General features: G+C 41.2%; 20 protein-coding genes and 4 long non-coding RNA genes across 56 annotated transcripts; 11 read left to right on the forward strand and 13 right to left on the reverse strand.

The window, feature by feature from the left end:
- Positions 1 to 3,117: 3,117 nt before the first annotated feature.
- Positions 3,118 to 5,520, reverse strand: LOC105276813 (lysine-rich arabinogalactan protein 19-like). The gene is made up of 2 exons (XM_011334741.2): positions 3,825 to 5,520; positions 3,118 to 3,702 (listed from the first exon to the last, which is right to left on the reverse strand). Coding segments are annotated over exons 1-2 (504 nt in total). The 5' UTR covers positions 3,826 to 5,520; the 3' UTR covers positions 3,118 to 3,199.
- Positions 5,521 to 40,136: 34,616 nt separating this feature from the next.
- On the reverse strand, positions 40,137 to 318,763 carry LOC105276811 (lachesin). Of its 9 annotated transcripts, none has more exons than XM_011334736.3 (11): positions 318,392 to 318,761; positions 316,391 to 316,648; positions 307,197 to 307,306; positions 158,588 to 158,694; positions 141,226 to 141,433; positions 140,666 to 140,827; positions 121,087 to 121,215; positions 115,304 to 115,588; positions 114,761 to 114,823; positions 107,349 to 107,504; positions 75,241 to 75,375 (listed from the first exon to the last, which is right to left on the reverse strand). In XM_011334736.3, exons 3-11 carry the CDS (start codon positions 307,267 to 307,269, stop codon positions 75,266 to 75,268), a joined length of 1,293 nt encoding a protein of 430 aa, XP_011333038.1. In that variant the 5' UTR covers positions 307,270 to 307,306; positions 316,391 to 316,648; positions 318,392 to 318,761; the 3' UTR covers positions 75,241 to 75,265. The 9 variants fall into 9 exon arrangements, with proteins under 9 accessions (XP_019886396.1, XP_011333038.1, XP_011333037.1 ...); XM_011334735.3 differs by having other exon boundaries at positions 316,391 to 316,687; XM_011334734.3 differs by having other exon boundaries at positions 318,219 to 318,761.
- LOC109610817 lies at positions 61,153 to 64,008 on the forward strand. The gene is made up of 2 exons (XR_003406160.1): positions 61,153 to 63,116; positions 63,865 to 64,008. It is a non-coding gene; the product is annotated as an uncharacterized LOC109610817 (long non-coding RNA).
- LOC105276810 (alpha-(1,3)-fucosyltransferase C) lies at positions 167,048 to 174,638 on the forward strand. Of its 5 annotated transcripts, none has more exons than XM_011334730.3 (5): positions 167,065 to 167,148; positions 168,007 to 168,319; positions 170,020 to 171,709; positions 172,051 to 172,348; positions 172,786 to 174,638. In XM_011334730.3, the coding sequence occupies exons 3-5, from the start codon at positions 171,046 to 171,048 to the stop codon at positions 173,144 to 173,146; spliced, it is 1,323 nt and encodes a 440-aa protein (XP_011333032.1). In that variant the 5' UTR covers positions 167,065 to 167,148; positions 168,007 to 168,319; positions 170,020 to 171,045; the 3' UTR covers positions 173,147 to 174,638. The 5 variants fall into 5 exon arrangements, with proteins under 5 accessions (XP_011333033.1, XP_011333032.1, XP_011333028.1 ...); XM_011334726.3 differs by lacking the exon at positions 167,065 to 167,148 and adding an exon at positions 169,168 to 169,335 and having other exon boundaries at positions 167,177 to 168,319; XM_011334727.3 differs by lacking the exon at positions 167,065 to 167,148 and adding an exon at positions 169,168 to 169,335 and having other exon boundaries at positions 167,177 to 168,204.
- A 29,024-nt stretch (positions 318,764 to 347,787) lies between the features above and the next one.
- Positions 347,788 to 358,276, forward strand: LOC105276809 (UDP-glucuronosyltransferase 2B23). The gene is made up of 8 exons (XM_011334722.2): positions 347,788 to 348,187; positions 349,390 to 349,460; positions 349,563 to 349,661; positions 349,932 to 350,071; positions 350,985 to 351,298; positions 353,492 to 353,711; positions 357,255 to 357,474; positions 357,851 to 358,276. Exons 1-8 carry the CDS (start codon positions 347,996 to 347,998, stop codon positions 358,134 to 358,136), a joined length of 1,542 nt encoding a protein of 513 aa, XP_011333024.1. The 5' UTR covers positions 347,788 to 347,995; the 3' UTR covers positions 358,137 to 358,276.
- Positions 358,277 to 360,142: 1,866 nt separating this feature from the next.
- LOC105276808 (MOB kinase activator-like 3) lies at positions 360,143 to 362,245 on the forward strand. Its single transcript, XM_011334721.1, has 5 exons — positions 360,143 to 360,483; positions 360,642 to 360,792; positions 361,003 to 361,230; positions 361,302 to 361,417; positions 361,614 to 362,245. Exons 1-5 carry the CDS (start codon positions 360,439 to 360,441, stop codon positions 361,779 to 361,781), a joined length of 708 nt encoding a protein of 235 aa, XP_011333023.1. The 5' UTR covers positions 360,143 to 360,438; the 3' UTR covers positions 361,782 to 362,245.
- A 1,633-nt stretch (positions 362,246 to 363,878) lies between these two features.
- LOC105276807 (mitochondrial-processing peptidase subunit beta) lies at positions 363,879 to 367,167 on the reverse strand. The gene is made up of 7 exons (XM_011334720.3): positions 367,027 to 367,167; positions 366,296 to 366,514; positions 365,779 to 366,164; positions 365,478 to 365,677; positions 365,231 to 365,400; positions 364,716 to 364,970; positions 363,879 to 364,528 (listed from the first exon to the last, which is right to left on the reverse strand). Exons 1-7 carry the CDS (start codon positions 367,093 to 367,095, stop codon positions 364,388 to 364,390), a joined length of 1,440 nt encoding a protein of 479 aa, XP_011333022.1. The 5' UTR covers positions 367,096 to 367,167; the 3' UTR covers positions 363,879 to 364,387.
- A 1,388-nt stretch (positions 367,168 to 368,555) lies between these two features.
- On the forward strand, positions 368,556 to 370,181 carry LOC105276806 (dnaJ homolog subfamily C member 17). The gene is made up of 6 exons (XM_011334719.3): positions 368,556 to 368,824; positions 368,926 to 369,054; positions 369,313 to 369,468; positions 369,538 to 369,669; positions 369,750 to 369,878; positions 369,958 to 370,181. The coding sequence occupies exons 1-6, from the start codon at positions 368,756 to 368,758 to the stop codon at positions 370,081 to 370,083; spliced, it is 741 nt and encodes a 246-aa protein (XP_011333021.2). The 5' UTR covers positions 368,556 to 368,755; the 3' UTR covers positions 370,084 to 370,181.
- Positions 370,182 to 370,941: 760 nt separating this feature from the next.
- Positions 370,942 to 372,245, reverse strand: LOC105276805. The gene is made up of 3 exons (XR_893462.3): positions 372,000 to 372,245; positions 371,153 to 371,556; positions 370,942 to 371,069 (listed from the first exon to the last, which is right to left on the reverse strand). It is a non-coding gene; the product is annotated as an uncharacterized LOC105276805 (long non-coding RNA).
- A 760-nt stretch (positions 372,246 to 373,005) lies between these two features.
- LOC105276804 (RNA-binding protein 5) lies at positions 373,006 to 380,628 on the forward strand. Its single transcript, XM_011334718.3, has 8 exons — positions 373,006 to 373,244; positions 374,071 to 374,670; positions 374,771 to 374,840; positions 376,205 to 376,278; positions 377,152 to 377,265; positions 377,350 to 378,100; positions 378,191 to 378,354; positions 378,439 to 380,628. The coding sequence occupies exons 2-8, from the start codon at positions 374,095 to 374,097 to the stop codon at positions 379,423 to 379,425; spliced, it is 2,736 nt and encodes a 911-aa protein (XP_011333020.1). The 5' UTR covers positions 373,006 to 373,244; positions 374,071 to 374,094; the 3' UTR covers positions 379,426 to 380,628.
- LOC105276803 (beta-1,4-N-acetylgalactosaminyltransferase bre-4) lies at positions 380,449 to 383,975 on the reverse strand. The gene is made up of 2 exons (XM_011334716.3): positions 382,929 to 383,975; positions 380,449 to 382,847 (listed from the first exon to the last, which is right to left on the reverse strand). The coding sequence occupies exons 1-2, from the start codon at positions 383,724 to 383,726 to the stop codon at positions 382,653 to 382,655; spliced, it is 993 nt and encodes a 330-aa protein (XP_011333018.1). The 5' UTR covers positions 383,727 to 383,975; the 3' UTR covers positions 380,449 to 382,652.
- A 2,221-nt stretch (positions 383,976 to 386,196) lies between these two features.
- On the reverse strand, positions 386,197 to 390,734 carry LOC105276802 (5-aminolevulinate synthase, erythroid-specific, mitochondrial). Of its 2 annotated transcripts, XM_011334715.2 has the most exons (5): positions 390,614 to 390,734; positions 390,447 to 390,530; positions 388,646 to 388,715; positions 386,762 to 388,050; positions 386,197 to 386,640 (listed from the first exon to the last, which is right to left on the reverse strand). In XM_011334715.2, the coding sequence occupies exons 2-5, from the start codon at positions 390,447 to 390,449 to the stop codon at positions 386,392 to 386,394; spliced, it is 1,611 nt and encodes a 536-aa protein (XP_011333017.1). In that variant the 5' UTR covers positions 390,450 to 390,530; positions 390,614 to 390,734; the 3' UTR covers positions 386,197 to 386,391. The 2 variants fall into 2 exon arrangements, with proteins under 2 accessions (XP_011333017.1, XP_026831037.1); XM_026975236.1 differs by lacking the exon at positions 388,646 to 388,715.
- A 2,672-nt stretch (positions 390,735 to 393,406) lies between these two features.
- On the forward strand, positions 393,407 to 412,064 carry LOC105276799 (KICSTOR complex protein SZT2). The gene is made up of 25 exons (XM_026967778.1): positions 393,407 to 394,310; positions 394,584 to 394,901; positions 394,976 to 395,053; positions 395,130 to 395,523; positions 395,675 to 395,895; positions 395,984 to 396,371; positions 396,445 to 396,694; positions 396,797 to 397,540; positions 397,607 to 397,806; positions 397,884 to 398,047; positions 402,057 to 402,366; positions 402,450 to 402,638; positions 402,809 to 403,387; positions 403,483 to 403,859; positions 403,945 to 404,041; positions 404,124 to 404,954; positions 405,099 to 405,375; positions 405,447 to 407,437; positions 407,529 to 407,623; positions 407,725 to 408,160; positions 408,270 to 408,645; positions 408,726 to 408,879; positions 409,446 to 409,662; positions 409,749 to 410,884; positions 411,713 to 412,064. The coding sequence occupies exons 1-25, from the start codon at positions 394,290 to 394,292 to the stop codon at positions 411,842 to 411,844; spliced, it is 9,975 nt and encodes a 3,324-aa protein (XP_026823579.1). The 5' UTR covers positions 393,407 to 394,289; the 3' UTR covers positions 411,845 to 412,064.
- Positions 412,065 to 412,079: 15 nt separating this feature from the next.
- LOC105276800 (E3 ubiquitin-protein ligase HUWE1) lies at positions 412,080 to 433,825 on the reverse strand. 10 transcript variants are annotated; one of them, XM_026967777.1, is made up of 44 exons: positions 431,708 to 433,825; positions 430,534 to 430,614; positions 430,056 to 430,274; positions 429,668 to 429,907; positions 429,523 to 429,585; positions 429,208 to 429,435; positions 428,551 to 428,822; positions 428,183 to 428,459; positions 427,450 to 428,094; positions 427,044 to 427,313; positions 426,321 to 426,830; positions 423,585 to 426,217; positions 423,122 to 423,362; positions 422,887 to 423,040; positions 421,547 to 422,789; positions 420,927 to 421,047; positions 420,727 to 420,832; positions 420,362 to 420,649; positions 420,100 to 420,244; positions 419,896 to 420,037; positions 419,699 to 419,825; positions 419,466 to 419,615; positions 419,198 to 419,353; positions 418,917 to 419,096; positions 418,447 to 418,657; positions 418,158 to 418,379; positions 417,829 to 418,057; positions 417,564 to 417,744; positions 417,026 to 417,398; positions 416,763 to 416,939; positions 416,035 to 416,650; positions 415,784 to 415,956; positions 415,489 to 415,670; positions 415,335 to 415,394; positions 415,013 to 415,099; positions 414,819 to 414,946; positions 414,430 to 414,673; positions 414,066 to 414,341; positions 413,794 to 413,982; positions 413,514 to 413,701; positions 413,318 to 413,451; positions 413,058 to 413,223; positions 412,779 to 412,969; positions 412,080 to 412,678 (listed from the first exon to the last, which is right to left on the reverse strand). In XM_026967777.1, exons 2-44 carry the CDS (start codon positions 430,576 to 430,578, stop codon positions 412,576 to 412,578), a joined length of 12,585 nt encoding a protein of 4,194 aa, XP_026823578.1. In that variant the 5' UTR covers positions 430,579 to 430,614; positions 431,708 to 433,825; the 3' UTR covers positions 412,080 to 412,575. The 10 variants fall into 10 exon arrangements, with proteins under 10 accessions (XP_026823578.1, XP_026823577.1, XP_026823576.1 ...); XM_026967776.1 differs by having other exon boundaries at positions 418,917 to 419,105; XM_026967775.1 differs by having other exon boundaries at positions 417,026 to 417,413; positions 418,917 to 419,105.
- Positions 433,826 to 433,895: 70 nt separating this feature from the next.
- On the reverse strand, positions 433,896 to 438,182 carry LOC105276797 (phenylalanine--tRNA ligase alpha subunit). 3 transcript variants are annotated; one of them, XM_026967781.1, is made up of 9 exons: positions 437,984 to 438,182; positions 437,155 to 437,412; positions 436,596 to 436,936; positions 436,274 to 436,495; positions 436,034 to 436,149; positions 435,776 to 435,960; positions 435,335 to 435,696; positions 435,171 to 435,272; positions 433,896 to 434,968 (listed from the first exon to the last, which is right to left on the reverse strand). In XM_026967781.1, exons 2-9 carry the CDS (start codon positions 437,293 to 437,295, stop codon positions 434,293 to 434,295), a joined length of 2,145 nt encoding a protein of 714 aa, XP_026823582.1. In that variant the 5' UTR covers positions 437,296 to 437,412; positions 437,984 to 438,182; the 3' UTR covers positions 433,896 to 434,292. The 3 variants fall into 3 exon arrangements, with proteins under 3 accessions (XP_026823582.1, XP_026823581.1, XP_026823583.1); XM_026967780.1 differs by lacking the exon at positions 437,984 to 438,182 and adding an exon at positions 437,566 to 437,652 and having other exon boundaries at positions 433,994 to 434,968; XM_026967782.1 differs by lacking the exon at positions 437,984 to 438,182 and adding an exon at positions 437,566 to 437,652 and having other exon boundaries at positions 434,935 to 434,968; positions 435,144 to 435,272.
- LOC105276791 (Fanconi anemia group M protein) lies at positions 437,440 to 444,224 on the forward strand. 3 transcript variants are annotated; one of them, XM_011334697.3, is made up of 14 exons: positions 437,440 to 437,528; positions 438,116 to 438,359; positions 438,532 to 438,699; positions 438,785 to 438,957; positions 439,033 to 439,122; positions 439,274 to 439,498; positions 439,585 to 439,738; positions 439,875 to 439,990; positions 440,067 to 440,186; positions 440,325 to 440,490; positions 440,610 to 440,764; positions 440,828 to 441,062; positions 441,279 to 443,365; positions 443,466 to 443,687. In XM_011334697.3, exons 2-14 carry the CDS (start codon positions 438,182 to 438,184, stop codon positions 443,685 to 443,687), a joined length of 4,089 nt encoding a protein of 1,362 aa, XP_011332999.1. In that variant the 5' UTR covers positions 437,440 to 437,528; positions 438,116 to 438,181. The 3 variants fall into 3 exon arrangements, with proteins under 3 accessions (XP_011332999.1, XP_011332998.1, XP_026823580.1); XM_011334696.2 differs by lacking the exon at positions 437,440 to 437,528 and adding an exon at positions 437,713 to 437,846; XM_026967779.1 differs by lacking the exon at positions 437,440 to 437,528 and having other exon boundaries at positions 438,182 to 438,359; positions 443,466 to 444,224.
- A 150-nt stretch (positions 444,225 to 444,374) lies between these two features.
- LOC105276792 lies at positions 444,375 to 447,555 on the forward strand. 2 transcript variants are annotated; one of them, XM_011334699.2, is made up of 4 exons: positions 444,375 to 444,537; positions 444,700 to 445,191; positions 447,123 to 447,292; positions 447,439 to 447,555. In XM_011334699.2, exons 2-4 carry the CDS (start codon positions 444,748 to 444,750, stop codon positions 447,446 to 447,448), a joined length of 624 nt encoding a protein of 207 aa, XP_011333001.1. In that variant the 5' UTR covers positions 444,375 to 444,537; positions 444,700 to 444,747; the 3' UTR covers positions 447,449 to 447,555. The 2 variants fall into 2 exon arrangements, with proteins under 2 accessions (XP_011333001.1, XP_019886405.1); XM_020030846.2 differs by having other exon boundaries at positions 444,375 to 445,191.
- On the reverse strand, positions 447,270 to 447,952 carry LOC105276793. The gene is made up of 2 exons (XR_893457.2): positions 447,861 to 447,952; positions 447,270 to 447,657 (listed from the first exon to the last, which is right to left on the reverse strand). It is a non-coding gene; the product is annotated as an uncharacterized LOC105276793 (long non-coding RNA).
- Positions 447,953 to 448,218: 266 nt separating this feature from the next.
- On the forward strand, positions 448,219 to 460,286 carry LOC105276796. Its single transcript, XM_011334701.3, has 15 exons — positions 448,219 to 448,356; positions 449,599 to 449,777; positions 450,028 to 450,210; positions 450,686 to 450,899; positions 451,095 to 451,312; positions 451,393 to 451,578; positions 451,826 to 451,976; positions 452,159 to 452,356; positions 456,709 to 456,770; positions 457,107 to 457,289; positions 457,505 to 457,715; positions 457,836 to 458,050; positions 459,304 to 459,498; positions 459,664 to 459,802; positions 459,883 to 460,286. The coding sequence occupies exons 1-15, from the start codon at positions 448,341 to 448,343 to the stop codon at positions 460,032 to 460,034; spliced, it is 2,502 nt and encodes an 833-aa protein (XP_011333003.2). The 5' UTR covers positions 448,219 to 448,340; the 3' UTR covers positions 460,035 to 460,286.
- Positions 460,287 to 460,695: 409 nt separating this feature from the next.
- LOC105276790 (cytochrome b-c1 complex subunit 9) lies at positions 460,696 to 461,445 on the reverse strand. The gene is made up of 2 exons (XM_011334695.2): positions 461,164 to 461,445; positions 460,696 to 460,832 (listed from the first exon to the last, which is right to left on the reverse strand). Exons 1-2 carry the CDS (start codon positions 461,302 to 461,304, stop codon positions 460,797 to 460,799), a joined length of 177 nt encoding a protein of 58 aa, XP_011332997.1. The 5' UTR covers positions 461,305 to 461,445; the 3' UTR covers positions 460,696 to 460,796.
- Positions 461,446 to 463,240: 1,795 nt separating this feature from the next.
- Positions 463,241 to 486,802, reverse strand: LOC105276835 (fatty acyl-CoA reductase wat). Of its 2 annotated transcripts, none has more exons than XM_026975376.1 (9): positions 483,587 to 486,802; positions 470,654 to 470,995; positions 469,538 to 469,786; positions 467,889 to 468,034; positions 467,692 to 467,801; positions 467,184 to 467,379; positions 466,423 to 466,674; positions 465,669 to 465,926; positions 463,241 to 465,266 (listed from the first exon to the last, which is right to left on the reverse strand). In XM_026975376.1, exons 2-9 carry the CDS (start codon positions 470,972 to 470,974, stop codon positions 465,158 to 465,160), a joined length of 1,641 nt encoding a protein of 546 aa, XP_026831177.1. In that variant the 5' UTR covers positions 470,975 to 470,995; positions 483,587 to 486,802; the 3' UTR covers positions 463,241 to 465,157. The 2 variants fall into 2 exon arrangements, with proteins under 2 accessions (XP_026831177.1, XP_026831178.1); XM_026975377.1 differs by having other exon boundaries at positions 483,352 to 486,802.
- A 945-nt stretch (positions 486,803 to 487,747) lies between these two features.
- On the reverse strand, positions 487,748 to 494,854 carry LOC105276788 (phospholipase D3). Of its 2 annotated transcripts, none has more exons than XM_026975373.1 (12): positions 494,738 to 494,854; positions 493,165 to 493,392; positions 492,304 to 492,425; positions 491,497 to 491,842; positions 491,264 to 491,398; positions 490,708 to 490,899; positions 490,418 to 490,546; positions 490,176 to 490,315; positions 489,765 to 489,930; positions 489,539 to 489,680; positions 489,285 to 489,369; positions 487,748 to 488,310 (listed from the first exon to the last, which is right to left on the reverse strand). In XM_026975373.1, the coding sequence occupies exons 1-12, from the start codon at positions 494,852 to 494,854 to the stop codon at positions 488,172 to 488,174; spliced, it is 1,941 nt and encodes a 646-aa protein (XP_026831174.1). In that variant the 3' UTR covers positions 487,748 to 488,171. The 2 variants fall into 2 exon arrangements, with proteins under 2 accessions (XP_026831174.1, XP_026831176.1); XM_026975375.1 differs by having other exon boundaries at positions 489,257 to 489,369.
- A 351-nt stretch (positions 494,855 to 495,205) lies between these two features.
- LOC113563592 lies at positions 495,206 to 498,171 on the reverse strand. Its single transcript, XR_003407530.1, has 2 exons — positions 496,901 to 498,171; positions 495,206 to 496,813 (listed from the first exon to the last, which is right to left on the reverse strand). It is a non-coding gene; the product is annotated as an uncharacterized LOC113563592 (long non-coding RNA).
- Positions 498,172 to 501,939: 3,768 nt separating this feature from the next.
- On the forward strand, positions 501,940 to 520,153 carry LOC105276786. Of its 4 annotated transcripts, none has more exons than XM_011334687.3 (13): positions 501,940 to 502,557; positions 511,212 to 511,318; positions 515,536 to 515,665; positions 515,777 to 515,844; positions 516,027 to 516,284; positions 516,865 to 516,967; positions 517,371 to 517,498; positions 517,591 to 517,840; positions 517,917 to 517,984; positions 518,120 to 518,194; positions 518,342 to 518,599; positions 518,742 to 518,993; positions 519,341 to 520,153. In XM_011334687.3, exons 2-13 carry the CDS (start codon positions 511,213 to 511,215, stop codon positions 519,469 to 519,471), a joined length of 1,827 nt encoding a protein of 608 aa, XP_011332989.1. In that variant the 5' UTR covers positions 501,940 to 502,557; position 511,212; the 3' UTR covers positions 519,472 to 520,153. The 4 variants fall into 4 exon arrangements, with proteins under 4 accessions (XP_011332989.1, XP_011332991.1, XP_011332990.1 ...); XM_011334689.3 differs by lacking the exon at positions 501,940 to 502,557 and adding an exon at positions 507,214 to 508,645; XM_011334688.2 differs by lacking the exon at positions 501,940 to 502,557 and adding an exon at positions 507,214 to 508,465.
- Positions 520,154 to 525,752: the final 5,599 nt, after the last annotated feature.

Genomic DNA, 525,752 nt, shown 5'->3' on the forward strand with positions numbered 1-525,752 from the left:
GGTGCTGCTGCACGATAAGGCTGTAAAGATAACCGCTGCGGGAAATTGATTTCGTCCTCCGTTAATCGCAATAAATGCGCGTTGCGTATCAATCAGTCACGCTCGGCGGAGCCCCGTTTAGAGAGCGACAATACGGAATTATTTGCCCGAATACGATTAGATGCAATTACGGCACGCATTAATTAATAATACGATGAATACGATCGAAGACATAATTACATAATTACCGCGCGATTGCGTAATTCGCAATCGGATTTAGTTACGAATTGTAATATTCAGCGTAACGCGCGAGGAGCGGTTTTCGCTTGGAACTTGAACCAGCGCGCGAGTTACGCGATAAGGAATTGCGTGGAGAATCGCGGTATTTAAAACTGATTTCCTTCCCCGTCGGGCAGGTTTATTATCACGCGAGCGGATCAGGTGCTCGGCATTTTTACTGGCTTCGTATCCGCAAGCGTCAGCCGCGCCGCAGCCACGTTCCGCTCGCGCGCGATCCTCTTTCGTCCTATTAGCTTTGATGCCTGTTTATACGAACACCGGGGCTAAGGCCCATCGCCGTAATTAGGATATACTTTCTGGAAGAGGTTCCACCTTCCCCGGTGGCGCTATGAAAAATACAACTCCGCCGGCATCCCGGCGCCATCGTTGCGAGCCAACTTGCGCGACAAAATTTCCCCTCGGCCGTAAGCGAGTTACGCGTTCCCGTTTTTTTCCTCACTTGCCGGTTTATTTATCCTCCCGCGTATCGTTACGTCTTTATTTATCGTTAATGCATTTGACGGTAATGCCGGGAAATGGATGCACACGCGGTTGAATCCCGCGGAATTTCTCGAGCAACGTGTACGCGCGCGCGCGCGTGTACGTGCATCTGTATCGTGCATAATTTGAAATTCAAATCCGGATCGAGCGACGGCCGATCTCTCTCTCTCTCGTTCCCTCTCCCTCTCTCTATCACAGAGATGTTGTCCTTCTGATTTTTACGACGCTCGTAATTCGTTCGTTCCTTCGTTCGTTGCGGCCGTCGCGTCTCGTTGCATCTTGCTCGAAATCGGATTGAACGCGCGCGGCGAGCGTTTAAGTCGTGCTACGCGAGATACTCACCCTCCGCCTTTAACGTCTGTCTCATTATGCCCTGATTGCACGGTAGACGCGATGAAGCGATGTGATGATCAACCGCGCGACGAGATTACTCACCGGATTATGCGAATGCGACGGCGCGGCAATATGTGCGCGTTAATATGTTTTGCACAATAAATGTTCTACCTCGATAATGACGCTGCGTGCGCGGCGAGCGACGTTTCCCGATGCTCGCGTAATCAGCAATATCGCCAGCGCATCAAATAAAAAATTAAGTGTCAAAAATGGAGTCCTTTATTGTCTTATACATGCTGGACCATCGTCTTTGGATCGCCATCATTCTTGGATAGTATTATTTTTCCTCGCTGCGCGACGCATCCGATATATGATCCTCGCTGAAGATTATCTTCCCGTCTCTCCCTTCGCTAAGATTCCGAATTATCAGTCGCTAATATTATTATCTGTCGAATAAGCCACATCGCGGGGTGCCAAGGTAAATCTACAACGAGGGGACGAGGCTTGGATTTCCGCCGTATTGAAAATCGCATGGGAAATTAAACCCGCTGGAAATTATGACGCGGTGTCAACCGCGGACCGCACAATAACACGCGGTCAGGCGTGTTATCCTGCACTAGCAGAAAGAGAGAGAGGGAGATAGATAGAATCCACTGGATATAATTTCTGCGACACACACACTACGCGGGGATACAGGCCAAAGCGCTTAATTCTCTTTACGTGCAGTGAATTATTTCGGACATATTCTCCGGCGCCGTCGTCCTGCGCCACAATAGCAGGAGAGCGCTCCCTCTTCGAGAGAATTATTATCTCACGCTGCAAGAAGAGAGAAAGGAAATGCGGATAAGCGTGTGCGGCCGGGCCGGCGCGGGCGGGCCGCGATGACAAAGAGCGCGGGCCCCGCTTCTCCGCGCGCACGACGTACGTACCGACGACGCATCGTCTGAGCGCGTAATCTCTCAAGTATTGTTCGCGTCTCCCGTCGATTTATCCAACCGCTAAGGTGGAAAAGGTGTCGCGTACTCGCACGTGCTCGTCCGCGTCCCGGCCGCGCGCGGGGGACGCATGTACCTACGAGGGGACGGCAACGAGGGGGGGGAGGGTGGAAACGGGAAAACACATCTGCCAGTTTTTAGCGGCGACACCATACATCATAAATGCGAGTGAAACGTTAAGGGCGAGAGAGGGTCACCGGCTGGACCATCCATCTTGCGCGACTTAACTCGGGGGACGCGGTCCGATACATGTACAGGGTGTCTCGCAATGCGACGGTGGTGCTTGAGCGCAGATTGGCGAGCGCAAAACGATGAGCGAAGTTTCACGGAGAACATGCGATACGTCCCGGATCGCTTCGCTTCCGAGTTACGTTACGGGGAGCACGTTTTATGTTCCAGAAGTCGGCGAACAGCTGACAGCAAACTTGACGACCTTTTGACTGTTTATGGACATTCTTGGCCGGTGGTATGAACCATCGAGCAGTCGACTGCTCCCTCATGCTTTGCATACTGATCGCCGTCAACTACTTGTACTGAAACGGCAGTGACCGTAACTGTCGCTGGGCATGGTGCGATTGTTGCCTCGGATAGCGTGAATTTTCGGGTGATGCTGACGCGAAATCATAACTGAGCGGTCTAGTAGGTTCAGCGATAGAAGGGTTTGCGATGGAGAACGTACCTTAAATTATCTTGATATTAACAGTGTACGTCCAGAGCTCCGTGAGCTCGAGGGAAGGGCGTAACACACGCCTCTCGAGTTCTGAGACACTCGGTCTCAAAACTTGAGTCGAGCTAACTGAGAGTTCCGGCTGTAGGGTCAACGACCAAGGTCGATTTTACCCTTAATTTGGAACAAGTCTGCTCGTTGGTTCCTTTTAGAGTAAGAGAACTTAATCTCTTTTACCTGACCTGTACGACCTGTTGTGGGAAGGGGATTGATTGAGGTTTATTCAATAAATTAGATTTTCCTTTTTCCTTAAGGAATTAACATTATATTTGTAACGCAATAAAATACATAAGAAAAGAATTAAATACGCAGAATAAATACATCGATATAATTTTTACATTGATGAAAACTATTTATAATTCTGACAATTCTAATTATGGGTAGTCTAAAATGTAATTTTGTATAAGGGACGCAGGCCCGAGGAGAAATGCATTGGGCGGAAGGGGTGACTCCAAGGTGGGAAAAAGATTGAGGATGTGTTCTCGAAAAACCTCGAGACCACGCTCGTAAAATCCCTCAACCCTTCGAGAGAAGGAAAGGATTGGCCTGTGGTTAATGGTTCTGGGGATGATCGTGGAGGGATAGGTTCATCCAGATGTTCTTCAAGATTCGGTGAACCAATTGGTGAGTACCATGGCGAGGAGGGAACGGGAGAAGGGCAAGGGGAAGAACGTGGGGACAATATCTCCAAGGATGAGGAAGAAGAGTGAGAGGGTGGTGGCGATTGTGATGGTGAACTGATTGAGGGAAAATCAGAACTCGGAGACCGCGAACAATTTCTTTTGCGCGGTGGCTCGCCCGAAGAGTTTCCCTCTACTGCGTGGGGTTCCCGTGGGTTATTTTCTGACGGGGAACTCGAGCTCTCGGATCCGCGTTTGGTGGGACCCACTTAAAAGAAAGGGACAAGTCACGTAAATGAATGTCTGTCGGACGGAGGTCTCCGCGAAAGGAATGGAGCGCGGGTGAAGATATTTTTATAGATTGTTAGTAATGTAATCAAATTCGCTTACTTCCTTGATGTTCAGCGTCGTGGGTTGCCAGTTCTCCAGACCAAGGAGGCAGAAAGAAGGCGAGGCGTTGATTTTGGCACACGTCCGTTAGATTATTGAAACTTATTTCGGAACTCCCGCACGAGATAGTGGTTACTGAATGAGTCCGAGAGTGAGTCTCTGGGCAGATCGTTGCCTTTTTATATACGTTCGAAGGACCATGGGGAGTGCTATTTCTTTTCCGGGAATTCACAAAAAATTGTTTGCGCGAACCATTCGTTATCGCTTATAATAATTTACTTGGTATCAGCGGATGGGTCTAATACTTGTAAATCAAAGAAATCTCTTGGCGGTATTCTTTGATAATTGTTTTCGCGCGTCATTTGCGATAGTTAACCTTTTTAACCCCTAGATGAATAGTTTTCGAACGTCGCGGTAACGAGACGATTGCTTCATTAGCCCAGTTTTAACCATGATTTAAAGACTTGTTTTGCCGGACGTGTGCCAAATTGCACGGCTCTGATGAGAGCAATCGCTCAGGAATCAGTTAATTATTTCTTTTCCGGGAACCGCGATATCTCTCATCGTGACCCCCAGACCTCCGCTCACGCGTAATCTTTTTCGCGCGTGGCAACGACGTTCGCTGATTTAATCTTATATAGAATATTATATAAAAATCTTTTTAAGAATATTTTACTTTGGAAGCGAGGAACCGTGGAGTCTACTGGACGTAACAACAGTATATGCCATATAATATTATATTTCTTTATTATAATACTAATTAATCTCCATTTCATAATAAAAATTATAATTAAAAAAACTGCTAATTATGGCATAACGTACTTTTATATTAAAGTACTCTTAAATAGTGATAACGTACCGTAACTAAAAAATGGAACAGATTTTGCAAAATTTATAAATTTTTATAGAACGTGTTCATTGAAGGCTTCTGGTCCATGAAACATCTTGTATAGGACCACAAAGTGATGAACATATATTGTAGATAGAAATTCAGGTTCGAATGAACACACGTGTGTGCGCACTCGTCTGCAGACACGGCGGATGCACAGGACGGATACTGCATGTTCCAATATTAAAGGCACACCGTAACGCAATAATGCCTCGACAACGCCGATCCAAGGTGGGAGCAGTTTTTCTTGGTTACGTCGACGAAGATGTTCCATCTACGGCATGCGAAGCGTCGCTGGGCTTTCTCCCTCGACGACGACAAGGACGACGACAACTACGACGAATCATCTGGAGATAAACGACTCTACGTCGTCGATTTTGGCAGATCGTCCGGAAATTCGTTCACTGAGAAAATGTTAAGCGATTCATCATGAAGCTACGTATGCCGACCACATCCCGGCGGCGGGATTAGCAATGTCGAAATGATAAATCGCGCCTCTGTTATGTGACATTATGAGAAATATAATTCACCTGGTGAAGATGTTAAGCGATTGTTCGTAAAATCGTCCGTGCTGACCATTTCCCGCGGTGGGACCAGCATTTCGATGTGGAAATAATAAATCTTCGGATAGGATAGCACATCGTTTGCGATTTAACGTTCTGATAAATACTAACAAATAAGAACCTTTTGTTTTGCAGTTTGTTCAGAATTATTAACTATTCTGTGATCAATGGTTACATACAAAATGAAGTAAATTATTATTATTATACTTTTTAAAAAACACAATTAAAATTTCTTGTAAAATATGATCGTTTCTATTCTTTATTCATTATAGACTATCTAAAATTATTTTTATCATAGATATATTAATCGCCTTTGAGATATTGAATCCTGAAATTTTCAAATAATTCAATAATCATTAACCTACCGAATGTAATCGTTGCATATCTCGTTATAGACGCAGATGAACGTACTGAATCGAGCAATGCTAAATATATGTAAAGCTACCAAATCCGCGGTTAAACGGAAGAAATACCGATGACTGACACCAAGTCCCTTGACCCTCTTTCTCCACATATAGACGGTAATTTTAATTTCAGAATAACGCACATCCGTGAGAGTGCGGGAACGGACGGATGGCGAATTAATCCAGCCGTGAACGCGCGGCGCGGATAAAAGGACCCCAGCGTATTGGTAAATTGAGAGGTTCTCGTCAGGATCGCGCGGAATCCTCGACATTTACATTTTATGATATTTGTCGAGTCCTTCGAACCTGCCGCGGCTCTTGCACGGAGGAAAGCGAGGCCCGAGGGGAGGAAAAGGGGAAAAAGGTAAGAAGGAGGCGGAGAGTACGAGAGCCTTAAGCCAAACCATCCTTCCGTTCCCACACAAATATTCTTGCCGAGACGTTTCCTCCCTCTCCATCTCCCTGACATACCGCTGTGTATTATCCATGTGATATATGTGCCGAGAAAAAAAGCTACGAGAGGCTCATTACCGGGGTAAAAACCGGCGATGCGCGTTCTCAAAATCCGCCTGGTGACGGTGTGTTTCATTTTATCCTTTGAGACCGCCATCCTCGTCGTCGTTGTCGTCGTGCGATGGAGATCTTCGCGACCCCGCCGGAAAACGAGAACATTTCACTTACGAATTCCGTCTGAGAATTTATTTCGAGTCGCAGTCTATCGCGGGACGCGTATCCACTTGAAAAATGTTTGAAATTTGTTTTCTGTTTCCTCCCTCCCATGCAGCGTGCACTTTCTCGTTGGGTACCTGAGGCACGTCGTGCAACGTCGACTCAGCGTGCCCTAGAAAAATCATCAGTTCCGATATAATCCGATCACGGCTTATTTCGTCTTATTTTATTAGACTTTGTTAACGAAATGTGGATTGAAAATAACTGATGGACACAGGGGGCGAGGGAGGCCGGGGGAAATCCTTTTCCCCACCTCCGCTCGCCCCTTCCTCTTCAGCGATTTTCACACGCAGCTGGGAGACATCCTTTTTTTCATTTATTTCTCATTCGAAAGTTAAATATTATTACAAATCCGACGAAATACCGTTTCTAATATGAAACTTCGCCTTGTCGAATTAGTCTTTTTCCACATTCCGCAGGCGGACGGATACACGCCGTTCGCGCGACACTCGCAAATCAAACATGACCCAATTCCGTCAGTTTCGCGCCGGCAGGGTCGAAAGAGTACCCCTCCAACGTCCACGGGAGGGTTAATATCGAAAATCCCGAATACCAGGACATGCCGTCTGGATGATATCCGATAGCGCGCACCGGCCGGCGAATTCTAATCGAGCGCAGCCGCATTCCGAATCGGGTGACAATTAACCGCCTCCGTCCTGAAATGCATTCTCGCGGTCATTTCCTTTTTCCGATCTATCGCGCCGAGTATTTCGAGCACCAACGAGTACGCCTGCTACCTGGCCATTAATCCCAAAATAATTACGCGCGCGCGCGCGAGCGAGCGAGCGTGTGTGCGATACCGCGGTACCGGTTATTGTTCCTCTGATATCTGGATCGCATAAATACCGCTATCCGTTGCATTCATTCGTACCGTTATCGTTGCAACGGCGGGCATTTATTACGCCGCTGACCGAAAGGGCCGATCGTTCGCGTGGTTAATTCCATAATTGAACGGGGCCGATACGCGCGTCCATCCTCTCTATGTACATGCACCCCGCTGAAAGATTATGATGTTCTCCGTGGCAGGCGCGTTGCGTAGCCCGAAAATCCGCCCTGACCCGTTTCAACCCTTACAGCTTTCCGGTATTAACAGAATCGAACATATCCGTTTTTATGAGAGAGGAAACCGTTGCGTGTGTAATTTCGGATTTGTCGGATGTAATTTGAATCCTTGTCTGTTCACCATAATTCTGCTCTGCGTAACGTAAAGTTTATTAATTTAACATAATTAATTTAACAATTTAAATAAACAATCGTAAAATCCGTTTTACGCCATTTTTAGTCATTTTTTCCTTCGTAGTATCGATCGGATAGTGCAACTGATAGAACGGGACTGCTTGTGAAGCGATAACATAAATTTTCCAAAAAGATCTCACAGTAACTGATGCGATTCTCGATGAGATCCGCGGCACCCGCTGAACCATTTTCATGCAACGAATACCAATCAGATGTTCAATAATTTATCGCGGTGCTTTGACAGAAATTTTTATTTCACCACGATACGTATATAATATGCATGCAAAGAATTCACAAGAGCATTGTTTCCCCCAAAATAATCTATTATAGAACGTAACGGACGGATATTAATCTGGCGACGGTGAAATTTCACGCCTCAAATCAAGTCCGCAAGTTATCCATTCCCGACGTGGTCCCTTGTAAATATCGCGAATTCCGCTTGCCAGAGAAAGATCCCCGGAATCCTCCACTCCATTTTCGACGTAGAGGCAATGCGCGGTTGCTTTCACCAGAAAAATCGCCCGAGACTTCCACCGTCGCGACACGCTGTGTAACATGCACTCCAGAGCGCGAGCTGCTGCGATATGCACGTCGCATCGCCCGTAGGGCTTGCCTCCGCCCTACCTCGGAGATCCTCCCTTACGCGCAAGAAATCGAGGCCGCACCGGAAGCGCCGTTAATCCCGTTGTTAAGTCGTCAAGACCGCTGTTAAGTTACCGTATCTCGTGCATCCGGATACACCAAGGGGTTGCACGCGCGAGGGGTGGAAGGAGGAGCATAAAGCGTGGACGCAGCGCTCCGCTGCATAACGAGGCGCCAGGCACGTTTTAATCATCTTCGTTTTAATAAGCATCGGGAAGCACGCCATCCGAGACACCGCCGAAGGTCGTGCTGCAGCCGGGTCGACTCGATCCCACCCCCTTCGGTACACAGACGGACGATCCTTGCGATCCGGCGATCGCCATCGCGGGGGAAGCTCGTTCCGTCGAGCCCGGCGGGGGCAGCAAACCGCATATCCGACCGAAGCGAATTTCTCATTTACGCCAGGCCGGGATTGACACAGCCCGTCGTGCAATAACCGATTCAGCGGACTCATTTAAGGTAAACTCGCGGGAAGCCCGCGGAACGAGCCGATACGTGATTTCGGGCCGGGTTCGCACCCCCGGCCGGCCCGGGCGATTGTACACACAGACGGATTATTATGAAATTATACGTGGATCAAGCGCGCTCGTGCACGACGAATTTGAAGAGCGGCCCGAACCCGATAGATAATTTCGACGGCGCGGCCATGGCCGCGCGATGTTTCGCCCGTCCGATAATTGAAGCGAACGTGATTCTATGGGCTCGGTGCAGGTGCACGTTCCGATCTCCGTGCATAGAGGAGATACCTACATCCGGCGAGTTTTTATGAAAATTTAAATATGTGATATGAAATAAATATATATTAAGATATTATCGGGAGATTAATATCATTTAATCATAAAATATGGTGCGATATCGTGCATAGATAATTTTTCCGGCTGCTTAATGTTGCTATTGAAAAATTCAAATGTCTTATTTTCCAGCGATCAAGAGAATATTATCTCTGCCAGAAATTTCTCATTCTTTTAAATGTTTAATTAACGTGATTGTGTTATTTAATTGTTCATGTTTAATTACGTTTACTTAATTATTTAATTGTACGTTACAATTGTAACTAGCTAAATATAACTTTAATAATTCACAAACGTTTTCGCTAACATTGTAACACATCTGGCTCTATCAGAACGGTGGTCGAATTATTTTCTTATTTCAGAATATTTGCGGATTGTATCATTTTAATCGCTTTTCAACACGAATGTACGGGAAGGGATTATAACGAGATAATACGTGGATCAACGTCGCGGCGGTATCCGGCATCCCTATGTGTGACGATTGCGCGAAAAGCGTTTCATAATTTCATATCGATTATCCTATCGTCCGTTTGTCGCACTCGGTGTTACGTTCATCCGCGATAATTAACTCGATTATTAACGAGTACTGCCGCGGAAAATGATTCTTGCCACCGGCGCGCGTTTTAATCTGCGGTTTTTAAAAACATTCATCAGTTTTTGCGCGAGCTTTGGGAATTGTAACAGAACGTGGGAAGAGACAGAGACAAAGACAGAGACAGAGAGAGAGAGAGAGGAAGGGAATGTTAAGTCGTGCGCTCTTTTCAATTCTCTCAACTCGAGTCTTTATTGAGACAACGACCTAGTTTATACAGTAACTACTTTTGTACTACAATAAATGTTTTAGAGTGCGAGAAATTAAAAAAAATTGTTTTAAACTTTTAAAAAAGCTATATTGACAAATCACTTTGAGATCAGACCGACTTTTATCGTACGCGACTCGATTCTTAAGCCCGTTTTAGACTATGCAATATATTGCGTAAGATTTGACGCAATTTTTAAAGCAAGAAATATTGCAGAATACCATACACAAATTGCAAACAAATTGCATGTGTTTCATAAATTGCACAAGATATTGAAAACGTGCTCTATTCCTGAGCAATTCTTTGTCTATTGACATGCGCCATGGTTTGTACATTTCGAGATCTGTTCTTTTTAGCTGAATTGTCTGCACTAATACAAGAATAATAAGTTACTTATTCTTGACTTTTGTTAACTTCTTTTTTGAATTATCATATTTATAATTGTAGAGGAGAATCCCCTATTATGAGATATGCTCCTAATATGAGATAATAGGGTTTTTGCTAAACTAGTGAGCACTATCTGTTAATTCCACCATAAACTTATTACTCTTGGTGTAAATGTATTTAGTGAAAAATTCATTGTTCGTTATTGCGTTTAGCTTTTGCAAGAAAAGGTTTGTGAAATTGTGAACATGTCAAAGGAACTTGAGATAAGTCTTTAAACCTTGTTTATTATATAATAAAGAAATGGTTGGCAATAAATTCAGTATGCAATGATAGAGTAGAATCGTAGTAACAGGAAAATACGCGATTTGTTGAATTGCTTAATTGTAGAGGTTAGATTTCGTGATCGCGGAACCGCTAGGCGCGTGGCTCGTATAATGAGATATTCAGCGTACTCTTAATATGAGATAATTATTGTTCGAATATGAGGATTATGTAGTGTAATAAAAAGAAAGAAAATACTACTTAAGGGTAAAGAAAAGTTAATACGAATTTATATTACGAATTTTTGTGTATTTAATTTTTATAAAATCTGACTATGGAGGTTAGAGAAACGAGAAAGCGTTGACGGTGGAATCGTGAAGATTTGGCGAAGGCTGTGGCAGCAGTATTTTTATAAAAATATCTAATAAAGTTTTTTACTTGCAATACTGATGTATTTTGCACTTTTAACACCGATTTCTCAAGGTATCTTATATTAGGAGCACACTTTCGCGATCTTGCGTAAAGCTCTTTTTTCAAATTTTTTTAATTTTCAGAAAAAATAATATTAAAATTAGATTTTTCATTTCACCAACCTAAAGCTTATTAAATTCTCTTCAAGATAACGTATTACATTTATAAATTCTGCCTATAGATTTCCTTACATTCGGCAAAATCGATATGGTATCTCATAATCGGGGATTTTCCTCTATTATTATTTCTTTGGTGTACTTCTGATTGTGTTTCAACGTGTATATATTGTGGTGAGTGTAAATGAGACTGGTTTTGTTATTTATTGTATTGCGCTCTATAAATTTGTTGATCGTTTTACAGACTTGGATCACTTTGTATCGAATTTGAAATTGTCACCATTGGACTATTTGGAATCAACTTGTTACTGAAGATGGCCTGATTTTATGGCTGAAACGTATAAATATTATTACTACGAACATTTCGTTTGTTTTTTGACTTTCCGCATGACATCAGCGGCCGCTCCTATTGCCTAACTTTTGCTAAAGAATAATAAGCACGCTATTCCTATGTAACTGATACGTTCTGCCATGTTTTCAGTTTGTACATATTGCGTATACAAGTGCATATTGCGCAAATCTTACGTCAAATAAAATGTACAGTATAAAACACAATACAATTTAACGGCAAACAATTCTTGCAGCAAAACATTGCTCAAGAAATTGCGTCAAATCTAGCAAATATTGCATAGTCTAAAACGGGCTTTAGTCTTTAATTAATATCAGACAAGCTGCAATATTTTACACATACGACATAGATTGAAACTGATATTGAAAGTATTTATAACGGATGAATAAAATCCGCAATACCAGATTACGAGTGATTAGTCAGTGAGAGCACCGACGATAATTTAACGAGTGAATAATTATCGAAATGATGAGGACAGTGATATCGACGACGATGATAAATGATGGCTACTTTTCATCGACTGTATGTCGCTTTGCCCCTTATTTTGAGACACGATATTATTCCGCTATCTGACATTTACAACTCCTGAGATTGCGAACCTTATCGGTGATACGTGTGTTATATGCGCCTTCGGGCGCAATACCGTAATGTAGCTAGTTCGGCTGTGCAGCGACTTGGCGTTCGCTAGGTGTTAATTACGGTACAGGTACAGATAAGTCCATTTGCACCGGAGTTTCATCGTATCACGATGAAATCGTGGCCGTTAATCAATTACTTTGATTACACACTGTGAATGGATTACGCGTAAAAAAGTGCTTTCGCTTAACAACACAGCTGTGATGGAAATTTAATCTTGTTTATCCTTCTATTCATTCACGTCAAAGTACGATACTTTATTTAAAACTACCGTTGTAAAATTGCTGCAGTGCAGTATGGAATTTACAACAATGAGAAAATATGAGTTAATTCATCATCATATTCCGCATAGAATATTTAAAGTATTTACGTTTAAAGTATTATATTGATATTAATGATATTTTTGCTACCTCGCTGTCAATGAGTTTTGCAAGAATTCGCTTAATAACGCCTTCGTAGAGGAATTAAAGCTCGTTCCACTGATATCTCCTAGTTCCGTGTTTTCTCTGAATTAGCTGCCGTCTTACTGCGTCTTGATGCCGACGTAGAAATGCTGATGAGCATCACGCGCGTTGATCTAGACCGGTGCACTCTAGGAAAATGTTAATTAGTCTCCGTGCCTCTAACATCCCACTTAATACATTTCCACGTGATGAACGTTGTGTGGTACCTAATGTTACGTACGCCAATATTTTACTCCCTTAGCGATATCCGCCGAAACATTTATTGCCATATATTATTCTTCTCTCATTAAAGATTTTATCGAAACATTCAAGATCTCAGTTACGATGCGATGAACATTTTACAACGACTAGTACAACACAGGCGCGCGCTATTTTATTTTTCAATGATAATAATGTTTTTGAATAATAACATTCATCTATTATTTATTATGTGCACAATTATCACACTCTACCAAATTGTTAACCTCCACGCGAAGACATTTAACACGGCTTTTTTAAGAGTGGATTTGGCATATTGCGAAGTTTTCGACGATTGAAAATCCTTTAGATTTATGCCCGGTTTCTTCATACTTCTCAATAGCTATCTTCCAGATAACTAAAAATTTATTTTTTTCATTGAAACCTCTGATTACGTATTTAACGGATAGCTATTCTTTATACTACTCACTTTTGACACAAAGTGTCTAGAATGTTATTATAAATTACTATAATCTGTCATGTTAAAAAGGTGAAGAAAACTGATTCTACGAGATATCTTTTGGATAAAGTTATCGAGAGGTGAAGAAATTGGGCCTTAGAAATGAAAAAGTTCTACCCTTAGAAATTTTTTCTTTTTCCGAGCAGTTCTGAGTTGTTGATATCCTTATTTTTTATATTGCCTAGAGTTCTCTGCTATTGAAAATACCGTAAACTCGGAAATGAAAAAGTTCTAGCCCTAAGAAATTTTTTCTTTTTCCGAGCAGTTCTGAGTTGTTGATATCATTATTGTTTATATTGCCTAGAGTTCTCTGCTATTGAAAATACCGTAAACTCGGAAATGAAAAAGTTCTACCCTTAGAAATTTTTTCTTCTTCCGAGCAGTTCTGAGTTGTTGATATCCTTATTTTTTATATTGCCTAGAGTTCTCTGCTATTGAAAATACCGTAAACTCGGAAATAAAAAAGTTCTACCCTTAGAAATTTTTTCTTTTTCCGAGCAGTTCTGAGTTGTTGATATCCTTATTTTTTATATTGCCTAGAGTTCTCTGCTATTGAAAATACCGTAAACTTAGAAATAAAAAAGTTCTACCCTTAGAAATTTTTTCTTTTTCCGAGAAATTCTGAGTTGTTGATATCATTATTTTTTATATTGCCTAGAGTTCTCTGCTATTGAAAATACCATAAATTCAGAAATGAAAAAGTTCTAGCCATTAAAATGTTTTTCTTTTTCCGAGGATTTCTGGGATATTTATATTGTTACCAGTACAACACAGGCGCGCGCTATTTTATTTTTCAATATTAATAATTTTCGAATAATAATATTTATCTATTATTTATTATATGCACAATTATCACACTCTACCAAATTGTTATCCTCCACGCGAAGACAGCCGCGCGATGGTAATCTAAACTGAACACAACGTGAATCGAGATAACCAATCAGCGTCGCGGAAAAGAGGCAACAATGATTTCGATTTGATTTAACACGGTTTTTTAAGAGTGGATATTTAATCGGCCGTATATACCATGAGAAATATATGAGTAGTGACTCGCTCGTTCACTCTCCTGCGCGATCGACAAACGTGTAAATCCACGCAATTACGAAGCAATCATCAACTAATAAACGCGAATAAGATTAGTGATGTATTAGAGAGAATAGGAATTAATATTTAACTTCTCATTAAGGATTTTTTATTCATTGTTAAGACGGAAGATTTCCTTGTGCAAAAGTGTGTTTAATATTACTTGGAAGGAACACAAACTGTTGCAAAATGGAAAGAGACGAAGAAAGCTACAACACTGATCTCTCAACGACAGCAAATGCTGTTAAACAGATTGCAAGCCGTTCGGTATTAACGCAGATTTGACCGTGTTAAATCTAAATCGCGGTAATTAGTAATACTGGACTTGTAACAACTGCGCAACCGGTGTGTGAAATGATTCTAAAGTTGGATTTTAAATCCCTCGCGCCGGGGGACGCCGTTTCATTTGGATTATATCGTGTTTATTCGGCATTAAGTGGATTTATTATCCATTCGGATATATATTTCCGGTTACGCGGCGAAATTTATTAATACCGCCCTAATAAAGGTGGAGTAGAATATACAAACAGCACATGTACACGTACACTCGTATGTAACGTCTACCTGGCCCGGTGGCGCCGATAATTGATTTATTTCAGCGTTCACAGCGTGATGTAATAGCGCAAAATTTGCGGCACGACTTTGGATGCTGTTGTTGATTGCCGTTGCATATTACAACGGGCGTTGCGTAAGCTGACAAATTGCAGGTAGCTCATTGTGCCCCGTAATAAGTGGTAATCTCCTAATTTCGCTTCGTTATAGACGGTTCGATTATGTTCGCGTCCTGCTAATTTGGCTGTAGGCAGCTCGGCAAACTACATTCACATTAACTGCTTTGGAGTGCAGTGATGCCGCGTGACATCATATCCTGCCTCTAAGCACAATCAAATTATCACTGCACACGTGACAAAACAGCCGATGCTCCCTCGCTGCGGCGAAACGACGACCGCCCCTATTGGCCACCCTCTCTGTGCGCTTTCTCTCTCTCTCTCTCTCTCTCTCTGCGCGCTTCCGCGCCTCTCCGCTAAATTAGCTACTTAATTACGCCGGCAGCCAAGCGCAACGTGCAACACAAACTTGCACGTACCAAGTCGTATATTTTTGCGTGCCTCCACCAAGTCGAGGCAAACCTTGTAAATATATCTGGTAACTTTATCAATACATCAATGAAACATTGGACGGGTGAATGCTGCATCGTCCATTCCGGGGACACAAAACTTTTTCTGATGTTATTATGCTCTTCTGCTATCTGCGAACTTGAGGAGAAGGAAAAATTTTTAATGTTGCATTACGTCGAGATAATTATGCGTTATGTCTAAATTAAAATATATAATATAATATGACAAGAAATGAATAAGCGATGTAAGAGAAATTATTGATAAAAAGAGAAAAGTATTGATGAATTAGGTATGTTATCATTTCGTTCATAGGTCGGAAAAAGAAGTCCGAAATGATAAGAGGATAAGATTATTAGTTAAGTGCACGATTAAATCATCATGTAATTAGAGTATAACTTTCTCTTTCTCTCACTCTTTTTCTTGAAGAATTTAGTGAAATACCTGCTAAAACTTTCGCGCATTCGAGTTCCACTACGTAAAGAAGGATGTATATGTGTGTGTGTGTGTGTTATTTCACATGTTATTCTACCTCGTCACCTGGACATAAAATTAAGGGATAAACATTTCAGCGAATGATCTCGGTAATTGCAGCTCGGAGTGACGTTGAGTCTTACTCAAGATGCAAGTTTCAAATACGAATATTTCGAGATACATTCCAACTTCGTAATTACACTTACGGAATATTAAACGGATATTAATTGTACGCGCGGGATGACCGCGAGTCCCTTTTTTGTTTTATTAGGCTAACGAGCTACAAACTATCGCGGTAACTAAATGCAAATACTGCAGCACGCTGCGGCGGGTATTATTCAACATATGCTGTTAAGATATTCAAGAGAAGCAGTTCGTTACACAATGCATGACCGTGCATCGCGCTTGCTACCAGAATTTTAAAGTGAGCCAAATAATTACTCATTGATGTGTAATCAACCTCAGTATCATCCACGCTTCATCTCTTCGCGGAATAATGATATTACGTGGCTCTGTCGAAATTTACACGAATCAAAATTTATATTGACATTACGACACACGCATGTAATAAGCGCGAGAGATTTACGTATAATTACGTATAATTTTTATCGTCGAAAATGCGCACGCGATCTTTCGACATGTTTATTAACAAAAAATACTCTTGATGCCACGAAGTCGAAGTCTGACTACGAAGTCAAAATGACTTGCCGTTGATGAGCCATTGAGCATGAGAAGATGTCAAGAGTCAAAGGAGAACATCCTCCCTGTTCACTGACTATCTACCACCGAATCCGCTATCGAGCATCCCTTAGAACGCGACATCTCCGCGCGACATCCGTTTTCGTCTCGACATCGCGCGCGACGAGGATAATCAGGCGGGTACGCGCGGAATCGCGAGGGAAACGAGAGGGAAGAAGCGGAAAGTACCGCGTATAGCGTATCTCTCGTATCGCGCGCGTGGGAAGAGGACGGGGCCGTGGCTTTTTCAAAGGATGGTTTTTCTCCTCGATGGTCTCCCGTGGGGATAACGACTATACTACGGCGGAGGCTGCGGGATATTTCAAGGCGGACCGACGTCGTTGAATCGTGCATTTTACGACGGCTCCTTGCGGGCCCTACCGGGCACGCCGATATCCTTGCCGCGTCCGTGTTGGTGCCAGATCCTTGTTCCCGTGTCCCTTTAACATGCAGCCCGCGTCCCATCGAAGGGAAGCCACGCGCGAACAATGCACACCGACACGCGGGGAGACGCGGGCGAGAGAGCACGTACGTCCGCGAACTTTACGCGTGCTCGAAAAAAATGTTCGACCACGTGCTCTCGCAAGCGATGAGCACTCAGGCTGCGACATTCCGCGTTAGAATTCTGACGGCGGCGGGGAACCGAGTTTTAAGTAGTTTTAATAATTAAACGCGAGCCACACACGCGGACAAGCGCGGCTGACCTGGTCGGTCACAGGATATTTTAGACGCGGATGACTCCCATGGCTGACCCCGAATGCGGTATTCCGTGAACTGCTTTTGCTAAATTCAGTTTAACTCGTCTGGACGTGTACGCTCGTTGCAAAATAGACAGCAACGAGTATTGACGCTTATTTCTAACTTGCAATTGGATAAATGGATATTCATGTAGAGTCTTGTTATTACACAGACACTCGTTATTATACAGGGTGTTTCCTAAGTAAGTAGACAAACTTAAGGAGGATATTCCTTGGCTTATTTTAAGAAGAAAAGGTCATATAAACATATGTCCTAAACTGCTTTGTTTTCCAAAAAAAAGTACATCACTGTTTTCGTTCACTTTTCGTTTATTATAGAACAGTTTGTGTTATTGCAAATGAAACAAATGAAAAACAATAGTAACCAAAAAGAAAAATTATAACGAAAAAGAAAATAGTAACTAAAAAGAAAAGTAATAACATCACAGTAACTGCTGAAAATGTCCACCTGCAGCCATGATACAGGCCTCAACTCTCCTTTCCATTGATTAACGTACACGCTCAAAAATACCTGGAGTGTTACGTATTCTTTCACATCCATCTATTATGCGATTTCTGAGAACTGTTAAAATTTTTTGACTCGTACTGCAAAAGCACGCTATCCGAAAAGTGAACGAAAACAGTGATGAACTTTTTTTGGAAAACAAAGCAGTTTAGGACATATGTTTGTATGACCTTTTCTTCTTAAAATAAGCCAAGGAATATCCTCCTTAAGTTTGTCTACTTACTTAGGAAACACCCTGTATAGATTGACCGATAAATCAAAGATGATTTATTGAAGTCCACTGAATATGGTTAAATTTCACAGTAAAACATCTGCTAAAACATGTCATGCATTTCCACTGACGAAAATGGATAGACTCTTCGTCTAAAATTAATAGAAAAATCACGGGGCAGATCATTGATTCGTTGAAAAAATATATACAATGCCAATTACGATATCAACGTGTAACAACTATATGTTACATAATAACGTACATGTAATAACACTACTAATGATCGTATATCAAAATGCTTTCTGCAACGGAGAATAAATCTCTAATGCGACAGCTATTGTGCGAAGGCGCTTAGATTACGAACGCGGCGCTCATAAAGCTGACGTCCTGCGGATTTATGTACCAAGGTACATAAATCGGTGCACGACGCATCTCAAAGCAGGGTGGGACAGTAACGAAGATACGTACATGAAGGGTTGTAGTTCTCTTGTACCAAGGCCTCCCCCGATTGATGCTCGCACGAACACGCACCGCCGAAAATCGACTACGTCCATACCCACGCAAACACGTGCACACTAACACGTGGGCTAGTGCAGGCGATGTTCAGCACGAGCAACACCATCGATATCGACTGGAAGAGCGTCACCGACACAGGAAGCGATCGTTAGAGTAGGGACTATCCGGCGAGTGCATACGCGCCACATGGCGACCACGGTGCCACCGTGTAGCCGGCTATAAGTCGCACGGAGGACGCGCGAGCTTGCCGCTACGTGCGGCGAACGGACGTGTTATTAGATACGGGGTGTAATGAGCTCTCGGGTGTAACGAATGACTCGGTATCGCAAATAACGCATCGCCGACGTTGTCCGCGCGTTCGGCCGCGCGAGCCACGTTAAGGGTACACGCGCGCCCTGCGCTCGCGAGTAACCGCCCCTTGTGCGTTCCGGTCCTCTTCTCTCGTCCGATGCAATGTATTAGGGGTGTGATTTAGTTTTGAGGGTTTTGCAACAGATGGCTGTAGTGTCAGTTTGTTCCAATAGCTGTTTCCGATAACTGTTGTTTCTTACAGTCTTGACATTATACATCACATTTAGTAGCATTATAGCAATAGATGCAATAACAGTCGTGTTTATATCATCGTAAAAATGCAACTTCCGAAACAGCATTTTCCACATGCGTTGCTTTTGCTTTTTAATCAAAACAAAACTGCGGCTGACGGTTATAGAATTCTTGTGGAAACTTGTGGTGATTCTGCCCCATCAATTAAGACGTGCGAATACTGGTTTAGACGCTTTAAAAGTGGTGATACTGATGTGAAGGACAAAGAACGCTCGGGACAACCAAGAAAGCTTGAAAATGCAGATTTGCAAGCATTATTGGACGAAAATCCAACACGATTCACTTCAGAACTTGCCAGAGCATTAAATGTTGATCGTACAACAGTTACGAAACATTTACATGAAATGGGAAAAATTCAGAAAGAAGGGAAATGGGTTCGACATGAATTATCGGAAAGTGCCATTGCGAACCGGTTGAACATTTGCATTTCGTTGATCGCCAGGCAAAAAAAGAAGAGTCTTTTGTCTCGGATTGTTACTGGGCATGAAAAGTGCATCTATTTTGATAATCCGAAACGCAGAAAATCATGGGTGGATCCAGGCGAACCATCAACATCCACTCCGAGACGCAATATTCACGGTTCAAAAGTAATGCTCCGTATTTGGTGGGATAGTGTACTATGAGCTGTTAAATTCGCATGAGACTGTCACGGCTGATCGTTATCGACACCAATTGTACAAGTTGAAGGAAGCATTGGACCAAAAACGACCAGCAATTGCGAGTAAACGACGGAAAGTGATTCTTCTTCGTGACAACGCTCGACCTGACGTTGCGTTATCAGTGAAACAAACACTATTAGAGCTTGAATGGGAAGTCTTACCGCACCCCGCGTATTCTCCATGCGATTATTATTTGTTCCGGTCGATGCAACGCGCTTTAGAGGATACACACTTTGATAATTTGGAAGAAGTGCGAAAATTCGTCGACGAATGGATCAACTGAAAAGAAGAGTGATTTTATCGTGGTGGAATCGATCTCTTGCCAGAAAGATGGGAAAAAGTTATAGAAAACGAAGGAAAATATTTTGATTAAGGTATTCATTCATTATCATATTTAAATACATGCGTTTTTGAGCAAAAAAACCCTCAAAACTAAATCACACCTCTAATATATTCGTATCCTTGCGTATGTTTAGTCTTCCCTCCGCCTCTTTTATTTATGCGTCTATTACAATCGTTTATACGCTTTCCGAGGGATCTTGGATTAATAATAAAATCTTTATATGAGATTAATCTAATAATATAATTACTATTATATAATAATAATATAATAATTAAAATTAATCTAATATAAGATTAATCTATAAGAATTAATCTGTTGTGCGGGAAAATTAAACTATCGTCTCTCTAATACGTTTCTAGATCGCTCGTCAATCAGATTTCATAAAATTCAATCGCGGAGAATTGATATCCAAACGCCCTCTCCCTCTGTCTTCCAATTCTCCGCTTCTCCTCTCTCCTTCAGCGGTAACTGCTGCACATCCGCCAATAGCTGTCGACCCTACATTCGTGAGTAGCATAAGTGACATCCGGGCACACACTCGAGCCTCCTTCTCCGACTGACCGCTCGCGCGCTTGTCTGTGTACTCCAGGTCATCAAATATCGGTACGTGTGTTAACTATGTGTGCGTATATGAGTGTGTGGCACGAGAAGCGGCGCGCGTCTCTGTAACAGAAAGTCGTGCAGGTCGCACATGTCCAGCATACAGCTTACCTCCCTACGTTCATGACCTCTGCCCTCTAGATTCAACCCTTCCTCCTCTTCCTTCTCTTCCAGCGCTCGCCCGCCCCACGCGCCGGCGACGACGAGTCTACTTAATATTGCAGCGAATTGCACGTTACCGCTGTCTCCGGGTTGCAAGGGTGCCTACGAAGTATCGGATATACTGAGCGGGTTTGACAGCGAAAGTTTGTCTATTTGCTCTTGGCTATCGATAGTTGGAGAACGGTAGCTAGCAACGGTAACTCGACGTCTTCTGTAAACAAAGATAACTTACTAAAATATTCTACTAACATATAATTATATAATTTATAAAATATAATTACTTATATAATTTATAAAAATATTTTTTTTTTCTAATATGTATTTTTAAAATTTTTATAAATAAATGGTAATTATATTTATGTTTTTATCGTGACTTGTATGCTTGTTTTATCACGGATATTAATATCGGTTCGACTTTTGCGTTCTGATTCCGTACATTTGATTTCCATACATTTCCCGTCTATGAGTTTTGAAATGCTTTACGACGTCCGTGCGTGCCGATCATTTTTTAGCCGATATAAGTAATTCAATATTTTCAAGAGCACGTGTCTCGACAGCTGTTGTTTACGATATAAGCGTTATTGCATCTATCATTTTTAATGCGTTCCCTGCATAACCGTGACTAATCATATTGTTCAGTAAGCAGTATACGATATATGTATATGTATTGCTAACATATTACATAATTGCACTAAATAGCAAAATTATTGCAAATAGCTAAAAAAGCATATCCTGAGAAAGAGAAATACATGAAGAATTTGTACGGGTGTTTTGGTAATTTTTTCTATGATGATAACATAAAGTTATTATATTTTGATATTTGTCAAGCAGTAGCGGTACCTTTTTTTACCTTTGTGAGGTTTTTTTAATTTTTAGTTTTTTATATTTCATAATTTTCTATGTGCTTAAGTTAACTATTAAGTGAATTATTCGGTATTTCATTATACAGGGTGTCCCGGGTTTTAACCGACAAACTGCGGGAGCATATTCTACTAGTGGAAATAAGAAAAAATTCTTATATCGAGTTTGCTTAGAAATGCTTCATTACAAAGTTATAAACCAATATTGAAAAGAAATATCAGATAAGTAACAACGGAACATAGTGTAGAATTTGGAAGGTCGAAGATGTTTATGTTACGTGTATTCACATGTATTCATGTGCACTATGTTGAAACGATTCAGTATGATTGTTACTTTCACGACAGTAGCTGTTAGATTTCAATCGTCGTGTCAACTAGCAATTACTATCAGAACGCCAAAAGTGTTTTCAAATGAGGAATACACCGATATTCATTTCGTGTACGGATTCTGCGACGGAAATGCACGAGCTGCCGTACGAGAGTATCAACGTAGATTTCCTAACAGGAGAGTACCAGATAGATTTAAAGCAACGAATTACTAATTCAGTTACTGAGATGCAAGAAAATTTTCAGGAATGTCGTACCGTAACAAATTCTGTACTACGTCGATGTCTAGCTTGTATCGATGTGCAAGGACAACATTTTGAAATGCGTCACTAAATCATTGCGTAGATCATTTTTATTTTTGTGAAAAAATCCGTTGTTACTTATCTCATATTTCTTTTCAATATTGGTTCATAACTTTGTGATAAAGCATTTCTAAGCAAACTCGATATAAGAATTTTTTCTTATTTCCACTAGTAGAATATACTCCCGCAGCTTGTCGGTTAAAACCCGGGACACCCTGTATAATATCAAGTATTATATTTATGTAATAAATGTACATTTTCGGAGATTTTATCCCAGAACGAAGTACCTCTATTGGTACATATCAGACTATGTTTCTTTCCCAATCATGTCCTACGAACATTTTGCGACTCGCTGTACATTGCGTGCGTCATACGCGCTCGATGAAAACTTCATTAGCTCCATTAATTGCATGACGTCCATTCACATGATTCACCCTAGATTTTCGTGGATGTTCTACCTTCTGCTCGAAAGTGCAACGATTAAATTCTCCGAGGTACCGCGGTAGAAATGTTGCGAATGAACTGTTTCGCCGAACGGTATTTGCTCGGCCAGAAATGATTACCAACGAAATCGCACTACGCTAGGGTAAACGTTGACGGTACAATATTGCGATATGTCGGCCTGCGCCGCTGAAATATCGCCAAACGTGCAAAACCGCTGTCCTCTCTGACTGGCGTGGCGCACTGAGGTCGATCGATTATCGGCGACCGAATTTCTTCGCGATTCAGCGAATTTGCCATTGTAATTCGGTGTCACGTTGTATCCGTCTTGCTGGTAGCGCCGATCACCTTCGCCGGCACCGTTATTCCGTCTTTCTCGAAGTTCTATTTTCAAATAAACGCCTTTTTTGTTTCGATTTAGTTTTTGAAATAAAAAATTAAGAATTTTATTTTGTTCTCTGGTTAAGCTACAGTTAAGATTATAATAAAACGACAAAATACATCTACACAATTATTTGTGCTTAAACAATCGCAAGAAACTTCCGCAGAAATATCGTACGCGTATGATTGTTGCAAGTAGAAACGCAGATAGGTAGACAGACGTTTCTTGAGAACACAGACATCTTTTTAATATAAATGGATACGTGTATCCGGTGCAATAGCATGCTTTCTATTTTCTCTGCAAGAAAATGGATCTCTCTGAATCCACGTGAGTATACCTGATGTTGATAACATCAATTTATAATACGTCAATTTTTATGGTCGCATGTGTCGTAAGCAACGGTGAAATCTTAGCGCATCAAGAAATGCAAACTGCAAATATTTTTATATGGTGTATATTGAACCTAAAGAAATCTAAAAAGATACGATTAATCTTAATTTGCGATAACTAATATAATCATTATTAAAATTGTTTCAATGTTTAGAAGTTATACAACTTGTCTTAAATTAATTACATTATATCTCAAATCATTATATATCAAAGCATCAAATGTGCAATATAAAATGTTCAAGTACCACTTTAGATTCTTCTGCATCCAAAGCGCAGAATGACACTGGTCAACGCCAGAGTTTTGCAAACATCATGTTTTAATTTACGCATTACAGAATCTTTTGCAGGAGACAACTCGCTTTATGGTGTACGGTTTACCGACTTGCGTCGATGATTGCACCGCGTGGTTGCGATCTCGTAACACCTGCTTACCTCAAGGTGGGCCACGTACGAGACGCGGAATATATTCCAAAAGTCATCTAGCATCGAGCTGAATAAAAAGCAGGTCGCGTCTGCAGCCTGGACGACTTTTTGCGACGACACGCCGGCACACATACGTAATCGGGCGGATAGGTAAGTACCCATCCTTCGCACGAGCACATACGGCGGAATGAATATCCCTGAGCACCGGGAATCTTGGATCCCACCAGTGCAGCGTGCAGATATTGAATATTAAACGAGCGCTCTGGGTGTACGCGTGCACGTGTATTCCCGAGGAAGATGCCTATGTCGCGCCTACGCGACATCCGAAGCGTCAGGGAGACGTCGCAGCGACGACGCGACTTCTCTCTCCGGTGTCGTTCATGTCTTTTTCAAGAACAACAAAATTTAATGAATTCGTAGCGTAAAAGCAAGGGAGGAATAAATCATAAGCGAATTAATTGATGATAAAAAAATGAGCAAATAACATCGACGCGACTTTCTTCTTCAGCGTACATCTCTCCGTGTTTAATAATAAGACAATTTAATGAATTCGTGACGTGAATGCAGGGAATAAATAAACAAGAAATGAATAAATAAGTGACATAAATAACGCGGTCGCTGCGATACATTCGGAGCAACGTGCGAGAGAATCTGCATTTCCGAGCGGTAATGTATTTCGCATGAACGTAAAATCGAGAACGTTACGGTCCATATAACGTGCTGAGCGCGATTGCAGCTAAGTTCTTCTTTACCGCAAAACTCCTGCGATTGAATTTGCAATCAACGGTGATGGGTGATGTCGATTTCAATAAATCAGCGTCGATGCTGTCTGATACACGGTATATTACTGAGTGACCGATAATTCTTGCACTGACGTGAAATATCATGCATAATTATAATTGCATTAATCCCGTTGTTTATTGGCGTAGTTGCACAATAATGCGTACTTTTCATCGTCTCGTGCAACGTAACGTTGTTCGTATTCTATGAAATCCCAGATACGAATGCAATTTTATTCTTTTTGTCCGATTCGATTATATTATATCGAGAAACGTTATTGGATCAATGAAGGAATTATTATTAGTTTATTGCGAAAATTACAGAGTAAATGTCGCGATAATTAATATTGATAAAAGCGCGCCATGCGCGTGCTTTTATCAATGGCAAAGCATATTTTCTGCAAGCCATAAAAGCTCTTCAAGAACTCGAGCTTGAATATTAATAATTGAATTTGCTCGAGTTGTGTTTACACATGATTGCGTAGATATCTCTCGACAGACAACGTAACGTTTATACCTTCGCGAAGGGTGATCGATTCTCTCGTCTCCGTTTCGCCGCAACCGCCACAAAGCACCGCCAAGTATCAGTAAAGAATAGTTACGCAACAATTTCCATGGCTCGGCCATCGTGACCAAAGTCAGCGAAACTGCCTGGTACCGCTATTAGAGTTGGCAAGTGTTTAATGGTGCTGTGTCGGCTTTGTGTGCACAACGGTCGTCGCGCAACCACCCATGGCTCGCCATGGATTGCTTGTGATTGGTGCCTGTTATCAGAAAACCAGGGCGGAAAATTTCCCGAAAAATTTGACGTCAGTTCCCAATAAAGAAAACGCCGGAACGACTCGCGGACGAGAACGCGGACTTGCGGACGCAACGCACGAACCAAACTGTCGGACGACTAAATTTATTTAAAAATATCGCCGACCGAAATTTTACAGTCAATCTCCGCCCATCTCCTCCGGATTGCGGGCAGATGGTGGGTCGCGATCGCGAAGACTGCGGGGAGTGACGGGGGTAGAAGGCGACGGGGATGATTCTGGCTACGCGCGAGCGGCATTGTTGCGATTTAATGGCACCGTCGGCAAACGCGGCCGTTTATTATACCGTGCTACGTGTTGCTTGCTCGCGCGTACGATGCCACCGTAGCCGCCGCCTATCTCGTCGTTCGTGCCTGTAAAAGCAACGGATTATGGAGTAATAACTCGGCAAGCTCAGGGTGCAGCGACGCGTCCCAGCAAGCCAAACGGCGCGGAGGCCGTCGCGACGCACCGCGTCCACGTCCACGCGTCGCCGGTTTTCTCTTGGCCTCTCTTGGCCTCTCTTGGTCTCTCCTCTCGCATAAACGCTGATCTATCTGATCTCCCTCGCGCGCCATTTCGCGCTTAATGGACGGCACGCTGTCCGAAAAGTGTCGTTTGTCATCGCGACGAGCTCCAAAGCGCGGCAGACAGATATCGACACGTAACTACTGAGCGGCGATATAACGATCGGTCACGCGAGGAGAAAAAATTCGACACGATCGCGGTGATTTGATCGGAGGGCCGTATTGCCCGGCGAGGTGTAGAGGAAAGTCCCCGATTATGAGATACCATATCGATTTTGCCGAATGTAAGGAAATCTATAGGCAGAATTTTAAAATGTAATACGTTATCTTGAAGAGAATTTAATAAGCTTTAGGTTGGTGAAATGGAAAATCTAACTTAAATATTATTTTTTCTGAAAATTAAAAAATTTGAAAAAAGAGCTTTACGCAAGATCGCGAAAGTGTGCTCCTAATATAAGATACCTTGAGAAATCGGTGTTAAAAGTGCAAAATACATCAGTATTGCAAGTAAAAAACTTTATTAGATATTTTTATAAAAATACTGCTGCCACAGCCTTCGCCAAATCTTCACGATTCCACCGTCGACGCTTCCTCGTATCTCTAACCTCCATAGTCAGATTCTATAAAAATTAAATACACAAAAATACGTAATATAAATTCGTATTAACTTTTCTTTAACCTTAAGTAGTATTTTCTTTCTTTTTATTACACTACATAATCCTCATATTCGAACAATAATTATCTCATATTAAGAGTACGCTGAATATCTCATTATATGAGCCACACGCCTAGCGGTTCCGCGATCACGAAATCTAACCTCTACAATTAAGCAATTCAACAAATCGCGTATTTTCCTGTTACTACGATTCTACTCTATCATTGCATACTGAATTTATTGCCAACCATTTCTTTATTATATAATAAACAAGGTTTAAAGACTTACCTCAAGTTCCTTTGACACGTTCACAATTTCACAAATCTTTTCTTGCAAAGGCTGAACGCAATAACGAACAATGAATTTTTCACTAAATACATTTTACACCAAGAGTAATAAGTTCATGGTGGAACTAACAGATAGTGCTCACTAGTTTAGCAGAAACCCCATTATCTCATATTAGGAGCATATCTCATAATAGGGGATTCTCCTCTATGTGAAATTGACTTTCATCCGGAAAAATGGTGCGCCTCGAGGGATGATCCTCTGTACGACAATCCAGAGAAGCATTTTGTTATTGAAGGACCGTACGCGTGAGATACGAATCATCGAATTAATTAAAAGCTGAAGGTCCGAACAAACAAACGTTGTTGTACCCGAATTTCCAAGATTTTCAGGTTCAATTACGGCTGGGCGAAGGGATTTCGATCTATTGCTCATCAATTTTTCGCATTTCACAACGTCGGGATCACGTACTTGACGCGTGTCACGTGCTACCGCGATTAGCCGGGATTTCGGAATCCCGGCACGTCTCGGGCCAGGTATAGGTATTCCAGCGAATTGCGTTTCGCCAATGAGCTTAATTAACCGTACGATCTTCCGCGACAGTACAATCGACAAAGCGGAAAGCGTGAATGCGCACGCAGCGCAATACACCGCGCGGACACGACCACCGCCAGTAGACCATCGATGAGGCGAAATGACGGCGGCTATAATACGGGCTACCGCCTATATTTCGACGGTCCTCCTTTCGCTCTCTCCGCACGAGCACCCTCGTTAAGCGCCTACGTGTTCGCGATTCTCAATCGGCTGATCCCGGCATACCGACATTATTTTTAAACGCCTGATCGGCCACGGTTTCGTCGGAGTCCCATCCCCGCGGGTCTTTAATCTCCCTAGTTTTGTATCCTCGTCCCCTTAAGTCTTAAGGGATGCAAGAGAAATGTATGTACGTCGCGACGTTGCGATTCATTATTTGCATCTAGGAGACTCGTGACGAGACCTAAATTTACGACTTTGCAAAGCTGACTTTGAGTGCAACGATGTAATGATGCAGCGACGTGATGACCGTAAACCTCGTAAAGGACGAAGCTCTCAAAGAACGGTTACTGCGTAATAAAAAAAACGATGAGTATCGAAAAATCCGCGACTCGTTTCGTATCTCCCTCCCCCTTCCCCCGACACATACGCACATACACCCATTCGCGTACATACATCCATACCTTCGCTATCGCGCACAGTCTCCGTAGATGTACGTGCTCGCGGCTGCCAAGAGTCGCAAGAAGAGACCAACGGAAAGCGAGCGAGCGGGGCCTAGGCAGCTATGTGCGTCACGTCTGGGTTCTGGATTACATTTATATCCCCATGCCTGCCATAGCTGGCGAGCCCAGGGGGCCGATGCGCCAATACGTGCCTATAATCTCCCCCTCCCCCCCCGTGCTCTTTCACCCGCTCGCTCGCTCGCTTGTTCGCGCGAAGATCCTTCACCAATCGAAGGGGTTGGTGGTCTCTCTTAAGGGGGGAGCCTGCTTTAGAACGTTGAAAATAAGGTATAATGTTACGAATTTTTTTGGAGAAACTATACAGCGGATCATTATAAAACTTTGATGCGTTTATTAGTACATGTTTAAAGATAAAAAAATTATTTTTTGATTTGAATATATTGCCTGTACAGGTCGTCCTGGAGGCATCTTAGTGCAGCCGGCATTGTAAATTGGTGAGCATTCTCCTGCCTCCAAATTTCATCCAAACTGAAAAATTGAAATATTTTCTTGTTATTTATGAATTCCCATCGTCGACGAACCTTTAATATTCATAAAAACATTAAGTTAAACAATTATTTTTGCATGAAAAAGTTCAAAAACTTTGCCCAAAAATCGTACTTTTGTGTTCTAAGCTCCACCATTTTGACACTTTTCAACTTTTTTCTTCTCTCTTTGGTTCATCGACGATGGGAATTCATAAATAACGAGAACACATTTCAATTTTTCAGTTTAGACGAAATTTGGAGGCAGGAGAATGCTCAGCAATTTGCAATGCCGGCGACGCGGCTGCACTAAGATTTCTCCAGGACGACCTCTACAAGCGATATATTCAAATCAAAAAATAATTTTTTTTATCTTTAAACATGTACTAATAAATGCATAAAAGTTTTATAATGATCCGCTGTATAGTTTCTCCAAAAACAATTCGTAAAATATACCTTATTTTCAGCGTTCTAAAGCAGGCTCCCCCCTTAAATCGTCCGCGTGCGGTCCACGCGCGATGAATCCTTCAGCTTTCCGTGTACTCTTCTCGCGCGCGCGCGAGAGATTACGCTCGCGCTTACACACGTGCGAGCAACGCGCGAGCATCCGCCTGCGGATGGCGGTATCTCGGCGTCACGATGGTGACTGCGCTGCCGATAGTAGGTCCCCCGGCTAACGCTATTACTCCTGCGGGACACTTTATTTCTGAACGATGTCTCGGCCATGACTCGAAAGTCCTTATCCGTCGATTTCCGGCGACGCCGGTGGTTACAGGGGGAGGAAACGCGTCGATGACGCCGATATTGACGATCGCGGGAACTCGATGGCGAGAGAGAAGTCGTCGTTAAATTGTTACGACGGTAGTTACGAGTTCGTGCGGACGCGGAAATCTGCCGTTCATTTACGGCCGGGTTTGTTTCGAAGGACCGAATTCCGCAAACTAGCAGGGGAGTCTACGCTGGAGTTGCGTTTGATTGCATTAATGCCCGATAAACTTGGAGAACTCTCACTTTACAACTTCATATTTTGATAGCCCGCGCAGCCTCTTCCCGACAGCGTTTGTTACAATCTCATTGTTTGTCAGTATTAACGACTATTAGAAGTTACTGCCATAGGTCATGTAATCAATTTATGTAAGATATTGATATTGTTGACTTTTTAGACTGTTTTTCTGATTTTCAAAGAGAATAAAGCTTCAGAGCTTCAAGCAGCTAGCTGTTTCTTAAAAAATAAAAAATATACATTTCGTTTTTAAATTTTGTTTTCTTGTAAAATATCTCTTGTGCATAAAATATCGCGCATTATAATGCGCATCGTGCGCACAATATTCAAAATATCTGATATCATAAAACCTTCAAAAAAAGCGTTCTCTCTCACAAAATCCAACTCATATTCGTCGCTTCTCCCGCAGCTCTCTTGCTTTCCCTTTTTCCCCTCGTCATCCCGGTATGTAGGGGTGATTTACGAGGAAGGCTTAACACGAGCTGGTTTGTTTTTATCAATAGTTAATTCGCAATTTACATCCGTTTAAATATTCATACCGCCGTCGCCGCGAAAACCCGGAGCTTTCGGTCCTCCGCATACTTATTCGTGAATCCATGGTTCCCTCCCTCTCCCTCTCTCTCTCTCTCTCTTTCTTTCTCTTTCCCTTTCTGGTCCCTGGTGTTATATCTTCGTTCTTATCTGTCTTTTCTCCTCTCTCTCTCTGTCTGTCTCACTTTTTCTCTCCTTCAACGCTCCCATAGGAAACGACAAAACCCAGTAGGATACGTTCGAATGCCTCTGCAAGCCGAAACCTCCCACGTATTAAATTCTAAAGCCGCTTTCCAGTTTCGCAACCTGCACACCCTCTTTCTCGCACACGATGACTGTGCGAACGGGCTTCTCGTGTCGCCAAACTTTGTCCTGAAAACACTGGATTGTGGTTACATCCGCGCTGCAAACGCGGTCAGCATGTTTGTTCAAGAGGGGAACGAAAAGGTACCGAGGTCATGAGATCGCGTCGATCCCGTACGTGGCCGCGGCCATGGATGATATTATAACGCAGGCATAATTAATTAAACCCAATGGTAACGTGGTAATTCAGGCCTAATTTATTCACCACGGACAGTCGCGTGTAGACTCGGTTAATTATGCGTATTTCGCGGAGCGAATTATATGCCAGAAGGATCGAGTAAACATTAATTTACAATGAACAGTGTATGTAGAATTAATTAGGTAAAGGAGGCACTCGTATCACGCATTCGTACGCGTGCATTTGTATTACACGAAACGGATTGTTACGAGATCTAATTGCCAGAAAAATATTTAAAAAAATCACAGTTGCTAGAACACCGTAAAGTAACGTAAACGACACACAGTGCACAGTTTCTCCGTCGCGTTTAAGAAATATACGTTCTTAGCCTCCGGTTTAGAGTTGATTCGCGGCTGATAGCGTCCCGACGAAACGCATAACGCGATTTCTGCACGGTGCACGTTTTATGGCGTCCATAAAAACGAGAACGTAATCCAACTTTGCAGGTAAACACGCGTGCGTCGCGCGGGATGAATAATTCCCGGGATATGGAATATCACGGTCGCGAATCTCCCGCGCCAGTTGAAAACAATTCTCGTTCAGCGGGTTCGGTAATTCGCTCCGTATTTAATAAAATGTTGATGGGAAAGTACGCGCGACCAGCGCGACTAGCCCGAACAAACTTTTCTCTCAACTCGATATCGTCAGTGCATTTGGAACAATGTGCAGCGTGCAACCAAAGTTACGCCGGGACGCATTACGAGAGGGTTGTCTCTTCCACTTTCTCTCTCTCTCTCTCTCTCTCTTTCTTTGTCTATCTGAAAATCGGCAGACTCGATGTCAAATTTGGGAAAGTACTCGTTCGCGTCTCGGCCGAAACTTTGTTTTTATTCCATGCTTCAAACGGAATACATGCTGCACATAGAGCCATCCTCTTTCCTCTTTCTCTCTCTGTCTCTTTTTTCATATTCACGGGACCATTCCTTTCCCGAAACTTGTCAGTGCCCACGCATATTTGCGTGTTTTATTCATGAAATACCGCAGCTGTCTATCGTATCGGCGATGATAAGATCCGGAAATTGCATGTACGATGTTCGCGTCGCGTAATCTTGTCGCCTTCGAAACGAGAAGCTCCCGGCGACGAAACGACGCAAACGCGACGTCTAGAATTTATCCGACCCTGATATGACTGCCTCTACGCGACAGGGAGTTAGTTATTTTCCGTCAGGTATTGAGACCAAAGTTGAAACACGAAACATCCCCCGAGTCTCTCGCGTGCTAGATATTCCCAAACACATAAAAATCTAAAGACACTGATAACTCATAAATTATAAATTATTATAAATGTAGCAATTTTGAAAAGTACTTAACTTTTTTTAATTGCTAAGTAAGAAAGAAAGTTAACGAAAGTAAAATTAATGCAAATGAAACTGTCATACAGTCACACAGTATTGCATGATATTAATAATTATCGAAGCATCCCATATAAATGTAACAATATATCTCCAATTATCTGGTATAATATTGAGTTGTAACAAAAGTCCGTACAACTGTTTAATTTTTTTAATGAAAAAAAATGACAAGTTCTGGAAAGAGAAGCTACCACAAAGATGGCGAATGTTAATAGAACAAGATGACGCATATGTAGTTGAATACATTTTTTTTGCATATATATATATATATAAAATAATTTTGTGTTGGAATTTCACTAAAATAATGCTATGAACTTTTGTTACAACCCAATACATAATTCGAATTGGTATTTAACGTTAACGTTAGTTTTTCACATCGTAGGCTAACATATACTAACAAGGAAAGGTCTTTAGGTGTTACGCTCGGATTTCAAAAATTTTTTGCATGTAGGTAGGGAGGTCCCCAAATAGAAGAAAAATTATAAAAGTAGCGGCCCAAATGCATATTTGCGCACTATGTGCGCAATTTTCGATGTTAGGTTAATTACTCAAAAATGCTATTTCCAATCGAATTCTTTACATTTTTTATTTCACCTAATGCACAACGCTTTAAAAAGAAATCAAAACCAAAATTAAAACTGAAAGAATTAAAAACCTCCCTTGACCAGATCTTTTATGTCCTCGTTATGGATTCTGATCAAATCTATTTAAGTCGCATACAATAAATCACGCAGAAAGAGCAAACTACGATTTGCGCAATGTACAATTATTCCAAATTGTGTGCATTGGCAGTTGCAGTAAAAAATTAAAAAAGTTACGATGCAAATACCATTTTTGAGCAATGGGCCTTTTATACGCACTGTGCTCGCGCGGCACGAGATTACATTAGACGCTCGTATTTTCTAAACACACACACATACACACAAAATTATTCAAAGCAATATAAATGTGCATTAGGTGAAATAAAAAATGTAAAGAATTCGATTGGAAATAGCATTTTTGAGTAATTAACCTAACATCGAAAATTGCGCACGTAGCGCGCAAATATGCATTTGGGCCGCTACTTTTATTTTTTTTCTTCTATTTGGGGACCTCCCTACCTGCATGCAAAAAATTTTTGAAATCCGAGTGTAACACCTAAAAACCTTCCCTTGTAAGTCCCAACACATTCTTCAGTCCTACTCAGCTTTAATCTCTGTAATCTGTCGGAGAGTTCTTGGGTCATCTTTGCTGGGACACCTGCGTTACGGCAAATCAAGGATGGCGAGCAATCGTAACGGGGAATCACGAACGCCTCAATTATTACGGTTATGACAGGCATCCGTGACTTCGGCTGGACCAAAGACATCACGTACACTATAGACACCGGCTGGCAGCGTTATACGATCGCTGCAGCTGCGAAGTTAAATGCGCCGATACGTTCGGCAGAAGTTTATGAAGTTTGCACTTCAGCGTCGATGATGACCCGGACGCGTTGCACGAAACACTTGCGGCCGAAGCGCAATTAATAATTAAGCGAAATTGAACAAATATACAGAACGAATTACTCAATCACGTGCGCTTGTTGTATTCCTCATTAGAAGATGTCTGCTGTAATGAAATGAATATGAACCAAGTTAATAGCGACTCTTTTTGACAGATTCATAATTGGTACCAATCAACGACGCACACTTGACCGATGCTCAGGTTTATATACGTACACGTCGACCGTATGTCACGTCCTCTCACTCTCACGTCCTCATCGCTAATGACTCATTATCACGAGCAATCGGCCCTTATACACGGCGTCGCAGCTCTCGCCTCCTATCACGTTAAAGCGCCCTTGTCGGGCCTATCTTTCGCCATGCTTGCGCGCATCCGCGTCCGCTGCATACATATTCAATCTGTCATGCGATCAATTGTTAATCAATTAATTAACAGCACGAGCGGTGCTTTAATGACAGCGCGCGATACTGCCACGCCTCACGAGACTCATTTGAGCACTCTGTTCATTATCCGTGCAACGTAAACGCGCGCAATTTGCCTCAGTAACGACGCTATCACGGGAAATATTTTAATGACTCGATATTCAAAAATAACGTAATGTAAATCGAGAATTTTGAAAAATCAAGGAAATGAATGGAATTTAACTTGACATATGCTGGTTTGCAGTTTATGTGAAATCAGAATGGATTCATGTGACGCGGGTAGCTGAATATTTCAAATAACATTTGTACAATAAAATAATAGCTATTAGTACCATCATTTTAAAATAGCATTTTAAAATATGGTAACTTTTATTAAAATCTCAACGATTTTAATTACAGCTTCACGTTTCGTGTAATAATCTAAAATAATCCACATCTCTCTCTCTCTCTCTATGTTCCATATTTGCGAATTCATTGATCATATTATGCATTTTTTGTGCGGCACTTTCACCTTCTTCAAACATCCGCGTGAAACTGAGACTAGAGAACCAACGATGATTGGTCGGCCACTTCCTTCGAGGGTAAATCGAATAAATGAAGGAACGCAAAAAGCGTCCCAGTGCGACGCGCTCCCGCGCGGTACAACGCTTTTTCCTGCCCCGAGCACGGAAGCCGACACCCGTGTACGCCGCACACGTATGCGCGCGTCCCGGATGGTTAAGCCGCGGATGGAAACTCCGCCGCTGGTCGTTTTTCCAGCGACCTCGGGAAAAACGCTCTCGGGGAAAATAAGGCCGCCACCTAGCTCCCGGTAACGGATTAAAACGGTACCCCCGTAAAGCGCGTGCCTGTAAAACACTCCTCGACCCTCCCTTCCTCGCGTCATCGCTCCTGCACTGTTGATATATCTCGAGTTTGTAGTTTGCGCCGTGGCTATGACTAAAAATCCCTTATTTCTGGCTGTCGCGAGCACGCCAGGAGGTAAAAGGGCGAGGGTCGCCGCTGGATGGACGGAGAATGTAAGAGGAGGAGGCGGTGAGCGAGCGGAAAGGGTCATCGCGCGCGCACCATCTGCACCCTTCCCACGGCTTTAGCCCATAGCGCCAGCTAGACCGACAATAAGCTGATAATTGAGCTTTTGAATAATTCCAGCTATTTAATCCGGGGTTTAATAAAGCCTCGCCCTCGGCCATCCCCGCGTAACGCCGTTTCGAAACGTCCGTGAATTTCATTAGGGGCTCATGAGCGAGGGCTCGCGACATTAACGCGCGCAATTTCGTCGCAGCTTCGTCTCTTAATGGTGGGGTGTCGAAAAACGTTGCATAGGTAAATAGCCCGAAAGCCACGTGCACGGGGTGCCTTTTGTTTAATCGAGCAATCGCGGGGCACGCGAGATTCGTCGAGGAAACTTTGCCGTGGCAACGTGTCACAAGAGCGCGTACACGACGGAGTAAACTTCAGTAAACGCCTGAAAGATTGTAACTTCTGAAGGTTCCCAAGACGGATTCTAACATCTCGGGTCTCTTTCTTTTGGGCTCACATGTACGTGTAACAATAAATGGCATTGAGAAGTTGTTTGTTCCCGACTTTGCGATTTTCGCATCTAACGCGTTACAATACAAATGTGCGGTTCGCTATTTGGGGCACCACTTATTTGGGGTGAGCCGATATCGGCTTATGCGAGGACGAGTGTTTAGTATCGCGAGTTCTTTCGTCGGTAGATTAGTTAATTTCGGTGCTGCTCCACCGTGGTCCCCGGATCCCCGATGTAATTAGCTGTACAATAGGAAACAGCAGTTCCCCGCGCTCGCTCTATCGCATCGACGATGTAACGTCTAAACCAATCTCCGGCAGCAGACAATTATTACACCCGCATTTCGTACGTAATCCTCCCCGCTTTCCCTCGGGAAACGGCGTTGCGGACAAAAGTATTCCCCGGGCGTTAATGCCGAGTGCATTAGGTGAGTGCCGACCGCATGCACTTCCGCAAACGATCAGTTTTAATGGTTAAATGCATTCACTTAACGAGCGTTTATCGTTCCGCGCTGCTCTCCGTGTCGGTTCCTTGCGTTTCTGAAACGATTCTAAAGAGTTTCCTTCTTAACCGCGGCGTCGATGGTATTATGAAGTGATCCAATTATAAGATCAGATAAGGCAAGGTAAAGACTGGGGTGAGAAAAAGTTGTGCCACGCGAAATCTTTTCTCTGCGGTGCTAAAGACTTGCTGAAGAGATTTCTCTTTCTTGTAACAACATTTGTAGGTACATAATCAAAAAAAAGTAAAAAGATTATTTCTTATATACATGTTTCCTTTATTAAGTAAATTTCAGAACAATTTTAAACTAGAATGTAATTTTAAACTACAATGTTTGTGTGTGCGTGAGCATTAAGATAAATATGAACATTCGCGTCATGAAGTATTATAGTTCGAGTAGCAATTAGTGACAATATCGTCTTACAGTTTACTCATTAATTGGTATTCGTAACTGTAATCGTATAATATCGTAATGTGATCATGACATCTAAAAAGTATCATTGATCAGTTAATTAAACATTAGCCGAGATATAATAACAGATAACCTAATAACAGATGATTCTAACAATAAGTGATTTAGTAACACCGCGAAACGCACGGTAATTATTTCAACCACATGAAACTCGATCAAAATTGGAAACTATTATTCGTAACTATTATTTGTAACATTAAAAAAGAACCATCATGGTTCATCATTTCGAGAAAATAGTTCCTCAAGTATCCCGCAAAATTGAATGATATTATCAGAGATTAAATTTTCCGAGAATTTTGATCATTTCAATTATATCAGATTCTGATAATTCTAATAATTGAGAAATGCATATTAATTTTGGGCACTCCAAAACTGGATCCATTTGTAATAATATATCATCAGAGAGAGAAGATGATAGTTCAAAAATTCAGTTCATAATCGAAAATTAGAGTAACACTATACAGCAAATACGGCAAGTCGAAAGATGGATATCGCGTAACTATATCAATTTCATCCTCAATTAGGAGTCGTGTATTACTTCGGCACTAGGCTCTCCGAGAACGTCGTTTACCTTCAAATATCAACGCGATATCCTGATATCGATCTTCTGGCTCCCGGATCCGACATCTCGAGCAACAAGCTCGAAAGCGCACGCCGCTAAACACCGTGGATCAGTAATAGAACCCACTTCCTGGAGTAGTCGCGGTCAGTTTGTGTAGACTCATGGTTCCGTGGGCACGGCATACACGCATACATTTTGGCCCCATAGCTCGGCCGCGGTAGGCACGTACACACCAATCTAACCGTGGTCACATGCGTGTACGGGAACAACACAATCGGTTGATACAACGCCGTACCGTCCGATGCCCACATATGGGTGCATCAAAGGGAATTCCCACCTTGTGGTGGCGCACGGAGCCGATGCTTTCCGTAGACTCCTTGACTGTTGGCATAGTTAAAACGTCATCGCGGATGTGGTTGCCGGAGCGTCGCCCCATGAGGGCCGCTTTCGATTGTCGTCTCGCTTATGGTTTGTCGATGCGATGGATACGGCGTTCGAAACGATCCCGCGAATCGTATCCCTTATGGCTCGGACAGCGTGCACTGTACGGCAATTATAGGCCGATACTCAGAATGTGATCGGATCTCTCGACGAGTATGCGTTCACGATTAACCCATTAACGGCCAATGTTCCAGTTTTTGGGGTCGCAATTCTTGCGACGGGTAAAATGAAATGGATAATAAATAATATTTATTTTCAGAGAGTTGCTAGACACCAATTTTTACTCAATTGTGGTTTGCAGTGACAAAAATAATGTTTTATTCCTTATACAATAATAAAGAGCAAAATAAAAATGAAATCTCGTAATTTCTATAATCATAGCTGGATTTTTTTGAGTTTATTTTTGGAACTTGATATTGTTCTAGATTTTTAAAACTTTTAGTTTACTTCAAGCTTTTAAAAATAATCACAGTAATTGCAGCGACCGATTTACAATTCGTGTCAAGTGAGATATTACTGCGATATAAAAATATCCTCGGCACATAAACGGAATATTAATTCCGCAAATATATACTTATATATATCTATTTAATAAAATAAAAGGAGGCGCGCTAAAAAGGAAAATATCCGAATGTGTTTGAACTCTTAAGGATGAAAAAGAGGAAGGAAGGAGGGAACATCTGCTGTCGCCTGCACTCTTGGTGAGATATAAAATTCATGAGACGCCCCGTGCGAGAGTGCAACTTTTATGAACCGAGACTGCGAGCAAGAGCTCGCATTTATACTGACATTTTCTCTTTTTTTCTATTCACGCGCTCGTTAATCACATGCTCGCGAATAATTGATGTTAAAGGAAGGATCAGATGGGGGTAGTCTAGAGCTCGGAAAGTAATGTAAACCTTCAGCTCGGAGCCTATCGGTTACGTGCGGACCGTCTTCTTTTGCTTAGACATTTTTATGTTCGATTGCATCGCGTCTGGCGCGCTTATAAAAATATTAAATGCCGCACAAAAATCGAAGCAACGAAAATAAAATTAAAAGAAATATTAAATAATTAATTTGCAGTTTAATTATTTAATGAGAAAGAGATATTTCTTATCTCGAATATCGCATAATTGACTCAACCAGGTGTTAATCTATTAAGAATGATATCTTCTTTCTAGGTCACAATTTAAATATAAGGTTAAATAAATAAAGATAATGTAAAATTTTCAACACTTAATTTTTAAACTATTTAAAATACAGTGACAAGAGAGACAGAATAAACAACATTACATAATGCAGAGATTTTTCAAATAATTATTTCACAAGAAATAATATAATTGATCGATCGCTGTAATCGGATAATAATAATCTAGCGCATTATTTTCTTTCACAATTAAAAGTTCGACTCGAACATTATTTATGATTTATCGTTTTTTAACCATCTATCTGTCAAAATTAAATAGAATTAGAAAGAACACAAGATGCTCGTAGCGTGCACGTAGTATTTATTTCTCAAAGTTAGTAATACAGGAAAAATTTATATCGTAACACGTTCCCTACCGCATGTTCCATTTTCGATACGCACTGAAACTTATTTTTAGGCCAAGTGATATTTTTATTGGTAGATAAAATACAAGAAAATAATTGTTGGTATTATTATTACATACTCTATGATTGTTAGTTTCACTATTTACTCAACTAAAAAATAAATTTCCAGCTCACAAAAAGCGAAAAACTAGATCATTTTTACATATTTGTCAAACTCGTGTAGGTACCGTGTACCGTTTTTGGTACACATGGCCTGAAAATGACAATTACTCAAAAACGGTTTAGCAGGGAACGTGTTAATATAATAACATATTGAAATATTATATTTTTAATCATGATTTGACGTTATGTTTTACTTGCAAGGTATTTATAACTAGAGCCAAATTTCTGAAAACAATATTAACAATAAATCTATTTAAACTTTCGGATTTATGTCAAATTAAAAAAGGACTGTTAAATTGTTGTTATGTTTAAATATACTCGTAAAAACTGTTCCATATATAAATATATAAAATAAAACAAAGCGTGCGAATTGAATCGGTTGCGATAAATACGACGTGCATATTTTTGCCAGATGACCAATTTATTGTCACTAAAAAAAAGATACATTAATCTCATTCATTCATTACTTTTATTTCGATTTTTACTTCAAATCATAAAATATATTGAAAAATTATCTGTATAATAGATTAATAAATTTAGTTTCGTAACATTCTGTACATCCACTGCGCGATCAATTAGTTAACGAATTTAAATATAAAATTAATGTTATTTAATTAAACTTATATAATACTTATGATGCAGGATTAATTATTACGGTTTACATAATAAATATTTTTCAAAAATCATTAATATGTATGATTGCATTTGGCTGATTCAATTAAGAAAACCATACTCAAAAATTCGAGTATGCATGTACACACATGACCATGCTAATTATTCTCGATTGTTTTAATACTTGGGATATTAGTATCAACAAACTATGATTTTTCCCGATAGCCGGAAAAATAAAGAAGAATATTTACCTACGAGTCAATTTAGTTCAAACTGGAACGTCCGGTAAGTATCGCAATTGCATCCGCTACCCAACCATAAAGACTGCACTGTATGCACTTCTGAAAAATAGTTTTCTTTATTAGATTTCAATATAATTATATCTATAATAAAATCAATACACAACTGCCCATAACGTCATTGATCTATATATAATACATATATGCGACATACATTTGTCGCTCCACGTCATAAACGATTATTTTCCCAGATCGACGCCACTTCAAAGGCTGAAGCGTAACGTCCTCGTACAACCGCGAAACCGTGCAGCAATGAAACAAACAGAGGAGAGGGAGAGAGAGGGTTGCAGAATGGAAACGCACGACGGTTTATCACTTTATTCGATAACGCCGGTGCATCGCGTTCGTCCTTTTAACGCGACGATTGCGCGGTTTATCCGCGGCGACGTAGAAAATTATCAACTTCTTGGTTGCTCTGATCATTCTCGGCGTAGGTCGAGCCGAATTTTCTCGTTTCTACCCGTTCGTCCTCTCAACTCCTTCTGCTTTTATCGCTTTTATCGCTGAACCGGGTGCTCTCGGGGAGAATGGGCTTACCGGAATGCGAATAACTTAACTCTGTAAGTTGGCGGCGACCGCGGAGCATTAAGCCTCCGTGCTTTCCGCAGCGTGCAACGTGTGTGAGTGTGCATTATACATATTATATACATGTGCATATATTAGTTTATTCGGCGTGCATTTCAATGCGTCAGCGAGCCGGTGCGCGCGTACAGGCGCGTTTTGCGCTGGTCGCTGCTGCATTTCAATGTCTCCCTGTCGGCCGAGCGATGCCGATGCGTCCTTTATGACTATCGGGTTATGATTATTTCAGCCGTTTAATTGATACAAACACCGGGCCAATAATTATTAATTTCATGAAATATTAATACTCGATGTACGTCCGCTTCAAACAACCAACCGCCCGTATGGGAGCCTGATAATCGCCCATCGCGAGGCGCTCCGCAATTGCGCTTGCCACTGATTCCGACATTCGCGATTTCGTTACTCGCGTGAGATGGCGAGACACGTTTTCAACGCGTTCTTATTGCTATCTCTGTTTCTATCGACGTAACATATTGTACATAGTTCGATAAGAAAGATAAAAACAGGTTTATTATTTTTTTCGCACCATTAAATATCTTCTGCACGGAAAAAAAGATTTACTATGACAACAGAAAATCCTGTTAGCCTAGCAAATTCATAGCCGTAATATACGGACAGCCAGTTTGCTATGTCGCAGTAACTAAGTTGCAGAGCTACACAAAATTTGTAGTTGTACCCAATAAAGCAAACTTCTGTTGCTGGAACAACTAATAACTTAGCTATATAATGGAATCTCTTAATAAACCAAATTTTCTTTTATATAACACCAAAAAGATTTGTTACATATACCAAGCCATATTTTTCATTGGTGTAGTAAAGAATCATCTTTGCTGCATTAACAAATCTATCGTGCTATAACATCAAATATAGCACGATAGATTTGTTAATGCAGCAAAGATGATTCTTTACTACACCAATGAAAAATATGGCTTGGTATATGTAACAAATCTTTTTGGTGTTATATAAAAGAAAATTTGGTTTATTAAGAGATTCCATTATAGCTAAGTTATTAGTTGTTCCAGCAACAGAAGTTTAGATAAACCATCAATGCTCATTGAAATATCTGGAAGGTAATTATGTACTTTAACGGACCCAGCCCCGATGACCTTGACCTTGACATATGTTGTCAAGGTCACCCTTCTGAGTGACCTTGAAGAAGTTTAAGCCGTCGCTCGTTGTTTGTTAAAAAGTTATAAACAAAGAAAGTTTAATGATTTCGCACGAATTTTTAGCTGTCCACGTGAAGCAAGAACATGATACTGACATATATTACAAACCCAGCAAACACAGTCATATAACAATGATATTGCCATAATATAACAGAATGTAACACGCAATATAACATATTCGTTACATGTAACGTATATGTTAGTTGTAATTTCCCACTCAAACGAAATTGCAGTAATATAACAATAATATAACGTGTTACTAAAATGTTATTTAAATGTTATATAAATGGAATATACATTATTTATTCTTTCTTCCTCTCTCTAGCCTCTACAACTACGGATGTATGTTTAATTTATTTTCCTAAACGTTATGTACACGTTCGTACTTTCCTCTTATTTATTATTCGTTCAAAAATGTACCACTTCATCGTAGAAATGGACTTACGATACAAGTTGTGCCCTGCCGTGATCACCGTTCCTATATATATTTTGTATTATATTTTGCATGCGAGAAACGAAGCCATCTACCGGACAACTCGACATCTGAATGTTAAAAGTGATATATAACATAGACATAATATGCAAATATTACAGTTATATAATATCGCATATTTCAGTTATATTACTGTTATGTTATTATACCCAATGTATAACAGAGCAATATAACAGTTTTATAACGCAGTTATATTGCAGTTACAAAGTAAATTATGCAACCTCAACATTAATAACATATAACAGTTGTTATATTACGTGTTACTTCTGTGTTATATAATAGTTATATTTTTTGTTTTCTGGGAAGGTTACCTTCCCGAATAACCCGCACTAGGTTTTAGTCGTCGATCGTTGTTTATGAAAAAGTTATTAACAAAAGAAATTTCGAAAATATAGTAGTTATTTTGAAAGAATATTGAATATTGAAAGATATAAACGACGAATATGTATATGAACGAAGAAAGGAAAGTCATTTAAAGCAGTGAATTGTTAATATATAGAATAGTTTCTTTTAATATAAGTACAAAGTATTCTTCACTTTAACCAAAAGCACAAACAGTTAAATACAAAGTATTCTCTGCTTTAACTTAACCTAACATAACCTAAGCTAAAATTCCATCAAATATACTCTTTCGTAAACGTATATGGTATCGTAAAATTATGCTTTATTCATTAAACAGTTTTGTTAATAACTTTTTAACAAACAACGAGCGAAGGGTGAAACCTAGTGCGGGTTATTCAGGAAGGTGACCTTTGTAATATATGTCAAACTCAAGTCCTTGCTTCGCGTGGACAGCTGAAAATTCGTGCCAAATTATTAAACTTCTTTTGTTAATAACTTTTTAATAAACAACGAGCGACGGCTAAAACCTCTTCAAGGTCACTCAGGAGGGTGATCTTGACAATATATGTCAAGGTCAAGGTCATCGGGGCTGGGTCCGTTAAAATATATAATTACCCTTTTTTGCTGATTAACAAATTTGCTTATTTAAAATGCCTAATTGTTTTCAGCAAGCTATAGATTAGCTGAATCAACTAAACCATTTTTTTCCGTTCTCCTTGAAAAACAGATATAACAGGAGGGGACATGAATTGTACATGGAAACAAGAGAAAGTGGCAAATACAATGATAACACCTTCGTTCCTGGGCTATTTTCACTTGGCGATTGAATTACATTTCGATTAGATATTTTGACACGTCTCGCAGGGGTATATGCGCACACGGTCGTTTGCTATTCAGTACCATCGAGTCTAAACGTGTCTATCGACAACGCTTGACGACATAATTCACGCGCGGGTCTCCCTCGAGGTCCCGGGGTGCGAGCCCGATTTATTCCGATCGTGCGGTTTATCATGCAACGTATTATATTCGGTCCACCACGCCTGACACCCGCATTACTGCTAACGCGCCATTTCAGGCGGGGACGCGCCATTTCGAGACGCGTGCCATTTGCAGTCACCGCTGCGCGTCCGCATGAAACGCGAGTGAAATAGATATAAATAGCCGCTCGCGTGCACGGGGTGGCAGGGACAGCGCGGGGGGGGGGGGGATGCTGTCTTTCAAAACGTCTCAAAGTGTGCGTGACGGCGCGACGTTGGAACGTCACGGACGGTACGTGGCGGAGCCGCGCGCGCCGTCGCCGACAACGTTTTGCATTCTCTCCCTTATGAATATGTTATCGGAATGTCTCTTGATGGATTTTGCCACGGCGGCGCCGGTCACGCGCCGACAAATTTACTGTCAATATTTGTTCGCCACCCGTGATCCCGCGCGCCGTCGAAATCTCACACTCGACGCGAGCGGGCGTGCCGCGCGACCCGATGCACGCGCGGCGATTTTGTCGCTCGAAATTCCGTGGGGGATGGAAAAGTAGCAACAACCGGGGAACGAAGCGTAACGAGAGCGCGGCATATCGATACGCTGCGATACGCCGTCAGCGTCGTCCCGTGTCTCGAGTGCTCTCGATGAAGGGCGACGCGTATTTGCGCGTGGATGTTGCATCCGCGCATCGCGAGGTCGAAATTGTGGAAAGAGTTCACCCTTCCGGCGAACCTCGAAATTCGTCGTCGCGCAGCAGCGTCGCCGCAAGTCAAATGTATTTATACAGCGCAGTACGCGCATAAAGTAACGCGAGTCGTGGTTAAAGCGACGTGTTTGGCGGTAGAAATACCGGAGACCTGCACTTGACACCTGCGCCCCGAATACGGGATTTTCCTCTTCTCCCCGTCTCCGCCAGGCGACCCGTGCTCTCTCTCTCCCCGCTCCTCCATCTCCACCCTTGTCAACCCCATGCGGCCGGATGGCCGGCCGGCCGGCGCGCCCCTATACAACCCCCCGTCGCTCGTGGCTGCTCGCCACTTTGATTCCTGCAACTGGCCCTCTGCAAAATTACCTACCTACGGCGAACTCGCGTTGAGGTTTTGCGGTGAGGCCGGCCACGCGGTATATCAATGTTACTGCAACGGCGTTGAGCGAGTGTGCAGGGTGAGCGCGCGCGCGCGAGGGTGAACGTGCGGCCGACTCGGCCCAATTTTACATGCAATTTTGTGGTGGCGAGCGATCCGCAGCGAGAGAGCGCCGAGGTTTTTAATTATATCTACCCGGTCGAGCCGGTCGGCAGGATATTAACCGGAAATCATTCTGGTCAGAGTTACAAGCCATTGCTATCGACATTGTGTGTGCCCCCTGGCAACCTACCGGCTGGAATAGGACGCAGGATCAGGCACAGGGAGATAAAACGAAACAATCGAATGGATAGTCGTAGCCGGATAAGCCGAACGATCGGAATATTTCGATGCACGTTATCGTTACCGGAGTTTGAATCCTCTATAGACCGAAAGGCGAGGATTGTGAGCAAAATAATTATTTGGGGGATTTTTATTACAGGGAAATGCAAAAGTGTTGAATTAGGAGCGTAAGGAAAGATTTATACATAGTACAACTAGTATGGGCAAATGACTATGTCATTTGTTTCGCTTTACGTCGATCCCTTCTGCGCATCAACATACAGGGTGTCCCATGGGAAGTTGCTGAAAGTAAACGATTGGTTCTCCCCTCCATGACTTCAGAAAGGATCTTACGGTTAACGGTCGTTCATCTGAGTGTCCGCAGTTTTATTCTGGTTGTGGTAGATGTATGTCCGTGCGCGTCAAAATGAGTGATCTGACGACGGAAGAAAAGATTTATCTTGTCGAGTGCTTCTTTTCCAGAGGAAAAGTTTATAGCAATGCTTACAGGGGGTTTCGTACTAAATACGGAACACATAAAGAGCGAAAACACGCTGAAAAGGTTAGAATTTATTATTTCTTTAAACGTATGCGTTACGTCACTCCATTTTTTGGCAATAAATCTGCATTAAAATAATGTTTTGTGTTATTTTTATCAGAATTATCGATAATGTTATGCAGTATGGAACTATCCAAGACCGTAGACATGATCTGCCAGGTCCTTCTGTGTCTGTAGCTGCAGAAGAAAACATTGAAGATATTAAGAAGTATTTTGAAGAGAATCCAAATTCTTCCATTCGGAAAGCTGCCCAAGCTCTTGAAATATCAAAACAACGTTACACAGGATTTTAAAACATTTCCTGAAAATGCATCCCTATAAAATAACATCGCATCAATTGCTAACCAAACGCGCTATGACGAAACGTGTGGAATTCTGCAAGACGATAAATGGAATGTTTGAAGATGGAGAACTTGATGCAAAATTGATAATTTACACGGACGAAGCACATTTCTGGCTAAATGGTTATGTTAATAAACAAAATTATAGATTTTGGGGGTCGGAAAATCCCAACGTTTCCCTGGCTAAGCCTTTACATCGACAAAAAATAACAGCATGGGCTGCGATCTCGGTAAAAGGAATTTATCTGCAATTCTTCGAATCAACAGTCACTGGCGAAAGTTACAAGCAGCTTCTCGAAACACAATTCTTCCCTCATGCAAAAAAAAGAGGCCTGGTCAGAGGATTTCATTTCATGCAGGATGGAGCGACACCACATCGAACCCAGGTCTTCGAAACAATCCATAAAGTTTATGGCAATCGAGTCATCGGTCTGGGATACCCCAAATTTGCCCAGGGGGGGGGGGGCTAGAATGGCCACCGTACTCGCCGGATTTAAATCCATGTGACTTCTTTCTTTGGGGACACATTAAGAACCATTGTTATGCCGGAAATCCAGAAACAGTGTCAGATTTAGTAGTAGCTATTAAAAAGGTCGTCAGCAACATTAAAGACGACATATTAGAAAAAGTTTTCACAAGTTTTCATAAAAGAATTGAGTTTTGTACAAATTCAGATGGTGCACACTTTGAAAATATTTATCATTAGCTTACTTGATTATTAACATATTTTTCATTAATAAAATAAACTGATATACAAACATTTTGCTAAATTTTATTCATACCCATTAAAAACTGCAGACTTTCCTCTTTCCAACGCAACTTTTGTTTTTTCAATAACTGCATACGTTTAAAAATGACAGCTGATTAGTTTCAGCAACTTCCCATGGGACACCCTGTATCTCCGCGAAAACAATTTCTGCCACATATTAGTGCGGAAATATCTCGATATTGAGCGTGCAGCATGCGGGAAACGCTATTATCCAGTGTGATTAATATCACTGACAAAAAATGCATCTACTTGGACGAAGCGACAGAGCGTGCACTCTGGCACTGCCATTACCCGGCTTTAACGGTGTCATAGATTCCGACAGTGGCACGTATGTGTGGCCCCGCTTGCTGTACGGAGTGCTCCTACTTGAAATCGGTCGCTGCTATCGACAGACGATCGCGAAGTGCGCGAGGAAAAAATATTTCCAACGTTTCTGTAAGCTTCCTTCCCGCCTGGCACACGCGTCCACTTGTCCGGCTTTGAACGGCCTCAATACACTTCGGTTGCGCATCCAACGGCGACGACGCCGACACATCAAACGCAGCTGGGAACGAGTACGCTCACGAATGCGATTTGTCCTCGCGCTCTATCGAACGCATCCCCGCATGGTAGTGGAAAGGAGCGAATCGTTAAAGACGACACCCTTGCGGTATCTCCGGGGCAAACGATCTTCCGTACGCTTACGCAGACTGCGACTCTTGTTCGCGCCAAATGCGCGGCCATTAAGACACCAAGCCGCCTACTTGTCGTTACTAACGTTTCCTTTAGTCCTCTTAATCTGTAGATTCTGTACTGGTACTGGATACGGTAACATGGCAACGGTTCAAATTTTTCCCAAACAATCGAAATCCACGCTAATAAAACAAAATCGTTTTTCGGCAGTATCAATCTGCTGCCCGTTACTCTCTCCACTGCGCTTTCAAATCAACAAGTAAGAGTAATAAAAGCGAGAATATAAAAGTGATAAAAAATAATAAAAGCGCAGTCCGAGTGCGCGTACACCTGTTATCGGATTTCAAACGGCGCGATTCACCGACTCGACGGTCATGACGGTCGCCGGAAAAGGTGGCTACAGCGCGATACGCAGGAACGAATTTCGTTGAAGCAAAGTTCCGTCCTAACTTACAGCACGCTGCACGGAACACGCGGCCACGCGCGCGCGCGCGTATCTGTTAAGAGTGCGATTTGTTTCCATTAAGCGCGCCGGGGGATGATTACCCCGGGGGAATCAACGTCGTCCACCCCGGGATTTCGCGCATACGCGGCGGATTAAGTCGTTAATGCCAAACACACCTCGGTTGCGCGCAAAGCATACCGGTCGCTACGGAATTTTGGAAATTACAAAGTTTGGTTACACAAACCGGAGAGCGCACCGGCGAGAATGGGCCAGAGCTCTCTCCCTGCCGATCCTCGCCCGCCCGGTTGAGTATTCAGCCGGTAATTAGATTTGACACCGAAATTTGTGGACGCGCGCTCGCGCGTCCGCCCGTGCACGCTCGTGCATTACCTCGGATTGTTCCGGTGAATGGGTCACGTGGAATTGTTGCTTCCGGAATTCACAAGAGTTCCGTGAGTAACGCGACACGTCAGCGTTGCTCGCCAAGCTGAGCCAACGAGCGGAACGTGCGGCCGAAACGGCGGATTTTCAATCCTGGATCGTCTCGCGAGTGTTACGCTCGTTTGCCGCTCCTCGGCCGCGGATGATGTAATTAAGGCAATTATGTTACTGTCAATTATCTCCCTCCGCCTTGCCTCTTAAGCAGCCTCTAACTTGAATCTTACCGAGTTCCGAAATCTGCCGCGGCAAATGAAACGCACCATTATTCAGCGGTAGCGGAGCATTGCGTATCAGGTATGAAAACAATTGCTGTGCAATTTCTGACGAAGATTTCCATCGGACAATTTAAGCGAAGGATGTCGCTTAAGAATTTTTATTCAGAAGACGTTGGTTGTTCTCCGCGAATTTGCTTTAATCTGTTTGGAAACGCTAGTTCATCACTAGCCGCGTGCCTATAAGTGATGTTAAATACCACCGCGCGAATTCGGTCCTTTTTAATGCAGCTCCCCTTTAAAACAACGCTAATTAACTAACTTTCAGAAGTGGGACGTCTACAAATGCGAAGCTCTATGATATTTGTGCCTCAATGAATCCTGTTAATGTTCAAGTTATCGTCTCGAGTCTTACATTTCTTTGCCGTGCATTTGTGCTACCTACTTCCATCTCCCGTTCTCTCAGCGGAAAGCACAAAAATATTCGGTCGAGTTTTGGTAACGATATACTGCATGCTAATTGCGAGAAACAGAAATGAGAGAAACACGAGACGCGAACGCGTTGTAGCGATCCCCGTTCTCATGTGTAATCTGTATTTTTAATTGCGCGCCAGTCGCCTGACCATCTGGATCGCGCACTCGTAAAATCGCTCGCACGTAGCTACGTAACATAACGAACGCTACAAAATCATATTATGTTACTAAAATATTTTCATCACTAGTCGCTTCATCGTAAATGTGTCGCGCGGTAATTATCGCTGTCCATAATAACGTACCCTGATTTGCAACGAGCGGTTAAAATAAACGAATGTTTTGCTTCTATCGAGAGAAGGACGATGCCTTTTTTGACTTTGTATATTCGTGCAACGACGGAATTACACGAGGATATTTCATGGTGATGATGACGGTCACTGCAGGATACGCCCTGATTTTTAAATGTATTTTTCATGCGAGCAGTTTTGGTCGAAATTGGTAATCCCTTTGAGTCGCACTCCTGGAGGCGGAAGCGGAAGGAACTACCCGGAACATTATCATTTATATGAAATCCTTTGCGCGTCCTTATGCATAGTCATTATCCCGCCGCTTTTTACCGCTGTCCGTTCGGGAAGAGATGGAGAACGGCGACAGGGATGACAACAAGAGCAACTCGATACATGTATATGTGCCGAGAAAGGTGACAATCTTAATTAAAGCGTGTTGGCTGGCCTCTCCAATTTCATTCGGCATTAATTCAGGCCAAGTTCAATTACGGCGCACCTTAAGAGACGACGTAGCTCTTTGCAGTTTAACGCCTGCGAGCAAATTGATTTTAAAGATGGACGAAGGTTGCAGATATGTACGTACGAATCCGGGTCACGCAAAATCTAATCAAGCCGTAACGAAATTTTACGATGACATTGGATGAATTGAACGTATTTTTACGTTCCATTCTGCATAAGCTGATCTTCGCAGGCAATACTCACGTATAATAATTTAAATACTGCTATATGCAAAATATTGTACAGAAAATATTGAATATTTATCAGTTATCACGGGTGCTTCAGTAATAATGAAACTCGTTCTCATAAACTCTCTCTGAAAAATTTCGGTGGAATCTGATAAGCGTATGATATTAAATATACATACATATGATTAAATACACAAAACTGGGTTATATATACAAGTAAATCGTGCATAGTTTATTCTTCAGCATTTTTACAGATGCATATTTTATCGTATTAACTTTACAATATAGAAATATGGGAATTCGTTACGAAGGCAAGCGGGAAAAAATATTATCGAGAGCACAATGTAACCACCCGAGTCGAAATTTTGCGCATACTTTAATGCTTTTTAGCAGTCGTACGAACCTACTTTTAGGAAAATAGAACCTAGAACTCTTACATTGAAACTCAAACTCCTACAAACAGATGTTAGGATGCTATTTTGACCCTGCAACATTCGGCTGTAATCTTGATCGTAACCTGCTTTGACGCTCTAGCGGCAAAAAAGGAAATTTCGGACATATTTTAGTGTTAAAGTAGTAGCTAAATAGACGCTGAATAACGCCTCGGATGAAGAATTCGAGGTCCAATGTAGAACTAAAATTTCGACTCGGGCAGAGTTACAATATTCCTTTTAACAGGGAGCTTCAATGACAAAGAATCATTATGCTTTTTTCAGGAGCGGTATCATTCCCGTTCTCTCAAATTACATTATCCAGAGAATTATTTTTCGCGTAGGAATAATACGGATAGCTTTGTGACATGTAATATTTTTGGAACGCGCTAAGCACGGTGTTTCCAGCGCGGTTTAACAGCGGTAGGTAGCTGGTGAAACTTTTCGTGAGCTTTTCTTTATTTAAGGCGACAGAGTGTACTTTCCGCAGGAGAGGCTTTAATGCAACACGTAAGTATGACGACGATTTACTTCCCTGCCCGTTATATTTTTCTGCCTCGAAAGACAAAGCGTCGGCGTGAAATCTGAATATCTAAGGGCACGGAGCATAACGTTATACTCGGCGGCGAACGTGGGGCTATGCATATATAGGGAATATGCGGTATGCTTCATCATTCTCGATCTTGTATGTAAAGTGCATGTACGGGGCTATACTTACACGGAACACCCGTGTGTAACACCGAGACTTCTGCGCTGCAGGTGGCATAAAGCTGTCGCGTCTACGACGGATAAGCGTGCCCGCGTGAAATTTTCGGGTCGCGGCTTGACGCACGGAATGTAATTTCGGGAATAAGAATTCGGGGGAACGAAAATCTGATACCGCACGCTGCGAATTCGCGATCGAGAAGGCGGAAACGAGAAAGGATGATTCGTGCTGCGTGTACGTCGATAGTCGGATGAGTTCCCGCTTTACGGTAATGCGAGCACTTGGTCAAGCAATGCCAGGCGTACGTCGCAAGCGAAAATAAGAGAAGCAAGAGACACGGGCGCTTAAAGAATAATAGGTATCCCCTCACCGTCGCGTCGATTTCCCACCGATGCAAGCCCCATTCAAGCTTGGCGTTGTATGACGCTGCGCGGATTAAATCTAATTTCGGTCGAGTTAATCGCGAGCGATTAAAATCGCTCGGGGAAAATGTGAAACTCACGGAGGAATGAATGGCGAAAGGATGTGATATTGTTTATACCGGTGCGCATCGATAACGTACACACTTTCGTGAATCGGTATAAATAGCACTCCGCACGGATGCTTCCGTTTTCCATATTTAATTTCCGCCGGTAATTTGCATTAAAATTAATCACTCGCCGTTCTCTCTCGGCGAGTATCGACGGAATTATAACGCGTACGGCGAACGTAAGCGGATCCGCGCGATGCTCGTTTGAATTAAGAATATCATCAAATATGATCATTAAAGAGTTACAAAATAATACTTTGCAAAATAATTGTAAACAAATAAATATGTAATGCGATATTGAATAAAACAGATCGGTAACATTACTCATAATGCAGGCTGTTCGCGTGAGAATCAGCCACCATCGAATTTATATCAAAAGCTATCGGTTCTAATGATGTTGTATTTTATTTAATGAGGCGCGTCGATGGATGGAAACCATCGTCAATTAAACCACTGGTTGATTCGTGAGCCGTCCGTGATACACGGTGGAGAACTCGATATCGAGCGTCCTTTCATAGTCTCGCGTAGCAAGACTCCGCGATTAATCAAAGTGCCGTAAAGACAGTTGGCAATGGTGTCGAACGCGAGAAGGCAGACGGGGCGAGCAAGTAGCTATAGTTCAAATGCGGACGCGAGAAAAACGCAAAGTGCAAGACAGGAGGAGGAGGAGGAGGAAGGAAAGAAGACGATATTATTCAGATCCTTGGCAAAAGCCGCCGTTGGGAATACCGCAACCGCTTTAAACCAGCCCGGCTCTTTAAGTTTCCCCTGGCTTCTTTCGCGACGATTCCTCAAAAGCAGCATAGTCTCGTGTATGCGACGAAAAAAGAAGCAAATGCCGACGGGCGCTTGCGATGCGGGTGGGCAAGTGAGTGGTGTGGAAGAGAGACTGCGTGCGGGAATATATGTAGGTACATATGAACGGAATCCGTCGCAATTGGGGGTGAGCCTAGAGCGAGGGAGTGCTCGCTAAGGAAAGACAGTGGCTCCCTGTGGTACACGGCAGGATCCTTGAATCCATTACGGCGGAAGCGGAAGACGGTGTATCCGCGACGGATCCGCAGTAGTCGGCGATGCTTCGCGTCAATGGAATCGGACGGCTTGATCTGGTTACCCATGTCGGATGTCGCGCGAACCAAGAGAAGATTATATGCGATAGGATCGATAATACAACCGTATGCCTATGTCCGATAATAGATTTCACACATTTCGTATCTAAGACCTGTTGTGTATTTCAGATCCGTCATGGAAGGTAAAGTGAATTGGATGATATTTACCCCTAGCTTCCCACACTTTTAATTTTCACGGGCTTCCTCTACTATAGGATACAGACTACCCCAAGTCGAACATTTAGTTACAAAATATAAGAAAAAATCAACTAATTTTAAGTCACTTTTTTTCCATTGATAAGCCACACATCAAGGAACTGTTTATGCATAGAAAAATCTGAAAAAGAAAGAAGTTTGTAAAATATTCGCTTGTGAAAAAAGGTTACATTCAAAAATCGTGAATTACTTTATTTTACTTGGGGGGTTTCAGACTCCTGGGAAGCTAGGGTTAAGCAGATATTGTTTTTACATATTAATTAAAATAGTATAATAATATATGCGGCTGAAGGATCATTCATTAAGATTATTAAATTTGCGATGCATTTGGAGCCATTCATTTACAAAGGTAAGGACAAAACTCCAAATTTTATAAGAAAATTAAAGAGCATATCGCGTCTATTATATATAAAAGCTTGAGTTCTATTTTATATTTTTATATTGAAAAGTATCATTAATATGATATTTATTACAAAAATTATTTTACATTACTGCGTCTACTATATTTTGTTGGAAATATTTTCCGCTGACTAAAGCTCTTGCGTAAACGTGCAAAGCATGAAAATTAAATTAACAACGCAAACAATATACGAGAAACGATGTATGAGTAAATTGCGTAAAATAATAGTGATACAAATATTAACGAAAAAACAGTATTTGCAAATATTTGTCACTTGTGCAGAGTCATTTTCGTGTGTTAATACCGTTTGATACTGCTTTGAATAAAAGAAATGCATGCATACAGTATGATAAATGCACAACAATACAGAAATTATAATTATACATTTATATATAATTATATAAAAGGTATTATTTGTGACTCAATAATAAGCAATAAATTTTATGCTGGTAAAAAATACTATTACTACCATGTCATAAAACTTTTTAGTATTTTAGCTAACCACTGTTCTATATTTCAAAACATTTATGGTTTTATACTTGGTACCATGTATCATGTGTATTAGCATGTCATGATAAGAATATATACAGGGTGTCCCGGGTTTTAACCGACAAACTGCGGGAGCATATTCTACTAGTGGAAATAAGAAAAAATTCTTATATCGAGTTTGCTTAGAAATGCTTCATTACAAAGTTATAAACCAATATTGAAAAGAAATATGAGATAAGTAACAACGGAACATAGTGTAGAATTTGGAAGGTCGATTTGGAAGCTCTAAGACACCGACGATTTTTATTTATGGGGAACTTTAAAAAATAAAGTTTACAGTACAGAAGTAATCTCGCTTGAAGATTTAAAGCAACGAATTACTAATTCAGTTACTGAGATGCAAGAAAATTTTCAGGAATGTCGTACCGTAACAAATTCTGTACTACGTCGATGTCTAGCTTGTATCGATGTGCAAGGACAACATTTTGAAATGCGTCACTAAATCATTGCGTAGATAATTTTTATTTTTGTGAAAAAATCCGTTGTTACTTATCTGATATTTCTTTTCAATATTGGTTTATAACTTTGTAATAAAGCATTTCTAAGCAAACTCGATATAAGAATTTTTTCTTATTTCCACTAGTAGAATATGCTCCCGCAGTTTGTCGGTTAAAACCCGGGACACCCTGTATAATAAGTATAAGCATACGTAAAACACGATGAACAGAAAAGAAAATCGGCTTTTATCGCATGTCGCTACCTCGATTTTTCGCTAAGTTACAGCACTTCAATAATCTGGCTCTGTTTATTAATGAATGCAGCGAGCACGTGCACTCGCAAGCACGTGTACGCTATTACGTAACTACGCTCAGCTGATCAGCTGATTAGCGGTGCCAGTACTTTTTCCCAACGAGCACGTGCTCTTGACAAGCATTGGTCGGCGATCGTCACGTAACTACCTCCACTCAGTTATATCGCCAGATTGTCGGATTACGGATCGATATAATCATCAAAATCTTTTCCCAAAAAATTCCCAGCGCGATGAAACAAATTGTAATCGCTTTTTAGGAGCAAACATTAATTTACTTGGAACAATTAGTTTGCAAAATATGATCGATTGATTAAAGAAATAAAATTAATGTTGTCTCGAAAATCGATTGCCACATCTAAAAGTGGAAATCACTCTATATCTAAACTATCATGTCATCTCGACATTCAAAGACAACGTAGTGTCATGAAACAAGATTCATTAAAGTGTATATTAAAAAATATACACTCTGTCGTTTACAATAATACTAAATTCGAGCTTATTATATCTCTTTTTAATTATAAAACAGCAAATACAAGTTCTTCATCTTACAATACTCTTCAAGTTGAATATAAATGTTTTTTAGGGATTAATATAGTATATTAATAATTTATTTAATTAACATTTTTTATTAAATAAGTATCTTGTTACAATATTTTTATATTACAAGGTACACACTATAGAACTCAAAACGTATCGGTTGATTCGACGATTCAGCAAACGGCCAAAGCGGCGTTGGAGTCGAAGCAATGCAAAAAACTGCGACTAGATCTTGTGCAAGATTGAATATCAATTCATCCGAATATAGTCATCGCACGATATTCTTCCTGGCTATAGATATCTGAAACACATGGCGCAGAGATCCTCGCTTTCTCCAGTAATTCCATTGTTACTCTTCTAGCAGGTTTACGAAAGCTTCGCAATAGCGTGCACACATACTCTGTTCACATACATACGGTATATTTGACGCGTTAGTTAAACGCTTCACGTGCGGAACTTCAAGGTGCAAATGAGCGATGAGCGAAAGAGAAACGATCCTTGCTGGAGTCGTGAAGTTATTGTGCGCACTGCACCCAATATACAATCATCGTTCGCGGTGTAAACTGGCGATTTATTAGCGAAATATTAAATCGAGAGCGTATCCAGTACATTTTCACTGTTCCCATTTCGCCGATGTGTCTACCTTTTTTTTCACCGTTCTGGTATCATCCCGGCGATCTGGTATGCTCCTACGACCGTTTTTATTTGTTCCCCGTTCAAAAATTATACGTACACGCCTGCGAGTGAAATATCATAGCCGGGTGCAGTGCACTCTCGGAAAGTGCCTGTGACGGTTTAGCACGGGCAGTTTGTCGGCGTAATTAGACTTTATTGCACTCACGGTAAACTGAATTAATTGGGAACGCCCGCGCGCTTTACAGCGCGATATTCGTGAGATATCGCGGCGATGATTGGCCGAATTAAGAGATTGGAAATTTCGCCACGGCGAGAAATACCTCTCATCGAGGTAAAAAAAAAGAGGAAAGAGAGAAAACAGCATGCAAGCAGCGCGGAAACTCTATGTAAACGAGGCATATTTTAGGGAGATTTAATGAAACGTAATGATTTAATTAAATGTAATTTAATTAAATTTAACAGGGATATTTAATAATGCGTCAGAACCGGCACTATATCGAACAGTTCTTTATTTATACCTGGATTCATATCCGTAAACTAACATATCATAAAATTTAATTAATATCATAAGAGTGTACTTCCATATTTGTGGCTTCTTTGTGTATACAATTTGCATGAAATTTACCTGATTTAATAATATAGATTTAAAGTTAATAATTACTGTTATATGTTAAAATTTAACACATTAATATATAATATACAAATATAAAAAAATATACATGCGTAATGGTCGTGTGCGTTTATGTGAGGATACGAGATAATGCAAACAGATTAATACACCAGGACGTACTTCTCTCCCTTTATTCGTACATCTGAGTCTAGGTAATTTATCACAATAAGGAGAAAATATGTGAAGACCGCGGTGACGTGTGATGCGGGTGGTATTCGTACTTTCCTGAACCGAAGTGTGTGGTATGAAGGAGCGCTCGTTTAGTAGTTTATAACTTGGACTTTATTCTTAATTGACAATATTCTCTCCAAGTGATAAATGAAGGTCTCCTCGCCGTTCCTCTCGTTTTGTTTTTACAAGTTAAAACACAATCTATACTTACATATTAAATGTAGCAACATTTAGATTAATACTACGTAGCGAGTTATGATGCACATTAAAAGCGATTCGCAGCTCTCACGTTGTCATGTGCCTTGCTTTGTTAATCCCCATCGATATACGGGAGATGTAATCCGCCATGGTTGTAACCGCAACCGCGCTCGACTTGCATCCTCCCTCTCGCCCGTCGAATATCGATCGCTAAGATTGTAATAACTTTCTCGAGGTTTCGGTTCATTCAGTAGTATTAAAGCGATTTCGGCATTTTCTCCTTAACTTCGTGATACGAAAAGTGCGCCATTGATGGGAAGTATGTCCCAGTTAGTAAAGTCTATTATCGAGGCATGCATTTTTCCATTTTCCGTTATTAACACGAAACGCGGCTATCTAGCTCAAAGGTTCAATTGATATTGAGGTACAATGTTGAGGTAAGTTATACAATGTCAGTCGAGCGGCCACGCTTAGCGCAACGCGATGCAACGAGTCCGCGCGTTCGCGATTTGCCTTCAAATGTGTCAGCGAAAGTTTTTGCGACGTGACTGTGGGCACAAAGTTGCAGTGAATGCGCTTTGCGCTGGGACATCGCGATATTGCTACTAAAAATGCAAGGCTCTCGACTGCGCTCGGTAAAATAAAAACGTCGACTGCCAATGAGACGATCGCGTCATTTTATCGTCGCGTTTTACCGGCAATGGTGCAACATCGGGGGCATTACGGATTATATTATAGGGGATACCTCGAAATTGAGCAGAAAATGCCGCCGCTTCGGACGAGTGACAGACGCACAAAAGTAGAAACTTCCTGAAAACCCGGAAAGCAATCGTCGCTCTTCGCGTCTTCGCGTCTTAAGTGGAAATATACAATACGTAGAAGAAGAAGAGAGAGAATACGGTCATCGTCGCAGCGCGCGCGTACGCGCGAGCACGCGCGCGCCGATCTTCCTTACTTTCGACGATAACTTGCGTGTACGCAATATCGATCCTAAGCGGGTTACACACCTTCGATTAATGTATGTATATCTATGTACAGGAACATAATGAGGACCGTCGGGGCCACAAAAGAAACCGGCCCGCCGGAATCGGCCGATCGCTCTGATATTCTTTCATTTAGTCTCTCTAAATCGCGTTCAACAGTAACAATGAGTATTTATTAATAATGACAATAATAATATTAGATCCGCGCGACGCGGCCGGCTTTTGTGGCGACGGGCGCGCAACGGGATTTCGCTACGAGATATACGAGACTTACGACAGCGTGATAATTATTGTTTGCCCCCTTCCTTCCTTACAAGCTAGGTCCTTTGTGTGAGTTTGTCGCTCGAGCGCCGTCATTATCAGGGCTATGAGTCGAGTCAGGGCGGCGTTGAGAGGCTTCGCTTCCTCTTCCACTTTCTCTCTCTATCTCTCTCTCTGGATATATATATATATATATATATATATATCTTTTTCCTCCGTCTTTCTGCCTTTCTGTCTTTCTCGAGATGTTCTTTAATACAAGCATTATTCTACGTGTTAAAAAAAAGACAACAAGATTTCGCACGCAATGCAGCTGAAGTTAACATTACGCCGCGATTTTTCCACGATGTACCGTTTTCCGATAACAAAGTAAACGAGATTAATGAAGATGCCGATGTAAGAGCCGGCATACGGCAATTACGAAATTAAATTACGCAACTTGAGTCACGCTTTTACGCGTTCAGTTCTTCTCTGAAATGTATTAAAATTTAAAATAAAAAGAAATAATATTAAAAAGAGCATCCGATTTCGTAAGACGGGATGCTCGATCCTCTCATAGTTAAGTGAGCAAGGTTAATAAAGCAAATTGTATCTGTGCGGCAAATAATATATTTGAAGAACAGCGTTTTATACAAGGTAAGAAAAACAAGTAGTTGGATATTCCGAAAAAATGTCAGAATGTTACATTATTCATTTTTCTTTTGCTTATGCAGATGAGCCTCTTTTCCTCTCGGTCTTTCTTTCTCTCAATCTCTTTCTCTCTCTCGCGAGAACTTGCGAGGGCGTAAATAAAATCCTCTAACTCTCGTGTCGTTGCACGCTCCCGCGTGCTCGAGCGAGCTTTTTGGCACGAAACTCCGAATTTAATCCGCCCTGACTTTTTCTACGACTAGAAAATTCGACGATTACTCGACTACGTCCGGTTGACAATTAAGCGCATCACGCTCGTCCCAAATGAAAAGCACATTGATTCGTCCCCTAATCCCTTACATGTTTAATTAATAGTAGTTTTAACTCTATCAACGGCTCTTCGATGCTACACATCCTACGATCGATCTGGTTCGCGCGTGAACGGAAACACGAAGACACACGGCTGCGGTTGGCGACCGAATGTGTTTCCGTCCACGTCGGAGTCGCGAAATACTTTGCATAATCAAATCAACGGGCGTTTGCGTGGCGGACTCGACGAAGCCTCGGCAATGTCAAGTAAATCGCGTCTGCATTACGCAGCGCACGCGAGATATCGCGATTCGATTGCGTGATTACGGTGAACGGTCGCCGCCGCTGTACGTGAACGCAGACTCGAATTATCCGGATTAAATCTCGGTATCGCGGCACTGGCAATGTGATTTAAATTCTAATTATAAAATTCACAAACGTGCGCGCGCGCGTGCCGGACGCTCTCCGAAATCGGATCCGGACGTACCGCGACAAATGTTGAACGTTGATATTATGATCGGCGAACGCGTTCCGCTTTATATATATATTAATATATATATATATACAAGGTGTCCCGGGTTTTAACCGACAAACTGCGGGAGCATATTTTACTAGTGGAAATAAGAAAAATTCTTATATCGAGTTTGCTTAGAAATGCTTTATTACAAAGTTATAAACCAATATTGAAAAGAAATATGAGATAAGTAACAATGGAACATAGTGTAGAATTTGGAAGGTCGAAGATGTTTATGTTATGTGCCCATTTGCAATTACGTAATTTGGGTTCATTTCGACCTATGAATGAATATGATGATGTTCGTTCAGCTCTAAGACACCGACGACGCTCGGAAAGAAGCTTAAATCTTTTTGATAATACTCCTACACAAAGTGTTCGACGTGCTTCAGCTCAACTGCAGATATCACGAAACACTATTTGGAGAACATTGCGTGCTGATGACAGATTCGCATATCATTACACACCTGTACAAGAATTACTTCCAATCGATTATCAGAAACGAGTCGAATTTTGTAACTGGTATGTGAATGCAGTAGAAAGGGACAATCTTTTCTCATCAATGATATTATGGACAGATGAAGCGACCTTTACAAGACGAGGCATATTCAATTCTCATAATAGCCATGTATGGGCTCATAATAATCCACATACTACCGGCCAAAGAAACTTTCAACACGAATTTCGATGTAATGTTTGGATGGGTATGCTTCATGACCGGCTTATTGGTCCGTTCTTTTTACCTGACCGATTGAACGGAGAATCTTTTCGAAGATTCCTATCAAACGATTTACCAATTTTGATGGAAAATGTGCCACTGCAGTTTCGCCAAAACAGCTGGATACGGTTAGACGGTTGTCCATCGCACTATGCTAGACAAGTTAGAAACTGGTTAGATGAACATTATGCTCATAGGTGGATTGGTCGAGGAGGACCGGTTTTCTGGCCTCCAAGATCGCCCGATTTAACGCCTCTTGATTTTTATTTATGGGGAACTTTAAAAAATAAAGTTTACAGTACAGAAGTAATCTCGCTTGAAGATTTAAAGCAACGAATTACTAATTCAGTTACTGAGATGCAAGAAAATTTTCAGGAATGTCGTACCGTAACAAATTCTGTACTACGTCGATGTCTAGCTTGTATCGATGTGCAAGGACAACATTTTGAAATGCGTCACTAAATCATTGCGTAGATAATTTTTATTTTTGTGAAAAAATCCGTTGTTACTTATCTGATATTTCTTTTCAATATTGGTTTATAACTTTGTAATAAAGCATTTCTAAGCAAACTCGATATAAGAATTTTTTCTTATTTCCACTAGTAGAATATGCTCCCGCAGTTTGTCGGTTAAAACCCGGGACACCCTGTATATATATGAATCGCGCTTGATATTCCGCGATCAATTATTTGCATCTTACGCGTACGGAATAGTCAACGAGCGCAGTACACGCGCGGTGCGCGCTCCGTGCGCGCATATTCCCATGTACACACACGCGCAGCCATGCACACATCCATGTACACGTATTTCCATGAATTTGGCACTTCTTATGCGATAAATTATGTACATAGATTTATACTAATCGGGAATGAAGCATCTCGCACGGAGAAGTGACGAGCCATTCGATCGACAATCGGATCGCGCGCGATAGATGTATCGGGCGTGCATCAAAATGTTTTATACAAATAACCGAAACGAGGATTTATTTATACATTGAGCTATGTACAGTTGTCTTACAGCTCGCGCGCGCCGAATCTCGTCGTCGTCGCAGCTGCTGATCGTCGACGATGAGCGTTAACGAGGAAGAATCGCGCGGATCTTCCGCGATCGCCGCGAGCGGTGAGAATTCGGCGCGCGCAGTGAATTAATATTAAAATTTATAAACTTCTTCACTTCCCCTTGAGCACCGAAAATCTTATTTCTCTCGTGCAATCCTTACGTAAACACTTGATATAATAATACATTAAAGTATAAGCAATAATACTTTCAACGTGTTTCACACGACTTTGCGTCGCGCCCACGGCCGCGCTTCCGTACGCCGGATTTCATCTTATCGTCGAAGGATCGCGCTCCTTGCGGAATCCTTGCGAATGGGACGCTCGTTACGGATCGATTCCTGGCATCGTGCAAAAAAAGGGGACATTCCGATTCATTGTTCCGCATTTTATCGCTCATCGGTTGCAGCTTCATCCTCGTCGTCGTCATCTTCCACGTCCCTAAAGTCTTCGAAGAACTTCGAAGACGTAACTCTCCGTCGACTTCCCGCCGATCACCTCATTTTAGCACAACGGCGAACGCGATGTTAACGTTGTAGACGCGCGTGGAGAGATTCCGATTGATTGAATTTTAGGTGCCGATAGTTACGTGCATCGCGTTTACGCGATCCTTAGCCAGCCAAGTTCCACGACTTGGCGGATACGAGCAACGTGAAGTATTATACGACGTCGGTCCCAGATTTACATACGAAAACACATGATACGCGCAGAGCGCGTGATGCACGCGGCAGATTGCGTTTTACAAGCAAGCTGTCGACGATCACCACGAGCGCCTATAAACAGCGACGTTACTCTCGGTTATCATCTCAAGCGATTCATCCCGCGTGCTACGTACACACCTCGCTCTCACGAAACTTCACCGTAAACTTTAAAGCGGTGCGACTAACAACCGGACCTCGCGCGGGCTTAAAAAGTCCGATCGCGGTGGTACCAGCATTGTATTTTTATCCTACCACTCGTACTTTCTTCCTTTTTTACCCCTTTTTTCTTCTTTTTCGTCGTTCTGATTTTCTTTCAGAAATCTTCTGGAGCACAATTAAATTTGGCAAGCATGTAACATGTTGAATTTTCAAAATACATATAAAAGTTTAATACATACAACGTTATTGAAGATGTGATTGTGATAATTATTATGATCGTTTTATTCTAATTTTTGTGAACATTTGCGATCGGTTGGTGCTCGTCCGCGCTTACGTGCGCGACGAGGCAAGACGTCGCTCGGCCACTGCGCGGTGCGTGACAGCGCAATAATACCGCGCGTACCAGCACGCGATTTAATATCCATGACAAAATACTGAGTGCCGCGAAATTTATAGCGGGCATTTCCCGATAGTTGTCCCGAACGGAATGACCGGGGCCGGCCAATTTTGTCGTACCAATCTGGCGATTATGAGTCGCCGCCGGCGGTAAAAGTGTGGACCGCGGCTCTCGCCGGACAGCCCCGCGGATCCCTGTAATCAGGGCAATGGATGCCCGTCTCTCTCACAAGGAAAGGTTTGTAGGTGCTACACTCGGATTTCAAAAATTTTTTGCATGCAGGTAGGGAGGTCCCCAAATAGAAGAAAAATTATAAAAGTAGCGGCCCAAATGCATATTTGCGCGCTACGTGCGCAATTTTCGATGTTAAGTTAATTACTCAAAAATGCTATTTCCAATCGAACTCTTTACATTTTTTATTTCACCTAATGCACAACGCTTTAAAGAGAAATCAAAACCAAAATTAAAACTGAAAGAATTAAAAACCTCCCTTGACCAGATCTTTTATGTCCTCGTTATGGATTCTGATCAAATCTATTTAAAGTCGCATACAATAAATCACGCAGAAAGAGCAAACTACGATTTGCGCGATGTACAATTATTCCAAATTGTGTGCATTGGCAGTTGCAGTAAAAAATTAAAAAAGTTACGATGCAAATACCATTTTTGAGCAGTGGGCCTTTTATACGCACTGTGCTCGCGCGGCACGAGATTACATTAGACGCTCGTATTTTCTAAACACACACACATACACACAAAATTATTCAAAGCAATATAAATGTGCATTAGGTGAAATAAAAAATGTAAAGAATTCGATTGGAAATAGCATTTTTGAGTAATTAACCTAACATCGAAAATTGCGCACATAGGGCGCAAATATGCATTTGGGCCGCTACTTTTATTTTTTTTCTTCTATTTGGGGACCTCCCTACCTGCATGCAAAAAATTTTTGAAATCCGAGTGTAACACCTAAAAACCTTCCCTTGTCAGTAGGCACGGAGTGGAAACGGCGAGTTGAATCGGGGTCGGACAATGTTTGGCCGGCGGGGTGCACGCGGCACGATAACCGGCAATACTTTCGCGGCCGTCATCCTATTATGAATGGGCCGTGTTAAACGAGGCGGGAAAAGCTCGCAAGTACATCGCAAAGTGATGATACAGACTGCGTATAACAGGAGAGAGAAAGAGAGAGGGGAGAGCGGGAGGGGTAAATATATGTATGTAACGATTTCGCTCTCTCACTCCCATCTTCCATTTGCTTCGCGCTCGATGTAACTGGTCCTCCGTTATCCCTTGCGTTCCTCGTTGCGCGCGCGACGCTTTACGATTTTTACGTGCACCACGACGACGCCGGGACAACGCTCTCGTGTACGTCACGTCACGTTGCAAAAATGAAAACGAGAATGAACGCGCACGCGAGAGAACGGTACGTGGTTGGAGAATCTAGCTTAGAAGCGTGCACGGTTCGCGTGATCGTTTTTCTATCAAGCATTGTACTCGAGGTGTCGGTGATTCCCCGCATTCTCTCACGTTCGCGAATTTTCTTAGCAATGTGGAACTAATCTCTTTTCGTCGAAAATGCCGAAAGTCCGATAGTTTCTTAGTAAGATTATACTTAACGCAAACACGCGTTAACAATCACGCATTGCATACGTTTCGGAATGACGTTACATTAAATTGCATGAGAAAACGATTATTCGAGCTTAATGCGACGCTTATTTACGTAAAGTCCAATTATGCTTCTGGGAGATTTTCGAGGATTAGATTAGAACGACCGAAAAGAGAGGCACGAGACAGAAAGGGGAGTGAAATGCAACAGATTGGAATCGTTAAAGGACAACACTTGGCGACTCTCCATTATGAATGGCTTCTGTTAAATGAGGTAGAGAGGGTCCGAGAGCAGCAGCAAAGGGAAGATGCGCGCCATGTAATAACAGGATTCTCTATTTCTTCCCTCTTTCCCTCTTCCTCTCGTCGTCCTTCCATCTTCCTGTTATTCCGTGTTATTATTGTTCTATGATTTTGCGTGCACCGTGCTCGTTGGAGCAACATCTCGAAAATACATCCACGCATGTGTTGTACATCGTGAATAAAAAAAATCCGACCTGGCAACCAATTTCAGGTGATAGTACCGTATCATACTCCAGTGCACGTCAGCAGATTTAAGGAACGTCTTGAATCGTAAGAAATTCGGCATCGTCGGGAAAACGTCTCGCAGCGATCACGTGAACAGCGCGATATCACGATATCGCATATTTTCATCCTTTTCGGAAAGACGCACGTGTTTGAAACGATCTTTAATCATAATACATTAATTACTCGATGTTTGCAGTTAAAGATAAAGATATGAAAAAATCAGATAGAATAAATTGGTAGAAGCGTTTCTCAAATTTGATTTGTCTGTCAAGAAAATCTTCCATTTTATACTTATTAAATATTTGTAATATTAATTTTTAATTTAACAATAACAAATACAGAGGGTATGTTTCGCGGGCAATCGTCTCATCTACGGTCAAATTTTCCGACGGCAGTTTTGATCCTTTTCGGAAAGACGCACGTGTTTGAAACGATCTTTAATCATAATACATTAATTACTCGATGTTTGCAGTTAAGATAAAGATATGAAAAATCAGATAGAATAAATTGTAGAAGCGTTTCTCAAATTTGATTTGTCTGTCAAGAAAATCTTCCATTTTATACTTATTAAATATTTGTAATATTAATTTTTAATTTAACAATAACAAATACAGAGGGTATGTTTCGCGGGCAATCGTCTCATCTACGGTCAAATTTTCCGACGGCAGTTTTGATCCTTTTCGGAAAGACGCACGTGTTTGAAACGATCTTTAATCATAATACATTAATTACTCGATGTTTGCAGTTAAAGATAAAGATATGAAAAAATCAGATAGAGTAAATTGGCAGAAGCGTTTCTCAAATTTGATTTGTCTGTCAAGAAAATCTTCCATTTTATACTTATTAAATATTTGTAATATTAATTTTTAATTTAAAAATAACAAATACAGAGGGTAGTTTCGCGGGCAATCGTCTCATCTACGGTCAAATTTTCCGACGGCAGTTTTGATCCTTTTCGGAAAGACGCACGTGTTTGAAACGATCTTTAATCATAATACATTAATTACTCGATGTTTGCAGTTAGAGATAAAGATATGAAAAAATCAGATAGAGTAAATTGGTAGAAGCGTTTCTCAAATTTGATTTGTCTGTCAAGAAAATCTTCCATTTTATACTTATTAAATATTTGTAATATTTTATAATATTAATTTTTAATTTAACAATAACAAATACAGAGGGTATGTTTCGCGGGCAATCGTCTCATCTACGGTCAAATTTTCCGACGGCAGTTTTGATAATCCGGAAGAAGCGTCAGCGCGGTTAATCATTCCTGCATCTCTCGCGCGCGATCGCTTTACACCCGGAAAACTGCACGCGACGAATGGTCCCGTTAAAAGCGCGGGCAAAAGAAAATGGGAACAAAACGTGGCAGATTGAATTCATTCGGAGACAATACTTAGGCGGTCGTAACCCGTACGGACGGATCGCGGTAAACTGGGCGTGAAATGCTTCGGGAGTGCGGGGAATTGGAATTACGTTTTGTTGCACTCTCTGTACGCGCCAGTCGACGGGAAAATAAACACGACTGCGCCACCACAGTTCGCTCGGATGTGACGCTTTTGCGAAATCACGTCTAATATAAATTATCCGCGTCAACAGTGCCTCTCGCACACTTTCCATCGCGCGACGCGAATTATGTTTTTGCGCGCCGAAATCCAAATGTCACTCGCACTCGACAAACGGTGCATCGAGGTTCGAGCGTCTCGATGTCGCGGCATAAACGCACCGGCACGGAATGTAACGATAGCAGGGGTAAATGGGGCGAATGGGGTGGTTCCACCGGGCGGAACGAATATCGCAAGACGCGCGCGAGTTACAACGCGACGGGAATTATAATGCGATGATACTTTTGCGTAATGCAGAGTAAACTCTTCCTGTTGGCGCGGAGTAAATCTTTGCAAGCGCATTCCGACAATAACGGGGGACGAGGAGAAGCCCCTCTCATGGAGATATAATACATTTCACCCTGTGTGCCGTACGCTGGATGCGACGACAATCGTTTAAGCTGTATTAACGGTACCGAGGCACGTTATAGCGCGTGGATATAACAGGGATTTTTAAGATAATTCGAAACACAGCAAAACCGGCTGACGTTATTATAAATAATTGCATACATTAATGGCAAGCGTGGTACTCACGTTAATCGCGGCGTTGAAAGTAAGGCTACAGCTAATACAAAAATGTATTTGTGCGTTCGTGTTATTTAAGTCCAGAATTTTGAGTATTGCCACAAGTATTACGCTCCAGGAGCAATCTATCTCTCAAGATTCGAGAATTAAAAATACCTCATGCTAATACCGCGGTATATTAAACTCATTTGCGGACATTACTTTCCTCCCCATTGCGTGATTACGTAATAAGGAGGATACGAGGTACATCGTAAAGCCCAACAGTCGCTATTAGTGCCTTTGCTCTCTTCTCTTTCTTTGTTCTGCGAGAACAGGAAAATGTCATTGTACGCGGAATAAGCTACGCTAAAGGAGATATGTTCTCTAATTACTATAATTAAAGGGAACAAATTAGAACGTTGCCATGAAAAATGCAGATACGTGGAATATGGAATATAAATTCGTGCGCAAGAATAGGATCGTTATCCGGTTTCACGGAGGCAAAAATCGATGGTCAAATTTAAATTTCTCATTGCAGCGCATGAATGCAACGTAATCGGCAGAAACAGAAATAAAACAAAACAGCTTGACGAAAGTTATTTTATTCATACAGAATGCAAAATCGCATGCAAAAACGGTGGTCCTAACGTATTGTCAGGTTTCACAATGCGAAAATCAACATTTAAATTCTTCCCGGAAATGCAAAAATATTGGTGCCGATATTTTTATTCGAACGTATTATCGCGGGATTGCATTTCTCTTTCGGACGCGTCTCTCTCCTCCCGTATATAAAACGTCCTTTTAAACCTCCGCCCTTTCCTTTTACGGGGGGATCTTCGAATCCTCCATAGTTTTGATCGCGAACGCGGTAAGCTTTGCGGTGAAATCCGTGCACGCAGCAGTTTTTTAGAAGATGATCACGCAGGCCCTCGGGATTTTATTGCCACTGCTGGTTCTTAGACAGGCGAGGCCCTTTAAAAGAGCGTCCCTTTACTGTTGCAATAATGAATACGGACATAAATTTCCGTAAAAGCGGGGGGCGTATCAAGCTTTCCGGTTTAATACTTAACAGCCTCGTAAAGTGTAGCTCGTTTTAAATACGAGCAGATCTCCGTCTATAATGCGAATATAAGGTAGCCTTAGATTAAAAAACGTTCCTTTTGTATAAAGCGATACACTGAATTAAATTATTTTCAATATTGAGTATATGAAACATGCAACAATAAATGTATTATAATATTATAATATAAAATATATATAATCTATATATTCACATGAGAAGAATGACATAAATGTCTATGAAAATATCAGCAGTCTATAGTAAGAATTACAAATTAACATAATATATAAATGTTGATCGCAAATATAGAATTATAATTGAAAGTAAATCATATAACAACTTATATCTTAAAGGAAGAGTAAAATAAAAAAATATCCACATTTGCATTTACACATGGCCTCGTCCATAAACCTTCAGTTGGCGGAGTATCTTTCATAAAGGATGGTTTGGTGAATAAGCCATCCATGCCCGCCGATTTGATGTATGTTTTGATGTATTTTTCGGAATATATGATTTAAAGAAAAAAATAAAAAAAGAGTAAAGAATAAAAAGTGAGAGATATTTTATATTTAAATTCGATAAGCCAATTGCATGCACGTGTGTGTGCATATGTGTAGAATTTAGATATAAAAATATTATACGTGCCAACACATGTAGTGGCGTCTAAAAATTCAAGAATAAGTAAAATCGAATTTTCCTCCTCTCAAAAACGTAACGTTGGCATTTAGTTCAATGTTAATTTAGCCCAACGTCTTAATTTCATCAGAAACAAAGAGAGGAAGATGAACTGACCCGATAACGAGAATACGCGATTACAGCTCGCGCAGGATTTAAATGCGCTAAAAGAAAAAGAAAAATCCCGACGTTACGGGATAGCGCAGAGTGAGCGCGTTGATATGTAACACGAGAAATGCACCGTTCGCATTGCGATATATTCACGGGCGGGGAAAAAATGTCGACGTTCCGTGTTTAACGGTATTCAACCTCGGCCGCGCGATGAATCGCGCGCCGGGATTGTCGTCCCGCGAACCGTAATATACCGCTCCAAAAACGCGTCATCCGGTATACACAGCGCGCTATTGTTAACAATCGCGGTGACGGCGCGCATCGGTAAACCGCCGCATTTTCTGCTTATTAATCGTAATATCGCGGCGCATCCTCGCGATTAACCCGACTATGCATCCAGGGACAAGTGAACGCTTCGCGAAATCTCGCGCTAATAATTTCACAGGCGGGATACATCACTCGCTGTCCCATGCGATGTATTGGGTCATTAAGTATGAAACTTTACAAATAGAACATAAACTTTTGCATTTTTTGGCACATGGACATGATTTATTTTCAATCGAAGTATGCGCCCATGTTATCTGCACACTTCTGCCATTTTAGTGGTAGTTGGTCTATGCCTCTACTATAGAAGCCAGGAGTACGGGAATCGATGAAGTCGCGGAAGGCTGTTTCGACTGCCTGTTGAGAATTGAACAATTTTCCCACCAACAAGTTGTCCAAATTCCGGAAGAAGTGATAGTCGGTAGGTGATAGATCTGGTGAATATGGTGGATGACGGAGAGTTTCCAATTCCAACTCCCGTAGCTTTGCCACGGTCAGTCGTGCAGTGTGCGGTCGAGCATTATCATGCAACAGCATTGGCATTGACCGATTGACCAATTTCGGTTGTTTAATAGCAAGTTGTTGCATCATTTCGTCCAGCTGCTTGCAATATACTTCAGCCGTTATCGATGTACCAGGTTTCATAAAGTTGTAGTAGATAACACCTGACCTGGACCACCAAACAGTCACCATAAGCTTCTTCTGTGTAATGTTGGGTTTCGCGTGATGTCTCGGTGGTTCATCAGCGTTCAACCACTGATGTGAGCGTTTACGATTGTCGTAGAGTATCCACTTTTCATCGCAGGTCACAATTCGATTCAAAAACGATTCATTTTTGTGACGGGAAAGCAAAGAAAGTGAAGCCTCTAGACGTTGCGCCTGCTGCGCATCGGTCAATTCGTGCGGGACCCATTTGTCCAACTTCTTTATCTTACCAATTGCAGCTAAATGAACCAATATGGTGGGTATGGAAACATTGAATATCGATGCCAATTCCCGTGTACTTTGAGATGGATCGGACTCTACTACGGCTCTCAAGTGATCATTATCCACCTTCGTCTTTGGTCTTCCACGTGGCTCATTAGCGAGGCTGAAATCTCCATCTCTGAAGTTTTTGAACCAATTGCCCACCGTTGCTTTAGTAGTTGAACCTTCACCAAATACAGCGTTGATATTACGAGCCGTCTCCGACCCTGTGGTTCCACGGCGGAACTCATATTCATAAATCACACGAATTCTGGACTTTTCCATAGTTCTATAAAAAAGAATCCACCAATAAAACTAATGAAGATATTTGAACAAACAAATATGACATTTGAAGAGCGAACATACATCTATCACACTAACCTAACCTGATACTGACGTCTGGCGCCAAATTTGAGATAACAAATGTTAAAGATGGCGCTTTTACATTTGTAAAGTTTCATACTTAATGACCCAATATAAAGCGCGCGCGGATTTCAGCTCCGAGTTCCGAGACAGATTTAGACTCTAGCTAGTTGGGAGTGTCGAGGTGCTAATTTCTTGAGAATATAATTCCTTCGACACAAGTCGTACAAAATGAAAAGCACTTCTCGCGGATCAGATTTCGCGGACGTGAATAAGTGATGGGGAACCATTCGTCGTTGGATTCAGAATCAGCTTTAACTGTGGCATCCGGTTACTAAAAACTATATCCAACGATGAATTCCGCAAGTCATAACGGAGCTCCTTTTTAACACCGTCGAAGAATCGATAACCGAATTATTTTGCGAGACGGTCTGGAGAATATTTTTGGATGAAACTCGCGTCTCGACGTCTAGAATCTGCTTCTGAACGCGTCGTTTCGTAGTCGCGCTCGCGCTCGACAATATATCGCGCGCTCGTATCGTACGCGTATCAAACGTACGTATGCGTGTATATGCACTTATGTGGGCGATACATAATCGCGAGACCGCGCACATAAGCGCGGGAGGATGCGCGCGCGCGTACGATCGCGCGACGACGTCACGCGGCAGTATCTCTGTTACGCCTGGATTGCCGTGGACTGTGGCCGCGCTCACGCATCGCTTAACATAATCCCCCGTCCGACCAGGACTACATAGATTACGGAATGATACCTCGGATGCGCTCTCGTACAATTATATTGGCGCGCGAGATATTGTATATTTCGATGTGTGTTGCGCGCGAGTCGTTGCGTTGGGTGCATCCGCGCGCGGACCTCGCGGCTGCATTTCCGGGAAGGGATCGAGATAAAGCGGCGATCAAGGTGTACCCTTGCCCGATGGTCCAGATCGGTGATCCCTCTGAAACAGATCCGGGCGAGTCGTGTTACCTAAACGAGCAGGTGGTCGGAGCCGGGCACCGTTGTTTGTGCGATTTCCGAGGGAAAAAGGTCGGAATACGCGCCGATGGTCACCGTACGTTCTTTTGAACGGATCAGATCTATGAGTCTATGTGAGACCGGGCTCGTATTGCCCGTAGCCATTCCCCAAAGAACCGGGAAAGCGCGGCCCGCGTTTATTCACGTTTATTAGCGAGAGAGGAAGCCTTCTTATCGCGGGGATTAAATGCGAGGAGCGCGATAACCGTAAAGGCCCGTGTGTGCCGCTTTAAAGCTAGACGCAACGCAGCCTCGCGATTCGCGTTTCACTTCTGCTCGAGGAAGCGAAGCTGGCTGCTGCCGCTCGACACGCTAGTTCCTTCCGACGTATAAAGTAATTCAATTTTACGCCCGCGTATTAATTCAGTTCTGACCTATTGTCCGCGCGATAGGAATTTCGCTGCCGTGCAGCGCGCCCGTAATTGCGGAAAACGATCCTCGGGTGGCAATAATCGCGAGCGAGACCGTTTCGCTACAGGCGCACGCGATTATGCCAGCCAGATGAGAATCATAATTTCCGGTAATCAAAAGGGTTCGTATGAATCCGGAATCGCGAAACCGGTTGGAATCCTTGGGTCTGTGAGCGCCTGCGAGTAGTAGCTATCTTATACCGTAACGTTAATCAGTCCTGCACGTTATTCAATGATGACAATAAATTGGCACGAGTCTGTGCAGTCTCGAGACACGCGCAGAACGCGGGTGAAATTTTATGGAACGTTCAATTAGCGAATAATAATGAGCGTGATAATTAAAAAGCGCCGATAGCGTTTTAGAGCTGCGAAATATGTGCATGCTTAATTAAACGCGGAGAACGTTTAATGAAAATACAATATTCGTAAATTTTCACAGGGCAATAATATGTCGTCACGGCGGCGCCCGGACGCGCTCGAAGTTGATATAAATTTTATCGGACAATAAAATGGGCCCTGATCTGCAATAAATTTCATTTTGGTCCACAGAACTGACAACTTGAGCGCGATAAAATGTGCACAAAAGCAACGCTTTTCATCAGTTGTTCCAGTTTTTATCACTTGTATTGTTGCATGAAAGCATGGTTTTATAAAGCACTTTTGTTTTTTATGAATTTTATACCGCATGTTTATCCACATGTGCAGCGCGAATGTAAAATGTTTTATTTCACAATTCCGCTGTGATTTGAGTCCTCGAACCGTTTCAGAGATGCGCGAATACATCTTCTTATTTTTTTCGTTGCAAAAAGAAATTTTCAATGACTCGTACGTCATTGTCGCCCTCGCTATTTCGAGGAGTCGCGGTTGCGCCCCTGTCGTTTTTTACGTGCCGAGGCATTAATCAAACTCCCCCTTGCTCTCTAGAGAGAACTCTTGGCGCTTCTTTATTGCGTGTAACATGTTGATCTCAAGGTGCGTTAGTTTCTACGCAACCTACGCACGTCGTGAAATTCACGGTTCTTCCGTCCAATTACTTAGTTCTTATAAATATCTTCTATTTACGGAACAACGATTCTTGATCACGGATTTATTCATGGATATCAAACAGATATTTATTTCGATATTTTCGCTCGAATGGATGTCAGAAATATATATTTCATAAGACTTCGTGACAGACATGACACAATGTCAAAGCACACGAATAGTCATCCACGATTTTCCTCGAATTATTGGGTCATTAAGTATGAAACTTTACAAATAGAACATAAACTTTTGCATTTTTTGGCACATGGACATGATTTATTTTCAATCGAAGTATGCGCTCATGTTATCTACACACTTCTGCCATTTTAGTGGTAGTTGGTCTATGCCTCTACTATAGAAGCCAGGAGTACGGGAATCGATGAAGTCGCGGAAGGCTGTTTCGACTGCCTGTTGAGAATTGAACAATTTTCCCACCAACAAGTTGTCCAAATTCCGAAAGAAGTGATAGTCGGTAGGTGATAGATCTGGTGAATATGGTGGATGATGGAGAGTTTCCAATTCCAACTCCCGTAGCTTTGCCACGGTCAGTCGTGCAGTGTGCGGTCGAGCATTATCATGCAACAGCATTGGCATTGACCGATTGACCAATTTCGGTTGTTTAATAGCAAGTTGTTGCATCATTTCGTCCAGCTGCTTGCAATATACTTCAGCCGTTATCGATGTACCAGGTTTCATAAAGTTGTAGTAGATAACACCTGACCTGGACCACCAAACAGTCACCATAAGCTTCTTCTGTGTAATGTTGGGTTTCGCGTGATGTCTCGGTGGTTCATCAGCGTTCAACCACTGATGTGAGCGTTTACGATTGTCGTAGAGTATCCACTTTTCATCGCAGGTCACAATTCGATTCAAAAACGATTCATTTTTGTGACGGGAAAGCAAAGAAAGTGAAGCCTCTAGACGTTGCGCCTGCTGCGCATCGGTCAATTCGTGCGGGACCCATTTGTCCAACTTCTTTATCTTACCAATTGCAGCTAAATGAACCAATATGGTGGGTATGGAAACATTGAATATCGATGCCAATTCACGTGTACTTTGAGATGGATCGGACTCTACTACGGCTCTCAAGTGATCATTATCCACCTTCGTCTTTGGTCTTCCACGTGGCTCATTAGCGAGGCTGAAATCTCCATCTCTGAAGTTTTTGAACCAATTGCCCACCGTTGCTTTAGTAGTTGAACCTTCACCAAATACAGCGTTGATATTACGAGCTGTCTCCGACCCTGTGGTTCCACGGCGGAACTCATATTCATAAATCACACGAATTCTGGACTTTTCCATAGTTCTATAAAAAAGAATCCACCAATAAAACTAATGAAGATATTTGAACAAACAAATATGACATTTGAAGAGTGAACATACATCTATCACACTAACCTAACTTGATACTGACGTCTGGCGCCAAATTTGAGATAACAAATGTTAAAGATGGCGCTTTTACATTTGTAAAGTTTCATACTTAATGACCCAATATTATATCAGCTATTTTTAGAAAATTGTGCAATTGCCACGGGCATCATCGCGGCATGAAAAATGTAACGCTGTATAAATCGGTAACTGGTAAATCTATATTCGAATATCGTTGCTTAAAATTATCGCAAACATTTTCAGACATATCTGGCACCACGGTGACGCTAACGCTTGATTTCATTAACATCACAGCTCGTTCCTTCATTGCTATCAACTGCGAGCCGTGATAGCCGTTCATGCTGATCGAGCGAAGCGCGCAAAATGTCATGCAATATCGTAAGAAATTATACGACGCCCATAACGGATTTTATCGGGCACAACCAGGAATCTCACCGTACCGTTTGCGAGAGCCATTTAATAAGAATAAAATTACGTATGGGCCTCGTGCCCGATCCAATTCTCGCCGATGATCGACCATTCGATCGCGGCGAAGTGAGTATGACATAAAGTAAAATAGCGATCGATCGGGAATAGATCGCCGGCAAACAGATTGGCGTCTGCCGACCGTAAAGCAAGTTACTCGACGTCGCGATACGGTCCCGCAAAAAGCGCGAAAGAGATACCGCGACGATGTATATTGTACGTTCCGAAAACCATGAACAATTCCCGGCCCCCTCAGTGACTCCTTTTCACCGTGAACGGCGCGACGGTGGTTCCTCGCCTCTCTCATTTTTCTCTTCACGCGACGAACATCTTAATTCGCCGTCTGGGGTACGTAGGGGGGCATATAGGGCCCCGTGAGGATGTACTGCACCGCCACGACCATCAACTGCGGAGCACTCCATCTGATGATGTATGCGCTTCCTGAAACAGAAATGCATTTCACGTGTTACTCGACGGCCGCTATGCGCGAGGCTCCTACGTGTACGAGTTTACATATACGGGGTGTCCCAGGTGTGCGTTCTTATAATCCCCCACTGAGAAAAATGATTTGATTGTATCAACAAGACGTATCTGATAGAATGCATTTTGGTTAAACTAACCAAGAATTTCTAGTTATCACGATAGGACTGGATATTTTATAACTAGGACGTTTGATAGACTGTACTATAAGAATTTGGTTAGTATTTTCCAGTTGGATCTAGAAAACTTCTAGTTATATTACACTAGACATAAGAACAAACGAAGATGCAATCAGAATTCTGGTTAATCGCAGGGCACTCCAGCGGCATTCTATTGTTTCGTGTCGTGCGTGTTGATCGGCACGGACGGCACGTTTTCCTCCTGTAGTGAAATGAAATTAGTTAGTGGAATGGCTGGTGAAGCGATGGCGGATGAAAAAACGTGTTCTCTTCTTATATTTTTTTATACAGGGTGTCCCGTAATGATCGCCTAACCTCTCGTATGCCAATAGAGCAGATCGAGATGAAGAGAAAAGTCCCATACCATTTTGCGATATTCGCAATAATAATCCTATACCTCGAGCGGCGCGGCACTCGCCTCCGCGCGCTCTGGATTCGCTTGACTTTAATATGCAATATTTCGATTATTATTGCGAATATCGCAAAATGATATGGGACTTTTCTGTTCATCTCGATCTGCTCTATTGGCATGCGAGAGGTTAGGCGATTATTACGGGACATCCTGGATAAATATCAACATGATATTTCATTTACAGCAATCCAAGAAAACTCACGGTAATGAAACAGAAAAATGTTTCTTTTCACTAAACAGTCATGTTAATTTAACTAAATACAGTTAGTATTATTATCAAGAAAATCTGGTAAATTTAACAGGAAGGAATTAATCATGCTCATCTGGTAATTCCTAAAGGAATTCTGATTCGTCCATTTTCCAACAGACAAACTGGTTGAACCTACCAGATTTCTAATTAATGCAACCAGATTTTTTTCAGTGCCCCGCCATGGCGAGGTATCTACGATCGATATGAAATCCAGTTTATTTTTAAATAAGTTCCCTAGTAGCACAGTACATTGGCACAATATTGGGAAATAATATAAATCTAATATTCAATATTGGGTGTGAATTGAATTTCAACATTGGTCCCATATTGTAAGGTGGACGCCTTCTCTTATTTAGCCAATGTCGAAGCAGCAATATTGGCCCAATAATGTGAAACCATTAGACCACCAATATTGCGTTATAATATTTATGCAATGTTATAATATATTGGATCAATGATTGTATTCCAGCATTGGATTAATATTATAAATTGAATGCTTTCTCATAGCTAATATTGCATAATTGGTCATTGCATCCCAGGCAGCACACTCTCTAAATTTCGTATAGTGGAATCTCACTCTTTTGGAATGAGATATCACCTCAAGCAATAATGATTTCAAAAGAAAAGAAGAAGAAAAAAGTACTGGATCGGTTTTCCGGATGGTTATTTATAAGGTGATAACGCAAATGTTTCTTGCGAGAACTTCACGCCTGACCTGGCCATCTATCGGTCACTTGGTGAATCAGACGCGGGAATCTCACACACACACACACACACACACTTATGTTGATTTTTGTCTCTTGTTCCATAATCGAGTACATTGAAACGTATGATGTAAAAATAATTAATACTCGCAAATTAAGTAGAAATTACTATTTTTTTCTATATTAATTATATAATTTCGAATCAATTTAATAAAACACATTTTTCGTTTCTGTGGAAACGTGAAAAATACGTTTTTAAACTTTAGGTCTAAAAACGGTTTCTATTTAAACCAGGCGTGAAGTTCTCGCAAGAAACATTTGCGTTATCACCTTATAAATAACCATCCGGAAAACCGATCCAGTACTCTTTTCTTCTTCTTTTCTTTTGAAATCATTATTTCTTAAATGGTACTTTATGTTTCTTATAGACATTATATATGATATTGATGTCATCGTGGGTGTAAGATATTGGTATTTCATTTGCATACATTTTATAACCCATATTGATATTATCATGGGTGTATCGATATTGGCAGCACATTTATGTTTATTTCGTAACTAATATTGATGTCATCGCGGATGTGAAATATTGGTATTACAGTTACATTTACTTTATCACCAATGTTGGTATTTGCATGGGTGTATCAATATTGGCAGCACATTTATGTTTATTTTGTCACCAATATTGATGTCATCGTGGATGTGCAATATTGGTATTACAGTTACATTTACTTTATCACCAATATTGGTATTTGCATGGGTGTATCAATATTGGCAGCACATTTATGTTTATTTTGTCACCAATATTGGTGTCATCGTGGATGTGCAATATTGGTATTACAGTTACATTTACTTTATCACCATGTTGGTATTTGCATGGGTGTATCAATATTGGCAGCACATTTATGTTTATTTTGTAACCAATATTGGTGTCATCGTGGATGTGCAATATTGGTATTACAGTTACATTTACTTTATCACCAATATTGGTATTTGCATGGGTGTATCAATATTGGCAGCACATTTATGTTTATTTTGTAACCAATATTGATGTCATCGTGGATGTGAAATATTGGTATTACAGTTACATTTACTTTATCACCAATGTTGGTATTTGCATGGGTGTATCAATATTGGCAGCACATTTATGTTTATTTTGTCACCAATATTGGTGTCATCGTGGATGTGCAATATTGGTATTACAGTTACATTTACTTTATCACCAATGTTGGTATTTGCATGGGTGTATCAATATTGGCAGCACATTTATGTTTATTTTGTAACCAATATTGGTGTCATCGTGGATGTGCAATATTGGTATTACAGTTACATTTACTTTATCACCAATATTGGTATTTGCATGGGTGTATCAATATTGGCAGCACATTTATGTTTATTTTGTAACCGATATTGATGTCATCGTGGATGTGAAATATTGGTATTACAGTTACATTTACTTTATCACCAATGTTGGTATTTGCATGGGTGTATCAATATTGGCAGCACATTTATGTTTATTTTGTCACCAATATTGATGTCATCGTGGATGTGAAATATTGGTATTACAGTTACATTTACTTTATCACCAATATTGGTATTTGCATGGGTGTATCAATATTGGCAGCACATTTATGTTTATTTTGTAACCAATATTGGTGTCATCGTGGATGTGCAATATTGGTATTACAGTTACATTTACTTTATCACCAATATTGGTATATTCATGGGTGTATCAATATTGGCAGCACATTTATGTTTATTTCGTAACCAATATTGGTGTCAGCGTAAGAACAACAATATTGGCAATGTACCTGCATTTGATCAGTAACCAATATTAATCATTGCATTGGCCAATAATGGCCAAGATATAACCAATATTGCCCAATGTAACCAATATATAACCAATGAATTGCCAATGTATTGTGCTACTAGGGTTTGTTCGAGTCACATCAGTGGCGTATTCTACCGAGCGTGAGAAAATTTGTATGTTTGACGAGCTGATCTTTAGCTTATCAAGCTTCAGAGCTGCTTATCGAGGAGCTAAGAAAATGTTTTTGCAGGTGGTTGAATAAAATGTTCGGTGAAAGCTTCGTTCCGTTAAGAAGGAGGAGAAAGAAACGTCCTCAAATAGTCAAGAAATCCATATTACCGCGAGAAAAACACGCGGCGGGGACACTCTGTATATTGTTAGATGATCTATCTGTGAGACGGTCGCTGTTCCTCTTTTTCGTGAAGAACAGAACGCTAGGTAAATCGCTATGGAAATGCCGTTTCGACCGCTTAACACCCTCGCTCCTACAGTTCTTTTCGCCCATCAACTTTAAGTCGAGAACTCTCTTCGGCTTCTTACGTCATTTTTCAAAACAGTGTCTTCTTTATTGCAAATTCTCGTGTGACAGAAATGTTTCTGCTTTCCCCGATTCAATTTGAATTTCTGATCAGCTTCCCTCTCCCTTCTGTCTTTCTTCCCTTCCCGTCGAATTGGGAATCGCCAATATTCTCTATTGATTGTTCCACTTTTACCATTCGGGTTTCAATATAACGACCTTCGGAAATCTATAATTCTATGACTAAAAGATCGCGGCACGAATTTTTCAGCATACCAACGTCACTCGTTTCCATAATGTAGTGACATGGAAGGAGGCCAGGGTCAATACGGAATATTAAATACAGCGGCGATGATGGAGACAATATCTATTTGTTTAAGGCTCCTGAGTACTCACCGCGGCCATGTTGAATTATGACGTCAGAAGCGAGAAATGACACGCTGAGAATTCTTGCGTGCCATTTTCTAGTAAAAAGATATTTTGATAAAAAAAACCCTACAGATCGCTTCAGCACACTTGTAAAATATACCGAACACTAAGTTTTTCTGTTAACAGTCAATCAATAGTCGTAAAATGACTGTGATATGAGACTTGGTTATGCGGAATGACTGCGCATGCGCAAGACTATTTTCATATTACAGGCATTTTACGACTGTGGATTGACTGTTAACAGAAAAACTTAGTTTTCGGTATATTTTACAAGTGTGCTTGAAGCGATCTGTAGTGTTTTTTTTATCAAAATATCTTTTTATTAGAAAATGGCACGCAAGAATTCTCAGCGTGTCATTTCTCGCTTCTGACGTCATAATTCAGCATGGCCGCGGTGAGTACTCAGGAGCCTTAAATGAATAGAATAGAAGTGTGCGCTTAATGCAAAGTATTTTCCGGAAACGAATTTTACAATTAATTCTTCACACGGTGCGTAACGCGATGTCAACTGTCAACTGCGATAACGTGAAAACGTCAAGTTTCCCATGAGAGAGCGGCAACGCGTACTTATAAATTATAATGAATTATAATGAATTATTCGTCTTTATTAGAAGTGTCATTAGCACGCTCTGTCACGGAGTTAACGGAGTTAACATGCGTCATCTATTTTTGTTCTCGTTTTAACGCTGGCTAAACCAAAATGTCACCGCCCGCGCACACGTATCACGGCTGCGTACTTGCAAAATATGCTGGCCGTAGAATACGTCGGTGTCACTCGCCGGGATACAATTTACATATCTGCCGTGTTACATTTACATGTCGGGCCCACGAAAAGACTGTTTCTCGTTCTCACATTATCAAGATATTAACGCTTCGTGTACACCAACGCTACGAGGCGAATCCGGAAGCATGTAAGTATACGTTACCGCAATACGAAACCGTTCAGCAACGCGCTGCAAAATATTGCTTCTGGACGATCCACAACGGGCCGAATCTGCAACATCGGTCTCTCGGCGAGACCCGCGACCAAGCGGAGTAAAACAACGTGCAACCGCGAAAGCGTGTTATTAAAGCGATGAATAATTTACGCCGAGAACACTCGAGAAATCAGTAGAGCGTTACTAATTGCTCGCGGTCCCGTAGGGAACTTAGGATTAATCTGATTAATCAGCCGATATGTATATCGTCAATTAATCACCCTACAGTCTGACAAGGAAAGGTTTTTAGGTGTTACACTCGGATTTCAAAAATTTTTTGCATGCAGGTAGGGAGGTCCCCAAATAGAAGAAAAATTATAAAAGTAGCGGCCCAAATGCATATTTGCGCGCTACGTGCGCAATTTTCGATGTTAAGTTAATTACTCAAAAATGCTATTTCCAATCGAACTCTTTACATTTTTTATTTCACCTAATGCACAACGCTTTAAAGAGAAATCAAAACCAAAATTAAAACTGAAAGAATTAAAAACCTCCCTTGACCAGATCTTTTATGTCCTCGTTATGGATTCTGATCAAATCTATTTAAAGTCGCATACAATAAATCACGCAGAAAGAGCAAACTACGATTTGCGCGATGTACAATTATTCCAAATTGTGTGCATTGGCAGTTGCAGTAAAAAATTAAAAAAGTTACGATGCAAATACCATTTTTGAGCAATGGGCCTTTTATACGCACTGTGCTCGCGCGGCACGAGATTACATTAGACGCTCGTATTTTCTAAACACACACACATACACACAAAATTATTCAAAGCAATATAAATGTGCATTAGGTGAAATAAAAAATGTAAAGAATTCGATTGGAAATAGCATTTTTGAGTAATTAACCTAACATCGAAAATTGCGCACGTAGCGCGCAAATATGCATTTGGGCCGCTACTTTTATTTTTTTCTTCTATTTGGGGACCCCCTACCTGCATGCAAAAAATTTTTGAAATCCGAGTGTAACACCTAAAAACCTTCCCTTGTGAGTCAGATGGTCCTTAACGTGCAGGTCTCCTTATGCCAGTGAACAAAATAAGAGCGGTTTTCGCTGTAAATATTACGAGCGATTTTATTTGAGCGGTTCATCCAACCAGACATCGGGATTTCGTCGAATTATAATATCGCAGATGTCTGTACCTGGAATCGCGCGTCCACGCATTTTGTTTTAAGCCCATTACGCACTCCGCGGATGCGAGCGCGCGACTTATGTGCGTAAACGGCTGCGCGTAATCCTCCCTTTCTGCAAGCGGAATTTTCGGACCGTTTTACACAAAGCTCGTTAAGCCACGGTAATTACGCGAAGGTGGCTAAATGGCGGCCGGAGATCGGCCGCGGTGAAACTTTAAATCTCGTTTAGAAATTTCACGGTCTACATTTTCGCGATAGCTCTCGCGACCGGGTCGCGCGCTCGTGAGGGAAAACTATATGCAGCTTGGCTCCGCGCGAGAGCGCGGCATGGGATGGGGTGAGGGTTTCGGATAAGCGAGAGAGAGCCGAGAGTTTCCAGCGGAACTTTTCGTCCCAAAATCCCTCGGGTGTGTCTCGAGTGCCATCCCTGATCCTGGCCCCAGCCAAGCGAAACTACAGCGGAGAGATCTCTTTGGTTTTTCGATAGACATGCGCCATCGAGATGCACCGATGCGTTCGCCGGAATATTGCGCAACGCCGTCCGGGATTATCCTGAAATGCCTTCAAGTTCCCGAGACGTAATACCCGCGCGATTAATAGTCAAGAATCGCGGCCGAACCCTGTATGCTGCTCCGAATCCTCTCGGCTCTGACACACTCGCGCGTTCTCGTCACGCGGACAAACCGAAGATGTCTCCTCCATTCTCGAGTAGAAAAACGCTCGAATTACATTATTCACGGGATACGGACGGGAAAGATGGTTCCACCGAACATTTCCCGAATGTAAGATTTTATTTACGTTGCCTCTTGATTTATCGTCGATCCGGGCCCTCGCGCGCGTCCACGTCGGTGGTCGGCTCGCGCTCGCGCTCGCCCGGCCGCTATATTTTCCGCGCGAATCGTAACGGAAGTGCATGCCGGGGAAATATATCGGTCATTCCGGTGCACCGTAGATGCACTGCGGGGTGGGACAACGCAGGGAGAGGATTGGCCGGAGGGCGCCGCCTGCAGGCTTCTATCGTGGACACGGGGTGGTATAACAGATTACTCCCTATCACGTCCAATATGTCAAGCCGCGCGCGGACGACGAGGAGTCAAGCATTATATTGCAAAATAAAATGCCTGGGCAAGCGCGGTGGTACGCTGCATACACCGCCGCATACCGCGATACGTTCATCCCCAACCCCCGGTCCGCAGCGTGAAATATCGCGGCGGCACGCCGGTCGGGAGGGAACATGATGTACGCATTATTGGCACTTTCCTCGGAGAATTATGTATTTCTCATATATCGCCGGATACATGCGACACACGTATTCGACGTCGAATGCGGAATAAGGCCCGGCGCACCACGGATCGCGTCGAATCGAAGTCGCTTTTTAGAACGCCGAGGAATCGCGCCGAAAGACCGCACGCTGGTGAATTTTAACGCGAGGAGACGGAACGTCTCTTGAGCGATACGTTTTCGGTTACTCGGGGATGATCGATGCACGAGAGGGGCTGTCCTTCGGGCTGTCGTTTGCTGCATTTGCTTTGATGTAAATGCAAATAGAGTTTCAGTGCTGTGTGCGAAGATTAAGGTCGGACGAATAGACTTTTCGTATAATATCCTGTTTTTTTCACGTTTTCTTACATTTTGTCAAAATTTATGACGGCAGATTATTTAATATTATTTAATATTATTTAATATTGTCACATACTTGGGATTTAATATTACTATTACCTATTATTTGTAACCGATGAAGACTACAAGTGTTAACAATGTCATGGAAAATACTGTGACCTCAAGATCGTTAGCCAACCCTTGTGGCTGTACTTATCCATTTATTACGCTAATGTGTGTAGAGTAGCATAACGTATGATGACGTAACATCAACTATGTAATTAATGCCCAGAACTTTCCGCAGCACCGTATCAAATACCGCAACGCTTTATCTTAATCCTTCTAGAATAGAATAGAACTTTATCTCTCTCTCTCTGCATCTCAAAACTCTAATATAACATTTAAATGTTGACCTTTTGACATAATCATTTTAGAAATGTCATTTTCGTAATTCAAATATTATTCCCAGTGATCGATGTGACAAATGACATTTGAGTTTTATCTTGTTATAAAGTTTAATCCTGAGACAAATGTCTGTCCCCACCTAATTATGTATACTGTTAGAATTATATTTAATATCGAATCCCGGTTATGTCAGAAGAGATTAAAATATCAAAATTATATGTTACACAAATGAAAATCATTCGTTCATAAAATATGATTATATAACCGGTTTCATACCAACAAATTGATTCATCATATGTTAATAATTACAGTGTTATAATACATATTAGATTTACATATACACGGTACACAGAGACGAAATGTCACGATTGTTTTCACGATGACAACTTTCGCAATACCGCGTTATCGTTAATCGTTAGCGTCACGCGCCGCGTCATGTCATACGTCGCTGAGTTATCAATCTATTTTTCTCGACGCCGGCGCGGCGTCGGGCCATCGGCTTTAAGAGGTGTGCCAGGACCGGTATAACGACGGGCGCGGAAATGAGGTCGAAGGGAATAAGGAGGTTATTGAGTTAGCGGTGTATATCGCGCTGCGAACGAGAACTCCCCGTGAACTGCCGTGATAGTCCCGGCACGTGGAATTTTGCGACAGTTAAAGTTGTCGCCGACGTGGCTGTTCCGCCAAACGATCCGCATCCACGCGGCGTATTTTGAGGCTTGACACGGAGAACACGTAACAGAATTTACGTTGGAGAAAATATCGTTGATTTAGATTGATGGCATTATTAAATGGTTATAAATTATTAAGACTTATCAAATTATTAAAACTTATCACTTGTGATGTGCAAATAGCATGTTTCATTATTGTTCTCTTGATCATCATTATCATTACGTTAGTTTAATTGTCACCTCGTGATTTGTGCTGTCAAAATCAGCAATGGCAGCAGCCATCCTATACAAATCAATTGATGAGCAAGCTATAATAATACGGACAAATATAATAAATCAAATAACGTCAATGATGAGCAATATATAAAGCTTCAGCGAGCAAAAATCCAAGAGCACTAGTTTTTGATTTGATTGCGAGTCATTAAAGTCAACGTTATCCAGCGACGATAAAATCGCCCGAGAGACCACATCGCGGAGCGATTGAGTGATCGCCAACTCACCAAACTACGTGGACGTAGCGAATTCGCTCATGTCGCAGTTTAGGTCGAGATACCCCGGGTGTTACCGGATGCAATCGACGATACACGTCGTCTTTGTTTCCCGGCTGCTCCAGATCAAGATATATTCGAGCCACTTCTTCGTCTCTTCCCTTTCCGCATCCCCTAAGGTGTCTTTAGTCTTTTCCCCCGACGTGGCCTGCCGCGTTCCTCCTCACGTATCAACCGCCCATTCATTTATCAAGCTGGTACCTCGTTGCCCCCTTTCCCGCCTGTACGCGAATGTATGCGTGTGTGTACAGGGTCTAAGAATGGGGTCTAGGGACAGCATTTGTATGTGGGCCGGTTAAGGCCGACCCTCCTCTCCCGGTTCTTCTATCCTCCTTCATGCACGGGGGTTAAGACCATTTGCGTCTTGGGAAATCGGGGTGAAGATACTCCATGACGTTCCCTCGACTGACCCTCTTACAATGGGAGCAAATTACGAGAAAGTGGAGCGACTACTGCGTTATTTTTGACGCGTCGCGACATAGTTACGACGGGGTACCAGGGCAGCTAAGTGTAAATGATGATCATCAAGTGACTCGTATGTATCTGGTAACAAATCGCAGACGGTGCGCTTTGTAACATTAATCCACGTTGTAGCATATTAAGAAGAGAAAAAGGAAAAAAGATAAGAATAAAAAGATACAAAGCAAATACAAAATATAATATTACGGGTTTATTACAATAATACAATAGTATAAAATATAATGTAATGTGAAAAATGTGGAGATAAATTATCATCTTCTACATTTTCCATATTTTAGAAATAATCCGCAGTTTGTGAACGTGTTTCATCTTTTTTAGTTAATTATACATTCCTTTAAAAACAATGTTTATATTATTCCGATATTTTTCGGACTATCTATACATTTTGGAATTATTTGCGCTTGAAATTATATCAACGTTATTATTACGCGGAAAAGTCTCGCTATCCCAAAACCGCGCACGTCGCCGAGTCAATCGCGAGTTTGTTATGCGGGATTGTCTTGACCAGTGGAAGATTAGTTTCCCGACACGTCGGGGGGTGCATTAGCGTAAATGATGCGATATATTTCCCGCGACACGACGATCGCCAGTGGGCCACGGTCGGTGCCTTAACAAATTCCATTCGTGATAATTTGCGACGAGGAAGACTAATACCTCGCGCTCACGCGCCAGCCGCACGTCCATTTATCAGGCACAACGCGGCCGTATGAGTGACTAAGCGCATTTGTACCACATAAACGGCCCATTGTGATTAGAAAGAACAAATGTTCCCACCTGTTTAACGGCTGCATTCCATTTGGACGAACCTTCCGCGTCATTCAAGGATGCGCAGCGCATCGGCAATATTTCTGTGTCTTTTTCTTTAGAAATATATTTGGCATGCGCTTCCTCGCGCAATGTGAATTGTTAAAATGTGATATTTACTGTATCGTTATCACAGATACAAAATTCCCATCTTATGGCATACTTTGCAGTACACGACTGCCATGTACCGTGAAGCAGGGTTAAACGTTTTTTGGAATTTAATAACTCCGCCGTTTCTGGATTCTGCAGGTCTTCCTGCGCAGATATCGTGCCGTGTGATATCCTCTCAGGAAGGCGCTTACGGAAAAACAGGATGCGTCACGGTGCGAGCCGTCTAGACGCGCGCCAGGCCGATAAAAATGTTTTTCTTTCCCTCGGCTGCGCTTTTCTCGCTGCGTGCACTCAGTCGCGTATCAAGAATCAGCAGACGACGTCGTCTACTCGCGGGGCGAATCAAGGCAAGCCAGAAGCCGGAAAATTTCATGGCGGCGGCGGCAGTTTTTTCGCGTCCTTGATCGCCACTTTGATGCCAGAAAAAAGAAGATGCCACGGCGGAGAAGCATTTTTCCGCCCTCTTGAGAGCAAACTAGGAGGCGGAATGCGGAGACGGAGATGGAGGGAAGAAAAATGTAGACAGACCCGACAACAAGCGGGAGGGTAAATCATAGCGCTGCGCGCATGCATGTTTCGACGCTCGCTTCACGCTGCGATTATTCGCAAAGTGCACTTAGCTCGGAATGAACGAACGGACACGGAACGAGGAGCGCCGACACTCTTATATCACTCGACTGCCTCTCACGAAGACTAAATCTTCTTTTGGCAACATCATCCCGTGATTTTCCAAGGCTTTCCAAAATTCTCAAGGTCTCAAGATTGTAATTTGGCAAGAAAATTTAACTGAAAAGAGATACCAAAACTCACGAAATGTGAAAAATTATTACTTTTCTAAATGCATCGTATCATCAATCGGCATAGATAAATCAACTAATAAAAAAGTTTCAAATGTGAAATTTGTGATCTACTTCAACAATCAATATTATTCGTCAAATAACTCTTCACCCGTGTTAAATAATTCCCTCGATGCGCGTATAAAGTAATAACGAGACGTTTGCAGCTTCCGAACCGAGACGCGATTCGACGCAAGGAACATAAAGATGCGCTTCATCCTCGCTGCGCATTAGCCTGATGCGTGCTTACAAACTTGCAGCGGCATGTAACAAAATTTGCTTCCCCGTTTCTTCGAGCAGGCGACTCGGCTCGTTTGCTGTTACGCTCTCGTTGCCGTGCGCCGCGTAATTCTTGTTTGATGCGGGAACGCGATCCTTCTCGAGCGAGGGCCGCTTGGAAATCGCTCGGTTGCGTCGTGCATTGCATACACGCTGCGCAAATATGCAAGCACATTATGACCGTTGATACTGGCAACAAGCTATCAATCCTGGCTCATCTCTCTCTCTCTCTCTCTCTAATTTTGCACTTCCCATCAGCTTGCGCATAATTCCCGTGCGCTCCGAATGCCACTCTAATTCGCGATGAAATTCCGCCACCACGGACGAACGATGTAAGATACGCGGCAAGTTCCGTGGTAATCACGAGTACGTCAAGTGATCGCCCTTTTTATGCACTGAGCATTGCGTTCATCAGCAATAGCTTCTGTCTGATAGCATACGCGCCGATTCGCTCCGTAAATTCTCGATGAATCATACGTAGCTTAAGCCGGTTACGAATTTGCTGATCTATCTCGCGTGCGTTATGATTACAGAGTAGATAATGATGCGGTGTGGTCAGAAATTGGAAACTCACAACTGAAATTGCGAAATTCGCAAACTGCGGTTGAAACGTCGACGCATCTTTCAAAATTTATTAAGGATTTGACGTTAATTAATGGCTCTGTTAAATTACACAGTTTAATTGAATATTGTGATATTATTATAAAAATATGATATGACGTTTGCAATTCCAAAATATAACGTAAAATTGCAAGGTTCGGTTATATTGGATGCATGACATTTTTCTCAAAATTATCAGTAATAATTCATTTTGTTGTTTGCTCAAAGACAATAATGATAATGTTAACTTACGACGGTGTAATAATATTATACAATATTTTATTACAGAGAATATCACACAACTCATGATGCAATCGTCCTTTTCACGGGTAAATTTTGTCAGAAATATTCTGTAATACTTGGCGCAAACGTAATTATCCGCCGAAATATATCGATCGGCAGGAGAATGCTCGTACTACCAGCAACAGGGAAAAGTTAATAGAGCAGCGTACGTATTCCAGTCTCGTGTAATTAATCGCAACCGTGAGCGCGAGTGCGATTGATGCGAGCGGACGCGCGAACTCGCGGTAAGAGCTTCATTATTACGGCGAAGTGCAGATTTATTATCGTGGCAGGCGTCGTAATCCTTAACGAGTCACGTATGCAATGCGCTGGTCCAGCCGCGAGATGGACATCGTTGATGCAAGCTGCAGCCGCAATCATTCGGCGTCACCGTACGATGACGCGTGATGCAACGCGATGCAACGCGATGCAACGCACGGCTAAATGTAGCGTGGATGCTTTACTACTTGCGAGAGTTATTGTAATCGGCCTCGTGGATGCACACGTACGTGTACGCGCGATGCGGCGAGCCGGCAAGAGCTCGTCGCGCGCGTACGCACGTCTTTTACGGTCCGCTTGCGTGCATTAACGGTCGTCAAGCCACCGCTCTGTAAACGTCTCGTCAAAATAGCTTCAACGGGGATGTAAAGATTTAAGAGCCGAACGGCAATACCGCTCTGTAGAGGAAACCGCCCGCTAATGTTCAGCGCGCGGCTAATATTCGACCGGAGCGCGCGGGAAGCGCTTAAAAATTCAACGCGATATGCATGATATTCCGCGCGACGCGTGCAATATTCAAGCGCGATCCCCATCTGCGAAATAATTCCGTGGTTCTCCGAGGAGAGATTCGTCCCCTTCAGTAAATCTAAAACAGCTGGGTCAAGCCGCCCATTTTCGGCGTTTATCGCGGCTTTTCGCAACGAGAAAGATGTATCGTCTGTCGTAGTCAGGAAACCGGAAGAGGGTGTATCTTCGTATTCGAAGGAATGGTTCTTCCGTTCTCGACGCTCTCCCGAACGCATGCGTCTCTCCGACGAATTCTTCCTTCGCTCCAAATGAATCGCAGAAAATCTGATGTGCAGGCTCGTTACGCCTCAGGCGGGCTTCTTTGTAGCTTCTCGGTGATATTGCCATCAATTAACATCGCATCCGAGCGAGCTGGAAACTTGCCGGGCGACGCGGCGTATCGTGGAAAAGCCGTCGCTGCAAGAGTCACGTAACGTCCGGGGGGGTGTCTCTCCCTCGTCCTCTTTCTCTCTCCTGTTTGCTCCCTCATAAACAGGGCCGTCTCGAGAACTTTCCGCGCCCGGGGACCGCCTTCGTAAGTAAGGACATTAGCATAGCATTCGCTACATTGCAATTTACTGCATTAAGCGCACGCTGGAGAGACTACAGGAGCGCGCGTGAATGCACGGGCAGCGACGACGATGGCGAGACGGTCGAACCGAGACACATTTATGCTGGCAAACCGGCGGTATAAGCACACACTCGGACAAATAATATCCGGTGCTTCGCACTTTGTTCGACCAAGTCGAGCCCGAAACGGCGGTCATTAATGCGTCGAGCGTAATACCCATAAATGGCGGAAAAGGGCATGAACCTCTCTCCTCGAGGGCGCGTGTGCGACGTTAACACTTCAAGAGTTAACACTTCATTGTATAGCTTGGACTCAATTTTAAACGACACGTATGTGCATATAATCGATAGTAATTAAACCGTATCGTGGATAAAACGTGTGATTCTAGAATTTGTCAGATAGACTACGTCGGATTTTAACGAACTGCGAGTCGACGACTTTCTCATACGCCATTTTAAAATATCTTAAATATATTGTCAATTGAACAAGTTTTGAAAATACTATGCTGCTTCGAACTCTTTGAAGTATAAACGAAACAAAAGAAGCTACAAATCAGCACAAATAATTTTCGTTCACATATAATATATTAATAATAATAATAATAAATATTTATGATATTACAATTGATAAAATACAATAGCATTGGCTAGTTTTTAATTACTTTTGCTATTTAATCCTTTATGATATGAATGAATTAAATGACATTAAAAGCAAAGTACTAACAAATTATGTTCAAAGTTTTTACTTGGTTTAAAGCCAGATATTAAATTCGCGCCAGTTATTTACCAATGGAAAATAACATGTGAATGGAAGAGCTTTACGAAAAGACGCTAGTCTAAAGATTGCTTAAGACATTTTATAAAACAAAATGTCTTACTTATTAATCATGTAAATCTGCATTTGATTTAACGCTTATAAAATTTGCATTACTTTGCATGATTACTAAATAATCGAATAATAACGTAATCAAATATATGAATTTATATTATTAAGTGCGCCAATAATATCGGTATGATTGATCAAAGCGCTATTTATTATACGCAATTAGGATATTATTTATAATGTCATTATCGCAATAAGCTTGATAATAATACGGAATTTGAATTCTCGTCACGCAATTTTAAATCGCAATTAATCGGCCACATTATAACGCTAAAGTACAACTTTTATGTTTCGCATTATGTATCGTTTTTCTATGTTTAATATCACACTATCGATTACTTTCGGATACCAGCAGGAACAAGCGACGGAAGTAATAGCGTCGATAATTACGTCGGATCGGCAATCGGCTATAAACAACCAAGCGCTTGTATTGCGCGAATGTAACTCGGTCAATCGGTGCCCATCGTTTATCGCGCAGACACCATAGTTATCTGTTTGAGCCGTACGATATATTACCGCGAGGGAGAGGAAAAAGCATCGCGTTTCCCGATCAGAAACGATTTTGCATTAACGGGATTGGAACGTTAATATTTCATGAAAGGCAGGCGCGATTCTGTAATTCTGCATAATTGAGAGTCCAACATCGCACCGTAACTCTGTTGTAAATCAGCTCGCACGCGCAGTATATACGTACGTATTGATGGGCGATCGGTAAAAAATCGGGTTCGACGATCGCTTCGATCAATGGAAATGTAACGCGGTCTCTCGCTGCATTTCTCCGCGTATGATTTCTTTCACGTTCCGCGGTGCATTCCGCGTGATTTGCGAATGCAACTCATTTCGCAGCTGCACTCGGAAATCTCACCTCGCGATTCTTGATTTCCGCAAATCGTGCGTGTAATCAATTAGGTAATTAACATATTGGTGATCTCAAATGAAAATGTAGTAAATTAAAGATAAATAATTCAAGAGAGAGAAAGAATGAGATTTTAGTTGGAAAACGTTAATATCGCAACATATAATGTCGTGAGAAAAAGAATGATAAGTTATATTTTATGTGACTAAAAACAGCTTTGGAAAGATATATCAAGATATATCTTTATCATAGACAGGTTGTCTCCTTAAAGAATACATATCGATACCAGTAATTTTTTTCGTACTTTCCTTCAAGAAATTATCAATAATGGCAATATAACGGTTTTTATTTGCGTTTATTCTCGTGTTAATGTTATGCATTTCACAGAAAAAGTAATTGCGGAGAAAAAAGTAATTTTAATCATGCTATGAATCGAGTACGATAAATATGAAATGTCTTTTACGGACAAATAAAAAAATGATATACATTCAGCGCACAATCTATAAAGAATTTTATTCCATATCCGTTATAATTGCAAAAATATCGGAAAACTAGCGCCAGTTGTATATGCATATATATTTTGTGCATATTTATGTGCCGTTTTATAAAATTTTTCGATTGTCCTGCACTTTCAAAAAAATATGCCAGTCAATATCAATATAAAAAAAATGTATATAGTGCAAAAGCGATTATTATTATATGTGGATATTGATCAAGCATATTATTTTTCAACTCGTTCATCGCAAAGAAACGCGAGTCTCCAAAGCTCGGCATATTTGACGAGATTGAATTTTTTACCTCAGATTTACCGTCAAAAATGCGCGATGTACCTCGCCGGAAACATAAAAATTGGATAAAAATGAGGTATCCGATATGCGCAACTGAGTAATGCATCATCGACAAGATACGAGATATGACGAGAATAACATCCTAATATTAATTTTAAGAAAAACTTTTCGGCAGAACATTTTCCGATTTAAGTAGGTCAGAACGACTGGTCAACGACATATGATACTGAAACGAGTACAGTTGCAAACTGTAGAATTTTTGCGAATCACCTCTCTCCGAAAATTTAATTTCGGGCGAATATGCTTTCCGCGACACAGATTTATGTTATTCCTGCCTCTTACGGGCATTTCAATCCGACGATCCTATTACAGACGTAATGCAAAAATTGAGAGGAGGGGAAGGAGGGCCAGCGATATCGACGGTGGACTTTGACGAGATCGAGAGCGGTCGAGCGGAAGGAAAGAAAATGATCGGTCGGGATAGGTAGAGGGCAAAGGGGCTGGCCTCGCGTATGGTTTTCTACTACATTTACCTTTCCTCGATCTCTCGTCCTTCTCCGAGGCCATTGATTTTATCCCGGACTTCCACGCGTGCTTTTTTCCTCGTCCTATGACGTATTCGTAGAACAACCGGAACGTTTCCACGGAGAAATTGCGCGCGAGGCACGAGAATCGAAATATCCGAAGCGCGACCGCCTCGGCTGTGCGCGGAAGAAAGCAAGCTAAAGAGAGAAAGATAAAGAGAGAAAGGGAAAAGGACCGACGGGGTGGATGATGAAGTCGTCGTTTAAGCTTTATATCCTATGCATGAAAATTTCGGATCGCGAGAGTCGCTGTTATTGCGTCGAGCGGAGCGAGGATCCTCACGGATGGTGCGGGCGGGCTTACATTCTTTATGGATACAGATAGCAATGGAACACCGCGGCGCACCCCCGTGGTATGCGGCTTACATCGTGTTAAGCTCGTCGGGGGAGGCGAAAGATCCGGAAAGGAAAGCTGACGATGACGGTTCGTACGCGGCAAGTGCAAACGCAGAGACGGAACACGAGATGCATTCCACCGCGAGACGAAGATGCATCTCTCATGGTGGCTCGCGACACGCATCGCGCGCAATCCGCGCGCGGGTCCAGGCGCGGATCTCGGATTACTGGAACGTCGAATGGAAAATGCGAGGGTCTTTATCGTCCGGTGGAAAAATGGTGCGCGATTACTGGGAGGATAATGTAAATTGACGCGATAAATCTCGTGCTCTTTCCTGAAGATACGAGAGACGTATAGAAAGCACCTCGCGGGATCTAGTTACACGAGCCAGACGCTCTAAATAAGTACGTGAGTCGTTAAGGGTGTCGAGAATTTTAAAGATTCAATAAGTTTTCTTGTTAAGTTTTCCATGAAATTTTCGATGCTAAAGACTACGTTGACAGAGTACCATCTTTACATTTTTAAGACATTATATATGATCTGCAAGTTAATGAAACTTTAAATCGCGGTAGCTTTAGTATACATATATCGAAATATATTGCACATTTGCGAATTTGTACTTTCTGATGGAAGCGATTATATCATATTCACTCGAATTGTGGAAAATAAAAATGAAATTGGTACTTCCGATGCGCTTCGAGCACGCATGCAAACGTGTTTAATAATGCAGAACCGAAATGAAAGTGATGGATGAAATCCGCGCGTTTCCGACTCAAAAGGCAAATATTAACACACGTGACGTCGTAATTTATTGCGAGCGCAACGCAAACGGTTCCTATTGTTTTCTCCTGTCAAATGAGAAAGAATTTGTCAAATTGATGAAATGCAGTCGCGCGATCGTACGAAAAGTGGGTCGCGCCGTTTGTCGCAACTGATCATCGTAACACGACCAGCCGCGATAAACAGCGTTCGCCATCGCGACGGCGGGCGAGATCGATGCCGCGGGATCAACCGCGAGGGAAAGAATCTGTAAGGAGCCTTTCGGACCATTTGACCGCGTTTTCGCTTCACCGCGGACAACCGCGATCATATTTCCCGGATCCATCGGATCGGCGCGCAAATCGGAATTCTTCCTGAACCGCCCAAAACACTGTTACATAATGTAACATCCGGAACGACGGCTGCGCGAGGCGCAACCACCGGCACGAACCGGCGTCCGCGCTTTTTACATCCAGCTTTTGCCTATCGTTTACGTCGCATACATGATGCACGTATATATTCGCGCGCGCTTATTCACGATAACGCCACGCGAAATGGTCGTTCTTTTGAAGAGCGTTCGCGAGGACGCATTTGGCGCCGCACCGGATATTACGTGCCGACTCGAGCGTGCTACATCGCGGATTACGTTTTCGTATTTTCAGTCATCAATTCCCAAAACGACGTGTAATCCCTACCGACCGACCGACTGACCGACCGATCGGCGGCGAGGCAGCAGGTCGACGGTCGTAGAGAACGGGATTTTAATTTCAAAATACTCGCCCGGGATGTATCCAGATAAGCGTAAAAAGTGTAACGCGCGCGACACATTAATCCCAAGAATGGATACGGTGTCGCGATCGGGCCGTGTCGGACGCAAATCGCACGGTGAATTCATTTTTGTGGAAAACAGAGAACGAATGTCATATTATAGGAGTAAAATAAGGGTTGAAACGCTGGTCCCCTGAGCTGATCCCGTCAATATGCGTCTTGGTGCATGCGGATGTAAGCGCTTTGGCCACGCGCAAAATGGACTAATGCCAGGAGGATTTGTCGTCTCGCGACGTCTATGACTTAATATTGTCGCGTGTCGCGAAACATTGCATGCTGCATCTGGTGCAGTCGCGTCTCGAAGCGACGAGTGCTACTCCTAATTACGTTCCGCGACATATGGTCCTTCACGTGTCGACACGGAAGAAGCCCCGCACGCTGGACAAACGGCAGAAATAAAAATGCATGAGCGAGACGGGAAAAGAGAGAGGACAGGAGCGAGAGGAAAAAGGAGGAAGAGACCTCCTATCCTTTTTTTCCCTCCTTTATGTGTAATTGCACGCGAAGCGGCGCTGTAACGCGTGGGACAAGAAGAAGAGTAATGGAGCGTTTGTGTCGTCGTTTTTGCAGGCTTGACTCGTGCACACGCAGCCCGAAAATAAAAAGGACAGCGGGGCGAAAAAACGGAGCGGACTGGCGGGCGCGCGCGAGAACGTTGTAAAAGGTACGCCCGCATCGTGACGTCAACCTTAAGCCCCCTTACTGGCAGAATGACACGAGGGAAAGAGACAAAAAAAATGTTTTGCGGTGCACGGAGCGTGATATCGAGCGACTGAATTTCTGATTAAATCGCGTTGCCAACGAGACAGAGCTCGAGTGGAAGCAGGGCGGAGCGGAGGAGTGCGCGCGAGGAAATAACGTCTGATTTTATCCGAGGGACGGGAGAGAAGCGTCGCGATCACTTCGCAACCGTTTGCAGGGAGAGGAGAGAAGGAAATAACCCGGGCAATAATGCGGCGAAATGCGGATTCAAACTTTTGGTTTGTTACCACCAGCGAATCAATTAATCGCATTTCAAAATTGAAATGTAAATCCGCGACGAATTATTCGTCATTAAATGCAAAATTTACTCCGGCGGCCAAATTGATTTATGCCGAATTATTATGCAACCACCGTACATTTGGAAATTTTCGCGATACTCTGCTTAGACGTGACACTCGACTCGCGAATCGTGGATTTAGTTAATCCGCATCGTCCCGATCAAATTTAAACTAAACGATCGTTATTTTAGTATTTCTTCTCTCCTGTAGATATATACGTACAGACACACACACATACACAGTAAAAAATAAAATGTTAATTTTAACATTTTTTGCATGTCCCAGAAAGTCCACTCTAAATTTTAAGTTAAAGTAACTCATTCGTCATATGTTACTTCTTGACAAACTAGAAATGTTAAGTAATTAACACAATACTTTACATTTATTTTTGTTATTGTAACTTTAAGTGTGATGTAAAAATAACATACAAAGTAATTGAAAACTACATGGAAGAGAAGTTACAATAACTCATCAGAAAAGTTGATAGAACATTTTCGTTCATACAATATGAACATTTACTTTTTATGTTATATTAACACATGATAGTAATTATTTCAACTTAAATTATTTTTGATAGAAACATTTAAGTTTAGTAAATTTGATTATTTTATACGTCAAAGTTCATGATTATTTGAAGATTTACTTTAATTTCTTTTAGAATGTTAAACTGACTTTGTGACATGTTGATTGTTTAAAATTATTGTGTTAAAAGCATTTCAAATAATATTCCATTTCTAAGAAACATACACAAAATGTTAAGTTATGAAGTTAACATTAATGTAACATATAAAATTGTTATAAAAATAATAACATATCAGTTGTATGTTAATTTTACATTGAAGTAGTAATCAAAACATGGCAACACAAGAAAAGTTTAACATATGGACGCACAATTTTTAACGGTGTACATATACATACGCAGTCATGACGTATTTCAAGTGACACGCACGTATTATTGATAGCACCATCGTCACATGCAGGCCCTCTTTATATGTCGCTTGAGCGGATTGTCGATAAGCCTATCGACGATACCGCGCAACAGGTGTATTCTTCCTCGTTTGTCGCGGAAGGTAATGCCGCGGAAAATTTAGCGGTAACACATTTTTGAGAACGGAGGCCGGAACTGCGTGCCGCGGGCATAATAGTATCGTGCGTACGCGCGAACCAGATGATTGAGTGTATTCGGGAATTCCGTTCGATGTTGCGCGAGCGTGAAAACGCAAACGAAAGCGCAATCCAAGCGCGCTTGAACAATTCCTCGACATGCTTTGCTGGAAGATAAATACTTATCCAATTACGTAGCTTTGCTCACTTGTTACGTGGATATTCTCTATCGACGCAAAATTTCGGAGCACGCGAATCAGCGGAATAATTTCCGTAAGAGCAGCCGCCATCGAATTAAATTGTTCGAAAAACAGAAAGCGATTCGCGTGATTTTCGCTGTCCGTTCGACACCTTCGATATATCGACACTTCCGATATATCCGGATATCTCTAGACAGGTACTCTATCGAGCAACAGGTATTGCATTCTTTTACCTTTGTGCTCGCGTCGCGTTTGACGAGGCAGGTAAACGGCGTTTGATGATTCGACATTGCGTAAAGGCGCGAGAGGCGCAAGAAAAAGGCGAAACGTTGGTGAAAGATCGGCGAGGAGCTGAATTCTTTTCACGGATATCGATCGGTCCTCATCCGGCGCGGGTAAACCAATCCGCGTTGAATTATTCCGCGTCGTTCCAAAGTCATGGGAATGACATCGGTAAAAATCACTGCGCGTAGTCCGGCCTCACGTATTAATAGAATTGAATGGAAAATGCCGAAAGTAATCTAGCCAGGCCTCGCCAGGCGCTCGTGAGCGCTTTAAATCGTGGTTAAATATTCCATTATCCATCCATCAGCGATCATTCTCATTCCGATCCGCCCTGTCGCGATCCGATAACAAATGCATTCACGCGTACCGTAAACGGTACGTTCAAGTTTTATGCTTTATAAAAAAAAAGGAAAAAAACGCTCGTGTTCGCGTAGTCAGAGCGCACGCGTGTTGATCGACATATATGCGCATAATTTAGTCGTCGAACGGCGCAGCGAGTTTTATGGCTGCGTAAAGTTCCGCGATGGAAGGTTAAAAGCGTTGCATCTGATTTTTAGGCGCAATCGCGGCGCTAGAGTGACTTACGCATTCGCCGAAGCATTAGGTGTAACGGCGAGTATTTGGAAAACTGCACTTATTATCAATAATAAGAGCTACTCTCGTGAATAATCGCGTATAATACAGGGTGTCCCAGACCTACCACCGTACCACCGGTTAATGGTAGATTCCTGAGGTGATTCTGAGACGAATGTTCCTCTTGCAAAATGTCGAGGGTGGCGTAGTGTCGGCGCTGCGAAGGGTTGTAGTTATCCTATCCTTGTGTAGAATTTTCCCGCGTTCAGTGACGGTGGGTCGAAGGGGTCCCGCGCGTCGCGCACACTTCAATTTGATCTTAATTTTTCGCGGCTGTTCAAATTGAAGTGTGCGCGATGCGCGGGACCCCCTTGATCCACCGTCACTGAACGCGGGAAATTCTGCACAAGGATAGGATAACTACAACCCTTCGCAGCGCCGAAACTACGCCACCCTCGACATTTTGCAAGAGGAACATTCGTCCCAAAATCACCTCAGGAATCTACCATTAACCGGTGGTACGGTAGGTCTGGGACACCCTGTATATAATAATCAAATATTAAATTTATTATGATGTTATAATGCAATTATGAACATGTTTCGAACGAGCGAGATAGTTTAATCTTATTGTTAGTTTAGATTGTTATCGATGCTGCAAAAATCATTACCATTTCCAATCTCAGGACGAGGTTTAAATACGTCTCTGTATATTTATAAGGACTGTGCCACTTTGCTCCGAAAAGTAGGACTTACCCCCGATGCTCGCTTTAATAGGCTTTAGGCTGACGTTAAGTCTCAACGATTAGGTACACGGAAGGACGGACGGTTTTAGGAGCGAAGTTGAGTCCTTTGGGATATCAAAGGATTTCGCAGGACTTCGGTCGTTCCACAGTATCAGCTCCGTTGATCGAAGACTGTTTAAACTCTCAGCTCCGCACCTTGTCTTTGCGATGTACGATCGGCTTTTTAGGCGCACAAACTCCCAGAGACGTTTAGCATTCTTGCAGGATTATTCGCGGTATTACTGCCACTCTCGCAGAAAGATGTTCTCCTTTCAGGAAAATACATAAAAGACAAGCGAATTTAACAGCTACATGATTACTGTGGAATATTACTATCACTATGTCGTTTCTATACGTATAGATAAACGTACAACAAACGCGCAAAAAGTAATCAAGATATCGCGGGTGAAGAATACATAATTAATTCCACGGCGAACTGCGTTATAAACCGGATCATTATCGTGCAACATAACTTGGATTAACGTCGGGCACTATGTCGGGCATGCATCCGCAAAACATTAACGGCGACGTGTTACGGATAATTAAATCTTACAAAAACACAACCGCACGTAAGATACACTCCCATTTCTGAATGCTGAATCACATTCGAGATCAATACACCGCGTCGCTTTAATGATACAGTAAAGCTAAAGAAATCTCAAAGAAGTTCCATAATTCGCTATTCGACGATTAAACAAAATAGCAATTTTGAAATTTGAAAAGCAAAACGATGCGAAACATTATAGGAATTTCATCTGGGTTCGTGCACTCAATTCCAGTACTCAGCTGGTTATTCACCTTCCATCAAACAACGCTACCAGCAACACCGCACACAGATGCATGCACGATCGTAATGAAGCGGAAATGAGAGTGCAATTCTGGGATATACGCATGTATATGTTCAAAAGAACACAACTGTGTCTACGTTTTTTTCTTACAGGAGTATTATACACTCTCGAGAACGAAAATATCGAAGAAATTTCAGAGAATTGAAAAAATTCCGCGATAATCTACGATAATAATTTGCGAATAGCAGATAAAAGTTCTTCATCATACATCGATAAATTTTCGTCAGATTAATATAATGTATAATATCACTGATATAATGTTTCATAAATTATTCTCACGTTTCAAGTTGGCTAATTAATTTTTTGGACACGTGGTTTCAAAGATAAAACATTTTTATGCATACATTTATGATCAATTTTTATCAGTATTACAATTTGACACGTTAGGATCTGAAATTTTAAATATTATCTGAGCGCAAATGTGACTGGAGAATTTTACTGAACGATGATTAATTTATAATATTAAGAGATTAAGAACTACGCAGCAAAAGCGAAATTTTCCATTACAAGGACTCATCGAATGTTCTTTAATCAGAAAGTACGCTTTTTAGAGAACGTAAAGGTACGTGAACGCGCGCAGACCTCATTTTCAAAGGGCTGGCCTCGCGCAAACGGCAGATATTCCGGAATTCCTCGGAATCGGGCGAAACAATGCGAGACTGCCATTAACGGCATAAACTGCTCGTCAAACGGCGTTATCGAGAGTACTACAGCCAGGAATTGGAATGAAACTGCATTTGTGTGCGCGAGGAACGCGCCGGGAAAACGCACGCCTAACTCGCGGCAAGTCCTTAACGACGGCTCCGTTTCTAAATGCGAAAGCACCGTACTTACCGGAGATACAAAGCGTGTTGTTACTCTGCAAAAACGTTAAAGAAGGAAGCAATTAAAGTTTAATTTCTCAGCCAATCGAACGCATCGTTCGACGAGCTCGATCAGCGCGTGCGAAAAATGCACATGAATTGCAACGTCGCGGAAAGCACGACCGTGTTTTGAGACACGGATGTGAAAACACGATTTTATTTATTGTCCACATGAATAAAATCTCGCGGAATAATATTTCCCAGGTAGTTCTTGCGCGCGTGCAAATGGTGCGTATACGCGCGTGTTTTGCGGATCATTCAAACAAAAGCCATTCGAATAAAATGGTTTTATCGTGTAAATCACTTCCGCCTTTGGATGCTTCATCTTGTTTTCTCTTTTTGCGCTCTCCGCTTCCGTCTACGTTTTCTGCGAGACCTTGTTTTAAGCGGTGAAAGCTCACGACACGCGTTGCGCATTTAGTTCCATTTTATGCAGCCAGCCTTGACGTTGCTAAATTGTCCAATCTGCAGGACGTTATTTAGAGACTTTCTGCACGGAACTTAATTAAAGTCTTCCTTAAAGAATGTTTTGCGTGCACGCGGGGGATCCAATGAGAGGCATGGTCGATATCGTGCGATTAATCCTTTTACAGCTTTCCGTAGATGAACACATGGAATTTCGCTACTCTATTAGCTGCTAAGAGATAATTTCATGTTTAATTAGGGATATTTATAAACACAATTTTCCTCGCGAACAAAATTAAAGTTAACAACTGTTAAAAATCGCTATCACAAATATTAAAATTAATCGATTTTTTGTCACTTGCACGGTATATAAATAATCGTTGTAATAACTTTTCGACATTTCGCGAGTCTTATCATTCTTAGAATTCGAGCAATTCAGAGAGAGAGAGAAAAAGGGAAAGAGTGTACATGATGGATTAGTTGAAAATAATATATTTAATTTTACTTGTGTTATATAGTCGTAACACCAAGTTGAGTTAAATGAAATTACAGAGAATTAAATGCCACGGGACACACCCAGACCGCATTTGTAGAAATTTCCCGGAACTCGTTGTCGTTTTAATAGCACGTTTACTGTCTTTTATATCTGACACGTGTTGTTAATTCTCCGAGACACCAACGCTTCGAACGCAAGCCTCGAACAGCTGCTATTTTGCTTCTCTTAGTTTTCGAAGCCACATTAAGCGATTAAAAGATCATTGAACGTTACGTTAAAATCACTGACAGCAACAACGCAAAATTTACACGTAGAATCGCGACATAAAAGATTCTTACTAGTTACTAATGGAGCAGTTATTTAATAATATATCAAATGTAAAATTTTAGGGAAAATTGGCAAAAATTTTTCAAATAGACAATGTTTATTGTCACAAGATCTCTTGATAGTCGAATATTTGAAGCTCAAATTTTCAGTATAAAATTTCAAATATAAAATATTAGAGAATTGGCAAAAGTGTTTTTAAATGGACAATGTTTATCGTCACAAAGTTCGTTGATAGTCGAATATTTAGAGCTCAAATTTCGTCGGTTCCATGCAGATTCGTTCCGGTCTGACGCACCCATGCGTATCCTCGTAGGTTGGAGCGCGCTTAGCTAAAAGCACAACTACTGGCAGGTGGCTACACCCGGTGGTGTCTAGCACCCGGGGATAATGCGGGGGGAGGCGCGTGCTTAATATTAACAGGATGCTATAGGGCCGTGCGCGTGTTGTTCCTACGTAATTTCCTCCTAAACGTACTAAGAGATGCCCATGCATATTTCAAGACGGCAGATACGAGAGCATGAATGCGTATCCCAGTGTGAACGCGTTGCACACAGGGTGCCCTACGAGTTCCGCCGCACTTTCTGCCACTTAGAGATCCCTCTCCAAATTTCGGGGCGCTCCTGTAAGGTAATCCTTACAACGTACATACGTCGCTGAATTTCCCTCATTGCGATTTGTCGGAGATCTTGAGGATTCTCTACTTGATTCAGGTATACCAGTAAGTGAGCAAGTATAATATAAGGAAATGGAAAACGCGAGTTCTTCGTTCAATATCGAGCAAGTTATAACGAGCCTGAATTTAAACGGAGGTGATTGTGATTACGAAGCCTGAGATGCATTATCCCCGGGTGCTAGACACCACCGGGTGTAGCCACCTGCCAGTAGTTGTGCTTTTAGCTAAGCGCGCTCCAACCTACGAGGATACGCATGGGTGCGTCAGACCGGAACGAATCTGCATGGAACCGACGAAATTTGAGCTCTAAATATTCGACTATCAACGAACTTTGTGACGATAAACATTGTCCATTTAAAAACACTTTTGCCAATTCTCTAATATTTTATATTTGAAATTTTATACTGAAAATTTGAGCTTCAAATATGTTACCCAATCAAATTTTCATCGAGCAGACACGGAATCAAGATCCAAACTGGCCTAGGAATCCACGGATGAAAGGAAACGCGGGTAATCCGGAGACACTGTATATATGCATGGTATCACGGTGCTACACGGTGCCGATATCACAAGTAGACGCTTCCCTAATTACTACGAGCCGCCTGATACTAACATTTATTCAGGCTGGAATTGGGACCTGTATTCCGTACCTTATGTATTTACATGTTTCTCGTCGCAAACACGATTATTTCGCCGACGCTGCGTGTTCGTGATTGGCAACGCATCAGCGATTAATTATCGAAGAGCTTGTTCTGAAACATCATCTTGTGATTTGAACGTGACTTTACTTTGATTTGAACAAACCTCGGACACCTCGAGCTTAAACGCTTCGATCAAATCAGTACGAAAAATTGACAAAAGACATTTCTGACTTAAAATGCAAGTAATAATAACGAAACGCGACACAAGATATTTATATAAATATGTAAGATTCAGACGTGCACGTTCCGTTGTCTGTTCACGTAGGCGCGGATAAAATATTCGATAGAATTTAATTATTATTACTCTAATGCTGCGCAATTAAAATATTGATATTATCGTGTATAATTATCTCCGAGAACGTTTCGCCGTAATGCGCGCGGATTCACATTAATTTCCGCGCGAAAATCGGATATTAATGAATTGAGCTTCGCGTACATTACTATTAATAACACGACCATTCGTGAATTACATTATTAATAATCGAGTCGTCGAAAGTCCGGGCGGATATCCGTCAGTAGGTTACCGCCGGGTTTCCACGGCCATGGGATTTCGATATTCCTTTATTGTCTTGCACGCCGCGACGTAGACTGCCGCAGTTGCAGCTGCAACCGGTCGTAAGGAAGCTGGCACCGACGCACGTGTTCGCTGCAGCATGGGGTTTTCCCCGAGGCGGGCGTGCACGGACTTATTTCACTATTTTATTAGATTAAATATACACGATGGTAGAGCGCGCGATGGGAGTAACAACGAAAAGCCATAGAAAAACGCAGTGAGATACGGCACGGGCCTGCCGAGAGCGCGGCGCTATCATGGAAGGAACGGAGGTCATCGTATTGCATCTTTAATGCGTTGTACAAAAGCGGCGCATGAATAAATCGAAGCGTCTCTGCCACCTCGGCGTGCAACCACGGCGAGGACGCGCCGGTTTTATCGTCGGGCTTTTCCCTTCGAATGAACATCACCCGCATCGAGGATTCGCGCTCTCTCGACCCGTAAGGTAGTCGCATCCGCGTGAAACAAAGCTCCCGATTTTGTCCCGTGCTTTTTTCCGTGACAGTTTCGCGATACTTTTTCTGCCGATATGTGAAATAATCAGTTTTATTATTATTATTATGTATATTTTATTATTAGTATTCTAGGCGAGCTTGTGAAGTAATTACTAATTACGATCAATGTTAATTGATCGAAATTCTTAATTGTTAATGATGATGACAGGGAGTTAATTGATCAGTTTTGGAATAAAATGTAACCAAGAATCTGGATGAGAGTTATAGTAAAGCGTTTTTCGTGCATTTATTCGATTCTTTTGCGATGCGAGGGTAAATTATCAGGGTGTGTTTGCTGTGCACTTGATTTTTCCAAAGTTTCCCATAGTTTATCGCCGCACGTCGGAGTTTGTCCGTTCTAAAGTGGAGCTTACATATGGTTGGGCCGGTAGGATATGTTAGCCAATCACCCTAATATATTCAAGTGAGCGTGCCTTGTGAATTCCGCACGAGCTTTCCCGCAGGATATGTTGTTCGCATCCCGTGCCGGTTTACGTGTCAAATTTCGAGTGTTTCTGTACGATGTAGTATAATTTAAAATAATTGCAAGTTTTCCGTAAGCACTGTAATTGTGAGATAATATTTGATCAGAATTTTCAATTGTGAAAATTTAATAAGCATTACAATCTACAATTAAACGTTAAAATTTGTATTACCGAATAAATACGTAGTATTGTTAATACGTTAATACAAATAATAAAGAGTTAAAATAAATAAATAGACAAAACATTCGTTTCCATGCGGGAAACGGAATGATTTTATTGTAGCATTAAACGCATTATTAATTATTTGTTATATTATTTCCCTATAACAAAATGGATCCGTTTGCAATATAAAATATTATTAATATCGCAGTTACTGTACGTTCGCATTATATGCGCGCGTGTACAGCGCAGAGAGAGATTATTCCTGACGATCTTGGTAATCTTGCAAAACTTATGACGTCCAGACGACAACACTTGTGATTTATTCCTCAGTTGTGTCTTGATGAAGTAAAATATTACACCGCTAACAACCGCTAATGAATGAAAACGAATGGCAGACGCACATGCAATGCTTCATGGTTGACACGCATTTGCCGCGTAATAACACCTTGGAGATTTTGTTATGGATGGTGCGTGCACGGCCGTTTGTATCGCAGTAACGCAGCAACAAATGTTCCAATGAAAATTGACGTTCGTTACTTGGCTTAATATATCTGCGCACGTGACGATACCGCTGCTGTGTCGCGTGGATCATTTTTCCTTTTTCTGGTTTTTTTTTTTAAGCGCGCGCACTGAAGATTAACTTGGTGCAGTTTATTTGGAGGCACAATTAATCTTTCACTGAATTTAACGCGAACAAACCACCGCGACAACATCGATTCTCTCGTGAAAAAACATAAACTCGTGCCGACCCATAAATTTGTCTCGATGCGTGAGTAGCAACCTCGGTCGAATAAGGGAATTATTAGTAAGCGAACGTTTTATTTAGTGGTAGTTAGCGTAATCACAATGAGCCTGCATTAGTCATTAAGAGGTAAACACCTTATTAAGGATTCCGTCCTCTCCGGCACACTGCGCTTCCATGCTAAATTTAATGGCGGTGGAACGAAATGGCTTCTCAGGCCATTTCGCCAAGCTCGTTATCTCGTTAACGATCGAAACGCCTATTCGTCTATTTCGAGCTTCGTCAAGACGGGCATGACCGCATCTAATGTCGCAGCCAGCGAAGATTGCATGACTACGGGATATTCAGAGATAAAGATATTGCACGTTTTGCACTGGCAAACATTTTACAAAAAGCGATCAATAGCGCGGAACTATTCATAATAATTGAAAGTTGAGAATTAAATTGATGAGACAATCAAATTTCAAGTTAATGTAAGTCACGTACAATTTTATATGCTAGATTTTGAATAAGTTAGTGATTAGAAATAAAGTTAACATGTAGAATAGAAGATATATTAATCAGATGGTTGAGGAGAATAAAATTAGGAATAATATTCATCTTTTTTTAATTAATAAAGGAAGAGGCCATTAGTTTTTTGAAATTTGTAATATTGTAAAAAGGGGAATAATTATAGTAAGAAGAATAAGTAGTAAATAAAGTAGGGAGTGAAAATTAAGTAATCATATTAGGATAAAAAAGATGATGTTTTGGATTGTGAAAAGAATAAAAATCGTGAGTCTTAATTTTAGTCTCAATTTCTAAATATTAAAATTGAGGTAAGCAAGTTATTTTAATAGTTATTTTAACATTTAGAACGGACATCAAATTAGGATGACTTAAATTATGTACATAAAAGATATTAAATTTGTCATACATTTAGGAAAGCTCAAGAAAAGTAATCTCAATAATGTAAACGAATATCTCTCACCTAACTCGATAAACTTCTCGCAATTATATTTTTATCAGTTTTTATTGCTCCAATAATTTTAAAGATAAATATATCTTCAACTTCAACTATTATATATCTGGTACTTATTTTACCTCCGTTACTTCTCATATTTTTATAAGTAGGTATTAAAATCCTATCTAACCGCATAACAAATTTTGTATCTCACAAAAAATAAAAAAAGACTCTTGAACATTCTGTATATCTCCAGTGCACATAAAGTATAGTCGATATTGTCGGACAGAGATATATCTCTTTCTCAGTTCCGCGCAAATGTACGCGCACATACGCTACATTTGTAGAGGTGACTATATCTTTAAAAATGGGCAAAGATATATATTTCCATCAGATGCTTTTCTTAGTCGCACTTTCGAGGCTGAACGGATATACTTTTTGATACAAACGGAGTTTTCCCCGTCTTATCTCGCATTTATAAGTACCGAAATATTACGCTATTTGTTATTCTCGATAGCTAGTGAATTATGCGCGCTGTTCTGATGATTCATATTGATGAAGCGCGCGATGAGAATCCTACTTTTGCCTGCGTGTATTGCGGGTGCATGGTGCAGAATAGCGCATGAACCGTACCGCACGACTCTTACAGGGATAGGGGCAGAAGATACCAGGCTGGTGCCGCGAAAGCAGGAATCGGTGGTGGACGAGGTCGAATGATGAAGCAAGAGCAGGACGCGGATGAAAGAGGCAACTTTATAAAGAGCAGCCGCGCGCGCGGTAATTAGAGAAGGAGGACGCTAAAAGCGGGGAGGGCCTGGTGAGAGAGAATGCAAGCCTCACCTGTACTTTGGCCACCACGTAGCTTCTGCTCGGGCCTCTCGACCCTCTCCTCACTCGGCGGAGGTGGTCTCTCTGTCCTTTTCGGATAGTAGGGGTTGTATGAGGACGGCCACACGGTGGTCAGCCTTTTTGCTGGCGGTGGCGTGCTCGGTCGTCCTGAAAATAGATTAGGACCTTTCTCATCTAACCCAGGCACTCTCTTTCCTTCTCTCTGTCTCTCTCCTCCTCTCGCTCTCTTTCCATTTGCCTCCCTTTCCTTTTTTACACCCGCCAATAATCCAGTCCAGCGTGCCTCCTCTCTTCCTCGCTCACTCTATCTCTCTCTCTCTCTCTCCCACGTACTCGCTTTAGCATTTGATTTTATCGTATACATGTATATATATATATATGTATGTATGTATGCGCGCTATTCTACACCATACAAGGCCGCAGCAGCGAAATTACGCGGAACGATGGAAATTTAACCAACACGGTGCGGTTGAGAGCGCGATGCAACTATTGCATCGCGGACGCAAGCAGATCTATCCCTCAGATCTCGGAGCAAATTTAAGTTTATGAAACACGATCGTTTTCCCTCATCACCCCTCTACAAAGCTATTCCATTATTTTACATTATATCAGAAAAGTTGCAGTTAAAGTAAACCAATAAAAATTAACCCATTAATAATTTATGTTTTATTTTTGGGACGCAACTGTTATGATTAACAACATGAAATAAATAACAAATAATATTCATTCTCCCGAGGTTTAATTTTCAAGTTAATAGAATGATCCAAGCTGAATATCCAATCCCAAAAAGAAATTCCTAGAATTGATGGTGTTCGTGCCATGAACGAGCCGTGCAAAGGGACATTCAAATTAACGACAATGTATCAAAAACCGAAAAACAGAAATCCAAGCAGAAAACTTATTTATTATAATAATAAATCAGTAGAACAATTTTTGCACGATTTAAAGGCAATTTAAAGGCATAAAATCGAATCAGCGAATACAATGCTTCCGCGATTATGTAGGCCATTGTACCCCAGTGTCGTGAAGACAAAGAAGTATCGACTATTACAAATTAGAGGCTCGTAGTTGTCGCGGTGCAATCCGCTCCAATAGTTTTCTATTTCGAAAGAAAGTTACACAGATACGTGCTCGTTCGCTATTTTCCGTGTTCGCTCGTTCAAGCCTTTCTTCACGTCCGTTTTCTTTGTTGTTTTCGCGTTCGCTCGGGTTAGCGTTGGTCAGTGCATGGATTACACGGGAAATCCGTCGATTTACCATCGATTCTCGCTAAACTAGTGTATTATAAACTGTTCTGCAAGCAGTATATAGAAAAAATATTTTGTATGTAGTGACGGAAGTTTGTGACTTGTAAAATAAATGAATATTTGTTAAGTGTATTACGCGTTTATTGAATAACTACGTTCTTCTTTCGATAATCATCCTCATCTGTGCTCTGCTCATGAGCTTGCGTGCAGGCAGATAATAATATAAAAAGATAAGAGGCTCAAAGGCTTTTCATATTTGTGGTTGTCTGTATTCTTGGCTTGTTCTTGGATATGTCTAGTTGCTACGTCATTCGCAAAGAGAAATCTAGTTCATAATAGATAGGACGTGGAACATACGCGTGCAGGCACGTGGCGGGCGCGGGTTTGATGAATTCTACGAGCTTCTTTGAAAACGAGCCAAGTTCAACTTGTTGCGTTCGATGCCGACGACAGACGTCTCATTGAACAAAATACGTTCGCGCGAGAAAAGAAGAGATCGTGAGAATAGCGTCCGCAATAAATCTGCGTTTTAACCGATTAAAATAATTTAACGCGCTACTCTCGCGATTTTTCAGGTCAATTTATTTTCTCAAGCGATCCTTAAAAAAAATCGACTTTTCTCATTTGTAGCGTTGACAGTTCTATGTGGCGACAGTTATCTTATCTCTCCAAATTATTACACTTTTTTTCAAAAAAATGATAAAAATGATATTTCTAACTGTCGTTTAAAAGCAATTATTTATTCAATAGAATATTATAATTCATAAAATATTATAATTATTAGCACCGAGAGAGAGATTAAAAAAGGACACGACTGCCACATATTTACTGCAGTTTACAATTTAATGCTGTTAAATGTAACGCTATTAAACTACTCCAGACAGTAACACGATCGCGATGTTTAAGAGACGCTGCACTTCCCTCAAGACAATACGCATGTCAACGTTTAATGCGATTACATTGTGAGCAATATAAGATTAAACTCGACGCGCACTAGCCCTCTTGTCTTTGTAAATATGAGAGCGCATCCCAGGAGAGCCGCATCCTTCGCTGGCACTAGATTGAAACTTTACACGATAATTCTGCGCGGGGTGCGTATCAAGTCTAGGGTGTAATTCAACTTGATATTCGCCACGGGGCTTGTATACTTCTACCGCGCTGAGATCCGCCCTTCGTGACTCGGTGGCGGCTTCGACGCTTATTTCGTTCGCCATAATCGCGCAGATTATTCAAACTATCATCGTTTGCGGTCCCGTGCGTGCCGTTCATCGACCGCAATCTCGAAAACTGTGTCGCGAAGTAATTCGAAGTAATGTCGAATTACACCGGCGCGACTTGGGCGTACTCGCGCGAGACGTCACGACAGAGACGCTCGTCTTACTTCAAGCAAGAGGAATCCTTGACGTCAGATTATTAATTTTATAAATTTTTTTATGAAAGCTGTGCAGATTTTCTTGTCAAGCGCGTGATTAAAGAGCAAATAATGAGAATTAGATACAGTTTGTATTCATCTTACGTTCACTTGACGTATCACTGCGAACTACGTGACAACGCAAACTGACGCGGAGCGTTAGAAAAATTTCAGCAGGTACACCGAGATAAATTTAAACACTCGGCGTGTACAAACTCTTTTAATCGTCTCTTGATTAATTCCCTCGAGTGAGCCTGCCACTTCTCGAGCCGCTTTCACTCGAGCGAATTCTGCATTCCGCTCGGGGGCGGTCGACAATGTGCCCTTAAGCCCTGTACACATCTTTACCTTCTCCACTTTCTCCAACGACGCTCTTTCTCTCCTTTCTCTCTCTCTCTCTCTCTTTTTCTTCCTCTTCGTTACACCTTGCAGTCTTTCTGCTTTACAAACAAGCGACTCTTTAACCCGCCCACAGCCGCTAACTTGGCGCGCGAGGGCGGGCACTAAAAAGTTTTCGAATAAAAGTTTAAATACGCCTCTAGACAAACTTTGTTTCACAGCTTCGCCGCGCGGCCTTTTAACAATACGGCGGCCTTCTGGGTCACCTGTCTCGATGCCACAAGGTACACGTGGGCGCCTCCTTATATTTGCACGTATAAACTACCGTCGCGATGCCCGCGAATAGGTAAAAGCCGCGTTAACGTTACCTTTTCCGCGATGAGCAATCACAACGAGGCTCGTATTTCATGTGGCTGTGCCGCCCTTTGTTGCTATACCCGGGGTACGTCGGGGCTTGTTTAGGAAGTTTCGAAATAACTCGTTGAAAATTTAAGAGTCTCGCGGTACCTCCTCCAAAGTGCTGCGGCGAGCGCCAAGAAGAATTTGTTTTGCGAGTACGGGAAAGCAAGACGCGAGAGAAGACGATGCACGAGGAGAACAGGAAAACGTATTCACGTAGCCCGGAGAAAAATACAATGGAAGCGAAACGATATTGTTAAGAATTTTGATTCACGATTTATCGAAGACTTATCGATTTATCGCTTTATCGCTGTTGTGCAACGTGTATTGCGCGTGAAAATATCTCATGAAATACTTTTGATAATGAAATACGAAACACACATACACTCACATACCGTACAGGCGCGAAACGAGAATAATATTTTTTTCAGTAAAAGAAATCCTTCTCGAAATGTAATTTAAGTTAAATGTAAAGTCAGTTGAACATTATTTTAATGTAACAGTAAGTTTTTCTTTTCTCAAGGGATTTACCGACTTTTAGCTTGAAGATTCGCATCGACACAGGAAAACCAAACGTATAACGAAGTTTCTGTTAAAATTTTCGCCCGATAAAACTTGATCTGTTTAACGAGTAAATTGATTCTGATAACCGAAAAGAAGCGACTTTCCCACGACTTTTTAATCGACGTAAAACTGAGAGCGGAATTTAAACCGCGGATAATTCCAATCTTCCCAGTTAGATATCCGGAAGTATAGGGAACATAGTTTGGATTTTATTAGAAAAATCTTTTCACTTTACCAACATGTACATATATTCCGTTTTTTTATTAATACATGAAGTTTTTGCTACGTGTCGCTTGGTTGCTAATCGCAATCGCATTACCTACTTTAAGATTGATTATTCAATTCAGTTCAAGGGTATGATAACATTGATGTATATTTTTTTATACTCTCTATTATTATAAGAGGTTTAAATAGGTTTTGAAGATAAGAGTCTCATTTCCAATCAGCCATTTTTAAACACGATATACTAACGTTCCATATAATACTAGTATCGTATTTTAGATATCGTATTTTACGATCATCATACGAGTATGCGCGACGCGACGGTATATAGTCTAATGCCAGAAATAATTCTGGCTTCCTCACAGGATTTTAATTAATTACGGTCTGTAGGATCGATAGCTATCCTGCAAGGTACCTTGCATGCAGGAATATTAAATATCGTGCGGCCCCGATGGACCGATTCCAATCTTCTCTTATCGCGAGATTTATCTAATCTAAGAAAGCGAAGAATGAGATAATTTCATGCTATTTGACATTTAAACAAGAACCTTTATCGTGACTCAAATCGTGTCGCTATTTATTCATAAGACGGTATAGAAATTCTGACGATAATAATAAAAGGAATTCATATCCCTTTCCAATGTCTGTATTGCAAAGAAAGTATAATTAGTGTAACGCTAGACGGACTACGACCTCGAAATTTATTAACAGTAATATTACATAAATAATATATTTCTGGTTATTAAAAAACCGTAATATGTTAATCCACTTTTTTAATAATATATATATATATATTTTAATAATATAGATATACACATGTTCAAATTATGCTGGAAATGGGTAAAAATAAGAATTACGATCGCGTCAAACAGCATGTGTAAATGTCATTACGTAATTTGTGAGAAAAGGGACAGTCTGCAAAAATCTTGCAATATTTATCACCAGCAGCACAAGAAAAGGATTCGTATTGGGAATGAAAATTGTCGGAGCGTCTAACAGGCAGTTCGGACGCTTCTGGGGAAATTAGATTCTTCGTATAATTTCACGATTTCCTCTTTGTAGAACAGCGAGTACTATTTGGTATCTACCGTGCCATCGCCAACAATGCAATCTCACTCTGTGCTGCGTGCACCCCGTCCTGGTGCACCCACCACTCGCGGCGTCGTCAGTAATTGAATTTTAAATGCGCTTAATTAGGTCACTGGTTAAGCCACCGATGTAATATTGCGATATAAAATTAAAACCTGTGTGTTCTGATTTCGGCGAGCCGGCTAGAGAGTAAACCTTCATTTATCTCGTACCAAACGCGACGGAACTCTCGATGCCGACTAACTTCGTCCTTTTATTTTATCGAACTTTAATCACACGTGTCGTTTCGCTCGCCGTTAATGAGAAAATGTAGGTCCATCGTAGTGGTGGACCGTACAAACTCGCGAATTTATTTGAATTTACATGGAGAACAACTAGGTCCTGTCACTCGTTGATTCTATAAACATTTCTACTCGTTTACCGCCTCTTGATGCAAAACTTGCCACGTTTCCCATTCGATTGAACACTCTCCCCATTATGTTCCGCCGCGGTGCGATTTTTGATACGTTATCGCGTGCATCCTGCGCATTTGGAATCGTCCCGAAATGGTGTAATCTTATCCGGCTAGATAAGACGAACGGCAGTCCCATTGGAAACCTGGTAGACGCTTAACGTCGCGTTCGTGAGTTATTGCGTACCTCGGCTAGGTCATTAATAATCCCGCAGTATTAAGATTGATTCGGAGACGCTCTCGCATGTGAGAGAGAGAAAGGACGAGCGCGACGCGTCCCTTGCCGATTTCACGCCAAAGTTTCTCGTAATATTTAATCAGCAGTCGAGACGCCATACATTATGGCGCTGTCTCGTCTTCCGCGAGCAAAGTATATGCAGTCGTTAACACTCACGGTAGATTACGTCAGCCGAGGAAATGGGCGTCGGAGACGACTTCTGCGGCTCCTCCCCCTACACCCCTACGACGATGTCTCCATCGAAGAAACGTTTTCGATTACCATTATTCGCACATACGCCGGCCGTACCGGTTTCGCTCTAGCTCTCAAAGAAATCGCGCATCGCACTTACGCCACCGACGCTCGTAAATCTCGGTTACGATCCCGCGGGCTTTTACGATCATCGCCGGGTCGCCGGGCGGGAAGATCCAGCCAGGGTGACATCGATATCGGGGCGGCGAGCAGGAAAGCAAAAGGGTAGCCGGGTGCTGGAGGCGAGGGTATTTCGCGTCGCTCGCGAAAATTCGCAAATAACTGTTATTCATTAGAACGGCCGGATCTCCCCCAGGCGCTTCGGAATAACGATAATCCACGTAGCGACCGGCGGCGGAGGTGGGCACGGTAAAATTGCGAAGCTTAATGACGGTAATACCATCGTGGCCGAGCCTTGTATGGCGTTAATAATGCAGTGTATTGAGATTGGTTTCGCGAGCTTGAGGAGAGGAGGTCGGAGAACACGAAGGCGAACAGCGAAACCGCAGGGACCTGACCTAGGCGTCCGCCCAAGTTATTCGCCCCCTCGGCTTGAATAATACACGGGGGCGCACCGGTAACGCGAGCGGACTCGGCGAGCCTAATACAAAGACCAATCCCGGAAACATTGTACTTTATTTGATGACGAAAATACTTGGGTAATTCCCTTTGAAACACATCCCTTATTCCCATGGTCGTTCGGTTGATTGGTGGATAGCAGTACTCCCATTTCCTATTTCCGTCCGCCTTCGCTTGAATGCGTGCGCGCAATCGAACGCGTGCGAGACAGTCCACGCGGGCTGATGAACAATTGCGAAAATTACCGCGGACGTTCTTCAATTTGCGATATCAACGTCCAGCCGGTCCGACGACGCTCAGAGATGCAAATTATTGCCTTCCCGCACGAGACGCGCGTGAGATATCGCCTTAATTTAGTAGACAATTCTTCCACTTTCCACGGAGTTAAGTTTAATGTTTTTTTTTTCTTCGAGTGAACCGCACCTGCGGCACCGCTTTCTCGGTCGGGCTAAAACACCTCGGAGAAAAGGCGAGAAAGTGCTTTAAGATCCCACGATTCGCGAATAAAGGATAATGACCTCGCGTTTGCGCGTGGGAAGCGTTAGAAAGCTGACTAAGACGCATATACATATGTATTACATATCGATCGCTCGAGGTCGGTAGGCAAATATATATTCAATAAAAGGTGCTCACCTTCTTTGTTGGCGCTGCTCTTGATCTCCGTCGCCTTCGGTGCCGCCGACGGTTTCGGAATGGCTGAAATAAAAATCGCCCGTCTTTAATGACGTCGTATAACCCTCGAAATATCGGCCAATAAATCCGACTCGAACTACTCGCCGCCGCCTTATTCATAATTTAACCCGGGGTCATCTTATCTCCCTTTCTCCGAGCGGCGGAGATTGCGCGGCAAGAACATAACGGCAGGGGGGAGAGGGTGGCGAACATCCCCTCGGCGATTTAACCGTCGGTGCCGATTTACTGGCGACGTCCACTCGGCTCTGAATAAATCTTCGACTCGGGCGAAATTAAACAGAGGTTCGAGAATACGAGGATTCCGCGGCGCTACCCTTAAATTATTCACGTCGCGAGCACGTTCACGTCGCGGCGACGTGATATCCCGGGACGCGACGGACGCGCAACGACGATAACGGTCGCAGGGAAAAAAACGTGGGGGAGGAAAAAAAAGATTCGTTAGTCCGTACGCCCGGACGAGCTAGAAAATGAACGTCAGCTTACGGTATAATCTGATGGATCCCTCGGTCTCGCCCAGCGAGTTTTTGCTAATGCACCGGTAGCTACCGAAGTCACTCGCTGTCAAGTTCCGGATGGTGAGCCTCATGTGCGCGCGATAGCTATTCTCCATGATGTTCGTGGTGTACTTGTCGGTGGAGAGAATCATCTCGTCACCCAGAAACCAGTAGCTCATGGCACGCGGATAAGCCTCCGTGTGACAGTCGATCGTTACGTTCGTACCGGTCGGCGCCCCGACCAGCTGGTTCGGCACGAAGATCATCGGCGAGACTGGAACATCAATGCAGGTTACTGATTAATTTCCGTTATAAATTTGTTCTTATTAATGAACAACTTCGATCAAAAAATATATCGGAATTATTCATACATCACGTTCGAACACGTTGAAACACGTGATGTTTAATTCTAGAAAACGGGGACTTTCACAGTTTGCATACTTTGCATGATGATCAAATCTTTCTGGAAATGTAAATTTACATTTAAATTAGAGAATATGCGTACAACTTATTATTATTCTGTCGCAGCGTCGTCGAATCTACTTGAAACAATGCAGGATTTTAATCCGAATAACAAGTAACTTTTTACTTTTACACATGCTGTTTAAAAAACTGTAGAGCCTTATAAAATTACATACGAAAGGAGTAACGCAAAAAGGCGTACTATAAACCGTACGCCGTAAAAAGGAGCCGCATAACAAGACGTAAGTACATTTACGTACAAGTTGCAGCAAGTTCTCCGAAGCGCGCGCGGCTGGTACAAGAAAAGTCGCAATTTCAGAATTGCGCCGAACACGGCGGGCGCGAGCGTTCGCTTTAGCAGCCGGCATTTCTAAAACGCGCGCGCGACAGGGTCTGTTTATTATCCGCAATGCACAGTCGCAACGTGATAAAATTAAAACTGCGACGGCGTTTCGGTAATATCAAGTTCACCCGCAACGCAGACACGGCGGATCAAGTTTGCACTTTCTGCGGATGGCGTTCCGCAAAATGCGCCACGCTCCCGGGAAACGAGTTGGGAACAAAGTCTATTATGGTTACAGGGGTCTAACATCCCGGCGTTAAGGTTACGCAATGAAGAGTTAAAGCCAGGACACGCGAGACGTCGCGAGACGTTTCCGTCTTTTACTCCCTCGGTCGCGTATTCCTCGCTCGCAGCGCGAAAGCCGCGTTCGCCGTTCCGGGCGAACAATTTTCTAACTCGACAACTAAACCGGAAACGGCGCCTTCTTCGTCGCGAATTAATCCAACGTCGGATGCGCGGCGCCGGCAAGTGCGCGCGCTTTGGTAACGGGTTAAATTAAAGTTGCGAACTCCGGCAACGGCGCACCGTGTACGAAACAATAAGGGAATAATAATGTGTTCGTGGACGGGCACTGGGGTGTAAACGGGGTGTAACTCGTTGGTATCCCCTAACGAGGAGGATCATCCAACGTGTTCCGGACGTGCCGAAGACATCGCGCGCGTCTTCTCTCTCGACGACTACCCTCTTTCGTTTCGTCTTTGGCTGTACGCGACGACTACCCCTTCGGGAGAACAAAGATCAATCGTTACTTTGATAGATATGGTATTATACAGGATGTCCCGGGTTTTAACCGATAAACTGCGGGAGCATATTCTACTAGTGGAAATAAGAAAAAATTCTTATATCGAGTTTGCTTAGAAATGCTTTATTACAAAGTTATAAACCAATATTGAAAAGAAATATGAGATAAGTAACAACGGAACATAGTGTAGAATTTGGAAGGTCGAAGATGTTTATGTTATGTGTATTCACATGTATTCATGTTCACTATGTTGAAACGATTCAGTATGATTGTTACTTTCGCAACAGTAGCTGTTAGATTTCAATCGTCGTGTCAACTAGCAATTACTATCAGAATGCCAAAAGTGTTTTCAAATGAGGAATACACCGATATTCATTTCGTGTACGGATTCTGTGACGAAAATGCACGAGCTGCCGTACGAGAGTATCAACGTAGATTTCCTAACAGGAGAGTACCAGATAGATTTAAAGCAACGAATTACTAATTCAGTTACTGAGATGCAAGAAAATTTTCAGGAATGTCGTACCGTAACAAATTCTGTACTACGTCGATGTCTAGCTTGTATCGATGTGCAAGGACAACATTTTGAAATGCGTCACTAAATCATTGCGTAGATAATTTTTATTTTTGTGAAAAAATCCGTTGTTACTTATCTGATATTTCTTTTCAATATTGGTTTATAACTTTGTAATAAATCATTTCTAAGCAAACTCGATATAAGAATTTTTTCTTATTTCCACTAGTAGAATATGCTCCCGCAGTTTGTCGGTTAAAACCCGGGACACCCTGTATAGTACAATACGCTCTTAGAAAAATTACTCTTTTCGATATTCAATATACGAATAAATAATAAATTGCGAATGGTTTTTAACAAAGCGATATTTGCGGTGAGAATCTTTCTCGATTGTTCTGCTCTCGAGTAAACAGTGTGGAATAAAGAGAGATCGAAATGCAACGTGGTCGAGTCCGAGCGCGGTGGAAATAGACGCAATCGATAGTAGGAAATAGGGAGAAGTGTGCATTAATTAAAGTCAACGCTAGCAATTTGTGGATTTGTGGTAAGCCGGTACGCGCGCCACGAACTGCTGATGTACAAGCACAATCAAGTGTTCACCACTTGGTGTGCATCATTTATCGCGCATACGATCGCTCGTCGTATCCGACAAACAGTTTTTGTTATCATCAATTATGCGTTTATCAAAGTTTCATGTAAATATTTCAGATCAAACTGGAAGGGATACACGTATTGACATTTTGCTTATCGATTAGAATTAAACCCAGCCAAGATCTCTCTAATCTAGTAAATCGGTTCTTTCCATCAATTGATATAAATTAAATAGCTTATGTATAGCCAACTCTCACAATCAGCATTAGAATCGATTTTTCTAATCCTCCTTGAAAATACATTTTAACCGCAAGTAAACACAAGAGCGATTGCATATCCTGCGCCACGAGGGATATTAATGCGATCGACGAGAATCAGATTATATGCAGCATGTAGCCGGCAGCTCCTCATTATTACCGCCTCTCATATCTTTAATGCATGTTTCTGTGCCGCTGGACGTAAATAGCGCGCCATCGATTACGCTCTCACCACGGAATCCCATCATAATTCAGCCGCATCATACCCGTAATTACACGACCGATTGAAACAGGAACAAAAAAGAAAAAGGGAAGTAAGCCCGCAGCGGCGGAAGATAGCACGCCCGCTCTTATCACTCTCGCGCACCAACGCGGACAAATACGCGTGAATCACTCGGATGCAACGTAGGCAGAGCGAGAAGTGTACTCGCGGTAACGTAAAAAGTCAACTCGCTAAATTGTGCATGTCTCATCAACATGCCTGATGAACTAGCCTACTCAACTTGCGGAAACGGCACATGGAAGCGCGTACACCAACCGAATTATGTCTCCTCTCGCGTTCCTCGCTCGTCCCATCCGAGCATTTTCCCTCTTTGCTCGCCATGCTTTATGCAGCGGCGCTATTTTCCGCCCGCATTGCAACGGCAAACATACTCCGGAAACGCGACATACGCGAGGCCGTCTGTCTATGTGCCGGTTCGGCAGTGAGTGAAAGTCCAGAGAGACCGTCGTGTCAAAAACTTCGTCGTTCAGAATATGCGCACAGGAAAGCTGCGTTGCCATTGCCGAAATTCCCTTCAATCGTCAATTTTGACGGTAAATTAATCTTTGAAACGTCGCAAACGCGAGGGGGAATTTGCTCTTTAAATTAACTCGCTTTAATTGAAACTGATTTACGAGCGATTAAAAGTAAAGCGAGAAACGGCCGAGCGAAATAAATTCCGTGAAATGAAACTTTATTGTTTCGTTACAGAAACGGATTAATACGGAATCGCTGTGTGATAATAATGATAGCACCGTGCATTATAAGAGCAGGAACAATGTCGATGCGTGCTCGATGCGGAAATTCACTTTGTTACTTCCGCCCCTCGCATCGCTATTCATTTCGTTCCGAAGTTCCAAAGCTGGATCCAAAGGCGGCGCAGAAAACCATCGCGAATGCCATCGGATTGGCTAGAATTTACGTAACGGCTCCCCGGAGGGTTTACGCCGAGTGGTTGTTAGACTCCCGATTCCGGAAGGGAACCTGGACGTCTTACAGTGATCGAGTGGCCTCTCTCTATCTTGCTCTCTGCCGGGAACGAAGTATCTAACTCGCGGTCTATTCTTTCATCCCTCTCGAGTGATTCGCGGAAACAGCGACGCGGGACAAACGAGGGACACTCGGCGACGCGCAATTCTCCGCGCGTCGCGTCATTACGCGCGTTCAAAGTTTTACAAGACGACCGCTGGCAATCCCTACACGCGTACGTGTCACACGAGAAGAGGAGCCACTGAGGAGGAGAGGCCGAGAGACGTTCAGGTCACACAAGGACGATTTCTGAAGGGTTCGTGGCAACCCCCAGAACGTGGTGCGCCACGCGCAGAAAACCGATGCTTCTCCCCCTGCTCGTCTAAATAAAATATGTCCCCCGCCTCCTAAATATTCAAGAGATACCGCCCGGTACCGTGTATACGTAACGTGCCGTTTCTCCTTTCTTCAGCAACGCTGCGAGTCCGCTCGCGCGCGTGCACACACGCACATATACATACCGACCGTGCAACGGCAACCGGATGCAAGAGCATACGAAGTGACACGAACGAATGAAACGCATAAAAGGGAAAAATGACCAGGACCGACGTGGAACGGCTTGTGCCGAGGCTCCCGGTATTTCCCCCGGGTTTTCCCGACGGCGTTTTCCACCCCCGTATCCCCCCCCCCCATTCCCTCCCTTCCCCGTCTCTCAGTTGCTCGCGGTATTCCACGGTGGCCTCGTTGTCTCTCTCCTACACACGTACACTTCGAGAGCGAAGCACGTGCATCGCTGCAGCACCGGCGCGTGCGCGCGCGGATGTGCAATTTCTGAAATGAAATTTAAACAATACACGACGGCCGGCTCGGCTGGTCGGATCGGCGGGAGGGAGGACAAGGCAGTGCGGGCTCCATGACGAAGAGTTTAAAATTTATTCGATAAATCGTCGTTGGACGAGTGCCAGCCTCGGCGGGATCGTGTCTAATTCCCGCGCCGCTTCCTCGAGGAAAGTTACTCGCGCCGCATCGCGCGTGCCGGTATTTACGACATTTTACACGTGAGCAAAGTTGCGAAGTTAGTGCCCGTGTTTCGCACGAACATTTGGCATACGCAGCGGTACCGCTTACTCGCGGCCAATTAACACAATTTATTACGATAATTAAGCGCCGGCATCCGGCGCGACACTTGCCGTTATTCTACGGTATCGTTTACGAAACCCTTTGCTGGTTTTGTTTCGCTGCCGCGTGCAATTTTAACGTGAATCGTTTATTCATTGACGCTAGAGCGTCATTCGCCGAATGTCATCGTGTAATTGCGCCAGCGCAAATTTTAGCGCGATTTTGACAGATAATGCCCCATCGCAGAGCCCGCGCAATTTGACCGGATTCATGAATTAACTATTGGCATCGTTAAGCCTTTATTACGAAACATTAAGCTCGTGTGTAATACTGTAATATTATAATCGCGTCACGTTGCACGCTCCCACCCCTATCGCACATCGTCAGGCGCATCGTGCATGCCGCATGTGCATATTGCATGCGGCATGCTCGCGATAAATGTACGCATCGCGTATTATTCGTTACGCAGCGCAAACGCGATAATAATGTGCAGTATGCCCATAACCAACTCACATTCGACATCCACGGTGATCCTCTTGCTGACCGTGGGCGGCACGCCATTGGTCGCGATGCAGAGGTAAGCGCCCATTTCGCTGCGCGTGATCCTCGTCAAGTTTAATTGCTCGCCATCATGCATGGACACTGAAACCAGAAACGGGAATTGATTCAGCACTGGGCGCAAATGCAGTTCATGGAGGGCCAGAGGAGGAGAGGGGAGGCCATCTTCGCTGTAAATGGGTAAACATCGTTTCATCCCTGTGCCAAGTCCGCGATGGCGGGCGGTGGCTCTAGTGCAAATACTTCGCTTCAAAGATTGACGACTGTGTCTGTAGAATCTCATGGATTACTATGGTGGTCCCTCAGCCCTTAGTCATGTGGGTAAGAATTAAAACAGTCAAGGGTAAAATTCTCTTCGACGCGACGAGGCGCTTGCAATGACGAGTAAAATTATCCGGCTGGCACGATATGGAAATCGCGATTATGCAAACTGCGCGACGTCGGGCATATCGATTTAATACGGGGTTTCACGATGCTTCCCAAATGAACCGGAACGCCCAAATCTTGAATACGTTTTTGCTGCCGCGTGAGTTATATCGGTTATCCGCGTGAGTCTATCATGAAAGTTTACGGTGAGGTTTGTATTTTAGAAAAGAAAGATCGCAGTAAAATTATCGGAGTCACGAGAGACGTGAGGGAGATGCAGTTGCGGAAGTTAATGCTGGTAGCTACCGTTTCCGTCAGACTTACTCGATTGCACCCGGATCTTTCTCCCATTAAAGTCTTTTCTTTCGTTACACTGTTCAGTTGGGTTCAAACTGCGACGTGACTGTCGCGAATGGCTCGCGGTGACACAGTTCAGGTATTAAAGTAAAGTATTAAACGCGACTCGCGTGATCAAGATTCTCGATGTCGTTATCAGAGATGGAAATGAATGAATTGACTTCGTGTTCACGTGACATCAAAGCAGACGATTTATGGGGAAACTTGCGATATTTCTTTTATTATGGGGAAACAAGCACAAGTTGATAAAAATAAGAGAAAGGCGAAATGATCAGTACTCAAATTGACACAGAATTAACGTCATAAAGTTATCGTTGTTGTCAATAATGGAAAATCAATTCTTTGCGGCAAAAGGATGCTGCTGATACTAATAATTTAATTCGACGTTATCGGTGTCAGAACAATAACGTAGTTTGTGCGAGCAATGTTGTACTAACAATAACAGCTTAAAAATATAACAAGTAATTCGAGATACAGATTCGCGCAGAAATACTAAACGCGCGAGAAGTTAAAGTTGTGAACTCAATTTGTAAACGGAAGGGTAATAATAATCCTGTTTTATTTTCGCGCGACAGAAATAAGGAATTTGTAAAATTGATGGATATCATTGGCAAATTCCAGATCGAATAGCAACATTTGCATTCTATTAACGTATTCACTAATGGACAAACTCTGAAATTATTTATTTCATATTTGTCGTAAGTCTTTTTTGTCTAAATATCTGCAAGTAAAACGTACGTAGTGCATGTAGTTCTTAACGAGATTGCCTGCCTGTGGTAATATATTACTGGTGGATAGTGTAATTGATGGGAGAACGAAATTCGATGGACCAAGAAAGAAGTTTCTCCGTGGAAATTCGATAGCAGAGCACAGAATTCTTTCTCGTTACTTATATAGACACGATTCTTAACTTCTTTGTGATACACGCAAGTTCTCTCTTTATCAATCTTGAACACGAATAACTTAAAACTCTATTTTACTCAAAGATTAGCAAGAATAATTAATTAACAACTCAACGTAGAAGAACTTCTCTTATCAATTTCTAATCAACAAGCATTGTCTCCATCATCGGCAGTCTCCCAAATCATTTACTTTTAGCGCCGTTGTACAACGTCGTTTCTCTCAATTATATTAATTCTTGTTTTCTTATTTGATCGCGGCGTTATAGCACGTAAACAGCCACCCCCCATCACACGCGTGGGCATCATTCTCAATCCTCTCGGGGAGGATCGCAAGAGCAATCAACGTCAATCTCGTGAGCTCAACGCGTCCCCGTAATGACAATTAACGGAATCGAAACAAACGCGAGCCGTAAAGGAAGATCGCCGGACCGCGGCGGAACGTCGTGCCCGGATTCACCTGCGGCGATACGGCCTCTCTCTCCCCGGTGACGTTCATAAATCTTTACTCCGGTTTACCGCGGCTTTGCTTGCCTCCTAGTCGCCGATTAACCGATCCCCCCTCGACCATTAGGGCGGACGGCGATGTTTCTTTCACGAGACACATACCCAGCCGATTCCGTCTTGCTGCGCATTGCACTGTCAGTTAGAAGAGAGGCTGCAAAAAGGAGGAAAAGAGAGAGGGAGAGAAAGAGACAGAGAGAGAACGAGGCCACCGATTGGCAGGGCAAGGCGCAGCCGATCGATTGGCGCGAATAATTGAGAGGACACGAGCGAAATCCGAGCCCGGAGAATAACGGCGGCCTCGCGGATACCGAGTGACGTGATAACACCCGTTGCCGATAAACCATTGCTGCCGCACCGCGAAACGATCGCAACCGAGTGGCCGGATATCCCGCGCGAGTAAAAGCAAGAAAAAAATATTGACAGAGACCGTAAAAACATATTCTCTCGATCGAGCGAGCGCGCGACATCGATCGATTTTCTCGTGGCTGTCGCACATGTATCGCTGCTCTTCGCTTTCGCTTAATCGTTTTAATTAATACATTGAGGTATGCCACGTTTTGGTTAATGTTTAATCGGAAATACATATGGGATAAAGCACACGTCGAATATCTGTACGGACATTTGTACGATTAAACTCGTGATTTCAATTTGTTTCGGCATAACGTGCTTCAATTTCGATTCGCGTTCTTGGCACAGAGAAATTTTCCCATGGAATAATTTTTTCTTGTTCTGGAGTTTGATCAGCACATCGGAAGCGATCTTGATTTTGAATCTGTACAAGGCGACTTGGGTCAACGATTTCGAATACTGTACGTCAACTAAAGATTATGACGTTAGTCCGCAAAATCAGAAGCACCAATGATGCATGCAAAAGTTTAAGCAAATAACATGTTATAGTGATAGATCTCTGAAGGAAATCCGCCTAAGATGCAACCGATGTTCGTTTATGCAATTCAATCAAATGCGATTGCATACGCTGTGACCGGAGAGCGGAATTTTGAAAGTAAAAGATAAAAAAATAACAAATATAAAAGTTGCAGCAGGAAATATCAAGTTCCGATTATGATTTTTTGCTTTGTCAAAAGCGGACGACTAAAACGGGATATTGATTGGTCATCGATCGATGCGACTCTCAAGCAGATCCTACTCCACCTCTCTTTTTTTATCTTCCCTCCGATGCAATATGTTGGATAAAATATTTGCAATGAGTTTTTGATCGGGAGCGCCGGTCGGTCCTCCCGATACAAGTTCATTTCGCCATGAACTCATCCGATATTAATGTATTCCGCCGTTCTTCGAACGAGTCCGGGAATATTTAGATAGCGGACGACTCAAAGCTAGGATGCAAATCGATACACTGGAGTGAGCAAACAGTGATAGTTATTTCTAACGACGATTTGCAATGAAACTTTTACCCGACTGTATGAAAGTTCGCCCGCTTAGGCAAAGGAGAGCGTCATACGCGAGAGAGACATAAAGAAATAGAGAGGCTGCCCGGATATTAATTGCATCGGAAAGAGAGAGAGAGAGAGAGAGAGAGAGAGAGACACGAAAAATATTTTTACGGCACGATACAAAAGCGGAGATCTGCCGGGATTGTCGAGCTTTATGGAATAATACACCAATGTGACAAAACTACCAAAGGAAACATTAATGGCACGCGGTAAAAGTGGTGGATGCGCGAATATCCGTTCGGCGCACAAAGCAACGCTTTGAGCACGTGGGCGCGTGATTGCTGACTGTGTATAAAACATAATGAACAATTTGTGGCACGTAATCACAAAGCTGGAAATATCGCATTATTGATACAAGTAGCCACTCATTTTCATTTTACCTTGTTCTATTTTCGCATTATTTTTCCTTCACATCATTTATATCCGCATGAAACTGCACGACAAAAGTTCTTTACAAACGCTGAACACATTTAACATATAATTTATTAAATTTTAATGATTACTTTTTCAATAATCTCCTCGCCAGATAAAATACCTACATCGCTGCACATCGCAATTATCCGCGTCTGCACTTCCCAATGATGTCAAGGCTAAATTCGACTTTAACGTCTCAATGCGCCAGTTTTCAACCGATGTCTTTTCATTTCACATTCCATTAATGAGCGACTATCGAGTGCACTTTATTGGTTGGTTGTCGGTCGATTAACGCCGCACTTGGTCGCCATCGTCGCATCCGGTGACGCGTATTAATAAAACGCCGGGAATAATCCGTGAAATTTTACCGCATCGTGATCCCCGCGCCTCTGATGCGAGACTCTCGCGTGCGCGCGAGCAAAGGGTATTAAATATTATTACCAACTCTATACCTGGCAAAGGGATATGTATGCACGTGCATGCACACGTACCTATGCCTCTATACCTATCTCGCCGAAAACTTGGGGAATAGTGCGAGCGCGCGCGCGGTTCTGGTGCTTCGTCATGAATTTGTATGAAGCTTTAGAGGGGCTCAGATGCCCCGGAGCGCGGCTTTGCAGATGTTTGAACAGAAATTCCGGCCTTTTACGATCCTGCGGTGCGACGACGCGCGCACGCGAGCGGGACGACGACATCCACGGGCGAGCACGGGCGGGGGATGAAGTGCGAAAACGGGTGAAGCGCGGGGGTCGGAAGACATAGCGGGAGAGATGGAGACAGGGGAATATGAAAGGCTCGGAGGATCGGACAAAGACGATGGACCATGATGAAACTGCGTGTAACAAACCAGTAAAACGACAAAATTATAACCCCGTGGATAGCGGAATTATAAATAAGCCATTTACTCGAACGCATGTTCGCGCTGAGACTTTCGGCGCGAGGAGGGTTGCGCGGAAACGTCACTCAGTCGTTGAAGAATCTTTAGGCGCGAAAACGTAAAAAAAGAGGAGGAAAAACAGTGAAATTTGAATTATTACGGCAGCGAAAATTTACAATGTCAGCTAGCAGTAATTGCAGGTGAAATGATCGGTCGATTGCTCGACGGTGTGACTTGAGAGTAATTGCCGCTAATTAAAAAGTTCCTCCGTCGCGTGATCCGCGGTACTGTGCTCCAATAAAATTGTGCAATTAGTACTGCTGCCTGAAATGCCAGAAATCGTTTACGATATCTTTCTGGCAAGCCCGCGTACCCGCCGAGCGACAATTTCGCGCATAATTATGCGAAATATGCGTACGCGTCCGGAATTCGTCCGGTCAACGATGCGGATAACAGAAACCGTGGAAAATGTTTGCTTATCACGAGTGTTTGCGATCCATCATCAAAATGCAAACGGTGAGCACGACGACGACGAGGATGTGGTTTTGCAGCTCGACGCTGCAAATTGACGCGTGCGGGCTCGCGATGTTTTACGACGCGGGGGATGCTTTCAGGATGATTTAAAATCTTCCTTATCGTCATCATTCTTCGCTTCGGGAACGTCAATGTAGAGGAGATATATTCCGCCAGAGGCGGAATTGAGCGTCCGAGTGACTTGGATGGGCGTCATCATCTCGATGACACGAGAACGTTATCGGTGATTATTTATTGCGCAGTTTGGACAAACAAAATCACGGGTCAAAAATCGCAAATATTTTGGCCGTAAATATTTTCCGTTGCGCATGCCTCAACAAATAGCGGCGGTGAGGCCATGTCGCATACGCAAATATCTCGAACGTGTATTTATCAACGATGAAACGGCGCTGTTTGTTCGAATAGCGTGCTGTCTTAAATATAACACATCGTCGCAAATACAGGCAACGCATCCGCCCGCTACATTTAGATGCGCCAAAGATAAATAAATAAACGCCGGGCAAGCATCGGCAGATACATTAAATTTCGGTGAATCGATTCGTAGAAGAATAATCGTAAGAAACGCATGGTCTCTCAAAAGTTTCTCAAAGTACAATCAATTCAGCGACGGCGGAGAATTGCGTGTCGATTTCGCTGGCATGCTCGTACGGTCGTCTGAACGCAAATGGCTTTCGAGTGATCCAACGCTCTCCTATTTGGTATTCGGCGGCAGTAAACCAACGTAACACATTTCGACGATTACAAGGATCGATCCGGATGCAAGACGATGTATCGGCTAGTGCAGCGGCCGACCATCGGCGTTAGGATGTACCGAAGGATAGTCGGATAGTACGATTAGCCGGAGCACGGTTATAAACCCCGTTCCGAGTGGCAACCGAGCGATTAATTTTCCGGCTTGCCGGCAATTGACTCTCCTCGCACGACCCCGGCGAACGCAGTCTGGGATCCACGATCTACAGCGTGCCACCAACTGTTTTATAACTAGATCATGCAGTCGCTTGTGATAACGATGATTCAGTTATCGAGGTGTTGCTGCGAGTATACGTATATGATGTTACCATTATTTAAATTATACTATAGTAGTTAGGTGATTACAACTGATAATTAATTGATGTAATCGTCTGTACGACGAACTTGGAGATGATCTCAATTATGCATCTTCTTTTCATTTAATATTTTAAAGAAACGCACGTTTTATTCTGTATTGTATTAATGTCTGGCGCAACTTATTAATTAATAACTAATTATAATATTCAATAGAAATAACATTCGATTGTACACTGAGAAAAATATCATGGCCTATCTAATCGGATAATCCAATTGCACAGTAACAAACGGATATATCCGCTTAAATTGTATATTCGGTGAAGAACGTGATCAGACATATCCGATGAAGGTATCCAGCATTTAATCGGAAAACAACATTAACCATCGGAAACATTATTTCGGTTTATCCGATGTACATTTTTCTCAATGTGCTTACTGTATTATGGATGTGCGCTTGTATTCTATTTTCAGTTTGGAAGAATGGATCGCATAGCGCAAACTGATTAAAAGAACCATCCTACAGTTGATATTCTCTTTCGCGATTTCCGCACGCGACTGCATTCAATAATCAAGCCGGGGACACGTCGGAAGTCCTGAAGGACCCAATTTCGCCGTAAAACTCGATGGATTAAAACTGGTCCACGTAACACCGCTGCCACGTCCCGGGGGAGAACGTCGAGCGTCCGGATGTCAACGTGTCCCAGATGGCGCCGACATTAACCCATGAGAAACGTGCGCGAGGACCAACCGCCGTGTTACGGTCAGGAAGCTGCCGCGGTTTTGGCCTTCAGACCGAAACGTCTCTAGCGGCGGTTCACTAGGGGGATGCACCTAGCAGCCGATGACGTTTCACAATTGCAATGTCTAATTGAGTAGATTTCAGCCGGATTCGAGAGATGCCTCGAGAGATTGAGCAGGTAATTTAATGATTAATGTTACTCGGGCTTTCATCGTTATTTATAATTAATAAGCGCATTCAAATGTATTCTGGGCGTAATTAACATTTTCGTCGGATAAGTTTGCTGCCCAATTATTATTATATAATGTACGTTGCAACTTGATGCCGCAAAGCTTTCATTGGAATTCTCCGAGTCTCTCCCCTCATCATTTGCTATGCGCAATCGTTTAGTTCCGTCGAGATCAATATGCTGCATTGCATCTCTCGAGCTTAGCGATTTTTGCCGTCATGGCAATTCCATCAGGGTTCTCCCGAGAGAGGTCTCCGCGCCGAAACTTCTGTGACACAAAACAGGGCGCAAAATAACAATCGTTGCCTCGTATTACTCCCTCCGGATCGCGAAAGAACATCGGGTTCTCACGCGTTTCGAAACGCCCGGAGAACACATCGCTATAGGAGACATCCTCCGACGTTTCCTTGCAACCGACGCGAAGGCGCAGCCATCCCAATTGCGGTTCCACGCGATCGTCAGAATTCCAGCATCATCTCGAACGGGAGTAAACATCCTCGAACAGAATCGTCCATCTGGCACATTAATGTCGGACGATCCCGATCGGTCGGAATTCGAAACTCAAGCACGGGCTTAAGCTGAAGCACGGTTCCGCCTATCAGCCGCGGCGGTTCCATCGCGCTCCCTGAATAACACGGGAAACTATGCTTCCGAGTGAAGCGCTCGAGCCGGGATAGGAAGCGTCGACCGCTATTTCGCGAGATTAATCGAATTACGCCGGTGAAGCGTGCAAGGAAACTCCGGGTGCCTTCTTCGCGTGCCCGAGTGCCTTGTAAACAGGAAGCACGTCGAATTGCATTCCGCGCGTGCAAAAAGTATGGTCCCGCGGGGGCAACGTATTTCTCCTCTCAACTTTCTGGATGTGGATGTCGCTCGTGCTTGCGCGCACCTCGACGGCATACAGGCAGAGCACGGTCTCAATGTTAACGTAGACGACGACGACGACGACAACGACGAAAAAGTTACGCACGCAATCTTAAAGAGCAACCTGACGAACGGGTTTTAAAAAAAGAAAAGAAAGAAAAATGGAATGGCAAAGCCTGAAGTGAGGAACGCGATCACATTGAAGATTCTCGCCGGTTTGAACTGTACACTATGTCCGAAATGAGGTAATCCACTGATAAGAGGAAGACCTGATCCTGTTTGCTTACACCCACAGAAAAGATTTCTGGACTTAATGCTATTACTCTTTAATCTATCATAAAATAAGATCGCTATAGCGACAATCATATTTATTATTGAAAAGAAGCATATTTTAATCTTGAATAGAAAATTCGAAAATCTAGATTAAAGTAATCTTGGTGCTATCTCATTAATTTTCTCAGAAGGATTTAAATAAAAATTTCTAGCAAGTTCAAAATATTCTTGATTTAAGAATATTGTGAGTACCAAAAGACATCTTATTCTATTCTTGTAACTTGTAATAAGAGAATTTGTGGAATCTGCACAAAACGGCCAATATTTATGTGTTGCAATCGAAAATCGGGAAAGTGTTTCTGTTATTTACAATGAATAAGTGCAAAAGATATGGAAATGTCTTATCTCGAATCTTATTTCTCAAGTAAGTATATTGTATATACTTACTTACATTTCCATATCTTTTAATATTTCTTGCATTGTAAATAACAGAAACACTTTCCCGATTTTCGATTGCAACACATAAATATTGGCCGTTTTATCGGAATAAAGGACGCAGAAGCGCCGAGTCGACGAGCGACTGTGAGAAAATGATGCGTCGACATCGACAAAGCCTACTGTAAAGTGGCGCTAATATCAAATTATTCTACATACAAGAATATATAAGCACAAATTTGTACATGTTACTCTTGTCTCAAGACAGTAAGACAATCTTATTTAATTCGAGAGAGAAGAATAGAAATTACTGATTTAAATTAAAAATTGTTTTATTTTCATATTTTTTATACTTGTAATACGATTAAATTAGTCAAGAATATTTTTCGTCTTGTTATCAGAAATCCTTTCTGAGGGTGTAGATTTCGAGATAACGACCAGTTGGACGATCGGCGTGCGTGGCCTCAAAAAGCAAGCAGGGAAGTGCAATCTTGCTAACGAGACACTTCAGTCAAGTCTACTTTTCATTGCCACATTTCTTTTGTCGAAGCAATCTCTACTAATTGAAACTTAGTTCATGTCTCTCTACTCGCACGCTCAGCCTTAAAACGGAAAAAAAATTCGGCACTTTCTCATTCCTAAAAAATTGTTTAAAATTGTCCTTTACCGCTTCGCACGTACGTAGCGCATCTCGCGAACGAATCTTAGCATATCAGCGTGCGCTGAACAAAAGTTGAACAGCTGTCAAGTTTAACTGTGTAAGACCCGCAGAATCTGTAAAACCCGTGAATCTCGGCTAATCCACATGACTCGCTATTTCAGTAATTACTTCTCGCGCACGGTCGAATTAACGTGATGAAATTAAATGCGAGATCAGCACGTCGGCATGGAGCCGCGTCAATCGCGCGTACGTGCACGCTCGCGCGCGTACGAACACGGGGACTTCGTTCCGAAATTCCGGATTCAATCTATCCTTAACAATCCCATTAGCGAGTCCCCACATCTTCGTCGATACCCCGGCGCGGTGGCAGGAACTTTGGTTTTGCCCCGAGCTGGACAAAGTGCCGATATAGCTTGTCTTGTCTCTCACTGCGACTGGCACTTTGGCGTGGCTCGACAATGTGGAAATCCCCGGGATAACGTAACGAGCACCCTCATATACCCTACTGCAACTTCGCGGCACTTACACAAGCTCGAAAACGAAGCGTGCGCAAACCATGAAGCCGCCGTTAGATACGCGTAACGTAAGCGCGTGTGCGAGCGTGCGCGCACGAATGTGTACAAAGTGCCTCTAGGGGTGAGAGACCACAGTATCCTTTAACAATGAATGCTTTATGGGTAATATCAAGTCAATTAGCTTTGCTAATTGAGAACTCTATTATCTCCTGTCAGGCGAGAAGTAGTCACGACTGCGTTTTGATGCGACGAATAGTTCAATGAATTTCCACACATCTTCTGATCATTGTCACATTTGAGTAAACCAAAGTTACATTATTAAATATTCTTCTCAGTTATCTCCTAATGTACTTATGTGAAACGTATCGATATTATTATACTATTAATTATATAAATCATAGAACTAACTAAATACTATATGTTATATAAATACCATATGATACAAATAAAATTAAAAAGTCCTACTATATATATTGGGTCGTCCGGAAAGTTCGTGCCGATTTTGAAGGAAAATTCAAAGGCAACATTTTGTTATGTCGATAAATATTTATTGTCTTATGTATGCACCGTTTTGTTTCACAACCTTTGTCCATCTTTCACGCAACTGGAAGATTTCATTCTCCCAGAACTTCTTAGGTTTCTCGGCGAAAAACTTCTCAAGGTGGTTTTTTATGTCGATCAAAGAGTTGAAGTTCTTGCCGCTAAGAGAATTTTGCAAAGACCTAAATAAGTGAAAGTCTGAAGGTGCAATGTCTGGTGAATACGGTGGGTGAGGTAGCACATCCCAGCCAAACTCCAACAATTTTTGTCGGGTAGTCAAAGAAACATGAGGTCTGGCATTGTCCTGATGGAACACGACGCCCTTCCTATTAGCTAATTCTGGACGTTTTTCTGAATCGCTGTCTTTAAGGGGGGAGCCTGCTTTAGAACATTGAAAATAAGGTATAATTTTACGAATTTTTTCGGAGAAACTATACAGCGGATCATTATAAAACTTTGATGCATTTATTAGTACATGTTTAAAGATAAAAAAAATTATTTTTTTATTTGAATATATCGCCTGTAGAGGTCGTCCTGGAGGCATCTTAGTGCAGCCGGCATTGTAAATTGGTGAGCATTCTCCTGCCTCCAAATTTCATCCAAACTGAAAAATTGAAATATTTTCTTGTTATTTATGAATTCCCATCGTCGATGAACCTTTAATATTCATAAAAACATTAAGTTAAACAATTACTTTTGCATGAAAAAGTTCAACAACTTTGCCTAAAAATCGTACTTTTGTGTTCTAAGCTCCACCATTTTGGCACTTTTCAACTTTTTTCTTCTCTCTTTGGTTCATCGACGATGGGAATTCATAAATAACGAGAACATATTTCAATTTTTCAGTTTAGACGAAATTTGGAGGCAGGAGAATGCTCAGCAATTTGCAATGCCGGCGACGCGGCTGCATTAAGATTTCTCCAGGACGACCTCTACAAGCGATATATTCAAATCAAAAAATAATTTTTTTTATCTTTAAACATGTACTAATAAATGCATCAAAGTTTTATAATGATCCGCTGTATAGTTTCTCCAAAAACAATTCGTAAAATATATCTTATTTTCAGCGTTCTAAAGCAGGCTCCCCCCTTAATTCGTCCAGTTGCGAGCAGTACTTATCTGCATTTATCGTTTGGTTGTGTGGTAGGAGCTCATAATATAGGATTCCTTTCCAATCCCACTAGACACAGAGCATGACTTTTTTTGGATGAAGACCAGCTTTCGGAGTGGTTAATGCTGGTTCATTTCGCTTACCCCAGGATCTTTTTCGTTCTACATTGTTGTAAATGATCCATTTTTCGTCACCCATCACTAATTGCTTCAAAAATGGTACGTTTTCGTTGCGCTTGTACAGCGAGTCGCAGATGGAAATGCGATCCATTAAATTTTTTTCGGCCAAATTATGCGGAACCCATACATCATAGCGACTTACGTAACCAAGCTTCACTACATGATCGTGGACAGTGGTTTTCGATATTTTCAGTATCTCTGCTAATTCACGTGTCGTGTAGCGCGGGTTATTCTCGATCAGTGTCTTGAGTTGGTCATCATCAGTAGTAGAGGGTCTGCCCGAGCGTTCTTGGTCTTTAAGGTTAAAATCACCAGCTCTAAACTTAGCGAACCACTTACGTACGGTTCTTTCAGCTAAAGCGCCTTCTCCGTAAACAGAACATATCGAATTTGTTGCTTGTGAGGCATTTTTGCCTTTCCGGTAATAGAAAAGCATCAAGTGTCTAAAATGTTCTTTGTTTTCTTCCATCTTCAAAAGAGTACAAAACTGACACGAATCAATTTATCTGAAACAACTTTTTTCCTAAAGATGCGTTGAAATGTCACCTTTAAGCATATGTATATACATCGTATGTTTTCAATAACATTGATATATTCAGACATGTTCCAACGCCATCTATTAAAAATCGGCACGAACTTTCCGGACGACCCAATAGTTAATAAAATAATATAAATTAATAGATATTAAAATCTCTCATTTCCAGTAGACAATTTCTTTCTAAGATCGTTCTCGGACAATACAATTTTAATGATTATTAGAAAATATAAATCCCACGCGTTATGGATGGTAACGTGCGTATCGTAGCGTAATAAAAGTTGGAGTGGTGAACGAGACATCCTGCTACATGTACGTGGCTATAGAAATAGCATTGGTGTGCGCAGCATCTCCCTCGTGACGCGTCGCTGTCGTCGGAACGTGTGTGTGTCCCCGAACTTGAGCGCTCGTTAAAAGTTACCGATGCACCCCCCGAAAGTGGATACGAAGTCCGATAACTCGATCTCGACGCACAGCACGACGTCGGTGCGGACGAGCTAGATTGTCGTTTTTGATCGTGACATCCTGGGGGGTTGCTCGTTCGTGCTCCCTGTTATTTGCTGATGGATGCACGCGGTACATTGTAATAATATCTCCGGGAGATTCCGTGTTACGCAACACGCACTAATCGTTACGCGGCAGCATTAATCGTTCGCGTAATCGAATGCTGCGCTTATGCTAGTATTATACAGTATTATACAGTAGGGAATGTAGTTATCCGTCACGTTTGCAAAACAAGAATGTAATGCGAAATGAAAAAAAAATAGCCATATTCGTGACGCTAGTTAATTTCTCCCTTAACAAATTAGTTATTTCTTGGTGGTGGTGATATAGATCATGTGTATTTCAGTGATATATATCATTTAGAAAATGTAGCTTTCATAAAAATATATACAAAAAGTTTTAGCAATGAAAAAAATAGTACGGTCTCAATGAGAAATATATTGCGTGTATACACGCAATATATTTCTCATTGAGACCGTACTATTTTTTTCATTGCTAAAACTTTTTGTATATATTTTTATGAAAGCTACATTTTCTAAATCACAAAAAGGAAAGAAATTTTCAGGTAGCTTGATTCTAGAACTTATATTACTTTGCGGAGCAAGATGGCAAAGAAAAGATATCTTTAATATTCGATATTAAATTTATTTGATAGTACGTGTTATGAATATTTATTGCTTGGCAATATTTAAATATTTGCTGTTTAATAACAGCATATCATTGATCATCCACTTTGCTTCATTGGTTGCTATCTTGTCAGAATCGTTCGAGTTACGCAGAGGCTAATTGCTGACAAGACGAAATGAATAGCCCGAAAGCTGTTCCGAGCAATTTATAATCGTGACTAGACCGGAGCCGCCGAGGCTATTCTATGGTGCATTGCGGTGCAATATACGCGGATGCAAAGAACGCGGAGTACGCCCTTAGCTCGCAATCCTTCTGTCCCGCCTAAATTATACCTGTATTTAACCTATTATGTTACCGGTATTAAGGGAATAACAGTCCATCGTTGTTTTTCAGGAGGAAATTCACAGGACAGGATGCGACGGGATTTTAAGCACAAAGCTAGGACGCGAGCGCGTTTAATTAGCGTAAAGTGCGTTACATCGTTAAAAATGAATACCGCGAAGGATTATAAGGATATAGGAGTGTAGTTGGAGAGGCGCGCGCATACGCTATTAACGTTTATTACTCGTAAACTCCTCCCTCCCTCTGTTCGGCGTGTGTGAGAGAGAGAGAGAGGGCGAAATTATAGATGAAATATTGAACTGAACTCGCGAACTTATATATAATCGCGGATTAGATTATTTGCAGCTGCCGGTCGTGCCCTAGATACTCGTCGATAATTGAGACGCTGCCGTATAAATGAGTAACGCGATGGGGAATGATTTTCGCAGATTTCGACCTCGCTCATATAATCTGACAGATAATTGTTACCGCCACAAATACCATTCCTAAATTCTCATGCGCATTTAATCTTACGCTTTTCCAACGCTCTCTCAGGCTGGAATTTACGAGAAGTTTAGTCTTTTCAAATGTTATTATATAATTGGGGAAACCTAAGCTCGCTTCGCAAGCACCCCCAATAATACGTCCGCGTACGCGCCGAGCAGCGAACGGGACAAAATCCCCCTAAGAAATTAACCGCGCGAAGCTTTACCGCCTCAGCCCCTAAGCCTCTCATAGACGCGTTCTTCCGTAGCAGCAGCGGCAGCGACAGCAGCAGCAACAGTAGCAGTAGTAGCAGCCGCAGCAGCAACGCCGACACCAGCGACGACGACGACCACAGGAACAGCAGCGGCGGGAGACCCTTTTAATTCCGTGTCGGAATCACGCTGAAGGAGACCGCCGCGTATCTTTAGTAGCCAGTGCATATTTCATAGACGTGCCGTGTATGCGCATAATTTTCGAGCCACCGCTCTCACACCCGCCCGCAGGCGCACGCTTGCACCCTCGGTGTCCCCCCCTCTCTCTCTATCTCTCTGCATTAATCCATCTCTCTCTTTCTCTCTGCACACACCACCCTCGGACTCGACCGTCCGTCGCGCTGACGGACGTCCTCCCCTTCGCGTAACCCCGAGTTGGAGGCCGCTTGCCTCGCGCGAGCTCCGTGAAAGGCTGCGAGAGAGAGAGAGAGAGAGAGAGAGTTGATTAATCTCTACAATATTTAAGAAGCGCCGGAGTCCCGGAGAGCAAAAAGCCTTCCGTCCCGTGCTTTACGAGGATAGCTTTCCCCGCTAACATAAATCCCCCGCCGGCTAATCCGCTGTTTGCATCGATGTACCCCCTCGCCAGCCCCGTGTTTTCCTTGCGGTGCCCTTACTCTTTTGTTTCCCCTTCGTGGCAACGCGCTTTGGTCACGAAATCGCGTAATCTTAATTGGTCCTTAAGCGAGTATCCAAAAGAAAGTAAATGAAAATTTGAGTGTCTTAAATTTTAGTGTATTCGAATCTTTCTAGAGAAAGGGCACGAATTTCTAACAACTTTAATTATTTGAAACTTTTATGAGAATTTACATGTTATATCCGAACGTGTAAATAACACAATCCAAATACTGCGGCACTCCTTTTGCCAGGAAATCATCGATAATGGAATTATTGATACTGAAAAATTTCCACGGAATATTTTTGCTAAAAGGCATTAATATTGATATAACACGTTGCACGTAATATCAAGAGTTTATAAATATAATATCCATACATAGGATTTAGCAGTTCGGGATATTAACAATTCATATAACTCTTATTTACATTAATTATGAGAAATATACACGGGAACAAGAGATTATCTCGGGTTTCGAACTGCACCGCAGTTACCGATAGCCGCGGCGAGCATTTCGGGATTAAGCTTCAAATGAAACGGAACGATGCAATTTTATATTGCCTGAATATATGAGCGCAGAATTATCGGTATCGCCAGCGCGCCTCGCTCGTGTGCGTGTACGTTCCTAATACGCGGATCGATTCTCGATTGATCTATTTTTAAGCGGTACACACGCACGGCCTACCACTTTTAAACGTCTGATAACTCTTAAGCCAATTGGGCTGATCCGCGTGAGCGTGCAATCTCAATAGGTCCATTCGCGCGAATTTCGCTGAACGATGATCGTCACGATTTTCGCCGGTGCGGCCGGCAGCGCGTTTATGCGCGGGGAATCGCCGGATCGCGGATCGCAGATTGGTAGATAGAATTGTGCGCGAACCAACAATTGCATTATACAATTTATCGCACCTCGCAGCATTAACTCGCGGCCGCGCGACCCACCGGGGAATTCAGTGCGGCGCGAGAGCGAGCGGCCGCGCGCGCGTAACTCGTGCGTTTTAACGATTGCTGTTCTTCTTCCGGTCGTATGAATTTTCGATGGCAGCATGTTCAACGAAGAATACCTGTCGTTGTATGTTACGTCGAAATCGTCGTTTTCTCGCGATTCTAGGCGAGAAACGCAGAGAACGCGCGCAATATCGATGCAGACGATATGCGGAATCGCGAAAACGCATAATTGCATTAGGTACTCACCACGGCGAGTCCGTGGAGTTTATCGCACTTGATTGTGCAATAATGCGCGAATCGGGGTTATTGAAGGTTTCCCGCCGGCACGGGTTTCGCTTTCGCGAAGGGGTAACATAATGCGCTCGCGATCAACGAATCGGCGTTGTTGTCGAGTACAATGAATCATTTCAACGTAGCGTGCAAAGAGGCCTCTTCTCGAAAATTGCGCTGTCAATTAATTCGGACAACCGTCGCGCTGGTATCGCTCACTCTCTCGCGCCTCTCGCGCCGCGCGGGGCGTCGCGATGTAATGCAAAAATTCGGAAAATCGCAAATGTGAAAAAGCGTCAGTTCGATCAATCTGGATTCAACGTCGGGAAACAAAAACCACACGTGTGCGATCATTAAATGGCGAAATTTCATGCATTTCGAGCACGAAGAGGAGAGCGCAGGAGGACGCGCCGGATGCGCCCATCGGCTGCCAGAGAGACCGGGCGATAATTGCATTGCTAATAGCGCGACGGCGGGCGGAAACTTACGCAGTTTATCGCACTTTATTGCTTTACCGTGAGCGCATCGCACCCCCTGGGCACCTCTCGGTGTGGCGCGTGTGCAGTTTGTGGCTCTCTATCCCGGAGCTGAAAGCGCAAAGACGATAACGACATGACGCGCGTTCGCCGTGCGAGAGATCGGCATAACGCAGATATCGGATAAACGTGGTTTTTTTCCTGGGCCGCCTCGTCGTCGCGATTTATTGCACCCGCGATTTTTCGCGTCTCCATTGAATCCTGACTGATTCGAGTTCGTCCTCGTATGACCCCGATAATAAATTACTTCTCTCTCGCAACGAACGATAACATTATAATTGGAATCTCGCGCGGTAAAAAGATCAATTTCAAAGGAGGAATTTAATTTTCGTAACGATATTCCGCAGGATCTCAGGCATCGCTCACGCACGTCGAAAACAGGTGCCTATGTGTTCTTTAATTAAAATACGGACTACACTTGACGTGTTTAAAATTTTTTTTTAACGGATTGCTATATATATTCTCATCACTTAAATAATGCCGCAACCTAAAGGTCACTAGTTCAGTTCGGTGCGTCTGAAATTAATACGATATTCGAGATAAAGTGAGATTTACATGTATAACAGTATGCACGATAAAATAGTGGATAAAAAGAATGCAATAAAATAGTGGATAAATAAAGGGAAAATAAAAGAGCTCGCGAGTCGTCGTGATAAGCTCTGATGAGACTGATACATATATCCTTCTTGTAAATTTTTATGAAGGTTTACATTAATCACGAAAGCATAACGGAAAAGCGCCATCGCCCGATAGCAAGAGCACGCAAGCGAGTAATTATCGGGAACCTAATAAAACCTTGTTATAAAAAGTATTACCGCGCGTGATCCGTGCTTTGTATCGCGGACTCGAATTTATCCGAGGCAAAGGTTCGTAAACCACTTGCAACGCTGCCGACTGCGACGAGGCAAGCGCTTTCGGATTTATCCGCGTTAAGGATTTATTCGACGAGCATTTATTTATCTATTTTTGAAACACACGAACATGTTCGCCGAGAGATCAACGTTTGAGTGTCGCATAACGCGCTTCGCGCCCACTTCGGCGCCGTTTTACGAATTCATGCGGCTGCATCCAGCTAAATAATATAGCCGTCTACCTCCGATGAACAACTAGATATTTTCCACGATATTTTCCGCCATCCACCTGCGTGCAGGCGTCTCCGCGGGAAACGTGATCAAACTGGCAAACTTTCCCGGCAAATCGGATTAGCGGGAAAATACGAAATCGTTACATCGATTAGACGTTTATGTGGCTTCGCCTGATTTATTCCACGTTTCTCGACGCACTTTGCCGGACTGCCGGCAAGTAATTGATGAAAATTTACTTGGAATTTCTTCAATTCTAGTGAACATCTACGGATCCATTACCGGGACGAGACGTCGATACCGCCAAGACTCGTGGGACTCGGCCCGGCTCGAAGAAAAACGTACGGAAAAGGAACATCCTCATACCAAAAATTACTTTCCGCCGCTGAACTTCGGCTGCATTACAAATACGTCCGTTTCCCCTTGTAAAAGTGCTTCGAAGTTTCAATTCGCGTAGACAGGAGATCTCGAGACCTCGTAAGGGAAAACTCGCGGAATCGTTTTCCATGTTCCTATACGCAAAGCGCACAAAGGAAATTCTCCAAACGCTCGGAACACATGTGTAATTCGGCGCGAAATGTCGATGTTAAACGTTCAATGTTAAATGTATGTACGTATCCATCATCATATACAAGTAATGTTACAAGTAATCAATTTGTTTATTATTTGTATTCATTATTTCCTGGCGGTTATAAATACTTGGTTAATGATATCACACACCTGGACCTAATTATGGTGTCACATCAAGACGGATGATGTTAATTGGTTTGCACTTGAGAAGGGCTTCAAATTAAGCCGAAACGTTGTGCGTTATAAATATATTTTTAGCCAGTGGTGGTCGAAGAACATTTGTTTATTATTTGTGTTACAAGTAATGTTATAAAGAATTACGAAAGACAGAAGCAGCGTATACTGCTTCTAAATTTAAAGTCTGATATATATCAGACAGCTATATATATCAGACTTTAAATTTAGTAGACACTTGTGTAAAAAATAATAGTAGGTCATTGAAAAATTATTCGAGATTTCATGTTATTTTATTTCAGTGAAAATTAAAAACCAACTCCAACATGTACCGATATAAAAATACTCGAGAATAAAAATAAAGAAAATAATAAAACATTTCTCGCTTTCTTTCTCCAAGATTATTTCATGATACGATAACGTCACATATCTTCGCGTGAGAACAATTAAATAGACAGCACAAAAACAATGCTGAAATGTCAAGTCAGTCGCGTGCAGGATAGATTTCCGATATGCTACGTGCGCAGTTAATCGAGACTGTATATTCGCACATTATAAAGGCACGGAAGAAATAAGAGAAGACTTGACGTACCTTTTTTAGCTTTGCTGACGCTTATCATTTGGCCATCCTCTCGCTTCCACATCAATTTCGGTGGTGGATAACCATCAGCCTTGCACGTGAGAGTAATATTCTGATGTTCTCGCACTGCCACGGTGCTCTCAGTGGAAAGAGAGTCCAATATATTCGGTGGCACTGGAACACGCGCGCGGCAGAATTCCTTTTTTTTATTTGAAATTCAGCGCAATATAGCACAACTAACACCTGTACATACGTATAACTAACTGCGTTTGTTGGATGCTGCTTTTAATGCAAATTTCACAACACGCGCGCGTTTATTTCGCGTAATGTAACATTAAATTAAATTAAACCGCTCGTCGCATGTGCGCTGGCTGCGACAATTAAATCAAACAAAGTAACTCTGAATCAAACTACACGCGTGATTATTACTGCATAATGTCCCACCGTGCACCGTGAATTTTTGTTCCGTTGCTTGTGCGTTCTCCGTTATTTTATTATGCATTTACTACTGCAACACGCAGATGTGTGTTTCGTTGCTTACGGCAAGTTACGTTTCGTGAAGCGATATTTACCTACGACTTGAAGGAAGCCCACTTGGCTTATCATGGGGTTGGTATTCACTTGGCACATGTAATAACCCCGATCGTCCTGTTGCACGCTGCTGATATGTAGCAACCATGTCTTCTGGTTATCATGCGACACGGAAAACCTGGGCACTTTCACGACCACGTGTTTGTGAACGGTGAGCAGCATCTGACGACCCACGTGGATCCACGCTACCTGAGAACAAGAGGAGAGGACAAATATTTAAACGCACGTGAATCGTGACTCCCGCGGTTAACCGAGTACGCGCCATCGCGTCGAAATTACCTCGCAACCGGAAATCCGCAAATTTGCGTCGTTGAGTTTAATATAATATTATCGTTCCGACGCGCGAGCGGCAAAGGGATAAGTGAAAGGGGGGGGCGCGGTAACGCAAATTGCGCGAGTAATCGAACATTTCCGCGTGGAATTTAATAACTTAGGAAAAGTACACTCAGCCGCGCCGCTTGCGTTTTTCCGCCAGAGATTATTGTACGGCGTTGCAAAAGCATACCGTATTCCCGTCCGCGTTTATGTGCGATTCCAGCGATGAAATACTTTCGTCTGACGATCTAACGTTACGGTAATGATTGCTCCCTTCCGGGAGCATCTGAAAACTTTATGAAACAGCCGCGGGTCGGATATGTACGCAAGTCAGCGTTTTAATCTACCAAAATCTCCATGACCTGACGTCGACAAGCAAAAAGTTGAGCACAGCTTTCACGTTGAAAATTCCATCGCTTAACGTACCTCCGGCACGACTCCGTAAAACCGGGAAATGGCCGTTCGCGAACGCGTTCCTCGCGCCGCATTTCCGCGTATTGAAATATTTCTGCATTAGTGCATCGCGCACTCGCGCGCCATTTGTTTTCCGGGGAGAAAATTGCATCTGTATCTGTAGAATGACGGCTAAAATTTGATATTAAGGAAGCGGCAGTCGGTACTGTTCTACCTCATAAGGCTGGGAAATTAATAGCGGGCTCTCCCGTATTCGTGCAACGCGCCAGAGTATTAAGATCAGTCTCGCTACGGCTTATATAAATTACAATAAACCCCTTGTATCACGGTGTACGCAGGGAACGCGTTGCCGAAATTCGCGCAGCCGAGCGAGAAACTCTCTCCATCCCGAGAACGACGGATGCACCGAAGCTACGTCGCCGAATTCGCGAAGACGCCAGTTTTTCGCAATCGCTGTCGAACTTAGCGTGCGATCTCGATCGTTAATGGAACGAAAGTCTCACCGAGTGCTTTGTAAATAACCCTGACGCCAATAAGGCAAAAAAAGGCTCATGACATAGCACCATGTTAGCGTGCATCATACAATATTACGCCGCTATTTCACGCTACGTCGAGGTGAACTCGTCCCCTTAGCTCGAAGCTCATTCCGCGACAAAGCTTATGCACTTCCGAGGATCTCCGGGTTAAACTGCCACCCCTCTCTCCCTCCAAAACCGTCTCCTTGTTTCCTTTTGCTCTGGATCTGAGGCAACGGCCGACGGCGTCCGCTCTGTACCTCATTTTCTTGCTCTTAATTCTTTTTTAAGCCACGCTTCCCGTGGGATGAATGAGCGACAAGGCTGAAACCTGGTTTTGTCGCTTTTATCCCGATCGCGTTCCCCGGCTTGCGTCTACCGACTTGCGAGATGCCGTTAAGTGACACTCGCGAGGGGATAACGTAAGAATAGAAACGGGATCTACAAGTCGCTGGGTGTCTCGCAGGAATGTATCCCCCGAGAATTTGTTTCTTTTGCGATAACAAACGCGATGAAAAATACTGCAAATTACGATTTGCTATCTTTTTACGTCTTCGTACGTTGTTTGTGCATCGCAGAATGTGTTTTGCTACTAATTGAAATTATGACGAATAATTCATTTTACATTTATTTTGTTATTCGTATTGATCTGCGAATGCATTAACAACGCATTTAACTTCCGCCGTATTATTTATAACGTAGCATCACAATTGAATCGTAGCTTTATAAATTTGCAATCAATTATCGCTTGGTGAAGAATTGATAATGAACGAGATACTTAAAATCACAAGTTGCAAGGGATTGGAAATTTTGACATTAACATGAATGGAATAATTAACACGTTTAACCAAACATCGTATTATTATGCTGACAATTTTGCGCGACAATTCGTTCGCCAAGTTTCATGTCTAGTCTCTTCCTTTTTAGATTCGTTACCGTTGCATGGCAACATCTGGAAACGGCACTTCTTCCACCCTCTTTTTCCTTTCCCTTACTCGCCTCTTTTTCCGACGTATATATATATATATATATATATATACTTGCTCAAATTAAGCCAGAAACAGCCCATTCGGACAGAGTAAATTGTATCATCTCTACCATTTTGCTTTTGCTTTCACTCATGGAGAAAATTCCAGTTTTTGTACGAGGCGTTATCTCACACATTGCTCGTCGTATATTTACGCATACATAATTCGCAAAAAAAAGAACGCTATACATTTCAGTAATTATAACACATCTCTTCCAAATGGTGCAAAGTTGGGCATTACTTTTGTGCAATTTGGTAGAGAGGCATAAATTTTATTCTTATTGTTAGACAAATTAATGGAGAAAGAAAGTCGATACATCGTGGAATCAGGCGAGACATTTACATTTAGAAGTCGCTTGTTTCCTATTTTACTCCACCCTCTATTCTTTTCCCCTCAGGTATTTCACCTAGGCAACTCGGCAACAACTCCGTCCAGAATTGTTCGCCTATGTACCGCTTCTCCTTTTCGCCGGGGTAAGCAAAAGTTTCAGGTACGGAAATCACAGTACATCCCAGGAAAGTTCTTTAAACAGTCAGACGCCACTGACGGCTCTCCTAACGAAGAAGCTGCGAAGATGGATGGTGGCGGATCTTGGATAGCTCTTGTCTGCCAACAGGATTTGCCGGTTCCCGAGGATCTCCCAAACTCGTCAGATTCCGCTTCAGTCCGCGCGCAATTCCGCAGATCCGCCGCGCGCGAGCGCGCGCGTAGACGCGGCTCCGCCTCGGCGCTTTTCGCGGATTTTCCTGCACCGCGAGCGTGAGAAACGAGAACAGAAAAAGAAAAGGAAAGAAATAGAGAAAAGAAGGGGAACGAATGATGACCGCCAGAGTTTCGAGGTGGATGATACGAGATTGCCGGTTTAATTGCCTTAAAGTTGTTATTAACGCCCGATAATTTACAAATTGACCCGTGTCCCTGTGTCTCTATCCCTATGTCCTCACTATAGCGGCGTCGGGATTAAATCGACCGTTGTATGATACCACGCGAAAGGTCTTTCGAGATTAATAAGTTTTATATTACGTGCATCTTTCTCGGGGCAATTTTCGCGACGGTATATAAGCAGAGACTCTCCGGGAGAGAAAGGAGGAGAAAAAGAGAGAAAGCACACTTGGAAAGTTGCCTCCTGCCAGAATTTCCCCAGAAAAGTCACGGTAGCGCGATACGAGAAACTTTCGTAGTCACGCACTGCGGATGGCTCCTAAGTTCTAACGAAGAGGAAAGAAGCCACCGCGAGATGCGCACGTGCAGGAAGATGAGCACTCGCTTATACAAACGTGTGCTGTTCGCCTTGAGTTCCTGAAAAATTAAATCGGCGATAAAATATAAATGAGAAGCGAATACTTAAATTATGTCCGTTATGAGTGTAATCAAGGATGACGAGTGGCGAAAGTCGCACTCATGACAAACCAACATAGCCGTTGCTGAATGCAATGTCAATCAGGATTTTTATATCAAGTATTCGCTTTAAAATGTTGAAGATTTTTTCGAGAATTGTATGCCAGTCAGCGAATTTTACAAAAAAAGTAATAAATGACTTTTAAGAATCCTAATTTTGTGAAGTGTTCCTGATAATCATATTTAATGCATAAAATGAGATTTGTAGAAGACACGACCCAGATATTACTGTTATCACTTGGATATTACAGATATTACTTGGATGAAAAATTAAATTGTTTCTACGATTATCGCAGTTTAATGATCTTCTGCAATCTATCGTCGATATGCATAAATGCAAATTTATCTTATTCTTTCTATTTTAATGAGGTGATTAATACGGCAATGTATGACGATAAAATGCTGTATTTATTATTTATCAAGATCCAGTTAAGTAATATCGGATTTGTAATTTGCAAGAATGGTCTGATAAAATGATTAATATAAAATTTTTGATTTAATTGTTCAAATTAATTAATCAGAATTAATTAGCGCGCAGTGAAGTCCAATATATGATATAAGCGATGTATTAATATTTCTATTTATTAATAATACGCGACTCATTGAATTTCTCGAAACTGTTCTCTTCTCCTTCCTTCTTCGCTCAAGATTTGACGATGCATATTTGCAAGTAGACACATGCAAATCTCACGTCTCACGGTCTAACGCAGTTAATTGAAATTAATCTGATTACGGTAAATTACGGTACGATTTTCAGAACCATAAAAATACAATGTTATGGGATAAATGCATCTTATGTCCGTCATGCTCTTTTCGTTATCACGGATGGACGCGGAGATCAATTTTACTCGTAAAATCTGAATGCTTGTCTAAATTATAACTATTTTTATTGCCATTTAAGAAGAAACAATTCGTCTCGCGGTGACTACGGTATTATATCGATCTCGAGTGCGGCTTCAAACAGAAATTCCTGCTGATTGCAAGCTCGATTGAAAATCCTGGCAGCAGTTCAAAGTCAGTTTCAACTGGATATCCCGCCAGTACAAAAGATCTTCCCATTGGACGTAAAATACTACCGCCTATATTCCGCCGCGATGATACGTCGCAATTTCATTAACCGCGACTTTTTATTGGCGAAATTGTATTGACTGAAAAGTGAACGAAGTATCTGTATACTCCTGTTTCTCTCGCGTAACGCGCGAGAGATTCTTTATAATAAAATAATATTTCTGTAGACATAATAATAATACAATTGCAGTTGCGACATCGTAAAGAATGATATCGACAGATGCATGACGATATAGAATTGTAAAAACATGTTGAGTTACAATTATCTCCAGATGATAACAAATGTATTGAGAGACGAGTTATAGCGATAGTATGATATGAAGTTGTCTAGCTTTTTTATGTGTTCATATTCACATGTGATTTATCTAACTAGCGCGTAAAGATAGAGATTCTGTTTGCACGTATCGCTATTGACAGCACGATGGATGATTCAATGCAATCTAGATTCACGCGTTCATCCCGCGCTTCGATCACTTTTATGCTTAACCTCGGATCCGAGAGCGTGTTTTATATAGCAACTTTTTTGGCGATTGACTGACAGCCCGAAAGCTGATAAGAGGATATGCGATAATTAAAATATAGAAACCGTAACGCGGCCTCCATAAAATGATTTCAGCGTTCCGCTGGATGCAATCTGTTTCTACGGTATCGATCGTTGCCATATTTACGCATATAAATCCATATTTATGTATTATTTCTAGCCGATACCAATTTCCAAGTCAAAATCGAAAGTACACAAGAACACAGAATAATAATTCATCATAACTAAAACTTAATATGACTACGATTCCATATAATAAATCACGTTGCATTTATATTGGAAAAACTTGTAACGATATTTTAACTTAAGGCACAATTATTCATATGATTAAAGAAAATTATCGAGAAGTTATGACAAGAAAGTGGAGTTCAAGTATTTCCTGAAGAAAAATAAACTCGTATTTCATGATGTACTTAAACTTGAAAAATTAAAGTTTTTAAATTACTTATAATGTATTAAGCCAACGTACTACATTAATATTTTACGCTTTCAAAAGTATTGCACAAGTACTACATTATGTATTCGCAGTTTACAAATGTAAAAAGAACTTTTTTCAGTATGTATGTACACACGTGAATCATTTAACAAGAAATTGCATATATTCTATATTCTATATTCTATATTGCCAATACAAACGCGAATAATATTTGCATAACGATAGAAACGTTGATAAGTAGAGTAAAAGTACATGTATATATGTTCGTGTCAGCTTTAGCCTTCTATGTAGTTCAGTGTCCAATCGAAAGTGGCATCGCGATGAACAGCCTTTCACATTGCGTCGCAGTTGCGGTAATTTCGTTAGAGTAAACGAAGTGTCCATTTACGTTCAGTAAGTTATGTGTTAATATTTCATGAAACGTTGAAAGAGACTGGATTTCTTAAGCGTATCTGGCAAGGGAGGTGTGTCATCACGTAATTTAAACGATAATTTAAACGATTCGTGATAAAAAATATCTACTGTCGCAATTCTCTAAAATATTCAAATAGCCGAATAAACATTAAACAGTAATCTTTTTATAACAATGAAGTAAGTGAAATTTTTTCCGTGATAGTGATTTATATGTATAATGGTTTCACTACGAAAAGTTTTGAGTGTTATCATATACAGGGTGTCCCGGGTTTTAACCGACAAACTGCGGGAGCATATTCTACTAGTGGAAATAAGAAAAAATTCTTATATCGAGTTTGCTTAGAAATGCTTTATTACAAAGTTATAAACCAATATTGAAAAGAAATATCAGATAAGTAACAACGGAACATAGTGTAGAATTTGGAAGGTCGAAGATGTTTATGTTACGTGTATTCACATGTATTCATGTTCACTATGTTGAAACGATTCAGTATGATTGTTACTTTCGCAACAGTAGCTGTTAGATTTCAATCGTCGTGTCAACTAGCAATTACTATCAGAATGCCAAAAGTGTTTTCAAATGAGGAATACACCGATATTCATTTCGTGTACGGATTCTGTGACGGAAATGCACGAGCTGCCGTACGAGAGTATCAACGTAGATTTCCTAACAGGAGAGTACCAGATAGTTCTGTGTTTAGTAATACCCATTTGCTATTACGTGATTTGGGTTCATTTCGACCTATGAATGAATATGATGATGTTCGTTCAGCTCTAAGACACCGACGACGCTCGGAAAGAATCTTAAATCTTTTTGATAATACTCCTACACAAAGTGTTCGACGTGCTTCAGCTCAACTGCAGATATCACGAAACACTATTTCGAGAACATTGCGTGCTGATGACAGATTCGCATATCATTACACACCTGTACAAGAATTACTTCCAATCGATTATCAGAAACGAGTCGAATTTTGTAACTGGTATGTGAATGCAGTAGAAAGGGACAATCTTTTCTCATCAATGATATTATGGACAGATGAAGCGACCTTTACAAGACGAGGCATATTCAATTCTCATAATAGCCATGTATGGGCTCATAATAATCCACATACTACCGGACAAAGAAACTTTCAACACGAATTTCGATGTAATGTTTGGATGGGTATGCTTCATGACCGGCTTATTGGTCCGTTCTTTTTACCTGACCGATTGAACGGAGAATCTTTTCGAAGATTCCTATCAAACGATTTACCAATTTTGATGGAAAATGTGCCACTGCAGTTTCGCCAAAACAGCTGGATACGGTTAGACGGTTGTCCATCGCACTATGCTAGACAAGTTAGAAACTGGTTAGATGAACATTATGCTCATAGGTGGATTGGTCGAGGAGGACCGGTTTTCTGGCCTCCAAGATCGCCCGATTTAACGCCTCTTGATTTTTATTTATGGGGAACTTTAAAAAATAAAGTTTACAGTACAGAAGTAATCTCGCTTGAAGATTTAAAGCAACGAATTACTAATTCAGTTACTGAGATGCAACAAACTTTTCAGGAATGTCGTACCGTAACAAATTCTGTACTACGTCGATGTCTAGCTTGTATCGATGTGCAAGGACAACATTTTGAAATGCGTCACTAAATCATTGCGTAGATAATTTTTATTTTTGTGAAACAATCCGTTGTCACTTATCTGATATTTCTTTTCAATATTGGTTTATAACTTTGTAATAAAGCATTTCTAAGCAAACTCGATATAAGAATTTTTTCTTATTTCCACTAGTAGAATATGCTCCCGCAGTTTGTCGGTTAAAACCCGGGACACCCTGTATAGGTATAGTATTACGCTACATGACACGTGAAAATGCTTTGACAATGACTTTAACACTCGTTACCGCGTCTTTCACCGTAAAAGAAACTTGTTATCCGCTATTGTACAGCACTAACGTTTCGAGTGTGAAGCCATAGGTATTAAATCGCCGGTAACCATTGACGGTGGCCACGTAGGAAACGTCATTACGGCAAGATGTTGGGCGTTTGGCGCAACCCGCAACCGGTTGTTCGTCGTTCAATTTCGATGGCTCAACTTGCCATCGAGGAATTAACGTGAAATATATCGTGGAAACCACGCGAAGTCAACAGCACACCGGAAGTTTCATGCGAGTACCATTTCGCGCGCGCGTGTACTAATAATAATTATAATATTTCATTGCGAGATTCGCAGCTCCGAAAAAGTGGAATAACACGGAATAACGGCCAGATATATAATCAGACTCCGCGGGAAGTATTTTAATAATTTTTAGAAAAATTTGTGTAAAACGGTTTGGAAAAAATTTGATTGCTATTCTTATGTTTTATGGAGAAATTATACAATCGAGATCAGCGTGAAGCTGAAGTATTGAAAGCTGATCTGGTCTTTATAAAATTATCCATTGTCTAACGAAATGGGAAAGTTCACTCAAGTTAACTCAACAAAAGTTAATTCAACGGATGTTAAGTGACTTCAGAAAATCTAGACAAAATGTCACCTAGACGTACACGCTTAGGGATAAGAGATAACAAGGTGACACAGTTCGTACATTATTCTTCATTCACTTGAAGAACACGACAGACAACGATGACCAAGTTTATTTGCGCGTTCACCAAGATTAGCTCAAGAGTTTCACCAGCGGATCTGTGCCGTAGCCGTCGAAGTTTTCATTGTTCAGTGTGCAAACGATCCGCTGTACTATAACGACTTTTAATAAAGCATTACCCGTCCCGTAGCCGGTGTACTGCTAATTAACCGCTAATTAACGCCGACGCCTCGCTTCTGAATTTCTTCCCGAAGTAATTCCGCAGGAAAATTCACAGGATCGTAAACGATACGAGGTTGGCCCCGTTCAAGTGCTATTACGGTAGTTGAGCGTGGCTGCGTGCGCGACGATGGCCGTGGGGCAAAATTCAAAAGTGCAGAGGGGTTGCAGCGCGGTAAGCGAGACCGGAAAAGAACAAGAGGTAAGAGAGAGAGAGAGGAAGAGAGAAGGGCAACGTAATCGGGACGAAAGCAAGCAAGAGAGAGGACGGGGATACCAAAGAAAGGGCGGCGAGTGAGAGGAAGATGAAAGCATTTCCGGATGGACGAGAGAGAGTTCCCGAATGGGGACGCGGAGGAGACGCGCGGAAAAAGGCGAATGGTTCGAGAACGTAACGTAGGTAGGGTATAGCCGGCATGGCAGCAGAACAATGGAATTAGAACGAGTCACACCAGACTACGCAGCTCGCGGCGAACGATGATGATACGCGATTCAAAGCGCCATCCGCTGTCCAGTTTTAATCAACTTTACGAAAATATTCCCCCGCGGCCCGCCGCAACAGTCATTAGGTTGACAATGAGTCTTGATTTCCCAAAAGATCAGCATCGCGTCAGTCTCTCGCGCGTTCGCTCTCTCTCTTTCTTTCTCTTGCTGTGTCTCGGTGCCCTCATATAATCAGCAATAGCTGATTCTGTCCCTGCCGACGAATCGCACGGTTAAAGCTCACTTTTGCGCTATTCCATATTTGATACGCTGACTATTATCGTTGTTATAGGGATAATGCACGATTTCCTGTGGAATTAGACAAATGTATCTGTCTGTTTTTACGTACAAATAAAATAATCGTTGTTAATGTGATTAAACGCGATGCAACGGCGAATCGTCTGTATGTTCTTTCTCGTAATTAGTTTCTTCAGAGGGTCCAGATTTCCATCTCTGAAAATCTCGTTTTGCAAACTCAATGCAAACACACGCTTTTAATTCACTGCTGCTTTCTCGGTCATAATTGTCCTGTTAAGTAATTGAAGAGTGGATGTGAAATAAAGTAATAACATCTGACACGAGTGTAACTACTCGTTAACCGAAATAATTCTTTCGCGGATTTGAAAATTGCAGCCTTAGGAATGAGGCTCGCAGGGACTTCATCGCGATAATGGAACGTTAAAAACCGAGACACGACGACGTGGCCTCGCAGGCATTTTTACTGGCGCACGCGAATCAGCACTTTGCAATCCCCGCGAGATGATTTTTCGGCCGGCGCTGCACGATTCATCCCGCAAAAGGGTCAAAGTGGCAATTCCCTCGGTACGAAAAGGTCTTCCCGACATAATTAAATCCGGGAAAATTCCGCGAAGTCGTACGGTTTCTTCGCGTTCCAGCGGAGCGGAGCACAGCGAGCAGCGAGGACAGAGGAGGCGAAACTTTGGCACCCTGCAGATGAAATTTTCTGGTGTTTTGATCAAAGGACCCGGCCTGGGAGCTAGCAATGCGCGCGCGACCGAACTACGCGCTCTCGAAATGTCGAGTCTAACGAGACGACTCGTCGCAGTCGGGCTACGTGTTTTGAATCCGAAGAAAAAAGCAATTGCACGGGACGTGGGACACCGTTGTCGGCCACGGCGCCGTGTAAACTCTTCTCAAGGCGATCCAGAGCTGTGCGAAATCGGATTACTCCTCTGCGTCGCTCGGTTTTCAAAAAACGAACGCGCCTCGAGCGCATCAAATAAATCGCACGTGAATATTTTCCGGGTAGCTTTGAAGTTACGATTGCTGAAACGATTCCGATAATAATAATCACAGTGCGCAAAGGGAACGTGAATCGTAATGTAGCATGATAAACCACCACCAATGATAAGACTTACCACTAATTACCGCTTTTATTTAATATCGCGTAAGAAGTAAAAGCTAGCGTAATTACGCTACGTAATACGATTTATTTATTTGTTTGTTTAATTTGCGAAAATAAATCGCGCGAGATAACGAGTTGTTCGATTCAATAGATAAGTGGATAAGTTAAGAATTACATCAGAACCGTTCACGTGCTTCGTGCTTAACGCGATACATCTTGTTCGCGTACCACTGTCATGGAAAGCACCGTTGCAAGGGATAGTCTCCGATATTGCGGCCAAGGTTCGATGGTCTGAAAACGACCGACTGAAAAGCTGAGGCGATCCTCAGGTCGGGACCAGCAAGCGCCAAGCCAAATACCTTTACAGCCTCGGTAGAAACAACAACGAACGACTCGAGCAGGGAGAGGGTGGCGATCAGAGGGCTCGTTTACTATCTCGTGAAATCGAGCTGTTGCCGTGCAACCGCCGTGCATTCCTGCCAAACCGAAATGGAAACTATTTCGCGCACAGCTCGCCCGGAGAAAGGAATATCCGCATTGTACAATGGTCCATTTTCGCGGTCGTTAAAGAGACGGAAAATTCTCGGGTTGCTTTCAGGCGAGCTCCGCGCGGACCTGCGCGCGCGCGCGTAGAAAAGCGGGGAATTTATTCTGGCAAGTAGTGCGCGCGCCACGAGCGATATCCCGATAAATTTTCGACAAGCGTGATACTGCTATTTGTGGCGAATCGCGTCAGGGATACGGGGGGACGGGGGGAGGAGAAGAATTACCACTTTTATTTAATATCGCTCGTAAGCGTGCACACCCGAGCGACGCGCCATCGGAAACCGTTTGCTTACACACGAGCGTCGCCGTATCACTTTAATGGCATTCTTAATAGCCGTAAGAGAGTTCCGAAGTTGATGCAATCTCAATTTCGCAGCTCTTGTGCACTATATATTAGTGATTTTCTACCTTCATTATCTGAAAAGTTCGCCGAGTCACATAGCGATTCCAATGCTTTCGTCTAATAATCATCTTCTGCACGGCGCGAAGTGGTTCATGCACATCTTGGTCCCCAGACCCCATAAATGCGACTAGATCGAAGACTGCACATCATATTTTACGAATAATGAAAAGCGAAACACGTTGAAAATTGACGCATCCGGATTTCCCATATTTAAATTCTGAATAAATAATTAATAAATCAATAATTAATTAAAGCTTTATTGATAATCTCGATGAAATGCATTTCAACCTGTATATAGGTATAATAAGTAATGATTCTATTATTTATTATACAGGGTGTCCCGGGTTTTAACCGACAAACTGCGGGAGCATATTCTACTAGTGGAAATAAGAAAAAATTCTTATATCGAGTTTGCTTAGAAATGCTTCATTACAAAGTTATAAACCAATATTGAAAAGAAATATCAGATAAGTAACAACGGAACATAGTGTAGAATTTGGAAGGTCGAAGATGTTTATGTTACGTGTATTCACATGTATTCATGTTCACTATGTTGAAACGATTCAGTATGATTGTTACTTTCGCAACAGTAGCTGTTAGATTTCAATCGTCGTGTCAACTAGCAATTACTATCAGAATGCCAAAAGTGTTTTCAAATGAGGAATACACCGATATTCATTTCGTGTACGGATTCTGTGACGGAAATGCACGAGCTGCCGTACGAGAGTATCAACGTAGATTTCCTAACAGGAGAGTACCAGATAGATTTAAAGCAACGAATTACTAATTCAGTTACTGAGATGCAAGAAAATTTTCAGGAATGTCGTACCGTAACAAATTCTGTACTACGTCGATGTCTAGCTTGTATCGATGTGCAAGGACAACATTTTGAAATGCGTCACTAAATCATTGCGTAGATAATTTTTATTTTTGTGAAAAAATCCGTTGTTACTTATCTGATATTTCTTTTCAATATTGGTTTATAACTTTGTAATAAATCATTTCTAAGCAAACTCGATATAAGAATTTTTTCTTATTTCCACTAGTAGAATATGCTCCCGCAGTTTGTCGGTTAAAACCCGGGACACCCTGTATATTGGATTATAACAGAAATTCGTAGCGTTATTTTAATAAAATTCGAAGACAAAATTATTATATATAGTATTTCAAATTTGAGATGGAAGTATTATGTTGTATGAATAACACAAGGCATTTTGATAAAAGAAAAGAGGCTTTATTCGGTTCACAAACTCATTCAATCGCTCTTTCATGTATATAATGCCGATTACTTCTTGATTGACACGTCTTTTTTTCTCACTCGCAGATGCGCGAATCTGCTAACTGTAAATTTATTCGTGCAACCGCGGTTAACCGTGGCGATCGCAATGCAGTCTCCCACGCCTAACCGCCTTATAAAAGTACAACTTAAAATGTAAACGCTAAAATTCTACATAATATGCATAAATATTTGTGTTGATTTATTTTATGTAATAGAGCATTCAGATGAAACAGTTTGTTTATTAAAGTGTATTTATTCACTCGTGATAGCAGAACGTGGTTAGTACACAAAAAAAAAACTTTCGGGGCACAGACTGATTGACACGTGCTCTCTGCACGCGGTATCAGAATGAACTAGAGAATAGGAAGACGAGTCAAAACCAGAACTCGTCCGTGCGTATCGACATGTTTACTAATTAGACCAATTGACCTACTAAACGCTATCGATATGATGCCATAAGGCGCCGAATTTAAACTCATATAACTCAATAATTTGACTATATAAGTATGGACTGCCAGTTTCTAACTTCAGATTGTAGAGATGTAGCCAAGATGTGTCGCACCCTCATTGACCAATTGAGAACTAAAATTTTGTCATTTTGAATTGAATTGAATTGAACGCTTAGCCAAATATAGTAGTTGTACCTTTAAAACCACTTGAAATAATTAATATAATAAAAATTTCAAAACTGGTGATATATTGTTTTGTACAAAACTGTAAATCATCGAAATACCGCAGAAAAAGGAAGAAGAAAAATGTTCTGTGTCTTTCTACGGGTAAGTTAAATTTAACATTTATATTTTGTGTTAGAATGAAATAAAGTATAACATTACTTAGTTTTTTACGAACAAATTGAGAGTTGTACGATTTGAAGAATAACATTTTTACTATTTTATATTAGAAATTGATTTGACATATTGACATTTGGTCAATGGGGCGGGGCTTAAATCTTGAAAAATATCGAAGATGTTGGATGATACACTTTTCAATACCGTGAATGGGGGTGCTGGCAGTCCATACTTATATAGTCAAAGGCATAAATATTTATTCAACTAGATATGTGTTGTCTTGTTCTATTAACATTCGCTATATTCATGATTCCATCTTTCCAGAACTTGTCATCTTTTTTTCATTAAAAACAAGTAAACAAGGATACGAATTTTTGTTATAGCCCAATAATATTTAATTAATTTTATTATATAGTATAATAATTAATTAAATTTTAATTAAATTTTAATTAATTTAATTAATTAAACATAATAATTTTATGTCTAATTATAATATTATGTCTAAAGTTTAATCTGTTAAATATTTTAATATTTTTAATAATCTGTCATTCTTGCTGATGCCTACCTATCTTAAAAATTATTAATGATCGAAAGAGATTAGACGTTTTTGCCAACCGGAAGTCATGCGGAACTCGATGAATGCGATCGCGAACGAAAATAATTTAGCAAAGTTGGAAACCTTGTGCAGAGTGGATGCCATCTACCAGCGAATATTATGCTATCACAACTCTCGATCGGTCGACGATCGGTCCCGTTTGTCGCTCACGGTCATCCGTGCGAGACCTAATCGCGTGCTTGATGCAATTTTCCAGCCAACGGTATATCACGCTGCCTATCCGAGTATGAATACGGCTTTTAAGTAATTGCAACCTATGTATGCTGGGAACAGATGAGAGCGAGATGAAACACGTTTCAGATGCGTTGGCTAAATTAATTAGATGGGAAACTGCGCGATTTGGACTTCCCTGCTTCTTGCTCGTGCAAATACGATGTTTAACGAATGATAGTCGTACATGTCGCGATCACAATGATAAAATGACCATGCTCAATCATGTCTCATCAATCGCGATCGAGACCGAGATTATTCATTGCTTTGCAGTGCGACATGTAGATACATGCATTTCCCATAATAAAATTGCGCTCCTCGATGAGATTGAATTTTTATAAAATTGTTGCTCACGATCGTCCATGCGAGACCCTGTGATTTCATGAACAATAAACAGGATAAACAAATCTTGGGATATCTGTCGAAAGGCTAGCGGAATGGAAACAATACGTTGCGGACATGAGCGACAACTCTTAATGAAGTTCAAGGATTTCTTCGATTTTTCCTCTCCTCTCCTGCGGAACGCATATACCCATTCCACTTCGGAAAACTACATCGCTCGTTACGGCTGCCGATATGTTTGTTCGTATGTAACGTTGATCGCCCGCGGTAGTGGCATCACATCCAACTCCCTGACGGGACAACTGATGCGTTTCCAATACGGTTCCACCTAACAGCGGTCTTCAATGCCAGTGAGACGAGCCCGTAGGTTGCATAGTACACCAGATAGTGATAACGTATTTTTTCTTGCGGGAAACTTCGTGTTCTTTCTTGAGTCTCGTGCACTTCAAATGTATTATGTATGCAAGGTAAAAGAAGATAAAACTCTTGTATCGTTTTTATACCATAATCGTTTTGTATCGTAAAATTTCTGTTATGAGATCTATCTTATAAAATTGTACTTCTGAGCAGCAATTCTGAGGGCAACTTATGAAATTAAAAACTAAATACTGTTGAAATGGTCAGATAAATCAAGAAATGTATAAAAAGAATTTTTGAATCTTCCTATAACGAATTCACTTAAAAGCATCTCGAAATAATTAAATCTCTCTTTAAGATTTCTGTTAAATAAGATGTTTTATCTTTTTATTCACTTATGTTATTATCGGAAAACCGAGCGATACTCGCACACCAAGACGCCGCCCAAGACCAAGACATTATTAATACCCACTGATATTGAAATATTCAAATATCGGGCAACCTTACTGCATGAGTTATCTATCCGATTATTCGCAGCTTTCAATTATTCAAACAGCAAATTTACAGACGTTTCAGTGCTTTGATATAGTAATTTCTCAGAAAGTATTCAGATTATTTATAAAGATTTGTTAAATTACAGCATGAAGTTTTATCACAATCGTTGAAAAAAGAACACATAAATTCTTCTCCACGTATCTCTACAAATCCAGCAACACCCTCAGAAAGAATTTCTGATAACAAGACGAAAAATATTCTTGACTAATTTAATCGTATTACAAGTATAAAAAATATGAAAATAAAACAATTTTTAATTTAAATCAGTAATTTCTATTCTTCTCTCTCGAATTAAATAAGATTGTCTTACTGTCTTGAGACAAGAGTAACATGTACAAATTTGTGCTTATATATTCTTGTATGTAGAATAATTTGATATTAGCGCCACTTTACAGTAGGCTTTGTCGATGTCGACGCATCATTTTCTCACAGTCGCTCGTCGACTCGGCGCTTCTGCGTCCTTTATTCCGATAAAACGGCCAATATTTATGTGTTGCAATCGAAAATCGGGAAAGTGTTTCTGTTATTTACAATGCAAGAAATATTAAAAGATATGGAAATGTAAGTAAGTATATACAATATACTTACTTGAGAAATAAGATTCGAGATAAGACATTTCCATATCTTTTGCACTTATTCATTGTAAATAACAGAAACACTTTCCCGATTTTCGATTGCAACACATAAATATTGGCCGTTTTGTGCAGATTCTACAAATTCTCTTATTACGAGTTACAAGAATAGAATAAGATGTCTTTTGGATCTCACAATATTCTTAAATCAAGAATATTTTGAACTTGCTAGAAATTTTTATCTAAATCCTTCTGAGAAAATTAATGAGATAGCACGAAGATTACTTTAATCTAGATTTTCGAATTTTCTATTCAAGATTAAAATATGCTTCTTTTCAATAATAAATATGATTGTCGCTATAGCGATCTTATTTTATGATAGATTAAAGAGTAATAGCATTAAGTCCAGAAATCTTTTCTGTGAGTGAACAGTACATATCGGTGATATCTCAGCAGTATATTTAAATATTATACTACACTGCATTCCGTATGTATACAGAGAGACACAATAGCAGAAAAATATACAGTTTCGCGCGAACTCGACAGAAAAGAATTAAGACGAAACACTGTGCAATGTTATGAAGAAAATTAGCATTTTGTCGTCGCGACTAAAAAACGAAATCTCATAAGGAACGTCTTTATGAGACCAGCGCACGCTGTAGCACCCTCTTTGTAATCCAGTTAATGAATAATTGAGGGAACTCTGTTTAACAGAGAGAACGCGCGCGCACGGCAAGTCCAACCGCTAAGAAAACATGTTCCAAGAAGAACGAAGAAGAAAATTACAGGTATAAGAAAAACCGGTTGTCTGCGCGAAACTAAGAGCGGAGATGTCCAATTTAGATCGCGCGGCTCTCCACGCTGACCACGCGAGTACGCTTACGTTTGAGAGCATTACGTTACCTTATAAGTGCCGAGGTTCTCGATGACGCACGGTAGACTGACGTCCCTTCCTAGGGCTACTGTGACGTTTGGTATAGGTTCGGCAAATATCGGTGGCTCAGAGAGCGCTGCAACATGCAAAAAACAGATATTATTTATGTGTCTGTGTCAGCTATGCAAGGAATACTTATTATTACTTTTTATTATTTTCATTATTATATTATTAAATGATATAGTAATGTAATAATTATCTTCAACGGTGTCAAAGATTTCGCGCCAGATTTCGTTTTCGGATGAAAGTTCAGGCAGCTAAGCAGTTCAGATGAAAAATAAGTTATAAGCAATTTGATTGGTATATCTGTAGGAACGTTCCGACGATGGTTTCGTTTCGAGATTGCAATTTTAGCTTTCCGCGTTTTACGAAAAACCAAATTGTTAACCAATCGTTACTGTCGGAACTGCTCGTCCACCGTTTGTAACGATCTCTCCTTTTTGTTAGTTCCGAGGGAATTTCAGCGCAAAACACGATGTATGTAGTATTTCGCAAAGCGAATCCGTAAACTAACGCGTCGCGCGAAACAATTAATGACCGTCAAGCCGCCACAAATGGTAAATGCAATTATTAAATCGGCCCGATATTTGAAAACATAAAAATCTCATTGACGGCTTCAATGAAACGATAATTGTGACTGATTAATTCGTGAGAGCCGGAAAGGAAATTGATCCTGCGGCCTCCAACTCGTGAATTTTTCATCTTCAAATGGCCGAATGGCGAGAGTCGAATTACGGTCACTGACAAACGAGACCGCCGTTCGAGGATAAATTAACGAAAAACGATTGCTCGCTGGAAGTCCGTGAAATCACGCTGATAAGAGTGGAGGTCTTGATTTTTGTCTGCATACGCTTGGTGTGGAATACGTTCGCGCGAAGCTCAAATTAAATCACGACGTTTCTGAGTCGCCAGCATAGCTATCACGATGCGCATTTGCAACGCGTTATTTATTCATAAACGTGCAAACTAAATTATTTTCATTGCCTCAACCTAGTGCTTTGCCACTTTCTTTTATTCAGTCAAGGTTTATTTGACTTGGCGCTACTCACAAAAAGGATGCTTACTGAGGTCAAGCGTGTTATTATTTCATTTTGGATTAATTAATTACTTTCGCAAGAATGAACTTATTAGGTTGTTCATTAAGTTCTGCGGTTTTCTCGATAGATAGCGTTTGTCCATTGAAAAAGATAGCATGCATCGCCTGAACCGCGGATTGCCGCATACTCCGTGACAGGTTAGACAACGCTTGACATTTCGCCAGAGTCTTTGTTGCGTTTTGACGTGTTGTGTGTACGCGCTATTCATTGAAATTGGAGGATCAAAAGGTGCATTTTCGGCACATTTTGCTATTTTTCTTCCGCAAAGGAGTAAAAGCGACGAACGCACAACGTGAGATACGTGGCGTGTACGGGGACTCGGCCATAAGCGCTGACACTTGTCAGCGTTGGTTTGCGCGCTTTCGTTCCGGAGATGTGAACGTCTCCGATGCTGCTCGCTCCGGTCGTCCATCCACCACTGACGACGACCAAATCGTGGCCGCAATCAAAGCAGACCGACACCTGACGACGCGGGAGATCGCGGAGCACTTCGACATCGCCCATACAACGGTTGCGCAGCGATTAAAACGGCTTGGGATGTCGAAAAAAGCAGATGTTTGGGTCCCTCACGAGCTCACCGAAAAGAACATTTTGGACCGCGTCATGATCTGTGAATCCCTGCTGAAATGGAACTCGCTGGAGGCCTTTCTCAAACGGGTGGTCACGGGAGGTGAAAAATGGGTGGTATATAACAACATTCGACGCAAGCGGTCATGGTGCGGTCCGGGCGAGTCGTCACAATCGGTTGCCAAAGCGGATTTGCATCCGAAGAAAGTGATGCTGAGTGTGTGGTGGGATTGGCGAGGCGTCCTGTACTTCGAGCTGCTTCCGCGCGGTCAGACCATCAACGCCGAGAAGTATCGCGCTCAGTTAGAAAAATTGAAGCAGGCAGTGGCGGAGAAGCGGCCGGAATTGGCGAACAGGAAGGGCGTTGTCTTCCACCACGACAACGCCAAACCACGCACTGCTTTGGTGACCAAGAAGAAGTTGAAGCGCTTTGGCTGGGAAGTCACGCAGCACCCACCGTACTCCCCAGACCTTGCGCCGTCGGATTACCATCTGTTCCGGTCACTCCAAAACAATCTCGACGGGCAGCGCTTTAATTCAGTGGACGATATTCAAACGTACTTGGAGGACTTTTTCGCGCAGAAGTCGCGCGACTTCTACAAACGCGGCATTATGTCCCTTCCAGAACGTTGGCAGAAGGTGGTCGATCAAGATGGACAATACATTCTAGATTGAATAAGTATGTAAGTACAATAGATTTATGTTTTAATTTAGGGCAAAAAAACCGCAGAACTTAATGAACAACCTAATAAATTGCGAATTTTTAGAACACATCATATGCTGTCCGTATTCTTATTAATGGATTGCATTCTGCAGTTATTTATTCGTATACATATTTGGATACGAGATACGCGCAGGTGATATCTGAATAAAACGCTACAAAGGAAAGCCATGTAAACGGGAATGTAGAATGTACTGCATGTTTCGTTAAAAGTCCATTGCGTTTTGAATCGTTGCACCGCAGTCCAGCATCGAGATTAAGTCACAACTCGGTATTGCGCACGACATAGATATCGGGGAAGGGAGAAAAAAATAGTTAATTTATGGTATCGCGGCTACAAGTGAAGCACGTATTTTACGTATCACGTTAATAATTCCGCTCGCGAATGTTACGCCGAAGCTTACGCGCGATATTCGTAAAATATCTCGATACGCTTAAACTACTCGTTTTATGCGTACATATGTATGCATGCATCTACGCGCACGCGTGTATATATGTGTGAGCACGCACTCGAGTTTTTACAGGTACACACATGCGTGCGGAACGCGACCAATTATCATGCAGGCGAGCACATCGCAAAATTTGTGTTTAAATTTATATCGCGACGATACTTCTCGTTTAGAATGAAACGAAAACGCGTATATCGTTACAGCCATGAGATTGCAAAAAGTGTGCCCGCAGAATATTAAACGCACGCAATATTTTTATCATTATTATTCTCGCGCATTGCGCCACAGGCATGCCGGAATACCCAACCGAACTGTCACCAGATAATCCCCCATATTCTTTCACACTTTGCGTGCAACCGCAAAAACCACAAGGCATTTTGTATTTAAACAACGCAGTGAACATGGAGGGAATCGGCCGGCGTGATGCGCCAAAATTTAAATAGCGTCGCGAGCCGTCCGTCAGCAAAAATCCACCGTTCGCTTGACGAATGTCACGCTCCTGACTTTCGTTTTAATAAACGTGGCATCGTTGACGCTTTGATACTCGTCAAAGGACATTCCAATCGAGCTCATAACGCGCTCGAAACTACGCGAGATTTGTCACGAAGTCACATAAAACACGGGTTGCAAATTACAACATGCAGCTTTTAATTTCAACGCTCCAACTGGACAATATCACGAATTCTTTTAGAGATAACGATCAACAATTTAATACTGTAATTCAGACACTCTATTCTATCAAATAATATAAACTGATTAAATAATATTAATTGACTTTTGTGAAGAAAATCCAAGCAAAATTGAAACGTTTGAACTTTTGTTCAGAGAGAGAAAGAAAGAAAAAGAGAGAAATTTTTTAATTATTAATTATTAATTAATTATTAATTTAATAAAAAATTATAATATGTACACCATCTATCGCATTATTAATTATTATCAGTCATTTCGGCTTTACTTTCATTTTGAAGCAATTTTTAGCTTCCATATCTCAATGAGTTTCATTTTCGACAAATAAATATGATAATTAAAAATAAGATAAAAATAATAGAAAGCAAGGATTGTCGATATCCTGATAAAACTGCCACTCCATGGCGATATTGCGGGTAAAACACGCGTTGGTCAGTGTCGACCGTCATGACGGAGGAAATCGAAGGTGCTGAAAAGGAGAGGAAGGCGGATGGCACGCGGGTGCCCGTTGATCGGCGACTTTACCGAAAAAGTTTCGGAGATGGTGCACTCGAGAGTGAAGTAGAAGGGTGGTTGGCTGGTTGCTCGACTGGAAGGGGGCAACCGTCAATTCCGCTCGAAGACATTGCGCTGACCGGAAGTCCGTGCGCATCCTCACACACACCCTCCACACACACTCCAGCGAAGATAGCCTGCCGCTAGCGTTTCGAATCTCATCGCCGTATCTCTTGACAAACGACTCGCGATAAACGTGCATTTGGTTATCTAATCTCTTCTACCTAAAATATTGTATTTCTTTCTCTTGTGTGTGCAGTTTCGATTCACTCTATGTTGAGAATGACCAAAAAGAACTATTAAATGTAGGGTAGAGTCGCACGTATTATTTTGTTATAGCATTAAGTTGCATGTTAAGGATATTTTGTCAGCGATGAGGCGCGGGGGGACTGCATTGCACTCGTCGCGGTTACGAGTTAGGGCCGCCGCACAAGCTTTTCCGTAACGCGTTACGTTACGTTAAGTACTGACCTTAGATTTAAGAAAATCGTTACGTTAAGTTACATTACGTTCCGGTCTTACGGTAACGATTTTCTTTGTGCGTTGACTAAAGTTTAAGATTACGTACGAGTTTAAGTCTGAGGTCAGTACTTAACGTAACGTAACGCATTACGGAAAAGCTTGTGCGGTGGCCCTTACGATGGTGTCGCGCGTCTCAGAAAAAAAGAGAATCGAAACAGTTAGTCGCGAAGGATCCGGTGTATAGAACGGTAACATGAGTAGTGTGCTGAAGTTTCTGCCACGTAAAGTTCTTTTTTCTTCATCCAGTCGCCTCGATTAATTATTATTACAATATCCTCCCTTCCGGATATTACATAAATTGTCGTTGACGAGCAGTTATTAAGATAAAGCCATTTCGAGGAATTACAATTCCGCGAAAAAATGTATCACGACGACTTACTTAGTCTCTCTAATTTCTTTGTTAATTCTAGTACATATTGTATTATTGTAAGCTAACTCGATAAAATATTTTATCGTATTTATACCATTAGCATTAATGTATTATATAATACATATAAGATAAACTTAGGGCTCTGATTTTATTTTGTTTATCGAATATACGTGTAACATCTTTAGAAGCACGTTCTGAATATGGGCCATGATATTATTCCGACATTGACATTATTAAGCGTATTTATGATGTAAAAGAAAAGCGAGTTAATGATAATGATGGCGGAGTGAATAAGATTTTCATGGAAGCGTTACCTTATCTTCCTTCACTGGGATTTTATGCTTCCATTTGATTTACGTTCGGGTTATTTCCACGTACTGTAAATGTATGCTGTTTGCATCAAATTTATCTTATTTCTTAATTTAGAAGACAAAGAATAAATCGCGAGCGAAAGGCACGAAAGAAATAAAAAGTTTCGTATAATTAACTTGCGGAAGAGTACCGTAGTATCGTGACTGCCGTTATGAAGTCCTACAGTATGTAATGAAAGAAATTAATAGAAGAGTACAGTGTTATCTCTCTCTCTTACTTTTTTTCTCTCTGAGAGAACGTAGCGCAAGCTATTTCAGTGCGAACCAAGTTTTCGGAAGCTTCGCGCGTCTCCGGTAGCAGGATACGTCGACGACTAGCTTTATGGTGTGGTGGCCGGGGTGAACTCCCAGGAGAACTTCCGGATGCGAGGAGCTACGGCAAGGTCGAGTTCCGAATTTAGATTATTATTTAGTCAAGAAAGACAAATTACCCCGGCTTTTCTGGCGTTGACTGGTCCAAATGTTACTCGTGCTCGAGTGGCTTAAGCGACGAAATCAAGTGAAATTACCGATTAAAAAGCTAACGTTGAGCGAACGTACGTACGGGGATTTAAGTCTAACAGGAACTGGATGTTGACGTTTCGTTCGTGACACGTTGCAAATTAAATAAGGGCTTTTAAGTACCTTCCGAGTGAGATTAGTTCGAGCAAGATAAGATATTAGCTTTTTCAATTTATAATTTAATTTATAAAACGTTTTCTTCGATCCATAAATATTAGATTTCTAGCAGGACAGATTTGACAGATTGATAATGTAAGTATATAATCGATTAAGTAATCGGACTTTATTAAAACAAATAAGTCTGATATTAACCATTTAGAGAACAACTTCTTTTATCATCTTCATAACTGTTCCAAATTCGTTAGGAATTTCACGGAATATCGTTTATTTTATAATTTATTTAGGATTTAGGATTCTATCATTTATTTTAGGAATTTAGAATTAAGAATATACCAAAGATACGGTGTGTTGTTATTTGAATTGTGGATCAGCTCGCTGATAACGGACAAACAGACGGAGACAAATCACTCCATCCCGTCAGGTTTTTCCGTATGCGCGGTATATTAGGCAGTTTCAACTTACATAATTAGAGATCATCCGCCTTAAACAGAAAATTCACAGCTTCTTTCGACTGCGATTGTACGTTCGCGTATTAGATTGTAGAGCTGCATATCGCCCATCTCGTCTGTATCACATTTACTGCTAACAAATCGATTAAAAGTCCTTCCGACTATCAAACCATATCAGAGTTCTTTCTTTTTTCGAGCAAGCTACGCTTGACAATCGACCTTCAGAAAAGATGTTCCGGTTTTCCCTGCACTCCCTTGAAGCGCAGTAAAACAGATAAATAAACAGATAAATACTTGTCAGCTATAAAACTTAATTAAGCACATTTAACTTGGTTGAATGTTCAAGATAATACATCTTTCAATTTAATTAACTAATTGCTCCGCTGTTTTTTCACTCGCAGATATACCTATTTCTAGTTTATCCAAATTTCGGAGTTTTTTTTATAAAATGGAATATCCGATGCACGCAATCTCCCTATATTCCATCTTTCTTCTCTCTGGCGTGTTATACGAAAACGCGGTCGCTCGGCCGAGTTATAAAAGCTTCAAAGTTTACGATTGAATGACATAAAGACCGAACTTATATACCGCCAAGCCGTTTTGCTTTCCTCAGGAGAATCTTTTAATCGGGAGCATCGTAATTCTCCGAGCAACCTGCACTGTATAAATTTCAATCTCGGTGAAGAGGCGTCGATAAAATTTCTATATTCCCAAGATTAAAGCCGCGATCATGAAACTACTTCTCCGTTTCATAAGTCGAAAATTCAAAAAGCGATGTAAGAGAATAATCGAGTCTTCGATGCGACGGGGAATTCCCGTGAAATTCCATTGATGTTTTCGTCGTTTTCTGAAGGGAGTGACGTATTCGAAGTACATACGCGCGCTAATAGAAGACTCCGCGGTGCGCGGCCGCATCGAAATTGAATTGAAACGAAATTGAATCGCAGATAAGATTGTATCAGCGCGCTGCGATGGCGCACGTAAAAAGTGAATTATGGTTCCACATTATTTACTTGTACTCGCGCGAATAAACGCACTTCGGTATGCAGCCATATGTTGCGAAGATCTAAATACGTATGCAATTAATTCAGCAATTAATTAATCACCGGTACATTAGCTAAAATTGCGAATACGCTCATATTTATCCTGTAATGAGACGGAAGTAGGCCCTTTTTTATTCATAATGTGCAGGCGGAGTCGCTGTACATCACGTGTTACGATATTAACAAATGTAATTATTTGTTCATTAAAACTTCGCTCATATTACCTTGATGGAATTTTTTCAAATATCTAACAGATTAATATTTGATACGCGTGCAACTGGGTACTAATCTGTTAAATTAGCATGCACACCAGAAAGCAAACTCAACCCCAAAAAAATCGGTAATTTAAATATTTTTACATTAAAAAATTGTATACTAAAGTTTGATATTAAATATCTTTAAATGCTGTTTAATCATAATGGTTACTTTATTGCACGTAGTTACGCACCGAATGCCTCGTTATCGTGCATAATGATAGCACACGGCGTTTTAATGATAATGAAAACAGTTCCTAAATGAATATTTACTTTTTTGTCAAATATCCACTTTTTGCGAATATATGTATGGTCTCACAGTCGTCAATTCTTCAAGAGAATTTTCAGTGAACCGATTGCGCTCAGTTTTTAACATGTTACGTTCCCGCGATACATATAAATCCAGTAGTTAGAGCTGACACGATGCAATCAGTCTTTTGCATAAAAATAAATCGAGCAAATGCGCATGCTTCGGTGTGATTGTGACTAATATTACATGACTAAGACTACGTGCATCTCTCTTCTACACAGAAGAAAAGGAAAAGGGTAAACGATAATAGCGCTGCTCGCTCTATATGCATGAGAGTATCGCCGGTTGATACATTCAATTTATGATTGCCGCGCATTACTCATACATAAACTTGTCATTAACCGCACGGCATTTGCATAATAATAGCGACGCATCTCCTCCGCATCGCGACATGAAAATGATCGCCGCAGTGTCTGCGTGGGTGGAGGCTCGGACAGTCGCGAAATAAAATCGCGCCGGGAAGTCGTGGTAGCGTCATACTTACGCAAGACAACGTAATACATATCGCGTAAAGGTGGGAGCGAGGGAGGGAGACATATGATACTCCAATTACGTGCAGAGTGGCGTTTTTTGCGCGCGCGCAATTTTCCACGCTCATCGAATTCTGCGGAGCGTTTTACCGCTTTTTCCCGCTCGCCGACGCGATCCCGCTCGAGGCCGGTCTGGATTGGACTAGATACGCTGCGGACTACAGTTAGACACGGACTATAGTCCACGCGCTCCGTTTAGTCAGTCGAGTTGCAACTTTCGAGGCAGCGAGCCGTGGGTGCAGTTATTTCTTGTGCTGTATCATGGCAACTGGATCACGCGGCCGGCTGTTGCGTCTCCGATGACGATCTCGCGAAACGTCGATTGTGCGAGTAGTGCGATCGCTGGACGGGACGCTTAATCACGCGATGATGCGCGATCGAGTGCGAAAGCGTGGCTAGTACCGTGGCGAGACCTCGTGGTGGCGACGCAACGGCACGACCTCCGTCGCGACGTGAAAGAATTGATCGGGCACTCGTCCGGGCTGATATCGAAAAAGCTACAACAGGCGAGGTTGCACGGAAACCTGCACAGTCGAAAACTCGAGAGACGAGCACGCAAAGCGCGCCAAACGCGCGAATTCGTCACATAACGGCGGCGTATCTATGCGCGGATTAAAATAGCGGCGCGATTACGCAAAGCGTCGGAGGTTGACGAAGCAGTGACGAGGCTTCGGCGTTTCGTCGAGGCGTTTTTTTGATTATCACCCCGCGATTGACACGCGCGAAAAACCTTATCGGTCACGTTAATGTCTGATTACTGGTTAATTACTGATTAATTACCTGTGCTGAACCGCGCACAATATGACGCTGCAATTTATCAATGTAATCGCCGGTGCTTGCAGGCTCACGTACCGCGAAAGCCGTGACCCCAAATCGCCGGCACGGAACCTACCGCATTCGTGACGCAACGTCTGGGAATAAGTGTCAGCGCGATGGTTTACTCGTGTTAGCGAAACCGACGCTTAATCGATCACGAGCAGCCACGGTCGATGGTGATGAATTCAACGTCATCCTCGTGACAGATGAACACAAGAACACATGTGCGATTTGCTCGACATATATATTTACGAGGGACCAGTTCGACGCAGGCGCGACTTCTCAAGCCGCTTCATTTTAGAAACCTTGATCCTCGCATCCTTGTGACACACAATTGTGGTCAGAAGTTCCCGTGATAATCGCATTCACAGAAAAGATTTCTGGACTTAATGCTATTACTCTTTAATCTATCATAAAATAAGATCGCTATAGCGACAATCATATTTATTATTGAAAAGAAGCATATTTTAATCTTGAATAGAAAATTCGAAAATCTAGATTAAAGTAATCTTCGTGCTATCTCATTAATTTTCTCAGAAGGATTTAGATAAAAATTTCTAGCAAGTTCAAAATATTCTTGATTTAAGAATATTGTGAGATCCAAAAGACATCTTATTCTATTCTTGTAACTCGTAATAAGAGAATTTGTAGAATCTGCACAAAACGGTCAATATTTATGTGTTGCAATCGAAAATCGGGAAAGTGTTTCTGTTATTTACAATGAATAAGTGCAAAAGATATGGAAATGTCTTATCTCGAATCTTATTTCTCAAGTAAGTATATTGTATATACTTACTTACATTTCCATATCTTTTAATATTTCTTGCATTGTAAATAACAGAAACACTTTCCCGATTTTCGATTGCAACACATAAATATTGGCCGTTTTATCGGAATAAAGGACGCAGAAGCGCCGAGTCGACGAGCGACTGTGAGAAAATGATGCGTCGACATCGACAAAGCCTACTGTAAAGTGGCGCTAATATCAAATTATTCTACATACAAGAATATATATAAGCATAAATTTGTACATGTTACTCTTGTCTCAAGACAGTAAGACAATCTTATTTAATTCGAGAGAGAAGAATAGAAATTACTGATTTAAATTAAAAATTGTTTTATTTTCATATTTTTTATACTTGTAATACGATTAAATTAGTCAAGAATATTTTTCGTCTTGTTATCAGAAATCCTTTCTGAGGGTGCGTTATCGTGCTGCTAAAATGCGAAATACACGACCAACGTGACACGATGCATAATACGTGCGGATCACACGCATACACGTGTTTGATCGCGTAAATGAGCATGAATATTCGCCATGAAACTATTATTAATTAATCATTATGTAACGCAAGGTGAGCCTACTGCGTTCGTCTGAAACATTACTTATTCTACGCAACGCGCGATCGCGAGAGATTAAAGCACTCGCTCCGTGCTGCGAGTAGACGAAGGACTCCATTCATGCCGATGCTGGCAAGCAATAATATAAGGGAGCAATTTTTAATCAAACGAAACCTGATGTTCACATCCTCCTTTTCTTTCGCCCGTTATCTGCCTGCACGCGGACAAAGCGAGCGGATAGAACATCTATTCCGAAAGAACATCAAACGTTTGCGATCCCTTTTGAAAGAACTCGATTATTCGTCACTGAAAATTTCTCCTGTTTCATCTCAGGCCCCTTTCATCCCAAGTCGTAAATTAATTGCCCGGCCTCGCATGCTGATTACATGCCATGTTTCCTCGGAGATGTGAACGTCTTCGCGAACGTCTACGATCATGTTTTACCGTTTGCACTATGTTTCCATTGCACTCGCGTGCTTGCAATATTTTATTATCTCGGATTATTGGCATTCGGTTGTTTGATACCGTTAAAGTTTAAACGAGCGATCAACTTCGACGTGCAGAACTTTTCGTATCGTGCATTGTCTTGTTGCTAGTAGGAAGAACGGAAAATAATAACGGATGACGGGATGAGTTATTTCCTCATGAAATTGATCATTGCGGATCATTAAATATCTCACTATTCTTCTCACGCACAGATACCGTGTCAAGTTAACGGAACTTTCTCTCGATCTTCGACGAGCTTTGCCAGGAACTAACCGTGCATAAATGCGAATTAGACGTCCGGCGTCAAAAATATACGAAATATACGAACGTGTTATAAGCAATGTGTTATAAGGAGGAAATCCGCAGAACGCTTTTCTAGAGTTGTGCTCCGCTGAAGACTCGACAATGAAGACTCGGCGATATATTTCAATCAAGAGAACTTACTCGGTTAAATATAAAAAACGATACCTGCACGTTGGCAAATAGAAATACGGGAGCATCAGATGATTGTCGAGTCGGTTGGCTCGTCTCGCACCTTATTCACGGTACGATGTACGCTACAATTTAAAGTCAAATTACTCTCTGAGAAAGGATCATTGAATCGCCGCTACCAGCCGGGAGTAATCGTTACGGAATGCCGTGATTGCACGTAAGATCAAGTACCGAGAACGAGACGAGGTTGCCTTTCGTGTAACGTGCCTTGTCCCGACGTAACATTGAATAATTCTCCATTCCAAGTCTCCCCGAGATGGTAGCGGGCAACTAAATCAAAGTTATTAAACGGAGAAGTTTTTCTCCCGCGACTTGCCTTCCCATCTGCATGAAGACCGCTGCAAAAACCCTCGCTGCGAGTGCGCTCGTGATATTTCTCCGGACGGCATCGTCCGGAGAGAAGTCTCTTCCGTGATCCAAGCCAGTTTTTCAGCGATCCTTCTCGTTACGGCTACCCGGAGATTACTCGCGCAAGACTCTCTCCTGCTCGTTTAGCCATGATAATCGCGAACGCGTGTGCGCACACGCACAAATAAATTTGCATCGAATGGAATAAACCGGTGGAAAAAGACGGAGATTCGACAAATTACGTTAAGGTATCTCGGACCGTTGCGGCGGAACGCGACTCAGAAACCCGTGTTTCGACGGATTTATAGGTACGGTAATACACCGTGTCGAGTGCTCGACGATAATGCGCAGCGCTGTAGCCGGCACGGCGACATCAGCGATTAACGTGATCGCAAGAAATGCGAACGGCATTTCTTCTTCCGGAAGGTACTCGTAAGACCATGAGCAAGAGATCGTGCTGCTTCGTCGGCGTGACCGTGACGTCGATCTTGACAGTCTGCCTCCTGGCGTTTTACGGCAACTTCGACATCCAGGACACGTTCCTCAAGCTGCACATGAACTACTTGGAGGACGTGGGTTTCATGGGGGATGGCAACGTACCCAGTACGGCCAGCCAAAGATTCGTCCGGGCGAGAGATTACCAGGAGGCGGGCATAAAAACCGTTCTGCTGTGGAACACGCTGTTTGGCGACAGGAACTTCTACTTCGGCGAGGGCGACGTATTCCGCGACTGTCCAATTAACAAGTGCAAGGTCTTTAATTACCGAGACTACTTGAATGTGGAAGACTACGACGCGATTCTCTTCCACGGTAACGAACTTAGCGGATATAAAATGCCGGAGAGGAGGAGGACGAGGCAGCTTTACGTGTATGTTAACTTGGAGAGTCCGGCCAACCGGGCGGTGCCTGACAAGTACGACGAGAACTACTTCAATCTTACGATGACGTACCGGCTCGACAGCGACGTGCCGTGGACCTATGGCATCATCGAGGATACGAAAACCGGCAAATTCGTCGCGCCATCAAGGGACGCTGATTGGAGCGCCTTTTGGAACGGCACAAGTAATGTTTTTTTGTATATCTTTTCTCGCTCGGTACCGTTTTATAATGCATGAAAATACTGCTTCAGACGAAGTGTTACTTAAAATTTAATATATCTTGGAATGGTTTAAAGTTCTAAAATGATGCAACTCTAAAGCAATGCATTAAGAATGCCTTTAAACAGACCAGATAACTTGAGATACTTTATGTGATTCTCGTACTCACATTATTTCTATCTTTCGTATCTTCCGTTAAACGCTAATTTTCCAGTCGCGGGAGATGTTCCGACGAACTCTCGCACGGCATGTCCTCTCTCGCGTATAACGTGCCTCGGATACGCGCGAACTAATCAGTTTTCGCAGGTGCAGAGGAACCGGTAGACGAGCTGCCGTCTGCGATATTGGACGTCGTCAGGGGTAAGAGCAAGCTGGTAACTTGGTTTGTAAGCAATTGCAAGGCCAAAAGTGGCCGGCTAGAGTACGTGAAGGAGCTGTCGAAGCACATAGGCGTCGACATCTACGGCAGGTGCGGCGCATTTAGCTGCAGCAGGAGCCAGGACTGCTTCAGCGACGTGGTGGAGCCCAACTACTTTTTCTACCTGTCCTTCGAGAATTCCTTCTGCGACGATTACGTGACGGAGAAGCTGATGAACCCGCTCGGGTAATAACACGCGGCCTCAGACCACGCGCGAGATCGTTATCCGCAACCAGTGCGCGAGAACATAGACGATTTAACTAGCGTTTTTCCTCGCTATCTGCGAGTCATCACACTGACAACGCACCTTTGTAATTATCAGTAATTTCATCACCGTAACGGATATACTATTTTCTTCTTTTCCTTTTCCTAGCAAGACGCGTGTGGTGTAATGACCGTTAAACATTGCATTTTTCGTAATTAAATTTTTGTTAATTTCCACATCACTCTCTTTTCACGTTCATGATTATTGTTCTAATCGTGATTGAATTGATTGTTCTTAGATTGTCAATCTTGTTCGATTTATCAGTTCGCCGCATTTCTTTCGCGCAAGATAAACGATCGAGATTGCGCGAAAGTATTATCAAGTAATAATGGGAGTCCTCTTATCGATATCCTCACAGGTATAACGTCGTCCCGGTGGTTTACGGAGGCGCCAACTACACTCAGTTCGCACCGCCGAATTCCTACGTGAATGCCTTGGACTTCGAGAGCCCGAAGGAGCTTGCCGCGTACTTGAAATATCTCTCGCAAGATCTGAGGCGGTATCAAAGCTTCCTACAATGGAAGAAATACTATCGGGTCAACCACGGAACGAATCGGGCCGCTTGTACTCTTTGCGAGGTGCTGCATAAGCGGAAAGAGCCGGCGGTGTATTCGACCCTGTCAGCTTGGTACACGAAAGACAAATGTCCGATACAAACGCTCCTAAGTAACGCCAATGATAGATACGCGACGAGAATTACGTTAGGAAATTACGCGTGAAATCTTATTTCGAAACTGGAGCGCGAATCAATAGCATGTATATCGAACGAAACATCGAAACGAACGTCGCGCGGAGTATCTCAGGATCGATTAAGGTGAAATGTCAATTATGCTATATAATTAGAAGTATAATTAAATCCTTCTGATCCACTGCGTGCCTGGAAATCGCACACGTATGCACTACGTATGTTAAAAGCGACCTCCGTTACCAATTACTCGATTCGCTATATCGATTGTAGAATTTACCTTATCAAGGGCAATTTAACTTTAACGTGATCATATCGATCATAAGATCAAATTGAATACGCGACTTCACGAAAACGTAACATGTACGACTGGACTGGATTATTTTAATTTCCCTTCATGAGCGTCGTGTCGTCTAATTATTTGCGCATTGCTAAGATCACAACGAAGCGAGCGATCATGTTAACTTCGATGTCTGATGTATGCATCGATGATGGATCATTAGGTCGAGAGTCTGTAGTGGCTCGATGTACATATTCGCTACTCGCTTGATTAGTTGAGATCAAAGCGGCCAAGCTCCATCACATCCTAACGCTATGCCGAGAGTTTGAGAGAGGCGCAGGTGTGTGATTTACTGATCGCTTGATGCCCGTGAAGGAAAATAGCTTTAAAAGATTGCGTGCACGTTATTGAATTTAAACAATGTTTCGTGGTACACGGCGAGCACAATGATGCGCATATTTGCATAAAAGACTGACATTAACATTGTATTTTATCGATAAATTACCGAGAAGATGTTTGTTAGAAGGTAGAAAAATATTTTCGTGATACTTTTGATAATGTTATTTTTAAATCTCTCCCCGATGTGAACAACAAATATAAATAACAATTGTGGAATGCAATCTCTGTTTTAATGCACAAATATAAGATAAAATTAACTTGCCAGCGTTATTTAATTTAATTTAATAATCCATCTTCATGCATTTCATGTTGAAAAAATACAAATATATTTATTACGTATTACTGGAATAACAGATATTAAATAATAATAAGCCGTTGTGTTCATATACTTGCATACAGAAATGAAACCAAATACGTACCTTGATTAACGATCGGTTATTTACTTAGTAATAAGACCTAGACCTAGAATAATTTCAAATATTTCATTCCTTTTTATTTTTGTATTTTACACTTCAATTCTCTACCTCAAAAGCTGATGACCCAAGAGTTAAAAACTAAACCTTATATTAATATGGAGAATATTTTCTTTTAATTAATCAAAGTTAGGAATTTTGCTCATTAATTTTAATTGTAAGATACAGAAAATAAGTATTATGTAAAAATAGTTTCCTTTAAGTTTCATGCAGTTATAACGCACAAAAGTTATTTATTTTGTAAACAATATCTATAATTAAAGGAATTAATTTATAGGATATTAGAATTACAAATCATAAAGAATGATTATGATGTTTGTAATGCAAACAATGCAAAAGTATATATAAATAAAATGAGAAAATCATGCATATTACGCGATGATTATTAATTCTTGCACAAATACTTAAACTAATCTGCAAATGATGCAAATGTATGCACGAATGATACGGAAAATTATGTTCACAGTAATGATGTTCAAATACATTTACCATCAAATGCGATATACTATAATATGACGTCTACAATGATAATATTAGTGCATATGTACAAATATTTCTCTCTTTGTCTTTGTCATTCTTGATATTTTACACACCAAACGTAAATCCGAATTGTAAATTACCATTATTAACTTTCCGTTCAGTTTTTAATAGTATTTTAATTATGTTAACAATATTGTAATATAAATAAATTGTCCATAAATTGTGCCGCAAACAGAAACTCCATAATTGTGCGAATTGCAATATATCTTTATCATTGGAAATTACATCGCATACGATGAAGAAATATTTCAACATGAGAATTTTACACATATCGGTATTTTTCACGTATTTCTGAGTTTCTTGATTATAAAGATTTTGATCTGCGCTCCTTCACTTATCGATCCACATAAATGTCTTGATTGTTTACTTGGCGCTGTATGAAAGATAGTTCGCTTGCACTCGGAAGAACAAACTTGGAGAAAAGTAACAAGATTAAATAAGCTTACTCGCGTTGCTGCTGCTCGAGTTTCTTTTTCCAACGTAATGAAGAAAGCTTCTATTCCTATTAGTTCCTGTCTACATGTATGGCGCCCAATTAAATTGCTATCTGTTACGTTCAATTTTCCCAATTAGTGTTGCAATATAGAAGTTTTTGCCAATAAATGCAAAAAATGCGGAATAATATGAAAATGCATAACATTTTTTTCATCAATCTCGATAGACTTCTTGAGCACCTGATTTTTACACGTATTAAAAATAATGTATTAAAAAACGTATTAAAAACATATTGCGTTTTATTGCGGAACTGCTTTCTCGCAAAAATATATTGCAAAACTTGCCTTACAAATCAAAAATAATCACGATTAAAATTATATATTTTAATGCAATATATCTTTATTAATCGTACAAATTATCTCAAATCTCAATATTGAATAATTCCGAAAAACAATTCATACGCGTATTTTAATATCCTAAAAAATTAACATTTCTTAAAATATACAATGTCTTGCTCTTTAAATAAACAAACGAATGACATCCGGCATGTAAATTCGCAAACACATCAAAATTTATTTGCGCTTGTTAAAAGAAGAAGAAGAAAAAGAAAAGACAGATCGAAAGAGGCGAACAGGCGAAAGAGGAGAAATTATTCCTCATAAAATTCTATCGGACAATCCCCTATCGAACGCCCCCGGCAAGTCATTCCGGACTTACGCGGGATCCTTAACGAAGGAAACTTCGCATCCTTTGTGCGCCTGCCTGCACGATAAGCAGCAATCGAATCGCAATAAACCGGATGGAGATGTCGCAAGTTAGCTCCCCCGAGACAGATATTACTAGCGATAACACGCGTTAAACTTACGGGAATCACGGAAGTACGCACAAGTGCACCACGCTACTCGCTACACGGTTACATACCTACCGCGACACGGGCTCGTATTGTAAAAGTACTACTCGGGCGCAACTTCGGGCATCGAACAGCCATTCCGGTAGGTAGTCGTAACAACCTCCAAGTACCTCTCCCTCAAAGTTCATCCTGGCGACGATTTCTTGTCGCAAACGCCATAAAGTAAGCCCCCGTAACCTCTCTTTCTGCCTTTCTCTCTCTCTTTCTCTTTCTCTCCTGTTATCTTGCGCGAGGCACGATGATCGCTAATCTTCACGTTAGCTCGTCGTACAATGGCTGAATTTCTTTCGAAACGGTGATCAGAATCGATAGAGGAAATTCTATGCCTTTCTAAAAAAGAATATAAAAACTCGTAAATTAGTGTACAAAAATTATTTATTTTAAATACAGTATTCAGAAGAGATTTTTGTCAAGGTATTAGGATAAATTGCAAAGAGCTAACACGACGTGTTCATAACGTATAAATAATGCAAATACATATATAAAACAGTATATGCATAATAAATAATCTCAATATTTATTCGGGATGATGGTGACGCGACTTTTATGGCGCGGAGGTACGATTTTCTGTAGTAATATTTTCTCTAAATTCGAAACTCACATTTGTCGAGATTATAATGGTTTTTCAGTGTTCTCCTCTATTCGCGCGTTTATCAGCGATCGATAGGAGATAAATGGACTTGTTGTCCATTTTCTATTTGTGTACAATCGCGATGATTGATTGATTACATGGGAGCCCCAGCGTTATTTGACAATGAGCACGATAGCTCTTATGCAGCTGTACACACGTGCGCGGGATATGTGCATAGGGAAATAGAAACGCTGCATTAGTTATGTCGTGCCGCAAAGTATGCCTCAGTGACGATCAAACGTTGGATGATTACAGGTACGCTGTTTGGCTTCCGATGTCGTTCATTACAACGATAGAACGAACTAACGCGACAAAGAGCACATGCGCTCGATATTGACGTCCGCAGCCTCGCACGATACTCGTGCAAAGATGTCGAGATACTAAACTTTCATTCTGCATCGCGTGTTTCTTCGCTTTTCCTCATGATCATCGTTGTCGCACGAACGACTTGAATGCGGCTTTTCAATTCGCTATGACATGCAGGTGTCGATTTAAATTGTTATATGGAGACTTTTTGTCCCAGATATCGCATTTCTTCACGCTCGTCAATTTTGGGTGAACATGATATGATTCCTCTTAATAAAAACAGAAATTTCGGTACAATTTTCCGCGGATCGTTTTATCGCACGGTATCTCTGTCTCTGTAATTCGAGACGATACTATGCATATTGGATCAGCTAAACCTGTGTGGCTTCTAACGTCATCGCAACATAATCGATATGTGTACATGTGGACACGTATACATATATGCTCAAGCTTCGTCCATCTTCATCCATATAATTTCGAACTTCTTTCATCTATTCTGCGCTCATTATTATTGCAGCTATATCGATGTATTTTAATTGCTCGTTACTTTCTCTTACGTTCTCATAAATACCGCAAATGTCGTTTCTGAATGGAATCATCGAATTGGAAGATTGCCAAGGGATGGTTTAGCCAATTGCATATTGATGCGAAATCTTGCTTCGCAATTTCGCATCGACGTTACATATTTGTAAATTTGCATGCGAACGTATTTCGGATGCGATCGTTAATTTTATTCGCGTCAATGTGTTACGAAATAAAACGCTAGTAATTTAAGTGAGTGAGCGACGATGAGGCCACAATAATTATGAATTGCGGTCGCTTTTATTCAGTTCACTCGTGTACAACATTAATAGGACGTAACGGCAAAAAGCGAGCGACAGCGGCATATCATTGATTTAATGATGGTTGCCTGATCAATATATATATATATATATACATATATTTTCAGATCATTTAAAAGACAAAATGCAATGCGATGATTTAATGATACATCCACAATATAACATCATTATCCCTCAAATGTGCCAATACTACTCCGATCGATCATCATTAATATATGATTCTAAATTTTGTGACAAATACAAATGACAAATACATTTTCCAATATCATAAATTTACTTGATTCAATTTCATGGTCCATATAAACGACTTTAATGTCTGTCCAGTTTAAATTTTTCCTTGAGAATGGAACAGAAATATAGACACGGGGCATTAATGTCTGTCTTCTTCAGAGAAAAAGATGATCGATGAATACAGATATCTCGTTTGAAAAATTCGTTCATTCGACTGCCATATGATTCTTACGCTTCGGCAAAGAAAGAGTAGGAACTTCGTGATTGTGATCGTTTTGATGAGACACAAGTGTCTCCATTCTCGAGCCAGATGTATGCAGGATTCAGACACGTTGACCGATAAAAACGCTCGACGGACGAATCATCCTCGCGAGGGGCAGGAGAAACTTCGTTTTCGATATCTTATGACGAGGTAATTCTGTCGCGCAATCTCCAGCAAAGCGTTAAGGCCGCGAGCGATAAATACGAGGGTTGAAAGTGGAAAAGCAACTGCTCGGATCGAGCCGGATGGATATAAAAAGAAATTACTGGCCTCTCAGACGCACTTGGACCTCCAAACGCGCGCTCATGTCCCGTTTCTCTCTCGTTCTCTTTTTCTCCTTTTTTCCATCTCTTCTTCTTGTCCCCATCGTGTTACCCTTATAGTTTCCATCTCGCTTTCTTTCTTGCGCGATATTCTCTCGCCATTTCTCTGTGCCCATTCTCTCTTTTATTCCAGGTTTATCTTCCGCCTCTTCCTCTTTCTCTCCTTTTCCCTTTTTGTTCGAGCTATTTCCCGATTCCGCTGCCCCACACTCGTAACCTGAATTATAGATGTCCCTCACAGACTTGCCTTCGTTTCTGGTTCAAGAAGGATAGCACGCTCGAGACATTATATTCATATACGAACACGAAACGGGAACACCATCAGAAATTAGACTTTTCGCCGTGCGATCTAAAGTATTCATGACTCGAACATAGTCGGTCGCTTCTTGAAGCAACATTATATTCTATAATGTATTGCATTTTGTATGCCACTTAAATTAATGGCAGATTTTTTATCTTATTGATATACCAAATTAATTGAGAATAATCGTAGTATTAGGATAATCGGAAAGATAATCAGATAGATAATCGGAACATTTTTCCGGTATAGGATATCCAATTAAAGCTGTAACATCGTTGCAAATGAAATTTACGTAATAAATTGCAAATCTATTGAATGACATTCGTCGCATCTATTTATTTTATATACTATATATCAATAAAAAATATTTTGCACTTTAATGTCTGAACTGTTTTGACGTATCTCAATAATACAATAAAACTTTGTAGTGATAAAACATAACAAAATAACAATGGTATAGATAGAAATGGAAAAGAGCTTAATCATTTACGATGCACAGTAGATAAACGTAAGCAAAAACTAAATTGATTGGTCTTTAAAATAAACTGAAAAACACGCAGTATCAAGTTAAGAACGGTAATAAACAATAACTTCAATGAAATGTTCAACAAGATTCAATGAACGTGGACCGCACGTGAATCTTTCTAATATTTCTCTTCTCGATTATACTAAATATCTCCTTGTTCGGCAAGTCGATATATAAGAAACGGATATGTTCATAAAATTGAACAAAGCCACGAGATCTTTTATGGCCATTCAACACAACTAGCAGTCGGCGTACACCAGAGAATTAATTCAAATTAAACATAGAAGGAGACATGTATGTCCATGGCAATTAATCAAATTATTAAGCCTGGCCGGATTGCAACCGGCACGCATTATTGTTGTTTCGCGAATATTTGAACCTAACGATAACGACATAATCGCATATAATGGAAGCCTTTCCCAGGCGCAAACACTTCGGTGAACTGCGCGCTCAAATTTATTTCTCAGAATGTAAATTGATTCGCTCGCGCCGTTGCATAATTATCTTTACCAAGTTATGTGCAATAATTTATCGTCGTTGAATTCCACGCGCATGCGACTGCAACATTGTTACAGGTGTGTGCGAAAGTCTACGTTTACGTTAAATCTATGTGAATGCGAGTGCAAGATCACGTGTGGTCCGCGCTAAAACAAGCGGCTAAAACGAGACGCGTTAAAGGCAACGGGAGGCACCCTACAAACTTTGTTAACGCGCCATTATCACCACCGGAAACGCTACGGATCAACTGCAATGCATCTTCGCTCATGCACATCGTGCCGTGCACGAAGACGCCACGGGAAACTTTATAAATTCAGTGTGCAACTCTCCTCCTCTCTCTCTCGCGCTTGCGCGTGCGGCGCGTCGCATCGTCTGTCGCGCGCGTCCCGAAGTTGTATATCACGCTGAATATTTCGGGCAATTGATATTTATAGTCCCCACGTGCGTTAGTCCCGAATTGAATTTGCGCATAAACGCGGAAAATTTCCCAGTTCGGCGCGGCGTGTTCCCGGCATAAGCGCAGCTGCACGCGCGCCTGCTCGCACACGTACGCCGCGTTTTATCTGAAGCCTAAATTCCTCGCACCTCGTGTACAATATATTTCGCGGCAGTTTGGAACACAGTGTACCACGTACTTATACATATTGGGAAATTCAATTACGTGCGATTTCGTTTGATGTTTCAGAAGGCCGAAATTTAAAAATGATTTCCGTAATCAATTTTTCGCGTAGTTTAATAATACAGAATTAAATCATTGAGAATATTTTTAGATATGCAAATAAAATTCGTAACTATATTAATCATGTTTAAAAATTGGCCCGTACCAGAATTATACGGATAATCTAAAAGAACGCAGCGTTGTGGTTCACTTACGGCGACGATTCAGAGAAGTTTCAGCTCGGCTCGCAAAGCGGCCTGCTAATGGATATTCTAGGATATAAAGAACGAGTTTGCGAAACAGGCGGGTAATAGATGAAAGGAAAGGAGAACGGCGGCGAGCCGTTTACGATGCGTTTTCGCGCATTTGCGAAATTGCCAGTAGCAGAAGCTTTCGAGGATACGACGTGTCTGCGTCGCGACGACGTGCGTCCTACGGTTTGCATCTGCAACAGATAGGCGACACTTTAGCCGATACGTTGCGCCAAGTCGCTGACATCCCGAGGATCGATCCGTTACTTCGAAAGCGTTATTTGCGCACGCGGTGGCACAGAAATGCCACGAAAATAGGAATCTACACTTGATATTGATGCCGACGAAATGCAAAAGCAGATTTCCAACTAATTGCGTTAAGAATTTCCATTTTGGCGTGCACTAATGGACTATTCGAAGAGGAATCGAGAAATATATCTGTACACAACAAACTAATAGTCTCATATTTACGTTCAAAATATTCTAATGAAAATGGACGCGAAAAGCATTTTGCGCATAATTACATGTTGAATAATAGACGCAAATGGAGTTGGAATTTTTATTATTTCACGGGATTGGCGTTTATTAATAGCGTCTTACTCCACTTTGGAAATGCTATATAACTTGGCATACATATTGAATGATCCTTTTCGGCGAACAAAGTTCATTTGATGGAATGCTCGTATTACATGACGTAAAGTCGTATATCAGAGAGTATATGTAGCATATTTGAAACGTACAAATGTCATCGATTATTAAATATGCGTCTCAAACTATCTTGCGTGTTTTTATTTACAACATACACTTGTAGAAATATATTCAAAAAACGTATATAAATTTAGAATCTAAAAGGACATATTGTAACAGCGAGAGAAAAATGGCTCTGCGACATTATTTGTTCCTTTCTGAAAAGGGAATCATTTTTTAAACGTAATCGAACGTGGGACTTAAAGTCTAATATATCTTCGTAAAAAGGAAATTTGATTAAATCGAAAGCAAGAAGTGAATCCTTGCAACGAGCAATCCGGTAAACTATTAATCCAATTACTACAATCACGCCGTCACCCATTTTATGAATCCAATTACCGCATTTGTTAATCCAATTATCGTCAATCGCGACATACCGTCCATATTTGACGACAATGTCCATATTGCACACTCATAATAATCCTCCTGAGATATATCAATAGCATAGTGATCGCGCGGTACGCGAACGACCGATAAATTATTTGTGCACGAGTCCGTGCTCGAACCGATCGAAGAATCTCTGCTGGGCCCCGCATAAATTCGATGAGAAACGCTCATATACGATTTTCGAGCGTACGTTCGGTTTATCAGCAGTAACTTCGGTCCCTTCATATCGCGCCAATAATTCCTCGCCGAGTGCAAAGCTGGTGTCGGTCCTTCCACCAACCCTCCGGGCCGTCCAAACCGCCTTTTCCTCCTCATCCTCCTACCTACTTCTTTCATCCCTCCCGACCACCCTCTCGTGAAGATTCTTTACCGCTCTTTCCCGCGGTGCCGGGACGAGACGTACCGAGGACCTGCGAGAATTTATCCGACAGATAAAAATGTCTCTCGGAGTTTATACAGCGAGAGAAAGAGAGTGAGAGCTGGGGGATTTCAATAAAACCCTCGATTGTAAAGTACAGATAGGGAGAGGCCGTCCGGATGTTACACGGGTCAGTGAAGTTCAGTCGGTATCGTTCCTCCCGGCTCGTTCACCTCCAATGACTGCATACCTCGGAAGAGAAGGCACTCTTTGCAATGATATCGATAAGCGAGACCTTATCTGTTCACTTCGCACGTCTCTGAACCGACTGTTCCTGATTACCCTTTCTCTTTCTCTCTCTCTTTTCTCTTTCTCATGGCTATTAAAATTTTAGACCCTCATCTGTTTAATGTGAAACCGTAGCACCCTTCTCTTTTTTTAACAATTCGAGAATTACGACTCGAAGGAATTTATCTGATAAACTTGTAAGGCAGATCCTATAAAACCGGAGGCTCGATCTTTTCAAATTAACAGTGAATTGGGTACTTCGTACTTCTGACTTTTCATTCATATAAAAAAGTAAGTTCGCGATTAAATATCTTTCTATATCAATTTTTTATAATATAAAAAGCTTATACATTTTACTTGCGTGATTGTTGCGAACCGATACATGTTCTCAAATTTTAATATACTAGGATATTGTTAATGATATTGTTCACGTACATATATATATAACATACACACAGTATGCATATACATTTTTCTGCACGTGTGTATGCACTCGCGTGTCCGCACACACACACGCGCGTGACAGGCGGTCGAGCGCAAAGCGGATAATTAGTGCGGCGCGTCCGTGCAGTCTCACGCGGCATTAATTACGTAAGCTCGGGTGCGCGTGTGTGTCCACTCGATGCGCACACGTGCATACAACCACACCATGGTGGACATGGTGGACATCGAGGTACGTTTGTGCACGCACCACGGTCGGTGGGTCGGTGGACCCGCGAGACCACGTGCAGGTTCATTCGTCGCAACTCACACGCGCATTTTCCTAAGGTGTCCTCATGTCCGCACGTAATAGCCGCATTCGTGCGACACCGTGGCCGACACCATGACCATACCATATCAGCGAGCTTGGACCAGCACTTTGCGGCACGATTTATGGGACATTAAAGCAACGCGCGACTCCGAAACTACCGCCCGCGCCGCTTTGGCTAGCGCCTCGCTCGTTCGTTTCAGGTTCTTTCGCGCACGTACAATACGTACAAGAGGGATGCACGGATGCGGGGTACACGTGTGCGCGTCCTCGGCAAATCCAATCCGGGTAGGTATGTTTCTCCCCCCGGTGAGAGATCGGTCCGGCTGGCCGCGTCGTCCTTCCTCTGATAAAAATCAACCGTAATTTGACGTCGCTCGATGCGCGACGTCGAGTTTTCGGATATTTCACGTGAACGAATCGATACGCACGACAGCCACGAGTTGAGCGAAGCTAATTTCGAAAGAAGGCAAGAAAAGAACGAGGACGTGATTTACACGCGATCCACGCGTCTTGACAGCTTCCATTAGACTCATCGCAGTTGTCTTTTCTCTTGCATGGCTGTCCGGACATTATGGAGTGAAGTAACTATTCCGATAACGGCGATCCTATATGTTATATATATAATATAATAAAATAATAAAATATAAAGAAAAAAGGGTTGAAAAGAGAAGCTAACACAAATTATGATAATGTAAAACTATCCGGAAAATATCCATCGATATGCAGCGCAATTATATATTATTATTACCACGCAATTATTTTCATGATTAACATTAACATTATATAATTGATCGAAATAGGTATCACTATAGAATATACATATCCGCTGTTATTAATTAATTATTTGCAGTTTAGTTGAGCGATTCAAATATTATCCTCTCGCACCAGACCGCATTTTAACATTGCGCATATCTTTACATTATATTTTTCAACTCTCTTCGCACACGCGGGCGAGATAGTATTATCGTCGGTCGATTTATTCTCGAATTTATAGTTTACTTTGGCGGGTGCACAGACATATCCTATATAAATCCACCGCAATCACGAAGGATTTCCAGTTATGATAGCTTTGGAACGTGCGCAGCGGCGTTATCAAAGTCAGCTCTCTCTCTCTCTCTCTCTTTTGTATCAATTTCAGTATCTACGAGAAATTCACGGGCGTCGCGTGTGCGCTCGCATTCGCGCGCGCAAGAGCGCACTCGATAGCCCTGCGATCGTCTGCGATCTTTGGAAACTCCGGCTGAGCCCGGCGCTGTATTTCTTCTGGGCGACTTGAGGATTTGGTGCTCTTATTCATCTAGCAATCTCAATCGGCTCGGTATTGGCCGGATATGTACGTTTTTACGATAGCCGGAAAGGTTCGGGAGGTCCCTTATACTTATTCGACGATCCTTATCGATCCCATCCCCCTTCCTTTTTTATACGGGCGCACGTTCGTCCCTTCCGGCGCATCAGCGACGCTCATCATTATTACGTCGATGGCTCTGCGGTAGATTAGAATTTTATATATATCGAGGATGGGAAATCGATTATTATATGTGAAAGAACGTCGCTGACGGATTTTTACGACAGTGCGGATTGAATACTTTATAATTAAAAAAAAGAAGGAAAAATCCCGGAAAGGTATCCGAGATATTCCATGCATGTGTTGGGAAATCGCCCTCGAATTCGCTTTGCGCAGTTTATAATAATAATTGGCCATCATCGCAGATTATTATTATATATATCATATTATAATTTTCCGATTAAAGAATAAGATCGCTCAAGATTACTTGAAGATCTAAAAGAAACTTTTCTGTTTCAATATTTGCGAATCGTATCGATGTCTCAAGAAGGATTATAGTATTGGATATAATGATTAAAACTTTCAGAATACTGTGACCCGTTCTCTCTCTCTCTCTCTCTCTCTCTCTCTCTCTCTGTCTCTTTCAATCTCTTTATCGCACCGTCGGCAGAAATTTCGGCGTTGCTTTAGACGTAAAGCCATGTTAATCAAATTTCCAACCAACTGAACAGTCTCTGGAGAACTTATTCCGCAGACGGGTAGAAATAGATCATAATAACTAAGCAACGAACCAACCAAGCATTTCCTATGTACATTAATTATTGGAAAAGCGGGAGTCTTCTCGCCATAGAAGTCTGCTGTCGTGTATAACCATAAAGACAAAATTTAATTATTTCGTAAATCCTGTTTATCTCGGGAAAACAGATTTCTGGAATTATTAACAATTATGTAGAATCAATTCTGCGCTGTTTCTACAATATAACTTTTCAAACAAAAATATAGTAGCAATAAAAGATATTTAATCTATGTCGAGATCTATAGCATTATAATACCTATAATAAAATATGATATACTATATCCATATCTCTCAATATATTTGCTTATTCATTATTTGTGCAGAGCGCAAAGGTGATTTCAGATATAGCAAATATACAAATACAACATATACCAGATATACAAATATATCGCTGGTCAAGTACGGGGATTGTATTTCAGTGTAAGCGATACACGTAACGAGAATTGACTTTTCTGCCGTGGATGCAACGAAAACCATGATGAGTTGTTAAGAAATGTGACGCGAGAACATTGCCTTCACGATAAATAGATAAAAAGATTGCTGTTGCTTCATTGAGACAGAAACGAATCTAGCGTCATATGAAAACCTATCAAACGATGACGTTCAGTAGCTGTTGCCACGATAGAACAAATTAGACATAAGTGCAGCGCGCGCGAACAGAAAGAAACTTTATATTCACGGAATCCCAGATCAAACTCTCAAAAAATCACTCAATAAGGCATCCAGTAGATTGGTGAAACAATGCTTCACCCAAGTTACGAAAGTCACTGCGAATATTTAACGCGTGTTTAAACTTCGTTTAACTTTAACCACCGTCAGCGAGTTATCAGTACGGTATAACGATGGGCTTTCAGGATTTATAAAAAGCATCTGCTCGCTCAAAGAAGCAACCCTTAACTTCGTCAGCGTATTTATGTCGACAGCTGCAAACGTAAGACAGCGATAGACACGTCGGATCGTCGAGACATCCCCGTTCGAGAAGAAGCGGAATACATCGGGCAAGAGAGATGGCGAGCGGAAGAGAGGGTGAGAGGAATGTTTCAGACTCCATTAGTTGAATTGGAGTGGGAATACCGGGTGGTCCCTAAACACCCCCTCATATTTCGGACAAACGTTCGCGCCCATCGACCTGCCCGGTCCTTGCGAGGAGCGTATAGCCACTGCCCGCCCCTGCCTGCCAGCTTGCTTTAAATATGAATATCGTATTTTGAAAACTTAATTCCATACATATCAAGCGGCTATATCATGATATATTGTTTGAAATTGATATATTCGAAATAACTGATATTTTTTAACAAAATTTATTGCGATTGATTGGTCAACCGCTCTTCAAAGTGAAGGAGCGATATTTTGAACGAATTTTATCTTCATTATTCATGAATTAGAGAGAAAAGCTGTCTGAATTGTTCATTTTAATGAGGATTAAAAATTACTGAAAAAAGGTTGATGATGTCAAATAAATAATAATGTAAAAGTATCAGGGTAATTTGTCTTCTTCATATTTTATTAGACGTGTTAGAAAAACAATTTTACATTCGAAAGTTACATCCGATCTAATATCGAACCAAGTTTTTATTCAAGAGCTTTTTGCGAGATTTTACATTTATTAAACTTTATATGCGTTACATGTGTATTTATCATGAAACATACCTACTAAGATTCGTGTAGAATGTGATGGTACATCTTCAGCACGTCCGCTACCGACAGATATCATCTATTCATTCGGTGTTAATAAAGCCATTTTGGTCGATCATGCACGTAGCGACTTTAATGTGGAGATAGCAAGCCCAACAATGTGGAAATAGACGCATTACTCACTCGACATGACGTAATTGTGTCACGTTACCGAATGCATTTAGCCCGTGCCATTCCTATATGGCACGCTAATTTCTCTGAAAGCCATCAATCATGAGGTCGCATGGGGTTATTCTTTTTTTTCTCCGCGTTCGGATATTACCTGTGATGTTGGTCCCTTGGTCCTCGACAGTGCAGCCGAAACTTACACGCGTCGTCGCCTTCCGACGTTTAGCTTTACATTGAATCGGTGTGCGCGCGCGACACAACGAGTTTTCCAGGACAAATACCAAAGTTAAGATGAGATAGACGGAAGATAGTCTGCGAGTTTACTCGCAGTAATACAGTAGTATTAGTCTGTACGCGCGCACGGCGCGGAGCGGATGCGATATGCCTTGTGTACTCTCGACGGAATTGATGCTTTTACACTGTTTGGGACCGCGTTACGACATAATTGCAATTACTCAGTGATGTAAATGACCGGCATTTACATGCAAAAGAGGAATGAATAAATATGACGGCATTAATTATACGCGAAGGATCGTTTCGCGCGGCCGCTGGATTTCCGTTGCCGACGACAGAGAAGAGAGAGAGAGAGAGGAGGGAGGAACCAAGGGGAATCTTGATGAATATTATTATATATGCTACGCTTTTTATATCGAATCCGCGTCGTTATCCTGCGTGCAGCCGCGCTCGCGCGCATCGCGCGCCCGATATCGAATGTATTTTATATCGCAACCGGGCCGAAGCAATTTGAATTCCATCCCGGCGTTTCGATTTTTAAATTGGAGTCTCTGGATGTATTACTTCGGAATTGATGCGCGGTTCTATAACAGTTCATAGCTCTCGCATATGATGACTTTATAAAATCATACCGTTTTCATACATATCGCATGCGGGCAAACGGTTGTTCCCGGTTAAATCAGGATTGTATCCCGCTTGATGTTGCGACCGGTATTTTTTTGTTACTCGGCTTCACCTGACGCGGCCGGGTCCGCCGCTGTCAGGTCGCTAATTATTAAAATATACTAAGACGATACATGTACTGGGCGCCAACTGATTTTTATAAAACCAGTAAAATTAATAAGGTCTCAGGGGGTGAATAATTGGGAGGACCCTTTTTATATAATATTGGCTATCGGAACAATACTATACTCTACATAATATACAGGGTGTTTCCTAAGTAAGTAGACAAACTTAAGGAGGATATTCCTTGGCTTATTTTAAGAAGAAAAGGTCATATAAACATATGTCCTAAACTGCTTTGTTTTCCAAAAAAAAGTATCTGTCATTGTAAATACGTCTTGCTTAACGAGCGTTTCCATTAGCAAGACCGTATACGAAATGCATATCTGCCATTTCGGCGTTTGTGTAATTTACCATAATTAATAAAATTACTAAACTTAATAGGAACTAATAAAGTTTGCGTCAAAGATAACGTGATAGCAGTGATGCCGGATAGCGTGCTTTTGCAGTACGAGTCAACAGCGGTGGGGATGGAGTGGGAATGGTCTCGCGGCGGCCGCGCGGCGCAGTCTGAAACGAGTGTTCACTTGCGGCGCCGCGAGACCATCCCCACTCCATCCCCATCGCTGTTGACTCGTACTGCAAAAGCATGCTATCCGAAAAGTGAACGAAAACAGTGATGTACTTTTTTTGGAAAACAAAGCAGTTTAGGACATATGTTTATATGACCTTTTCTTCTTAAAATAAGCCAAGGAATATCCTCCTTAAGTTTGTCTACTTACTTAGGAAACACCCTGTATATAGACGATCGACAAGATATGATTGAGAAATAAATAAAAACGTTAGATGAAACTTCCAATACTATATAATATTGGGTCGTCCGGAAAGTTCGTGCCGATTTTGAAGGAAAATTCAAAGGCAACATTTTTTTATGTCGATAACTATTTATTGACTTATGTATGCACCGTTTTGTTTCACAACCTTTGTCCATCTTTCACGCAACTGGAAGATTCCATTCTCCCAGAACTTCTTAGGTTTCTCGGCGAAAAACTCCTCAAGGTGGTTTTTTATGTCGATCAAAGAGTTGAAGTTCTTGCCGCTAAGAGAATTTTGCAAAGACCTAAATAAGTGAAAGTCTGAAGGTGCAATGTCTGGTGAATACGGTGGGTAAGGTAGCACATCCCAGCCAAACTCCAACAATTTTTGTCGGGTAGTCAAAAAAACATGAGGTCTGGCATTGTCCTGATGGAACACGACGCCCTTCCTATTAGCTAATTCTGGACGTTTTTCCTGAATCGCTGTCTTTAATTCGTCTAGTTGCAAGCAGTACTTATCTGCATTTATCGTTTGGTTGTGTGGTAGGAGCTCATAATATAGGATTCCTTTCCAATCCCACCAGACACAGAGCATGACTTTTTTTGGATGAAGGCCGGCTTTCGAAGTGGTTAATGCTGGTTCATTTCGCTTACCCCAGGATCTTTTTCGTTCTACATTGTTGTAAATGATCCATTTTTCGTCACCCGTCACTAATTGCTTCAAAAATGGTACGTTTTCGTTGCGCTTGTACAGCGAGTCGCAGATGGAAATGCGATCCATTAAATTTTTTTCGGCCAAATTATGCGGAACCCATACATCATAGCGACTTACGTAACCAAGCTTCACTACATGATCGTGGACAGTGGTTTTCGATATTTTCAGTATCTCTGCTAATTCGCGTGTCGTGTAGCGCGGGTTATTCTCGATCAGTGTCTTGATTTGGTCATCATCAGTAGTAGAGGGTCTGCCCGAGCGTTCTTGGTCTTTAAGGTTAAAATCACCAGCTCTAAACTTAGCGAACCACTTACGTACGGTTCTTTCAGCTAAAGCGCCTTCTCCGTAAACAGAACATATCGAATTTGTTGCTTGTGAGGCATTTTTGCCTTTCCGGTAATAGAAAAGCATCAAGTGTCTAAAATGTTCTTTGTTTTCTTCCATCTTGAAAAGAGTACAAAACTGACACGAATCAATTTATCTGAAACAACTTTTTTCCTAAAGATGCGTTGAAATGTCACCTTTAAGCATATGTATATAACTCGTATGTTTTCAATAACATTGATATATTCAGACATGTTCCAACGCCATCTATTAAAAATCGGCACGAACTTTCCGGACGACCCAATATAAATTTGCTTTAGGCAGAATTGTACAAGTTTAGAGTACTCGCAATTCACGACGGGAGGTCTCTTACTCTGTCAGCCTTTAGTAGGTATATTATTTTGCAGTCTCGACTGTAACCGTCTACGGATGATAGTATTTTATCAAACGGCGATCCGGCTTCTCGGGAGTTGACCCCTGGATCCTGTTAACTTTAGACAAGCACAGCCATCACAAGAGTGCCACACGGTGATCCTGCTCCTTCGAGCATAGGCCGGGTACGGTGCCGTCGGTCATTTGCGCATGCGTTCCTTGCCATCGATGGATCGATGCCAATCGATATTTGATGCTGACAGTCGATATAACTGGGCATACGCCCCTGGTCATCGTCCATCCTCGTCTGTTCTATGGGTGGAAACACACCTCGCTGTTCTCTCTTCGCTCCCGTCCACATCGGTCGCCTTCTCACTGCGTCTCCTTCGTCCACAATTCGGTGACCAGAATTGAGAACCTCCCGTTTGTCGAAATACGAGCAGTGCAAGGTTTATAGTGCAACAATTCAATAATATAATACAATAATTTAACAATTCATACAACAGTTTAAAAAATCAATGATAACTTTCAATAATTTCAAGAATTTCAATGACATATTAATAGTATATAGAAAAAATATAACCACATATAAATACGAACATTTACCAAATAAATATATATATATAATAAAATATTTACAATATTTGTATTATTACAAATACTTCCGACGAGCCGGATCACGTCGACGTTGGGGGAACAAACTTATACTGTCACAATGTTAAAACAAGCGACCAGATCAAGCAGCAGTCCTCTGCGACGTCTATCTATTTATTCAATATAAATACAACTAACCAACCGTGTAAAAAGAGTGATTTGATTCAATTGATGTTACACGTTATTGGCCCCAAAGGAAATTGCGCTTGCTGTCAGACCTGTGCTGCGATTAATTTAATTCTTCTCGCAATTAATCGTGCACACATATAATATATGTCTGCAATGGAATTGATTTTATATTATGCAACAATTCATTTTGTAAGAGATACCGATTTTAATCGGCCACGACAAGATATCGTTCCCATAAATTATCGGCAAAACTCGCCGCAAACGTGACATCATAATTATAATTTCATTCTGCCGTTTCACGTGGTCGGTCGAATTACTTGGTCCGTTATCTCGAAATTGGCGTGTACATTGAGATTGCCCGCTATCTTGCCTGCGCTTCCCTCGCAAAGGTATTGCGCGAAGGACCTAGAGCGTAAATGAAACGGCACGGGCGATCTCACTAAGAAAGGTATACGCGACCAGTTCCAATTGCCGGACTCGCTCTCTCGAATTTCGGATACGTGAATCGAAACTGCCGTGATGTGCAACAACGTTCTCAGAAAGTCAATGGTCTGAGAAAGAAGGAGGGGAAATAAATAAATGGCGGGTACAATATGCTTTCCTCTTGGTAAAGGAACGTGGATACGTATAACGATACTGTTATTAACAACGATTAATTGAGTTAACGTAAACAGCAATGAAAATCGCACGAACTCGCGGATGTTTTATCAATTATTTTAATTCCCATTAGGATTTATGACAAAAGCGGGATGATCGTGGGATCAAATATGACGATACAATATCGATTACTCTACCCGTTACGGTCGTGGACAACTTTAAAGCGCGGAAGCACGAAGCGTTGCAGATACAAAGAAAATTAGATTCCAGCTTCGAAACGGCAAGTTCTCTCTCTCTCTCTCTTTGTCTGTCTTCCTCCTTTCTTCCCCTCGAGATTCTCGAATTTAAGGAAAGTATATTGCAATCGTCGATGGAACCTGCAGAAAGAGGACCGGGGGGAGGGAGAAAAATCGAGTTGGCGAGCACGGTGGAGCCCTGCCCGGTAGGCAGATATACGTCAATAGAGAAACCATCTGCTACCGATGGAGCCAACGTTGCTGTCTATTCTGTGGGGTACATGCCGCGCACATACATGTGCGTACGTGTGTGTAATATACGTATACGTGTATGCAGCATCACGTCGATCTCACGATCTTTTTCTCGGCAACATACGGCAGCTGTGCCCAATTGAGAGGCCTCCTGTCACTGATAGGCTCGGCGACGTCATCGATGAGAGAGAAAGAAAGAGAGAGAAAAGAAGTAAAGTGCGAAAATAAAAGAAACCCACACGAATCAGTCATTGAGTTCGCGAATCGAGCCGGAAAATGCCGACTGGTTCGGAAAAATTTCGTATGGGAAAATTTCCTTTTCCGACCACGCGACGTTGCATGCCTCGAAAACGCGAATCCATCGCAATCATCTCTGTTCTCTTATGGTAGATCTTCGAGTGTCAAAGATGTTGAATATACTTCTTCGTTAAAGACGTTTGAGCGGAACGCGATCCAACGGGTATCTCCTTCGTAATTTCAAAGATAAAAGGCAGATGGGCGATGTTCGGAATGTTCACATTGTTCTGCTCGCAATTGCATTTTCTCGTCCCAATAGGAATTTGTCAGGTGACAAATCTCTCTTCTTCCCTCTCTCTCTTTCTCTCGGCGAGATTACCGCCTCTGTACTAAATAACAGTTATCTGAGTATAACTTCACGCGCGGAAGTGTACATACATATTGTGCCTTTAAAGGTAGATCGATTTTAGCCCGCCTACTTTTATCTTGCTTCGCTGAAGCCAGTTTTATATTCCTAATCTGTACCCGAAACTTCCTCAATAGTATGTGCAACCGCGTAACGACGGTATGCCAACAATAGCGGATACGAAAAAAAAGTCGAGGTAGAATGGGAAATCGAGATATATGCGGATGGTATTATATGGCGAGTTCTGTCATGGATAGATTGTCATCGTCCGCAAAATATCGGATGGATATACGTGCTAGCTTCTAAATGATATACTACCGTGCGTCGCGCGAATAACCCGGAAAAAAGGAAGGATAAAAAGCAAAATGCGCGAACTAAAGTTTAAATGCGCGTAATTCCAACAGTTCATTAAATCGGCCCTGCATTATCCTAAACTTCGTGCTTGTTTTATCGTTTTGTCGTAAATGAATTCTTTGATGTCTCATCATTATTAATTCATCGTATTTGTACATACATACAATTGCAAAAAATAAGTGCGCATATATGTATATATTGCAAATATTCTCTCTTTAAATCGTGAAATTCAGTCATGATTTACGTAACAAATAAAAGTTTTATTGTATAACAACATATACTCTCGTACAGATGCAAATAGTTGTCAATATGTAAGCTGTAAAAACTAAAACGAAAGGAAATGACAGCTTTTTAATCCTTTTAGAAACCTTTAAAATCCTTTAAAATTCTTAGAATAAACACTTAAAAGAACGTATCTTTAAAGAACATGTAACTACAAATATTTATATTTTTTTTACTGTAATCTGAGGAAAAAATGAGAGAAAAGTAAAAATAAATTCAAATATTCGACAAACGAGTTTTGAATGTGTTTTTATCGTTCAATATTTGTTTATTTTATTGTATCATTGTTATTCATACGAATTTCGTTATTTAACGATTTTACGAATCTTCGTTATAAATAACGTTATAAAATTGTTAAATTTAACAATTTTACAAGAACTTTACATAAACAATTATGCACTTTTACGTGACAAAAGCTGCGCACAAATCTTTCTCTTAATTGTCATATGATTTTTACAGAAAAGTGCAAAAATGGGATAAGTTTAAAATTAAATCACAATATTCGGAAAAACGGATGCTTCTTTTCTACTTAAAGACGTAATGAAATAATTTTATCCAACCAATTTTCCGGAAATCTCTATTTTAAAGAATCTAAAGAATGCCATCGGTATTACGTGTTTATATCTGTGCACATGGCGTTATTATATTATACATACGGATATATCCAATAGCCGAAGAGCGATATGCCAATTGCCTGCAAACATCGAACACACATCGACGCAGCGTTAGGTCAACATTCGTGCAAATTTTGATCTATAATAAAATTTGATGAAACTGCAAAATATCGAAAAAAATATCACATTCAAGTGAAAACAAACCAGGTAGTTGTAGACTCGAATTCGACAGGGCGTTTCCGTGATGAGAGTTCAACAGCCACGCAGAGAGGCCAACAGTCGGGCGTCCGGCCTACTTACTAACAAATTTGATTAAAACTTGCTTCCGATTCGCATACATTTGGTGTAATTATCGAGCAAAATGAGAAGTGAGGCAGTGAAGGGAATAAGGAGCAGAGTCACTTTGTCGGGCGGAGCACATTAAATTCAGAGGAATCTCATTGCCCAACGGCACCAGCTTCTCCATTCGCGAAACTTTTCAACGCAGCTCGCATAATAGGCACTCTCGTCCTATCACATTTTAATAATGCGCGAACGGTCCCTTCAGAACATACGGCCGCACGTATAATAGATGGAACGAACGCGTGTTTTCCTTTTTTCACCTTTATTAAATGTGCATACGTAAAAACTTTGACGGAAAATAACGGAAATGCATGAAAATGTCATTAGGAAATATGCGAAGAGAAAACATTTATATGATATGCGTATTAGTGAACCATGAAAGTGTACTTATTTTGTACTTATTTTGTGTTTGTCAGTGAAATCAATATATACACACACAGACACACACACACACACACACACACACATGTAGAATAGTTCACACTATTCATAGCCTGTATTTTAGCTTGTCGATATTATAAATTCCAATAATTAATTGTATCAGTTTGCATAGAATTCGCTGCAGCGTGGCAGCGTCGAAGTTGTACCGAATCAGCTTCGAGAACGAGAACGTGCTTTCGGAAATAGAAGAACGCGCTTCTAAAATGGCAATTATCGAGATACGTGATCGCGCATCGTTCTTCATTCGAGTGAAAATCAAGTTATAAAAATGAAGAGAACACGGAACGGGAAGGGGACGAAGTGGCGAGGAGATGGGTAAAAGTAATTTCAGAAGCGAAGAAGAATGGAGAGGAAACCTCGCCGTCCGTTCCGCATGAATATAGAAAATGTAGAGAACTTCAAACCACCAAGCTACCTACCGCCGACCACAAAGGAAAGATTCCAAAATAGAAATCCCTTAAAGAGAGACGTTTATCGGATTGAAGCGGAAGAGAGAATTCTTGCATCTTCGCGGAAAAGTTTGTCGATGAAGGAACGGCTTGTTCTCGAGAAATCATCATACCTGAAAGAAAGCGATGGAGAGGTAGCCATTGTCCCGTTCGCAAAAATAAGCTCCGCTCTTTGCAGAGCAATTAGCACGTCGCGCTAATTAGCAATAAATTATTTGGACTCTTTGGTGCAAGTTAAATGGCTGTGTGGCAGCAACACTTAAGAATTTCTGATCATTAGTTATTCGCAAAGGGGTAACTTAAGACATTTGTCCTTTGCTTCCGATCATTTACAATTAATTAATTACACTAATCATAATTACAAGCTTATAATTCATCAGCTAATCAATTAACCGATTTGTTAATGACAAGATGTTTCTTCATCATCGAAATATCGTTTATAAAATAATATAAAATAATATAAAATAGAGAGAAAATGTTGCTTATAATAGGCATCCGTAGAACTTCCGCAACTACGCGTAAGTAACGATTATCGAAGCAGTGAGAATCGTCGAAGGGTCGAATTGGCTGATGAAGACGTCTTGACCGACGACGACGGCGGTGGCGGAGGGATAATAGCGCGTAATGGGATATTTCAAGTGGCGGGACGGTTTCTTTTATCGGGTCTGGCATTTGAATGCAAAGTATTATTCAAATAGCACCACCGTTCGTTCGTTCGGTCGTCCGTTCGTTCACTCGCTCGTTCGTTCGTTCGTTCGTTCGAGTGTCTGCATCTCTCTTCTTTGGCTCTTTTCCTATGCTTCTCTCTCTCTCTCCCTCTTTCTCTATCTATCTTTCGTCTACGTAGCTACATCGTTGCACCATGGCGGCGCTTGCCCCTGGGACAAGGGGCTTCATTTCCTGATATTCAAATGCGCTCAAACATCATACCCGGCTAACCCGCCGACGCGCTCGACGGAGGTGCTGCAACGCGGTTTCCGCGTGGATAAGCCGTACCGCGGCTATGCCGTTGCACTCGCCACTGAGGGAACTTGCGGTTTCTGTAGGTTGCCCTCTTTCTTGCTCCTCTGCTCGATGAAAGATGCAGATTCCCGCGGATACGGCGCGACAGGCAATGAAATCGTAACAACCGCCATTGACGTTCGATGAGTATCATTGCTGTCATCGTTTGGTACCGTTATCGTCGAAAATCATGCTTGAATCGTGCGTAGCACGCGTATTTCTCGATTATTGCAACAATACGAATATTTAGTCAGACCATCGATGCAAACGTTACGCTTCGTACGGAGTTGTGCTAACGGCGGAAAAACTGCCTTGCGGGTTGCGACTCACGGAGAAAATTAACGCGATATTATTGTGTTACGATCGTTTCGAGATGGAATCCGCGAATTGCACGAGTCTTCTTTTACCTTGCTCCTTACGAGTAATCACGAGGAAAGATACGTGGAATCTCCACAGCGAACAATGCTGCTCGATACGCGCGCCCTGGAATCTACATTTGCGTTTCTTTGACGTTGTCTTGCCTCGCTTGATCATTCCTCCGTTTCGTTTCATTCTATTTTCAAAGCGGAAGGAAGGACTACCACGTGAATTAGAGATGATACGAGACTCTTCGAGAGCGCAAGCTCTCCTCGGACCCGGTCGATGTACTGCCGGTTTCCGGTCCGTCGTGCATGTCGTCGGGAACGGACGAAAAGACGGAAGATCCCTGGCACGACGTAGAAGGAACAAATAAAATAACGTTCTGGAGAGGAGAGGACGATTCCCGGAAAGGAGTTTCGTCTGGGGACATTGAATCTTGGATGAGTAGCAGGACGACAAATTGCTGGATCAAAGCAGCTACTATAGTATCGCTATACACGAATTTTTGTACATCGATATAATTTTGTATTTATATTTTAGCATGTCTTTATATCTCTACATATCTTTCAATACAATTTCAATTATGTTTGTTGCACAATACTTTTGCGATGAAAAAATGATACATTAATAAATATTGATTACTTCATCTTCAGTGTTATCCGAGTTATTTAGTTAGATGTTATATCTCTCAAGAGTAGAGATTTTTTCGAAACTTTGTAATCCATTTTAATCTTGTTACAAAAATACGCGCGACAGTAGTTCATACAATAAATAAAATATAAAGGTTTCGTGACGGGAGAGGAAGAGAGATTGAATGTCGTTAATGATTAAATAGCCACTATAACGGGACATTTTACGAAACTGCATCGCAAATATCACGACGACAATTCCTCGAAAGATAAATTATTCGAGCGAATAACGAACACATTTAATGTAGAGGCGCGAGTCACGGAGACACATATAATTTTATGGAATACGAAAGAATGGAAAGTCGCGTTATCGATCGGTATGCAATCGATGCGATAAGATCGCGACATAATTTACTCAAGAATCCGACTGAGAAACCTTTATTAGAACGTGACTGCCCAAGTTTCGCGGAATTTTTTCCTTTTTCCTGCAGTTCGGAAGTTTTCTCTCTTATTTCGTTCCTGCCGCGGCGAGCAGAGCGAGCGAAGGAAAATCCTTCTCTCTTTTTTTTCACGATACGCACAGAAATTCAACCCGTTCAAGCACTGCGAACAGGTTTAATAAGGTCAAGTCGACGGAATTTCCATGTCGGTGTCCTCCATCTTCTTGCCATTTTTCCGCACACGTCGTCTGGCCATAATGCAACGGCTTTTTTCATCAGCACCGTCTGATGTTCATGTTGGACGGTGTTTTGTATGAAAAGTAGACCATAACGCGCAGCGCACCGTTCGCGAACGAGCTTCAGAACCCTACTGACCTAGCCTGCGTGCGATACGGGTGCTTTTACGATCTCATAGAAGCCGCACGGAAAAGCTTATTTGAGTTCTCGATGCGTGCAAGTCGGTTTTCTATTTTCACAATACAGCTCATTGCGTTTACGTTATTTTAAACAAAGCTTTTTCCGAAGAAACAGAATATTTTATCCCCTTCTGCCAGTGTAGTGACCTTGTGACGACGAATGTACGGAAATTTGAAAACTACATTCTTCAGCAAAATTAATAATAATTTCGCTAAAGAGGAAAGATCAGTTAGAAGAATATATTGTTAGACCGTTGGAATTAAGTTGAATATGTTACGTGGAACCGTCATATTATTATAAAACAAATCATAATGTTCTCTCAGTGCAACGGATACAGATGACGATACTGCAAATTTACCATCTTTTTACGCAAGCTCCTTTTTGCTCTAAACTTTTAAATATCAAATTTTTTCTACCGCAACCGTCTTGATAATCGGCTTAAGGCACGTCACTTTTTCTCGGGGTATTAAGGTCGCGGTGAGCTAAGCAGAATGCTTCATAAGAAACAGCCGGCCCACGGCGTGCATCCCTGGCAAGACAAACGTTTTTCTCAGAAAATGTAATTAATAATCCCGAATGCGCATGCATTACCGTAGGTTAATGTGCGGCGGTATAACAGCCGGGGCTGTTCCCGCTTTAGAACCGGGGGCTTCGCCCTAATGGCGGAGTCTCAGAAAACACGAAGCGTGAGTGTCACACTCCGCTCTTATTCTATATATATATACATATATATAACCTACATACAAGAACAGAATATATATATATATATATGCATATTCTGGGTTCTCCGCGTGTGCTTTTATCCAAATTGCAACGCCGCATTCGCGTCAGCCTTGAAACAAAATCATAACGGTGAACAAATTACGTCTTTCGAGAGCGTCGAGGTATTAAAGTAATTATATTTACCACCGATGATAAGTAGACGAAACGCGCGTGTTCCCTTCCCTACTCTCTTCCTCTTCCTCTACGAGCAGCATCATGCGCGAATTTTCCGAGGCGCGTACACGGAGGAGTGCACGGAAGCAAATTGGCCAAGCGGGAACACAAACAGCGACGATTTCACGGCGTTCAACTTTGTCGAAGGAAAGCGGTTTATCAAAGCGGAAGCGTGCTCCACGATTTCCACGCGTAATAACGTAAGGAAACTACTGCTAGTTATCGTATTCGTCTCGCAATTGATCCTGCAGGAGCCTCTCTTTCTCCATTTCTCTTCCGATGTAACTACTCTTGAAGATAACGCCAACGAAGAGAAAAAGGGAAAAAGAGAGATAGAGAGAACGGATGAGAATCTGTTAGCGACGAAAGTACCATGACATTCTGAAGGGGGTGAAACGAAAAGTGCAGTCCGCACGACGGGAACGACACGGGGGTCCAAAGTGGCGCGATAATGAGAAGGGAACAACGCCGGTGTGCGGACGAGGGACAACGCGAAGGACTAAGAATGAGAAGGAGAGAGTGCGAGAGGGTGAAAACGGAGATACGGGAGGGAGGAGGGCGTAGGAACGTTGAGTGCCGAGCAATAAGTTGGGGTGATAAATCGGCGAGGCTCGCGCGAGAAGTACCGAGGAAAGAGCCAGAGGTTCGCTGTGCGCACGATGGGCAAGCAACTCGCGGGGAAGTGGAGAAGTGGAGAGGAAAATAGGGTTGTTTCGGGATTAAAAACGGAGTGGCCGCGCGCTCCGGCTGCTTAAGCATGCAAATGAAAATAATTTATTCCGGAAATCTGCCGCGCGAGAAGCGATTTATCTCGCACGCACTTTCCGCACCGTCGATCTCGTGTGCGCGAGGTATTATCTTTCCGGGGAAATGGTGATCGCGATAGCGCGATACCCATAAAATATAATAAACCGTTTTATTACTGATAATACTGATACATCTAAACGTCTTTACATATTTTGAAATAGTTGCTCATTTTATATCTATAATGATTGGAACTGTTTCCAAATATGTGTATGTTACGTGCCTTAAAATATTAATTTTAATCAACTTTGTAATTAAAAATATGTCATGAGTGTCTTATATCAAATAAATTAATAAAGGAATAGAAAGCTATATATATATATATATATATAATAACGGTTTATTTTGGAGCGGCTTATTCTTAGTCGACCAGAAAATATTTGTTACTTTCGATATTTGCTTTCATTGTTATTGACATACATATTTTATTGACATGAAGTATTTTTTTATGAAATTTTTAGTGACTGTTTTAGTGAAGATGAAATCTTTTCAGTTTGCTTTTTTTTTACTTTTATATTTAACCGCAGTTTTCAGTTTTTAGTTTTTAGTTTTCAAGTTGCTAGTAATTATTTAGAGATCTATATATATATATATATATATTATATCAAATAAATTAATAAAGGAATAGAAAGCTATATATATATATATATATTAAATATAAAAGTAAAAAAAAAGCAAACTGAAAAGATTTCATCTTCACTAAAACAGTCACTAAAAATTTCATAAAAAAATACTTCATGTCAATAAAATATGTATGTCAATAACAATGAAAGCAAATATCGAAAGTAACAAATATTTTCTGGTCGACTAAGAATAAGCCGCTCCAAAATAAACCGTTTCAACTTGCCAGATATAAACACGATTGTTCAATCAAAAGTTATATTTATTTTTTTTGCTAAGATTAAGGTAGGTTTTTTTAAATTTGGATGTGTCAGTTTAAAAAGAAATATCGTGCATAACAAACGACGATATCAGTGACACTTAACTGCTCGTTTACTTCGCGATAATCAAGCATGAATATTTGAGGGCGCACTGCAAGTTGAGTTAGACGCGACTCTCTGCGGTCGTAAGTTTCATAAAAAAATAAGATCAATTTCGCAGCTAAATTGATTTCATCGTCTTGTATGGCAAATTGAATAAGTCGACAGACAATCGATAGACAATGCGAGTAAAATGTGATAAATCATCGAGGAACGCGAAAAATACCGCAGCGCTTAGGAAAGAGATATTTCAAAGGAATATCTTACCCTTTTTTGCGTTTATCGCTACGTAATATTGAGGATATCGGTGAAATGTCTGTGGAAATACATGACGCACACTCACCTGTAACACACAAAGAAATATGTAATTAGCTTTACATTTTGCGTGATTATAATTATGCAAAATGCAAAGAATTGGTCGCCTTCGCGGACACGGATCGAGTTGAGCTTTACGCTCATATAATGAGCATGAAACACGTAGCGTAATACATCCAAAGAGCGAAAAGTACCCAAAGTACTACAACTCGGCATAAAAACAGCGGCGCCCCGAGTGCAGCGACCGGGATATTTAATGCACCCTGACCCAGTGATAAATTAGTTTAATTAGCGTCTTTATACGCAATATAATTCTTGTTCATTAACGAAGTAAACTGGAATTTCATCGTGTGCGCCACGCGTAACGCACACATACGTGAAAGGAAAAAGTAGCGAGAGACACGCACACGTGCACACGTGCACACGCATATTGTTGAGCCTCGCGGAGGCAAAAGAGTTGGAAATGTGAGATGCATTTCATACGGAAATAATCTCTACAAAGACCGCCGGTTCTTTTTTTCTTCCTTTCTTCCGTGTTTCCCATGGTTTTTATTTGGACGCGCGCGCTCTCTCATCGCCACGAGATCTCACATATCGCATAGCCGGTTGCGTATCTTTGAGCCTGGATGCGTATCAAATGAAAACATTTGCGTATTTGCATTTCAAGAGATCAGTATCCGGCTATCAATTTATATTCCATCGGCCGGCAAACGCCGCAGCGGATCACGCGGTACCAATAAAGATGACAGACAGTCACGCATTTAAACCGTTACACGACAAATACGTTACACGCTCCGTTTTGAAACGATAAACGATAAACGCGGATCTCAAGCGAAGATTCACCGGCGAATACCGAATTACCGGATGCGGATTCAACCGTATCAGATAGCTAAACGCACTTTTCACTCTTCTCCGCTTAACCTGATGCAAATCGCTCTTCTTCGCTCCCCAACTGTGTGCGAAATTTATACGCAACCGGAGCAGAAAACCGCTATCTTTTAATTTATGCGCTGCTCTGGGAATTTAATATTCTCGCAGCGTCTAAGACGCGCATGCTGCGGAGCCGCGGCGGAAACCTTTTCCCGCGGCGTGTAAAATTGAGAGGGATAACAGAACAGGAAAATGTGCAGTAGCGAGGCGAGAGAGAGACGAGAAAGTGCCTCGCGAAGTGAGACGGCTGCTAATGGTGGATGGTACTCGGGGGTACCCTTTTTCGCTAGGTCCGGTCTTTGCATCCCAAAAAGGGTTAACGACGCGGGGCGGTAACTCGCGGATTAGGCATGCCAGCACTCTCTGGTTTTCATGTCTCTTTGGGAGAAAGTTTCGTATCTCGGGATGATTCAAGAGAAGTACGTGCTCCCCCAAATCTCTGCTCCCAGCAGCTATGAACTGCGGGATCTTTGGAATTTAAAACTCCGCCTCGTAGCTTTGTATGTGATCAAGCCGTGTTTTATGGACAGACGTTTAACGAGTACTTTTTTCTCAATTAGACTACAATTAAATGGGACATCGGTCGCAAAGCGCGACTAATTCGCAAGGGATCACTGAAAGCGCACCATAAAAGTGCAATGTAATTTTTAATTGTTAAAAACAGAGCTTTAAACGAGACATATCTTCGTGTCGGCGTTAAATCTTATTACGTCTTTTACTTTCTTGCCAACCGAGAACGATTGTCCATGAAACAGTGCTAGCATCTCTTTGAAGTCCCGCTCGATGCATTCACGGCGTCGTTAATGAAATTTTGCGCATTCTTCAGGGCGCGATTCCCTTCCTCGTGTCGAGTACAACGAGGTAATTACACGGCACTACGAGAATACAAATAAATACTCCACGTCTGATGGAATATACCATCGTGCGCCTCTACATGATAAATTGCATTGTCAAGAGCAAAGAAAGAGAAAAATCTAGTGGCCTTTAAAACGCCCTGAAACTTGACGAACGTCTGTGACACCATTCTATTAAAAAGCAATTTCGCAATGTTGACGTTCAAGGGAGAATCTTCATTATTCATTTAATCTTTAAAACGACACCTTTTTTTAGGTGTCGTATTAAAAACTGTTACAATTTTATCATGTTATCGAGCATCGTATAATTGTAACATAAAGACTGGTTTTTTTATAGCTCAATAAATAATGTTTAACAATCGAATAATAATCTTATTACAAGAAAAACCAATATCGAAATGTACAAAACATTTTGATCATTCACGTATAGAAATTACACGAGAACAAGATGAATAAAATATAGATATAAATCAAGTTAAAAAAAGAAATTAGAAGGAAATCTTCGATATCAAGTTTTATATCAAGTCAAAAAGAAAGATCAGTAAAAGCAACAAGATATAAAATGCGAAATAATAAAAAATTCAAAATCATATGACGCGTTAACGGAAACCAATTTTCCAGTCAGCGATGCATTCGACGCATCTTTACTGCGACTCGTCGCGATGCCGTCAATCTGGATCCGAGGGAGGAGGGAAATAGGTCAACATTAGTTTGCTGTATGGCAGGAAATGCGAGGCAAATAACGGGAATAATGCAGCGAGGCGTCACAGTAGTTCGAAAAGTCTCAAATGAAGGAACGGCAGGGGAACAGAGAAGTGGATTGGGAAAGAACTTGAAAATTTTCGTACGTTCGCAGTATATATGCATGTTAATTAGGTGCAATTGGTCACTTAATGAGAAGTCTTTACGAGAAAAGGCTTTTACAGCGGAAACTTCCGTCCGTAGTAGTGTTTTATGGACCAAGTTGCGCGAGTCGAACCGAGAGGAGAGTTACGGCCTCCGGAAGCTTCTCGCTTCTGATTCACAACCAAACTGAGTATTAATCTAATTAGTACTTTCTTCTAGCATTTGCGATACGAAATAAGAGCAGCATTGTGCTCGTTACGACTGTTTCACGCGCATTAAGATACTTTGAGAATTCAGTTACAAATTGACTTTATGATTTTGTAAAACGATCCCGACTGTCAAGATAGTATAGAGTACTAAAAATGTTATATTTTTACCTGACGATATATTTCTAAAACAGTATTCAAGCATTAAAAAATAAAGTGCAAATTCTTCATTTTTGTTTAAAATGTTTCTATCTCCCTCTTTCTTCTCTGAGATTTCATGATGCAGCATACGGCCACGGTTCATCCGGCATTGCTCATTAAACCACGTGTCTCTTGAATGAAAAGAGACAGTCACGAAGAAAGGCCGCGAGAGTCGGTCTGGCAGATGAAATAAACGCCGCCACACGGGTTTCCTCACTTTTCACCGCGACGTCAGTTACAACGTTGTTCCGCTAGACGAAGCAATTATCTTTCGCTAAAGTGCCCTTACTTCCTGCGAGCACGCAGCGCAGCACAACCGAGTGGAGTGAATTTCGGTTAACTCGATTTTTGTTATCGGCGACCGCGCCTCTCGCCTCTACAAATTGAAAAATGTATCGAGTACGCGCGCAGAATATGAGAAAAGTGTAGAACGGAGATTAAAGGGCACGAACGTAAAAGAAATTCGTTTAAACGACGCCAAAGAGTTTTATTAGCGGTCCCTCCTTTCTGCCTATGATTGTACGATTCATTATTAATACACGAACCGGCAGTAATGTAGATAATGCGAACCCATATCGAAAAAGAACATTTTAGAGACGATCAAAGAGGAAATAGAGCATCATTTTCGATGATGGAGATATTAATAAAATACTTTTAAGTGAAATTAATTCAATTCTACTGTAAGTTCAATTTAGCCTCATATTATGCTTTCGGATGAATCCAAAATTAAAATTTGAAAATTTGACATTAGCGTGTCATTCAATTTGTCACAATGTCGCAGCAAAAAGGAATCAAAACTTCCTCTAACAATCAGTAGTAATCTAATGACATATGTAAGACCGTTTGTAAATTAGAGTCTCTTTAAAAGCATCAAATTATTGAAGATCTCTTTTGGAAAAATCCGATGAAATGGCTCGTGACGTCTGAGAATTCGTCGGGATAGATATGTGCTGGTGACATTTTTCACAGCTTTTACTGTACCGTGCTGTCTCGATTCGCAACGAAAGTCACGTATCCGAACTTCCACAGTTACAACGACAGTACATGACATGCATGACATACATCTATGAACGTATCGAACGCGTTGAGTGACCCCTCGAGAAAACCGTTATATAGGACAGCATAAATTCCAAAAACCGCGTACTCCAAAATCGGTCTTTAATTAGAGCGCTGTTAATCAAAAGCCAGCATTGTTGGCACGTCCAAAAATTTCAACGAGATTTTAACATCAACTCTCAGCCCCCGCAGCACCCTCCACCTGTCTTATGCTTACAAAAATACGAAACTTCCGAGCTACTTTCATCGCCGTGCAATCTCCGCCTTTACGAAGTTTACGCTCGGACAAGTTTCGCCGCAAAGTTTCCCTGGCGCAAGTTTCTTTTTTATCTCGTCGGTTTTAATCGATCCGTCATAATTACCGCGGACGCGCGCTCGCTCGCTCGCTTGGTGCATGAAACTTGGGATCGACTGCATCTCCCCGACACGGAGAGCCGCCACAACAGGGGCGAGTTGCGCAACTCGCGAACAAGCGACCGCGGAATTCAGGCTGAACGTTTCAAGCCTCGCGCACGCTTAAACAACCTCCGAAACGGCTGGCCGACAGTGATACCTTTTGCGGCTACCGTGGCAGAAATATTTCCACTTACCACGAAAGCCTCGTGCTTGGCATACCTACGCTCGTACGCCAGTGCATAATGCACGCGTACGGGTCTGCCTGCTCGCGCACGGGCTCCCGTCGTTCTCTCGTGTGTGGACCAGACATAGTCGCTACATAGACGGAAGGAACGTGGCGGCTTCTTGGGAATATCTGGATGTACGAGCGAGAAAGCAAGAGAGAGAGAGAGAGAGAGAGAGAGAGAGACCTAAGATGAAGCCAGAAGAGAGCTGGAGCTATCTCGGGAAAGTTGATCGGTAGGAACATCACGCTCGAGACATAACTGACTGACTTCTCGTGCAACCGCCCATTCCAGGACGATCCGGGACGATCACCCCGCAGCTGGGAGGCCGCGGAGGATCGGGCCGGTCCGGCATCCCTTATCTGTAATTTATACTTTCAATTTACTCCCGCCGGAAGATTCCGGCAAGTTCGATCGCCTGGCGCGCGCTCGCGCGCAGAGATCGACCTCCTCGGCGAGAGACGATGCGCATCCAGACGGTGTGGGTGGACTACCGAGGGTGACTCGTCCCCCTCCTCCTCCCGCGAAAGTTTGGCGACTTAATGGTTTCATTCCGAGAGCGGCGCTTTTTTTCAATTTCGCATCCCCTCGCCACGGGTCGGGTCATTAACGCGTCGCGCGCGTTTTCGCGCGATAAGGCGCCGTGCCGACATCTCGTGCTCCGTGGCATTGCGAATTAAAGAAGGATACCTAATATGGTAATTAACGGAGAGAGAGTATGATGAAATAAATTATTATTAACAATACTCACGGGATCCGGTGAAGCCGTGAGGGTAAGCGTGCTCAAACGAAACCGATCCCTCGAATGAGAGTAGCTGGGAGTTAAGGCGTCGCGTAAACTCCGACTTTTCTATAAGAATCGACAGTAGATGCTAGCAAAGGTAAGGAAAGTTCCGCGTGGATAAAATATTCAGAGCACACCGTCAGCCTCAACGTGGAAAATTAGATTTGTCCGGAGTTGGAAAACCTCCATTACTATTAGAAGATAAAGTAATCCGAAGATAAGATGTATACAAGCTGGAGAATGCATTCACGGCCCGTTTCCCCATGCAACATCGGATTCCCTTCTCTTTCCTCTCCTTCTCTGTCTTCTCCTCTTTTCCTGTCTCTCTCGTTACGCATATCTAGCTGCTGTATCTAGCACGAATTCTAACGAAACCGTCAAATATCGTTATTTGACAGTCAATCCGAAAGCACGATCTTTACGCGAGACAAGCAAGATGCGAAATTGATTGTTCATTTAGCGCCAAATGTAGCGGACGAATATATGGGAGCCCTGCTTCCACGGGGACTGTACAATTGCACCCGAGAATAGATGCATCCGAGAACGGATGCATTGGAGAATTACTCCACATCCCGAATTTGCCTAACCAGTTACAACCAATTCATCTTAAGGGCAAATCGATCGTCCCTGCGCATCGGCCCGACGTTTTCGAAGAGTGGTTGTACTCCGGGAGAGCTACGACGACGACGACGACGACGAAGGGCGGGAGAAAATATTGCCCAAGTTTATGGTAGATGTAAGGGGCATGAATTTATGGCCGTGGAGGGTTCGAAAGCGACCACGAAATGCGAAAAAAAGTGGAATTCGAAGCAGTTTCTCGTAGATACAAATAACCCGCGCCAAGATATATGATACACGAGTTAGTGCCTCTCGCTTGATCTTCCGATAATACCACTTGACTCACATCGCCGTAACTCTCGGTTGTCCGTAGACTTGAGCGTGCGTCTGGCCGTCTGTATTATCGGATGTTAAATATAGATAACAATGAGCGAAAAGTTCGCGCTCTTAATTTATAGCTGTTTAACATCGCTGATTATACGTTTTCTTACGTTCCTGCCTCATTCCATCCCGCTCGATTTATATGCGTCCGTTAGTTAAATATTCCTATAGAAGAACCGCGTCCTTTTTCTCTTGACATGAAGAAAAGGCAACGCACGTGTTGCGTTAATTTGTCATTAAAAGACTTTCAAACTTGTATCAGGAAGCCACGTTTCGGCATTTCTCAACGTGCACGTAACATTTATTTTTCTTTACAAAAATGCGGATCTCTTAAATTTGCTTTTCTCGCGATGTCAAATATGCAGTTTTTGGAGTATTTTTCTTTGGCTGGCGGTATCGGCGGATGTATCTGTAATTTCTAATTCTCTGAAGGACAATTTTTACGTATCCGGAACGAAGCAATCAGACAGATATCCTATGCTGAATAACGACAAAGAGAATCTGAGTGCGGAAGACACGCGGGTACGCGGATTCAGATTCAATAAGCCAGGATAGAAGCTGATTCTCGATCGAATCTATCGGTTTTAGAGGAAAGGATAAAGGAACTCATGACGAGAAGGGACGGAAGGAGAGATCAAAGGATCTCCCGCGAAGGCCTATTTCATTACGAGTTCTCCGAATTGAAATCGGAAATGAAGTCTTTTGAGCGCGTGATAATTGGCCACTTTGATCTAGAGTCCGTTATGATTTACCGCATTCGCAATACAAGTAAACTTAATCGAATTGCAGCGTTTTCCTCTAAACGCGGTCGTTTCATTCCATTTACACGCTCATCCATCCGTCTATCTGTCCAATTGCTCGCCCAAATTTACAAGCCAGAATTTGCATCGTCATCCAATTATCATCTATTTTCGAGAAACGTAAAAAGTAACAGAGACTGCAATAAAATTGTCATGTATTTGTCTCTGTGCAAAAACCACATTTGAACATAACGCATCGCAATATTAATTTTCCGTTTAGACGGATATCGCTTTTAAATAGAATCCTTTGAATTTGTTATGCAAACCTGCTATTTGAACTTTAAGGAGAAACAGATCTGCCGTCTGTTTCGCGCGAGTTCGTTTCATCGTTTTTAATCAGCGTTTTTTCGATTTTGTGACGCTCTTACTGAATCGCATCGATTTGATCGTCGAAAAAGGATACCAATTCGCGTTTAAGAGGGGAATCTGGTTTAGGAGCCCGAAAAATGCATAATTTTTAGGAATTTTTTAAAGTAGGTAAAATAAAAGCAATTACTCCCACACTTTTAGAATATATTATTGTGTATTTAAACTACAAAAATTAATTTTTTGGATTAAAAATATAGCCGTTAAGCCGATGAAACAGGAAGATGCTTGTAACGCCTCGCCGCTGCAGTTGGTTCATTGTGTACATTCTGGAGAGCGTAAATCTTGTGTGAAACAAACGATTCAAAGTTTTTTTATTAATTTTACATAATTACCTTCGAAGTGAACCTAAAAAACCAAAAAAATAACGAAAATTGAGAAATTGACACGATTCTGGAAAAAAAATTTCGTTTTTACTTTGTTTTAGGTTCACTTGGTAAAGAAACAAATAACGAACAAAATGAGCTGAGATAGAACTCGATCGGTTAATTAGATTTTTCTCTATCGTGTACACAAGTTTAAAAAATACGGTTTTGAGAAAACAACATTTAAAGGTTTTGCAACCGAAAAGTATAATTTTTTGATAACTTACAGCAGTCGTAGGTTAATCAGCAATTCCTGTATGGACAGGAGCCCTTCAACTTCCTCATAAAATTCATTTTGTACCATTTGACTGGCCTCGATTTTTTGGACCCGGTAAACCAGATTCCCCCTTAATTAGGACGGGAAAGAATCAAAAAAGCAGATCAAGACATAATCACGCGACAAGCTAATGTACATTCTTCTTTCCTCTTCTCTTCTGCCTTCTCTCTCCCTGGCTATCATTTTTATTTCATTCATCGGATACATATGTTTTGCCGGCAAATTCCGAGCACGCGGTATTCTAGTTATTGGATAGCGGGGTGTAGAGTTCCCGGGGATTGTTTTCGAATTTACCTGCGTAACTTTTAGCTGGCAGATTTTATTCGGAAAACGCCACCGCATTCCGCGACTGGAGCGTTTGGCGATATTTCTGTCTCCCAGTGACCATTCATTTTTCCCAACCGCAGGCATTTCGCGGCCATCCTCGTAATTTGAATACACTCGCATGTGCTAGCTATGCGCGCGCACGCGAATACTAAAATACTAAAATATGTTCGCGGTACGATGTGATATTCGACAAACTCCACCGAACATTATGATTCACCCGGCCGCCCGACGACCGAACGATATCATTTCCTTCGATTTCAATTATCCCTACGCAGGTTCCACGGTAATCGATATCGGTGTCATCATTTGAATTCAAATAACAATGTCGGAGGGCGCGGCGCGAAATAGAAAATTTCGCGACGTTCGACGCGAAGTTCGATAATGTCCGGATCATCGCGCTCTCTCCGTTCTCCAACGAGTTTTACATCGAGTCCTCGTTTCCCCGTAATATTTTCGCCCTACTTATCGCAAAGTCCACGATCCGCAATCGACGACATCGAGGATAATTTAATTATCCCATCCGGGAGACGGTTCTCAGCCGCACAAGCTCGTTTCGCCTCGCTTCGTCGAATCTCGGAGTTCCTTAATCTCTGGAACGTCGTGCGGATCGAAACTTTCGGCCCCACCGCTGGATTCCAGCAACATCTTCTCCTTCAGCCGCTATTAATTTCCCGCCGCATCTTCATTCATTCTTGCACGCACCCTCGCCCGCCATTACCCGCCCACCGAAACGACTCGAGCTGGTTGGAGTGGAACTATGTGGAAATTCGGCGACATATTTTCTTAACTCATCGCGAATAATTTATGATCCTGCCGTTGGCGAACCGTGACGAAGTACAGGATGGAAGATCTCGAAGGGAAGAGAAGGGGGACCCGACGTCGTCGCCGTCATCTTTTAGAACCTCGCGAGGAGTCGCGAGCACGTCCTGGCACATCCTTAGCCACGCGTTCCATCCCCATCACCCCGCTCCGTAAGACGTCGAGCGGCTACATTTATCTAATAAACACTATGGGAAGTTCCCGAGATGATACACGGCCACGGTGAAATTGCTTTAATCCGCTGTAACCGGCAGAAGCGAGCGTAGCTCACTTGCGCCCTAACTGTCCGCCCGCTCTCTTATATAAAATACCGCGTGCCAAGGCGTACGAAAGAAGCTGCGCGAGAAGGCGAGATCGGCATCGTGGTATGCTTGGTATCTCGTGGCTAACGGCAATTCCGAACACCTAAACACCGCCGCTAATTAAATTTATCGCTTTCGTTCCACGTCGCGCTTCTTCGAGGGAACTTACCCGAAGAGCGTGGAAATATTCGCGATCGGGATTAAAGCTGACTTTAATCCCCGTCGCTTCGGAAGCACGGCACCGAGCGGCTCGCAATAAAAGATGGCTTTCGGAAAAGTTACAACGCTCCGAGGTACATGGGTTCGGAAGTGAGACGCTGCATCCTACTTCTTGCGATTGCAACGTTTCGCAGGAGAATTTCGTTAAATAAAACAGATTAGATTGCACACCACGAATTATCAATATCACGTATCGTATATTTTATAATTGGCTTAAAACCGTAAAACTCCTTCGTCCAAAAATCCACGATCAACTTGGATTCGCGCGTTAATCAAAATTCGATCCAGCCAGAGAGACCCGCACGATGAAAATTTCATACAAGCGTGACGAAGTGTGAAAATAATGCACGGGAACGGCGACGGCGGGAATCGGACAAAAGTTGGATGGCGCGTTAGTCGTCAAAGGGACGGCGGTGGGCGAAGGGTCCCCATCGAGGGAGGAAAAGGAATTATCGCGGCGCGCCGCCGCTCCACGAGGCATTAATGAATCGAATAAGTTTCGAGGGCTATTAAAGTTGAAATTTGATTTACGCCCTACCGGCGATTACCGTCGTGCGAAAGTGTCTCGTCGACCAGCGCGAGCAGATAAGCGAATCGCGCGAAATCCAGACTCTCGGCCGGGGTGACTCCTCCCGGCTTACGGCGCGAAAAGTCGTCGTCATCATCGTCGTCGAAGCGATATCTCGCCACTCTGAATAATACGGTCGCGACAATACTTGTAAATTTCCATCCGGCACTTCTGGTCGTACGACGATCCGAGGCGAGTGCCGGCGCCCCAACTGCTTGAAGAACACGGTGGAGATAAACTCAAGATGTTCCGAAACTCTCGCGGATCTAATCAAGCCTGTAAACGCCGGCGTTTGGCTACTAACGAAGAACGTCGATCCGCGCTGTTTACACGAGATTGGTTAAACTTGCTCCGACGGATAAGCTCCGCATCCACTGCATCACAGGAATCGACGGAATAATTATGTAGCAATTACAAAATCGCCTTACGGAATACTCCTTCGCAGTGCAGTAGATACAAAAAAAGCCTGACTGATTGTGAGACAGATTACCGGCGGATCGCTATAGAATCGCGAGTGCACTCTTGATCAAAGCAAGATGATTCTTACTAGCGTAAATTGATTTTGCGATGATTTAGCTTCAAATATTGTTAAAACGCTTTCCCCCTCTCACTAATATATTAGAGCATTATTAAATATTTCAATGCATGTTAATTTACAACATTACATTAAATTTTAATAATATGTATTAATATAATAATTTATGTATTTATAATAATTTATGTATTAATTTATAACATAACTATTTAAATATTTAAATATAAAACCAGTTGATTCAAGAAGTTGTGAATGCATTTTATTCATAATAAAACGTGCTAGATCTTTTCTACAGAAAATATGGAACTATAAACTTATGTTATATGCGGGCGGATCATTGAGTGTACGCATTACGAAGCTATATGTTGGTGTGGAAATAAATAACCCTCTCCATAACTATACTTCGAAGGTTTATGTTTCAGCCAGTAAATTTCTCGAGGATTTAAAGCAGTAGATCTAAAGCCACGAAGACTATCGACGGAAAATGTATCGGGAATTTGCCTTCTTCCGCTTACAAACGTAAATCTGCAACTTCAGTTTTTTGAGAAACGCTTCTCCACAGTTTCACGATCTTTAAGAGATAATGTGAACAATCGACTACAAGAAACACTCAAAGCTCCATTATTTTTGCAGAATTTTCGTCAAGAAAAAAAAGATTGATGCAAAATTGCACAAGAATATCAATAATTCTAATATTAATAATATGAATGTTATAAGCGAACATTATCCCGCGTATTATAAATGATATCAGGGAATTATGCGGATATAGCTTATAGGATATTTATGAAAAAAAATATGATACGTAATTGATCAATCGAACATTCAATGAGCTCAGTTATACCTCAACAGACATTATTTAGGGTCAATAACGCGGTAAATCATTTACGGTAATTAAACAATAGTATCGTTACAAATACACAATGACGGTAATTTAATTAGATCGCACGGATAAAGGAAATAATTTTGTTCGTTAAACAAACGCGCGATATGTGAGCACGATTAGCGTGTACGAGGTACCTCAATATATTGATAGTATTTAACGATTGAATAGAAAATTCGTTGCGTTTATGATACGCCGCCACGTTTGCTGAAACTCTGCGAGATTGAGTGCTGGCGTTCTCTTTCTAAGAGCGAAATCCGCTCGTAAAACGCCGAGTCAAATTCCCGTCACTCGCTCGCCTCAATTAATGTTGCGTTCGCTCGTTCCTCGAGGACGCGGAGGTACGTCGAGCACCCGATTGAAACACGCTTCAATCCGTTCTGACAACAACTGAAAAATATAGATCCCGTGCCGAACCGATGCCCGAGTTAACGAGATGCGCTCGTTCCGAGAGTTGTTTGCCCAACAGTTCGCCCCCGCGATTTTTACAGCTGCAAACGAGCACGCGCGAGAAAAAGGGTACGAAGAGTACAAAAAGTAGATGAAGAGAGAAAGGGAAAGAGAGGGAAAGAGAGAGACAGAGAGAGAGAGAGGAGGGAGAAAAAAGAATCGGATGGAAATCCGACTCGGCCGTCGCGTCGAGAACAATAAGAGCAACCATCCAGCCGCTTCCATGCATTTCATCGAGCCGCCACTGTCGCCCTCGCTCCCTCCTATCTAATCGCCCTCGGACAAGAGGCTTAAAGAGATACAGAATCCGCGAAAATCGCGTTCACCGGAAAAGCGTTCGTCGCGTACGGCCTCATCTGTTTGATCCTTTGTGTGGAAAAACGACCGCCATAATCACTCGAGTTCATTCCTGTGCCCGTCGTCCTTCCAAGCCTCGGGGGCTAAATACTTCCCGATGTCGCCGTCATCATCGCCGACACCGTTTTGTCGACCTCGTGTTTCTCATATGAGAAGCGCGATAACGAGGGAGTTCCGAAGATTGCGTCGGTCGCCATATGCGATCGACATCAAACGCGGGTGCGTTCGTGGAAGTCCTTTTCACGAGTGTTGGGCATAATTATGGCACACCGACGCATGACATCACGCGATATCGCGATAATCGATTGAACGTTCATCGTTATTGTCTAGAAATGTATTGTGAATAGAACTATGTTAAATTATCCAAGATTGAGTTGAATGATAACTTTTAATTCCAAAGGTTCTTCGCTCGTTTCACTATTTCTGACGTATGTTCAATCGTATAATGCGGAATGATACTGATTATATTTCGAGATATTGATGTATGTATACAGGGTGTCCCGGGTTTTAACCGACAAACTGCGGGAGCATATTCTACTAGTGGAAATAAGAAAAAATTCTTATATCGAGTTTGCTTAGAAATGCTTTATTACAAAGTTATAAACCAATATTGAAAAGAAATATCAGATAAGTAACAACGGAACATAGTGTAGAATTTGGAAGGTCGAAGATGTTTATGTTACGTGTATTCACGTGTATTCATGTTCACTATGTTGAAACGATTCAGTATGATTGTTACTCTCACGACAGTAGCCGTTAGATTTCAATCGTCGTGTGAACTAGCAATTACTATCAGAATGCCAAAAGTGTTTTCAAATGAGGAATACACCGATATTCATTTCGTGTACGGATTCTGTGACGGAAATGCACGAGCTGCCGTACGAGAGTATCAACGTAGATTTCCTAACAGGAGAGTACCAGATAGTTCTGTGTTTAGTAATACCCATTTGCAATTACGTAATCCGTTGTTACTTATCTGATATTTCTTTTCAATATTGGTTTATAACTTTGTAATAAATCATTTCTAAGCAAACTCGATATAAGAATTTTTTCTTATTTCCACTAGTAGAATATGCTCCCGCAGTTTGTCGGTTAAAACCCGGGACACCCTGTATATCTCTCTTTCTCTCTCTTGTGTTCTTTCTCTATAATATTTAATATATTATAGACGAATTTTATTTGAGACGTTGACAATGAAGCTGACTATTTTGAGACGAACATCTGAGACGGTATCATGTCGCGATTAGCAATTTTGAAAAGGCACCATTTGCCTCATAACCCGAATAAATAGATAAGCGACGCGGACAGACATAAGGCAGTAGGCATAGATATAGATCGTTACATAGAGAGGGATACAATCAGACAAAGAGACAGAGGTATGGAAGCTGTGCATACCGAGCGAGCGAAACGATAATGAACAATAGTCTGTAATTTCCTGACACGCGTATATACGTTATATTGAACTAAATTATATCAGACATATTAAAAGTAATTAAAATGAGTTTTGACAGTTTCGACGTATGCCCTACTATCCTATACGTATGTAAAGTAAAAGAAAACAATCTCTACGACTCCTCTTATATTTAACATAATTACCTACAATATTATGAAAAATATTATATATAAATTATCGTTAAATTGCAATTGTTATCATATTATATAAAATAGGTACATTAACAATTTAGTTTAAATTAGTATGAAGAAGATAATTATATATATTATTATCCATGTGACAATAATTAAAAATATAATGTACTATTCGTACATTGTTGAAGAGAAATATATTTCCAATTTAATAAGCTAAAATTCTCCAAATTCTGTTATCGAACTAATTAATAACTGCTGATATTTAGGTATTTCAACAAATCGCTTTAACTCATCCCATAACATATTCACGAAGCGTGGGATAGCTGGATCGAATCCGCAGATTGACGAAATTACCCTAATTATCCTAATCAAAGAAATTACTCAAGCGTGTAAATTGTCACTCACGCGGGCAATCAGGAGGGCCGTATTTCCAACTGAAAATAAGATGGATCGACGGTGTGGGCCATAAGAACCAATAAAGAAGACATTGGACGGTACTTCGAGCGCATTTTCTCACGGTGCAATATCGAGGAAGGAAATGCGAGCTTATTTCTCCGGGCAGACTGATTTAAAGATCCGACGTATGGAGTCACGTATCGAGCAAGTGGAACTCCCAGGTAGCCCCAGGTTCGACTTAGTACCTCAGTAAAGCGGACCAGACCACCGTTCAGACGCTCAACCCCTGGAGTCGCCCGCGTTCTTCAACCCGATGGCGCGCCTCGTAAATCCACATGTCGCATCGCGTCCTGACGGCGGCACGGAAACCGTCTCGCGCGGACGTGGCGAAGCGATATTTACTGGAAAGCAAATTTACACGGTCATCGCGAGCTGTTACACGCCGCTCGTTTCACGTTTCCCTCGCGATGAGGGCGGCGGCGACGACGACGGCGACAACGACGCAGTCGACGATGGCGGAATTCATTTCGCGTGAACGAGCGGTGTCTCGCCGCAGTTCCTCGGATGGAATCGCCGAGCGTTATCACCCGGCACCGGTGATAGCCCCGGGGCTGCCGAGAACGATTTACGCGGCTTTCGCGTGGAAATCCAGCAATCCGCTCTCGTCGCGCGCGTTTATTAACACGTTGAACATCGCGCGAGTTTCGATTAATTTTAGCGCGCGTACTCCCTCGAAAATTGTACTGCGTCCGGTAAATAAACACGCGCCGTTTTCGATGAACATCGTTATTTCAAACATGTTATTTCGTCAAGCCCGTTATTGCGCATCGTCAGCCGAATTTATATGCATGCTAATGAGACGCGTCGGTACACCAAAGCACCGTAAGATCGGCGGAGATAAGCGGGCATTCGACGTAATAAGCGTCATATTTCCCGTCGAGGAAACGGAAGAAGAGGGATCGCTGCCTTTGATTGCGCGCTACCCTCCGCGCAAGGGGAACGGATTAAGCGGCGGCGACGACAACCTACCCCTCCGGCCGAGGGGTGCGCGTCGTTGCATTAATGGATTTTGCGACAGTACGTCGCTTCTTTCGCGACACTCAAGATGGAATGTAATATTATGAAGCTTATGGAACGAGAAAGAAGGCGCCGGGCGAATAAGAGATCGCGGCAGCGCGCGCTCGCGAGCGCGTCTCGCTTTCTGATGCACAAAACTAATTTCGAGGAGCGCGCACTGTTAACTTTCCTCTCACCGGCGGATATCCGGTGTCGGAAATGCGCCGCGTGATTGCTGGCCTTTTGAAAAGTCGAGCGAGACGCGCAATTAGCAAGCGATTAAATTTAATGAATTCCTCATTGATAAAGACAATAACGAGATTGAATTATGTTTAATCAAATTGAACGAGGGAGTCAAATTAAATTCGCGTGGTTCTTCAAATCGCTCGGATTTGAGAGACAATTAACAAGCAAGAGAGAAAAGATGATCCGAATATATCCTGTATCATTTTTATTTAAGCCACTAGGCTTTTACGTTTAATAATGTCGTAAAATACAGTTTATAATCGAACTCACCCGCGCGATATTCGTTATTCATGCCATCACTGTCTTAAACTTAAAGCATAGGGATTCATAATGTTACTCTTGGTTCACGCAATACGAATCTCATTCCTACATGCATTCGGCTACGACACACGAGCTAAACGACATATGGCTCGTGCTGTATCAGCACAAAAATTTCTGATATTCTATTCCTTTTTTTCCTCTCATTCTGCGCACCGTTTTCTCTCTACCCGGTAGTATTTCCAGGCGGAAAATTGCAAATACGATTCCCTCCTCTTTTCTCATCACATTATCACGCCGCGTAATGCTAACATGTCGGTCGATATATTTGTAAATTTGACGTGCTTTTGTATTTCAAGGGAACATATTTGATATTTTTATTTTCAATCGGCAATCAAAAGCGGAATCAAACACTATACATTATATATATATATATAACTAAACAACACAAACATTTTCGTTAAATTTTGATATATGGGTTGCGATCTTTAATGATATAATAAAATAATTTCCAAATGGTTTGGAAATACATTCGGTAACTTTTTTGCAAAGAATCTTAATTTAGAAAAAGTGTCATATTGGCAGACATTCAGTTTCTGCTTCTGTTCTATCTCTATGAAAATTTCTATTCCTGAATAAAATCTCTTCAAGCAAAAAATATAATTATGAAAAATGCTGTCTGCTGTAACTTAAAAAGACACGTCACGGGCTGTTCCTCGCGCATGTTCGTGCGGCGCATGAAACATGATGAACGGGTTCGCTGGATTTACACGCACCATACATGGTGATGCCTGAGCTATAACACCCGTTTTGGCACGTTTCGCCGCGTGTCACGACCTATAGAGTAATAGTACGATTTTCGACAAGCTCGAAGCGCGTGATGAGTGCAGTCGCTGCCGTGATAACGATGTTCCGGCGTTTCCGGCGAGAACGAGGCTTTGTTCGCTAGAGCGGAAACGGATATCGCTCATCAAGGATCACCGGGCCAGGGCCCACGATGCACGTTTTTCGCCTGCGAGTGATGGTAAGATAGGGAAGAAGCGGAAGCGGACGGGCGTACATGGAACAAAAAGGAAGGAGCTGCCGTTCCTGCAGTCCGCAGCCGCGCGAGCATCGGTAACAATTCCGGGATCAGCGGCGCGATTAATGGCGCCGCGGCGCGAGATCACTCGCCATCCCTCTTTTGTTACTCCGGTGCAGCCCCTTGTTTTTTCATTCTTCGCCCACGGCACGTTTTTCGTTAATCTTCCCCCTGCACGGGCGAGTACTGTTGATTTTCAAATAATTTCGGACGATACGCGCGTGCGACAGTATGCCAGACGGAATGCAAATTGAGTTCGGAAATTTCCATTTTTCGCCTGGTCGCCGTGCATGATATTTTTTATTGCCGGAACATTATGCGCCTGGCCAACGATGAACTGCATAAAGGTCCGCGATGCACCGCGATTTTTCTCCCTCACTCGCATGTTGAGCCCGGGGTTGCGGCAGAGGTTAATAGAAAACTATAATTCTTCATCCCGGAAAGGGGAGTACTCCTTCTCCCGTTTTCTTGCAAGCTTCTGAGGTTTGATAGATATTCTCATACGGGCTAAATTGAAATTGTATCAAATGAGAATGCATGTGAACACTCGCACGTTCGATACAAATCTGGGATATGTACATTCCGCGTTGTTACATTTTCCACGACCTATAAATCCAGTTCATAATTATGATAAATCTGTGATTTACGAAATTAACACACAATTAACCCAGATATTCTCATAAATTTGCTGAAATTATCGCACGCGTGAATGATCGGAATCTAGGACAATGATTGTTTCGAGATTCGCAGAATTTCCGCAGAACGACAGTGTCCAGATCCGATGAAAAATTCACTCCCTTGCGATATGCCGATTCGACAACAGATTGCCGACGATCCGGCGGATTTAATTAAAATTTAATTCGAGGATCTCGCTAAATCTCCGCAAGTTCCACGGACACGGCCGTGTCCGTGCGTATATCTGGTGGTATTCGGAAACGTGTGATGTGGTAGTCGCTTAAACCGATCCGGGCTCGCGTCGTCGGCGGGGGTTGAACAGTGATTCGAGATTGCGCGAGAGGGTTACCAGCGAGAAGTGCAAGGTGGGGCTGCGGGATTACCGCTAAAAGCGTACAAATCCTTCCCGGGCTACGTGGAGCGGTGAGACTGCGCTTTTGGGTATGGCGCAATGCGAGAGGAGCAGAAAGGCGAAACGAGCGGCGACGGCGAGCGAAATGGAGTTGCCAGTTTAGGCCCGCTGTCGCAAGCCGCGGAAACTTTGCGCCGTCTCCCGCGACGAGAGAGAAACTCTATCCTGCGGGCTTCGATCGGGTCGGAATCCTGCGCAGGATGCCTGCTTTGTTTCCGTTTATTTTCGCGAGGAACATCGCGCGAGTTTTTGCCTCGGCCATTCATTGATGAGATAAATGCGAGCGAAATCCGAGATGAGGTGGTCGTGGCTAACGATGAGGCATCGACGTTAAAAATGAGAAACAAAAGTTGCATTCGCGATTGAATGAAAATGTGTGTTTCTTAATACGTTGTTAGATAAGTTTTATAATATATTTTTTTACGATAAATCTTCTTGATACACCAAATTGTAAGATATCTCGAGAGAATCGATGAGGTTCGCTCTAGATTTGGAAACATCAATCTTCGTAGTCTTAGTTTGCTGACAAGCAACTGAAAGATTGCAACGTAATGCAACTTGAATTATATTAAAAATGTTTGGCGAAACGAAATTCGCATAATAAATCATTTAGTTAATTTTGTCGATGCAATCATTTCTGTCGTGCTTTTAACTCTTGATTTATTATGCTGCATTATCGAGGACGCATCAAAATCAAACTAATAAGACATCTCTATTTACGGATGACTGAGATAATTTAGAATTGCATGATGAACTTTACTTAAATAAATTCTTGTGTAAGACTGATGATGAGAGAGGTTCTAATTATAAGTAGAGGTATAACAAAGAAGCATCAGTAAGTTTTCACTTTAATTCCGGTTTTAATATCGTCCGCGCTCGTTCATCTTGAAATATAGTTGACGCGGCATACAGCAGCCGCACCGCCAGTCCAGTTCGATGCAGGCTACTCCAATAAGATCTCGGCCAATAATAGCAATAGCGAAGCGTCATTGGTCAATATCTCGTACACGTGCCGCCGTATTGTATCGAGCGTCGGTGGTCAGCATCGAAAACTTTCAATATCAGACAGCTGGAACATCGAGGAATCTTCCTCTCTGCTAAATTGAGTTATCATTTTGTCCCGATGCCCCTCGTAATAATATCCAAGCTGCAGAATTCCAACGAACAGCCGTCGTATCTCACGTAAGCGCAATGCGATGAAACGCAAGGATAACGTTAAGTTGGTGTCAACTTTCACCCAAAACGCGTCTAATTTAATTCATGTTAATTTAATTAATATTCCAACTGCCGATTACGAATTCGTGTAACTCCATCCTCTAATGCCTTCCTTTCCTCCGCATATTACATGACTCTGTTCTATCTCGCGCGCGAATCCAGGTGACAGCGATCTTCCAAACCGCCTCGAGTTCCAACGAGCGTGAACGTCGAGATTATAACAATCCGTTTTACGTGCGACGCCGTCGAGCGTCGCGCTCTTCCCAAGTACGACGTGAACTACCACTCGGGGAGCGTCGCATCCTTGCCGGCGAGCGGAAGACATCCAGTTTACACCGAAATAAAAGTTGCGGAGCGACTATATAAGACCCGTTTTCTCCCCCTCGAACTTCCGAATCACGCCACACGCTCCTTTCATCCCAGAGCGGCCTGGTGGTCCGGCCGGGATCTCGGAGGAAACGTTGACCAGCATCGCGCGCTCCGGAAACACCCACCCTCGCTCCCTTGGAAAGTCATAGATCTCGGCCACCTCGTAGTGTACGTGCACGCACACTATTTTGCGAGCGCGTTTCCAGCATAGCGGCACGGCGAGAGCTTTTAAATGTAAAACAGGTCGGCTGGATGGTGACACCTAACTCACGCTGCGAGCAAGCAACGAAAAGGAAAGAAAAAGAGGAGGGTTCCCTATACGCGTACCGGTATACAGGTGAAATAAAGAGATGGCAGAAGAAAAGGGGACAGAGAGAAAGGGAGAAGGAGAATGGCACGGGTAAAGGAAGAAAGGGAGACGACGAGAGTGATCCGAGAGGTAGTCATCTCCTCGCGTTCTCCATTTTCCATGACACTCGCCCCTTCTGCGCCGCGCCCTCTGCCCTCCAGACGAGAAAATGGAAAATACAGCCGCATTGTCTGTGCCGGGATGCTTTATGAAATTTAATAAATACGAAATGAATCTGCTCCGCTATCGCGAACGGCAGTGGAGAATGTGTGTTTGCCTACGTTTGTATGTGTGTGCGCGCGCGCGTGCGGGAGAGATGATGCGATAGGGCGAACGAGAGAGCCACGAGAGTACGGTGAGTGGGACGAAAAGAACAGCGGGAAACTACGCCGCCGAGATAGGCTGTTGGCCCAGTTCTCCGTCGTTCCTGCGCCTCCATCTTCCGCCTTTCTTTCTTTCATAATCGCGCAATGTTGTCGAAGCTCGTCTGTTCCGTAGCTCAGATGAACGCGAGAAGTGGGTGCCGTCGCGATCTCGAGTGCACAGTTACGTCCTAAACTTGTTTATGATGAACATGAAAGCGAATTGTGTGCGAATATTGTTAAAAATGCTCGATCGTGAAATTGAAACGATGGTTTTGCAGGTGTTCTCTTATTACAACGCAGTATTTGATGTAAAATAAGTTCTCGTCAAGATAAAAGAGTTAGTTAAATAAATAAGTTTTCATTTCTCGTGAAATCGCTAACTTTTGATTTCTACGTTAATATATCAGAATAATGATAATGTAAAATAGTAAAAGTATTATAGGTAAATATAAATCCTAATATACTAATTCATTATCTTAGAGTATGCGATGTGAGTGTATATTATATGTATATTATAATCCCAACATGTTTAATATTGAACAAATTTTTCATAATTATATATAGAATAATTAATTTTGTTTTTTTCTAATTATAATACATTGAGTTACGTTATATCACAAATATATACCTTCAAAAAAGGATATTTGATGATGTGTAGAATATATATATATATATATATTTCATAAGTACAATTAAATATATAATAATTTATCTTTTTCTTTTTTCCTCTCGTTTTAATATTTATTATTTTATTTTTCTTTATTTATTAAGCTCCTTTGTAAAAGATTTTAATAACCCAATAGATTTGTTATTCAAGTTTTACACGAGTCATTTTACTTGCCCAAATTTTTAAATAAATATTTAACGAAGAGTCGTGCGAGTTTTTCTGACCGCCATTACGCGCTCCGAAAAGTTACCGAAAAGTAAGTTCCTAAGACGGTCCGTGAAAAATAATGTGCGTTCGACGGTATAAATAAGAACTTATTCGCGAGTTCTGCACAGGTGCCGGAACCTGGCTCCTACTGCAGCGGTAGGAGTTTTCCATGAATTTATCGTCCATTTATGCTAAATTTTTTAAATAATTCTACAGGAACTTTTCAGCACATTTCTGTCTGTGTTTGGAGACATTTTCTCCGATAATCGTACAGTAGTAGATAATTAGAGTATTTTGTGACAATTATTCTTTCAGTAATTGAACGTCTCATTACACTGTATCTTTTACTTGAAACATAGACGTACATAAATAGTAAATAATAAATTAATTAAAGATAAACCTCTGTGCTGGATTCTTTTTTCGAAGATAAAATACTGCTATACCGGAACAGAGTAATTGCACGTTATCTTAGAGCTATTTCATTTGTCAGCCTGCGAATATCTCTCTCTCTCCATCACTTTCAAGTGCGAGAGAGAGAGAGAGAGAGATGTATAAGAGATCTAGCACATTACCATTAGCAACGAGCGAGTGACGTGAGTTCTAAGACGAAGCGGCAGGCAACGCCAGAAATCGGAAGTGACGGAGAAGCGGCTGTACCAATATTAACATCCACCTTGATGCTCCTACAGGCAAATTCACGGAAACGAGATTCTCGCGCTCGCTCGTATCGCAGTTACGAATTATCGTTAAATTTGCTTTTGAATCAACCAGACTGCGCAGACATCTTTGATTTAGGATGCGCTGAATGAATACGCAAGCTTCTTCCGATGCATCATGGGCTTTAGATTGTTTTAACGAGCGATTGGCACGGAATCTAGAAACGATATTCATTCCACGATTTCACGGCTTTCTCTTTACGATATTCCCAAATTTAACCACATTTCTTACACTTACACATTGACAAAGTCGAGTTATAAGAGAACGTCGCTGATGAACAAGCCGACGAGGCAACTAATATTTTCCTCGTTCTGGAAAATCAAAGCTCTTGCAAAGAAAGCTTCCTGCAAAACGCATCTATTGTCTATAATCTTTCGTCACAATTTTAATAAAAGGAACGAGATTAATCATTTATATCACTCAGAACTGATTACACGCTCGTCGATTACAGCGTCGCGCTCGGCGACACGTACGTCTGACTAATAGTGACTTATACTACTTGCCCGCGTTCGGCTCGAGTGTAATTGAATCATCAACCATTACGTTTAACTCGCGCCGACTGCTGTCCCTACGATTTAACTTTTACTTACATCGTACATCATTCGGTCATGGTATATTACTTCGTTAGTTGCGCCGGGCATAACATCATTAATCACACTGATCATTAACTCGAACAACGACTCAATGATCACGACGACGTACAACCGTCGTTCCTTAATTATACCGCGGCTGCACGCCCGCGCCGCAGCTGGTAAAAGGCCGAACGGTAGTATCTCGATGCTTCGTTACTTTCCTCGAGCTCAGAGCACCCCAACTTCCCGTCGAAGAACGCGAGCGAGCGCGAGAGCGAGTCGGGCCGGGGGTTGAACGAGGGAGAGCCGAAACGGCGCCCCAGCCGACGGAGAAAGGGGGTAGAGAACGTGGTCGTCGCCGCCTTTAACGCTCTGTTGACTCCGCTAGACGCGAAACTTCCTACTTCGCGGTTTACCGCCGACGAACTTAGAATTTCTAATGGGCGAGCGAGAGGACGCCCGGCCGCGCTGCGAGCTGCATTCGTTGCGTCGCGTAACCACCCTCGGTCGTCGGGAGGAAGGGTACCGACCGCTTCCGGACTCCGCGCGCGTTCGAATTTTCACTCGAGGCTGCGGAGGCCGCCGCGGCGGAAACGGAAGGTGGCAGTTAACCGCGGCGACCGGCGCGCAATGAGACATTCTCGTGCCACGACCATTTAGCCATTCGATACGACGTTCGGTCGGTACCGCTCCGCGCGGCTGGCACGACGTTTTTCGAGCGGTCCTCGTTGCCTTTTACTGCGAACGACGGGACATAATAATCTCGCTACGCTATTTTGTCGTCCCGTATAAACGGTACCGTGCCCTATCAATGAACGTTTAAATGAGCCGTTAGGCGGAATAGGGACGCGCGTGGTAATCAAAACGAGATTTCGTCGTGTACGTCAATCTCCGCGCGTAATTATTTACGACGTAAAAGGTATCTTGGACTCTGTTGCTCATGGAGTGCTTGAATAAAGCATTTACAATTACGTTGCGCATGCACCAATGCTGAAATTTATCTAAATCTCCGTTTTTCTTGCGCTGGTTGAAATATACATCGTAATGCGTTCAGCGGATCAGTTCTCGATTATGCGAATGCGCGTTCCGCGCGCTCGTGCAAACCGACTGCGACGTATTGACGGATTACCCGACGGATTTCGATAGGCAGCAGATTTTTCATGCTCGAGTTCAATCTTCCTGGAGAACGGCACGGCGAGTCGCGTGGCGCGACCAGACAAAAACCGGGGAGGCAAACATTCGCGCTCGTTTTAGGATTCCGTTAATCCCCGCCCATTTTCCTCGGGTCCGCGCGGAAAAAGCGGAATTCAACAAAACCGTAATCCGCGGACGCGTTAGAACAAAGAGAAAGGAAAACCGTTCCCGCCGAGGTGCGGATCGATCTCGCGCGCGCAAGAATCGACCGGTGCAAGAATCAATCTCCGCGCGGCGCGGCGGAGTGTTGCCTTTTGCTCTCTCCCTCCCTCTCATCCATTCTGCTTCCTCTCTTCCTTGGTTTTCCATCTCTTTCTCCAATAACAATTCTCTCGTCCTGCCTTCGGCGCAAAGTCCATTATCTCTTATAAAATGAAAAGTTCAGAACCTTTGACCGTTCAGCCAGTTTATTGCTACACCGAAGGACGACACGAAGCGCCGCCTGGCACAAAACCACTTCGGCAGGAAACAGTTGGGCCAGACACGACAGTCTCTCTTTCTCTCTTTCTCGACATCCTTGTATTCCCTTACTCTGCTTCGATCTCCTTCTTATGGTTTATTACCGGTATATACGAAAGCTACGGCTGCCGGCCTGTCGCCTCTCTTTTTCTCTCTTTCTCTTTCTTTACTCCTTTCCCCCAAAGTTCATAACTGCTCAATGGAGTCTATCCATTATACTTTCCCGTAAGAGCCATACGCGTGAATTCCTTCGCATTTTCTTTCCCGACATCGCAGTGCATTGCGAATGGAAATCACCGGCTGAATGTTCGCCGTAAATCATTAGCAAGTTATTGTAATGGCGATCGACGGGTTGTTATTAAGATATTAGGTCATTAACTAAATAATCCGGGTCAAGATGATGAATCAAATCTAAATACATACTTATGAAAGCACAATATTTGAGAGTACATAGCTTGTCATCTTAATTTTATAGCAGAATAGACAACCTTTAAAAAATAAAAAATAAGATTCTCTAAATCGGAGTACTTAGATAGTTATTAACTCAAAACTTTGCTGTAATAATTATACTGCACCTTTGCTGCATAATTAATACACAGTAAAAAATAAAATGTTAATTTTAACATTTTTTGCATGTCCCAGAAAGTCCACTCTAAATTTTAAGTTAAAGTAACTCATTCGTCATATGTTACTTCTTGACAAACTAGAAATGTTAAGTAATTAACACAATACTTTACATTTATTTTTGTTATTGTAACTTTAAGTGTGATGTAAAAATAACATACAAAGTAATTGAAAACTACATGGAAGAGAAGTTACAATAACTCATCAGAAAAGTTGATAGAACATTTTCGTTCATACAATATGAACATTTACTTTTTATGTTATATTAACACATGATAGTAATTATTTCAACTTAAATTATTTTTGATAGAAACATTTAATTTTAGTAAATTTGATTATTTTATATGTCAAAGTTCATGATTATTTGAAGATTTACTTTAACTTTTTAGAATGTTAAACTGACTTTGTGACATGTTGATTGTTTAAAATTATTGTGTTAAAAGCATTTCAAATAATATTCCATTTCTAAGAGACATACACAAAATGTTAAGTTATGAAGTTAACATTAATGTAACATATAAAATTGTTATAAAAATAATAACATATCAGTTGTATGTTAATTTTACATTGAAGTAGTAATCAAAACATGGCAACACAAGAAAATTTTAACATATGGACGCACAATTTTTAACGGTGTACATTTACACATTCATAAAAACTAATAAAAGTGGAAATAATTTGTTCAGGGGTAACATTTCGAAACAAAGTTTTATTTCCCAGTGTATTAAATATCATTAATAAAAACTCCGTTTGATACGTCTTAATCATCTTTCCGAGATTAAATCACGGCTTATTACTTTGTCGCCGGCTAACAATAGCGCCGGGCGACGGGTAACAATGAATTCTTAAAACAATTGTACGAAACTTGCAAGAACGAGAGTGAAAGACAGAGAAAGTACGACGAGGATTCATAATTACTACAATGGTTCTTTCGTGCATTAGTCGCGCTCCAAGTTGTTTACAAGCCCATCTTTTCATCGCCACTTGACAAAGGAGCAGCGAGATTACGGAATCTGCCACGCGAAGCGGAAGAATCAATGCTAGTCAAGGACAAAAGTGCAGAAATGAAAAGGAAGGCGCAACCCGCGACAAATCCCCGTGAATTGTTAAACCACCTAGCTACCTAGCTACCCCGCTTCAGGACCGTTCAGTGTCGTATCGCTGGCAGTTTCAATCGCACTTACCGCAGATCGCGATCGTAACTGATATCTAATTGCGGAAGTTCATCTCCACCGGCTGCGGGATATTCGTCTCGAGATGAATGATGCCAATCAACCGGGAAATTATTCTTGGATGAGCGGCCGGCGGAATGCACCAGTACAGGCTCGATCTTAATGCTCCGTGCAAATCCGTGAAGTCGACAGTTGCGCACAGACAATCGTCGATATCGCCACCTCAGAAACTGCTTTACATACAGGAAAGCCTGCACTTTTCTCTACGAGAATTTCATCAATGGAAGACACGTTTTATACATTAATGCGACACTCCTAGTTTGTAAAATGCAATAAATACGAGAAGCTTTTCTAGAAATAGGTTATTTTAATATATAGAATCGAGATAAAGGACGCAAGTGAAGCAAAAGCAAATATCGTATTCGTGAATAAATCATCAGGAGTCGGTTGCCGCGCGATTCCACGTACACGACGACACGATACTCGCTGAAATTTGCATTGCGACCGCACGTCACTTTACGACATGCTATTTCCGTTGCACTTACAGCAACAGTGGAAAAACGATAAATGAACGAACAAGCGACCGCGCGCGTTGTTCTCGGAGCGCAGCGACAGCCACCGCAATCCATCGTTTCTAATTGAAATGTTATCGAGCAGACGGGAATTTGGGAACGACGGTGAGGCAACCTTCTCCCAATGATTACGGGAAGACTTACGGTCGTTTACCCGATTCGACCTATGAAGTCGTCCCGGCGAGAATGCATCGGTGCAGCGCGGCGCGTAGTCCGCCGGCTGTCTGGAGTTGCAGAGACCGTGCATCCTGCAATTTCTCGAGTACACACTTGCGAACACTTGAGTAATTTAGCGGTACTTTGGCGTGACGGGTTTTCGCTCCGCGGAGCGGATGATCAATCGACGAGCGAGTAAACGCGTGTAAATTCTAGCTCTCCCTTATACGCCTATTTCATCCTGCGATTAATTCATCCATGCAAGCACACCGACGCTCGCGGATTGCGATGATTTATATTAATTGATAAAAATCCGAATTGCGAATATCTTGAGAATATCGGGGAATAAACGTATTGTGCGCAGCTGTTTTTATCTTTTTGTGTTTTGTGTTAATTTTAGCCGTTACATCCACTTTGTGACTAACGCAAACGTTCCGCCAACCAGATCACCAAGTTCTCCGTGTACATGCATGCGTGTGCGCGTAGTACAATTTCTAATACTATGAATTATTAGTTTCATCACATGTGTGCGCTTTACATGCATATGTGACCCGTTTTCAGCTTGATCCGTTTGTTAACAACAAATTTGCGCAAAGATTTAAAGTACCTTGACGCGGTGCATTTGCTGTGAGACATACTCTATGGACGTAAGCCTCTTTCCAGTATTTGAGGAATTATAAGAGGTCCGTGGAACAGTACAGTCATCAATTTACTAAGTCCGGACATTCGCAAACACTCGAGTAATTTAATGGGATAACCGGCAGAACTTTCAGCTACTTACGAAACGCAAAGTGGATGCTACAATTTCAATGTAAATTATAACATACAAATGTGATACTAGCTTCAAAGATTACATGAATTAATTACTATCAAGTTTCTTTACTTTTCATAATTTAATCTATCATAAAATACTGCAATGCAAATATTTATTAACAGGAATAAATTCCTAAATTTTGTGCTACTTCAATAAAAAAGAGAATAAAGAGTCGTCTTGAAACCTAAAATTTATTATTATTTTAACTTATGCCTCTCTCTCTCTCTCTCTCTCGCAATTCGTATTACTTCGCAGTAACGTCTTTGTTCAAGCTGACAAATACGAAGGAGACATTTTTTTTCACTGTCTTCGTCTCATAATAACTCTGTATTCTCATCGAATGCGGTTTAAAATCCTACTTCTCCAGCACCGACTATCCTTTCGCATCTCTTGCCTCTCCCATGATCTTAAAGTTTTAATCGAGTCACCACGCTTCCAGAAACGACAAAGATACTCGTTTTCCCTTCGTAACGTGCAAACGGCGCTAATTTGAAGCATCACGGCGGGGATGAAGCACCAGGGGGAAGCTGGCGGAAGCGGAAGCCAGGGAAGAAGAAACGAGCATCGGATGGATCGAGTGACGAGATAGAAAAAAAGAATGAAAGTAGCGTTTCACGGTGAGACGAAACCATAAAGAATTTACGGTGGAGGAAGAACGGAGCCGCACACGTCATATGGAGGCTCGTACATCTCTTCGAGCCGCGCGCTTACAAGCCGCTCAGCTCCTCTGTTATTGCGAGTCGTGACGCGAAGATGCGCATAAAGCGGCGGAGCGCACCGTAAAAGCGACATAGTCCGCTTTACATATAAAATGTCCGTTTTCGTTCGTCATCCTTGGAATTCGAACGAAAACAGACCGATTGACTTTGACCGTTTCACGAGACGAGAAAGCTTTCGCGGTTTTCCCCTCGACATCTGGGCCGCGAAATGTCCACGTATAGCGGATATCCGCATTTCAGTATCTGCGTTTTTCTTTCATGATTTTCTCAAATTGAGGAGAATCCTCGCTGGCGTGATCGCTTCCGAACCAAACTTGTCCTGTCGAATCAAAACGATCGGAAGCACGAATAAAACAAACTTACGCAGTTGCGATCCCTACGTTACTATGTACTCTTTTATATACGCTGCAATAAAACTGACAACTTTTACTGTCATGGCAAATTCCATTATTTCTATTCTGACTAGACTTATACCGCCTACTGCTAGAGAAAAACCGCTAGTCTTAAAATACCGATTCCTATCGAGCGAAAGCACGGCAGAGCCCATCGCGACGAGATTTTCTTCATCGACAACTTGTCGGGCAAGTTGCAGGAAAGATTAACGGCGCCACTAACTCAGCGCAAGATAATAAAGTAGCGCGAAACTTGGGTGACGCGCGTATAGATCGGCGACCCCGCGTACGTCGTGATACGCGCGTGGAAAAATTGTCTGCACGATACAACAACCTCGTTCGGTTCCACGTTTGACGTACGATTGACTAATCCTGATGATAAAAAAATCGCGGCAAGTATCGCGGTGACGACAATCACGACGACGATAACGACGGAACTATGAATAACAATACGGGTGTGATAAATTCGCAGTAATATCGCGACGTTCCCCCGCGCGCCCCAATCGCGCGAGCGAATGAAAGGGGTGGCGCGTGACACCCCGGCAGGCGGAAACCGGGAGACATCATCGAGGGGTGAATGTGGATGTCGTCGTCGCCCGACGAGGGATGAATGCAAAGTCGTCGCGATCCCTTCTGGAATACGGTCCCCGCTGAAAGTAAAGGGCTTTGTGCCCGCGCAACGGCGTGTCGTCTCCGCTTGTTTCGCGAGTTCTTTTAGTTCTCTGGCGGCTGAACAGCCCGGCACGTGTCAGTGCGAATAATGCAAGAGCCGTTCCGAGGCGCGAAAGCAGAACTCGCGTCGCGCGAATGCTAATCACAAACGTTTGCGCATTTATCCACGACGGACTATTGCTTAACAACCTGCACAAAAGCGAGAAGAAAAAGAGAGAAAGAGAGAGAGAAAACTCTGGAATGGAAATAGCGTATATTTACGGGACAATCGTAATTTTTCATATGCTGTAGAATATTTTAGATTCCATTCCCCGCCGACAAGCTTGTTAAGCATTCTGAAATTGATTTCCTCCTTGATTAACTTATCTGTCTCGACTCGTCACTTTTAGATCCGTTAATTGTATTTGAAATTTCATACGCGGTCGGATTTTATTTAATCAGTTTTGCCGGTAATGCGCATTGTAAAATTATCACAGTACATCAGAGTTGTTTATACAAAGACAATGAGTGATTAAAAAAACAGCAGCATCTCGACTTCATTGCGCACCTCTTTTTCATCCAATCTTTAAAAAAGGTAAAGATAATTTGTAAGAAAATTTTTTCTAAAAATATTTAATAAAATCGTACCGTCTCTCCGGTGTGAATTTATTTAACTCCAATCAAAATAGAACTCTTTACAAAAAAATCATCACGTAGCTATGTACCATATCTGAAACGTCGCCTCAAGCATACGCTTGCTATTCTGACGGCTGGAAACCAACCTGGTTGCGTGATACCGATACATCGACTAAACAACGTAGAATGTTTGTAGTTTGCCACGAAACCGGGGTGAGTTGTTGTTGCACCTCGCGAGTGACGCGCCTGGCACTAGTTAAATAAAATATTCCGCATGTGTAAGCAATCTAAATCGCAGAAGCGGAAACGAGACTGTCACGGAGACAAATATTGCAAAAATCAATTTTCGAAAATCACGTGAAATAATATCCGCTAATTTGCAATTCGCGGAATTCCTCCTACGCATGTCACGTGTAAAACGATCTCCGCGTACAATTCGCCGCGGTTTATATCGCGGAACACGCTCGCATTTTATTTTATACCAGAACTGTTACGTTTTTATTGCCGTTTCGTTAGTCTAACTCCCTTCTCGCACGCGAGCGCTCTCCCCTTCGTAAAGGTATTTTTTTCGCTGGCGACAGAGTCCTCATCCTCCCCTCCCCGTATGTATATTCGAAGCACGCCTGGAAAATTTCAAAAAATCAAAAGCATGAGACTTGCTGCCGCGTGACTTCCATACGTAAACTTCAGCCGAAATCTATAGATTATGTTTAATAAATAGTGTGGAATCAAACCAATTTGTAGCTCACAATTAAGAAATCTAACCAAATTTTTTAATTATTAAAAGAATAGGAGAAACGAAGAAGAAGAATAAAATAAATATATATTATATTTTCTGTGAAATTATATTATTTGTGAAATTAAATTTAATCGTCTGTTAAATCTAACGTACGTACGTTTTGAGAGAGACAGAGAGAGAAAGGAAATCTTATCAAATAATTTATATTTAAATTTCTTATGGTTTTGTTATAATAAAAATCAGGATTTGTGAGATCTCTACTTCTGATCTTGTAAGGATCCTTCGTTCTTTCCGTCACTCGTTTATAAGAGGTCGTCAGTAATAGGAAGGAGTCCTAAGTAAATGATCAGATTTACGCCATACGTTGTTATTCAACGCGCGTACATCAAAGACTATCGTTCTCATCACTTTCTCCGGTGAAATCCTCAAAGCCAAAAGCGCAATTTATCTAGATAATAATAAAGCTAGATAGGTCTTTCGTAGGCTCTGGCAATCTGCTACAGATATCACAAATTTCTCATCATTTTTCTACTTCGCAAACAATCGTGGTCCAAAATATATTAACATTTTGACGGAAATAAATTATATCTTGTAAGTGTCTGATTTATGTCTATTATTATGTTTGATTAGTCCGATTTATGCTCATATATCAATGAAATGTTCGCATTTGGTCGATAATATAAATACATGTGTATACACGGAAACGCATTACGGGAAATCATAATCATCGAGCGGATGCGCCGCGGTGTGCTCGCACGTGCACGCAGACGTATCTCCGTGGATGCGCGATGCCCGAGTGGAGGGCTGCAGGCACGAAGGGTTAATTCTACCTATTAGAAGATCAGTACGCATCGATGGGCAATCCGGATCATGAGCAAGTAGATGTATTCAGGTATCCAGGAATTTTTAATGTAAACCCGGTTGTGGAGAGAGACTGTGCAAACTTCCGACGCGATGCGTACGCTCGTGCACGCACGTGCACGTGCGTTACATACGTTTACTCATGTAATCGAGTAACATAAATTCTTTTTCATGTATGCATTGCACGTGCACGTTTGACGGCGATTATATTTTTCCATGTAACGCACGATTGACACGAAACAGCCTTCAATTATTTTATTACGCGAGACGCATTTCACTTTGTAATCTTTGCGATTCATAATTCATTGAATTATAAATCGCAATTATAAGTTACATGTAGGGATTCTCATTGTGCAAATTACAGATAAATTCGCAGCAAATTATCGGAAAAGAAAAGAAAAGAAATACCTTAAAGCACATTTAGAACTTCAAACGAACCACGAAAGGGAAACAGTCGCGGAGTAACGTCATCTCGGTAGGAGAACGATAAATTTGGATGTTCGTCCAGCACGTTGCGCGGGCATCTATTAAACGGATGGTGGATAATAAACGACGCACGGTCTATCCGCTGTTCATTCCAATAAAACTCGATCACGCGACTCGAATGGAATGATCGTCCTCCGTACGATTTACGGAAATGTTATTCGAAGTGTAGTATAAAATTCAATCTTTCGCAGCGTCGGCCCCGAAAAAATGGCCGGATTCGGATAAAATCGTAGGGCGGGGGGGCGAGGGGGAGCGGCAGGGAAATCCGATCGAATGTGATAGATGCTTTTCCGCTCGAATCAACAGCGGTCGATTTTACCGTACGCCCGGCGCGCAAGCCGTGCAAGGCAGCGCGCTAATGGACGGAACCCCGTATCCCGCGAGCGCATTCTTGCAGCCCGGGCGGGGGGTGCAAGGGCGGATGGGTATAAGGGGATGATGGAAGTGCATTTCGCCTTCAGTTTAACGCGGACGGATAGGATTTAACTTTCAACCAGGGAGAAAAGGACGGGATGTGCGCGCGGGCTACGTATCGCCGTGAACGATTCAATGAACGCGCGCGTTGCACTCTCCTCTTTCGGCTTAAATTGACCGTGAATTATCCACTCGCGCGATTGTACGGGATGCACGTGTGCCGGTGGGCGCGCACGTGCGCTATCCGAGTGGACGCAAACCCAAAAGTAACGCGTGGTATCATTTTCACCGTGAAAATTCGTGAGCCGATAAATCTCCCGCGGTGACGTTCGCGCGGAGAGCGATTTCCCACGAGCTCCGAGGGAGCCGTGTAATTTCGTGAAGCGGTTCGTCGTGTACGTTAATCATCGTGCCGCGGCGACGTCGAAATACTGAAGAAAGACGACGTTTCCTCGAGTGGTTGCGATATCGACGGCGGTTCTCGTTTGGGGATGGCGCCCGTTTGCATGCTACCAGATTCGACCGTGCATCGTGTTCACGTTCTCTCAATACGAGACTCCAACGCTATACATGTGTGTGTGTGTATACATAGGAAGAGGGACAGAAAGAGGGAGAGGGGGAGGGGAAAAGAGAGAGAGAGAGAGAGCAGAGCGCGCGACACATTTCGAAGTCACTCCGATCGAGTCTCTCGATTCGACGACGTTGAATTGGAATTACCACAGATAGAGGGAACGAAAGGATTGAAAGGACGCCGAATGGGATTGGGTGGATACGGATACTCCGGCAATCGCGAAAAACTGCTGCAGACTGCGTACTTCCATCGCGTCGGCGCTCTATGGTCCTGCCTGATATTTGAATATCCAGGAAAGTTCAACAGAAGGATCCCATTGTTCGGGTCCGTAAAAATTTCAGGAATGTTCGAACGCTGTAAAAATCGACGGTTGCGATCTTTACGCTCACACACTGCGCGAGGAATCTCGCAAAAAGCTGTAATACTTATAGGGCGGATCAAGATTGTACCGCGAGGCAGTTCTCTCGCGCGAAGTTTAGAATAGACAGAGATAATCCTCATATACATTTTATGACTCACGGGGCGCGTCTTCAGGCATTTTCAACGATCTTCTTGACATTTTGCATGACGGGGCTTGCAGCACGCGGCTTAATTAATTTTATGGAAAATTTAGGCGGAATTTGTTAATTGCAGCGAAACATCCGGCGCTATGAGCAAAGTTCAGCGGCTCCGAAAATTTAGATATGCGCGACCGTGTTACTTCGTGAAGTTATTACGGCGAGGCAGCCGCGGCTGCTAAGACAACTGAATCCACTAACAATGAATTATCCTCATTATAACCCGGCGATCCTAATCCTAGAATTTTTAATTTTTATCCCAAAATTTGAAAACGTATCACGAGCATTTAACATGAGATATTAAAAGCTCGCAGCAGGGTGAGGCTCTTGACGGAACCTTTTTGCGGCAGATCCTACCCTAAATTTTCGCAGGACCTCTCGCCAAAACCGAGATTGCACAAGTTCTGCGGGGTATCCTGCGGGTAGCTCAGAAACGCTACTGATACCGGAGGATTCAGTGTTTCTATTTTCTCCAGGCACCTCTCCCAATTTCCCGATGCCGTGCAAACAAGAGCGGTCGTAACGTCGCTTCCTCGTTCCAAAAATGGGCGCGTACGATCCCGACGTTCGCCAGACAGCTCGTTAAGGGTAATCGCATCGGCGATCGTTACCGTGCGCGCGATCGCGAGACAATCGACAAAGGAGATTTCCACGGCTGATCGTAATCTTAAGGCACCGGAGAAGTGCCGCAGGAAGCGACTTGCGACCGGCAAGATCTTCGAAGAAATGAATGGAACGCGTTTGGCGAGTGGAACCAGCTGCGTCTCATCTTCGCCATCCCTTGAGGCTCCTCAAGTTTCGGTTTTTGATACTTGGGCAAATTTCAAGGGTGTCCATTGTTGAGATACCGCGAGATGTTTCGATCGCGTTCGAGTGTGCAGGTGCAAGGGACTCCAGGCGAAAAGACGAGATCGCATCACCGATTGCTCGTACGTGCGCGCACACGTCTCCCGCGGTTGGAGTTTCAATTAATTCCGGCGCACAGTTTCGTCTGTTTACACGGCGACTGCGGCATTCGCGCCGCCGCTGTGAAATAGTCAGCCTGATGGTCCCGTCACACCAGCGAGTTCGTTGTTGCCGATATTTCGCCAAATTTACTGCGGCCATTCTCGAGGTACCTCCCGGCCGCGTCCGTCGAATTCAAACGCTCCCCTCGGCATCGAGCGGACGACGCGCGCCGTATGATTTATTATCGCGATCATCTCCATCCGATCGAAACCAGTCGACGATAATGGATTATAATCATTAGTTTCACGAATACTATTTTCACGATTCAAGTCCAGATAAACTGTTCTATTTTTACGCAGTCACTTCTCGAGATCTCGACTGTCCCGTGGCGCATAATATTTTAATTTAATCCGACAACGGCGTTTCACGTTAATTTCGCTAGACTAAAAAATTACCCAAGTTGACCGACAGCGACGGCTATACGGGCAGTTTGAGTGTCTCCGGACGAGGTGGTGTGACGTGCGAAAATCCCAGAGTGGCCGAACGAATGCTCGTACGTGCGCGCACACATCTCGACGGAGTTTCAATTAATTCTGGCCCGCAGTTTCGTTTGTTTACACGGCGACCGCGGCTTTCGCGCCGCAGCCATCGCAAAATAGCCGGGCCGATGATCCCGTCACGATCCACCACTGGCGCAGCGAGGGTGCGAGTGCGAGGGCGAGTTCGTTGTCGCGCGCGCGGCGCGTCAGCTGCCGCATTCTCGCGTGATTTTCGCCAGAACAATTACTATGTAAATACCGTGGCACTCTCCCGTGCGCGCGCGGAAGAAAGTAATTACTGCGATCGTCATCACGCGTAGCCGGAATAAATATTGCCCAATATTTAATTTCTCACGGCAAACAATTTCGCACTCTCCACGATGCAGCTTGTCTTACCCGATTACAAATAATTTACGATAGCGCGCTCTGCGGTTTTCTGATATTGCTCGAAATTTCTGTGAAAATATGTATATCCATCTCGCCAGACGAACAACAATAGATTTTCTGGAATAACGAACGAAGGAACTCTCTATAAAAATCAAATGACAGAACGCGCAAGATTTGTGCTTTCGCTATCCGTGCACGTTCCTTGCTTTTCTCTGACTAGAAACAATATTAACATCCTTGCCGACCTGCTAAAATATTTCGTCGTCCCCGGCACAGGAACTCTCGCGCAGCGAAAACAAGTAAGAGACGGAAACGACTAAACAGTAGAAAAGTATGCTTTTGATAAGCACACTCTCTGTTTTATTTCTATTTTATAATATTTTATTTTACACAGTGTACGCACGGAAAAGGGATTTTGTTGTCTACGCTTTAACGTTCGCGATAATATCGCGATAATGAAACAATATATATTGTTGCGCCTAGCAATCAATAACGCCGAGATATAGGTCGCTCGTGATATCGCATCCCCGTGTACGTTAGACTCCGATATTGCCCGGAAACGAGAGACTTACCCATAATTACCACAGTTACCGGGGACTAATGACACCGACGGATGTATTATTAGTATACACTCCCAGCGCATTCCCCGGTCTTATCTCAGTCGGAGGGGGTAATGGCGACGGCTCGTAAATTGATTCGAGATAATATAGTCGCCTTCGAGTTTACCGAGTCGCCACTAGAAATCTGTCGTTCACGGCAAATTCACTTTTAGCGGCCGTTTATTTCCAGCGGCCCCTCGCTGCACGACTTCACCCGTTCACCATTTTCTCGCCTAACGCACCCTTTTTTCCGGTCGGGGCGATCAAGGAAATATTTTAACTGCAGCTGTCACGTCCACTTTCCATTATTGCGACTTCCGCCCAACTGTGATACACTAAGCATGGTGATAGAGAATTATTATAATTTGCCGCACGATAATAGATATCTCCATCGAATTTTAATTTAACTTCGTATTAACTTCAACCTTGTAAAGTTCAATCAAATTCAATCTTTTAATCAACAAACTTTTTGAAATCGGATCTCTCATTCCTTCTCTCATAAATTATTTTCGCTCTTTGATTATAAGGAGAATTAGAAAACTAAAAATTAAAAAATCTGATTATAAAGCTGAACGTTTCTTAATAAAATAATATATGCTTATTACATTCTTCTATTTTTTATTCTGCATAGAATAAAATGTATGATATCTAATAATTTTTTAAGTAAATACTCTCTCCTAAACTTTTTTCTAAATCGCAAAAACAGGGATTACGAATACGTTTGCTTTGTTAAAAGGCTATTTCATTGATAAGTAGCTCAAACTGATTACAAAAAGACTTTAATTAAAGTCGCTTTATTCGACTAATCAAGAGGATAACCATAATTTCTGCTGTACCATGCCAAATTAAATCATTGACACCCACGCACAATTTAAGCGGATTTGTTTCATATATCGCATTCTGTAATTACACGATTATTCACATATTATACTAATATGTTATTGCCGTGAAAATGACACGAACAATCAAGAACTAAAATCAATCCTGTGATTACCACGATTATTCACATATTGCACTAATACGCTATTACCGTGAAAATATCATGAACAATCAATAGCTAAAATTATTCAATTTATTAATCAATTTAATAATATGTATCTCAAGTTATTGAAAAAAGTCAAGTAAATTGTCGTCGAAACATTTTCCACGTTGAAAGCGCCAATTCGCATAAAATCCAGAAAAAAAACTACAGAGAAAAGCGCTTATCCAAACGTTATCACGCATATTACATAAGCCAATAAAATAACTGAATTTATTATTGAAAACACGTCAATCATCATTCAACATATCGTTCCGGTGTCGACATATCGACACCTCACCGCCTCATCAATTCTGTCTAAAAAACAGAATGCAAAATTAAAAAGAAAAAAGACCAAATATTTTCCGTACTGTCACATTTCACTTGTCTTCCAACACGTTGTTTCAACGCGCGCGCGATTATGAGGGAGTAGCGAGTTCTCTATCGCGCGCGGAAACTGAAATATGAGAAATCGCTACACGCACACCGTTGCACGCGAAGCGTCACGTCCGTAAACATCCATCGGTCTTTTTGAATGTAATCGACGGTGAAAATATTTCAGGAGCGCCGGCGAGAGACTTTATCTTCGCCTGTTCCCCCCGTCTTTCCCAAAGAACCCTATATCCTCGGTCTTTCCCGAAGAACCCTATATCCTCTCCCTAAAGCGGAGACGGCAACCGCCGCACGAGAAGAGGAAGACACCGTAGAAGAAGGCGGGCGACGATGTTTGTGTATTCGGAAAAGGATCAGGCTCATATCAGCAGACTCCTCGAGTGTTACCTACCCTACGTGTATATAGGGCCACTCATCTCGCATTATTAGAATTTAAGTCGTGTCACGTGTGTGCTTGTTCATGCAACGCCCCATCCATCGCAGATCGATCGATAGTCTCGTCAAGGCCACGTCAGGGATTTCGCGCACTCGTCAGAACAGCCGAGATGCCTCCTGCGCGAGCAACGGGGAACTTGATCGTACAATTACAAGTGGAATTAATCTCGTGGAATTTTTTCTTTCGCGCGCCGCGTTATTAATAATGCGAGATTTATGCCCGCCGTTGCCGTCGTGTTTTACGTTTTTCGAACGTGCGATTTCGTGCGGAAGAATAAAGCGCGTACCGCATTCCTCGCGTTCGAGCATTCCGCCGCGATGGTGAATTAAATCTGACGGATTATGAAATGCGCGCGCGCACGTCGCGGTCGAATGTATGGATAAGAACGGATTTACATTCGATTCGCCACCAGAGAATATCTGCCTCGGCTGTTTGTATCGTTAACCGCCTCCTGCGCGAGAGTAAACGGTTTCATAATGGAAACTCGCGGTTGGATATTTCAAATGAATCGTGATGTTCGTCTCTGAGGTGGATTACATTTCAAGAACCAATCGCCCGGCCGTGTTTGCCGACGGGTTATTAAAAAATCCGGGATTAGCTCGCCCGAAATACGTGATGTAACGACTATGCCCAAGCAAACTGCGAACGACACGAACGATCCGATCTGTTAACAGTGCAAATATTTAATTGTCATAATTAACGATAGCGTTGTACTCTACTCGCCGCGGCGCGATACCAAACGCCCGCGTCAAATAAATTTTATTCACCTGGAACGCTCCCGACATGTTTCCTATTTTAAGCCTAGTTTATGCGTATTAGATCTCTAATAGATATCGACGGGGCGCGACTGCTCCGTATTTTCTTTCGAAGAGAAGCTGTCGCGAAACTGGCTGTCTCGCGTCTGTTCACAATTTTATCAGCCGCACGGAAGCCCGGTTAAAGCTCGAAAGTTCGAACAGTCGCTTACTATGTATTCAAAACGAAAATTCCGCGGCAATGGAGGGTGGGGATCTTCCGCGCGGCGTATGTAACCAGTGACGCGCGTAAGCCGGCAAATTCCGCCTCGCCCCCGGCTGCAGAAGCCGGATGCACCTTGTACCCAATGGTAAAAGTAGCCGAGCCATCGAAAGTTTAACGCGCCGTAAGCACATGAGACTTCTCCCGCGTAGTTGTATCGCGCGCATTCAGCTTTTTCCCTTCCCCCGCGACCTGCGTCCCGGGGCCAGATTGCACCGAAGATATGTGCGTTATGAGCTGGCCATAAATAAGCAGCTCCGGCTCTTACACGCACAGCGACGTCGATGCAATTCAGGATGCTCAAGTGGATCGCAAGTTGATCGTCCTTGATCCTTCAGGACGCTATCTCCTGCACTGCGAGAAAACGATTTTTCGCGAACACCGATAACGAAAATTTATGATACAAAGTTACTTTGACGAAGAGAAGACCGAATTACAGTTATATCTGTGCGATTACGCGTATCTCCTCTTTGAGTATCTGCAGCATAACTTTTTTTCTGGAAATAAAATGTATTTATTTTATTTATTCATTATTTATTCGATAAATATTTTCGCTTTCAATGGAATGCGATTATTTGTTGAGTCAATGATTGCATATTGGTAATTTTGTCATTGAACTTGACTTTTCTTGTCTCGTATGATTTACCGTATTGCCACGATATAATATGAACGGTACGATGACATAGGTTTTTATATTATGGGAATGGCGATATTCGTAATATATTACTCAGAAAATTCTATTCCCTATGGCATTATCCCGGAAGGATAAGTCGTTATGGGGGAACTGTAATTTCGCGCACCTGCAGATATTTTCTAGTCTTCATTTTCCGCTCAATCTCAAGGGAACAATTGCATAGAAATTGCCGCGGCAATTGTCTCAGACGCCGCGCGTACTTTTTCTTACCTACGAATTTCTCGACGAAGTTAGAATCGACGTTTCGAATCAACTTAACAAAGAACCGATAGCTGCGCGCTCAGGCTTTTATTAGATTCTGAATTTTTTTCGAATTAAGTACAATATTTAATTACACTTCAAAAATTCTTCAAACTATGATGCCGGAGTAAAACAGAGAACGGGATTAAAATTAATAATCGCGATTTATTTTGCTTTAAATCACATTTATAGGACAAAAACATTAAAAAATAATTCCGAAGCATGTATGATTTTCTTAACTTGATTGCCAATATCTGCAGCAAAGAAACAAATAACAAATATCTCTTTCACATTCATGCATGTACGTGTTACGTTAAATTAGAAGTTGAGCGTTCTCCATTTGCATCATGCAGCATAATGCTAATCAGCGCTGCAGGCAAGCACTTTGGAATCGGCAATTAATTTCATGTGCCCGATCTAAACGAGACAGCCTTCGGTGTGTAACTGTGTATCATCAATTAAACCACTGTAGCGACATATCATCTCGGCGATACGTTAACGACAGAAACACGAGCGCGTTATCGCAACCGCGCGATTTCTCCAAACTCGCGCAAATCAACGCCAGAAATCCGCTAGAAATCCGACACTCGGATATCGTAAACTTTTTCCCCACTCGTTCGCTCTACATTTATTTAACAATCGGCAATTTCATGCGATACCGGCGTGTTGATCAAGAAATCCGGTTTTAATATCCAATTCGGACATAAATGTACACACGATAATTCTCCAAGTATAATTTCAAGTCAATATACTCCAAATTGACTGCGGAAAGACTGTTTTCAGCGTTTATCTCTCGTGGACAGTCTTTATAGAGATAAATTTTCACGCCTCTTCGATTAATCGATTACAGCAATTATGCTACAAGCTAGCATACTTCTTAAACTGCTGCAATTAAATGATTATTTTTATTGCGTGGTTTGCTTTTTATAGATATTTTTCATCCATATGAAAAATATGATATAAATAACGGTTCATATATGTTCAAATGATATAAATAGTAATAAATAGATATAAATAGATATAAATAGATATAAATAGATATAAATAGTAATAAAAGAGCGGTTTTTTTCGATTAATTAGTTAGTAGAGACAGATCCTTCATAATTTATTATCTTCGTTATCTGACAGTTCAGTAGCGGTGAGAACATTGGTAGAGATGAAAATGGGCAATGATAATAACAGTTTAATGAACTTATAAATAGACGGCAGTCAAAGCGAGTTCGCATCCGGTGGATGGATGTAATTATCGGCTAGACTCTAAAAAAAGTGACTTTAAAAAATCTCGATATATCTTTTATTACATTTCCCCTGATGTAATAACAACTTGGAAGATACAATTAAACCGGCTACATTATTAAATGTAGAATGTCATAAATAGTTTTTGTGCACTTAAATCATAAATGCATATATAAATATAGAAATATAACTCAAGAGTTAAAAGTACATCATACGAAATGCGATAAACAAGAAACTAAATAAAACTATACATGTGAAAATCGAAATGCTCTTTGCAGTCTTCAAATTTAATTCCTCAGCATAATATTTCTGAAAACTAAGCCAATTCGGATTTCGAGCTGCAATCCAAAACTCGTAAAAATGGATAAAAATAAAAATCTTTTATGTTTAAAATTTTCCTCATGGTTTAGCATACGATTACGTCAAATGTGGACATTTAATTAGGAATATGAAAAAACACATTTGCATAACAACAGCGGCTGCAGCGGCAGCGAGATAAAGCGTGGAAAAAAGCAACACGCGTTGCACACGAGACCCGGTGAAAATTTGAAGAATCCGTTTCATGCGGAACAACATTTGACTTTCGCGTTCCGCAGTAACACATTTCCAAACGACAATCGGTTTATCGACGACGAACGTCGGACGATTTTCGACTACCGACCATTTCAGAGCCTCCATTCGACTCGGCTTTACCCCGTCCGTCCAATAAACGGAGCAAACATCGTGCCACGATCAAAAGAAACCTTGATCAAGAGCATCTGTCCATTTGAATTGTCTGTACGATATCTCACAGCGGGTTGCGTTATCAACTACATCGGTGTATCTCGCTTTCCGCCGCACTGCATTTCTACCCGGCCGATATTCGTCGGTACCGTCGCGCTTATTTTGTTTATGTTGCATATTTATCGAACGTATCTGTATCGACGTGCGCTCAATTTTCTACAAAATATTGAAATAACCGTATAATCTTTCCTCCTCCTCCTCCCTCCCCCCCTCCCTACTCTTCCCTCGCTCCCGCTGAGCTCGCACAAATATTTTTCCTTTTGACATCGCGAAACGTATGCTGCGGGGGACGTCAGTTCACCGTGCACGTTCAATCCCGATTTTAAAATCTATGCACATGCGTCGCTGAAAGAACGCAACGTCTGGAAATCACGACGTTGTAACGCGCGACCGTAACGGTATGCGAGGGGGTAATTTAGGAAATTACCGGATACCCTGAGCGGAACGGGTATCGTTTATCGTATTAAAGTAGACAAGGAGTGTGACACTTGTATTGAATTAGACAAGAACTGTGCTTCATTCCGAAGCGCAATACATTAGCGGCCGCACCGGGTGCGCACTTGCGAGCGCATTATGCATTTGACAGTCGCAACGTCGTCCGGAGACATATAACGTCACGGTCGTAGAGAGTAATGTCCCTACCTCTCTCTTCCGCTCAAACTTGCCGGTGTTTAAGCTCGCGCCCAACTTTCGCGCGAGTTTCGCGAAAGACATCGACCGATTTGCAAATGCTGACGCGGCCCGTTAATCATAATCCACTCTAAACAAGTTCGACCGTAGTATTAATCGCGAGTCGCAATTATCCACGGGGTAACACACGACCGGCGAATGTCATCTTCGCCGTGCGGCATGCACACGCTGCGAATAATTAATTCTTGCCGAGAATCGCGCTCTGCCGCCGATAAATAACGGAGTCGCGCGTGGTTACGGCTCGGTTGCTCTTTTCCACGTGATAAAACGTGCCATCGAGTCTCCGAGGTATCGCGTAAATACGGATATTCGAGAGAAAGGTACATTGTCGTGAGATATCGCTCGCGTTATGTCATGCTATTCCAATTTATATCCGTCTCCGTTTAACGTAACGATCGTGGTGTATAGCGCAGGGGATGAGGGAGCGAGAACGAGATTCGCGGGAGACGGCGGGATCAGCAGATTTTCGAGTCTTCCGCAGCCGGCGGACGCGATATTCGAGAACAGCGCGTCATTGTCACGAAGCGGACACCGTCGCGGCCGTCGCCGGCGTTTGCCACCACGTGTAATACCATTGCAAAGTGGAATTATTAGCGCCGTTGAATAATATTTCGCGCGGATTTCGGCGTGAAACGCACGCTCGTGCGGTCGGGATCGCGTGACAGGCTGCGTCAAAAGGACGAATTACGTGACCAAACGACGTGTATTTTCGAGACAAACGAGGCATGCCGTTTCGCACCCTTCCTCGCGCTCGAAATTGTCGGCTATCCGGTCACTGTGGCAACAACGGCGCGAGTAATAGTAATTCCAGGCATAATGAAATCGACCGGTTACGGTAACGGGGTTATCGGGGACCGGTTATTCGCGCGATCCTCCCCTTGTGACGCAATTATGTCGGTACACCAGCTGCATTTAAAATATAATGCCGCTGAAAAACGGATGCGTCCCGTTGAATGACCGATTAACGTTTACGAGATGGCGTACAGCCAATTATTTCGTCGACAGATTTTTCGAGCGTCGCTCCACAAAATTATCGGATATATTCAGCGATTATCGATACGATTTGTTCAAAACATAAAAGAGAAAAAACGAATTCTGTATCTGACGATGGTTTTTTAGGATGCACAGTGGGCTAGAATCGAAAAAAGCTGGCCAAAAGTCGAATTTTTTCAACTCTTGGAAATCTGTGCATTTCGACCTTTTTTGATTCATGGATATCAGTATTTTCAAAAATGTGAATGGAGTTTCGTAGGAAAAATTTCCTTCCCATTAATCAACAATTAATAGGAGGCAACGCGTTAATATTCCGAAAAACGAATTATGAATGAGTATAGGCTATAGCTTACATTCTTGTATGCGGATGCAAGTAATTTTGCTTTTTACTCTATAAATAGAATTGAAACTCTTTTCCCAAACAATTATAAACCATTAAAAATGTTTGTTCATCAATTTGTGTTAATCTAAGTTTTTGGTTTCTTAAAATATAAGAAAGAAGTAAAGTTCAATATCATTTTTTTTAAATAGCTGTAAAAGGCTGTTTGGGATTCTTGTTTTATCATCTCGTGTAGGATTCAAACTAAGTATTTCCGTTTGAATTGTGCACACCAACGCACACCTTTGCGTTATATACAGGATGTTTCATTTTAATTTTCATATCGTAATAACTCGAAACTTTGGCGTTTTGGTAAAAACTGTTTGAAATGAAAGTTGTAGGTTTTTAAGTGAAGCATTACATAGCAATACCAGTATGACCTTGATAGTGTTGTCAAGATCATGTACAGATCACCGTGAAATTTTTAAATGCCGCGAAACGTACGACGCGGCGCGGTAGCGACTGTAACTTTCAAGCTTCATAACTTCGAAGTATTTAACGGATAAATACTTTGTTATAGTGTTTTGAAAAGCTCTTGAGGTAAGCTACAAAAATACCTAATGAAAACTGGAGGTTCCCATTTAAAAAATTCAAGGTGACCTTTGCGTGACCTTGGCAACGCTATTCAAGGTCATACTAGTATTATTATCTAATACCTGATTTAAAACCCTATAACTTTTATTTGAAACATTTTTTTCTAAAACGTCATGTTTTCGAGTTATTACTTTTGGCCAGCTTTTTTCGAGTTTAGCCCACTGTGGGATGGCGTGATAACTCGTACAAAAAATTCGTCGAGCACACCGGCGTCGTGCAAATGGATGTTAACAATGTCCTAATTCCGCGTGACGTTACGGCAAAATGTGCTAAGTAAATGTAGCGTGTTTGCACTCGTCGCACACGATTCGACAAATGATCGCGTCGTCTGGAACCTGTTTAATGCAAATGTCTGCATTAATTATTGCGACGCCTGTGAATGAACGCGACACAACTTTTCATACTTTACGAAACGCAAGAGCAACCGGAAAATAATAATATATTAAATTCTGCGATTTAACCATAATAATTTGCCGTAAATAGGCTGTCTTTCCGAAGCAATTGGCGAATATGTTTTAAATGAAATTCAATTAGAGAGATCAGAGATGATTTAATACAGCTGTAAAAACTTGTTTTTGTCCTTTTGAGGATGCAAACATGACTGCAATTTTGGGGTAACGTTATTAATATCGCGGCGTGAGAGATGGGGTAAGAGTAACACAAAAATCGACCTGGCGCGGCTTCGGCGCTAACAATAGCGTTTGTTTATGCAATGTAACGGGATTGTGAAACAGTGCCGATTGTTGTATCCATGCAGTTTACACGGTTATTGATTTTTATTAGCTGCGCGATGCCCGCGGGCTGTTCAGTCCGCTGAAAAGCCGTTTTCATCGAAGCCGCTAATTATAATCCGATCATTATATACGATTCCGATGAATTTGTCATAAAATCGCTTGCCGTTCATGCGGTAATTATGCCAATAGCGTCACGATACCCGAAGCTACAGAGCTGCCTGCTTGTGCGTTTCACCATTTTTCGATTATCGACCGATTTAAAATTTGATGCATCCATTATCGAGCTGTTAACAGCGTTTATGACGGGATACGCTGAAGCGCCGGCGTATCTTCGTGATTCTTCGATTCTCCTTGCATTTTCAATTACCTGACTATGTATTTGCCTCGATGCATTCGCCTTCAAACATTTTGACGAATAGCAACGTCGCGCCAGATTTCTATTCGTATCGCGCTTTTTTATTCAGTTACCATGACAGGAGGAAACTGTTACACGTATTTTCAACATTTGGGAAATTAGATAAAAAAGTAACAAAATAGATAGATAGATAGATAGAGAGAAAGAGAGAAGGGGGAGGACAGAAAAAGTAAAAAAGTAGAAGAAAAGAGAGAACGAAAGAGAATGGAGCGGAGAGCAGCATCGGTGGAGCACAAACGGAGGTAGCAAAAAGGAGAGTGCATAATGTAAATGAAACCATCCCTCTCCCCGCGACTGCCACGCAGATATACCTGCGAATATTTTTCCATTTACATCTCCTCGTGAAATACAGATATTCAAGAGGCATCTGCCCCCCAATCTCTCCGCCGTCCTCACCCCCGTCTCCCGTATCTACCTTCGCAACCTAAGACGCGCGGTTCTCCTTATAAAACCGAACTTCGACAGTTCCGCTCTTCCCTGCCATTCTCCCTTTTCTCGGTTGCAGACTTCGGGAAAGTGGTACGTGGGCGAAATTTCGACGTGACGGGCATACAGTGTCCTGTATCGCCTCCTTCTTCCGCTGCACCTTCTCTCTCTGCGTCTCTCGCTCTGTCCAACCCCACATCGTTTCCTTTCCCTTTGTGGCCGCTCTCCCCGCCCCGTCCCGTTACGTAAATGGTCAAAAGAAAGTAAGGATCCATGTGCCGATCAACATATGTAAAGTGAAAAGATACGCATGATGTATAATACAGTGTAATTGATCGAAAGCGCGACAACGTGCTGATTGTAACGCAGCGCACGTAAAAATATGTAAAATAATGCATCGATTTGATACTAAAATTTACATGCTTAAAGAACAATGATAGAACTCGCTGACAGAGACAATCTTGAAAAATCTGACTGACTCGATCGATTATATCGAGATTCTAAAACGAGAAGACAACAGGTGTTGCTGTCATCAAGTCAAGATTCAAATTAGGTGAAATGATACTTTGAAATCAAGATACTGAAATCGATTGATCAACTTATGTCACATATGTTACAAATACTTCTCGGTACATTTCACTAGGAAAATCTAAATCTGATACTTTATGTAATCTCGTCAGTAATATAATTTGCGGGTGTCAGTCGATGTTTTTCGATAAAAGACCTATTCTAATAATACAAAAATATTTTTCGCTTTGTCAAACGGATACAAGCTTCATACGAGCGTAGATGAGATTCCGTACGTTACAACAATATTCTGATTACGTATGGAAGTATAATTAATCACATAAAAATCAACATATTTGCATTCACGATATTGAATAAAAATTTCTGCATCACTCGGAATTGGTTAAAAACTCGTCTGCAGTATAGATAGAGTAATAATAATATAATACAGTAATCAAATAAAATAGAAAAATATCTATGATAAATATTTCATTTTCATCATACAAGAAACGAATGAGGGTGACAGAACAGACCGTATTTTACGAGATAATATTTTTAAACTCGAATTAACTCACACGAATTAACTGATCTTACGCGAGGAAGGCCGCACTTGTCCATCGATTGACAATAAGAGGAGAGACAAGGGGGAAAAGAAAGCGAAACAAACAGCGCAGCAGAGAAATGAAACGCAGCAGGACAGAATGTCCCACGAACTCTCTGATAGACGTCGGGTCTACCAAGGTTTTGCGATGGTCATCGTTTCAGGCGCCGTTTTACACGGCCGAATGGAAGGCCAGATTGCCGAAGTGGCCGTGACCAAGAAGCGGGGGTAGCGGAGGAGATGGTCCTGAATCGAAGATTAATTGCGCGATTCATTGGATGCTGCAACGAGCCGGGATCGTGGCTTAAGCAGACGCGACGAGACACTTTCGCAACCGCAGCGAACAGGTTGAAGAGCACGACAAGAGGTGCACCACCGGAATCGCGCAACAGAGATAAATGTCGTTTTGCTCTCTCTCTCTCTCTGTCATGATCACGCACGGCGCACAATTTCATGCAAATTTAGCCGTCTCTACAGGCCGCAATCGGTCTCACTGTAATTCCGCGAGCTTTTAACGCTAAACGCGATCTTGTGAAGTTTTTTGCCAGCATCTCATATGAGATACATCTACGCCTCTCATTTATCGCATTAAGTTGTAATATATATTTATCCCATTTTTTCAGTGTTTTTAATAATATGGAGATTGTGATATATATGATATATATTCATTATTAAAAACATTAAATAAATGGGATGAATATATACAAGCCAATATATCGAAAAAGTGCGGTGCAAATTGCATTTTGAGGATTGTATTAACGAGTTTCGCGGGTATCGAAATAAATTCGCTCGCAACTTTGCGAACGGATCAACATTTTTGCGAGTTTCGCTTTTGATGGGTTAGTATTAATGTTGATATCGGGCGACGTGCATTAGAACTCGAGCAAGCAGACTGATGCGGGAGTGGACACGCGAGTATCTCTGTAATTAATCATTTGAAGGCGTTATATGACTACGTCACGATAACTCTCGAAACGAAAACGAACGAGTGTAAATTATGTCGACATACGCGCGCGGTGCTCGATAAATTTCCACGGTAAGTATCAAAGTTCGCTGGTGCGCAAAAGAAAGCGCGACACCTGTTAGCTACGTGCCGTTGCTTATGGTATTAAGAACGTGCTCCAAAATGCTATGCATAGAGAAGCCAATCCCGTAGCGCATTTGCAGCACATCCTGCGTACGCTCGCATGTTCGCTTCGCCACCTTCTTCGCTCAATTTATTCTCTTTCTTCAGCTTATACAACATCAAAATTTTGCGTACGATGAAATGAACGCGAAAACAATACGCGGGAATATTTGCATTTGCAAAATCAAAGAAAATATTTTATTAATTACAGTTAAAAATTTATATTAGTATAATGAAATGCTACATATATGTTGCTACACAAACTTTTAATTATACGTTTAATTAAATGGAACATTATTAAATACAAATATAATGTATTATTAAATAAAAAAAATTAGATATCAAAGATAGCAGGCACCAAGTTAAGCGGCAAAAATAATATTCAGAGTTAGAGACAAAAAAACGCCTTGAATTTTTCACATTTGTCGAAATGCCGTATCATCTTTTGCACTCGAGTGGTATTTGACTTATATTCTCGAATTTCATTAAAAATACATGATCACACGATCCGTGACGCATCGCACCGGTCTGCGAAAAGTTTTTCAGGGGATCTCGATACATTCCGCTCGATTATTCGACGTATATCTCGTGGGAGGGATAAAGTTGGGTTTCCGAGGAGGGAGACTAACGGAGCAAGAGACACGTTGGCGAAGGAAGATATCAACGAGACGAGACGGGCGACGAGAAACGCGAAAGGAAGAAATCCATGGACCGGTTTCCACATGTTTGCCGCGACTGCAAACATTGAGATCAATTTAAACTCAGATGTCCGCAATCAAGGGGGGTCGACGGGCGTACTTTGAGACGGCCGTGAGCGAGGGTCCGAAAAGGGAATAGAAAAGTTCCTCCTGTACGGAGTGCAGACACCAAGTTCTGGAAGAGAGCAACTTATTCGCTATTGATCTTTCGTGCTCTTTATTACTTCGCACGCTTAACGACTCGTTTTTCGTAATATATGTTTGATATACAAATGTTTCTGCGCGATACGAAGAAGCACTTGCAATTACCAATTGTAAATTTGTCGTTAATTGAAACACGCTCTGTTGGACGCAGATATTATCGATTTATTGCAATAAGAAGCAAGGTCTGTGTGAATATTACAAAATAAGTTATGAAATAAATTAAAGTTTTTTGTTTTTATTGAAAACTCTCTTTCTTATATATACGTATAAAGATATATTAATATCTAATATTACCTTTTATCTTTCATATAATAATCTTGTTAAATGAATAATGCAATTTGCTTCAGCTTTCAGTTTACCAAACCGAACAAATATTTCATTAAGCTGTCGGTGTTTTTATTCGAAATTTAGTATCGATGCACGGAAGGATACAAACAATGAATGCATATGCGTCGTTTTCTGTCCATTGTTGCTGAAATTTGCCCTCGCGATTTTCCGGCATTCTTTCCCGGTGCCAGGTTAGCGACAGCAACTGTTCAACAGTTGTTACTGTTGCCCGCGCGCTGATGCAAGTTCAATACCCTTTTTGAACTGGCCGCAAAAAAGAATTCGCACAAAAGCTGATCGAAGAGGAGGCGCGTTCGCGAACACGCTCGCATGATTGAATCGTCCGTGCGCCCGTGCATTTCCGATATCGATCCTGGCGACGGCAAAAATTCTGTGGCATATCGAGTATTATGGATACCCTTGTAATCATAGCCCCTTGTAGCATCGCATCGACATTCCGGGTGATTTGCTGGACGACCGAGGTAGCCCGTTCTTTGAAAGGGCATTATGAAACACGGCCATTAATTTGCAGACTTCGCTTCCCGCAATTCGATCTTCGACCAGTCGGTCTTTCAACTACGCGGCAGGATCTTTCTTCGTCTCCGTCGTATCGATGGCTCAACTGACTCAACTGACAGGTAAAATATTCATCGTGTTTTTATAGTTTTAATAAAGTTCGTATCCAACTTCACATCTCCGCAAAATTATTCCGTTCACAATGCATGATAGAGGGAAAAATAAAACACCATAAAGTTCTTGAAATTATTATCCCAACGCAGACAAAATTAGGATTGATAATTTCGGACACTCTCCGTAATTATGAGATTCTGACGCGCTTTATATGCTCGGACTACTAATAACTTTGTAAATGTTGAAAAGAGGATGACAGTTGACTCGTTAAGATTGATCTGTACTGATTCGACTGTCGTACCGATGCACTCGGTGGTGTAAAATACATAGATAGTATCTTGTGTATCTTGTGCTGGAACGATACTTTACGCCTGGCGAAATGCGCGTGGCATTATAAATATGTCAACGATAAATTCCGCCATTTGCTAGCCGAAATAAAGAGAGAGGAAGAGGGCGAATCGATACGTCGGAGCATCCACTCTCGGCGCGCAGGATCGACGTCCAATGCCTCGCGTGCTCTGCGAGCGCATTCCGCGACACATAAATAACTATTATACACATGGTCTACCATTATATTTCCACACACGTAGGCGCATTCACCCTCGTTGAACGTCCGCCACGTTGCCGTGAATGTACGGCGCCACGAATGCACGGTAATCCGATGGGTGGTGCGATCGTCGTCGGACGGCGACGTTTAGCGCGCGTGGCAGAATTTCTTATTGTCCAAGCGACGTCGTAGAACGATTTATGTGGCTATATTTCGTTTCTCGATGAAGAAACCCCGGCCGTCCTACCGTGTCACGTTTCCCACTTGATAGATCGCAAAGAGGAATCATACACGACATGTTCTGTAAGCCGATCCTCACGTCGCGCGCTCATATTTCAGATATTTATAACACTGTTGTATTAAGTCCACGACCACCTAAAATCCATGCGCGAGATTAAATAGGCATGCTTCTGAAGGTAATATTAATAAAATAATATTGTTTCCGATAGTTCAATTTTTGAATATTTAAGCTGTATTTATAATTAGTTTCTTTAGTATTTATAATATTGTCAGCAACGTTGTGAAAATTAAATTAAAATTGAATTAAAGAATTGTCCTTCTATACTAACAAAATTATGTAGGTGCTAGAACGCGAAGAAATTATTATATGCAAAATTTATATATAATTTTATAAATAAAGAAAGTTTCCAATAAAAATCTATCAAAAAAAAACTAGATGATAGATCAAGTTCTCTTAATTCTGTCGCGCTCTCTTATACGTTCGATTAAACGCGACAGCAATATTTCTTTTCAGACAAAGGGCGATCCCTACCGCAATTCGCTGCGAAAGGAAGCGCAACCTCAGAGCCGATGACCGCACAATCGGTGAACGAACCGCAAGATCGGTTACCGAGTGCTCTCGATCGAGCTATAATCTCCTGAATAGATAACAACCGAAGAAGGGAGTAAGCGGAGCGATGCGATAGCGAAAAGGAGAGGAAAGGAAAGAAGCCGAGTAAAAAGACGAGGAAGGGACCCTCTCGGACGGTAAAGAGTACAAAGTTGGCGGGAGAGGATCGAGACTCGGATACAAACCCACCCTCATCCCTCTTACTCTCGCGTTCTCTCACCTTGCTACCAGCCAGCGCCTCCTCCTACGGCTCCCTCTCGACTCCGACGCAATCCGCAATCGTTAGCGCACCCCTGATAGCGGAGGAAGAATAAAAAGTTGTCTGGAAGTCCGGGCGGGAACACCGGCTTTTCTACGAGTATCTAGGGGGTGTATTTTTTACGGCGCTATCTAGTGCACTCGCGAACCGTGCACGGGGGAGTAAGGTGAGCCAGGTTTCTCTTATACCTCGTGAGCAGCTTGCGAACGTGCGGAAAAACCACTGCGATGCTGTAATTATCCCTTAATGACCACAGTCAGATTCCAAATCTGGCTCTTGAAAGTTTATTAAATATCTCTTTGCTCTTTCGGTTTTCTCATATCTTTCAAATACCGTCTGTCACGGTTTCATTCTGTTCATTATAAATAATGAAAAATAAAATCGACGCACTCGCTCACTTAATCTCACTAACGCTATTTTAACGTATATACACGTATTTGTAGTAATTTGCCGTAGTTTATCTTAATAACAATTATATTTCTTTTTTCTTTCATTAAGGCGACTACTTTTGTGAGGAACTGCGATGTGTGCGAGATGCGTCGGGAGGGGAGGAAAAGCTCCATGGTCGGTTTAAGAAATCAGTAACAAAATTCTAACGTAGCCCGTTAACTATTCCCGCGCTTGCTCTCGGTCGATGGAGCGGCTTTCCGTACGTTCACAGTATGTTCCATACGCGACAGAGCATTCATTTCCCATGTGAACCATGGCTCACCTGGTGCATTCTCTGCACCAACTATGTGCGACCGCCCTGCGATATGCTACGTGTCCCTATGCATGCGTATGTACGTGCGCCCCGTGTGTCTCTCTGCCCCTCTCTCTCTTTCTCTGTTTCTCTCGTCTCACTGTTACGATAAATCATAACTCGCCGAGTTTCCCTTTTGCATCGACCGAAAAGAGTCTCGGCGGGCCGGAGGGATCTTTTGAAGAACCTGATGGGACAAAGGGGGCCGTATTTTTCCGAGGAAAATCATTTCGTCTGTCTCCGCGGCGCTACGTGAGTGAAGGAATTCGCGATGAAACACGGCCGAACTATGAATACAAAATTTCGCAGATCTAGCACTTCAATGTTGACGCTGATTGATATTGATAATGGAATGATTGGTTAGTATTGATAAAACACTAAGATCATTTTGAACGCTTTGATTGTTCCGAAATAATTTTATTATCTCTGGCTATAAATTTCCTACTGTTAAGTTCATTTATGAATAAATAAGTTTCATCGTGTCATTCTTGCGCACCTGCTTAGTGACATAATAAAACTGATTTATCTAAAATTACATTTACGCGGTGAAGAAATTAGTCTGGAATAATGTCATAATTTCCCATGGTAGTGAAAGGTGGAACCTGTTTGGTTTCTCGAACAAGCAATCAATGGAAAAGTCTCCCTCATGCCCGCGTATGTGAGAATTAGCACGGAAATCGTAAAGAGACGCAGTAGTAATAACGCAAACTAAACGATGATACGGCACCGAGACCGACGCAGCGGATAACATTCAATTTACAATTCGCATTTCCCCGACGGCTGCATTTTGCAATGTGCGGCTATAACGACAAAGAGGGAGTGAGAGAGATAAACGGACATGTGGGCATGTCGGTGCGGCTATATTCTCCTATGCTTACGCATAACACGGTACACGCATGCATAGAAAACCTCCTATGGGAACCGACATGCGTTCGTATGCTTATCGTGTACGTGTTGCGTGTGTGTATGTATATGTACGTGTGCGCATATTGTTACGTATCGACGATTGAATTAAGTACAGCACGCGCGAGCTGCGGAGGAACGATTCGTACGCGGCGATTGTTCTCTTCCTAATTCAATCGCGGAGAAAGAAGCATCGACGGCATAAAAACTGCACTCGAATTGCAAAAACTGTTAAATCGAATTTTCGGCTCTCGCCGATATTTCCTTTACCATCGTTATTACCATTGCGAAAGTTGTCGATAAAATAAAGCTATCCCGATACTTTGTGCACTGAAATTGTGCCTCGCGGGCTGATTTACCAAAGAGCACTAATTCCGCAATATTGCGGGAATATCACGATACAGATAGGATTCCATTGTACACAATGATGGAAGCGTTTAATGAAAAATTTCTATTAACGATTCATATTACTTTTCCATTATTAACAGCGTATCCTCTCTATGTCCATTAATAAAAGCGTAATGCCAACAGGTGGATAGATCTGACGCGTAAGTCGGATTAAAATGAAAAAATTTGCGCGTCAGGGGGGGGGGGGAGGGGGAGGGGAAATGCAATAATTGGGTATAAAGATAAACGTCAGTCGGCAATCACGCAAATTAGTAAATTGAAACGAGAGATTCAAGCGAGATTTTAAAATCCGATTCATATGTTTTTCTTTACTCGTTGTCGTTGAATTAGGTTCTTGCTGATGCCGCTTTGCTTTGATAACGCCGCATATGAATCACGTTTGTTAATTCATCACATTGTTAACTCAATGCAACGGTATCGCAGATGCGGCGATAAACCCAATCGAAAATCGCGACGAGATTTCGGATGCATCATCGTTACAAGAGGTACAAGCGTAATCGCCGGAGAGGCGCCTTACGTTTCGGAAAACGCACATCGGTGCAGGAAACTTGGTAGCGCGGAAGACACAGACGAGAGCATAGGTAGCTTTTCGCTCTGCAGCCATTCGCGGCGCTAGGAATCCAATAATTGATCGAACCGGATATATACCAACACTTTTAGTTGCCGGATGCATCCGCGCGCGGACCTACCCACTCTGCTTCGTCTACGTTTCTCGGAAAAACAAGAGGCACCGAAGAAGCACGAACTCGCCGTAGATTTATGAAAGCAGCAGCTTCGATTTTGGTCTCTCTCTCTCTCTCTCTCTTTTTCCATCTCCCCTCAGACCGATACATTCGAAGTCGTCGTCGATAGCGAACTGATATTTGTCTTGCAGACAATCGACGAAAAATGCTTACCGATTCTGCTATGAATATTCGTTTCATTCAAAAGAAGTAACAATAGCTCTGTATGATTCTCGATGTAAATCATGGGAATACAGTATGTATTGCTACGATTTATGCAGTGGATAAAATATATAAAATATAAATATGTCATTAACAGTTAAAATATTACTCCCGTCGCTTAAGTACACTTTTCAGCACGGGGAAAAATATCTCATCTTCTTTATTTGTCCTGTTTTATGAATATGTATATTATTATAATACATTTCCGATAACTAACACGAAGTTTTAAATAAAAGATTCGCTCATGTCAAAAACGCGTATCTAGAAGTTTTATTATAAATAGAGAAGTAGAAACGACTTCTTAAGAAATAATTTGTTACAAATTATTCTTTAACAAGTCTGTAAAATATATCACGTGCAACGCGGTAATAAAACCCTTTTTATAAAATGGTAAGTAAAACCTCGTTAAAATGCAGAATATCCCATTTTTCACCGATAAGAACACGCAAGATACGCGCATCGATTTTGCAGGCGCGAAAAGATTTAAAGCATGCGTGCAAGAAATGTCGTAAATCTCGGCACAGTACGAAACGATTCTCTAACGAGAAGGCAGCACATATACGCACTCGGTACAGCTGCACATACGACCATACAGCAGCATAGTGTAGTTGCGAAGCACCCTGTAAACGTCAACCGCCGCAGATAAAGAAGACATTCCACGGCGATCACAGTCAGCGATGAACGGCGTCGTTAAAAGAATGGGGAGCATGGATCTTGGCGGAAAATACCGCTCGTGGATGAATAGAAAATTCAGGTCGCAAGGCGGGAATACAGGAGGCACCAAAGCAAGTGCGGTATCGGACAGCACCATTTTTAAACGATACGATGCATATCGACGAAGCTTTTGATAAAAACCGGCTCGCGCCTGATTGTGCCACGTTAAACCGAGGCTCGATATCGCTTTTAAATCATTAGTCACGTCCGCCGCGGGTGGCATGGATTATCGTAGAACAATATTGATCGTGCGGGGACCCTTTTAATCCGCCACGCGCCAGAGACAATATTGCTAAACGCTTTCGTCTCAAGAGTCGCGCGTGAGATTCTCGGCCAATTTCGCTGATAAGCGTCTTTGCGCCGAATGCCGGCAATGAATCTTGGCTCGGTGTGTTACGGCGTAGTTCTAAGATTAACATTGATTTAAATTACAAATTTAACTACCCCCGGATTTCCCTCCCTCGCGCCCGTACCCGTGGTTTGAAACACGCGCAGGCATTCTGGGTCAACTAGAAGAAGACTGGTAGGTGAGATGGTAGTTAAAATGGACGAACTACTTAAAACGATCTCCCTCTATCTCATCCCTCGTCACGCTCTCTTTCTTTCTCTCTCCCATCGTCTAAAGGAGAGTGATAACTCTACCGTGATGAGATTGTTCGAATAGTTTCCCGCGCGCGGATACGCCAAAACATTAATTCCGATAATAGCATTAACTACACACCACCGCGGATCTTCGACTCTCGGCCCTCTCTTCCTCTTTTTTTTTTCGTTTTCATGAGATTTCTGACAAGCGCGAGAGATGGTTCAATTTATCGCAAACGATTTGACTTTTAAAGGAGTTCATCGAAATTTCTATTTCTCCGCGACGAGAAAACTCATAGCTTTCTTTCTTTCCGTCCCACCCTGGAAATTTCCTGGTACTTAACTGACTCAAGAAAGCATTAATATGGATATTGATTTAATCGCTGTATTCATCGAAGTTTCGCGTCGTTGTAAAATACCGCTTTATGTTCAAACTTGCGGTACTTTAGTGCAAAATGATACAATCTTATTTGCATCCTGCGCCAAGCATAGCAGAATGTTTAAAATAAAAAAGTTTAATGCTATCTCAGATAAAACGTCACATAATCTAAAAGTAATTGTTAAAGATTATATTTTAATCGATTTTCCAGAAAAGCAATCGATTCTCTATTTTTAAATCAATACAGGATGATATCAATAACTTATATTAATAGATTGGCGTTTGCCGATACTTTAGAAGAGTTGTTACTCGTATCTGTGAAGATGATAGTAATGACATTATGTAATCGTGAAAATCTATTTATTCAGAATATCTGAGACATACAAAATTACCTTTCTGACTGTCGATATCGTAAATGACATTTCTCGACAATGAAAAATACATAAAATACCATCATGAAAACCGCTATCCGAAATGCGGTGTGGTAATAATATAATTTCATAAATCTCTTTAGAGTTATAAACGTCAAATCGTAACGAATAAAGCTTATTAAAACACATTAAATTGTTTTTTTCTTCTTTGTCACGTTACGAGAGTTACCAAAAATTTTGAACAATTTAGGTCGCATAAATAACAGAAAAAACTTGCTTCTTTGAGACTTAACTCCAAGAAGAAAGTCTTTTGCACCCCAAGTCCTTTTTCAGCAAAAAGACACAAATGCCAAGCGGAATCGTGGCGCCCTTCCGAATGATCATGAAGTAACTCCCCTAATCGTGACGAAACATCATTCGACAATAACCGTCGAGCATACTCGCAATTATATCCGTAACGAGATAACAGAGAAACGGAGAGAGAACAGGGAACTGTTGAATGGCAGACGTGCTGTTTCGGTTATTATCACGGAATTTGCTGACACACAACCGCACGCGTCTACGTGCGTACTATGCATACACGCACGCACGTTTGTCATCGTCACAACGTGCATCGATGATCACGTGGTTTCCCCAACGTTATCAGCCGTTTTCTCTGTCAGGTTCATAAATGCTAATAATAATTCGACGCTAATAATTCTGAAATAGCCAAGTTTGTTGCTAAATTAAAAAAATATGTAAAAGCATTTGGAATATTCAATTTCATTCCAAAGTAACATTGTACTGTAAGACAAAACAGTATAATAGAATTAAGCTTCTTATAGTTGACTCAGTCAACATCTGCAAGATTTATCTTAATTTATCTTAATTTCACATCAAGCAGTCATTTTCTATCGTCAATTTCCTTTTCTCTCACTCTCTCTTTTCTAATTTTCTTTATTCCTTAATATAATACCTTAATATATCACTTCCTTATTTCTTAATAATCTCAACATTTTCGCAGGACAAAGGAGAGATTTCACGTGTTGATCCACATGACAATGCAACACGCGGTACAGCGAGCAGAATACCAAACATCGGCTTTTGTCCCTCGCATTTTACGCGACGTTCCGTCGAGTCGCGGCCCAGACGAGGGCGCGTAGTTGGGCGGTTAATTAAGAAAAAGAGACGGCCGAGCGCCAACGCGACGGCAGCCGCGCCGGGGCTTTAATTAAATTAACGCGCGATAAATTCGAAAGACGAATTCTCAGCGCCGAGGATGTACATATCTCCGTTCCTCCTCCGCAACGCGGACTACCTCGAGAAGTCCTCCCGACGTCGGCGTTTGGGAGATTAGAAGCGAGATTAGGGAGATCGTCGTGTCGGGAATGGGCGCGAAACCGGCGATAAATCCTACTTCGATCTTATCGATGCTTTCTTTCCGCAGGCTCGAAGTCGGCCGACGTTAAAGGACGTTTTCTGACCGTCGAGCGCACACGTTTCTGGAGTAATTACGGCTTAAACCGCGAGATTCTCCTCGAGATTGATGTGTTAATTACTTTCAATTTGGAAATCCGACATTGATTAGATGTTAGATGTACCGATACGCGCGCACACATGCGTCTTTTTATTATATTGAAATACTGGCGTTACACGTTAAGCCGATCTCTCTCACGTCTCCGAAAATTCTATTCAATTTATTAATCATTAAAATTTAAATTAAAAATACACGAATCTCGATAAATTTGCCACAGGCATATTTGCCAACGCAGATAATATGTCCTCGTGTCACCATTACCGTTAAATCATCCCTATAAATTTACATTAATGTACGAATCTGTTTTGTAAGTCTGCCAACATTCTTTATAAATAGCAGATATTCCCAGTATAGATTCCTTCGTCAAATATTAGGCATATGCAATTAACAAAGATCTGATTAATAATTACATAACACCGCAGGCATTCATGCAGCATGCGATTGTCTGCGTCAACTTCCGTAGGTAGAACTCCGAGCTGGAAATTGCTCGTTTGATTCGTATGCACAGAATCCACTCTCTTCCGCCTCCGTCAGACTAGCTCGATCAAAAGGATTTATGAACCACGCTGGGTAGCGTGCAGAACCACAAAACCTGTTTTACAGAGAGACATTTACGAGGATATCGAACGAGACGGATATCGAGTCGCCGCGATTTCCCACGAGCGAAATGTAAAAATAGGCGGCAGAAAAAAAGGATAGCCCGACGGGAATCTGATCTGCTGCCCTGCCGCTAACAAAATGGATCGATTTTATGGACACTTGTGCATCCAGTTCCCCCCTTCCGCCCCTCGCTATAAGTTCTCTCGCGCACGGCACAGACAGGATTAATTTACATCCTCTGTCGCGGCAGCCATTAACTTTGAGCAAGTCTCGTCACGAACTTCCTTAACGTAATTTTAATAGACACTACGTGTAACTGTGACCAAAATTTCAGGGACTTCCCGAATGATGTATTTAGCGTCTTGCCGATCATATCTTACGCAACTTCGGTGCACACAAGTTTACGAGTAAACTACTGTCCTTTGCATTGTAACGCACATCTGTTTGCGCCATCCTTTTTTTAATCACTTTTCTTCTTACTCCTGCTTAACTGTCTTAGTTAGTCTTAGCAAAAATGTATTTAAGGGCACTGCAATTTTTCGTCAAATTCCGAAGCGTAATGCGATCGAAATAAATTTGGTGGTACCATCGTCCGGCGTGTGGAAACGCCCCCGCGGTGAAATGAAACGTCGTTGTATGGGGCGAAAAAAAGGCATCGCTGCCTCGTTTACATTCAGAGCGCATTCTCCGAGATCGAAACAACCCGTCGGAGAGGGTTTACGCGCGCCGCAAAACCGACATTGCCTAAAAATAAACATAATCCGCTTTGTACGGATACGTGCAGGCGATACCGCGCATCGGGATCGTCGATTCGCCGCGATTTCCCACGAGGTGCTGGGGAGGGTCCGGGGGGTACACGGCGGGTAAGAAGAAAAAAGGGCACACCGAAGAAAAGATCGATCGCCCGGCAGATTTAGCGGATCCATCGCCAGGGATATGCAAAACAGTCGCGAGACACGCCGCTCGACCTTCGTTTCATCGGCCTCCCTCTGCCTTCATTTCTTTTCCTCTCGTCGCTCGCTCGCTCGTTCTTTTACACGCCCCGTGCGGCATTTCTTTCTTTCCCATCCCCTTCTTCTCTTTCCCTTGACGTTTCGGTACCGCATGGGCGGATAGAGTAGGTGCACTCCCGACGGCGATTTTTGCGCGACGGAAACCGCTATTTCAGCCCCGTCTGAGTTGAATTGCCGCTCCCGCGAGGGGTGAGCGCGAATGGCGGCGCGGGGACCAACCGACCGACCGACCGATGAACGTCGTCGCGACGGGGTTACAGCAGGGTGGAAACGACGACGACAAGAAACGGACGGAAAACGTATCGCCCCACGGTGGAGATTCTCGCCCGCCCCCGAAGGTAGCCTTGAACTTTGCCCCAAGCGGTCGTCCGTCTTGCGCGAATTCCGAACCGTCTGATTGATAACGGGCCGATCGATCAACCGTTCGAACGTTGGCGGTTCGCGCACACGTGCTTGCCGTCATGTATCATCGGCATAAACATATTGTCGCGTATACTGCATATAGTCGCAGTCGTTAGGGAGAAAATCGGGATTGGGTGGACGGTAGAGAGAGGGGGACAAACATATGGATGTGTCGGGCGGAATTTACATGCGATGCTGTTGTAAACGATCGCGCGGTCCTCGAGTTGATGTAACGGTAGATCATGCGAGCTCGACCTCTGGCGAAAGCAACCCCCGACCAGGCCTTCCTCAATCCCTTCCGATAACGATTATCGATCAGTGGCGGACTACTCAATAGGTGTGCATGAAACGCGCGCTTTTATAAAGCGCAATGGATATACGTAGGCATGTGCACCAAATCCGCTATTCAATATCGAACCACGACTCACGAAGCGATACGTATTCCTTATTTCTTCTATTTTTTTTTCTTTCCTTTTTTCTCTTCCTTCCGGACTAAGCCGGAATATGGTCGAGCGAAACGATACGCGCGCGAGACACGTTGATTCGCTCGCTCTCCGCGGCGTTCTATAATTTCCGCGCGTATACGAAGCGTCAAATGAGAATTGGAAATATCACTCTCTGTTTCGAGCGCGCGGGCAGGGGATGAAACTTCGATAATACGCGCGCTGCTCGCGGAAAACCCTTTTCCCGATCCTGACGTGAGATTTCAAAGCGCACGTTGGCAAGATTAACTTAAATATTGAATCAATAGACCGGCGATATAAAATTTGCGTTTCGTTCTGTGGCTTGATTAATGAAAATAGCCGAAGGAACTGGATTAATTTGATGATGAAGCACCAGAAGCACCGGAAATCGAAATATTCTTTCGTGAAAAGACATTTGCAATTTCAAATTTTATGAGTGTAATATTAGATGTACATATATATTACACTGATTAAGAAGTCGCTCTTACAAGGGAAGGTTTTTAGGTGTTACACTCGGATTTCAAAAATTTTGTGCATGCAGGTAGGGAGGTCCCCAAATAGAAGAAAAAAATAAAAGTAGCGGCCCAAATGCATATTTGCGCGCTACGTGCGCAATTTTCGATGTTAGGTTAATTACTCAAAAATGTTATTTCCAATCGAATTCTTTACATTTTTTATTTCACCTAATGCACATTTATATTGCTTTGAATAATTTTGTGTGTATGTGTGTGCGTGTGTGTACTTGTGTGTGTTTAGAAAATACGAGCGTCTAATGTAATCTCGTGCTGCGCGAGCACAGTGCGTATAAAAGGCCCATTGCTCAAAAATGGTATTTGCATCGTAACTTTTTTAATTTTTTACTGCAACTGCCAATGCACACAATTTGGAATAATTGTACATCGCGCAAATCGTAGTTTGCTCTTTCTGCGTGATTTATTGTATGCGACTTTAAATAGATTTGATCAGAATCCATAACGAGGACATAAAAGATCTGGTCAAGGGAGGTTTTTAATTCTTTCAGTTTTAATTTTGGTTTTGATTTCTTTTTAAAGCGTTGTGCATTAGGTGAAATAAAAAATGTAAAGAATTCGATTGGAAATAGCATTTTTGAGTAATTAACCTAACATCGAAAATTGCGCACATAGCGCGCAAATATGCATTTGGGCCGCCACTTTTATAATTTTTCTTCTATTCGGGGACCTCCCTACCTGAATACAAAAAATTTTTGAAATCCGAGTGTAACACCTAAAAACCTTTCCTTGTTAGAGCGATTGATCTGGATGTTCTATTATTTATAAATGATAGAAAGAAAGTTGCAAATCTAATTTTAATTGGAAAAATGCTCGTTTTCATAATTCCTGAACAGAACTCTTCATGAATGAAATTCCTCGTATCGTATGCTCAAAATAACTCACGTTTCGGAAGAGAAGTAAAACAGTCCGATCAAAATCTCGAGCAAAACTAGAGAAAGCATGTCGATCGCGAGAAAGGATTAGCTACGCCGATTCGAGTTTTACGGCTGAACGCGCGGTGATATATCTACTATCTATCCGGAGAGCAGAGCGCTAAGAGCGCTACAGTTACGACTTTCGGTGCATCGATATCCAATGTATGTCCAGGAATAGGTCGGATCACGGATCAGTTACTGAAAAGCACGGATCAATCCGCCTACGAGCGAAAACTTCATGCATGACCGAATTTTCAAACACGCTGCATGACTCGTTTCCACTCGTAATAGTTGACTGATGATGTAATTATAAATTGCATGAGCCATCATTTGAAAATAAAATTATCCGAAAATTGTATGAATCATTATTTAAAAACAAAATCATTTGAAAATTATTGCAAAATAACCCATTATCCACAATTCCTGTGTTCCAGTTTCGCTGTCTCATGTTGGCCCACATAAGGCGCACAATCGTTTCATATTTAAGTAAACGGTCACTAGCACCCACGTCACAATGGCCCATCTTCTTCCCCAGACTCGTATTATTTCAGCATCCTCCGGGGAAAAAGCGAAACTTATAAAACGATTATGAGCGAGGGAAACGGCAACGGGGATCGGAGGAGGTGCCATACCGTCGCGGCGAGGAAGGAAGGCAGATGAGATAGAGAACAACGCTCGGTTATACGTGACTACGGCAAGCGCGGCGTGTCTATGGAAGGTCGGTGCGCCGCACCTAGGCGCCGCCGCTACTCGGAAAGTACAGTGGCAGTAATGGTCTAGTAAATCACATTATATTGTTTCTTAAGGGGGGTTAGGGAAGAGGGTGTGGCGCCCGAGGTCCGCCGTAAGAGAGCACGAAGGGAGAGCACCCGAGTTCTACTCTGTCCTCTCTCTCTTTCATCCTTCCGTCTTCCTCTTTCTCACCTACACGTTGTCTGAGAGTCGCGGGAAAGCGGCGGCTCCTCTCCTCTCCGCAAACCGGAGCCACGGAGATTGCGGAATAAACACGTATACACGTTTCCGCAACAATACGTACGATACATGGCATCCTCCGTATACGACGATGACATGTCCGAGAATACGTGGACATTCCGCCGCTCTTCTCTCGCGTTACGGTCCGGTATCTTTACGCTGAACGCGCGAATCTTATGGAATTCTCGTAAACCATGCTTCTCGTAGAAAGACTATCTAAGCTGGACACTAACGAGACGTTGAATCGAATGAGATTGCGAAATGTATCTTGCTAGCTGTAAAACTCGCATCGTTATTCATCTTTGAGAGGGATTTACTCTTGCAAGAAATGTAAGTGTTCATGCGTTCATAAACAGTATCACACTATACATGTACGTAATTAGCGCATAATTTAAAAATTACTCTGCGATAAGGATCGATTTATAATATATTAAAACGTTTGAAAATTAAGGTATCAATTGTATACCGCGCGGATTTTATTTTGTTACGCAGGCATCAATTCCATAATTGTCTCTTGTCCCTATCATTTAATGGAGTGGCATCTTTTATTTTTTAAAAGAGGAGTGACAAGAGATATATCCTTGTAAGATCCTCCTATTATTACGAAGAGTGACTCAATATGAATACTGCGGTTTGATATAAAAGAAGAGTACTGGCCAACCGTAAACGTTTACCAAGGTAAAAGTACATTGTACACCATCTTTTAAGACTGGCTGCTCCTCTTTCTTTTGGCGTCGAGTGGCGAGATTGCATCAGAAAGACACACCCCACATGAAGGGAGAAATGTTAATACAAATGCAAATAAAAAAAATAAGAAGACCAAAAGATGAGATGTAGCGGAAAAGAATTCTTGAAGGCAATTCTAAATTTAATAAAACATTTATGTGAAACATATATAACCATTTTCCCTTCGAATGCATGATATTATTTAAAAAATCTTTAAAAATTATTTAAAAATAAAAATTCAAGATAAATCTATTTAAAAAACATTGCATGGAAAAAATATATATTGTTGCGAAATGGTTTGGATATATATTAAAAGAATAATGATTTTTACAAAATAAATACGTTATAAAATAATTGCATGATGAATAAAATACAAAGCGCAAAAAGCTATCTCTTGCAAGTTTCGTGCTGATCACCGGAGTTTCGAAAAAAGCATACAGGTACAGCGAAGGCTCCCGTGATGGTAACGGAAACCGTAAGCGTTTACCAAGGCGAAGGCGTTCGCCGTATCCCCATACCCATCCTTAGGTGGGATAGCCGGTGCGCATTACCTTCCCACGTTGAAAAGTGGTGAGCAGATTGCAAGAGAAAAGGGATATCGTATCCGAGAGCTGCGCCGTCGACGGAGAAAAGAGAAAAAGGGAACGAACAACGAACGGAACTTGAAAAGGGCGCAGATAAGGAGGTGAAAAGGAGGAAATGTCCACTAACAAGTGGAAACGGCAAGAGGAACGAAAAAAGGAATGCAATGCGAAGGGGAGAGGAAATAGAAGGAAGAAGGACAAGGAGGAGGAAGAGGAGAACGCGATCTTGAACCAAGGGAGTATATCTCGAGGTGCGAAAAAGAGGAGGCGAGGTCCAGGGACGTTTATCGGACGAGATGAGAGATAGGTCTCCGCCGGGAGATAAGACAGATTTCCTAGCCGCGATCTTCTCTCAACTCTCATTTCATAAGAGCGAAAATATTCCGCGAAGGCGTTACTTTCGTAGCGTCTGTCGGCAATAAAACGTAAAACGCCTTTGAAACTGCGCGCACCGGCCGCTTCTCTCTCTCTCTCTCTCTCTCTCTCACGTCGCCGGTGCAGCACTTGGCACGGAGTGAAAGAGAACGGCAATTCCTCGATGCAATGGGGCAACCGTAAACGTTTACCAAGGTAAAGGCCCTCGTTGTAGAATCTTCTCTCGACGGTGGTAGTAACGGAACGCGCCCCATTGCCCCAGCCCCGGTCGAGTTGAGGGAGACATTCGAGACGCGGAAAGCAGAAAAGGAAGAAATAACACGGGATATGGATCTAATGAAAGAGGCGAAGATAAGAGACGGCGCAAGGAGGCGAACAAACATTCGACGGAAGTGGCAAAGACAAAGAAGAAAGAGTCGTACGTAAATAACATGGAAAGAGCAGAAATTCGAAAAGAGACCACGAGGACAAGAACGCGAGAATAAGAGGAAAGAACAAGATAAAACACGGGAAAGCACGAAATAACACGAGATCTGGATCTAATAAAAGAAGCGAAGACAAGAGAGAAAATTTGGAAGAATGAAATAACATTCTCTAGGAAGTACGTGCTCGTTAGTGTTCCTGTATACAAGAAACCACAAAAGGAAATCTGAATAATGTAATGTAGAAAGCGAGACACGAGAAAAAGTGAGAAAGAACACCGTGTAGACGGAGAGCGATAAACCGCGCAAAAGAAGCGGGTGCGAAATAAGGGACGGTGTAGTTTTCTTCGTCGGAGGACCGATGACAATCCCTCCGAAAATTGAGGCATCTCCCACATGGCCCCGTCTCTACCTGCCTCCTCTCGTTTCTTAGTCATCGCCTTATTATTACGTAACGCGCGTAATGTCTGTCTGAGGAGCGGTGTATGCGTGACACACCGTCGTCTGGTAGACGCTCCCTCCACAAGATCATAAATGTCTCGGTGACTTTGCAAGGGTCCGTTGCCGCCGTAAAAGTTGTAACCGCGGCTTATAGGGCAAGCGCCATGAATCTGCGAGGCTTTGGGGAAAAATAGCAGAAAGGGTGGCGCGCGCGAAATCTCCCCGGTAAAAAATGGAAATCCACCGATGATTAAAAAATAACTTTCGAGGATAAAAGCTGCTTCGGGCTTTCGAGCTTCGATTCGGATCTCGGAACGGTGCACGGTGTATAAATATATCCGACTGATATGTTTGATTCCAGATTCCAGGCTCCAAGAACGACTTCCAGTCTCCCAGATCGCGTTGAAAGTAGTATCGCAAAGTGCGCGCATGTCCGATATTGGCGGAAATGAAGAAAGCAGAACGCGATGTAATACGGAACGCCCGCACATACCCACATTTATTCTAGACCTGTATACGCGAGCCGGTTATCCCAACAAAAATACGTCACGACAATGTAACTGATCGAAACACGATAGAAATCGCAATACAGAAATAACTTAAAATAAAAGCAAGCTGCTTCAGTAATATCCTGATCCAATGCAATGATAATATCCTTAGATAAACCAATAAAATAATATATACAATATGTATATATATACAATAGGTCGTTTAATAAAGGAGATATTTAATCAGATATGACGGTGAATTTCGTAAAGTATTTTCATTATTTAATTCGCGAGACGTCTAGCGTCTGAGAAAAAGAGTGCAAGTATGCTAAAAGAAGTATCTTGAAACATTTATTAGCATGTTAATTAACTCAGCTTATTTTCTTTTATTTTTCGTAACCTGTTTTCTCAATTAAGGGACGTGACTGATGCCAAGTACACGCGTACTTACGTAAGCATACAAAATAATGGCCCTCATCTTTCACCTTTCTTACGTTTAAAAACGTCGTCGCAATGAATAATTTTTGTTACAAGGTACTACTTCCGCGATACTCGATCAGAGTTTATTTAACCGTGAGCTATTTTTGTTGACTGATCGAGATGTATTGAAGATGTAGGTACATATAAGCACATGAGAACCACTTATCTAGAAAATGGAGTATATCTGTTTTTAGAACATTATCGATCCTGAAGGAGAATGAATTTCGAAGGTAAAATACGAACTGCACCGCACTGCCGTATCAATTCTAGCGAGATTCACAAGATCTCTCTTTTCATTAGTTCTGACACAATTATTACTTATATTCTTATATATTAAATTATTCGAATCGTAGCATGAACTAATTTCAACTTATTCAATGTAATGTATGAAAAGTCTCGAATTTCTAATTATTACATTCGTTTCCTCATCGATTGCGCTTATCATAATTACCTGTCGCTTTTCGAGTCCTTCAATCTCTCTTTCGTCTATCTATCAATTCCTTCTTCTATTTTTTTCCTCATTATCATTATTTCCCAAAAAGAGAAAGAAGTTCACACGCTGTTGACCAGCCTGAGAACCTTTCATAAAACGCGGGGGCGCCGGCGTACAATGTGATTGCCGATAACGTCAGAGAACAGATAGTTAATGGTCTCGGTTCGTTCGCGTTCGTAGTATCCGATATTTAAGATTATTACTCACGCCTAGCTCATAAATTTTAAACGAGCGCTGTCTCTGCCGCAATTGCCGCAGTTACCCTGCAGTGGCTGCCTCGCAGCGCACCCCGAACCCGAAGGAACTCCGTGACTCCTTCGTGCCTCCGGAGTTCCCGGCAGGCCGTGCGATCGGCGACTCGTGGACACCGAGAGCACTTCCCCAAGTTTGCCCCGTAGTCTTAACGAGGCAAGACCTCCCCGCAGCCGGGACGACTCATCCAGCGCCGTAGCTTACGGGTTAAGACGCTCTTTACAAACCGGATTCCACACGTGCGAACGTCCGCCGCTCGCTCGAATCCCCAGTTACCAGCTGTTCCAGAGTAAACTGACTTGGAACAAGCGATTAGTTTAACCCTTTAAGAGCTGCGGTTCGTCTTATTTTACTCGGAACTTTTTAATCGGACGAGAACTCGTGATCATTTGCTCGTTAATCGCAACGAAAACCATAGCAGCGAATCTTCCAAGATTTTTGTCGCAGCAGTAATAAACAACCGTGTTTGTGATAGTAATGCATTACAAACGAAAGGTATTCTTGACAAATGGAAGATTAATTTACACACAAAGGCCAACGCAGAGCGTTATTGAATCACAAAGTGCGTGGAAACCTGGATGATGCCTGGATTATTTTCGCGGTTCTAAACGACACTCGAGCCGCAAATCAAATTACAATTTCGCAAATTAAGATTTACGGTCTCCATTAACATTAACGTAATCATGTTACGTTTTCAAAAGATATATATATATATATATACCTTCAGAAATGCCGGCGTTGATTGCTATTGTATAATAAGAACGACGAGATTTCGTCGTAAAAGGAACTCGCGACTAATGAAACGTTGGTCTGTTTAAAATTTATCCGCACTCACATCCACGTGCCAAGTCCTTTTTTATTGCGTACAAAAGTTAATAGTCTCTCTTTTTATACCACCGCACCTACTGCTATTCTTTACCGGCCATTCGCGACGGAACTTTCTTTCGCCAATATTACCGTATTTCCTTCTTCAATATCGCTTCGTCCAAGCCACGTACCGTGAGGCCATTACGGGATGTTTAATTTAAAAGACCACGGTCACACACGTGCTGCGCTACATCATTGCACATTTGTGCAACGGGATTGTAAAGCTTCGCACAAACGCCATTTCGCGTATTTATCACGGCAGAATTAATTACAAAACTCACGGAAAGCGTACGCTCGTCCTCTTATCTCAAAATTCGCAATTTACAGCGCGAAAGAAGTTAATTCAGTTTACCTTTAATATCTCGTACACATGCGCTCGCATTCGCATAATCTAAAAATATTTCGAATCCCATACAAGCGCGCGCGCGCTTCACCCTCCCGTACCGTATTCACACCCACATTACATGCGCAAATCCCAGCTTTGTGATGCGCCAACAAAGCAGTTGCATTTTATTTACCGAGAGCGTTCAAGTTTTTAGCTCATGGCCTTTTATTGCCCGGCCTTCGCCATTGCGTCCGTAACATCGTTGACGTAGCGAGGAAATGGAGAACGCGCACTAATTGTCGAATGCACAAGAGGGAGAGAATGAGAGAGAGAGAGAGAGAGAGAGAGAGAGAGAAGCCGCTTTGGATATATGATGCTTCGCATTAAAATTTAACTCAACATCGTTGTTTCGTATCGCGGTTGTATTTTTGTCTGTACAATGATTGTATAAAAACCGCACGGATCGCGATCGCATCGAGAGCAAACTCCGTTCCAATTAAAATCGAGATTGCGCCACGCGGAAGCGATATCGATTTGTTTCCCTTCGCTCGGAGCCGGGAACTTCGCGGTTCCGCTGAACTGATTTCGCGATCGTTCGCAATCGATCCGTAATTCGCGTGCAAAGGGAGGCAGATCCGAAATCTCGCGACTTTGCGCGGTGGTATTTAGTTTAGCGGAATCGCTGGGCCTGCGATATTCCGCAAATCCTCGAGCGAGAGGAACCTGAAATTTTCTGGCGCGCGCGGGCGCGTCACGGCACGCAGCTACGCGGAATGGAAGCATTCTCGAGATTCCTGCTCGCCTCACGATCCTCCGACAGGTATTTGACGGGCCGTATTTCGTACGTTGGCGCAGCTCAGCCTTCGTGATCATCATTCGCGATTCAATATCGCCGTTGATTCGGGCGATTGAAACCGAGACTTCGTTCCCGCGCCGGAATGAAAAGAGAGGCCAGCTATTACTGGCGAAATTGAGACGGCGTAATTAAGCGGCGATCGTGAACCGCACGGATAATAGCGAAAACCGCAAGTCCGAATGCATCTGTGATTCAACATGTCGAAACATAAATGTAGAGGAGAACCCCTATTATGAAATATGCTCCTAATATGAGATAATAGGGTTTCTGCTAAACTATTGAGCACCATCTGTTAGTTCCACCATGAACTTATTACTCTTGGTGTAAAATGTATTTAGTGAAACATTCATTGTTCGTTATTGCGTTTAGCCTTTGCGAGAAAAGGTTTGTGAACATGTCAAAGGAACTTGAGGTACGTCTTTAAACCTTGTTTATTATATAATAAAGAAATGGTTGGCAATAAATTCAGTATGCAATGATAGAGTAGAATCGTAGTAACAGGAAAATACGCAATTTGTTGAATTGCTTAATTGTAGAGGTTAGATTTCATGATCGCGGAACCGCTAGGCGTGTGGCTCGTATAATGAGATATTCAGGGTACTCTTAATATGAGATAATTATTGCTCGAATATGAGGATTATGTAGTGTAATAAAAAGAAAGAAAATACTACTTAAGGTTAAAGAAAAGTTAATACGAATTTATATTACGAATTTTTGTGTATTTAATTTTTATAGAATCTGACTATGGAGGTTAGAGAAACGAGGAAGCGTTGACGGTGGAATCGTGAAGATTTGGCGAAGGCTGTGGCAGCAGTATTTTTATAAAAATATCTAATAAAGTTTTTTACTTGCAATACTGATGTATTTTGCACTTTTAACACCGATTTCTCAAGGTATCTTATATTAGGAGCACACTTTCTCGATCCTGCGTAAAGCTCTTTTTTCAAATTTTTTTAATTTTCAGAAAAAATAATATTTAAATTAGATTTTTCATTTCACCAACCTAAAGCTTATTAAATTCTCTTCAAGATAACGTATTAAATTTTTAAATTCTGCCTATAGATTTCCTTACATTCGGCAAAATCGATATGGTATCTCATAATCGGAGACTTTCCTCTATACAAGATGCGCTAGGTGTACATGACTGTTCCATTTAGCCTTGATTTGACCGATTTGAGATCAGAATGTGTTCCTTCGCAACTATCTTGATTTCAACATTCAATATAAAATTTAGAATTAAGCAGTAAATTGATATATTAATAGAATATATTCAATCCTCGCAGTAAACGAAAGATAAAGTTTGATTATTTGTTTAATCTGAATAAAGCAATGAATAACGCATGACGCATTCAACGCAATAGCACACTAGTTTTTAATCCATCTCTTATCTAAGATGTGTTGTATTAATGTACGTGTACAGGGCACGCATATGTGTTGCACTAATTAAATGCTTCCGCTGATCAAGATGTGCCAGGTAGTATTTAGGCTTATTTACTTTTCTTTTAATGAATAAATGATAAATATTGCAGTCAGTGATAGCAATATTGGTCACTGTTAACTATTGTACTGTATTGTCGTAATTAGAGACACGATATTGGTATTCTGAGGGATTCCTGAAGCTTGACGTATACCATACCGCGTGACATAATTTACGGAAATAGCTTGGCGATCGCGGTTGGCATAGCTTTGATAATGTCATTAAATTTGCATGTGCTGTGGTCGAAACACGCATTGTGAATCTATTTTTAATACGCTACGACGATAAATCATCCCACATGTATCTTTGATTTAGTTTTGTAAGCACTTTCAAGATTCATAGGATGAAAATAATTAAAAAATACCGGAAGATAAAGAATTAACAATAAAGAAAAAGCAACGATACTAATTTTGTAAAAACCATCCTTCAAATAAGTTAGAGAGATCTTTTTCCAAGGGAGTGGAGATAAGATAACACATTTTTTTCTCTGAAAAGCTTTAATCAGGATATAAAGCGCGAGAACAAAAACTAACGTGCGCGAGATAATGTAATTGAGTAATTAAGATATACTCGGATAATGAGACAATACAGCACAGAAAGAATTCCTATGATAAAGAATAATGTATAAAGAAAGTGTAACGTAGGTAATCATTTCTGTAATAAAATATATATAATATAAATATATAATATATAAATATAAATATATAATAACGCCGACGTAATAATTTGTTAATAGGATCATGTCATAACAATTTTCAAAGAATTTTGGTGTATAAATCACATTCACAGTCTGACACTCAGCGAATTAAACCGTTCAGTCACATACACGCGAGTCACTTTCTCATATCTCGAAAACTGTCTCTTCAATAAGACCGAGCAAGCAGCAGCGCCGTGACAGTGCTATAAAGTGTATGGACGCGACGTCGTGTTTCATCGCCGTTACATGCCGCCGTGGACGAGAAAAAATGTGTTACCTTACTTTTCGGAGAGCCGTGATACCGCCCTCGCAGAGTATCCCGTGCACAAACACTTTTAGTCGCAGGACTCTGCCGGAACGTGAGAAGTAAAGCAATGAACGTCGCATCGGGAGGAGGAAACAAAACGGGTGAACAGAGGGTGGAAGGGGGGCGTCTCGGACGAGCGATAAGTATGATAAGCCATCGCGCGCGAGTTTCACGAATTCCGGATTTTCGCATATAATTTAACGAGCCGCCGTTCGGCGTTATCGCCGCCGATTTGCAAGACGATCGCCGTCGACGACGACGCGGCATGGCGACTGCGACGCCGACGCTCGTGTTTTCGTTGTGGGGTCGCAGCCGGTGCACGCCTCTATGGCGATTTGAGAAAATGAAATTTCGGCAGAAAATTCACAGTTATACCTCCTCCGTCTCCTCCTTCATTGTGATCCCGTTTCCCGAACTGATTCGAGCCGTATTGCCGGCGAAAAGAACCACTTTCACGTATAGGCGCGCCCTGGATCAACGAGAAGTACAGCTTCCCTCGCGTTACTTAATAGGATTAAGTGAATTTACCCAGTGAAAAGGAATTGTGCAAGATGACGGCAAGATGAGAGGGAGATGACGGTGACGAAAAAGCACAAAATGTCTCATACATTGCTGTTGATCGTCACGGTGTTTCCTTCCTCTGATTGGTCGACCGTCGTGTGACATTCGCCATGTTAGTCCCGCATTATTCACATGTGGTATTCATATTAAGTTAAAATGAGTCGTTGTGTAAATTCAATCCATTATAGAATAAAGATCCAGTTAAATTAATTATGGAATCAGAATTGATCGAAACGCAAAAGTACAAATAACTTACAATGGAATACATGGAATGGGAAAGGGGGTTAAAATAAAGAAAGAAACAATATATAATAAATAATTATATAATTTCTTATATAATTACATAATTATATAATTTTCTTGCACAATTCCTTTTCACTGGGTATTTTATCACAAAAACATTAGTTCCATAATAATTTGAGTGATTATAGAATAAAGAGCTTTAGCAATAACGCAAAAGCTTCAGCGCAAACTTAGAATCCCAATATTTAACGTCCGAATAAATAATAGAGTGTAAACGAGGAGAATTTTTCGACCAGCACAGCATGAGATTATCTCTAAAACAATCATCTGTTGTTTAAATTACTTCCTGAACAAGGCTATTTGAAAATCGACAAAGGCCGAGGCAATATTTCGCGTTTAATTAAGCTCAGGCGGAAGATCAAGAGAACCAACTATGAATCAGGGCGCAGGGCAGAGGCGATGCCTTCTCCGACTTACGGAGCACGTAGTGTCGCAGTCGAGGCTGACCTACATATAGGCACCACTGTCTGATCCCATGCAGGCCCGCTCCACTAGCGTTGGCTTAACGCGGACTGTCAGGACTCGCGCATTACACGGGCGGCGTTTCGCCGGCGGTCCTCGAAAATCCTACAAACGTGCGTTCGTGCAGGTCGAGCTACACAGGGACGATTTGGTCGGAAATTCGGAAACGTGTACAGCTTGCTTTATATCGACAAAACATATGGAGTAATATCGAGTTACGAGAACTGACGCTCCGCAGTATTGAGAGGAACATTACAAAAACAGCCGCATTCATTAGTAACAATCAATTAGTAGATACAACATTTAAAAATATGACATTACATTGTGCGTTGCTGACCAACAAGTGACTGCGATTGAAATGGTAGTACAATACATTGAATGACAAAACTTTTAAATAGACTGTAATGGAATTTTCTATCTTGGTGTAAATTTCCTCTATAATTATATAACTAAATCAATAAATGAATATACGTAGAAATAAACATGGTCCATTGTTACATTAGATTTATCAATACTTGCAACTGATACTTTAGAGTTGAATATCTCCGAGGACACCAAAACGTTCGACACGTTTTGCGCCGTTACGTAAGTATTGAGGAAATGCATTTAAATGAGAAAGGGTGGAAAGAATGAAATTGTTGTTACTCGTTGTCACGTTTTTACGGCGGTTCCGATGGGAATCTCGGCGATTGGCCAATCCCTGAAGACAGTCGACAGCGCGTGACTGTCGTTTATCGGATGAAAATCGTGCGAACAAAGAATCGACATTATATGACGTTCAAGCTTAGCGAACGTTCTAGCGGAGGTCTCCGAGGAATTTGATGTGAATGATCCTCGGTATCGCCGCCAGTAGGAAGACGTGTCAAGAAATAAGGCGCCTCTGATCGATATCTTGTTTTTTTCTCCGCCGTCATAAATCGGACGTGAACTGCTCCCGCGAGAGCGACTCGATGATCGAGAAACTTTTGCAGATTGTACTGACGTATCTATTCCAGTATGCGCTCTACAAAGTTGCTTGTATCTGTCCCGCGTGCCATTACGTGATATAAAAGATTCAGACAAGTTACGCGCAAACGTCTTCTATGTAATACCCATTCTATCTGGAGAATTTTGTGCTTTAAGATGATAACTTGGATAATGTGATGCAAATGAAGAGAAAGAGAGAGAGTAATCATGATCAGGATATTCAGAACATGATTTTAAGAACTTTATAAGCATCAGATTTATTTTCTGACTTCATAAAAATCGATTGTTTTGAAATTTCAGGCAAAAAAACTTCAAACGAAGATTTCTCTATGAAATATTGATTTCCGGCAATATGGTCCCTTTGAGACTTTTGTTCAGCTCGACGAGTAGAATCGACTAAGCCAATAAAAAAATTTGACATTGAAAATGACCTTGAAAGTTAATTTTGTGGCACCATGTTTATGATGCAATGTTGGCGATCTCGACGAGTAGAATCGACTGGCGAAAGCTTGACCAATAATTTTTCCCCACCCTGTACATATTATATTATATCAAAAATACTCATTAGAAAAACAACAAAAAATAGTCAGAAGCAAAAATGGAACGAGACCACACGTGGAAGACACGTTCGCAATTTTTTTCTCCTGCAAAATTCCCGATGAAAATGCACAACGGAACAAACGCGCTCGGGCTCGCGCGCGCATCGATTATCGCGGCACCACCATGTCGTGCGTGGTGCACGCGCGTAACGTACCTTCTGGCTCGCGACAATAACGTAAATCGTCGAAACTGTCGTAATCCCTGCGCGCACGGGCGAACTTTAACAATTATATTTAATACGTGGTGCGGGGTCCGGCGCACAGACGCGCGGAACCGCGCCGAACCGCGTCGCCACCCTCCGCCTGTCTCCTGGACAGAGGGAGAGCGAGAGAGCGTCATAAGCCATAGATACCCGATGGTACCTATGCCAGTTCGAAACTCATACCGGCGTGTTTCTCGCGGTGCGACCACCAACCCCAGGTGAAATCTATCCTGCTCCCCGTCCTATATCCAGCCCCATCGTCTCTTCGGTAACCCCGTTCTCCGTCCTATACTCCCTCATCTCTCTTCTGTACACGCTCCCCGTTCCCGCCTTCTGGTTTCTGTGCCGCTGTGCGACGAAGTCTAATCAAATTTAATAACTTTTGTGCTGCGTCCGCGCGCGCTCTGCCCACCCTACGAAACCGAGACCCCCTGTCCTCCGCCCCCTGCTCCCGTTTGTACGTCCCCCTAATTCTTGTTACTCCATTTCTCATTGTCCGCCCGTCTATCTACGTTCCGCCGTCGTTCCGTCTCCGCTATCTGCTTCCGGTGTGGTCTCCGTGTCACGTTATAAACTTACGCCTCTCTCTCTCGCGACGGAGCCACTGAGTACCGCAGATTTATGACGGCGACATGCCAGACCTGCTGAAATGATCCTCCCTCTTCTCTCCCGGCCCTCGGTCTATCCGCGACTCCATTTTCGTCGGCGCACTAGGCCCGTCTGCTTCCGTGTCTTTTCATTTTGTCTCGCATTTGCCATTTCGCAAATTTCGCATCGATAACGTTCGCCAAATTACCCTTTCTCGCTTTCTACTCATTTCTGTCCCCTTTGCCTAAAGGCGAATGAAACACTCTCAGAATTATTCGGCGATGTACGTTTCAGCCTGAATAACTTATTGCTCGCCATGGACATCAACATGACGTCTATTCCATTTTCAGGTTGCTAACACAAATCGTAATTTGGCGTGACATTATATTTTTAATGGACCGTTTATCGTCACGATTATCATTAAAATCAGAGAACTAAGTTCGACATATAATGTAGTTATAATATAATTAATCTAATAGTTATAACGGCGAATATATATATATATATATATATATAATTAGTACTAACTATTTTCATGGAGAGATGACTATAATAGAGAATATAGTAAATGTAATAATTCTCTCTCTATTTATTATTAAAAATTAATTATATATAGACAATTATAATCTATTATGACAAGCGCATTTGAGTAAATTTAATATCAGTAAACTAACTTGAAAAGTGACTAACAAATGCTCTGATATTTTTCATTGAACGAGAAAATTGGCACTCGTCCGTGCACCGAAATATTGGTCGATACATGTCGTTTAGCTGTTAATGTCGAGAAAATTAACGTTATGTTTGCTAGCTTTCCTACTCGATCGTAAAAATATAGAACTGGCCATTTTTATCGGCAATTTTTATTAACATAACAGCGTCGGCTATCGAGTTTCAGTGTATGAAAAGATACGAGTGAACGTTCGCACCCGATATGCTCGCGCACTCGTACCAGAATCGAAAACTGGGCAGAGAATGGCGACATTAAGCCCGAAAGCAGAATAGCCGTATCCGGATTTCAAACGGGACCGCACGCCTATTTTGTAACGGTTAGAGCAGCGATCGGTCCTTCTCTCCCCCGGTGTCCCTGCTGTTTCACCCCTGTTCCGTTCTCAACGCAATACCCTCCGTCCCCGTGTGCTCCGCACACTGTGTTTTCACCCAACCTACCGAAGCACCCAGTACCGCGCGACTCTGTCACGGATTTACCAATAATGTCGCACACGCTATATACCGATATACACCAACACGCATGAAGATATGGACGGGCGCGGCCGGGTAGCTAAATCGACCTATCGCCCAGTAACTACAGATTAGTGTTATCAGAGCGTTACAACGCGAAAGCGTGGTTTACCTTGACACTGGCCGATGCGCAAGATCGATGACGCGAGGGAGGTCGAGGGTTGCAAAAGTCGTCGCCAAGTCAATTTATCGTTTCGCTAACGGCCCCATCGTTATCTTTCCTTCCTTCTTTTTTTTTACCGAAACGCGAAGCTCCTATTTTCCGCACAACATCGATGAGCTATCGTATTAACCCTTTCGTTATCCGGTAGTGTAACGACATTGTTAAGGAGAGGGTTAATGATACGCTTATTGCTCGTCGATCGGGAATGCACCGGTAGAGGAGAAAGGTAAGTTCGCGATTGTCGCCATGTGCGCGCGCGCGCGCGTGTATGTTGGTGATGTCCATGCGGAATATTTTCGCTACGTCTCTTCTCGGTGTCATCAATCACAGGCACCGTTTTCGGTCCCCTCCCCCTCCTCGGCATTATTCATGCCGCTAAATCACGCTAACGCGTTTCACTTCCAGCGCGGACAAAATCGGCGAAACGGAACAGCGCGACGGTGCGACCAGCCACGATGCTCAGACAACGATATTGGTTTTCTAACGGCGACATGCAAATGAGAGGGAGCCCAGTTACGCGTCGCGGGGAGAAATAGAATCCGCAAGCAAAAATACAAAGACACAAGAGCGCACAAAAGGATCGCTCATTACGGAGTCGCAAATCTCGACATAACGGCATAACGAGGCATAACGAGGAGCAGAACATGAGAAGACGGTGCCATAAATGCTCGTTACGCGAGCAGAGAAGGAGAAAGGAAAGAAAATATAATCCCAAGAAGTCTGCCGCGCGCGTAAATATTGTCCCGAGGTCCGACCGTGTACAAAAGCTGATAAGTGAATCTGCTAAGTATCATCTTGCGTGCGCTGACTAAATCTTCGATGTGCCGCAATTGTTTGCTCTTCTGTAACGCGCCTGCGTTGCATCTTTGCGTTATATTTTTTAATTCACCCGACCTTCTCCTCGCTTCAACGAAGCGCTCGTATAAACTCATTCGAGGCATTGTAGCGTCATTTTATTGGGTTGTCCGGAAAGTTCGTGCCGATTTTTAATAGATGGCGTTGGAACATGTCTGAATATATCAATGTTATTGAAAACATACGATTTATATACATATGCTTAAAGGTGACATTTCAACGCATCTTTAGGAAAAAAGTTGTTTCAGATAAATTGATTCGTGTCAGTTTTGTACTCTTTTCAAGATGGAAGAAAACAAAGAACATTTTAGACACTTGATGCTTTTCTATTACCGGAAAGGCAAAAATGCCTCACAAGCAACAAATTCGATATGTTCTGTTTACGGAGAAGGCGCTTTAGCTGAAAGAACCGTACGTAAGTGGTTCGCTAAGTTTAGAGCTGGTGATTTTAACCTTAAAGACCAAGAACGCTCGGGCAGATCCTCTACTACTGATGATGACCAAATCAAGACACTGATCGAGAATAACCCGCGCTACACGACACGTGAATTAGCAGAGATACTGAAAATATCGAAAACCACTGTCCACGATCATGTAGTGAAGCTTGGTTACGTAAGTCGCTATGATGATGGGTTCCGCATAATTTGGCCGTAAAAATTTAATGGATCGCATTTCCATCTGCGACTCGCTGTACAAGTGCAACGAAAACGTACCATTTTTGAAGCAATTAGTGACGGGTGACGAAAAATGGATCATTTACAACAATGTAGAACGAAAAAGATCCTGGGGTAAGCGAAATGAACCAGCATTAACCACTCCGAAAGCCGGCCTTCATCCAAAAAAAGTCATGCTCTGTGTCTGGTGGGATTGGAAAGGAATCCTATATTATGAGCTCCTACCACACAACCAAACGATAAATGCAGATAAGTACTGCTCGCAACTGGACGAATTAAAGACAGCGATTCAGGAAAAACGTCCAGAATTAGCTAATAGGAAGGGCGTCGTGTTCCATCAGGACAATGCCAGACCTCATGTTTCTTTGACTACCCGACAAAAATTGTTGGAGTTTGGCTGGGATGTGCTACCTCACCCACCGTATTCACCAGACATTGCACCTTCAGACTTTCACTTATTTAGGTCTTTGCAAAATTCTCTTAGCGGCAAGAACTTCAACTCTTTGATCGACATAAAAAACCACCTTGAGGAGTTTTTCGCCGAGAAACCTAAGAAGTTCTGGGAGAATGGAATCTTCCAGTTGCGTGAAAGATGGACAAAGGTTGTGAAACAAAACGGTGCATACATAAGTCAATAAATATTTATCGACATAAAAAAATGTTGCCTTTGAATTTTCCTTCAAAATCGGCACGAACTTTCCGGACGACCCAATATCTTTTCAGAAACTGTCCGGAAGTTAAGCGTAATTTCTGACGTACTCCGCGCGTGCGTCCTATCTAATGTACGCCTTTGGAGTTCCTGGTAAGTATGTAACGTAAGTACGGTTTACGCAACGCGTTATTAGTCGATTGCCTGGCCATGCGAGAATCTCGTATTTCAATTCGGTCAAATGTACTTTCGTTTACGTGCGAACGATGCTCGGAGCTCTCGCAAGGCTAACAGCAAACAGGGTAAAATGATAATGGATACAAGGGCTGTGAAACTCTCACCGGACGCAATAAGTTCCGGTGAATTGACGTCCGTTGCGCAGCGCGGCGCGGTAACGCGCAAGTCACCGTCGCGCGCAAGTTTTACGCTCCTCCGACGCGTAAGCGTGGCTCGTTGTGGGACACCGCGGTGTAATTGCGGTGCGATGCGTTACAAATGAACATTCAGACGCGCGGAATGATTTCCTTGCCTGATCGCGCGATTTTTGCCGCGAATCGCGAGTTTCGGGACGTGCGTCGATAGTTTTAAAGTGCTCGCCGCATATTGACAACAGTTATATGAGAGTAAAATGCAAATAATATCGCCCGCAGGCATTCGCAGCACGTGCACACAGTCAGACAATTATTTCGTAACATAATTTTGATCGCGATAAACGATTAAAATCGAGCGTGGCTATAGCTCGATATAAAATTCAATTACAACTCGAGCTCGTTCGAGCGGCTCGTTGTAATGTACAGAGATAAAATACCCCATCATCCGAAGGTACTATTACTCGCAGCGTATCACAGGAAATTTTCCGCGTATGCATTTTTCAGCAAATACTCGTCCTTCTCTGGCGAAAGAGATCAAAGTAAGAGGTATAACATATTTATTGTTACATTATAAAAACAAAGTTATTAATTAATAATTAGCAATTTCTTGATGAGAACTATTTCTATTATTAGTAAGATAAAATAGAGAATATATTGCTATTTATCAAACGTATATTATTTCAAATTATACGACTTCTCAAGATTCTCGAGCTTTTGTGTATTCGATTGCATCAAAAAACAGTAAAATTGCGTTTGCGCGGCAATAATTAATTAAATACCAAAAACTTGCGCCGTGTACCTGTGAGCGTAATACGCATTTCGAAAATTTCTAGCACCCTTTTGGTACGTACTTTGAATTATTATGTTAAAATGGATGCACGGTGTAATTTTTTACATGGCACAGCGCCACAGGAAATGTGCGTTATGTCAGGAACGCGACTGTGACCGACTGGTCCGATGGGATACAGAAGAGAGGTGCTTTTTTGCCGTTACTCTAAACGAATGCCAGGAAAACCGGTATGAACCGGACGACTTAACGCGGAAAAAGGCCAGTCTCACGCGTGGCACGCTTTTCACGGCTGCAATGGTGAGGCGGTGAGTGGCTGTTTCTCGCAGTCGTTTAAACGGTTGCACTCAAACATTGCGCCACGCATGACCCGCCCGAGTAATGTTTTATACACAAAAGCGAACACTAGAAGAAAGAAAGAAAAGGGGAAAGAAAGAGCAAGGCGGTAGACGCAGTCGACGATATTGACGTCTACGTTACATCCACGCGCGCAACTTGCAGGCGTCGCCTGGTGTCCCATGGGGAATGGCGCGGAGTGCCTTCCTATTCTGGATTCTGCATCTGACTGTATCCACCGTATCTCGCATCACTCTCTCCCCGATAAACATTTCCCTTAGCCTAGGAATTCCTGCCGATGTTACTGCGAATGTATTTTCTATCGTTATCGGGGGAGCGAATTCTTTTTGCGCGAGTAAACCCTATCGATGATCTTTGATCCCCCGGAGATCGCGATATTCGTTCAAGAGCGCCATTCTAGAGCTACGGGCGTTCCTTTTCAATTTAGCGCGCTTGTTGATTTTCTCCCTTAGCAAAAATATCACCGAGATCTCTCTCAATATAAGCGGAAAATAAAGCAACTTTGAATTAAGTTGTGGCGCAGGGAGAAACGTGCAGCAGATCGATAACGCGAAATTGTAATCTCGCAGAAGCGTTTTCATCTTAGTTGACTCAAACTTTTTTATAATAATTAATTTAAAGCGATCAGTGATCCCTAGAAATCTCCCCTAGGAAAGTGCTCCGCTGTAGCCATCCGTCTTCAGCCAGAAGCCTGAACTGGCTTGCCCAGAAGCTAGGCAGAAGGCGAACTAGAAAGTAATTTGATTTCTCATTTACCTGAGAGAACACTCTTGGATGGTCTAGCATTATATACGCAGTTGCTCCAAGTTTCCCGCCGACAATCCGATAATTAATTAATTATTCAGACCTGCACAACCGCACAATGTCGGCCAGAATCCAAAAACTTTGGTGCGTTGGCCTAACGCCAAATTAACTTATTAAATTATACGCTTCAGGCGTGATAAAATCTGGAACTTTCAAAGAAGTTAAAAGATATTTGCAGGAAAAATTTCAAAATTACGAATACATGAGGGAGCGCTTGTACTTATATACCATTAAATAATCAAACAAATGCAGAATCAGTTTCCTAGCGCAACAAACAATGAAAAATACCATAAACGAATGCTACATTTCAATGATCGCACTCAATGCGCGCGAGGTTGTAATCAATAAACATTGCAATCAGAACAGGTAATCCAACATGTCCATTGTGGCAGTAGGAATGCATTCGCCACGCCGAAAATGCAATGTACGTTTCCACGGGGGAAAAAAAATACATCGGAACGCCACTGCTCATACGGGCGAATATCCGCGCGCGCGCGCGTCAACATTCGAATCGAGCTCTATCAATTTGCGGCGTGCGCGGCCATTGCACACGTCTCACATTTAACGTATTACAACTAAATTCTACCGGATCTCGCGCCCGTTCTATCACAAGCCGTTAACAAACAGTGACACATCCAGAGAGAGAGAGAGGGAAAACGAAGCGGACTCGGCGGCCCGATACGTCCAACAGATTTTCGATTTCCGCGCGATCGCACGACGTGTATGCCCGTGTGCCGGCTTGATCCGTCGCGCTCGCCGCCACGCCGACCGCCACAGCACAAAACTCCCAGAATAAAAGTCGCAGGTACGGTTTGATTCGGTAAATATACCGGGCACTATGAATCCCCTTTCCTATCGGTCGACTGGCGGATCGGCTGACGCGGAAACATCGTCGTGCGTCCGACCGCGCGCGAATTCGTCGACGTGTGCGGTTTTACCACGGGGTTTTACGTATATCGGAGATCCGACGACTCCGCTCCGCAATGAGGGAAGGAATGTAATGGGAAATGAGGGGAGAGAGACCCTCGCGAGAACAAACGCAGAGCCGCATACGGACGCGCGTTGCGAGGAGAGCGCGTGCGGGATAACGTTAGGAAGCAAACAGCCCTCGCGCGTTTGCGCGCGAAAGTTCATTGTACGATGCATGAGGGTATTTCTACGCGCGCGATTGTGATTCTCGATGCAATGCGTGCACCGGCGAGTAAACTGGAGCCGATCCGGAGTATCCGGATACTTCGAATGTCACGCTGCTATTGAATATTGCAAGCTTCGATAGCGAAAGGTTTCGTTAAATGTCTCGACAATTCAGCCTTGAATTAAATTCTATTGGGGTAAATTTAAATTTATCAGAGTCCTTTCCCATCCTCAGTACGTAATGTTTTTTTAGTAATGCTTTAGCAGCGTTTGCAAAAATAATTTCTGTCTCTTGCTAGGTGATCTTCTCTCTAACTGCGAGCTATCTCGGCAATCTAGAAAGTGTCTGGCATAAAGTGACGTATGCGCAGACTACTCGCATGCCCGGCAGACCTCGAGCACTTTGAAGCTTGCGGCCCGACTATAACCGCATAATGCGTTAAGTGGAAGTAGTGTAACTTTCCACTTCCCCGACAGCTTGAATACCGTCAAAGTTGCACAGCGAGTCGCGCGCGTGCTAATCGAATATAACAAGTTCGTCAAATTCATTGTACCGGGTAGTTATCACTCGCAGAAGGGCCGCAAGATGATGACGCAGCCGAGCAAGGGACTCGTTCATCTCACTTCCGTCTTCAGAAAATGCTATTTGCGTTTGATCATGCCGGCCCTTCGCAAACTTTGGTCTCTATACTCGTAATTTGTAGAGAGAGAACTCTGCTTTGACATGGTCCATCGATAACAAAACCGGACATTTTATCGTATAATATTTAATACATGCTTGATTGTTCAATAAAGAAAAAGATTGAAAATGCAAATGTAATGAATGTCTTGTTGAAATAAAATTATTGAAGTACTAAAATATTGTATATTTATTTTCTTTCCTTATTAGATAATAAAACTATACGTTAAAATATATTTACGTTATCCAGTGCGATAAGAGGATATTGAACTTCCTCAAAGCTAATTAATTCGATCTGCTATTTTCAAACATATTTCGCTTGGATTTTTCCTTAAAATGTGACACCTTTCGATTCGCGTTCAAAGTGACGAATAACTGATTCCAGTCCAGACAGATCCAGTAAAAATTCGAAGAATTATTTCTGACGGGAATGGAAAATATAATACAAAGAACGTCAATCGATATTACGGAGACGGAAACGTTTAAATTAGCATCCCGCGGCAACAAACAACTCAGCCACGGTTCAGTTTCAATCTGAACAAAGAGGAAACTTCGTAAACAATGAAGAGCTACGAGAAATGTCTTCAAAGAGAGTATCGACATCTTCGAAATACGAAGATCAACGTTACAGTAAATATATACGTTTTCTCTTCCGCCCCCCGATAGTTTCTTCCGGTAAAATCTAAAATACTCTCGTTACGAGTTACTTTCAACCCCCGGTGGCGAAGATTCCTGGCTCTTTAATTCGTTTACCGACCATTACGAGTAAGAGGAGGCGCAGTGTGAAACTTTTCCATTTCATTACATCGTCTTTCTTTTTCTCCGCCACTCGGCCACTCTTGCGCCTCTGTCCCTTCCGTCGCTACCGTCAACTTTATTACTTTGTCCTCTTTTGGCGGTGTACCCGTAGCAAAGTGTCCGCCTTTCCAGTCAGTGTCCCGAAGCACTCCTTAACTTTGGGGTTAAATCTTTTTCTTAGCAGATCGACATTTCCAGACACGGGCGGATCTTCATCCATTATCCGGTACTTCCTTGAACTGTATTTATTCTCTCGTTGCAAACCAAAGTTGTGATAAAGACACAGCTCGAATTACAGGCTTTTAGTTCAGGTTTCAAACGAGCAAATGAAAACATTTGTATTTAAATCTTTGCTATTATTTGATTAATCTTTTTTTTCTTCCATTTTAATAGAGCGAGTTTAAATCCAATTATCGGAATATCGTTACATCTGGTACTAATATTATGAAATAACGCAGAATACTAAAGAAAGAATTACGTAGATTGATATCGCACAAAATATACAGCGATAATACTGTAATTTTCAACAATAGCCGGTATAATACCGGTAATTTCACGCGGTATTGGCTAGGCAGCAGTTAGAGAATAAATCGAATTCAAGGGGATAATCACGTAAAACCGCGCCTAGAAGTTATAATGCGCGTATCCCGCGGAAAGCTGCTAACAAACGAAACAAGCGTGAATCTAAGCTAGTCTTGCGCGGTCGAAATGAAGGATTAACGCTTAACGCCGCTGGTTGTTACACACGCAGGCGTACGCGAATGAATGACGTTTTCTATAAAATATTCAAAATGCGGCACGATAATGGCGGCGCGTCCGAACGTATTAAACATTCAGTCACGTAGCTGGTCGGCTGGTGGCGCATCGGCCAGTGTGATTTCCACACTCGCGCGCGATTCCAAGTTTCGAGTTATACGCGCGCGGATATATACGGCGCGGTGCGCGGAACTTTAGAAAATTACACTGCGGCACCGACTTCCTCATATGTGTCCGCAATCCGAGATTCATCAGCCGGTGGCCGGTTACGCAGGCAACATGCTCCGTACGGTGCACCCTCGTGATTGGAACAACGTAAACTTTACATCGCGCGGTGAGCCCACGTTCGCCGAGACTTATGCGGTGTGTCCCTTCAGGGCGAAATAATACATCCCTCATATAAGTGCAACTCGAATTATACTACTACTGTACTACGTGGTCTGACTTGCATCGGGTGCATGTGTGTGTGCTTTCTCTTAGCCGCGGACTTCCCGATAAATTTCAATTTGACTCGTCCGTCCACTTTTAATCGCAGTCTCTCGATCTCCGACATCAAATATTTAGAAAATTCAGATTCGAATTCGAATTTTATTAAGATGAAGATTGGTTGTGAAATCAGGCGAAGAGCAATACTCCGTTATCTGTTTGCGCCTGCGATGATTAATTTCTCGCTGCGATTCTTTCTTGCCAGAGAATCCAGCTTGGAATTTAACGAGGCACTCATTATTATTGCCTATTTGCTTTTATTTGATATCGTAGTCTAGATAACTATAACGCATCGAAAGAATAATTTTATATGCATCAGCCAAGGAAAGTTGTGACTGAAATTTGAATAATAAAGAAGTTATATATTCGCTGGAGGAGCCACACTAGAGCGAGGTCGGTTCCGGTAATGAAACTCTCCTAACGAAATTTCATACACACGATGTGCCCAGGTAGACCGTGCAATCGCTTGTAAAATTACCGACGCTTGTTAGCCGCGGCAACAATCTTGTTAAACAAAGGCTAAATTTTTCAACGGATCCAATTAACCGCGAATGCATTATGTAGATGGTACCCTACGCGTCAACAGGAAAGAAATTGCTTTCAGAATTTAAATAATTTAGTCAAAAAGAGATTAAATATTCCATTACGTTGTTACGTCTCCTCTCCGTCGTTACGGAGCAGTCCGGCCGGCCGCAGAGCAAGTTCACGCGATAATTCAACTCTCGCAACAAAGTTCCGCCGTTGCTCGCGCTACACCGCACGGGACTCACCCCGAAATTGCGCTTTATCCGACTGCACCGACGTTACGCGCTTATAATTTAGCTACCGGTCGTAGATCTCACAATAAAAAAAACGGAGAAGAAGGCAGACACACCGGATAGAAGTATCGCGTAAGTGGTGAACGGCGGCGACCCACGAGCCAGATATGCCGTAGTAATTAGACGCGGACTACATTCCCCGACTTCCCGTCTCTCTTTCTCCCTTATCCTCGTGCGCTTTTTTACCACCGCACGCGATAACCGTGAGCATAACCGTTAGAATCTGTTACGTCCAACGTGGATACCATTGGCTCGCGCGGAACCGGAGGTCCGGGACGCTGCCGTGTCCCGTGCGGAATACTAATTTCGCATCCTCGCGCGCTAGGGCCGATAAAAGTGCATATTGGCAGAACAAAGAGTCGACTTTTTCTTCGAGAATAAAAACTGAATGAAACGACGCGTGTAATGATTACACGCGAGGCAACTAGATATCCAGAAATTGAAATTTATTGTATATAATATAAATAATACAAAGAAGATGATATTAAGATTTCTTGCGAGTTGTACGACTTGGTGAACGACATATGATGTTCCCGCTGTTGTTTCTGTTGCTCGTTAACCACGTGGAGCGAAATGTTCAACTAATTCACATGGTAATTCAATCTTGGAATTGCAGTTTTCCGCAGAAGAAACGTGCAGTTCCCAGCATACAACGTTTTCCTACGCGCCCGTCTGCGTTATAACGACCGGAAAAGTAACCCGAGTTCGTCGTAACGGCGCAAATATTCCGCGATTGAACCACGAGCGCATGGATAGAGCGCAGTCGAATCGTTACATTGTGTAACGGCGCGTACTGTTCGCCGCTTCGTTCTCCGATCGCGAAGTACGTCGGGCCAACTTTTTAACGCCTTCTCGATACGGTCGATCGTTAATCCGTCGTGTACGCGTAACGAATGTCCGACGGGGCAGCGGATTTATGGACCGTCCAATTCTCGCTTCCGTCCGGCTTCTAACTCGGGACTCGGATGAAGCATAACCGATCTACGGCCTGGCTTCAATTTATGACAAGAGACGGGCTATATAAAGCACAGGTGTAGATAAAGTAAGGACACGCAGATTGCATGAAGTATGAAGTGCACAAAATCAATGTGGAAATCCGCTTATTATAGTCTTGCTTCACGAATACCCGAAGTTCAGATAGCCGAAAATAAATAAAGAACTCGAAATTACGTGCTTCGAATATTGGGTCGTCCGGAAAGTTCGTGCCGATTTTTAATAGATGGCGTTGGAACATGTCTGAATATATCAATGTTATTGAAAACATACGATTTATATACATATGCTTAAAGGTGACATTTCAACGCATCTTTAGGAAAAAAGTTGTTTCAGATAAATTGATTCGTGTCAGTTTTGTACTCTTTTCAAGATGGAAGAAAACAAAGAACATTTTAGACACTTGATGCTTTTCTATTACCGGAAAGGCAAAAATGCCTCACAAGCAACAAATTCGATATGTTCTGTTTACGGAGAAGGCGCTTTAGCTGAAAGAACCGTACGTAAGTGGTTCGCTAAGTTTAGAGCTGGTGATTTTAACCTTAAAGACCAAGAACGCTCGGGCAGATCCTCTACTACTGATGATGACCAAATCAAGACACTGATCGAGAATAACCCGCGCTACACGACACGTGAATTAGCAGAGATACTGAAAATATCGAAAACCACTGTCCACGATCATGTAGTGAAGCTTGGTTACGTAAGTCGCTATGATGATGGGTTCCGCATAATTTGGCCGTAAAAATTTAATGGATCGCATTTCCATCTGCGACTCGCTGTACAAGTGCAACGAAAACGTACCATTTTTGAAGCAATTAGTGACGGGTGACGAAAAATGGATCATTTACAACAATGTAGAACGAAAAAGATCCTGGGGTAAGCGAAATGAACCAGCATTAACCACTCCGAAAGCCGGCCTTCATCCAAAAAAAGTCATGCTCTGTGTCTGGTGGGATTGGAAAGGAATCCTATATTATGAGCTCCTACCACACAACCAAACGATAAATGCAGATAAGTACTGCTCGCAACTGGACGAATTAAAGACAGCGATTCAGGAAAAACGTCCAGAATTAGCTAATAGGAAGGGCGTCGTGTTCCATCAGGACAATGCCAGACCTCATGTTTCTTTGACTACCCGACAAAAATTGTTGGAGTTTGGCTGGGATGTGCTACCTCACCCACCGTATTCACCAGACATTGCACCTTCAGACTTTCACTTATTTAGGTCTTTGCAAAATTCTCTTAGCGGCAAGAACTTCAACTCTTTGATCGACATAAAAAACCACCTTGAGGAGTTTTTCGCCGAGAAACCTAAGAAGTTCTGGGAGAATGGAATCTTCCAGTTGCGTGAAAGATGGACAAAGGTTGTGAAACAAAACGGTGCATACATAAGTCAATAAATATTTATCGACATAAAAAAATGTTGCCTTTGAATTTTCCTTCAAAATCGGCACGAACTTTCCGGACGACCCAATATAATATATACGAATATACGCGAATATGTAGGAATACGTTTGTTTGAATAAGAATTGTTACATGGCGCAACAAAAGTAGGTTAGTGAATAGTAATAACTACTTGAATCAGTTTTTCATATCTTTTCTTAAGCAAACGTAGTTGCAATTTCTTTACACTTCTGCAAAATATCAGGCAGATAAGAAAAGTAGAAATTATTTCTGTCCCATATACAAAGATTTTAAATTCGACATACATATATCGGTATCGACAAAAGTTCCAACGAAGTTGGGGAAAATGTTACATTGAAATGGTCGCAGAGCAGAATACATAATACATTTTCAATCTTTTTTGTTCCTATATTCATATTAATGTCGAAAATATTTTATTGTGTGTGCAAATGAGCGGAAGATCGCTAAAATATTACTTTCAATGAAAGCATGCAGATAAGCAAGAGAAACGGATTTATTTTGAATTTCGATCTATATCATAGTAAATATGTAGGTATTTGCAGCATGAATGTATAATTTACCCGCATGGCGAACATGAAACTGGAACAAAGCCGTATCCAAAATCAAAATCGAACATTCATATCCGCAGATTCTAAAGAATAATGCAAAAATAAATATAATTCAAGCGTTGGAGGATAATAGCCGATAGAGAATGATAAGCTGATAGTAGAGATGGTGCTGTAATAATGTATGTATCACTTTGATCACTAAATGTATGAATCACTTTGATACTAAAACGAAATTACAGTCAACTTATTGATTTGGATGCACTAATGTTCGGAGCACGCAAATAATTTAATACGATCCCCTGGATTTCCATACTGCATCAAATGGTAACTGTTAGAGTATAACTGTTGCTTGTCTTTCGATTTCCATTATCCATCCTATTCTAGTTTCTATTGATCCCGATATACACGCAGACACACACACACATCACGTTCGCTATCTGTATGCACAAAATAGTACATAAAGCTCAAGATAAAACTCATTCATTCACGTATACGAATATTTTATGGAAATAATTTCAATATCTCTAATTTTATATCTCTATAAATGTCCTCTTTCTTTTTTCCTCTCTTTTTCTCTCTCGATTATAAATCCAGCAGATAATTTAAAAACTATATATATATTTTATTCATATTTAACCTTTTATATTTAAATTAATTGTTTTTATTCTTATATTTTAATGAGAGAGAAAGAGACAAAGAGAAGGGACATGCATTATATTTCTCTGCACCATCATAAGCTTAAATCAGTTTTTCATGAATACTGAACTAAATAATTGTAGCAAATGATTTACGTGTTTGTTATATCGATTATATATCTGTACGATATCCACGGAGACCCGTACATAAATTTTCAAAAGTTGTATCTTAAACCGCCGTTCTCTCTCTCAACACAGATATATCTCGCCTGCCAGGTTAAAAACTTGACAGGACGTTCGAAATCTGTAGCCGCAAAATAGTACGTCGGAGATCATCCCGTTCCACTGGGACCGATACTATTTTTCAGAATGATTTCACAACCTATTAAACTTGTCGGCGATCGGCAGGGGGGCACTCTGGCGCAATTTGTCGTGCGGCTCGGCTGTCGATAATTCGAAAATATATGTTCATGCGAGCGGGTTGGGGGCGAATCGACTGCGATGGAGTAAAAAGGAATCGTGCTAAAACGCGATGGCACCTCGGATAACTTCGATATACTACCACGTGATTCTTATTCGGCCGATCTTGTATTGGTCCACGATTTATTATATTTATTATAGTATACAGTCTAAACGCGAAATTACGAGAGATTCATTCAAGAATATTCGAGACGATAAGCTGCACAATACGATAGTTCTCAGAATAATTGTATTTCTACGTAAACTTATAAAGGAAGAATTCTTCCTTTCTGAAAGAGGAAAGAAAGGAATTCAAAGGAGAAGAAAACGACCTCACCGAGTCATCCTGTATACGAATAGAAGTAGGGTTGTATGCGCAAATACATGGCTACGTCGAAGTTCGCTGGTTTTACTCAGTTGGGAAAACTTCTCGCGTAATTCCAGTCTTAAATTAATTATTTTAATTGTCGGAGTAACTCGCGAAAATGACAAACAGATGTTTCCAAACATCTTACAATTACGAAGGAGCCGATCGATTTCATCAAACGCCATAATATCGCTACCTAATTTTTCTCTTCCTTCCCTCCGGAAGATTTTTCGATATTTCGTTCCGCGTCTCTTGCATATAATCCGATCATTCTCGGAATACGTAAGATTATCGAGATATACGTATATTATGAGACGTATCAATCTGGTACATATAGATCGGCCAGTCGGCGACCAGATATTCATTCCGGTATCATTTATATTCATTCAGCCCCTCGATAATACTTGAGTATTGGTAGTGGATGTCGCCCATGGATTCACCCTTTCTAGTTTCCTCCTCACCCTTCTTCTATTTCCCCTATGTCTCCACGACGTCGCTGCACTTCGAGAGGAAAACTTTGGCTTGGAAACAGCAACAACAGCAACACCCCTAGATTAATCTAAGACTCTCAACGCACTTCCGCTAAAGCTTCTCACAGCTTTATGCACCGCGAGGCTTCCAAGCATCAGCAAGCGTAACCCGCCGCCATCGTGCACGAACAGCCCGCGGGTCAAATTAGTATCTGTTGCACTGTTATTCAAATTACCGCACAAAAGTTCCGGGGACACTGATGTTGACTTCTTTCGCGTCTTCCTCTTGCTGAAACACCAAGACTCTTCGCTGGGTTAATGCAGTTCCGCGGAGATTTCTCCTCGCGTCGAGAGCCCGCCGCGCGATTTCGAAACGCGAACTTCTTTCTGGCATCTTCACGCATTCGGTGATTTATATTAATTACGAGATGTTGATCGAGAAACAACTCACCGTATATACGGACACCTTCACTTTATATGACGTACTCAGTATCAAGATTGATCGTGCTGTATTATTAAACCGGTGCTCTAGGCCGGTACTCCAATAACTGTCACGCGCGGGCTATCTATTTTACTCTCCGCTAGACTAACATTTTATTAAAGTCGCCGAATCCTCAGCGCGCTGTATTCTCCATTGTTTCTCATTATTTATATAATTCTATTCAGACAATTTTCGCTGCTACGCCACCCTCGACGTCATCAGCCGACGTTTATTCGAGTACAACGCGCGCGTGCATGTATGTACCAGCGTACATACACCGTTTCGCAAATGACTATATGTCGCATCAAACCGACGAGTAAATTTATTTAAATGTAGTTATAAACAGTATTCTCCATCCGAATCAAACTCGATGGAGAGATTCCCTTTATTACGAAATACATCTACGAATAATGACACACGCATTTTGACGGCGCGCAAAGAGCGCTTTTGCAGCTTCGCTTCGGTCGACTGACCAGTACGCCAATATAGCGTGCGCGGTCAAAGAATCATCCGCGATATTATTGACACAAAGGCCGCCGTTACAAGCTACAAATTACCCACGAGCGTCGCGCCAACGCCAACGGCCGAAGTAATAGTGCCTAGGCATTCGACGGTAAGCTGGCTTAGTGGACCCTCTGCCACGATACCGGGCGTACCTTCGGCGTTATGCTAACTGACACTATGAGCTACTTTGCATTAATCGTTCCGGAGAAGTTGCCACGAATACGAGGTATTAAGCCGGGCTTTTCCCATGAGTCTACGCCGTTCAGTCAAACGTAAATGCTACCGCAGCAGAAAAAGGTAAGCGGCTCCCACCTTTTAGCCGATCTGACGAGACGAATCGAGAGCATACAAAGTATGCAAATTTCTATACGCTGTATTGCGAGTGGCGTAAGTGATCGTGTATCATTCTCATCGAAATTGGGACTGATGTTCTCGGGTAGCAAAGTAATGCTACGAGTAAAGCAAAATTCGCGTTAAAATGATACAGTAACTTTAATACAGTACCCGTGTAGAAAAATTAATAGGGTCTTAAAAAGTCCCGATTAATTTCCTCAATATTAATATGGCCCTAAAATGGCATGTAACAAATATTGTTTCGGGACCTTATAAGGAAATAATAAAAAATATTGTTTTAATCATCTGTCCTATCGGGCCACGATGTGGCAATGATAGGGCATCCCTATTTATTCCTTATAGGGACCTTTACTTTCTTATTAGGCCCTAACAATTTTCTGCACGGGTAGGTACGAGCTTTTGATTAAGCAGAACGTTAACTGTGCGCGCTACGTTTGAAGAACCAGAAGAAATGTTTTGTATTTTAACTTCATACAAGTTACTTCTCGAAATAACACAGAAAGCATAAAAGCTTTCATTTAAAGTACTCTTACGCGTTGCATAATTAGGTCTGAAAGTAATAAGCACAGTTAAATCAAACACTTTTATTCCATAAGAAATTAATCTCTCGGACAAATATTTTCACGCGTGTTATTCCTCCGTCTTATTGCGGCGAGTAAATCTTTGAATATCGTCTACGCTGGGTGGACAGATTCTATAAGCGAATCAATAGTGAGATCCATGGAAATTCCTTTTCTTGGCGCGACTCCACGGGAAGCATGGGAAGAACAATGCTCTGGATCCGGGATATCTTTTATACAATTATAGTTTTTACGCGACGCGATCCGGCTGGAAATATGAACGCGAAAGACGGAGAACAACGGGGTGATGGGGATTGCAACGGCAGAGGTGGTGCAAGGAAGCGAAAGAGGAGCGACGGGGAATGAGCCCGGGGCCGAGGAGAAGAGTGAAGGAGGATAGATAATAGCCAGGATAGAATTGTTCCAGGAGCAAAAAACCGATCCATCCCAGAGTGTTATCGGATGGTAGACGCTCGCGAGCCGAGTGCGCCGCTTCGTGCACCCTCCTTCGGAAAATGCCCTTTCGCCCCTCGCTCCCTTGAGAGAAAATTGCTTTATTCGTGCGCGCGACGGTACACATGGCAGTGCCAACTGGCGCACCTTTCGACACCCGTGATAAGCACCGCACACAATTAATCCATCAGCGCTGAAAAATATTTCTTCCTTTTTCCTCTTTACGAGAGGGAAACGAAAGTTCATTTTCCTCGAGTCAACACGTGTCGCAACAGGATCGAGCGGACGAGTTCAATGAATCCTCAGAGCGGATGATCATAGTCTTCTAATTCACCAATTTTATTCTCTAAAACGCACCAACTGATTATAGATGCTGTCACTTTTGTATCAATGCACCCTTCGAACGTGAGAAAGAAAGCCGAGAAGGAACGAGCGTAATTTGTTCGACGAAAGACGTCTCACGGAAACACGACAAATGCAAACGCCAGGAAATTGCAGCTGCGTCTAATTTCAGCATGATAATAATTGCAACGGCACCGCTGTAATGCTTTCAAATCAGAGGCAAATGCTTTTTCATCTCACTCTCGGAAGATGAGTATCCTTCGCGAGGAAGATGGTGACGCTATAACTGGATAAGCGCAAGCCGAAAACGGAGAAGAGAGGAACAGGATGGATGGAATGTTGCAATTAAACATTGTGTTCCTGTTCACCTCCGTTATAACTACTTGACCTAGATCCGGCACGTAACGGCTCTTCCACTTTCCCTTTCGTGTCTTTTGCAATTATTCGCCCGCAATTTATCACGAGAAGACGTCGGCGAACGTTGACGATGATCACAAATACGATTGTCGCCCATGAGAAATCATAAAAATGTCCGAAGTACTTCAAGAATATCTTGAGTATTTTGCAAGTATTCTTGAACGTAGAGTTTCAGAATTATAAAACTTATCGTCGATAAATAATGCCAATTATTACGATATAAAATTCATTTTGCTATACATGGTCATGATTAATTATATATAATTATATACAATAATATTAATTATGTATAATTACAATAATATGTAAAATGCATATACAAGATCTAACTCAATTTTTCAAAGAATCACGTAGGATTTATTTTGCAATCGTCATATTATGATTTTAAAAATGTCATATAAAAAGGGAAAACTATCGAGTTATTTTCTATGTCGGACATACGCGAATAAGATTGCTGGTTGATGGTCCGCAAACGAGACCGCAACTGATGAAGCGGACGGACCAGCTTGGAAAATAGTTGGGAAATGTTGGAAATACTTGGCGCGCGGAGTCCTTCTGTGGTGATATTGCATTTCAACGTGGAAAGCAGAAAGACGAAATTAGACGCCTTAATGCTCCCGTGCATTAAGGAGTTTCCTGGTCGACCTCGCTATTTCCAGCATCCGCAATCGACGATAACCGTCGTAATTTTTCAACTCTGAGTAACTTTAAGAGAAAAAATTTCCTTCTCTCAATATCGCATAATAACGAGTTAAATATGCATAAATTCTGCGTAAATATGCATATTGCTACAATGTTTTCGGAATAACGCGCACAATTATAGAAACAAATTATGTTCATAATTATTTTATACGTATGTTTTGTTCATATTCTCTTATATATTTTAACACATGAAATAATAACAAAAGTTATTTTCCTAAAAAGATGCAAAAAAGAAAAAAGACAGTTGTTATTGTAGCTAATGTAATTGATCTCCTTTCTGATAAATGAATTAGATATGTCAGAACGTTTCATTGTATTGACTGGTTTTTAAATTTATAGAGAACCATATACCGCGACAAAGACACCACTGCACTCAAAACAAAAAAAGAGAACGCAAAGTTGCAGGCTGAAAACGTCAATAAAGGGACGTTTGAGATGCGGCTCTCAAAACGAAACGTCGATCGTTAGGCAGGCGGATAACGAACATCAAAAGTTGTAAAATTGCTGAACAAAGAACGATAATACGGGCGAACGAGCGACTTTACGATTCTTCTTCTTGCGCGCGCGTGCCAATCCCTTTCCTTTCCCGTAACGCGCGTGATGCGTTGCACAAAGCCGACAACTTTAATTTTTTAATTCTGGAGATTGCAAACTTAATGGGTCTTGATAGCAAAAGTTTGCAGATTATGCTATTTGCGTTGCATAATAAGCAACGCTTTGACCTGGCACGATCCATTGTGCATCAAATCGTTGCACTCGCGCGGATGAAAAGCGCAAAATTTGCGCGCGCGTAAGAAGCATAAGAGAAGGTAGCGGCAGAAATGCAGCCGGGAGGAAGATGAATGGCCGCGTGACGCGCATGTAACACGTCTGTAACTTGCAACGCAGCCGGACGTTTTTACAGCGTTAGCCCGACTACGTATCGCCGGGGAAGATGGGACTGTGGAAGCGAGCAGAAGTGTACAGCACGAGACGAAAATACAGCCTGCTGTATCGCTGCAACTCTCCATTTCTCTCTCTCTCTCTCTCGTCTTGTTAATTTCCCTTTGTATCTCGTTGCTTTGTTCTCTATTATACAAATGTATACACACGTCAATGAAACAGTCATAAAAACGAAATGCCAGTGTAATTTTTGCCATCTCGGCGGTTTTCCTATTCCTCTAGTAATGAAGTAAAATGTCCAACGAGAGAATTCGATCTTCCCGTTATTAGGAATGCATCAGAATCTCATTTCTGATTTTCAGGTGAAGCGCGAGATTTTAACTTTTATGTGACATGAATTAAATAAGACAGACGTGTTTTATAGCTTCTCTTTTAAATTATGGATATCGATATTAACAATTCGTAAAAATTGGATCTGCATAGACTCTAACATCTTTTATGAAAGGACATGACAAAGATCATGTCGCGATTATAAATAAAGAGATTCGTAAAAATGATGCATTTTGAAACATAAATAAGCACATTTGGTTGATGACCTAATTTACAACTACAATGTAATTTACAATCACAGGTGGAAATTGACAGTTTCGGAAATTGAAAGTCAACGAAGTTACGCTCTATTCCTTCGTTTCCGAACGGGCACTTTTATCCAACTCGTGAAAATAGGCCGAAAAGCGGTCGCTTTCCGTGAACGCGCACGGAATACGACAGCGCAGTCGAATATGGGAGAATACACGCCTTAAAATTTAATATATCCATTTTTGGAAGCATGGAAACGCCATTAAACGGTTCGCAAGAAGCCACCAAGTCATGCTCATCGAATCGAAAGTTTACACGGACCTTCCGGCACACACACGTGTATGTATGCTACACGCGCGTAAACGCGTGCGTCTCGAATGGGATGAAAGTCAGCTTCCATCTAGCGAACTCGAAGCAAGAAGATATATCGTGCAATTTAAACGTGTATCGCATATCCCGAATATGCACGTAAATACGTCGTATGTATGTATCTATATATAAAATATACCGAGATGCATGTGCGTGTACATGTACCGATTTACATCAAGCCGAGATGCACCGATGTATACCGATGCACTCTTGTGTAAATGTACAAGTATGCAGTTGTAAAATCCCGAAATTATCACATGTGATCGCGACGCTAAGCATGCTTGACGTGCGAGCTATTCAGTTTGTTACGTCATAAAAACAAATTAAATTTTGTACTGAGGATCGTATTGCGATCCAGCATCACGTATCAAAGGTGCGTAAAGATAAAGTTTAAGAAACTATAGCAGTGCAGTAGCGCTGGTTTTTTGCTCCCTTGCATTTCTTCCTAAATGTCGAGTACATTCGTTTTAATAGCGCGACTTCAGAAAATTAAGATAAAACAAGTTGTACGCTACGGTGTGACGTACAGTAAAACAAAAACATCTGACAGATGCTGGAGCAAGTTACGACAATTGCATGAAACAAAACATGGTTGACATGCGCGTTTATTTTCTACCAGTCTCTTAAATGGTATCTTGCGCACACGGTGAAATAATTAAAGTTTCTGTAAAAGTAAGATATACATAAAATATACATGCGATCGTTCTCGTCTGCACTGAAATAGTCTGAAACAGAGGTCTGAAATAATCTTGATTAACGTTAACAACCTACCATTTTCGGAACACTGAATTTTATAATAAATAAATATTTAATAAAAACGGTAAAAAATAATACTCGTTCAAAATGTTCACGATTCACTCTATAAACAGCTTTCAATTAAAATTTATGAAGATTAAAATATTCTCGTCAAGATAAAAATAACATAGAAAATATAAAAATATCAATCGAGTTTTATAAGAAACCTTTAATATAATTATGTCTGCAACGAGCTAATAATGGCTCCTCTCAAGAACTAATATCATGTATAAATTAAATAAAACTGACTTTTTCGCGATCAAAAATACCGTAATAAAGGATGATCAAATTTTTGCAATGCAGAAGCCCCGATGCAGTGCAAATTTCCCTTATCGATGAGAGGTACGAGAACAGTTTATTTTTGTATCTACAGCACAGCACATTTCTATGCTATTCTCGATCCGCTCGTCCCATTCCGTTGCGCTAAAAAGTCGTTCGCTCGTTAACGGCAGTCACAGTCTGCAATTGTAAAAAGAACGATTGCAGTACGTGGCCGATGCAGAAGAAATTTTAGCGTACCAAAAGCTTCTTCATCTACCGTCATTCTCTAATCCTCGGTACGTCCATCTATATTTCGAACCGAACTCACACAATTGAAGAGGAAAAATATACATACAAGCCGAATACCACAATACTCCACTATCGCAAACGTAATGCGACATTTTAAATAGTTGAACAAAATTATCAAGTCAAAAATTTGCGGAATTATTATTTGTCAAACTATCGCATTATATTTTATTATATTTTAGTTTAGTATTATTTATATTTTAATATTATAGCATTATATTATATTTTAGTATTATTTAGTTATTAATTGTTATGATGCATTTCAAGAAAGATTCTCGACATTAGATTAATGTGTGAGTGATATTTCAAAAAATATAAAACTCGGAATTTCTCTTATATTTTAAAGTGAGCAACTTTAAATGCACGTTTGATATTTTATTCTTTCGCTCTTCAATTATATGAGATTTCCCTTTGCATAAGTTCACGCTCGCTTAATAATACATCTCGCAAGAGGACAAATAATGTCGCGATGCAAGTGCACGCTCTGTAAAGTTTGACAATAGCATTTTGCCGTCATAACGCAACGGTGCACCGTGACGTACGTAAATGAAGTGATACATGCACGTACGGGAATAGTAGCGATAAAAGTATACACATAATGCACCAACACTTCTACTTTTTTACCACGACAAAACGTCCAGTGATAGTCGTCGACAGCGTTCATCCGCTTTCACAGATTTCAAAGTGACTTTCATGTTCCTGTGCTTACGTCAACGAAGCATTTTGTATTCTGCACGCTTTTGTATATCAAATATGTATTCCTGGAGTTCTATCGAATAAAAGGCAAACTGTATATTAATAGGAGAACGAAATTTAGCTCCAGCTTTTAGTTTCAATTTTCTTGCTAATATGAAAAATGAGGTCAGTCAAGTACATCTTCAATATGTACCAATATAAATGTTATATTTCTTTTAAGAATTCAATTCTTTATGGACGGAAACTAACTGAAAGATTGAATTTCTTATACGAAGAATGGGGATTGTCTCCGTCGAAACAGAATAAGAATTTTTTCTTTCATTCCGCTTACGTTCTGAAAAATGTGAAAAATATTTTATCTTTATTGCCTAATTCATTGTTATGTGTTGCTTACGTTTATGTTCCGCACTAAATCTTCAAATATCTTTAATAACGGATAGATAATGAAAACTTCTCTAGTACAATACTACTACTAATATTAATCTAGTACAATACAGAAAATAATAGATTGCACCCGCACGCGTATTATTATATAATACTATCTCGTGATTCTGCAGTTATCATAAACAAATTGCCTATCTTGTATTTCGTACATACAAATCGATAATTTGCACTGCATCTCTTTTTTCGCAAACTCTCCTTTAAAGAAGCATCGTCAGTTCTTTGACACAATTAACATTTTCTGTCATTCACTTGTCCATATTCAAAACTTAGAAAGACGTTTACGGTAACTTCGCAACACTCAGTACGTACCTATTTCGCGCGGAAAATTTCTCATCATTACGTGAACCGAGATAGGTAAGAGGGCTGTAGAGCGAAAGAGTGGATCGGGCATGAATGCGTATGTAGGGTGGCCCGGGGGTTAAGTGGCAGGTAGCGGTCGCGCGCATAACGGCACTAATGTACATTTAATGTCTTAACTTTGAATGCGACTCGCAGGCTGCCGCAAGATAACATTTTAAATATGTTTTTGCATTTACGCGGCCGACCGGTCTTCATGACGCGACACAAGAGGAGAAAGAAAGAAAGAGCGAGACAGCAGGAGGGAAAGGAGAGCCACTGAATAAGGCAAGGAAAAAAGAAAGTTTTTAACACAACGATTGTGAGCTCGACTATGTTCCTCCATCCCTCCCAAGGCGCCGCAACTAAGGTACTTTTTCCAAGGGATTTCCGCGCTTTTTCTCTATTTCTCTTTCTTTAGTAGAAAGGCTGCATCAAGAATCTACGATCTTACTGTCGACTAGGGAATACCAGAAGTTTTTCCATTCGCCACAACGACGAAAGAAACGAAGTGGCGCGGGAAACGCCCTTATTTGACTCCCGACATGACGAGCGAATTTTAGCAGATTTTGTGAGAACTTGTTAGAGATCGGCAGTCACGTTTATTGTGTGAATGCAATCGCACCGCGTTAATTTTAACTAAAGCCGATCTGTTTGATGATAAATGAGCGGATAAAGAATGAGTATTAAAAGGAATATAGAACATCGTACGAAATATTGAAAATATTTTCGCATGAAATTCAATAAATATAAAATATTGAAGATATACTTATCCTTTATGAAACAACGTGACATACATTATCGGGCAAAGTTACGATTTATAATAATAACTACAAGAATACACAGAAAACTGTCAGATCGAGAATCATTATAGATATATTTTTGTCATCTATTCTTGAATCTAGAGCATTTCGTCGAAGCAATTAGAATTGACATTTTTATTGCTAAATCGTAAATCTCTATTCGAGCCGTCAATGCAGTTAATTTTATTTTTCATTAATTTCGTGTATAAACCATAAATATTACGTTTAATATAGCATAAAAAGAGATATCCGTTGAAAAATTATCGCAGCACAGAATAGTCAACAATCTCAGCAATAAATCACTTTTTTAGTTTAATCATTATTTTGTGTATTATTGTAACTCTTCTTAGCTGCTTTTCCAATTTCCATATACTTTTTTTTCCATTTTCAGTAAAATTGTAGCGTTACCACATGTACTACATTGTAGACTGTTTTATGCTATAACAAAAATAGTTTTCGTAAATTTTTATATATTTAAAAGTACAAAAGTTCAATCTTCGAGTTTCGATTAGTTTCTAAATTCGTATTAACTTAATTTATCTAGTCCTAGCACATCTAGTCCTTTATACCTATACTGTTCAAGATAACACAGACTAAATCTGCATATTTGAAAACAATTTATATCACAAGACTGATTTTTCGCAAAATCAGTTCCGATTAGCTGGGCTTCTTAGGGATCATGTTTCTAAACGTGAAAGAAATGCGTCCCCGCTGAATTAAGGGCTAAAATGTGCGACAGTCTCCTTTAAACAGATGGCATCTCGCGATAAATTCCACGCTCTAGCGCGCACCACCGCGCCATTCTGCGTAGTCTCATTGCTCCATTCAGGGCCGCCTGCTAAACTGACATTATTGCGCGTAACGCGAGTGCTCGGCGTATTCGAATTTATTCGGTGTGCAAGCCGTCGACAGGTTCGTTCGTATGCATAGCCCGGCATGTTGATTGGCTGGTGCGCAAAGTCGTGCTCCCATGCCGGCAAAGTCCGTCGTCCGTGGCTGCTCTGTACCTCGCAGATATTGCACACACGCGCGCGCGTTGTATTAATATGTATTTAAATTAGCGTGCCTCAAAGCGATACGAAATTACGGCGCTCGCTGCCATAGACGGCCGCTGATGAATGGATTACACGCGCACTGCTTAGGCCGGTCCTAATCAATGACGCGGATGTCCCGCCACGCGATAATTTCGGAATTCCGAGAGCTCTCGCATCATTCGCATCCCTCGCGTCATCGAATCGCTCATCGTTATCATCACTTTCCAAATTCAACCTTAACCATGAGGATTCAAATATTGGGTCATTAGGTATGAAACTTTACAAATGTAAAAGCGCCATCTTTAACATTTGTTATCTCAAATTTGGCGCCAGACGTCAGTATCAGGTTAGGTTAGTGTGATAGATGTATGTTCGCTCTTCAAATGTCATATTTGTTTGTTCAAATATCTTCATTAGTTTTATTGGTGGATTCTTTTTTATAGAACTATGGAAAAGTCCAAAATTCGTGTGATTTATGAATATGAGTTCCGCCGTGGAACCACAGGGTCGGAGACGGCTCGTAATATCAACGCTGTATTTGGTGAAGGTTCAACTACTAAAGCAACGGTGGGCAATTGGTTCAAAAACTTCAGAGGTGGAGATTTCAGCCTCGCTAATGAGCCACGTGGAAGACCAAAGACGAAGGTGGATAATGATCACTTGAGAGCCGTAGTAGAGTCCGATCCATCTCAAAGTACACGTGAATTGGCATCGATACTCAATGTTTCCATACCCAACATATTGGTTCATTTAGCTGCAATTGGTAAGATAAAGAAGTTGGACAAATGGGTCCCGCACGAATTGACCGATGTGCAGCAGGCGCAACGTCTAGAGGCTTCCCTTTCTTTGCTTTCCCGTCACAAAAATGAATCTTTTTTGAATCGAATTGTGACCTGCGATGAAAAGTGGATACTCTACGACAATCGTAAACGCTCACATCAGTGGTTGAACGCTGATGAACCACCGAGACATCACGCGAAACCCAACATTACACAGAAGAAGCTTATGGTGACTGTTTGGTGGTCCAGGTCAGGTGTTATCTACTACAACTTTATGAAACCTGGTACATCGATAACGGCCGAAGTATATTGCAAGCAACTGGACGAAATGATGCAACAACTTGCTATTAAACAACCGAAATTGGTCAATCGGTCAATGCCAATGCTGTTGCATGATAATGCTCGACCGCACACTGCACGACTGACCGTGGCAAAGCTACGGGAGTTGGAATTGGAAACTCTCCGTCATCCACCATATTCACCAGATCTATCACCTACCGACTATCACTTCTTCCGGAATTTGGACAACTTGTTGGTGGGAAAATTCTTCAATTGTCAACAGGCAGTCGAAACAGCCTTCCGCGACTTCATCGATTCCCGTACTCCTGGCTTCTATAGTAGAGGCATAGACCAACTACCACTAAAATGGCAGAAGTGTGTAGATAACATGGGCGCATACTTCGATTGAAAATAAATCATGTCCATGTGCCAAAAAATGCAAAAGTTTATGTTCTATTTGTAAAGTTTCATACTTAATGACCCAATATTAGGTCATTAAGTAATCCAGGTCGCGTTTAGATGGCTATATAAATATTGCAACGATGTTTCGGAGAATTTTGTTCTTGTTCTTTAAACGTTGCCTATTCTGCTATAAAATTAATATACGAGAAGCTATATTGTATAGTCATAAATATGTGTTTACTTTAATTCATCGTTATCCAGATGCGACCCAAATTACTTAGTTAATGACCTAATAGTTCTGAATTGCGTGTATTTATCTGGCGGCGAGTAAATCGAAAATAAAGTCGAAAGCAATTAAATGTTGATATATATAGAGAGATAGATATAGATATCGAATTATTAAAATGCTAATTAGATATCCCGAACATTTTATCGGCACAAGAACAATTTACGATCGGAAAACGGTAATAATAATGCGCGCATGATAATAATGCGTGCCGCGTGTGCAAGCGATGTGTTATTTCCATTATGCAACGCACTTCGCGTACATACGATCGTAACGAATCGTGCGTGTACGCTCCGAGCGGAATCCGATGGCATGAAATCACATTTAATTTCAACTATCCTAATATTAGCTTTCTTCGATAATACAGTAAATGTACCAACGTGATAGTCCGCTGCACGATTTCGAAGATCACCCACTTACCGCCGTTTCCGCTAATCTCTCCGGATAGCATGAAGGAAAAGTACCGTGCGTTTCAACGGCAATCGTATTCCGGAATTAGAAAATGGCTTTGCTATATCTGCGAGACAACGGCAAATGCGCGCCATCGTTGCTCTTGACAACGCCGAATGCAATCTCCCCGAGGCGAAAAGTTTGAAGTGATGTAACAAGTTACGTAACTTCATGTAAAGGTACCGGATGGTAATCATCGATGAAACCGTCGCGCGTGACGAGATAAAAACAAAACTATTCTCTCCCTTTCAAACGTTGTAGGAAGCATGCGACAACGCGGCGATACTGCGATCACAGTAACATTGCAACCGGAAGAGCGATGGCGGAATTGTTTGCCGCGCGCAAAAAATCACGTCGCATTTATTTCGCGATCGATGTGACACCGTCGCGCAACGTGTCATGTAACTTCGGGACAACAGAAACCCTTTAGTCGCGATATCGGGAATTAAAAATTACGAAACCGATAAATGCCACGCACTTTCCGATTGCCTGGCCGAAAAAATCAAGATAAAATAAATTGTATTTCAGTCACATTTGTACTTCATAATTTACTATTTCTTAGTAATTTTATTCTAGTCTATTTATTAATCTGTCAGATGTAAGATCTTGAATAAAGTGTAAAATATATAGATAAATAAAAGTATGATAGAAATCTAACAGCATGAATTCCTTATAATATAATTCCTTATAATGACAGAAGCTGTCATTACATTAAATCACATGTTATCGCATCAAAATTAAATCACTAAAAAATTAAACAAGAACAGGACAAAATCTACAGTTAGTTATTATTTTATTCAATATTTAATTATTTAATGCAACTAATAAAAAAAATATAAAGAGGGGTAATCTTGTCTATCGATAACGAGCTCCTAACAAAAGGTTCTTTAACCCATTCTGGATCGAAAAGTGGCACATGACTATATATAACTATATATAACGACTATATATAATTGTGTACAACTTGATCAAGTCGGAGGCGAAAATATCGAGCTTTCGCAGTAAACCGTCTCACGACTTAGCAAACAACGATCCGCGATGCAGTTCTCCACTGTTTCGCAGTGGTCCTAGCAGATGTTACAACAATCGTACGTGACGAACCCGCGTAATTAGCCTGTGCACACTGTCCCGTGAGAGTACCAAGAGAGACAGACAAACAGACAGAGAGACAGAGTGACCATATTACGAATCTGCTCGTAACACGATCGCACCGCCTTATCGAGCCGCAATAACAGCTCGCCGTTATTTGCCGACGGATTATATCCCGGTAATCAATTTCACCCTCGATGACGATTTAGCGTGCAGCTACTGAAGTCCAGACTAACGTAAGTTACGTTCAAACGCGCGAAAACAACGGCAATTCAGCGTTGCACGCAAATTCGGATATTTCATCGCGCGACGTACGTGCGGACGATCGAACGGACGCGAACAAAAGTGATAATATTTGTCGTTGTGTAAATATACCGTAAATCGGGAAATTAAATTTATCGGCAGCGCAATAGAGATATTCGAGCGTTTGTGCCTTACGGCGAATTTAATTACATCGTATCGCGGACGTACTATGTTCAGCCCGCAGGTGCATGGCACACATCCAAAATTGTCTCTCGTTTAAATTCCGATGTTAAAGCAAGGGGATATGAAAAAAATATCGATACATCTGTATCGCTCACGTACCTTGGCACATTATGGTGATAATATGCAGTATACTGATGGTCAAGTATCGGCTTCGCCTTTGTCGGTCCGCCATTTTCCGCTCGGTGTCCGCTTCGAGTTTGGGAGACGATCTGCAATAATAAAAAGCTCGCTAAAGATCTTTCATGAGATAACACCCGCATGACGAAGGTTTTATCAAATGTATTTTCCACATCATGCGACGCCCTTCAACCTTTTTCAGCGAAATGGAATAAAACAGAAAAGGACTGATAATAAAACGCGCGTGAAATCGATCGTAAATGATTGAACGCATTTGTCATTAACAATGTGCCATTCGTCAAGATCGCGTTACGTGCGGTTGTTGTCCGTGAGCAAACAGAGATTGCGCTGGCTATTAGTGGTCTTCGGCAAATAACCCTCCTGTTCTATCATTAAAGGCACGATATAAATCTGGCACAATGCGCGGCGAACAGGCTCGCGTCCATGTCAATCCGGCATAATATACGTGACTGAATGCCGCTCGCGATGTTGCAACATGCCGATTGGTCGGAAACGCACGCAGCCGTGGAATCATTCACGCATGGCTAAGTCGGTGTAACGCGAGGCCGCAGTAATTAACGAACGGCCAATGTTAATCAGACTTATCAACTTGAGATACACGTAGGTACATGATCCCCGACAAGATGCGAACTGCGATTCATAGTTCAAGTTCGTATTCATTCAATATCGGCGCACGCCGATAGCTATTGATGTGCTGTGCCGAATACGAAAACCAGATGCGCACCAATTCATCGCGAATCTGCCATGGAAAGTGAAGCGTGCCTTATTATCTGACACGTCATGTATAAGCTCGTCTTTATATATAAATACGTATAAATAACGTTATTCGAGATATAAATGAGATTTTTTGATAGCTAGAAGTATGAGAAGGAAGCAACATGAATTTTCTACAGAAAGACGAGTGATATATGTGTACACTAAGGTGCATTAATTCGCGTGGTAGCGAATATATATATTTATTAATATTAATATATATATTATATATATGTGTATATTATAATATTATATACATGTAATATATATGTATGTATATATATATATATATATATTATTATATATAGTAATATTAATAAATATTAATATAAATATTTGCTACCACGCGAATCAATGCACCTTAGTGTACATGAAATGCTAGACGTGTATAATGTTTTAATAAATCTGAATTAATGCATGCAATGCACGCAACAACTATTTCTCCCTACAATTACGAATTCTGAATAGAATTAAAATGCATTAATTGAATCTTTTTTAATGAGAATGTTAGTAAACACAATTCTTTTTAATATTAATATTGACATTATGTATATTCTTTGTGATATTAACCATCTATACGTAACGGTAAAATAATATTTGATTTTGTGTCCTTGTAATTATTACACCTTTATGAGATGAAATGTATAATAAATATTTTGTCTATTTCCATCATCTATTATTATTGTTACGAATTATGCATGTGCGTGCATCCGATGCGAGCTGAATATTTTCTAGCTAAAGCTCGCAGTGTAACGAAAGTTTTCGCGCGCGTACAGACCATTATACGGATATTTAAAGTGCAAAGAGTCTTCTAATATAACGCGCGTAATGCGCAATTCATAATGTTATCACGAGTTTTACTGGATATATAACAAGGATTTCCATAACGATGCCACGTTGATACTCGAGTAAAACAGCCTGCGTCGCCGCAGCCCTGAATTTACTTCTACTATCGCGCGCTCGCTCCATAATTAGCAAACTCAGTTACGTAACACTGTTACAGTAACGCTCGTGTTCCTTTATTCATTTTTCTCGTAAACTCGCTCGTGACGGACTCGCCGAAAAACGCTGTACGTGAATAGCCGCTGGCAATTTTCTATCACTATCTATCTGCTAGTTACTTCCAGTTGCTGTAATATGGAACAATACGATCACTGATAAGTAAACAGCAGCAAACGCGACAGCAAGATTTTGCGAACATCTTATAACTATTAAATACAACAACTCAAGGTGCACCTCGTACAAAAAAGAAACGCGGAGAGTAATATTAAGATATTACCAGCTTCCCTGTTATTATCAAAATTTTATTTAAAATATCAAGAGAAGTTCACAGAATGTTGCATCTGACGAAAGTGTAAATAAATTAATTAAAAATTGTCTATATAGTATAAACAATGTCGATTTGCAGCGATGTCCGTGGTAAAGAAACACGTACAAAGAATTACAATCGTAAAGTGTTGAAATTCCAACACCTTGATTATATGCAAATACATAAGCGTGTCACGCAAGGAGTCACGTAGTTTAGGTATCTTCGTGTTATGTCACGTCTACTCGGTGAAGACCGCAGTTAGTGCATGCTAAACTTTGAAGGCATACACAGGCTATGTTTACGCTCGAGAAACGAGCATCCGAGAGACTGAACGTCGAATAGTTATGAGATGCACACTGAAGTTGAAACGAAATTTTGATATTAATCCTTTTAGCAGCAAGCAGCATTTACGACAATGAGCTACTCCAGATAAAACAGAAAAGATGTAAAAATTTCTAGGATTAAATTTCACTACATATAATATCAATCAAACAATATAAAAGCTATAATAAAATACTTTTATTATACCACTCTGATTTTTATGGAATTTGTAAAACCGATAGAATAAAATAAATCAAATATTGCGCTCATTAAAACATGATAAAGACTATCTATTATGTTTTGCGCTTAAATTGATCAATACCATTTCACAAATAAAAGTACGAGCATTATGTGCTTAAATACGGATTTTATGTAACACACGTAATCTCTCCGATTTTCCTCCCGAATCCGAATCCATTATTATCGTCCTGTTCTACCGTTTATCTCACAGAACATTTGCGCAACAAATCCATTTGATCATGAGTAAGTCAATCCTTAGTATATCATCAATTATTGTTACGGCAATTCCCCGCACATTCGTTTACGCGTTAATTTAAACGTTTCCAGAAATTGCTCCAATTACCAAACGCTACCATATCGTTCCCGACTTTGCGCCCCGGCGCCGTAACAATTATTTCACCCTCCTCATTCCCACCCCGTCACTCGCTACTGTTTACAATTACCGTAGTGCCAGTCGATCTCTTTTAACGACGCATCGATAGTTTAACGTGAATTGAACCGAACCGGACTGACCGTTAGCGGTGCAAGCCGGGTCTCGTCGCGCCGTTGCGTCGCTCCCCGGTCCGTCGCGACGAGTCGAGATTTACGAGGTGATTTACAAATTGGCGGTTATTGTGCCCCGCTCCGAAATCAAACTGTCCCCTAAATCAAAACATCTGCCGGCGTTCATTAAACGTCAAGCCAATCCCCGGGAAATCGACCGGGAAGAGCTCGTGACGCTTCCGCGGCCGACGTCGCGTCGGGCCACAACGACGGTTGTACTACTGCCGCTTCCTCTCTCCTGTCGGTCCCGATGTTTCTGCTGCTACTGCTGTATTGCAGGAGGCTGCGATCCAATCGCGCAACGACACGACGGCGTCAAATTTGCCGGATTTGTCGCTGATAAGCGTAAATCGTCGCCGCATGCCGGTTTGTTTTCGCAGTGTATTTGCAGCGAGGAGCGCGCGACGTCAAAAACAGTTAAATTTTGCGCGACCCGAGTGCACGCGTTATTCGCGCGTGGCCGATCGGTATCAGCCTATCGACTTAAATCACACCGTCCTGTTTTTAATCGATCGATGCATGGGGCGATAGGCGCGCAGCCTCGCCACGATATTTCGTTTCAATTTTCGATCTCGCTCGAGTTTCTCTGTACCCACCGCAATAATAGGAATTTATGTGGACGGAAACCGATGTTTCGCAAACTGAAAGCCAAATCAGGATTACTGATATTACCGTAAATGACTCTCAGTTATGGTAATTAATTTATGACACAGAGACGGCTACATAATATTACTAATAATAACAACAAGTGTCATGTGTTATCGCGCGTAATGCAGTATGAAACTAAATGGACTCCCCTCAAAATGCCCCCAAAACATGAACGATATACGATGGAGGAAATACAGATCGTAATAATTCACGAGTGTCTCATAAAGATTACATTACACGCATTATTAGGCACGAATCATGACGCTTTGTTGTGCCAGAGTGTCACGACGACAGTCGTTTTCCATCTTTCTCGATGGATATTCAGCGTTTAGACGCGCGACATAGTTAACGACTAATAACTTACGTAACGAACTCATATATCGCACGCGGTAAACGTAAAAGCAGCCGAAAACGTCGACACAATTGCCGTCACCAGTCGAGGAACAGGCTCCGGCTCCATAGTGAACCCGCAACGTTCGATACAGGACAACGTCTCTATTTTCTTTACGACAGGCATTACTTTTATTATCCGCCGTCATAAAAGCACGGGTGAGAAAAACAGCTGGGACAAAAGAAACGTTACGACTTCTTGTTATACGACATGGGTAATCGTCGATATCCAACTTGGTGTACCTGGTCAGCGAGGCGTCTTTTTCTATCTACCTTAGCGATTAGCGACGATGACAAAGAAATCAAAGAAACAAAAACGGAGCACCCCAGCGGACGAGATATTAAACTTCAATGTGTTGTTTTATACATGTCTAAAACATTGTTTGTAAGTGCAGTGAATAAAATAGGACTAGAAATCACGCAACCTACGGACTATAGAGGATTTCCAAATATTACATTGGGTTGTAACATAAATAAGTTCGGTTATATTCAATATTTTCTTTTATTTATTAACATTATTTATTAACGATAATTTTTTATTTATTAACAAAATACAGAATTACACTCAATCAAATATATAATCTCCATTATTATTTATGATAGCTTCTCATTTTAAAAGCAATTAGTTAATACCATCCGAGTAGAAGTTCTCATTTTTGGATTGAAAACAGTTTTATATAACCGAACTTATTTATGTTACAACCTAATAATTCAATATTAAGCTTTTTGAGAATTAAAAATCGAAAAGTTGCGGACAATATAATTTGTGCAAAGATGATTTTTTATATTAAAAAGTGACTGTAAACGAGAGAAGAATATGATGTTTCATATTTCGCTCCAGGTAGACAGATAATTCATGAATGAATAATTGAATAAATAAACTTTCGCAAGTCCAGTGATTTTAGAGCCACGCAAAAGGTTACCGAAATTGATGCGATTGTATATTGCACTATCGGTATTTCTATACAATATCCGTCGAGTCTATAAAGAGCAAGAGAGACAGCATCAAGTCGATTGAAAGTTCGCGAGGTGAGAAAAGTCTGGTCGTTCGATGAACGCCTGTCGAGGACTGCTCACAATAAACGCCGCTGCGGAAAATAAACCCTCCGTTAAAGTTAAAGGAGGCATCGCCTTAATTCGATAAATCTCGCACCATTTAAGTATAACGCGCGAGATATGACAGTTAATATCAACCAGTCTATAAAGCTTCGTACAATTTTATAAAGAACTTTCCAACTTCCATATAAACTTACGCTCTAACGTGTCCCTTAAGTTATACCCCGTATCGATCTACCACATATACAGCCAAATACCTTCTCACTCAAAAACTATCATCCATACGATATTTCATCTCTGGATTATAATAGTCTCATACCGCACCTCTGTTCAAAATTCTTTTTCATTTTCAAATCGGTATTCTTATAGGTATTTAAAGCCACGCGGAAACATTAATTAAGTTTTTTTTGGATCTCGCCACGGTGCAATGTCACGATAAAAAACCCCCAGGTTCTACGATATGTCTCGAGGTTTTCTTGTCGATAAATCCACAATTAATTATCGCAGCATGAATTTTAGCGTTATCGAACAGCAGCGCATTTGAGCCCCGTGCTCGTCCAGACAAGCGTGAAAGTGTGTCGCGGTTATAATCATAAATCCTCGGTTACGGTCAAAGTATAACTGCACGACGTGGTCTCTTTCCTTGCTCTTGCTCCCGATATCAGCGCGCTCGGTGCGATCAGCACCTCGTATCATCGTGGATCTTGACAAAACTGCACGACGAATCGCGAATGCAAACACGCCGCACGGAACACGCGACAAAACACTCGTAATTGCATTCCGGAAACCGGGCGATGGGTTGAAAAGCGGTCCCCGGCGCGTAATCTCACGATGTCGTTTTGTGTCACGGATAATCGTTGACACGCGATCCAAAACAGTAGGTTCCCCAGCGCGTATACATGCGTACATAGCCACATACGCGATGATCATCATCCCTGTGACAATTACCCCCTGTGCATATATCTACTACCCAGTTGAGACACAAAATGAAAATCACCATGCTCGCATTTTTCCCTTCACTCTCCTTATATTACTTGATAAATAAATGAGCTTATTGTGTAACTTTATTATTCCGCTGTGTACTTCTTTCTGTAAGTTTGGGAAATTCAGAAACCTTTGAGAACATTCAAGAACGGAAACATTTAATTTTTAAATGGATATATATACAATAAATCAAGTATTATTAATTGCAGATATTGAGAATGAAAAATTTATATAAATTAACACACGCACATAATAATAATAATTATTATACGATAAAATGCCAAATTGTTTGCTTTGAAAGTACATCTAGAAAGAATTACATCTTTTAAGTGCGTATCCGGTTTTGCAACGCTATGTTCTTCAAGATACAGCACTCTTTATTCCACTAAAGGAAAGATTGATTTCACCATGGGATTGTGTCTAATATTTCCCTGTTTTACCGCAGAGAGATGATTGGGAACTCAGTCGTGCTTCGTGCAATGTTCGCAAGGACAATCGCAGCTCAGAGCTCATTTATCTATTATTAAAACTTTTTAACTACCGTCGTCGAACAGCAGCAGCAGACCGCGTCAAGGCGACGAGGACGAGAAAGGCGGAAAAACGATAAGAAAAGCGAGCAGGAAAAAAAAGGATGGGAAGAGCCGCGAGGAGAAGATGAAACTCTCTCGCGGGAGTTTCCACCGAATACAGCGAACGACCGTAAGAATAGGCTCATTCAGATCAGCATTTCTTAACGAGGAAAGTTGCACGGTTACTAACGGGGTCTGCGTACACCGCGACAAACAAGATCTCAGAAGATTACAGAAACTTGACCGCGCAAACCGCAGTCGCACCGTGAATTAGACGAGCAACGCGCTGCATTATGCGTGCGATCCGCATTCAGATCTGCAGATGCGTGGCGCGAAAATGCGATACTCCACAAGCATCGGTGAAGATACATGCTTCTTTCGGAGCGACGCACAGTGGGGAATTTTGTCAAAAAGCTGGTCAAAAATCGAAAAATGAAGTTTCGAGTTAGGGTCTATTTTGTCCTTGAGAATCGATAAAGGACTGTTCCCTGGATAGAATCCCGTTGCCCTTAGTCCCCTACTATTTTAAGTCGAGCAGGTATGTCAGTTGAAAGTAGGCCTTTATGGGCGACACACGTTTCTCACGCATTGCGTGAATATTTTCATTGAACTTTGAGTGTTAATAACTTTGTAAATAAAAGTGATAATCAAGTTCTGCAAAATGGATGCTCTTCCTGGAGGATTGTAGAAGATTTTCTTATTTACATTTTTGAAATAACGCTTGTCGTGTTTGTTTTACGACACATAACGATAGTTCGACAAAGTTTATATTTTCCTAAATTAATATTTACTTCGTGTAGACTTTAGTTGCAGATCCCGCTAGATCCCGCGTTCTTTTCTTTTTCATCTTGTAGTCTATACTACAAGTTACTATTAGCAACTAAAATTCACAATAATTAGCTGCTACTATCTGCTACTCTTGTTATAAGGTTATTACAACCACCTTATTACTTTTCTCGATATATCTCGAAAAGTATTCGAAATATCAAAAAATGTTTTATACAAAAGTTTCATGGTAAAAACGCCCGTATTTAATGAAGTTAATAAAATTTTTGAAAAACAATTGTTTACATAAATTTTTGAAAAAATTGTTTTAAAAAATTTGTATTGATGTCATTAACTAGAGACATTTGTACCATGAAATTTTTGTATAAAACATTTTGTAACATTTTGTATTTTTTTGTTTTTATTTTTTTTTAAACTTATAAAAATAAACTCTACCCTGCACCATTATTAAGTCTAACATTATTTTTCCAGACATTCTCGAATCTGATTCGTAATCGGCAACCCCAAACATTCATTGATATCGATATTGATGAGTATTTCATGGTTCGCTACACTATATTAAGACCGCCATTTTGTTTTTGCAAATTTACATATTGGATTCGTGATCAGCAACCTCGAAAACATAAGTCTACCAAGTTTTGTGCAAATCTGATGATTCCTCGATTTATGGCCACGTTTCAGCGAAAATTCCCCACTGTGCGACGTTTGCTTCCGCAGTGACTTTTCGTACGACAGACACATGCATTATGTGTGCACTTTGATAATTACGGTAATGTACGTGTTATCTGATGAAAAGCTGAATCAAATGGTCCTCGCATTTACATTTAATCTTTCGTACTTTGAAAATGTACGTTTAGATGCCTTCGTTAATGAGGCTCGCGTCGCACGCGATTGTCAAGCGTATATCATATTTTTGCGACGCGAGAGAAACGCATGAATACGCCATTCGATCGACACGTACACCTGTGTAACTTTGAGGGCTCTTCGACTCGAGTACGCTCGGAGAATCGTTTGAAGTCATTGAGGGAGAGCCAGAGAAGTGGAATTGGAATGAGACGATCGGTGATGTTCGCTCGGCAGAATTATCAACCCGACACGTCTGGTTTTGTAATAACTGAATGTCGAGTAGTCGACCTGAATCAATGGCATCAGCCGAGTGACATTTTGTAACAGATCGTGGACGAGGCATCATAAATAAAATATCGTGTGAATCGTAATACGAAATATACATAAAATTCAATGTATTACCACCAATTTATCATGACTTCATATATTTCATCATGAATCAAGAGCAGAAAGTGTCACATGTTATTTATTCGTAGCCTTGACTAAACCAGTCGAATGACTGCGATCAACAAAATTCGGATATTGAAATAATCAAATCGAATTGTAGGCGATGTAGCACGTCGATAGTGCTCCATAACGCTCGGCTAGTCTTAATAAATAGGCACTTCCGAATTACGCCATCGGATCAGTCAATAACTCTTTCCGGTCACAACCCCGAATCGCTGATAACTCCCGCGTGCATCCTCCTCTGAACGACAGATAATACGTACTTTCTCACGAGAGCCCGTGGACCTCCGGGGACATATCGTCCTCGACGATCCTCGAATCACCTCCGATCGCGTCGCGACTATCAATGGATCGATGGTGTTACCAGCGCGATGTCCGGGTGTCCATGAAACATCTATTTCACTGCACTCTCACGAAAATCCTCACGCGGCGAATTATAAAATCGCGCGATATCTCACCGTTGCGTTTCCACCGTGTCGGGACGGATCGCCGCCGGGGCACACGTGAGTTATTTTCGCCCCCTGGTGTTTTTCAATCGGATATATTTAGGAGAACGGCGGCTTTCGGACAGAATGAGCAATTAGTGCTGACGACTTCGACAGTACAATCGCGTGACTTCTTTGACGCTTGATAGAAAGAACTCGATGCACGATTGCCTTTCTTGAAAATCTATATTCATATTTCCGAAAGAGACTTACGAGTATTTCCACACTTACGCGTGTCTTTTTTAAAATCTTTTTCTTAATCTAAGTTTTTACGAATTGAAAAAGTAATCGCTCCTTTCTCAGAATGTTTAACAACCGCGTACGAAGAAGTTAAATTAAATTTTGCATAAATTGTAATAGTAAAAAAATATTCCAATAATTGTAAAAATGATACAATTATTATTATATACTAATAACTAATATTTGATAATGTCCTCTCTGATTCATGACTGATATTTAAATTTCTTCTCACGTCTCTCTCGAACAGGCGAATGTACCCCGGTTTCTGCCCTTCGCATCAAGCGTCAAAGATTTATCGGCGCAATCATGCGTATGGTACACGACGGTGACAATGCGATTATTCGCGGCTTCTGATCGGCAATGTACGATCGATTCGGAAATATTATACTTCCGGGACAGGCGGTTGCCGAGCAAACGATCGTCAATGTACGTCATAAATCTACCGAACGATCTGCACGCCATCGAATTTCGTACGAATCCATACGAACTGAACCGAGACCGAATCGTTAATCAATGCCGAAAAAGAGAGCACGTGTGTACCTGCCTCTCTCTCCCTCTTTCTCTCATCGCGGGAAAATTACGCGCATCAGGTCTCATTATCGCGTAAAGCATAATCCGATTTGAAGCATCCTCCGTCATTCCTCAATTTCACGTAAAAATAGTAAACTCACAGACAGCGATATTACGAAATCAGCGTCAAGTCAAATCAGAGCAAATTATATTCAATAAATCGATGGGTTAGCAGCTATAGAACGGATTAATCTGAAAGCAATATAAATTCTTGATATGAGATTGCTCCCACGACAATAAAAATTGATCTATTTTTCTATTTCACTATAAATTTTTTCGGATGAGCCTTAATACTGTTTAGCGCCAGAAATACAGATGAAGTATTCAATAATATCGCGCACGTTTACCTGCACTTTAGCTTCTCGGTACTATTAAAATTTATCTAATTAAACATTTAAAAATCTAATACGATATTATTTTTAAAATTTATTTTACATGAAATATATTAGATTCATGAATAACAGATTTATGTCGCTTTAAAAATGATTTATTAAGTTAATTTCATCGCGCGCAATATGTCAAGGCACGAGAAAAAAATTAATGATTGCGCAATTTTCGTTTTAACTTTTGGGTCGCCCAACACCATGACATGAGGAATTCCGGCGACAATAGAATTGCATACGTCACTAATACACGACATTAGCACGTCACGTTCACACGTGACGAACAAAAGTCCGAATTCAGAACCGCAACGTCCGCCGAGAAAACTTGGGAATCACGTGACTCCTCGGGTCGTCGTCAGCATCAAATGCTCCAATCTTCCTCGTGCACGTTATCATGTGACACAAGAACATACCCGACCGGCGAGGACCGATCCCGAACTTCCCCTCGCCCTTCGGAACGTCCCGCAGGACAAGAACAGCCGAGACGAGAACTCGCGCCGCAACTCGTCCCGCAACCGATCACGCGCGATAGGATCCGTGACTGGATCCAATCGAGGGAGGAAAGAAAATCGGGAGAATCGCGCACCTGCGGAAACGACGAGCGCGGAAGGAACGGAACCCGGGATCGCCGATGTCCCCACTGCGCGAGAGTTCCGAGAGTTCGCCGCTGTGTCAACTCGGGATTGCTCCACGGAATAAATTGCGACGCACCCGCACCTGATCCGACACGAACTCGAGAACAACGCGAAACGACTGATTACGATCGACGCGATTAGCCGCGACGGACTTAACGCGACGACAATGACGACGACGGCATCCCGAAAGCCCCTTCAGCCGCGTCGCGGCTACTGCTGCTGAATGCTGGCTGGTGGTGCTGATGGTGGTGCCGGTGCTACTGCTCCACACCGCGTATATACCGCACGATGAAGCGGACACGCGCGCTCGACCCTGCGCGAGCGCAATGCCGACGACGATTCCAGCAGTAGGGGTTTGCTTGATACCTGCCTCCTTCGGAGATACTTTTACCGGCGTCGCGACGCGTTTCGACCGTGCGCACGAAGGCGCGTAAGAATCCAGCCTATCTTGTATCACGAGCCTCGTCAACTGTGTAAAAAGAGGATTTCAATATGAAATTATACGGGGGTTACTTTACGCCTGTAGGAATAACTTTGCATCAGGGTAAAAATAAAAGCGAATGTAAATCGGAATTTATAACAAGTAAAGTTAAGAATTTATTGATTCCATTGGATGTTTAAGAAGGTGAATCTTAGATATTGATTTCTTGTCGTCTATGTATGTAGCTAGAATGTACTGTCTACTAATTGCAATTTTCTTAAATATCAAAGAAATTCAAATAAAGATTATTGCAAGAAAAAAACGGCAAAAAATATTAATATAGTAAAATATGCTGAATATCAGAATCCTAAAAGACACTCGTGAATAACTTAACATTATAAATTATAAACATAACGATATTTGAACATCCTGCTGCAAATATGAAAAGATACACATCATAACTATTTAAATTAAATAATACACAAACCATCGTAAAAAGCAAATATTTCATGTTATTCGTACTCTGCATGAATTTATTATATTTCTTGCTTATTTATCTTTATCAACGATATTCGCTTTCTCTAATTGTTGTATAAAAATCTATATTGCAAGGATCAAGTATTAACGAGATGAGAAAAATATTTCAAAATACTGATGATGACAAAGAGCCCTCTCCACGTATGCATATAAAAAATAAGTAATCCTATCATTATAATGATTAGTATGATTAGTACGAAATTAGTATGACAATAAAGATATAATTTCTTCAAGAGTAACTGCCCTGGAAAAAGATAACTTCTTTCAACATTTGTTGCATTTCTACCAGAGTTTCTCCACGAGTTACCTTCATCGGGCCCCCAAAAAAATTCAGCGAAAGGAAAGTCGTAGGATGAAGATTAAGCGGAAGGCGGAAGCGGCGGGTGAAATAGCAAGAAGAACGGCGGAAGGGAATTCCGCGAAACGGAAACATCCGATGAGACTCGGTAACGGCTCGCAAGTTGCTCGCCGTGTTTAAAGGCGACGGAGATCAAACGGATTCGCGCAGCGCGGACTCGTTTGACGTCCACCGTCCGGAAAGCGCACCCCCGCTTCGCTTGGAGCGGCTCCCCGGAAGCCGCGCGTCTTGACGTACATACATACGTCTTGTCGGCGGCGTGGGGTTGCACGGGGGTGCGCGTGCTCCAATATCTTCCGGCGTGTAACACACGGCACGCTGGTGGCTGCGAGCATTGTTAGACGCACGTTCCCGCTCAGTTTGCGCACACCCGCATCGACGATATCGTTCCCTCCTCTTTTCACCCCTTCACCCCCCTTCGTTCTTCTATTCCCGTTCCCACCCTCTCTACATGTGCTCTACACCGAGCGTTGCTCAGTCGTGAGGAATTCTTTGATACCTATTCACCTATCCCTCGCTAGGAAATGTTTCACCAACCGACCGGTTCGCGAGATTCCGCGAGATACCGAGAGACGTACGTGTACGTAGGTGTGCACGTAGCCGACGCATTAAACGTGCATTTGCAACGTTCGAGGGGAGTCTTTACGGTAAACAGATCCAATAAGCGCAAGTATGCGCCACAATCCGGCTCTGTAACAACAGAGACTGGAATTACTGCAGTTTATATTACGACAGAAGGAGAGTAACGCTGTCAGTGGCAACGAGAGGCGGTGCACGGTCGCGTATGCACACCCCCGTCCGTGTGAACAGAGTCGTTCAAATCGCCCGGACCCGCGAGACTGGGCAACGAACCGGAAGCCGGGGTCTTAGTGCCGTGCTAAGCTAGATTATATCCGTCGTTATATCTCAGCAAGAAAAATGATCATATCATGAAAATCGCACGGCGCGGCGCTTCGATGGATCTCGATTGTTGTATAATCGGATGCATCAATGCTTCTTGATGCGCTTACATTAAGTTGCATTAAAAAATTTTCTTTGTGATATTTAAAAATACTTTTTTTTTGTTTAAAGGATTAACTGCTTCATGCTCGTAAAAGATCAAAGAATCGTATTCGAAAGTGTCCTCATGAATGCGGGCATATCAAATAGCGTTAATCTCTTGCGGTTTATTTTTACATATATATTGTACATGTATTAGATATCACTCGACATCGCATTTCGTTTGGAATTAATTTTAATAAATGTTGAAAATTTAATTTGGTAAGGAGTTACATTTGCTATATATTACTATACAGGGTGTCCCGGGTTTTAACCGACAAACTGCGGGAGCATATTCTACTAGTGGAAATAAGAAAAAATTCTTATATCGAGTTTGCTTAGAAATGCTTTATTACAAAGTTATAAACCAATATTGAAAAGAAATATCAGATAAGTAACAACGGAACATAGTGTAGAATTTGGAAGGTCCAAGATGTTTATGTTACGTGTATTCACATGTATTCATGTTCACTATGTTGAAACGATTCAGTATGATTGTTACTTTCACGACAGTAGCCGTTAGATTTCAATCGTCGTGTCAACTAGCAATTACTATCAGAATGCCAAAAGTGTTTTCAAACGAGGAATACACCGATATTCATTTCGTGCACGGATTCTGCGACGGAAATGCACGAGCTGCCGTACGAGAGTATCAACGTAGATTTCCTAACAGGAGAGCACCAGATAGATTTAAAGCAACGAATTACTAATTCAGTTACTGAGATGCAAGAAAATTTTCAGGAATGTCGTACCGTAACAAATTCTGTACTACGTCGATGTCTAGCTTGTATCGATGTGCAAGGACAACATTTTGAAATGCGTCACTAAATCATTGCGTAGATAATTTTTATTTTTGTGAAAAAATCCGTTGTTACTTATCTGATATTTCTTTTCAATATTGGTTTATAACTTTGTAATAAAGCATTTCTAAGCAAACTCGATATAAGAATTTTTTCTTATTTCCACTAGTAGAATATGCTCCCGCAGTTTGTCGGTTAAAACCCGGGACACCCTGTATATATAAACATAAATGTTGCATTTTGTATGCTATATAATTGCTAGAGAGAAAGAAGATTATTGTTAAATGATTAATAGATATTAAAATATTAAAACGAAATTCGTGTCATCGATTAGAATACGATATCAGAGAAGTATACATTTCTAGATACATATATGGAACAAGATGTCTTCATTTATCACTATTAATCATTAATGTCCTCAATTGAATAAGTATATGACTTTATCGATTTGGTTTTTCAGTAGCACGAGCCAATTGGTACCACACTAGGTACCACACAATCAATTAATCATACAAATAAAACAATATTCTTCCTAACTATCGCAAAAGAATTTTTATAATCGTTGAACGCGAACATACCGGATATTAACGCATCCATCTGAATTTCATAGATTCCCACATATATATAGCGCGTATTTCGATCAATATGGCACCCTCGCGGACCACCTAAATAAATAAGTTCAAGTGTTCTGCGGAAGTACAGCCCGGAAGAAACGTCCGTAAATATCTGTAAGGAAGAACGCGGAATTACGTGTAAATTCCGAGGAGCAACGATTATCACTCAGGTGGAAAGCGAGCTCGGGGAGATCGAAGACATTGTCACCGGCAGCTCTGACTTCTCGTATACGAAATGTGCGGGTCTCTCACGACGGTCAGCACCACTCTATTTATCCGGGATTCCCCGCAACGGCGCCATACTCGAGAAAAGGAATTTGTGTCGTGGCCGCGGAATGACTCGACACGTAGCGGCAGTTCTGTATACGATGGCGGATTTATTCGCCGTGCACGAGCGATCTCCTCGCGCGGGGGAGTTTAGGTGAACGAGCGGGGCAATAAGGTGGATCTACCCGCAAATTGAGCAGCTAAATTCGCCAAAACGTTTTCTTTCTCCTTCTCCCGACGACTATATGTACAAGAATTTAATTTTATCGCAAAACGCTACAGGAATACCGTTAGTCTCCTGCTGGATCCCCAACTTTCATATTTGTGAAAGAAACAGTTTGATCAATGAGTGACCAAAAGGGAGAACAAGGTACTATAATAAAATACAACGAATCTCTCCTTTCATATATCATATCTCAATGTAAGGGGCCTTATATCAGCTCGTAAAATCTCAAAATGTGAAATCGATGTCGCGACGAGTCGCGACAACCACTACGGGTAATAATGTACTTTAACGGACCCAGACCCAATGACCTTGACCTTGACATACGTTGTCAAGGTCACCCTTCTGAGTGACCTTGAAGAAGTTTTAGCCGTCGTTCGTTGTTTGTTAAAAAGTTATAAACAAAGAAAGTTTAATGATTTCGCACGAATTTTTAGCTGTCTACGTGAAGCAAGAACATGATACTGACATATATTACAAAGGTTACCTTCCCGAATAACTCGCACTAGGTTTTAGTCGTCGATCGTTGTTTATGAAAAATTTATTAACAAAAGAAATTTCGAAAATATAGTAGTTATTTTGAAAGAATATTGAATATTGAAAGATATAAACGACGAATATGTATATGAACGAAGAAAGGAAAGTCATTTAAAGCAGTGAATTGTTAATATATAGAATAGTTTCTTTTAATATAAGTACAAAGTATTCTTCACTTTAACCAAAAGCACAAACAATTAAATACAAAGTATTCTCTGCTTTAACTTAACCTAACCTAACCTAAGCTAAAATTCCATCAAATATACTCTTTCGTAAACGTATATGGTATCGTAAAATTATGCTTTATTCATTAAACATTTTTGTTAATAACTTTTTAACAAACAACGAGCGAAGGGTGAAACCTAGTGCGGGTTATTCAGGAAGGTGACCTTTGTAATATATGTCAAACTCAAGTCCTTGCTTCGCGTGGACAGCTGAAAATTCGTGCCAAATTATTAAACTTCTTTTGTTAATAACTTTTTAATAAACAACGAGCGACGGCTAAAACCTCTTCAAGGTCACTCAGGAGGGTGACCTTGACAACATATGTCAAGGTCAAGGTCATCGGGGCTGGGTCCGTTAAAGTACATAATTACCCCACTACGTAACGATTTATCTCCGATCGTCCGTGACGATTTCGCGAACGGAACGAGCTTCACCTCGCCGAATAATCCCCGATGTTGTTAAATCCATGCGACTTTATCGGGCGGTAAATCCCCCGGCATGACAGATTTCTTAAAATATTTTCAATATCGTCGGAGGGAGCGCACATAATACTGCTTCTCTCGCGTGCACCTCCAGGACACCCCGTCGCGCAGGGTTGAATTTTCCGTGGATCGACACCGGCGACCGAGTTCGCTCGCTGGCTCACATGAGCGTTCGATAACGTCGTACCTATATCGCTGCCCCGCGTCGAAACGTTTCCCGCGGGGACCTCCTCGAGCAACGATGTCTTTGTACGCGATACTGTGTGGACAAATTGAGAGTGCGACCGTACTTATCGCGGCTTATTCGCCGACGGAAGACGGAGAGGCCGGCGCGAAAAAATTCAGAGGAATTCGCAACTTTAATTAGAAGATGGGGCATTCCACTCGCGCGCCGTGATGCGCGGAGGGAAGAACACTGCAAAGTTCCTTTTTTCCCCTGAAACTGCGTTTTAACTGCTTAAAAGGTGCGAACTATTCATCCGGGGGTAGCGCGATAACTTCGCGTAACGAGAAGGCGCGCGTACTCCGCTTTTTTCTCTCTCGGAGCGGAGAAGAAAAGCGACTGTGTAGACTGTGCGCGACGCGGAAGGGACTGTACCGGACGAGCGTGCAGGCGGGCACGAGGAAATCGTATTTAACTACGACAATTCGTACAACGAATGGAATCTCCTCCGCCCTTCGCGGGCGTTTCGGAGCCTTAAAACGGTGATGAATTCGCCGGCGTCTGCTGGTCTAACTGATTGCAATTATTTCCTTACAAAGCAAATTGCCTGTCACGAAATCGCGTTAGAACTTACTACTGTGCAGTCGCATCAGGTATGCTGCGAGCACTTCGAGACACTTCCCTCGAAATGCCGCGTGCACACCTGTCTCTGTGTCTCCGCTCGCAATGCCGGGTAATACCAATTTGTGACACGTAATCCTTGGTTGCCGTGCGTAGCTGCACACGTGCACACCACACGCGAATGTCTACATAAATGTACGGGCGAGGGTGCGCGACGATGGAAGACAGAAAAGCAGAACTCGCGGCTGTGTGGATACGTTACGTATGGACGAGCGTGCACGTTCATGTGTGAAACGAAGCTTTCAATTCGAGCCAACAGAGCACACAGCACCCGGTAACGAACACGAGGGAGGCCTGGAGGGAAGGAGGGGATGAGGCTTCGTCACGCAATTAAATCCCAAAAGTGCGCCCTGCTCGTGGATGCGCGTCTGCGTATGTGAATCGGGAACAATTGGAGATAAGGTAGCAAGAAACGAATGCGCGAGAAAGCAGCGAGAGGACGGGACGATAAAATCGGTCTCGAACGAGCATCCGCGTTCTTGCGAAATTCGAGTGCAACGTCGAATCGTGTTGCTCGCGTATCGTCTTCGCAACTCGCTGTTCCGTAAATAATATTCCATGTAAATAGCATCCTTTGCTACGTTATTAAAGACTGATTCGTACTCTGAATTCGTACTCTGAAATCCATCCGGCGAGTCTGCCTCTGCCTATTATTTTTATACACGAACGATCGCGCGCGTATTGTTATTCGAATGCACGGTCAATCGCGCGTGCCAGCGAGTCCACTCTTTCTTTTTCTTGCCGATCCGCATAGGCCATACGATTTAATTCAATTTCACGTTTCCAATGGACACGAGAACCGCTCATTACGTCTCGTTACTCGGCTTTAGCCGATGCTCAATGCTCGCATTCACCGCGGCTAAAATTCAGTCGGTCGAGCGGACTATCATTACCGGCAGATCCACCTTTCCCGACTGTGGGTTTTCATTTTCTCTCTTCTGCATACGTATTTCTAATTCTCCTCCCCATCTCATTTGCGCGCACTTTTTCATGTATTTAATGTTGAATGGCAAGATCTTGGAAAGATTACTTTACGCGTAACATATCTACTTACGAATATTCAAGTGATACCACGCAATTAGCAACAGCGTACCCATAATCATCGAATATCAAATGGCACGTTTACGACAGAACGTTCCTCGAGCTGTTCTTGCACATTGCTTTTTATAATAATTTATCTTATTAATTAACGAATTAACGATACGATATTTAAGCGGGCAATATTTAATTACGAACCGACCATTTATTCAATATGATCCAATTACTGGAGCCAATTCTGGAAAATTTATAAATTACGCACCATTTAACAATATTTTAAGAGTACTGCGTTTAAATGATCAACATTCGTGATTAATGAGATAAATATCACTTTGGAAATTAGCGCGTTAACAAGCAGGGGATGCATTTTGCGCAACGAGCTTCGAAACAGTCCGAGACTCGACATCAGCGAGACGATTCTTCTGAAACGCGTTGCACGCCATCATTAGACTCTAAGAGCGCTAATAACTGCCGTCGCGATTAAGATTGTCACGTATTGGACAAAAGTATTCGCGTACTCGCGACTGTCCTACCAAGGAGTGGAAGATTAGCGCCGTTTCACAGCGGTATTAATAACTGAGAACCATTTTAACGTCGAGTTAACGCGGCGAACAATTACGAATTTCGTCTGACTTCACTCTCCCAGAAGCTCCTCTTAGCCCACCTCCCTGCACTTTCCCGGTAACTGCTCTACACTCACCCTTGGCGCCGCTTATCTCCCACAATGCATCTTTCATAAGCATAACTATTGGTGTATTAGCTGAGCGAGTGTGCAGCTTAAAATGCGTATGCTGGTATTAAGAAAGGCGTACGATAATTGCACGGCATTAACCTTTCCCTTATGCATACACGGATTCACCCGATCCCTTTCACTTGCCAGACAATGCGTTAAACGTGCATCGGAAATGATGGTCTATTTGCAGAGTAGTAGTTTGTGAGAGAAAGTTGTATAACGCAATTACACGTACACGTATATATAAAATTTGCAGTTTATGTTCCTTGGAGTTTAAGCTCGTGAAATTTATCATTTGCAACGCCTGTTTAGTACCACTCAATTGTTGCAAGCATTTAAACCGGAATAAAGGCGCAACAAGATAACAAAAGAAACGATTAAGGGGGGAGCCTGCTTTATTAGAACGTTGAAAATAAGGTATAATTTTACGAATTTTTTTGGAGAAACTATACAGCGGATTATTTATGAATTCCCATCGTCGATGAACCAAAGAGAGAAGAAAAAAGTTGAAAAGTGCCAAAATGGTGGAGCTTAGAACACAAAAGTACGATTTTTAGGCAAAGTTGTTGAACTTTTTCATGCAAAAATAATTGTTTAACTTAATGTTTTTATGAATATTAAAGGTTCATCGACGATGGGAATTCATAAATAACAAGAAAATATTTCAATTTTTCAGTTTGGATGAAATTTGGAGGCAGGAGAATGCTCACCAATTTGCAATGCCGGCTGCACTAAGATGCCTCCAGGACGACCTCTACAGGCGATATATTCAAATAAAAAAATAATTTTTTTATCTTTAAACATGTACTAATAAATGCATAAAAGTTTTATAATGATCCGCTGTATAGTTTCTCCAAAAACAATTCGTAAAATATACCTTATTTTCAGCGTTCTAATGCAGGCTCCCCCCTTAAATCTTTTTGACGCACAATGTCTAATTACAATCAAGTTTTTGTCTTTCTGGGTGGATAAAAGTGGAACGTAATTTTTGTAAACAGCATCATCGACAGGATATAATAAAATGACATAACGTCGAGTCAATAATATAACAAGGAGAAAACGAGACCAAGCAAACCCGGGCTTCGTTACGTGCGAATTACGTAATGCGCCGGAGGACGAGTCTAAAGGCGATCTGCGCGCGTGTTAGATCCTTCGTCGCTGACAATTAACACCGAACGCTGACCCTCCAGCGACATTATTACGTAAAATCAGTAGCGCTGCAAATGAATACTTCGCTATAAAGCATCCCGCGCTCGGAAAAAAGGACCGCGCGAAACGATTTCGCAACCTGTTAGGGCTGCATCCACCGGAAGACGCGGGTCGAGAATGTTTGGTCCGTCGCGACGGTCCGGGCCGGCCGATCAGGATCGCTTCCGGTCGGACAATAATTTCCCGATGAAATAATTAGCTGATATGATCTGGGGAGATAGGCTGTCCCGCCGAGACAAAAGAATGTTAAGCGTTCCATTACGTCGCCCGAGCCCTTCTGTTTAAACCATTATTTTTTATATCACCTCGTAAATCGTTTTCTCATCGCAGAAATTTCTTAAGAAGTATATCCCGCCCGGTCGGCCGGGAACAGGCTGAAGGAAAGATCGGACCGGAGACATTAAGTGATACCCGTGCTCGGCGCGCCACTTTTCTTATCTATTAATTATCATTTAGTTCTTTAAGACGCTGCACGAGTTTAAGACACATACACGCTACGAGTGCGTCCGAAATAATTGATTAAAGAGATATTCTGATCGAAGCAACGCTAGATACGAAGCCGACAAGCTCTCAAGATATGTTGGAATATCATGTAGAATAACATTATATATTTATATGATTATTTGATAGATATATGTATAATTACTCACCCTACGATGGCTTGACTGTCACCCGATGTCACCTGGACTTCCTCCTTCTCCATCCGCTGCATCACTAAAAGCATAAAAATGAAACAATATTATTCTCACTTTCGTTACTGTTTCGATTTTTATTCCAAATAATGTTTTTAAAAATGTATAATTTCGCGTCCTTATTTTTAAAAAAAAGAACTATTGCATTGAGCTATAATATAATATATAATAAACGCTTATGAATACTTTTGAATTATTAAATCGCCTTCTTTTGCATAAAAGATCGGTTCATGTTTGTTACATGCCTTTATATGCTTCTTTTTCTCAAAAACATATAATTTGTTAGTCTCTTGTCATGCAACGTAACATCAAGAGATACATTTAATTCTCGTTTTAACTGTGGAATATCTTCTTTATACAAGCGGATCTATCGTACACCGAGCGTGATCTCGATATAGACAGTTAAAGCTAATAACGGGAATTAAGATTCAACGCGCATGCCTCCCAAGTGAAGCACGATCATACACCCTAACACGCGCCATCCAGCCACGTTGAAACCTGACGCCCCTACTAAAATCCGTGGCTAATTTCAAACGACCCCTTACCTTACCCGCGTCTGTTCGTTACTGCCGTGGTCATCTAAAATTTCAGAAGTGATATCCCACAACGCGAAAGCGCGGATTAAGGACACAAAGCTGCGCATATAAATGCAACGATTTAGAGCGCGGATCGTCAGTGGTGCAAATTTTAAAAGCAAAACGGTGACATGCTCTTTAACGTAAGCATGGATAAAGACACAGATTACAACAATTAATTAATTAATTGTAGTTTTAGCATTTCCCATGTCATAATTGCACTGAATCAACTTTTGATCGAAATTGAGCGTTGCCGATACATCAGTAAAGTCACATAATTCTACTGCAATGCTATACTCAGCTGCGAGTAAAATTGAAATCCTGTGAAATCAATTCAATAAAGCTGGAACACATTAAAAAGACAAAAGCCAGCGCAGTCACGGGCACAGAATTGGAGAAACATCAGAAAACGCGATGGATATCGACAGACGAACGTTTTTCAGGAGAATTTTATAAGCCGTGCGCCGCTCGTCATCCTGCATGCGTGTCCAGAAACGTAACGAGTTTTACGCGTCGCCGTGATATCGCGAGCGATATCGCTTAATAGGAAGAGCCAATAACGGGCTAGAATGTTAACGACGAGTAGGAGCAACCGTCGTTAATTATTTACAAGTTTACCGATGCATCGAGTGCAGCGCGGCGTGAAGTAAAATTGACGCGGCACGGTATATATTTATAATTAGCGGATATCTGCTGTACGGGCCAATCTCTTCGTTACAAAACGATGATTTATCGATCCAGGAAGCGGCTGCCATAAAAGCCGCGGCATGCTTAAAAAAAAGCTCCCGCAGACCACGAGAAAGAGCACCGCGTTCGGGTAATAATTTTCAGCGCGGACTTTATGCGAGTAACGCTTCATGAATCAGTATTCCGCGGTTATGAATTTTGAAAGGAGGTATCTGTGCATTACGTTTTCATCATGCCGGTGCAAAATTGATTATACAGGGATTTAAATAAATGGTAAGCGACATATACACAGAGAGCAACGACGCGATTCGAATCTCGTTTCGAAATAACGTCGCGGACGGCAGAGGGAAATAATATTACGCATAATTAAGGTAACTTTCGTATTGCTCGCCTCGGCTGTGAATCGATACATCAGTAAAACTGCTATTTTGCAGAGATAAAAAAAGCGACGACCCTGCGATGTAAGAAAGCTTATTTTTTTCTCGTTGTTCCTGCGCACGTGCGAAAGTGAAATTGATGCAGCTACAGTTGTCGCCGCGAAGCAAAAAAAAACGGACCGAAAAATGCACAGCACTGCAGGTTGTGACGTAGTGCTGAGGTGGTCTTCAAAACTAAAAGGCTGCGGTGGCTGCTGACGGTGTTCTAAGTAACAGATAGGTCTGGGTAATTGCTTCACTTAACGAGAAACACGTTCGATCCTTGCGCTCGTTTCCTCCGACAGAATCCAATATTAACCGTCGTGCTGTTTGATATAGTTCGGTGTATTCCGCACCGCCCGTGCATTTTGCAGGCTCTTTCAATCCTCCCTCCCTCCCTTCCACCAACCTCCTCGTTTGTCTGTCGTGTACCCTCCGTCGGCGTTCAAGGACCTCCCCTAACGATGTTCAAGAAATGCCACGACGGGCGAGCATTTTCCATCGCGGCTGTAATGTCGCACAATTTTTGAATATTTTACATAGCTCGCCGAAAAAAAAGAAAAAAACAAAGAATGAGAGAGAGAGAGAGAGAACTCATTTTTCCTGGACATGTCTGGAATAACTGTGTGACGGAATTGTTGTATCAGATGCGCATCACGTACGTTCTTCTTTTCAGTCTCCGTAGAGAAAAATCCGTCATTATATTTGAAATGCGTTTACTCATGACGTAAACTTGTTTAGTAACGTTACACAAGCACTGAGTAAAACCCATGTCGTGGACATGTAAATTTAAATGGATGCTTTGACAATGCCTTATTTTATTTTACATGATCATCAGTTACGAAACCACGAGATACAATACGTAGTCGTCAATCGCGTACAGCGAATTAATCAATAGAATAATAAAACGCAATTTAAAAATAATAAACGTTAATATTATTAAATAAAATAATAATAGTAATCCAATACATATAAAAGCAAGCATATATGTTTTCTTCCTGTGTATAGATTACGTACGTCTCTCTTTTTCTCTCTCATAAAGTATTTAATTCATAAGATTCTTCACGAGAGTGGAAACAAAGTGATACGCCGAAGAAAGGGAAGCAAGACCGGACCGGTTCGGCCACTGACAGAATGAGAACGATCTTCGGAAGCACCAGAGTACTTTTTTCCTCCGAACATAGTAAATACTGAAAGTGGAGACCACCTCGGGACTACGGTCGGTACTCCAGCGAGTTACTCCTAAGCCCTTCGCCATCTTTTTTTCTCTCCGTCGCCCGTTCTCGACCGCGAAGGAGTCAAGGAAAGATTTTACACTTGGACGGAAAGGCAGAAGGCGGCGCCGGATTGTACGACGGTTTTGTTGAACCAACGAAATCCCTCTGTTAACACACTTCTTTTGCCTTCCGGTACGTGTTACGAACGAAAACATTCGTCATCGAAACGATTCCACTCGCGCGTTATCATAACACAAGCTTATATCATGGATTATAGCCGATAATAAAATAAAAGTGGAAAATGATGAATATCGATGCAACAATGCAAAACACGGTGTGAATACGTACTTTGAGACGCCAATTTATTGCGATTTCGATTTATAAAGATCATGAGTCGTGGTTTATCTCATTCAATTTTAAATACGATATTTAAACAAAGTACTAGATAGCGGTACGGTGCAAGTATATAACGCGACATGCAATTATTAATTGTACGTTACTTGCGAGACTATAAATGTCTTGGTATTGATTCAGCGTAGCGATACATTGCAAGCATATACATGCGACACGCAATTACAATTGTATGACTGTAAGTCTGATAGTAACAGTAATACTGTCAATTTGATAGTATTGATTCAATGTATTTTCGTTTCAACTTATATTATATTGATTCAATACCAAATTTACAGCCAAAGAGAGAAGAAAAAGTTTTTATTCGTAAAAACAAGATAAAATCTTTGTTACGTCTATGTAATTTTATGTACATATATGTAATGTAGAGTATCGCAATAAAACAATTATTAATGGAAAGCTTATTTGAGTAAGAAATTTTTGTGTTTCTCCGATCCTCTAATGCATTTCAGGACGCTTGTATTCTCCGTAGCATTTCTCATACATTTTCTCTACTAAATGCATTAATTATCCATGTAATTAAAACTACATATTTCTCATACGACACGTAAACATATTTGCGAGGATCTATTTTACTCGCAAAGGGGATGCAACTCCGTGTCTTTCGCTGTTCCACAGCGAAGCATAGCGCAACGCGAAGAAGAACAACGAAAGAGTTAATTGGCATTAATCGACCCTGTGTTCTAGTGTTTATCGACGTGGTGCATGCCTACGTGCACGACCAGCGGCGAGCGTATTTATCGCAATCCGCGTTCCTACGTGCGTGCTCATTAAAATTCTAACAATGTGGCGGCGTACAGCCACAATAGATCACCGGTGGAGGATCGAAATTTGTGTATCCTTGCGTGTACCTGCTGCACGACCAGGCGCGTGCACGTGCGTGCACGCACGGCGGAAGCGAAGCCCGGCCGCTGGTTTCGGTGGGATGGTAGCCTCACCCCGAAGATGACAGATGAGGAAGCATAGGGTTGCGAAGCGGAGGTGAAAAGGGACCAGGGTATGAGGGGACCAGGGGAAAACAGTGGCCCCAATACGAGAAGCGCGAGTTCAAAGCATCAACCCCCGCAACAACGCGTCTAATTACTTGCTTCCTGCCTAGCGCGCGGCATGGCGAATTTACATCTTGTTTGTTCAAGCAGCGGTAGCGGTGTAAACGCCCCCGCCGCCATCGCCGTCCAATGTAGATTGGATACTGCCTATAAACAAGCGATTGCCTTTGACTCCGGAAAGTCCGGTACCAACGAACGGCAATATCTTGCGCGAGGAGGATCGTGTCGTATCCGGCGGGTCAACTTACGGATAGAAAACTAGGTGGGAATATGAAAGGGAGCATCAAGGTTGGAACTCTGTAGAAAAAAACTTTAAAAAACTGAAAATGAATTTCGCGCAGTCGATGGAACTTGATAGAACAGATTAATGTAGAATGATTTTAAGTTCATATAAAAATCGTCCATATAATATTAGGAGTGTGATTTAGTTTTGAGGGTTTTGCAACAGATGGCTGTAGTGCCAGTTTGTTCCAATAGCTGTTTCCGATAACTGTTGTTTCTTACAGTCTTGACATTATCCATGACATTTAGTAGCATTATAGCAATAGATGCAATAACAGTCGTGTTTGTATCATCGTAAAAATGCAACTTCCGAAACAGCATTTTCGACATGCGTTGCTTTTGTTTTTTAATCAAAAGAAAACTGCCGCTGAGGGTTATAGAATTCTTGTGGAAACTTGTGGTGATTCTGCCCCATCAATTAAGACGTGTGAATACTGGTTTAGACGCTTTAAAAGTGGTCATACTGATATGAAGGACAAAGAACGCTCGGGACAACCAAGAAAGCTTGAAAATGCAAATTTGCAAGCATTATTGGACGAAAATCCAACACAATCCACTTCAGAACTTGCCAGAGCATTAAATGTTGATCGTACAACAGTTACGAAACATTTACATGAAATGGGAAAAATTCAGAAAGAAGGGAAATGGGTTCGACATGAATTATCGGAAAGTGCCATTGCGAACCGGTTGAACATTTGCATTTCGTTGATCGCCAGGCAAAAAAAGAAGAGTCTTTTGTCTCGGATTGTTACTGGGCATGAAAAGTGCATCTATTTTGATAATCCGAAACGCAGAAAATCATGGGTGGATCCAGGCGAACCATCAACATCCACTCCGAGACGCAATATTCACGGTTCAAAAGTAATGCTCCGTATTTGGTGGGATAGTGTACTATGAGCTGTTAAATCCGCATGAGACTGTCACGGCTGATCGTTATCGACACCAATTGTACAAGTTGAAGGAAGCATTGGACCAAAAACGACCACCAATTGCGAGTAAACGACGGAAAGTGATTCTTCTTCGTGACAATGCTCGACCTGACGTTGCGTTATCAGTGAAAGAAACACTATTAGAGCTTGAATGGGAAGTCTCACCGCACCCCGCGTATTCTCCATGCGATTATTATTTGTTCCGGTGGATGCAACACGCTTTAGAGGATACACACTTTGATAATTTGGAAGAAGTGCGAAAATTCGTCGACGAATGGATCAACTGAAAAGAAGAGTGATTTTATCGTGGTGGAATCGATCTCTTGCCAGAAAGATGGGAAAAAGTTATAGAAAACGAAGGAAAATATTTTGATTAAGGTATTCATTCATTATCATATTTAAATACATGCGTTTTTGAGCAAAAACAACCCTCAAAACTAAATCACACCCCTAATAAATCCATAAAATTGAATATTTAATCTTATAGAAATAAAGTTCATATATTATATATTTTCTTAGAAATATATATATTAGATATTTATACAAATATTTTGCAATTTGTTTATAAAGAGTTTTGGAAGTATCCCACGTTGCTATTTAGCATACGTAGTAGCGAAAGTGTCATATGTACAGAAATATAATACGATAATTTACTAATTCGGCACACAACTGCCGAATTAGGAAAGTTATTTATAATTTAAATAAGAATGCTAAAGCTTATAAATCCTTTATAGTATTACATTACGGAAAGGCGCGGATGCGTTTTCGCGGTCTCGAAATTAGCTTCGCAGTACATCGCCACTCTGGCGTCATCCCTTGATGACGAGTTGGACAAGCTTGTCCATGTTCATATTAAGGACGGGTTTACCGTGTACGCGCCTTCAGTAGTATTGAGTATCGACGTGAGACGAATAGAACAATCTCGTGGAAACAGACGAGGAGGCAGAGCCGAGCAGGGAAATCCCTTTGTCATTTCGCATCGGTGAAAGAGAGGGTAGTCGTTTAGACAAATTAATTGATTATCGGCAAGATGAAGAGCTTTAAAGTCGCCAATTGCATACTACGCTCTGCATATTGCGGCTCCTGTAAAGAGCAATAATAAATATTTCATGTCGGTACAACATATTGTCGGAAAATATTGTCAACAGAATGCCACGATATGGATATTGTATGCTCTGCAGCGCATCCGATAATGAAAGCCCATTAAGTATTTGTATGCGCTGGATGCTCATGTAACTCATATCTTGTGTGGAAACCTTTTCTGAACCGATAGCTTTTATAGCGTCGAGCTATAATTGTCATGTGTTGTTGCACATTATGGTTTTTCAGCGAAATACATGAAATATGTTTATATTCGCGATAAATTATCCACTGTCCTCATTAGCCACTTTGTGTCAAATACATAATACATTTGACACGAAGCGTCTATTTTCCAGGTGTCGTAATATATATTCGTAATCTCTTTTGACAATTTCCCAAATCAGTCATTCCATAGCCGATGTCAGCGAAGATAGAATAGAATGAGAAAGAAACGTTCGATAGAATCGTAATTGCATGATTTACACTAGATTTACATTATTTTGTAACGTCCTTTGAATTATTCCAAGGGACTGGCGAAGAGACGCAGAGATACGAGTTTTCGTATCTTCCGAGATACATAAAATCGCGTCGACATACCGTCGAAAGCAACAACGATCGCCGTTAGCATAGTGGAGAACATTATAGCTGATGCTCGAGATATCTCTTGGAAACATACTCATCGCAATGGCGATCGCATGTATGGCGTTGTCGGGCAGAATCACTACACCCGGCGTTTGGCAAACACATGTCGCAGACGGGCGTACGGAATTCATCTCCCTTGTATCAGCCAGTACTTTTCATTCTCGGCTACATTTCTGTCCTGGACCTTTCCAACCTTTAAGGGCGTCGGACGCTCTTAGCAGATGCAACGTCAGTGGGATTGCGCGCTCGAGCACGAGTGTCTCCATTTTTGCCCCTTTTTACCCCCTTTGACGATGCGAGGCACGTTCAAAGAAATCCTCCCCCTGGCCGCGCTGCATCCACCCTCTCTTTCCACCCCTCCGATACGACGGCACACGCATCCCTGTCGCCGGCGAGTCTTGCAAGCATATCACGTAGATCTCTGTGCGAAATGTCTGATGATAGATCTCGCGGAGGGACATCGCGATGCAAAAAGCCGTCGTATGTAAGTATCGCGCGTCCTCAATACTGCCTCCCTTCTTTACCTCCCATGCTGCGAAATCCCGTCTTTATTCGATTTACACAAGATACCTTGCAGTTTTGTATAATGTAATGCGCGGATTGGTATACTGCAGACTGCGATTTTCCTTCTCAAAGGATTTTCCTTCTCTTGCCGGCCAAGTTGGAAGAACCGAGTAACGAAGCTCTCTATCGACGGCGTAATCAGTGTAAAAAGTTTCGCCGTCTCACAAAGACGCCGTACATTTGATGTAACTCGTGTGCTTATATAATTGCACCCAACGAATAAATAAATTGTCGTAACGAAATGCAACACTTACCAAAGCGCAACGTAAAGAGACGCGATCGTAAAACGTGAAACTGAAGCTTTTCTGGTTTCAATTGATTTGCATAATTTCTAATTCACATGATAGTCCCATCTATGGAACTGAATCTCCAAATTCGACAATTTTACATAGTTTTGGGATCACATTTTATGCATGAGTCATGAGAACTGACCACAAAATTTCAGAGAAATTCTGCAGAGTGGGATGGATAAATCGCGACATAAATGTCGTTTGACACATTCGGTGTAATATGTTGACACGGTTTCATATCTAAATGTGCACATTAGGGTCAATCGGTTTAACGTCACGTCTTTTCCGCGGATTCTGCACGCGCGGTGGCGTCCACACCGCAATACCCCACGTACGCAATGTAGAAATCAATTTAAATAATATCGGACGCGTGACAATATCCTCATTATTATCTAATTCAGCGATATTCAAACAACAATGCGTGATGCAGCGCGGGAACGAATCCGCGAAACAATTTCACCCCGGCAGGAGTCTGCGATCGATGCGGACCGTGCACGCACACACCCGCGATTTATAGGATCCGCATTGAATCGAAACGAACGCGCGACGCAGCTCCAATAATGTTATGAACGTTTATCGACACTGCGACAGTACGCGTAGCACGGGCATGATAGTTTTAACGGTAACTTTCCTGATTTCCCAGTAGCAAACAGGTCGGTAGTCTTAAATCACGCCAGAAACTGGCAAACAGTTAATACTCGATTCGCCTTTCACCTCTGGGAGATGCACTTATTCCACCACAAGAGCAGAAGACAGAAGGAAACGCGCAATGTAATAAGTTTTCCTGATCGACCGCGACTTTTTCAATTGTCGGGCTGCGTAGAACCACTGTTTACCGAAGTTATTTGACAAACAAAAATGGAATACAGCGAAATGGTCTGAGAATGGATAGAAAAATACACGTTACATGAATGGATAGAATGGATAAAAAAAATACACGTTACATGAATGATTGCTATTACTAATATTGTTTGTATCGTTTAATTATAATTGCAAGTAGTTGACTTGCACGACACTAGTCGGTTGCTGATATCGTCTCAGTAGCATTTTTCGATTTAACAATGCCTCTTGCTGATAATATTGAAAACACAAAAGCGAAAATAATCCGCACCAATCTGCATCCATTGTTCAAAATTAATTACTTTTCTGCTTTATTTTATCCTTTCAAACTCATATTCATCTTGCTTAAGATTTTGTTCTCAAGATAAAATATTCCACATTCAGCAATGGTTAACAAGAGTTAAAATTTATAACATCGTCTCTTTAATTCATAATTAAAACTTATTACTCGCTCCATAGTTGCTCGGCCTGGTTTGATGTCTCCTGGGCCTGCTAGTTCATCAATGGTTGCTTTTTCATGGCATTCACTCACTCGCGAAAATAATATATCACTTGCAAAGAAGTGATTTGATTGCGCGACAAGATACAGCACTCTCAATACCGCGAAGATACGATATGATGACCTGACAAAACAGAAATTAGGAAAGCTCTAAAGTCGGATGCACGATTTGTTTACAAGAAATGTCGAAATTTTTACTAATTATCAAATAAAATAAAATCTCACTTTATCAACTAAAAAGATTATTGATTGAAAAATTAATAAGCTGATATTAAAATATTAATTAAATAAGTTTACAACTACAATATTATAAATAATATTATAAATAAGTAAAATAAAACTCTCTTCTTTGATATTCGTGACAAGACTACTCATGCAGCAAAAGAGAACGCATCACGAGAGAAACGAATAGCATAGCAGAAAAGGGACAACAATGAAATTCGATTCAACTTTATGCACCTTTTTCAAAAGTAAATATACACGTGCAGAACTAGATGTTCAACCAATTACACGCTATTTCACTGGCAATGTAAATTTAACAACATGGTAAAGTACACATGGTAAAGTACAATAATATGTTCAAAGTTTTAGTAGCATACGATACGTGCACTTTACATGTGCTCTACAAATAACATGAGCCATTGCGTTAATATTAATTTACCAATTTTGCCGATAATCTGATTTTTATTCCCCATTAGTTTAGCATTGTACTATTATATGTCTGATTTGTTAATGTGAATTATCGGTTGTTAATTTAGTTCTATAAATTATGATACGTTCGCTTGTTTAATTGCTGCAGTATCCTCTTTATACTTATAACGCGCGAATAGAAGGAATTATTTATATCTTTAATTTTTATTTGATTTGATATCTATGATTATTTTGAAACGTTTAAAAGAAGATTTAAGTGTAATATAGAATATATAAATAAAGGCTAAGGAGTCTAAGGAGTCAGCGATAGAACGAATCTTTTTAGCGATTCCTATTCGGATGTCTTATTTTGTCGGCGAACGTGGACTTCCTGTGTTTTCCGTGCTTTTATGATTTATTTGTTCGTTATTTATATTGTCTCTGTTTTGAATTTCAACTGATTGAATTGACTGGTTGTTTTCGTATATAAACAATATACGATAAATAACTTTGATGTTGAAAACCAGAAAATACGAGCTGCTATGGACCTCATGTGAACAACAATAGCATGTCAATATATATTATATTAGGTAATTAGATTCTAACGAATTTTTTCGCAAACTTTCGATTTTATATATTTTATATTTTGCAAATAATATTTCGATCTCTAGAGTATCAGTATAAAAATGCCATCAATTTTAAAAGCTTTCAATTATTGATATATAATTATATTTTCTTATTAACTTTCATTAATATATTTTACATAAAATCGATTTTATGCAGTCAGGTTTCATCTGGCACCTAATTTATTATTTACTTCTTTGAGCAGAATTGGTTTACTTGATAAAATTTCCAAAGATCTCGAACAGTTTCGTCGCTTTTCTCATTAATATTTGGAGTGGACTCTCGACCGGTTCCCGCATCCAAGTCTTTAATTGAAATATCTGGCACAGTTGAAGGGAGGCGAAGCGGGAACCTGATCGGTAAGCTTCGGTTATCGCAAGAACACGACATTTCCTTTTCCATCAGAGTGCACCGCGTAATCCTCCGATTTTCGTTCGGTTGATTTCAACGCAGAAAACGACATGCGAATGCGCAAGTTTCTTCTGCAAACTTCATCGAGAATTGGAATTAAGACGTTATAGAAATGGATTAAGGAGTTTAATTAAGTTGATTCAACGCCGGCGCCACAAAATTTCGCAACCCCCTCCCTCCCCCTCTCGCCACCATAGGATTTGCGGATTGCCTTTTATCATCGACTCATCGCAGGAATCACGTATTTCTGATTTTCGAGTTCGCGTCGAATAAATTTTACCCATTTGTGCTTCCTTTCGCGATTGGAAAAGACAAATAATTACAAATATACTCGCTAGATCAAGTGCTAGATTAATGTTACTTTATAAAAGAATATTATTATTTAAGACAAGAAATCACTTAAATTCATAAATAATTTTTTACGTTGATAAATTTCAACTGAGATCTGTGAAATTCGTATAAGTAACTCGTCTAATCTATATATATATATATATATATAATCTACTATATAGCATTCATTTTTTTCCATTAATAAAACAATTTTCTGCTGTTACAATTGCAGCGTCGCGTTCGTTCGCTGCGGAATTCGCTCAATCTTTCGCGGTTGTATCAGAATTTCAACGTTACGAGCTAGGGTGAAGGAGAAGAAGAGGGCCGGGGGTTCGTAAATTTTCTGCCTTGTTTCTCGCGCGGCGAACAAAATCTGGCGTTTGGCCGAACCTAATCTAAAAACGATGGCGGTACTCAATGTAACAGTCCCGGATTTTCTTCGGTTCCCGCCGTTTTACGATCCACTCTCTCTTTTTCTTTCTTTTTCTCTCTTTCGTTCTCTCTCTACGTGCCTCTTCCTCGCTTCGCGAGCGCGATTTCATCTTATATCCGGCAGGATTAGAGAACCTCTGTCCCTGACCGTTTCATTACTCATCCTATACGCGCTCCGAGACTCTACGTGTTCGTTCGGTTTGTCTCTCTTTTTTCCAACGTCGTCCCTTTCCCCACGTCGCACTTCGCCCTGTTCTTTTTATATTCTCCAGTCCTCTTTCGGTCCTCTCTCGTCTTCCATTGCTGGGCGACTTCGCAATATTGTAATGTGAAGCACAATACGTTGCTCTCTCGAAGAGACGCGCCGCCATGAAGACGAGGATGCGCCGAGCGTAGGAAAAGATTAAAAAGGGGAGTAATACGTCTTGCGCCCCGGAGGGAGGACGTACACACGCTACGCGCGTAACGAGTATACGCGCGTGTACTGTAAGTGAAATTAAATGGTCGATTCCGCGAAAAATTAAATGTAAGAATAGCTAGCATTGTTAATACGAATCTTTTTATCCCGTCTCATTATTGAATATTTCACGCAAGCGCATATATCTAAGTGATATGAAAAAATAATTTGTCTCTTTTCTAGAAACCATCGAGCTAAGAGCTATTGTCGCAACTGTATCTAGCATTTCCGCATTTTACTCACACGAACGAATTAAATAATGTAATAATTTCAAGATCAAAAACGCAATCAGAGACATTCAAAGGATAATTTGGAAAATGTGGGGACCAAATTTATTCTAATATGATCGATAATCGTTGCAGGAGATCGAGAGCATTGTCCGTGGACGAATCGTATGGAATAACAGATTTTTTTCTTCCAATAACCTCGCTTTATTTACATAAATGTATTCAAGATAATAAAAATATTATGCCGGCAGTGGTGGTCCATGACAATAACTATCCGAAACGGCACAATGGCACAGTGGCGCGTCTTGAATTACAGAGTTCGGCACTGTCGACGTCTCCGAGGGGCAGTTATCGTTTGCTCGGAGGGTCCTATTTCTGCTCGCGAGATCGCCTCGACCACGATTCGGATCCAGTTAGGCGTCTGTATAGGCGTATACACAGCTGTGTACTCTCACATGCCCCATTGGTTTCTTATTGTCACCTGCGCCGAAGCTCATCCCGTAAATGGATCAAATGCGCGAAACATTTCTCCGATGGAACCCGAGATAGAATACTCCGCCTTCCGCAGAAGTGTCCCTGCTTGTGCAAAATACATTTTCGCCACAACAGATTTGTCTCTTGCCGATGAAACGCGTTACATCGTCGACCTGGAGTGATCGTAAATATTACAAATATAACAAGACCCACATTGCGACCCTCGAAAGAGAACTGTTAAAACTGGATAACTCATCGCGCACATGATACGTCACATCATCGATAACACCGTTTTTACGATCAGAAATGGAAGTTTCACGGAATTAGTGCCGGTAAAAAGTATTTCCCTCGCATCGTCAAATCTTTGGAGATTAAAATTTTAAAGTAAAGAAGAAACTGCAGAATGCATTAATGCATCGTAATCCTGCTTGTAGCTTTCAACGTGTACGTCTCTCGATGATTGTCGGACAGAGAAGCGAGATCTTAAAATGACAAATTATCGTCTTTCCAGTGCGAATAACTCAGATAAGAACGAGGCAAGGAGCACTAAGATAATCAAGATTTATCATTCCAGTCTACCGCAGAAAATTCCGCGAATGCCAAGTACTTTAAGTATTATATGTTGGACCGAGAAAAAATTCCATAATGGAGAGCGCATATAAAACGCGGGAGGATCTCGTAAATATTTATCTTTTTCTAACTTAGCGCTACGCTAAGTTTGCGCCCGGAATGCGACGAGACCCGCGAAACCCGGGTAACCCTTGACACGACTCGGAAATGCAGTGAATTCTCGGGTCCCAGCTATAATGCTCGCTGACCAGAAGTAATCTCATTAACCGTGTCGTAAACTCATCTAGCAATTCGCAAAGTATCCTTGTCCAAAATATGTACTTGCGCGCGCGCACGCACATACGCAATCGTGCAAGCTGCTTCAAGTCCGTAGTGTCCGTAGTTAATCCGCGAAAAACTCTTTTTCACATTATACCATTTATATTACTTATCCTATAAAGAAATTCAAAACTCGCACGCTGTGTTTTTATACTCAATTGTACACGCACAGATCGTGGTACAGATGTACCTAATTAAATCCTAACTTCCCACACTTTCAATTTTCACGGGCTTCTCACACTGGGGTACAGGCTATCCCACGTCGAACATTTAGTTAAAAATATAAGAAAAAATCAACTGATTTTAAGTCATTCTTTTTTTCCATCGATACACACTATACATCAAGGAATATGCCTATGCATAGGAAAATTTGAAAAAAGTAGTTTGTAAAATATTCACTTGTGAAAAAAGGTTGCGTTCAAAAATCGTGAATTATTTATTTTACTTGGGGTTTCAGGCACTCCTGTGTGGGAAGCTAGGATTAATTACAGTCGAGTCAGTTTGATCAAATCTCTCCCCTCCGCAAAAGAACGTCGAGACGCCGATGATATCAAAGTTGTATACAACACGTAAATGACAGCATAGATGCCAGCGAAGTTAGACGCTTCAAAAAATGGATTAATCGAGTGTGGAAGGGGCAGCTGGCAGGATCCCGGCGAGATACATTAAACTCACAGGCATTAGACTACGCTACGGAGAATGCAACGACAAAATCAGACATACCGTGCGATCTGGAACAAAACATTCGCGAGCGACAAGGATTCACGGACCGCGCGCCATATGGCAGGGGCTTTCCCGTGCGAGAAACTCGGCAAGGGTCCGCGAAATTAGCCGCAGATACCCGGGATTTCGCTTGCATAAGCGCTCTCACAAAAACTCAGGACTCGCGAGAAGGATGACTCGTGCAAGGTGGCGGAATTACAGCGGCAGATCTGCAAGTGGATGTATATATACGCCGCTATGCGGAGACGGACGGTGATTTTTCCGAGGCTGCGAAGCCAGAAGAGTCCTCAGAACTCAACGGGAACGCGACTAAGCAGAGAAAAAACGAAAGTTTCTCTTCTTCTGCGCGATATGTAAGTTGAAAACTGATTGGTATTTCTGAACTTTCAGCGAAGTTCCCGTAAAGTTTACTAATCAGAAATGAATGTCTCTGTTAGTAAGTTTTCCGTGGCCTGAGGTTAATAATATTCCGGGATGCTCGGTCGGATTACGGCGAAGTAAGGAGACGTCAAAGGGAACGCGCATCCCTTCTCAGCTAGCGCAATACGCAGCTTTGAAAAATTCACAAGCCATTTTGCCCGCGCGAAATGTATTCCGCGAGGTTTCCTGATAACTTCGGGCCCTAAGTTTCATTTTCTGACTCGAGTTTCGCCAGCCGCTGCATAAACCGTCCCTGTAACTATGCCGGTACAGTGTCGGAACAGAATGCAGAAGAGAAAGAGATACGAAAGAACAGCGGGAAATAGAAGCAGAGGGAGCGAGAGAAGCAGAGGAGGAAGCGGTGGAATGGCGAGAAAAGAGAGGAGAAGCGAGTAGTAAGGCTCTTGCAAAACATACGCGGCTGAATCTGACACGTCCTCTGGCAGTCTGTTGGGTTTTCCAGGATGGCGAGGGGGCGTACAAATCTAGACGGTTACTTACTGACACACACAGCATTTTGCTGTCGTCTACCGAACCTTCTCTCGCTCTCGCACTCGCGCGAACGTACGCGGGTGCGCAAACCACCCTCGCCGAACTCTCTCCCTCCGCGGCAGCTCGTTGCGTCTCATCCCCCGCCTCACCCCCGCGGTATTGTATTGTATTAAAGCCGCGGCTCGTGTTGCGGCTTGACAAAAGCAGGCGCAGGTCCTACGGTGCTGCGCTACATCGCTACGCTCCGCACGGCCTCCTCCTCTTCTCGTCATCCCCCTCGTAATCCTGCTGCCAACGTATCGCGCACCCCGTCGCGCCGCGGAGACCAGGCCACGTATTGTATTATTCACGGAGTAATTTAAACCGCAAATGATAGATATTCTCAATGTCCGTCTCCATCTCCGTTCTCCGGTACGTCCGATCATTCGGAACCGGACCAGACTTCTGTCTTATCTTGCCATACGTGACAACCGCAACAGGCGAATTTAAAACGTGAAAATACGTAACGATGCAAACTTACAAGGGAACATCGCAACCCCGAAAATTCTGATTTTGATGAAACTTTACACACATGTAGAGGGGGTATATACATGAATTTAGAAATTATCAGTTGATGCCCAAAAACGGTTTTAAGGGGTGAAACCACTCTTCAAATGTACGCCGCCTTTTTACTTTTCTCGATATATCTCGAAAAGTATTCGAAATATCAAAAATTGTTTTATATAAAAGTTGCATGATACAAATGTCTCTATTTAATGACATCAATAAAATTTTTTAAAACAATTTTTTCAAAAATTTTCGTAAAAACTTTTTTTTTTTTATTTTATAAAGTTCATTAAATAGGGGCGTTTTTACCATGAAACTTTTGTATAAAACATTTTTTGATATTTCGAATACTTTTCGAGATATATCGAGAAAAGTAAAAACGCGGCGTACATTTGAAGAGTGGTTTCACTCCTTAAAACCGTTTTTGGGCATCAACTGAAAATGTCTAAATTCATGTATACACCCCCTCTACATGTGTGTAAAGTTTCATCAAAATCAGAATTTTCGGGTTCGCGATGTTCCCTTGTTAGTTGCACTCGTGATTGAATGATCGAGTGTATTCAAATAACTCTTTATTCGATACGTTAGTAAGTGGAGCGCACGCATACAATTCCTCTCTTTTTCTCTGCGCGTACGTTTTTATACCTTCGCACACAGTGACATTTAACATAATTTCCGAGAAATTGTTTTAATCGCGCCGCCATACCGCTCGAAGGTACGTAGATATATTTTCCGTAGGTATTGTTTTAATATTCCTGCACCTGCGCGCTCGTGGGAAACATATCCCTTTATATATAAAATTATACTTTAAAATGAGTCGAAATGTGCTCAACAATATTTAATATCGTAAGAGTAATGCACCAGCAAAAATAAAATATGTATTCCAACCTGGATCTCCCACGTGAATGCGGTCCAAGTTCCTTTTTTTTATACCGGCATGCCAGACTTTCTAGAAACTTTGGTTTCCTCAAGTTTAGAGAAGCAAGATTTCTTTTTTCTCGTGCACTCATTCCCGGGAATGTTCTTATTAGAAAGAGCGGTTGAAGTAAAAAAGTTAAAGTATGCAAAATAGACGAAGCGTCGATGCGCTGTAAATGGTATCGTAATCGCTAGAATTGTGCACGTCGATACGTTAAGGCTATTCACTTTTCCGCCGGACAGCTTACAATTAACAAACTTCCCGCTCATCATCTCTCTCATTCGATCCTGTCGCCAAGTTTCAAGATGAACCCCCGCCGCGCGACGATTTCATCAAAAGCGCTTTCGACCCTTATCAAGCACATCTGACTCTGACACGTGATTCGAATATACCGCTTACCTGTGCAATGTCAACCTCTTTAAAGTTATGATATAGCTCTATTAGAGATCCACGAAATCGCCCGAAAAATGTATTTAACGTAAAATGACGATATGTCTGGACGGCAAAATGGCGACTCGAAATAGGTGGAAATGTAATTTTAATGGCTACATTTAGTAAAAATTTTAGCGTTCGAAACGTCGTGGTAAAAGCTGCAAAATTGCAAAACCGATGCCAACAATAGAACGGTGCGCTCCATAAAAATTAATACTCTTTTTCATGTACGAACAATTTGGACATTGATGTATCGGATGAAACCGTGATCATCTATAATTTATTTTGTGTGCCACGAAGATAATTTGTCTATGAGCAATTTCAAAAAGCGCCCGCCGGAAATTATTCTTAGTAAATTTCGCGCATCCTGGCCTGAAAGGCAACTTTTCGCGACTCCTCGTAACAAACAACGTTCGCATGCACCGTCCTCGGCCTTTACAGCAGGTTGACGCGCGCAACGGCGCGAATTACCGAGAGGCTTTTCGTATCTCGGCTGTTATTACGGGTCTAAGTAACGCGCTCTGCTTAAACCCGTATTTACGACAGTTAGATGCGAGGATCCTTTTGTCTTCGGCGCGAGAGACGTTCCTCTTTAATCGATAGCGCACAGCATCAATAACTTTTAATTCATGTCGCACCGCGATCCCACACAAACGCGAGCGACTTTATCCGTCCCGTAAAATCGCGTAACATTGTAAAAAAATGGAATGATATTATAAATGAGGGTTTTTTTTTATTTGTAATCTCGCGGATTTTTAGAAGAATATTCCACACGACTAAAACTGTTTTAACTGATAAATATTGATTGACAGACGACGACAGCGTTTATAGGAGAAATAGCAGGTATCACATATTTCTCCTTTCTTGATTTATCGTTACGTTGACACTTAATATTGTTAAATAATTAACAAAATTAATTTATTAAAAATTAAAAGTTTAATTTCACGTAAATGCCTATTTTTTGAGCCTTTTTCATAAAGCAGCATGATTGATATGCAGCGCAAATTAATCATAGAAAAAAAACTGTTTCAGATTCTATGACAGAAAAAATATCACTTAACATAATTTATTATATTTTTCGAAAAATAGAAATTCTCTTTCAAAGTGGGACACAATATTTTCTCGTTTCCATCAACAATGTTACGGTTCACGTTTTATCTAGGACCTCTTCTTGTAACGAGAAGAAGGAAAACGAGTCATATGTCGAAGGTAATGGTGCGTCAGTGAGTGATTTGTCTACACCCTCCGGTTTTTCCGTATGCTTATATTTTTCCGCCCGTTACTCTTTACCTGTCTCGCATGTCTGAATATCGTATATCTAAAATGCCGGTATACAGAGTATTAATGCGCTTTGTAGTTACGTACCCATATCAATCTCAGAGTGCTGCGAATTATAGTGTATATATTAAATCTTGTTAAACTTAAAACAGAAACGCGTCGAGAAATGAGACTTATACAGCGCAATCGAATTCGCGTTCACAATCAAATAAAATCTTCTCCTGTTTTTAATTTTCTAATCCTGTAAATTTCATTATCAAGCTTACGTAATATCCTCATTCGCTCATGTGTACTCTATTATACATTTCTATCTTTCATCATTTTTGAACGCGCAGCAAGCATTATGAATATTTCTCGACAGCACGTCCGCTATCGGCAATAAAGTTATGATGATCTCTAACCCTCATTGAGACACAACAAAATAGATTCGGTGAATCGCGTATCGCGCGTGTGAATGCCGCTTTTGTACTCTCGATGAAATATAAAAATAAGGTCCGCGCATCGCGCGCGCGCACAGAGGCTTGAATTATTTCTGCCGCAAAGCTGAGTGAGAAGCACCCGACCAATGGACAACCTTCTCACTTATTTACTGTGGCCCCAAGCAAACTGATCGTGGAACATGTATTGAATCTTTTATACGGACCACTTCGTCTTTTTTCCGTCGTACGGGTTCTTTTTAAAAATTCCTGCGCAAAACCGGTGGCCTCGATTCTTCGCTTAAAAGATTGAACGGCCGTTCCGCGTCCACGAACGAAAGTGTTCTGTGCCCGAAAATGCGCAAGATCGTGACTCTCGTATTGCTATCAATTTCACTATTCCGCACTTTCCAGGACATCCGCGGATACAGCATCCTGGGCATTTGTCCGAGCGCGAGTTACAGCCACCAACAGCCCTTTCAAGCATTGATGAGAGCATTGGCGTCCCGTGGCCACAATGTTACTGTCGTGTCAACAATTCCCTTAAAGGTACGTATATCTTCGTGTCCTCATCTTTCCTTCAAACGCTCACTCACTTCCCTTGCCACGATTATGCCACGTCATTTGTGCTCATTTGCAGTACAAAACAATTGAATTATCCTGATCTGACTTTATTTTTTCAAACTGCGTCATTCCTAAAAATACGTAATTTGGAGACATTTACATTTGATATTTACATTATCCGAAACAGAACGCGATGCACTTATTATGCATCAATCCATGTTTCTCACCAAATTTCTATTCCAAAACATTTTCCAGCTCGATTCAACGCCTGTTTATCGTTACTTACAAAACTCATCACGAACAAAGCTGCATTGTGCGGAAGAATTAAGATATCGCATCATTCTTACTTTGCTAATAATAATTATCTCTAAAATCATCGTGAACCTTGCGACTTTCCATATTCTGAAAATACTTTTTGTTCTCATCAACGGGATCCATTCAGACATAACTAGATCAAAAACTATGAAACCGATTTAAACGGTATACAGTATTTCATTAAATATTTCGTTCTCAAACATAAATTATTGTTGAAAATAAATTTTAATTAATTTTACAGTGACGGAAAAATTTTGCAGATTGATAAATGCATGTATTTGACGCGACGTCTTCTCTTCACGCTTTTTCCCCTCTATCATTCCACTTTCTTCATTTCTACGTACTTTTTCTCCGACATCCTGCTCTCAAGTCCTCTTAGATCGTTCCTCTGACGTCTCACTCGTTCTCACTGTCTACCGTCTTATATACTCCTTCAGCTCACTCTCTCTCTCTCTCTTTCTCTGCTTTCTCCCGTCCTCCTTCTCTCTCTTTCTAAACTCGAGTTCAAAGTTACGCAAACTTCGTTTAGCTTCAATTTACTTCTACTAACATTTCTCCTTGCTGAATGTGTCTTCTCACGGCTTGATGGTCCTGTTTCTTTCGCGGCGAAATTAGGGATTAAATTGTTCACGTAAACTGAATAAAACCTAACTAACGAAAGTATAATTGCTTTGCACACAAACTGTCGTGACATTTTATTGCTTTTTTCTCCTAAAGCCTGAATAGTTATTGATACAATTGCTTTTTCATACACGAAAAGCAATTGACACGTAAAATTATGCTTTTAGTATTTTATGTAGCATCATATATTTATATCGTAAATTTATTACATAAAATTAATATTTCTTTCCAATCTTCCTTGTATTCTCTAGAATCCTCCACCGAATTATGAAAACGTTGATCTATCATTCTCGTATCGGAAGAAAGATTGTACAGGATTAAGGTATAACCGTATTACATTCATCATGTTTTGTACAAATCAATATAAAAGTCGATTTTTTCCCAAACCTTGCAAATTCATAATCTTGAATTTTATCTTTGACAGACATATGGGAGCATATACATTACTCCATAAGAACATGGAAGAAGCAAATGAATTATGCAGAGAGCAGTTATTCAGTTCCGCCATCGCGAAGCTCATAGCGTAATACCATATTTATCTTAATCGAATTTATTTTAATCCAATATAATACACAAGTTTATCTACGATATTTTAAATATTCAAAGATATCTTTTCAGGAATGTTAATTAGATCAAAGCGTTATTCGCGAGTCACATAAAACTGTACGGTTTGAATTACGGACGCACTTTCATCGTCCAACATAAATACGCGATAAAAGATCGCAGCGACTTTAATAGTACTTTATTACTCGACTTTTCTACTAAAACGAATCTAACTGGCGTTTGTTTGCAGGAGCAACAAGACGTTTGACGCAGTCATTATAGAGCAATTATGGTACCAGTGTTATTACGCCCTCGTAAAGCACTACAACTTCCCGGTGCTGATGGGATTTTTGAGTGTGGGCAACCTGCCTTATGTAATGGATTCCGTGGGTGAGCATGTGCGTGCCGAAGACAAGAGGTCGCGCGATTTCATCGGCCTAAGAATTTTATTGTTTGCGAAAGTCGCCCAGTCCGGGTAACAACTCCAGGAGTACGAGCCTGTTCGGAGACGGTCGTTCCACGATGTCTTTCTCTACGGAGTTCCACACCCCCCCGGGAGGGTGGCACCGGTGGTGAACGTCGTTACCGCGCGCGGAAATTGACGTAAATTGTTGGTAAAGCAGAAAGTGCGAGCAATCGGAGACCGGGTCTTCGTGGAAAAGGATAGATTACTCGGTAGTGCTTTAACTTGTTCCGGTCCAACCCCGGAGGAGCGACGGAGAAAAGGTGGCGAGGGACGACGCGCCGGTTCGCCGCCATTCGATTCCTTTACCTCGACGTAATTGAAGATACCCGAAAGTACTCTTCCGGATGAACGTAATAGACCGTGAAATGGATCACCGTGTGGCTATTACTGAAATATTTCAATTAAAGCTGAGCGACTGTTGAGGAAAAACGTACGCGTATCGAGGCAGTAACGTTCCCGTGCATTGATCCGACCCAATTACCGTAGAGAGTTTTCGAAGAAGTCCGATACCCGATTCTATCGCACGTCGAATTTCTGTCTCTTGATTTGCCGGAAAGCTTGTCGGACTTAATACCTTCTTCGATCCATCAGTACGAAAGCAAAGAAGGAAAACAGTCGAAGACGAGTTTAAAAAGCATCGCGCATGAAATATCTCTCCATCTTGATAATTCTGTATAAAAGAGATTCTGCATACGAGAAGTACTATATATTTTCCTTAAAAACTTTTTCACTTCACATTTGAATACGCCCCTTTTTGACGTAGAAGTAGATAGTTTAATATTCTCTCACGCTTTATGTTTTATGCAAATATTCCATTACTGCTTATACGGTCGGCAGGAAATCCAGATGATCCCAACATGAGTCCAGATATGGCGTACCCATTCACGAACCGAATGACAATCGACGAACGTATATGGAATACCCTTTACACGACGTGGACAAGATTGTATTACCGATATTGGCATCTATCAAGGGCTCAACGCATCGCTAACGAATGGGCGCTTGGTACATCCGTCTATGATATCGATAAGAATTTCAGCCTAGTGATTCTGGGTAACAATCATGTATTCGGATATCCAAAACCATTACTGCCAAATGTGATTGAAGTTCACAGTCTGCAAATTTCAGAAAAATTCGAACCCTTACCCGAGGTAAGAGAATGCACTGTTTTTATGAAAAACACGATATCTATTATGGTAAAATTATTTATAGATAGTTATAATGCAACATGTCAGAGAAAATAAATTTAGAATTATCCAGTATCAGAAAAATAATTTAACTTTCTAGAAATTTATTTATTCGACCACAAACTGGTTATACAGTGATGACAAATAGTAATGGTGTTTAAGAAGGGATACGGTTTTTTGAGTGTCTTTTAAAGTTGCTTTCTGCCAAAAGCGACTTTTATGTAAAACTAAAGTTTGGGGTTTTTTCACGCTTGAGAAGGACCGAAATAGTTGGGTCGAAACGTTGCGTGATTTGTCATCACTGTATAACCAGTTTGTGGTCGAATAAATAAATTTCTATATATATTGATTCACTGGTGATAAGAAGGAGTATTATTTGAATTAACTTTCTAGAGCTAATAAATTTCTCTCTGTTTCTCGCTCAAATATTAATTACGATGGAATTTTGTTAAAATGGCACAAAGCTGTATTTATATCAATACAATATATAATCCCAGATTTTATAATATTTTAAATGCAAAATTGTAAAGAGAGCTTATATAAATGGTTATTTACGGTCATTGGTCTTTACGGTTTTATTCTCATTAATTTCAAGTAATTTTTAATGTTGTGCGCATTTGTATAATAAAAGTAAATTATAGATATAAAAAAATTGAATGACTTATCGAGTTAAACAAGTCAATTTAATAATAATATTTTCTATCCGCGAATTTTGATGTTTTTACGACGATTAAATCTTCGCCTCTCGCAGTTCTACGTACGCCTCGAAAAGGCGAAATTGTATGTCGTACGAGAATGATTTCTCTCGGGAAAATACATACCATTCTCACAGGTGACCAGTAATAGTCAGTTGACGGAAGTTTACCAACGACTCAGCGCAGCGACGTAAAGGTAAACGTCATTGCTATTTACCGCGAACCGTTGTAAGTTTCCCAAGGGCCAAGAAGAAAAATATTATTGGAGGAGTATTTCGCGTTGAAGATCCTTCACATAGAAAAAATAACCGCACAGAATCGCCTCTGTATAATATTACAAAAGAGCCGTTTGTGTTCCCTGATACCAATCGAGAAGTATATCATCAAAAACCTTCGTTTACAACAGTATGATACTAGCGAAACTATATTGATAAAGCGTAACCTTTGATAGTGAACTAAATACGGATATAATTATTCAATCATTTATTAATTTAAACCTAGAGTTCTATGAAATGTCAGTTACACATTAATGATATATGAATTTATTATGAAGATGAATTTTTCTGGGAATAAAAAGATAAATTATAGATAAACTTGAAGATAAAATATATTGAAACATTAGCTAGACAATAATATGTTTTAGATTTCTATTAAGAAAGTGAATTTGTTAAAGAAGCTATTCATAGATGCTATAATTAAATAGAAGATAAATTTGACCGTTTTGCTCATTACTTTAGCAGTTCAGGATTAAAATTATCGGACCACAAAGACAAAAGGTAACTGCAGTTATCACGTGATCCCGAACGATGCTGAGATGCGGAACGTGACCGCGACAATGTGCGCCTGTCTTTATACCCATACACTTGAACGTATCGAAATCCGTGAACAGTTGTAATTAATAGGACAAAGCCCTCGGCTACATATTGTGCATATGGAACCACCATCGCCATGTCTGCCATAAAAGCCGGCGGAGGTTTCGCAATTAACAAAGGAAGTTGTATTATCAGTAATATCAGTCGCATTAATAGAGAGAGAGAGAGCATAATCGGTTCCATTCGCTGTCCTACTGACAGTCACTAATGCGATTTCGTACATAGAAAGGGTGCATCGTGCATAAAAAGCATTTTTATAAAACGCAATCTATTACGACAAAATGGTATTCGAATATTGCACTGCAATGAAATATAGGCTTTTTCTGTTACTAAATAAGAAATAGAAATTGTGTGTGTGTGTGTATCAAATTTCTTGTTTTTAATCGTCTTAAAATTAATTAAGGCTAATTTAAAAAATGAATTACGTCATTATTCAAGTTCTCGAACATGTGACATACTAAACCGTCTCCAAACTCTTTTATAGATGCGTCGCTGGTGAATATAATGTAATTCGCGAGCGAAAGGGATCGTGAGAGTTACCGCATCCCCTAACTCTTATTAAAACACCTCAACATTTTCGCTTGTCTCAGGATATCCGAGCGTTCCTGGACAATGCTCAGGATGGTGCCATTTATTTCTCTCTCGGCTCGAATCTGCAAACTCACCAGCTACCCGCCGGGCCTTTGACCGCATTGTGCAACGCTCTGGGCTCGCTCAAGCAAAGAGTTCTATGGAAACATGACGGGAACATGGCCATTCATCCAGCCAACATCAAATTTGTGAAGTGGGCGCCCCAGCAAGCGGTCCTCGGTAAGGCTGCCCAAGGCTAAACTGACCGCCTCTTTACCTCGTTCTCTTCGGAAGGAGCGGATCAACCGCCGCGAAATATGCACTTACAAAGCGGTTCGATGGGAAACATTTTATGCCGGAGTTTCTTTGTGCACGAAGATAGCGAATCAACGGGATTATGAAAAGGATAGACCGCGAGAATTTACCGCGCAATCTTATTTCAAATTTATGCAGCCACGATCCCTCTTATAACGTCTCATTTACAACGTTGATCCGCAACGCCTGCTTTTAATTTTGGCAACAGACACTTCGTTGAAACCGCGCGAAGCTTATTCTTTTCTCTGAAAAATTTCGAAGAATATTATCCGTTGTTGTGATTTTAAATATATTGATGTGATATTTAAATGTGGTAATATTTTAATTAAAGAAAAATCGACTCCGAACTGGTCAAAGAATTTATTATTGAAATTCCGAGTAGGAGTAAATTCTACGTATTCTGCTCAATTTATAAACGGTAACCAAATTTAAACGTTCAGTTATTAAGGACAGTAAATCTATAAATATTCAATTTTGATTCCATTATTGATTAATTTCGAATAGAGACTGTTAAGACTATCTTACTAATTTATTAGAATATAGTAAAACATTTTTAGCATGGACAAAATGCAAAACGTCAACTAAATTGTTCAAACAATTTCGTTAGTCTCATATATCGAATCAAAGTATTTTCGTTCGCTATTACCGTAAATGAGTTGAGAAACTTGCATTTAAACTGTTAACAATTACATCCTTCTTTTGTTAACGTATACAACTGCCCGGATTCGTCCTTTCTTCATGGATTCAGACAAGTAGAACCACCACAGAGCAAAGAACTACAAAGCGACAACGTCGACGAGGACGACGACGACGTACCGACCATCGCGCGCAGATATTTAACAAAGTTGCGTCTTCGGCTATGGCGGCGCTTTCGTTTACAAAAGACGTTAATTTTCCTCGACTAGATTCTTCAACCGCAATCTCCTCCTCGACCCGTGGTCTTTAAACGATTCGAACTTAATTACACGGCTACATCGCGGTCTCACGCTATTTTCCAACATCGCCCGACACCAAAGACGAAACAAGTTTCCCCTTTATGTCGAGGAAACACGAGGCTGGACTTTAGCCGAACAAAGTCACCGCGATCACGCGGAACGGTGCGAACACCGGCGTTTCGAAATGATCATCAAAGCCCCGTCCAATCGAGATCGCGTTACGATCTCAGAATCTCGGATGTTTGAATTCGAGGAACGTTTGCCCTCCCTCTATCTCGGCGTGGCACATCAAAGAGAAAAGTAACTTAAAATATAAGAAAGAGAACCGACGCACACGTCGATACCAGGGTCTCTCTAGCTTTTCGGAAGAGCGAAATCCGTTATTTTTGTGGGAGCCGCTTAAAGGTAAGTATTGAAACTAAAAAACCGCAAGAGAGAGACAAAGGGAGGGAAGGGAAGAGAGAAAACCGCCAGCAACACTGCCGCGACCAAGGAAAATACGGCCACGGACTCGTACAGCGGAACGAAGCGAAACGATAACTCATGACGCATGCGGCGGTGAAATTCTCGCGGGAAATTCTGACAAACAACTCCTGTTGGTTGTAACGCAACGGGCCCGATGCAAATGCACAAACGTGCACAAAGTTTTGTGCACATTGATAGACAGGCGGCAGCGGTTGCCTGCACGAAGAACGTGCTAATGTTGGAAATGCGAATTGGCGACTGGAAGAAATGATGCAATTAATCGGAACTTCGGAATTTCCGACGTATACAATGGCCTGTTACACTTTTCGACAATTCCACGTGCCGATATTTTGTTTTTATATTTTTATGTACACTGTAGCAGTCTCAAAGTTAATTTCAGTGATTTTTTAATAAATTGGCATTTCAATTATGTTAGAATTATATACGCAATAAAATTTCCTACTATTATAACGCGTAGTATTTTTCTACTTCAAAAAGCTTTCCGTTTTTATCAACAAATTTGTTAAAACGTAGAATCCTGTGAATATCGAAGCGTACAAATAATTATATATCTGTTTCCGCCTGGAGACCGCTAAAGCTAAAATATACTTTTTTATCGCGGAAATGTATCGCGCGTTATGTATAATGAAAAAAATCTCACCCCTACATTCGCGTCTGCAAAAAATGCACATCGGCAGTTCGAAGTTCCGTTGAAAAATTCGCCGCGCATTGATACTCGCAACGCGATTAATTGGCCGTAAAAAGCTGCGACACAAAAAACTAAATACGACAATGCGGACATTTTTATGAAATCTCGCGTTATGAAGTCGCGCGTCCTCCTGGTAGCTCTCCAGTAAGCAAAATGTGTGCAATCTGCCAGCAGATTGGCAACAGATTACTGCAGAAGTTGATAGCAAATTGGCATCCGTTATGTCCGCATTAGGATAGTGATCTGCCAGCAGAGCCTGCTAACAGACTCTGACAGCAGATTGGCGGCAGAAACCGAGCAGGATCTGTTAACATTTGATGGCAGATTGACAGCAGAAACCGAACAGAATCTGCAGCTTTTGGCCATTCATATTTACGATATATTAAAGCATGTGTTTACTTTTAACACACTATAAATTGCCATTTTATATTACCATGTGTTAAAAGAACGCATTTGTTTGTTCGTTAAATTAAAGTACATTTGGCTTGATGTGTCTTTCTGACAGTTCGTTGCATAATCTCTCTCTTATTGTTAATTTATTCTAATCCGAAGTCCGAATTTTGCTTTCGAACTTGAGATTGCTCGTGGCGCGCGTGAACTACATGGACGTTGTCCATGGGAGCCTCTGTGCCGCGAGTGCAGAAATTTTCAGAAAAATTAATATTATCGTGCCAAGGCGCGTATATTAACTTATATAACTGTTAGGCTACATCTTAACATCGAGTAAGAACTCGACGTGTGCACCGCATAGCGGTGCGGAGCGAAAACACGTATTCATAGCCGTGTAAATTTGAATACTGTCAAAAGCTGCAGATCCTGTTCGGTTTCTGCTGCCAATCTGCCGTTAGATTCCGCGCGCGCAGATCTCGCTCGGTTTCTGCTGCCAATCTGCCGTTAGATTCCGCGCGCGCAAATCTTGCTCGGTTTCTGTCGACAATCCGACTTCAAGCCATGTTTGCAGATTCTGCTCGGTTTCTGCCGCCAATCTGTTCTTAGATTTTGTGAGCAAGCTCTGTTACATTTCTGGCACCAATTTGTCGAATTAATCGTTAATAACAACTTCTGTATCAAATTTGTTGTCTTTTGGCTGGCAATAGTTGATAGCAGATAGTTAGCATCATCTGCTTTCGGCAGACTTGGCTATCTGGGTCGCGATCAACGCTAGAACTTCGCCCCGCCTCTCGCCACTCTTCCCGTTATTTTTTAATATTTTCTTTTTTTCTTTTTACCATCGCATTTCAGCGTCATCGACTCGCATCGCATCGCATCGCATCAACCCCCGTAAAGTTCGGAAGCGAATAATCCGTAAAGCATCATTTTACGGTACTTGATGTACTTAAGCCACTTTTATGTATGCAGCGCATCCCAGGGTGATGGGGTACGTGATGCAGGGCGGATTGCAGTCGTTGCAAGAGGCGGTCCACCATTCCGTGCCGGTAGTCGCAATTCCCTTTTTCGGGGATCAACTTTTCAACGCACGTAAAATCCTAGACGCCGGTATCGGGCTGACACTGGACATCGACTCTATGACCGAGGACTCCGTCGTACAAACGCTCGTGGAGATCGTCGAGAATAAAACGTGAGTCCGATACGGTTCTATCTGAAAAATTAATCTCGACGGCACTTTGCCGTTTCGATGACTATTCTGAGGGCTTCGGCAGACAGCGCGACGCACCTCGCGACACGCGACTCGCGACAGCCAATGAGTGTACAGCTTTTCTATCAAAACTGTAAGCTGATTGGATATCGCGCGTCGCCTGTCGCGAGTTGCGTCGCGCACTTATTTAAAAGATACGCCTGAAGTGTAATTAATTATTATTTGCGATCCCTGAAGACTGACTCTCTGCTCGTTTCTCTCAAATGTTTTTTAGATCAACTTTAACGTCACGATTCTAAATTCTGTGTAAAAGTAAACGGAATCCGTTCACGATGTCCTACAAATATTTTTATTGCAGGTATCTAAACAATATTAAAACAATGTCGGCGATTATACGGGACGAGTTGGTAAAACCCATGGAGAGAGCTGTGTGGAGTGTGGAGCACGTATTGAAATTTCCGAACTCGAGACATTTACGGTATCATGGACGTGATATGTCATGGATAGATTACTATGCGACGTTTCTGTGCCTGACTGTATGTCTCATTGTTTTATCGTATTTTATTTGTATATTGTGTATTAAAGGCGCCGGTGTTTTTGTGAGAAGCAAGTGGATAAATGATTTGAAACAAAAGTTTGACTAATAATGCAGATTTGTATGATTTTGAGGTAAATTTAAATGTAAAATGCGAATTGATGTCATTATACGATTCATTCTTTTTATTATTCATTATTTTTATATGTTGTTTGCACAGAAAATAAATAAACAGCTAACATTTTATTAATATTAGATATTATCAGAATTTTTTATTATCGTGTTATTAATTTTTCTCTTATTTATAAAAAGAATTTCTACTTGTATAAAATATATTTTCCCGGGCAGTATCTTACAAATATATGAAAATTTCAATAGTTATTATATCATTATATCATTCTTTTTATTAACTAGCTAAATATATTAATTTATATTTCTCAAACATTTAGTATTATATCAATTCTAATTTAAGAGTGCATTTACATTATACATATACTCCATTAAATGTAATAAAAGATCGATGAAAGTATATGCTAATCGTATTTTCCGAGTTTTCATTAATCTATCCATTCACTGTATTATTGATAAATACTAAATACAAATCCCACTTTATCAATATTAATAGCTTTATCAATTTATTAATAGCAGCTCTCTCTACGCGATAATTATCCATTACTTACAATTTATCTGCCATTAATAATTCAGGGATCTGTAAGTTGTGACTGATACGTTTATACTTATTTATTTACCGATATATGGTACAAGTATAGTGATTAAAATATAATAACAGAATATATATCTTACATATGCAAGAAATGGAAAAGTAATTTTTAATCACTAATTCTTAATTGTTTCTCTCCATTATCTTCACTCCATACATATATACAGGGTGTCCCGGGTTTTAACCGACAAACTGCGGGAGCATATTCTACTAGTGGAAATAAGAAAAAATTCTTATATCGAGTTTGCTTAGAAATGCTTTATTACAAAGTTATAAACCAATATTGAAAAGAAATATCAGATAAGTAACAACGGATTACGTAATTGCAAATGGGTATTACTAAACACAGAACTATCTGGTACTCTCCTGTTAGGAAATCTACGTTGATACTCTCGTACGGCAGCTCGTGCATTTCCGTCACAGAATCCGTACACGAAATGAGTATCAGTGTATTCCTCATTTGAAAACACTTTTGGCATTCTGATAGTAATTGCTAGTTGACACGACGATTGAAATCTAACGGCTACTGTCGTGAAAGTAACAATCATACTGAATCGTTTCAACATAGTGAACATGAATACATGTGAATACACGTAACATAAACATCTTGGACCTTCCAAATTCTACACTATGTTCCGTTGTTACTTATCTGATATTTCTTTTCAATATTGGTTTATAACTTTGTAATAAAGCATTTCTAAGCAAACTCGATATAAGAATTTTTTCTTATTTCCACTAGTAGAATATGCTCCCGCAGTTTGTCGGTTAAAACCCGGGACACCCTGTATATAATGAAAGGAAAGAATTCATTACTGAAATGATAAAACACAAACAATTCCAATAATAATGTTATCTCTCATTTAAATTATTCAGATAAATCGTGTTCAACTGTCTTATCGGTCTGTAACCGCAATTTATTGTACAAATTGTAAATACCAGCATGAATAAAGAGAATCCGAATTTAGCACTCAGTGTTCCACAAAACGTGTAATTAAATTCCAACAACATATATTTCAACCTTCACGATTATTCTTTCAAGTTGTTTCAGATACTTTTCCCTTTAATCAATTTAGGAACGGACAAGGCACGTTAATGTTCCGATGCTATATTCGGCATGATAGATATTTAAATGTTGTAAGTAAGTGTGTGTGTTGTGTGTGAAAAGCCTTTAATTTTATTTTTAACATATATGTAACAAAGCTGTTTCTCAAAAAATTATGTATTTTCCTAAATAAGCTTTGATAAAATAAAAATGCTATAATTTTAAGTTTTTAAATAACAGTCACGTGTATGAATATCTAAACGTGATACGCGAGACTCTCCTTCTCTCTCTCTCTCTCTCGTTTACGCCCAAATTGATGCAACTTCATATGGAAAGCATTCCTGAGCATGCGCTGTAGTCTATCACGCCGAATATGTCGAATGCATCGGATTCGGAACGTTAACCTGCCTTGTCCGTTTCTACGTTGATTGAAGGAAGAAATATTTATTTATAAAACAACTTGAACGAATAACTTGTTGCTCTTTGCTTGTGTAACTGAACGTTCTGCAAGATTATTTTTTGTGCCGGTGTAAACATAACTATATAGCGCTTAGTGTTATGTGAATCGTGCCAAGTTTCAACCGGTTTCCTGAATTTTTGTATGAGAATATAGCCATAGAACATAATACAACAAAATCTTCGCACGCGATGACTACATTAAGCGGTTTCATCGAATTCTTCCAGAAGGGGAAGGTAAGGATTGCAATCATCTGTTATTCATGGTCACTCAGGTTGATTTAACCTAGAATTTAATTCCATTTGCAATCTGTAGTAAATTTGGTGTTTTTAGTTTTATATCTTGCAACTATTATTATAAAAATGTTTATTAATTTACATGTGTGTTGTTGCAGACGTTTAGGCCGAAGAAGAGATTTGCTCATGGAACGCTGCGTTATTCTTTACACAAACAAGCACAAGCTTCTCTCAATTCCGGTATTAACTTAAGAGCGGTCGTAAAATTACCTCCTGGGGAAGATTTGAATGATTGGATCGCCGTTCACGGTACGGAAATATTCAATATTAGTGTAAAAATTAATTACTGTATAAACATTTTGTTAAGAAAATATTTTAGTATGTATCTTGCTTCAACATTACTTTTATATTATTTAACAAGAAAATATCTTTAATGTTTTAGTCATACTAATATAGGAAATATTTTATTCATATTAAAAGAACAATATAACAATAATTAAAAATATTTTTCTATTGTAGTCGTGGACTTTTTTAATAGAATAAACCTTATATATGGTACTGTGTCGGAATACTGCGATTCGGCTTCCTGTCCAGCAATGAGCGGCGGGGCACGTTTTGAGTATCTCTGGGCGGATGGTGAAAAATATAAAAAACCAACAGCATTACCAGCGCCACAGTATGTTGCTCTTCTTATGGATTGGACGGAGGCTCAAATTAATAATGAAACAGTCTTCCCCGTATCGACAGGTATTATTATTTGGCCATTTTATTTTTATTTATTAAGTGATATTGCAAGTGTATCAATAATTTTATTGCAGATGTACCATTTCCGAAAACGTTTATACCCTTATGTAGAAAGATTTTGACGCGTCTCTTCAGAGTTTTCGTTCACGTATACATCCATCATTTCGATCGTATTGTAGCGATCGGAGCAGTAAGTATATTATATATGCACATATGTCAAATAATAATGTTATTATAAGTATTCTGGCTACACACGCGCGCGCGCGTGTACGCATATAACGTATGTTTTTATATAAATATATAAACTATGGTTAAATATAATAAATAATTTTGTTTTTCTTTTTAAAGAAATTATTGACTATACATATTATATATTACTGTTCCAGGAAGCACATGTAAACACATGCTACAAGCATTTTTACTACTTTGTAACAGAGTTCGATTTAATAAATCCGAAGGAGTTGGAACCATTAGCTGAAATGACTGCCAAAGTTTGTAAAGATAGCGCTTCGCCAACTCAAACTACAGTACCGTCGAACAATCAAGGCAGATAGTTATCTTACGTTTGCAATTAAGAAAATTAATAATTACTATTTTTGTTGTTTACAGAAAAATCACGGAATCTCCAAGAATATTAGATTTATTTCGAATAAAGTAGAATATTTATGACATTCATGAATTATACCTACATCATGTAAAGGTAAATTGCTCTATCTTCATATTTTAGAGAGACAATCTGTTTTATATTATAATTTTTAAAGAACTAATTTTTGTATAAATGATTTTTTACATTTGTTGTATATTGGAATGAAAGTTAACTCGAAATTTATTTATTAATATATCGATATAAACATTGGATACATTTTATATGCTTTTATACTGTTTTTACCTTTTTTAAAAATATATACTAAAAGCAATAATATAAGGGGGATTGTAATATCTTGTAAATGATATTGTCATTTAAATATTTTCAATTTAAAAAAAGTCAATAAAAGACATGTTTTATCTCTTTAAAAAATTCATATTGCAATACTTAAAAAATAGTCATAGCTACAATACTTTATAAGCATTTCTTTTATATTATATGTATTCTTTATATATATATATATATATATATATATATATATATATTGTATTGTGTAATTAAGTCCCAAATTTATATGAAAAATTTTATAACCGCTATTTATATATTACATAGATCATTGTAGCCAAGATGAATCTCAGCATTTGTTACAGAATATTAAATATTGCATTTTTAGAGAGCTGAAGATTATTGATATCTTCTGTGTCTTCTAGTCTTCTATAATAGTCTAGCGTCTTCCTTGTCTTTCAAAAATCAATCAAAGTAAAATCTAGATAATTGTAATTACCTAAAAGTTACTTGTAATTTCTTTATTCTTTACGTAAATTTTATTTCAGCATTTCTATTAGTATAACTGAGTGAAACATATGAATTATATAAGAACAATAGTCTGTACCAAAACGTGTGTTTGCTATTTCTGAAATTGAGTGCGAATATGTTGTCCTTGGTTAGATATAATATATGCTACCTATACAAGAAATGTAAAAAAATTAAATTATCGCAAAATAATGTAGAAATGCAGTAAATAATACCATTAATATTTCAAATATCTACATGACGAATTATTGTTGCATCTGTATCGTATTAATTGTACTCTTGTAAAGTGTACAATGCTCATATAGAGTCTTATGTGTGTGAAAAATGCATATGATAAAAATAGAAATTGTGTTTAGTTATCGCTATAGATTAAGTATGTAAGTATTTCGTGTGCAATAACATTCAAATATTAATATTAATAAGCAAGCAGATTCCAAATTTCTGCGAATATTTGAGAAATAATTTAATTCACTTTATTTCTACTCTATTATTCGCATATGCATTTTAACATGTTTATTTACTTTCATTTGCATAACAAATCTCTCAGTTGATATTTAAACTGACAATTTTAATACACAATTAACAAATTTATATTATTTACATAATTTATATAGTTCGTAAAAGTTCGTTTCAATTTTCTGGAAAATGTTATTTATGCCAAAGCTTATTATGTGCTAATAACGAATAGCAATTAACATCTATATTAATATGTATACACAAATGAGTGAGAAAGAAAGAGAGAAAGAGTAAAATTGTATATTTTGTCATTTTGTCTCTTAATTCTCAAGTGCAGACATGGAATTAAATTATTGATCAGATTCTTTATCTTTACGTCGATTAAATCTGACAATTTTCACACATCAGTCGCAGTAAAATATTAATGAATTTTAACATAAGTTTGAACATGTGCTAAAATCCATGCTTGTATTTGTAATGTGTTATATTTTAACACATTTAGAACAGTATCGGAAATTAATAGCGCTATCCGTGTCAAATACAGTCCACAAAAGTACAAATATTGATCAGATATTCCTATTTCATATTTACTGCTGGAACCTTTATAACAATGTAAACTGTATGTATCGTGTAAATAAAAATGTTATTAGTTATTTATCGTTTTTACCAATTTAAATTAATATTATTTTTATATCGAAGCAACCTTTATTCCGCGTCATTAATCATGTGGCAATACTGGCAATTCCAATATTTAGTGAAGAACAGAAAGATGTTTTGTAATAAAAATTATACGAAATCAGAAACAATCAGAAAGCAAAGCTGTTTTATTATCATTTACCATATTGTTCTATAATTTATACATAACAGTTCATCTTTCAAATATATAAAGACAAATTTAGTAAAGTAATACACATTTTGCAGAGCGTTTAATGCGTTTAATATCAATTTAATTAAACTTGTAACAATATCAATTTAATTTCTGCAGATTTCATATTTCTTATTTATTAAATATGTGCGGTAAACATAATATCGAGAAATTATTCGAAATTTTGACTGTTTATTTTCGCCAGGCAATACACGTGCGAGCACTTGCTTCGCAAATGTGTTTTCGCAAAATAAAACTACAATCTCATATGAGGGGGAAGGTAGAATATTTATATATTATCAACAACTGTATTCGCAGTTAAGTATCATCAATATATAGATGTATCTCGTAAGACGTGAAACGAACATATGTGTATCGTAGTTTTATTTCATCTCTAATTGATGTGCTAAAATTGATCGACCACCAATGTTTCGACGCGATTACATCCTGAGCCAGTACATGGCGTTACGAATGTTATTGTAATCCGACAAATTCTCGACGGGGCCAACTGCTGCGACCACCGGACAGTGATCGTAAATGTACTTCATGCCAATGTTGTGAATAGTTTCGACAGTTACTCTCTGAAATATAAATTATATAATCATATACTACTATAATATACATCTTTCGACTACGTTTAAGATACTTTGTTGTGCATATAAATATAGAAATTTGCTAAACATTAAAAAAAATTTATAATTAAGATATAAAGATTGCCTTGTTGCACACATGACGCATGTAATTCTAATTAAATGCGAATCTACGTACATCTATCCTCGCCTCGAGCTCGTGAAGTGGGATACGGCGATTATAACACAACATTTGACGGCCAATGTCTTCGCAAATGGCAGTAGTGCCGTCCAACTGCAAGAACATATTAGTTTTGAGGATATTCTTCGCACGAGTTACTTCTTTCTCGGAAACTGTCGAGCACACTCTCATCCATTCATGTTGGACGTAAGACATCATGCTTTCGCATTGCATGGGATCACAAACAAAATATACACCCCACAGTCCTGTATCCTGCAAACGAGAAACGATAGGTACTTGTTAATCAATTTAATCATTTCGTTTCTCTACAAAATTCCTCCTGAAAAAAAATTTTTAATACTTTATGAAAAAATAAATATTAACGTAATTAAGCTTTTAAAAATAAAAAATATATAAAAATGTATTTTCTAACTCTTCTCTCTTCTTCTCTTGGAATTTCGTATTTAAAATAAAAAGGATATTATCATGTACCATTACTTGTAAGTGTGCGTAAAGAAACATGTAATACATACCTTGTAGCACGTATTAAAGCTCTGGTAACTGTGACACAAGCCCTGCTCCGCGCAAACCTTGGCCAAATTGCTCGTGTTATTTACACCTCCACCCTGGCTGCGATCCCACGCTCCCACGAGAGTATTTGCAACCATAAGGGGAATGTTGTCCGCGTCAGCCCACCCAGTGCCTGGCCAAAGAATTATTTCATTATTACACGAACTGATTTAAGATTAACTTAACAGAAAAATGCCAGCTTTCAAGTACCCTCAACGGCAACTGCAACGTGGGCGAGAGGAATTGTGTCATCGCGGACTCTTATTTCCGAACCAGTATAGCGACACGGTTGAGAAGGATATTCCGGAATTCCCTCGTTATATTCCGGTCCTTTCATTTCATCGAAATGCTTCTGGGCGAGATCGATCAACTGATTGTGATCTACGCCACCAGCACCGGCCAGAACAAATCTAAAGGAAACGATTAGCATCTTGAGTCTTCCGAGGCCTTCCTTGTATTTAAATTTTACGATCCGAGCAGATAATCATTCAATGTATATCAATAATTTTACCTAGGTGGACCATAATGATTCTTTACGTATTTAATAAGGTCGTCTCGCGATATGCTCTTGATGTTCTTAGTAGGCCCGAGTATCGTTCGTCCCAAGGGTGTACCCTGATAAGCAGCGGCGTGCAAGTGATCGAACACGACCTCTTGCAGATTCGTTTCAACCTCCTGCATCTCGCGCAGAATAACACCGCGCTCCCTCTCGATTTCGCTCTCGCCCAATTTAGAATTTTTAATAATATCACTGAGAATCTCGATAGCTTTCGGCACATCTTGCGACAGGCACTTTGCATAAAACACTGTCTGCTCTCGACTCGTGTAGGCGTTCAAGTGAGCTCCCATGTTTTCTATTTCCAGCTCTAAATCAGTTTGTGAACGCTTGGCAGTTCCCTATAGAGATTTCACCATTTAAAGTAAATATAAGAGATGTCGATTACAGACAAATCATTGCACAAAACTCCAAGAGCTCGCTATCTCAAAATAATCATTGCTTAGCATCAGTAACATGCTAATTAGTCTACCTTAAAAGCCATGTGCTCCATGAAATGAGCAACACCATTATTCTCATCGGTCTCGAATCGACTACCCGAATCAATCCAAAGGCCAACGGTCGCCGTTGCAGCTCCGCTATCTTCACTGGCAACTCTCATTCCACTATCCAAAGTTGTAACTTTCGTAGGCGGCTGATTGATGAGCACTTCTTTCAGAGAGGCAGCTGTCGACCGCCATTGTTTCGGTACCTGCAGAAAATGTCAACACAACGCGTTTCTCCAATCAGATGCATGACATGTGATAATTTATTATCGCAGTTCAACTTATGATAAAATTAAATCTTACAATAAGATTCTTTTAAGATTTTTATATTTTATTTTTAGTTGTGTATGTATAACACTCTGTGTAAAGTTTACTCATACATTGAGCCAATCTGTCAAAAACGTAATAAGACGACCAATTATCGAGATGAAACTTGACCGAATTACAGTAAGGTTAGGAATGTCAGGAGGCACTCGAATCAGAACTTCTTAATATAAAATTGCAAATTACTAGAAACGATTTAACGATAAGTTATTAAATAATTGTTCTTGTACATAACACGACCCGAAATTGTTATTTTATTCTTATTACGTAAGGAGTATACAAGGGTGACAAACCCTTGTTCTGACTCGAGCAAAATTATTGACGGTTCGGACGTGAAGTTTAAACGTTTGTCTCGATACAACGATCGTACATCGTGAAACGCGATCGGTTTTACCTTAACAAGACTGGTTTTATTCGTATATGTGCGCAGTGCGCTACTGATTTTCAGCAGACGAGTAGCCATCTTTCCGACTTATCCAGTAAAGCGAAAAGAAACTGAGGAAGCTCGTGAACCTCGTGAATGTCGTATAAGATGGCGCTGTTTTACGTCACGGCATTGAATATAACCTAGATTAGATAGCGCTGCCAAGGCCTTCTCTTCTAGGGTCTCTAGTGAGCGTCCATCCCGAACGCACCCTAAATCGTAATTGGCTGATTGTCCCCCCACTTACTATTAATCCACCGCGCATCCATCGGAATGGTTCACCCATTTTCCTTTCTTCTTACACCATGCCTCTAAAGCGGGTTCTACAATGAGAATTTAAGGTATAAAACTTCAGCTTTAAGCTTTAACCCACAAGAAATTGATCAATCACAGTCGATTTCTTTTTGCACATTCGATTGTGATTGGTCGATTTCTTACAGCTTAAGGGGATGCTGGAGTTGCTAGTGAACTATTTTTTCACTATAGCGATGGTAATTGCAGTTTCGAAAATTCTCTTTATTGCTCGTGCAGAATAAAAAATCCTTTTCCACAAATGAAGTATAGATGGAAAGAAAGTCCGCTCTGCAGGACTTTATATTCAAAATGGAAAAAAGTTAGAAAAGACAAATGCAAGTTTTTAACTTTTTTCCATTTTGAATATAAAGTCCTGTAGAGCGGACTTTCTTTCTATCTATACTTCATTTGTGGAAAAGAATTTTTTATTCTGCACGAGCAATAAAGAGAATTTTCGAAACTGCAATTACCATCGCTATAGTGAAAAAATAGTTCACTAGCAGCTCCAGCATCCCCTTAAAGCTTAAAGATTAAATTTTGTGCTTTAAGGTGATCCTGGAGTGACCAGGGAATTTTCGCGATGGTGCTGCCATTTGCACAATAAAATGCTTTTTACAAAAATTTGGCAATTTGTACGCACAAAATTGCAGCGGCCACCACTCGGGATAAAATAAAGGAATATAATGAAGCTTTTAGAAGTGACTTTAGAAGCGTAATAAAAGAGAAAAGTATATGTGAAAATCTTGTACCTACTTATACATACATACAAGAGTTTCACATATACTTTTCTCTTTTATTACGCTTCTAAAGTCACCTCGAAAAGCTTCATTATATTCCTTTATTTTATCCCGGGTTGGGACCGCCGCAATTTTGTGCGTACAAATTGCGAAATTTTTATAAAAAGCATTTCAACTTTAATTTTCGTATATGATGTGTGCAATTGGCAACACTTTTCACTAGCAACTCCAGGAGCGCCTTAAACTCTCATTGTAGAACCCGCTTAATGGCCAGTAAGGTCTCTATCTTGCTCAGGATTGGACGCACTGGCCTCTAGTGCTGGCGTATGGGCGTTATTCGCCAACTGAGCCATACAACAACAACAACAACAAGAAGGGGTGCGTTCGGAATCGCGCATACGCGCGCATTTATCTATAATGAATGTTACGTATAATATATATAATGCGCGCTTCATGCGCGATTCGGAACGCACTCAAGGTCTCTACGGGTGTCACATTCCAAAGGGGACAGTCGTCAGGTTCACAACGATTGTCGCGAGTTTTTTTTTCAACTTGTTATTTCGTATCTAACTCACTTTTGCAATTGGCCATATCGAACCTGGGATCGGGTGCCATTAAACATTAAGAACAATTAAGAAGAAGAAGCCTACGGGTGTCGCACAAAAATAATGGATCCAATAATGCGGTTGGATTTGTATAAACTACTTGGTGTAGAACATACTGCTTCAGTGGCAGAGGTAATGTTTAACTTGTCTACTTGCTAAAAACAGTGTACAAGTATCTTTAGAGTACATTATATTATATAAAGTTTATTATAATATGTTATATGCATTTTCAGGTTAAAAAAGCATATCGTAAGAAAGCCTTAACATGCCATCCTGACAAGAATCCTGATAATCCAAGAGCAGCAGAACTATTCCTTGAACTCTCGCAAGCATTGGAAATATTAACGGATTTCAGTGCCAGAGTATGTACATTTGCGCTTCTTCAAGATTTATCAGTATGGGAGCGTCTCAATTGCGCACATGGTACACTAGACCACTCAAAGTGCTTAGTTAGGTTAGGTTAAATTTCATTGATTTTATTGGCCTAGTGCGCCTTGTACTGTGGGCAATTGATACCCTCCCCATCAGTATCACTATCATCAAATACATCTTTTCTTAGACTTTCAGAAAGTCTCGTAGTTAATCTAATTTATTAATTGTATTGTATTGTTGTAAAACAGGCAGCGTATGACAAAGTTTTCACTGCCAGGAAACAGGCAAAGAAACGCATTAGAGTGCTCGACAGTAAAAGGCAAAAATTTAAAGAAGACTTGGAAGCACGTGAAGAAGCTTATAAAAGATCGATAGACCCCAAGTCTGAGGAGAACAGACTAAAGGTATGGAATCTGTTAAAATTTTATTATATCCTAGATTATTGTCAATTCATAAAATGTATAATTATCTAGGCCAAAATCGCAAGATTAGAAAAGGAGGGGGCCAAACTAGTCGAACTCGAGAATGAGAAGGCCTTTGCACAAGCACAAATGCAGCGCAAAATGTGCGCATCCACCAGTGCTTCTTCTGCACCCAATAGATTTGTATGTATATCCCATATTACTTACTGTCTGTTATTAATCAAATAAAATTTTTTTATTGCACCTAATATTTTCATACGTAGACGCAGCAACCGCAAATGTCGGACGCAGAGTATGCAGAGTACGAAGCGTATGTTTTTGCCAAGCTAAGGAGAGCAGAGGAACTCAAACGGCGCGCATCCATCGGTGTTTCTTCTATACCCAATATATTCGTACGTATACCCCATATTACTTACTGTCTGTTATTAATCAAATAAAATTTTTTTATCTCACGTAATATTTCACACGTAGACGCAGCTGCCGAAAACGGACGCACAAAAGTACGTGTTGGCCAATCGAAAGAGAGAGCAGGAGAGAGCAGAGGAACGCAAACGGCTCATACAGGAATTGGAGGCGCAGGAACAGGAAGAAACTTAATTTCGTCCTTAGGTCTACATTTGCGCGTGTATTTATATTTTCTATTCGAGAAATATATGTATAATGTATATTTATAATAAAAAATTATTTATTATTAATGTTTAATTTTACTCAACTCGTCGGCCGTAAAGCACAACACTGTTGAAATGGCACTTAACATATGCCGTTTACTAGACGCGTCGTTTGTCGTTAAGGGGGGAGCCTGCTTTAAAACGTTGAAAATAAGGTATAATTTTACGAATTGTTTTTGGAGAAACTATACAGCGGATCATTATAAAACTTTGATGCATTTATTAGTACATGTTTAAAGATAAAAAAAATTATTTTTTGATTTGAATATATCGCCTGTAGAGGTCGTCCTGGAGGCATCTTAGTGCAGCCGGCATTGTAAATTGGTGAGCATTCTCCTGCCTCCAAATTTCATCCAAACTGACAAATTGAAATATTTTCTCGTTATTTATGAATTCCCATCGTCGATGAACCTTTAATATTCATAAAAACATTAAGTTAAACAATTATTTTTGCATGAAAAAGTTCAAAACCTTTGCCTAAAAATCGTACTTTTGTGTTCTAAGCTCCACCATTTTGGCACTTTTCAACTTTTTTCTTCTCTCTTTGGTTCATCGACGATGGGAATTCATAAATAACGAGAACATATTTCAATTTTTCAGTTTAGACGAAATTTGGAGGCAGGAGAATGCTCACCAATTTGCAATGCCGGCGACGCGGCCGCACTAAGATGCCTCCAGGACGACCTCTACAAGCGATATATTCAAATCAAAAAATAATTTTTTTTATCTTTAAACATGTACTAATAAATGCATCAAAGTTTTATAATGATCCGCTGTATAGTTTCTCCAAAAACAATTCGTAAAATTATACCTTATTTTCAGCGTTCTAAAGCAGGCTCCCCCCTTAAGTAATTTATGAATACATTCTTCAAGTGTTCCAAATTGGCACCTTCTCTCGACTTACACGCTTTCAACCTGTAATAATAATAATAAAATGTTTTTTGTAATTCTAATACCTCTGTGGCATCATTTGTACTTGTATTGATATCGATCATTACCTGATGATACGTGCCTCCAACAGTTTAGTCTCCTCTTGTTGCTGCTCCTTCATGTGAAGCATCTCTCTCTGTCACTCCCTCAACATCGCTTCCAATTCCAGAATCTTTTTCCTCGACGATGACATTTGCATCTCCTTCCCGGTCAGTTCCTGGATGTAATGCAGTCTCGGAGGACTGTCGTTTGTCAATAATCCTTTACTAAATCGGTAATCGGCTCGACTGTATTCTCATATCTGAAATGCGTCTTATTTTGCTTTTGTAGTCTTCGCATTCCTCGGTTAGTTTATTACACAGTTTAATTTGTGTTTGTAATTCGTTTCCTAGTTTCTCCACTCTGGCGTTTAAATCCGTTAATATCTCCAATGTTTTCGGGAGATCATTGTTGTGGATCCACAAAAAGCTGTCTAAAGGAGGTCCAAAAGCCAATTGCATTAAAAAACATAAAACTTCTGTGGCCTAAGGGGATGGTGGAGTGACTAGGGAACTGCTTCGTGATGGTAATTGCAGGTTCGAAAATTCTCTTTATTGCTCGTGCAGAATAAAAAATCCTTCTCCACAAATGAAGTATAGATAGAAAGAAAGTTCGCTCTACAGGACTTTATATTCAAAATGGAAAAAAGTTAAAAACTTGCATTTGTCTTTTCTAACTTTTTTCCATTTTTGAATATAAAGTCCTGTAGAACGGACTTTCTTTCTATCTATACTTCATTTATGGAAAAGGATTTTTTATTCTGCACGAGCAATAAAGAGAATTTTCGAACCTGCAATTACCATCGCTATAGTGAAAACATAGTTCACTAGCAGCTCCAGCATCCCCCTAATGGTGATAACAAAAATCTCTTCCGACCTTACGAGCTACAGCTCATGGCGTAGTGGATCGTAATCATAGACATAGTAAGAATAGACCACGGACTGATTCGTAATTATCTGGATTTATTGGACGTTTATAAAACTTTTGTCGTAAATTTCTAGAATTAAAAATATCAAATAAGTCGTTCATCATCTGCAGGAATTCCTCTGTTGCTTCAGATTGTGCAAACTTATCGATATTACCAACTAAACAAACAGATGATACAGTTCATTGTCGATAGGTGACACTACTAGTAGCCCGTAAAGACATGGCCGACGATCAAATCCCCCCTCCCCGCCATTGCTTCACCCCCTCAGACCTATGCTCTCTCCTTTAACTCCGCGGAATAGACCGAGCGTGTTCTCAACTTGGCAGTGAATCACAGGTAGAAAAAGAGAGAAAGCAGGCGAAGGATTGCTCTCTCTCTCTCTCTCTAAGGAAAGAAGAGTGGGGGTAAGAGCGGAGAGTGGGGAAGACGCGAACAGAGAGAGAAAGAGAGCCTCCACCTACTTTCCGTCCTTTTCTAGCTGTGCTTCACGTTTTGCGCTTCACGCTCGGTCTATTCTTACTATGTCTATGATCGTAATAAATAAAAACAGGATGATTGATTCATTGATGGAGAAGGGAGAGGAACTCGAAACTGTGTACCTGCTCATAAAATTCTTTAATCTTTTTTCTTTTTAATAAACAGACGAAAAGGAAGTATTTGGAAGCATTTGGAGCACCAACTGGACCGCAGTCAGGAATGCATTGTAATCGAGCTAACGTTTCAAATTCTTCCAGAACACTCTCTATCCTTTCCTTTCTTTCGAATAAAAAGAAGGAAAGAAAGTGTTTTAAAGCAGTCGGAACATCCGCAATAGATTCTATAAATTTTCGTGATCAGCCACGCGATTGGTTGTTTTTCCGTACCTATGCATATTGCGACTGCGCATGTTCGTTTCAATAAACCGAAACGTAATCATAGTTGTATATGTTCGGAGGTCGGAGCTGGAATCGAAGGTAGCTCCAAGGTACACGTAATGAATTTCGGTATCTTTACGCCGCCATGTTTTACGCATCGAACGGAAGCTTGGTAACGCCATTGTGTGCTTTGCGTTATTCCTCGTCGGATCGCGAAGAGTGTTTGATGCGAGCGTGTTAACATTGTGGCGTTAAGAGCGTCACGATCGTTCGTCAGTGTTACTGAACACGGAAAGTGTGATATTATTACGCACAGAAAACGACGAATTACTGCAACGGGTAAGGTTTACACTCGTCGACGATGCTCGTCGACATTCGCCCTCTCGTTTACGATTTGTAATAATTCGCAATTTCGCGTAGATGCTATTTCTTCACTGCTTCCCGAGTGAGTTGGTGCATCGTGAGACGTTAGATGTATCCTAATGCACGTTGCAAAATCTGCTGCATAAAATCGATTTTCTCCTTCTTTTTCGTAAATCTAAATGAAGCAGCCAAGATTTTCTCTAATAAAGAATCTCCGAATTTCTTCCGAACGCTCAAAAGGATAGCTACATGTTCAATCAATAATGTATAAGTTAATGCGACAAGTTTTATGCTATTATTCGAAGTAGCGTATGTAACGGTGCAGCACATTTGTGTATAATGATACTCCTTTGTGCACTGTTATTCATTTTTATTTTCATTTTTTAAATCCTGTTATTTTAAAACATTTTTATGAAAATATTTTTGAAATTGATAAAAATGACTAGTAAAATTGATAGCGATAAAATATTTTCTACATACATTATGTATCAGCTGTGTCACTCAAAAACATTGAGATAATTTGCATATGATTACTATACATTATTCTTATCTATTCTTTTCATATGTAATGTATAATGTATACGATAGTCTGTAGTATATTAGAATGTACGTGCATTTATAAAAATTTGGAAGAGAAGCAGTAGAATTGTGATTTTAATTCTCTTGCATTCTTAACGCATTGTTATTAAATATAAGACTAACGAAAGTTAGCTACTAATTTCATATATATATATAATAAAATACATAACTATCATATATGACTATCAAAGTCATGGAAAAATAAAACTTTCTTTATTTTCAGAAGTTGAATAGATGTACATACGACATGTACAGCAATAACATTGACCCCTGGGAGCCTGGCTACGGGCCAGAGAGGAGAAATCATAATTCTGACTATGATTACCGCAGTGACTATGGAAGCAACAGATCGCCAGAATATTCAGAGCACCGTGACGTCGATCATCGTGATAGGGATCACCGTAGTCCAGATTACAGGAATCACCGTGGGAGAGACAGAGATCGCGAAAGAGATCGTTCGAGGGACCGAAGAGATCGTAGCAGGGACGATCGCGATCGTAACTACAGGGATCGTGAGGATCGTTATGGCAGGCAACGGGACAGAGACTCTGTGGAGAGAGATAGGGACAGGGACAGGGACCGGGACAGAGATAGAGACCGTTCTAGACGCGATAGGGATCGGGATAGGGACAGGGACCGTAGGGGGAAACGTGAGGACCGTGATCGTGACCGGGACGATGATCACAGCCGGGAAAGTTTAGACTTTGAACATGATCATGGTCGCGCCTATAGCTCGTCCATGGAGGGGATCCACTACAAATCGCAATCGCCCAACAACACCATAATGATACGTGGACTCGCTCAGCATATCACTGAAAATGACGTAGGTTGTCAAACTTGTGGCCAGACATATAGTGGCCATTCGTGAGGCAGTGTTATCGCGCACAGCGTTATTGTTATTATTCACGATGTGTGTATCACAGGTGCGGCAAGACATCCTTAATTGTGGTCTCATGCCTAAGGACATCAGGCTGATACGCAAAAAAGATACAGGTAACTATTGCACTGTTAAGATTCTTGACGTCCGTAGGATATGATTATTATGCGCGTCTCAGCTGTATTGTTACTTGTAATATTACTGCGTACTATCGATCTTTTACAAGCTTTTTTTTTAAATTGCATAAACGTGCTACGTGCGAGAAATTATTTGGAACCTTACTATCGGTAGATGCCGAAAATGCATCGTGGACGTTGCGAAGTTTCAAAGAATTTCTTGCAACTCACTATTATATAGTTTTAAGTTTTCATTTTATATATATATATATTTTTTTTTTGATACCAATCATACATTTCTCGAAATTCCTGAATCTTTATTAATTTGTGAAATATAATTGATTCCTGATGGAAGGTAAGTTTGCAAAAAGAATGAAAGGAATTTTGAGAAAAGAACACGGTATTAAGCTATTTGCGAACGGAATTATGAGAAATAGCCCAGAGAAAATTCTATTAAACCTGCTCAACAGTGTATGTAATTTTAAAAATTATAAATTATATTAACCAACCAAAACGAGGAAACAGGAAATTATACGGTTTTAAACACAGTGGCAAATCTTCAATTCTGAACTGTTTCAAGTAGGAGTATAATTATAATTATAGGAATACATTAACTTACTATAATTATATCAATCTTTTAGTTAGGGTATTGTATTTTACTTTCAGACGTTACATCAGGAGATATTTGAATAAAGTAACTTTTTGTGAATAAAGTAACTTTTTAATTTGCTTGTAATATAAAGTAGCAAAAGATATTGTATACATTCTTAATGCGTATTAACTCAGTTTTTTAAAAATTTATAAGTTTGAAAATTTGCCTTACTAATTTACTTTTCTAAAATTTTTCTAAACCTTTATATTTTAAGTAGAAAAAATATTGATCTCCTTATTAAAACACACAATGTCTTTTTTATAAATCTTGAAGTTTTAAAGTATTATTATATAGATTACGATATACAAATATAATTAATTATACTTAATAACCGGTTTTTACCATCGAAGTTTTTTGCCCGCAAAACGTAAAAACGTCTATATAATTCTTGTTCATTACGTGATCGAAAAAAAAGCCAAACAATTTTGTCTCGACTAAACCCGGTATTTAAAAAAAACCAAAATTTCTTTAACGTTAAATTACATACTATAATATTCGTTCACACACGGTGAACTGCGGTCTCTCGCACGGAATTCGTTCTGCTGAGATTTAGGTAAATGGAAAATGAAAGCAAGCGACGAAGCGAAGAGACACTTCGTTTGAAACTCGGTCTGTCAATGGTTGGTGCTGTGATTGCCTGCCCTCTCAGAGTAGAGACCCCCAGGCAAAAACGTGGATTAACTCTGGATATGTGTGTATTTGCTCTGTATAGGTGCTTCTCGAGGTTTTGCATTCGTCGAGTTTAACGCGACTCAGGAGGCCGCACGATGGATGGAGATGAAACAGGTAGAAAGAAGTTCGGTCCAGATACCCAACCGATGCATTGTTGCACGCGTGCCACCGACTGCCCCGTGGCGGCAAGGCACGGTAACGCAGCCCTCTGGCCCTCCCCGTGGCCATGGCTGTGCATCTATCAAAAGGCTATTTCAATCTACCGTACCTAATTATTTATCTAGGAATCCCCACATATTTTTGCAGACTTTTCTTAACTCGCTCGCAATATATTCGCGCAATATCGGATTATGAGTTTACGACACGTTGAGATTAAATACGTCGCGACGCGCGCGTGCTTTTACCTGTCCTCTGTCTATCATAAAACGTAAACTTGACAATGAAGATCGAAGGAGGGTCATTCCAGTCGTATCTATTATACTATTAAATCAATTTGATTGCATAATTGAGATTTTTTCGATTTCGGCATGACAATTAATTTCTGAGTCACGATTTTTTGCCATCCGCGTCATTCGCTTCTATGTAATGTACTACTTACTGTCTTTGCTTCTTCTGTTTTCGCTTGGTTTTCGTTTAATGACTATTTGTGAACGTTTCAAGTCTCCTTGGAGATCTTATATATAAATATATATATATGCACGAATTTTTCACGCAAGCAATCGTCACGTTGCTTGCCTGCACTTCTTTTTTTTACGGAAGTCTAAATTACAATTTACCTACGTAAAGTCGCGCATGAACAGTCGGTCCTCAAAAAGCGGTGTGGAATGGCCCACGTCATTAAGCCCACGAGGCTTCGTTCGCTCGAGACGGAAAGCTATGAAGTAGAAAAAAAACTATAATTTCGTCAACCAAGAAGGAAGTTTACGGGATAAACAAGAGGCCTTAGGAAGATGTTGGACGGGATAACACTAAAATTCTCTGTTTCAGGGAGTGCTGATGCTGCAGGACCAATATCGTGCATTGATGCAATACAGTATACCAAAAGAGTGCCATGTGGATAAGCCGCCGGCAAAGAACACGCAAGATTGGCATTGTGTTAAAGTTTGTATCACGGACTTGGCCATCGTAGAGTGCACTTTCGCAACGCGTCAACGCTTCATTATATTTTTTCCTGCTTTTTTACAGTGTGGAGCGCACAATTTTAAACGGCGCGAGACCTGCTTCAAGTGTTCCGCCTCGCGGGCGGAGAGCGAGGAGGGCGGAGAGGGCAGCGACGAGATCAGTCCACATCCGACGAATACCGTCCTTTTACGAGGATTAGACGTGTTGACGACCGAGGATTCGGTCCTCCAAGCGATGAAGAATCTGTCGTCGATGCCGATACGCAGCATACGCATCGGTCGTGATTCCCTCACGAACACGTCCAGAGGAGTGTGCTATCTGGAGATGGGTAACGTGGTAGACGCCATGTACCTGCACACCGCGCTCACGAAGCAGGGATTGGTTGTCGACGGTAGGAAGGTCGAGATAACGTACTGCAAGCTTCATCAGATCAACAATACGAACGCATGGAAGTCGAATGACAATCAGCCGCAGCGATACACTCTGGACGACGTCGCGCAATTGGCTGAATACAGTGCCAACTTGTATGCCAAAACGCCCGCACAGAAAGCTCATTATCTCCAGTATTACACACAGTACTATCAGAATCAGATAATGCAGGGCTCGGCGATCACGCTGCCATCCCTAAACCAGACGGACCGAGTGAACGCTGCCGCCGCGGTAGCGCAGTCCGCAATACAGCAATTACAGGCGTCGAGGAAGTTGGGAGGCGAGGCCGACGACGTGAAAGGACGACCGACGCCTACGGCACCGTCCAGCACCACGCTGGCGAGCGGACGGGTCCCCGCACATTCCAGCGATGGCAAAGTATACTGTGAGTTTCCAACGAATGTTAATGTAATATTTAATAATTCATTTTAGTGAAATCTGAAACTTATAAACTATTGTGTAATTGTTGTTTCAGCTGTTCCGGATGTCAGCACTTATCACTACGACGAATCGTCCGGCTACTACTACGACCCAAGCACGGGATTGTATTACGATCCAAATTCGCAATACTACTATAACAGTCACACCCAACAGTTCCTTTATTGGGATGCCGAGTCGTTCTCTTACCAGCCAGCTAAGGTAAAATTTCCACAAAAACGAAATCGTGCATTATAAAATTGCTTTAACATTATGAAATTGATGCTAACATTTTCTTGTTCGTAGACGTCTACTAGTACGACGCAAGGTGCTACGAGCACGGTAACGGCAGTAGCGAGCAATACAGATTCAACGAGTGTAGTCAGCAGTCAAGCTTCATCGGCGACTCAGGAGGTGTCCAGGGAAGATGAGAACAAAAAGAAAGACACCAAGCAGGACAAGGTAAAGGTGGCAAAGAAAATAGCGAAAGATATGGAACGTTGGGCGAAAACGTTGAACCAGAAGAAGGAAAACGCGAAGAGCAATTGGAATTCCGAGTTCGCCGGCGTGGATGGTAATCAGGGTGCCGGGAGCGGCGCGGCGGACGCGGGATATGCCATCCTGGAGAAGAAGACCATCGCCAATCCCTATCACGAAGACGAGGATCAGAGCGGCAACGGTCTGGTGGCCGCCTATGGCGGTGGCAGCGACACCGAGGAAGAGATCGAGGATGTTCAACAGGAGGAGAAACAGCACACGGATTGGAGCAAATTGGCGTGTCTGCTTTGCAAGCGGCAGTTTCCGAGCAAGGAAGCGTTACTGCGACATCAGCAGCTGTCTGATCTACACAAGCAAAATCTCGAAAACTGGTACCAAGTGCGCGGTCTGGATCCGAACGATCCGCAGCAGAGGAACAACAAGTACAGGGACCGCGCTAAGGAGAGAAGAGCCAAGTACGGCGAGCCGGAGCCACCGCAGCCCAACAAATTGAAGGAGAAATACCTGAAGACCCGAGTAGAGGAGATGTCCGTGTCTTACGAGGAACCCACGCGAGCCGGTATCGGCTCCGACAACGTCGGCAATAAATTGTTGCAGAAGATGGGCTGGAGTGAGGGGATGGGTTTAGGAAAGACTAATCAAGGTAGAACGAGCATCATCGAAGCCGAAAGGCGCGTTCCCACAGCTGGCCTGGGAGCGAAGGCCTCGTCGTACAGCGCATTACCAGGTGATACCTACAAAGATTGTGTGAAAAAGATGATGTACGCGCGGTATCAGGAACTGTCTGACACATAATACGTTATATTATAGGATATTCTTATAGATTTTATATATATATATATACATATAAATATATACATAATTATATATACTTAAGTACACACAATTGTACTCTCCATTTTCCATAGACACATAATTACACTCATATTGTCATCATTCGGATACTATAGCTATTTACTAGTAATTGCACAACCAATTGATAGCTAATTCTTGGGACTGTGTGCGTATCCCATGTAACGTTTCATACATCCTCCTGCAAGATTTTATTCTAATACGCTTCAAGATAATGGAGATGCATGAATAATTCTATGTATGATAATTTTCTTTTCCTCTTTTTTATGTAAAGAGTTTTGAAATGTGCAGAAATGCAATACGCTTCGAAATGTGAATGTGCATATTCGATTCTTTAATTTTATAATTTTTATATTTTGGAAATACTAAAATTATTGAAAAAATAAATTATTATTTTGTTGAAATATAGATATAGAGAATTTTGCACCTTTGCAATTCAACAATTTGCGAATATTTATTCAAAACTAAATTTATAATAAAATTAAAGGATAATAAAATTAAAAAAAAAAATAAAACTGAAATATCGGTAGTAAAAGTTAGAGGCGTACAAATCTGATTATATTGACATTAAGTCTTGTTTGAATTGTATGCAACACAGCTTGGTACATTAAATATTTTAGAACATAATGAAAATATTTGGTGACGAGCGAACTATGTAAAGTTACGCAAAAAAATATGAACATTGGTACACGTTAGGAGTATTCGTAGTTTTTAATATGTTCTGCAAATACGAAATAACACGCCTCACTTCACACGAGTACCATTAAGAACGTCTCAGTCTCATGATGCTTGTATCAAAAAAATATGTGATCTTGTTGTTACTTATCATGTCTGAATTTCTATATTACCACATCTTGTATTTATTATATAATATCACCCTGAAATCTAGCAATCATATTTTTCTAACCTAATTATATCAAGCTGGATGTATTATATGTGTTAGACATTTACATACACGTGTATTTCCATTTTTCATTTTTTATTATGCTATTTGTCACATTTTGAAAATCGTACATCACACTTGTCTATACGTACATATTTCTAACACAATTCTTACGTTGTATTGTTATTTTTCTAAAAGTCACTCTGCGAGATCCATGTATCGAATAAATAAATCAAGAAAAAGTAATAAATAAACATGCGGCATTACATTGCTTGCGTATTGAAGACATGTTACCTTCTTATACACATTAGATTTTTGGAACTGGCTCGTATAGGCTGATCAAAAGCTCCTTCTCTAACAATGAATTATTCTCATCATATGAGAATAATACAACTACAATTACAAAATAAATAACACAAACGTACACTCATAAATATTTTCGTCAAGAATTACAAAGAACAATACAAAAGTAAAATATCTATCAGTAATTACCATAATTATATTTTACAATAATTATATATAAAGTATTGTGTGTGATATCTAATTTTTATATCTTGTCAATCTGTTTCTACTACATCTAAACTATTTAATAATGTTAATACGCAACGTCTACATTCAACTTCATTACTGTAGAGACTGACTAGGAATGGTTACATACCTAACACGTTTAAAAACAGTATTGAAAAGTGGACATCTAATAAATTAGTTTATATTAAGATACATGTATAAATTTCGAAATAGTGTGTATGTGTGTGTGTTTATTTTACATATATCACAAATAAGCTACCGATATTTTTTTGGGATTGTTATAAAATTCAAACGTGTAACGAGAAGATATCGGACATAGAAATAGATGTGCTTGTAATACGTGTCAATACAATGATACATTTTTTAAAACTCAAAGAAATTGGAAACATTGGTGTTAAAGTGAACTTGAAGTTTTGCCTTCTTTACAATCATGCTTCAAATATAGCAATACATCGCTTCGATGATTCTTTACTACATTGTCAAATATATATTTCTCATATATATATATATATAATGTATAATATTATCTTAAATGCTCATGCGTACGTAGACACACAAATTGTAAATCAGTACTGTTACATTATATATTAATTGTCTCATTTATTTCTATAATATTCAACACCTGCATTTCCACAGTCATGTTCTCTCTGATGCTTAATTAACAAACGTGTTATTGTTCTACAATACTTTGTTACAACCCACTTATCAGTAATTATCTTGTTACTATTATTTTCACCTATCACAACTATTATATTTGAAAATGCAAAACAACACAGTATCCTGTATTAAATTACTCATAATTTAATAGGAGACCAGACTTTTGTAATAATAAATTGGTAATTTCTAAACATTGATAAAACTGAGCAATATTAGAGATAATTCTCTAATTTAATTACATCTAAGTCTACGCAATACTGTATGGAATTTCAGTTTTGTATAATCCAATCATATTTATTTTACATCTAAAATAGGAACAGTCAGTACTGAACGCTGATTATTATTAGAATCTTATAACGTAAAAGATCAGAGAATATCTTTGGATATGAGATAAGATATCGAGTCAAAGACTTTCACAATATATAAAGATTACAGACTCAACAACGTACTTTCTGTTTGTACTATTAATTAATTAATTATAATACGTTTATTATTATAATATCAATTAATTATAATACGTTTACGTGATAAATATGATTAAAATGAGATCAAACAATGCGACAGTAAATATAGTGAATGTACACTTGAATATTATGTGTCTTTAAGTCATATTGCTTTCTTGCATTTTAATGGACTACCCGAAGGGAATGCTTTTTAATGATTACAGTCTTCAAACAGTTATCAATTACGTAACTATATTATTATTACGTTATATTATCTTTTAAATCTTTATACAAACTATTAATTGATTATCGTTATTGTATTACCACAGTAGTAATGCTATTGGGAAAGTGTCTGTGATTTTAAATACAATACACAACACACTACACGTCTTTTGCAATTCTGGATTGCTGAAAAGTCTTAATACACCAAAGTGCAGCGTGCATTCTCCTCATTGATAAATATTCTTGCACGATTCAATCAAAGTGCTCTATCACAGCATGCTAATAATTATATTTGTTCATTGAATCTAGCGGATTTAAGATTTGTTCCAATACTTTAAAAAGATAGCACAAGTGTGCTATCGTAACTTATCATAATTATCAATCAATCGCAATCAATTTACACAAGAAAGATATGTATAAGATAAGGAACTTATAAGTTACACGTCTGCCAAAATCCAAGAGTACAACGGTCGCAACTGATGGTTCAGCACCTTGTACTCGAGATTGCTCAGTCCATCGGTGTCGTATCTTCGAGCACCGCTCTCCAAATTCGCGAATCTTGCGGTACTGGGAGGCTCCTTCTTATGCGTTAACATGTAATACTGCGCGACGTCGGGTCCAAAGCGCGTAATCTGCAATCCAAAGAGAAAACAATATTTAAATCACGCGACGCAGACGCTTTCGCAGTTATAGCAGCTAATTGCTGATCAAACCTGGAAACCCCTCGATTGTAAACGACTGTAAAAGTCATCGTCCTCGCCACCCCAGCCGTAGAAAACGTTGGAAAAGCCGTTTACCCTCTCGAACTGTTTCCTCGTTAATGCTATTGCGCCGCCGAACAGGCTGGTATACGGTAGATTATATCGAAAAGTATTTACACTAGAACTCATGTGCCTGGGCATCTTGGTGCAGGCGTAGATATTGTCAGGATTCTGCGGTATCAAGTCTATGTCTTGGAAGATGAAGCAGTGAAAGTCGTTGATCTTGGTAGCCTCCGCGTAGCCAACGTTGAATAGCTTGGCACGATTGAACTCGCGCATCGGGCTCTGCTCGATCACGAATATCCGATAGTCGAGATTCTGCGCCTGCAGAAACGGATGTATGTAATTCATGAAGATTGCAAGCTGGCTCTGCCGGTTGCGGTACGGCAGTATGATGGCCACGTTGAAGAGCGGATGGCAGTTGAGCGGCTTCCACTGGCCACCTGGCAATATGCCCAGTCGCCTCGCCATCGTCACCGGGTCCTCTCGGGGATGCTCCTCCGGGTAGAGCAACTGCGAGGCTCGCCTGCCGCTGACGGAGATCGCGCACGAGTTATCCCTCGGCGGGTACGACCTCTCCATCTCGTCGTAGATGTTCTCGGTCCTGACGAAGGTGTAGTGCGACGCGAATCGCGCCGGGTGCAGGCAGTAACACAGCACGAGTATCGTCGTCACGGTGTAAGACAACCCGCGCGCGTAATCGTAGAGAAACGCGACGAGCATCTTCAAAATGTTGACGAAGCTCCTCATCTTCGCCTAACCTATGTACGTGTGTATCGCGAATATGGGCATACCAGGAAAGACGAGCGGTCCTCAAAGGCGCGTGTTAGGTTCGCGCCATGCCTCGAGAGGTCGAGCCGCGTACGGGCACATGCGCGCCTACTAATCGACGATGCGGTCAGACGAAAGATAAACACGTCCTCCGGAAACGCGAACCCGGAACAGACGACGGGAGTGAACGCGGGACTGACAGGTGAACTGCAGACGACAGAATAACGTTGCTGGCGGCACCTCCTGGTTCGTTTCGTAACCTTCGATTCAATTTAATAGCTTCAAGCAGAGAGAAACCTGAGAGCGGCCACCAGCCTCCTGACGTTTGGCGCCGCCTGACAAAGTGGACGTGAACTAGTTCGTTACGCTCGGTAATGAGACGAGTGAGCATTTTCCAGCGGTACGGAAAGTACATACCATGAATAGCTACAGCTCGGCGCGAAGCGCGGTAGTCCAGTGGCTAAGCGCGAGACTCGTATTTTGCCATCCGCGCAAGTTGGGTTCGAGACCGAGTTGTGATAATTTTTTTTCGGATTTTTGTTTCTTTGTGTTTGCATTATATTTTTTTATTATGTAAATAATGATTTATTATGTTTTATTATATTTTGGAGGTATACGTATATAATGAGACATAAACATATACATTTACATTTGTAAACTTTTTATTTATTTATATAGTTTGTATACTGTCGAGTGTTTATTTATTATAAAATTCTGACATGACTGTACAGTGTTGCGGATGGAAAATTTATATAAAAGCATAAAAAACATAAATGCTTTTATATAAATTTTCATCCGCAACACTGTACAGTCATAGGCACAGAGGTTGTGACACTTTTTTTTAATGAGTCAGAATTTTATAATAAATAAACACTCGACAGTATACAAACTATATAAATAAATAAAAAGTTTACAAATGTTAAATGTATATGTTTATGTCTCATTATACATATACGTATACCTCCAAAATATAATAAAACATAATAAATCATTATTTACATAATAATTTATTATTTACATAATTAAAAAATATAATGCAAACACAAAGAAACAAAAATCCGAAGAAAAAAAATTATCACAACTCGGTCTCGAACCCAACTTGCGCGGATGGCAAAATACGAATCTCGCGCTTAGCCCACTAGACTACCGCGCTTCACGCCAAATTTAGCTATTCATGGTACTTTTCGTACCGCTGGAAAATGCTCACTTTTAGATGTAAATTTCTCCGAAACCAAGGCTCATACACCCAAACCCTCGAACACGACATTAATATTTTTACCTTCCCTTTCGAACGCACTATGACTCGTTCGAAAGTAGAGTTTACATGGGAAAGCTTCCTTGTGAATAGTTTGGACACGAATCATGTATCATTACCGAGCGTAACGAACTAGTTCACGTCCACTTTGTCAGGCGGCGCGTCAAACGTCAGGAAATGTGCCCGTGGAGGCTGGTGGCCGCTCTCAGGTTTCTCTCTGCTTCAAGAATCATTGTTCATATATTATCCAAAAATTAAATCCGTTTTGTCTATAAAAGTGTCGTGGTATATACAAATAAATTTAATTTGCCGCTAAAACGTGTTACATAAAAATAGAAGCTTTTTTTATCCGCTATAAAATATATTAAAACAATTTGACTGAATTACGGTTAACTCGTATTACTTGAAAATAGAAGTACGTCTGACTTGTTATTGAGTTATACTACTATTTCAATTTTTACTACTACCTCACTGAGAATAGTGAAAGCTCGTAACGAAATTTTTTGGAACTAATTTTTGTAGGCGCCATAAAATTTTGTTAGCAAAAACATAAGTAAGTTCCATAGACCACATTACAAGCTTCTATGAGTATCACGTATGTACGATCCTGTGAGCGTTATTTCTGCAGTAATTTACTCGAATTATCGTAAGTTACGATAATTCGTCGGCTAAATTGTCGTAATTACGATAATTCGAGTAAATTACTACAGAAATGACGCTCGCGTAAAAGTAGTGCAAGTCATCTGAGACAATATACAATCTAAAATTAGTTCAAAAATATTCCGCTACGAGCCTCTACTGTTTTTGACTCAAAATTGAGGTAATACAGGGATAATACGGTTTAATTAAAAAATGATTTATTTCTAAGTATAATAATATTTGACAGTTGATTTGACGGAGAAAATTTTGTATTTATTATTTAGCAATATTACTCCACGATAAATTTGACAATGTTTAATTCTAAATGGCAATTCAACAATAAATTGAGATTTTTGTCTAGATATTACGTTTACAACAAAATAGTTTTAAAAAAGAAAACGATATTAATCAAATAATATTATATTTATGGTAGCAAAAGTACTATTAGACCGTCTGATAAAAATTATTCGAAATCGCGAAATCGTTATTTTTAATAGACAATAATACTAGACCGGATAAATAATCAACAGTGTGAAGGTACACAAACTACAGATGATCAGTTAATATTTAACAGTTTATTTAAACCTCTGTTAATGATTTAACTTCGATAATATGCCGAAATCTACTACTGACAATTGCAAATTTTGTTGCACATAACAGCATGAGCATACATCTACTCACAGATATTTATCTTTTTGTACGACAATGATCACTTGTATTATGCCTTTTTTTATTTTTTATCGATATTCGTCAATGAACCAAAATAGCACGCGGTACTTCGGTCTGCTTAGTCTCCTTAGGTACATTCAGCTGATGGAAAACATCTAATGTATCTCGCACAAATTTATCCATCATGGTCCGAGTGTGCTTCGGCGTGGGCGCTAGTCTCAGCTTCTCCTCGCCCTTCGCAACCGTTGGATAATTTATGGCTTGCACATAATGTCCTTTATCTCTCAACAATTTGTCCGCTATCTGACTGCATAATAAGGGATCTCCTATCTGGAAACACGTTATCATCAATTAAATTATAATGAATTGTATCACAAAGTTATTATTAATTAAAATAAAATTAAAAATGAAAAAGTTATTAACTAATCGAACTCCTCCGTCAGTTTCTTACTTTTATTGGAATAATGTGAGACGGCGATGGCTCCAATGGAAGACCTGCGGCAGTAAGAATAGATTTCAAATAGGCCACGTTTTCCTGGTGACTGGTCCTCAATGATCTGCCCTCGTCCGACGCCAAGATCTCGACGGACGCCAAGGCCCCGTAGAGCACGGTGGGCGGCAAGGAAGTGGTGAAGATAAAGCCAGCGGCGTAACTTCTTATCATATCTATTAGCTTTGCAGAACCGACGATGTAACCGCCGACGTTACCGAACGCCTTTCCCAGGGTGCCGGAAATGATATCCATCTTGTGAAGCATCCAGTCTCGCTCGCCGATCCCGGCGCCGGAGTAACCGTACAGGCCGACCGCGTGGACCTCGTCGATGAACGTGATCGCGCCGTACTCGTGCGCGATGTCGCACAGCTCCTCCAACGGGCAGATGTCGCCCGTCATGGAATGCACCGTCTCGAACGCGACAATCTTCGGCACGCTCTTGTCCACCTTCGAGAGCAACTCCTCCAGGTGCGCCGCGTCGTTGTGCCGGAATATGTGCTTCGGCACGCCGCTGTTCCTTATGCCCTGTATCATGGACGCGTGATTCCCGGCGTCGGAGAAGACGCGACAGCCCGGCAGGATTCTCGACAGCGTGAACAGCGTGGAATCGTTGGCGACGAAGCAGGAGGTGAAGAGCAGGCCGGCGTCCTTCTGGTGCAGCAGCGCCAATCGCTTCTCCAACATCTCGTGGCCCATCGAGTTGCCCGAGATGTTCCTCGTGCCGCCAGCGCCGGCGCCGAACTTATCTAGAGCCTCGCGAACCGCACCGATCACCGCGGGATGACGCGACATGCCTAGGTAATCGTTGGAGCACCATACCGTGATGGGTTTCTCGCCCCACGAGTACTCCTTCGCCGCCGGGAAGTCCTCGGCCAGCCGATTCACCTTCTTGAACACTCTGTACGAATGGTCCTCCTTCTTGCGCACGATTTGCTCGTGGAAGAACTCCTCGTAGGGGAAGTGCGCGTTCTCGTTCTCCGCAACGCCCAGATTGATCACGTCCTCCTCCACCGCCGGACTGGCCTGTTTAACCGCGTCTCGCTCCCTGGACAGAAAGGGGCACTGATTCTGCACAGATTCCGCGGCTGGCTGGGCCTCCAAGTCCTCCGACTCCGCTGCCGCGCTGAACAGCCTTGACATTACCGGGCAGTGCTGCCGATAGTTCGTTATCAGGGACGATCCGTAGTTGCGAACATAATTTGCGGACAGACGGGTCAAGAACGGGCACGGCATGGTTCCCAGAAGGTCTGAAAATCGATTGAATAACGTTGACAACGGACATGCGGGAGGTGATTGGTGAGTGTGTCATAACGCTCTAAAAATATATTTTTATAGCAATGTTCTACGAACAAACCGAATATGTTATATAATGCAGCAAATATTATATAAATGAGTAAATATACGTGTAGAGCTAAAATGTATTAAATATATTTAAAAAAAAGAGAATAAGAGTGTAAGAGTGATAAACTAGGTCGTTGTTATCAACGCAGATAAATTGCAAATAATGCAGGTTGTACAAGAAATTGATAAGTGCATGACAGTGCGGAACTCGGGGAGTTATATCGCCGCGATAAACCGCGGACTCGAGGTAATTTCCTGAGCGGTCTATCTTTCGGAAATTGCGTAATCCGCATGCGAAAATGAGCGAGAAAACGCGCACTGGTTAGATAACAATTAACGATCGATCGTGTTTCGGATACGAAAAACAGGACTCGAGATAGCACTCATCGAAGTCAATGAGGCACGACGGAGCGAGGAAAAAGAGAAAGTGGTATAAGTAGACGCGTGACGCAGCACCTGTTCCGTCTCGACGAGAGCAGGAGCGCAGCGAACAGCCCTTACCTTTCGTGGCGTCGACGGCGAAACGATTTGCACCGCGTCGGGCGTACCGTAGGGCGCACTGTCGGATCAGCTGGAAACAGAAACGGAAGCGTGGAGGTGGACGTCGCTTGAACGCGCTGGTGCGTGCGAGAGACGATGACCGTGGCGGAAGTTCTGAACGCGAGGATCAACTGATCGCGAGAGATCGCGAGATGGAATTAACCTCCACGACCGCACGACTCGGCCGACGGCCAGCTACTGACGCGACGCGCGCGACCATGCGCGCACGTACTAGCATTCACGAAAACGTCGAATCGATTGAGCTCTCGAAACGGCGATTTTGAAATCCGCCGCTGCGACCTCGTTTCCATCGTCGCGCGAAAGGATGAGAAAGAGACGCGTAAATGTCTCTGAAGGGATTTGTACACCTCACGCGGCAATTTGTAATTTACGTGCATATTATTTAACGTGCTATTAAGGGGATGCTGGAGTTGCTAGTGAACTATTTTTTCACTATAGCGATGGTAATTGCAGGTTCGAAAATTCTCTTTATTGCTCGTGCAGAATAAAAAATCCTTTTCCGCAAATGAAGTATAGATAGAAAGAAAGTCCGCTCTGCAGGACTTTATATTCAAAATGGAAAAAAGTTAAAAACTTGCATTTGTCTTTTCTAACTTTTTTCCATTTTGAATATAAAGTCCTGCAGAGCGGACTTTCTTTCTATCTATACTTCATTTGTGGGAAAGGATTTTTTATTCTGCACGAGCAATAAAGAGAATTTTCGAAACTGCAATTACTATCGCTATAGTGAAAAAAATAGTTCACTAGCAGCTCCAGCATCCCCTTAAGCATTATGTAACGAGTACTATGAGAGAAAACTAGTCCCTTTTTATTTTAAAGCACGATGTTATTTCTTGCAAATGCTTGCATTGTTTGCGCAGCTACAAATTCTTTTTTCAACTTTGCGTCGCTATTATATGGTTTGTGAAGGTGTATATGAACGTAAAAATGTATTTAAATCAGATGCAGTTTAGTTGGACATTATTCAAGAACGATCAAGTTCGTCTCTCGCATTTCCTTGACCTTTTCGCTTATTTTTGCAAGGAAAAAAACAGTAAAAAAGCTCAAAGTACAAAATGATAGAGCACTTCTGGTCATTCATCAAGTTTCTAAGCGAGTTTTGTTATGATTGACTATTAAATCCATGACTGTTAATTATATGCATAGTACGAAATGACGTATTAAGTGTCGTTTACATAATTTATTCGTCGTGTTACTATCATTTGTATTCACTTGAAAACTGAAGTAACGAACAGAACGTTTCTTTGTTGAAAGAATTTTCTTATCTTGCTTGTAATCTTTTTTATTATTTCTCAGGTTTTTAGTTGAAGAATAAAAAATTCTTTTTTCTAACATTCTTCAATTTTAGTTATAAAAATTAAATTTTGTTCTCTTTATTATTTCTTCGTGATACAATTAGTACATTTCAAAATTCTAAATCAAATCATGAATTTGCCATAAATATATCCATTTATTGATGTCTCTACTGAAGAACCCATATTGCATGCAACCGCGCATGCACGAACGCAGCCAATACAGAAAAGCATGAGGTCTGTTCTTTATTGCTGAACTGCTGTACTAGTTCAGAGTTTATCTTTTTTACTACACATTGAAAGGAAAAGGATAAACTCTGAACTAGTGCAGCAGTTCAGCAATAAAGAACAGACCTATGTATAAGCATATATGATGACAATACCGCCAGAATTTGAATTTGAATTTGAATTTGAATTTAAATCGACGTCACGATTCCTACATCACTCACCATAGTCGCTTATGGTCGATAAATGATGAATTGGCGAGCGAGTCGTCGGCGATTCTTCTTTTACCCGCGCGGGCGAAACTTTCCCTTAAACAATTTAAAATGGTCAATTTAAATTTCCTTTAACTAGTATTTTTAATTCGTGCTTTTAAGAACGAAACTTCTCGTACTTTTCTGACTGTCGATGTAGAAAACGAGCACACGAGATGGATGAAACTATATTTCGACGCGATCCTGATTAAACCAGCTTTACGGACGTCTCGAGACTCAATGAGAGAGTCTGGACGAAACGTCGGCGCATTATGCTCTTCCTCGTTTCTGCGAGCTCATCGCCTAGAATGTGTGCTGCCGATCGACCAATCGCGAATCGTCGTTATTACGATTCACATCGCGTTTCTGTAATGACCCACACATTTTACAATCGCACGCGTGTACAGACGTCAGTGGTATCTCGCCGGATGACTGCACGTCATCTCTTAAATAGTAAAAGAGACATCATATTATAGTTTGTGTGTGTGTGTGTGTTGGAGAGAGGAAAAGATGAAATAATATGAGTATATTAAGTAGAATCTGTTTTACATGAAGAAATGCACGGAAAACTGCTATCTTCTGAAAATTTATTATCTCGAATCTATCTTTTAATAAACAGATTCATCAGTAATATGTTCAATATTAAAATGTTCGCGAATTCAATCATCGTCTATTAAATCATCATGTATATCAACAATTTCGACTCTCTAATAATCCATTTTGCTAATCTCTAATAATCAATCAGCTAGCCCGGTAAAACATTTTTTATACATCATCGTATAAAATCTGTACGTAATTATATAGAAACATATTTCTCCTAAATAAACGTTTCAATAAAATGGTTATGAAACGTTACGGCAAAACGTTTATGAAACGGTTTTGAAACCAATGTGCGCTGCCTGGGACGTTATGGAGGGTACATTACCATTGGCCCTCAAACATATTATCAGCAATCAGCAATACTACGGACCGTCATTAATGATACTGGCGAAGGACTTTATGATGAATATTTTTCAAGAGCCTTCAATTATTGTCGTCGTTGCGAGATAATCGCTTGCCCAATGTACTTCGCGGTTTACTCATAAAAGTAGTGAGTGCAGTGATTTGTCTAATGTCTAATAGTCTAAAGATAGCAAGATCAAACCGTGGTGTTACACGCGTGAATTAAGAATGTAGAAAACGTGGAAGGCAGTGGCGTAGCCAGACCTACGTTTTGGGGGGGCTAAAAAATATTGCAAGTGTGTCGGCTCTTCATCTTCGCGGTCCTTATATCCTCAGCCGGGGGAAGTTTTAATTACGAGTAACGATTCCGCGAATTCGCCCTCTATCGTTGTTTGTGGTGTTATCTCGCGTATCGGGGATGTTTGGGATTACGCCTCGCTCCGCACAGTGGTCGACTGGCTGCCGGTTGTTAGGCGCCGAGTCGCCACACACTCCAATAGAGTGACTTCATTCACTTTAAGATAAAAAGTGAAGAGTTTCACTCTTAGGGCGGATTCACACCTTGGCAGGATAGCAGAGGCCTTTGTGCAAAGGCAGATTAGGGAGCAACAAGGCTCAAACCGCAAACCGTCCACCAGTCTTCTGCACCCGATAGATTTGTATGTACCTATACCCCATAATTACTTACTGTCTGTTTATTAATCAAATAAAATTTTTTTATCACACGTAATATTTTCATACGTAGAAGCAGCAAGCGGAAAAGAAACAATTAACCGATAGGTTGAGTGTAATTTGTACGTATATTTATATTTTCTATTTTATTATCGAAATTTCACGTTTTGGCATATATTTTTATGATGGCGCTATTTGGAATACTTTTTTATTTTAGGATTCTTTTTGTGTCAGCGAAGATGCTGAGCCAAGCATCTTCGCTGATAATTGTGCTACAAGCATGACGATTCTTGGACAATATGTTATCCCTAAAAAACCTTTTTAAAAAAAGAAAAAATATACATGCCAAGTACATAAAAACTCCCAACTCGTAAAAACTCAAAACTAAATATGAATTTATTGTTCTTTCCTGCTCAATAAGTCATTCCTACGATTTACTTATGCAAGTTTATATGTATAATAAACGATCATGCTCGACTGAAATGATTAAAAAGATATCGCTAAGAAAATCATTCTCCAAAATTGTTTACGCAGATTATATCATTGTATATCAGTTGTTTACTCAAAATTTAAATCCAGAGGATCGAGTCTGTTTTATTAAACTAATTTGCAATATGTAAAAACATTTCGACGTTATTTAAGATTTTTTTATATATCGTAAGATTATGTAATTTAAAAAAATAATGAAATAAAAATATCTACTTTTGCATTTTTTAATATAAGCAACTACACGTACATTTTCTTTCAACAAGAAATTAGATGCAAATAAACAAATTGGCTATAATGTATCGATTTAGAAAAAGCTCAAGTGCAGCAGAAGTTATAATCTCGTTTGACAAAAAATTCATACGTTGAATGTAACACGTATTTTTTATAGGAAGTACGAGAGATAATGTTCTCGGAATTCACTTTCCGATCTTTCCTGTTAGACTCTGGGAATTCCCCTAAATAAATATCGAACTATTTATACATTTATTTATACATATCGCATTTTTATTTCATTTGAAAGTACAAATGTTTCGCAATTGCATTGTCGCAATCAACGATTACATGCATATCATACATACATAATATATAATGCATAATACATAAGAGATTAAGAGATAGAGAGATAATAGCTAGAAGAAGAAATTTTTAAAAGAGGACACGTGTGTTTTCAAAAATAATAAACGCATGCGAGATATCGTAAAATATATTTATTATGTATTTTAATTAAGAGAAATAATTTTGAAAAATTTTAACAATTAAAGTTTTATTAACAATTAAAGTTTTATTACAGCTTTAAAATGATTAATAAAGTTTTATTTTAGCGGAATAGGCAAACTTTTAGTTCGATATTTCGACACACATAATTGATTATATGAATTGATAATCAAGCCGGTATATCGTCAACTCTCTTGTCCGACAAATATCAGTATGTTTAGCTATAGTTGGTAATTAAAATTTCTTCAGTTTGCTTTCCATTAAATGGTAAATCTGCAATTCATCACGTCGAGAAGGAAACAGAAGGAGAGAACAGAACAAAGAGAGAGAAGTGAGAAACGCGCCACTTCCAAATATCGCAGAATATTCAAAAACAATACTGCCTTCGGTCGCGCATCAAAACACACCCACAGCTAACGGTATTCGACTTTTGGCGCGCAATTCTGTTTATCGATATCGCACTCGTTATTCGCGCTCGTTATTCTTCCTGCGATTTTGTTAGATTTTTATTCAACATGTTATGCGTGCAGAACGTGCGCAGCAAGGGCGCTTATCGCGCGAGATTTCTTTCAATTCCGATTGCAACGTAACGCAACAGGAACAACGTTCGCGACAACGCGCGAAGCTCTCGCAAGGTATCACAGTTGGAAATTCGCGAGCGATTTCGAGCGATCGCGTTTCACGGCGCACGCGGATTCGACCCGTGCATTTAAACACGCGGCGAAACGTCATCGTGCGAACGGTCATCAGGTTATGTTACATTATGTTTATCGCTTTACAAATATGTGCCAGCAGTACAATAAATAGACGACGGTGTGACCTTTGGCCGTTTCTGCGCATAAACTACTCCCCTTTTCACGATGATAGCGATGCACCGTATTCACGTAGCATCACAATGATTTCTTACTCGTGCAACGTGATGAGGACGATCTGCTGTTCAAGTTCAATGATTTTCACAACAATGATAGATTGATAGAACGCTCACGAGTGAATTTCGTCATGGCGAGTGCGAAAATTGAGGTAGGTTTATCATTCGCGTCGCAATAATCTTTCCGTTATTGTTTGCGACAGTTCGAATGGACATAACCTCTTTAGCAATATAATTTGATGCAGGATATAGAACAAAACAATTTACAGTCGTTTTGCGATATTTTGACGAAATTTGCGTAACGTTAAATATTTTGTGGCTGCATAACACGTCACGCTGTGAAATCACGATATTGCAAAATATCTGCAATGTTGCAAAATTTTTCAGTTATTGCTGCTATTGATAGAATTGTTTTCTTCATACAGGATAGAACTGTGCTAGAGGCAGAGACTGTCTTCTTATTAATGAAAAAGGGTTTTCCCATTTCACGCAATGTGAGGGCCCAGTGGTTGTTGGAACACTTGGACTCCTTGATAAGCACGCAGTGCCCAAGTACAAAGACTAAAGAGGCACCAGAACTGGAGATTGTGTCAGTACTGCCAAAAGATAGGCCTAACACGTGGTCCATAGATACTAGCTACCAATTTCTTTATAAAGTTGTTTCAACAACCTCGGTTATATTTCTGGCACACAAATACAGGATGGTCTTTAGCTTAGATTTAAGTCCCTCGCTTGCAACTGTTGTAAGTAACGCAAAAGCAAAGTTTTGCTACCGTACTGTGTAATCTTTTCGATACAGGTTAAATGTCCTTTTCAGGATGTACAAAATGGAGAAATTGTAATCGATGAGGTGTATCTAGCAGTAAAGCGGTGTCTCGAGGGCATAACCAGACCGGTAAGTGATCTTTGTCGTATCGGTATAGGTATACATGAGAAAATTGGAAACTCAATTTATCTTTTTATGCCCACAGTTTGTGATACCAGGCAGCAAGCGTGTGATGCAACCTGAGATTTATGTGACTGTGATAGCTCATACGCCGTTCTTTACAAGTCCGGCGCAGCAAGTACTAGTACAAGGATGGTTGGTTACTATGGACAACGTGAGCTCTCTCACGCAGTACATAGAGAAACAGCTATACCTGTTGGAGGAGAGAGTGGCGACCATCACGGCCATAGCTAATCAGCAGCTGGAGAATATAAGGGCCGAGAGCGAGCGGCTGGTGGGTAGGCTCTTTGACGAGAGCAGCAATTGTTTGAACAAGAATAGTTGTAATATATCTATAGTCTCGCCGGAGGCCAGTTTCGTGAATATGTTAAGGTACGGGATGCTGGCTCTGACGCTTTTACCTGAACACAGTTGCGCACGTGAGTTTGCAACATACGATTATTATTTATTTATATCTTTATTCTATATATTTATTTATGTTATGTTATTTACATGGTATTCTATACGATATTTGTTACTTACTGTGATCTGAAACAATAACGCGATGAAAAACGAAATGACCGCTTCCAGATATGGTGATAATCACGGACGGCATTGTTGGAATCAAGAATGCTCACACGTTGGACTCCATCATACAGCAGCTACGTGCGACCACTGTGGCATGTAGCTTCTTGCACGTGGGTAGCATGTACGATCCGCACTGCGCGGTCGGTCTGGTGCCATATCAGGATCTGCTGTACTTCATCGCCGCGGCCACGCTCGGCAGTTACATGTCTTTCAGTTCATACACTGTACGTAAGTTTTTAATCTAAGCCGCAGCGTTATATCGTTCAACAGCGATGTCGATCGCGTTGTTTAACGGTGTTGATCCACCAACAGATACCTGCGCACGGAACAGACATGAATCTTTATCATAAGAATTTTTTATGCTGGAAATTATATCGAAATATATACGACGACGATGTGTCGGATCATCATTCCCGCTGGCGTATTCAGAATAATTGTTTTCACGGGCACAAGACTGGCCAGCTCTTAAGGAAGAAGCAGGTTGATGCCAAAGTAATTTGTACCCTGAGTAGTTTGCTGTGCTGCCGCCTGAGAGAGGGCTACCTGATCAGAAGAGCCAGCGTGCGAGATGACGTTCTTGAGATTAATTTCGTGCTGTTATGGAAAACGAACGTCTTCCTGGAGTACTTGGTGACGTGTCCGTGGTCAGCAAAGTCGCTTTCCCTGTCCAACGTGATACAATATACCATTACCATAGAAGGTAGGTCGAAAACAACAACGAGAATAAAACATCGAATCGGGTCCGTAGCTAACGAAATAAACCTTCATTACAGCACCGTACGAGTTTTTACATGACATTACGTGCCTGTCGAAGAAGCCATTGAACTCGCACTATCGTCAGGGTGTAATTTCTCGTTTCTGGACGGCACTGACGTCACTGACCGAAAGCGATAATATGCTGGCGCACTTTAGCTGGTTCCCGGGATCTGGATGGACCTGGTACAGTGTACCGGACACCATTAGAAGCGGGATGCCAGTGTTCTACTTGTCATCGTATCCGTCACCAAGTACAGTTCAACTTAGGTACTTATTCGCTTCTATGAACGATAGCTATTAGTAAGCTGCAGCTACAATAAATATAAAAAAATAATAGTTTATTATTATTATTATTAAATATTATTTTAGTGACGCTGCCTGCCCGCAGTTTGGGCAAATTTGGCAGCCGGTCGTCTCTCTGGATCCACTTCAGTGGGCGCGTTGGATGCACACTCAGAGGATCACACTGATCCTGGCTTACGATCGGCCCTTACCGAGGCACTTGCACCAAGCGAATCAAAGCGGCCGCTTCCAGTGCGTACAGAGCCGGCAAGCGGCGGCTGTGCTGTACGCCATGCTGAAGAACTGGGCGACCTTCGTGCTGGTCGAGAATCACACGTACGTCCAGTTCATATACAGAGAGACGGAGAAGCCGCCGGTATCGTTCTCACTGATACGCATTAACTGCAAGGCGCTCTGCGTCGTGCTGAATATTGCGTTCGCCGGCGGCACCGAGGGCGTCGTGCGTCACAACGTGGTCGTCGACCTTGTCGACAGGTTGTCGAAGCTATCGTTGCCGAACAGGCCAACGGAGCAACGCGAAACCCCGTGTTGCACGATAATACACAAGTCGCTGGAGAGAATACTCGTGAGGTACGAGCGCATACCGAACAACCTCAGCATGGTGGTGTTTCCCGATGGAACGCAACCGACATGCACCCGAGCTGCGCTGGGACTGTTGGGCGGCAGCCTGACCACCACGTTGTCCCGGTACTTGTACCACAACCGATGGCTGTGGCACGTTAAGCGGCCGTTCGTTCAGACCATCCCGGGGATTACTTTACCTAGACTAAACATCACCGCGATCGCAAGAATACTCTCCACGATCACGAGGTAAATGCACGATGCACCGCATCACCGAGATCACATGACGGTAATAAGTTTCATTTTCATTTGCAGAATACGTTTGGGGGAGGGTTTCAATTTTGCATACTCGACAGCCGGCATCACGAATATGGTGCTGGAGGTGCAGATGCAGGGCTTCGGTGGCCACGAGAATTTGTATCCATGTATCATTCAGTACGTCCTGTTCCCGCCGCACGTTGTACCAAACGCGGCGTTAGAGCGCGACAGCGGCACCGAGGACGATACAGAAGAAGGTAAAGATATTCATCATCGCGAATGAGGGTGAAAGGATTTTTCGTACGACAAATTTGACGTTCTTGTCATCTGCTAGGTATTGCCGAGGCGGAAGTATGGACGGAGGATTCCGAGGGTTACAGCGATTTTCAGATTGTCACGGAGGTTTGGGTGGAGCCCCAGTGTGGTTACGTACAAATGCCCGCGCAGTCGATTGCTACGTACATGCATCCTCTGCAATATCATAAATTACCGGACGCAGTAAGTAGATTCTTGAAAATTTCTAATAAAAATCGCAATTTTAATTATGCTCGTTTTATAAGACAGAAAGTGTTGCTAACTGTTTCAGTTAGAGTAGTGATCAACATTTTCGGATATAGATATCAGACGTGTAACTTTGTTTTTTTTTCGTATTTGGTATAGATCAAGTTTAGTTATAAATAATTTCTACTTCTGATCTAATAAAGTTCAGTTTAACCTGTAAGACATCCATGAGCTTGCTTAAATTGATAAGACGCGATTAAATCTTCGAGTACGTCTTAAAAGTGATAAGATAGCTTCATTCGATTCACCTCGGTGATATACCTGCAATATATGATTTATACGAAGCAACGAAAATATTCAGAACTGCTGTGTTAATCGTGAATGTATTTATAGATTATTATCGTTTCGCGATACGAAATATCCGCAATCTCGAATAACGAATTTTCTGAGAAAATTCTGTAATTAATATTATATATATATATGTATCTGTGTTACTGGATCGTTGCAATGAATAGCTATTTGATAGTTTTACTGAAAACCGCCAGTTTGTTAATTCATGCGTGAAATATCGCGTTCACGAAATCAATCGGTATATAATTTCATTTAATCGTATCTCGGTCTCACAGATTCGTGAAACGAACGACCGTTCTCGAGCGTTGCTTCTATCCCCCTTATCTTGAGCTAACTTGATAGTGCTGCGTGTGGTAACAAAATTTTATTCTCGTGTACGGTTGTCTAAAGTACTTTATTTTGCTAGGTACTGAGTCTATATCTAACAGTAAATATCGTTACTGGCGATACTCGATTTATTTGGCCTACTCTGTTCTGATTTCTAGTCATCGTTTAGCTTTAGAATATTTCCCGTTCGGTATGGTCGATGTCGAGACGCCCATCCGCATTCTTTTCGGCGGAAGCGTGCTCTTTCCCAATTTCTACCTTCCACAACATTAAAAGTCCCGAAGGATAGCTTTATTTGCTTAGAGTGATACGTTAGGTCGAGTCGAATCCATTAGTTTCCTAATGTATGTTTGGACGAACTCGTGACGTTCCTTAGAAAATAAAGAATACGTTGCGATTTTCGTAAGCGTGTATTATGCACAAAAAGGTGAAAGTTAATTTATTTAAAGTTATATTTAAGAATGGTTCAGAAATGGTTCGGAATTAATAATTTATCTTGAACATAATGCAATAATGTTACGAAGATTCTCGTAAATATTATATCCTAAGCGTTTTAACTTTAGCGTATCACGCAACGTAGCTTTATCTTCAATCTTATCTTTCTTCCAATTCTGTGATAGAGATACTTATAAAATGCGCGTATGCACTGTCATTTGACAAATGAAGGACGATTACAAGAGTATTTACTAAAAATATTGCATCTTTTGTCACAATAAGATGTTATTGCAGTTTTCTCTGTGAATTGAACTTGATATATTACGGATATTTTATAAAATATTTGTTCTTAAGTATCGATTCTCTTGAGTTTTGCACATTCTAATATTAGATTTTATTAAATAATTATATATAATACTTTCATACATCTCTAATAATCTTCAAGTAGTTAGTACATTGTATTTTTATTTTTTTCATTGATATTTATATTTTATTTAAAAAAATGTTTTCTTTTCGCTTTCACACACACTGTAAATTATTATTATTTTTTAAAAAGTAAAAGCGTACAATTCGACAATAAAAATCTACATTCTCGTAGTGCAAATACATTTCTAGCGTAAATTCACATTAACTAGATAGCTGTTATCTGATTCACTCGTTACCTGGAGAGCGTTGCTAATCAGAAGACCAAACTTCAAGGTACACGACTGATATGTTCCAAATTATATTTTATTCCTCAACGAGAAATTATTTAGTTCATCAAAAACTTTACTTTTTAATAAGTTTCAGCTTTTGTGTGTATGCATTATAAAAGATATTCATATTTTTTATGTGGTATTTTATCAAATTTACGATGCATAAAATATAAACGCTGAAAGTTTATGTAGCTCATTTCTTTAGCAAGAAATTCATATTTATTTGTCTTTGCAAATCTTGCGAGTGAATTAAATTGAAATTAAATATAAACACTTATTTTATGGGTTGGATTTACATGATGACGTAACACACGCGATCTTTGAATATCTCACAAATCCTTTCGATAAATCTAAGATTTACGTCTGACGTACAGAGAAGGATCTCGCATTCTGTACAACGCAACTTTCATCAATTATCTTTTCCCGTCAAAACTAGACGAGAAGCGCTGTAACGGGAAGCAGCATCTTTGTCATTAGAAGTTGTTATCATCTCATCACCTCATAACGCAAACATTTGTCTATGCTTGTTTCGCAAGGACGCACTCGAATGATTTGTTCAAATGATGCTCTTCGTCATAACTTTTCCTTCTTCTAATTTCCTCGGCTGTTGAAAAAGATTCTCCGAATTGAGCTTGAGGCTCAAACAGTGTCTCTACTTGTTACGTTTGAATTTTTGAGTAATTTTCAGAAGAATATCAAAACGAGGAGGAGCTTAGTCTCAGTTCTGCCAGGTGGAAGACACATTTTCGGCGGTGTAGCTCGCGTTTCCGGTTCATGACGGAGAGACGAAAGCAAGGAGCGTAAAAGTGTCTATCGCTCCATGTCGTTATCGTTATCGGGGTGGGGCTTCGGTATCGATGAGGGTCCTCGGAACGAGGTTTTCCTATCAGTCGCTTCAGGTATATATAGGGCCCAATACTCGCCCTGCGCTCACTAGTGATCGGATTATCTTTTTCGCGTGATTTTACACCGTCATGTCGGCTGGCCGCCTCCAGCAGAGTTCCACGTTACTTTCAAGCTTTCTCTTATCACCGCCGAAATCTCCTGGTGACGATTCCTTATCTCGTTTCTCGCACACAGATTGCAAGTGATCGCGATTCTGTCCGTCGCGCACGAAAGTCAAATCGCAAAGTGGCCTTCACCCAACATCGTCGTCCTTGGAACATCATCGGTCATTTCAGTGAATAGTTCATAATCCTCTTCCTTCTTGAAAAGACATCCCGGTCTGGAGAGGCACGCGGCTTAAAGTCTCTGGTTCTCGTTATCATCAGGTGACTCTGCTGGAGATTAAGGCCGGAGAACATGGTCGACCGTCTCTCTGGGCGCAGCAGGCATACAACATCGTCCAACTCATCACTCGCACTATTGCTTGCTCCTCCTTCTCTCCGTGATCTCGTCGTCGGATTTTTCCCCTACGTATCCGCGTGGCTCTCAGTTGGAAGTGAGGATCTAGGCAGTGAGCGGCCATAGCTCTTGACAACTTGCCAGATCTAACTCTTCCAGCTCAGGGTTGCGCGGGCTCGACGTCGTTGGCCGTTGGCCGTTAGTGCTTGTTCCTGGGCGAGTCCCTTGCACCAATCATCCTGGATGCGGCCAGCGGGTATCACGGTTCAAGTGGAGCAGTGGTCTCTACGCTTTGTATGAAAGTGAGATTCAACTCCTCCAACTTATTCCTGATTCCCCGTAGTCATCGGAATTGCGTCAGCGTCCGTGAATCCGCTCCTCTGTGACTGATCACCAGCTCGTGGACGCGGCTCGTGCACGAGTGCGAGTAGCCATTGATCGTCTCGCGACCGAGTGTTGTCGGCAGATAGACTCTGCTTATAAAGTTTGTCACTCGTAGCCGTAAATTGATACTTAAGCTCGAATAAATTTACCTTAAGATTACCTTAGGCACACGCGCAACTTGTGTTCGACGTGTGTGTGGATGTGCGTTATATTTTAAGCTGCGAAATTAGGTATCAAGATGTTACCACACTTTTGTATATATTGTATTCTTTGCAATTATGTATACGTATAAATATACGTCACGATGCGTAACAATTGTTATGAATATTCTCAACACAGAATTTTCTCAGAAAGAAATATTTATATGTATATACACATAAGTTAATTTTCTTTGTATTTATTTATACACATTAAACTTTTTCATGAATCTCCTATATGATGTATTTATTGTGTCACTTTTGTCCGATTAGATCGCCAGAATAGACGAGGAATGTATTAACGCTCTGTTGACCTTAGAATACTTGAGCCTGTTGAGCCAAGTAACGCCAGTGGAAAAAGATACTGAAATCGTGTACGGTCAAGCGCACCAGGGGGTCAGGTATCATGGCGTCATGGGTACGTCCATGGATCGTATCTCCGAGTGTCCAAATCCAGCCGAGCCTCTCGAAGCAACGCCGATCATCGACGAGAGGATACACCCCATGTATTTCTCGTTCGATACCCTCAGCATTTTGCCAAAGTGTCAACAGGCAGAACTCTTGTTCTCAATGTTCGCTGACGGTTAGTCGTGGGATGATAGGAATGAGAATATATAATAAGAAATAAAGAAAATGAAAGACTAAAAATTGACCTTGTTTTGTCAGATATGATGCACATCGATGAGGATCGGGACAGCGCTAACAAAATCCTCATGGGAAATTTTTTGGAACACATGAAACAGTTGCATAACAAGGAGCTGTTGCTCACGTCTGCGGAATCGCAGAGATTTACGCGGATGCTCCTTAACAGACCGCGCGAGAACGGCCCACCATTACCTTTCTTTATGCAAGCAGGTATAGATAATAAGACTCAACGCGATGATGGACTCTTTAATCACATGAGAGCTCTTATCATATTATGAAACTGATAAACGTTTTGCGTTATTACGTTCCGTTGCATCTTCCGCGAGAATATAATACAATTGCTTTATTCTTTATCTTAAATTATACGATTTTTATTTTAGATAAAAACTATCAGGACGATGTGTCGGATATTTTTCCCAGATGGAAGTGCTTCGTTAAGGGAATTAGTACGACGCACGTTATCGTCACGATATTGCCGGCGACGGAAAAAGACGTTCGGTTGATAACGTACGCAGGCGGCAATTGCACGAGTAATAATTCCGAGAAGAATTGCGACTCGGATATTTTCGATCTTGATATGAACGAGAAGATACCGTCTCCGAGCTCGTACACGAAAGATGCCAATATATATGATTTCCTGGCACTGGAACACAGGGAATCGAAAATTTCTAGCCAATCCACTACCGCGAACAGCACGTCGAAGGCTAACGCGGAGCATAATTCTGACAATGAAGGCAGCCTCGTTATACCTGTATACGTGTATGATTGTTCACTAGCGTTATTGATTGACGCGTTGGTCGGCCAATTGCAAACCCCACAAAATAGAGATATCTATCAGGATCACACATTTAAAATTGGAGAGCAAATTTCTGAGGACTTTGTTAGTCTCAAGTCAGAAAGTAACACAAAGCCCTCATCCCCTGAACCGAAAAGTGAAGATTCTGATAATATTTCCAGCGGTACGCAAGAATTTATAATTTCTAGGATAATATTCTAGTATCATGATTCATTACAAAAAGAAATTCCATAATTAAAAATTAAATTTGTTTATTAGATCAACGAAGTTTGATGGAACACTGCAAGTTGTTGACCTTGGCACATTGTCATTGTTACGTAGTCGCAGTGTACAAATCGCTTGCGTTGCAACAGTCATTGGGCTATGAGGATATGGAAGCTGCTGTAGCGCAGTGCGAAGAAAATTTGATCGAGATTAACATCACAAATTATTTGCGATCTGTGTGCAGACATTTGAGTATGTTACCGGAGGGCCATCTGCTAAGTCAATTGAAATTCTCAGCATGCAACGATGTTAAACCGTTACACAATTTGATTAAGGATAAATTTAAGAAGATCATGGCAGTGGCATTTAGGCCCGTCCCCGCGCATCCAGAATTCTATTACTGTTTGCCTTCGTGGATGTCCGAAAAAATGGTTCGTTTCTTCGTAACTTTCCACACAGCAATGTGATACTGACAATTTGCGAATTTGGTTCCTTTCTTAAACTGGTTACTTGCAGGAGGTAGCATCGCAACGGACAGACAGCGATGACGATTTAGATTTCACGTGTCATTCGGAAACACCGGCCCCAAAGACAGACGACTCTTCCAATCAAGGTAGCTAATAATGAAAATGTGTTCTATCGCAAAGGCGAAAGTCTTTGTCGCAGAATAATAAATAAATATCGTGCATGTTCAGTGAGTCAAGCTGTCAATATTACGTGGCCAGCGACGAATCTTCACAGCACTGGGAAACTGTCATGCTGCAATTCCAAGAATTCACTCGTAAGCGACTTCGGGGAGAACACATGGGACAAGGATCAGCCGCTCTTCTTGCACCTGAGCTGTTCAATTCGTTTTCGTTCGGAGTTCTCGAGCATACCTGTCAAAGTGATGCCCACCTGTTTCACCGAGATCGTCCAAAGAATAAATGACGGCAAGGAGAGAAATCTCGCGGAGTTGAATCTGGACGATATAAAAGTCACTCTGGACATTATCTGTTTGAGTCTACCGAAGGAGGTGTTGGAGGTGTCACTGGAACGTTATCCCGCGTTCAGGACAACGTCCTACTGCAGTGCCTCGCCGATTGGCAGTATGCCAAGCGGCAGCAGTCCGGACGCGAATGCGAAGAATGAATCGATGCAGGAGAGAATACAGCAGCCACCTGAGCATCATGCCGTGACCAACCTGAAGGACGAGATTGAGTGGCTGCTGCGGGATGAGACCGCGACGGCACTTCTGGACCATCCTTCGCCGACTGCGGAGACGTTAAGATTCATCGCGCATCACGTATCGAACTCAATTGGGAAATCCAGTTGCTTGATGGACAAAGTGCCTTTACACTTCGTCTTTTCGTCGGAGAGCAGCGCACCGAAATTCCTGAAGGAATTGAAGAATCTCGAAATCGATAAATATTGCATTTGTCAAGAGGCCGACTTGTTTTACTTCGTCAAGAAACCAGAAGCGACGATATCAGATACAGAATCGAATGTATTATACATAGACGAAGAGGAACCACAGCCGAGAGAAGGTAAACGATTCGATATTATCAAGTTGTATTAATAAAATTATTTCCTCATAAACATAATAGATAATATCTGCCTTTTTTTCAAAGATGGTATCAAATATTAAAAAATTGCCTATTTAGATTTTCAACGATCGAAATTGATTACAGATGAAAGTGTCGAAAATATGGATCAAGACGAAATATCGATTACTGCAATCCAGATAAACGGACAGGATTCTGGAGACGCGCCGGGTTATTACTCCGAGATTTCAAGCATAGCCGAGGGGAAAAACGGTACGGAAGACGGATACGAAGGGGATAGCAGTAATTCGGACGACGATTATCAGTGGTTGATAGAACTCGATAAGCAGAGAAACCGCTTACCTAATTTCTGGCTGATTTTGAACATCGAAAACGCTCACGTTAACGTTTATTTTCACTGCAGGTGGGTAATTCGAAGATTATTTACACGATAACCACATATAAATGAGAACCTTATATAATGTTCTTACACAGATTTTTGGAGCTTTCCTCGCCCGAAGTGGACTGTTACTCGCAAATACAAAAGATGCTGCTCGCTCAGATCAAAGCTATATGCCGGCGAGTGAATCAATACTTGCTTCTACAAAATCTTCACGACACTCGCATATGCGATCAGTTGTTAGAGCCCGAGTCCACTGAAGATTATAATACCTGGAGGGGAGAATCCAACAGCGAATCCGGGAACATTTTCCAGAATCACAGTTCCTCCGCCTCGAATTTCACACCGGGCATGTTCAGGTGTCCCGTCATCTGGGAGGAGCCCTTCAATCTGCATCCCCGTTTAAAAACCGGGCCCGGCAGATCCGGATTGTCGAGAGGAATCAAAGCGCTGCACGGCGTGCTCAACAGACTGTCTGTTAACAATCGGAACAACATGTTCGTTTATCAGGAGAACAACGAAAACGTGTTTTATCTGCGTCTTCACGAGCAAACGAATGACGGAAAACCCCTTCAGAATAAACTGTCCGAGAGCGACGAAAAACTGGTAGTTTCGCGCAGTAACAGCGTCGCGTCCCTGTCGCAGGCTAAAAGCATCGGCCTAACGAACGACCACGCGTCGTCGAACGACACCCGGCCTAGGGTACGTTCGTTCGGCGAAAAGGAATCGGACATCTTGAACCGAACTGGCGACTCGATCATCTTGATGGTGCACGGAATATCAGAGGCCGGTCCGGAGGTCAAGCGGGACCTGGTACAGGTGCTGCAGAATCGTCTCGACGACGCGGTGCTGGAGGTACTATCCGTGATGCTGTCGCGCAACCCGATGTGCAAGCTGACGCCGGCGGACGTGCACTTCATCCAGAAGCCGTACAAGTCGCCCGAATGCATAGTGCAGTTGTCCGTGCAGCCGCACTGCCTGCCGTACATAGACGCTCTAGGATACTACCTCAGGCAGAACATCTTGCAGTTCTTGTACACGCCCAAGTACATGGACGTCGGCGCGCATTATCATTTTCAGGATTACTCGCCGTTGGACGGCACGAGGAAGAGGGTGTCCGAGTCGGATATCTTCCTGTACAATCAGAGCCACTCGAGTGGCAACAAGGGCATAGCCTGCATCGCGTTAGCCATCACCGACAGCAAAGCAGAGTCCGCGACGTCCTCGGCGGACGATCACGGTCGCCAATCGAGCTTTCCCAAGATACTGAGAGTCGAGAATTTCGAGAGCATCGTGTCGACCACTATTTACGATCTTAAGAATGACTCCAACCAAAGCGCGGAAACGTTGATCGAGTTTCGAATCTGGAAGCAAGGTAAAGTCAACTTGGAATCGTTGATCATGAAGCTGTCGTCCGCGGTGAAGCACGGCACCTGGGACTTGGTCACGGAGTACAATCTTCTGGCGACACCATTGACAGAACCGATCACTATCGATCCTTCGTCAGTGCTTAAAGAAAGCGTAGTGGAGAGCACAGGTACTCAGGTACCCTCGAAGACATTATCGCAATCGCAAAAACTGAGCGATAATTCGTCGATCGATCAGTACGAGCTCGGCGAGGAGGGAAAGTTGAACGAGATTTATCACACTACATTGGCACAATGGTTCCAGTTTGCTCTGGAAATGAGCGTCCCGGCTGTAAAGAAACACGAAGTGATCATCCACCATCGGCATGCAATCCCCGTGATCGTGAGGGAGCTGCAGAACCTCATGCGTTCCCAGGATCCGGACACGTCCAGTAGAGTCTTTGTCTTACAGGATCGGCAACCGTTCCTGAATCAATTCGTTGTTTCGCGCAAGGTGGGATCCGTGCTCAAGTGGTCTGAAAATGTCCGGAACCTTACCGATCAGTCAATGGCGGAGACTTCGGATCGGGAAGGAGGCAATTCGCCGGTGTACGTGTCGCATGAGTTTAACAAAGACGAACAAACAACTTATACCAAATGTATCTTGATAGCGAGAAATTTTCATCAATGGAAAGCGTCTTTGAGTAAAGAAATAGACCCGGAACTGCTTGCTCCTAAGGGTTAGTTTAAATTTAATGCAATAATTCTTAATTAGAATTAAAAATCTCACGTCGCACTGATCCTTTTGCACACACGTTTTCTATGTTGCAGATCAAAAACAATTACAAAAATTCAATCCTTTGATATCGGAGTCGAATTTTGTGCCTAGACAGAGGATACTGCTAGCTGAAATACAAAGCGATAGTGTTAGTGCTTATTACGATTGCATACAATTTAATTTTAATTTAATTTAATTAATAAATTAACTATTTTTAAAATAATTTAATTAAATATTTTACATTTTCAGATAATTATTTACATGTATAACTGGTCCAAGGAGAGATCAGAAAAATTAATAAAACAAACGACAAATTTGGGCACGTGGCTCTCGTCCAGATCGAGCTTGTTCACCAATATAATTATGCAAAAATTGGGTATATTCCACCATAAACTATCCCGGGAACCTCAGCAAAGAGAGCACAACTCGCAATATTATCAGATCACTGATATGGAGAGCCTCACCAAGTTTCCGACTCAGTTGAATGCCGATAACAAAGACTGGACGCGGTCGAGCAACCGAATGCAACAACCGATGAAGAACAATGCGTTCTCGTGGATGCAGGTGGTCGGCCAGGTAATGCGCGACGCGAAACCAAGCGCTTCGCATTCCTACAACACGGACGCGATCGTCAAAGCTGCTCACGATCTGCAGGACTTACGTCATCGGGAGAAGAAGATCAAAGGTAAGTTCGCGATGACAAATGTAAAAATTTGCACGTACGGAAAAAAATACTAACGCGTTCTGTGTGAATAAAATATTCAAAAGTATACATCTCTCTGAAATTCTTGCAGAGGATGTGGAGAAACTGTACGCGATGTGGCAAAATCGCACCTCCAACATACCGATATCGTTGAACGCTCTGAATACGTTCAAACAGCATTCTCGCCTGATACATTTCTGCCACACGCCTCTACTGTTTTTGCCGGCCTGGCGTCTGCAATCCGCCGCTACGAGGGATCACTCGTTGACGTCGCCACAGCCATTTCACAGCAACGCGATGCAGCACCAACAATCGCCGCAGATAACGCAGACGAGGCTGGAGGCGACCAACGCTATTATGATAAAATGGCATCAGGAACTTTGCAAATCGATGCTGTCCGAGTACAAGCAGTACTTGCAGATCTTGGGCTTCAATCCAATCCAAGTGGAATCGCCGCAAAGCAAAACGTTTGTTTCTCGTCCCTAGCATCGCTTTAGATTTACTGAGACGAACGAAGATCTACATAAATGTATCGCACTTTTTACAGAGACGAGGAGGAGTCTTATTACCTGAAAAAGTTGATGCTCGGCGGTGTATTATTGTTCGAAATCCACTTGTCACAACCGTTTTTTATCGTCAAGCTGCACATCATCGAATGCAATCGCTTACAGACGAAGACGAGCAGCGGCATGATGAACCAGGTGAGATATATAAATCTGGAATATTATGTCTCATTAAAAAATTTTATTATATTATATTAATTTTATTATATTATAATATATTATAATTCCGTATATACAGGGTGTTTCCTAAGTAAGTTTCCTAAGTAGACAAACTTAAGGAGGATATTCCTTGGCTTATTTTAAGAAGAAAAGGTCATATAAACATATGTCCTAAACTGCTTTGTTTTCCAAAAAAAGTACAGCACTGCAGTATCATGGCTGCAGGTGGACATTTTCAGCAGTTACTGTAATGTTATTATTTTTCTTTTTAGTTACTATTTTCTTTTTCGTTATAATTTTTCTTTTTGGTTACTATTGTTTTTCATTTGTTTCATTTGCAATAACACAAACTGTTCTATAATAAACGAAAAGTGAACGAAAACAGTGATGTACTTTTTTTTGGAAAACAAAGCAGTTTAGGACATATGTTTATATGACCTTTTCTTCTTAAAATAAGCCAAGGAATAGCCTCCTTAAGTTTGTCTACTTACTTAGGAAACACCCTGTATACGAAAGAGAACATTGAAAAATTGAATCTATTGTAGTTCGTGCTAAGTTTCGTGGACGTGTGTGACAAGATCAAGATCAACATGCACCTGCATTCGTTTACCTACGACTTCCACTTGCGTTGCATCCATTCCTACATTGCCGGAACAGGACTGTGGTCTTTACAACAGGGCTACCACCTCACTCACTTTATGGACGACTTCATCAAGTACTACAGCAAGGCACCGAATTATGCCAGGAATCTTATATACAGCGGTAAGCACGTTCGGCAATGCGTCTTAGACTCATCTCGCTTCACATCTCGTAACGTGATGTACTAGACAGATGTTTTACGATTTCAGATGTAATTACGATACGCAATATAGCGACACCCGCGCGTACCCTGTACTCGTACCTGCTCTCGCACGAGAAGGTGTACGGCATGCGCGTGTTCGTGATGTCCGGCGAGCTGCAGGAGTCTCACGACAACGAGTACGTCCTGATCAGGCTGCAGAGCACCCCGCTGGTCAGTTATTGCGACGCCCACGACACTAGATACACCGATGACTTCGACGTCGCGCTGATCGTGTCGCGCATGGAGCAGCCACCGCATCTCGAAAGGACCGAGATCACCCTGAAGTATTACCTGATGCTGACGAGCAAGAGGGAATTGTATCCTAAGCGAGAGGTGGAAAACAACAAACTCGGCAAATTCAGGACTGTGTACAGTGTACAGGGCAAATCAGCGACCAGCTCGTACACCGAGAGCCCGGTGGAATCCGGTCCAGCTTCGCCGGTGCTACCGTTCGTGAAGGATAATGCCAAAACCGAGCTATCGGACTCTGACGCGGGACGGGAAAGGAACCTCGATTCAATCGACACGACGGCAAAGGATGCCGACATTAAAGCGACGAACTGCAACGTCCAAAACAGCATGGCGCCGACGCCACCGCCCGTTCCAAATTCCCCGTTGGCGCAGAGTTCCAGCATTCCGAACGCGACCGTGAACACGTCTTCGTCGTCATCGTCATCGTCGCCGTCGCCGTACCTGGTACAGATACGCCAGGAGTCGGTCAACTATCTGGGCTACTACTCGTCGCACGAGCAGCTTATGCAGCAGATGATTATGTCCCAGGCGCAAACTGCACGCCAACACATCACGAGTATGGTAGAGCGCGGCGCGTTGCAGTGCCGCACGCACCTGCTCTGGGACAAGCTGCTGGAGAGCAAATCCTCGATGACGTACACCGAGTTCAAGGAACTGTGCTCGCTGGCGCACATCGAACCCCTGCCGAACCTGGATGTCAGACTCAGTCCGCTCGTCAACCAGCCGGTCTTGTGGTACCAGGCGTTATCCAAGGTGCTGCAGAACAAGTACCAGGAGCATCACAAGCAGTTCATTACCCCGGATGGGAACGTTACTCATCATCTTATACTGCATCCGACGCTTCTTCAAGCGTTTATGATGCTGACTATCGATTTGCACACGTCAAGAGGAGTAAGTACCAAGTATTCAGCTCTCTTCATGTTGAAGGCAAAGCGCGGGATCTTGAGTGAATGAAACTGGAATGCAGTAAATTAAGGGGGGAGCCTGCTTTAGAACGCTGAAAATAAGGTATATTTTACGAATTGTTTTTGGAGAAACTATACAGCGGATCATTATAAAACTTTGATGCATTTATTAGTACATGTTTAAAGATAAAAAAAATTATTTTTTGATTTGAATATATCGCCTGTAGAGGTCGTCCTGGAGAAATCTTAGTGCAGCCGCGTCGCCGGCATTGCAAATTGGTGAGCATTCTCCTGCCTCCAAATTTCGTCTAAACTGAAAAATTGAAATGTGTTCTCGTTATTTATGAATTCCCATCGTCGATGAACCAAAGAGAGAAGAAAAAAGTTGAAAAGTGCCAAAATGGTGGAGCTTAGAACACAAAAGTACGATTTTTAGGCAAAGTTGTTGAACTTTTTCATGCAAAAGTAATTGTTTAACTTAATGTTTTTATGAATATTAAAGGTTCATCGACGATGGGAATTCATAAATAACGAGAAAATATTTCAATTTTTCAGTTTGGATGAAATTTGGAGGCAGGAGAATGCTCGCCAATTTACAATGCCGGCTGCACTAAGATGCCTCCAGGACGACCTCTACAGGCGATATATTCAAATCAAAAAATAATTTTTTTTATCTTTAAACATGTACTAATAAATGCATCAAAGTTTTATAATGATCCGCTGTATAGTTTCTCCAAAAAAAGATTCGTAAAATTATACCTTATTTTCAACGTTCTAAAGCAGGTTCCCCCCTTAATTACATGTTTCTTTTCAGGATTTGTGCGCCGTTTATCGAAAATCGACAGAGATTAACATGCCGATGAACATGGAGGACGTTTACGCTCTAATCGAGGGTTTCGTGAATGCCTGTTGCTTCCACTTGTGGATGGGTCTTTGCAGCCAGTGATAACATTCCGAACGTACGATACGACGGCGCATTGCCTCTGAAAGCTTCGACTTGTAATGTACTTATAGAGATTTTGATGCGCGATGCGATTCACTCACCGATCTAGCAAATTTATTCTCGTTCGAATGCGCGGATCAGCGTATTCTAGTTGTTAACATGGATTATTACACTTGTAAACGACTTTGTAAATATGAAATATATATTTTCATGTTACATACATTAATTCTCATGTAGTTGATCGAACAATAATTTATTCAGTAATACATAAAATAGAACTATCTTTAAAGGGAGAGACTAAAAATTGTAATATTACGCAGCGTTATCGATATTTCGTCTACTCAGGAAAATCAAAAGTTAGTAATTAAGGACTGTGCAATAACAAAAGAACACAATTGCTTTTTTTATAAGAAATACAACATTTACTTTATTCTGCGATTCCTAATTAATAATTCCCTAACAATTTTATAAGGAGCTCGATAACTAATCATAACGGTGCCTGTACGTGTATTTTCGCCAATATTGTCCCGTTCGATGTGTCTTATGAAGTAACGTCTGCTCGACTGTAAACTTTTAGTTAGACCTCGAGGGGAAGGGGAAAAGAAATTACACTTGCTTAACATCACATTTTACAGTTGCACAGACGTTACTGCGCGTAACGTTTACTTTGAACAGGCAGGACAACATATGTACGATAAACTGCTATAATATACGACAACAGCATCTCAGGAAGCTTATGCAAATCCGAATCCTTCGCTGCACTCGTGAATCGCCTTGAGTAGATTTGTACGCAGTTTATCGTATGTCTCGTATACTGGCAAATCCAGTTGATTGAAGCTGCAATTTAAAAAAATACATTTTAGTTCAATAATTTTACAGTGCATGTCAATTTTATGCAAAGAGGATGCAGAGAAAAATTTGTTTTTAAAATTCTTACCAAGTATGGGCAGAAGGAAGCCTGTCTGTTGACCTATCTTCTCTATGAATTTGGAACTTCTGCACACCATTCATTCCTTCTAATGCAGCGAAACCTTGTAACGGCACTTTGGACGTGCCGGTAACAAACTGCAAGAATTTCGCGCGATCCGCCTGATCGAAACCTCGCAACGCGCGCCAGAACCATTGAATCTGAGCATAATAATGATAAAACATAATAATAATTCAATCCTTTTCATGAATTAAAATATCAGATAATCGTACAGAGAATGTGATGTACCTGTAAAGACGTAGCAGTATATTTATGATACTCGGTGTTTGCTTTAAGATCTTCGATATCTACATTAGGCAAGCCGCTGATCAATAATTCAAGTTCTTGTTCGTTAAATATAGAGATCAGTCGTTTAGGTATAATATCATAAAAGCCTTCCAAGAACGCATTTAATCTGTGGAGAAAAAGTTTCGGATATGAGAATTAACGCGGACAAACTAAAGCAGACAGTATTGTTGCTCCATCTTTGAGAATTCAGATTCACTCACTGTTTACGAATTGCTCCAGTCATCTTCATTTGACACACGAGCCTAATATATTCGAGTTTGGTCTCTTCTGTAACGACTATGTTACGTCCATTTGGTATTAAATCTCGCACGTCGTTGACACCGAATTCGTTTACCTGGAAAACCACGAGGCACACGTTCAACACCCGGAATACAATCGAAATCGAGCGAGTCTTACCTCCGTGGAGAATGTTAGCTCGTATCCCAAATCGGAAATGTTATGCTCCGTTAGGTAGACAAGTCCCTTGTAAAAACTATAATCTTCACTCTCCATATCTGTATGCTTGACAAGTATGCCGAGTATATGCTTGTAAAAACTACGTGTGAAGTAGCATTCTAACAATTTGTTATCGTAAATAGCCTTAGCTGTAAAGCAATAAAGCACAAGAATTAATTAATTACATTCCGCAAACTCGTCGATTTACATGCTCGTCGACTGGTAAACTTGGTAAACTCACCAATTACTCGACCTACGAATTTATAGTAACACAAATGATTGGGATTACAATGCGAAGACGAGTTTATCATGTACGTAACTCGATCGCCGGGGCTGACTGTGAACAGGGCGTACATGGGATTGAAGATCTCCCTTGAGATGATCACGTACCATTCTCTCAATAAACCACCTGCATCCTGTCCTTCTTCGCCTTTTAACGGAATTAAAAACATTAATGTTATTCGGTGTCCATCAAATGTTTAAAATTAGAATAAATCAGTCAGAGATGCGTACCTTCAAAGACTATGTAAAAACGATTTTTCCATTCGTCGGCATTTCGTCGGTGGAGCTCCCTGAACGAGTCCTCGAAAACGTGACTCCTACGAACATGTACAGCCAATTCCTCCCTACGTATACCTTCGTCCATTCGTTCTAGTTCCGTTCTAAAGTAACGCCTCTTCACGTCGAAGTCCAACACTCTCGTATGATCCACCAATACGGAAAACGGCCCGTCCGCCAAGTGCGTGGTTGTTTGCCGCAGGATTTGATTGAGTACAGTCCTATGTGTTTCTGCATAAAACGTATGTTAGATTAATTGATGGCTATCCTATATATATATTAATGCGTTCATAATTTTCATTTATCGTAGATAACGTACCAGCAAACTTGAGGAACTTTAATTGATCCGGTGGTAATGTTCTCTGCGGTGTGGGAGTGATATCCCAGGAAGCGTTAGCGGGAGCTTCCGATTGGGAAGTACCGTCGTTGTCCGAGTATATCGGGGACACCGGCGCCAAGTCGGGTACGACTTCTCGATTCTCGCTAGTCGCGTTGAGACGACTGTCACGGTCTCGAGACGTACTCGACGAGGAATGAACCAAGAAGAACGCTTCTACCGCAGGCTACAATGTTAACAAATATGTAATATGTTAAGTTAGATAATATTGAAAAATATACTTATTACGATACTTTGAAATAATATAACAATCGATAACACTAATTAAATAATGATAACGGATCTTTAAGAATACGTGAGATGATTCTTACTTGCAGAACAAGGACGGCATGATGATCAGGAGTATATTCTAGTTCGAGCAAGCAAGCACTAAGAGTCTCCCATAAGTTATCTAATACTAAACTCTCACTCAGCAGTGGAAGCGTAGCCTTTTCTTCGTCTGCAAAAAAACGAGATAAACATGTAAACATCGTGGTAACAGTAATCATCACTATGTATGATTTACCGTTGCGAGAAGTCTTTAAATTATCAAGATTCGAAGCATTCGCTTGCGTTGCGTCCATAGGAATGTCGGCCTCCGCATTCTCGGCGGCTGTAATAAGATACGTTAATTTTCAATGTGAATGTTGACTTAAAAGAGAGAGAGAATAGGTGCTATATACAGTTCTCTTTGTCACACACATTTCTATTAGTCGTTCTAGAAAGACCTCGCAACGATAAATTATAAATATAATTATTTTCAATTAACCTTAAATAGATATTATTTACACACACAATTATTAAAACATATATATATATATATATATATATATTTAATTTTATTTTACCTGTTTCCGATGCATTACTCGTTGTGCCTGTATCCATGGCTGCTTCTGTTGTTTGATTAGCTTGAAAAAGAAGAAAGAATTGAAACAAATTTAACTAAATGGCGAATTTCAAATATTTATCATAGTGTTATGATGTACTACGCGTATATTATACCTGTTTTCTTCGTGTTTGCTAGGCGTACAGCTTCCCTTATCTGTACGATAACTTTAAGTATTCTCAAGAAGAAAGCTTGACTAGAGGTTTTACTGACGAGAGCAGCCATAGATGGTAATTGAAGATCACTTCCGGCTTTAACTTTGCTCGGTGCCGTCACCACCACATTTTCATTAGTAAACCTAGAAATAAATTTTTCTAAGTGAACACCCTGCTTTTCTATATGAATGTAAAGTATATTTAAGACACTTTTATATTTAAAATACGAATTGCGTGCTTCAGAAGATTGTTTTACCTGTCTAACAGAATTCCTCGCCCATTCCCGCCACTGGTCGATGGTTGATCTTCTAAGGAATTCCTTCGACTTAGTTCACGATTCAAAACTTTCAGTTCCATCATTAAATCGTTGATATGTTCGCACACCATATTCGCAAGTTCCATCGCTCCCTCCAATAACAATTTTAGTATCTGACGAATAAAAGAAACGAGCATCGTTAGCCTCAATGTTTGAACAGATTAAAATCCGTTCGACGCAAAAATATTTACCAATTGTCTGGTAGGGTCTGGACAATGAGAGAGATTGAGAAGTAACGCTGTCGCGTCTTCAAGCCCCTCCTCAGAACAGCTTTTGCTAGTCAGCACTTGTACGGCAAGCTTGAGGTGTCCTTCTGGTGCGGCAACACTCTGATCCTTGTTAAGCTCAGTTTTCTTGTTCTTTGCGTTGCCTTCTTGTCGTCGATATGGATTCACCTCCGTCAAACTGATGGAGATCAAAGACAGAAGCCGCAGCAGCTTATCCGTCAGCTGGCTGCTGCGCTTGATTACGGACCAATTGAGCATCGAGATGAGTTGGCCAAACGCGGAAGCCTCAAACGTCGTTGTACCATGTTCCGGTTCGCTTCCCAGATTTGTATTCGAGTGAGTCCGTGCGACCGACTTGCCTTTCTTGGACGCGCACGAGTCCAACTTCAGGAGCAGATCCCAGAAATCCGGGAGATCGCTCCTCCCGATCTTGGAAGCGGACTTGTTTTTCGCACCACTTTCCTCTTTGTTGCCGTCCTTCTCCTTGCCAGTGTCCTTGTCGTCCAACTCCTTAGATTTAATTGGCACAAAGTATCCAGGAAAACTCTTGGCTAAAGATATCAGCAATTCTAAGGTATGCCTGCAATAAAACAAAGTCCACGATGCTCAATAAAAATGTAGCGGAAAGAATTGCGCTTCGAGACAATTTCTTCTGTTAATTGAGGAAACATTTCCAAGTCAGTGCCACTCACCTGCAAACAGAGGGGGCCGCTTGCGGATGGATAGCGATGATACTACCCTGTCTCTCAGATTTCTTGCCAGCGTGGCGTATAATGTGGAATACATTAGCTCTGCAGCCGAGTGCGGCATCGATACTGATATTTAGCCAGGACTGCGTATTGTTTCTTTGGTCAAATATCTTTGGAGAACTGGAACAATATGTCGGACGTTATTACATATCCACGTAGAGGTGTGTGCGTTCGAAAGATCGATTCGAAAAGGAGGATAATCTTACTATAAATCCATGGGAGGATTCAATAATCCCTTCCTCTTAACTTTCCCACCAAAATCTATCATGATATCCTTGTTCTCGTCATTACTTCTCTCCATGATACTTAGTAGCGCTTTCACTATCCATTCTCGCGTGCTACCGTGGTAACAGAGGTTCCTGATTACTCTGTGAAGTCGGAGCGTGTTGATTTTCGGTTCATCGACAAACAGCAATACCAGCAAGCACGCCATCGATTCATGATCAAGCAATTGCCGGCCTCTCAATCTTAAACCGGCGCCTTGGTGAGCCATGTTCGTGTCACCTCGGGTGTTCCATGCGCTCCATTGAGACCTTTGAGGCACTGCGTGAATAGCGTATCTAGTGCCGCCGCCACGAGCTACGGATAAATGTCCTGATCTTTGTATAAATTAAAGCAACTTGTCTAATCGCGCTAATTATACGCCAATTACCAATCTATATTTTATTTCTTTTTATTCGCACAAATTTTGTTTATTCATTCAGATAAATACTGGCACCTGCGCACAATGATATGGAAACTTACCTCTACCAGAATTTCTCAATATGCTAGAGAGAGCTGTGTTACTCTGACTAACATGATTCAGAAATCTTTCTTGCATCATATGTCGATTGCGTGCTTCCCATTCTCTCCTCAGATTTTGAGCCTCTTGAGCCAAATCTGGTGGGAGGACGGATATCTGGGATTCCTCCATGTCTGTTAAAATCTGTCGAGATAAATAGTTTCGGGCGTAAGAACATCGTCGCTTATAAGCCGGGAAAAGGTATGCACGTTTGAGGATTATACTAACAGCTTGTCGTAGAGATGGTTGCAGGTTTTGGAAGAATGCAGCCGCGTCTACGGGGTCCTCCGGGTTGGCTGAAGCAGCTGCGTGCCGTTGCTGTTCCATACGCTGTTGTGCTAATACTTCTTCCTGTATTGCCGGTGGCAGAGCGGCCAGGAATTCAGGATTTACTTCGACTGGTCCGCTCAGCTCTTCAACCACAGAAGCCTGTGCGCGTTGCCTCATACGTTGCAGCCTGTTGATTGTTACAAAATTACATCGTATTACCACTTATCACGTCATTCCATCCGCCAACCCGTGAGTCTTGAAATTAAGGTCGAAATAAATAGACTGACCTAAGCTGTTCAGCGATGACTTCATCACGCATATCCTCAGGTAAAGCGGCTAGGAACGACGGATCCACGCCATCAGGTAGCTGCTGCTCTTGTTGGCCACTGGATTGCTGTTGCGATTGCTGCTGCTGCTGTTGCGACGATTGCTGTGACGATTGTTCCGAGGTGCTCGCAGTAGTGATCTCGGACGTTGAAGACGTCGGATCCTGGCTAACAACGTTGGCACTGCGACGATACCCACACGTTAATACCTGCTGCAATTTTATGCTCAAATTTTGTATACGATACTTACTTTCGCTCGACGCGTCGTAGATCGATGTCGCTCGTTCGACACGCCGTCGGATGGCCGTCGTCAGTCAAGAGTCTGCGTATCCAATCGGCCGAGTCGCTGCTCTCTCTGGACAGATCCTCACTAGTTTCCTGACCGAAATCAACCACTATCGGTGTAGATGGTGTGCGATTAGCCGACGATTCGGCGAGGTTCGTCACTTCCGCACTGGGTCCTGTTTGAGCAAGACTTGTGTTAGTGCTATGAACGGTTTTACTTTCTCGTAATGTATTTGATTGTCTCAGAAAGCGAATTTTAAATAGCCTTTTAACTAGAAGTATTACAAAAAAACTGTCAACAATTAAAATAAAAATTTAACATAAAAGCATCATCACGCGTGATACCATTTTCGATTTTAATACTCTTTTTTTTTTAAACAACGCATACATTATTATGCATTTCGATATGTAATTAAAAAAAAACGTCAGTATTACTTAGTCTAATAGTTGTTTCAGACGTGCACGGTCCTAGTACGGAATCAACGATGCTCTCCGCCAACTCCAACGTGGGGTTTCGATTCGCCGTACGAGGATCTCTATCGGAAGCCGATTGTTCCTCAGGCGGCGGCGGTGGGGGCCGCTCCTCGTCCTCTTGAACCGTCACTTCCATCTCACCTGTTACATCTAGTATGTAAAAGACACATAGAAACACGCGTGCATGATGTTCGGTAAAAATAAATACGAGACTTGGGTCTCCCTTAGCATTGCAAGTGTACCAATTATATCTTCGTCCGGCGTGCGCTCCTGCCTCGTGGTCTCCACTGCGGTTTCTTCAGACGGACTATCGCTTATAACCGGAGTGCTACAATCGGTTCTCTGGGACGTAGACGCGGATCTGTGCTCGTCCAGGTGTGTCAAAGCGGATAACATAGCTAAAACGTCCAAGTGTCTCAAAAACCGATGCGCAATCCTATACTCGAGTATATCGCGGCAAGTGTACATAAAAATATATGTGGGGAAGTATACATTGTATATAATGCTTACGTTCCGCATTATTCGAACGCTCCTTCTCCTCCTTGTTATCCTTCTCACTTTCCTTCTCAGGTCCGTGCTGCTTCTTCCGTTTCTCCTTGCGCTCGGCTAGTTCGGCGTTTCTGTGCTTCTCCAAGCCAGGTATCAGCTTGTGAACAACACCTTTTGTAAACAAAAAAAAACAGCGAGTGAGTTAATCGAATTGCACGATACATAAACGAAGAAGATGACAAACGCCTTCTTACCAACGCAACAATCTGGCTGAGAATCACCATCCAACTGCTTGCTCTCTTCGATCCACCAGTGCAACGCAGTTGGTATATTGTTCAAGGTCGCAGCGAGACTAGGTCCAAATAGATATCCAGATTGATCCTGGTGGCATTCAAAGTTAAACATTTTTTTGATTCATGTTCCTTAATCGTAATCTTAATTATATACGTACGACGTAATCGATTTGTTCCTCTTCTTGATTGGTGAATATTCCTAATCCGTTATCCATCACGACAACGCGCGTGTCTCGGAAACTCGACGCCAAAACTTGACTAGCAGACAAGGGGAGAGTCTGTGCAGCCGGGCCTAGAAGTCTGCGTCACAAGTACAAGATCAGTTGAATATCAAGTTTCAATATTCGATGTAGGATCGTTACCTCTGTAATATCACAGGTGGATTCGGACTGCGTGGATTGGACAATTGCAAGTATTGATACCGCCTTTGCCGCAACGCACGCTGCGTCCTGGTGCTCGCGGCGTCCAAGCTTCCTTGCGATATCAAGAGCGGGTGAGTGCTGATACCTGTAAATTGAAATCGTTTGATGCTTATTTATCATCATTTGTGTTCTCATGACTGTAGCTCGCGCGCAAGAATGTAATTAAAAAAAAAACGTATGCGATAATTAAATTCTTATTCACCATTGTTCTCAGAGCCTGCGGGTGGTTCCTCGAATAGGCCCAACGGTAACGGGAATGTAGTATTCCATGGAAGACTAGGTCGCGTATTGACGGGCGTCGATGTGTTCGCGATATCTTGATTTTCGATGTTGTGCTGTATCATTACGACATTGCCGCCATCACGCTCGGAGGTCGGGAACATGCGGAAAACGCCGCCTTCCCCGGTATCCTCATAAAATTCTATTCCATCCTCCTCGTAATTGGACGAGCCCTCCTCCTCTTCCTCCTCCTCCTCCTCGTTCTCTTCACCTGGAATAATTGACCGATAGGTAACACATGCACGATCTTTCAACCCCGCTTGCTGTGTTTCGAGCCATTTTATCTACCATCGTCCTCCTCTTCTTCCTCCTCGTCCTCATCATCCTGCACCTCATCCTCGTTATCGTCGGATGGATTGCTATCCGAGTCCGAATCGGAGCTCATTAAATCCTCCTGGAATAAAACTCGTTGTAAATTCACGAACTCTCAGGTGAAAGATACTGATCTTGTCTGAGAAGATATGAAAGAAAAGCGACGTTACTCTTACTGTGGTATCTCGAGTCGGATCGAAATCGCCCTCCGCGTCGCGCATCGCGAGACTTTCATCGTCAATGTCCATCGGCCTGTGTGGGCGAGAAGACGGTTCTTCTGCCACGGCCGAGCCGTCCCTGGAAAACAGTACACTACTTGATTATAAGTACTGCAGCCTTCATGACTTAAAATGGCTATTAGATAAATAAAAGATTCACGAACGTGTGCAACACATAAACAGAAAGGGAAAAAACAACCAAAAAAAAGAACTGTGTTCAAATTATCAAAATTCATATGTACGTAACAAATTAATAAATTATATTCGGAAAGAGATTTGATCTCTTCGTATAAAGTTAACATAAAATAATTGCGTAATTTATACAAAGATAGTGCTCCGCTATTTCTATTAAACACAGAAAAACATTATTATTATTATTATTATGCACTACACATATACATCAATACATGGTAATTATATCATTTTAAATTCATAGTCGACAATATCCAAAAACACACGTACACGTATATTAAAGCTACTATTACGTGAATGCATCTCGTTTGAGCACAAAGCGAGGCCTTTTAGAATTGCATGACGTTCATTAGAATCTGACTAATCGTTAATTTACGTGTCGTTACCTTTCGAGAAGCTGATCCATTATGTCCTCCAGAGCGGCTTCGTCGCCTTCTTCGTGTACTTGGCTCTCGGAAGTTGGTTCCAGGCTCTCCGCCGTCACCGAGATGTCATGCTCGGTATTCTCCGCATCCTCGTTGGCCTCCTCGCCTACTGCGTGCGTGGCCTCCGAGGTCGTGGTACCAGTTTGTTCGCCGATCGGTTCTTCTTGGACCGTCCTATTTTTCGGCTTCGTAAACTTGTTGTTCACCGCTCCCGGCATCGGTTGATTGATTATGCGCGACAGGGTCTCCAGTGGCTTCAAGGCGGCGTTAATAGTGCCAGCCATGTTCGGGCTCGAGAGGTCGAGGCTGTGCGGTATCTTAGCTAGATCGGTGATTATGCCCTTTCTCAGCATTATTCGGACGATGTAATTGACATTGTTGTACTGATGGGCCCTCAGAGAGGCCCTCAGCTGGCTCTGTGACATGTTGGGTGGGCAACTATCGATCATGGTGGAGATCAGACCGATCAGCAATTGAAGCTGCGCGTGCTTCTCGGAACTCTCCGGGAGCGCGAGCGTTCTCGTCAAAGCTGCTTTAACCTCGGTTACCAAGGTTGTTTGCACGTCGGGCGAATGATTACACGAGGCGATTGCCGCGATCAGCATTCTTGCCATGCTGCTGCACGTCCTATCTCCGGAGTTATCCGGTGACATTGGCAGCAGTTTATCTAGTAAAAATGCTAACGCCGTCGTATCCTCGCTTACCATTTCGCTTTGTCCCGCTCTGTACGTATGTTCGGTAATAAGACTAGCGACAGCGCCGTAAGACCTCACCGCTTCCGCCAGTATCTTGAGTATCGCGGACTTGGTTAGGACAGGTTTTTTCGCCTCCTCCGGTTCAACCTTGCTATTACTGCCAAGGTCCGTGTAAATCTTAAGTGGAATAATTTGCGAGACTTGATCGTCGTCATCCAAGGGATCGTTGGTAGTCGTTGCATTGTTTCTCAGCATGTCTCCTCGCCGTGAAGACGATGTCGATGATGATGAGGCGGCGTTACCCGTCGTCGAGCTCGTCGAATGCGACGTCTTCTTCTCCGGACTTGTAGGAGTAGTCGATCCGTCATCCGACGACACCGGTATCGGCTTGATCAACGCGTTCAACAGGTCACGGATGACACCAACTGACACTTCCTCCACCATCGGTAAGGCTGGCGAGTGACTAGGGGGCAAAGCTTTCACGACTAGCCTGTTGTCAACGTCATCCTCTGCAAAACGATCGCGATACAATTAAAAAGATAGAATTAATGAAAAACTACGACCTGGATCAATAATATAGATTCCATATGGATTAACGAAACTTACTTTTCAGGCATGTTATATCGACGCGAAGGATATTGTCGCACACTTCCCTGTACACTTCTGGATTCCGACAAACGGCACTGCTAATCTGCCGCGTCATGAACAGTATCTCCTTGTACGCGGGAGGTATATTGCTTTGCGTGCGCGCACGAATAACCTGGAACAAAAGACAGAGGTATAAAAAAAAGGGCACATCCTTGTGCAAATGTACGTACGACAAACCGGAAGGCACGAGTACCTTCTCCATCGCGAGGCGGAGCGTACGCGGCTCTTCAAGGGTGTGCCGTATCAATAAGGTGCACAAATTTATGGAACCAGTAAAGCTGCTCATTTGCGTCATCTCGAGAAGCAGCTTAACGCCACCCTCGCGCGCGAATACTTCCGCGTTCTTGTAGTCTCTCGTCAACCTCAAGCACACCCTCATCAGAGCGTGCAATGTATCTCGATCGACTGGAATCGTCAGCAGCTTTACACACGCGCTGTAACACGAACAACGATCGTAAAATATGTTTATTAAAGGCTTTTGTTAAGCAATCAATTAAGACACTGCTACGAAAAAGTATTGCTGATTATACAATATTAGAACTAATATATTATTATATTTTAATCCGAGTTTTCTTGGCCCGCAATAATTTTTCTAAGCACACGACTAGATCATATAGCGTGAGATATTATTCTGGATAGAAAATCTTCTTTCTCACCGTACAATGCTCGGTGCTATGCTAGGATCGAGTCCTTGCACTACTGTGTTTCGTTTCTCCTCTATCGGGCTCTCGTCGGTGTCCATGTTCGAGTCCGAGCCCGAGCCGCCATCCTCCTTGTCCGTGTTCAGCTTGAAGCCCATTGTGATAGGTCGCCTGTTATCACTATCCTCGTTCACTTGCGTCATACAGGAAAAGGTGATCAGGTAACGACGTCGGCTGCACGATATTCGTACACTGGACTCGCCGGCCCAGTACGCGTCGTTAATGATCCTGTTGTTCATAGGAGAGTACAAGGTCCACTTGCCAGTACTCAAGTCAAACCATTTCCATGTTCTAGTCGTGACCTTGTGCATCAGCTGTTTTCGTTTCGTTAATGTGGCCACCTTCTCTAAACGATCGATCAGTAATAATAACGGCGCCAACCACTTGGGCGTCTTAACGGTCGTTACGCTACCATCTTTGCTGTCTTTTGCGATCCTGTTCTTATTTGCGGTGAGCGGGCCTTCACTCACTACCAGCAGACGCACGAGTTTGTCCAATATCGCGCATTCCTCCACGATCTGTGCACACGGCACTCGCATCTCCTGGAACGTGCCCTCGAAAAAGAGCGTGTACAGGTAAATGCGACCGGCGACCTTATTCGCCTCCTCGCACTCCACCAGGCGCGAGCCGGCGTTCTCGTCTTGGCTCTCGGCGATGCCGATCAGATAATCCACGACGTTACCGATTTCGCGTATCAATTGCCGCAGCATACCATCCCGCCACTCGTCGCCGTTGCGTTTTGTAATCGTCACTAATAAATCGCATATTCTGTACACCGTGTCCGGCATGAGGTCCAGCAGATTTAAACACTGTCCCAACGCAGTCTGCGTAAACTCATCTATGCTCTCGGTGATGGTGGTTTCGCGCGTTAAGCTCTCCTCACCGCCCGAAATCTTGCGTGCCTCGGTGTCGCCGAGCGACATCGCGATCGCGTGCATTATTTGATCGTCATCCGCCAATTCCAAATCCATGATCAGACCTTGAGCACCAGCGTCGCTCACGGGCGCGTCGGGTCTGCGATGAGTCGCAGGATTAGTCAGAAGGTAATCGGTCGCTTGTTCGACGGTCAGTGTATGCAGTAACGCCTCGATGCAATGCGCACGGCTGAAGCCCATGTCCATCAGTTGTCTCAAATATTCCGGGTTTACGTCCGTTTCCGGCTCGTCCCTACGATCCGATCCAGCACTCCTACCGACGCCGCTCGCGCCACTACCACTAGCTGTCGCGCCATCGCTGCTTTCTTCCTTTTCCGTGCGTTCTTTGATGATCTTCTCGCCGCGTAGAATGTGTCGTAAGATCGATAGAATCGACTCGGTCATTCGAGCTCCGTAATTCTTCAGCGGTTTTTTACCCCACATCAACATAACAGACTCGAAAGCTTTCTTGTGGATGTCGGTGAGATATTTTATCGGATCGAACGTCTCGCCCACTTTGTACATTCCTGTACACTTGGACGAAACTACATGAGGCGAATCTAAGATGGCCTTGGGGTTGACCATCTTTTCCAGCAACATCAGCCAAGCATCCAGAAATTCGCCAGTTCCGTCGGGCAGATTTGGATGTTCCAAGCCTTCAGTCAACAGAAATTGACCTCCCCCAGACAGGGCCCAGTGAAACGTGGAGAAAAATGCATTCTGACCGTTCAGTTTGACAAATTTTTGTAGCATCAGGTGATAGGGATGTCTTTTCTCGTCAAATAACATCGGCGAGGTGAATCCCACCGAACATATGAGGAAGGTCAACTTAAACTTGGGAATGGGAGACGGCGGTAACTTGTCCCACGACAAGCCACGCGTCAACAGGCAATTTAAGGCCGTGGCGACGCTCCTCGCCGCCTGTGACGGCAAGGTTGGTGTCAGAGGCATCTGCTGACCTCTCCGTTGCCTCACTGGAGAACCCATACACAGTTTAACTAGTAGACCGAATAGCTCCGCAAGTGCTCTGCCAAGTCTCGAAGACGCACCGAGCAATGGTTTAATGTATTTCAGTTGGTAGCTGTTCGGTGAAGACCTGCCAGTACCTACATTCGGCTTATCGTCCACTTCCATAGGAACTGGTGGTGGATCTGTACTGAGGGCTTCCATGGCTGTCGTCATGCCGTTGCTGCCCATGTCCGACGACACGGCGGCGGACCAAGAAGACGAGGAGGATTCAGGTGGCATCAGCTTGTCCATGTCTTCTTTGCCGAACTCGCATCCGGCCGGAATGATGTCCTCGCTGCACAACGCGAGCAGCAACGTACTCTCCCAAACCAGGGACATGTACAGTTCGGATAAGCCCTTTAGTACAGTTAAACCCAGTTCGGAACCCCAGTGATTCATCGAGAGGTTACGAATTTCACTTTGGCTCGTTCGACATACATGTACGAACATCACTACGTATCCGTGAGCGGCATTCATCGCGTGCAACAGCGGCGTCGCCGTGTCACTGGTAAATGCTGTCTCGAGATTTGGAGCTGACGCGAGCTCGTGCAACAGGACTGAGCCGCCAGGAGACTCCATGTGACTGTGAAGTGGCTTCAGTAGATTCAGAACTTCGTTCAACTGCGATAAACCCGTTTTAAGTACCAATGGTTCGTGTGCGAGATTCTGTAAAAAAAAAAAGCAAATTTATAGTCGCAAATGTTATTATTAAAATATTCGAGAAAGTATGTATACGCTTCGATGAAACAATGACAGAAATTAGACGTACCAGGATACTTTTGCAAACCGATGCTACGGATTGGGCCGCTTGCGCGACTGGATAGTCAACGGGCAAATTTGGCAGACCTAATATTGAAAGAAGTGGAACCAATCCTTTCTGAGCAACGAATTCCCTGCAGTGGTCGTCCGTGGAATTATTGCTGAGAATAGCGTCCACAAATTTCATGACGTTATGAATATATTCAACCAGAGCGATAGGAGTTTTCTCTCTAGGTTGAGGCGGTGGTCCAGGTTGTGCGGGTGATAACGTGGGTTGTTCCTCTCGCTGCGGATGAGAACTCGTACTCGCTTCTTCCTCATCTTCTTCTTCCTCGTCGCTGCTACTTCCGCCACCTCCACCTCCGCCGCCACCGGATTCACCTACACCGACGCCGACCGACTGGCCGGACGATTGACGGTTTCCAGAAGCGGTGTTCGACGGCGAATTGTCCGATTTACTGGCGGCGCGCCAACATATATAGCGTGGATCACAACCCAGTACGCATAATTCTTCTAGCAACTGTAGCAAACAAACATGTGAATCATATTTTAGGTAATTGCGTTATTCAGTTTTCTAAAACTAAAATAAAGATTAGCAAAACCGGTAAATTTATAACATAAAAATAAATAATAAAAAGATCAAACAAAAGAATAAGAAATGAGTTTACGTTTAAGAAACATAAAATCTAAAAGAAAACAGAAGCATATTTTCTATTCGTAATGAATAATGTACCTTGATGATAGCGGCAATCGCATCAACCTTTAAGCTCGGTTGGTGTCTCATGAGCTCATCCATAGCATTACCCAGATTTGACGCTGTATCGCCTAGCGGATCGGCACTTCGTCGTCGTCTCATTGCAGACAGGTAGACAGGTGACAGAAGTACTTTGAATAAACGCTCAAACGGCCGCCTCTTCACGAAAGATTCAAGACCGCGTTGATTCAAACACAGTGCACTGAACACATTGGGTAACGAGCCCAACACTTCTCGAGTGGCAGGAACCTAAAATATATCGGATTTCGTAAAAAAATATTATTATTTTTTTAGCAATGTAAGAACGAGCATTCTTGATTCACACGTGTGACGCCACGGTTTGATCTTGCTATCTTTAGACTATTAGACAAATCACTGCACTCACTTCTTTTATGAGTAATGCGTGAAGTACAACATCGGTCAAGCCATTATCTTGCAACGACGATAGTAGTGAAGGCTCTTGAAAAACATAGACGGTCACAACGTCCGTAGCGAGTAGGAATAACGACGGTCCGTAGTATTCAGAGTTGCTGATAATATGCTTGAGGGACGATGGTAATGTACCCTCCATAACGTGTCGTATACTATCAGAAAATGCGGGATCCTGAATTGCCTTCTTCAGGAAATTCAACATGGACTTGAGGAGAGCCGCTCGCTGCGGTAAGCAGGTCTTGCCGGTTTTCGCGGCGGAGTAGTCCGGTTGTTGTTCGCTCTTCTCGTCTGTCTTCAGGCTCATGTTCTCGTCCTCGGAGATCTCCATTGGATTGGACGATTCTTCGCGTTCGTCAAAGGTTTCGTGTCCACGTCGCGACGTCGAGGATTCCTCCTCCCTGTCCACGGATCTCTCTCGCGAGGTCTGCGGCGTGTCCTGATAGAGCATCGGTTCTATCTCGAACGGCTGCTCTTTTCTGCATACGTTAACTTCCATGTCCAAACGGTTGATGAAGCTCGCTAGTCCACCGTGCGTTTGGAAGCCTTGCATATCTATGTTCGTTATCAAATCTATGACACGCACTGCCCTCGTTACAAACTGCAAAGGAACAATTATTTAGTCAAATCAATAATCGTGCTGCAAGAGGAAGAGAGTAGAGATAGAGCGCGTCTTGCTTCAATCTTACCGTTATGTGTTCTAATTCACTTCCTGGCCAATTGATGACTTTTAACAGGCTCTCCATCATGCCACAACTCACGAGGGCTTCTCCACCTGCCTCGTAACTTGCAAGGTGGTAGAGAAAGCTGAACAGAGCTGTTGCCAGCGGCAAAGGGAACGGTTGACCATCCGGTTGTGGCGAGGTCAGTGTTGTAATGCAAGTGCGAACCAAAATTGGGAGAAATCCGTGATACGAACTGGCTCCAGTGACGTCAATGATCATATTCAACCGTGAACCAGGTTTTCTAAAATCATACAAGACCGTAAGATCATTGCCTCAGAAGATTGTAAATAAGTGATACGATTACAATCCAACGAAACAGAAAATATGCTCACTTAGGGAAATGCGGATTACGATCCAGGTGTATGATACTCGTCAGAGTACGTAGCGCAGCAGCGCGAATTTCAACGAGATGACTGTGTGGAAGTTCCAATAATTCTACTAACTCTTCGAGAAGTCCGGCATGGAGGAGACTGTGCGCGTTTTCCTGCAGAGCATTGCTGTATACTAGTACCGACAATGCTTGAAGCCGTGCTTGCACGCACTGCAATCGTCTTCGATAATCCGAAAAACTATGCGCCAGTCTTATGTGTGTTAATAGGGCCATCTAAGAAACATCATTTTTCAAATACATAAAAATATGTTACCACATTTTATATATCTATGAAAAGAAGAGATAAAAAATGATGGAAGATTTCTAAACGAGAATAATAAATAAATGAACAAATAAGAAGAGCAAAATTTTGTCATATTAATTTTATTAAGTTTACGTTAAAAGTAATATTTATATTGGTTAATTGATTACTATTTAAAATTTCTTTTCTTGAATCTCTTACACTATCTTTAAATTTGTTCTCTTTTATACAATTTTATTAATTTCTTATTAATACTGACTGTAATTTAACATTTTTGACAGTAATAGTTTAATAAGTTATATGTGCTTAACGTTTCTTCAAGTACTGAAGAAAGTGATAAAATTTAGGCATTCCTACCTGTCGTTCCTGGGGTACGTTATAGACTTTCAACAAATCATTCATGATCTGCGCTGGGGTATCTCCAAGCTCATCAATATTTTCTATATGTATATATGTTACAAGATTCGTTTGACCAACTTTCTTTGTACTAGGGAGTGATGAGCTAGTAGTAGCTGATGCTTCCGATACGCTCGGATTTTCCGCATAGAATTCAAAGTGTAACGTAGTAGCACTAGCTGGGAACGGCTGCAAGTAAAAAAAAACATTAAATAACACGTGCAACGAGTTTATGAGATTATTACACGTTACTATGTAGTAATTCCACGTGCGCACCTTCTCCGGAAATTCCTTGCAGCAATCCGCTAGACCAAAACCATTTTCCTTTCCTCCCCAACTCTGTAACGGTAACGATGTAACGAGATAAGCTTCTATTCCTAGAGCATCGCTATATCAAATATTAATAATTAATATTACTAACCTCTGCCAAATGATTGAGTCTGCTGAGTAGAGCCTGTCGTTTGTCGCTATTCAGACGCGTAATAAAATTACTACGTTTACTAAACATGTACAGAAGATTTAATACACCGAGGACTACATGCATGTCACAACTTGATAGCAAAGTAACCAAGTGTTCCATGCTGTTGTACAAATGCCGTGAGAATGAATGCTCAATCAACAATGTCGTGAAATGAAGGACCCAGAGAAGCAGCTCTTTTGCCTGTACAAAGTTAATGGCATGTATGAATTATTCTGACATTTGTTGTTTGACAGGTAATAACATATAAAATATAGCACGTGCCAATAAAACATGATAATAGACACTTTGTCTATCAGCTTACGCTAAACGGTAAATTTATTAAACAAACCTCTCGATTTTGCGGAAGATCGCATGCTAATTCCCATGGATTATCCGGACTCCTTGTTGCAGCCTCTTCTAAAATACTGTCACTGAGATCTAAGACATCAATCCAATGAAATAATTCACATTTTCCAAAGGTCCACGCGTCTATCTGCTTCAGTTCTTCCAGTAGCTCTGCGTGCGAGCAAGAGCGTAATTTGCTTATAAGTGCCTGACATTCTGTGGGCTAAACACATTTATTATATTATTATATTTTATGCGATATACATGTACACTTAATCAAGCCTTTAGCTTGCTAACTAAATTATTAAAATACATTTCATTCATACATTTAGAATGTAATGTAAATTTAAATAGCCGCTGACTAGTCTTGGTTGTAAAATTATGCAATCTATCTAAAAGTTCATAAATTGTTTCTATTTAAACAAATGTTACGTATATTTGCAGTAATTTAAATGTTAATTTAATTTGAGCAAAATACTTACCACTTCGGAAGTGCATTTTTTCAATCTACTGCGATCAATTTTCATTTTGGTGTGTTAATGTGTCCTTCCCAAATTTAATATCTAAAAATATATATGCTACATTATAGACTTTATAAATTAATAATACAGAATATAATCTAATTATAAATAAAATACAATAAATCCATAAAATTGGAATTTTTTAATTAGTCTGAATCAAAAGTTTTCTCAATCTGGAACTATTCTTCCTCATCACATTATGGTATTAGCTATATTTAGTTTTATTTAGCTCTCTTTCTCTCTCTCCCTCTATTTATATATCTTATATAGTTTTTTATATGTATTCAAATCTATAATTGTCTGCATACTTTTGGGGGGGGAAAAAAAAAAAAAAAAGACATAAGGAAGTACAATCAATGAACAATCGCTGAACAATGTAAGAACAAAGACGCCGCAACAATAAATTCTTAATCACAGGAAAATAGTTCTAGATAATTTTACCTAATTTTACATTAACGACAAAAGAATTTTACCAAACAAGTGTTACACGCGATTTCTTAAGCGCAGGACCGTTAAGGTATTATCGCGCAATAATCTAATCTAATTGCGACATATACTGCGACGTAAAATAACATCTTCAACAATAATTTACGTCACTCGATCCTACATTTCGGTCAAGCTTTTTTGTTCTACTTCGTGCTTTCTCGCAAAATCATACCTTAACCTAACATTCGCGTTCCCCGCAGTACTTCACGGTAACGACCACGTGCAACGCAAGAAACTGGACAATGCGTAGGTCCGACAACTCGAAGTCGCACTTTAATCTGCACAGTCATCAAACGAAAACGGGTGGTCTAACCTATGCGCGGATCATCGCGCATCGAACAATGGTAAAATGACAACAGTAACTTCGACGGGGATCGAGTCGCGCGTCACGGGCTCGGAGCCTGTTGTTACACGCACTCGTGTAAATATAAACGTTGAAGGTGAACAGCGACGTACGCTCGGCGTTTTGAACGCCACGACGGTTAACGGAACGATGAGGGATTTTCCCTCGAGCGAATCGCGAGAGAAAGAAACGACGCGCGCGCGCGCGCGCGCGCCGAGAGTACAAAAAAGAGGGAAAGAGACAACGGGGAAGGCGCGAGAACGAGGGAGAAGAAGCAGGCGGGCGAGCGAGCGAGCGACGTCTCACCTGGCGATAAGCCGTCGTACTTCCGCGACTCCAACTTTTCTACGTGACGACGCAACGTTGCCGCTGCTGGTAGACCCTTCCGTGAAACTCGGGTTCCGTCCGATGCGCTTCTTCACGTCGAGAGCGTGGCGATGCGGCACGGGCATCGCGGTCGCGTCGAACCCGCGAGCCCGAGTGTACTTGCTGCACTATCTGTCGCCGCTGCACGCCGCACCGCTGTTGCGTTCGTGGGCCGACCCGTCGCAGCTTCCCGTCATTAACGCCGCCTGCTCGCGGTGGACTCCGCTGCCGCGGTCACGCGCGGTTCTGCTCTGCGGCGAGGACGGCGAGAAACGCGGCCGAACGAGACCGACGAGGAGAACGAAGTGAGAGAACGGGGCAATAGCGAGGGCGAGGGAGACAGCGAGCGCGGCCAGCGGCGCGCGGGGGGGGGAGGGGGGGAGGCGTTCGACAGAGAACGGAGGGGATGGTAGAAGGGGCCGGGAGGGAGCACGCAGGGCCGGCGATCGGGGGTGCGCGAAGAAGGGCCAACAGCCGCTGCTCGATCGCTCGGGCTCGTGTTGCGGCACGACCGAAGCGAAACCGCGAACGAGCGCGGAGCGTCCGCGAAGGGACGGTCCTCGTCTCCCCCTAGTTTCTTCTTATCTTTCCCTTCTCTATCGCCCGAAGACCGCGCCGATCACCGCCATTTTAGGGAAACATTCCGCGCGACGGATCGCGACGTCCATCCCGTTCCCTCCCTTTAACCTTGGCGAGTGCGGAAGGTACGCGATCCGCGGTGACACGCCACAACTTCAGTCTCCCGAGGGGGTAGGGGGGGGGGGGCGGCTCAACCGTTGCGCGTCGACGTTTCTCGAACGATCTCGCGATTCCTCGCAACGCGAGCTCACGACCTCCTCGCGGACGATCCGCGGCACGGGCCGTTCGTCCTGCGCGACGTCGTCGTCGTCGTCGGCACCGCCGCAGCCGAGAGCACTCGCGGCTCGTCCCTCTCACTGATCACATATATTTATTGCGCCGAGAGCACCGCGCTTGTTGCGTGGTGTGTGTTATATATGTATATATGTGCGCGCGCACCCACACGCACGGCCACGCATACACGCGCGCTCGTGCGTACGTCGCGTCGTTATCAGACCTCTTCGTCGGGAAATCCTCGTCGCGCCGCGTTAGCGCGCGGAACTCGAGTCACTCACACCCACGGCGATACCGTCGCGAGTGCGCGGCTCCCGTGCACACGAATCTTTCGCACTCTGCACGACACGGCGTAATCAGGCCGCCGATCCTCACTCACATCGCGCGTCACTCTCGTCTCGGCGAACGGTGCACGCGACGATGCGCGATTACGACGCTACCGCGAACGATCTCGTGGGCGAGCGAGCGAATCGCAGGGACGCGTCGCGATGCGGATCGGACATGAGCTCGCCGGCGAATCCGCTGCCGCCGCGACCGCCGCTCGCGACGTTTCAAACTCGAACTCACTCCGCGGCCGCGAGATATCACAGATCGGGCTCTCCAAACGATATCGATAGTTTTCAAAATATTGTAAAACCATTCGCGAGATACAGATTAAATGTAATGTTAAATATGCACGAGTTAAGTGTTTTACATTGTGATTATATTTTATTGAATAAGTATTATTTATATACGTATATAAATTATATTCACGATATTCTGAAGGAGTAAAGTCGAATATTCATCGATACTTTTTGAAACTTCGTTGTCCTATTATTTAGGCTAGTTGATGTTTTCAAATGCTTCAGAACACATTTTCTATCCTTTTTCATCTTTTAAATCAAAAGAAGGAAAGCGTTGAAGCACTTGGAGCACCAACTGGACCGTTTATATAACAGCACATTTTCGAGCAGGATGTAGTATATTGGAAGAAATTTTCGCTTTAGAAATGAAAAATATTTAAAAATACCAAAAATGATTATTCTAATTAAACATATTCTTATTATTACGAGAAAACTAATCTGCGATTTGATTTTTAAAAATAAAATGACTCATTGAATGAATGACTCGTGAAACAAGTAGTAGTATGTAATGATAAAGAATCTACAATAATAATTCTAAGAATGCATCCTGAAATGTTCGATACGTGTGATAAACAGCAAACAGTAAAGTAAGTCAAACAAAAGTCACGATAAAATATATTTTTGAATATATTAAGGAATAAAAAGCACACGTGTAAAACAATAATCTGTATTTCTTAAGTTGCAGGCAAACAGAAATATTTTAAATATCCGTCTGCATTTTCAAATTAAATGTTTTAATTTAATTCTCAAATATACTGAATTGCTTTTATTAATTTAAAAAAATTTCCAATATACAATATATGTGTATGCAACTTAATGTTACAATATTCTTATATGTGTAGACGTAAACATGTATGTATATAATATTACATTTTCTCTCTTTCTTTGCAAAAAATATATAAATATTAAATAATGCATACACCGTTATTTAAATTTAAAAAAGGCGATTATGTTACTTATCACTGTCACTGCTAGCATATTAAAACAATATATTTTGAAATGGTTTTGTTGAAAAACAAAAGTTTTACTTGTATGCACAAAATAACTACTTTACTTTATACTTTCTCTCTTTACTTTATACTTGTCAATAGATTCAAGAATGATATCGATTATGGAGATATTATCGCCCATCACGTAACGTGACTTTTTACGAATCTTCAATGTACCAACATTCCCATTATACAAAGTACAATGTATTTTCTCTAAATAAGAGTCTATCTCATTAGCATAAAACGGGCCATTTCGTTCGTATTTTAATACGTTGACATTAGCCGACTCGATTAGGCGATTCAAATATCGTGCGATATTTATTACCCCCCAAATTTCATACATTCCCTGGGATGGCACCATAACAGGATCAACCCCAATAGTCTTCCAAATCAGAATTAGAGATATGTCCGCGTCCGCGTTAACGTTGGAAAAATGTGAACAAAAACTTGCAAGTTCATTAGGGAAATTTGTTACTGTAGAGTGTACGTGTGTTGACACGGTAGCAGTAAAATGTGGACTTATGAAACGTAAGAAAGACTCGAGGAAATAAATTGGATAACTCGGATCGCAAAATATGATAAGCTTCTGCTTAGAAAATTCCGATTTTTCTGCACGATTCTGCAAGATTTCTGCATTCTTTGCCGTGACTTTCGCTTCTTGCCTCGATTGCTCTCTAATCGATCTGTCGTCCTGTTCTTGTGATTTTCGTTGAAAATAAGTCATTTGGCGACTAATTCTGCCAACAAAAAAAAACATAAGTTAAAAATCTTGGATCACAGTAGCAGCCTTAATCGTAATATTATTTTATTTTAGAGAATTAACATTACTCAGACTTAATGCAAGAGTAATATCCTTCAACATAAATTTTACCTAAATATATTTCGGAAAAAATAAAACGCCAACATAAATACCTTAATAATGCTTAGAATAATATTTACTTCTCTAATCGACATAGAGGATTGTTGTGAACCATTTCCATGTCTACTTTTGGCCCAACAAGGTCACGTATATTGTTCAAGCCGTATTTAATCATCGTTGGCCTACGCGAAAAATAAAATGTATTATACGCTTACACTGAATTGCAAACAAGGTACGGTCATACCTCTCCAACGACAGACCCCAGCCAATGACATTGACATCGGGCGGTAAATCCATCGGCAATAACAATTCCGGCCTAAACATGCCGCTGTTGCCGATCTCGATCCACTTCTTCAAACCGTTGTGATAGCAGAATATCTCCATACTTGGCTCAGTATACGGATTGTACGCGGGCTTGAATTGAAGCTGAGTGATGCCGAGCTTCTTAAAGAATTCATACAAGGTACCGATAAGATCGCCCAGTGTGAGACCGTAATCAGTGACGACGCCTTCGATCTGATGGAACTCGGCGAGGTGCGTCGCGTCCAGAGTCTCATTACGGAATACCCTGTCGATACTGAAATACTTCACTGGTTTGAACTCTCCCTGAAATGCATTCCCATCGTAATTTCATCATTGCTGGACGAATGACTTGTACACCGTCCCTTCCGTCGTGTGATTATACCTCTTGCATGAGTTTATGTAACATCCGCGCGCTAACGGCGGTCGTGTGGGTGCGCAGCAGGTTCTTCTGTGCCTCTTCTAATTTCCAGTCGTATCTGTAACCTTGGGACCCATACCCTCCCTTACTGTGCACTGTCTTTACTTTTTCGAGATATTCCATGGGGAATTTTGTGCTGACGCGTGGTTCTAAAATGCAAAAGGTTAGTTTTATTAATCTCTCTTCGAGCACTGTGCACGTGTATATATGATAAAAAAATACCAGAAATAAAAAAGGTGTCGTGCGCATCACGAGCGGGATGTTGCTGCGGCTGGAAAAGAGCGTCAAAGTTCCAGAAGGAGCTCTCCACGTAATTATTTGCTGGCATCTCTGTGAATCTGCAACACAAATAAAGAATTCGTATTTCTATAACGCAAAAATCTATCTTTGACGTAAAAAAAAACAAAGCGATGCAAAATTTAAGCTTGAAACCATTTTTTGCTCTCGACAGAAGTCGCTTACCCCATTTCCAGAAAGATCTTCCTGAATTCATGGCGAACTTTCAACAGTGGATGCAAGTGTCCGATTTGAAGCGCCGCACCTAAAGCCTCAAAATTGTACGGTTTGAACTTTTTGCTTTTCCAAGCACCATTCAACATTAGATCTGATGTCAGGTCCGCCTCTAGCTTTTCAATCTTCGTTGAAAAATTCGGTCCTTTTTCCAAATGCATAATTTTAATCACTCTGATGCAAGGAAACAAAGAGATTGACATGAGACGAAAATATATACCATAATACAATATATTACATTGTTCTTTGACTTTTGACTTGCTGGACTACTTACACTTCTTGCAGAAGCTTTCTTTTCTTATATTCTGTCTTAATATTCTCCGGGATATTTGCAAGATCTTTCAGATGTGTCCGTATAGTATCTTCAATAGACGATACCTTTTTACGAACGATAGGAGTACTCCCAGTTTTATCCAGCTCAATCCACCCAGCAACCATCGCTTTGGAAAATCCTACTTTCACATAGGGCACAGATTTCATGAGTTCTGCCTGGGATATTCCTCCAGCGGGAACAGCATTATAAACAGCTGCTTCATGGCTGCCATGCTCTATTATGTATTGCCCTTCGGCTGTAGTCTCCCATTTCTTCTTGGAGACTGGTTTTACTACGATCAGCTGTCAGAAATAAATCACATGCACAGAAATAATCGATTAACGTCAGGGCTAACAATTTGTAAGGATTTTATAAGTCGGGAAAAATATTCATGAGCAGAGAGCAGAGTCACTTTGATTTTTACGTGAAGAATTCTAAAAAAAAATTGAAAATAGGATTGAAATAGTGTGCAAAGACAAGGCTAGCTAGCATTCTTCCGCTAGCTTTAGAATAAACTTACGTCACCGATCGCCTCCAGGCTCTTGATAGCTCCTATGATCTTCTGATGATCCTCGTGAAACTCGTCCGCTAGCTCCAGTGAGTTTGTCACGCCATGCTCGTCCAAGTGCTCCAAGATTCGGTCCCCCAACTGTTTTGCCATCCTGCACCGTCAGCGTGTCACAAGCAACTGGTATGCACTGTAATTTGCCAAGCCGGCACGAAAACCACGTGGTACAAAATTCGGTTGCAACTTGCATCAGCTAGGATACGAAGATACCTGTAAACACGAAATAGGTTAACAAGACGCAGGCGCAGATACAGTCGATTATTGTTGTAATTCTCGCGCATGTTCAACGCTGTGCATTGTAATGTTGAATGTCATCTCCGTGTTAGGTAAATAAAACCTGCGACTCACGCAGGGAATAATAACCTATGTAGCTCTCTCGACACGATTATAGGTTATTAATTACAGGCCAGACGCAATACGTTTAATGTTTCTTATACATCTCGATTTCTGAAAAGATTCGTGTCGCTTGTTTCATCTTAAGTACAGAATGCAGAAAAGGAAACTGATCTAATGCCTATTTTCTTACTCCAATACTTGGAGAGAAATACATATTCATTTTTCATGCTGAAAATGCATGGAAATGCAACCAAAGCGAACGGACAGCGAATCAGCAGAGGTCGCGTTAACGCGCCACATCAGCTCACGTAGGTTTGAAATGACAACGCGAGGTCGCAGAGTCGAGTTAGCAAATTCGTTTAGGACGCGGAGAATTCGAGAATTGAAAATTCGATTTTCGTAAAAGCAAAAGCAATGTAATAACGTGCGTAAAACGTTATCGTACCAAGAGCATGTCAGAAGTGCCATTTATTCACGAATTTTTACGAATCTTGAGAACGCTGGAGTGACAATGTCATACTGCGACGCGAGTAAAAGTTCACCTATTTATTAAATCGATATCGATTATGTTGAAAAGTTGCCACTGCGGTCGATCAGTCGGGTTTCCAGCTGAAGTGCGAGGATCGGATAACGCCCCTTCGAGATGGAACTGTCGTCGCAGGGTGACTGCATACAAACTTCAAATGATCCAGAGACCAAGGGGTTTGACTTGTCGACTGGGAAAACCTGGGTGTATCCGGAGAATTATCCGGTTCGCCAATACCAGTATAACATAGTCAGCTCTGCCTTGTATCGCAACACCCTGGTTTGCTTACCTACTGGTAAGCGATATCATTTATCAGCGACAACTAAATTATTTGTCTCCACAGTAATGTTATTATTTACTAATTATTAAGCTAATAATATTTATTTATATAATAATTATTTATCAACAAACGCATCATCGTGCGACATGAAGTACCAAACACATCTTCAATTTCAATCTTGCCGCAGGTCTGGGGAAGACTTTCATTGCTGCCGTTGTGATGTACAATTTCTGGAGGTGGTACCCGTTCGGCAAGATCGTGTTCTTGGCACCAACAAAACCTCTGGTTGCTCAGCAGATAGACGCATGCTACGAAGTAATGGGCATCCCGAATATCGACATGATACAGCTCACAGGTTTTCAGTCACTTTAACATGTGTGATACGTGTCTTGAATACTTTGAAATGAACGTATGACACAAATGCATAATTTAATTCATAGGTGCAGTTAATCAGAAGAACCGTGAAGTAGCTTGGCTCAAGAAGAGAATAATATTTGCTACTCCACAAACCTTTCACAATGATCTTGAGAAATCAATTGTACCCAGTCACTTGGTCAAATGTGTCGTTGTGGATGAAGCTCACAGGGCCTTAGGCAAACACTCGTATTGCGAGGTAAATAATTCATAGTAAATGTAAACAAATTACATGTTGTTTCTGTAATAAAAGCATAAAATTAATAATTTTTAGTGTATCAGGATACTGTCCATGCGGAATCAATATTTTAGGATATTGGCACTTTCTGCTACGCCTGGAAACAAAATGGACAATGTTCACGAAGTAAGTACATTAAATGTATAATTACTCTTAAATTTTATCGTATGTAAAAATAAAATACTATTTAATTATTTGAGAGGAATGTTTAATTATTTATCTTTATTAGAAATTAATTAGAAAAGATATTTAAGATTCTAATATATGTTTTGCATAGGTAATACAAAACTTGCGTATCTCCCATCTGGAGCTGAGGGACGAGAACTCGATCGACATGATGCCGTATGTTAATAAAAGAAAGGTGGATGTTATTCTAATACCTCTCAGCGATGAATTGGCGGCATTCAAAGAGAGATATATCGTCATCATGGATCGCCACGTTAAGTTTCTTATACAGTGCAATGTACTGCGAGGACATACCGCGAACATATCTAAAGGAAGGGTAAATATGTTCGACTTGCAAAGCTCTATAAGTAATTCATCAATCCGTTAATCAATTTGTTCTGAGCCTTTACTATTACTCGCCAGGTATTCCACTTACTAAACGATTTTAAAAACAGGATGGACAAATCCGGAAATTATGGACAAATTATGAAAACACTAAACATATTATTAACCATGTATCACGCTTACGAACTCATGATTAGACATGGATTACGTGCCTTCTGTAAATTTTATCAAAGTATGTTAATAATACATTCGTAAATTAATAATTTATAAATTATAGTTGACTAATAAAGTTACGATAATTAAATAATTTATCGTAATATTGAAATATTTATCAGTATGATTCAATATTAAGAAACTTTTATTTATAGCTCATTCGGATAAGTTTTGGATACACAGTGAGAATCAACTGCGAGGTTTGCTTCATGATATAGAAAGTTACCTCGGACCATTTCCAGATATACTGCCCAATGGAGATGTGCTTGAGGTTTTACAAAACCTTTCTTAATAATACTAAACTATATGAAACCACATGAAACATATGCAAGGATAAATTGTTTTAGATACCAGCAGATCTTGTATTTGGACATAATAAATTCTACAAATTGAGGGAACTTCTTGAACATCATTTTAGAAGCAATAATGGTGATCAAAGGGATACGAGGGCTATAGTTTTCGTCGAGGTTTGTATATTAGTCTTTTACATTATCTCGTTAGCTTTCAAAGCATATCGAGATCACACATTTGAACAAAATTATAGTATATGAAAATATAGTATTTAACATCCGAAAAATTCTTAATATATTTCTCCACGAACCCAGTATAGAGATATAGTCAATGAAGTTTATGTTTTGCTCCTGCAATCGAAACCAATAATCAGGCCGCAGATGTTTGTTGGCCAAGCTGGTCAAAAGCAGAAGCAGCAGATAAAAGCGTTGGAAGATTTCCGAAGCAATCGTGTGAACGTGCTGATTTCTACGAGTATAGGTAACTGAAAACCATTACAATTACTGATCAAAGTGGCAGCTTTAAATTGATTTTATTACATTACATCAATCTTATAAAATTCTTGAGATATATTGACTCTTCAATTGCGCGCAATATAGGTGAAGAAGGTTTGGATGTGGGTGAAGTCGATCTTATAATATGTTTCGACGTATCGCAACACTCTCCGACAAGATTAGTTCAGAGAATGGGCAGAACGGGTCGCAAGCGAGATGGTCATATAATTGTTCTTGTTACGGATGGAAAAGAGCACGAGGTAACTAAACAATTTATATATGTTTCCTACATGCATTCTAATGCTTATCGAAATACGTTGCAGAATTTGAAATCTACGCTTTCCAGAAGAGACTCTTTAAATAATAAGATATTAAACACGAGCAACATATTTTCTTCCTTGTATGATAACAATCCCAGGATGATACCGAAGCAATTTACACCAGAGTGTCACAAGATACATATTATTGCATTGCCAAGAACGCCGCATATAAAGGAAAAGAGAAAAAGGAAAAATGTTCTCAAAAAGAACGAAGCACCCAACGCGAAACAAAAAGAGAGTAAGTTTTATTTTAATTTTTCTAAATAACTTAATACTTTTCAGCACTTAATTTTTTATTAAATAATTTACTTTTATCCTCTATCTACTCCTTAGCGATTTTATTACATTTTTAAAAAATATTTCTATAAAAATTTGTTTATAACATATTTTTCATAAAAGATATTTGTGCTTATAAAAAAATAGATGTCTATTTTATCTTCTTTCTTGTACACAGATTTATCTATAATGACGCAAAAGGATACCGGTCAGTCATCGATGATGAAATTTCTTACCAATAATAAATACAACCAGCACGATCAGCATAATACGCATAACGTTCTTATCGAATCGAGGACACAGAGCAATAATCTACATAATGTGATAAATCCCAATGATGTCAAGTTGCTATCGGACGATAACGCCAGATTCAATTTTTTAACGTTGTGTGCGGTGAAAAAATCAGAGGAAGAAATGTCTTCTGGTACTGCACGTCAGATGGATGTGACTTACATTCCTGCGCCGAAACCTGTTAAAGATGTGTTCAACTTTGTAGTACCTGACATAAAAATGATTGACAGTTTGCCCTTCTTAACGAGGTTGCGAGATGGTTCACTAACTCAATGTAAAAGCTGTGAAGACGATCTACCAGCGACATGTAAAAATGGAGATGACGCAATTAGTAACGACTGCATCGTTATCGATGATGATGATGATGATGATCGTATCTTTTGGTGTTCTATTCGACACGAAGAGCATGCTGACAAAAGTGAAATAAAATTTGAAGACATACTTGATGAGAGCTCCGATTCCAACGAGACATCGATGTCGCGTTTAAGTCAAAGAATTACGAATATCGGGATGGATTTTATTAATGAAATTTCGACAGCTAATGTGAAAAGTGATAGTAAAAGTACAACTAACGTAAGAGCAGAGGTATCGGCTGATGTACTAGACGATATCGGACCTAGCATGTTTGAGGACATATTAAACGAGTCGTTCAGTTCAACTGAGGACGGTCTAGACGAGGAGGAAGAAACGGCACAACCAGATACGATATTCCCAAATCCCTCCTCGAGTGCCTTCGCTACCGGTACAGCGAAAATTAGCGAAAGTACCGTTAACTTTTTTCGCGACGAGGATAATGTTAATAGACCCGATGAAAATCTGCCAGTAGTATCTGAGAAAATCGCGGGATTTAATCGTGCAAATAACTCCGCAAGCCTTATTATTATAGACGACATGCAAGATCTTGATTTCGACAGCGACGATGATATAAATGGATTTATTAACTGCGAATTTGAGAAAAATAAATCGATGCGCAATTCGAGGGCAGAGGAGAGTTCGCTGTCGATAACTCAGGCGATCGGCGAAATAGCGCGAATGAAAAGAGATCCGAGACGATTGGCGGAATCGTCTAAAGAGGAATCGATTGACAGCACCGGCTGGATTTCGGTCAATACCAAATGCGAAGCTAAAACAGAGAGACAAAATACGAGCTCGAGAGTAGGAATCAGATTATCGAATATTAATCGCAAGTTTACGATGAAACCTCGCGCTGCCAAGCAGGAATGCAGCTTTCCAGATGATTCCGACGAGGAGTTTATGATCACGGAGGATAACGCAAGGAAATTCGACGAGCTTGAAAGCAGCTACTTCCGCGACATGTCCAAGAACTCAGCTGGTGATGATAACTGTTTGCCCGGCACATCAAGAAACACTGAAATCAAGCATAGCTCCAGTAATGCGTCGAACAACTCGGAAGCTGAGAATAGTTTCGATAATATATCGAAAAATTTAAAACCGTGTGGTATGTCGACGCCAAATAGCAGACGCCCAGGATTGTCCTTGAACAGAAACAAGAGCCATCATTCGAACATGATAGATCTGACTCTCTTTAAAGCGCCTAATAAATACGCACGTAATGCGAGAGATGAAAACATCTCGGAATCGGGCACTGCTACGCCGACGGGACAAACGTCCGTCTTGGCTAGAAGCGTCGCACAGGACATCAAGCGCGGACGCAGGCGTAGAAATATTATTAAAAACGAGTTTATAGATGATGAAGCGCAGGTAGCCTCGGACGAGTCGTCCAGCTCGGGCGAGAGTGTTATTGTCACCGACGAGGAGGAGGATCTCGCCGACTTCGTGAGCTACACGCAGAATTTACAGGAGCAAGTCGATATGCATGCGCATTATTTGCAGACGACCAAAAGTCCGATCAAGAGGCCGGGCGCCTTCCACTTCAGAAAACCACGATCACCCGTCTTGGACGAGGAGATCTACTCGCAGCCTCTGTCGCAAGCACAGAACACGTATCTTTATGTACGTAAAATATCGCAATTTCACGTTTCGGCAGTAATCGGTTTGATATTTTGGCATATATTTTTATGACGCCGCTATTTGCAATACTTTTTTATTTCAGGATTCTTTTTGTGTCAGCGAAGATGCTGAGCCAAGCATCCTCGTGCATGACGACTCGATACTGGAAAGAGTCGAAGAGGAATTAGAACGTAATAAACGAAAGCGCTTCCGTTCGGAGAAAGACGGGAAACGGGCCAAGAGAAAAAAGAAGAATATCTTGGATCACTCTGTAAGCAGCGAAGATGAGATCGAACAATTGCGCGTACAAGTGCAAGAGGACTGATCGTTTAACGAATCAAATCTATGAAAATCAAAGCTGTGATGCGTCGGCGATAAGTTACGAAACGTAATAAGAGACTTATTTTTCAAGTGTACAGAACACGCGTGAGCATTTATCGAAGATTTATATTTATTTTTGTACAGCGACGTTTTTCTAATAAAATCGTGTAGTTTTCTATCTTTAATCAGATAACGCGATGATTTATGAGTAAGGACGCGTATATTCTTTTTTCCGTTTTCCCCCGCTGCTTAGTAAAAGATCTCTAATGGTATTTTTGTAGTTGTCGTGTCACACTTTCCAGTAGCGATACGGATCTTCATGGTTTATATCCGCTTGAGCCTTTGTCGCGTACTGACTCACGATGCAATTATGATTATTATAATATCTATAATATCTATTGTTAACACCTCTACTTGGATCCGTTGCAATCGGCATAGCGAAAATAATATCTTTAACGGTACAAGATCCATTGATAACTGAAACATTATGTGATATAATAATGAATAATGTAATATAATATTAAAATATTGTTCAATTTTATTTAGTTTATATCGTTGTTTCCTTCAATAATACAAATAACATACTCTTTATGTGGATACTATGTCGGGCCGATAAAGATATCGCTGTGCGAACATTAGCAGAACGCCCTCGTTCTGTCGCAGGTATGAAGTGTGCAGAATTTTCCTTCAGGTACAAGGGACGGACCATTAGAGAGAATCGGAAATCTGTAGATTCGTACCGGACAGGTACAAATGCAACGGGGGGTATATAAGGGTTGAACGAGGGTGAGTTTTCTTGTTAGTTCCGAATTCTTGCTGAAAGAAAGAGCATCAACCGTTTTGGCAAGTGACGCGTAAGTACGAGGCTTCACCGAGATCGGCTTCATACTTAGATTTGAATTTAAGAATAAGAGAATTGCGTAATTGCAATTTAACTATTAAATAATATATCCGATTTGACAATTGACTATTCGTTTATGATTCTCTGCCTATTTTTACTTCTTTTTCCTTTGCAGGCAATCCTCAGACGGATTTTCGACAATTCGACAAAGCAAAAAAGGGAAATGCAGCGTATCGTGATCGTTTTGACTCTCCTTGCCTGCGTGGCATCCGTCCACCCGGACTCGCCAGATTTTGAGACTAAAAAGAAGCAATCGACGAACGGGAGAGCACCGACTAATACGGCTAAAAGGATTGATCTACCTGCGTCGAATGATAATAATTCTCTACTGTTTTGGTATCCGTTTTCAACTTTTTCGGACTACGCAAGCAATGCGGAGCCTAAACACGAAAGCCCGAAAGCGTTGGTCCTGCAGAAGACCGTTCCGTGGACACCCGTGAACATTGTTTCCAGCCTGATGCCCATCGTCGATAGTCTGACCCTCTACACCAGTCGCGCTGCCATCATCCTGCTGGAAATGCTGATGGTAGCGTTTCTGGGAGCGGGTATTACCAGCCTGGTCTGTACGTACACGACCGTTTGCAGCGTCCTGGGATTCAACGGTGATGTAAGCTGGAATATACTTTTGCATCATTTATCTTGATTATGGATGAATAGTAATAAAAGTAACGTGAACTTAGAGCATTAAGAGCGCACCCTGGAACAAAATTAGATGTAATAATTGTGTCAAGCAACACACTTTTTCTGATGATTTTTATGTGCCAATTATCAAGATATATATATATATATATATATATATATATATTTGCATTGACCACATCGGTGTTATAAAAAGTTTTTATTGTCGCACTGTAACGTTGCCTGGTCAGTACATTATTGTCGATATAAATGCGAGATCCGAGATTTAAAGTATACGCAGGAGAAGGGGTCTGTAAGTAAAGATTACACGCGATTCTATAGACTTATGAATTATATCCCACATAACATTTTGCAAGTATTTTGCTAAGAATTTGCTCAGAAATGTTGCAAACAAAATGGCAACAAGATGAGTCCTCATTTGTTTCAATATTGGTAGCAAAGAAACACGAAAACAGCAACTTTACAGCATCTTTGGGGCAACAGTTGCGGTGAAAAATATATAATTATGGCATTATGTCAACAAAAGTATGGCAAAAGTTAATTTCTGTCAATATCATAGCAACATAACAGCAATAATTGCCAGAAAATAGATTGCACTACTATATATATATATATATATATATTACACAATACACAATATATTAGTTCTTGCAACAGTGAGTTAGTGCAAATTGCTTTCTTGGATTGTATAGGATCGAATTGCTTCTTCTTTAAATTATAGAACAGGATTTGCGAAGTAATTTTATTTTTCTTCAAAATCTACATATCTCGATAATTGCATGATGTTCTACGATTTCAATTTATATAAAGAAAGTAAATTTTTATGTAATAAAAGCTGAACAAATATATTCTTAAATATATAGAGGAAAGTCCCCGATTATGAGATACCATATCGATTTTGCCGAATGTAAGGAAATCTATAGGCAGAATTAAAAAATGTAATACGTTATCTTGAAGAGAATTTAATAAGCTTTAGGTTGGTGAAATTAAAAATCTAATTTAAATATTTTTTTTTCTGAAAATTAAAAAAATTTGAAAAAAGAGCTTTACGCAGGATCGAGAAAGAGTGCTCCTAATATAAGATACCTCGAGAAATCGGTGTTAAAAGTGCAAAATACATCAGTATTGCAATTAAAAAACTTTATTAGATAGTTTTATAAAAATACTGCTGCCACAGCCTTCGCCAAATCTTCACGATTCCACTGTCGACGCTTCCTCGTATCTCTAACCTCCATAGTCAGATTCTATAAAAATTAAATACACAAAAATTCATAATATAAATTCGTATTAACTTTTCTTTAACCTTAAGTAGTATTTTCTTTCTTTTTATTACCACTACATAATCTTCATATTCGAGCAATAATTATCTCATATTAAGAGTATCCTGAATATCTCATTATACGAGCCACACGCCTAGCGGTTCCGCGATCATGAAATCTAACCTCTACAATTAAGCAATTCAACAAATTGCGTATTTTCCTGTTACTACGATTCTACTCTATCATTGCATACTGAATTTATTGCCAACCATTTCTTTATTATATAATAAACAAGGTTTAAAGACTTACCTCAAGTTCCTTTGACATGTTCACAATTTCACAAACCATTTTTTGCAAAAGCTAAACGCAATAACGAACAATGAATTTTTCACTAAATACATTTTACACCAAGAGTAATAAGTTCATGGTAGAACTAACAGATGGTGCTCACTAGTTTAGCAGAAACCCCATTATCTCATATTAGGAGCATATCTCATAATAGGGGATTCTCCTCTACTCTTTCCTTTTGTGTATTTTCTTTAAAGAACAATTCCCTAATTAAGTACTTAATTTACCTTTATTCAAACATTATATATTTTATAGAGTAAATAATTTGTTTTGGTAATTTGATTTTGCGCAGGTGAAGGAATTAGCCCGCCTATTTATCACGCCGGAGAGGCTGGCAGCCACTTCCTTAATGGTCAGCAAAGCAATTGACAAATATAGCGCTATAGAAATCGCGAAGGAAACCAATGTTAACGAGGACGTGACAGAAGAAGAAGAAGAGTTAACGGAAGAGTCGACAACCCAGTAATCCCTTTTATTGCACATCTTGTCATACACTCATTTTAGACATCTAATTTTGTCACCATCACGTCACACGTCTTTTTACATTGTTCTATCTTGCGAGTCTGTTATATAAAATATTCAATATAAAACGATGAATGTTCTTCTAGGGCTTGTTGATTTATTAAATCTTCAATGACATCACCGAAGTCCTTATCATCCCGTATCCTGAATTCGATGACGTTTGCAAATAGTACGATGATATCACTTCGTCATCGGAATTTCTCGTTTACTCTTTAACAACCCGCGGATGTTCCGATGCATCGTCATGCTTGATTAAATCGCGTCGTTGGATAATCTCGCCAAACGGAAGGAAGTGTTAAAGAGTTCTGAGAATTTTGAGATTAATACAAACATAGCCATCGTGAGCTCCGACACTACGTATGTACATTTCTTGTTTCTTGCGTCTCATTTCGCGCATAATATTATAAAATTATTTTTAAAAAATTATGAAGGCATGACATCGGCAAGTGATTACACGCAAGCAGATCGTATCTTTTTTTTTCATTTTTATTAAACAGTATCTCCTTACTTTCTCATTCATCACTGACTGACGCCTTTGAAAATTTCCAGCCTCCACAAATTCCACGGATAATTGAATCAGCATAAAATTTCCCGAGCGCAAATTGCCATTTGTCATTCATACGCGATTGATGCTGCGGAGGAATTGACACGTGTCCGCAAAGTGTTATCAATGGACTATCTTGTGATTTAACGTGTGCGAAATTGTTCGCTCCTGAGTCATGCCCACCAGCCACCACCTTCTATTTCCTCCTCCTCCTCCCGTGAAGGATCTCCCTGCACGTCTCTCCGTACCGTCACCACTACTCTTCCACGCGGATAGACTCTATAATCCCATCAAATCGTCAGATGCTGACCGGTTTTGCTTCTTACTATACGCTGATCGCGTCGCGAGAGTGTCAGTCCGGTTATCGCGAGCGTTAAAGGCCGAAAGCCGCTTCTGTTAATCCCGCTAACAACAAGTCGTGATTTACGCAGCGATACATCAATCATGCGACTGCAATTCGGTGAGCAATAAATATTCAACTAAAATTATAGTATTTATAGTATTCTGTAATGCGATTTATGTCCTAACTTCTTTAATGTTTCAACTGATCGATAATTTTATGTAATAAGGATAATTGTTCTGTTGCTATTCAAATTCGTCATAGTGTTATTTACCATATTCATGATATTTAATTAAGCATTTCTCTGTTGAAGTAATAATAAAAGATCCAAAGATCTCAAATACGTTGTCATTATATCTAAAGAAAATAATTCTATTTCGTGTTATTGAATCTGACCAAAAAAGCTGGATGAAAAAACCCATCCTTTTCAATTAAGTACTTACAAACAAATCTGAAATGAAGTGCACAGACAAAAAAAGATAACTAGTCTGAAGGCCAATGTGAAGGCCTCGAAATATATTTTTCTTTCATAGATTGTAAAACTTTCAAGATCCTGTTTGCGAGACAAGGTTGCTGACCGCTAACAAAAGTGCGGTTTTCCCGAGGTTTCCGTTTAGATAGGTGGTCACTATTATCAAAGTATGTTATTTGATAATTGTTAATGAACCATGAAAACACAAGTTATCTAATGCACGCTTGAAACCGGAAATTTATTGTTAGATTTATAAATGAAGACAATTCTTGGAAACGACACAGTATGCCTTCATTCGAACATTAACATAAGAATTGCTATTGCAAATACAAAATTATCTCGTTGTGTGTAATAAAACGTTTTTAGTAAGGAAAATAGTATAAAAGAGTATAAGAAAATAGAAGGAGCTTAGAGACAATATAAAACTTAAATTTAATTATTTTATATGAAATTGTTACCTCTATTTTCTTACATTGCCAAATTCTTTAATTATTCGATGTTAATAATTATTTCTTGATAGAAATTTGAGGGATCCATGTGCCATCCTTGTTTTATATTTTTCTTAGCTTAGCTTTTAACTTTTCATAAAATGTATTGATAGCCAAGTTTTAAATTTTTGTCGAAATGTTTAAAATTAATTGTGAAGAGTAATACTATGTTATACTATTTTATACAAAACTGGTACATAGAGCAACAAACCTGCTTTCCGGAATCCTTCAATTTCAAGGTTTCATAATAAAAGTATAATAGGTACCAACAATCAACGGTTAAGCAAGAATCAAAACGGAAATAAGCGAATAATGTATAGATGAAATTAATTGATTCGGGATATTCTCGTCCCGAATATATTATTGAAAAAATATAAGTTATAAATAATCTCTTAATTACAGGGTATCTACTAAGTCTCTCAATCACGCTGGTTTTTATAAAAGAAGGTATCTGCACCATAACAACACAAAGACCCACGCAGAATATTTCTCCACGAAACTTTTCTTCACCCGAAGATGAAGAGGATTTCGTGCCCTATCAGGGCGAGCGCTTTACCGTATTTGATTGGAGATTGTTCAAGGTATATTTGAGCAGTATCTTTCGTGAACCCATTACAGCTGATTATTTAATATAAATAAAATGGAAAAAAATGGAAATAGAAGCATAATAATACGATAGAAATAGAAAAAAGGAAAAAGATATTTTTATGCTTCCTCTTTCTAAAAGTCTTTTAAATTTGCTTTTAAATTTAAATTTTTGTTTGATTAAGTTTAGTAATAGTTAATTACCTAGATTAGTGTTAATGGTTTGTATTTTTAATATTTTTTTAGAGTCTGAGCCAGGCAAATGAGGGAAATGTGCTATTGTCACCGATATCCATAAAACTTGCACTGGTGCTTCTATACGAAGGAGCTCAGGATCAAACCGCGCATGAACTTGCTGGAGTCTTGCAGCTTCCGGTCAGCGTGCTGGCTACTCGGGAAAAGTTCAACAGTATTATAAACTCTTTACTGGTAAACCCATAGAATTATAGAATTATATATATGGATGATGTGGATTGATCCAATGAATCCAATTGTGCGAGTAAATCTAATTAATATGTTATAAAGATCAAATGAAGATTTATTTTTATCCAAAATAGTAATTCTATCCCAGATAACATTTTTTGCTAAAGCAAAGTAGTGCAATCTATTTTCTGGCAATTATTGCTGTTATGTTGCTATGATATTGACAGAAATTAACTTTTGCCATACTTTTGTTGACATAATGCCATAATTATATATTTTTCACCGCAACTGTTGCCCCAAAGATGCTGTAAAGTTGCTGTTTTCGTGTTTCTTTGCTACCAATATTGAAACAAATGAGGACTCATCTTGTTGCCATTTTGTTTGCAACATTTCTGAGCAAATTCTTAGCAAAATACTTGCAAAATGTTATGTGGGATATAATTCATAAGTCTATAGAATCGCGTGTAATCTTTACTTACAGACCCCTTCTCCTGCGTATACTTTAAATCTCGGATCTCGCATTTATATCGACAATAATGTACTGACCAGGCAACGTTACAGTGCGACAATAAAAACTTTTTATAACACCGATGTGGTCAATGCAAATATGTCCGACACGCATATTATCGCGAATGACGTTAATTTGTGGGTCAGTAACATCACAGATGGACACATCGAAAAAATGATAGACGATGGTATGTATCGTATCATATTTTTATGTTATTATGAATTAATATTTTTAATATATTATTTCAGTCTAAATGCATGTAATTCTATGTACATGTAATATTTGAAAATAATTTTGCGAGTTCGCTAAAAACAGCGAACTAAACATTTATAAATTTTAATTGTTGAGAGCATCCTTTTCATGTTCATTTTTTATGTTTCAGAGAAAAACTTGCAAGATTCGGTGATGCTGATCATGAATGCGCTGTTATTCAAAGGTGTCTGGCGTCGCAAGTATTTCGCGCCCGAGAACACCCGCGTCACCAAATTTCACATTAACGAAAACAACAGTGTTAACGTACCGTTTATGCACACCGTAGATCGATTTTATTACGCCGAATCTTCTAAGTTCGACGCGAAAATTCTGCGGATTCCGTATGACGTACGTAATACAATTTAAAAAATAAATATCATAATTGTAAAATAATTATAAAAAAATACTAAAATAGTTGATGTTTTTAGGGCTCGAAATTCGCCATGTATATTATATTGCCGTACACGCTGAACGGTGTGGATCACATCGTTAGCGAGATCAATCCGTTCTCATTAGGGAGGGACGTATGGGCCATGCAAGAATTGCCTCTTGACGTTTGGATCCCGAAATTCAAGTTCGAGTTTACGAGCCATCTGGAGAATACCTTGCGCCAGGTAATTCAATTACTTGTCTTGCACAGCGTAAAAAATCTTGCACTAAAGATATTCGATATCATATTTATTATATTTGTCACATTTGTCAAAAGTATAGCAGAAATCAATTTTCGACTCAATTATTATTTTCGTCACATAAAATTTGTATTTTTCTCTGTGCTTCTTGAACTTATAATAATCTTGAACTTCTCATTAAAAGCACAATTACCGTTTTAATTGTGGATGATGACCGTTTTCTTTGTAATAGCTTGGTATTCGTGATATCTTCGATGACACTGCGCTACTGACGGGTATTGCAAAAACGAGGCGGACTTCCAAGCATCTGCGGGTATCCGATATAGTGCACAAGACTGGAATAGAGGTGAACGAGAACGGGACAATCGCTTATGCTGCTACCGGTATGTTCCGTTATTAACTAATAGATACATGAACACGAATAATAAATAATCAATCAAAGTGCATATAATAAATAATAATAAATATATTATATACATATATATATATATATATATATATATTTATACCCGCGAAACTTCTTCTCTCATGACTGTTATGCTTACATCATTCTTTCTTAATGCAGAGGTGCAAGTCGGAAATAAAATGGAGGAAGGCACTTTCCACGCCAATCATCCATTTGTATTTTACATCGAGGACGAGACCACCGGCACCATTCTTTACATGGGCAAAGTGAAGGATCCTCTGAACACATCCGGAACAACGGGAAAAATGAAGGAATTGCCGTCGCGATTTCACCAAGATTTACCAACAATGACACCTGGTAAACAACCGTAAAGTTATTTGATAATTGAGGGAGAATCAGGGAATGCTGTCTTATTCTATAATGGTCATAAGTACGACACGATATTCTGGGGACAAAGTTCTTTGTCAGGTAAAACGGTCTCGGGGTTTGATCTTTTAACCGTTTTAGAAACCAGAATAGGAGGGTGCTAAGTTTCCCGTTCCAATGTTAATGGGTGTGGTGTGGAGATAACAATGCATGCTGAGAGTTATAGGATGTTTTGTCAAATTCTGAGGCCATGTATTTTAGACCTGAAAAAAAGGAAAAATAGCATAGAATTGGCATTTGCCTGACTAAAGCATTTCGTATTTTCAAGATTTACGAAGATAATGCCTTCGCGGTATTCGTGAACTCGGAATGTGAGGTAAAGCATCGTACACGCAGGTAGATCTCACCTTAAATCTGAAATTGGGGTAACGCTGACCCAAGTAGCAAAGCGACTTCACAAGACGATATAGTGACACCTATGATGACATTATAATGACTATTAATTCTCTTGTTGATGAAGTTGATGCGTATAGATTTTGCCTCATTGAGTTTGATGCGTTTCAATCGTTTGATTTTGATTTTGTAATTTATCAGTTGCAGTACTAGCATCTTCATCAACTGCGAGAATGGCAGTGTCATCTGCAAAAGTCGCTCTCATCGTGTTTTCTTGCGGGATATCTCTGGCGTACAATAAATAAAGAATGGGTCCAAGACACTTCCTTGCGATACGCCGGTCATTATTATATCTTTAGTTCAGAGTACTCATTGTCATGACGAACTCGGAATCTTTTGTGATGACTCGAGACCTTTGTGTCAGATTTTATCAAATGCGCGACGCGACGTCCAGAAATACAGCCGAGCAGACTTTCTGCTGCTCTAACATTTTTTCAATTACGTTGATGATTTGATGCACTTGATCAATTGTCTGTCACGGAATCCAAATTGATGTGGTAGTATTAGTTTCCTTTCTTAAATAATCGGCATCAGCCTTTCTAGGAGGAATTTTTTAAATTCCTTTAACATATAATGGGTTATAGTAGAAATATCGGCCGATAATGATATGACGTCATTATGTCGTTTTCTCACGTCACTTTGCTACTTAAATAAAATAATTAACGTACCATTAACAAATATTGCATGTGTTGGTCTATATTTATATGATAGTAGATGATATTATATATTATTATCGTAATTTAATAGATGTAGTTGATGGAACTTGACATAATTCTGTTCAATTAAATTATATATTCGATTATTTAAATTATGTATATTATGTATATGTAATAACGTACTATTTGCATTCGATTCTTCATAAGTGTAGAAACAATTATTCTGTTGTCGTAAAACATATTGCATGCAGTAGTGTGGTAGTACTTGGATACAGTATTATTAAATATATAATAATTATACTAACAATTAAAATTTATTGCACCCGGTATAGCATAAGTTTGTATAAATTTTGCGAATTTATATACAATACATTCGATAACACTCGATTAGCGTTAACTTTACCAAAGAAGCGGATTTATTTATTGTAGAATGAATTTACTACGTAACATAACGCATTAGAAATGTTGCACCCACTTCGAACTTGATGCATGCACTTCGAAACACTAGATAACTATTATCTATTATAAATTATTTTAATAGTCAATACGCATATGTAGATTTACGACGAAGAAGACATGGGATTTCTTTATTACTATTAACGCGAATGAAATAAAATGTGTTATCCATTCAACGCTAATTTTCCGTAGCTTATTCATTATCCTATCCCAGGAAAATTTAGCAAGCATTGTCTCGCTTATTAACAAATCTAGATTTCATTACTCAATTACTAATAAAATTAATTATTAAACTTATTGTGACTATTTCATACAAGTATAACTAATAACTGATACTAACTAACTAATAATTAAACTTTTCCTGTTCCGTTACTTATCAGATGTAAATGGCGAGATTATCATTACATATAATGCTTGCGGACTATTACAATTGCCGACGTCAATGCTAATCGTATTTTATTCATTTTATATCTGTATCATTATTTCCGTTTTTAAGTTCTGTGAACCGGTTGCTTTTACTGTGCCGAAGCTTCCTCTCTATCTCGACTATAAATGTGTCGTGAACGAGTTTTAGTGGGAGAGCCCCATGACGTTTCGTGCTAGATGGAAATTCCAAAGTAAACGTATTTTTACGAGCATCCCTATCGCTTCCTGCTGTGTTTATATTCCAACATCGCAAATCTTTGCTTATTCCTATGTATCTTATTGTGCTTTTTAAATAAAATAATATAAATAATAAAAAAATCTCTATTTCGTAATAATACAAATAACTTAAATATTTTATTTGTTTTCTATATTATAAATAATTTTAGTCATATTCTTGCATATATATATGCAACCTATGTTTTAAAGCATATATGGGCTTATTATTATGCTTGATTATTTATTTGGAAAAATTTCTGGAATAACAGCAGTGAGACAAAGAGTATCTTGTTCAGAGATAATATTTTGTAACTTGAAAGAATTGCACAAATCTTTTCAAGACAGGAAGATAATTAATTTCGTACTTACATGTTTATTTTATTTTTAGATGCATTTGATAATTTGATTCCGACTGAAATGAGGATTAAATTATCATGTCAATCTATTGCATTATAAAAACTTATCATCCGTTAAACATTTACATTCATATATTTGCAGATTATATATGATATCGTCGGGTTTTTCCAAAGTTTTTCCTTCTTTCCTCTTTCTTTCATACTATTAATAATAATAATTAATATTAATAATAATAGCTTCTCCGTTAAATAATAAAATTATTCAATTAAAACTATTTTCGAAACAATTTTCCTCTTTTAAATGAAGCTTTATGTAATATCTTTTACATTCTTCTGTTCTTGTTTGTTACCTTCGAGATCAATAACTCCATTCGTCATGAGAATTTGTGATTTGCGATATAAATATCGTCTGACTGTGAATTACATAAGTGTTTAAATAAAGTTCATTAAGTCAAAAGGACGATTTTCCTTTTATTCTTCGAACATTGCGATTGTGTCATCTTCGCAATAGTGCGAATTTCTCTCTTGTGTACATATAAGCAACAGATGGTTTATCAGCGCTGAAACACAGTGTAGCACTTATATTGCGATGAGTAATAAACAGGATCCGGTGTTTGTAAAAGTGGGGACGAGAACCGGCCGGAAGTTTGTTAGCACCTGCCGAGTCGGCCGTGTTTCCGTCCTCTCATCTTGTTCAGCTGAGTCGCGCTAGATACACGGCCGAACGTGCCGGTTTTGCCTATTCGCATGCCAAGTTCCAAATTGCGAAAATGTGGTCATTGTCACTGTGGATACTCTGGTGCGTCCTTGCAGGTATTGTTCGAATGTACAAAAAAATAATACCAATACAAAAACTCGGTGCATAAAAATTAATCCAGAAAATCATTTTACAAGCCTTTCCTGGAAACACTTAAATATCTTTGAATCTCTTTGGATATCCATCAAACTCCTGTTCACATTTGTGTTCTTCTCGACATACGTTACTGCGTTTATTCCTGTATTTATTACAGAAACTTATCGCAGATAATTGAAAAATCTGATAATGTGATGTCTAATCTTAGGATCTTCATGTAATTTTCTCACGTTTGCCGTAACAATGTTTGAAAGTTATCGTTGAGTTTTCCTGCGCTTGTATTCGCTCGTAAGCGATGCTCAGTGTCAACTCAACGCAACTCTATCTGTACACCATCGTAAATCAAATCGCTAATAATTATCGGACCCGCAATTCCGCGTGTTACATCATCTCTTCTGTTCACGCGACGAAACGACGCTCGTTAAAGTCACTCGGCGAGCTTCTGACGATTGATTCCCCACGATACTGTCGATGCTATCATCTTTTGGTATCTTCGATATTTATCTCGTTCGTTGCAAGTGGAAATCTTGTCACCTTGACAGATGAGGAAACTTTTCTTCTTAGGCGAAACCACATGCTGACAATTGTTAGTCATTCCATGTTTATAATTTCAATAGCAACAAGAAGTGTTCGATCGCCCGCTATTTTCCAAGCTGATAGGACATTTCTTGCGGGATTTATTTCGATTTTATTGGCCTATAAAACTGGCCATTGCGCGTGATGACTAATTGATGATGGTTTTTATTCCTGAGATGGGAGAAATTAGTAATAATTAACGTTCGAATATATAAATTATTTGGTGATATACGCGAAATAGAATAGATGAGAAATAACTTAAAGATATAGATTATCTAGATATCTTATTTTTTATAGTCTTGCAGTGTACTCATTATTAATGATATTTCTTAATGATATATTTCTCTTTAGTTGCTCTACCTGCAACCAGTACCGAAGACCGATATTACTTCTTCAACATTGATCTCCTGCAGGTGAGGAACGCTTCAAGAAAATGTGAGCGAACGTATTATTAACGTAATATTTCACGAACAAACGTGCAATATTACATTAATTCTGAAAAATAAGATGCATTACACGAAAGTGATAGAGGTCGACTAAAATATAAGATCATGATTCTCCAATTTAAAAAATATGAATTTTAATTATTTTTACTTCATCAATTTAACTTTTTCACATACAAATTAAATATTCTTACACTCCATTTTTATTTGCCTTTATTTAATATTTAATATTTGTCATGTAGGAGATACCATAAAATATCAAAAAATTATGCGTTTTTATTTAAAAACTAAATTTTATGATCATAGAGAGTGAACGAGGATGTCGAAGGTAATCTAGTACTGTCTCCCTCCAGCGCAAAAGTCGCTCTTATGAGTTTAGTGGAAGGCACAGGCGGCCGAACACGTCAAGAGCTTCTTGCAGCTTTGAGATTACCACCACAGGAGTACACTATCAGAAGAATATCGAGACTCACTCTCATGTCTCTAAAAGTATGATCAAAGTATATTGATAAATACAAAAGAATATACACGATTGTACTTATATAAAAATTTTGGTTTTTATATTTTTGACGATAAAAAGACGGTATATTGTGCTGCATTCTTTTTAAAGAAAATTTAATAGAATTGCTTCAATTCCTGCTGATCGATGCATTCATCTTCTGAATTACGAAGTTTTTTTCTCTTTACATCTTTTATTATTTCAGAATTACCAGAATGGCACGGAGTCCGATGTGGCAACTCGCGTATGGATCAATCCGACTCTCGCAGCGTCTGAAAACTACATGAACGCATTGCACGATCATTACGGAACTGATATTCAACAGATCAATTTCGGAAACGCAAACGCGGCAAACGCGATCAACGATTGGGTACGCGAACACACGCGGAATAACATCAACTCGATCGTTCAACCTGGTATTTAATTTTTATTTTATCCAACCAAGAAAAGAAGATGTTCTATTTAAAAATATTTGAAAAAAGTATAATATAATATATTTGAAGAAGTTTTTATCTTGGAATTTTATATCCTTTCAGGCACTCTTCAGACTGACACCCAGTTACTTATAACTTCGGCGTTGTACTTCAAAGGGCGATGGCTAAAATCTTTCGACAAACACGCCACGCGTATGCGGTGCTTCTATGTTCCAGAACGCGGCTGCCAGGATGTTCCTCTGATGGAGAACACCGATAGATATCGACACGGTTACATAGCTTCCCTCGACACTAATGTGGTGGAAATCCCGTACTCGGTAAAAAATTCGATTTTTACGTCATTGATAAGCTGATGCACGAGAGCTCTAGTGCTATTAAAGATACATTTACAAAAGCAAATCTAAATTAATTAACAAAATTTTTGTTATCTCCCAGATAGCCAAGTCTGCCGAAAGCAGATGATGCTAACTATCTGTTATCAACTATTGCCAGCCAAAAGACAACAAATTTGATACAGAAGTTGTTATTAACGATTAATTCGACAAATTGGTGCCAGAAATGTAACAGAGCTTGCTCACAAAATCTAAGAACAGATTGGCGGCAGAAACCGAGCAGAATCTGCAAACATGGCTTGAAGTCGGATTGTCGACAGAAACCGAGCAAGATTTGCGCGCGCGGAATCTAACGGCAGATTGGCAGCAGAAACCGAGCGAGATCTGCGCGCGCGGAATCTAACGGCAGATTGGCAGCAGAAACCGAACAGGATCTGCAGCTTTTGACAGTATTCAAATTTACACGGCTATGAATACGTGTTTTCGCTCCGCACCGCTATGCGGTGCACACGTCGAGTTCTTACTCGATGTTAAGATTTAGCCTAACAGTTATATAAGTTAATATACGCGCCTTGGCACGATAATATTAATTTTTCTGAAAATTTCTGCACTCGCGGCACAGAGGCTCCCATGGACAACGTCCATGTAGTTCACGCGCGCCACGAGCAATCTCAAGTTCGAAAGCAAAATTCGGACTTCGGATTAGAATAAATTAACAATAAGAGAGAGATTATGCAACGAACTGTCAGAAAGACACATCAAGCCAAATGTACTTTAATTTAACGAACAAACAAATGCGTTCTTTTAACACATGGTAATATAAAATGGCAATTTATAGTGTGTTAAAAGTAAACACATGCTTTAATATATCGTAAATATGAATGGCCAAAAGCTGCAGATTCTGTTCGGTTTCTGCTGTCAATCTGCCGTCAAATGTTAACAGATCCTGCTCGGTTTCTGCCGCCAATCTGCTGTCAGAGTCTGTTAGCAGGCTCTGCTGGCAGATCACTATCCTAATGCGGACATAACGGATGCCAATTTGCTATCAACTTCTGCAGTAATCTGTTGCCAATCTGCTGGCAGATTGCACATATTTTGCTTACTGGGCTCTTCTTCTTAAAGCTAAGCCTTTTTTATTAAATAAATGAGTAAATAAAAATATTTGCAAATATCTAGAACTCGAACATTTCTAAAAGTGTTCACTATCCAAGAGTCGATTGACGAGATTACTATTTCAGAATGGCAGGACGTCGATGCTGATATTCCTTCCGAATCAGGAAGAGAACGATCCATACCTTCAGGTCTTATCCAAGGACCTGTCGTACGTGCCAATGAGAACGTTGCTGAATAGTCTGAACGAAAGTGAACTGATACTCGTCATTCCGCGATTTAGCATCGAGAGCAAACTGGATTTGCGCTCACCTTTGACGCGCGTGAGTACATCGATTAATTGCTGCTGTTTATAGCCAATAATTACTATCGATTATAACAATTATATATGTAAAACCTGCATTATATTAAATTATTAAATTTTAATAATTTTTAGTTAGAGTTAGAGCGAACCGGAATCACGTAAATATATTTCTATGTCTCTTTAGATGGGCGTAGTGGACATTTTCACTGGAGCAGCGAATTTCACAGGCATTGGACAAAATGATCACTTGCGGATAGGAAATATCATTCAGAATGCGAAAATAGAAGTCGACGAAGAGGGAACCATCGCTGCCGCTGTCACACGTAATTATTCACACAATTTTTGCTAGATCGCGCGATGTACTGTGTCAAGGATTATGTCGTTAATGCCCGTGCAATTGCAGAACTCGCGGTCATACCTCTTATAGCTAGCACGACGCCGACTTTCGTAGCCAACAGACCGTTCATATTCGCCATCGTCGACTTAGCAACGAGCGAAACCCTGTTTGTCGGTCGTTACATGGGTCCTGCTGCTAGCAACTCCAGGAGCGTTTAGAAATAAGCTGCTACGTTTGAATCATTATTGTTTTTATAAAACAACGCTCATGATAGAATCGTTATCGTCATTTGTGTGTATATAATATCGCTTTACGACACAAAGACGTTTCTCTGTTTTCGGTTTTAACTACAGAATGAATAGTTTTACGCTTTTATACCGGAAGCTTGGGGCCTCACGCTTTGAAAGCGGAGCAATCAACTTGTATATTATTTAAGTATTTTACATAAAGATATGGATATTCACTTAAAATTTTCTCGTCTGCTTTTACGATTTTTGTTTACCTGCTCATTAATAGAATAATTATAGGAATTAATATGCTGCTTCGAGGCTTTTTCCTCGAAGGAACGCTATCATAAATTTTCACTTGTCCCTTATTTCTGGTTCTCCGTTTATCTTTTCTTTTTTTCCATATTTATCAGTAACAAAAGTTGATGTTGAAAATTAATATTGTGCTTAGTATAATCGGTAAACTTAATTTTAACAATCGACATCTTTGATTGAAGTTATTTAACATAGAATGCAAACAATACAGATTACAATTCGCATATCAGTTATAAATGTTTATGGTGAATTAAAACAAATATTTGACTCGTACCTTGTAACATATAGCGCAAGACGATGGAGCACGGATTGCAGGGCTTGAGAAACTAATCAGCGTTCGCACATTCGTGTATAATTGATTATTTATTTACATGTGTAAAGATGCAGAATATCTCTATTGAAACACGGCTAACACATATCGTTCTCAAAGTGTCCCATTTACTCGTACTTGTCCTTTATGTGCTTCCACAGTTTCTGAAAGAAGAAACAGGCATCTGTTATGCAACCAATGTATTTCACTCACACATTGTTAAGTAAACTGTACGAAACACGTGACGTCAATGTACGATATACTAGATGATAAATTAATGTTAAAAATTACGCAACGGAAATTATTCATGCGTCATACAATGTTTTTCGTTAATTGCTATCATTCTGTCGTGACGTTCAATTTATCTTTCGAGCAGTCCTAACCTCAATTCGATTCGTGAATTTCATGCGACAAAAGAGCGTGACATTCGATAAGTGTCGATACAACGAACGTATTTTATGTAAAGAGATATATAAATTGTTGGTGGACGCTTACCCCTTTGTTATGCGAGTCCCAAAACTTTTCAGCTGCTACGTCAACTCCCCTTTCGAAGAAAAAGGTAGCACCCACCACGACGACCATAAATGTTGACGTGCGTTTTAATACAAGATTGTATAATGTCGTACCGAATGCCATTTTTTAACTCTGCTCTTGGTCGTCCACCACGTTCTGGCGTGCAAAATAATTGCCGAGGAGCACTACGAATCGTCAAGCGAGCTCCGAGTGATCTTCGAGGCTTCGAGCACGATATATACAGGTATACATACATATAACGTAACTTGACGTAACTTCCGATTTGGCGCCGATTAAAACCGAAGGCGCACACACGGAACAAAATTGTTGAATAATAATATAAATTTGTATCTCACTTTCTCCTTTTCTTCTCAATTTTTTAACGTCGTTTAAACCGCGTTCCGAAATAATAGTATCGAAGAATAAAAATTTGCTCTGGTTCACTATCGAACTGTGTTAGAAATAAAACTTCATGTAATTCTTTGTTGAATTTTTTTCTCTCTCACTCTCGCTATTAAACAGTATTACTCATAGATAAAAGGTTCTCCTGAGGTAATATTAATTTGTAATACTTGAAATAAAACTTAGTTCTGGCCTTCTGTTATGTCGTACTACTTGAAAGTAAACGCTGTGCCTAACATTGAGTCGTGCTACTACCTCAATTCCAAGCAAGAAGTGGAGGCGCGTAGCGGAGTAAGTTTCGAACCAATTTTAAAGCCACTGTTCCAAAATTCGCGACGCCTACAGAATGGCAACCCGCCATATGCGATTGAATGTCCGGTTGCTACTCTATAGGCGCCAATAATCGTAATAATCAATCTCAAAAAATAGTTAAAAAATATTCCGCTATAAGCTTTCACTATTTTTGATTGAAAAATGAGATTGTATGATTTAACGGCAAGTAAGAAATAATTTTATTTTTAAGTAGTATGACTCAACGACACATCAGAGAAAGTTTTATTAAAAATAACATATGTATGTAAAATATATATGAGCAATGGAAATTAGAATTCTTTCTAATAATATACTCACATGTACAATATATAGGGAGGTACCCAGTAGGCAAAATGTGTGCAATCTGCCAGCAGATTGGCAACAGATTACTGCAGAAGTTGATAGCAAATTGGCATCCGTTATGTCCGCATTAGGATAGTGATCTGCCAGCAGAGCCTGCTAACAGACTCTGACAGCAGATTGGCGGCAGAAACCGAGCAGGATCTGTTAACATTTGACGGCAGATTGACAGCAGAAACCGAACAGAATCTGCAGCTTTTGGCCATTCATATTTACGATATATTAAAGCATGTGTTTACTTTTAACACACTATAAATTGCCATTTTATATTACCATGTGTTAAAAGAACGCATTTGTTTGTTCGTTAAATTAAAGTACATTTGGCTTGATGTGTCTTTCTGACAGTTCGTTGCATAATCTCTCTCTTATTGTTAATTTATTCTAATCCGAAGTCCGAATTTTGCTTTCGAACTTGAGATTGCTCGTGGCGCGCGTGAACTACATGGACGCTGTCCATGGGAGCCTCTGTGCCGCGAGTGCAGAAATTTTCAGAAAAATTAATATTATCGTGCCAAGGCGCGTATATTAACTTATATAACTGTTAGGCTAAATCTTAACATCGAGTAAGAACTCGACGTGTGCACCGCATAGCGGTGCGGAGCGAAAACACGTATTCATAGCCGTGTAAATTTGAATACTGTCAAAAGCTGCAGATCCTGTTCGGTTTCTGCTGCCAATCTGCCGTTAGATTCCGCGCGCGCAGATCTCGCGCGGTTTCTGCTGCCAATCTGCCGTTAGATTCCGCGCGCGCAAATCTTGCTCGGTTTCTGTCGACAATCCGACTTCAAGCCATGTTTACAGATTCTGCTCGGTTTCTGCCGCCAATCTGTTCTTAGATTTTGTGAGCAAGCTCTGTTACATTTCTGGCACCAATTTGTCGAATTAATCGTTAATAACAACTTCTGTATCAAATTTGTTGTCTTTTGGCTGGCAATAGTTGATAACAGATAGTTAGCATCATCTGCTTTCGGCAGACTTGGCTATCTGGGTATATATACAACAATATTTATTTTACAAAATCTTATACATGAATTTCTTACAACAAACAGTATAAGAGATAAAAATATACTTATAACAAAAACGATTAACGTTACTTCGACGCTCGCATATTATATGTATTGTTTCACGCATCTCTCTCATTTCGTGCCCGTAATTACATATCCTGTTAAATTTAGGATTTAATTAAATTACAGTATACTTTACAAACGCATATAAAAAAGTATTAAGAAAGTACAAATCATTATTCAGCGCCTGCTTTACGTTGCATTTGTCCAACGGAAGTTCACAGGAATGAACTTTCACAAATGCTCGCGATGCGCGCATGTATTCTGTTCGTTATCATCGTATGCAATGTTTCATCACCAATCTTTCAAACAGAAAAATATTATTATGTAATCAAATCCTGTAAATCAAATAGCTCGTTAGGTGATAAGAGCGTGATCGTAGTACTGAATTTGCACGAAGGACGTAGATTTCAATTCTCTTAAAAGCCAATATTTTTTTGCTCTCTTAGAAACCAATATAATTGTGATGCAATCTTAATGATCTTTAAATTAAGGGAAACTAAGAATAGAAGAAAAGAGTATTCCTAACAAACAACGTATCAATAATTGTTTTAGCGGGCCTGCTGCTACCTGTCGATTATGGAGATAAACGCCGTGTCTCAACATTCGTTATGTATATTTTGCCACATACCCGTATATTGTCACGGTTGCGATATACATACGCGTTATCGCGTTGTACGTGTCTAGATTATCATACGTGTTGCATATACAATTATAATATCGTAACTGTTAACAAGATACGCTTTCTCTCAGCATCTGAGAGCCCTTTGGTTCGCTCGTACTTCGTGTGTATCTAAATCTTTACAACAGTAAAAACAAGATACGATGAATGCGTATGAATCACCGCGGGTACGCGTTATTTCTCTCTACGCGGGCTAACGCGTACTCGCCAATTATTTCTTTCCTCGCCGAATCGATCGTTGCGCGCACGCGAAATGCTGATTCGTGAAATAAGTACAAACAGGTAAGCGTAAATTCCGTCGGGTTGCAAATTATTAAAAGCTTATTTACCGACTCCCCCCGATCGCTCTTTCGTCGAGAAACAATTTCATCGACTCATTGTATTATTTAGATGATTCATCGTTATTAAGAAATTAACATGAAGGATTTCGATAGATATTTTCAAATTAATTATACAAGAGAATTTAGCAGATAAGCGAAAGAACGAGTTGGCATACACGTTTCAATTTATCTCTCAAAGCCTGATAAGTGTCTTTGCTGAAACATTTTTATTATTTCTTCATTCATTATGTGGATAATTTCCGTACGAATGAAAACTGAAGAAGCATGGGAGAAAAATATATCACTTAAAACTTTTACTTTAAATCCAAGTAATTGTTGCGATCGTCGCTATGTTGTAAAAAATAACATTTCATCTTACATCGTCTCATGTAAGAAAAATTTACTTGATGTAGCGCAATGTTGAGCATATCCTTCGCACACGCTGCAAGGCATAATCGTCGAATTCTGCGACCTACTTTGGAATCTACGAATCTACTTTGGGAAACAAGGTGTATGGTTTTTACACTTTTACGCGAACGCGAACCATTGTCCCTCCTCTCCAATGTTCTACTTTTTCTCTCTACCATATATATATATATATAAATGTTCCTGCTACGTAAAGGTATCCTATCCTGTATACAATATCGCACTACAATATCGTACAGACTCGAGTTGCGAATTAATCCTTCCATTTCGTTCCTTCGAGATTCCCCGCTTCTCTAAGAAATTCGGTCGCGCTTCTTTCTTACGAACGAGACATCAACCTCTGTCACCTATATCTGTCTCCAAAATGCTGGATCCTGGATTTCCAGCCTCGTCTACTCACACCGTTCCTATCACAGTTCCAAGCTGAAGAAACTGAAGAGGGTGGATATAGTCGACCAGGACAACTTGATGGCGATGTAAGCTAGGATGATTTTCAGTGCTTGATGGCACCAGTATAATCTGTAATATGAATTTTCCGAGTTAAGGTTTTGTAGATTTCGAGCTAAACAATTCACCTACAAAAATAGCTAGAGGAGAAAGGAATTTTTTACGATAAATCTAGATATGAATGAAAAATTCAACACATTTGCTACAGAAACATGCTTTATATAAAAGCATAAAATTGAAGTGGATAGACAGAAAAATATAAAGAGCTACCAAACGTATAAAATCTTGAATGGAAGAGCTTTATAAAATTGAGATTTTGGAATTCGAAGATAAATCCTAGCATTGACATTGAAAAGACAAATATCAAGACAAACAAGGTAGAGTTAAGCAATAAAAACATCCGTTATAAAAACACGGCGAGCTACGAATGAAAATGAGATTGCTTTTCAAGGATTAATCGAGAAGATCTTGTACCTTTGCCATTTAACGCGTGCCTGATGGAGGGTGTCCAAGGGATCCTTGATGAGATATAGCCTTATGCCGAGAATATACGTCTCAAAATATACATTCCAGTCGACATCCCGCACGTCGCAATAGAAATGTTGGCGGTCCTTGAACGTAAGCTTCGCCAGTAACGCATGCAATCGATCATTAGTAAACATCCATTCTTGCGTGGCGAAATAATTCAGCACGTCCATGAATTTGTGTATCTTCTTGTAAACCTTAAGCAACCTTAGACAGACAATTCACATTACACAATCGATTGCATAATATAAGATTTATTATGTAAATACAGAAATCAAGAAAGATAATAATTACATAAAATAATATAATAACATGAATAAACTAATATTATGTATTATATAATATAATAATAATAATAATAATAGAAAACTTATTATCTGATTAAAACATCTTTTTATATAATTATTTTATATAATTATTTCAAATCACTGAATTGAAATTAATTAGTACTACATTATTTATTTCAAAAATTATATAAAGAATATATATCTATTATATTTTATTTATGAGTATTATCGTGTAAGTAAAATCTCTTCGTGTTTTCTTTTAGACTATTAATTTCAAGCAAATTTACATTTATTAATTTACATTTGCTATTAATTTGCATATATTCGAAACATAAATTATTTTCGGGAATGTTATTTATATTAAAAAACTCTCGCTTCTTTGAATTCTTTGTGCGAATAATGTCGTTGATCGTTACCTCGGTTGCTTTCCCATGCAAACAGTCGCGGTGTCAACGAGTAGAGCCGGGAACAAGTGCCAAAAGTATACGAAGAAAAGATGAACTATCCTGTGCTTATTGTTCCTGAAGCTGTAGTACCAGACTGCTCGGGTGGAAGGAATGTCAAGACCATACTTTGATGACATTTCCTTCAACTCGTCGTAAGTTATGGGATTGTCCTTGGATACGTAGTTGTAAATTGGAATGTCGCCATGTGATTTGTTATTCACCCTGCAACGATGATGCAACGTTTTATGATGACGTTTTCACATTTACGGCCGTCGCGAAATTATTAAATTCAAATAACCACTGGTACTTATACATTACGATTCGCGCGATTAAACAATGAAGAAAAAAATAGAGGTGATAAAACATCGATTTTGATATTTGGACTTTGGCAAATCAAAGTTAAATAGTTTTGAATGAATCATACGTCGAATTAAACCTGTTTGTTTGCAACATCGTTATGCAGCGTGGCTTTTAAAATATATTATGTATTTGAATTAAAATTAATTGATTAATTGTCAGAAGCCTCTGGCCTCTGGATGATTTAAAGGAAAACTGAAATGTTTGTTGTGCCTTGAAAAATTAGACTATTATTTTATATATTAATTTAGAATATTTAATGCGACCAAATAATTTAAACTTTTGTTCAATCGTTTATTCCATTGCTGATTAATTTGTAATAACAAATCGTAATGATGTAGAGTGGAGAGAGACAATCAGAGAATGATGAATACCTTCGAATGTCTGCTACATCCCACGCAGTTGCGATTAAGGCATTGACTGTCAAATCGGCAGGCACCACGTTTGCGTGTACCGAACCATCACAATGGATCGATCGTAGCAATCCGGTCCCAGCGCCAGCGGCAACACCTGTTGGGCCATACATATTGTCGATCCAACCACGCAGCGGCTCTCGATACGTTGAGATTACTACAAGATCACAAAATATTTATAAAGATGTGATTCAGAGATATTTTTCTCCTGAACTTGGTAGACTTGATAGATTATACGTTATTATAATTAATATATATATAATTATATTTTTGTCATTATAATACGATTGTATTTAAAATTTCCTTTCATCGAAGAAATTACTCAGAATTTTTCAAGAATTTTCCTCTCTGCATTTACATTGCTTGACAAAAATGGAATGAATAAAAATATATTATTAAAGATAATTTTTGATGTCAGAATGTATTTTCAATATAAATATATTGTAAAATAAAAAAAACGTATACGAACCAATGGCGGGACGAAAGATGCCGACCGGCAAGTCGTCACCATGCTTCTTTATCGCATTTTCTGCGACTGCTTTTGTGTAGGTATAAGTATTCGGCCATTTTCCTAATAATCTGTAAACAAGAAAAGGAAAATTTTTCTCTCGCTTTTTCTTTGAGCATACGCATCAGAAATTGGAAAGCGGAAAGGAGTCCACGTACTGCGGAGTGATGTCTTCAGCCAACTTGTCCTCCACGCATTCCATTAGCGCGATTAGCTTGTCGGAATCCATTGGTGAGTCGTAAAACTTCTCCTCGATCATGTTTTGCGGGCAATTTGCATACGCGGTCGATACATGCACGAAAGACTGAGAGAAATTGTATAAAATGACAATTGCGTTTGAGTTTAAGTTACATGTGTAGTAGAAACGTCGAGTGCGGCAAGAAATTCAACTAATAATCATCTTCGACTTTCCCATACAGCACAGAAGCTTGCACCAACATTGCAGCAACGTTGCAACGTTGCAAATTGCAATGCAACAGTACAAAGACGTTGCAGAGATATATATCCGCAAAATACCAGCACACTTCTAGCAACATGACATTAATATTTCGGAAACATTGCACGATCAAAATTTGTAATTAATTACAAATTTACTATTAATTATAATTCATTTTATTAAAACATTGGAGTCTTCCTATCCTAACGAGATTCGTCCAAATCTATTCGACCAATGATGTGTGTGATGACCAGAATCTGAGCTCGGTAATATATGCGCATGCGGTGTTTGTCTCTTTCGACTATCTAAAGAACATGGTGGTTGTACGACGCGAGCATCATTCTAAAAGAAAGTCGTTACGTAAAAGAAAAAGGTAAGTACTTTTTTATAATATTATGTCTAATTATAGCACTTGTGTGCTGTTAAAATCTTGTATCTATTAATTAATTATAATAGAGAATCACTCTGTTTGCCTATCTCACGGTTTATATCACTATAACCTCAAAATTATGGAAATTCATTCGAAAACTGCATATTAATAGTTGTAATATTTTTAATAACTTTTTCTGTTATAGAAGCTGTTCGCGAAATACACAATCATGCCACTGATGCAGAAATTGCTGAATGCATTTCCAAGTGGCTTGCTCAAGCTCCGGTTAGGATTGAGAGATCAAAGTATGTGATTTTACATATAATTCTATACATACTTGCAGTATGTATATTTTTATGTAATTTTATGCTAATGTATGAATTTTAATTCCTATTTTATTTTTACAGGCAACATACAAACAAAAACGAAGAAGATTCAATTATTTAATTGAAGGAAAAATATTTTAACATAATTAAAGGAAAAATAATATCTCAAGAAGAGGATTTTTAAGTTTTTTTTTTGTAAAGAACAGTTACTTTTTTATAACAAAAATAGAGAAAATGTTTATTTCATTTTTTATTACTATTGTTATATTACATATAATTGTCTATTTATGTTAATAAATAAAAATATTTAAAGTATATAATAATGAATAATTATAATTATTGCAAATTCATTACATTGCAATATTATTGTGACGTTTCGTTGCAATGTTCCGAAAAGCGGACATTTTCACATTCCTGCAATCCCATAGCAATGCTGCAGAAACATTTCGCAGTGAATTTGCAATGTTGCTACGTTGCGGTGGAAGATTCCTGCAATATATATGCAATCTTTTCGTGCTGTATGGGTTGTGTGCGTGTGCGTTGTTAGTCAAAATTAAATGGAAAACGTTAAAATTTTAGAAAAAATTTCGCTCATTCGGACAAATAATTAGATAAGTATGAAAGATGCATTTCACATGTAGATTTGAAGTTGTTTGGAAGAGCATTTAAGCATACCTTGAGATTCGCGATCTCCTTGCAGAGATTCAGGATGTCTCTCGTGCTTCTAACATTGATCGGTACCGCCAGCTTCAGCTTCTCGTCGAATCTGACCGTGGCTGCGACGTGGAAGACGATGGAAACTTCACGAATAATGGTCGCACGATCTTGCGAGGACATCCCGAGACTCGGTTGGCTGCAGTCTCCTGCGACGGCGACAATCTGATGGCGAAACTTTGGTTGCTCGTCCTTAAGCTTCACAAAAAGCTACACGCAAATTGGAATAATTAAAAAAGTTAATTCATAATTCATAATCCATAACACAGTTCAACAAAAAAAAAACACCGTGGCGAGACTAGTTCTTTCTTATAGTTTTTCGCTGAACACGAATCCGGTTTCCAAATTGCTTCATCACGTCACAATTTTGAGAAAGTTGCAATTAAAGTTACAAAAAAGGGCTGTTTTGACAAACTTCATCATTTTATAGCTATAAAATGTGACGTGCTGGAGAAATTTAATTGCAATCGAAATAAAGTACGTTGACTTTCAACCCTCAAAAAGAATTTTTGGTGTCGGTTATGGTTCATAAGATATCCATGGTTAAATGTGGCTGCACGTCACATTTTGTAGCTATAACATGATGAAGTCCGTCAAAATAGCCCTCAAATTTCAATTTCTCAAAATTGTGACGTGATGGAGCAATTTGGAAATCGGATTCGTGTTCCGTGTCCAAAAAACTATAAGAAACGTTTAGTCTCGTTCCGGTATTCGAAAAAATGTCATTTTTTGTTGAACTGTGCAATTAGCTATGTAAATGAAAACGAATATTAGCTTATGATTATTACTTCATTGATATTCTGGTATGTACCAATATTAATTATCCATTATTAAAATAAGTCATATTTACTTAATAAACAGGAGAAGTTTTTATTTTCCTGTTTTACAAATTACATTTATAGAAAGATAAAAATAACTATCGAAAAATATAATTTATGAAAAGATAGTTCAAACCAGAATTTATATTTATAGCACATTTATGATTAAGAGAATTCAGGAAAACTAAATCTATGAGAATCTCCCATTTTCAAGTATCATCGCGAAAAGCTCTAAGACAGAATCTTCCAAGACACTCACCGGGTCATCGAAGATCTCCTCGGTGCGCTGATGCACGTCCTTGCCCTTCTTCGGGCGCACCAGCAGGTAGATCGACACCACGCCGGGACACGTTCTCAGGATCTTCTCGATCAGCAGCTTGCCCATGAAGCCGGTACCGCCAGTGATGAAGATGCTCTGACCGTAGTAGAACTCCTGGATCGGCGAGAGCTTCTCGTTGATCGGCTTTTCCGCCGACGTGCGCTCTGTCGGCGTGCATTCTGCGGGTGGTTCCGGTATGCAGTTCGATTCGACGACGGCCACTTCCTGGCCGTCGACTCGGTCCAGCAGTACTTCCACCATCTCTGCGATGGATCGGTGTACCTGCAACACGAGGGAAGCGCGCGTCTACAATGCGACGAGTACCGTACCGTTGGTTCACGGCTTTACGGCCAATTCGTATTCGCGACCGGACGCGTTACGAGCTGTCGCGTCGAATTTAAAGATGACACTCTTCCTTTACCGCAAGTCGCCACCGCGACTGATTAGCCGATTTGCGTCGGTCGTGTCTCTTTATTGTATCGCCGATACGTAGACGAGGGGAGATACGCGGACGTCACGATCCCCCGCCCCTGATGATCGTCCGAAGATCGGAATTTACAAAATATCTAGTTTTTTGTATCCGTCGCGAGACCGAGCGATTGCGAGAACGCACTGTTTGGAGAACGTCTGTTTACTTTGCTGTAATAAAAAAATTGTCAAGATATTGTCAAATGTGTGATGTCATACTTATAAATGACATATAATACTTTTATAATACCTTATGATTGAAAATAAAATATTGATTAGCCACAGTACTGTGCAGAACGAATATAGTTCGATGACGCAAGTGCACGTACATGTATTTCGCAAATAAACTGTTTCCAGAGTGCTTGTCAATTTGCTTTTTTTCGAAAGAACACGCGTCTTGAGGATCCTGATGCAATAAGCTTCTCTTGTCGACGAAGTAGTTGTCCGAAAAGAGAAACGTGCTCCAACACCCCCTCCTCCCCCCGTCAGGCTCAATCAAATCCAACAACGCGAATACTTATCACCGGAATAATTCGCAATGCTCGAAAACTGTTGATTGGCTCGCTGCTAATCAGTACTTTGATCTTTCGAGAGACTTCGAGTTTTTACTATGGAAATCTCGATGTGTCACTCGGCGCGGCTCTTGTGCAACGTCGTCATTGGTACTCCGGTTCGCCGAATGTACATACTGTGCCGTTTGCGGGAGAACAAATATTGCATATATTGCAGGTATCCTCGCCCACGAAGAGGCAGCCGTCGGCGTTTACCTCTTGCGCACGGAGAACACCCCGTCAGGGAGGGCATTTTTCTTCCCGGCCACGTGTGAAGAAAAGCAAATATCTTCTCGATGAAGGACATCGAGTTCCTCGCGGGCGAGTCCTATTCCGTCACGGCGGAACGTGCGGGCACGTTTGTACAAGGCTCCACGGCTCGCATTCGCGTCAACGACAACGCATTTACGCCGTGTGTATGTATGTACATTCCGTCTCTCCTCAGCAGAGGGAGATGTTTGTTGAGTCAAGAGCTCTTTCCGATTCGTATCGAATACCGCGTACAAATCAGTCGAAGCTGATTAACGCGACGAACTGTCGACGATTGGCGACCTGACGAAGATGTTTGTCGCGGCATGAAAAATTAAACGTGCCGAGGTCGATGGCGTCGATTTTTCATCGCGTCGATCGAACAAAAGCGACTTCCCGCGTACGTATTCGTCACAGATAGACCTTCGCTTGCGATGACGAAGAGGAAAATCAGCATGCTGCAACGCCCCATCAATCTCAACTTTTTCCTCCAGTTGCAGCGTTTTCAACGTTTTATTTTCGCGATATAAATTCCCGGATTTGCCCCTCGCGTGAATAATGCATCGGCAAGACCGAGACGTCTTCGCGAGACCGCTTGAGCAATGAGCATCCCCTCGCGTAGCCGCGAGAAAAAAACTGGAAGGCAGCAAGAAAGAAGAATTCATTATATTCACGAAAAAAATAATGTCTCGATCGTTTGTCAGCGGACCTGTCGAGATCTGTGTTTGTTCAAGGGCCGCAGATCTCTTTCCGCGAAGCATCGCCTCGAGTGCCAATAAGCAAGACTCTTTTTCAGAGAGTCCTCTCGAGGGTTTCCCTGTAGTTTCTCCAGCTACTCGTGACGTAAAGGCCTAGAGTCTTTCCGTGAAGGTGAAATTAAATCTAACTTGTTGCACAAACACGGTTTATCTCGCAGGATCGCACCAGATGCGATTCTTTAGCGCGTGTAATGAATCAGACGCTCAGTTAGAAGGAATTACCCATACAGCACGCAAAGATTGCATATATATTGCAGGAATCTTCCACCGCAACGTAGCAACATTGCAAATTCACTGCGAAATGTTTCTGCAGCATTGCTATGGGATTGCAGGAATGTGAAAATGTCCGCTTTTCGGAACATTGCAACGAAACGTCACAATAATATTGCAATGTAATGAATTTGCAATAATTATAATTATTCATTATTATATACTTTAAATATTTTTATTTATTAACATAAATAGACAATTATATGTAATATAACAATAGTAATAAAAAATGAAATAAACATTTTCTCTATTTTTGTTATAAAAAAGTAACTGTTCTTTACAAAAAAAAAACTTAAAAATCCTCTTCTTGAGATATTATTTTTCCTTTAATTATGTTAAAATATTTTTCCTTCAATTAAATAATTGAATCTTCTTCGTTTTTGTTTGTATGTTGCCTGTAAAAATAAAATAGGAATTAAAATTCATACATTAGCATAAAATTACATAAAAATATACATACTGCAAGTATGTATAGAATTATATGTAAAATCACATACTTTGATCTCTCAATCCTAACCGGAGCTTGAGCAAGCCACTTGGAAATGCATTCAGCAATTTCTGCATCAGTGGCATGATTGTGTATTTCGCGAACAGCTTCTATAACAGAAAAAGTTATTAAAAATATTACAACTATTAATATGCAGTTTTCGAATGAATTTCCATAATTTTGAGGTTATAGTGATATAAACCGTGAGATAGGCAAACAGAGTGATTCTCTATTATAATTAATTAATAGATACAAGATTTTAACAGCACACAAGTGCTATAATTAGACATAATATTATAAAAAAGTACTTACCTTTTTCTTTTACGTAACGACTTTCTTTTAGAATGATGCTCGCGTCGTACAACCACCATGTTCTTTAGATAGTCGAAAGAGACAAACACCGCATGCGCATATATTACCGAGCTCAGATTCTGGTCATCACACACATCATTGGTCGAATAGATTTGGACGAATCTCGTTAGGATAGGAAGACTCCAATGTTTTAATAAAATGAATTATAATTAATAGTAAATTTGTAATTAATTACAAATTTTGATTGTGCAATGTTTCCGAAATATTAATGTCATGTTGCTAGAAGTGTGCTGGTATTTTGCGGATATATATCTCCGCAATGTCTTTGTACTGTTGCATTGCAATTTGCAACGTTGCAACGTTGCTGCAATGTTGGTGCAAGCTTCTGTGCTGTATGGGTAAAGGAATGAGCGGTTGAAGGAGTCTCTTTTCGAGCACCTCCCGGAGGAAGTGCGGCTTCGGAATGGCGGTCGCGGGAGAAACGCAACAAAAACGCGACGAAATCTTTTCTGCCATCGTGAGCGTTCTCCGTCGCGAATCATTTCACCTCGTAACGCGGCGTGACATAACGGTAGCACCGGGAGGATTGTGCAATGTTGATTCCGAGTGACCGACTAAACATTTCGACACTTTTCGGTCTTACATTATGGCAGTTCACGACGTCACCGCGCGCTGACATTCGACATAATATATACATTATTAATCGCTTTTTGCAAGCGACGCAATTTCGCGAGTGATGGCCGCACGTCAAATTTTATGTACGAGGTAAACATTTGGGGTGAAACATGTGTGTTCCGGTGTGTCATCATCGCACGGAATTATTTTACTATTGATTCCAAAGATTGAATTAAGTGAAGGCCGCATCAATGAACCTTCTTGAACTTTGCGCGCGAAGGCGTATCGGAATAATATGTAATAAAAGAAGTCCTTCGAATCTGCCTCTATATCCCACTAACGCGTAAAATATTCCGTCATCCCGGCGAACCAAACTTCTCGTTCGCAGCGGAGTAAATATGCCGAGACCGATTAAGCTCTTACAATTAGCAAGGATACCGAAGAGCTGGCTGTTGTTCTGCTCGAACTCAAAGGATCTGATTTCGTAAGCGTCGAGTACGTCAGCGAGAGGCGCGAACAATAGGGTACACAAAAACTCCGGATGGCTATTTATAATTCTCGCACTTGTCATCGTGCACGGTGCTAAAGCTACCGGGTTGACCGGGGTTGAATCAATCGTTTTGATAACGAAGCGACGAAGCAACCGGCGTAAGGTGTGTGTGCACGTAGTAAAATCAGATGATTATTCAGATGCAGGCTGCGTAGTCGCGTGCATTCACGCGCATTCATTTCAAAACGATTGCTTCTGCTTTTACTTTCCGCTAAGTGCGTTTCACTTTCGTCCGTACGATCCGCAAGGACGGCGCAGAGAGAAAGAAAGGGGGTAAAGGGGAGGGGCGGCGGAAGAGAGAAAAAATAATTAATGTAAAATATACGTCTGGTGGTCAAGACTGGCGCGCATGTATAATAGAGGTCTAGATTGAATTAGTTAGACCGGTTTCCTTGATTCCGGATCCTTGACCGATCCTGAATTATGATTCTGTCTACTCCACGTTGGCCCTGAGAGGACGACGATCGCGCGCGGGGATTAACGTCGAGCGATTAATTACAACGAGTGGGTGAGCGGGCGAGCGACCAAGTCGTCGTACGCGTACCAGAAACTCCAGGTGAAAGTCGATCGTGAACTTCGGTGCTTCTCTCTTGACGAGCAAATAAGAGCTCGTATTACGAACAGCCGTGTTCGTCGGGGGATCGCATAGGTGTAATGACGAAATGAAAAGAAAGCTCGCACCTGGAGGCGCTCAAGGTAGCGGGCCGCGCCGGAAAGCCTCCTAGAAATCAGAGATACCCTCTTTTATTACGCCTCGTCGAGAGTGCACGAACTCTTTCTTGAACGATTTCCATATTTGCAGGAGAAACTATTTTTAATTAAGTGTGGACCGCGTTGTTAAAAAATGAAAGTTAAAAAGTAAAAGATGAAATATTCATGTGAATAACTATTTGCAAGAAGTCTAAGGTAAAACATTGTGTAAACAATGTTTCCGTATTGCGTTATGTGTATGCATGTATGTAATAAATGTGCATGCACACATGATTGAATTAAAATAAAATATGATAGAAAATATTATATTTTATATTAATTTAATTTCTATTTTATATTAATTTAATAATCTTTAGACAGAATAAATATGCGCGAGAGCAATGGATTATCTCTCTGTTCCCTTCCCCGTGTTCCCAACCGTGATGTAATGCACTTGGACTACGGATACGGCAGTTACCAAAATTCCACAGCATCCTTGTACCATGACGGATCTAAACGTACACAACCGGTTTCATCGCGCTTCGAATGGAAAGAGCTCGTACAATTTCGACGGATACGCGTCAAAGGCGGCTCCTTACTTTCTCCGACTGTCCGGGGCCGTCCGCGGCCATCGGACCCCGGGAATCCGAATGAGGGGCCCACGGCCTATTCCCGTATATATCCCCATATCCACGTCGAATAATATCGTTGAACCAGCGGTGAATATATGGGAAGTCCCCAGGAAGCATGTTCCATCTCCACCGTTGAAAATCATAAATATTAAACTCGAGGCTAAGGATAATGTCACAGCCGTTTTGCAGCCGCGTCGAGTTATCTGCCGCACGAATGCGGGATATTCTAGGAATATCGTCGGATTATAATCGCGCCGCAATCGCCAAGTCGATTTCTTCCTCAGAAGGGGAGAATATTTTAACTTCAGTTTCCTTATTTTAATTTCCTTCACGAGAGGCATTGCACGTTGGCAGGCCTCCGAGAGACCCGGTGAAATTTTTGTCGGGCGAGATCAATTCGACGACCGTGCTGAGCAGACGAGAAACCTGCGGTTTCCGGCGAGAGACAGCCGAGAGGATATCTCTATACTCCCGAGCGAGCGCAAATACGCAGCTTCGCGGCGCGCTAACGCGCAATTCCTCGTCAGAGACGAACCGGTGTTAATTGTCCGCGGTAACTCCCGCGTATTTTCCTACTTGACCAAATATTGCACGGCTGTGTCGGTTATCGATGTACTTAGGCGTTAAACATTGCCTCGATACGACTGAAGGATGCATTGTGATCGACGCCCTTCCGCTCTTTTATCTGCGATTTTTCTCGCCTGCGCGTGCCAAAATGTATTATTCTAAGTAATAAATGTATTATATGATATACGATATATTACTTCATTAATAACAAGCAGTTCTTTCTTAAGAGACATATCTTGCATCCACCATCGTCGATTAAATTTCAAATCAAGAGTTTTTAAAACCAAATTTAAAATATCGAATAATAGCACACGAAGTACTAATCTGGTTGGTTATTTTCGACGTTATGATAATTGGTGCTATTGTAAGAAATTTGCATGTAGGTAGATACATCAATGATCAGAATCTTCTGTCAGGTTTGAGTGTCCTCTAAAATGTATAAATGCGAAATGCAAATATTTGTAATATGTATAGCGTGTTCGTTTTAAGATAAAAATCATATTCAAAAGGACAAAATCGCATTGTTCGAAGAAAAAAAAGATTTATACACAATAAAAAAATCGATATATATGTATATAATATATTACACAATGCAAATATTATATAATGCATATTTATGCGCTATGAACAATTTATCTCCATAGATGAATATGTATAACAGACTGACTCACTCTGACAATTATAATAAAGATTAGGTATGTATAAAAGAAACAAATCACTTAAAAATCTATAATGATATTCAAACGAATATAAATACAAAAATTATTCGCACAACGTGCAAAATTCTTTACAAAAAAGAGCAATCATGGGCGCAAGTATCCGGCTCACTCGCCGGATATTAAAACACTTCAGCATTCCACCAATTTCAAAGACTCTCGTTCACGTGATCCTCCCAAGACCCGCCGGAGGCATCGATGACGACTCGCGTTCTCGCCAGTCGGTCTAGGCTCACTTTCCAAGCGCGGAAGGAGGTCGTGCGAGCCGATGTGTTTGCGTAGCGCGTTCGGGCGAGTGCTCGCCAGGAGAAAAGACGCGGGAGAAGAAAGAACTCTCCCCTCGGCCCGCGCATTTTGCACGCCTTTTCGTTCCTTTCCTCCGGTCTCTTTTTTTCTCCGGCTCCATCGAAAAATGGAGCCAGCTCTCGACGCTGTCAGCTGGCGGCGAGAGAGTCAGTCACGGCTTCCGCGTCGGGGCGACTATTCTAATGCCGACTTATAGGCGTATCGGGCTCATTACGAGCCAACGCGGAAGACTCGCGATCGCGGCACGGCATGGCGCGGCGCAACACATTACGCAAACGCCCGAGAAAGATTCCACTTGCACAACGCGCTCGCGCGTTATTACGCTCACGTAACTTTATAAGCGACACACGACACATTTATAATCGCCACCATGGGACGCCCGATACGCGCGCGCGCGTCGCTTTTATAATGCCTTTATAACACCGATTACGAGCTCACTAAGGAGAGCCGCGCGGGAAAACCCTCAGCCTCTCGCGGGACCACGCGAAGGTTGATCCCCAGAGAGAGAACGATCGCCGGCGAGCCGGCTCCGAGAGGATTCAGAATGATCCTTTCAAGGTTCCGCGGGCTAACGAACCCATTAAGGGGGACGGTGGAATGAAGTGAATAATAAATTATGATGATGAATAAAGATAAGATTTGTTACTCGTGTAAGATTGTTGCGCAATTGCAATCGCGGTGGTGTAAAATGTTGGATTCTTGCGCGAAATGTTGATAGTTTTGGAATTTTGGAAGTTATCAAATTTTGGGATTTTTGTAATTTAATCTTAAAAGTTGCTCTCTCTTCCTTACAGAATTCTTATAGAATTTTCTTATAGAATTGTTAATTTAATCTTTTGTTAAAGATAAAAAAAGAATATTTGTTAGATATATTCGTGCATTATTATTAATAAAGAATAATTGATACATGCCCTTCCCCATAGCTTCCTAATAAGGAAGCAATATCATTCCGAAGGAATTAATAAAGCCTGATTAGCGAATTTTCCACGAAATTGCGAGAAATCGTGACATAAACAGGAAGAAGTTCACCCGATCGCACTTAGGTAACGGATACTTAGATAACTGTAATTTCGCGATAATTAACCAGCGTTATTTCTACTCTGAAGCTTAATACTCCGATTATGCATATAATAGCGTCATTTATTATTTCTGATCGTTCTTTGTACCGAGGAAGTATCACTACCGATCCTTGATGAGCTTTAAACAACAGCTCTGCGCCATCGTAACTAACAACAACGCGATGATACGTAATCGTAATTGGATGCTGAAAGCCCTCGGCTAATAATAAGCCTCGCCAATTCTCGCGCAGTTTCGTTAAATGATTTAATATCGGCGAGACTGGGCTCGTCACGATTCTCGATAGATAAAAAAACCGTTGAACGCTTCCGCATCCTGTATTGTATACGCGCAAATAAATTTACATAGCCTTGCAAGAGAGAGAGAGAGAGAGAGAGAGAAACGGAGGCTACGGCTTCTTTGTGTTACTTCATGCATTTATTATATTTGCATCTCAGCGCCATCGATTCCGCGGAGATGCAAATTAACGTTTATGCATCCCAACCGATGCACCGGATTGCCGGAGGGGAATCGCGCGGCGTGACTGATGTCGAAGTAATTGTCAAATACGCATCAATCTTAGTCAACAGATAAATAAACGCGCGTACAAGTGCCTCTCTCTTTCTCTCTCTTTCTTTATGATTTTCCGGGATGCCGCCGCGCGTAATCAAGCGCGAGGACCTCGTCCCATCCCCCGCATGTGTCGAGAACACATCAAGCTTCTCTAGTAAATAATTAACGGCACAGTTTGCGTAACGTCGACCAAAATCAATCGGGAGAAAGTGCGGGAGATTGGTCGCAATTAATAGTAACGTAAATCAATACCATGGAGCGGAAACGTACATGCAATCTCATAGCGTGTGCGCGCGCGTGTGTGCGTTGTGCTCCGTCGAATTTCGTAACGTACAGGAAAAAAGGAGCCTAGACTTCAGCCGTGTCTCGCTCTCCGAGGAAGATATTTGTGTGACGAGGACCCTGTTCCTCACGATATTTTCCGCTTGAGAAACACCTGCAGAAATCATCGCGTTTTGCGCAGCGCGCGAACGCGATAACGGTACGGCACGCGGATGCTGCGAACGTTCGTTGATCTCCTAACGGTGCGTTCCATTTTTCCTCCGTGCATCAGGGTCATAGACACAAATCCGCAGGTCACCGTACTAACTGCGTACTAATGACTCGATTGCAGCTCGATTCGGGTCTTTGCTTAATGACGTTTGTAACGAGCAAACCTACGTGCATTTCGAACGCATGAGAAAGTACGTGAAAGTGCAATCAGGCGAACAATTATTGCGCGCTGTCTTTCTATGACGTGCGTTCAGTTCCGCATCATCCTGAAGCAAAAATATGAAGCGGAGTGGTGAAAGAATTTGATGGCTAGATGACTGATGAAGATAACAAAAAATCGCGTTCATGAGATATTTCTTTCTCTTCAATCTCTCCTTTTCTCTTCGAACAGGCAATTAAGTCAGATTTTTAGTAACTCGCGTTATTTTCTGAATTTTTTATGTGCAAATTTGAAATTTATATTTCTATACAATTTCAGCGCTGCTTGCTCAACAAACAATGATTAATCATTCAATTATGGAATTGAATTCTTTCTTTCGTTGAATCCTTGAATACAACCTTGCATTAATTAATTCGGATCATAAAACAGGTGAATTGCGTGAGATCTTAACGTGCGAATTAGGTTTTGTGATAATAATTTTGGGTTGCGAAGTTACACGTTCTTTTTCTATTGTAAATCTTAATTGTAATCTCTCTTGGCCCGCTATTTCTGAGTTTCTCTTTGAAAGTCTCTTGAAAGCTAAGGAATCTGACAGATCACTCACCATACCACTTACGTAACAAAAAGAGTGACCATACCACTTACGAGTTAATCTTGCCTTCTCAATTACGACTTGAGATCCGCTATCATTGTCATTATTGATTCATTTGTCATTGGCGTTCTTGATCTAACAATCATTAAGAAAATCAAGATGTACATATATCATACGCGCGATTAAATCATAACGTATAACGCGATAAATCGTAATTACTAATAGGCGATATTAATAACAATGTAACCATCTTGCGAGCCTTTATGCAAATGAAGAAGTGTATGCGTATGTGTGTATCTCCTTATATAAATCGTGGAAACCGGTCGATTTCTCGTAGTAGTCGACGCGAAGAAAGGAGAAACACCATAAATGCGTCTCGAATTGCCCGAGGTAAATGATGTCGTCAGATTATTAGACTTGCTCGGTATCGCCTTTCAATTTGATCGTTTAAAATGCATCTCGCGTGGAACCGATCTCTCGCGTACAGACTATTATATTTTCATACTCAAAAATAGCAACAACAAAATAAGAACTCTGATGGATATACGATCATCAGATATACGGTTATCTGATGTTTCTTAACGTATAATTATTTCTTCTATTTCCATTTCTTCCTTACTTCTTCCGGTCTCTGATGTAAATATAATAAACAGGGTAAGAGAACTACCCGCTCGTGGCACTGCAATTTGCAATTATTATTACATAATAATCGATGTTGTAGGTTCGAAAGATTTCACATGTTCGAACAAGTGAACTTAATGAGTGCAAAAGATCTGCGCATTTAGCACGGCGATGATAATCACATAGAAGGTAGAAAAAGCAGTGCAATCGTCTTGATATCTCTCTACGCGTTACACACATTTGACTAAAAGCCAAGTAAAAGTTGAAACTGAAAGTAAGACAGTTACACTCAGCCGATTACATTGACAGTTGTTTTGATAGAGGCATGGATAATTGCGAAATTGACGTAAGTTGACACGTGTGTCTTTAAAAATTTTCAAACCGAAACAATTACGTTATAAGAAAAAATAAATTTTATGCATCTTCACTTCTCTTATCACAAAAAGATATCTATGTGTAAAATTCAATATTTGTGATTCCTAATATTATCGCCTTATAAATTCTCATTATTGTTCAAGGAATAAAAAGCAATCGTAATAAAAATAATATCTTTTTGGCACTAAAAGAACAATATCTAATTGGATTGGACAAAAATATCTCTCTTTTAAATATGATTTAAATTTATATAAAAAATAGAAAAACAGCAAGTGAGTCCGCAAGTCTACAGTGACGAGCACAGTCCGATTGGACATTAATTAAGAAGAATTAATAAATTGGAAATTATTGAGTTTTGACAAATTCAATCGGGTGTTTAAGATTCGCGCGTAATATCGTTGCGACTTGTAATTATTAACTTTGACGTACGTTTAATATTTGATTTTTTACTTCGCCGCTTCTGTATCCCATAATTTTCGTGTTAGATCACTGTTATTGGTGCTCGAGTAGTTGCTCGAGCAACCGGAACACGGAGCGGTCCCCTCTTATGCTCAAACTGACGTTAACCGTTGTCCAAACGGTGCGCAACATAAAAAAAAGCGTTTATATGCGAAAACGAACGAAGATACGTGACACAAGAAACTTGTCAGCAAGAATTCCCAGGATAGAAGCGAAAGAATTAAAGGGCATTTTCAAAACTGGTTTCTTGCGGACGTGACTGTCCGTATGCGATCGACCGTATGTAATCGATACGGCGACGATGATATAATCATTAAAACTTGATCAATTCGTCTTATAAGTTATAATTAATTAATTCGTCAGGTTCTTACGATAAACGCATAAATAAAAATGTTTATTAAAATATTTTATTTTTATTAAAATAATATATTTAAATATACTACAAATATATGTATAGAATTTATTTATTTCTTTTCTTTTTCTTTCTAAAAAAGAAGTTGAGATAGTTTAATTATTCAGGCATAAATTATGCAATTTTTTTATCGATCAAGATTTATCAATCAAGAATTATTATAATTTACTTCAGCTTTTCTATAAATATATACGTTTGACATTCACTTGACATATGTAACGCTTAACATCTGCAAAAGTTATCTAAGTACTTGTTAAGTACTCGCAGATATGTTTAATTTTGTAAAATTATAAATTTTTAATTTATATTATATATTAAAATGCAACAAAAAATTATTGGATAAATTAATATTTGAGAAGAGAGAAAAAAGGAAAATAAAAGAATACAAACAAAATTATAATAAATTTGACTACTGTTTGTCGAAATAAAAGAGGAATAGTGCATTGGTAACTCAAACGACGAAAAATGAAAAAAAACGTGCTATGTAATGTAACGTTTAAATACTGCTTTTTCAACTCGCGACTTTTAATCGGAGAATTTTTCCGAGTTTTCATCATCTGATTGTCAACCACTTTCCGTCGATATAAATCTTCAAATTTCAAAATCAGATCAAATGTAAAAACTAAGAAAGCGAAAGGAACTCTATCGCATCGAATACAAACCAATGCAATATTTAAATAAAAAAAACGACGTGAAATTTTGTATTAATCACGAAACGTCGACTTACTCACGCCGCTCTGCCAGGAGACCTTTCAACCCCTTCAACCCCTGCACTCTCGCACACCCGTAAACGCAGAAGGGCGACGTGGAGAACGCGCGGAGGTTCTTGGGGGCTCAAGACGCTGTATGACGAACGAATTACGACTGGAAAAACGCGCGTCGCGGATCCGCTGCGACGGTCGAGCGGCCTGGACGTGTCTCGCGTGTCGATCAGCCGATCAGTTTGATCGATTTTCACTTACCTGATAGGATGACGCCGAGGGACGATTGGCGACGAGGATGGTAGGGTTCTCGAAGCTCAACGATGACGATTAAAATGATCAGACGGACGTTTCGCGCTGGTGGTCGACCAAGTGAGCAACCTGGACGTGGACGTGGACACCGGCAGGTATCGGCGCGTGCTTATAACTTTCTCCTCGCGCGCGGGTACGGATCCGTCGATCTTCTTTTCTGCCCCGCCGACTTTTCACGAGTAAAACGGACCGCATTTTGTCGGTCCGGTTGAGCCGCCGGTCTTGGCTCTTCCCACCTCCTCGTTGGTGCCCCTTCCTCGACGGCGCCTCTCCTGACGTCGCTCTCCTCGCGTACGTGCACCTCCCTTGCCACTTATGTCATCTTCGATTCATCAGTCTATTCATCGAACGTCCTTCAATTTCATTCCTCGAACGGTTGGTCCAGCTGGTCTTGTAGAGATGAACAGGAATTCCCAGAGTTGTCGAGGAACGCTGGGGGTGGAGGGTAGTGCACGAGTATCCTGCACAGGCGACTTCCTCGATAATCCTCGAGGGGGTGAATAAAATAATATTTTTCTTCGTCCTTCATAACATTTTCTTCAGAGATTTTTGCGATGAATAATAGAACATGTGGCGTAGAATAGTCGGAGTTAATTTGTCTTCAACGCGGAAAAACCATATTTACCTTCGAGACACGGAGACGACATTTGAATAATTCACGTATTTAAAGTTCAGCCCCTGCAAGACGCACATGTGTCGATGTGCGGGTAAAACTGAAATACTTCTAAAATGACTTTTCGACATAAAACGAGTTTATTGTCGTGGAACGAGAGCGATCCCTCGACGGTCGATTGTTAAATTCACGCAGGTGTATTTAGAGGCCGATTACTTTCGAAACCGTTTCTGTCGTTAAAAGTTCTCGCGTGCGCATGGTAACGTTCAAATTCGTTCTTACATCTTCGAAGTAAAAGAACGAGATCTTTTTGCAACTGACAGGAATCACATGTAACATAACGGAAATGTAACGTGAAGGTTCCCGCAAGGTTCCACCGTTGCGACTATTATCGCACTATGTATTGTAAAGGTTTCATTGAGGTAATATTATCTGATCCTTGATCAGTTTGATCCGGCCTTGATCTAATATTTTTTTGACATCAACGATATGTGAGATCCATGATTTCTCAATGAGAAATTATGAAATTATGAGAATAGCATTGAGCTCCGGTTTTCCGGCTTTGTAGAACATAAATTTGTTGTAGTGATCATTATCAGGATCGTTCTAATTGCACCGACGTAGATCCAGCGTGATTTCTCCGGCATGATTTATTCTCTTGTATGTCACAAAGAGAAGAAGCAATTGCACGGCTATTGGTTGTGCCTGGTACCGAATATTTTGACTGATCGCGGTTAATCGAACAAGTGACGGGGATTAGAGTAAAAAAGTTTTCATCTGATCAAGAGTGGTGAACCACAACTGGGTGACCTAAATAGTGAAGCCGAATTACCTGCGGGTTCTCGGTAGACCAGTTTCGAAAAGATATTGACACACGGTCGCAATAGAGCAAGGAGATCAAAATGGAACATGAAAAAATATCTATTACATGCTCGCAATTACATTAACATAATGTTACGTAATGTAAAAAAATGTTTTGCACTTTTGTGCATGTTCGTTTTTTCATGTTTTCAGACTCTCGACGTCCGAGTGACCGCAATTCTTTTTAACCGTTTTATAAACTCTTTACGTCATGTGCTCCTTTCATGTCATCTCGTATCGTATTATCCTTAAAAAATCACGAGAAAGATGCGCAAAGAAACAGATTTTCGCAGATTTTTACTGAACATGGCGCGTGATATTTTGATTTCTGCAAAAATCAAACCGCGAACGTTACATGATAAGATGCAAGTAAGCGCAATACTGACACATATATTTTGACCTCATAATGCAAAAAACTAGTACATACAGAAGTTAAATAAAAAAAATACAAGTATTAATTATATAACGTGGAAAAGAGTTATTGAATATGATAATGTAAATGATAATGTAAATTCTCTGATCGTTGTAATATTTATATATAAAAAAAATTCATATTTCTTGTGATACTAGGTATCCATGAGAAATGATTTCGATGTGCATTCCTACATGTCATTCATGCGTTCACAAAACCTCGAGTGACGTAATAATTTCTTTCATCGTCCCTACATACCTTTTATTTTTTAATTCATTTTTTAAAGATAGATTTATTAGCGCAATTCGACGTATACACGCGTATACAGCGTCTATCATTATTGTTTTTCTCTTTTCTGATTGTTATCGCAAATCCACCGATCGGATGATCGACGGCGATCGGTATTATTCGCTCGTATAATTTATTTCACACGGAAATAATCCAGCGTGAACTGTGGTCCATAGTTCGATACCTAATACGTGTATCTTACGTCCGACTCGAATACTTCGAATAGCTTTTATTTATATAGCTGATAATACTGTGATCGTCACTTTCACGACGGGCGTGCATGCATGAGTGAGTATTCTCGTTATGTGGCATTCTTCGCCTGATGGATAGTGACGCGACGTTTCGGTAAATAATATTTACTAAATATGCAGTGGGAGTCTTATTTTTTCCTCCTTTTTTTCTTCCAGACTGAGATCTCCGAGAGATCGTCGGTCAAAATGCCGTTTCATTTCTCCATAATTACAAGGACACTTAAATATTTAAAGCAAGGCACGTTGTGGTAGTACCGAGAAAATCGCTGCACGCCGCGCCTTTCCCGCGATCGCGATTGCCGTCCCGGAAGCGGCTCCTTGACAATCGTTGCTCGCGATTACCGGTGTGCAAAGAGAATAACAGACTTAGATACGTATGTATGTACAGTCGTAGACAACGTGTGTATTCTATTGATTATAAGGTTTAGCACGCTATACCTTTCTAATTCAATGCACATATAACTGTTTTTGCCTTAAACGACGAGCGAGTTTGCTTCAGTGTATATCGATTTCTTTTAGACCTACTTTTCCCTTTTTTCTCCGCCAAATCAACCTCGCAGGATGCAATGAAAATTGAATTCTGGATGGTGTCGCTGCTTCGACACTTCTGTCAATAATTTGTGAATCGCGTTTTTTCATAGTGCCGCTCGCTATTTGTTACTTCACTTAGGTATATATATATATTTTATATATATACAGGGTGTCCCGGGTTTTAACCGACAAACTGCGGGAGCATATTCTACTAGTGGAAATAAGAAAAAATTCTTATATCGAGTTTGCTTAGAAATGCTTTATTACAAAGTTATAAACCAATATTGAAAAGAAATATCAGATAAGTAACAACGGATTTTTTCACAAAAATAAAAATTATCTACGCAATGATTTAGTGACGCATTTCAAAATGTTGTCCTTGCACATCGATACAAGCTAGACATCGACGTAGTACAGAATTTGTTACGGTACGACATTCCTGAAAATTTTCTTGCATCTCAGTAACTGAATTAGTAATTCGTTGCTTTAAATCTATCTGGTACTCTCCTGTTAGGAAATCTACGTTGATACTCTCGTACGGCAGCTCGTGCATTTCCGTCACAGAATCCGTACACGAAATGAGTATCGGTGTATTCCTCATTTGAAAACACTTTTGGCATTCTGATAGTAATTGCTAGTTGACACGACGATTGAAATCTAACAGCCACTGTTGTGAAAGTAACAATCATACTGAATCGTTTCAACATAGTGAACATGAATACATGTGAATACACATAACATAAACATCTTCGACCTTCCAAATTCTACATTATGTTCCGTTGTTACTTATCTCATATTTCATTTCAATATTGGTTTATAACTTTGTAATAAAGCATTTCTAAGCAAACTCGATATAAGAATTTTTTCTTATTTCCACTAGTAGAATATGCTCCCGCAGTTTGTCGGTTAAAACCCGGGACACCCTGTATATATATATATATATATATATATATCATTTAATTAAATATAGCTTTTTCCGACATCATGTGTTATCGCATGAATACTGAGTGTTCTCACAGTAATCAAATAGTAAAATGACGTCAGAAGGCGACTCAATGATGTCTATAGACAAAAAGTAAAAGACATCGTCAAGTCGTCTTATTTAATATCTCGAATATTATTTTTATACCAAAAATTCTTTTTTTGAGTTTCAATTATTCGCTATTCTCTGTTTTTTATTTCGTTCTTTTCAGGTGTGTGCAATCGTGCACATAAATGCAGTTAATGCTACACGTATAATCGCGCAGATGTGACATTGTGGTAGCTTCTCTGCATCCAAGAAGCCCTATATATATATATATGTATATATATATATATACACATTTTCTTAATACAAAGTTTTACGTTTGAATTTTGCTAAAAATATCCGCACGGACTTTTCGATCAATATGTGTATTTGTACATATATATCCTTAACACTGTATTAAAACTTCGTTTATAATTCTCTATCACTAATAATTAATCATTAATCAGGTCTCATTTTTACATATATTAATAAAGTGATGCAATACAAGTAAAAATGCTTGGGAAAGGTCGCATGGAAGAACACAGAATCGATGTATTTCTCAAGTGTGATGATTAATATATCGCGCCTGCCGCTAGGACAATTCTCGTAAGGCACGTTTTTCCCCTTCTTCGTTTAAGCGATATGTCTGTCAGGCACGCAATTGTGTCTGCTATCTGTGCAAACGCAAGCGCGATATCGGGTAAATGGCGGCTGTAAGATAAAGAGATCGGCGTGAGGAAAGTGATATCTGCTCTTTCGATTCGATCGGCACGATTTCTAGATATCTCTGAAAGAAACAAAGAGTCCCAGAAAGAGAGAAAGAGAGATTCAGGTGAAAGAGAAAATTTGAAAGAAAGGGACACCTAGTTGCAAGCAAATATCAGTAAAATTATTATAACATTAGATAGTAAATGTGTAAAACTGGACTCTTCGTTCGCTCGCTTTTTCTCTTCTCGACTGTATTTATTACTTTTCAATTACTTCACGATTGGTAAGATAATGATGATACTTAAAAAAATACTTATATAAAAGATGTAACATTAATTTCTATATTATTATACGTCGCAACCAAGCTGGCACTGTAATAGCTGGTTTTTGCGTCGTAAAATTTGCATCTCGCAGTTGAATGAGATCAATAAAAGAGCTCCATACGTCGCGCGTGTCGCTATGTAATATAATGTATAAATCGCAGGCAGAGATAGCATAACATATATATATATATATATATATATATATATATATAACAGTTAATAAATTCAGATCCACGTGTTAGTATTACAATGATCCATTGTTTGCACGTAAACTTGTTTACGAAAAACAAGCTTAGAAAATATCTATAAAAATTATTCACGAGTGGACGAAGGAGCGGGTTACTGCAAGTATACACCGGAAAATATATACGCGATAAAGGAACGCATGAAGAAACGAACGTTCCACCTGCAGAAACTGATGAATCGAGAGATAAAATCGAGATAAACCTTTCTCGATTGTAAATCGAGCACGTTAAATTCGTGCAGAATTAGACGTACATGATCGTTACGCAGTTACGCGCTGCAAATCAATTAATTTACACGTATACGTAAGGCTCGTAAGAGGCATGCTGATACGAATTCCTCGGTAAACTCCACGATTTTTCGGAACTTCTCGTCTCGCTTACGTTTAGCGGAAAGGAATAATTGGAATACCAGTCACGGTGAAAGACGTCTTCCAGCTGTTGCCTTACGCTGTCCCCGTTCTGCTGCCTGACGGTCTCGAAGACGGTGCCGATTCCTGGAACACAGTTTTTTTTATTATTCATATTACGCGTCTTTGCAAAGAAAACATTTATAATATTTTATTTCGTTTAAAATTTAGGAAAAAGGACACGCTGAAAAATCGTGTTACCAATTAGCGATTTTATTCTTGTAAACAGTGACCTTTCTCGCAATGACGAACTTACCAGCCGTATCGATGAAGTAATCGCCCGACCAATTGCTCGTGCCGATATAGGCCGCCACGTCGGTGACCATGTATTTGTTGTGGTTCACTCTCGTGTACGGTATCTTGTCCAGGTACGGAATGGTGGGCACGATAAATCTCCTCTGTAAGTATTCGACGAGTGGTCGCTATCAATCAAACGCACCAGATCGAAATGGGAAATTCAACGGCACAGCGAAGATACCCACCACTTCGATATTAACATTGGCATAGCTGCGCGTCAGATCTTGTAGCGATTTGAGGAAATATGATTCGGATGGCCTCGAATGTTTCCACCAAGAGATCAACAGGCGGATATCTATCTTGCGCTCGATCGCCGCCGCCCTCAGAGCGTTGTCTATTATTGGCCAGTACCTGCGGGTATAGATACGAAACTGCCATCAGAAATTGCGGAAGAAACGAAGAAAATAATATATTAAATAGCATGTGCAATATTAAATATTCGCAACGTTTATTAACATTTAAGTATATTATTATTATAACACTTGAACCAAAAAGTTACAATTCTTAAAAAAAAAATTCGAAGGGATACTCCGATCGATTTATAACCTGCCGATCGATAAACTTTTATTATTCTTTAAATAATTTCTGATACATACTTTACTTGTGCAGTATATATCGTCAGCGGGAAATAATCCATCACGGAGATGTAGATAAACTTTTCCGCCTTGGCGATGCAGTGCAGGATCGCGTCAAGGTCGTTGCTCCTACCTTTCGGCGAGAACGGTGGAGGTGAACTCTGTAACACGTACAGCAATGTTTTTCCCCCTAAGATTGATTTTTCTCGACAGCAATCATTCTAATGCGACACAAGTCGCGTCTAGTCTCGGATTATACTTACTGCGATAAATAATTTGTACTTATTATCCATATATGTAAAATTCATAGGATTATCTATGTTTATCTTTGTGCTTAGGGAATCTGGCCACGTGGAAGGCACTTTACCGTCTTCGCCCAACTTCCAGTACACCTGCGACATAAAGAGACCGATCTGATAATCCGACCGACGTAAATCGGTGTTACTAAAATGCATTCAAATTTACACGTATTAAACGTAATTATTTATTTTACGACGTAATTAAAAAACGTAATTACGACGTACGAGTTTTACAAATGTGTATTATCGCTTACGTCGAATATCTTGGCGTAATCTTTTGCTAAACAGGAACAGTTTAAAGCTACTAAACCGAGCTCCTTCACTTGCGACAGAGACCTCCAGTCCATGTTCGCCGAGCCGACGTACACGTGGGTACGATCGATGAGCCACAGTTTCGTGTGGAGCACCCCGCCGCCAAGCAGACCAGCGAAATTTAAACTCTTCACCTGAATTCGGGCAAGAATACACGTTCATAGTTACACGAGATCAAAGGAATATAAGATAAAAAAAATAAAATAAAAGAAATATAGATAAAACATATCGTCGAATTTGAATAAATGAATAAAAAGTAATCGATCGAATTTAAATAAATGAATAAAAAGTAATTCTAATAAATAAAACAAGAAATGTTACATGTTGCATGTATTACTTATTTTTATGTAAAAAAAACTTATTAATGGATAATCATCAATGTGTGATCAATCGAATAAAAACAATTTGAAATAACTTTAAAATAAAAATTGTGCGGCAATGAAAAAAACGAAATTAATCGTCATATCAAAATCGATATTAAATGGAACGAACTATTACCTGCGCGTTAGCCTTTTTCGCCAAGATTTGCGTGTCGACGTTCGGGGACAAGCGTGAAGGAAGATTCTGCGCGATTTTCAGCGTAATTTGCCTGTCTCTTCCGGCTTCCAGGAGCGATTGGAACACCTGTTCACCCTGCCGATGAAATTGCTCCGTCATTAAGTATTATTAAGGCGAGCGGTACCAACACAGACCATCTACGATCTACTAGAAGTGGCACATGAACTACTTGCCTGCTTAGCGCTGTCATCAGGAAACACATCTTCTCTCTTCATCGTCCAGTAAAGCGACGCGATCTCAATGGTGTCTTGAGCCATCCCGATAAGATCCATCCAGGAATCGTAGATGCTCTCGTGCCGCGCCGTGCTATTGTTATAATTCATGCCCACCGGTATGGTCTCCACTAGGAACACGCTGCAACGATCCATGCATGTCGATTCCGCATCGAACGCAGTGGCGTTCAACGCATATTTGTCCGCCGCGTGGTCGAGGAGCGGCAACAGCACCACCAAGACGATCAAGATCAGAATGATCGTTATTGGTATGCAACTAGGTCTGCACCAACTCTGCGCACCCCACCTTCGATAGAAATAGCATTTATCATGATCCCGATGTCTCATAAAATCTTTCGGATATCTGATTAGTAAATATATATAAATATAAGCGCACAAACGCAATTTTCAATGCTCAATCTTTGCTAATTTTATACTTATTCTATGCTTCCTAAAAGAATATTAAAAAAACAGTAAAAATGATAAAAATCTATTCTGAGATAATAATCCATCGAAAAATTTTTATACTTTATACTTTAGATTTCGTTAAATAAAGAAAATATATAATTACTTTTCTTTGGAGTATTATTTTTAGCATAACCGTTAAATTATATTATTTCCACATGATTGGAAAGTCATAACAAATGCATTAGCTTGCATTTTCGTACTTAAAAACTGATTCGCATTACTGTTTAAATGCCGTTATCATAAATCGCGAGAAACAGTTTTTAGACCGGTATCTTGCTTCGAAATGTATTTGATACGTACTTTGCATTCGCAAGAGGATCATCCATGTCGTGTCTCAACATAAATCCAGACTGGTCCCATAACTCTAGATCGTCGTCGCCACCCGGAGAGTTCACGTCAAGCCGTGCGTTCTCGGACACAGTCTGCAACAACGAGTGTCGCGTGATTTTATCGTTCTCTTGTCGACAAAGCTTGTCGACGAAGCCACTTCGCAACGCATGTTTCCAATATACATGACGATTATCCGATTTGGTGTAAAGAGAGCTTCGCTCGATTGATTCTAGCACCATTTCTGTGTCAAGTCCTCGATTAAAAATGACCGCAAGCATTTAGATTACATCTTGTTAATATGATAAGAAGCGCGCGCGGACTTTGTCATCAGCGCGTGACGAGAAAATCGATCCGCTCGTGATTCACTGGGGAAACGTACGAAACCCGATACCAGCTTAATCAGAGTTTCTTCCGCCAATGAAGCAAACGTCAGCAAAGAACGAGAGAAGAATTTTTATTTTACGAGTACAACGTATCATGCTTCTTCTCCAAGCATGTAAAAGACTAGTTTGTAAGTAGTATAGTTTAAGGATAATACGATACGAGATGACATGAAAGGGGCATAACGTAATCTTGAAAATTCTCTTTTTACTGGAATATTTCTCCTAGGAACGTATGAAAAGGTAAGGCAGCCTATAAATAATAAAGAAAAAGATTGCAAAGGATAGAAAAACAGATCGATAAGCAGAATCGGGTTTGAGTAAAAAGTTGTTAATAAAATAGGTTGAATAAGCTATGAGAGTTTGATATACTTATGTCGAACTCGAACTCTTTACATGACGTGAATTTTCTATGAACGGTAGGGCTTAATCCAATAACAAGCGAATTTACCGATAATTTGTGCTTAAGTCGTGGCGCTCTGTTCTTGCGGTGCGGCAGCAACACCACCACGTCCTGATCCTTTCCCTGAGGTCCCGCGTATGTTTTAGCGGTGGTCGGCCCTTTCGTCGACGACGATGTTGTCGGAACAGCAGAGCCGCCGGCCACAGAGTACTTCGAGTACGCGATGTTGTTCACATTATTATTACCTCCATAAGAAACGTTGTGCGTATTATTTACCTGAAGAAAAGAACGTTTTTATTATCGTGTGTATGAAAATATTAAAAAATCACATCATTTACGTTAACATCAAAGTATTGTTGATTTTCGAATTTTGCAACAGAAAATAAATAAAGTGCTTGTAAAAGTTTTAAAGAACGCGAATGTACATACAATGCACTTCTGATATCTGTTTAACTGGAGATTAGAATTTTCAATTAAAAAGAAGCTATAACATTAATAAATTTCTAATTTCAAGTTTAACAAGTTCACGAGATTTTTAACAAGATTTTGTGTCGTGTAAAAGTTTTTCTACTAATAGTATTCAAAAACCGAATAGTCGGAAGTAAAGAAGTTAATTATAGATCATTGTCTCTTCAAGATAAAGTAAAATTGCAAATTTATAATTCTCCTTGTGACTGCGACTGCGATCTTTCATGATAAACTGTTACGTACCATGTATATGCATGCTAATTAATTATTCCACCTACTATTTATTCTACCTACTTGAAGGAATGCAGAAAATTCTGTTGTTGACAGAACAAAGTACGCATGAATCATGATATGTAAAGACATCGTAAAAGACAATTAGGATTACAATATATGCATCCGCGTACGCGGATCTTGTTACAATTCCAACACTATCGTTACGTATCTTGAAGAACTACACGAGCGTAAAAAGAAAACGTGTGAAATAATTCCATTCACAAGCTTGTGATTGTGAATAACAGGAACAGGAACGTTCCCTACTTCTCTCAGTCGTGAAATTTTGTTGGACTATGTTCTCACTCTTCATGCGGAACAACCTACGTACTTCATTGAGATGCATATGTATTCAAAGACTGCAGATAAAGTGTCAATATGCGCTATGTACTAGCTATGAAGTATCAACAGCGTAAAATTATTATCGTCATAACTACTATTATATTACAATAAAACTTCGATATTGTCTCCCATCTTTATATCATCTCCAATATTATATCATGATACTTTATTTATAACAGATACTAATTTAATTATTATTTTTAAAAGCAAGATTTTCTTCAATATTATATTCATATTATATTTTAATGATACTCTGTTTATAATAGATACTAATCTAAATCTTATTTTTGAAAGTATTTTCGAGAGAAGTTGGAAACGTATGGAAATGTATCGAAACTATCTTTTTAATTATACTCTGAGAGCCCATCTTTCCTTATCGATTCTCCTGTCTTCGATAATCCTAGATAATCTTCAGTAATCCTGTTTCCAATGCTGCTTCAGGTGCTTACAATCCTGGTCACGGTAACACCTGATCAAGTACCGATATTCCCTTACTAGCAAATATTTCAACCAACGGATCCAGCCAGAGAATCCGACTCACCTGCACCAGGATGTGGCAGGCTTGCGACGCGATCTGGAACAAGCCGTCCTGCAAGTTACGACCGGTGTGCTCGGAGCCGCCGCCGCCGCCACCCATTCTCCGTCCGAAGAACGACATTTCGATCGCATCCGATGCACCCGGGGTCGCCTAATACATCCACGTCGCGGCGGCCGTCTCGTCGTCGTCGATCGAACTCGCGTGCGTGCGGATCGCATCGGCGTCGTATCCGTTGCTCGATTCGACGTGCACCATGCTCGACGTCCGCATCGATATCTACTGGCAGAGACCACGAGAAATGTCATTCGTCTTATGACCGGGGTGGCACGTGTGTGCACGCTATCACCGACACCCCCGCACGTTTAAAGTTTAACGCGCTCCCAGGGCGGAGATAAGCTCCAAGGCAAAAGCCACCACCGGTTACAACGCACGTACAATATACTCTATTTTTATTGAATCTATAATATTCTATTTTTGTTCCCCGCCGTCGTTTGCAATGGCAAACTGTAGACTCTCTCGATGAGAGGAGAACGAATGTTTTCTCTAAATATTTAGAATGGTATTATTAAGTGGATAAAAGAGCATCCTATTCTCTTTCAACAGAGAATTAATAACAGATTTGTCAAATAACAAATGGTATAAAATATATGTATATTTCCAAAATGAGAGAAATACGATAACAATATAATATTGTACTATTAATAATAATACAATATTCATAGTTAAAACATTGTTTTAACAACCCTCGCGTGATTTTCTCAGAAGTTTACGAGTTCGGTAGCATTTTCAGAATTGAATTGGAAGAAACACGAGAGAGGTAAAAATGGACAAACGACTTTTGCAGGAAAAGAACCTGCGAGCCCGCGTTCTGGGGGAGGGAGGATTTCCTCTATTAAATTAACAAATTAGCAAGTCTCGCCATAGCAGACACCTTAAAATAAAGGAACCTCGCGTGTCCCATCTAATTTCCATTCTCGCTTGAGGCCACTTGAAACAGGGAACTGAGACATTTTCCCTGGCCGTGCCAATCTCGAGAAGTGCAACGGTCGCGTTTGTGGCACGCCGTTTGATTTAATTGGCCTTAACCCAATTCGGCCCTTCTCCCTCGGGTCGGAAATCAAGTTATCGCTCCGGCGCGAACAACGGAGAGACTTTATCGTCATGGATATACTCCTGTCGCGAATGGGCGACATGATCGATAAGACGAAACGGGACGACAGTGCCGTTCTCTCTAGTTCCCGATAAGTTCGCGATAAATCCCGATGACTGGCGCCGGTTGATCGACGTTTAATTTACGACCACGTGGATCAGGTCTGGTGACTCGCGCGTGTGCCGTTCCCTCTGCGTTTTTTTATCTTTCATCAAGATTGATTCGATCGGCCCGTGTCGCCGAGACGACGACGACGATCCACATCAGGGCCGCGGGTATGACGAGCGCCTTCCAGTTCCAACTGAGAAAGAACGATCGAACAATGGTCTCGCATGCCGCGCCAGGCACCTGCGCAGAGAACGTCCTCGTGGCCTCGATAACGCTCTCAATTGATAAAAGGACGCGATTAACCCTCCCGTTCTCCCCTCTCCTCTCCCTGTCGTTAAATGTCAGGGAGTGATGTTTGCGTATTCGTCGGACTGGCCATTGTACAGTGTTCAACGCGATGCGGTGATCTATCGCATAAATTACGCGCAACAGAGTGAGAATTAAATGCCTCGGCGTCTTTTGCAGGCACATACGTGTTCCTGAAATATTGCTGTGCGACGTGCGTGCTGTTAGGTCGTAAACTCTAAATGTAAAATATCTATTTTATGTGCTCCAAGAGATTTAAATATTCCGGGATTTGAAATTAATTAAACTTAGTTACTACTTAGATAAAGGATCAATACAATTAAAAAAAAATTCAAAAAGAGAGAGCAACGTATAATATATTTTAATATATATATTAAAATCATAATAATATGTGTAACACGTGTGCGTCGACGTATCCGATTGCGAATAAAGTATTTTATTTCCGCTAGATGAGTGATATCAGAGTAATGTCAGATACATGAGTCACCAGACCTCACATTTCAAACTTGCCCTCACTAGAGAATAACGTGAATTTACGTGAATTATAGATATTTACGTTACAATATATTTCGTTTCGAATAATCTAATTCTAAAATCTGTACCACTTTTAAAGCTCGTACACTTGACGAATGCTATCCAGTCCTCATTTCGTCAAACCGAGCGTGACGAAATTTGAAGCATCAAAATCAAATTCAGGCCGTGCGAGCATAATTATCAAATAATGATTACAAAAAGCATAAAATAAGAATTTCAACTTAACGCGTGGCTTCACCTATTACACTCCTTCTACAACAATACAATTGCAAATCAGCACGCGGAGTCGCGCGTGCACTGACGCCTCGCCGACGCGAAGCGGATCGCGAGGCGGAGCTGAGATGACGACGACAAGTGCGAAAAGAGAAGGGAAGATATTTACAATTACGGCAATTCCGATTGCGAAGACGCGCGGTTCAGCCGAATTCGGCTGCGCCGAACCAAATCGGTCGAGCGCGGAGGGACGGCGATCGGGCTCCGAAACGCTTTCCACGGCGACTGTTCGATCTGTCAATCGCAAGGGAACGTAACGCGAGAAACGAACATGCGGCCGTGCATGCGCGGGCGAAACATCCTTCGGCGGTCGGCGCGAATCCAGCTGCCTACAAGTGAAATATATCGTCGATATCCGCCTGTTCGTTATCGATCACGTCGAAGCGCCCGCTCGCACGTGCTTCTCTCGTGTTCTTTGATTCCGAGGACCTCCGTCCCATTCGGCCTCGTCTGATCCGATCTGAAGTTGTCCAGTCTGAATCTCGCTGAAATCCAACCTCACGCTAGCCTGCGTGACCTTCGCCGAAACTACCTGAACTACCTTTGCCGCACTTCCCCTGATCTTGCTTTGATCTTGTTTTGAGTTTGCTGAATCTCTAAATAGGACCGAGGATGCGGTCCAGTTGACGTTTCAGATACTTCAGAACACCTTCTATCCTTTTTCCTCTTTTAAACGAGAAGAGGATAGAAAGTGCTGTAGCGCTAAGTGGCTGCAGTCGGACCCCGATACCTTGCCTGACCTTGTCGAATGTAAACCCTCTCAAGGTTGAGCGAGACTAGATTAAACTGCATCTGGCGAGAACTAGTTAGATCTAGCGAGAAAAACTCTAAACTGGCTAGGAAAGCCAGCCTCACACGGGGCAAGTTAAAATCCGTCGAAGTCCAGACTTGTCTCGCGAATATCGATCCATTTCGAACAATGAATAACAAAACATAAAAAATAAATCGATTGACTATGCAACGCCGTTAGTAGCGCTAAAATCGCCAGCGTGATTTAAAATAACAATAAAATAGCGCTATAAAATTTTTGAGGGTAATTATGCACTTTAACGGACCCAGCCCCGATGACCTTGACCTTGACATATGTTGTCAAGGTCACCCTCCTCCTGAGTGACCTTGAAGAGGTTTTAGCCGTCGCTCGTTGTGTGTTAAAAAGTTATAAACAAAGAAAGTTTAATGATTTCGCACGAATTTTTAGCTGTCCACGTGAAGCAAGAACATGATACTGACATATATTACAAAGGTTACCTTCCCGAATAACCCGCACTAGGTTTTAGTCGTCGATCGTTGTTTATGAAAAAGTTATTAACAAAAGAAATTTCGAAAATATAGTAGTTACTTTGAAAGAATATTGAATATTGAAAGATATAAACGACGAATATGTATATGAACGAAGAAAGGAAAGTCATTTAAAGCAGTGAATTGTTAATATATAGAATAGTTTCTTTTAATATAAGTACAAAGTATTCTTCACTTTAACCAAAAGCACAAACAATTAAATACAAAGTATTCTCTGCTTTAACTTAACCTAACCTAAGCTAAAATTCCATCAAATATACTCTTTCGTAAACGTATATGGTATCGTAAAATTATGCTTTATTCATTAAACATTTTTGTTAATAACTTTTTAACAAACAACGAGCGAAGGGTGAAACCTAGTGCGGGTTATTCAGGAAGGTGACCTTTGTAATATATGTCAAACTCAAGTCCTTGCTTCGCGTGGACAGCTGAAAATTCGTGCAAAATTATTAAACTTCTTTTGTTAATAACTTTTTAATAAACAACGAGCGACGGCTAAAACCTCTTCAAGGTCACTCAGGAGGGTGACCTTGACAACATATGTCAAGGTCAAGGTCATCGGGGCTGGGTCCGTTAAAGTACATAATTACCTTTTTGAGTATTTTCTACTGAGCTCCCAATCTGCCTTCAATTGTTTTTACACGTATTCTGAATTGAACGTGCTATTATATCGATTTAAACTACGATTGCTTCTCCGCGTCGTGGCACGTGCTTTATCGGGTGCGCAAATTTTTCGGCAATATTCTACCAGGCCGACAGCCTTCTTTCCCGCTGCTTCTCAATTTTTCTCTCATGTTCCGGTTCGCGCGTGGGGAGAATGGAGCACGCGTCACGTATCGTTTTCGCTCGTTGCACCCGCCCGCGTCCGTTCGGATCACGTTGCATCGAGATATCGCGCGTGCACTCGCATTACTATTTACTTACCGCTCACTTATCGCGTCGTGGCACGTGCTTTATCGGGTGCGCAAACATCCCGTCTCACACAATGAAGTTGCTCCACTCGCGAAACTGCATACCGGCCTAAAACAGCCGGAAACGCCGTCGAGACTGCAACACTGTCGCCGCACCTCGCCGAGTTCGATCGCGGCCGTGCGCTATCGACAAATCGAAGCGCAAAGTGACGGCAGTTGAGCGTCGGTGCTCGGAGATGGCGCCAGCGTGCAGACGGCACGCGAGCGCGCTATCTTTTAATTAAGATCAGATTATTAAGGGGATGCTGGAGCTGCTAGTGAACTTCTTCGCGATGGTGCTGCCATCGCACAATATTGCACACTAAAATGCTTTTAACAAAAATTTGGCAATTTATACGCACAAAATCGCTGTTGAGCGGTGTTTGGACACAATTAAGGAATATGAGACTGCTTTTCGAAGTGACTTTAGAAGCGACATACAAGAGAATTCTGTGTTTTCCTTTAGGATTAGAGGTTAGAATACAGGAGAACACAGAATTCTCTTTTATCACGCTTCTAAAGTCACTTCGAAAAGCATCCTCATATTCCTTAATTGTGTCCAAACACCGCTCAACAGCGATTTTGTGCGTACAAATTGCCAAATTGTTGTAAAAAGCATTTTATTGTGCAAATATTGTGCGATGGCAGCACCATCGCGAAGAAGTTCACTAGCAGCTCCAGCATCCCCTTAAGGAGATCCTGGAGTCGCCTCTATTACCGGCGGAATCGGTGATTTTCCCGCATTTTTCAAGAAATATATCTTTTTATTGAATTCACAGAATGAAAAATCCTTTTCCACGATGAAAGTACACACAATAATGTAGTGTGGAAATAGGACTTAACTTTCCAAATGGAAAAAAAATTAAAATTGTGATTTTTTTCCATTTGAGACGACTCCAGGATCGCCTTAAACTCAATAATGTATACCCGCAGACAAGGTGAGCCAATTCCCAATGCTTATTTATACTTTTTTTTTATTACTAATAAAAGCGTGCTGTTGACGTCAGTCGGTATACTGATAGTTCGATATATGTCAGCGCATGTATTAATTATCAGTATATTTAAAGGACTCGCTAACATGGTAATAATACTTGACTTTATTAAAATATTATATGAACGATTGTTTGGAGACGTTTAATAGCTTCTGATTTATTTAACGTTAAGCGCCAGTCGAGGTAACGCATTACCTGAGATGTGGAACTGGTCTGCTAATTTTAATTTTACATAAACTGCTGTTACTTGATACCAGAGTTAAAACTGTTTCCATCGCTTTCTGTCTCACGAATCTTAATATAATAATGTGAAAGGAATATCGCTATGGATTGAAGTACTTAATCAAATATTTAAAATTACGAGGAATTCAAACTCACTTTTTAAAACTCGACGTTTCAGAATCCGAAGGGACGCCTTTGCTAACGCCATCTTGAGCGCGCGCGATAAACTGCGACTTCGATATTCAAACGCGTCGATATTCGAGATGAAGAATCGTATCTTTACGATACTTCATTCCAATGTTAAGGGGATGCTGGAGCTGCTAGTGAACTTCTTCGCGATGGTGCTGCCATCGCACAATATTTGCACAATAAAATGTTTTTTTACAAAAATGTGGCAATTTGTACGCACAAAATCGCTGTTGAGCGGTGTTTGGACACAATTAAGGAATATGAGACTGCTTTTCGAAGTGACTTTAGAAGCGACATACAAGAGAATTCTGTGTTTTCCTTTAGGATTAAAGGTTAGAATACAGGAGAACACAGAATTCTCTTTTATGACGCTTCTAAAGTCACTTCGAAAAGCATCCTCATAATTCCTTAATTGTGTCCAAACATCACTCAACAGCGATTTTGTGCGTATAAATTGCCAAATTGTTGTAAAAAGCATTTTATTGTGCAAATATTGTGCGATGGCAGCACTATCGCGATGAAGTTCACTAGCAGCTCCAGCATCCCTTTAATGTGTCCTGTTAAGGGGAAGCTGGAGTTGCTAGTGAACTATTTTTTCACTATAGCGATGGTAATTGCAGTTTCGAAAATTCTCTTTATTGCTTGTGCAGAATAAAAAATCCTTTTCCACAAATGAAGTATAGATAGAAAGAAAGTCCGCTCTACAGGACTTTATATTCAAAATGGAAAAAAGTTAGAAAAGACAAATACAAGTTTTTAACTTTTTTCCATTTTGAATATAAAGTCCTGTAGAGCGGACTTTCTTTCTATCTATACTTCATTTGTGGAAAAGGATTTTTTATTCTGCACGAGCAATAAAGAGAATTTTCGAAACTGCAATTACCATCGCTATAGTGAAAAAATAGTTCACTAGCAGCTCCAGCATCCCCTTAAAACCGATCAGAAATCTTCAGTAGTAGCTTTAAACAGAATAAATCAATTTTTAAAAAAGCCGAGAAAACCATTTCTTTTATGATCATATCCTCAAAAGGATCATCAAACATTTTTGAAACGCAACTTTTGAAAAGGAGACTCGAAGCGCCGCCCATGGCTGGCGGAGGAACCGCGCGCAACTCGAGCGCCGCGCCATCCGGCGGTCGTACGAGCCACCCGTCTCCGCGCACGTCGCACGTCTCCGCCATTGTATCACCCTGCCTACCGCTGTGCGCCGCTACGGCTACGCCGCCGCCGTCGGAAGGACGACGACCACGAAGTCGACGACGACGACAACGACGACGTCGACGGCAGCGACGACGACGCACGGGCGTACCGCGGTGTCGTCGAGACCGAATCGGTTCGTCGTTCGCGCATCGAGATCGCCGGGATCGCGACAGGACGCGTCCGCCTGCTCGCTGGTGTCGCGAGTTCCCTCGGCTTCGTTACGCTCCCGTGCACCTCGGCGCCGTCGGGACGGCGGATACCTCGTCCGGAGGGCGGGAGCGAGGAACCGAGGAAGGTGGTGACGAGAGGAAGCGAGGGACCGCGAGAGGCGCCCTGGCCGCCGCGAAGGATCGGCCCGCACGGCGTTCCCTTCTGTCACTTCCTGCGAGCCGGGGCCGACGCGGGTCGCGCGTCGGCGGTGCTGCTGGTGGTGGCGGCGGCGTCGTCGTCTCGACCGTCGATGCCCCGTGCGCGACGCACCCCGGCCGGTGACGGTGCGACCGCGCTGCGCTGCGCTGCTCTACGGTGTTAGTGCACCATGCGATTGCTTCCCCGGGCTACCCGCTTCGCCACGGTGACCGGATACGAGACCGCGTGAAGGTTAGTGCAAGCTACCAACTTCGTACCAGTCGCGCCTCGTCCTCGCGCGGCCTGCGCGCCCACGGCAGGATTTCGATCGCCGCGAGACTGCACGCTCGATCCTGTCCAGGTTCTTCCTGTCCCGTTATTACGGGCCGTCGCGACGCTCGCGTCGATCGACCTCCGTAATCTGTAATCCTTGATCACTCTTCATCTCTTTTAGTAAATATTTTTTTGTTTTTGTTCTGTTTATTTGTTTCGTTTGGTTTTACTCAATCTCACAATTGTGGTGTGTACAATTTTGTTTTATTTGGATATTTTACGTGCCAACTATGAAGCGAGAGTGTAAGTGTATTCCAAAGCAAGAGAAAAGCAGAGAAGTTTGAGCGTTTAAATATGTAAAAAGGAGAATTTTTATTCTCGTCTTCTTGATTAAACTACGCGCAATCGCGGGATTCAAAGGTCGGATTGATTATCGTGATTTACTGTATTAATAATCTGGTATTGTTGATTTCATAATCCCGGTTGCAATCCAATTGGCAAGAGAAAGATTACGTAATCATTTTTATCCGTGATGCCATGTGCTCTTTTTTTTCTCTTGTAAATTTGATTAGGACACCGATAAAAACAAAGAGAATGTAGAATCAACCGCGCAGACGGACATGCCGGGCTCGGTGAGTTCACACGAACCACTATCACGTTAGATCTAATAGTCCTCGCTGTAGTAGGCGAAGAAAGACAGGATGCGATCCCCCGAAATGAATGCTAATCTAATCTTGATATGCGTCTGCTTTTAGTACCGCGAATCTAAAAATCCGAAGCTATCGTTGAGAAAAAAAAAGGTATCTTACAAACAGCTGTTATCGAATATTTCGTAAATAAAATGACATCGGACACAAAGTTTGAGACAGCGACTCGAGACAAAAGTTTGGTGCTGCTGGTTATAACGAGAAAGATACAGCAAATAAATCTCTCGCTTAAGTACGATTAATGACTCCATCCTTTTAAGCAGGCTTATGCTTTCCGTCTTGTGAATGAAACGAGTGTATCAGGTGTCTCCTATAGTCAGGACTTCCTACAGTTTGTTTTGCGGAGAGTACGCGATCAATTCGGAGTAGATTATTTCTTAACGCAGAAGCCGTTAGGCTTGTGAGCTAATGTTTTCTGGGTTAGAAGCAAGTAAATCTCCAAATTGTATAATTGAAAGGATAAAAAAATATATGTATAGATATATTAATTTTTATATATTAATATATATTTTTCCTATTACTATCAAATAGAATATACATCTTTAAGAAGTTTTATTATTTTATTATTTTGAGATATTATTACCGAGACATTTAATATCGAGAATTTATGGAAAAGGATGATGTTCAATCGAATTCTTATTAAGCAAAAAATGGTATTTAAGTACTCGAGAAAACAGAGAACGCGCGGAAAAAGAGAAAGAAAGGGAGAGAGAAGAAAAAGCTTATTGGAAAGCGCATTTATAGAGAACTGATAAAAAGAGCAAATTCAATTATTAATTCTGTTAATTAATAGCTCCGGTCTGTCCATCGACATTTCTTTCTGCACTTAAAATAGAACAAAACAAATACGCAATCACTTCGAATCAGATGGGCAAAAACGACGTTAAAGTGTAACTAAAAAGGGCAGACCTAATGTCCGGTAGATACAGGCGACCCATGGGGCTGATCAGCTGTATCGATCGCTTTGATTGGCTATTCAATCGGCCAGCGATATCCTCTTTCATTACATACAAATCCTGCATCGCACAATCGTAGCTATAATAAAGATACAGAGGAGAGATTAAAGGCTAACCAACGTCGGTGCAACCGGTTCGACTCTGCGGTTGCCTTTTGTCCCGTTCCCGGGTAGTAGCCGACGATTTTCCCTTGCCGACCTGTTCCTGAGTCATTCTAGGGGTACCCAGAGGTACCTGAGATCATCAAGCGTTCTCGTCCCGCGGCATCTCCTTTTTTATTTAATCGCTCCGCGCAACACCAATAAATTATGACAGAGTAATTCTCTAATGCAGGAGTAATTTACGGGATATATATATTATGGGAGCCTGTAGGCTTTGTCATCGTCCATGAGATGTAGCCAGTGTCACTACCCGAAGATTGGTAATAATATTAATAATGTTAATTACGTGCCCATAAAATATCATCGAAATGATACCGCCGAGTTGCTGTTTGCGATAACAGCGAAAAATTCAGTTCTTCTCTTAAAAGAGTGTATTTTTGTTAAAAATTTTTAAAAGATCTTGTTATCATGTTAGTTCGTTAATTGTTGCGATTGTTATTTAGTATTAAAATCATTTATTTGATTCAATTTAATTTATTTTAGATTAATATGTAGCTTTACATTAGAATCTCGATTAGCATTCATATTTGAATTGTTCAGTTAGTTAATTTACATCGCTGTTGTTTCGTTTCCATGAAAATGTTCGCATTTCGAAATGCGATTTAACGAAGTGTACCGACACGAGTAGCGCGTAAAATTTTGAATGTCGAAGGTCATCATCGATCACGCTCTAATTGGAACTTAATGCGCCCGTGACTCGGACGAGCATTTTGACGTGATAAATGATCGTCGCTACCATTGCTAACAGAGTAAACTCGATTCAGTACACTCTGTCTGTATCAGGCTAGTAATTGTGCGTACATAATGGCAGCGACCGCGCACAAAGCAATTTTAATAAAAGAATACCGTGTCCCAGTCCTTTTTCGGACAACACGAGTCAGTTATTTATGCGAACCAGTTGGTCTCCGTCATTGGACTGCGCAAGACCACCGGCTAAACGTCATGTTACTATCTGGTTTCGGGTAACGTAAATAGCCATGAATCGAGTCTCGCGATAAAAGCGACAGATGATATTCCACCTGAGATAATCGCGCGAGCGTCAAGAAATCGGAGCGATATTTATTTCGATATTTATTTTACTACGCTGCTTACTTATTCACCACCGAGAAATGTGTCAGCGACTTGGGGATCAATAACCGATCATATTCAAGATAAATACCAGTTCAGTGTGCATCGTTCCTCAAAGTAGACGGAGGATAGTTTGTGGCTCATGTATTTATTTTACGTCACAAAACGTGCTTTTCAAAGTCCTTTCGTCGCGTCATTGCCGTGAGTACTCTGGACGAGCGTGCATTAATTTCTCGCGTGATTCGGAGCGCCCTTCAGGTATGAAACGATACAAAATATTTAATTGTTTACACGTGGACAAGTAAAACGTAAAACGCCGTTGTCGGTATATTTCAAACATTCAATGACACAAAAGATAATGATGCAAAATATCCTCTATTTACGATTATTGCATACATTGACGTCGTTTTATTCTGAAACTGATCGAAAATTCATGCTTATGTTGTAATTTATTCGCTGATTCGTTTTTCCGCAAAAATGCGCACCGGGTTATCGCGGGTCACTGCGTTGACGTCTTCAGCTGAGGAAAATAGAATCCATTTCAGAAAACCTGTCGATCTATGTTGATGACGTATTATACATAAAATATACGTTCAAAAGAGTTGATTTCACCCTTCCGGAAAATAGATTGTCTATGTTGTTAACGTGAGCGCTCAGTTACGGCGAATAGTTTGAGTTGTACAACAATGGTTAGAGATTCGTCATCCCTTTCGGAATTGTAGTCCCCTACCTGTGATACGGGGTTCTCCCACCGCTATCGTATGTCGTTTCAGCCACAAACGTTAGAACAGACACGAATAACCAGTAGTTACGGAGAATTATTTAATATCGAAAAGACATTATTATAACGTTATAGGATCGCATCTTGCAAAACCTGAATAATGAAGATATAGAGGAAAGTCCCCGATTATGAGATACCATATCGATTTTGCTGAATGTAAGGAAATCTATAGGCAGAATTTAAAAATTTAATACGTTATCTTGAAGAGAATTTAACAAGCTTTAGGTTGATGAAATGAAAAATCTAATTTTAATATTATTTTTTCTGGAAATTAAAAAAATTTGGAAAAGAGCTTTACGCAGGATCGAGAAAGTGTGCTCCTAATATAAGATACCTCGAGAAATCGGTGTTAAAAGTGCAAAATACATCAGTATTGCAATTAAAAAACTTTATTAGATAGTTTTATAAAAATACTGCTGCCACAGTCTTCGCCAAATCTTCACGATTCCACTGTCGACGCATTCTCGTTTCTCTAACCTCCATAGTCAGATTCTATAAAAATTAAATACACAAAAATTCGTAATATAAATTCATATTAACTTTTCTTTAACCTTAAGTAGTATTTTCTTTCTTTTTATTACACTACATAATCTTCATATTTGAGCAATAATTATCTCATATTAAGAGTACCCTGAATATCTCATTATACGAGCCACACGCCTAGCGGTTCCGCGATCATGAAATCTAACCTCTACAATTAAGCAACTCAACAAATCGCGTATTTTCCTGTTACTACGATTCTACTCTATCATTGCATACTGAATTTATTGCCAACCATTTCTTTATTATATAATAAACAAGGTTTAAAGACTAACCTCAAGTTACTTTGACATGTTCACAATTTCACAAACCTTTTCTTGCAAAGGCTAAACGCAATAACGAACAATGAATTTTTCACTAAATACATTTTACACCAAGAGTAATAAGTTCATGGTGGAACTAACAGATAGTGCTCACTAGTTTAGCAGAAACCCCATTATCTCATATTAGGAGCATATCTCATAATAGGGGATTCTCCTCTATATTTCTATTTCTCTATCGCGATTTCAAGAATAAAAGCTTTATTCTCGGCGGAAAGTAAATTTATCATTTGTCAAGAGAATTCAGAGAAAACAATATTTAGGTCAATATTTGTTTTTATAAAATCCCAAATCAAGCCGAAAACATATTCACGAATAAAATCGAATAATTCAAATTGTCAGTCAAATTTCATGAAAAAACCTCTCCTTGTTTTAAATAAATCGCCCAATAAATAAGAAATTCATTTAAATCGTCTCGAGACAATATTTGTCATTGAACATCGAGTGCGACCGTTTTGTTCAATGGTATCTGAAAAATATTGACAAACCATCAAAAAATTGAAAAGCTGCAAGTCACAAAACGGCATCCGCGCGTTCAAACTCGGTAGATTCATTTTATTGAGTTGTAACATGTTCGTCCCATTTGTTTGTTAGTGTTTTTACCTCGGTTTTTACTAACGAATAGTTGTACAACCTACATCATTAAAAACACTAAAATAAACAAGACGAATAGACATATACAATCCAATATTTCATTACCAGGCTCATTAACATTTTACTACCATCCGCGCGATCGCGGCTGATTCTCACGAAATCGCGAAAGCCGTCGAACATCGATAAGTACGTGAAACACGATAAGTACGCGGGTGCGTGAAACACGCTGGTTCGAATATGGGCTATGGATATGGAACGACGACGACGAGTTCTGCGACATCCTCGAATGCCATCGTCCGGAGGCATCGCGCGCGTGCACACGTCCGCGCATCGTGACGAAGCGAAGCGATACACGTGTACTTCGTTAAATAATGCATCCGTCGTCTTTTCTGTCATTCACGTGGCGATACGTATACGTGGACGTACGTCGTCGCGCCTCCGCTGCCGCGGTAACCACCGGGATGACTTTTCCGTTCTATAGCCGCAATCGCCCCCGTCGCTACCAACTCGTTCCCATTCCGAGGTGATCGTCGCCGCCGGTGCGCTTCGCACGCTCGCACCGCGGTCTCGTCGCGAAGGCTAACGAGTTGCCTTTTTCTTCTGTTTTCGTACGGCCGAGCTGAATTCTCGCCCCGGGTGCCACGGCGAGAGCACATCCTCGCCGGGATAGATCCCCGTGCGTGCGTTTCCACTGCCTATCTCGATTACCCCATGGCGAGGTAGCGCGGTGCAGCCGACTCTCTCCTCTCCGACGAGCAAGGTAAATCCGCGATCGTTTGGTGGAAGGCGCGATCGGAAAGCAGAAAGCGGATATCGGCGCGGGGCCAGCTATACGCTTCGCCTTTTTGCGGGATTATTTTCTGCTCACCATCGTGCGTCGCTCTTTAGATTTCTTGTGGTACTGTGCGTACGTGTGTGCTTTCTTAAGAGTGTATCGCAGGTATGTGTGTTAGGATGATTAATCGAAAAATGTTTAAAGTCGTCAGTGACGCTACGCGATCGCGCTGGCTATATGGCAATTTAAAATCGTGCTTGTTCATCCTTCATCAGATCATCAGATTAAAGTGTTTCCTGTTTAGAGTGCATTCTTTTATAAAATCACGAGCGATTGTAGTGGCTGTGATAGCAATTTAAAATCGTACTTGTTCATCCTTCATCAGATCATCAGATTAAAAGAAATTTTATCAGATTAAAGTGTTTCCTGTTTAGAGTGCATTCTTTTATAAAATCACGGAGCGATTGTATGAAAAACTTCATTTTCAGTTTACTAATGTAATACGTGATAGTCTGAACTATAAAAGAGAAGGATTTTGTACAGCCATTCTAAATTAAGTATTTCCGCTTTGAAATATGAATTGTCGTATTCAAGATCTCTCGTTTCTCAATAAAAATGTAATTGTTTGGTTAGGAAGGAAAACGTTTTCCTTCTAATGACAAAATTCCGAGCGACACATTCCCTCAGAGATATCGTCGTGTCTAATTTTGAGCACATGTTGCATATCTTATCCGAACAAAGAAGATGAAAAGAAAAAGGCAATGAATTGATTATTAAATTAATAGACGATGTCATCATGATCATACTGCTGATATCTTTTCTAAAGACGTTAAATTAATACAGTCAAGTATATTATTTCCTTCACGAGACTTTTTATACGATGGCAGAACATGGGAGGCTTTAATCTGCAAGTCACGGAACAGGATTAATTGTACCCTGTCGCAACGTATTGATTTTATCGAGCGGGTGATTAAGTTTCGATACCCACAAACATATAGCGTGACGTAGTCAGCTTTGCTGGCGACTAACATAAGGGAGATTTCCCAATCTATGGAATGAGAACTATTGCATGAGGAAACGTTGGTCATACACCTATACATCCGTCCCTTTAACTCCAAGTCATAGAGAGAGAGAGAGAGAGAAGGAAAGAAAGAGATTAGTCGTTCCCTTTTCTCGAGGTATTGATTTTATCGAGCAAATGATTCATTTACCATTACCGTGACGTAACACGTTGCAGTCATATTTTCCCCGTGTCGAGATGTCGGCATTCCTACCGCGATTTTTAACTGTGATGTCATTTCCTCCGAGCTAAGAGCGCAAATATTTTACAACGGATTTCGGTTTGTAAGAACCCGGGCGGCATTAGCTGTCCTTATTTCACATTGACATTGATTGAATCAAGCGAATCATATTTCTCAGTAAATTTAATAAAAGTGGATTAAGTATGACGGAGTAGAAATAATAGTCGCGCTGCGATGGAATCGCAACACATTGCTGCGATTAATATCAAATCGAGTTAAATAACAAGCAATTTAATCATTTTCTTTTTTCTTTATTTATTTTTTTATTTGTTTTGGGTTAAATAAATTTACTTATCCGTTTTTCTTATTTGCCTCTCGAGTTAATTATCTCACTTTGCACTTTTGTGTATTCTTTTCGATCTACTTATTTAATCCAACTCTTTATTTCGACGTAAAAGGAATTTACGTCGAATTATATGTTATATGCTATAACTTTATTATAGAATATTATATTATCGAATTTCCATTAATACTCCATTTAATTAATTTAATAATGAACACACATGCATTGCAGTATTGCCACAAATTATTAATGCCTTTTCAATATACAATTTTATATATTATCTTTCGTATTGTCTTTTGCCTAAAGCACTCTTGCGTCGGGGTAAATAAACCAGCTCATCTACTTATCTTATCTATCTATACATTACTTTATCCATCATCTTTTTCCATCCCCACTATACATGGCTTTATCGTCGAAGGACACGTGGTTCGTGCTACTTTATGCTACTTACGTACCGATCTACTTTTAATGTTCGCGCGATGTCACTCACGTTTACTACCTCGTCGAGGTACGATCATTTATTTTTTCACATACATCTCTCTTTTTGACAATATTTTATTAATATATAAACTGTATTTTATTATTGCTGCATATATTTTTACGCTGACTTTCATACTTTATAAGCGTCGCGTAGAAACAAATTCAACGGTATTATTGATTAACTCGACACAAAGAGATGTGTGCAAATATAAAAATATATATAAAAAAAGATAATACTATGGTTTAATCTCGTATTATTTCGAAATGGTTACATTTATTGAGAAAATCCATAATGCACTTTGCTAATTGCATTCTATATTCTATATTTGTTTACCGGTCATTCGGTTAATAAACTGTATAACGTTATATGGCAATGATGTTATACACAAGATGACAGCGAATTGTTTGAGTTTCATTTAAGTGCATTGATATGAAACAGCGAATACATCGGATACATAGTCCGCGGCTCAAACGCGCAAGATATTGATTCTGCAAGAATGTTGCGTTAATGGATTTTCAATTATATATGTCTCATGACTTCTGACTATCAAGAAATAAGATGTCTCACTGAATCTTCCCGTTCTCTCTCTCCCTCTCTCTCCGAAGTTCGCAATGAAGCGTGTAATATCTTAACGCAGTTTAATGAAAATATGCGTGTATTTTCCAGGATGCAGGAACCGGCATTCCCGCGCCGAAAAGGGATCGTCGCCCCAGTGCCGGTGTCGGTGTTGGTGCTGCTGATACTACGATTGGTCGATTTACCCTCCACAAACGGTGAGTCACCTTACACGAACATTTTCTCTCTCCATCTCTCTTCGGTTCTCCGCGCGCGCGGGCGGACGTGTCCGCCGTGTGCAAATATATGCCCACCGACGTCTTCGATAATGCGCGAACAATGAGGGAACAGCAAATAATTACGTGTATTCGTCTGTAAGCGCGCCCTTGAACGCCACTTTACGAGCCATCCTCGTTTCACCCGCCGCGGTCGGTGCCGTGCAATGTTTGCCGTCACTTTGAGGAACATTAAAGGCCTTTAAGCCCGGTTGTTAAGCGCAAATGTTACCGCGCGCAATCGCCGAGCCGGTGCAACGTCATGGAGCGTCGATCTTTCACGTCGCCGTCCTCAGGACCGCGCTATCGTGCAATGGCATCTACAATCTCGCTGGATGCATTCTTTTCGAGTTACGTGTACGTGTCGGAGGGGAGATCGAGATATACGAAACTGGAAATTTTGCGGTATTTGCCGAGACTATTTGCACGGTGACGCGCTAAATCGGAAAGTCAGAACTGATCTCGGAAACTCGATCGTTTATTACCTCTATTTATCGCTTTTCCGGCACACGACAGATATGGAATAATAATTATTGCAATCTTTCGTTATTCTGTTGGCGCACAAATATTACTACAAATCCTCGATTTCCGCGAGTATTCAGAAATAAATCCGCACTTCGGCGAACAGGATTGTTTCCCGCTTGGAAATTGCAATCACTGTTTTAGTTCACGTTTCCGGTATGATAATTTTCCATGCGGTTTCCTGTAAATCGAACAACGTGCATGCGAATATAAGCGCACTTTACATTTACAGGGAACTCGCGGCAAAAATTAAAACCGATCTAAAATTGGTCGGAGAAACAAGCATCTTTTCATCTGCACCTTCCGAAAGAGTAACGCGCCGGAAAACGCCTTCTCTTAACGAGCCGAGCAGCTCGAAAGTTATTCGCGGCTCGACACTTTTGTTAAAAGATCATCCCGCTTTCAGAAATATTGCTTCTTAACGCCTAGTACTCCGTACAAAAAGAAGGCACTGAAACGTGGACTCGGGGACATCCCCGTTTCCGCTAGAAGGTCCATTCGTCGTGTTTCCCCCTTCTCACCCCCCCCTCCCGCGTCCTCCGAGTTAAGTCGTTCCCTTTACGTCGTTTCCTCGTGTCTCACGCGGTCTCCGTCCGTATCGGCTTCTCTTACGCGCGCTGCTCGCGCGCTCGTTAGCTCGTTAACGAGTGTCCTCTCCCCCGTACCTCACGGGCTCGCACCCTGCGCGCGGGCCCCTCTCGAAAAAGAGCTGTTAACCGCTCGCGCGACGAGGCGCAAGACGCGCGCAAAACCATCGTCGCCGCCTGTCGAGCGGCTGTCCGCGCGTCCGCGGTATCTGTCGCCGCTTCCTCGGAAGAAGAGGAGCGCGACAACGAGGGAGCAGGAGAGAGACGGGGAAAGAGAGGAACGACAGAGGGCGGAGATGCACCCTCCTCCCCTCTCCGGCCGGTCGCGTCAAGATAAATGATGTTCCTTCGACGAAAGATGCGTGTCTAAAACGGTCCACGCTCTCGCTTCCTCTCGCTCTGCCTCCTTGGAACGTCTCTGCTCGCGTTCCACGTTGCTGGCTGCACGTGCGTGCGGCATCCAATATATAAGGTGTACCTATAGACCTATCGAGTTTTCCATTTTCTGTAGAGTTAATTTTTCTGAACTGTATTGAGAAGGGATCTCTGTGGATCTCGATCGAGTTGCACGCGGATGCCGATGCTGAGACTGATCGAAGGTGCAGGAGCCTCGCGTTCTCACGAATGAAATCGGAAAGCCGCGCAACGCGAGCGGCTTTGCTCGTTCGTGCTCGCACGACGAAGCGTCGCCTCGCCGACTGGCGTTTAAATAGTTCAGAGCCCTAATTAGGGATGATCAACGTCGGCTGTTACGAGCGATCGCCTGCCACGCGAAATTTCCCCCTCGGGGGAAACAGCGACTCCATTTTCACCCGTCATTAATATTAAGGCATGGTATATCGGTTCTGGGACACCCTGTAGACGCTGTCGCGTGTGTATCCCATTTCCCTTTGCGCCCACACCCCTCCCCACCCCCCCCCTGGTCCCGTTCCACCACCCTCCACACCCCGGCTATTTCTGACGTACCGCCACCGTCCGCGCCGCCAGGCAAGAGGCAACCCACCCCGAAATGTAACGCGCGTTCGATCGAACGCGCTAAACATCGCGCGCCGGTAAATACACGCACCGTGCGTTTGGATCCTTCTGGGCACCCACCCTTAGCTGAGGGCGTTTATCGCCGACCTCGGGGAGAGACCGCGCGCGCGACGGTCCTCTAGATCCATATTTTATACGGGCTCGAACGGATACCGTCGACGATGCTTCCATTCCTTAAAATAGATAGTTGATTGCTTTATGAAAGTCGGCTTGATGTCGTGCCTCGTATTTATACGTCACGTTTGAAGCTAGACGTGGCCGTTCGATCCCCCGATCCGATTCGGGATAATGCTGAGCGTAATTCTCACGCGAAGCGAGAAGTACCCGGTATCATTTCGATGATAATTTATATGTTATTACGTTTCGAAATGTGTAGTTCATTGTATTACAGCAGAGTTATATATCATGATGTTCGTACAATGTCTTGTCTTTTCAATTTCGCGAATTATGACGATAATAATATCGTCAATAATCTTTAGATCTTCTTACTAAGTATTTCTTCGTGATTAAATCAAGAACTTCTTCCGCATGTATCTCCGTGTGTTCTTCATAATCTGCTCATAATGCTCTTCATTGCGACTAACGCAGATTATCTGCATTTATCACGTTGCTGTGACTCACTAAACGCGCTGGTTGTTTCGGCAAAACGCGCCGTGGAAAATAACAAAAGCCGTTTTTACAGTGGGACGCATCTGGCGAAGTAGCCCTAACAGATTAAAGCGCTTAAAGAGCTTAATGATACTCCTTCACTATTTGGATCCCTGAGAACGCGGCCGCTCGATCATCCTGGACGCGCCTCTATCAGCTTCGCTTATTCGCTCCACGCGTCTGCAAACTTTCGCTAGAGCTCGCTCCTCTGTCTGGCAACTTTTCAGTGCTAGAGCTCGCTAAATAGCATCGCTCGTGGCTGCTCGGACCAAGATAAACAGGCCGACGAAGATAGCTGAGGAAATGACGGACATGACACACCCCGCGCGTCGTAGTCGTTAATTTTCTTTTTTCCTCCAACTTGCGCATTCCACGCATCGTTCGTCGCTTCGCCACGTACACGCGACACGACTCGGTCGCCTAAGTCCCATTTCTTCATCCTGGCTCTCACGCCTCGGCCGCAGCAATCGTGTATTGGACCCGATAGCAATTTTCTAATCGTCCACTCCTCTTAATGAAAGCTCCGTCCGCGCGGAGCCTCTTAATTCTCCCAATCAAGCGGTCCTTCGTCTCTTTGGCTACTTCACCTGGGCGAACGTAAGCTGGAGGACAGAGGAAATGATTTGTCCCTCGCTGAAGAAGGATCATGATTCGAATCATGACACGGAGTGTGCGGCTATTTATAATCTGCCTCGTGAGAAATAAAACGAAATATAATGCGACTCGTTGAGATTAGAATTTTGGCTCTTTTTGTTGTATGACAGCTCAGAAGTACATTTATAACTTTGATGTATGATGTATGAAATAATATATAAGATTTGCATGATATGCATGATAAAGCTTAATGTAGAATCAAATAATTAGCTCAAGACACCAGTGATTAAAATCATGAAAATCCTTATTTATTGACGAGCAAAACTGGTGGAAAACAAATATTGTTTGTAGAAAGTGACAGTTTTGACACTTGAAAAGGACCCAAATTCGAGGTCGAAACGTCGTGTCGAAAGCAATATCGTCGTCGTCGAAAACAATATTTATTTTCCAGTTTTGGTCGTCAATAAATAAGGATTTGAATGTAGAATGTTTATCTTTATATTTTCTCATGTTTGATTAATTAATTCTCGATTGTAATTTAATGCAGTTTTATAGTTCGTGATTCAGTTACAAAGACGTATCGCGTTCATGCTTGAAATATCTCTTGAGAGTCGCGCTAAGAAGTTTCCTTAGCGAGGAAGAATTTGATTTACCAAAGAATCTGTCGCAGCGAAGTTATGAGAGCAATCGATGTTCTATCAGTCCTCTATTTGTTTAATTTATTACCGCGATTAAAGAGCGAAGCGTACTAACGTGAGTTTTCTCACGTTTCAGGATCCTGTGAGTTTCCATCGAGCTGGACGGGAGAATGGTACCAATATGGCAAGCCCGTATTCAGCATAAATACGACAGTTCTGGGGGATAGAGTATGCATCGAGAGGACGGACGACAAATACGTCGTATAGTAAGTATCCATTCGATCGACTAATCATGCTCAAAGATTGAGGAGACCGTTGTATCATCACAATCATTTTTAGTCTGCAATTCACAATGGAAATCTAATTTGTAATTTCAGCGGCGACAACTGTTACCACTGCATGATCATCAACGGACGACATGAGAACGTCATACAATATCGTGAAGGTACGTTCATCGCTTAAATTCTTCATCACTAAATAGTTAGATTTATAAATAAAAAATAAATCCTTCAAATTATTATTTTAATATTGTTAGATTGAAATTAATTAAAATTTTTTAAATATATTCATAAATATTACTAAATAAAAGTTAATTCGTATTTTTATACCGTGCGTTCTCGCCACTAGGTTGGTGCAGCACGGACCGAACGAGTCTGGAGGAGACATGTGGTTCGATCACGTCGGATGACATGCTGTTCTCAATGTTCCGCATGAACACGAAGCCGATACCCTGCCCGTTCAGCGGGGCATCGTTCACGTTCACGTACAATCGGGGTTACGGCGAGTGCGCGATGCCCATAAGCCTCGCGGAGAAGTGTACCGACGAGAGCAAGCTGCTCCTCAAATACCAGGCCTGTCCGGACGTCGAGGGGACCGAGAGTAACAGTACGTTGCGAATCGCCGTGAAAGTATTGTCCACCTCGGAACGACTTAATTCACCGGCGCTTGATACGTTACGTCGTAGCTCCTTACAGCGCGTGTCATAAAACATTCTGACGGGCGGCTTTTGCGCGAGCAACTTTCGCAATTAATATCGCGCCTGTCCAGAGCTCAATAGAAGCGAGAGTAACACTACGTTTATCGTTGTACCGGTGACAGGACAGTCCGGCAGGACAGTCTCGATTTATTCTGGCCGGTAACGTTTCTGTGTAGTTCAACTGGAAACTTTAACGTCATTTCGGGGCGGACAATATGCGAACGATGTTATTTCTATAATTATTCTATCCGGAATTTAATGAAATTTAAATGCATTCAGTATATTTGGAATATATAGAGTAAAATTTATATTTATATTTAAGTTATAATTATATATATAGAGTTATAAAATATAGAGAATTAAATTACATAGAATATATAAATAGTAGAATCGCTGAAATTTGCTTCCTTTAAATATGTACGTTCAAAGTTAATTCTAAATTGCGTTTTAAAGTAGTCCTTGTGTTTCATGAAGAATTCTGTTTTGCAGCCGAGGAGCTACAGTGTCTTGCCAATTGGAACGACGGTCGGAACAAGTATCTGGTGGGAACTTTGAAGGGGAGGAGCGCTCTGGCCAACGACAAGACTTACAGGTGAAGCATGCCGCTTTAATTGCACGCGACATATTTATTCCGACTTATGGGCGTCGACCTCCTTTGCTCTTACGCGATTTTGTCGCAGCATGCTTGCAATGCGCGCGCCAAGCTGCTTATTCCGAGGTGCGTCACACCTGTACGCCAGATGTTTACGCGCCCTGCGGTTTCCAGCATGTCGCGTTCTATAAAAAGGCTACGCAGTCGGCAAGGTGAAAAGATGGTTAATCGCTCATTTGTCATCTTTCACGTGGCCGTTATTACATGGTTTTTTTTATTAACTCCATGAAGCGTATACATAAGAATGTACGATAATGGAAGTATTATATAACCGACGAACGAGTATCGATGTGATTCCTGAGGAATCTGAGATCATTGTCAAATTTCGCTTCGTTACCGATAGGTGTTTCCTGTACGAAGAGAAGCCCCACCATCAAGGAAAGATTTACCTGCTCGCTCAGTCCGGCGACCCGACTTGCAACGGCCTGACCACCGTCTCCGAGGGTTCGCCCACCATAAAGCTCACAAAAGGTGTGTGCGTGTGCGACGAAACGAGGCTTAAAATCGTTTTCAAAATCGATGAATATTTTTGAAACACGCTCCTTGCGCTTTTCTGCCGGCAGTCGACAAAGAGCACAGCAGATGCAAGTATCCGACCTGGGTAACTCAGCATCACGACTGGCACTCCCTCGACGGCACGAAGGATTATCACTTCACGAACAAGAACGCCACGTTGAAGGTGAAGGCACAAGCGCAGGACGGCGAGACCGTCCACGAGGAGAAGATCGTTTGTCACAACCTGGAGAAGCTGTATCCGAACGACAACATGCAGGGGAATAAAGTGAAACTGGTCGCTCATGTCACCAGCGGCTGGTAAGCAAAGTATCCGGGGCGGTTTCGCCTCGCTGTCACTTGAATCCATTCTTACTTTCCATTGCATTGATTGCAGCGACATCGGTTACGTCTGCATGATATTCCACAGAAGGGACAGCCATATCATCGAGATACAGCAGTCAGGTGAGCACGTTTCACCACGACGCCGCGTGAAAAATTGACCGCGCAACGCGACGCGATACGCTAACCGTTTTCCTTTCAAACTCTTAAAATTTTCTTTAAAATTTTCTGAAGCGTCTTTTTGCTTTTTTGATGCAGGTCAAAAGGCGATTATGCCAGACGAGGCGTGTTCCATCTCGGATCCTTCGACGATGCCGCACACGACCCTAATAAGTAAGTGCTAATCCATGTTGCGTCGTCGCTCATAAATATTGATACAGGAAACTTACGTACCGCGCTGGATGGTATCACGCGGCTTAACGGGCGGTGGGCGAGCAGCAGCAAAACGTATGCAAATCGCGCTTATTTTCCGTATTGCAGCCACGTCGTTCTTGCATCAAAGACGGTGTCCTAATCCGGGACGGTACCAGATCCTGGATTTCGCTCCGGCGCACGCGTTATCGGCCGCTACGTCGAGACGACATCGACGTAGCGAGCAATCGAGGACGACCAAGAGGCGGCCTTGGCAGGACAATGCCGAGGACGAGGAGTGCAGGAACACGGATATTCAAGTGGGCTGCACGTCGTCCGAACAAAGCGAGATGATAATCGCCAACACGTGCGAGAACGAGGAGATAGGTAAGCGCCACACGCGAACTCGCGCGATTACACTTTATGATTTATGAGAGAAGAGAATATGAGAATATCTGTGTATGAAAATATAGAATACGATTTGTGAGAACGTATCTAAAGAGACTAATCGATAAATGTATTTCGGCAGCGTATTTTTGTCACGGCAGCTGGGAGGAGAAAGGCGTATGGTATACTATAGCATCGCTACGTAATCCAGAAGTACCGGTTGGTACGGGAGAGACGTTCTGTTTCTCCATGCGCCTCGAAGGCGCGAGGGATAGAACGTTGACAAGGGGCGGCAGACAGAAGCAACAGGAACAAGAGTTGTGGCTGTCGAGGCCGTCGCGTACTTGTCAGAGAGAAGCCAAGGATGAGTGGACGTATAGATTGTCGAATCAAGGTAATGGGAAGATTCTCGTTATTACGATTGAAAGCCTGTTATTGAGAGAGCAATCGGAAAAATTGCGGCGAGTTTTCTGAAAATTGCCGGCTCCTAAGGAAATCATTTTCGATAAAATCATCTGCGAGAATCGATCAGACGACGTATGGCGGCACTGAGAAAATAGCCGGAGAATCGAAAATCAAAATTATTGACGCGGCTAATATCGAGAAGTGGCAAAATAATTCAAGCGCTTTACCAAAGCCTAATTGATGATGTATTATATATTAACATTATAGCTAAGGTTTAAATGCAAACGTGCCGGATTAAGCTCAGTATAAATATTCAACGTTTGCATTGTGTTACAGGAGTGTGCGAAGACTTAACGAAGGCAGCTTCGAGCGCGGCGTCTACCACATTACCGTCGCAGCTCCTGTTTACCTTAAGCGTAGCAGCGTACGCCGCTATTAATACGCTATGCGCATTACTCTCGAGATGATCTGCAGCTATTATGTAAGGGAAGTCGGGGGACACTGTAATTTCCAGCACGAATTCTCAGGTATCGCGTGTTACTGGAAGTGTATATAGCTCACACACATACATACATAACACACATACTCGTACGCACACGGTAATCTGATGGCTGCCGATCGATCGACGAGCTGTCGATGTGCAAGAACGACGTGGGAAGCGTGCAGCTTAACGGCCATTATCGACAATATTATAATTTCCGTTCCGTTGAAGCAGCAGCCTAATTACGCGAATCGGCGATTACGATTGTTTCCAATCGGAGGCGGAGTGGTCTGCCCACCTCGCGCGAGCAATTATTATACAGTTATTTCTTACGACGTTTATTACTTTCGCAACGACTTATCGTCGCACTGGAACTTTGCGTTCCGAACGTGCGACCAAGCTCTACGTAGATCACCGGTGTCTCCGATACATTGCCTGCATTGCGTATCGTTAGTTTTGTGTAATTATACTGAATTGTTGACTGATCATAACGGATTACGATGTTTCCGTTGCGCAAATAATTTCGCGAATCAACGGGGAATCGGGAAATCATAGCCGGGACTAGGCAAGCTACAAATATGTATTCCAAATACAAAAATCTCTCTTTGAAAAATATATTTCGAACGCTGAGACACTCTTGGGAAAATTTGCTTAAAAATAAAAAACAAGAGATGGCATTTCACATGTTAGATATTCTTAGCATAGAATAGACGCGCGTGTATTTGGAATACTGCTTAGTCCTGATGATGCTCTTGAGATCACGAAGGTGTGTAGTTTACGCGACAGTCTCGCATCACGACCATTTCTGAACATCTAAACTCGAAGACTCACTGTACATTCTTAAGTATTACGGCGCTACACTGTAAATAGACCAGAGTATAAATAACTTGAGATTTCACACAACTGAGTTATTTTCGAGCGAAGATTGGGATACACTATGTAATTACAGATTCAGACAGAGATTAAACTCGTACTCGGATCTAACATAATAGCAAGGAGCATAGGTTTTATCTTTTATCTAGTATATATACAGGGTGGCCCATTTTAATTTATACAGTCGATTTTTTAAAAAACTAAAAGAGATACGAAAAAATGTTTCAGACAGACATGTCACGATTTCGAGGGGGACATAAGATGATACCATTGGTTTGACCTTGAATAGTCGTTTGAAGGTCACGCGAAGATCACCTTCAATTTCTTAAATTGAAACCCCAACTTTTTATTGCAGATTCTTATTCTCCATCGAAAAGTAAGTAACTTTTGTCTGAAACATTTTTCCGAAAAATGTCATCTTATGTCCTTAAAATGATCTTCAAGATGAGTTTTGAGGACATTTTAAGGACATAAGATGACATTTTTCGGAAAAATGTTTCAGACAAAAGTTACTTACTTTTCGATGGAGAATAAGAATCTGCAATAAAAAGTTGGGGTTTCAATTTAAGAAATTGAAGGTGATCTTCGCGTGACCTTCAAACGACTATTCAAGGTCAAACCAATGGTATCATCTTATGTCCCCCTCGAAATCGTGACATGTCTGTCTGAAACATTTTTTCGTATCTCTTTTAGTTTTTTAAAAAATCGACTGTATAAATTAAAATGGGCCACCCTGTATATATATATGACTGTACATACTATATAATTGAGATATTGTATAAAAAGACTGTTTCTAAAAGAGTATAACAAGTATACCGCTCACGCGATTTTGCATTTCGTTGCTTTCAACGACATACTCGAAATCGTTCGCGCAAATACGACGCTCAGACCGCGGTGTCGTCCATAAATTCCTCGTGAAGCAGGATAAACTCAAATTAGAGAAAGAGTGCACAAAGAATACACAGAAATTGATGGACAGGAATCACAAGTGATCCTGCACAGCTATTGATAAAATTGAGAAAACTCATGTTTCGCACGCAGAATAATTCGCCTGCAAAATCATTTTCGAGCCAGAGATACTTACAAAGTAATCAATTAACTGATAATTGATATTTGATGACGAATATTCAAACCTTTTCGAGTTGCTTCGAATGAGCAATCTCTCATTTGTTCGAAAACTATTAAGTTTCAGTTCGATAAACTCGTGCAATCTTTGGCGGACTCGGGAATAGAAAAATCCATTGCGCTTCACGTTCGTTTAAAAATTTATGGACGGCACTGTGCACCGTCGGTGCATCTTAATGTTGTCCAACGTGTTGTCGGACGAGCGTGGTGCATCTGCGAACGCATCACGAAACACGTAATTCATCGCGCGTATGAGTACACTAGTGCTTTCGCGCCTCCAGTTAATCCAGAGTTAATGGACGTCGGATACAGATCGATCTCGTATCTCATTATCCCCTATTTATCATCGATGATACACGCGATGATATTCGCGTGTGTGTATTCCGAATGCGCAATACCATGCCGAGCGCTTTCAGTTTTCGCCGTGTTTCATAGTGGGTGCGTTGAGAGGCACGCACACTGAGTTCGCGTGTTCCGAGGATGAAAATTTGCCAATTATCGGGCGATGCATCTCGTTGCGGTGGCAATTAACAATACACATGATCGCTTGCATAAGAAATACGCATTATACAAATATCATAAAGAACTCGTGCGCTTCGTACGTTTTTCTCTTGCGTTGCTATCCTCATTTGTCATAAATTAATTGCAGTGTACGATTACTATTAATGTTATAAAATCTAGATGTCCTTAAGATGACTCTAGGTGTCATTTATATTATTTTCATTGCGTCTTGAGACCTTCTTCAGAATTCTATTGCTTGTATTCAAGCATAATTTTTCTTTTTTTTTGTTTCTTTGATGCCAAGAAACGATAATGCCAGACGAGGCGTGTTTTATTTTTCTCTCATGTGTTGCACACGTAGGTATGTCATGCACTTGTATTTTGCTGCGATCTTTACGTTTCCTGCAATTTGCATCTCGACACGCAAGCTCCGTATTTTTTAAAAGAATCTTTGACTGCATTCGCAATTCATGGAATTTCTTGAACTTCTCTGGGGGTGCGATCCCTTTGACATTTCGCTGCATTACATCGGCAATTTTTCACATCGTCAATACATACGTGGATTCTCGTTTTCCACGCTGCAATTAGAAAAAAATAACACGAGGAGCAGCGACGTGAAAACCGACATATATTAACCGATGCGATGTTACTGCCGAAGCAAGAAGCTAGAAAAAAAAAGCTTGAGAGACATTTTCACCCGACGTGAGAAGTGCAACGGTTTTATATTTTTATCAAACGACATTTACACAGACACGCACATCGAAATACGTACGTGCTGCAAAGTTTTATCGATCATACGCGTATGTGCACGCGGACGCATACTTGCACGCTAAGGTGTTGGAAAACGATTGAAAGCGGCGTGCAACGTGTGTGCAGCAGAGGAGGACACGTACACGCGCGCGCGCGCGCGTTTTATTACTACATTTCAGCCGGATCTGCATCCATTAACTCTGTGACATGTATCGCGTCGTATAGGCAGTAAATGGTGACAGCCAAAATGGGAGAACGAACGAAGCTGAGCTCGGAAAGCATTTTTATTGTATATATCATATATTTTCTAAATAATAATAATGATAACGATAATTATAGTAACGATGACACGATGATGATAATGTGGACTGTTCCGGAATTCAGGAGATTTGTTAAAGCCGGCGAAAGTGTACGGATTCGAATTATTAAATATCTGAGCATTTAAATAACGAAGACAGATTCTTATTTTTGTACAGATAGGATGGTGTCCTGCCGCGATGTGTCCCGCTCTCCCCCTCCCCGAACCCACGTACACGCCACACGAAACAAGCGAGAACGCGTAGTCGTACATATATCGAATATATATATATATATATATATACATATATATTTTGCATAAGTTTTGTAACTATATACTGCGTTAGATCGTTAGCACCGCGGATTGGGGGAACAAGGCGCAACGCGATCGCCATCCCCGCGACCGTAGACCGCCTTGCTCCCGTCAACCGTCGGCGTTTACTTTCATTATCATTATTGACGCTACATCAGCCTAATGGTACTTCATTATATAGATTGGACAACAGTTGTTTTTATGCGCTATTTTTTGCGACGAGATCTCTAATAATAACGACATGTCCGTACATGCATACATACATACACACGTATACATACATACATACCATATAGTGCAGGCCTTGTTACTTTACGCGCGTCTGAATGCGAAACAGAAACGACAACCGATGCCTTAAACACGATTTCTAATGCCTTATACGAATCACACGAACGGTCGGTTACTTTCCGTCAGAACGTCAGAACCGTAAAGCGATTTCCTTTGATGCGAATTCCGGCAGAACTCTGCGTGCGTGCGTGCGTACATCGGTGCGTGAGTTTAAATTGTCACCCCTTGTGTACAGCGCAAACGTGTGATCCCCCTCCTCACACCGCGGCCGTTACGGCCGCATTGAATTCCGGAAACAGATATTACAGAATGTAACTCTAATATTTCTAAAGTAAGCTCTACTCTTGTAACGCGTGGAAGCGAACGGCTGAAAGCTTGAAAGGAGAGAAAGAGAGATAGAGGTAGAGAGAAAGGGATGAGACAGAGGCGACAACCCCCACGAGTTTTGTACATTCACATGCGCACACGTATATTTTGTTTATTGCTGTGATGAATTATGTAATTATAAATATTTAGCGTGTAAGGCGGTTTCGAACGCGGCTTTTCTTGCCATTTTAATATAATTGCGAGTGTCCGAGTCGCACTCCCCCGTGCGGATACGTGATTCCACCCCCCACGAGGGAAGAGAAAGTAGTCCGCACGGGTGCGAGGAGCGGCGCGACGACCTACTTACCCCTCGATGTATTTAATTGTACGATATCTAACGCGACGGTATCCTTGTAAAGCGCCTTGGATAAACCGAAACTCGTCCAGGAAAGGCGACTCGCCGCAACGACACAACTTTTCGTAGACAGAGGAGAGAAGAAAGATAAAAGAAAACCGATTTATTTTGCTACGCGTGCGGAATCAACGCGAGAACGTATTACTACTATTACTACTACTACTACTACGCCGAGATACAAGTTTATCCTCGCGCGAAACTCCGACACGGTACTTACTCAACGACGCTATTAACAGGGAGAGACTTTTCTTAATAAATAAAAAGGACTTACTGCCAACGCGCCTTGTGTCAGTAGCTACGAGTTATTTTCCTTCACTTTCCTGATATTTCTAGATAATCGACACATGCCGCGCTATTATTTACTATTAGATCGCTGTTATTGAATTATTTTCTACTGAATAAATTATAATTTTATAATGGACATCATATACGCTTAATGCATATTAAATGTTAAATGTATATTTGACATTTGATGTCCATTAGAGAACATTATGACGTCATTGTGACATTAATGTCTAATTTATTTTAATTTTATTGATGTGTTAATTTCAACTATGATATTTCTATTTTTATCTCTTTTCGTTCACTTGTAGAGGAAAAACAAAAAGTCAGTTACAAATCAAGATTGTTATCACGTGTAATTTACGTGGTGAAAAAATTAACGCTATCTTGTATTGCCATAAATTTCTAAAAGTCAAAAACTTGAAATTGATAAACGTGCGAACTTGTATATGATGCGAAAATAATTCGCAAGAGATTAATAATTGCGTTATAATCGACGAATTAGGTGAGGGAGAGATACGGAATATGCAGTTGTAATAGAATTGTAACTATGGCGCCGGTCATACAGGGAGAAATATATTTGCATCACGCGCATTTTAATGGAGACTAATTTTTGCGCAAGTTGATTTATTTCGCGAAAGAAATAGCTCGTTCGTCCAATCTCGGCACGTAACGACGATTCGCGTGACTGCAGCGAATACATTTTCTTCGCGCATGCAAGACTCCGGATGATTTAGAATCCGACGGTTTAGTGGCTACGCAACACAATGTCGGTTAGCGTTAACCCCGATAAATTAAACTTTCTCGTAGGTAAGTTGTTAAACGCGGGCCGAGCGTTTTACTGCAATTAATTCGCGGCCGTTGAGAAAATTCGCCTCGGTAATTTCGCTAATTAATTGCCTAAGCTGATTTTACCACGATCGATTGTTTGAGATTCTTCATCTATGACAGTGCTAATCGACAGATTAATATTCCCTTATCTGCATGCTGCCGAGGAAGCATTTTTCTAAGAGGAAATTCTATCAGGAAACTTTCTTGATTTTCTAAGTTCAGTAATCCTCTTTCAATGTTAAATTAAGAAAAGTTTCAGAAAATATCTTCAATTTTTCCAAGTAAG

This window comes from Ooceraea biroi, chromosome 2, assembly GCF_003672135.1.
Source record: "Ooceraea biroi isolate clonal line C1 chromosome 2, Obir_v5.4, whole genome shotgun sequence".
Classification (NCBI taxonomy): Eukaryota; Metazoa; Arthropoda; class Insecta; order Hymenoptera; family Formicidae; genus Ooceraea; species Ooceraea biroi.

What these genes read in the sequence shown, in the direction of transcription:
- LOC105276810 (XM_011334731.3), top strand. Translation starts at nt 171,046, where the DNA reads ATGCGAACGGCATTTCTTCTTCCGGAAGGTACTCGTAAGACCATGAGC. An exon ending in CGCCTTTTGGAACGGCACAA is followed by an intron (nt 171,710 to 172,050) that starts GTAATGTTTTTT and finishes CAGTTTTCGCAG; the next exon opens with GTGCAGAGGAACCGGTAGAC. An exon ending in AAGCTGATGAACCCGCTCGG is followed by an intron (nt 172,349 to 172,785) that starts GTAATAACACGC and finishes ATATCCTCACAG; the next exon opens with GTATAACGTCGTCCCGGTGG.
- LOC105276811 (XM_011334738.3), bottom strand. Translation starts at nt 307,269, where the DNA reads ATGGCGGACCGACAAAGGCGAAGCCGATACTTGACCATCAGTATACTG. An exon ending in TATCACCATAATGTGCCAAG is followed by an intron (nt 158,695 to 307,196) that starts GTACGTGAGCGA and finishes TGCATGTTGCAG; the next exon opens with CGCTCTCTGAGCCACCGATA. An exon ending in GAGCAGCGCCAACAAAGAAG is followed by an intron (nt 107,505 to 114,760) that starts GTGAGCACCTTT and finishes ATCTATTTTCAG; the next exon opens with GACGACCGAGCACGCCACCG.
- LOC105276809 (XM_011334722.2), top strand. Translation starts at nt 347,996, where the DNA reads ATGCGCAAGATCGTGACTCTCGTATTGCTATCAATTTCACTATTCCGC. An exon ending in AAAGATTGTACAGGATTAAG is followed by an intron (nt 349,461 to 349,562) that starts GTATAACCGTAT and finishes TATCTTTGACAG; the next exon opens with ACATATGGGAGCATATACAT. An exon ending in GCCCCAGCAAGCGGTCCTCG is followed by an intron (nt 353,712 to 357,254) that starts GTAAGGCTGCCC and finishes TTATGTATGCAG; the next exon opens with CGCATCCCAGGGTGATGGGG.
- LOC105276808 (XM_011334721.1), top strand. Translation starts at nt 360,439, where the DNA reads ATGACTACATTAAGCGGTTTCATCGAATTCTTCCAGAAGGGGAAG. An exon ending in AATTCTTCCAGAAGGGGAAG is followed by an intron (nt 360,484 to 360,641) that starts GTAAGGATTGCA and finishes GTGTTGTTGCAG; the next exon opens with ACGTTTAGGCCGAAGAAGAG. An exon ending in GTATTGTAGCGATCGGAGCA is followed by an intron (nt 361,418 to 361,613) that starts GTAAGTATATTA and finishes TTACTGTTCCAG; the next exon opens with GAAGCACATGTAAACACATG.
- LOC105276807 (XM_011334720.3), bottom strand. Translation starts at nt 367,095, where the DNA reads ATGGCTACTCGTCTGCTGAAAATCAGTAGCGCACTGCGCACATATACG. An exon ending in ATAAAACCAGTCTTGTTAAG is followed by an intron (nt 366,515 to 367,026) that starts GTAAAACCGATC and finishes CATTTTCTGCAG; the next exon opens with GTACCGAAACAATGGCGGTC. An exon ending in AATCATTATGGTCCACCTAG is followed by an intron (nt 365,678 to 365,778) that starts GTAAAATTATTG and finishes CGTTTCCTTTAG; the next exon opens with ATTTGTTCTGGCCGGTGCTG.
- LOC105276806 (XM_011334719.3), top strand. Translation starts at nt 368,756, where the DNA reads ATGGATCCAATAATGCGGTTGGATTTGTATAAACTACTTGGTGTAGAA. An exon ending in TAACGGATTTCAGTGCCAGA is followed by an intron (nt 369,055 to 369,312) that starts GTATGTACATTT and finishes GTTGTAAAACAG; the next exon opens with GCAGCGTATGACAAAGTTTT. An exon ending in CTTCTGCACCCAATAGATTT is followed by an intron (nt 369,670 to 369,749) that starts GTATGTATATCC and finishes TTTCATACGTAG; the next exon opens with ACGCAGCAACCGCAAATGTC.
- LOC105276804 (XM_011334718.3), top strand. Translation starts at nt 374,095, where the DNA reads ATGTACAGCAATAACATTGACCCCTGGGAGCCTGGCTACGGGCCAGAG. An exon ending in GATGGATGGAGATGAAACAG is followed by an intron (nt 376,279 to 377,151) that starts GTAGAAAGAAGT and finishes TCTCTGTTTCAG; the next exon opens with GGAGTGCTGATGCTGCAGGA. An exon ending in TCTCTTACCAGCCAGCTAAG is followed by an intron (nt 378,355 to 378,438) that starts GTAAAATTTCCA and finishes TCTTGTTCGTAG; the next exon opens with ACGTCTACTAGTACGACGCA.
- LOC105276803 (XM_011334716.3), bottom strand. Translation starts at nt 383,726, where the DNA reads ATGAGGAGCTTCGTCAACATTTTGAAGATGCTCGTCGCGTTTCTCTAC. An exon ending in TACAATCGAGGGGTTTCCAG is followed by an intron (nt 382,848 to 382,928) that starts GTTTGATCAGCA and finishes TTTGGATTGCAG; the next exon opens with ATTACGCGCTTTGGACCCGA.
- LOC105276802 (XM_011334715.2), bottom strand. An exon ending in CGCCGTCGACGCCACGAAAG is followed by an intron (nt 388,051 to 388,645) that starts GTAAGGGCTGTT and finishes ATCGATTTTCAG; the next exon opens with ACCTTCTGGGAACCATGCCG. An exon ending in CTCACATTATTCCAATAAAA is followed by an intron (nt 386,641 to 386,761) that starts GTAAGAAACTGA and finishes ACGTGTTTCCAG; the next exon opens with ATAGGAGATCCCTTATTATG.
- LOC105276799 (XM_026967778.1), top strand. Translation starts at nt 394,290, where the DNA reads ATGGCGAGTGCGAAAATTGAG. An exon ending in TGGCGAGTGCGAAAATTGAG is followed by an intron (nt 394,311 to 394,583) that starts GTAGGTTTATCA and finishes TTCTTCATACAG; the next exon opens with GATAGAACTGTGCTAGAGGC. An exon ending in ATCATAAATTACCGGACGCA is followed by an intron (nt 398,048 to 402,056) that starts GTAAGTAGATTC and finishes TTGTCCGATTAG; the next exon opens with ATCGCCAGAATAGACGAGGA.
- LOC105276800 (XM_011334713.3), bottom strand. Translation starts at nt 430,578, where the DNA reads ATGAAAATTGATCGCAGTAGATTGAAAAAATGCACTTCCGAAGTG. An exon ending in AGGAACAAATCGATTACGTC is followed by an intron (nt 419,826 to 419,895) that starts GTACGTATATAA and finishes GAATGCCACCAG; the next exon opens with GATCAATCTGGATATCTATT. An exon ending in ATGCCGTCCTTGTTCTGCAA is followed by an intron (nt 414,674 to 414,818) that starts GTAAGAATCATC and finishes TTAACATTGTAG; the next exon opens with CCTGCGGTAGAAGCGTTCTT.
- LOC105276797 (XM_026967781.1), bottom strand. Translation starts at nt 437,295, where the DNA reads ATGGCAAAACAGTTGGGGGACCGAATCTTGGAGCACTTGGACGAGCAT. An exon ending in GCCTGGAGGCGATCGGTGAC is followed by an intron (nt 436,937 to 437,154) that starts GTAAGTTTATTC and finishes TATTTCTGACAG; the next exon opens with CTGATCGTAGTAAAACCAGT. An exon ending in CCTCTATGTCGATTAGAGAA is followed by an intron (nt 434,969 to 435,170) that starts GTAAATATTATT and finishes TTTTGTTGGCAG; the next exon opens with AATTAGTCGCCAAATGACTT.
- LOC105276791 (XM_011334697.3), top strand. Translation starts at nt 438,182, where the DNA reads ATGGAACTGTCGTCGCAGGGTGACTGCATACAAACTTCAAATGATCCA. An exon ending in CGACATGATACAGCTCACAG is followed by an intron (nt 438,700 to 438,784) that starts GTTTTCAGTCAC and finishes TTTAATTCATAG; the next exon opens with GTGCAGTTAATCAGAAGAAC. An exon ending in GCAAACACTCGTATTGCGAG is followed by an intron (nt 438,958 to 439,032) that starts GTAAATAATTCA and finishes AATAATTTTTAG; the next exon opens with TGTATCAGGATACTGTCCAT.
- LOC105276792 (XM_020030846.2), top strand. Translation starts at nt 444,661, where the DNA reads ATGATTCTCTGCCTATTTTTACTTCTTTTTCCTTTGCAGGCAATCCTC. An exon ending in TCCTGGGATTCAACGGTGAT is followed by an intron (nt 445,192 to 447,122) that starts GTAAGCTGGAAT and finishes GATTTTGCGCAG; the next exon opens with GTGAAGGAATTAGCCCGCCT.
- LOC105276796 (XM_011334701.3), top strand. An exon ending in TGGTGGAAATCCCGTACTCG is followed by an intron (nt 458,051 to 459,303) that starts GTAAAAAATTCG and finishes TTACTATTTCAG; the next exon opens with AATGGCAGGACGTCGATGCT. An exon ending in TGCGCTCACCTTTGACGCGC is followed by an intron (nt 459,499 to 459,663) that starts GTGAGTACATCG and finishes ATGTCTCTTTAG; the next exon opens with ATGGGCGTAGTGGACATTTT.
- LOC105276790 (XM_011334695.2), bottom strand. Translation starts at nt 461,304, where the DNA reads ATGGCATTCGGTACGACATTATACAATCTTGTATTAAAACGCACGTCA. An exon ending in GGGACTCGCATAACAAAGGG is followed by an intron (nt 460,833 to 461,163) that starts GTAAGCGTCCAC and finishes TTCTTCTTTCAG; the next exon opens with AAACTGTGGAAGCACATAAA.
- LOC105276835 (XM_026975376.1), bottom strand. Translation starts at nt 470,974, where the DNA reads ATGGTGGAAGTACTGCTGGACCGAGTCGACGGCCAGGAAGTGGCCGTC. An exon ending in GATGTAGCAGACATTCGAAG is followed by an intron (nt 466,675 to 467,183) that starts GTATTCATCATT and finishes TCATCGTTGCAG; the next exon opens with GGTGAATAACAAATCACATG. An exon ending in TGCATGGGAAAGCAACCGAG is followed by an intron (nt 465,927 to 466,422) that starts GTAACGATCAAC and finishes TGTCTGTCTAAG; the next exon opens with GTTGCTTAAGGTTTACAAGA.
- LOC105276788 (XM_026975373.1), bottom strand. Translation starts at nt 494,854, where the DNA reads ATGTCGTTCTTCGGACGGAGAATGGGTGGCGGCGGCGGCGGCTCCGAG. An exon ending in CTGATGACAGCGCTAAGCAG is followed by an intron (nt 491,399 to 491,496) that starts GCAAGTAGTTCA and finishes TTTCATCGGCAG; the next exon opens with GGTGAACAGGTGTTCCAATC. An exon ending in TTACTTCATCGATACGGCTG is followed by an intron (nt 489,370 to 489,538) that starts GTAAGTTCGTCA and finishes ACTGTGTTCCAG; the next exon opens with GAATCGGCACCGTCTTCGAG.
- LOC105276786 (XM_020030858.2), top strand. Translation starts at nt 511,078, where the DNA reads ATGACTTCTGACTATCAAGAAATAAGATGTCTCACTGAATCTTCCCGT. An exon ending in CGATTTACCCTCCACAAACG is followed by an intron (nt 511,319 to 515,535) that starts GTGAGTCACCTT and finishes CTCACGTTTCAG; the next exon opens with GATCCTGTGAGTTTCCATCG. An exon ending in GTATAGATTGTCGAATCAAG is followed by an intron (nt 518,994 to 519,340) that starts GTAATGGGAAGA and finishes ATTGTGTTACAG; the next exon opens with GAGTGTGCGAAGACTTAACG.